We start from the raw sequence: 576,716 nt of genomic DNA, 5'->3' as shown, positions 1-576,716 counted from the left end.
CTTCCTTGGAGGTGGAATTGTCAGAAAATCAAGTTTTGAAACTTGGATTTCAGCCAGTTAATTAGCCCACAGGTTATTAAATATCTGTTGAGCACCTGCCTTGTGCCAGGCACTTTTACCTGGATACCATGGTGGTCAAAACAGACAAGGTCCCCAACTTCTCACAGAAGATGGGGTAGGGTAGTACTTAAGAGCATGGACTTTGTTTAAAGCCCTTCTCTGCCGCTTAATAGTAAGTTATTTAATCTTTTCCTGCCCCAACTTCATCACCAACTAGGGCTCAGTTTCATCATCAGCAAAATGGGGATAATTATAGTAAACCTACCACATAGTTGTTAAAAGATAAGTTTTTTAAAGGATTTATTAATAGATGCAAAACTAGTCAACATTAACAGAGTGATAATCAACTGCATTTTACTGAACATGAGAGGTGACATCTGAGACAGGTAGGAATTAACCAGATGATGGTAGGAGAGAGTAGGAAGGGGGAAGAGAAATGCACGTAAGTCTGGAACATTTGGGGAATTGAATTTAGCCTAGTCTAATGGACTATAGACTGCAGTGAAGGGAGGAAATGGTCAGAAAGAATTTGAAGATCTTAAACCCTTGAACAACATGTCTAGGAATTTGGATTTTAAGAAAAGGATGAAATGTTGAACAATTTGATACAGGGAATTGATAAGAATTGATTTGCATTGTAACAAGGTCTTAGGGCTTCAATCAAAGAGCTGTGTGGAAAGAAACAAGACTGAAAAAAGGGAAATGAATTAGGCATTTTTACAGTAATCCAGGCAAGAGATGGTGGTAGCCTCAACCAGGGGCTTAAAGTAGTGATAGAGAGAAATAGAATCAAAATTCTTTATAGAGGACATCTGACAATGAGTGATGGGTTGTAAAGAGTAAGAGGGAGAAATTAAGGTTCCAACTCAAGTTATAACTTGAGCATCTGAAGAGATGATGCAGTCATTAACTGGGACAGGGAACACAGAAGAGGAAACAAGTGTTTGAGGGGGAAGAGAGTAAATTTAGTTTTGGGCATGCATGTAGAGTTTGAGCAGCCAATGGGGCATTAAGTGGAGATGTTAATGTAGTTAGATATGAATCATAGCGGGTAGAGGCAGATGTGGAGTCACTGAATATAGGAAGGAAATGAAGCTTGGTTTAGGATAGCTCACCCAGAGAGAGTAAAGAGAGAAGACCTAAGACAAACACTGGGAACACCAACAATTTAAGGATGGGCAGGGAAAGAGCAACTACCAAGCAGACAAGAGGGGGCAATTAAATGTGTAGATGGAAAACCCGAGGAGTGCAGAATGGCAGAAAAGAGTGTTTCAGGAACAAGAGAGGGAGTGGTCAAAAATAGTAACTAACAGAGAGTGCTCACCATGCAATAGGCACTGTTCTAAGTGTTATACATATATAGCTCATCACATCCTCTCAACAATTCCACAAGATAAATACTATTATTATCATCCTCATATTATAGATAGGAAACTGTCAACTGAAAAAAAACGCAAGACCTAAAAGTTGAGAGTTATGTTTTTTTTAATATGAGGACTTAAGCCTGGGACACAGCATCTCAGATAACTCTGAGAGACTGCTCCGAAGAGGCAAGGTGGGGAGCCAGGATATACAGGAGTTTTTGCATAAAACACCAAGTAGTTGAAACATCTGAAGATTACTGTTAATTAAAGAAAACCAGATATCTCAAGTTAAGGAAGTTAGCACTTTTCTGTATATTGGAAGATGCAAAAGTCTAGGCTCATTGAAGTCATGCACCTCAGCTATGGGGGCTAGGATTCTGTGCTTTCTCATCCTGAGTCTCCTCAGAGTACACTGCTGGGGGTGGCTGCAGAAGTTGACCACTAGATAGCGGGCATCCTGTTTTTATCCTGAGTTCCCTCAGGGCTTGCTGTCAGGGCAGATGTAAAGTGATGGCTTGATGGCTGCAACATCCTGTGTTTACTGATACGGCAGGCAATATTTTTTATTCACAAAACCAAAGCCAAGAAGTTAGATAACCTGCTCAAAGCTGGCATGAGGAAGAGTCATAATTCAGATTCAGACTCTCTGACTAAAGAGTTTATGCTCTTAATACTCTGCTTACTGTGTTGTCACATACTGCAGAGGTCAGGTCTGCAGAGTCTACGAAGTGTGCATTAGATTTAACAAGACAGTTATTAGCAACCTTAGTAAGAGGAGTTTTAGTTGTTGGTGTAGAAAGGCATATTTGAGTAAAGGAGTGAATAAGAGACAGTATTTTTTTAAGCAGTTTAATTGTGAAGGGGAGAGGAGAAGATAGTAGTTTAATGAGAAGGGATAAAGGGAGATTGTGTTATGTTTGTGTGTTAAGATGGAAGAGAATTGACTTCATTTAAATATGAACAGCAAGAAACTCAGTAGAGAGGGGTGGTTTAAGATACAGGGGATGGAAGAAGTAACTAACAGGTGGAAATTTCTGAGAAGGAGGTGGCATACGATCCAGAGATCCCTCCCCGTAGATTGTATCATGAGAAAGGTAGGAAAGAATGAATAAGGTAGGTCCCCTTGTAGATCTGAGGGATCTGAGAATTAGGACAGAAGTTCATATATTGTTTGGGGGCGTTGTAGGATGGAAGAAGGGCAGTTGTGGGTCCAGTCAGGGCCAGAGATTCAGATCAGAAAGTCCAGATCCCAATCAGTATAGTATGGGTACAGCTGGCCAGTCTCTTCTCAGACCTCATCTTATCCAAAGCCATCTTCACAGGCTCCCTGGACCTTCAGCTTCTTGCTCAAGAATTTCACAAAGCCTAAATATGGTCCCTAGGTTTTTCCCAGTGGAGTCATTCATGCAGTCATGAATCACAGCTGGAGGTTATTAGAGGGTTCAGTGCATCTCACAGGCTCTTTACCACACCTGAACACACTTCACAAAGATAGGACATTCCTCCTACAACCATTTTTGTGGAGGACTTATTGGAGGAAAAATATTTGTCTTAACAGCTTTGAAGAAAAAAAAAAAGCTTATATCTCTACGACAAGGTAGTAAAATTGTCTTTTCCTGATTTCCACTGAAGAAGCAAACAAACCATCTTCCTTCTCTGGAAACTGTGAGTGAGGGCTGGGGGGATCCCTCACATACCTATCTTATGACCTTACAGAATACAAAATTTTTTTTTGCAATTTCACAATTCTAAATGTATTGTTGTCTGTTCCAGTGGGTATGTTTAGAGGACAGATGATAGCCAGCTAAGTACCTAAGCAACTGTTCTATGACAGACTAAAATTGGGGAGCTACAAGTGAAATCATAAGAAGCATAGAAACACTATGTTAAAAAGTCACAAGGCCAAAAAGCATTGCCAGGGGTTCCAGGCAAGGGACTGCAGCTGAGCATCAGAGCTGCATTGTGACAAGACACTGCCAGGCTGCCATTGCACTGTGGTTGTCAAGGGAACTCTGGTAAACTCTCTAGGAGAGTCATCATTTCTCCTTCTGCAGCCTTCCCCATCTTAAATCAGTAGTTATCTCCTCTCATTTAAATAACATTTTAAAAATATGTATACACAATGTTGTACACCTGAAACTAATATAATATTGTAAATCAATTATACTTTAATAAAAAAAAGAATAAAACTATGTATAACTGGACTCCCATCCCAGAGATTCTCTTTTTCGACAAGACAGTTACTGATGTTTAGTTGACATACGATGAGCTAAACCTACTTAAAATGCACAATTTGGTAAGTTTTGCCATAACAGCATCACCACAATAAAGAAAATGAACACATTCATCACTCCCAAGAATTTCCTCCTGCCTCTGGGCAACTCTTCCCTTCCACTACTCTAACCCCCATTATCAGATAACTACAGATATGATTTCTGTCACAATATATGAATTGTCTCCTTAAATTTTGTGTAAATAATATCAGTATGTATTCTTTTTTGTCTTCTATCACTTGCATAACTTTTTTTGAGATTCAATCATGTTGTTTGAGCAATGGTTTATTACTTTTTATTGCTGAATAGTATTTCATTGTATGGATATATGGCAGTTTGTTTAACCATTCATCTGTTGATGGACATTTGGGTTGTTTCAAGTTTGGGACTATTGCAGATTAAACTGCTATGAAAATTCATGTATAAGTGATTGTATAGATATATACTTTCCATTTCTCTTGGGTAAATACCTGGGAGTGGAATAGCTAGCTCACATGGTAGTTGTATTTTTAACTTTTTAAGAAGCTGCCAAACTGTTTTCTGAAGTGGTTGCACCATTTAACATTCCCACCAGCAGTCTATAAGAGTTCCAGCTACTCCACATCCTTTCCAGTACTTGATATAGTAAATCTTTTTTTTTTTTTAATTTTAGCCATTTTAAAAGGTATGGAACAATATCTCATTATGGATTTAACTTGCATTTCCCTAATTACTAATGATGTTGTGCATCTCTTCATGTGCTTATGTGCCATCTATATGTCTTTGATAAATGGGCATATCTTTTGCCCATTCTTGTTGGGTTGTTTATATTCTTATTATTGAGTTATGAGAGTTCTTTATATATCCAGATACAAGTCCTTTATCAGATACATGCTTTACAAGTGTGTTCCCCCAGTTTGTGGCTTGTCTTTTCATTTTCTTATTAGTATCTCTCAAAGAGAACCTTCTTTTTTTTTTCTTCTTCTTTTTTTGATGAAGTCCAATTTATTCATTTCTTACTAAATGGATGATCCTTTTGATGTCATATTTTTAAATCTTTACCTAACTCAAGGACACAAAGATTGTTCTCCTGTTTTATTCTAAAAGTTGTATAGCTTTTACATTTAGGTATATAATCCATTTTAATGTAATTTTGGTATACAGTGCAAAAATGGATTAAATTTTATTTTTCTTTGTATATGGATATCTAATTACGAATGATTCAGCACAATTTGTAGAAAAAACTATATTTTCTCTACTGAATTGCCTTTGCATATTTGTCAAAAATCAGTTTACAGTAGATGTGGGAGTCTATTTCTGGACTCACTGTTCTGAATCACTGATCTATGTGTCTATATTGACACTGATAAATCATTGTCTCAATTACTGTGGCTTTATAATAAATCTTGAAATCTGATAGTATTTATCCTCTAACTTTGTTCTTTTATTTTGAAGTCAAATTGTCTATTATAGATTTTTTGCATTTCCATATGAATTTTAGAATCAGTTTGTCAGTGTCTACAAAGAAACTTGCTGAAATTTTGATTTGGATAACATTTCATCTATAAATAAATTTGGGGAGGATTGATATCTAATAAAATTGAGTTTTCCCACCATGACCATGGTAAATCTCCATTTATTTAGAACTCTAATTTTTCTCAGCAATGCTTTATATTTTTCAATGTACAGGCCTTGCACAGCTTTTGTAAAATTTATCCCTAAGTATTTTATATTTTTATTACTATTTACATGTTTTCTTAAACTTCAATTTCCAATTGTTGAATGATTGTATATAGAAATAAAAAATTGATATTTACATATTGATTTTCTATCCTGCAACTTTGCTAAACTCACTTATTAATCCTAGTAATATTTTGACAGATTTCATAGGTTATTTTACAGAGATGTTCATGCTGTCTCTGAATTTAAAAAGTTTTACTCTTCTTTTCCAATATGGATACCTTCCATTTGTTTTTCTTACCTTACTACACTGGTTTGAACATCCAGAACAATGTTGAATAGAAGGGATGATAGCAGACATCCTTGTCTTGTTATTAATCTTGGGGGTAAATATTCATTCTTTCACCATTAGGTGTAGGTTTTCTGTAGATGCCCTTTACTGGTTTGAGAAGGAATTCCTTGTTTGCTGATTTTTTTTTATAAGGAATGGATGACGGGTTTTATCAATGCTTTGTTTGCATTTATTGAAACACTTATATAGGTTTTCTTTATTAGTCTGTTAATATGGTGAATGGGGAAATACAGTGACTGATTTTGAAATGTTGACACAATCTTGCATTCCTGGAAAACTCCAATAGATCATGAGTTATTATCTGCTTCTGTATCATTGGATTTAATTTGCTAAAATTGTGTTTAGAATTTATACAGATGCCACCAAAAAGCTCTATTGTACTAGAGCTCATCAATGCAATTGGCAAAGTTGCAGGATACAAAATTAATATATAGAAATCTGTTGCATTTCTATATACTAAAAATAAACAATCAGGAAGAGAAATTACAGAAACAGTCCCATTTACCACCACATCATAAAGAATGAGATATCTAGGAATAAACCTACCTTAGGAGGTAAAAGACCAGTACTTGAAAAATTATAAGAAACTGATGAAAGAAATTGAAGATGACACAAAAAGATGGAAACTTATACTGTTTCTTGGGTAGGAAGAATCAGTATTATTAAAATGACCATACTATCCAAGGCAATCTCTATAGATTGAATGCAATCCCTATCAAAATACCAATGATATTTTTCACAAAACTAAAAAAAATAATTTACAATTTTCTATGGAAACAAAAAAGACATGAATAGCCAAAACAATCTTGAGAAAGAAGACCAGAGCTGGAAGGATCATGCTCCCTGACTTCAGACTATATTACAAAGCTACAGTAATCAAAACAGTATGGTATAAGGTTAAGAGCTGATCTTTCAGCAGAAAATCTGCAAGCCAGAAGGGACTGGCAGGACATATTTAAAGTGATGAAAGGGGAAAACTTACAATGAAGATTACTCTACCCAGCAAGAATATCATTCAGATTTGACGGAGAAAATAAAAACTTTACAGACAAGCAAAAGTTAAGAGAATTCAGCAGCAAAAAACCAGCTTTACAACAAATGCTAAAGGAACTTCTCTAGGCAGGAAACACAAGAGAAGGAAAAGACCTATAAAACTAACCCAAAACAATTAAGAAAATGGTAATAGGAACATACATATCAATAATTACCTTAAATGTAAATGGAATAAATGCTCCAACCAAAAGACATAGACTGGCTGAAAGGATACAAAAACAAGACCCATATATATGCTGTCTACCAGAGACCCACTTCAGACCTAGGGACACATACAGACTGAAAGTGAGAGGATGGAAAAAGATATTCCATGCAAATGGAAATCAAAAGAAAGCTGAAGTAGCGATACTCATATCAGAAAAAATAGATTTTAAAATAAAGAATGTTACAAGAGACAAGAAAGGACACTACATAATGATCAAGGGATCAATCCAAGAAGAAGATATAACAATTATAAATATATATGCACTCAACATAGGAGCACCTCAGTACATAAGGCAAATTCGAACAGCTATAAAACAGCAAATTGACAGTAACACAATAAAAGTGGGGAACTTTAACACCTCACTGACAAATGGACAGATCATCCAAAAAGAAAATATATGAGACACAAGTTTTAAATGAGACATTAAACAAATGGACTTAATTGGTATTTATAGGACATTCCATCCAAAAACAAAAGAATACACTTTCTTCTCAAGTGCTCATGGAACATTCTCCAGGATAGATCATATCTTGGGTCACAAATCAGCCTTGGTAAATTTAAGAAAATTGAAATCATATCAAGTATCTTTTCCGACCACAACGTTATGAGACTAGATATCAATTACTGGAAAAAAACTGGAAAAAATACAAACACATGGAGGTTAAATAATACACTGTTAAATAACCAAGCGATCACTGAAGAAATCAAAGAGGAAATCAAAAAATACTGAGAACCAAATGACAATGAAAACACAATGACTCAAATCCCATGGGATGCAGCCAAAGCAGTTCTAAGAGGGAAGTTTATACCAATACAATCCTACCACAAGAAACAAGAAATATCTCAAATAAATAACCTAACATTACACCTAAAGCAATTAGAGAAAGAACAACAACAACAAAAAAAACCCCCAAAGTTAGCAGAAGGAAAGAAATCATAAAGATCAGATCAGAAATAAATGAAAAGAAATGAAGGAAATAATAGCAAAGATTAATAAAACTAAAAGCTGGTTCTTGGAGAAGATAAACAAAATTGATAAACCATTAGCCAGACTCATCAAGAAAAAGAGAGGGAAGACTCAAATCAATAGAATTAGAAATGCAAAAGGAGAAGTAACAAATGACACTGCAGAAATACAAACTATCATGAGAGATTACTACAAGTAACTATATGCCACTAAAATGGACAAGCTGGAAGAAATGGACAAATTCTTAGAAAAGCACAACCTTCCTAGACTGAACCAGGAAGAAATAGAAAATATAAACAGACCAATCACAAGCACTGAAATTGAGACTGTGATTAAAAATCTTCCAACAAACAAAAGCCCAGGACCAGATGGCTTCACAGGCGAATTCTATCAAACATTTAGAGAACAGCTAACACCTATCCTTCTCAAACTTTTCCAAAATATGGCAGAGGGAATAACACTCCCAAACTCATTCTACGAGGCCACCATCACCCTGATACCAAAACCAGACAAAGATGTCACAAAGAAAGAAAACTACAGGCCAATATCACTGATGAACACAGATGCAAAAATCCTCAACAAAATACTAGCAAAGAGAATCCAACAGCACATTAAAAGGATCATACACCATGATCAAGTGGGGTTTATCCCAGGAATGGAAGGATTCTTCAATATATGCAAATCAATCAATGTGATACACCATATTAACAAATTGAAGGAGAAAAACCACATGATAATCTCAATAGATGCAAAAAAAGCTTTCAGCAAAATTCAACACCCACTTATGATAAAAAAAACTCTCCAGAAAGTAGGCATAGAGGGAACCTACCTCAACATAATAAAGGCCATATATGACAAACCCACAGCCAACATCATTCTCAATGGTGAAAAACTGAAACCATTTCCTCTAAGATCAGGAACAAGAAAAGGTTGCCCACTCTTACCACTATTATTCAACATAGGTTTGGAAGTTTTAGCCACAGCAATCAGAGAAGAGAAAGAAAGAAAAGGAATCCAAATTGGAAAAGAAGAAGTAAAACTGTCACTGTTTGCAGATGACATGATACTATATATAGAGAATAGCAAAGATGCTACCAGAAAACTATTAGAGCTAATCAATGAATTTGGTAAAGTAGCAGGATGCAAAATCAATGCACAGAAATCTCTTACATTCCTATACACTAATGATGAAATATCTGAAAGAGAAATTAAGGAAACACTCCAATTTACCATTGTAACAAAAGGAATAAAATACCTAGGGATAAACCTACCTAAGGAGACAAAAGACCTGTATGCAGAAAACTCTAAGTCACTGATGAAATAAATTAAAGATGATACAAACAGATGGAGAGATGTATCATTTACTTGGATTGGAAGAATCAACATTGTGAAAATGACTATACTACAGAAAGCAATCTACAGATTCAGTGCAATACCTATCAAATTACCATTGGCATTTTTCACAGAAGTAGAACAAAAATTTCACAATATGTATGGAAACACAAACTTGAGAAAGAAAAATGGAGTTGGGGGAATCAGGCTCCCTGACTTCAGACTATACTACAAAGCTACAGTAATCAAGACCATATGGTCCTGGCATAGAAACAGAAATATAGGTCAATGGAACAGGATAGAAAGCCCAGATATAAACCCATGCACATATGGTCACCTTATCTTTGATAAAAGAGGAAAGAATATACAATGGAGAAAAGACAGCCTCTTCAATAAGTGGTGCTGGGAAAACTGGACAGCTACATGTAAAAGAATGAAATTAGAACACTTCCTAACACCATACACAAAAATAAACTCAAAATGGATTAAAGACCTAAATGTAAGGTCAGACACTATCAAACTGTTAGAGGAAAACATAGGCAGAACACTCTATGACATAAATCACAGCAAGATCCTCTTTGACCCACCTCCTAGAGTAATGGAAATAAAAACAAAAATAAACAAATGGGACCTAATGAAACTTAAAAGCTTTTGCACAGCAAAGGAGACCATAAACAAGATGAAAAGAAAACCCTCAGAATGGGAGACAATATTTGCAAATGAAGCAACTGACAAAGGATTAATCTCCAAAATATACAAGCAGCTCATGCAGCTCAATATCAAAAAAAAAACAAACAACCCAATCCAAAAATGGGCAGAAGACCTAAACAGACATTTCTCCAAAGAAGATATACAGATTGCCAACAAACACATGAAAGGATGCTCAACATCACTAATCATTAGAGAAATGCAAATCAAAACTAAAATGTAGTATCACCTCACGTTGGTCAGAATGGCCATCATCAAAAAATCTACAAACAATAAATGCTGGAGAGGGTGTGGAGAAAAGGGAACCCTCTTGCACTGGTGGTGGGAATGTAAATTGATACAGCCACTATGGAGAACAGTATGGAGGTTCCATAAAAAACTAAAAATATAATTACAATATGACCCAGAAATCCCACTGCTGGGCATATACCCTGAGAAAACCATAATTCAAAAATAATCATGTACCACAATGTTCACTGCAGCACTATTAACAATAGCCAGGACATGGAAACAACCAATGTGTCCATTGACAGATGAATGGGTAAAGATGTGGCACATATATACAATTGAATATTACTCAGCCATAAAAAGAAACAAAACTGAGTTATTTGTAGTGAGGTGGGTGGGCCTAGAGTCTGTCATACAGAGTGAAGTAAGTCAGAAAGAGAAAAACAAATATCGTATGCTAACACATATATATGGAATCTAAAATTTAAAAAAAACAAAGGTTCTGATGAGCCTAGGGGCAGAACAGGAATAAAGATGTAGACATAGAGGATGGACTTGAGGACATGGAGAGAGGGAAGGGTAAGCTGGGATGAAGCGAGAGAGTAGCATTGACATATATACACTACCAAATGTAAATTAGATAGGTAGTGGGAAGCAGCTGCATCACATAGGGAGATCAGCTCAGTGCTTTGTGACCACCTAGAGGTGTGGGATAGGGAGGGTGGAAGGCAGATGCAAGAGGGAGGGGATATGGGGATATATGTATACATATAGCTGATTCACTTTGTTATACAGCAGAAACTAACACAACATTGTAAAGCAACTATACTCCAATAAAGATGTTAAAAACATAGAGCAAAACGTTATGGTACTAGCACAAAAACAGACACATAGTCAATGGAACAGAATAGAGAGCCCAGAAGTAAACCCATGCACTTCTGATCAATTAATCTATGACAAAGAAGGCAAGAATAAACAATGGAGAAAACACAATAAATGGTTCTGGGAAACCTGGACACTTACATATGAAAGAATTAATTTAGAACATTTTCTCATACCATATACAAAAATAAACTCAAAATGATTAAAGACCTAAGTGTAACATCGAAAACCAAAAGACTCCTAGAAGAAAACATAGGCAGAACACTCTTTGACACAAATTGAGCAGTATTTTTTTTGGATCTCTCTCCTAAAGCAAAGGAAACAAAAGCAGAAACAAACAAATGGGACCTAATTAAACTTAAAAGCTTTTGAGCAACAAACGAAACCATCAACAAAATGAAAAGACAACCTACTGAATGGGAGAAAATATTTGCAAATCACATGATTGTTAAGGGGTTAATATCCTAAAAATATATACCGCTCATACAACTCAGTATCAAAAAAAACAAAAACAAAAACCCAAACAACCCAGTTAAAATTGGACAGAAAACCTGATTTGCAAAACAGGCACATGAAAAAATGCTCAACATTGCAAATCAACAGAGAAATGCAAATCAAAACCACAATGAGGTATCACCTCACAGCTGACAGAATGGCCATCATTAAAATGACCACAAATAACAAATGTTGCCAAGGATGTGGAGAAAACGGAATCCTGTACACTGTTGGTGTGAATGTAAAAAATTGGTGCAGCCACTGGGAAAACAGTATGGAGTTTCCTTTAAAAACTAAAAATAGTACTACCATATGATGCAGCAATTTTGCTCCTGAATATACATCCCAAGAAATTGAAAACATGAATCTGAAAAGATACACACCCCAGTGTCCATAGCAGCTTTATTTACAATAGCCAAGATATGGAAGGAACCTAAGTATCCATCAACAGATGAATGGATAAAGAAGATGTTGTGCAACGTGTGTGTGTACATATATATGTATATATATACATATATATATATATACACACATATATATAGTAATATTCCATCGTACGTGTATATATAATGGAATGGAATACTACTCAACCATAAAAAAGAATGAAATTTTGACATTTGCAACAACATGGATGGACTTGGAGGGGTATTATGCTTAGTAAAATAAGTCAGACAAAACAAATACTATATGTATCACTTATATTACAAACTTTGTGTGTCCATAAAAATAAAACAATCTAAAAAATAAAACAAAAATTTTAAAAACTAGTGAATATAACAGAAAAGAAACAGACTCACAGATATAGAGAAGAAACTAGAGGTTTGTTTGTGGTGAGAGGAAAGGATGGAAGGGCGAAATAGGTGTAGGGCATTAAATGGTGCAAACTACTTTGTATAAAATAAATAAGCTACAAAAATATTTTGTACAGCACAGGGAATATAACCAATGTTTTATAATAAGTATAAGTGGAATTTATAAAAATTTTACATCACTGTGTTTTATAACTGAAATTAATAAAATTGTATATTAACTATACCTAAATAAAACTTTTTTAATTTAAAAAATTGAAAAAAATCAGTTGACTATAGATCCATGAATTTATTTCTTGACTCTGTACTCTTTTCCATTTGTTTATATGTCTGTGTTTACGCCAGTACCATATTGTTTTGCTTACTGTAACTTTGTAATATATTATGAAGTCAGGCAGTGTTATGCCTCCAAGTTTGTTCTTCTTGCTCAAGAGTACTTTGGCTTTTTGGGATATTTTGTGATTCCATGTGAATTTTAGAATTGTTTTTTCTATAGCTCTAAAGAATGCCATTGGGATTTTGATAAGGATTGCATTGAATCTATAGATCATTTGGGGGTAGTATGGACATTTAAACAATTCCTCAATCCATGAACACAGTGTGCCTTTCCATTTATCAGTGTCTTTAATTTTATAATTTTCAGAGTGCAAATCTTTCACTTCTTTGTTTAAGTTTATTCCAAAATATTTTATTCCTTTTGTTTCTATGGAGAATGTGGTTAGTTTCTTAATTTCCTTTTTGGGTAGTTCGTTGTTTGTATAGAAATGTGACTGATTTTTACCTGTTGATTTTGTATCCTACAACTTACAGACTTCATTGTTAATTCTAACAGGTTTTTGTTGTTGTTAATTCTAACAGGTTTTTGTTGTTGTTGTTGTTGTAGTTAAGTCTTCATAGTTTTCTATGTATCTGATCATTTCAACTGCAGAGTTGATTTTTCTTCTTCCCTTCCAAATTGAATGTTTTTTAAAGTTTTTCTCATCTAACTGCCCTATCTAGGACTTCTAGTACTATGGAGAAAAGAAGTGGTGAGAATGGGTGTGCTAGCCTTGTACCCAATTTTAGATGGAAAGTTTTCAGTTTTTCTTCATTGATTATGATGTTAGCTGTCAGCTTATTAGATGTGGGCTTTATTGTGTTGAAGTAAGTTCCTTCTATACCTATTTTGTTGAGAGTTTTAATCATGAATGGATGTTGAGCTCTGTCAAATACTTTTTCTCTATTGAGATGATCATGTGGCTTTTTTACTTCATTTTGTCAGTGTGTGGTATCATATTGATTGATTTGCATATGTCAAACCATCCTTGCATCCCAGGGATAAATCCCTCTTGGTCATCATGTATGATCCTTTTAATGTCCTGGTGAATTCGGTTTGCTAGTATTTTACTAAGTGTTTTTACATCAATGTTCATTAGGGATATTGGCCTGTAATTTTCTTTTCTTGTAGTGCCTTGTCTGTTTTTGGTATTAGGGTGAAGTAGGCCTCATAAGATGAGTTTAGAAGTGTTTCCTCTTCTTCTAGTTTTTGGAAGAGTTTAAGAAAGATTCGTATTAATTCTTTGAATGTTTGGTAGGATTCACCATGAAGCCATCTGGTCCTGGACTTTTCTTTGTTAAGAAGTTTTTGATAACAGATTCAATCTCCTAATTTGTTATGGCTTTGTTTAGGCTTTCTATTTCTTCTTGATTCAGTTTTGGTAGGTTGTATGTTTCTAGGAATTTATCCATTCCTTCTAGATCATCCAATTTGTTGGTGTGCTTTTGTTCATAATAGTCCTTGATAACCCTTTTTATTTCTGAGGCATCCACTGTAATGTTTCCTCTCTCATTCTGATTGTACTTTTTGAGTCTTCTCAGAGATTTTGTCTAGGAATTTAGACTCTAGCTAAGAGTTTTGTTTATCTTTTCAATAAACCAGCTCTTAGTTTTGTTTTATTCTATTTTTTCTCTGATTTATTTCTGCTCTAATCTTTATTATTTCCTTTCTTCTGCAAATTTTGAGCTTAGTTTGTTCTTCTTTTTTAATTTCTTGAGATGTGAAGTTAGGTTGTTTATATTAGATCTTTCTTCTCTTTATTTTAGACATTTATTACTCTAAACTCTTGGTACTGCTTTCATTGCATCCCATAACTTTTAGTATGTTCTGTGCCTTTTGTTATTGTTGTTTCAAGATACTTTTAAAATTCCCTTTTGATTTCCTCTTTGATTCAGTGGTCATTCGAGTGTATTGTTTAATTTTCATTTATCTGTGAATTTTGCAAATTTCTTATTTGTATTGATTTCTAGTTTCTTTCCACTTTTGAGAAAAGATACTTGGAATGATCTTAATCTTTTTTAAGTTTGTTAAGACTTGTTTTGCTACCTAACATGTGATCTTTCCTGGAGAATATTCCATTTATGCTTGAGAAGAATGTGTATTCTTTGATTGTTGGGTAGAAAGTTCTGTACATGTCTGTTAGGTCTATTTGGTCTATAGTGTTGTTCAGGTCAGTTGTTACTTTATAAATATTTTGTCTGGGTGTCTGCCTATTATTATAAGTGGAATATTGAAGTTCCCTACTATTATTGCACTGCTGTCAATCTCTCCCTTCAGATCTGTCAATATTTGCTTTATATATTTGGGTGCTCTGATGTTATGTGCATATATATTTGTAATTGCCGTATCTTCCTGTTGAATAGATTCTCTTAACATTATACAATGACCTTCTTTTTTTAAAACATTTATTTATTTATTTTTGGCTGTGCTGTGCAGCATGCGGTATCTTAGTTCCCTGACCAGGGATCAAACCCCGGCCCCCTACATTGGGACTGTGGAGTCTTAACCACTGGTCTGCCAGGGAAGTCCCTACAATGACCTTCTTTGTCTTTAGAGACAGTTTTAGACTGAAAGTATATTTTGTGTGATATAAATATAACCATCCCTGATTTCTTTGGTTACCACTTGCAGGAACTATCTTTTTTATCCCTTTATTTTCAACCTATGTTTGTTTTTATATATAACTTGAGTTTCATGTAGACAACATATCACCGGATCTTTTTCTATGATTGTTATCCTTTCAGCCATTCTATGCCTTTCAGTTGGTGAGTTTAATCCATTTACATTTACTCATTGATAGATGAGGACTTACTATTGCCATTTATTAGTTGTTTTCTGTTTTGCAGTTGTTTTGTCTCTCTCACTGTCTTTTCTGTTGTTGCTGTTATTTGATGATCTTTTGTAGTGATTTGCTTTGATTCTTTTCACTTTGTTCTGTATCTGCTATAGTTTTTCCTTTATGGTTAGCTTAAAACTTGCTTAAAATATCTTGTAGTTATAATCCTGTATTTTAAGTTGCTAGCAACTTCAATTGCAAAAAAACTCTACACTTTTACTCCTCATCTCTACACTTTGTGTTCTTGTAGTCAGAGTTTGATTCTCTATATATTGTGTATCCATTAATAAAGTTCTATCTTTTAACTTTCATATTAGGGTTAAAGGTAATTTATGTATCACCAATACAGTGTTTCATTATTCTGTATTTGTTTATATATTTACTATTACCAGTGAGATTTATGCTTTCATGTTGCTTCTAGTTTTTGTTTCAATCTGAAGAATTCCTTTAAGCATTTCTTGTAAGACAAGTCTACAAGAAACTGCTCAGTTTTTGTCTGGGAAAGACTTTATCTTTCTTTCATTTTTAAATGTAATTTTACTGGGTATATTATTTTTGTCAGTTTTTTTTTTTTCTTTCAGGACTTTGAATTTATCATTCCATTCTATCCTGGCCTACAAGATTTCTGCTGAGAAATCTACTCACAGTCTTCTGGGGGTTTCCTCATATGTCACTTTTCTCTGCTGCCTTCAAAATTATCTCTTTGTCCTTGAATTTGATAATTTGATTATAATGCACCTTGTTGTGGTCTTCTTTGGAATGATCCAGTTTGGAAACTTTTGAGCTTTCTGAATCTTGATGTCCATTTTCCTCCCATGATTTGGGAAGTTTTCAGCTATTATTTATTTAAATAAGCCTTCTGCTTCCTTCCCTATCCTCCTTCTGGGACTCCCATAATGCATATATTCATCTAATGTTATCCCATAAATCCATTATTTTAATTTTTTGTTTCCTCCTCTAACTGGATGATTTCAAATGACCTTTCTTTGAGTTCCAAGATTGTTTCTTCTGCTTAATCAAATTCATTATTGAAGATTTCTATTGCATTTTTTCATTTTATTTATTGAACTCTTCAGCACCAGAATTTCTGTTTTGTTTTGTTTGGAGATTTCTATCTCTTTGTTAAACATCTCATTTTGTTCATGTATTGTTTTTCTGATTTTGTTGAGTTATCTGTCAATGTTTTTATATAGCTCTCACTAAGCCTCTTTAAAACAGTTATTTTGAATTCTTGGTCAGGCAAGTCATAGATCTCCATTTCTCTGGGGTTGGTTATGGGAAAATTATTTTGTTCTTTTGGTGATATCATGTTTCTTCAGTGTGTGTGTGTGTGTGTAGTCCTTGCAGACTTGTGTTGATGTCTGCACATTTGAAGGAGCAGTCACCTCTTTCAGATTTTTTGTAATGGCTTCAGTGGAAAAACCTTCACCTGTGGGTAGGTGTGAGAATGTCAATTGGGTGGGGTGCAGTGGCTCCAGCTCTGTGAGGGGGAGGGGCAAAGTGGCATGGACACCAGGCAGCTCTGTCAGCTGAGGTCAGATTCAGTGAAGACCATAGGAATCCTCAGCAGCCAAGGCTGTGGGTGTCTACAACAGCAGCAAGGGCTGTCTGGGTCCTCACTGGTGAAGGTTGCTGGGATACTCAGTGGTGAAGGCTTCTAGGGTCCTAATGCTCTCTTTTTCCCCCAGATGGGAAATTGCAGCTAAGGTGGTCCTTCTTGATACCAGTTTCTTGGTTGTAGGTATGTGCATGGTGGTGGTGGTTCTGGGGTCCAGGATGTACATGCATATGCACATATCACAATGAAAGGGTTAGAGGTTGTGGTATTTGCATGCATACGGTGGCATAGGGTAGTGGCACTGAGGCTGGAGATGGTGCAAAGGCTCTGGCCTTGGTGGGGGGGGGGTGCACACTGATGTGGACTCTGGGCAGCTTCATCAGCTCAGGTTAACATTGGAGAAGACTGGAGGGTACTTTGTGTGAAAGCTGCACATGTCTACAGCAGTGGCAAGGGCTGCCAGGTTCCTCCTGCTCTCCTTTTCCCCCATGGGGGAAGGTCATAGCCAAGGGGATTCCTCTCGATGCCAAGCTGTGCTGGACTGGGACATGGGATGATATGGTTCAAATGCTTCCTATGACTTTCTATACAGCTATCCTGAGTTTTTGCACTCCACTCATTTGCTACAGCTTCTTTATCATATTCTGGAGCTGTCTTAGAGAGCTTTTTCTTGGTGGATAATTGTTTGTGGGTAATTGTTTAAACGTTGTTTTTGTGTATGCCTGAGCTTTGGGACCTGTTAGTCTGCCATCTTGCTGAGGTCACTTCCCTACACAGAGTTTTCTTTGTAAAAATGTTTTAACTATAAATTCAATTTATTTAATAGATATAGGGCTATTCAGATTATTTAATTCTTCTTGAGTGAGTTTTGGTGGTTTGTGTCTTTCAAGGAACTTGTCAATTTCATCTAAGTTTTAGAATTTCTTGGTGTAAAGTTGTTCATAATATCCTTCTGTTCTCTTTTTAATATCTGTAGAACCTGTGATGATGTATCCTCTCCCATTTCTAATATTGGATATTTGAGTCTTTTCTTTGTTTTGTTTTGTTTTCTTATTAGTCTGGCTAGAAGCTTACAGTGTTATTGATTTTCTCAAAAAATCAGCTATTTTTATTGATATTTTTCTATTTTTTTTCTATTTTCTATTTTATTAATTTCCATGCTGATCTTTACTATTTTCTATCTCATGCTTACTTGGGGTTTAATTTGCTCTTCTTTTTGTAGCTTCTTAAGGTAAGAAGCTGAGGTCATTGATATAAGTTCATTCTTCTTTTATAATATAGGCATTTAATTTCCCCTTATGTACTGCTTTAGTGGCATCTCACACATTTTGATATGTTGTGTTTCATTCAGTTCAAAATATTTTCTTTTTTTTTTTTAAGACAATCAGATGTTTTTATTTATTTATTTACCTATGGCTGTGTTGGGTCTTCATTTCTGTGCGAGGGCTTTCTCTAGTTGTGGCAAGTGGGGGCCACTCTTCATCACAGTGCACAGGCCTCTCACTATCACGGCCTCTCCCGCTGCGGAGCACAGGCTCCAGACGCACAGGCTCAGTAGTTGTGGCTCACGGGCCCAGTTGCTCCGCGGCATGTGGGATCCTCCCAGACCAGGGCTCAAACCCGTGTCCCCTGCATTGGCAGGCAGACTCTCAATCACTGTGCCACCAGGGAAGCCCTCAAAATACTTTCTAATTTTGCTTTTGATGTCTTCTTTGTCCCATTGGTCCTCTAGAAATGTGTTATTTAATTTCCAAATATTTGGGGATTTTCCAGATGTATTTCTGTTTTTGATTTCTAACCTACTTCCAATGTGGTCAAAGACCATGCTTTGTATGACTTAATTCCTTTTCAATATATTGAAGCTTGTTTTATAGCCCAGAGTATGGTCTATCTTAGTAACAATTACCTGTACACTTGACAAGAATGTTTATTTTGATGTTGTTGAGTGGAATGTTCTATAAATATCAATTAATTCAAGTTAGTTGTTAGTGCTCAAGTCTTCTGTAATCTTACTGAGTTTATGTCTAATTGCCCTATCAATTTTTAAGAGAGAAGTATTAGAAGCTCTCACTATAATTGTGTATTTGTCTTTCTCCTTGAAGTTCAATCTGTTTCTGCTTCACATATTTGTTGTGTTATTAGATTCATAAACATATAGAATTGTTATTTTTATAATTGTCTTTATCCCTGTTAGTATTATTTGCTATGAAGTTTAGACCTGCCAACTTTCTTTTGATTAATTTGAGCATAGTATATTTTTTCCATCCCTTCATTCATAAGCTATTTGTGTCTTTATATTTCAAGTGTATTCCTTGTGATCAAGATATACTTGTCTCACTTTTTATACAATCACACAGTCTTTGCCTGTTAGTTGTGTTATTTTGACCATTCTATTTATTGTGATTATTGATATGATTAGATTTGTCTAACATGTTATTTGTTTTATATTTGTTCCCTGTGCTCTTCCCTGACCCCCTTTTTCTTCTTTTTCTGCCTTCTTTTGGGAATACTTAAATAGATTTCATGATTCCATTTTATTGCCTTTGTTAGCTTATTGGCTATAGATCTTTGCTTTGTTATTTGAGTGTTTGCTTTAGAATATATAGTACACTCCTTTAACTTACCAAACTCCATATTTGAATGATACTTTACCACTTCATGTATAATAGAACTTTACAATAGTATATTTCTTCCTTCCTCAACTTTGCGATATATTTGTCAAATATTTCACCCCTACATGTGTATAAGATTGCAATAAACTAAACACCACATTGTTATCATTTGTGTTTAACCAGTTAATTGTCTTTTAAAGTGATTTACAAAGTGGGAAAAAATCATAAATATTTATCCATGTAGTTACCATTTCCACTGCTCTTCGTATGTTTTTATAGGCCATATTTCCATCTGGTATCACTTTCCTTCTGCCTGAAGGATTTCCTTTAACATTTATGATAGTGCAGATCTGCTGGCAAATATATATATATATATATCTTTCTGGTTTCTTAGTCTGAAAAAGCATTTTGCCTTCATTTTTAAAAGATATTTTCTCTGGGCCTAAAATTCTAGGTTGACAGTTGCTTTATTTTAGTCCTTTAAAGTGTGATTCCACTGTCTTCTCACTTGCATTGTTTCCAATAAGACATCTGTTTTATTCCTTACCTTTATTCTTCTGCAGATAATGTGTCTTTTATTCATTTGGCTGCTCTTAAGATTTTTTCCTTATCACTGGTTTTGAAGTTTTATTATGATGTATCTTGATGTAATTTTATTAATGTTTTTGTGCTTAGGGTTTTGTTGAAATCCTTGCATGTGTATTTTTATCATATTCATCAAATTTGGGAACATGTCGGTCATTATTTCTTCAAATATTTATTCTGAAACATTCCTGCACTTTGAGTTCTTCAATTAAAAATATATTAGGCTGCTTGAAGATATTCCAAAGCTCATTAATGCTTTGTTCATTTTAAAAATTATCTTTGTGTGCTTCATTTTGAATAGTTTATATTGCTATGTCTTCATAGTTTTCTGATCTTTTATTTTGTCATGTCTAATCTGCTATTAATCCCAACCATTGAATTTTTATCTCAGCCATTGTAGTTTTTATTTCTATAAGTTTTCTCTAGCTCTTTTTAAAATATCTTCCATGTCTCTAGTTAACTTTTAAATTATATAAAATACAGCATTTAATTTCAATGTCCTTATCTACTAGTTCTAGTATCTGTCAGTTCTGGGTTATTTTCAATTGTTTATCTCCTCATTATGGATTGCAGTTTCTTCCTTCTCTTTAGCCCAGTAGTTTTTTTATTAGATACCAAACATTTTGAATTTTACCCTGTTGAGTGCTGGATATTTCTGTACTCTTATACTCTTGGGCTTAGTTCTGGAATATAGTTAAGTTAACTGGAAACACTTTAATTCTTTCCTGTTTGCTTTTAAGATTTGTTAGGCAAGACTGAAGCAGTTATCAGTTAAGGGCTAATTATTCCCCACCACTGAAGCAAGAAAACTTCTGTTTAATCTACCCATTGCCCCTTGAATCTTAAGGTTTTCCATTCTAGGTGTTGAGAATAGACACTCTTCTTGGCCCAATATGAGTGTTTCATATTAATCCTTTAATCCTTTCAGATTATTCCCCATAGTTTTAGATAATTTTTGTACACATATGCACTGATCAATATTCAGATGAATACTCAAGGAGTACCCTCTGCAAATATTCAAGGCACACACACTCTCTCTCTTTATAGCATTTTTCTGTCTGATACTTTGTCATGAGAATTCTACCAACTTAATTTCACCAGAATCTCAGCTTTCCCTCTCCATTCACAGTGCTCCACCCCGTACCAGAATCTGGCAACAACCTGGCTGCAAGCTGGGGTAATCACAAGACTTACCTCATTTCTTTCCTGGGACTCAGAGATCACTGTCCTTTGTTTGCTCATGCTTGGGGTCTTGCAAACCATTGCTTTATATATTTTGCCCATGTTTTGGCTGTTTCCAATGGGAGAGTAAACATGATTCCTATTACTCTTAGTCAGAAGTAGAAGTCCCAGATATTCTGTCTCAGGAGGTATTGGATTAGGCTTAACATATGATTCTGAGAAGCAACCAAGCTTGGGGGCTTCTGCTCTAGGCTAAAGAATAACCTCAGGAAAAATGATAACTTCCACAGTCAAATAAGCAATAAGATGAAGGGAATCTCTGTTTTCCTTCCGTCATAAGCAAAAGTTAGAAGTTGCTTCCTTCCTGCTGCTATGGCCCTTTGTCTAACCCAGAGCATAGTCAATCTTATATTCTTCTCCTTCAATGTTAAGATTCCAGGAAGTGCTTCATGTAATTGCCCACTCTGTCCTCTGACTCTACATTGCCCTCTCCCTCCCTATTTACTGGTAAAGCTCACAACTAAACTTTGAGGATGATAGGTTGATTATATTATGTGTTGTTCTACTTTGCAGACTGAACAATTGAAGGCCAGCAAATGGTGTAGGGCACCACCCAACCAGAGGCAGATCTAATAAGGAAATCTCTGGGTTCCCTGGGGAGTCCATAGATTTTAACAGAGAAAGGAAGGCAGCCCTTGGGGGAGGACCCAGAACTGCCAGTCTTCAGCCTGAGACCTAGAGACTGGTGTCCCTTTTAATTTTGCCCAGGCAGGTGCTGCTGCAAATGCTATTCTTGTTGTCAGGACTCTAATTTGGGATTAAAACACAGCAGCTTGGCTCACTATCTCAACACTTTAGTTATCACTTTCCCTTCTAGAATTTCAGTTAGAGATTTTTTTCACCTTCACGAACTTGTGGGAAAAAAGGGTACCCCCAAATGACTCCTCATTGCCTCATGGATCCAGATTCAGAAGAATCCACCAGAGAAAACATCACTCACTCAGGTTCCCAAGGCAAGTAGAAATGGTATATTATCCCCTTTTTATAAGTGAGAAAGCTGAGACCTTGATGAATTATATGGCCTTGGGCCTGTGCAGACGTATCTCTAGGTTAAGGAAAAGTAAGTGAGTGCTTAGGACCTTGAAAACACCAAACTTAGTCTCTGGTTTCACATTAGAATACAACATAAAGTGAAATAAACATACCTCCTACTGGACATTTCAGGACTATTGTCTAATGGCTAGAGTGATTATCAATCTTTGCCCGCTTGTGAAAGGTACTCGTTGACTGCTGGTCAGATCAATCGGAGCACAGTAAGTTTAGCCAAACAAACTCAGCAATGCTTAGCATAATGGCCAATCACAGAGTTGTTGGGTGATGGTGGTAGTTCTTTTCAAACCACCAGAACTTTGATAACAAAGTGAATCTAGTTGTTTTATATTATATTAAGCAACATATATCATTAAGAAAAGTGAAGTATCTATAAGGTAAAGCTTAGTAAAACAATAAGCCTATGTTTATCCCCCAAATGTCTATCAGTAGAAAAAAATGTTCCAAGAGCAGAAAATTTGATCGAGTTATGCAAAAACAGAAAGAAGGAAAGAGGGTCTTTAGAAGATGGTTTTGCCTCCTGTATGACTTTTGCCCGGGGCCTAACAACTACCTCAAGTTGCCTCCTAATCATATAACCAGAAAATGTAGAGCCAGTGGCTGGCTTAGTTGGGTGGCTGGCAAATACACAATGAATGAGTTAATGAGAGAAGAAATGAAACTCCTTTTCTGGCCTACTCGGCCCTTCCTGATGTGCCTTCAACCTGTCTCCCAGTCTCCTCACCTACTATGCTCCTTGTTCACTCCTCCAGTTTCCTTGACTTTCTTGTTCTTTTTGAAGCATGACCTGCTCATTCTTGCCTTAAGATCTTTGCACAGGCTGTTTCCTTTAGCTAATTGCCTTTCTCCAGATCTCAACATGGTGGACTCTTTCTTATTGACCTTTCCTGATTCCTGATCTAAAATGGCTCATTAATCATCACATCACATCCTCCTCCTGACTTTCACCTTAGTATTATTGCCACCTGGTATTGGTGTATTTGTTTTTTCCTCTCTCTTTTCTTCATTAAAATGCAAGCTCTATAATAACCAGCATTTATATAGACCATGTGCCTTGCATCATTCTAGGAACTTTACACATGTAATAATGTGTTTAATCCTCATAACAACCCCATGAGGTTAGTTTATTATTATTACCCTTATTTCACAAGTGATGACACTGAGTCAAAGTCTATAATGAAATCGAGGTGCGGGGAGATGAAATAACTTGTTAGTAAGTGGCAAGGCAGGGCTTCAAACCCAGGCAGCCAGACTCCAGAACGCATGTTCTCTCTGCCCCCTTCTGCAGGGAGTTGGGGATTCTGTTAGTCAGGGTCCTCCAAGAAGCAAACACCAAGATGGGATTAGACATGCAAGAAACTTACTGGGGGAAATCCCAGTAACAGAATATGAAAAAAGAGCCAGAGGAAACTGGTAGAGAAGTTAGACCATGATGGAGTTCTGACCCTGGTGACGGAGAGAGGGGTGGAAGGCAGAAGAAGGAGGGAAAGAAGGAACACCACAGATTGCAGTATCATTTTAAGAAAAGTCTCCCAAAAAAGTCAGTCAAAATCATGCATCAGAGGAGTCATATCTTCCAGGACCTAGCCTGCCTTTGTACCTCTGCCAAGTTCATTCATTATCTGGGAGCAGTCCTTGGGAAGTGTAGCCTTGGCAGGAATATGGTGATGGATTTCAGAGCACAGCAGCTGGGGCTGTCAGTTAATGACATTCCCTGAGATGTGTATTTTCACAGTCACCACAGGGATGCTGTCTTGTTAAACTACCATACCTCTGACACCTAGACACCTAGACTAGCACATGGCAGATACTTAATATTTGTCAACTAAATAAATTACCCCTTGGAAAATAAATATAAGATACTTAATAATTGATTGTTGGATATAAACAAATAAGTGAACAAATGAACACACAAAAGAAATAAAAAGAAGTCTCCTAACTCCTTTAACATTTGCCCATCACCATTGTTGCTTTGGTGAAAAGCAAGAGTGGGAGGAACTTCAAATAGGGTCATAGGAGACAAAGCATCTGCTTCACCCTTTCTTCTTGGTAATGCTGTGTTTAGGCAATGATTTACAAAGGTAAGTGTACTCCCCCAGGGAAAAGAATGCTATTTGGCTGTTGTTTGGGCAGATGTACTTCCGAACACTTCAGACCTGCACATTTCAAGAACTTAATCCTCATGAAGTAATGATAGTTCACTCTCCTGAATCCATTCCAAGCTGGCTAGATATATCGCATTGTGTTTTGTATCACAGACAGGCCCTCTCAGGCTCACAATTTCCTTTTTCTTTCTTCCGTTTTTCCCCTTTTTATTTTTGTTTTCCTCTTTTCCCCTTTCTTTCCATCTCTCCCTCTCTTTCTCCCTCCTTCCCTTCCTTCCTCCCTTCTTTCCTTTTTACCTTTCCTTTAAACAACAAAGATGTATTCTCTCACAGTTCTGAAAGCTAGACATCTGAAATCAAGGTGTGTCAGTAAGAAAAAGCTCCCTCTGGGGGCTCTCGGGGAGAATCCTTCTTTGCCTCTTCTTAGCTTCTGGTAGCTCCTGGTAACTCTTGGCTTAGAGCTGCCTCACTCCAATTTCTGCCTCCACCATCAGATGCTGTTCTCCCTGTGTCTTCTGTCTCTATATCGAAATTTTCCTCATCTTTATTTTTAATTCTGGCCAAATATATATAACATAAAATTTATTTTAATCATTTTTAAGTGTACAGTTCAGTGATATTAAGTGCATTCACCTTGCTGCACAACCATCACTACATCGGTCTCTAGAACTCTTCGTCTTGCATCACTGGAATTCTGTACCCACTAAACACCAACTCCCCATCCCCCTCTTTCCCCAGCCCCTGGCAGCCACCATTCTACTTTCTGTCTCTATAAATTTGACTACTATAGGTACCTCATATAAGTGGACTCAGACAGTATTTGCCCTTTTGTGATTGGTTTATTTCACTTACCATAATGTCTTCAAGGTTCATGTTATAGCATGTGTTAGAATTTCCTTCCTTTTTAAGGCTGAATGATATTCCATTGTACATTGTATTCGTTTTCTAGGGCTGCCATAATAAAATACTACAGACTAGGTGGCTTAAATAACAGGAATTTATTTTCTCACAGCTCTGGAATTTAGAAGTCCAAGATCAAAGTGTCTGCAGGCTTGGATTCATCTTGAGGCCTCTCTCCTTGGCTTGCAGACGGCCACCTTCTCTCTATGTCCTCACATAGTCATCTCTCTGCCTGTTGTCAGTATGCCAATCTCCCCTTCTACCCAGCTGACCTCATTTTCCCTTAATCACCTCTTTAAAGATCCTACCTCCAAACTGTCACATTCAGAGGTAATAGGGTGAGTACTTCAACACATGAATTTGGAGGACAGGGCACAATTCAGACCATAACACCCATGGAACGGTTATCAAAATCAGAAGGTTAACATTGATACAGTTTTATTATGTATTCTATAGTCTTGGTTCAAATTTTTCCAGTTGTTCCAGGAATGTCATTTTCATGAATGAGGATCCAATCCAGGTTCAGACCTTGCATTAGTTATCCTGTCTCTTTCGTCTCCTTTAGTCTCAAACAGGTTTTCAATCTTTCTTTGTCTTTCATGACCTTAATATTTTGAAATGTACTGTTCAGTTATTTTATACAATGTCCCTCTTTGTATGTTTCCTCGTGATTAAATTAGGTTTTGCATTTTTCAAGAATGCCACAGAAGTGATATTGTGTCCTTCTCAGTGCATGATATCAGGAGGCATATAATGTTAATTTGTCCCATTTCTGGTAATGTTATCTTTGACTATTCGGTAAGGGTGGTGTCTGCCAGGCTCCCCCACTGTATTTTTTTCATTGTAATGAATAAATATCTTATGGGGAGATACTTTGAGACCATGTAAATATCATGTTTCTCATACTTTTGTCTACAAATTTTAGTTTCCACTGATGATTCTTGCTGAAAACTATTACTTTAGTGTTTACTAAGTGGTGATTTTCTAATAATCCTTCTACATTTATTGGAGTGTAATTCAAGGAAGATCTTTCCTTTTTCCACCATTTATGTATCTATTCAATTATTTATTTATATCTGTGTGGACTTATGTATTTAATTTTACTCTATGAGTTATAACCTACAGTTACTCATTTTGCTGCTCAAATTGTTCTGGATTTGGTCATTGGGAGCTTATTCATTTGGCTTCAGTGTCTTTTTATATGGCTCTAACATTTTTCAAACATTTCCTAATCTCTGACCCCACAAGATGTTCCAGGCTTATCTTATATTTGTCCTGCCCAATCCTTGAAATGTGCTCTTTCTTCAAGTAGTCCTGGTTCATTTTATTGAGAATTATACTTTTGAAGCAGTTACTTTTACTAGACAGTAGGCACTAGGTGTGCTCATTGGTGTAGGGGTATAATTGCTTCCAGGCCTTCTCAGCAGACAGAGCTATGAATGTACACAGACACACACACACACACACACAGCTATTTTTATATCTATCTGTATATATATATATATGTTTTTTGATTGACAAGAATTCTTTTAATTTTCTTTAATAGATCTTTACTGGAGTATAATTGCTTCACAATACTGTGTCAGTTTCTGTTGCACAAGAAAGCAAATCAGCCATATGCATACACATGTCCCCATATCCCCTCTCTCTTGAGCCTCCCTCCCATCCTCCCTATCCCACCCCTCTAGGTCATCGCAAAGCACCAAGCCGATCTCCCTGTGCTATGCTGCTGCTTCCCACCAGCCAACTATTTTACATTCGGTAGTGTATATATTTCGGTGGTACTCTCACTTTGCCCCAGCTTCGCCCTCCCACTCCATGTCCTCAAGTCCATTTTCTATGTCTACCCCTTTTTTCCTGCCCTACACTTAGGTTCATCAGTACCCCCTTTTTTTTTAGATTCCATATATATGCGTTAGCATACAGTATTTGTTTTTCTCTTTCTGCATTACTTCACTCTGTATGGCAGACTCTAAGTCCCTCCACCTCATTACAAATAACTCAATTTCGTTTCTTTTTTTGGCTGAGTAATATTCCATTGTATATATGTGCCACATCTTCTTTATCCATTCATCTGTCAATGGATACTTAGGTTGGTTCCATGTACTAGCTATTGTAAATAGTGCCTCAATGAACATTGTGGTACATGGCTCTTCTTGAATTATGGTTTCCTCAGGGTATATGCCCAGTAGTGGGATTGCTGGGCCATATGGTAATTCTATTTTTAGTTTTTAAGGAACTCCATACTGTTTTCCATGGTGGTTGTATCAATTTATATTCCCACCAACAGTGCAGGAGGGTTGCCTTTTCACCACACCCTTTCCAGCATTTATTGTTTCTAGCTTTTTTGATAATGGCCATTCTGACTGGCATGAGGTGATACCTCATTGTAGTTTTGATTTGCATTTCTCTAATAATTAATGATGTTGAGCAACTCTTCATGTGCCTCTTGGCCATCTGTATGTCTTCCTTGGTGAAATGTTTACTTAGGTCTTCTGCCTATTTTTAAACTGGATTGTTTGGGTTTTTTGATATTGAACACCATGAGCTGTTTGTATATTTTGGAGATTAATCCTTTGCCTGTTGTTTCACTGGCAAATATTTTCTCCCATTCTGAGGGTGCTCTTTTTGTCTTGTTTATGATTTCCTTTGCTGTGTAAAAGCTTTTAAGTTTAATTAGGTCACATTTGTTTATTTTTGTTTTTCTTTCCATTACTCTAGGAGGTGGGTCAATAAAGATCTTCCTGTGGTTTATGTCAAAGAGTGTTTTTCCTATATTTTCCTCTAAGAGTTTTATATTGTCTGGTCTTACATTTAAATCTTTAATCCATTTGGAGTTTATTTTTGTGTATGGTGTTAGGTAGTATTCTAATTTCATTCTTTTACATGTAGCAGCTCAGTTTTCCCAGAACCACGTATTGAAGGGGCTGTCTTTTCTTCATTGTATGTTCTTGCCTCCTTTGTCATAAATTAGATGCCCATATGCACGTGGGTTTATCTCTGGGCATTCTATCTTGTACCATTGATCTATATTTCTGTTTTTGTGCCAGTACCATACTGTTTTGATTACTGTAGCTTTGTGGTATAGTTTGAAGTTGGGGAGCCTGATTCCTCCGTCTCCCTTTTTCTTTCTCAAGATTGCTTTGGCTATTCGGGGTCGTTTGTGTTTCCATACAAATTATAATATTTTTGGTTTTAATTCTGTGAGGAATACCATTGGTAGTTTGATAGGGATTGCATTGAATCTGTGGATTGCTTTGGGTACTATAGTCATTTTCACAATATTGATTCTTCCAATCTAAGAACATTGTATATTTCTCCATCTGTTTATGTCATCTTTGATTTCTTTCATCAGTGGTTTGTAGTTTCCTGAGTATAAGTCTTTTGCCTCCTTAGGCCGGTTTATTCCTAAGTATTTTATTCTTTTTGTTGCAGTGGTAAATGGAAGTGTTTCCTTAATTTCTCTTTCTTATTTTCCATTGTTTGTGTATAGGAATGCCAGAGATTTCTGTGCATTAATTTTGCATCCTGAAACCTTACCAAATTCATTGATTAGCTCTAGTAGTTCTCTGGTGGCATTTTTAGAATTTTCTATGTATAGTATCATGTCATTGGCAAACAGTGACACTTTTACTTCTTCTTTTCCAATTTGGATTCCTTTTATTTCTTTTTCTTGTCTGGTCTCTGTGGCTAGGACTTCCAAAACTATGTTGAATAAGAGTGGTGAGAGTCTTGTTCCTGATCTTAGTGGAAATGCTTTCAGTTTTTCATCATTGAGTATGATGCTTGCTGTGGGTTTGTCATATATGGCCTTTACTATGCTGAGGTAGGTTCCCTCTATGCCCATTTTCTGAAGAGTTTTTATCATAAATTGGTGCTGAATTTTGTCAAAAGATTTTTCTGCATCTATTGGGATGAATATGGTTTTTATTCCTTAATTTGTTAATGTGGTGTATCACATTGATTGATTTGCTTATATTGAAGAATCCTTACATCCCTGGGATAAATCCCACTTGATCATGGTGTACGATCCTTTTAATGTGCTGTTGGATTCTGTTTGCTAGTGTTTTGTTCAGGATTTTTGCATCTATGTTCATCAGTGATATTGGTCTATAATTTTCATTTTTTGTGATATCTTTTTCTGGTTTTGGTATCAGGGTGATGGTGGCTTCGTAGAATGAATTTGGGAGTGTTTCTCCCTCTGCAAATTTTTGGAAGAGTTTGAGAAGGATAGGTGTTAGCTTTTCTCTAGATGTTTGATAGAATTTGCCTATGAAGCCATCTGGTCCTGGGCTTTCATTTCTTGGAAGATTTTTAATTACGGTTTCAATTTCATTACTTGTGATAGGTCTGTTTGTATTTTCTAATTCTTCCTGGTTCAGTATTGGAAAATTGTACCTTTCCAAGAATTTGTCCATTTCTTTGTGGTTGTCTATTTTATTGGCATATATTTGTTTGTAGTAGTCTCATAATCCTTTGTATTTCTACAGTGTCAGTTGTGATTCCTCCTTTTTCATTTCTAATTTTATTGATTTGCATTTTCTCCCTGTTTTTCTTGATGAGTCTGCCTAGGGGTTTATCAATTTTGTTTATCTTCTCAAAGAACCGGCTTTTAGTTTTATTGACCTTTACTCTTGTTTCCTTCATTTCTATTCATTTATTTCTACTCTGATCTTTATGATTTCTTTCCTTCTACTGACTTTCAGTTTTCTTTGTTCTTCTTTCTCTAGTTGTTTTAAGAGTAGGGTTAGATTGTTTATTTCAGATTTTTCTTGTTTCTTGAGGTGAGATTGTATTGCTATAAACTTCCCTCTTAGAACTGCTTTTGCTGCATCCCACAGGTTTTGAGTTGTCGTGTTTTCATTGTCATTTGTTTCTAGGTGTTTTTTTATTTCTTCTTTGATTTCTTCAGTGATCTCTTGGTGATTTAGTAGCACACTGTTTAGCCTCCATGTATTTGTGGTTTTTACAGTATTCTTCCTGTAATTTATTTCCAATCTCATAGCATTGTGGTCAGAAAATATGCTTGATATGATTTCAGTTTTCTTAAATTTTCCAAGTCTTGATTTGTGACCCAAGATGTGATCTATCCTGGAGAATGTTCCATGTGCACTTGAGAAGAAAGTGTATTCTGCCACTTATGGGTGGAATGTTCTATAAATATCAATTAGATTTATCTGGTCTATTGTGTCATTTAAAGCTTGTGTTTCCTTATTTATTTTCATTTTGGATGATCTGTCCATTGGTGTGAGTGGGGTGTTAAAGTCCCCTACTATTATTGTGTTACTGTCGATTTCTCCTTTCATGCTTAGCATTTGCCTCATGTATTGAGGTGTTCCTATGTGGGGTGCGTAAACATTTATAATTGTTATATCTTCTTCTTGGATTGATCTTTGATCATTATGTACTGTTCCTCCTTATCTCTTGTAGCAATCTTTATTTTAAAGTCTATTTTGTTGATACAAGTATTGTTACTCCAGCTTTCTTTTGATTTCCATTTGCTTGGAATATCTTTTTCCATCCCTTCATTTTCAGTCTGTATGTGTCCCTAGGTCTGAAGTGGGTCTCTTGTAAATAGTATATATGTGGGTCTTGTTTTTGTATCCATTCAGCAAGCCTGTGTCTTTTGGTTGGGGCATTTAATCCATTCATGTTTAAGGTTATTATCGATATGTATGTTCCTATGACCATTTTCTTAATTGTTTTGGGTTTGTTTTTGTGGGTCTTTTTCTTCTCTTGTGTTTCCCACTTGGAGAAGTTTCTTTAGCATGTGTTGTAAAGCTGGTTTGGTGGTGCTGATTTTTCTTAGTTTTTGCTTGTCTGAAAAGCTTTTGACTTCTCCATCGAATCTGAATGAGATCCTTGCTGGGTAGAGTAATCTTGGTTGTAGGATTTTCTGTTTCATCACTTTAAGTATATCCTGCCACTCCCTTCTGGCCTGCAGAGTTTCCACTGAAAAATCTGCTGATAACCTTATGGGGATTCCTTTGTATGTTATTTTTTGTCTTTCCCTTGTTGCTTTTATTTTTTTTTCTTTTAATTTAATTTTTGTTAGTTTGATTAATATGTGTCTTGATGTGTTTTTCCTAGAGTTTATCCTGTATGGGACTCTCTGTGCTTCCTGGACTTGGGTGACTATTTCTTTTTCCATGTTAGGGAAGTTTTCAACTATAATCTCTTCATATATTTTCTCAGACCCTTTCTTTTTCTCTTCTTTTTCTGGGACCCCTATAATGTGAATGTTGGTGTGTTTATTGTTGTCCCAGAAGTCTCTGAGATTGTCTTCAATACTTTTCATTCTTTTTTCTTTATTCTGCTCCTCGGCAGTTATTTCCACCATTTTGTCTTCCAGGTCACTGATTCATTCTTCTGCCTCAGTTATTCTGTTATTGATTCCTTCTAGTGTATTTTTCATATCAGATATTGTGTTGTTCATCTCTGTTTGTTCTTTAGTTCTCCTAGATCTTTGTTAAACATTTCTTGTATTTTCTCAGTCTGTGCCTCCATTCTATTTCTGAGATTCTGGATCATCTTTACTATCATTACTGTGAATTCTTTTTCAAGTAGATTGCCTATTTCCTCTTCATTTATTTGGTCTTGTAGGTTTTTACCTTGCTCCTTCATCTGTGACATATATTTTTGCCATCTCTCTTTTTTTTTTTATGAGTGGGATTGTGTTCCTATCTTACTGGTTGTTTGGCCCGAGGCTTCCAACACTGGAGTTTGTGAGGAACTCTGTGAGACCTCACTCTGTTGAATATTCCCTGGGTTCTGAGGTTCTCTGTTAGTCCAGTGATTTGGACTCGGAGCACCCACTGCAGGAGCTTCGGCTGGATCCTGGGCTTGTGAACCCAGATCCTGCAAGCTGCCTTGGTGGCAAAAAAAACAAAAGAACACAACAATAACAAAGTAAAAAATAAAATTAGACTAGGAAACTAACAGATATGTTAGGAAGAATATAAAAATAAAAATATAGATGAATCAACAACTGGAAGGTACATCAGTACAACAATATTAAAAAAGAGGAAGGGGGAAAAGAAAAAGAAGCAGAAGGCCTTGGCTGTGGAGGGTGGGGCCTAAGCGAGGGTGAGTTTTGGGCAGTGGGCGGGGCCAATGCTCAGGACCCACAGGGCTGGAAAAGGCCCTGGGGGCTGTGGGGGGTGGGGCTTAGGCTCAAGGAACAGAAGGGGCCCAGGTGTGCCCCCCACCCCTGGTCTCAGAGGGCAGGGGACCTCACCTGGGAGTCCAGCAGGCTTCCTGGACTCGAGTGGGTGCAGCAAATGCCTTCCTCTCCTCTCCTGCTCCTCCTGTCTGAGAGGGCCCATCCCTCCTGCGTCTCCTGATCTCCCTGGCCTCCTTGTTATGCCCTCAAGGACCCACGTGGCCTGGAGGGGGCCTTGGAGGGCAGGGGACCGGCCTAGGAGCTCAGCAGTCTCCCCATACCTGAGTAGGTGGGCAGTCACCCTCTGCTCCTTTCCCACTCCTCCTGGATGGCTCCTCCCACCTTCCTCTCCTGATCTCCCTTCAGCTTCCTTCCTATGCCCCCAAGGACCCACGCAACCTGGAGGAGGCTTTGGGGGGCAGGGGATCGGTCTGGGAGCTCAACAGGCTCCCCAGCCTGAGTGGGCAGGGCAATCACCCTCCACTCTTCTCCTGCTTCTCCTGGATGGCTCTTCCTGCCTGTGTCTTCTGATCTCCCCAGCCTCAGGGGCACCGATCCTGTCTGGCTTCCACTTCTCCTCCCCCCTTGGTCCCCGACATCCTACCGGTTCACTTTGGGGTTCCTCCTGTCTCCTTGGGCATCAGAGTCCCCCAGCAGTAGCCGGCAGGCACCCCAGTCCTGTATATATTTTTAAGTCCTTGAGCTTATACTAATACCTCCGATGTTAGTTCAACTTCCCAAGGCTTATTCTAGCCTTCCCCTTTTCCTGATTTGCAACTCCTTTCCCTGACAAAGAGCAACCTAGCTCTTATTATTCATAATATACTTGCCGACTCATAGAATACTCATAATGTAGTTTCAGAATTGCTAACCCATAACCCTGTGGAAAACAAACCTACCAACTGAAGTATAATATTTGTGTAGTTTTTCCTTTTTTTCTTTTCTATTTAGTCTTAGATTATATAGTCAAACTTCTATTTTCCAAAGTTACATTGGTTAGTTATTCACTGCCACCATCACGCCATCAGTGTGGTTATATTATTGGTAATAGAGTTTGGCTCATACTTTTCTGTTTATATTCCTTTTGGAGTCTCCTTCACCACCACTCATTTTAATTATATATCTATATTTTGAGTATGTTAGATATTAATATAGATCTAAGTCACAACTATACAATTTTTATTTTTTACTCAAGAAGTGGTATCCACCAATTCCTACCACATTCCCATTTTTCATCCTGTTTACCCACTGCCTGTGGCTGACCAATATTATTAGTTTCCAGTTCATCCTTTCTATTTTCTTAATAAATAAGTACATTTATGTATATTTTCTTTTCTTTTATTTAAACAAAAAATATTTTTTGATGTGGACCATTTTTTTAAAGTCTTTATTGAATTTGTTACAATATTGCTTCTGTATTATGTTTTGGTTTTTTGGCCACGAGGCATGTGGGATCTTAGCTCCCCAACCAGGGATTGAACCCACACTCCCTGCATTGGAAGTGGAAGTTTTAACCACTGGACCACCAGGGAAGTCCCTGTATATTTTCTTATTTTTCCCTTCTTATACTCAAAGTAACATATGATAGACACTCTTGCATAGATTGCTTCTATTCACCTAATATTATGCCCTAAAAATTACTCCATATTAGTTCATAGATAATTTCCTCATTTTTTTTTTACAGTTACATAGTAGTACTGCATTCTGTGGATGTATCATAGTTTATTCAGTCACTTTGCTATATTTAAATTGTTTCTTATTTTGTACTATTACAAACAATTCTGCAATGAATAATCTTGTGCATGTATATCTTTATATTGCTAAGGGTATATCTTTAGGGTAAATTTCTGCACTACTTATAGCAGTTGCTTTGACTCTTTGTCTGGGTCAATAATATTACTGAACCTGGATTTGGATCTGCTTGCCTGAGAGCAGTAAAGCCAATCTACTGACACCAGGTTGTCATGAAGGAAAGTACAGCATTTATTGCAGGGTGCTGAGCAAGGAGAATGGGCAGCTCATGCTCAAAAGACTCAAACTTCCCGATGACTTTCAGGGAAGGATTTTTAAAGGCAGTGTAAAGGAGGGGTTGTAGGGTGTGTGATCAGTTCATGCACAATTCTCAGATCAGTTGGCATCAAGGTGAAGTTTCAAGAATCACCAATCTTCTGGTTTCAACCAGTCTGGGGTCTAAGTGTTTGCGGTCAATGGTTTCCATCTGCTTCCTGTGGGAACAACTTAGGAATGTATGTCACACCTTTATCTATTCTTTCAGGGAACTGGGAGTTCTGTGATTCAGCTATGTGGCTGGTTTATAGTCTAAATTGTTACCAGTTTCTTGGCCCAATAAGTATTTTTCGTTTCTACCTCTTCACATTTCCTAATCATTAACTCTTGAGCCAGACTTTTGAAACTCAAAACTCAGGGAGGCCTGGGAGACTAAAGCAAAAGCCCTTTATTTCAAAGGACGAGGATACAGGGGCTTGTATGTGGTTTCAATACCCCTTTTTGTTTGATACTTCTCAATCTTGAGGGGAATAGGCTCAGGACATGAAGGGGAATAAAATTTTGGATAGAGAGGTTAATCATAAACCCAGCAGAGGAACTCGGTTTCAATAGGTAAGTGCGTATGTATTTTTTATTATGTAAGCCCAAATTCTTCTCCAAAAGGCTTGCACTAGTTTGTATTCCCATCAGCAATGTATGAGAGTCCCTGTTTCTACATAGCATCACCAACAAAATGTCTTTTGTTGTTGTTTTTTTCATCTTTATGCTGGATAAGAATGGTATCTCAGTGTAATTTAATTTTTATAAACTTATATTTCATAAAATCTAATTATGAGTGAGATTGAACATTTTTTCATATACTTGAAGGTCATTTTATATATATTTTTGTTATTTGTCTATTCATATCTTGTCAATATTTTAATCAGAGTTTTGTGCCTCCCTTCTTAATTTTTATAAGTCATTTACATATTAGAAATATTAGCTTTTATCTGTTATATATCCTGCAAATATTTTCTCCTGGCTGACCAGTTCCCTTTTGACTTCGCTTGTTGTGGCTTTTGGCATGCAATTTCTGTTTTATGTACTCAAATTTATCAGAAAGGTAGATGATTTCAAGATGGTGTCCTATAGGATGGTTGAAAGAGTTTCTAGAGAAGAAAAGCTTAAGAACATAATCATTAATTTTCATTTATTTGGATTACTGTCATGTGAAAGAAGGACTAGACTTATTATTCTGTTTCTCCAAGGGAAAGAATTATATTAAATGACTTAAAATTGAAGGACACAACTTTTGCCATAATGCAGTGAAGGGCTTCCTAGTGATGTATGGACCTTTGTTTTATAAGTAGCTTATTCTGTATCACCAGAAGAATTAAATTAAAGGTTGCTGTCATAGTGCAGGTTATTCTAAAGGTCAAATATTAGTCTTTGGTACAAAGTAAGATGCCAGTTGAGCTGGGGTAGTAAGCTCAAAATGGATTGTCAAAGACAGGAGTGATTAGAGCAAATTTGACATTGAGTGACTGAGCCAATCTAAGGTTGAAAAACCAAGGAAGTCAAGAGCTATACAAAGCAAATCAGAATGGGTAACAGGGGCTTCCCTGGTGGTGCAGTGGTTAAGAATCCACCTGCCAATGCGGGGGACACAGGTTTGAGCCCTGGTCCGGGAAGATCCCACATGCCGTGGAGCAACTAAGCCCGTGCACCACAACTACTGAGCCTGCGCTCTACAGCCCGCGAGCCACAGCTACTGAGCCCATATGCCACAACTACTGAAGTCCGTGTGTGTAGAGTTCATGCTCCACAACAAGAAAAGCCACCGCAATGAGAAACCCATGCACCGCAAAATTAAAGACAAAAATTAAAGACAAACAAAAATTATTGAAAGCAACAAGGAAAAAATGACAAATAACATACAAGGGAACTCCCATAAGGTTAAGAGCTGATTTCTCAGCTGAAACTACAAGCCAGAAGGGAGTGGCATGATATATTTAAAGTGATGAAATGGAAGAACCTACAACCAAGATTACTCTACCCAGCAAGGATTTCATTCAGATTCGATGGAGAAATCAAAAGCTTTACAGACAAACAAAAGCTAAGAGAATTCAGCAGCACCAAACCAGCTCTACAACAAATGCTAAAGGAAATTCTCTAAGCGGGAAAAACAAGAGAAGAAAAGGACCTACAAAAACAAACCCAAAAAATTTAAGAAAATGGTAATAGGAACATACATATTGATAATTACCTTAAATGTAAATGGATTAGGGCTTCCCGGGTGGCGCAGTGGTTGAGAGTCTGCCTGCTAATGCAGGGGACACGGGTTCGAGCCCTGGCCTGGGAAGATCCCACATGCCGCGGAGCGGCTGGGCCCGTGAGCCACAACTGCTGAGCCTGCGCGTCTGGAGCCTGTGCTCCGCAACGAGAGAGGCCACGACGGTGAGGGGCCCGCGCATCGCGATGAAGAGTGGCCCCCGCTTGCCACAACTGGAGAAAGCCCTCGCACAGAAACGAAGACCTAACACAGCCAAAATCAATCAATCAATCAAACATACGCATCTGATTCAAGATCCTCATTAAAAAAAAAAATGTAAATGGATTAAATGCTCCAACCAAAAGACACAGGCTTGCTGAATGGATACAAAAACAAGACCCATATATATGCTGTCTACAAGAGACCCACTTCAGACCTTGGGACACATACAGACTGAAAGTGATGGGATGCAAAAAGATATTCCATGCAAATGGAAATCAAAAGAAAGCTGGAGTAGCTATACTCATATCAGATAAAATAGACTTTAAAATAAAGAATGTTACAAGAGACAAGGAAGGACACTACATAGTGATCAAGGGATCAATCCAAGAAGAAGATATAACAATTATAAATATATATGCATCCAACATAGGAGCACCTCAATACATAAGGCAACTGCTAACAGCTATAAAAGAGGAAATCGACAGTAACACAATAATAGTGGGGGGTATTAACACCTCATTTACACCAATGGACAGATCATCCAAACACAAAATTAATAAGGAAACAAAAGCTTTAAATGACACAATAGACCAGATAGATTTAATTGATATTTGTAGGACATTCCATCCCAAAACAGCAGAATACACTTTCTTCTCAAGTACACATGAAACATTCTCCAGGATAGATCACATCTTGGGTCACAAATCAAGCCTCAGTAAATTTAAGAAAATTGAAATCATATCACGCATCTTTTCTGACCACAATGCTATGAGATTAGAAATGAATTACAGGGAAAAGAACGTAAAAACCATAAACACATGGAGGCTAAACAGTACGTTCCTAAATAACCAAGAGATCACTGAAGTAATCAAAGAGGAAATCAAAAAATATCTAGAGACAAATGACAATGAAAACACGATGATCCAAAACCTATGGGATGCAGCAAAAGCAGTTCTAAGAGGGAAGTTTATAGCTATACAAGCCTACCACAAGAAACAAGAAAAATCTCAAATAAACAATCTAACATTACACCTAAAGGAACTAGGAAAGAAGAACAAACAAAACCCAAAGTTAGCAGAAGGAAATAAATCATAAAGATCAGAGTGGAAATAAATGAAATAGAAACAAAGAAAACAATAGCAAAGATCAATAAAACTAAAAGGTGATTCTTTGAGAAGATAAACAAAATTGATAAACCTTTAGCCAGACTCATCAAGAAAAAGAGGGAGAGGACTTAAATCAATAAAATTAGAAATGAAGAAGGAGAAAACGGACACCACAGAACTACAAAGCATCCTAAGAGACTACTACAAGCATCTCTATGCCAATAAAATGGACAACCTGGAAGAAATGGACAAATTCTTAGAAAGATATAACCTTCCAAGACTGAACTAGGAAGACATACAAGATATGAACAGACGAATCACAGGTAATGAAATTGAAACTGTGGTTAAATATCTTCCAAAAAACAAAAGTCCAGGACCAGATGGCTTCACAGGTGAATTCTATCAAATATTTAGAGAAGAACTAACACCCATCCTTCTCAAACTCTTCCAGAAAAATGCAGAGAAAGGAACACCTCCAACTCATTCTATGAGGCCACAATCACCCTGATACCAAAACCAGACAAAGATACCACAAAAAAAGAAAATTATAGACCAATATCACTGATGAATATAGATGCAAAAATCCTCAACAAAATACTAACAAATAGGATCCAACAGATTAAAAGGATCATGCACTGTGATCAAGTGGGATTTATCCCAGAGATGCAATGATTCTTCGGTATATGCAAATCAATCAGTGTGATACACCATATTAATAAATTGAAGAATAAAAACCATATGATCATCTCAATAGATGCAGAAAAACTTGTGACAAAATTCAACACCCATTTATGATCAAAACTCTCCAGAAAGTGGGCATAGAGGGAACCTACCTCAACATAATAAAGGCCATATATGACAAACCCACAGCAAACATCATTCTCAATGGTGAAAAACTGAAAGCATTTCCTCTAAGATCAGGAACAAGACAAGAATGTCCAGTCTCGCCACTATTATTCAACATAGTTTTGGAAGTCCTAGCCACAGCAATCAGAGAAGAAAAAGAAATATAAGGAATCCAAATTGGAAAGGAAGAAGTAAAACTGTCACTGTTTGCAGATGACACGATACTATACATAGAGAATCCTAAAGATGCTACCAGAAAACTACTAGAGCTAATCAATGAATATGTTATAGTTGCAGGATACAAAATTAGTGCACAGAAATCTCTTGCATTCCTATACACTAATGATGAAAAATCTGAAAGAGAAATTAAGGAAACACTCTGACTTACCATTACAACAAAAAGAATAAAATACCTAGGAATAAACCTACCTAGGGAGACAAAAGACCTGTACTCAGAAAACTATAAGACACTGATGAAAGAAATTAAAGATGAAACCAACAGATGGAGAGATATACCATGTTCTTGGATTGGAAGAATCAATATTGTGAAAATGACTATATTTCCCAAAGCAATCTACAGATTCAATGCAATCCCTATCGAATTACCAATGGCATTTTTTATGGAACTAGAGCAAAAATCTTAAAATTTGTATGGAGACACAGAAGACCCCAAATAGCCAAAGCAGTCATGAGGGAAAGAAACAGAGCTGGAGGAATCAGACTCCCTGACTTCAGACTATACTACAAAGCTACAGTAATCAAGATAATATGGTACTGACACAAAAACAGAAATATAGATCAATGGAACAGGATGGAAAGCCCAGAGATAAACCCACGCACCTATGTTTACCTTATCTTTGGTAAAAGAGGAAAGACTATACAATGGAGAAAAGACAGCATCTTCAATAAGTGGTGCTGGAAAAACTGGACAGCTACATGTAAAAGAATGACATTAGAACACTCCCTAACACCATACACAAAAATAAACTCAAAATGGATTAAAGACCTAAATGTAATACCAGACATTATAAAACTCTTAGAGGAAAACATAGGAAGAACACTCTTTGACATAAATCACAGCAAGGTCTTTTATGAACCACCTCCTAGAGTAACGGAAATAAAAGCAAAAATAAACAAATGGGACCTAATGAAACTTGAAAGCTTTTACACAGCAAAGGAAACTATAAACAAGATGAAAAGACAACCCTCAGAATGGGAGAAAATATTTGCAAATGAATTAACGGACAAATGATTAATCTCCAAAATATATAAACAGCTTATGATGCTCAATATTAAAAAAAAAAAAACCCAATCAAAAACTGAGCAGAAGACCTAAATAGACATTTCTCCAAAGAAGACATACAGATGGCCAAGAGGCACATGAAAAGCTGTTCAACATCATTAATTATTAGAGAAATGCAAATCAAAACTACAATGAGGTATCACCTCACACCAGTTAGAATGGGCATCATCAGAAAATCTACAAACAATTGGATGCTGGAAAGGGTATGGAGAAAAGGGAACCCTCTTGCACTGTTGGTGGGAATATAAATTGATACAGCCACTATGGAGAACAGTATGGAGGTTCCTTAAAAAACTAAAAATAGAATTACCATATGACCTGGCAATCCCACTACTGGGCATATACCCAGAGAAAACCATAATTCAAAAAGACACATGCACCCCAATGTTCATTGCAGCACTATTTACAATAGCCACGTCATGGAAGCAACATAAATATTCACAGACAGACGAATGGATAAAGAAGTTGTGGCACATATATACAATGGAATATTACTCAGCCATAAAAAGGAACGAAATTGGGTCATTTGTAGAGACTTGGATGGATCTAGAGACTGTCATACGGAGTGAAGTAAGTCAGAAAGAGAACAACAAATATTGTTTATTAATGCATATATATGGAACCTAGGAAAATGGTACAGATGAACGGGTTTGTAGGGCAGAAATCGAGACACAGATGTAGAGAACAAATGTATGGACACCAAGGGTGGAAAGTGGGAGTGTGGGGGGGGGGGGTCGGGGGAGTGTGGTGGTGTGATGAATTGGGCGATTGGGATTGACATGTATACACTAATATGTATAAAATGGATAACTAATAAGAACCTGCTCTATTAAAATGTATATAAAATAAAATTCAAAAACAGGGAAATTCAAACAAAGTTTAGTTTGTTTATGGGAATTAATAAATAAGTCAAACATTCTTGCCTAAAACTAGTAAATGGTTAAGCTGGACAATGAAATTTTAAGTAGAGTATTTCTTGATATATTTTTTATTTGATTTTCCTTTACATGAAAGTCATAAATAATGTGAGTTAACAAGAGTGGATCTTAGAGATTATTTCATTCCTGTGTGCATTTTAGAGTGAAACAGGGTCCTGAAAAATTAAGTGACTATGCCTATGGTCACATAGATAGTGGTAGAATCATGCTGTTTGTCTTACCCCTCAAAATGCTACCAGTGTGATATGTTTGTGTATGTAGGAACATTCTTGAATTTAGATATGCAGAAAGGCAAAATCTTAAAAAGGAAGAGGTATGTGTCTATATACAATATAGACACATATTTATGCATGAAAGACAAATAGACAACACCCGTGGCTCCAGACTAACATGGGACATTTGACTTTGTCAGAATCATCAGAGAGAAAGCTAAGATCGTGAAGGATGATTGTTACCCATTAGATTCTTTTGGAGAATCAAATGAGACAAGAGAATATGCCAGGTTGGAAATTATGGTGGATTCTGTTTTCTTTAGTTAAAAAAAATCTACTTTATTGCCTTCTGAATATTTTCACAAAATGCTCTGTTAACTTGATTCTGTTGAGTGGAGGGGTGGGAAGAATTTTTATGATGCCCACAGGGAATCTTTCAACCATACATGCAGTCATTGGCACTAATCATAATTTAGATAATATTCAATTTTCCAGAAGCACTTTTGCAGGCATCCCAGAACTTTATTGATTAGGGATATGTTTCAACAAGCCTTGAGGTTTACGTATGATTTACAAACTCTGCCTTCATAGAGAGCATAATTCAAGGGTGCTGATAAGATTTCTGAGGGGATAATCAGTCTAGAAGTCAGGATAATCTGTTGGCTTATTTTCGTAGCATTTTAGAAAGACCATAAGCAGTTAAAGGATGCAAACATTTTCAGTGTCAAGGAAGATAACATTGTTATTAAAGCAGCAGATATTATTGCCCTTGTCCCCAGTTCTTTGCCACAGGCATAAATAGGACTGTTTCCTCCACTGGTCACTTGTTTAACTAGTGGTACATTTTATTTCTAATTGAAACTTAAATCTATAAAATTTGTCCTAATCATTAAAGTCACCCCTCTCTCCACTATTTGGACCTTCTGAGCCTTCATCTCATTTAGGGAATGACTGCCAAGGTCACTGCAGAAGGGCTAAAGCAGCACTGTTGAATAGAACATCTGTGGTGAAGGAAATGTTCAGTATCGGTACCAGCTGGTATGGTACCCACCGGACATGTGGCTATTGAGCACTTGACATGTACTGTGACTGAGAAATTCAATTTTTTATTTTTATTTAAACTTAAATTTAGTGACCACCTTATTAGACAGTACAGGGACTAAGTATGATCACTTCTATCCACATCCCACTGGCCAGAACCCATTCTTACTGTTCCAACCTAATTACAAAGTATACTGGGGAATGTAGTCTTCTGTGTCAAGAAAAGGGAAACAGGATTGGTGAGCATCTAGCAGGCCTCTGCCATAGGCTGCCAATCTGTAAGTCTTTTTCACTCCTGCTTTAACACATGGGACATACATACCAAGGAGGCCAATTAAAGCCCCACCCAGTCTCTGTATCCTGCTTAAAGCTCAGGAACCCAGGTGTTATGCAGCCCTTTCCATCAACTCCACATGTAGGTTTTCTTAGCTTGGCAATTGATGAAATAAGAAGAAAGTTATATGAATCTACCTACCCCTCCCCTGCCCAAACAAACAGAATACACTGATGGGACAGGGCTGGGATAACCACAATAAACACCCCTTCAGAAAGGGGAAGAGTGGAGACACTGTACAGACAGTTGTCTGGAACAATTCTGTAACTTGTTAGGCAGATGTCGTAAAGGCACCCGTCCTTGGGGTCAGATAGTTCCTCTATTATATTGATTCTGGGAACAGTTTTCTTGTTCATTGTTCTCTGTGGCTCCTGGTTCTTCAAGGATGCTCCCCTTGTTTCTTAAACGTATAAAGTACCCTTTGGGATATTGTGCAGCTTTTAAAGCAGGCTATGTTTGTGGAAGTTTTGAGGATTGTTTTAAGTTTTGAACAATAAAGTCCTTCTTAAAATCCACATTAATGGTTTCTTAAGTAACATAATTCCCTCAGAAATATAGTGGACTTCTAATCTATCTATTTCCAGTCCATCTCATATGCCAGTAACCATACCCAGATTTCTCCTGAGACATAGTTCTCAAATATGCTTTTTTAAATCTTTATTTTCTCATCCCCATTGTTCTCTATCTCAACTTAAATATGGCTAAAATGAAACCACCTAGAACCTTTAATCTGATCTTTTCCCTAGTCACTTTCATCAAATGAGAAGTTTTATAAGGGTTTTGTCTTCAGAGGTTTCAAAAATCCCATCTCTAACACTTCAGAGTTAGAAGCAGCCAGATTTTACAATCCTGCAAAGCCCTGGATTTCTGGACTTCCTATTCATTTTATTTCTGCTTGCAAACAAGCTGATTCTTCCCTGAACTTATCTCTTTCTTCTAATACCTCATCAAATGCAACCAAGAGTATCCAACATGCATTGGTAGCATCCTGTTTTCCAAATTCTTCCCCTAAAGTTATGAAGTCATTAGACACATGATCTGACATCCAGGTTATAGCATTGTATTTCAAGTTCTAGTGTTTCATCAAATGTATGGCACTGTTTAATATGTATCTTAATCTTTTTAGCCTCCAATAATGGTTTGCTGTCACTCAGTGCTGATTTTTTAGGTCCTGGCACAAGTTCTGGGCTTTTGCTTTCAGTAACATCCCAATTCAAGATACCGATTTCTTTGTTAGAGGAATTCATTCTAGTTGCTCTATGAACCACAAAGGTTTATTTCTTGCTTATACTCTTATCTAATGCAGGTCAGAGGCTCTCCTTGGGGGCTCTCGGCTTGGTAGTGACCTCAGGGTTTCAGTACCTTTGTATCCTGTGAAACTGCTATTTAAACATGTGGCTTCTAAGAAGCACCATAGAAAGAGAAAGGGGGAGCTAATTGTGTAGGGACTTTTCTACCCACATCCCATTAGCCAGAATCTGGTGGCCTCAATCTAATTTCAGAGGATGCTGGGAAATGTAGCATTTCTCTGTGCACAAGAAAATGGATTGGTGAGCACCCAGCCTTCCAAACTAGCCTGCCACACTAAGGATGTTCCAGGCTCTTTATCATTGATATCGATTCAATTCTCACAACAACCTTATGTAGAAGGTATTATCCCCATTTTATAGGTAGGAACTAGAAAGAGCTTACGATATTAGTTTTCCCACATTTTGTTGCCTAAAATTAAGAGTCCCCATCATGAGGTCAGGTAGCATCAGGAAGGCTGCCATTTAACCAGATGATTTCACCTCAGTCCAGATTTTGGTCATCAGTTTCGAGGACCAGAAAATGATTTGGGGTTTCTGAGAGCGAGTTGGTTACTCAGGGGTAGCTTTATATTAACTAAACTCACAGGAATTGCTATGTACATCACTAATGACTTATTAACTTATGAAAAGAAATACAGTTGTCCCTTGAACAACATGGGTTTGAACTGCGAGGGTCCACTTATACGCAGATTCTTTTCAATAGTAAATACTGCAGTGCTACGTGTTCCCTGGTTGGTTGAATCTGCAGGTAAGGAGGAACCACTGATACAGAGGGACGACTATAAGTTAGACATGAATTTTCAACAATTTGCAAAGGGTCAGCACCCCTAAATCCCATGTTGTTCAAGGGCCAGCAGTATAATCATCACATGGGCTGGAATTTCACATGGGTGTGATATGCTCTTTTTCTAAAGTCTGGTGATATTCAGGAATGAGTGTTGGGGGGATATCAGGGTCTCATGGAGAGCACTTCAACATACACGTGGTTTCTTGCCTTATCCATCATGATGCTCCCATACTTCCTGGAAAGCTCCCTAAGGGATTCTCAGACAACCTTCCTATTCTCCTCTCTCTTTCTCCACTTTGACCACATCCACTATAAACAGACAAATCTCTCTGAAAAGCTACATTCTCCAAGAACAGCCAAGCAGAACAAGGGCATTTATTTAGATGAGATTCTGTTTCCCAGATAGGAAAGCTTGGAATCCTTTCGGGCACTACAGAAAGGGCCCTACCAGTGGGAATCAAAGGTTCTGCCCACATTGGTCTCTTGCTATGTACTTTCTGCCTCGTTTATGTAACTTAAGTCATCCCGCTATGAATTATCTTTTTCTAAGTTTCTTTTACTGACCAACCCCATCCTGACTGTATGCTTTTGTGAACATTGCTCATATATCTGTTTGGATTACAGTCAAACTTTGCTGTATTTTTCAGATGGCTTTGCGTATCTTTGCTGTAACCAGAGTCATATATGCTGCATCATAATTCAGTGAGGGAAATTTACCCCTTTTCCAAATTCTGGATGACACCTTATTTTTTACTCTGTGTGTCCCTTATGAATTATAACAGAGAAAGCCTGGCATAAAAGAAGTAAACAACTTCCCTCTGCTTTGAGGTTTCTCCATATTTCCTCTCCCTTAATGCTGTGTTGATCAATTATCAGGTATCAGTGATGGATCGTGGCTCAGCAAGTCATCTGAAGTTTGCAATCAACATGAAACATTCCTATCCCTCTCTAAGTTTTTTTGTTTTTGTTTTTTTAATAAATTTATTTATTTATTTTTGGCTGTGTTGGGTCTTTGTTTCTGTGAGAGGGCTTTCTCTAGTTGCGGCGAGCGGGGGCCACTCTTCATTGCGGTGCGTGGGCCTCTCACTACTGCGGCCTCTCTTGTTGCGGAGCACAGGCTCCAGACGCGCAGGCTCAGCAGTTGTGGCTCACGGGCCCATTTGCTCCGCGGCATGTGGGATCTTCCCAGACCAGGGCTTGAACCCGTGTCCCCTGCATTGGCAGGCGGATTCTCAACCGCTGCACAACCAGGGAAGCCCCTCTCTAAGTTTTGTCCATATTTATAAGGTCATAGACTCTCAGCATATTTAGGATAGTCAGAGTCATAATTTTCTAATAATTTTGGGTACTACTTGATTAGAGGATAGAGAAACTAAAGAGTGAGAAAAAAATCTCTGAATTCCAGGGGATGTTAAGATTCCTCTGTGAGGGAGACCACTGACCTGGTTTGGAGGTAAAGCTAGATGATCCTCAAGAGCTCTTCCAACCCTGACATTCTGGAAGTTTCCAGGCTCTTTTTAGGCTTCTTATCCACTCTTCCTTGGGGTAACTAGATGTATGACAGCTGCTGGGGTTTTTTGTTTGTTGGTTTGTTGGTTTGCTTTTAACCACTGGACTTCTCCCTGCCTTCCACTAAGATTTCCTTCCCACTGAGAGCTGGCTCTCACTTAAAATCTGGGTATATATCTTAATAAATGTATAAATTATTTTTAACTAGAGATGATTTTATTGCTACATAGGGAATGTAAGACATTTATTCTGTCCCCATGACACAGTCTTCTGTTTTGTGTATGCGGCTTCCATTTCCAAGCACTGCCTCTGCCTTTGGGTCCTGGCCTTAGAGCAGCTCAACGTGGGACCCATGTGGGGGTCCTTCTCCTATATCACAAGTGAAGCAGAGTGGTCTGACTTGCCATGGTCATAGTTGGGGTGGGGAGCAGCTGGAATAGCACACATGGAACTTAGCAATATTTTTTCATTTTATTGTTATTATTCTCTTAGTGTTTCTGTAGGAGATGCTGTTTCTGAGTTGCCTGTGTAAAATGAATAATGGGCAAAGGAACAAGGAAAGGATCATTGAAGGCAGCCTACTGTGCACTCAGACCACATCAGAGTAGCCAGTGGTAAGACCTTAAGAGAGACTGAATGGGCTTTGTTAAAGAATTCCCTCTCACTGCTCTCAGCTCAGTCAATCTTGGGACCCAGTGGTATACTGGGGCTGGTTGGCATGGGCTCATACAAGCCAATTGTTCATATCTCTTCCCAAACCCCACATTCAGTAACTTCCTAATGGTAGCTTGAAGTTGGACATGGTTGGAATATTTACAACATGGAATTGGCAAGTGCTACAAACTACATTTTTTTTTTACATTTTTTTTTTTCCTTGAAGAGCCAGTTACCAGACATTTAACAGCAAACCACTGTCCAGATTTAGTCATGGCACCGTGTCAGCTCAATGAATTCAGAGTATAACAAGGATAGAGATCTAGTCACCTACATGTCACGGGGAACTGAAAAGAGCTTACTAATTCAAGCCTGTTGAATTATAAATGTATAATAATGTACTGTGAATATAGCAAGGCATACATGCAACATTTATATCTCATTCTTCTCTCAGATCCTCTCATATTCCTATGACATATCAAAATATTTTCTTAATGTTTGAGATTTTATTAACATTTAACACTGATTGAAATAATTTACTGAACTCCTTTATTTTTCACCGACATTAAAATAAAATATCATTAAGATTAGTGGATGATTAGCCTCTCCACACTTCTGAAATTTTGCTGTTAACTTAACTATTGTCTTTAAATAAAAAGTGATATAAGGGAACTTCCACATCAAAGTAGTTTGTAACAGTTGATTGTCAGCAGATTGGCACTCCAGTTTTTATTAGAGAGTTGAAAACTGTATCTGCTGGGACTTCCCTGGTGGCGCAGTGGTTAAGAATCTGCCTGCTAATGCAGGGGACCCCGGTTCGATCCCTAGTCCGGGAAGATCCCACATGCCGTGAAGCAGCTAAGCCAGTGTGTCACAACTACAGACCCATGTGCCACAACTACCGAAGCCCACATGCCTAGAGCCCACGCTCTGCAACAAGAGAAGACACTGCAATGAGAAGTCTGTGCACTGCAACAAAGAGTAGCCCCTGCTCAATACAACTAGAGAAAGCCCACGCACAGCAATGAACACCCAACGCAGCCAAAAATAAATAAATAAATAATAAAAAACTAAATTAATTAAAGATATGTATATTTTAAAAAAAGAAAACTATATCTGCAACAACTAAGAAATAATAGGACAATTGAAAAAATTATTTTAAGACATCAAAGAAATGTGGAAGCAATAAGGACTAGATAACACAAAATTCTGGAGGGAGGAAGACCTCTTTCTATGTGAGCTGAAATTGGTAGCATTTTATTTCCTGGGAGCATTTTACAAATCAGGCAAAGGACTGGATATCAGGCATGGCCCAGGCAGTGGCTGGCTACTGGGGAAAACTGGAATCAGCAGTTCTTATCTTTGTCTTTGGTTTTCAACAGGTTAACTATATGTGCTTTCGTTGGCTTTCTTTGTATTCATCCTCTTTGGAAATTGCTGAACGTTTTGAATCATTCAAAAGATTCTCATCCATTATCTCTTCAGTTCTTAGGTCTGCCCCAATCTCTCTCTCTCTTTTCCTTCTGGGACCTATACCTATGATAGCCTTTTTTTTTTTTTTTTAATGGCATTCCGTACTTCTATTAATCTCTTCTCTGTTTTCTTTTTTTTAATTCTTATTTAATTTTATTTTTTTTTATACAGCAGGTTCTTATTAGTTATCCATTTTACACGTATTACTGTATATATGTCAATCGCAATCTTCCAATTCATCCCACTACCACCATCCCGCCTCTTTCCCCCCTTGGTGTCCATATGTTTGTTCCCTACATCTGTGTCTCTATTTCTGCCCTGCAAACTGGTTCATCTGTACCTTTTTTCTAGATTCCATATATATGCATTAATATACATATTTGTTTTTCTCTTTCTGATTTACTTCACTCTGTATGACAGTCTCTATGTCCATCCACGTCTCTGCAAATGACCCAAATTTGTTCCTTTTTATGGCTGAATAATATTCCATTGTATATATGTGCCACATCTTCTTTATCCATTCATCTGTCGATGGGCATTTAGGTTGCTTCCATGACCTGGCTATTGTAAATAGTGCTGCAATGAACATTGGGGTACATGTGTCTTTTTGAATTATGGTTTTCTCTGGGTATATGCCCAGTAGTGGGATTGCCAGGTCATATGGTAATTCTATTTTTAGTTCTTTAAGGAACTTCCATACTGTTCTCCAGAGTGGCTGTATCAATTTACATTCCCACCAACAGTGCAAGAGGGTTCCCTTTTCTCCACACCCTCTCCAGCATTTGTTGTTTGTAGATTTTCTGATGATGCCCATTCTAACTGGTGTGAGGTGATACCTCATTGTAGTTTTGATTTGCATTTCTCTAATAATTAGTGATGTTGAGCAGCTTTTCATGTGCTTCTTGGCCATCTGTATGTCTTCTATGGAGAAATGTCTATTTAGTTCTTCTGCCCACTTTTTGATTGGTTTTTTTTTTAATATTGAGCATCATAAGCTGTTTATACATTTTGGAGATTAATCCTTTGTCCGTTGATTCGTTTGCAAATATTTTCTCACATTTTGAGAGTTGTCTTTTTGTCTTTATAGTTTCCTTTGCTGTGCAAAAGCTTTGAAGTTTCATTAGGTCCCATTTGTTTATTTTTGTTTTTATTTCCATTACTCTAGGAGGTGGGTCAAAAAAGATCTTGCTGTGATTTATGTCAAAGAGTGTTCTTCCTATGTTTTCCTCTAAGAGTTTTGTAATGTCTGGTCTTACATTTAGGTCTTTAACTCATTTTGAGTGTATTTTTGTGTATGGTGTTAGGGAGTGTTCTAATTTCATTCTTTTACATGTAGCTGCCCAGTTTTCCCAGCACCACTTATTGAAGACACTGTCTTTTCTTCATTGTATATCCTTGCCTCCTTTGTCATAGATTAATTGACCATAAGTGTGTGGGTTTATCTCTGGGCTTTCCATCCTGTTCCATTGATCTATATTTCTGTTTTTATGCCAGTACCATATTGTCTTGATTACTGTAGCTTTGTAGTATAGTCTGAAGTTAGGGAGTCTGATTCCTCCAGCTCCGTTTTTTCCCCTCAAGACTGCTTTGGCTATTCTGGGTCTTTTGTGTCTCCATACAAATTTTAAGATTTTTTTTGTAGTTCTGTAGGAAATGCCATTGGTAATTTGATAAGGATTGCATTGAATCTGTAGATTGCTTTGGGTAGTATAGTCATTTTCACAATATTGATTCTTCCAGTCCAAGAACATGGTATATCTCTCCATCTGTTTGTGTCATCTTTGATTTCTTTCATCACTGTCTTATAGTTTTCTGAGTACAGGTCTTTTAACTCCTTAGGTAGGTTTATACCCTAGGTATTTTATTCTTTTTGTTGCAATGGTGAATGGGATTGTTTCCTTAATTTCTGTTTCTGATCTTTCATTGTTAGTGTATAGGAATGCAAGAGATTTCTGTACATTAATTTTGTATCCTGCAACTTTAACATATTCATTGATTAGCTCTAGTAGTTTTCTGGTGGCATCTTTAGGATTCTCTATGTATAGTATCTTGTCATCTGCAAACAGTGACAGTTTTACTTCTTCTTTTCCAATTTGGATTCCTTTTATTTCTTTTTCTTCTCTGATTTCTGTGGCTAGGACTTACAAAACTATGTTGAATAATAGGGGTGAGCGTGGACATCCTTGTCTTGTTCCTGATCTTGGAGGAAATGCTTTCAGTTTTTCACCACTGAGAATGAAGTTTGCTGTGGGTTTTTCATATATGGCCTTTACTATGTTGAGGTAGGTTCCCTCTATGCCCACTTTCTGGAGAGTTTTTATCAAAAGTGGATGTTGAATTTTGCCAAAAGCTTTTTCTGCATCTATTGAGATGATCATATGGTTTTTATTCTTCAGTTTGTTACTATGGTGTATCACATTGATTGATTTGCATATATTGAAAAATCCTTGCATCCCTGGGGTAAATTGCACTTGTTGTGTGATCATTTTAATGTGCTGTTGGATCCTGTTTGCTAGGATTTTGTTGAGGATTTTTGCATCTATATTCATCAGTGATATTGGTCTGTAATTTTCTTTTTTTTTTTGTAGCATCTTTGGTTTTGGTATCAGGGTGATTGTGGCCTTGTAGAATGAGTTTGGAGGTGTTCCTTCCTCTGCAATTTTCTGGAAGAGTTTGAGAAGGATGGGTGTTAGCTCTTCTCTAAATATTTGATAGAATTCACCTGTGAAGCCATCTGGTCCTGGACTTTTGTTTGTTGGAAGATTTTTTATAACAGTCTCAACTTCATTACTTGTGATTGGTCTGTTCATATTTTCTATGTCTTCCTGGTTCAGTCTTGGAAGGTTATACCTTTCTAAGAATTTGTCCATTTCTTCCAGGTTGTCCATTTTATTGGCATAGAGTTGCTTGTAGTAGTCTCTTAGGATGCTTTGTAGTTCTGTGGTGTGTGTTGTAACTTCTCCTTCTTCATTTCTAATTTTATTGATTTGAGTTCTCTCCCTCTTTTTCTTGATGAGTCTGGCTAAAGGTTTATCAATTTTGTTTATCTTCTCAAAGAATCAGCTTTTAGTTTTATTGATCTTTGCTATTGTTTTCTTTGTTTCTATTTCATTTAGTTCTGCTCTGAACTTTATTTATTTCTTTCTACTAACTTTGGGTTTTGTTTGTTTTTCTTTCTCTCTTTCCTTTAGGTGTAAGGTTAGATTGTTTATTTGAGGTTTTTCTTGTTTCTTGAGGTAGGATTTTATTGCTATAAACTTCCCTTTTAGAACTGCTTTTGCTGCATCCCATAGGTTTTGGATCATCGTGTTTTCATTGTAATTTGTCTCTAGGTGTTTTTTGATTTCCTCTTTGATTTCTTCAGTGATCTCTTGGTTATTTAGTAACGTATTGTTTAGCCTCCATGTCTTTGTGTTTTTAACGTTTTTTACCCTGTAATTGATTTCTAATCTCATAGTGTTGTGGTTAGAAAAGATGCTTGATATGATTTCAATTTTCTTAAATTTACTGAGGCTTGATTTGTGACCCAAGATGTGATCTATCCTGGAGAATGTTTCATGTGCACTTGAGAAGAAAGTGTATTCTGCTGTTTGGGGATGGAATGTCCTATAAATATCAATTAAATCTATCTGGTCTCTTGTGTCATTTAAAGCTTTTGTTTCCTTATTAATTTTCTGTTTGGATGATCAGTCCATTGGTGTAAATGAGGTGTTAAACCCCCACTATTATTGTGTTACTGTCGATTTCCTCTTTTATAGCTGTTAGCAGTTGCCTTATGTATTGAGGTGCTCCTATGTTGGGTGCATATATATTTATAATTGTTATATCTTCTTCTTGGATTGATCCCTTGATCTTTATGTAGTGTCCTTCCCTGTCTCTTGTAACATTCTTTATTTTAAAGTCTATTTTATCTGATATGAGTATTGTTACTCCAGCTTTCTTCTGATTTCCATTTGCATGGAATATCTTTTTGTGTCCCATCACTTTCAGTCTGTATGTGTCCCGAGGTCTGAAGTGGGTCTCTTGTAGATAGCATATATATATATATGGGTCTTGTTTTTGTATCCATTCAGCCAGTCTGTGTCTTTTGGTTGGAGCATTTAATCCATTCACGTTGAAGGTAATTATCAATATGTATGTTCCTATTACAATTTTCTTAATTATTTTGTGTTTGTTTTTGTAGATCCTTTCCTTCTCTTGTGTTTCCCACTTAGAGAACTTCTTTTAGCGCTTTTTGTAGAGCTGGTTTGGTGCTGCTGAATTCTTTTACTTTTTGCTTGCCTGTAAATCTTTTGATTTCTCTGTTGAATCTGAATGAGTTCCTTGCTGGGTAGAGCAATCTTGGTTGTAGGTTCTTCACTTTCATGACTTTAAGTATATCATGCCACTCCATTCTGGCTTGTAGAGTTTCTGCTGAGAAATCAGCTGTTAACCTTATGGGAGGTGCCTTGTATGATATTTGTCATTTTTCCCTTGTTGCTTTTAATAATTTTTCTTTGTCTTTAATTTTTGTCTATTTGATTACTATGTGTCTTGGTGTGTTTCTTCTTGGGTTTATCCTGCCTGAGACTCTCTGTGCTTCCTGGGCTTGGGTAGCGATTTCCTTTCCCATGTTAGGGAAGTTTTCATCTATAATCTCTTCAAATATTTTCTCGAGTCCTTCCTCTCCCTCCTCTCCTTCTGGGACCCCTACAATGTGAATGTTGTTGCGTTTAATATTGTCCCAGAGGTCTCTTAGGCTTTCTTCATTTCTTTACACTCTTTTTTGTTTATTCTGTTCTGTGGCAGTGAGTTCCACCATTCTGTCTTTCAGGTCACTTCCTGTCGATGATTGTTCAGCAGTTAGTTGTGATTCTGGTGCTCTCACAAGAGGGAGTGCTCTCTTCTCTGTTTTTTAAAACTTCTTTTTCTTTCTCTCTGCTTCAATTTTTCAATTTGAGTATTTTCTCTTCATATATCTTCACTTCACTGATTCTACCTTCTCCTGTGTCCAGTCTGCTGTTAAACTATCCAATGAGCTTTTTATTTCAATGAGGCTAAGGGGAAATCTTCCTCAGTTTGGTGGTAAAATACATAAAGTCTACTATGTTAATCATTTTTAAGTTTATAGCCAATGGTATTAAGTACATTCCTATTCTTGTACAACCATTGATACCATCCATCTAGAACAATGTTTACCTTACAAAACTTAAAATCTATACCTATTCAACAATAACTCTCCATTCCCCCTTGCCCCCCAGCCTCTGGCAACCATCATTCTACTTTCTGTAGCCTCATATAAGTGAAATCATACGGTATTTTTTTGTATGTGTGGCTGGCTTATTTCACTTAGGATAATGTATTCAACGTTCATTTGTATGGGACCATATATTAGTATTTCCTTAATTTTTAAGGCTGAGTGATATTCTATTTTATGTATATATCACTTTTTGCTTATCCATTCATCTATCAATGGACATTTAGGTTGCTTCTACTTTGTAGCTATTGTGAATAATGCTACTGTAAACATAGTACACAAATATCTCTTCAAGACTCTGCTTTTAATTCTTTTGAGTGTAAACCCCCTGGTGGAATTGCTGGATCTTATGGTAATTCTATTTTTAACTCTTTGAGGTACCACCTTACTGTTTTCCACAGTGACTGCACCACTTTACATTCCAATGAACAGTGCACAAGTGTTCCAATTCTTCCACGTGCTCACCATTGCTTATTATTTTCTGGTTTTATATATATGCCATCCTAATGAGTATGAGTTGGTATCGCATAGTAGTTTTTATTTGCTTTGTCCTAATGATTAGTGATGTTGAACATCTTTAATTGTGCTTATTGGTCATTTGTATATCTTCTATGGATAAATGTCTATTCAAATTCTTTGCCCATTTTTGAATTGGGTTGGTTGATTGTTGTTTTGGGGTTTTAGGAGTTTTCTATATATCCTGGATATTGATCCCTTATCATATATATGATTTGCAAATATTTTTCCCATTTTGTAGACTGACTTTTTACCCTGTTGTTAGTATCTTTTGATGTACAAATTTTTTAATATTTTATGAAGTTCAGTTTGTCTGTCCTTTCTTTTGTTGCCTGTGCCTTTGTTGTCATACCTTTGAATCATTACCATTTTAATTTTTGAAGACTTTATCCTATGTTTTCTTCTAAGAATTGTATAGTTTAGGGTCTGTGTTTTGGTCATTAATCCATTTTGAGTTAATTTTTGTTTATGATATTAGTTAAGGATCTAACTCCATTCTTTTCCCTGTGGATATCCACTTTTTCCAGAACCATTTGTTTAGAAGACTGTCCTTTCCCCCACTGAATGGTCTTGACATCTTTGTTGAAAGTCACTTGACCACATATACAAGAATTTGTTACTGGATTCTCTATTCCATTCCATTGGTCTATGTGTCTGAATTTATGTCAGTACCACATTGTTGTGATTACTGTAGCTTTGTAATAAGTTTTGAAATCAGGAACTGTGAGTGTCTATCTTTGTTGTTCTTTTTTCAGGATTGTTTTGGCTATTTGGGTGTCCCTTGAGTTTCCACATGAATTTTTTGGATTTCTCTATTTCTGCAAAAAAGGTCATTGGGATTTTGACAGGAATTGCATTGAATCTGTAGATCACTTTGGGTAGTGCTGACATCTTAACAATATTCACTCTTCTAGGCTACAAACATGGAATGACTTTCCATTTATTTATGTCTTCTTTAATTTCTCTTAGAAATGTTTTTTTTTTCATTGTAAAAGTCTTTTGCTTCCTTAGTTCATTTCTAAGTATTTTTTGACGTTATAGTAAATGGAATCATTTTCTTAATTTCCTTTCAGATTGTTGTTAGTGTACAGAAATGCAACTGATTTTTGTGTGTTGACTTTGTGTCCTGCTACTTTACTGAATTTCTTTATTAGTTCTAACAGGGTTTTTTGTGGAATCTTTAGGGTTTTCTGCATATAAGATTATATTTTCTGCAACAGAGTTTATTTTACTTCTTCCTTTCCAATTTAGATGCATTTTATTTCCTTTTCTCACCTAATTGCTCTGGCTAGGACTTCTAGTACTATGTTGAATAGAAGTGAAGAAAGTGGGAATCCTTGCCTTTTTCCTGATCTTAGAAGAAAAGCTCTTGGTTTTACACAATTAATGATTTTCACTGTGGATTTTTCATATATGCTTTTATTGTATTGAGCTAGGTTCTTTCTATTCCTAATTTGTTGAGTGTTTTTTTTAAATATATCATGAAAAAGAGTGCTGAATTTTGCCAAATGCTTTTTCTGAATCAATTGAGATGGTCATGTAGTTTTTTTACCCTCCATTATGTTAATATGATGTATTACACTGAGATTTTCTTACCTCTTTGCAGTCCAGAAATAAGTCCCCTTGGTCATGGTATATAATACTTTTAATATGCTGCTGAATTTGATTTGCTTAATATTTTGTTGAAGATTTTTTCACCAATTTTCATAAGGAATATTAGTCTGTAGTTTTCTTTTTTTGTAGTGTGTTTGTCTGGCTTTGCTTTCAGGTTAATGCTGGCCTCAGTGAATACGTTAAGGAGTATTTCCTCCTCTTTAATTTTTTGGAAAACTTTAGAAGTATTGGTGTTAATGCTTCCTTAAATATTTTGTAGAATTCACCAGTGAAGCCATCAGGTCCAGAGTTTTCTTGGTTGAGAAATTTTGATTACTGATTCAGTCCCCTTACTAGTTATATGTCTATATATATTTTTTATTTGTTAATGATTTATTCTTGATAGAACTTGTGTTTCTATGAATATTCCATTTCAGGTAGTTATCCAATTTGCTGGCATACAATTGCTCATAATACTCTCTTATAATTATTTTTACCTCTATAGAATTGGTGATATTGTCCCCACTTTCATTCCAGATTTTAGTAATTTAAGTCTTCACTATTGTTTTCTTATTACATCTAGCTAAAATTTGTTAATTTTGTTGGCCTTTTTGAAGAGCCAACTCTTGGTTTCATTGATTTTTCTCTATTATTTTTCTATTCTCAATTTAGTTGATCTCCTCTCTCATTTTTATTATTTCTTCATTCTGCTACCTCTGGGTTGTTTCTCCTTCCTTTTCTACTTCCCTAGTTGTAAAGTTAGGTTGTTAATGTGAGATCTTTCTTGGTTTCTAGTGTAAACATTATAGCTATAAATATCCCCTTTAGTACTGCTTTCATGTGTTCTGTACATTTGGGTTTGTTTTGCTTTTGTCTTCATTCACTTCTAAGTATTTTCTAATTTCTCTTGTGATTTCTTCTTTCATACATTGGTTGTTTGGGAATGTGTTGTTTGATTTCTACAAATTTGTGAACTTTCTTTTTTTCTTCTGTTATTGATTGCTAACTTCATCTTGTAGTCAGAAAAGATATTTTGTATTAGTCTGTCTTTTAAAATCTTTTGAGACTTAATTTCTGGCCTGACCTATGGTCTCTCCTGGAAAAGATTCCATGTGCACTTGAGAAGAATGTGTATTCTGTTATTGGGTAGAAGCTTTTTGCATATGTCTGTTAGATCTAGTTCATTTATTGTGTTGTAAAGCCCTCTATTTTCTTTCTTATCTTCTGTCTGGTTGTTCTATCCATTATTGAGAATAGGGTATTGAAGTTTCCAACTATTTTTGTAGAACTGTCTATTTCTCCTTTAATTCTGTCAATTTTTGCATTATATATTTTGATAACCTGTTATTTTCTCTATAAATGTTTATAAATATTATATTTTTTGCTGTATTGAAACTTTGATTAATATATAATGTCCTTCTTTGTCTCTTGTATACTTTTAAAAAATAAATTTATTTATTTATTTATTTATTTATTTATTTACTTATTTATTTTTGTCTGCGTTGGGTCTTCTTTGCTGTGTGCAGGCTTTTTTCTAGTTGTGGCAAGCAAGGGCTACTCTCCTTTGAAGTGTGTGGGCTTCTCATTGCGGTGGCTTCTCTTGTTGCGGAGCATGGGCTCTAGGCGTGCAGGCTTCAGTAGTTGTGGCTCACAGGCTCTAGACTGCAGGCTCAGTAGTTGTGGCTCATGGGCTTAGTTGCTCCATGGCATGGGAGATCTTCCCAGACCAGGGCTCGAACTGGTGTCCCCTGCATTAGCAGGCGGCTTCTGAACCACTGTGTGACCAGGGAAGCCCTCTTGTATACTTTTTTGATCTAAAGTCTATTTTATCTGATATTAGTATAGCCAATCCTGCTTTCTTTTGATTACTATTTGCATGGAATATCATTTTCTAGTGTTTTATTTTCAACCTATTTGTTTCCTTGGACCTAAAGCAAGTCTCTTGTAGACAGCATATACTTGGGTCATGTTTTTTTATTCATTCTGCTAATCTTTGTCTTTTGATAGGAGAGTTTAATCCATTTACACTTAAAGTAATTACTGCTAATTTTTTCTGTATGCCTTATAGGGGTTTTTTCCCCTAATTTCCTGCATTACTGTATTCTTTTGTGTTTAGGTGACTTTTTGTAGCAAAACGTTTAATTTCCGTTCTCATTTTTTGGTGTATATTCTTAGTGTCTTTTCATTTTAGCCTATAGGACTTCCTTTAGCATTTTTTGCAGGAAAGAATATGGTAGTTATAAACTCCCTCAGCTTTTGTTTATCTGGGAATGTCTTTATTTCTCCTTCACTTTTGAAGAACAGTTTAGCCAACTATAAGATTTTTGTTTGACACTTTTTTTCTTTTAGCACTTTGACTATATCATCCCACTGCCTTCTGGCCTCCAGTGTTTCCAATGAGAACTATGCTGATAACATAATTGAGGAGCCCATGTATGTAACAAGTTGCTTCTCTCTTGCTGCTCTAAAAATTCTCTCTGCCTTTGGGTTTTGACAGTTTGATTATAATACATCTTTGTATGGGTTTCTCTGAGTTCACCCTACTTAGAGTTTGTTGAGCTTCCTGGTATTTATATTCATGTCTTTCATAAAATTTGGGAAGTTTGGGACCAGTATTTTTTCAAATATTCTCTCTGCCCCCTTCTCCATCTGGAACTCCCACAATGTGTATGTTTGTTTATTTGATGGTGTCTCAAAGGTTTCTTAGGCTCTGTTCACTTTTCTTCAATCTTTTTTCTTTCTGTTTCTCAGATTCAGTAATTTCATTATCCTATCATCAACTAAGATTTATTCTTTCCCCTGTCTGCTCAAATCTGCCTTTTAATCCCTCTAGTAAAATTTTCATTTCAGTTATTTTACTTCTCAATTCCAGAATTTTTTGGTTTCTTGTTAGGTTTTATCTCTCTTTCTTGATATTTCATTTTGTTCATTATTTTCTTGACCTTATCATCTTCATGTAGTTCTTTGCGTATTTTTAAGACAGTTGTTTAAGAGCCCTTGTGTAGTAGATCTGCCATCAGTTCCTTTTCAGAGATACTTTCTGTTGGTTTACCTTTTCCTTTGAATGGGCCATATTTCCTTGTCTCTTTGTATGCTTCTGATATTTTAGTTGGAAACTGGTCATTTGAATATAATAACATGGTATCTCTCGAAATCTGATTCTCTCACTTTCTCATGGTTTTTGTTTGTTGGTTTCTTTGTTTTGGTTTTTTTTTTTAATTGTTCTAGGCCATCTCTGTGCCAAGAATCACCTTAAGTGTAAACTCAAAGTCTTCTCAGGTCTTTTCTGAGCCTGTGCCTTCCTTTGGGCATGCACAGTGACTTTCTAATTTCCCCGCAAATATGGTAGCTTTCGAATGTTCTAGTCTTCAATGTCTGGCTCCCAAAGGGTGAAACAAAAACAGAGAAAAAGAAAGGAAGGAAAAATGGCACTGTCCCTTTAAATCCCATTGAGTCCCTTCAGTTAGAGGGGGAGGAGCTTGCAAAAATCAGGGGAGATACAACAATTTAACCTGCCACTTATTTATTTGCACCTTCATAATCAGAATCTGCAGTCAGAGCACAGAACCCTCACATTTGGAGGACAGGGTTCTTTTTGCCCACCCTGACTCCTGCAAACTATATGCAAGTGGCTCCAGGAAAACATGCATAGCAGCCTGCCATGGGGTGCAGGGGTGGGGAATGGATAGCTGCTACTGTGCTAAGAGCTGAAATTAACTGTAATTTTTTTTTTTAATTAAAAAATTTTTTTTATACAGCAGGTTATTAGTCATCAATTTTATACACATCAGTGTATACATGTCAATCCCAATTGCCCAATTTGTCACACCACCACCACCACCCCCTGCTGCTTTCCCCCTTGGTGTCCATATGTTTGTTCTCTATATCTGCGTCTCAATTTCTGCCCTGCAAACCAGTTCATCTGTCCCATTTTTCTATGTTCCACATATATGCGTTAATACACAATATTTGGTTTTTTTCTGACTTACTTCACTCTGTATGACAGTCTCTAGATCTATCTACATCTCAACAAATGACCCAGTTTCGTTCCTTTTTATGGCTCAGTAATATTCTATTGTATGTATGTACCACATCTTCTTTATCCATTCGTCTGTCGATGGGCATTTAGGTTGCTTCCATGACCTGGCTATTGTAAATAGTACTTCAGTGAACATTGGGGTGCATGTGTCTTTTTGAATTATGGTTTTCTCTGGGTATATGCCCAGTAGTGGGATTGCCAGGTCATATGGTAATTCTATTTTTAGTTTTTTAAGGAACCTCCATACTGTCCTCCATAGTGGCTGTATCAATTTACATTCCCACCAACAGTGCAAGAGGGTTCCCTTTTCTCCACACCCTCTCCAGCATTTGTTGTTTGTAGATTTTCTGTTCATGCCCATTCTAACTGGTGTGAGGTGATACCTCATTGTAGTTTTGATTTGCATTTCTCTAATAATTAGTGATCTTAGAAGCTTTTCATGTGTTTCTTTGTCATCTGTATGTCTTCTATGGAGAAATGTCTATTTAGGTCTTCTGCCCATTTTTGGATTGGGTTGTTTGTTTCTTTAATATTGAGCTGCATAAGCTGTTTATGTATTTTGGAGATTAATCATTAGTCCATTGATTCGTTTGCAAATATTTTCACACATTTTGAGAGTTGTCTTTTTGTCTTTATAGTTTCCTTTGCTGTGCAAAAGCTTTGAAGTTTCATTGGGTCCCATTTGTTTATTTTTGTTTTTATTTCCATTACTCTAGCAGGTGGGTCAAAAAAGATCTTGCTGTGATTTATGTCAAAGAGTGTTCTTCCTATGTTTTCCTCTAAGAGTTTTATAGTGTCTGGTCTTACATTTAGGTCTCTAATCCATTTTGATTTTATTTTTGTGCATGATGTTAAGGAGTGTTCTAATTTCATTCTTTTACGTGTAGCTGCCCAGTTTTCCCAGCACCACTTATTGAAGAGACTGTCTTTTCTCCATTGTATATCCTTGCCTCCTTTGTCATAGATTAGTTGACCATGAGTCCATGGGTTTATCTCTGTGCTTTCTATCTTGTTCCATTGATCCATGTTTCTGTTTTTTGTGCCAGTACCATACTGTCTTGATTACTGTAGCTTTTTAGTATAATCTGAAGTCAGGGAGTTTGATTCCTCCAGCTCCGTTTTTTTCCCTCAAGACTGCTTTGGCTATTCAGGGTCTTCTGTGTCTCCATACAAATTTTAAGATTTTTTGTTCTAGTTCCGTAAAAAATGCCATTGGTAATTTGATAGGGACTGCACTGAATCTGTAGATTGCTTTGGGTAGTATAGTCATTTTCACAATATTGATTCTTCCAATCCAAGAACATGGTATATCTCTGATCTTTTGGTATCATCTTTAATTTCTTTCATCAGTATCTTATAGTTTTCTGCATACAGGTCTTTTGTCTCCTTAGGTAGGTTTATTCCCAGGTATTTTATTCTTTTTATTGCAATGGTAAATGGGAGTGTTTCCTTAATTTCTCTTTCAGACTTTTCATCATTAGTGTATAGGAATGCAAGAGATTTCTGTGCATTAATTTTGTATCCTGCTACTTTACCAAATTCATTGATTAGCTCTAGTAGTTTTCTGGTGGCATCTTTAGGATTCTCTTTGTAGAGTATCATGTCATCTGCAAACAGTGACAGTTTCACTTCCTGTTTTCCAATTTGTATTCCTTTTATTTCTTTTTCTTCTCTTATTGCCATGGTAGGACTTCCAAAACTATGTTGAATAATAGTGGTGAGAATGGAAATCCTTGTCTTGTTCCTGATCTTAGAGGAAATGCTTTCCGTTTTTCACCATTGAGAATGATGCTTGCTGTGGGTTTGTCATATATGGCCTTTATTATGTTGAGGTAGGTTCCCTCTATGCCCACTTTCTGGAGAATTTTTATCATAAATGGGTGTTGAATTTTGTCAAAAGCTTTTTCTGCATCTGTTGAGATGATCATGAGGTTTTTATTCTTCAATTTGTTAATATGGTGTATCACATTGACTGATTTGCATATATTGAAGAATCCTTGCATCCCTGGGATGAATCCCACTTGATCACGGTGTATGATCCTTTTAATGTGTCGTTGGATTCTGTTTGCTAGTATTTTGTTGAGGATTTTTGCATCTACATTCATGAGTGATATTGGTCTGTAATTTTCTTTTTTTCTAGTATCTTTGTCTGGTTTTGGTATCAGGGTGATGGTGGCCTTATAGAATGAGATTGGGAGTGTTCCTTCCTGTGCAATTTTTTGGAAGAGTTTGAGAAGGATAGGTGTTAGCTCTTCTCTAAATGTTTGATAGAATTCACCTGTGAAGCCATCTGGTCCTGGACTTTTTTTCTTAGAAGATTTGTGTGTGTGTGTGTGTGTGTGTGTGTGTGTGTGTGTGTGTGTGTGTTGGTTTCCACTTTATAACAAAGTGAATCAGTTATACATATACATATGTTCCCATATCTCTTCCCTCTTGCATCTCCCTCCCTCCCACCCTCCCTATCCCACCCCTCTAGGTGGTCACAAAGCACCGAGCTGATCTCCCTGTGCTATGCGGTTGTTTCCCACTAGCTATCTATTTTACGTTTGGTAGTGTATATATGTCCATGCCACTCTCTCACTTTGTCACAGCTTACCCTTCCCCCTCTCCATATCCTCAAGTCCATTCTCTAGTAGGTCTGTGTCTGTATTCCCGTCTTGCCAGTAGGTTCTTCATGACCTTTTTTTTCCCCTTAGATTCCATATATATGTGTTAGCATACTATATTTGTTTTTCTCTTTCTGACTTACTTCACTCTGTATGACAGACTCTAGGTCCATCCACCTCACTACAAATAACTCAATTTCGTTTCTTTTTATGGCTGAGCAATATTCCATGGTATATATGTGCCACATCTTCTTTATCCGTTCATCCAATGATGGACACTTAGGTTGCTTCCATGTCCTGGCTATTGTAAATAGAGCTGCAATGACCATTTTGGTACATGACTCTTTTTGAATTATGGTTTTCTCAGGGTATATGTCCAGTAGTGGGATTTCTGGGTCATACGGTAATTCTATTTTTAGTTTTTTAAGGAACCTCCATACTGTTCTCCATAGTGGCTGTATCAATTTACATTCCCACCAACAGTGCAAGAGTGTTCCCTTTTCTCCATACCTTCTCCAGCATTTATTGTTTCTAGATTTTTTGACGATAGCCATTCTGACCGGTGTGAGATGATATCTCATTGCAGTTTTGATTTGCATTTCTCTAATGATTAATGATGTTGAGCATTCTTTCATGTGTTTGTTGGCAATCTGTATATCTTCTTTGGAGAAATGTCTATTTAGGTCTTCAGCTCACTTTTGGATTGGGTTGTTTGTTTTTTTGTTATTGAGCTGCATGAGCTGCTTGTAAATCTTGGAGATTAATCCTTTGTCAGTTGCTTCATTTGCAAATATTTTCTCCCATTCTGAGGGCTGTCTTTTCGTCTTGTTTATGGTTTCCTTTGCTGTGCAAAAGCTTTGAAGTTTCATTAGCTCCCATTTGATTATTTTCGTTTTTATTTCCATCTCTCTAGGAGCTGGGTCAAAAAGGATCTTGCTGTGATTTATGTCATAGAGTGTTCTGCCTATGTTTTCCTCTAAGAGTTTGATAGTGTCTGGCCTTACATTTAGGTCTTTATCCATTTTGAATTTATTTTGGTGTATGGTGTTAAAGAGTGTTCTACTTTCATACTTTTACATGTACTTTTCCAGTTTTCCCAGCACCACTTATTGAAGAGGCTGTCTTTTCTCTACTGTATATGCTTGCCTCCTTTATCAAAGATAAGGTGACCATATGTGTGTGGGTTTATCTCTCAGCTTTCTATCCTGTTCCATTGATCTATATTTCTGTTTTATGTGCCAGTACCATACTGTCTTGATTACTGTAGCTTTGTAGTATAGTCTGAAGTCAGGGAGTTTGATTCCTCCAGCTCCGTTTTTTTCCCTCAAGACTGCTTTGGCTATTCGGGGTCTTCTGTGTCTCCATACAAATTTTAAGATTTTTTGTTCTAGTTCCATAAAAAATGCCATTGGTAATTTGATAGGGACTGCATTGAATCTGTAGATTGCTTTGGGTAGTATAGTCATTTTCACAATATTGATTCTTCCAATCCAAGAACATGGTATATCTCTGATCTTTTGGTATCATCTTTAATTTCTTTCATCAGTGTCTTATAGTTTTCTGCATACAGGTCTTTTGTCTCCTTAGGTAGGTTTATTCCCAGGTATTTTATTCTTTTTATTGCAATGGTAAATGGGAGTGTTTCCTTAATTTCTCTTTCAGATTTTTCAAAATTAGTGTATAGGAATGCAAGAGATTTCTGTGCATTAATTTTGTATCCTGCTACTTTACCAAATTCGTTGATTAGCTCTAGTAGTTTTCTGGTAGCAGCTTTACGATTCTCTATGTATAGTATCATGTCATCTGCAAACAGTGACAGCTTTACTTCTTTTCCGATTTGGATTCCTTTTATTTCTTTTTCTTCTCTGATTGCTGTGGTTAAAACTTCCAAAACTATGTTGAATAATAGTGGTGAGAGTGGGCAACCTTGTCTTGTTCCTGATCTTATTGGAAATGGTTTCAGTTTTTCACCATTGAGGATGATGTTGGCTGTGGGTTTGTCATATATGGCCTTTATTATGTTGAGGAAAGTTCCCTCTATGCCTAGTTTCTGCAGGGCTTTTATCATAAATGGGTGTTGAATATTGTCAAAAGCTTTCTCTGCATCTATTGAGATGATCATGTGGTTTTTCTCCTTCAATTTGTTAATATGGTGTATCATGTTGATTGATTTGCGTATATTGAAGAATCCTTGCATTCCTGGAATAAACCCCACTTGATCATGGCGTATGATCCTTTTAATGTGCTGTTGGATTCTCTTTGCTAGTATTTTGTTGAGGATTTTTGCATCTATGTTCATCAGTGATATTGGCCTGTAGTTTTCTTTCTTTGTGACATCTTTGTCTGGTTTTGGTATCAGGGTGATGGTGGCCTCATAGAATGAGTTTGGGAGTGTTCCTCCCTCTGCCATATTTTGGAAGAGTTTGAGAAGGATAGGTGTTAGCTCTTCTCTAAATGTTTGATAGAATTCCCCTGTGAAGCCATCTCGTCCTGGGCTTTTGTTTGTTGGAAGATTTTAAATCAGAGTTTCAATTTCAGTGCTTGTGATTGGTCTGTTCATATTTTCTATTTCTTCCTGGTCAGTCTCGGCAGGTTGTGCATTTCTAAGAATTTGTCCATTTCTTCCAGGTTGTCCATTTTATTGGCATAGAGTTGCTTGTAGTAATCTCTCGTGATCGTTTGTATCTCTGCAGTGTCAGTTGTTACTTTTCCTTTTTCATTTCTAATTCTATTGATTTGAGTCTTCTCCCTTTTTTTCTTGATGAGTCTGGCTAATGGTTTATCAATTTTGTTTATCTTCTCAAAAAACCAGCTTTTAGTTTTATTAATCTTTGCTATCATTTACTTCACTTCTTTTTCATTTATTTCTGATCTGATCTTTATGATTTCTTTTCTTCTGCTAACTTTGGGGTTTTTTTGTTCTTCTTTCTCTAATTGCTTTAGGTGGAAGGTTAGGTTGTTTATTTGAGTCCCCCACTATTATTGTGTTACTGTCAATTTCCCCTTTTATGGCTGTTAGCATTTGCCTTATTTATTGAAGTGCTCCTATGTTGGGTGCATAAATATTTACAATTGTTATCTCTTCTTGGAACGATCCCTTGATCATTATGTAGTGCCCTTCTTTGTCTCTTGTAACATTCTTTATTTTAAAGTCTATTTTATCTGATATGAGAATTGCTACTCCAGCTTTCTCTTTTTTTAATTAATTAATTAATTAATTTATTTATTTATGGCTGTGTTGGGTCTTCGTTTCTGTGCGAGGGCTTTCTCTAGTTGTGGCAAGTGGGGGCCACTCTTTATTGCAGTGTGCGGGCCTCTCACTATCATGGCCTCTCTTGTTGCGGAGCACAGGCTCCAGACGCGCAGGCTCAGTAGTTGTGGCTCATGGGCCCAGTTGCTCCACGGCAGGTGGGATCTTCCCAGACCTGGGTTCGAACCCATGTCCCCTGCATTGGCAGGCATATTCTCAACCACTGCGCCACCAGGGGATCCCCTCCAGCTTTCTTTTGATTGCCATTTGCATGGAATGTCTTTTTCCAACCCCTCACTTTCAATCTGTATGTGTCCCTAGGTCTGAAGTGGGTCTCTTGTAGACAGCATATATACGGGTCTTGTTTTTGTATCCATTCAGCCAGTCTATGTCTTTTGGTTGTAGCATTTAATCCATTTACATTTAAGGTAATTATCGATAATGTATGTTCCTATTCCCATTTTCTTAAATGTTTTGGGTTTGTTATTGTAGGTGTTCTCCTTCTCTTGCGTTTCTTGCCTAGAAAAGTTCCTTTAGCATTTGTTGTAGAGCTGGTTTGGTGGTGCTGAATTCTCTTAGCTTTTGCTTGTCTGTAAAGGTTTTAATTTCTCCATCAAATCTGAATGAGATCCTTGATGGGTAGAGTAATCTTGGTTGTAGATTCTTCTCCTTCATCACTTTAAGTATGTCCTGCCACTCCCTTCTGGCTTGCAGAGTTTCTGCTGAAAGGTCAGTTGTTAACCTTATGGGGATTCCCTTGTGTGTTATTTGTTTTTTTCCCTTGCTGCTTTTAATATGTTTTCTTTTTTTTTTTAATTTTATTATTATTTATTTATTTTTGGCTGTGTTGGGTCTTCGTTTCTGTGCGAGGGCTTTCTCTAATTGTGGCAAGCGGGGGCCACTCTTCATCGTGGTGCATGGGCCTCTCACTATCGTGGCCTCTCTTGTTGCAGAGCACAGGCTCCAGACGCACAGGCTCAGTATTTGTGGCTCACGGGCCTAGTTGCTCCGTGGCTTGTGGGATCTTCCCAGACCAGGGCTCGAACCTGTGTCCCCTCATCAGCAGGCAGATTCTCAACCACTGCGCCACCAGGGAAGCCCCTAATATGTTTTCTTTATATTTAATTTTTGATAGTTTGATTAATATGTGTCTTGGCATGTTTCTCCTTGGATTTATCCTGTATGAACCTCTCTGTGCTTCCAGGACTTGATTAACTATTTCCTTTCCCATATTAGGAAAGTTTTCAACTATAATCTCTTCAAATATTTTCTCAGTCCCCTTCTTTTTCTCTTCTTCTGGGACCCCTATAATTCGAATGTTGGTGTGTTTAATGTTGTCCCAGAGGTCTCTGAGACTGTCCTCAGTTCTTTTCATTTTTTTTTCTTTATTTTGCTCTGCAATAGTTATTTCCACTATTTTATCTTCCAGGTCACTTATCCGTTCTTCTGCCTCAGTTATTCTGCTATTGATCCCTTCTAGAGTATTTTTAATTTCATTTATTGTGTTGTTCATCATTGCTTGTTTCCTCTTTAGTTCTTCTAGGTGCTTGTTAAATGTTTCTTGCATTTTGTCTATTCTATTTCCAAGATTTTGGATCATCTTTACTATCATTATTCTGAATTCTTTTTCAGGTAGACTGCCCGTTTCCTCTTCATTTGTTAGGTCTGGTGTGTTTTTACCTTGCTCCTTCATCTGCTGTGTGTTTTTCTGTCTTCTCATTTTGCTTATGTTACTGTGTTTGGGGTCTCCTTTTTGCAGGCTGTAGATTCGTAGTTCCCGTTGTTTTTGGTGTCTGTCCCCAGTGGCTAAGATTGGTTTAGTGGGTTGTGTAGGCTTCCTGGTGGAGTGGACTAGTGCCTGTGTTCTGTGAATGAGGCTGGATCTTGTCTTTCTGGTGGGCAGGTCCACGTCTGGCGGTGTGTATTGTGGTGTCTGTGGCCTTATTATGATTTTAGGCAGCCTCTCTGCTAATGGATGGGGCTGTGTTCCTGTCTTGCTAGTTGTTTGGCATAGGGTGTCCAGCACTGTAGCTTGCTGGTCGTTGAGTGAAGCTGGGTCTTGGTGTTGAGATGGCGATCTCTGGGAGATTTTTGTCATTTGGTATTACGTGGAGCTGGGAGGTCTCTTGTGGACCAGTGTCCTGAAGTTGGCTCTCCCACCTCAGAGGCACAGCCCTGATGCCTGGCTGGATCACCAAGAGTCTTTCATCCACACGGCTCAGAATAAAAGGGAGAAAAAATAGAAAGAAAGAAAGAAAGAAAGAAAGAAAGAAAGAAAGAAAGAAAGAAAGAGGATAAAATAAAATAAAATACAATAAAGTAAGATAAAATAAAATAAAGTTATTAGGAAAAAAATTTTTTAAGTAAAAAAACAAAAACAAAAACACGGATGGACAGAACCCTAGGACAAATGGTGAAAGCAAAGCTATACATTCAAAATCTCACACAGAAGCATACACATACACACTCACAAAAAGAGGAAAAGGGGAAAAAATAATATATCTTGCTCCCAAAGTCCACCTCCTCATTTTTGTATGATTCGTTGTCTATTCAGGTATTCCACAGATGCAGGTACATCAAGTTGATTGTGGAGATTTAATCCGCTGCTTCTGAGGCTGCTGGGAGAGATTTCCCTTTCTCTTCTTTGTTCACACAGCTCCCAGGGTTCAGCTTTGGATTTTGCCCTGCATCTGCGTATAGGTCACCTGAAGGCACGTGTTCTTTGCTCAGAAAGGACGGGGTTAAAGGAGCACGTGCTTCGGGGGCTCTGGCTCACTCAGGTGGGGGGGATGGAGGGGTACGGATGCGGGGCGAGCCTGCGGCAGCAGAGGCCAGCATGACGTTGCACCAGCCTGAGGTGCACCGTGCATTCTCCCGGGGAAGTTGTCCCTGGATCACAGGACCCTGGCAGTGGCGGGCTGCACAGGCTCCCGGGAGGGGCGGTGTGGATAGTGACCTGTGCTTGCACACAGGCTTCTTGGTGGTGGCAGCAGCAGCCTTAGTGTCTCATGCCCGTCTCTGGGGTCCGTGCTGTAGCCGCGGCTCGCGCCTGTCTGTGGAGCTCCTTAAAGCGGCGCTCTTAATCCCCTCTCCTCGTGCACCAGGAAACAAAGAGGCAAGAAAAAGTCTTTTGCCTCTTCGGCAGGTCCAGACCTTTTCCTGGACACCCTCCCGGCTAGCTGTGGTGCACTAACCCCTTCAGGCTGTGTTCACGCCACCAACCCCAGTCCTCTCCCTGAGATCTGACCTCCGAAGCCGGAGCCTCAGCTCCCAGCCCCCGCCCACCCCGGCGGATGAGCAGACAAGCCTCTCGGGCTGGTGAGTGCTGGTCGGCACGGATCTTCCATGCCGGAGTCTCTCCGCTTTGCCCTCCGCACCCCTGTGGCTGCGCTCTCCTCCGTGGCTCCGAAGCTTTCCCCTTCTGCCACCCGCAGTCTCCACCCGCGAAGGGCCTTCCTAGTGTGTGGAAACCTTTCCTCCTTCACAGCTCCCTCCCACTGGTGCAGGTCCCATCCCTATTCTTTTGTCTCTGTTATTTCTTTTTTCTTTTGCCCTACCCAGGTACGCGGGGAGTTTCTTGCCTTTTGGGAGGTCTGAGGTCTTCTGCCAGCGTTCAGTGGGTGTTCTATAGGAGCAGTTCCACGTGTAGATGTATTTCTGCTGTATCTGTGGGGAGGAAGGTGATCTCTGCGTCTTACTCTTCTGCCATCTTCTCCTCTCTCTTAGAAGATTTTTAATTACAGTTTCAATTTCATTACTTGTGATTGGTCTGTTCATATTTTCCATTTCTTCCTGGTTCAGTCTTGGAAGGTTATACATTTCTAAGAATTTGTCCATTTCTTCCAGGTTGTCCATTTTATTGGCATAGAGTTGCTTGTAGTAGTCTCTTAGGATGCTTTGTAGTTCTGTGGTGTCTGTTGTAACTTCTTCTTTTTCATTTCTAATTTTATTGATTTGAGTCCTCTCCCTCTTTTTCTTGACGAATCTGGCTAATGGTTTATCAATTTTGTTTATCCTCTCAAAGAACCAGCTTTTAGTTTTATTAATCTTTGCTATTGTTTTCTTTGTTTCTATTTCATTTATTTCTGCTCTGATCTTTATGATTTCTTTCCTTCTGCTAACTTTGGGTTTTGTTTGTTCTTCTTTCTCTAGTTCCTTTAAGTATAAGGTTAGATTGTTTATTTGAGATTTTTCTTGTTTCTTGAGGTAGGCTTGTATAGCTATAAACTTCCCTCTTAGAACTGCTTTTGCTGCATCCCATAGGTTTTGGATTGTCGTATTTTCATTGTCATTTGTCTCTAGGTATTTTTTGTTTTCCTCTTTGATTTCTTCAGTGATCTCTTGGTTATTTAGTAACGTATTGTTTAGCCTCCATGTGTTTGTTTTTTTTACATTCTTTTCCCTGTAATTCATTTCTAATCTCATAGTGTTGTGGTCAGAAAAGATGATTGATATGATTTCAATTTTCTTAAAATTACTGAGTCTTGATTTGTGACCCAAGATGTGATCTATCCTGGAGAATGTTCCATGTGCATTTGAGAAGAAAGTGTAATCTGCTGTTTTTGGATGGAATGTCCTATAAATATCAATGATATCTATCTGTTCTATTATGTCATTTAAAGCTCGTGTTTCCTTATTTATTTTCATTTTGGATGATCTGTCCATTGGTGTAAGTGAGGTGTTAAAATCCCCCACTATTATTGTGTTACTGTCGATTTCCTCTTTTAGAGCTGTTAGCAGTTGCCTTATGTATTGAGGTGCTCCTATGTTGGGTGCATATATATTTATAATTGTTATATCTTCTTCTTGGATTGATCCCTTGATCATTATGTAGTGTCCCTCCTTGTCTCTTGTAACATTCTTTATTTTAAAGTCTATTTTATCTGATATGAGTATTGCTACTCCAGCTTTCTTTTGATTTCCATTTGCATGAAATATCTTTTTCCATCCCCTCACTTTCAGTCTTTATGTGTCCCTAGGCCTGAAGTGGGTTTCCTGTAGACAGCATATATGTGGGTCTTGTTTTTGTATCCATTCAGCAAGCCTGTGTCTTTTGGTTTGACCATTTAATCCATTCACGTTTAAGGTAATTATCTATATGTATGTTCCTATTACCATATTCTTAATTGTTATGGGTTTGTTTTTGTAGGTCCTTTTCTTCTCTTGTGTCTCCCACTTAGAGAAGTTCCTTTAGCATTTGTTGTAGAGCTGGTTTGGTGGTGCTGAATTCTCGTAGCTTTTGCTTGTTTGTAAAGCTTTTGATTTCTCCATTAAATCTGAATGAGATCCTTGCTGGATAGAGTAATCATGGTTGTAGTTTCTTCCCTTTCATCACTTTAAGTATATCATGCCACTCCGTTCTGGCTTGTAGAGTTTCTGCTGAGAAATCAGCTGTTAACCTTATAGGACTTCCCTTGTATATTGTTTGTCGTTTTTCCCTTGCTGCTTTCAATAATTTTTCTTTGTCTTTAATGTGATTACTATATGTCTTGGAGTGTTTCTCCTCGGGTTTATCCTGTATGGGACTCTCTGCGCTTCCTGGACTTGGGTGGCTATTTCCTTTCCCATGTTAGGGAAGTTTTCGACTATAATCTCTTCAAATATTTTCTCTGGTCCTTTCTCTCTCTCTTCTCCTTCTGGGACCCCTATAATGCGAATGTTGCTGTGTTTAATATTGTCCCAGAGGTGTTGTAGGCTGTCTTCATTACTTTTCATTCTTTTTTCTTTAGTCTGTTCCACAGAAGTGAATTCCACCATTCTTTCTTCCAGGTCACTTATCCGTTCTTCTACCTTAGTTATTCTGCTATTGATTCCTTCTATTGTAGTTTTCAGTTACTGTATTGTTCATCTCTGTTTTTTGTTCAATTCTTCTAGGTCTTTGTTAAACATTTCTTGCATCTTCTTGATCTTTGCCTCCATTCTTTTTCTGAGGTCCTGGATCATCTTCACTATCATTATTCTGAATTCTTTTTCTGGAAGGTTGCCTATCTCCACTTCATTTAGTTGTTTTTCTGGGGTTGTACCTTGTTCCTTCATCTGGTACATAGCCCTCTGCCTTTTCATATTGTCTATCTTTCTGTGGATGTGGTTTTTGTTTCACCTGCTGCAGGATTGTAGGTCTTCTTGCTTGTGCTGTCTGCCCTCTGGTGGATGAGGCTATCTAAGAGGTTTGTGCAAGTTTCCTGTTGGAAGGGACTGGTGGTGGGTAGAGCTGACTGTTGCTCTGTTGGGCAGAGCTCAGCTAACTTCAATCTGCTTGACTGCTGTTGGGTGGGGCTGGGTTCCGTCCCTGTTGGTTGTTTGGCCTGAGGCAACCGAACACTGGAGCCTACCTGGGCTCTTTGGTGAGGCTAATGGCAGACTCTGGGAGCACTCATGCCAAGGAGTACTTCCCAGAACTTCTGCTGACAGTATCCTTGTCCACATGGTGAGCCACAGCCAACCCCACCTCTGCAGGAAACCCTTCAACACTAGCATGTAGGTCTGGTTCAGTCTCCCCTGGAGTCACTGCTCCTTCCCCTGGGTCCTGATGCGCACACTATTTTGTGTGTGCCCTCCAAGAGTGGAGTCTCTGTTTCCCACAGTCCTGTCGAAGTCCTGCAATCAAATCCCACTGGCCTTCAAAGTCTGATTCTCTAGGAATTCCTCCTGCCATTGCCAGACCCCCCAGGTTGGGAAGCCTGATGTGGGGCTCAGAACCTTCACTCCAGTGGGTGGACTTCTGTGGTATAAGTGTTCTCCAGTTTGTGAGTCACCCACCCAGCAGTTATGGGATTTGATTTTATTGTGATTGCGCCCCTCCTACTGTCTCACTGTGGCTTCTCCTTTGTCTATGGATGTGGGGTATCTTTTTTGGTGAGTTCCAGTGTCTTCCTGTCAATGATTGTCCAGCAGCTAGTTGTGATTCTGTTGTTCTCACAAGAGGGAGTGAGAGCACGTCCTTCTACTCCACCACCTTGATTCAGGGCCACAAATTTCTCTTCATCCTTAATTTTCTCCCACCAAAAGTATCAGCTCTGTGAAGGCACCGTCAGTGTCTGCTTGCTTGTTGTATTTCCAGCACCTCACTCTGTGCAGTTCTGGAGAGGAGAGGGCCCCACACCGTGCAGGGCTGCACAGGGAAACTGTGAGGGTGGTCTCCTGGCACAGAGAAAGGGGCCAACTGCAATTTACCATCAAAGACTTTTCCTGGAAGTGGCAAGCCTTCGTCTATACCACAGTGTTCCAAAGTAGTTACATCACTCAGATTCTGCCAGTGTTATTGTTGTCTAAGTGAGGAGACAGATTTCTGGTGCTTCCTACTCTGCCATCTTCCCAGAATCCTCCTACATTAATTGAATTTTGCATGTTAAACCAACCTTGCTTGCATCCCTGGAAAACCCCACGATGTATTATCCTCCTTTACATATTGTTGGATTTGATTTGTCCAAATTTTGTCTAGAACTTTTGTATCTATGTTTTTGAGGGATATTGATTGGTAGTTCGTTTCTTGTAATGTTTTTATTTTGTTTTTGTTTAAGTTTAATGTCGAACTCATAGAATGACTTGGAGAGTACTCTCTTCAATTTTCTGAAAGAATTTGTGTATACTTGGTATTAAGTATTTATAAACTTTTAGTAGAATTAACTAATGAAGCCACCTGAGTCTGGAGTTTGCTTCATAAGGTTTTTAACTAAGTTCATCTAAGTTGTCAAATTTATAGGCATAAATTTATTTATAATATTCACTTTTTAGCCTTTAAATAGCTATGATCCATAGTAATGCCCTTGATCTAATTCCCGATACCAGTACTTTGTGTTTCTTACCCTGTGTAGCTAAAACTTTATCCCTTAATTTCAAAGAATCAGCTTTTGATTTTGTTGATTTTTCTCTATTTTCCTGTTTCATTAATTTATGTTCTGAGTTTTTCCTTTACTTTATTCTACTTCCTTTGAATTTAATTGGCTCTCCTTTTTCTAGCTGTGAGCTGAAGTCATTGATTTGAGGAATTTATTCTCTTCTAGTATTGGCATTAATTCTATAAAATTGTGACATTCTACAAGTTTTGATAGGTGTAATTTCATTTTCATTAAGTTTGAAATAATTTTTTTAATAATTTATTTTATTTATTTATTTATTTATTTTTGGCTGCGCTGGGTCTTTGTTGTGGTGCTCAGGCTCCTCATTGCCGTGGCTTCTCTTGTTGCGGAGCACAGGCTCTAGGTGCACGGGCTTCAGTAGTTGTGGCTCGTGGGCTCAGTAGTTGTGGTGCACGGGCTTAGTTGCTCCGTGGCATTTGGGATCTTCCCGGACCAGGGCTCAAACCCGTGTCCCCTGCATTGGCAGGCAGATTCTTAACCACTGTGCCACCAGGGAAGCCCTGAAATTATTTTTAATTCCCCTTTGATATAGTCTTTGACTCATGTATAATTTAGAGGTGTTTTATTTCATTTCCAAATTTTGGGGGGATTTTCCAGAGATCTTTCTGTTATTAGTTTTTAATTTAATTTCATAGTAATCAGAGAATATACTTTGTATGACTTGAATACCTTAAAATCTTTTGACACTTGTTTTATGGTCACAATATTGTCTATCTTGGTAAATATTGCTTGTGTACTTGAAAATCGCATGTATTCTACTATTTGCAGAATCTTCTATGCTAGTAAAGTAGATCAAATTAAATGAAAGTGTTATTCAAGTCTGCTCTATCATTGTGAGAAGGTATTGACATCTCTAAAAGTAATTGTAGATATGTTTATTTACCCTTGTAGTTCTGTCAATTTTTGCTTCATGTGTCTTGAAATTCTCTTATACGGTACATAAATTTATGCAGTAGAAGTAACAATCATAATAATTTATCTCTTTATCATCATGAAATACTATCTTTATCCCTAGTAATAATGTTTGCTGTGTAATCTACTTCACTTAATACTAGTACACCTGCTTTAGTTTTTTATTTTTATTTTTACTATTGTTAGCATTGTTTATTGTCTATCCCTTTACATTTAATCTATTTGTATATTTATATTTGAGAGGTGTTTCTTGTAAGTCACATAAAGTTTCTTGTTTTTTAAAATCAATCAGACAAATCTTTGATATTTAGACCATTTACTTTTAGTGTAATTATTGATATGTTTATTTTCAATTTATCCTCTTGCTGGGTTTTTTTGTTTGTCACATCTGTTTTTCATTCTCTTATCTTTTTTCCCTGCCTTCATTTGGATTTATTGGACACTTTTTATAGTTCTATTTTATCTCTTTTTTGTTGTTTATTTATTATAAGTCCTTGTTTTGTCATTTTGGGGATTGCTTTATGGTTTATAGTATACAACTTTAACTTATGACTTATTGGTTGTCTATTTTCAAGTGATATTATGCAACTTCTCATAAAATATAAGGCACAACAGCATACTTTCATTTCACTCCTCCTGACCTTTGTCCTATTGTTGTCATAAATTTTAATTTCACAGATGCTGTAAACCACAAAATGCATTGTTACTTTTATTTAAACATTTTTAATTTTTATTGCAGTATACTTGCTTTACAATGTTGTGTTAGTTTCTACTGTACAGCAAAGCAAATCAGCTATATATACATATATCTCCTCTTTTTTGGACTTTATTCCTATTTAGGTCACCACAGAGCATTGAGTAGATTTCCCTGTGCTATACAGTAGGTTCTCATTAGTTATCTATTTTATACACCTTATCAATAGTGTATATATGTCAATCCCAATCTCCCAATTCATCCCACTCCCCTGTTTTCCTTTTGGTATCCATATGTTTGTTCTCTATGTCTGTGTCTCTAAAATTGAAATCCTATCAAGTATCTTCTCTGACCACAATGCTATGAGATTAGAAATCAATTACAAGAAAAAACTGTAAAAACACAAACACACGGAGGCTAAACATTTATTTTTAATAAATGGTTAATAAAAATATTTTGTACTTATCCATGTAATTATCATTTCCTGTTTTCTTTATTTCTTTGTGTTGATTCATATTTCAATCTGATGTCATTTTCCTTCTTCCTGAAAGACCTCCTTTATCATTTCCTCTATTGTAGGTCTCTTCAGATTTTGTATATCTAAAAGAAACCTTATTTTACCTTCATTTTAAGAGTGAATTTCCCTGGGTGTAGAATTCTAAGTGGATTTTTTTTAAGTACTTTAAAAATGTTGTTCAAGTGTTTTCTCTCTTGCATTGATTATGATAAGAAATCAGCTGTTATCCTTTTCTTTGTTCTTCTGTGTATTGGTTTTCTATTTGCTGCTATAACAAGTTATGACAACCTTAGTGGCTTAAAACAGCACAAGTTTATTATAGTTCTGGAAAAATATTCAGAAGTCTGAGACGGGTCTCACCGTGCTAAAATCAAGGTGTTGACATTGCTGTATTCCTTTCCAGAAGCTATAGGAAAGAATGCTGGTTTTGTTTGTTAGTTTGTCTGTTTGCTTGCCTTATTCAGCTTCTAGAAACATTTTGCATTCCTTGGTTCATGACCCCCTTCCTTTTGAAGTCAGCAACATCAGGCCAAGTTCTCACACTGTTATTTCTCTGGTTCTCTCTATGGTCTCCCTCATCTTCTTTTGAAGACACCTGTGATTATATTGGGCCAATTCAGATAATCCAGGATAATCTTCCTGTCTAGGGTTACCAGATTAGCAAATTTTATTTTATCATCTATATTAATTCCTTTAGGCATACAACATAAAATAGTCATAGGTTCTGAGGATTAGGACATGGACATCTTTGGAAGGCCATGGTTCTGCCTTCCACATTCTGTATGTACAATATCATGCCTTTTTTTCTCTGGATGCTTTTAAGATTCTCTTATATCACTGGTTTTGAGCAATTAGATTTTGATATGCTTTAGAGTAGTTTTATTCCAGTTTCTTTTGTTTGTATTTCATCTAGCTTTTTGGGTTTTGTTTGTTTGTTTTTATATAATTATTTTTTATTGAAGTATAGTTGATTTACAATGTTGTGACAATCTCTGATGTACAGCAAAGTGACTCAGTTATACACACATATACATTCTTTTTTTATATTCTTTTCCATTATGGCTTGTCACAGAATATTCAATACAGTTTTCTGTGCTATACATTAGGACCTTGTTGTTAATCCATTCTAAATATAATAAGTAATAGTTTGCATCTACCAACCCCAAATTCCCAGTCTATCTCTCTCCCTCCCCCCCTCCCCCTTGGCAACCACAAGTCTGTTCTCTATGTCTATGAGTCTGTTTTCATTTTGTAGATAAGTTCATTTGTGCCATATTTTAGATTCCACATATAAGTGATATTATATGGTATTTGTCTTTCTCTTTCTGACATACTTAGTATGATAATCTCTAGTTGCATCCATGTTGCTGCAAATGACATTATTTCGTTCTTTTTTATGGCTGAGTAGTATTCCATTATATATATGTACCACATCTTCTTTATCCATTCATCAGTCAATAGATATTTAGGTTGTTTCCATGTTTTGGCTATTGTGAACAGTGCTGCTGTGAACATAAGGATGCATGTATCTTTTTAAATTATAGTTTTTTCCAGGTATATTCCCAGAAGTGGGATTGCTGGATCATATGGTAATTCTATTTTTAGTGTTCTGAGGAACCTCCACACTGTTTTCCATAGTGGCTGTACCAACTTACATTCCCACCAAAAATGTAGGAGGGTTCCCTTTTTGCCACACCCTCCCTAGCATTTGTTATTTGTAAACTTTTTAATGATGGCCATTCTGACTGGTTTAAGGTGGTATCTTATTGTAGTTCTGATTTGCATTTCTCTAATAATTAGTGATGTTGAGCATCTTTTCATGTGCCTACTGGCCATCTGTATGTCTGATTTGGAGAAATGTCTATTAATGTCTTATACCCATTTTTTGATTAGGTTGTTTTTTTGTTGTTGGCTGTATGAACTGTTTGTATATTTTGGAGATTAAGCTCTTGTCTGTCACATCATTTGCAAATATTGTCTCCCATTTCATAGGTTGTCTTTTCATTTTTTTTTTTATGGTTTCCTTTGCTGTGCAAAAGTTTGTAATTTTGATTAGGTTCCATTTGTTTATTTTTGCTTTTATTTTTATTTTTTTTAATATTTTCTTTTTATTTATTTATTTGGTTGCATCAGGTCTTGGTTGTGGCTCACCAGCTCCTTAGTTGCAGCACGTGAGCTCCTTAGTTGCAGCAGGTGGGCTTCTTAGTTGTGGTTCACTAGCTCCTTAGTTACAGCACACGGGCTCCTTAGTTGTGGCATGCGAACTCTTAGTTGTGGCATGCATGTGGGATGTAGTTCCCCAACCAGGGATCGAACCCAGGCCCCCTGCATTGGGAGCATGGAGTCTTATCCACTGTGCCACTACCCCTGCTTTCATTTCTATTGCCTTGGGAGACTGACTTAAGAAAACATTGGTACAATTTATGTCAGAGAATGTTTTGCGTATGCTCTCTTCTAGGAGTTTTATGGTGTCATGTCTTATATTTAAGTCTTTAAGCCATTTTGAGTTTATTTTTGTACATGGTGTGAGGACATGTTCTAACTTCATTGATTTACACGTAGCTGTCCAACTTTCCCAACACCACTTGCTGAAGAGACTGTCTTTTTCCCATTTTATATTCTTGCCTCCTTTGTCAACAATTAATTGACTGTAGGTGTGTGGGTTTATTTCTGGGTTCTCTATTCTGTTCCATTGTTCTGAATACCTGTTTTTGTACCAATACCACACTGTTTTGATTACTGTAGCTTTGTAGTATTGTCTGACCTCTGGGAGAGTTATGCCTCCTGCTTTGTTTTGTTTTTTCCCCATCAGGATTGCTCTAGCAATTCTGGGTCTTTTATGGTTCCATATAAATTTTTGGATTATTTGTTCTAGTTCTGTGAACAATGTCATGGGTAATTTGTTAGGGATCACATTAAATCTGTAGATTGCTTTGGGTAGTATTGCCATTTTAATAATATTAATTCTTCCAATGCAAGAGTATGGGATATCTTTCCATTTCTTTTAATCCTCTTTTATTTCCTTCATTAATGTTTTATAGTTCTCACCATATAAGTCTGTCATCTCTTTGGTCAGGTTAATTCCTAGGTTTTTTTTTTTTGGTGTATTTTAAAAGGTATTTTTTTTTACATTCCTTTTCTGATATTTCATTGTTAGTGTAAAGTAATGCAACTGATTTCTGAATGTTAATCTTGTATCCTGCTACTTTGCTGAATTCATTTATTATATCTAGTAGTTTTTGTGTGGAGTCCTTAGGGTTTTCTATATATAGTACCATGTCATCTGCATATAGTGACAATTTTAACCTCTCCCCTTCCAGTTTGGATAACTTTTATTTCTTTTTCTTGTCTCATTGCTGTGGCTAAGACTTCCAATACTATGTTGAAGAGAAGTGGTGAGAGTGAGCATCCTTGTCTTTTTCCAGATTTTAGTGGGAAGGCTTTCAGCTTTTCACCATTGAGTATTATATTGGCTGTGGGTTTGTTATAAATGGCTTTTATTATGTTGAGATATGTTCCCTCTATTCTCACTTTGGTAAGAGTTTTTATCATGAATGGATGTTGAATTTTGTCAAATGATTTTTCTGCATCTATTGAGATGACCATATGTTTTCTGACTTTTCTTTTGTTAATGTGTTGTATTACATTTATTGATTTGCATATGTTGAACCATCCTTGTGAACCTGGGATGAATTCCACTTAGTCGTGGTGTATGATTTTTTTATGTGTCATTAGATCCTGTTTGCTAATATTTTGTTGATAATTTTTGCATCTGTATTCATCAAAGCTATTGGCCTGTAATTTGCTTTTTTGGTGGTGTCTTTGTCAGGTTTTGGTATCAGGGTGATGGTGGCTTCATAGAATATCTTTGGGAGTGTTCCCTCCTTATCTTTTGGAAGAGTTTAAGAAGAACTGGTGTAAGTTCTTCTAAGTTTGATAGAATTTGCCTGTGAAGCCATCTGGTCCTGGACTTTTATTTGTAGGAAATTTTTTTTTATTGCAGATTCTATTTCACTTCTCATGATCAGTCTGTTCAAAGTATCTATTTCTTCTTTATTCAGTTTTGGTGGGCTGTATGTTTCTAGAAAGTTGTCCATTTCTTCTAGGTTGTCAAATTTGTTGGCATAAAATTGTTCATATTATTATTTTATGGTTTTTGTATTTCTGTGATATCAGTTGAGATTTCTCCGTTTTCATTTCTTATTTTGTTTATTTGGGTTCTCTCTCTTTTCTTCTTGTTGAGCCTGGCCAGAGGTTTGTCAATTTTGTTTACCCTTTCAAAGAACCAGCTCTTGGTTTTTTTAATTTTTTTCTATTTTTTAAATCTCTATTTTATTTATTTCCCCCTTGATCTTTATTATTTCCTTCCTTCTGCTGACTTTAGGTTTTGTTTGTTCCTCTTTTTCGAATTCTTTTAGGTGGCAGGTTAGGTTGTTTACTTGAAATTTTTCTCTTTTTTTGATGAAGGCCTGTATTGCTATGAACTTCCCTCTAAGAACTGCTTTTGCTGCATCCCATAGATTTTGTATAGTTGTGTTTTCATTGTCATTTGTCTCAAGGTATTTTTTAATTTCCTTTTTGATTTCCTCATTGACCCACTGGGTTTTTGTTTTCTGTTTTTTAAATTTTATCATGAGACTTAGTTGGGTTTTTTTTTTAACATTTTATTTATTTATTTTATTTTTTGGCTGCATTGGGTCTTAGTTGCAGCACACAGGATCTTCGTTGAGGCATGCAGGATCTTTTGTTGCAGTGCATGGGCTCTTCATTGCATCATGCGAGCTTCTCTCTAGTTGTGGTGTGTGGTTTTTCTCTCTCTAGTTGTGGCGTGCGGGCTCCAGAGTGTATGGGCTCTGTAGTTTTCAGCACATGGACTCTCTAGTTGAGGCACAGGAGTGCAGTAGTTGTGGCTCATGGGCTTAGTTGCCCCGCAGCATGTGGGATCTTAGTTCCCTGACAAGGGATTGAACCCACGTCCCCTACATCGGAAGGTGTTCTTTACCACTGGACCACCAGGGAAGTCCAACCCATTGGTTTTTTAGTAACATATTATTTAGTCTCCATGTAATCATTTTTTTCTCATTCCTTTTCCTGTGGTTGATTTCTAGTTTCATGTCACTGTGGTCAGAGGCTTGAAATAATTTCTATACTCTTAAATTTGTTGAAGTTAGTTTTGTGCCCTAGGATGTGGTCAATCCTAGAGGATGTTCCGTGTTCACTTGAAAAGAATGTATATTCTGTTTCTCTTTTTTGGATGCAGTGTCCTGAAAATATCAATTAAGTCTAACTGTTCTATTGTATCCTTTAGGACCTCTGTTGCCTTATTGATTTTCTGTCTAGAAGATCTGTCCATTGATGTGAGTGGGGTGTTAAAGTCTCCTACTATTACTATATTCCTATCAATTTCTCCCTTTATGTCTTATAATATTTGTTTTATGTATTTGGGTGCTCCTATGTTAGGTGCATATATGTTGATGAGTGTAAAATCCTCTTCTTGTATTGATCCTTTTATCATTTTATAGTGTCCTTCTTTATCTTTCTTTATAGTCTTTGCTTTAAAGTTTAATGTCTGATATGAGTATTGTGACTCCCGCTTTCTTGTCATTTCCGTTTGCACAAAATATTTTTTCTATTCCCACACTTTCGATCTATGTGTGTCCTTTGCCCTAAGGTGGGTCTCTTGTGGACAGCATATTGTAGGCTCTTGTTTTTTTATCCAGTCTGCCACTCTATGTCTTTTGATTGGAGCATTCAGTCCATTGACAATTAAGGTAATTACTGATAGATATGTATTTATTTCCATTTCAAACCTTGTTTTCCAGTTGATTCTTTGTTTCTTCTTTGCTCCTTTCTTTTTCTTTTTGTGGTTTGATGATTTCCTTTTATTTTATGCTTGTGTTCTCTTCTTTTAGGCTTTTGTGACTCTATTGTATGTTTTTGATTTGTGGTTGGCCTGTGTTTCAAATATTTTAACCCCCTCCTATATCTGCTTGTTTTAGATTGATAGTCATATAGGCTCAAACACATTCGAAGAAAAAGAAAAAGAATCTGCATTTTCTTACTCTCCTTCCCCACATGTTTTGATTTTGATGTTCCTTTTTCCATCTTCATGTTTATTCTTTGCTGTTCCTTGTGTTTATCATTGCTTTCACAAATAGGTTTTTTTTTCTTTTTCTTTTTACCTTTATACTGGCTAATTTAAGTGATTTACTTTCCAACTGTGAATTCCTCCTTCAAATTTCTTCTTGCCTCTTTTCTATTTAGAGATGGCCTTTCAATATTTCTTTTAGGATAGGTTTAGTATTGCTGTATTTTTTAGTTTTTGCTTGTCTGAGAAATTTTTTATTTCCCCTCCTATACTAAATGATAATTTTGCTAGGTAGAGTATTCTAGGTTGCAGATATTTCTCTTTCAAGACTGAATATATTTTGCCACTCCCTTCTGGCCTGCAGTGTTTCTGTAGGGAAATCAGCTAATAGCCTTATAGGGGTTCCCTTGTAAAGAACTCTTGGTTTTTCTCTTGCTGCCTTTAGAATCCTCTCTTCATCTTTAACTTTTGCCATTTTTATTATAATATGTCTTGTTGTAGGTCTGTTTGGGTCCATCTTGTTTGAGACCCTCTGTGCTTCCTGTATCTGGATATCTATTTCCTTCTTTAAGTTTGGGAAATTTTCAGCCATAATTTCTTCAAATACGTTTTCATTTCCCTCCTGTCTTTCTTCTCTTTTGGGTATCCCTATTATGTGTAGGTTGACCCACTTTATATTATCGCATAGGTCTCTTATATTGCTTTCATTTTTTTTTTTCATTTGGCTTTCTGTCTGATGTTTTGATTGGGTAATTTCCATTAGTCTATCTTCCAGGTCACTTATTCTGTCTTCTGCATTATTCATTCTGTTATTCATTGCCTTGAGCTCAGCTTTTGTCTCATCAAATGAATTTTCTAATTTTTCTTGGCTCCTCCTTATAGTCTCTATTTCCTTTTTACAGTAATCTGCATTTCTGTCAATAGCCTTTCTTAATTCCTTCAGTATTTCTATTACCTCCTTTTTGAACTCGGTGTCTATTAGACTGAAGAGGTCTATTTCATTGTTTGTTCCTTCAGGAGAATTTTCTTGGTTAATTAAGAAAGTTAATTTTTCTTTTAACTGAAAGTGGTTACTCTGCTTCTTCATTTTGCTTATATGTCTCTTAGTCTGTGAATTTAGGAGGAACAATTATCTACTGTAGTTTTGGAGGGCTATTTATAAGCAGGAGCATCCTGTGTAGCTTGTGAGAGCTTAATATTTTTGGGGCATGAGGGCTGTTTTTGGTTTGCATGCTTTCTGTCTCTTTCCACAGAGTGTACTGGCTATTATTCCCTTCATATGGGGTGTGCAGTTGCCCAGGTGCACAGCTCACACCAGCTCCCAGGAAGGTGGGGGCAGCGGTTGGATCCTGGTTGCAGGTCCCACTGCAGTGGTAGTGGGTTGTGTACCCTGGGGAAGTTGGCCCTAGATTGCAGGTCCCTGGACAGCAGGGGCGGTGGGTCGTGCACCCCCAGGGAGGTAGAGGCAGTGGTTGGCTCCAAGTCACAGGGCCCTCAGCAGCAGTGGCAGGCCACGTGCACTGCTGGGGAAGTTGGCCCCAGACATTAGGGCCCTTGGCAGTGGCAGGCCACGCCAGCTCCTGGGAAGGTGGGGGCAGTGACCTGCAGCCATTCACAGCAGTGGAAGCGGCAGTGATGCACACCCACCTCTGGAGTCCGAGATGGCAACCACAGCTCATGCCTGCCCCCCGGAGCTCATGTAGCTGGTGTTGTGCCACCTGCTAGCGCATGGAGAAAGAAGATCCTATGGCAGGCCCTCCCCTCTCCTCATGCACCCACCAACAATTGTCCCTTGCTTCTCTAGTAGGCCCAGACTTCTTCCCAGACACGCTCAGTTGTGGTACACTACACTCTAACCCCCTCAGGCTGTCTTCAGGCAGCCAACCCCCATCCTCTCCCCAGGGTCTTACCTCCAAAGCCTGAGCCTTAGTACCCAGCCTCCACCAGCCCCAGTAGGTGAGCGGATAAGCATCTCAGTCTGGGGAGTGTCGGTCAGCACTGTCCCTCCATGCAGGTCTCTCTCCACTTTGCCCTCCACACACCTTTTGCTGTGCTCTCTTCCTAGTCTCTGAAGTTCCCCCTCTGTCCCCAACAGTAAGGGGACTTCCCAGTGTGTGGAAACCTTTCCTCTTTCACAACTCCCTCCCAGAGGCTCAGTTCCCCTCCTGATTTCTTTCTCTCTTTTTTTTTTCTTTTGCACTACCCAGTTATGTGGAGATTTTCTTGCCCTTTTGGAAGTCTGAGGTCTTCTGCCAGCATTCAGTAGATGTTCTGTGAGAGTCGTTCCATGTGGAGATGTATTTTTGATGTTACCATGGGGAGAAGGTGAGCTCCACTTCCTACTCCTCCACCATCTTGATCTGATCCCTCAACTAGCTTTTTGGATCTATGAGTTTATAGTTTATATCAATTTTGGAAATTTTTCAACCATTATTTTTCAAATTTTTCTGTAGCTTCTTTCATAGGGATTCCAATTAAGCAAGTGTTAGGCTGTTTAAAGTTGTCCCACAGATCACTCATGCTCTATTTACATTTTTATTTTTTTTAACTTTGTATTTTATATTGGAGTATAGTTGATTAACAATGTTGTGTTACTTTCAGTTGTACAGCAAAGTGATTCAGTTATACATACACATGTATTTATTCTTTTTCAAATTCGTTTCCCATTTAAGTTGTTACATAATATTGAACAGAGTTCCCTGTGCTATACAGTAGGACTCATTGGTTATCCATTTTAAATATAGCAGTGTGTACATGTCAAGCCCAAACTCCCTAATTATCCCACCCCACCCCCATCATTCCCCCCTGGTAACCATAAGTTCATTCTCAAAGACTGTGACTCTGTTTCTGTTTTGTAAATAAGTTAATTTCTATCATTTTTTTTAAGATTCTGCATATAAACAATATCATACGATATTTGTCTTTATCTGACTTACTTCACTCAGTATGATCATCTCTAGGTCCATCCATATTGCTGCAAATGGCATTATTTCATTCATTTTAATGGCTGAGTAATATTCCATTGTGTATATGTACAACAGCTTCTTTACCCATCATCTGTTGATGGACATTCAGGTTGCTTCCATGTCTTGGCTGTTGTAAACAGTGCTGCAATGAACACTGGGGTGCACAAATCCTTTTGGACCATACTTTTCTCTGGATATATGTCCAGGAGTGAGATTGCAGGGTCGTATGGTAGTTCTATTTTAGTTTTTTAAGGAACCTCCATACTGGCTGTATTCTCCATAGTGGCTGTATCAATTTACATTTTCACCAACAGTGTAGGAGGGTTCCCTTTTCTACACACTCTCTCCACCATGTATGGTTTGTAGATTTTTTGATGATGGCCATTCTGACTGGTGTGAGGTGATATCTCACTGTAGTTTGGATTTTCATTTCCCTAATAACCAGCAATGTTGAACATCTTTTCATGTGCCTTTTGGCCATTTGTATGTCTTCTTTGGAGAAATGTCTATTTAGGTCTTCTGCTCATTTTTTGATTGGGTTGCTTGTTTTTATGATATTAAGCCACATGAGCTGTTGTTTGTAAATTTTGGAGACTAATCCCTTGTTGGTCGCATCATTTGCAAATATTTTCTCCCATTCTGTGGGTTGTCTTTTCGTTTTGTTTATGGTTTCTTTTGTTGTGAAAAAGCTTTTGAGTTAATTAGGTCCCATTTATTTATTTTTGTTTTTATTTCCATTACTTTGGGAGATGTATTGAAAAAGATATTGCTGTGATTTATGTCAGAGAGTGTTCTACCTATGTTTTCTTCTAAGAGTTTTATATTATCCAGACTTACATTTAGACCTTTAATCCATTTTGAGTTTATTTTGTGTATGGTGTTAGGGAGTGTTCTAATTTCATTCTTTTACATGGAACTGTCCAGTTTTCCCAGCACCATTTATTGAAGATACTGTCTTTCCTCCATTGTATAGTCTTTCCTCCTTTGTCATAGATTAATTGACCATAGGGGCATGGGTTTATATCTGGGCTTTCTATCCTGTTCCATTGATCTATATTTCTGTTTTTGTGCCAGTACCATACTGTTTTGATGACTATTGCTTTGTGGTATAATCTGAGGTCAGGGACCCTGATCCCTCCAGCTCTGTTTTTCTTTCTCAAGATTGCTTTGGCTATTCAGGGTCTTTTGTGTCTCCATACAAATTTTAAGATTTTTTGTTCTAGTTCTGTGAAAAATGCCATTGGTAATTTGATAGGGATTGCATTTAATCTGTAGATTGCATTGAGTGGTATAGTCATTTTGACAATATTGGTTTTTCCAATCCAAGAACATGCTATATCTTTCCATCTATCTGTCTAGTCTGTTATTTCTTTTACCAGTGTCTTATAGTTTTGGGAGTACAGGTTTTTGCCTCCTTAGGTAAGTTTATTACAAGGTATTTTATTCTTTTTGATGTGATGGCAAATGGGATTGTTTCTTGAATTTCTCTTCCTGATCTTTCGTAGTTAGTGTATAGAAATGCAAGAGATTTCTGTGTACTAATTTTGTATCCTGAAACTTTACCAAATTCATTGATGAGCTCTAGTAGTTTTCTGGTAATGTCTTTAGGGTTTTCTATGTATAGTATCATGTCATCTGCAAACAGTGCCAATTTAACTTCTTCTTTTCCAATCTGGGTTCCTTTTCTTTCTTTTTCTTCTCTGATTGCCATAGCTAGGACTTCCAAAACTGTTGAATAAAAGTGGCAAGGGTGGACATCCTTGTCTTGTTCCTGATCTTAGAGGAAATACTTTCAGCTTTTCACTGTTGAGTATGATGTTAGCTGTAGGTTTCTTGTATATGGCCTTTATTATGTTGAGGTATGCTCCCTCTATACCCACTTTCTGGAGAGTGTTGGTCATAAATTGGTGTTGAATTTTGTCAGAAGCCTTTTCTGCATCTATTGAGATGATCATTTGGTTTTTATTCTTCAATTTGTTGATGTGCTGTATCACACTGATTGATTTGCGGATATTGAAAAATCTTTGCATCCCAGGGATAAATCCCACTTGATCATGGTGTATGATCCTTTTAATGTGTTGTTGGATTCTGTTTGCTAGTATTTTGTTGAGGATTTTTGCATCTATGTTCATCAATGATATTGCCCTATAATTTTCTTTTTTTATGGTATCTTTTTCTGGTTTTGGCACCATGGTGGCCTCATAGAATGAATTTGGGAGTTTTCCTTCCTCTGCAACTTTTTGGAACATTTTCAGAAGGATAAGTGTTAACTCTTCTCTAAATGTTTGAGAGACTTCGCCTGTGAAGCCATCTGGTCCTGGATTTTTGTTTGTTGGGAGTTTTTAAATCACAGTTTCAATTTCAGTACTTGTGATTGATCTGTTCATATTTTCTATTCCTTCCTTGTCCAATCTTGGGAGATTATACCTTTCTAAGAATTTGTCCTTTTCTTCCAGGTTGTCCATTTTATTGACATATGGATGCTTGTAGAAGTCTCTTATGATCCTTTGTATTTCTGTGGTGTCAGTTGTAACTTCTCCTCTTTCATTTCTAATTTTATTGATTTGAGTCCTCTCCTTTTTTTTTTTTCTTGATGAGTCTGGCTAAAAGTTTATCAATTTTACTTATCTTTTCAAAGAACCAACATTTAGTTTCATTGATCTTATTGTTTTCTTCATCTCTATTTCATTATTTTTGCTCTGATCTTTATGATTTCTTTCCTCCTACTAACTTTAGGTTTTGTTTGTTCCTCTTTCTCTAGTTGCTTTAGGTGTAAGGTTAGGTTGTTTATTTGAGATTTTTTTTCTTGTTTACTGAGGTAAGATTGTATGCTATAAACTTCCCTCTTAGAATTGCTTTTGCTGCATCCCATAGGTTTTGAATCCTTGAGCTTTCATTTTCATTTGTCTCTAGGTGTTTTTTGATTTCTTCTTTGATTTCTTCAGTGATCCATTGGTTGTTTGGTTGCATATTGTTTAGCTTCCACCTGCTTGTGTTTTTTACAGTTTTTTTTCCTTGTCATTTATTTCTAATCTCATAGCTTTGTGGTTGGAAAAGATGCTTGATATGATTTCAATTTTCTTAAATTTACTGAGGCTCGCTTTGTGGCCGAGCATGTGGTCAATCCTGGAGAATGTTCCATGTTCAAGTGAGAAGAATGTGTATTCTGCTGCTTTTGAATGGAATGCTCTATAAATGTCAATTAACTCCGTCTGCTCTAATGTGTCATTTAAGGCCTGTGTTTCCTTATTGGTTTTCTATCTGGACCATCTGTCTATTGATGAAAGTGGGGCATTAAAGTTCCCCATAATTATTGTGTTACTGTCGATTTCTCCCTTTATGGTTGTTAGTATTTGCCTTATGTATTGAAGTGCGCGCCTATGTTGGGTGCATATATATTTACAATTGTTATATCTTCATCTTGGATTGATCCCTTGATTATTATATAGTGTCCTTCTTTGTCTCTTCTAGTAGTCTTTATTTTTAAGTCTATTTTGTCTGATATGAGTATTGCACCTCCAGCTTTATTTTGATTTCCATTTGCATGGAATACATTTTCCCATCCCCTCACTTTCAGTCTGTATGTGTCCCTAGATCTGAAGTGGGTCTTGTATTGACAGCATATATATGGGTCTTGTTTTTGTATCCATTCAACCAGTCTGTGTCTTTTGGTTGGAGCATTTAATCCATTTACATTTAAGGTAATTATCCATATGTATATTCTTATTGCCATTTTGTTACTTGTTTTGGATTTGTTTTTGTAGGTGTTTTTTCTTCCCTTCCTCTTTTGTTCTCTTCTCTTGTGATTTGATGACTAACTTTAGTGTTGTGTTTGGATTCCTTTTCCTTTTTTGTGTATGTATCATAGATTTGCGGTTTGTGGTTAACATGAGGTTTTAATATAGCAGTCTATATATAAACAAGATTGTTTTAAGTTGCTGGTCTTTTAATTTCAAATGCATTTCCAATATCCTGCATTTGTGCTCTCCTCTTCTCATAATTGATGGTTTTGATATATTTGTGTGTGGATGATTTCCTACCTTTAATGTATGTTTGCCTTTACCAGTGAGCTTTTCCATCCATAATTTTCTTTTTTCTAGTTTTGGTCATTTCTGTTTAGAGGAGTTCCTTTAGCATTTGTAGCAAAGTTGGTCTGGTGGTGCTGAATTCTCTTAGCTTTTGCTTGTCTGTAAAGCTTTTGATTTCTCTGTTGAATCTGAATTAGAGCCCTGCTGGTTAGAGCACTCTTGCTTGTACGTTCTTCCCTTTCATCACTTTAAATGTATCATGCCATTCCCTTCTGACCTGCAGAGTTTCTGCTGAGAAATCAGCTGATATCCTCGTGAGAGTTCCCTTGTATGTTATTTGTTGCTTTTCCCTTGTTGCTTTTAATATTTTTTTTTGTCTTTAATTTTTGTTAATTTGATTACTATGTGTCTTGGTATGTTCCTCTTTGGGTTTATCCTGTATGGGACTCTCTGCGCTTCCTGGACTTTGGTGGCTATTTACTTTCCCATGTTAGGGAAGTTTTCGACTATAATCTCTTCAAATATTTTCTTCGGTCCTTTCTCTCTCTCTTCTCCTTCTGGGACGCCTATAATGTAAGCATTGTTGTGTTTAATGTTGTCCCAGAGGTCTGTTAGACTGTCTTCCTTTCTTGTCATTCTTTTTTCTTTATTCTGTTCCACAGCAGTGATTTCCATCATTCTGTCTTCTAGGTCACTTATCCATTCTTCTGCCTCACTTATACTTCTATTGATTCCTTCTAGTGTATTTTTCATTTCAGTTATTGTATTGTTCATCTCTTTGTTTGTTCTTTAGTTCTTCTAGGTTTTTGTTAAACATTTCTTGCATCTTCTCGATCCTTACTTCCATTCTTTTTCCGAGATATTGGATCATCTTCACTATCATTATTCTGAATTCTTTTTCCAGTAGGTTGGTTATCCCCACTTCACTTAGTTGTTCTTCTGGGGTTTCATCTTGTTCCTTCATCTGGGACATATTCCTCCGCCATCTCATTTTGTCTAACTTTCTGTGATTGTGGTTTCCATTCCACAGCCTGCAGGACTGTAATTCTTGCTTCTGCTCTCTGCCCTCTGGTGGCTGAGGCTGTCTGTGAGGCTTGTACAGGCTTCCTGATGGGAGTGGCTGGTTCCTGCCCAGTTGGGTGGAGCTGGGTCTTGTCCCTCTGGTGGGCAGGGCTGTGCTCAGGGAGACTTTAAGCCACGTGTCTGCTGATGGGTGGGGCTGGTTGGTTGTTTGGCCTGAGGCGACTCAGTCCTGGAGCCTACAGGCTGTTTGGGGCTAATGGCAGCCTCTGGGAGGGCTCATGCCAATGAGGACTTCCTAAAACTGCTGCTGCCAATGTTGCTGTCCCCACAGTGAGCCGCAGCAACCCCTGCCTCCACCAGAGACCCTCCAATACTAGCAGGTAAGTCTGGCCCAGTCTCTTCTGGAGTCACTGCTTTTTCCCCTGGGTCCTGGTGCACACAGGACTTTGTGTGTGCCCTCCAAGAGTGGAGTTTCTGTCTCCCCCAGTCCTGTGGAAGTCCTGTGATCAAACCCTGCTGGCCTTCAAATCCAGATTCTCTGAGAACTCCTCCTCCCATTGCCAGAACCCCAGGCTGGGAAGTCTAATGTGGGGCTCAGAACTTTCACTCCTGTTGCATAACTTCTGTGGTATAATTGTTTTCCAGTTTGTGGGTCTCTCACCCAGCAGGTCTGGGGTTTAATTTTATCGCAACCGTGCCCCTCCTACTGTCTTGTTGCAACTTCTTCTTTGTCTTTGGATGTAGGGTATCTTTTTTGGTAGTTTCCAGTGTTTTTTTGTTGATGGTTGTTCAGCAGTTAGTTGTGATTTTGGTGTCTTGTAAGAAGGGTGTGAGCTCATGTCCTTCTACTCTGCCATCTTAAGCTAATCTCTCTGTTTACATTTTTTAATTCTCATTTCTCTGTGTGTATGGTTTTTAAATTTTTTCTTTTACTATATCTTGAAGTTTACTAATTTTTTCTTCTAAGCCTAATCTGCCATTAATTTCATTAGGTTTATTTTTATCTCATACTTTGTAATTTTCATTTCTAGAAGCTCAATTTTAGTCACTTTTATATTTTCCATGTCTCTTCTTAAGTTCTGAGCATATGGAACTCAGGTATAATAATTGCTTTAATGTCTTTGTCTGCTAATTCTAACATCTGTATCAGTTCTGAGTCAATTTCATTTGATCAATTTATCTCCTAACTATGGGTTGCATTATCCTGCTTCTTTACATCCTGGCAATTTTTTATTGGATGTCAGATGTTTTGAATTTTACTTTCTGAGATGCAGGATATTTTTATATTCCCATAAATATTCCTGAGCTTTGTTATGGGTTGTAGTTATGTTACATGAAAACTGTTTGATCTTTTCAAGTTTTGCTGTTAAGATTTATAAGAGAAGACTGGAGCAGTTATCAATCCATGGCTTATTATTCCCTATTACTGAGGTAAGAGCCTTGTGTATACTCTACCCAAATCCTCCTCAATTTTTTGGTTTTTCAGTCTGGTTTTTGGGACTAGACATTATTCCAACCCCTGTCTGATCACCAGGCACTGTTACCTCTAATTATAATATTTCAAATAGTTTTCCCCCAGCCTTGAGTAGTTTCTTCATATGCATGTGCTAATCAGTATTCACCTAAATACTCAAGGGTAAATCTTTGCATATCTACAGAGTTCTCTCTCTCTGTAGCGCTTTCCTTTCTGGTACTCTCTTTTTAGCAACTTGAGCTGCCAGTCTCCTACAAACTCTCCACTCCTTATCCTCAGCTCAGGGAGTTCACTGGGCTCTACATGATTGCCCTCACATCCCTCCACCCTGCACCATGGCAACCATAATGCTCCATCTCTCATAGGAATATGGTGTTTCCCATCTCTCAAGGACCATTTGCCTTCATTGCCGATATGTAGTGTCTTGCAAACCTTTGTTTCATATATTTAGTCCTTTCTTAATTGTTTCAGTTGCAAGGTTAGATATGGTCCATATTATTCCATTTTACAGAGAAGCTGAAGTCCCCATAGCCTCATTTTTTTTTAAAGAGTAGAAACTATTTTGCATAGGCAGCAAGGGAGAGGAATGGAATTCTAGAAGTCATACTGCCTTTCCTAGACGAGTTCACATTCCTCTAGCATGTCTCAGAATCAGATATTTATTTGGTTTCTCGTTTTCTAGTATATTCTTTAATATCAATGCTGGATCTGCCATCTGCCTTTATGTAATGCTTCAGCTTTCTGTGGACCATTCTTCCTGGGTGTGTACTGTTGGTAGAGAGCAAAGTGTACCTAATATTGATAACTCATGACATAATGAAACAGTATTTTACTATAATATAACCTCCAGAGAAAATATTTAGAAAAATTATTCAGAAACATCTCTTTCTGATATTTCTGGACTACACAGGTCTGAATCATAGATGAAAGATCAGACTATTTTATGAGTGTTTTTGAACTCCCCAGTCTTTGTCCCCTTCCAAAAAATAGTTTATTCAGTGATGATAGTATTTAAGATATATGGTCAGATAAATGTGTTCATCATTCATTTATCCACTAAGTAAATATTTGAGAACTTATTATGTGCCAGGCACCTTCACTCCCTTGGGTTGTGTATGTGTGTCTCTCTTTAGCACTTTATACCTTATTACTCTTTGTTTTGTGTTAGTATATAATGCCAATCTCTCTTCTGACTTGTGAACTTATTTCATTCAAAATCCATACCTTATTTAACATCTATATATCCCTCATAGCACTTGACATATTTTCTAAAATCTAGAAAAACCTCAGTAAAGGATTTCCATTTGGAATGAACTTTTAAATACACATGTGCATTTGTGTTTTTGAGAATATAGATATATACATTGTCTGTGTATTCCTTACTTACTGACTTGCAGCTTTCACACAGAAAACAATTTTGAGGAGACAATATAGTCCTTTCTTTGTAAAAGTCATTCCTTCTCAGCAGTAACTGTTGTGTCTCTGCAAGTTTGATCAAAGCAAGGCAAGAGTCCCTCAAGAGGCCCTGGTTGTTGAATTTAGAAGAAAAAGTGTTTTGTTTCTTAAGAATATTTGTAAGAGGACTATGCTTGGGAATGATGGTGCTAATCATTTACATCTATGGGACATAATCATTCCTGTGGATGTACTACAGCTCCAGGCTGAGAGATAGCAAGGGTAGTCCAGACATATATAGATATTACCTGTTTCTCCCAATAGCTTTTAGCTCAGACTAAATGATAACATATGAGGGCTTTTAAAGGAAAGTTTTCAGCAGAGGTTATTTTCAGCTTTATTTAGGCACTACTGACCTGTCTACTTAGTTATTTTATAAATCTTACCAGGGATAGGAGCTTTTGGTTTCTATCTTTATTTACTCTTCTGCACAAATTTGGGAATGTATCAATGGATCTTTGCTGTCCTAATCTCTCAGGGTCACCGAGAAAAAAGGACTTTGGGAACAGCATGATGGGTTTACTGCTCATAACTAATTTTAAATGTATGCAGTTACAGGCACATATCAAAACCTCCCTCAAAGCATGAAGCCCCTTTTGCTTACTAGTTTAGTCTGATTATTTTTTAAATAGGCAATATTTATCTATAGGCCAATGAGAGCAAACTCCTGCTAAAATATCTAATATTTCCTTTTTTATATTTTCAAAAAAATACCAAAGATGAACAAAGATTTGGGTTAAAAGATGAGGAGCCTAAACTCATGTTTTGCAATCTCACTCTTTCACCTCCTCTCTTTCTTTGCCTCTTCCTTCTCTATTTACATTATGTTTGAACTTTGTATTTACATGAATGAGTTAAGAGGAAAACTTTATGTATAAAAATGGGTTAAATAAAAGGTCTCTGACTGGACTTCTACTTAAAAGCATGATGAAATAACATGGACTAGGGCAAACTTAGCTTATAAACAGCTAGAAAACTAGATAATATACATGTGTCGTAGTTCATTCAGGATGCTTTAACAAATTATCATAGACTGGGTGGCTTATAAGCAACAGGAATTTATTTCTCATAGTTCTGGAGGCTGGAAAGTACAAAATCAAGACACCTGCAGATTTGGTGTCTGGTGAGAGCCCATTTCTGGTTCATAGATGGCAGTCTTCTCACTGTGTCCTTACATGGTGAAAGGGGCTATGGAGCTCTGTGGGGGTCACTTTTATAAGAGCATTAATTTCATTTATGAGAGTTCATGGTCATGACCTAATCACCTCCCAAAGGCTCCGCCTCCAAATATCATCAAGTTGAACATTAGATTTCACATATGAATTTTGGAGAGACACAAATATTCAGTCTACAGTAACACAAAACAAGTATTTTCCAACATTTTACAATAAGCAGGACAGGAGCATGTCCCCTATTAGATAAATGGAGAGAAGCAATTAAAGTGAGCCTTGTGATCATCTTGGATTTCTGCCTGGAGGCAACTTCTAGGCTGTGGGCATAGGTGGAGGGGGGCCAACTCAAGCAGGGCCCAGTGGCCTTCATGAATTCAAGACATAGATACTTGGAAATTCAGCTCAAGGCAGCTACAGTGGTGGACATTACAGTAAAGAATTTCAGAATATATGTGCAGAAAAAGAACTCCAGAAACCTAAAAAAGAATCCTTATGAATCTTTGCTGAATACAAGCTGTACAGTCATAGAGGAAAACCATACAAAGCCAGGTAAAGAAAACCCAAGAGAATTGTAATCAGAATAATCCCCAGAGCTCGTACAGGTCAATGAGATGTTTAAGCTGTGAGGATGTATTCAAACTATGACTAGCCAAATTGGAGAGCCATTGGTGATTACACCAGGGCATTCAGTGTAGACTCCACAGCTTGGCACTAGGGCTATGCTATCATAGGGTGAAGACTACTCTAGACCTGCTCTAGAAAAGGTGAAAGACAGGCCTTAGAGATCCAACTGATCTGTAAATTACCTAACTGCCTGCCCAACACTCTTTAAGGAAAGACAACACAATCCAGATACTCAACAACATAGTATTCACAAAGTCCTGCATCCAGCAAAAATTAATAGACATTCCAAGAAAAGGAAAATGTGACTCATAATTAGAGCAAAAATCAATCAATAGGAACAGAAATGATAGAAATGATAGCATTAGAATTGAGTGTCAGAATTGAGATTAATTGTAGGACAATTCAACTGGTGTTGAACAACCAGCTGGTGTTTGAGAATTGCGTGGTGGTATGTGGGGAGAACCCTGCCCCACATGCATTGTAATTGGTGACCAGAGTCAGACATGGCAAAGGAGAATTAAGGGAGAGGACAGAATTAAGTTTACTTATCAGCTAACCTTAAAATAAGGAGATTATCTTGGATTATCTGTGTGGGCCCAAAATAATCACAAAGGTCCTTAAAATTGGAAGAGGCAGGCAGAGGAGAGAACCAGAGTGATGGTAGTATATAAAGGACTTGGTTGACATTGCTGGCTTTGAAGATAGAGGGGGGGCCCGTGAGTTAAGGAGTGCAGGAGGCCTCTAGTAACTGGAATAGGCAAGGAAATAACTTCTTCTCTAGAATCTTCAGAAAGAAATGTATCCTGTTGACACATTAACCTTAGTCCAGTGAGATCCATGTTGGGTTTATGGTCTATAGCAGTGTAAGATAATAAACTGTTGTTCCTTTAAAACACTAGATATTTTGTGATTTGTCATAGCAGTAGTAGAAAACTAACACTCTTGCTGAGGGTAAAATCTCAGGCAGATTCTTACACCAACAGGGCCATGTTCTTCACCACAGGACTCCTAACCCCAATTTAGCCACAGCTAATTTGCACATGGAAGACATGCCACATAAAAGCAGCCCATCTATAATCTGGCCAGTGGACAGTCAGGCGTTGATTAAATTGGATTAATCAGATGTTTTCCCTTGAGCCTTGGAACTAGAGATATGAAAGAGCCAGAGTTCAATAGAAACAGAAGATAGAAGTGGAAAGGCCCAGAAGGAATCAGCTCTGGGAAGAGTAGCTGAGTCATGCTAGTAGGGCAGAGTACAAGGGTGGCCATGAATGGATGCCTACTTCCAAGGGGCCAGTTATTAACCTATTTGTCAAGTTGTCAGGACTCTGCAGTATCATGAATCTCTTCCAGTTTCGTTGACACCTGGATATGGTCAAGATCACTGTTATTCTTATGTCCAGATGTATAAAATTCCCTCTGGTACTAGGATCAACCTTGCTGAATATAGCCATTCATTTCTTATAAGCAGTGGAACTTATGTACTACTAAGTGCCTAGAATTTCAAAGGTTCTGAATGGTTAGTGCCTCCCCAAGGATTGTTTAGAATTCTCATGCCCTGTTTCAAATTTTAGTTAAGGAAGGGCCTAAGCAGCTGTAACAAAGAGACTCCAAAACAGAGGGACTCAAACAAGTTGTAGGTTTATATATTCCTCATTTTAACAGTTAAAGTCAAGCAGCCTGTGCATGGTAGGTCAAGCAGTTTCACCCTACAAGATCATCCAGGAACCTAGGTTCCTTGTACCTTGTTGTTTTACCATCCCTTAGGGTGCTTTCTGTCTCTACATGTTTCAGTCTCACTCACTAGCACCACAACTGCCTTCCAACTGAAAGAAAGAGGGAAAGAGACAAAGTAGATGGCAAGCATATCCTTTCAAGACACTTGTGCGGGCTTCCCTGGTGGCGCAGTGGTTGAGAGTCTGCCTGCCAATGCAGGGAACACGGGTTCGAGCCCTGGTCTGGGAAGATCCCACATGCGGCGGAGCAACTGGGCCCGTGAGCCACAAATTACTGAGCCTGCGCGTCTGGAGCCTGTGCTCCGCAACGAGAGAGGCCGCGATAGTGAGAGGCCCGTGCAACGCGATGAAGAGTGGTCCCCACTTGCCACAACTAGAGAAAGCCCTCGCACAGAAACGAAGACCCAACACAGCAATCAATCAATCAATAAATAAATAAGAACGTGAATTTCTAAAAAAAAAAAAAAAAAAAAAAAAGACACTTGTGCATATCACTTCTGCTTACTTTCCCTTGGTGACAACTTGGTCACTGGCTGAAAGGTTGTCTGTGATGTCTTCTCTGGTTTGGTGGTCCCGTGACCTTCTAAAATATTAGTGTTGAGGGAGCATACTATTCTTGAAAGAATCAGGGGGAATGAATATGGAGAAACAGTTATCAATGTCTTCCACAGTTTCTAATGTTCATCTGAAAATACTACTATTATATGCTAGGTCCTTGTTGTGCCAAGGATAAACATTGTTATAACAGTAACACAGTGTCTGCCCTCACGTAGCTTACATTCTAGTGGAGTGAACTGACACATTATAATTTGGTGTGATTATTTTTTTAATTAATTAATTTTTATTATTATTATTATTTTTGGGCTGCGTTGGGTCTTCGTTGCTGAGCGTGGGCTTTCTCTAGTTGTGGCGAGCGGGGGCTACTCTTAGTTGTGGTGCGTGGGCTGCTCATTGTCGTGGCTTCTCTTGTTGCAGAGCACGGGCTCTAGGCATGCGGGCTGCAGTTGTTGTGGCTCCCGGGCTCTAGAGTGCAGGTTCAGTAGTTGTGGCAAACAGGCTCAGTAGTTGTGGCATACAGGCTCAGTAGTTGTGACTCATGGGCTTTGTTGCTCCATGGCATGTGGGATCTTCCCAGACCAGGGCTCGAACCCGCGTTCCCTGCATTGGCAGGCAGATTCTCAACCACTGCACCACCAGGGAAGCCCCTAATTTGGCGTGATTATTGCTCTAATAGGGAAACTATAGGGAGCTATGGGAATATATAGGAAAGGTACTCAACCCAGCTTCAGTTCTCCCTGAAGCCTGAGTAGGAAGCAAGGCAAAATGTAGTTGGGAAAGATTTTCTAGGTAAATAAAAGTGTGTGTTTACTTCCTGAGGCGAGAAACTTAGTGCATGCTGAATAAAGAAACCTAAGAAAGGGTGGTGACTCTCTTAGGTCACTCTAGTACATTCTAAGTGAATCATTCATTTTTTTCAATAAGATATTTTCAGTGCTTATTATGTGCCCCTTCTGGGCACTGGAAAGCTGGAATGAGAGTTAAAAGACTGTGTTGTTAAGCCAGAAACTGCCATTCCAGAGCTATGTAAATTTCTTTGTGTTCATGAAATAAGACTAGACTGTCTAACTTTTCTCCCAAGTAAAATGCCCAATAACCAATAATCTCACAGGGACTTTAATTCTAACCACAGACTTTCTATACATACTGAACTGCTAACAGATTAGATGTACAAATACAAAACCTCATGACTCAGAGCATCACAAAGGGTTACCTGGTAGAAGGTCAGTATCCATAACAGTAAATTATACATATAATAATTAGATTAGCAAGCAGTGATATAGAATCAGGTTCTGTTCTAAATGCTTTCTATGTTAATCTATGTAATCCTTATAAGAACCATATGAGGTGGGAACAAATACTGTCCTCATTTTACAGATAGAACTGACTCTCCCAAGGTCAGTAAGTGGTGAAGCCAGAATTTGAACCCAACCAATGTGGCCCCAGAGTCCTTGTTCTTAGCCTCTACAGAAAACTGTGAAATACTTGGTAGTTAACGTTACACAACAGGGTCATGTAGTCTCTAAGATGTGCATTGCCCTTTTTTTCCCTCTTTCTTTCATACTGAGTTCTTATATCCAGCACCTCACTAGAAGGTTCAAGTATCACTCCATAGAGTGAAGGTCTTGTAAATGATTATCAGTAATTAGGAAATAAATTGATTAGGATAATATTTAAAATTTGATTATATTTTTGGGATGATGAAAATGTTCTCAAATTAATTGTGGTGATAGTTGCACAACTCTGAATATAATAAAAAATACTGAATCGTAACTGTAAGTGGATGCACTGTGTGACCTGTGAATTGTATCTAAAGCTGTTAATTAAGACAAATCCATGTGACTTCAGTTTATTGTCACCACAGCTAAAGCAATCCCCAGTCCTTACCTGGCAGGTGGGAGGCATAGGTGATCTCTCCCTCCATTCCCGGGGTGGGTCCCTTTTCACAAACTCTTTTCAATCTTGGAAACATTCAAATCTCCAAGTGAGATGTGTCATCTCCCTTCACATCTCTCCCCCAGTTCTAATGATGGTGCTGATGTGAGGGAAGGGGGCGGAGCCCAGGAACTGGGTTCAGATCTGCATGACACACTTTAACAAGACAGCAGTGTTCTAGATCATACCCCAAGGAGAAGGAGGAATTTAGAAAGAGGACACCTGGATAAATTAGGGATGTTTATCCTGGGTGTCTTGATAACAGTCTTCAAATATCTGATGACCTGTCTTCTGGAAGAAGAATTAGACTTAGGTAGCTCCAGAGGACGGGTCTATGAGTAATAGATGAAAGTTACACAGAGATGGAAAAAAACGCCATGAAACGGGGCCCATCTCAAATTGCCACCTATTTAGTCAGATCCACCTTAAAATACTACATTCAAAAGCTTACCCTTTGATATTTAAAGACTGGCTCTACATGGTATGGGCAAACCAGAGAGGAATCACACTGACAGGAAATGCCCTGGGTCCAGTTCCACAAAGGACAAATTTTGGAGCCTGAATTAAAGATTTTGTGAGTGTCTGTCTAATCCCAGATACCTTTATAATTAATATCCCTTATCCTGGCTGAGTCAGTGTGAGGTCTCAAACCTTCTATATAAGAGCAGACTGGCTCAAAGCAGCTGATGCTTCTAAGAAACTCCTCAAGAAGGAAAACAAAACATTATAGCTTCTTTTCCTTTGAAGCTGACATCAGCTATTAACAGAAAAGAAATTCCAAGCCCTGTAAATATGGTTACATCCAGTGAGTCTCAGTTTTCCTTTTTGTTAAGTATTTTCTCAGATAGATGATATTTTCTGGAGGGAAGCTATAAAGAGACTTTTGCAAGAAGAAAGGACCATGTAGCCCCCAAATGCTATAAATGGAAATAACTTTGGACTCAGAAGGGAATGTGTATCTGAGTTTTTATTTTAGATCAGGCTGTAGTTGGCCTATTGTGTAGCCTTACACAGGATAGATTTCTTTTTTTTTTTTCTAATTTTTATTTTATATTGGAGCATAGTTGATTAACAATGCTCTATTCATTTTAGGTCAACAGCAAAGTGATTCAGTTCAGGATAGATTTCTTAGCAATAATATGAGGTGCTGGAATTAAATCCCTGTTTCTCAAACATGGCTTCTTGGACCACTTTAATCTGAACCATCCAGGATGTTTATAAAATGTGAAAATATGGAGCCCCACCAAGACCTACTCTATCAGTATTTCTGGGGGTAGAACCCAGGAATCTGCATTTTAATAAACAGCCTAGGGGATTCTGATATACACTACAGTTGGAGAACTACTGGGTCAGATAGTCACTAATATCCCTTTCATCTCGAACATTTTCTCATCCAATACTTTTTCATCCACTGCGGAGAACCTGGAATATCTTTCAAGTAAAGATTTGGTCCTGCGTCTTACCCTTTATGGAGGGACCTAGGCTGACCAATGGTTGGTTTACCCGGGAGTGAGGGGATTCCCAGGAGGCAAGGCTTTCAGGCAAACTGAAACAAGTCTGTCACCTCATGAGGACCCAGCTGAAGTGATTATTTCTTCCACTAGAGAGACCTGCCAGTTCACCAGGATGCCGGAAACTTCTCTGTGCCAGTCACAAATACACATCTAGTTGAGATTATAATTCCCGGCACTCTGATAGCAAAGGGTCAAGAAACCTATGTGCCCCTTGGCATGAGGGTCAGCTCAGAAACTGTTGCCCTCTCTGTAGTCCATTTGCACGGCTCGCAGTGGGGATGGTGGGTGGGTGGGCTTCAGTCTCGTGGGGAGCTGGCAGGGCAGCTTCCATCAGCCACTCCCATCCATCTGTACAGCTTGTAGCGTGAGCTAACGTGAGTCATCTCTGCTGCATCAGTGCAAACCACCCATGGGGAGTCCGACCTCTGCCTATTTCTAGAGGGGCATTTAACGAAGACTGACCTAATTCAAGCAAAAATAGGTCTCAATTAGCGTGTGACTAACCCACTGATTTTTTTCTAATTACAAAAGAAACTTTCTGCCACGCTTGGTGACTCGATGGTGATGCTTGGTAATGGTGAAGTTGCACTCTGCTTGTGTTAATGCTTCTCCTTCTTCTTTCTTTTCCTCCCTCTCCTATCCTAGCTTTCTCTCTCTCTCTCTCAAGGAAGGTTAGCTGCTGGTGATCAATCATGGTGCCTGAAAACTCTCTCTTAGTCCCTCTATCTGGCAGAGCAGCTCCCATTTTTCATTAAATGAATATGGAAATTAGAAATGAAGGATAAGCAAATTGGGACTTGTCTCTGAGACAAGAGTGGGGGCATTATTTAAAAATAGATAAATAATGACGTATAAAGACTGATGTAACCACAACGTTTCTTATGTGAGGGATGAGGGGTTGCCTTCTTAGATGAGAAGGCACTGTCATGCTTGGAGTGATACACTTTGAAGATGGAGCAAGGGTCCACAAGCCAAAGGATACAGGTGGCCACTAGAAGCTGAAAAAGGCAAGGCAAGGAATTCTCCCTCAGAGGCTCCAGAAAGAACCAGCCCTGCTAACACCTTGACTTTAGTCCAGTGAAACTGACTTCTGACCTCCAGAACAATAAGAGAATAAATCTGTATGGTTTCAGGCCACTAGTTTGTATAGCTTGTTGCAATAGCAAAAGGAAACTAATACACCATTTTAACTAACTTGCTGGCTCACTTATTGGTAACTACAGATTCGTCTGTCAGTGTGCCGCATCAGCCAATCATCAAATCCTGCCTAATCCTCCCCTAAATGGACTTCTCAATTCTGTCCACTTCTTTCCATCTCTGCTGTCATTATCCTCACCCAGGATAATGGATTTCCCCTACAGTAGATTTCTCCTCTTTGAACCCCATTCACCTCGTTTCAGCCAAAGTGTTTTTGTTTTGTTTTGTTCTTACAAATCAGACCATGTCATTTCTCTGCTTCTAACCACCTCAGCGGCTGCTCACTGACTTCAGGATAAAGTCTCGGGGATAAACAGAGTCACAGGTCAGAGGGTTTGTCATGGAGGTTCCCAGAGTCTCCTGGGAAACGGCCCCTCTGGGGTTCTACAGCACAAAACTGAGGGATTTATGTGGGCTGGACTGTGTTAGGCTGTGGAGGAGGTGGACTTGTGGGTGATAGATGGGAGCTGTCCTCCAGCCTGAGAGTTCTGCCCTGTACAAGCCTTGTCATCGTGGTGTGATTTCAAGACTGAGGAGGTGCACCAGTGGAGGCATCCCCTGGCACCTCTCCAGATTAACCTACACGGAGAACAGCTTCAGTGTCACGCCTGGGAGTGGCACCTGGAGGAGATGGTTAAGCCTCCAAAGGGTCTGATGTAACCCCACTCATTCACATTATCATCTTCGGCAGTGTACTCCCAGTGCCAAATTTGGTGGTCACAAGAATGTACCTCTGACTGTCTTGGAGAACGTTATTTCTCTTCAGTGTATACTGACCGTCATGACTTTCTTCTTTATCCTTTCGGTAAGCAAACCTGCTCTGGCTCACCCGTGCGATGTCTGTGTCTAATCTTCTCATAATTTAATACTTGCCATTGCCATTGACTAACACGGGGTTGCATGAAGGCTAAGCTCTGAACATGGTCTGTGTGCTCTTCCTTAATGCTCCAACCTTATCCCTTCACACACCCACTCAAAGCTCTGCCCTTAAACCACAGCAAGCTATTAATATGTTCTCCCACACCTCTACCTGGCACCCTTTTCCCCATCCTTGTGGCCCAGCTAAACTCTGCTATCCTTCAGCCCTCAACTCAAATACTGGCTCTCCCAGGAAGCTGTTTCTGACTCCCAAGCCCCTTTTAGGGGCTTCCATAGTTCCCTGAAAGTTCCCCCCGCATAAGAATCACACAGTGGGGCAGTGGTTTATTTGTTTTCTGTAACTCCATTAGGCGGTGGACAATTCAAAGCCACTACTTCACCTGTCTTCTTCACCATCAAAATCCTAGTTCTTGGCACCACAGTGTGTGATTAATAAGTACATCTGATGAATGGGTGAATGGATTCATAATAATAGTAATCATGTTTTATGGAATGCCTGCTATGTGATAGGCACCATGCCAGGTGCTCTGTGTGTGTGTGTGTGTACAGCTGACCCTTGAACAACACAGGTTTGAACTGCTTGGATCCACTTATCTGCAGATTTTTTCAATAAATATAGTACCTGTATTTTCATTTTACAGATCTTTAAATTAAGTAAGTATAGGGAAAAGTTTGTGTTCAATTAGAGATCACAATATGTGGAATCAAAAGAACTAAGGTTTGAATCCTGATTCTATCCAAACTGTTTCAGCTTCTTGCCCTTGTTTGAGTCACTTATCAGTTCCTCTATTTTTGAGGCAGAGATAGCGGTATGCAGATTTTCGATGGCTCGGGGTCGGCACCCCTAAACCCTGCATTGCTCAAAGGTCAACTGTAATCTCTAATCCTAAATACAACTATGCAAGGTTGGTCTTGTTATCCTAATTCTGTAGTTGGGAAAACCAAGGATTAGAGGCTAAGTTACATGGCTGGGGTCACTATTCGATGCATAACTGGAATCTGGGGCCAAATCTATCTATTGCTTTATGTCAGTATATTTACTGAGCTGTATTTATAATGAAGCACCCTTTTCCCCTCTCAAACCCCTCCCAGCCATTCACACTGTAATCCCATCCAAGTCAAGCCATCAGATCTGGAAGCCAAGGAAAGCAGTGTTTCCCACATGCCTGGGAACTGGGCCTGGATTCCATCCTTTATTTCCAGGCCCAAACAGTTTGATGTCACAGCTCTTCCTTTGAATTCCTTTGATGCAAGTAGCTCTGTTTTGGGCTTGGTCTTTCCCTAATACCTCCTGCGACTGTTGTGGGGGAATTATAAACAGCCTTTGGGGTAGGGTTGGGGGATGTGAAGACTCAGGTTTTTTTGTGCTTTTTTTCAAGGGAGAGGAACCATAGCTTCCATTAGATTCCCAAAGGAGTCTTCTGGATGTGTGAGCAAAAGGGCCTCCTGGGTATTTCCCTGCTGTTTTCTTCCCCTCTTCTTTTTTGGAAGATGTGCTAGGGTGGGTGGAGCCTACTATGGCTGTCCAGATTCACAGGAGACCCCCTTGATCTCTGGAAAACCCACATTAGAGTTCTCCTAAATCTCATATCCCTCACGTATGAATGAGCTTGGGCCAGAATTGACACCTAGGCTCCTTCCTGCTCTAACATTCTGGTTCTATGATTCCTGTGTGTTACAGAATCTTTTAAATATCAGCACATGGAGGCTACAGGTATTTTATGCACACATGTGGTCTTGCATGCAGAAGCAGAGGCCAGAGATTTGGAAGCAATACACCCTGATGCATGGGGGTCCCCTTCCTGGATGGACTCACAGCTGTTGAGTCACGTTGCTCTGCCCTTTTGGTACTCTATTCCCTGCAAAGCACTGCCATTTATTTATGTCCAGAGCTGATGCCTTATGAACTAATAATTTTTATTGACCACTAGCAATGGTTTTTGTAAAGGATTTTTCTGATTTTTTTCTTTTAATGGAGTAACAATCAGGCCATTGACGCTGAATCTATGATTCTCTTACATGTGCCGTTAATTTGTGAGTTGCTTCATATTTCAAATTGCCTTGAATATGTGTGCAGTATTTTTAATATTGCCGTTAACTTTATTCCTACTTTTACAATTACTATCTCCCACTAATGTTTCTCCCATTTTGTTATTAAATGAATATGGAAATTAGAAGTGAAGAATAAGAAAATTAGGGCTTGTTTCTGAGACAAGAATGGAGGCATTATTTAAAAATGGATATACAATAATGTTTTCCTTGCTTTTCTTTTTTTAAATAATTTATTTATTTTATTTTTGGCTGTGTTGGGTCTTTGTTTCTGTGCGAGGGCTTTCTCCAGTTGCGGCAAGCGGGGGCCACTGTTCATTGCGGTGTGCGGGCCTCTCACTATCGTGGCCTCTCTTGTTGTGGAGCACAGTCTCCAGACGCGCAGGCTCAGTAGTTGTGGCTCACGGGCCTAGTTGCTCCGCGGCATGTGGGATCCTCCCAGACCAGGGCTCGAACTCGTGTCCCCTGCATTGGCAGGCAGACTCTCAACCACTGCGCCACCAGGGAAGCCCTGCTTGCTTTTTAAAACTTAATTCCCTTCTCGTTAGAAACCTGTCTACAGATCAGATTGTCCTCTGTCTTTCACTGACAGAAGAGGGACACCCACCCGGCATACTATTCTGGTTAGAACGTGTCTCTGAGGGTTCAGTTTCTCGGGTTTAGGGGGGTTGGGGAATGTACTTTTATGTGATGATGATGACAAGGATGGTGTCCCTATGGGGCCGGCACTGGCTAGTCTCTTTATATGCAATAACTTGTCAGTGCCATATAACCACCCTATGAGGTCGTTACTACTAATGGTCCATTTTATTTTATTTTATTCTAGTTTTTTTTTGATAAATATTTTTTTTTTTGGCCGTGCCGCACAGCAAGTGGGATCTTAGTTCCCCGACCAGGGATTGAACCCTCGCCCCTTGCATTGGAAGTGCAGAGTTTCAACCACTGCACCGCCAGGGAAGTCCTATTGTTCCATTTTAAAGATGAAGAAAGTGAGTGTTAGGTTAAATGGCTTGCTCAAGGGCACACAGTTCATGAATGGTGGTGCACAGATTTGAACTCAGTTGGGTCTGACTCCAGCACTTGCTTTTATAACGTCTCTTTTCCTCTTTCTCTGTGTTGCCTCTTATGCTTGAGGTGTTCTAGAGTCATATACACCTGTGACTAGTCCCAGTATTTTGTGTTTAAGGAACTGACATCTTGGTCTTTGGGAATTTTCCTAGCTTATTAGCAAAGGAACTTGGTATACAAGTAAAAACAAGTTTTTAATATTGTAGAAAATTTAAAGGACGTGTTAGGGTAACCAACAAATGCTCGGAAGCATAATACAGAAACACCAGAAAGAAGTGCAGAATAGTGTCTATTTTTTTTTGTATATGTTTCCTAGTGCCATTACCCTGTGAAATACTATGGACCTAAGGTCTAGATTAGAAGGAAACCAAAAAAACAAAAACCAAAAACCCTCATCAATCCATGTAGAAATTCCTTACAGACCAACATTTGCCTAAACAAACCAACTAGAAATCCCATAAAAGAATGAAGGTAAGGAAGGCTGTTGCTGACATTCCATCTTCCCAGCTCCAATGGTGATGGAAGCCATGGCAAAGAAATTGTGACTGGAAAATACACAAAATCTGAGAGTTGGACAAGATCTCAGAAGTTTCCAATCCAGCCTCCAAGGACCTAGACCATTTTCTTATAATCAAAACTGTCCAAAAATGTGGTGCAGCAATTCTTACTTAACAAAATTATATGTCTTAGGGCTTGAGAGGTTATCTTTGATGGAACTGCAGAAATGGGGGACTTATCCTAGAATTCTTGGTTTTATTTAATTGATAAAATAATTATTCAGATTAAAATAATAAACCCAACACTAGGATTAGAAGATGATGATGCTTCCCCAGGGAGAATGAGACAAAAAGTTGTCCTCCGAGTGGAGACTCAAAGGGACCACTGGACCCGGAGACTGATTTCTTTCTTTTTATTAAAGAAGCCATGATGGTTAAATACGGAATGATATGGGCAGAAGGGAAGAATGGACAGTATTTCCCGAAAGGCTTGGGGAGTCTGCTCCGTCCTGAACTTGGCAGCTAAGCTGGTGTCCCATAATCTTCTCCCTCTTTTGGGAGGGAGGCTGGTTATAGTTCTTCTAGTCAAGAAGCCCTGTGTCCCATAAAGAGATTTTCTGCCTGTTTTTATCCACTTATTTATTTACTTATTTATTTTTATTTATGGCTGTGTTGGGTTTTCGTTCTGTGCGAGGGCTTTCTCTAGTTGCGGCAAGCGGGGGCCGCTCTTCATCGCGGTGCGCGGGCCTCTCTCTATCGCGGCCTCTCTTGTTGCGGAGCACAGGCTCCAGACGCGCAGGCTCAGTAATTGTGGCTCACGGGCCCAGTTGCTCTGCGGCATGTGGGATCCTCCCAAACCAGGGCTCGAACCCGTGTCCTCTGCATTGACAGGCAGATTCTCAACCACTGCGCCACCAGGGAAGCCCAATTCTCTGCCTATTTTTAAACTCCTCCCCCGGACATAGTATTTTTCTGATTAGAAAAATTTGCCCAACTTTTTCCAAAGAGTTTATCTGGTTATTTATTTATTGGTTATTTTCTCTAAGATGAAGAACATTTATTAATAAAAGAAAATCTTCTAGGACCAGGATGTCCTTGGAACTTTGGGAAACTCTGGAATTCCTCATCAGTACCTGGGCTGAGCAGACGTTGACATCCAGAGCTGCTGCCCATCCCCCTTGGGGAGTCCTGGCAAGGCTTCACTTCCATGGTCTCCCTTTTGAGTGGGAGCAAAGAAACACATCGAGTGAGAGAGGGAATCAGGCCGATTAATTCTTTACAACAAGGTTTTATTTATTCATTTGCTTTGACCCCCCCCCCCCACCACCACCACCCCAAAAAAAAGAAACATTAAAGTTGTTCATCTTTCTTTTATTTTTAATGGTTTTCCTTTTGGATCCAAACGAGCATTTATATTACAGGATATCCACCTGGTTAACATGCAGTGCTGAACTCTGGCTTTGGGAGAGATGCACCAATACCGTGGGCAGGCCAGCACTGGCTGCCATTCCAACACGGTCACTGAAGGGGCATCAGGCTGGCACACCGCAGTGGATGCTGCCTGTAAGGAAGTGTCTCAAGTGCCTTGACTCACACGTGTTTTGTAATGCAGGTGGCAGCATTTTAACAGCCTAAAGCAGATCACCCAATTTCCCTCTTGGTCCCATCTGATGTGCTCATTCTCTAAGAGCAAACCAAGCAGGGGGAATGGCCTGACCTTGGGTCCCAAAGGACAGAGGGCATGGCCCGGGCACCCTGTTGTCCACTTCCTTGCAGTGTTATCTTTTGAGGCTAGTGCACCATGTGGAGTTTGAAATCTATTCCTGATAAAGCTTATCTCCCGTCCCACTCACTGCCCCTCCTCCCTCTCCCCTCCTATGGTGCTTGTGCCACTAGGAAGACCAATGAAATCTCTCCACTACTGGCACTACTATATGGAAGAGATGTTAAAGTCATCGAGATTGTCTTCAGGCTGCTTGAAAGCAAGAACCTCCTTTCTCTCCATCTCCCGAGTCTGGAAAATTTTTTTCTGGCCTCTATTAATCTTCTGAGGCCTTCAAATCCACTACCTAGAGTGGAAAGAACCCCTCTGCCCCTGATATCATGCTAACAAGTTGACCCGTGATCTGGCATAAATGAGGATCCCAGGTCACACACCTCTAAGCCTTCCTCTACCTGGGACCAGCTGGTATTTCTCACCTTAACCTTGTCTTTGTTCTAGAGCTTGTTTTCCCCACCTCTACCCCATTCGTCCCAGCTATGAAATGTCCTGCACACTTAGTGCTTTAGATTTTTCTCCTCTGTTTGTTTTTCTGGGTGAGTTCCAAATCTTGGACTCAGTTTGAGTGGAGATGGACGGCTCTCTAATGTCACCAAGAAGGAGGTTCCTCTGCAATCACAGCACTTAGGGTGGCTTTGTATCAATTTTGGTTGGTCACAAAACCCCAGGGTAGAAAAACACTGATTGAAGTTTGGCCTGCAGGCTAAGTATATATCTCCATGGGTAGCCATTAAAATATAATACCTATGTTTTTACTAAATCTGTTGGGATCTGCTTAATGCTACATAGCTCCATATCAAATGTAACTAAGACCAGAACTACAGTATACTTTAACTGGCAGTTAGATTACCTTGTTTAGCCCTCATTTCCTATTACTTTTATTTTTTTAAATTGATTAATGGCACTTTGAAGTTTTGCAGTGTGTTTTTCCTGCTCATCTCTTATCAAGATTTCTAATAGATTTTCAGTGGCGGTTCTTCTGTGCTACAGGCCATCACTAGAAGAAATTAGAGTACTGGAAGGAAAATTGAGTCACCAAATGAGGTCAAATTTGAATCTGGCAGTTTTGACTGATTTAGTCTCCTTGCATTTTGGGGGTCCCCCTCTGAGTGAACCAAGAAGGAAGTGGTACTGCCTGGTACACATTCTCGGATCTGGTCCAGAACATAGAGAATAATCCATACTTATCTCTGACAAACTGGCAGAAGAGAGAGAGAGAAAAAGACCCACTCAGATTTCCAATGCTGAGTAGGAGAAGGGGTCTCACATAGTGAGGATCCTACGTGTTAGCTTGTGAGCATTTGATCTAAGACTGGCTCAGTGGCCACAAAGGAGACACTGGACTGGGAAGCTCTGAGTATGAACACTCAACTGCCTTCCTGGATTAAAAAAAGAAAGTCTGGATTTTTGTTGTTGTTAGCAAGCTAAGAGGAAGAGGAAGGGAAAACGGGAAAACTAGAGGGTGAAATTAAAGTAAATCCTGGATTCAGGATCCATTAAACATGAAGTTTCGTCCAAAAAAAAAAAAAAAATTAAATGCTTAGAGCAATGCCAAGAATGTCATAGGTCCTAAATGGGATGTAGGGAGTGAAGATTTTTCTAAACTAAGTGCTTTATTTAAATGATGAGTTAGTAACTTACTTGCAAACACTTGACACACCCATGGACTAGCCAAGCATTAGTATTTTACTTTTCCTAATAAGGGAAAGAAAGTAGAGAGAGGCGATACCCTGCTGAAGGCACAAGTTAGTACAGAAGGCTGGGATAGATTTTATTATTTTTGACTTTCCATGATTTTCATTTACCAAATTACTACGCCCTTTTTAAAATTTTTTATCTTTTCATCAAGACATAAATTTTGTATTCATTGGTTAAAGATGTCCTAGAAAAATTCTGTATCCATTCTATTATTTCCTTGGCTTTCCCTATGTTTTCAGAGTCTTTCAGTCTTCTAGATAATATGTTAAGTCCCTAAAAGGAGAAGAGACAGAGAAATGAGAGACAGAAGCTGACCTAGAAGGAGAAAGAAGACAAAAAGGAAACCAGAGAGAGAAAATAGAGCTGGTACTGTGTAACCTCAGATTTTGGACTTAAATATCACATCATTAGATTGGACAGAAATTAATTCCTAAAGAGAAGCTAATTCAGAAACAATGCAGAGCACACATTTACCCTTCTTTGATGTTCTAGAGCAGGTCTCTTACCAAAAACTGCAACTAACCAAACAAACAAAAAAAATCCAACTAAAAATAAACATAAATCCCATTATCTCTTTTTACCTGATCTACTCAACTCTTTCAAACCCCCAGAAATAAGAATTCAGGGACTTCCCTGGCGGTCCAGTGGTTAAGACTTTGCCTTCTAATGCAGGGGGTGTGGGTTCGATCCCTGGTTGGGGAGCTAAGATCCCACCTGCCTCAGGGCCAAAAAACCAAAACATAAAACAGAATCAATATTGTAACAAATTCAATAAAGACTTTAAAAATGGTCCACATCAAAAAAAAAAATCAATCTCAATAATATATTTACATCACAGCATGACTTATTATAAAATCTCTTCTTGCATTTAGAAGGTCAAGATACCAGCCCCCCTATTTTTAGCATGGGGGGAGGAAGTAGGAAGAAGCAAGACTATAAAAATAGAAGCGCAGTTTGGGGACACCCCAGCCTCACCAGCAATGTGATAGGACTCTCCTCTGAGTACCATTCCTGCTTCTTAACTAACTGGCTTGAATTTTAAGAGCAGCTTTTCAGGCCCTTGGGTAGGTTGGAACAATCTATGAATCAGTTATCTTTGGCTTGGAGTGATCTCTCTGGGATGCATAAGTCTCAGAGGCTCAAAGCAGAAGGGACTCAAGAAAAAGACAGCCATCAGAAACCAGATGGTTCCTTCCGTTCCTAGTCTTTTCTGCCCCCAAGTGGTACGTCTATATCTCTGACGGGGTGAGTTGTAGCACATGGCAGCTGACAATCGCCCCAGCAGGCTGGAGCTGAGCCTGCCGCTAGAGCCAGCAGAGAAGCCACTGGCTGCTGCTCTGTTGGGTTAGACCTGCCTATGATGACTGGGTGGTTCAGAGAGGAAAAAACAAAAATCAAAAAGACAACACTCAGGGCTTCCCTGGTGGCGCAGTGGTTGAGAGTCTGCCTGCTAATGCAGGGGACACGGGTTCGAGCCCTGGTCTGGGAGGATCCCGCATGCCGCGGAGCAACTAAGCCCGTGAGCCACAATTACTGAGCCTGCGCGTCTGGAGCCTGTGCTCCGCAACAAGGGAGGCCGAGATAGTAAGAGGCCCGCGCACCGCGATGAAGAGCGGCCCCCGCTTGCCACAACTAGAGAAAGCCCTCGCACAGAAACGAAGACCCAACACAGCCATAAATTTAAAAAAAAAAAAAAAAAAAAAAATCATCCAGTAAGCTTTAAAAAAAAAAAAAAAGACAACACTGCTGACAGAGGCAGTGTTTATCAACGTGGGATCTCCTCTGATCGCCTCATGAAAATGTTAGGTCGCAACTCCTGAGTTAATCTCGTTTGGCTTTTGTTAAAATAAGAGTCTCAGTGTGGATATATAGTTATCTAAACCGGGACCTGATTCCTTATGGGTCTCTTGTCTGTAGTTAAACCATCATGCCCTGACTGGCCACGTGCAGGGGCCCCCTGTCCTCATTTCCTACAGCATAAAGTCCTCTCCTGAAACTCCAGGGAAGTACTCAATGCTCTGGAATCCACGGGGGGAAGGACAGACAGGATGGGTGAGAAGCAAGTGAGGAAGAATCTACCCTAAGGCATGGAAACGCCTCTCTTCACCCTGATTCTCTGCATACACTGGCACTGGGCCTTTAAGATCTCAAACGTAAGAGACATGAAACTGATAAAAATAGCAGTGAAAGTTCCTTAACCTTCTCGTAAAATCTCAGCAAAGTAGGTGACTTTCTGCTCCCCTCCTGTTATACATGTACCCCTTTTTCAATACAACCTCATAAGATGTATTATAGCTGAGCTTAGAAATTAAAGAATCTCTCAACTTATCCCTGGCTTGACCCACTAAACAAATATTCTGTCCAAAAACGAGACATCTAGAGCAGGCTTCAGAAATAAGGATGTAATGAAAAATTGAGAACTTTCTTAAAGCATCAAAGTTATTCAATTTTGTTCCATTACTCCAGGAGAGACCTGATTTCCCTACGATGGGCTTTCATCGAGTATGTGGACGTTTCATACACACCAGCAAGAGTTCTGCACATTACACTATCTCAGATCATCTTGTACCACCAGGTGAGTCCCCGACTGTATTTCATGAGGCTCAAGCGTGCCCTAACGGCAGACAGCCCAGCAGAGGCAGGCAGATCGGCAGATAAGCTTGGATTGGGTGGACTTAACCATCTCAGGAGTTGGGTCATTACTAACATGTGGCAAAACAAGGGCTGGGATGGGAGGACAGAGGGCGCCCAGGCTCATCACAAAGCCTATGTGAAGGAGGATGTGTGGGGAGGATGCGTGCCGGCCGAGTGGTGGAACATGGGGTCTTCTCTTTGTGGTGCCAGAGTCAAGGGAAGGCAAAACCAGAAGATCTGGAGTTCAGCTTCAGAGAACTGCTATCAGTGATTTCGGTACCTCATAGAAACACTGAATGGGGAGAAGTGAAACCCAGATTAGAAATAGATTCCTCAGCTAGAAAAGCACACAGCCCCACATTGGGCAGCTGTGTTCATGGCTCATGTTGAGCCTGGGGGACCCTCAAGGGTACCGTCGTCCCTTCACGGTGTAGGTAAGTCTATCCTGACCCTGGCTCACAGGGCACCTTGGCCTAGAGCCTAGAGCTCTACCCCCTTGTCTGAAGGCCTGCTGGCACTCTGCCCCCTTGGTGACTGAGACAGGCAGAGGGACACACATATGCGTACACGGAAAGAGAGATGAATTCCCCACCAGAAGTCTGTCTGGAACCTTAAGTGAAAAGAGGAGTATCTAAACACAAACCTAGTTAGAACATCTCTCTGCCTTGGTTTATTTTCTTTTCCTCTCCTTCCTTCTTTTTCCCGTCCTCTCCCCACTACCTCCCTCTTTCTTATTTTGAGGGGACCCTGAAGTCTCAGGCAAGGGAAACTGGACAAACAGCTAAAGAGTCTTCTGAGGGAACCTACAGTGCTGAGTTTGATCACGCTGTGTATCTCAAACACTGGTGGTGGTTCTGTTTTGCTTGGAATTTCTCAAGATGCTGCCATACTTTTTAATCCAAAGAGAAGCATAGGTTTTGAGATTTAAAGGGGGGGGCCTCTTTTCAAGGGAAAGAGGCAGAATCTGACACCTAGGAATGGATCTCCAGGTTGGCTATTGGGGGAAGGTTAGGGTTCATATTTATTCAGAGGTGGAAGGAAACCATTGTACGATTATGCTGATGCGTTCCGTGACTTCATAGAAAATTGTCTTTTATTTTCTGGTCTTAATAGAAGGGTAAATGCAGCCTAAGGGATTAGAAACCTGATTTCTTGGTCAGGGGGAGTTGAATTAAAGAGATGATGAGTTCATAAGTTCATGGGTACTAAAAAAGCCCAAGGAGTTGGTCAGGGGCCTGCATCTATGGTGCAGTATGCCACTTTATTCAGGACTCAAGTGCTTGTGTGGATGGGAGTTTAAGGAGTTCAGGTGTCCAGGAAGGTTTCCTGGCACAGCAAATTGAGTGTCTGTAATGTTGTTTGTTTGCAGGCAAATACCACTTCTGGTAATTGCTCTGCTAGCCTCAGTGTCTCCTGTTGCAATGGTGTAAGACGTCACTTCAACACCCATTCTCAAAACACAATGCAATAGACTCGCTGGTGCAGAATGGCCTTCCTGTGTCAGCCTTTCCCTCAGGAAAGCTGCATTTCCGAGGTGGAAGAAAGCAATTTTGTGCGAAGCAGCCCATAGCAGCACTTTGGCAGGAAATGACACCAAGCAGGGGAAACCTTTAAGACAGTACAAGGCCCCGCGTCTGAGTCTCAGGTAACAATCCCGCCTGTTAGGATCAGGGTGTTACAGTCACACTCCCAGGTACCCCTGAGCACACACGTGTGCCAAGTGGGAGAGGAAAGGGAAAAAAGACGAGGGTTTCAGAGTGGGAGGCCTACGTCTCTGCCTCACTGGTCTCCTGCCCCGGGACTGCTTTGGTTTGGGGGCTGACTCTGGGCCGTGAAGCTCCATCCATGTCTAGGACAGAAGGCAGGGCCATCACAAATGATTTTGCAGCCACAGGGTTGAATCTGGCTTTTCAGAGCTGATACGACGATGCCTTATTTCTATTTCAACAACAACAACAAAACAAAATAACCCAAGTTCATAAGAAAAATAACAGCCACTGACTGCTCCTACCCAAGACGTGAAGTCTGCCTGGGCTGGACGAGGATAAAGAGTTTATCCGCTGCGATCTCAGTTGGGGGCCTCTGAGTCACCCCATGGAGGGTCCCGGGAGGCAGGCTCCTGGCTGGGAGAGGAGGGCCCTGCCTGGTACCCCCTCCAGGAAATCCTTCCACCTAACGGTGATGGTACTGGAGGACTGGAGAAGGACATAAGGGGGTGGTGCGTTTCCACCGAATGGATAATCGATACAGTGAAGGAGCACTGATCAGCCAAGAAAGGGCTCTCTTTTTTCTCAATGCTTATGAGTTTTGGGGGTTAGGAACAATGTCCTGAGGTTGTCTTCTGCTCAGCTCCTACTTCAGGGATGGGTAAAACCCAGGGGAATATTCAGGACCACCGGGGCCCCAGGCCTGTCACCTTGTGTACTGAGGCCCCACTGGAGCCTGCCTTGCTAGAAGGAGCAGCCCAGGTCTAAGCTGAGGTATATTTACTCATCACCTTAAAGTATCCTGACAAACTGACCCTCAATCACAAACTAGCTGTAGAAGCTGCCCGTCCAAGGGTCCCTCCCTCACGGGAGCTCCTCAGTAAACTCAGAGGGACTCTCTCATTGAAGCTTCTCTGGTTGCAACCTGTTGGCCTTTCTCATCTCGGAAGAAGTCCCTACCAGGTGATGTGTAGCTCACCTTGGATGTGTGTGTGCTGCCCTCTTGGGGAGTGGCTGGGAAGGCTAGGCCACTGGCACTTGGGCTCACTGGCCTTGGCACGGCACTGGCCTTGCTGCCTGGCAAAGAGGTCTTCTGCTCCTGGCCCAGAGTCTGGGCTGACATTCAGCCGGTATGTGCTGGGCCGGCTGCAGCACCGTTCTACATACTGATTTACCTCTATACTGGTTGGAAAACTGACTCTGCCTGAGCCCCTTAAGTGCCCCCCTGCCACACTCAGCCCACCCTCGGGGCTCCCCCGTGCCCGGCGTCTCCCGGGCTAAGTAAGGCCTGTCGTGGCATGGGGCACCAGCGCTAAGGCCGGACTCCACTCTCATCAGCTGGTGCCCTGGTCACATGGGTTGTTAAATACTTTGAAAATATCACCCTTACCAGAGCCTTCGGCACCTCCCTGGACCTTAGGGGACCTCCCTGGCCTATCCTAAGTGAACACAGCACCTACTGAGTGGGCGACAGGCCTCACACGGGACTGTAGCGACCAGCACCAGCAGCTCTCCGCTCCTTTGCCCCCTCCGCTACGGTGAGGGCGGCCGGACTATGGCTTTGCTCACCCAGACCAGCTCTCGCTGCTGCCACCACAGCACCCCGACCCCTTCCCCTTTCTCCTCCCTCTCTGCCTCCTACCCTTGACATCCAATGCTCCTGAACTCAGCCTGTGCTTCCTCTGGGGACGCAAGCCACAGGATAACGCATGAGATGCCGTCGTGGTTGGCCTGGTGGCAGGGGTGCTGGCCGAGGAGGAAGGGCTGGTGAGGGAGGAGAGTGCTCTCCCAGGGTCTCCATGACTCCCCAGTTAAGAGCCAGAATGTCTTCCAGGCTTCTCAGGGCAACGGGCATAGCCACAGGCCGGCCCGACATCCCCACGGCTATAGAAAAGTGGGAAGGGGCAAGGGGAAGCAAAGCCATCCTCGTGTCCCTTCACCCCTGGGAATAACCCTCCATGTTCTTGTATATTCTTTCCCCAGCAAAGAGGCAGAACTATGGCAGTGCCCATCTTGCCAAGGGAAATACAGCGATTTGGTGGGTTTGACCGGTTTTCCTTCTGTCCTTCCCTTCCTCTTCTCTGATAATGCACGGTGTCCTTCTATCTTCTTCCTCCCTCTTCCTCCCTCCCCCCCCGGGCCGCACTGGCTTCCCAATTGGGGTCTTGGTTATCTCCGTGTTGAGAGAAGAGCATGCATCGGAGGGGGGAGCGGCCTCTAGCATTTGTCGTCTTCTTCCGTATCACTCAGAAGGTCGCTGACAGCTCCACACATCACGCCTGGTCCAGGCCCCCCGCGCCTCCGCCGCCGATAGTGCCCATTGGGCATCTGCCAGCTGTGCCGCAGGGGCGGGGCTGAGCCGATGGTGTTGGACCGGCCGAGGCTGGTAGCCACAGCTGCTTCAAAGGTGAGCGTCTCCTCCTCGCCACAGTCCGAGGCGTGGGAGTCTTCGTGCAGGGCCAGGTAGGGCTCAGAGATGTAGCGCTGTGGGGAGGAGGGGTGGCCCTGATGTACGTACCGGGGGTTGGAAGACTCGGGCAGGCTGGCGTCATTGCCCTCCAGAGCTTGGGAAGTCAGTGGGGAGCCGCCCTCGCTCCCATCAGCAGGTGGGGAGATGCTCCCAGTGTGTCTCAGCAGGGAGCTGTAGGAAAGGAGGGGCCGAGGCTTTGGAGGGACGGGTGGGAGCTGCCTACGACTTCGTCTTGGGGTGCTGGTGTCAGAGACGGAGGGGATGGAGCTTTCACTGAGGGACCCTGTGCCCTGTGCGGAAGGAAAAACATGGCATGTTAGCCTGGGTTTGGCATCATTCCTACTTGGGACCTGGTTAAGGTCCCTAACCCCTCCTACAGAGAGCCACCAGAGTCCCCTCTGCTACCAGTCACATCCACTCAGGGACACAGAGATTACAGGAGACTGAGGAGCCAGTACCATCGAGACCAGGGTATGTCGACTTTCAATATGCTTATGCATCTCTGGGGTCTTGTTAAACTGCAGACGCAGCTCAGGAAGTCTGGGGTGGGGCCTGAGATCCTGCATTTCTAACAAGCTCACAGGTGCTGCCAGTCCATGGAACAGACACGTTGAGTAGCAAAGATCTGGAAGCTCACTCTCTCTAGCACATGGCACGTTGAAAGAAAGACTTGAAGCTTTTGGGAAAGACAACTACATGAAAGGTAAACGAATGCTCTAGAGTTGCTCTGTCTGGGGAACGTTCTTGGGAATTGGATCTAAGGCCATGGCAAATACCTTCCCTCATCTTCTCTTTTTGCATCTGGGTTTTCAGTGGCGTGCTAAGACTAACTTGGCTTCTACACCCCCCCACTCATCTGCTGGTTCAGGCCTGACTTTACCTGTTCACCTATTCCCAAGGGTCTCCGAGCCCAGGGGTTGGTAAATGGACCTCCAGCTCGGTGTTGAGGCTTAAGGTGTGCGTGTAACCTAGGAACCAGATGCTCAAGATCTCCTGGGAGATTCTGGGGTCCTTCCAAGTGAAGATTTCTGGGTTCTACTTTACAGCAAGTCTCACTACTGAAGCAGAAGGCTTGAGGTCCCAGGAATGTGCACTTATAACAAGCCCTAGGTGACTGTTCTGCACTAAAACTCGACACCACTGCTCTAGAAGTAAACTTCTCAACTGCGTCTAAAAGTTGGCTGTGGAAGCCCTTCCTCTTCCCCACTGCTCACTGCTGATGGGTCTCACATCTGGACTCCGAGAGTATTGGAGCAAGGTAGGGCAGGGAGTGAGGGATGGTAGTCAGGAGGAAAACAGGGCCAGAGAATGTTTTCACACAGCTCTGGTAGTTATATCTTAGACCTAGGCTGATGTTTCAGCAACAGGCTGGAAGGAGAGATGCTCTTCCTCTTGGGATGGCTGGAAGCTAGATAGATGAAGTTGAATTGATCTGACTTTTGAATCCTGTGTTGAGAGAGGAATCACCATTCCAACCAATACTAAGGGTCATATGACTGGTCAAAACTTTTCTGGCTAAAAAACCATCCTTTCCTCTGAAATCTGCCTGAGATATTTATGAACTTATTTGTTGTGACTTTGTGACTCTGGATTCTGAGAACCAAGATGGAATGACCCCTAGACACCATTGTCTTTCTTGGGGGACTCTTTGGTTTCCTGTGAATTCATACCATTTCTGAGTACACAAGCGTTAAGTAAAAAGCTAACCTCTATGCACAATGGATGCAGTTTCCTGTGAAGCTGAGGTCTGTGTGGGTGCTGGATGCCCGCATTTTGCACCTAATGCTAATAGCCCGCCCCTCCCTATCTTCTGCAGAGGCTCAGCTTCCTCTCCATGCTCACCGGTCTGTTGGGGGTCTGTGACCTGCCCTCGCTGGGAGACCGGGACTGATGACGTTCTGGGGACTCCCAGTCGGCCTGGGTCCCTCGCTCCTCGGAGTTGCAGCGGGACACATCGGGAGAGAGAAGATGCTTTCGCTCTTTCGATCGTCCCCGCTCTCTGCCCCCTGAGCGGTGGGTGTCGGACTTGTGGCCTATGAGAGATGACAAAAGCAACTATCATAACTCTGCCCATCCTGGCTGCTGAACACAAAGATAAGTCTTACAGCTTGGTACCAGGCCCCTCAAGGACCCTGGCTTCTGCAGACATGCCAACAGGTGATCTGAAAGGGAAGAAGGAGAGAAAGACTGGAAAATTACCCTTTTGTGAAGAGGTAAGTGTGCAAGCCGCCACTGGAAAGACTTGCAAATTCAAGGATGCAATCACTCTCTTCTGCTTCCATTTATGCTAGATACAATTAAGGTAGAATCTCTGCCAGCAATGTGGCCCAAGAATCCTCTATGTCCTAAACATGGGTGTGTAACTTTTTAGAGGGAAGATGGCATTAGCAGAAGGGAATTAAGAAGTGGCTATGAACAAAGTAAACACAGTTACTGTAATGCCCTAGGACTGAAGTCAAAGGATTTCACTTCTAGTCCCCTCTCTGCCACTTACTGGCCCTATGATATGGGACATGTCACTGCTTTTTTATCTTTGTTTCTTCACTTAGTAAAATAGTTTGAACCAGACTAGTGATTTTCTGTTTCTATCAATATGACCCTTTTCCTTAAAAAACAAAACTCAAATGCATAAAACAATTCCAGGTAGCACTGTCTGGGTCGAAGCACAGTTAGTGGGTAAAGCTCCGCCCTTGCCAGGGGGTCTCTAATGCATCCCTAAGGCAGTGGAGTGGTTTTGTAGAAGGCCCTTGGGAAAACTCTGTTTTAATGATTTCTATAGCCCTGCTCTGGAAGAAAGAAATCTCATCAGCCTTTGTGATGACTAGAGAGGGTTTTGTTGCTTTGTTTCATGATGTGAGTCAGACAGGAAACCCCCTTTGTTAAGGAGCATTCTTCCTTCACTCTCCGCAAGCCTATCTTTATCTGGATTCTGTTCCCGTGATTTTCAGTTCTTGTCAGAAAAGAGGCAAACGGTGAAGACTCCCTCACCTGAGTCAGAGTTCAGGCGGTGGGATGACAGCCTCAGGGAGGAGTGGTAACTCCGGCGACGCGACTTGTAGGTGTTTTCGCTGCTTCGCTCCATGGAGAATTCCTCCAGCCAAGAGGAATTTGAACGCTTTTCCCGAATAGTGGAAAATGAACGTCTCATGGAGCTAGGTTCTGTCACCACCTGGAAACATGAGCCCCCAGAAGAACACAAGGTATGGATTAATTACTGAAATGGTCTAAAAGTAAGGAAGATGTAGGACTGAGATTGTTGAAGATTGCAAATTGTCACCTCCCATAAATGCCTCTTGCTCAGACCTTAGCTGGAGGAAGCTGTTTCAGAAAGTGTCTTTATGTTAACATAGTCACTGGGCTGGTGCAGGGCTCCTCTTCACGCTCAGGAAAGCAAGGAGCTGAGGGTCCTGTGCAAGCTGCCCATAGAGCCATCTACCCTGGAGACTCAGCCAGGACCTGCCGTGAACCTTGAGCCACTTTGAAATAAGTGAGGGCAACTGTCAAAAAGTCTCCACCATGAAAGAAGCACGGCTTTGCCTTTTGTCTTTTGCCCTCCTCAGAGAAGGCGCCACCCTATAGCGCTAGAGCTTAGGAGAGCTTGTAAATGAATAGCTCCTGAGAATGCACTGCTCTCTCTCGATCAGTCCCACGCCAGCTCCACCTTAAACTCTGGCATTTTGACTTGCCACAGATGTTAAAAACAGATCCACAAAAACTTCTTGTCTCTGTCAAAACTTGATGTAAGACAGACAGACAGTAAAAAGAAGCCAGGAAAACAGACAAAGAAATGAGGGGTGGCCTGCACTGGTTAGGACAGACAGTCCTGACACAGAGCTGTGTGTGTAAGTAACTGTGTATGTGCTAGAGGAACCAGGAAAGGAGAAAAGGAAGGAAAAATACACAGGGGAAATCCTGGAAAATATTTCTTGCATGGCTGGTTGAGTCTTGAGGATGTTGAGCCCATCGGGGGCCTGCCCTTTTGCTGGCTAGGCTGTTGTGGTTAGGGTTTCACTGGAAACACAGTGTGGAGGAGCAGGCCCTGTAGAGAAGGCCCATGAGCCAGGTTGTGCTTATAGAGAAGGGGTGGGGGCAAGTCAAGGGCTCACCTGAAAATATCAGATGTTTGTTCATAACCCACCAATTCAATACAGCCCAGGATGCCACTGCATATGGTAGGTGGTGGTTGCGTTTTACCTGGGGATCCACAGTCAGGCGTGGCATAGAGGATGCCCTCCCAGATCCCGCATGCTCCTGGGTGTCCGAAGGAAGGTAGATGCCATGGTTAGAGGGCTGCACGCTTTTTAATTCACTAACCTCTGGCTCCTAGAAATAAACACACAGCCAAGCTTGTGGCACTTGATTCCATCCCATTGCTTCTCACTTCCAGTGGATGATTCTGCCTCCTCCATGTGAAGAACGGCTTTCAGAAGAGGCACTTGCATCTCTAAGGTCTCAGTTGTATGTGTATATATGTTTGTGTCTATGTGTGCACATATGTGGTATACCAGATGTCCCAAACAGAAAGCTCTAACTAGGATTGAGGGATAAGGATCACCTTTTCTAGTTAAGTATCATCTTAGTTATCACTGAGCAATGCTTCAGATTTTATAGCTTTGTGAAATTTACCTTCTGCAAGTTGACAGTATGGGGTTTATTCTTGTAATCTGAAGAAGCCATTTGTCAATTAAATAGAAACCACTGTTTTAAGGAAAGTCACCAATTTCTGGTGTCAAGTGTATCTTCTGAAACCTTAAGACACGTGATTTTAAGAGCTTTCTTATGATTGAAACCATCCAATAATGGGGGTGGGTAGCCATCTTTCAGGAATGCTTTAGACTAGTGCAGTCTAATAGAAATATAACGCAAGCCACTTATGTAATTTAAAATTTCCTAGTAATTACATTTTAAAAAGTAAAAAGAAGTATGAAATTTAATAATAGATTTTATGTAACCCAATATATCCAAATATTCTCATGGCAACATGTAATCAATATAAAAAATTAATGAGATATTTTACATTTTTTGGTACCAAGTCTTTGACATTGGTATATATTTTACACCTACGGCACATCTCAATTTGGACTAGTCACATTTCAAGTGCTCAATTACCGTATGTGGGCAGTGGCTACTGTATAGGACTATGAGAGCACTTGAGAGCTTTTAAGAAGGTTGGATTGGAGAACTCTAGGGTCGTGCCCAAATCATTTAATTGTCCTGGTTAAAGAATGTTAGTTTGGCAAATGTACATGCTCTGTATAGACAGCTAGTGTCATTGTATAAAGAGTAGAGCTGCTTTAAAAATGTTTACATGGGTCACCCAACAAAGAGACCTAGGAATATCTTGGACATCTGGAGATTATACCAGAAAAAAAGCATTTTACATTTAGGAAATGACACCTAAAAACATGGGTGTATGAGTAGGGTACTATTAAAGGAAAGGGGGCCTGAGACACCCCCTTGGCCTCAATGACCATTTAGCTGAGTGGTTCCTGGTATGAATGGGAGGACTGCCTTCAAAGGACATGATGTGTGCACCTGAAGAAGTTACAGTGTTTGTTTGTTTGCAGTATGTGCTTTATATAGCACCCAGGTCTGACTCAAAACAGATGTGATAACAACACTGCAGTCTACGTGGTAACAACAACTGCAGTCAACGGGTATCAGAGGTCGTGCAACACACGCCCACACACACAAATCATGGCCATGTCCCAGGACATTGAGCAGGGGGCCCCAAAGGATGGGCAGGAGTACACAGTGGTGAGTGTATAGCATGGGCTGACACCTGAATTGAATTACAGACACCAGTATTGACAATGAGATGAACATATATCCAAAAAGTCCTGGCACTACAGCTCAGCCCTGGGAAACCTGCAGAAAGGATGACGTAATAAAGCCTCCCTGTGAAAGAAAGGACACATTATTGAGATTTTTCTCACCAGACAGACACGTCACCAGGCAAGCCATAAAATGATGAGAGGCCCTTTTAAGAATTAAACTATCTGTACCAATTAGTCCCTGGGCTTTGGTGCTAATCTCCTCAGGAAGGCAGGGAATTGCTCCAAGCACTCTTACCCACTTTACCAAGAACACCCTCAGGCCACCACTCATACACTGGGAGGGGGGGAGTATGGCTGTCTCCCCAATACAACTGTGTACAATTCCCTGTCTCCTCAGTCACAGGAGATGGAATCACTCATTTGCTGGAGTTATTGAAGTGCTTTTTCCCCTCTGAAGGGTACCCATTCCATCAGACATGCCCTCCACTAGCAGGCCACACCCACACTCCACCCACACATCCATTCAGGAAGGCGCTGGGGTACACAGTAACAGTGGGGAGGGGTCAGGGAAAAAAATGAAGGGGAGAGAAGAACACAGGTGAATTAGAATCAAAGTGACACGGAACTCACTTAATACAAGCTGTCTATATAGACTGTTGCAAAGGTTGGGTTTTACCCTTTTTCTTTCCAGACCAATAACCACCTGGACTTTAATTCTAAGCTCCAGAGGGAACTTGATCTCATGGCTCCTGAACTAATAGTAAAGTCCATCATCTCTGGGAGTCCTATTTTAGCTTTGTATTATCAAAATCTAAAGTTCCATCTGTCATCCATTGTGCCATTCATTCTTATGATGATTCATCCTAAGGCTCCCTCTCAAAGGCAAGATTTCATTTGTGACTTCTGCTTCTCCATTTGATGCCCAGGGGCATAAATTAAGAGGGCTTGGCCTGAAGCATTATAAGTTCCTGAAGCAGGTAAGGAGCCTCTGGGGCTGTAAAACCTGAAGCGGGAGCATTTGTCAAAGAACATGAGAAACTCATCTATGAAAGGGGAGATGGCAGGAAACTTTCAGGGTAATTGGTTGGACTACCAGAAAGGTTTTTTTTTCTGATGGAGCAAGGCTATGGAATAAAATTTGAAAATGAGAGTGGGAGGGATCGGGAAACCAAGGAAGTATTTTTGAGGTCATGTAACTCATTCATTCACCAGAGATTGCTGTTCCTGGAATTGTCCATCATCAGCTGGGTCCATACAGGCCAACTGGAATATTTCCTGCGGGGAGAGTGGACTCATCGAAGGGTATCCACTCCGGCCACTCCTGCAAAGCAATGCCAAGTTCAGAGGTAATGTGTGCATGAGAGAGAGAGAAACAGTCATGACGTAGTTGTCATTACCAATTCCCACCCAGACAAGACTTCCTTCCCAGCAAGGGCAATACCCTTTAGCCTTGGCTGCCTTGCAAGCCTGGTAACTTACAGGTGGCTAGCCCTAGAATAGAAAATTTTTTAAAAAAGCATTGGAAAAGAGGAACCACTGTTTTCAACCTGCATTTGGAACCATTCATCATTTTGCTGGCGACTAGCATATCTATGACAAATGACATCATTTGTCACACTCAGCCATATGGAAGACCAATGCTAGATTGTAAACCTGTTTCTGCTCAGTTTCTCCATTCGGCAGAAAAATGCCATAGTTTAAACAGTGAACAGTTTGTTTAAATATTAAGCAGTCATGGTCTTTTAAAAAATTTCCTCCACTCTCAGTAAGAATATGGTTTTATTGTGCCAACATCCCCGGCCAAACCAAACAATCCAATGCCATGAACATTTACTGAAGGACTGCTCTGTACCAGACACTGTCTGTTGGCGTATGAACTGAATGGAACGATTTCAGAAGAGGTGAAAGAGGTGACAACGTCTGGGTCGATGGCTATGTAGGAGGATGCTTCAATGGTGATGAGGTAAAAGGACAGGGGCAGAGTGGGCCAAGTGTTTAGGGGCCTCTGAATGAAAAGCATGGAGAGCTGTTGCAGTGTGCCTGTTATTAAACCACGGTTTGGTACCTGAAAGACACCCTCAGCCAGTGGGATCCACTGGGCTGTGTAGGAGAAAAAAAAGAGGCAGCCAATCTTTCCTGAGAATTTGGCTGCTGCTGCCACTCATTGCTACTAGTACAGTAACAGTTCCTCTTTGACCTAAAAGCCAGCATGCAGACTCAGCTTCCTGATCACAGGAAGAGGAAAGTGGTCAGTGCTACTGGGGCAGCAGCTCCCTCAGTGGGTGTGGAATTAGGAGGGAGAGATGGGACACCGTCTCTGCCAGCGTCCCATCTGCTCCAGAGAAAGCCACTGCAGAGTCTGCTGCTAATGACTGTGAATCCAGTGGAAAATCTGAGACCTAAGCAAGGATTGCCAGTTACTGAAAAATAATCCATTAGACTGGGATCATAGGGGAAAATCTGAAGAGCGGACTTTTCACCCAACCTGTCCCCTTGCTGCTAGTGAGGGCTTTAGCTGAATTTTTACAACTGCTAGAGAGCAGTCTGCTATTTAAACGACTGCTTAAATGTCAATCATCTTCTTCTGTGTGCCTTGGCCTGAGAACCATGGGAAACAAGATAAGCACTGCTCTGTAGGAAATGGGCCCCCTTTTGTCCTACAGAAAATGAGTAACTCCAGGATCCCCAATAGGTCGAGAGGACACTTAAAAGCACTGAACAACCTTATAGACCTGAAGAATTTGAACCCTGAGTAACCTCTTACTTTGAAAACCTTGTCTGGCTTCTCATGGTTATTAGGAGAGTCCAGAGGCCTCTTTCATGACCCACTTCCTACCTGGCCACCCTCCTCTTGCATTACTTTCCCTTATTCCCTGAATTCCAACATGCTGGGCTCTCTCAGTTGGTTGAATGTGCCAGGCTTCTTTCTGCCTCAGGACTTGAATAAAGGCTGTTCCCAGAGTGCAGGATGCTTCTCAAACACCCGGTCCCTTGCAAACTCTTTTTTGAATTCATCCTTCAAAATTCTTCTTAAAAGAAGTCACTTCCTTAAGGAAACCTTACCTGATGATAAACTCGTCAGAGGTCTCTCTCACATGCACTCAGGTCATAATGCATTTTTTTCCCATCCTAGCACTCACCAGAACTGCGATTAAATCATCAAACGTGACAAGTTTTTTTCTTTCTGATAATTCTGTTTCATGTTTGTTTTTCTACCAGCTGGAAGCTCAATGAGAGAGGAGACCTGTCATGTTCACCACGCTACCCGCAAAGCAATCTCTACTTGAACAATTCAGGGCTCTAGAAACACAGATGGTTCCAAAGAACCAGCCTGCTGCTCCACCAGCATCTCCGTTTCAGGAAATGGACCGACATCCACCTAGAAGCTCAAACCAGAAACCCGAGGGTCATCTTGGATTCCTCCCTGTCCTTCACACCATGTAGCAAATCAATCACCAAATCCTATCCGTTCTGTGTATTAATTGCCTCTCAAGTCTGATTCTCTCTCCCCATTTCTATCCTGTTATTCCAAGCCACAGTCTCATAATATTCACAATTGCAGCCACGTACTAAATGGTGTTCTATCTCTCGAACTGCTTCCCTCCAAGCCACTGAGCCCACACTGGATTAAAGAATGATCTTTGGAAAGCCCAAACCTGATCATGTCACTCTGATGATCATGTCACCCATTATCCTTGGATGACACTAAACTTCTGTATCCTGCCTGTAAACTTCTGTATCCCTACATCCTGGCCCCTCCAAATCCATCACCTGCCACGTCCCCTGATATCTCTGTGCTCCAACCATCATGACAGTTCTTAGGTTCCTTAAACTTACCATACTTTATCTCACCTCCTGAAGTGCTTGCTTTTGAGTCTCACTCAAATGTTACTTCCTCAGGGAAGCGTCCTCAAATCCTACGTGAGTTGCTTCCTTTACACGGAGTCACAGTAGCCTACCCTTCCACATTTTAACCTTTATCACTCTTGTAATTTCTTTTTTAAGAACTGTGTCCATGGAGACTGTGATCATCTTGACTGAATCCCCAGCGTCTGAGCCAGTTTTTGGGTCACACCGACTCTCAGTAAATATTGGTCAAATCAATGAGTAAATGGATTAATAAACATACGGAAGAGAGGCTGGAATAGTCCAATGATGGGAGTTAATCTGTACAGCAAATTGTTGTGGCTAAAACAGATCTGGATGGTGGAGGGTGTCCTCTATTTCTAAGCCAAAGACCCTTGCAAAACACTGTAAACTCTTCCAAGGAGGTAGTCCTAGTACTCTAATCATAGCTCTTGACCACCTGCCTGCACAGACCAAAGATCAACATGCACTTGTTTTTTTTGTAGACAGGAGAATCCATACCTGCTACTTTAACACCTCACATGTTTTGTAAAAATGACCGACGGCCTTGGTTGTTTTTCTTCTTTTCCAAATGCGTTGGATTGGGACCTTTGAAAACAATGCTTTTCAAAAACAGGTCTCCAACACACCACAGGCAGAAAGAAATTTATGGCGTGATAGAGTCCAAATGGTATTTGGACTGAGGGCTCATTCCTAAGCCTGGGATTTCACTCTTCTGACAATGACTGAAGTTGTGATATTTAGTGATTTACTGGTTCCACGAGAGCTAGACTGGAAAAAAGTCACTAATCATAACCAACGACCACAAGCCATTTACGTTGGGTAGAGGGACCCTTTGGGTACATCACTTGTGATAAGAGAAAGAAAGCATTAAAATGAAGTATGTATATTACATTAGATCCTTTATGGCTAACGACCACATTGGGGCTAAGGCTTACAACTCGGAAGAATTGGCACATTCCTTAATTAGGGTTTTGTTTCCACTTTCAATATAGAAAATTAACAAAAAATTGTTTTGCCTGATTTAAGGTTCTTTTTGTTCATTACAGATAACACAGTGTAGTGGGAAGACTCTGGGCTTGGAAATAACTGACTTAAATTCCAATTCAGCTTCCTACCAGCCATATGGCTTTGGGCCACTTAGTGAACCTCTCTGAGCTCACTCTAAAGTGATGATACTAACACAGCCCCTTTCTTCCTTTGTCCATTCACAGCGCTCCCTGTCTCTTGAGCTGGCCATAGCACCAAACACGCTCAGTCTGCTTTTCTATTACCCCTGCTGAATAACCATCTTAAGATACAACATGTTGTCTTCTCACCCTCAGAGAGGGGATCATCCATGCACCTCAGCATTAGTATTAGCTCGGGCACTTCTAGGCAATGAGTTTCTGGGTCTGCCCGATGGCACACGTGATAATGCAAGCAGGAGAGTCATGGACCCTCTGGTTATACTCACAGGCCTGAACTGGGGTCCTGCTGGAGATAAGGCAGGGCTTTGGCATTAGCAATGATCTCCTGAGGCAGAGATGACGGCTCCATCCGCTGGAACATGGGTGCGTTTTTCTGTGTTAGAAGTGGAAAGGAGGAAAAAGGAACTCAAATGACTGTGGGGGCAAAATACCATTTGAGTAAAACAGGAATATGACTGATACCCTGTTTGACTATCTGAACCTCTGCCCCACTGGGTTTCTAATCCCTTGATCCTAGGGAGGCTCCTGGACCCTGCAAAGCCTGACCTCTGCTTCTAAGCACTTGCAGGGCACTGTGCCCCAGGGATGCACAGGCCTGTCCCTTCAGGGGCCCACCCACCCACCACGCTGTCCTTGACCTTCACCTGTTCCTCCAGCTGCTGCCTCTGCTTCTTCATCTTGCTCTGTTTATAGTAGTCCATGATCATCATTGCTGCATAGATTTTGCCCACAGTCAGGTCGGAGGCTGAAGACACAAGTGTGGCATGGAGGGGAACAGGGAGAAGACGGTGAGGGGAGAGTCAGGACACCTAGGAAGCAGGTTTGCCCCTTCGGCCACCCACCCATCCAACATTTATTGAGGGTTCCATCTGTGCCAGGCACTGAGGCTACAGAGTGAATAGGTCCCCATGTCTAGCCTCAGGGAGCTTCCACGGCCACCCAGGGAGGGTGATGTTACCAATGATGTGCAACACATTGGTAAGCACCTCCCCACCCCCAGAATGGTCTAGGTTTCCATCTCTTAGTAACACCACCTTTTCCCCAATGGCTTGAAGGTTTGCTGAACTGTGTTATGTGGAAGGACAGAGCTATGTAGCCAGGAGGTTTCATCCACAACCACAGTGACCTATCTTAAGAAACTGTTTTCCAGTGTAGAGGTTCCTCAGAAAACTGAAACTAGAACTACCATGTGATCTGGCAATCCTACTCCTGGGCATATATCCAGACAAAACTCTAATTCAAAAAGATACACACACCTCAGTGTTCATAGCAGCACTATTCACAATAGCCAGGACATGGAAGCAACCTAAATGTCCATCAACAGATGAATGGATAAAGAAGCTGTGGTACATATATGCAGTGGAATACTACTCAGCCATAAAAAAGAACAAAATAATGCCATTTGCAGCAACAAGGATGCAACTAGGGATTATCATACTAAGTGAAGTAAGTCAGAAAGAGAAAGACAAATAACATATGATATCACTTATATGTGGACTCTAAAATATGGCACGAAATGGAAACAGACTCACGGACATAAAGAACAGACTTGTGGTTGCCAAGGGGGAGGGAGGGTGGAGGAGGGAAGGATTGGGAGTTTGGGGTTAGTAGATGCAAACTGTTACATATAGGATGGATAAACAACAAGGTTAGTATAGCCCAGGGAACTATATTCAATATCCTGGGATAAACCATAATGGAAAAGAATATAAAAAAGAATATATTTATGTATATAATTGAGTCACTTTGCTATATAGCAGAAATTAACACAACACTGTAAATCAACTATACTTCAGTAAAAAAAAAAAAAAGAAACTGTTTTCAATTAATGACCAAAGGAACTTGAGAAGTGAGGGATTTTTGTTTCCTAAGAATAAAAGAGCACCCTTCCCTTATCTCTTTGATCGTTCTGTGTTCCCCCCAAAGGTGTGGTCTTGGAGTGCTGGGCCCACAGTGACAAGGATACCCTGGAGGAGACCCCACACCTTTGGGCATGGGCACAAGCAGATCTAACATCTTCTGGGACAGGTGAGGCCAGATGGCCAGGGTCTCCTTCTGTAGCTCTGAGTCTAGCTGCTGCCTGTCCGCACCACCTAGGGGAAGATAAATTTATTAATAGCGAAAACAGAACAGACACAGAAATAACAAGGACGGAGGGAGGAGGTGGGGCAGGAGCTGAGTCAGCATGGTACCTCATATTCTCAGAGGGGATCTTGGTACTTAGTGACAGTGGATCTTGCAATACTGGGTCTTTCTGCTGAAGATGCAGAACACATTTTGGCTCCCGTTTTCAGTGACTCAGGGATATCCTGTCACAGAGAGCTGAGGCCCTGGGACCAAGATCAGCCTCCTCATTCATTTGCAGAGGCTCCCAGCTGCTCAATGTATCAGAAGGGGAAATGCAGAGAGCCACAAGCCAGCCTCCTCTGCCTTTATACGTGTATCAGTTCTTCCAGCGATCTGACTCCAGAGTCTGAGTGACCTGATTTTACAAAGGATTTGGGTCAGGCAAGAGCAGGAAGCTGGAGGCCCATCTGGAAGTAGTAAACCCTTTCTTTCCTAAACCACTGAATTAGAAATCAAGAGGAACAAGATACTGCCATGAAAGCACCTGCCACAGAAGCCTTCCAAGTTGTTAAAGGCACCACATAAGGGAAAAAAAAAAAAAAAAAAAAGGAACTAAATTAAAACTCGTTTGTTCAATCAACAGATATTTCTAAAATGCCTACTATGTGCCAGACACCAAAGATCACATACTGTTGAAGTCAAAAGGAGGCTTAGTGATTATCAAACCATTCATTTCACCAAGAAGAAAGGGCAAATATTATAGTTATTGTAGCTCAGAGGTGAAACAGGGACCCTACTATTGGATCTCCAGGTCACTGCATCATCAGATGAATGAAAGGTCAAACATTTCCATCCTGCGCCACCCTGCGTGAGTTGTTTCAGAATCTTTTTCCTTCTTAAGCTTACTGACCTTTGGCGATTTTAATGTCCAGAGCTGTCCGGATCAGAGCCATAAGCGTGGAAGTGAAGTGGACAGTCATGTCCTCAGCCACTGGCATATTCATCAGGACTAACCTCTGTGTGAAAGAGAGAAAAGACACAGCAGGAGGAAAAAAATATATCGAGAGAAACCTTGGTGAGAAGGGAGGAGAAGTGCAGAGGTCAAGTGCAGAGACAAAAAAGAAGGGCAAGGATTCCCCCGTCCCCTGTCCCAGTCCTGCCCTCTCCCTGCTTCTCACTTAAGGCTCATTGGCTGCTGTTTTGTTTTGCTTTGTTTATTTCTAGGGAATGATGCCAAATTCCAAGGGAAGAGGGACTAATCATTCTGTAGGACTCCTCCACAGTCCTAAGAATGTCTTTAATAGGGATTCCTAAAAGCAGTGGCTCAGGGAAAGGAGTCAGCTCTGTAAGGTGACTCCATTCCCTGTTTCAGGGCTGCTCTACAATTCCACTTGTCCCATGAATACCCCCCAAACTCACATGGGGGAGATTTTGCTTTGCTTATCTGACTTGAAAGATGCATCCTGATGCCCCCTTTTTGAGTCTTTAAAGGATGAAATTTGCCAGCACATGGTTGAACATGCAGAAGTCCAGCTTATCCAAAAGATGAAGTGGAGCAGAATGGAAAAGTGGGAGAGTGCAAACAAGGTCTAGGGGAAGAGGGCTGGGGAGAGCAGAGAAGAGAAGGGTGACCAAGGCAGGAGCAGAGTGGGCAGGCCTTGTTCCCCTCACCCAAAGGAAGGGGATCAAACTGAAATGGCCAAATCCACTTTCCAGAGAGTATCTTGCTTTTGGAATTCTTTTAACTTTTCCTCCATTCCCCACATCCCTTCTCCCACTGAGCTTCACCCCAGAAATTCAAAGAACTTAGGGCCACATTCCACCACCTGGTACCGTTAGATGTGGAATCATGAGCAAAAAGGATGCCAGCCCCTAAGCTGCAAAGGAGGAGCCATGTAGTGGGGTGGATAAGGGTCCCTAATGGGCGCCCCCCCCCAATTCCAATGAGATGCTCTCTGGAGCTTTAAACTTGGAGGTAGCAGCAGGAGAAGGTCCTCCAACAGAACCACCAGCCTAGCAGGAAGGCAAGTGTTTCTTCCCAAGACAGGGTTTCTAAAACTCCACTGGAACATCTTGCTTAATGTGATGTCACAAACACGGTGTCTTGGAGTGTAAGGCCAGTTTCTTGTTTGTATCTGACTTCCATCTCTCTCCCACTTCTTTAGGCTTCTAGAGAAGTGGCGACATTGCTAGGTTGTATTCCTAGGTGAATGAAAGAGCTCCAGAGTTCTGGGTCAGTCTGAACAGCAATGGGGAATTAACAGCAACTATTATTCATTGTGGAGAACAAGTTCAGGCCCCAAGGCTCTGAGCATGCCAATGTCAGTTGACTCCCAATGTACAACGCTGTCCTAAGCAAGCTGAGGGGAAGCCACCCATAGCTCAGTCATGCCGAGAAGGCAAATCTAATGCTGAATGCAACTTGTGTCCATCATTACCCTTTCCTTTGAATTGCCAGGAAAAATGGGTAGCTGGGCTAATGGGGAAGGGAGCTGCATCCTTCATCATATATCATGGGATGGAGGTTGTTGTTCCTCTTTCTTTTCTGGTACCTAGAAGGAACCATGCCATCATTCCTCCCTACGTCATGGAGGAAGAAATTTGTTAAGAGTTTTCCTCTCTCCTAAAAATTTCTTCTTGAACCATGTTTAGAGGAATTTCTGCATTATTTCCTTAGCTTATCTGATTGAAGATTTTTTTTAAATAAGCTCTGATAGCTGTCTTGCTGTAGGCTTTCTTCTTGCCCATATATGCTATTCCACAGCCCACCACTCTGCCTTCTCTAGAAGGAAACATGCTACTTAACACTTCCTTTCTAGTAACCCACTCACAAGAAGCCACACACTTGTAGCAACAGAATAACATTAAAAAAAAAAAACCACGTCGAATAGTCTTACACACCACCTTGTGTATCGATTCAGGACTTCATCCTTCTGTGAAGCTTCATGATCTTTTCATCTCATCATTCCTTTTTTCCTTGGTTCCCTCCTCTCCCTCCCCAGCCCGGCTTCCTCCCCACGTTCTGACCTCCCCACAGCTGGCGCCCATTTCCTGCTGGCCACTAGCCCAGAACAAAGGAAGAGGTGGTCTACCTTATATGCCACCTTGGAGGGACATCTCTTGCCGAGGCCTAGCGGTGGTGACATGAGAGTCAGCATTTCATACATCTCAGTGTAATGGATGCGGCCACTGCTCATGGCGGGGTGGTGAGTGGGGATGGGGGAGGGGTGGCAGGGAAAGGATGCAGACAGGGAGGAGAGGAGAACAGGCATTCCCGGGGAGCCAAAACACACAAACAAAAGAGTACAGAAAACAGGAGAAGAAAAACGAAACAAAATGGACAAACAGGAAAAGAACAGGAAACCCGTTAATCAAGGCAAGTCGTACACGTGTCTCCATCCTGGTGCGGATTTATAGCACACCCAACACAGACCCGGGAACGTGGCAGCAACCTTTGGTCTCTCTGCGCGGCTGTCACAGGGACCAGTTGTCTCCTCCAGGATGAGCATCACCCTACCTCTCTGTTCACCCATCCATCCCGCATACAACACAAGCTTGTCTTCAATTCCCAGGGCTGTGTGAGAGTGGTATAAACCAGATAGACGGTGTTCCAGCCGTGGGTTAGGATTTCTGGCCCCGGCTGGGGACGGGGGTGCTGGCCTGGAAGTCAGGCCTTTGTCCTGCTCTGAACCCGCAGGCGGAGCATCGTGTATCCCCCTCTGTGGTGTGAGTGCAGCAGGAGACGGCGGCTTGCGTTACAGCTGCTGCTCAGAGTCGGCCCGTTGCTTCCACCTGGCTCTGGTGGCAAGAGTGCTCTTTGTGCCCCGGCATGCCCCAGGGGGCGACGGCATGCTGGGCACAGAAGAAACAAAACCAGGAGGAGGAAGAGCATCTCGCATGCCATGCTGCCCTCCCCGGCTCTCCCACATGCGGCTGCAGGTTTCACCAGGGTGGAGTTTAAAGAGTCTCTGCAGAGGCAGCTGTTCGGCCTCCTGAGTATGGGAATCACTTGTCACCAGCCCAGGCCAGCTCCTTCCCATCGCCCAGCCTGGCATCTTCCTGGGCCTAAGTCGTCTTCCAGCTGCCAGACTGTGCTACGCCCCCGGGAGCCCGAGCTTCCCTCCTGTAACACCAGGAGAGACTTCCTTATCTAGTGGGCTTGGCCTTGGAGAGGGGCTGGGTGGAGAGGGAGGTCCTGTGTGCCCCTGAACAATGTCCTTGGTCTCACCAACAAACAGTGACTTGGCAGTTACGACAGAGCCCTCGGTGCCTCCAACAGTACATGGCAGGACCCTCAGGCAAGAAATCTGCTCCGAGCCCTCCGCCCTCTGCTGAGACCTTCCCAGACCCTCTGAGCTAGTAAATTCTCCCACCGACTCTATCCTCTTTGCCTTCTTGACTTATCCTCCCCTCCTGTCCTCATTTTTTCATTATTTCTCACCTCCTTTTTGTCCTATAGCTTTTATAATCGCTTGTGGCCAAACTATCCAGAGCTGGGCAGAGGTAGGCATGGCTAGAATCACACTTTTCTACACCGTATATGGGATGGTGCTACTAGTTTGCTAAAAGGAGGCTCTCTGTCTCCAGGGAAATGAAACCAGAACTCCTTGCTGAATTCAAAAGATTTCTGCATTCTCTGGAGGAGGGAGAGGTCCTTGTGGTTAAATCCACAGATTAAGGTGGAGTGAGGAAGAGAGAGAGAAGAACGTGTGTGTTATACTTGCATGAATGAGTGTGTGCATGTGAAGAAAACAGAGGTCAAAGCAGCCTCCGTTATTAAGTCCTTAACTCTTTTTTTTATCCGCCTTCCCCCCAAAACGTGCCCTTCTTCCTTGTGTAACAGCTGCTGGTTCTGGGAGGGTTTGGACCTCTTTAAACTCAAAGGAAAGCAACATGAAGGTTCCCTCATGTGGCGCAGTGGTGGTGGAGCAGAACGGAGAGGAGGGGGGTTGGAGGCTGCACCCCGCCGCCGGTCACGGTCATGGTCATGGTCACAGCTGGGGACCGGAGGCAAACCTTGCAAGCCACCCTGTAGGGGCAGTTCTCTCCCAGGCCCAGAGGTGGCGAGATCACCCGCACTAATTTGTACATATCCTTATACGGGATCCTGCCGCTGTAAAGGAAGCAGAGGTGGGTTAATAGGACACTCAGAGAAGGGTAGGAGAGAAATGACAGCCTAGCCATGAAGGGGATGGCTGGAAGAGGAAGGGCGGCTTCTTTCCTTGGGCCCGGCAAAGCCAGATTAGGAGAGACTGAGGACGAAAAGCATCAGAGAACCACCACTTTGCAAACAGCATGGTAAGTATCAGAGAACCATCGCTGCAAAATGCACTGCCTCGAATTTTCTAAGGAATCAGAGCTCATTCAATGCCTAGTGGCCACGAGCACCCAGAGATATCTGTTGGGCCTATACCTGGCCAGATGCAGAAAACGGAACCTGGCTCCAGCTAGGCCTCTAAGAACGAAGCCCACCAATTCACAAATACCTCTGACTGCCACCAACAGCGGACACCAGGCTGCCGTGAAGCAGACTGCAGAACCCTTTGCTTTTCGCAGACACTGATTACAGTCAGTTACTCAGACCCGCTTGTCAGGGCAGTGGGAAAGTCAGCCTCCTTCTACAGACTGCGAGAAAGAAATTTCCCGTTAGGCTAATTAGCAAGGAGCACCGTTGGCATGAGGGAACTTGCAAAGGGCTTTGCTTCTCTTTGTGGCAGATTTTTCCCCGAGTTCTGCTTGGGCAAACTCTTCTCAATTTGGCTGGAGCCTGCCGGGATCTGTGCTCAGAAAGCAGCCTGCAAGGGAGCCGAAATGCTCTCCTGCCAGCCCTGCTCCTGCAACCCAGCCCACAGGCAGCTTGGTCAGATCCAGTCAGAATTCCAGGAACACTGCGACCTATCTTATCACTCCCCTTACACAGAGCCTGCTAGAGAATTCTGATTTCCTGTGTAAAGGGCAGACTCAACAGTTGATTCATTTTCAGTGGCTAAAGCATCTGCTCCCTCAGGGGCCAGAACAAGTCAGCAACGGCCAGGGATCTGAGGGTCTGGACACATCCTGGTACAGACCAGGGTTTCCACCGGAAATTATAAGCACGCATTCTCCACCTCCAAGCATCCAATCCTCGCCAGTGATGTCGAGACTACAACTTTGCCCCAGTGTCACTCTTCCTAGTCTTTTCTTGATTTTGCTGTTGATTCCTCCTCTTCTTCCAAATAGCAGCTCAGCCGTACTTCCAAGTCTCTTGACTCTTGAGGGGAGGTTCATTTTACCATGTGTTCTTTTGTTTCTTATTGTGGATGGGACATGGGTGAGTTGGTCCTGCTGTCTACAGGCTGATGTGCTCTGCAACCTGTCTCCTTTTTGAAGACATTGGCTTGCTTTACGTTGGTTAGTTTCTCCTCTCATCTCATAGAGAAGGCCAGTAAAACTATAACCAGGACAAGTTACACTGTGAATTTCAAAGTAGACACAAGAGGTTCTCCTTGGTCTTTTTGCTCTTTCACAGCTCATGCGTCTGAGTCTCATGATTAGTTCTCGTGGAATTGTTCTTCCCAGCAGATGGAAGAACTGGGGAGCAGCATGTTTAATGCCCAAGGCACTTGGGTCCCAAAATAATGTGAACCCCAAAAAGCTGGGGTTTCTGAGAGCCAAGGGCTCCTGAGTGAGGCTAGGTGAGCAATGAACTCCTTTGCTAGCAGCTGCTTTCTCCTCTCTCAGGTGAGTGAAGAGGTCCCTTCGTGGTCTCCCGATCCCATGGCCATCCAGCTTTACAGACACCAATTTTTCGTATTTTCTTTCCCATGTGGTAATTAATTATAACAATAGTTACATACATGATTTAATATAATCTTCACAACCAGCCTTCAAGGTAGGCAGGATCATTACCACTATTATACAACAAATGTGGAAGCTCAGAGTGGTTGAGTGACTTGTCCAAGGCCACAGAGCTGACAAGATACAGGCCTGGCTGCATTCCCCTGTAACACAGTGCCCACTGCATTCTAAGCAGCCTATCCTACTAGAAAGAAGGCCCAGAAAGTAAAAGCCATTGCTCAGCCATTATAACAGGAATGGATTTAGAGAACTCTGTGCTAAGTCATTAATAATTACTGAGGGGAAGAGGAATTCTGATTCATTATTTCAACATCTAAAGAAGTGACCCAAGTTCAACAAGCCTCATAGGAGGACAGATTTGGGAAGAGTCTTAGATTATGAAGTAGTTCCAGGTGGAAGCAACGTGGTCCATTCCCATGAAGGATGGAATTTCTTGTAGTATTTTCAGAGGGGGACCAGAATGGATAGATTGGCGAGATAAGATCCTAAAACTAAGATGACTTCGGACAGAAAAGTTCCCATGGAGTGAGTGCTCACAGCACTCTTACCCTGTCTTCAACTGTGAGGACCAAAAGGCTGCCTTTGAACTCTAAATCAGGGATTAGCAAACTTTTTAAGTAAAGGGTCAGATAATAAATATTTTTGAATTTGAGGGCCATGCTGTCTTTGTCACAATATGCAGCTCTGCCTTGTAGTGTGAAAGCAGCCATAGACAGTGCATAAATGAGCATGGCTGTGCTCCAATAAAACTTTATTTGCAAAAATAGACAGTGAGCCACACTTAGCCCATGGGTTATAGTTTGCCAGCCTCTGCTTTAAAGCCCAGAAGGCACAATATCACTTGAGAACTATCGGAAAGTGAAAAAGACCTAGGGAGGTCATCCCCGCAAATTCCTGCCATTTAACTCAGTTCCATGCAATAAAAATCCACAAGTATTTAAGCAGTCAGTTAGAAGAATAACCTGCTTGCTTTTTTATATAATTTCAGAGTTATCTGAAACTGTACCTTTTGAGAGGGATGAGGGAGAGAAAAGACTAATGTCACTGACCATGGTGGCCAGCTGTCCAGCTGGCCCCAAAAACCCTTGTCAACCCCCCTGGTGACTCAGAGGAGTCCAGTAACCATTTTGGAAGCTCCTCTAGGGACTGACTCAAACACTCTGAGGTGCAGACTGTGTACTGAGATAGGCAAAGAAAGGGAAAAGCCTGTCACAGAAGGAAAGAGAGGGGAAAGGAAGATAAAGAAGCTAAGTGGTCCATAACTGGCTTGATGCCAGAGCCAGTCTGAGGACCTGGCCTCTTCCACGGGCCACAACCAAGAGGAATCTCCTCTCCTTCTCTAACAGGCAAGCATGGGTGGCTCCAATTCCAACCTCTTCCTTGAGAACTCCAGAGGCCCTTGATATGGGCCTCATGGGGGGCGCCGAGAGGCCTACGCACCATGCCGCTCTGTCATACTCTGCCCAGACACGGACAAACTCGTCCAGGTGGTGAGGCCCCAGGATGGATGAGTCCCGAGTCAGGTACTCAAAGTTGTCCATGATGACGGCCACGAACAGGTTGAGCATCTGGAGGGCAAGGGGGAGAAGAGGAGTTAGGAGAAACCCAAAGCAGAAAAACAGGCTTCAAGGCAAATAAAGAATTCAGAAGTTTGTAAGGCTGAAGCTCCTAACCAAAGCACTGTTGATCCTGCTGAAGGCAACGCAGCATTTTCACGACTGAACTACACATGTCATTCTGCGTGCATTATGATTTCACTTTCCTATGCCACTTTATATTTGCAAAGTACTCCTCAGTCGCTTTTGTTATCTATTAAATTTCTTTCATTGTTAGTGCAGCAGCAGAGGGAGTAGCAGCAGCAACACGTTCTCAAAGGCTAGAGGAAGTCAAGGCCCGACACCAAGCCCCCCTTCCAGCCTCCCTCCCCAACCCTTGCTCCCCAAAGCGGCCAGTGAGAGAACTGGTGGGATGCCTTAGAGCGGATGAAGGGCTCACTGTGCGACAACTTGAAGCTGTTCATGGCTCTTAAGTGCTTCCAAGGCCCTGTTCTCCCGCTTATTTGTTCAACAACGTTTATTGTGCACCTACTATGTTCCAGACAGAGCTCCAGGTGCTGGGGGTGGGAGTTAAGAAAGGTCTGGTCCGAGATACATTTCCATAACTAGCTAGTTGCTTAAGGCACAGCAGGCGTTCACTAGATGTTGTTACTTGAATATTCTTAAAGACATATAGTATGTAGCAGAGACTGTGATGTGTTGGAAACATACAAATGTTACATATTTTTTTAAGAGCCATGAAAGAAGCATGTACAGCAGGGACAAAAAGGAGTATGGGTTCGAATTTCATATAATTTTCATGTCATGAAATATTATTCATCTTTTGATTTTTTTTCTCAACTATTGAAAAATGTAAAAATCATTACTAGCTCATGGGCCATAGAAAAACAAGTGGTAAACTGGATTTGGCTTGTGGGCTATAGCTTGTGGAGCTCTATATAATCTTATCCAGATTATACAGGAAGCAACAGGAACCCCTAAAGGGGTTTAAACTAGGAGAGAGACCAAGGGCTATATGCATTCAGAAAGAACACTTGGTCGCAATGTGGAAGGTGCGGAAGGTGGGCAGGAGACCAGGGGGAGAGTTTTGCAATGCTCCTGAACCAAGCCAGTGCCAGGACGGCAGCCTGGATAGAGAGTTTAAGGAAGTGGACTCAACAGGCCTCGACCAGAGTGAACAGCAGTTCTTTGTTGTTTCTTGGCCATCCAGCACACATATACTGTACTTCCGGTCTCCTGGGGACACACCCGTTACCTATTCCCAGTTAATATGGTTTAGTGGGGCACCACCATGACCCAGGCCTCAACCAGCCATTGAATCCCATCCCCCTGGGCTACAGTGACTGGTGAGCCAATCAAGGCCAAGAAAATGGCATTGAATATTCTGAGCAAGAGACTTGTTCTTCCTTGCTGGCCTTGAATATGTGGGGAATGAGGTATACAGCTGCTGCTACAGCCGTCTTGGAGCCAAGGACTGGAGGTGTTGGAGAAAAGAGCTCACATGGAGAAGCCTGGGGAAGAGATCTGTCAATAAAGAAGGAAACCTGGTCCTGGGGATGTCATCTGAGCCCCAGATCAAGCTTGCTTAAGCCTGTCCTGCCAGACTCTTCATTTATATGAGCCGATAAAATCCCTTTTTGCTTAGGTCGGATGCAGCTGGACTTTCTGCCACTTGCAAGTGAAAGAACCTTGCCTGACAGAGATGAATTGGCTGTGGAGGTGAGCGAATAGGAGCCTCTGCTGCTGATTCCCAGGTTAAGTGGCTGGGTGGGTGGAGGTGCCAGATATGCAGACAGGATACACAGGATAAAGAGAAGGTCTGCAGGATGGAGTTGCTGGGAGTCTTCTCTGCAACAGAGACTGCTGGCTGCATCCTAATAACCAGTCTCTTCTCCTCCTTCCTCCCTCCTCTCTCCCTTCCCTTCCTTCCTTCATTCTACTGCCTAGAATGGAAGTGGATGCCTGGAATCCAGCCGTCCTCTTACCACGAGGCTGAGGGACGCTCCTTGGAAGTGTGGGAGCAAAAAGAGGGACGGGGTCTGGGGCTCCAGCCACTCTGTGCAGTCACCGTAACCAGACTCACTGCCTTCTTCCAGGCTTCACTAACATGCCAGGAAAATAAACATCCCTCTTGGTGAAGCTACTGTTATTTGAGGAGCTCCGCTTCAAGCAGCTGAACCTAATCCTAGCATGGACTTTTCTTTCTGTCACTGTGACTGGAGACACAGTGAATTTATTCAATCACTCTCCGGGTTATAAAGGGGTTTCCATATACAATCATCCCTCGGTATCTGCTGGGAATTAGTTCCAGGACCTTCCCAGATACTAAAATGTGCAGATGCTCAAGTCCCTTATGTAAAATGGTATAGTATTGGGAATTCTCTTGTGGTCCAATGGTTAAGACTTGGCGCTTTCACTGCGGGACCCCCGGTTCGATCCCTGGCTGGGGGGACTAAGATCCCGCAAGCCATGCGGCACAGCCAAAAAAAAAAAAAATGGTGTAGTATTTGCATATAACCTATGCACATCCTCCTGCATACTTTAAATCATCTCTAGATTGCTTATAATTCCTAATACAATGTAAATGCTACGTAAATAGTTGCTGGTATGCCGCAAGTTCAAGTTTTGGATTTTGGAACTTTCTGGAATTTTTTTTTTTTTTTAACATTTTCAATCTGAGGTTGGTTGAACTCACGGATGCAGAACCCACAGATAGGGCCGACTGTATCCACACATTTTCTTTACACTCCTTTCCGGATACCTATTATTAATGTTAACAAAAACTATTTGTATTATTATTGCTTTACATTTGCATAGTCTTCTATAGCGTTGTGTGCGTATTCACACCTACCATACGTTTAATGCTTGCTCTAACCTTTTGTGAAGCAGGTTTAATTACCACCAGGCTTTCAAGGACATAAGTGCTTCCTATACACATCTGTGTTCTTTAGCTCCAAGCACATAGCCGGGCACATCCCAACGCATCGGTAAATCTTTCTAGAGTGGTTGGCTTGAGTTGAGAAGCTGTGTGACTTGCCCAAGGTCACAGAGTCAGTGTAGGGCTGAGATTTGAAAGCAGATCATCTCATACTGAATATAGCCTCTATAAAAATAACATTCATGTGAATTATGCAGTAGCCTCCATCTCAAAATTCTAAAAGTACCTTTATAGTCGCTAATTAATTTTCCAGTTATATCTTTGGTTTCTTTTAAAATATTTATTAAATGCTTAAATGATGTAGGATAAAATGGAGATGTCTGCATGGCCTTCTATATGCTCCACTTCCCCCTATGATAAGCGCTGATACTCCTGTATGAGTTTCAACTTTCAGTTCTAGGTGACGGATGCACTGAAACTCACTGACGGCTTCACCCCAGTGTCTAGCTCAGTGTGAGCCTTTTAATGGCCACTCAATAAAAATGTGCCGAAAGTGCTGAATACAGGAATGAATAAACAAAAAAAACTCCAATTTATATCATCATTCTAAATTTCCTTGCAGTTATTTTCATTATAGATTATACTTCCCTATTTCTAAGTAAGATAATATTTTCTGTTCTTTTTTCATCAAAAAACCTTTCACATCCATGAGAAGGAACACATGTATCAGCTCACTATACCGATAATACTCTTATCAGCAAGTACTTTTTCTTCCCATTTTACAGAAGCCACAAATGGGAAGGTGCCTTGGCCAAGGCTAGAACAGCAACAACGCCAATGTGGGCTCCCCAAGTCTCCGGTCAGTTCAACCCCTGCTACATCGGCCTGCCCACCACCCTTACCAGTCCGTTTGTTAGCCACTTCCCCACACCCAACAGCTGGACACATGGCAAGTCCCCTTGGGATCACTTTAAAGAGGTAGAAATTCCTGGACACCAAACAATTCACTTTGGGATTACCAGCCATGAAGCTGACCACTTTTAAGTGGCATTGCTTTAGTTTTAGATTTTTTGTGTAGCCGGTGGCATCAGCAGTGAAGCCGAGCTGAGGGATGTCAGGGTGGTCAGAAACGCCAGACTGACCCTTTCAGTGATCTGGTAGCACTTCGCCCATTATTCTCTTTATCACCGCTTGTGTGATTGTGCAGGGTAGAGATTTCTGGATGCTGCCGTGCCGAGTCATGTTTTCTCCCAGAGAAAGAATTAAGAAGGCACCTAGGGCTTCTCACTATTTTATAGGTGGGCGTGTGCCACGTATATTACTCAATATTTACTAATGCCCAAAGCAGTCCTATCCTTTCATGTCTATCAAGCTGGCCAACTGTCACCAAACGTAGCGACATAAGAGAGAACCGCATCTATTACATTGTATATTGTCATCATCCTACTCTGATTAATGCTATCCCCTTACAGTTTCAAAGTACGTTTTCTCAAACAGTTCAAAGGTCTCCAAAAGAGAGAGAAAAGATTCTGAGCCTTGCTTGTGAGATAAAACACCAGAGATACAGAAGAGAAAGATTTACTCTGGGTCACAACTGATTCGACATGACATTCAATACTCTATTCACTGAACCCTACCTACTCCCCGAATTAGCTCTTCTCACACAGTCCTCGCCTAGAAGCAGCAGAGACATCTCTCAGCCTTGGCAAGTCACCCACCCTGGCTTCCAAGAGCCTCCTTGAGGAGGACCTATTTCTCATCATGGGCTGGGGCTTGTGGCAGAACGCACACCGAGGGAAACCTCTCGTCTGTTTATCAGAGGCGGGTACTGGGCCACATCTCAAGCCAAGATCACACTGCCGCTCACCAAGAAGGAACAGAAGAAGATGAAGGAGACGAAGTACACGTAGGCCAGGTCAGTGCCACAGCGCTCGCTCTCGCTCTGCCCCGATGGTGCGGTGGTGTCAGGCTCACAGCCCTTCTCCCCGAGGCACGACAGCATTATCTCCTGCCAGGCCTCGCCCGTGGCACTCCTGAGCCCAAAAGACAACTCGGTTAGTAGCAGCAGGTCTGCGTGTCCTAACCTCTCCTCAGCACTCTCCCCGACTCACCCATCTAGGCTCCTCTTACGCTCAGCCTCCTTCGAGTGCGATGGAGAGTGCCAGTGAGGTCTCTCTTGGGCTCTGCCACCTCACCCACGGCCTCTCCATCTTCTGTTGACAGTGGTAGAGAGGGCAGTGGGACTCTCTAAGACCCCACGTAAACCTGGTCATCCGTGGTTTCAGCCCTTAAATGGAATCTGGCCTGCAATCCATCCTCGCCTTCCCCCTCTCAAAGCCCTGGAGGACGTGCTCAAACTGCATTTTGCAAATCAACTACTGAGTCAAAGATGTGGAGGAAACGTTCTAAAGTCAAGTCATCGGAGCAGTTTTGCGGAGGTCCTGCCCCCACTTCCGCCCCCATCCCACTGTCTATCCTCATAGGAGCAGAGTGAGCAGAGACAAAGGGGAACGGGCGGAAGAGGCAGGCCGACTGTCTCTCTCTCGCAGGAGAGCTCCAGCCACCACAGTTACGGATCCAGGTACCTGAAGAGTAGCATGAGGGACCCAAAGAAACTCCGGAAGTTGTTGTGCCGGTTGATGTGACTCTCCTCATCTAATTTTATGTTTCCAAAGACCTGGATGAGAAAAACAACAGAAAGCCCTAAGCATTATTGAGCAATGGGATGTGTCCAGCACAGGATATTAGATGCACCTGCAGGCTTGGTGAATTCACAGGCGTGGCTCCTCCCGCTGGCCTAACCATGAAGCAGACAACTCAAAACCCAGGAAGGCTGGTAGACCCCACGTTCTTGGCCTGATATGCGGGAAGAGTTATATTCTCCAGTGAAGCAAGGAGGATGAATGCTTGCAAGGACCATAGAAGGCAAGATCTTTGAAAGCCATTCTGCTTAGATGTAGTTCCTCCCACACCTGATTTGGTCCTTTTATTTCTACGATACCTATTCACTATGGTACTCAAGCAGTCTGTCAAAGACATTATCCTATAATAGGCATGCAGGGAACGAGTTACCCCCACTCTTCCTGTCTCAGCTGGTAATGATGAGAACATTTGTATTTGCAGAAGATGTGATTTATCCCTTATAAAGGATAAATAGGCAGATGCTGCCCTGGAATTTGCAAGCAGTTTAAGTCAGAGAAGGGTATCTCTATCTTCCTTGGATATGTTCCCATCCGGAGAGTCACATCTCAGAAGTGTGATACATCTATAACCCAGAATCCATGAGAATGAACACACACCAAGTCCAGGCCAATAGGATGAAGAATGTCTGGAAAACTGGATACTTGGAAAAGGAAAAAGAAAACGGATTTGGGCAGATCTGGCTATAGAGTGAGTTTACTAATCTGCTGTGGGTCGCTGGGCTTAGAATGAGGTCACTGTGCAACTTCATGTGAAAAAAAGAGGGAAAAGTCAGAGATCTTTATCTACAGTGAATAATGATGAGCTCTCAGACACAGTGCTGTCTGGAGCCAAGGTCGATCCCATGTCTCTCTAGATGGGAAGGGTGCCCTTACACGTGTACTTTCCTCCCCAGCCATGATTCAGATCTCAGGATCTACTCTCACGAGGCAATGTTTGTACAACCGAAGGCTTACAGGTCACTTTTCCGGCCTTGAGATTATTTTCAGCCTGTATTTAACATGCTTCAGTTTACCTAATATGTGCTAAATGGAACACATTTCCCCCCCCCCCCCCACCCAACAGTGTCTAGAATGTGCAATTGAGGAACAGTCTCTGCTATTTTGCTCAAATAGCTCCCACTGACACCTGCTTGGGGAATTTGTTCTCAACGCTGATTTTCAAAACCTAAATACTACTTGTTTCTCAGGGAGAATGGAGGTGGCAAGCTAGGCAGTGCTGGGGAGGAAGGGAAGGAGGGAGATAAGGCTGAGGGCCCCCAGTCAGACAAATAGTAGCACTGAAAAAAATCCCACCCAAACAATCAAACCTAGTTCTGGATGCCCCAGGAAGAAACTGTCATATATCCTTGCCCATGTTCACATCCCCTTCTGTCTTTCTTTACACCCACTTAACTCAAAATCCATAATTTATCCCTGATTCATCACACACACACAACTTACAGTGTATTTCCTCCCTGTGACACTTCTGAAGCCATCATTAGTTGTCCTCTTTACGATATTCTCGAATACCTTATCCAATCGTGAACTAGCTGGAGGGCACACTGTGATTTTACAAAAGTTATGTGTGTAATAGTCAAGGAACTACTGTGAAGCCAATAATGTATATTTATTATGAAGGTGGTGTTTAAATTTTTCCACCTTTTTAAAAAGCTTTTCACTTAGTCCTTGTCATTAACCCAAATCTCCTACATCAAAAGGAAAGGCTATGGAAGAGAAAGAAGGTTTGATGAGACCCATCGGAACACTTAATGAAAGTATAGGCTTAAATCTGTTTCACTTGGGATTACAGAACTTTAGAACTAGAAGGGACCTGTAAAGCTATCTATCCAACTCCTCTACTGCACCAGTGTTGGGGTTAAGGCCCAGAGAGGTTCAGTGACTTGACCAAGTTTGCACAGCTGGTCAGTGGTGGAGCTGAGGGTGGAAGCCTGTAGCCCCAGGACTCTCCCAAATCCAGCAAGTTACTCCTTCCTTCCATCTTCAGATTTCTCTGCAAAGCTCTCTTCTTCTAAGAAGCCCTTGAAAGTTCAGAATAATGGTGCTTCTCACAGATACCTCCTATTGCTATTTATATCTTTCCAATGCTGGTCTACTTTCCTTTTGCTTTTCTGTTTGTATGGATCCCTCTGCTTTGTTATGACTGTATGAGACACAGCCTTTCTAGTTACAAGCTAGGTGTCTGCTTTGTGCATGGTGTGGGGTCTCTGTCATGGGACAGGATGAAGATGGCCAGCTAAAGGTAAGTCACAGTGGGAATAGCATTCATGTCTTGGTGGAATGGAAAAAGTGATCTTATTTTTTGGAAATAAGTCTAAGGGCAATAAATTATTCCACATTGTGGTTACTGTAAATATCGCAATTTCACAACTGAAGAACTCCTATCTCCCACTAAAGGGTCAGAGAAATACTTGTGTGTGCTTGTTGGTGGGAGGAGAGACAGTGCAGAGAACTTGCAGTACAGTAGGAACATGGGCTGCAGAGTAGACAGAGCTGAGATTTAAACTCAGCTCTCCCACTTACTATCTGAGATCTTAAGTGTGTTACAAGTTACTTAACCACGCTAAGCAACAGTGGAGACAATGAAACCCACATATAAACATTTTCACATCACTCCTGAATACATCAGTCATGTATCTTGTGTGGTGTGTGTGTGTGTGTGTGTGTGTGTGTGTGTGTGTGTGTGTGTGTGTAATATATATATTTGCGGGGAGAGAGAGAAAGTGAGGGAGAGAAAGTGAGACAGGAGTGGGTAAGAATATCTATTTAGCACAGTGTCTGGAACACTCAGGAATTCAAGTGATGGTAAACGGTATTATCATCATCATCAGTAGTATTACTAATGGGTTAGTATTAGAGATGGTGTTATTCTAGTTTATTTTGCTGGAAGATGAAAAGTGGATAAGAACTATTTTAAGCATGGACCAAAAAAAAAAAAAAAAAGAACCCTAATTTAATCAAGTTTCATCTGGCCGTTCAAGAACATTTTAATTCTAGAATCAAATATTTGAGAGTTTGGATGGACTTAATAAAAGTCATCAAGCCAATCTTCCACTTCAGCTGGGATTCAGCTTGCACCCACCTCTGACATCATCATTAGAGCTCTACCGAAATATCCTCCGTGAAGGAGAACTCATTACTTTTCAACCAAATCTCACATTTTTTGACACTTGACATTCTATTGTATTTTTTGGAGAACAAAACTCTCCAGTAATGGGATCAGAAGATGAACAAAATTTGGAAGTGCAGGCAAGAGAGAGGAACAAAAAGAAGACATTTCAGAGAAGCGCTCGAGAGGGCTGCTGACACGGCAAGCCTGGGGGCTGCGTGCAGTGGCCCCAGATGGCAGCTGCTGTTGAGAAGGCAGCTGGCCGTTCAGAGGCAGCCAGACCACCTGAATGCAGAGACTCCCACTTGGCTGAGGTCCTACGCTGGGGTTTAGTCTCCAAATCTCCAAGTCAGAAAAGCAGCCTCTCGGAGCCCAGCCGAGAGCCTGTGTATCCAACTAGACAGGTGCATGGGATGTGCTGCTGGTTGTTTATGGTAGGAGTTCACCCACCACAAATGACAGCTGCCTTTGAAAGATCTTTTGGCCTCTTCTGCTCAGTGGGCTTCTGGTTACCTGCATAAGTACCCAGGGTGGGAACCTCATCCACTGCTCAATTCCGAAACTGGAAAGGATGTGGTAACCAAGGAGAACCATCCAGCGAGCTGCGTGGTCCTTTGACAGGCATCTGCTGGAATGTGGCCCTTGGGTTTCCTGAGGATTGGGCACACTGCCAGGAACTCTGAGCTGTTCCCAGTGGTGGGTCTTAGGGCATCAATCTCAGCTATTTGGGATGTAACTCGCATACATTTTGTGTCGCAGTCTGCAGAAGAACAACCACCTGATCTTCTTTTAGGTCTGGCTCAAATATGGGAGGGTCCTGAGATACGGATCATCACGAGCCTCACCCTATCCTTAGTCTCGGGGGGGAACCCCTCTGGCTAAGAACAGCGGTGTCATCTTCACTGGAGTCCAGCTGCTTATGAGGCAGCACCATGACCTGACAACCTCAGAGGAAGCCCCTGTATCAGACCACCCTGACCATCTGGGCAACCCGAGTGGGGAACCCTGCACATGTGAATTCCCAAGGTCATATTGCAACAAGATCTTGGGAGCGAACCTCAGGGCAAGAAGGGATTCTTTAAAGGACCCCAATCCTGTAGGCTCAAGCTAGAAAGCCAGAGACAACCTGGGCAACAACTGTCCCCCACCAGAGCCCTGATGCACCCTCTCACCTGCATCCCAATGATGGCATAGATGAAGAAAAGCATGGCAATCAGAAGGCAGACGTAGGGGAGGGCCTGGAAGGAAAGCAGAGACACAACCATGAATTTAAAGGCAGGCAGCTCCAAGGTCAACAACCTGCAGCACGGACAGTACAGGAACTCTTGTCCTGAGACTGACTTAAACACAGGCCTGGAGCTCTCTATTCCCCCGGGATGTTCTATTTTGGGATTCCATACTTTTGCAGATGTCCACATCCTCTGACAGATATGTAAGCTGGTGGCCCCAGAGAGGCTTGTAATTTCCCCTCTGTCGAGAATATTCCCTGACCCACAAGTGTGTGGCCCATATCTCCAAGGGAGAGCTGGGAAAACTTCTTGGGATTGGGATTCATCCCACTCTGTATGCAGAATATTAATAACCTGGGCAGTTGTGATGCAAATTACACAGTAAGCATCTAGCTTTGGCTCCCAAATCCCTGTATTACCCTTCCCGCCCCCTCGCTCAATGTGAGGTTCATAATAGAGCATTTGGAAGCAAAATGAAATGGCTGGGGTCTCAGTTGCTGGTCAGTTCCTAGCAGGCTCCTTCAAGCTCTGATGAAACATCTTTTTCCAATGTTTAAGCGTCCTGACCTTTCATTCTGTGTCACGCAAAATTCCAAAAAGGCTTTCAAAGTGTGAGCCATCACAATACCCTGCCATGAAGCCACATGGCACAAAATTCCATCCTGTGCAAGCTAACTGCCACTCTGGGATGACAACACTTTACTGATGGGGGTGAAAGGGCGAGTGGAAGAGACAGAAGGCAGGGAACTGCCCCTGGTGGCTGGGGGAGGATGGAGACATAGGGCAGTTTGGTTTGGAGGCCAGGGTGGGCATTATAATTCCGGGGTAATCTCAGTGCTGACATGGAAGCCCCTCTTCTTTACCACCCAGGAAGCCTCCCTGGCAGTTCGTGCAACTCCGAGTCTCCACTCTCTCTCGAGTGTGTACAGAACAACTCCCCAGAGAGCAATTGAAGGCTTTCATACTGCATGAACCAGGCAGAGCTTATCAACAGAGCTAACTAAATGAAGAGCCCTGGGAGACTTTTACAACTTGAATAAAGAATAACATTAAAATGCAATAGAGGGGTTTCCCTGGTGGTGCAGTGGTTAAGAATCTGCCTGCCATTGCAGGGGACACGGATTCAAGCTCTGGCCCAGGAAGATCCCACATGCCGCGTAGCAACTAAGCCCGTGTGCCACAACTACTGAGCCTGAGCTCTAGAGCCCACGAGCCACAATTCCTGAGCCCACGTGCCACAATTACTGAAGCCTGTGCGCCTAGAGCCCATGCTCCGCAACAAGATAAGCCATGACAATGAGAAGCCCGCTCACCGCAACTAGAGAAAGCCTGCACAGCAACGAAGACCCAACAGAGCCAAAAATAAATAAATAAATAAATTTATTTTTTAAAAAAATGCAATAGAGAGTTGGTGGGAGAATCCCTTCTCCAGTGGAGTGCTGATTCTCAAGACCTGTGAGGAGCGATTACATCCCGAGGGGGCATGTGAAGACACCATCTGCTGAAAGGAAGGAGTAGGGAGGCAGGTTTCTCTCCCAGCTTTGAGGAGAGGACCAAAGAGTCATCCTCATCTCTCTTCTTGTCATGTGGTAAATTCCAAAACAAAATAAGGAAAAGAGAGAAGAACTGAGTAGGGGTCAGTGGTGGAGAACTGGGTGATGCTAAGGGTGGGGGGTGGGGAAGGTAGAGGCAGGGGCAACGCTGTTTACACGGTGTTACTTTCTGCCGTGTATGCGCAGAGGCAGCCTTTGTTAAACCAGCTTCAAGAAAACAACTTCTACACTGTGTCCCAGGGCTGCACCCATCCATCACAGTGTCACCTGGAGGCAGATTCAGCTGTCTTCACTGTTCTCTCTCTATTCAGTGGAAAAAGCCAACCATTTGGTCATCAATTTTTGACATGCTTTTCTTTGCCCTCGATAGTATACACTTTTACAGAGAATCAGTGATCATGAGAATATGACAGGCTGACACATATTTCTTAAGAGACTCACTAACAACTGTAACTTGTTGCACAGGCCTCTATAAAAAGATTTTAAGACCATCTTGTGTTCCAAATTCTAAATCCAGATCCACCCGAGACTCAAATGGTAAATTCTTGCTAAGGTTTTCGATTTCTCCTCTGTCACTGAGCTTTGGAGAAATAGTTTACATTGAGGTGACACCTCTGTGGGAGTCACAGCACCAAACAATTACTCTGAATACAATAAAAATGTCAAGGTTGCTCGTGGGACCCTGAGCATCCTTACAACTGGCCTCACATCTCAGATCTTTGCTGAAGAAGTAAATCAGTAATGATGGTGTGGCGTGAAGTCCCTTTCAAGTGACAAGAAACCATGAATTCACTGACAAGCTTTCTTTAGTTCAATTTGTAATTAAAATGTACAAACAATTAAAATAAAGAAGGCAATTCAATAAATTCATGATTTTTCATCTTTGAATCAATTTCATCAAATATATATATATATATATATATTTTTAATTTATTTATTTATTCATTTATTTTTGGCTGTGTTGGGTCTTCGTTTCTGTGTGAGGGCTTTCTCTAGTTGTGGCAAGCGGGGTCCACTCTTCATCGCGGTGCGCGGGCCTCTCACTGTCGCGGCCTCTCTTGTTGCGGAGCACAGGCTCCAGACGCGCAGGCTCAGTAATTGTGGCTCACGGGCCCAGCTGCTCTGCGGCATGTGGGATCTTCCCAGACCAGGGCTTGAACCCATGTCCCCTGCATTGCCAGGCAGATTCTCAACCACTGCGTCACCAGGGAAGCCCCAAATATATTTTTAAAGTACATTCATTGAAAGACTCTTTTTTATAGGAGGAAAATAGTAGGCTTTTGAGCAGCATTGATGTCCCCCAAAGCTGAAAAACAAACTAATTATATTTGCTAGAGCTTGAAGATATTGAAATATGTTTGGAAAACTTCTTTTACTGGAAGTCTCTGCCATTAAAGTGGATCTCAGGTATCAACTTTTAACTTGTTTATTACATGTACATCTCTGTATGGCTCCATGAGATCATTCAAAAGAAGCTCACCATATTAACCTTGCCCAGATACCCTACTGGTCTGTGGGACGCAGAGGTGACCATTAGCATGCCGTATATTCAGTGGTTCAGGAAATACACACTAATGATGACGTGGGTGGGACTGGTATGAATCATCTTGTCATAAAACACAACTCAAGGAGTCCTTTGAAAAACCGTTCTGTGAAATAAAGCCACGGACGAATCCCTGAAAAATGCAGAGGATATGTGACTACAGGTGGCTGGCTCTGTCCGTGGACGGGATTGCCCAGGGCATATTGAAATACCTTGGGAGGGAGCACACCTCATAAAACGAGCCCCCTGCCTCAGTGGACAGAGAAGGTAACTGAGTTACAAAGTTGGGGTGATTTTTTTAGCATGAGATTCTAGCCAATTAGTCATAAGCTAATCGCTGCCTGGCCAAGTTGTGTTGTAACTAAGAACCGCTGTGTTTATCTAACGCTTCTGACAAACGCCCATCCCCAGAGGCGAGGGGACTTGTGGAATCATGCTGCGTTGCCCGGTGTGCTGTCTGATGTGACAGGGCCGCTGCAACCCTCAGAGGGGAGGAGCTTGTGCCCTTTACCTTAAAGGACTGCACGAAGGTCCAAAGTAAAATACGGATGGTGTATCCTTGACGCAGAAGCTTGATGAGGCGGGCGGCTCGGAAGAGCTTCAGAAAGCTCATATTGAAGCCACTGGTGTTCACCAGCTGGTGGATCAAAAGGAAACATATCATTAGTGACATTATGGTCATTTAGAACATCTAAGCACTGGTATTTGTGTGTTTATCTCTCATTCAGATCATAGAATGGAACATGGATGCTGCCTTTTGTTTTTAACCCCATTTCCAGCTGATGGGCCAGTGGGGACCATCTCTCACAGCCTCCCCAGGACTGCCCTCTAAGGAAGGCATGGAAGTACCACAGACGGATGCCCCGCATACAACTGACAAAACTGGCCTCCCCAGTCTTCTCTAATGGCCTCCCCAGTCTTCTCTATGTGGTCCTAACTCTGCACTTGGATGCCAGAGGGCAGACCTAACAACCTCTCTTGCACATGATGGCCCTCCAATATTCAAAGACTTGTGATGAGCTCTCCAAGTCTTCCTTAGGGTGAACCATTTCAGGGAAACAGTTTAGGTCTAACAACTCTGAGGGCGAAGACCCTGTGCCTCTTTTGTGTCTCCCAAAGAATCTAGCAGGACACTGTGTACACTCGGCCTCTCCTGGGCCCTCTATCCCATTCATCCCCATTGGATGGCTGCTATCTTGAGTCGTGCAAATGGGACCAAGCCTTCCATGAGATCCAGCGCCATCCAATGTTCTCATTTTATGGCAAAAGCTCAGGAATGAGGAAGTGAATAGGGGGCTGCACATTGGGTTTGTGGAGTTAAAAATGGACTGAATGTGCAGAGAATTTTTTTTTTAATGCAACTCCAGGGCCGAGCCTAAAGAGAAGGATCAAGGAGCCATTCACCTTGCTGTCTGTCAAAATAATTTCTGTGATACTGCCGATCACGGTGATGAAGTCAAAGATATTCCAGGTGTCTCGGAAATAGTTCTGCCAAGTGAATTCAGCCATGGGAGCATCAGGAAACAAAAGGAAAAGAAAACACGGGAGAAAACGGAAAAAAAGACATCTTTCATGACATAACTTTGTCACTTGGAATTAAAACTTGTCAATTCCAGGACAAGTTCATTCTAACTTTGGCTCTAGTTTCCTATTTCTAACCAAAAATGCTGTTTCTCCTTCACTAATTTGAGAGTTTCTCATTTGGGAAGCAGTTTCATCACTATTTGGAGACCTTGTTTTTGAAGCTGTCACTAAAAAGCTACATTTTAAAAAGTGTAAGATTTTTTAATGTAATATTACATAAAAATATGTAAGAAAGAGATTTGTGGCCTAGAACATTTTGATGTCCAAAAATGAAAGATCATATTTGTCACCTACAAGACAATAAAATTATTTACAGTATTACTCTAAGGTTTTCTATAACTTTTATATTATTTATATAGTATCATGTGACCCTATAAATATACAGTTCCGACTTTCAACTAACAATAAAAGTCACAGAGACGTCCTAAGTGACTAAAGATCAAAGATGTGTCAAAAATTTCTTCCTAACTCCATTGAGCCTTTTCACACCAACTGCTGATTGGCAATAGGATGAACAAACTCATCTTTCCCCTCCTTCCCTGCTCTGTTACACCTTTCGAGGAGGTGTAACTAAATAAAATACAAGGAAGCAGTAATAGAATGAGTGGGTTAAAGGAAACGAAGAAGTAAAGGACCTGGATAATGCACCAGCCAGCCAACGTTAAGCTTAATAGAGAAAGTGGGCTCTGCTCCCATCTCCAGTGCTCTGGTGAAAATAGACCTTGGACTATATTCCTTAAAAGAAACAGAATGCTTAGGACTCCAAAACATTACCCACTTGCCCTTGGGTGGCACTTCCCGTAAGAGACCCTCAGAGCACTGCAAAATACACCCTCTTCCATCCCCACAACTGGCATTCATGAATCCTTGCTACACATGCCAGATTTTGTGGCAGGTCTTCCCTTGGCATTCTTTCAGTTCATTTATTCCTCCCATGGATGCTATAAGTAGGTAGTGATAAATACCTCATAAATTACTGAGTGGTAGGGCTAGCAAGAAGAATGGGCAGAGATATGCGATAGAGAGAGAAATGTTCTGGGGAGAGAGAAGGTACGTTTATGAGCACCTACTCAGGACTAGCTACCTTAGGTATATTCCCTCATGGGACACACACACAGTATCTAAGGCTATATGGCAGCTATTGTTATCCTCCTTTTATGAATGAGAAAACTGAGGCTTAGAAAGGCCTGTCTGATTGCAAAGTCGCAGGCACCTACCAGGCATGTACAGAAATTAAGCACACAGCCTCACAAACTCACTGCTTTCAAGGATGACTACCTCAGGAGTGGGGTCAAGTTGAGTCTCTGAGTTCCTCAATTCTCAGTGCTCTCCTATTACCAACCTGGGGTGAGCGTCCTAATTCTTGGTTAGGTCCCTATATAAGAGCTAGAATATAAAACTAACTCTCAGGGGACAGAAGCCCTAGATTCCAGTAGAGGAGGCCTTACAATACAGTATGGTAGAGCACAGCATAGCATAGTACAGACTAGTAGATTATGGTGGACAAAGTGTGGGCTTTGAAGCCAGAGAGACCAGGATCTGAACACTGGCTCTGCCTTTTAGTAACCTTGTGCAAAGTACTGAATCTTCTTGAGCCCTAGCTCATCCGTATAAGAAGAAAACCATAATGGCCATCTAATAGAGTTCTTATGAAGCTAAAATGAATAATACATAAAGCTTTTGGTACTTAGTAGACAACCAATGTATGTCAATTCTCTCCCTCTTTCTTTTTCCTCTTCCTTCCTTTTCTATTCCCACTCCACTTTCCAATTCTACTGCCTTTTATTCTGTAATCTTCAAAAAGCAACACAATTTTTCTGAACTTCAATTTCCTCATTTAAAATAACAACAACAACGATAATGACAGTTTCTGCCATGCCTATTTCAGAGTCATTGAGAAGATCTGAAAAACAGTATATACTAGGGCGTTCTGAAAATCTACAGTACTATATCAATGAAAAGACTTATTTGGGACTAATGGTGCCTTTTATAGTGTGAGAATGCTTCTAGACCTTGAATGAAAATACGGGGGTGAAGGTGGGAAGGAGGCAGGCTTTGGGGCCGAATCATCTAGTTAAGCCTGTAAGCATGTATTCGGCATTCACCATAATTTGACACAGAATTGGGGACTTAAGTCACAGACGACGCCAGTCCAACATGCAAATAATCAAGATGCAGAGAAAAATTTTCCCTGTTTTTACACAGGCTTTCCCCACCCCCTGCTCCTCCTGCCCAGGGCCAGACTGTATTATAATGGCATTCAAGACTCAAAAGGGAGTCAAACAACCAACAATACAGCCACCTGCAATGGGTTCCCTTCAACTCTCCTCCCCAAACCATCAAATCAATGACTTTTCAAAGAACCACCAGGAAACCAGAAGCAAACCCCACCATCAACACTCACAACCATCAAGCCGAGGCCAGAGTCCCTGTTCAAGCCGCCACCAGACAAACCCATATTCAGATAATAAGCTGAGTTTCTCTTCTTGCAGCGAAAGCCATATACATATAATTTGAAATGGTAGCTCACACACAAAATAAGTGTGAAACAGCTGTTGGGTGGGTTTATCTGCAGCCCACTGATCTCACTGTAAACACTGAGCCAAGGGTGGCACAGTGGATTATTTTGTTTACAGGACACTGAAGTGAAGGGCTAGGTTTGCTTAACACTCTTGAAGGCAGATGCGAGAATCTGCCAAACAACTATAATTAGTAGTTGAGGAGAAGGAAAAGGAGGACTCATGCCAGAAAAACTCAACCCAACCCTCCCCAAACCAATTCCAGAAACTGCCCCCCCGACCCCACACTTACTCACTCTCTCTCTTTCTCTCTCTCATACACACATTTTAAAGGCCATTAGCCTTTGAAAGCTTAAGTACTAAACATTTATTTTTAGTGGCAGAAATTACTCTTCACGTAACTAAAGGGAGGAGGACTACTAGGTAAAATCTATTATTTGCTATGTTTGAGGCTAAGTGGGATATTTTCCCATTTGAGTTATAAGATTTTAAACCTTTCACCAGTAAATAAGCACTCAGGTTTATTAGTCCAATCCTTGTTTTGCTCTTCCTGACAGATAAATCTTACTAAGTTCTAGTAAGACTCAATGATTGTCACCCCTTGACAACTGACAGACTTTGACAAGAACAGAGCTGATAGCTAGATGGGTACGGAGCTGGGGATCTGGTTCTCTTTGTCTTTTCTCCTAACACCCTCACACATCATCCTGTCTCTATGGCAGTTTTTTGAGCAGTCGAAACAAGCCCACGATTAGGTGGGCAGGTGTGCGAACCATTTCTGGAATAGCGGTGACCGTCCTCCCTTCCAACAAAGGCTGGGAATGTACCCGAAGAGAAGGGAAGACAAGAATGATGCTGGGATAAATTCCATGACATACCAAGAAGCCAAACGCAATGATCTTTAGGACACATTCCAGGGAAAACACCATGGTGAAGGCGATATTCAGGTACTTCAGGGCCAGTTCATAGGTACAGGGAGCAGAGTAGTACTGCCAGGAAGAGAAAAGAGGAATGAATCAAAGGTGAGAGGGTCCATGAGAGAGGCTGGCCATCTCACGTCCCTGCCCTTGGGGGACATTCTGGTGCATGATGCAGGAGGAGAGACAGTCATCTAGGGCTAGAGAGGAGAAGCACACATCCTATATAGCAAAACAAAACAGAGGAAAACACAGGTCTTATTAGCAAAATGGCCACTCTTCCTAGAGTTGAAGGTGAGAAGGGCAGAAACATTTTCTAGAGTTAATTACTTTACCATTTAGTATTAAAAACCTCTTCCAACACTCTTTTAGAACCCCATGATCATCTACATCTCCTGACATTTCCACCCTTGTCTGCGTCTGATTGCCATCACCAACCTTTGCTTTCAGAGTTCCTGGACTGCTACTATGTATTTCACTGCATTCTGCCCCAAAGACCCAAAGGCTGGGCTGTTGATGGAGACAAGATCAAAGAGAGATTCCACGATGGAAAAGTAGGTAAGGAGGCAACAGACTGGTAAGCTGGAGTGTTTTCTGTGTCTCGGGCACACACACAAGTGCTCTGCGAGGGGACAGTTGCCGAGGCTCAGCCTGCCCGAGTACCTCCCAGCCACCACCTTCTCACCTTCATCATCAGCACGATGGTGTTCAGGGCGATCATGGCCATGATGGTGTACTCAAAGGATGGAGACACCACGAAGTGCCAGACGCGGTACTGGAAGGTGTGCCTGTTCTGGGGCATGTAGCGGGTGAGCGGTTTGGCACTGATGGCGAAGTCGATGCACGCCCTCTGCAGGAGAGTCACACTGATTAGCCAAGCTCAGATTCCCTAAACCTCGCACACTGGTGAGCTCTCTGTTAGATGGTTAGAAGAAGAGGACAGTGTGTGAGAAGAGGCTAGGGCTGGGCAAGCAGAGGTAAAAGCAGCAAAAGAAATTATCTGGACAAAGCTACAGGTGAGATGTCACCTTAAATGAATACATAGAACTAGAAGGGCTCCGTCCCATGAGGTAAAGACTTGATGGTTATTAATAATGTCCTTTTACACAGCACAAGACTTAGATATTTGGGCAGGAAGCCCACAGTCAGAAGTAAAAATCTATCTCCCTGCGCATTCCCATAGCACTTTATTTGCATTTCTCTTATACACTCTAACAATTTCTAGTTCATGTCCAGGATAAAAACAATGGACCCGACAATGTGCCAGAACTACACTTGTTACTACAAAAGCAGTAATAAGTTAGACAGGTTCCCTGCCCTTACAGCAAATATACACCATTGAGGGATGCAGGAAGGGAAGCAGACGTGTTAACGTTATGATGTTGGCACACGTCTTTCACCCCCACCTCCAGATGATGCGCCGTATAAACGTAGGGGCTGCATCTTAAACACCTTACATCCCTCCCAGTTCTCTGTGTCTCATACCTGGGCTTTAAACAGAGCGGATCCTCCAAAAACATTTATTTAATGACTGGCTAATACATTTTCCCCCAATTCTCTCTCTAATTCACAATAAAGTGGAGAGCATTCTGTCTTCCTCCTAACACTGCTGGTCTGAGAGTCCTTTCCAGAGCCGCCCCCCCCCCCCGCCCTACACTCCAGACCCCTCGTTTCACCTCGTTCTTCTCCAGGCTGCACTCTTCCATCATCTTGTCCCCCTGCTCCTGGAAGGTGATGATGATGAGAGCCACAAAGATGTTGACGAAGAAGAAAGGAAAGACCACAAAGTAGACCACGTAAAAGATGGACATCTCCATGCGGTTGCTGCGGCTCGGGCCTCGGTCTTCCTCTGTCACATCGACAGAGTGCTGCAACACTCTGGGGACAGAATGAGAGGGCACGGATGGTGGACGGCGATCTCGGCAGCCGCTGTGACTCAAGGCTTCATTAGCAGATGTGCCATCTACTGTATTTTCTTATCTGACTTTTTTTTTTTTTTCAATAATTAGTTCACTGAATAAACACTTTGAGCTTTCTGATACCGAGAGTTAAGTTTTTTTTTTTTAAATGTGTGTTTTAATTAATTAATTAATTTATTTATTTATTTATTTATGGCTGTGTTGGGTCTTCGTTTCTGTGCGAGGGCTTTCTCTAGTTATGGCGAGCGGGGGCCACTCTTCATCGCGGTGCGCGGGCCTCTCACTATCGCGGCCTCTCTTGTTGCGGAGCACAGGCTCCAGACGCGCAGGCTCAGTAGTTGTGGCTCACGGGCCCAGTCGCTCCGCGGCATGTGGGATCTTCCCAGACCAGGGCTCGAACCCGTGTCCCCTGCATTGGCAGGCGGATTCTCAACCGCTGCGCCACCAGGGAAGCCCTCTTATCTGACTTTTTAAACTTTGTGGCTCCTCCGTGAATTTGGGGTTCCACAACCAAGCTGGTGGAGGTCCAGTGACCCCCAATCCACTGCTCTTTCTAGCCCCGGTGCCATCATGCATCCAACTCCTAAACATCAGAGTGACATTATTTTATAGTTGAGGTTGTCACAAAATACCAAGAGACTCCTCAATTTCCCTTTGGCATTTTGCTGCCACCAAGAAAGTGGTGTCTTGGTTACTGCCAAGTCCCTGAAAAAATCAGCCTGCAGCTACGAGCAGCATAAAGACTGCATTCTGTTGTCTTTGACATGTGAGGTATGACCACAGAAAGCATCTCTGGGTTCTGCCACCTCATCCTGAACCCTTGACCTTCATGTCCAGGGCCAACTCGGAGGATAAATCCATCTAAAACAGTCCTCAGGGACTCTCCTATGGTGTGGAGAGCTGTTCAAAACTCATTTGTTCTGTAGGAATCAGATGGCTCTATTCAACTCCTTGATCATCGGCTAAAACATTGTGTTTCAAATATTTCCCTGACTCCGTCAGCTCCCTCCTGATTCCTGCCTGAAGGATTTTCATTCTTCCTCTCTCCTGCTCGTCTCACCTACTCATAACCAATTACTTTCCTTGGTACAATAACAAAGGGTTAGCCTTGTTTATCTCGAATCAACTTCTCAAGGCAAACACATGGCCCTAGCCCAGCTCACAGACAAGCATGCCAAGCCAAACCCATCACTCACTGAGGCCATCCTTCCCCTGTGGAGACGGTGAAGAGGGTCAGCAGGGCCCAGATGATGTTGTCATAGTGGAATTCATGGCGCTTCCATTCTCGGCCTTTCACCTCCATCTTGTTTTTCTCATGATCTACATAGTTTCCTCTAAAACCAGAGCAGAAGTGAACCAGAACCTCTTCACTACAGCTCATGGAAGAGCAAAGAAATTCTAGGGACTTCGATAATGTACAGTAGTAATTATCAGCACTCAAACGCAAGCAAAAGGGGATTTTATTAAGGCAGTGTATTATCATGGAATAAAAATGAGATTTGGTGCCCAACAGACATGGAAGATTAAATCCTAATTCTTTCACTAGTCACTGTGTAACCTTGAGCAACTTCCTTAAACTTTCTGTGCCTAGGCTTCCACACCTCTAATGTGCAAATAAAACCTATCTCGAAAGGTCATTAGAAAGATTTAAAATTAAAACCTGATGCAAAATGCTATGTTCCATGTCTGACACAAAAGAGGTACTCACTCAAAATGTAGCAACTTCTTATTTTGTCTTTTTTCCCAAAAGAGGAATGGATTTAAGAAAGGGAGAAAGAAAAGACCTATCTGTAAAGGGTTGCGTGGACCTTGGTGGAACACACTTTAGCAGAAAGTGAGTGGTATGTGCTGGGGGCGCTTACATGCACTCCTTCTCTGTGTCCTTGGAACTGTCTGTGCAATAGAAGAACTTGCCCTTGAAAAGTTGAACTGCGATGACAGCAAAGATGAACATGAAGAGCTTATAGACAATTAGTATGTTGAAGACATTTTTCAAGGAGGTGACCACACAGTCGAAGACAGCCTGTGAACAGAAAAAAGAGTCCTGGTGTGTGAGTCCCTGGAATGGCCTGTGTATTTGCCTACAGCTGAGTTGGACCCACACTACCACCAGCCAGCCCACTGAGAAGGTGCCCCAGGAGATATCACCCTAGTAAGAAGTGACTCATGGGATTCAGACCTGTTTTCTAAGCTGGTCATGACTGCAGGAACCTATAATTTAGGAGGGGAACACATGTTCTGAATCTGAAAGGAAACCCAAAGCAGTAGAGACCAGATGGTATCAGGCAGTGGAGGGAGTCCTTTGTGGAATCGTATTACATGCATTCCACTTAGTGTGAAACAGAAATTTATTCCAGAAAAGGGATCCTTGAAATCATTTAGCCTGTTTTAGGCGTTAAATAGCTTACCCGTAACTTCATCTATTTGGGGCACATTCTTAGATTTGATTTATATACTGAATATGTATTGTTTTCTCTTAGCCTTTCTAAATAGATCAGGGAGTGATAATAAACTATCATCTTTGTTCATTTTAATGATGTTTTGTAATAAGTTCACACATTTACCCCAATTACATTCCACACTTCACGTAAATGTTCTCTAGTTTAAAGCTGGCTGTGCTGGGGATGAAGATTCAACAGGTGATGTGGGAAGGGGTAAGAGCCACCCTCTCTTAGAGATGGGAGGACCAGATGGACAGAATCAGGAACTTACACTTCAGTTCAAGGCAGTGAATCTCCCTCTGAAGAATCCATTCTAGGCCCTAAGCCATGAAGAGTTACATTGGAATTCAACACATTTCAAACCATTTTTAGGTTATTTTCTAGGTTTGTAGGTTTAGCTCACTGGAGAGTCTAGCCCCACGGTGGCGCTGCATTTGAGCAGTTGCCTCTTCACAGCGCTGGGTGAACGCTGCTGGTTTAATTAGTTCAGCACTGCAGGGAATGTGAGTGACATGCAGCCTCGTGGAATTATCAGATCCACCTACATTTCCCTCAGGTTATGGAGCATGCAGAGCGAAGAGCCAGCCCTTCCTAATTAATTGGAATTACCCAAGGTTGGGTCGACTTCTTCAGCCTGTTAACTAATCTCATCACCCTGTCCAAGCTCTTCTCAGGACCCCAACATAGCTCAGAGGAGGAGACCAGTGGACCTGGGCTGCAGCTAACAACATTGGTTAGGGCCCCAGGCCTCCCGGCCATATTTTTCTGGGGGTGAGGCAGAAAGGAATGAATGTTCACAGGCACTGACCCCGGCCAGGCCCTGTGCTGGGGCCCGTCACCAGGTGGAGGGTTATAATGAACAGTGTGTGAAGGATTTCCCGATACCGTGGGAGGTGCCTGATCCAGGAGGGAAGGCAGGGCAGTGGAGGAGGAGAGCAGGCAGTGAGGACACTTCCTTTGGAGCATGAGTACCTCTCCTCGGGAATCCACGCAGGAGGCCAGGGCCCTGGGCTCTGAGAGGAAGCCATGTCTGAGCCAGTTAGGGGGTCTTCCAAAAAAGACTTTCCTGTGGTCTTAAGCCTTTGATCAACCTGGTTAGTTTAACACCTCTCTCTGCAGGGCCAGAGGGCTGAAAGGGAAGCAGGTGGGGTGGCGGTGGAGGGATTGGTGGGGAATATCAGAGGTGATGCAAACCCAATGGGAAAGAGGAACTGGGGAGCAGGGGAGTCCCCTGTTCCCTCCCTGGTGGTGGATGGCTCTCATTCACAGGAATTCAGGAAGGAAGAACTTTTCTCCCATGAGGCTTCAGCTTCCGTAACAGCAACGGATGTGTGTGGTAGAGGCGGGTTCCACAAGCCAGCAACCTGAGGGCAGGAAGGCTCAGGGAAGGAGCTCAGGGTGGGTGAGCAGGTCAGAGGGCAGGAGAACACAGATAATAGACCTATGAAGACACAGGTCCTGGCAACAGGGAGAACTTAGTTGTGTGAGCTCACTTCCCCATTTCTTCTCTGCTTGTGCCAAAAATGACTCTGTGTCCTTGGGCAAGTTATTGGCCTCTAAAATATGAAGGGTCAGGGCTAGAAGATTCTTTCTTTCTCTAGAATCATGAGGAAAGAAACCAACCCAGGTGACTTGGTCTGACCTAGTGTGCGGACCACAACACGCAGGGCCCCTGCTCCTTCCATTCTGGTGTCTGACCCACCTTAATGACACAGGAGGCTCCAGGATAAAGCTACACAGGGTTCTTCCTATGACCTCCCACAGAGGGTAGAACATACCTCCTGGGTTTGGACTCAAGGGGCAAAAGTCCTTAGAGATAGATTTCTTAGGATATGGGTTGTTTTCCTTTGAAACTCAGACCCTTAGTTCAAGCAGATGAAAAGAATCTCAGTCTCTGTGTGAGCAAAAGGAATATTCCCAGAAATAATTCTCCAAAAGCAGGCCACCTAGACTTCTCTTTCTAGATGAAGGGGAGCTGATGGGAAGAAACTGGCGAACGTTACCTTGAGCTTGGGCAGGCGCTTGATGGTCTTTAGCGGTCTCAGCACACGCAGCACCCGCAGGGACTTGATGGTCTTGATGTCCCGGCCCTTGTTGGTTCTGCAGGGGAGAAGCCCCAGGAAATCACAGGACAGGGGAGAGTTAAAGTGACAGTCACACTACTACGTTAACAACAACAGGGAGAAGGGGGAAAGAGGTGGGCAAGAGGCCTGAAATTGGGTCAGAGTAGGCCCCAAACAACACTCTCCGGGAAAATTTTCCAATCACTCCCCAGTGTGCACACACTCATATGCACGCACACTCATGCATACTCACAAAGAGGAAGACACAGGCACACCACAGAGGCACCCATGCACACACGTTAATCAACACTTCCTACCCCTACCAGCCGGAGCAATGCTGCTCATGACCACACTGACCAAATGGAAATGGAAGATCCATCGACTGGGGAACATGACCGTAGCCCATTGTGGACCGGCATGGTGCCTAGCCTAGGGAGTCTTCAGTAGAAGGCTCTCAAATAGTATTTGCTGAATTGAATAGGGAGCCATGGTTGAGAGCAAGTCTCATCAGAGGACTCAACCTAGTCCTTCCTTCAGCTCTAGGTTTGTCACCTCTGCACAGTTCATCAGTTCAGGGGAGAGCAGGGTAAGGAAGGCTGGTGGGGACATGACACCCGTGCTGTGCTGGGCTGCTGGCTCCACAGAGAGCATGTCATGCAGGCTTCTAGCCAGGACTTTGGCTCACACCCCGATTATTTCTGTGCGAGCGGCTCTTCCAGCAGTCCCTTCCCATTTCCAGCCCTCTGCACCTAGCACAAGCTGCGGAGAGCCTGCAGTTGGAGGAGGCCCAAACTGCAGCCCCCGCCCACCTTTATCCTTGCCCTACAGCTAATGACCCTCCCTCTTCAGCCTCTCAGAAATGTTTGCTCCTAGTAGACAAAATACATCTTTCTATTTTTAGGAAGGAAATGAATAAATCAACCTGCATTTCTCTCTCCACCCTGCCCATCCCCTGAGATCTTTGCATTCAAGTCAAACAACTGCAATTTGTAAAACATGCAGATGGTAGAAAATGAGACTCTAAATAGTGAGCTCAGGTTCTGGTTCTTTCCTCATGTTGGCCCAGATCACCATGACAACAACTATCGGAGGAAATGGGATCCATCTAGAACATCAGATGGGAACTACAAGGCTTCTGTCTGCTTCTCACCCTGTCCTTCCTGCCATACCCATCCTCCAAATAGGGAGATCAAAGGCCATCCATTCCTTCATACAAGGTAAGGTAGGAAGACATTTAATGGAATGCTGACTGCCTAGAATGTGAATTTTGAGACCCTCTTAAATGGTTACAATCCATGATCTATAAGTTGCTTTTACTCAGTTCTAGATCTGAATATAGATAACCCAAAAGTATCACATTGATATCAATGGTCTCTTGCATCCATGGGCTTTGTATATTTTTATAAACTCTTGTACTTTAGTAGGTTCGTCTATCTACCATTCTAAAAAGGCAACATATAGGCTGAATACATATCCAAACCAATAAGAATGATCATTTCCCAAGAAGGCTTGGTGAGTCCTAGTTTTTGTTCTCTTGGATATCAATGAAAACACACCACTCACATAAACTCACCACTCCCTTCTTAGTGAGCCAGTTCCTTCCCTCTCAACCATACTTTCTCCCTCCTCCAACCCACTTCCCATATTTTTTTACTTCAAAGAAAACTGAAGAAAAAAATATTTACCCCAAAGCATTCCTATGGAGGATCCAAGCAGAAAGCAGTAAAAAAAAAAAAAAAAAGGAGGAGAGGTAATGGAGAGAAGGGAGATAGTCAGTAAATTCAAGGAGAAAAGAGAACTTTAGGACAACGGGAAATTGGAGATGCCCAGACCCTAGAGATCCCGCTTACAGCCTTGGCACTTGCAGAGTCTGCACGCTTTGTGAAGGAAAGGAAGGGCCAGCACACCATCGTTCCACACCCACCTCTCCACCCTGCAAAGGCAAAGGACCTCTGCAAGCATTAGGGACGCTGCCTCTAACTATATGGCATTCCCCAGGTGTACTTTATTCCATGGAGCCTCGCTGAATTGGAGTTTTCTAAATGTAGTCTTTCACTTCCACTTCCTTAGTAGCCTTCAGACAAACTCCTTCTGTTTCCAGTGAATTTATAAGAAGCCAGGCTAGAGGAAAAAAGGCCTGCTCTGGGCCAGAAACTATGTCTTGGAAAAGGTGTTTCAAGACATAGTGGCATACTTATGCTTATGAAGGAGTTCATTTGAAGAGGGAGACACAATGTCCAGGCGAGGGCTACTCTGACATCTCTCAAAAGCACAGATGGGCCATACCATAAAACCACCTTGAAATATGGGGGAAGGCATTGTCTATCAAGGTCCTGATGTCACATAAAGGGATGCCTTTTGATAAATTAAATGACCACCCATCCTTTGTGAGCTATTTACCGTGTAGCTTGCAGACAAATCATCCCAGTTCTATTGGTGACGCTTAAAAATGACAAAAATAAAGATGGAGAGCATAAAGATGAAACATTTGAGATAGAAATAATAAAAGCTAACTTTCTGAATATTTATTCTTGGCCAGAGTCTGTTAAGCACTTTTAGTGCAACTCTTTATTCGGACGTCCTAGTAACTTTCGGACAAAGGTATTATTATCTCCATTTCACAGATGAGATGCTGAGAGGTTGAGTGCCCAGCAGTGGCAGGGCGAGCTGGGATTTGAACCCAAGTCTATATGATGCTCAGAGCTCTTGCTCTGCACCATTAAGCTTCTGCGTCAGCAAGTTTTTGGTTCTAGGCTCTGTCAAACAGCTCACCAAATTCTACAGCTGGAACAGATCCTTGAAATCCACTTAACTGCAAACAAAACTGCAGCCCGAGGAAGGTGTGCCTTGCATAAGATCTCAGTAAGTGAGCCCCAGTGCCACGGGTGAACAGGCCGGCTGCTATGAAGAAGTGCCTAAAATTCAGCCTTTGCTTCTTGGTTGACAGTTGGCTGTGAAGGGTACTTTTTCTTCCTTTCTTTTAATTTTTTTTACTTACCACAAACCTATGTTACACCACCATATGCCACAAGCAAAGATTTCCAATGACCATTTTGCTCAGTGAATGATCCCACATTCAAAATTATATTAATTTTCACTGTAAATGCCAAATGAATGGTGGTTTGAGAATTAAACCCAAGGCCTTATAAACCTTAAATGCCTCATGTGATAATCTCCAAATGCTCAGAAGGCAGGGGAAATATCTTCCCCTGAGTTATAACAGTGTCTTCTCATGCATGAGACTGGGCACGTGGTAGGTCAGCCAAATATACCTTTATCCATTCATATAACAGCACTGATGGAGTCCTTAATAAATGTCTGGCACTATTCTAAGTACTGACTACACAGTTGTGAACAAAACAAATGAGGTCCCTAACCTCTTGGAGTTTACCTAATCTAGGAGGGAAGACAGGCCTTAAATAAACAAGCAAACAAATGAAGGTATAATTGCAAGCTAAATGCTTGGGAAAGATGGAATCATTTGACTGAAAATTTTGCCAGAACAACTACATAGGTCACCATCTTTTCCCCAGGCTACATTCATCTTTAGCAAAAGCTCAGGGAGAATTTTCCAAATCCTTGAAACGAGAGAACAAAGTGGGATCAATGGATGGACAGGTGGTCCAGGCTTTTACCTTCCATTAACCCAGGTCCTAAACCCCAAGACCTTTATATCCAGTAGAGTCTAAATGGGTTCATACTCACAGATGCCCATCATATTGAAGGAAAGTTCAATACTTTTTTCTCCTCCTGCACACCCAGATAAAGGACAGAATTTGCTCTCTACAATTAATTTTGTCCCAGGATCCTAGTAAAATGTCATGCTATGGAACAAAGGGGATCTCTGACCTGTGTGTGTGTGTCCCTTGGTTTGGGAAGTGGAATTCTTCGATGGTACACTCTGATCTTAACAGTTGACTGTGGTTGCCAAAGTAATGGGCTATTAGTCCCATTCTGACTCCTACAGAGTTGAGCCAAGGATAGTAATCAGACACAGGCCAAAAGTAAAATAAAGATTAGTCATTGCTCTGCACATCTTTCAAACAGGTCTGCAGAAAAGCCACTGAAAAACTAGGATTTTGAGTGGCTGCAAAAAAGCATACTTGGGTTCTCAGTTTTGTTAACATACATTCAGTATGAACTTGAAAACTGTCATTTGAAATGAAAGGAATACTGGCTAACAAAGCCACAGGGTCAGGAAAAGCATCAACAACGTAGTCCCCATTAATTAAAATATATCATAAATTTACGCATGGGCTAGGCTAAACTACCTCTCCCAAATCCCTGCATACAAGAGTCATTTAAGCCATTATCCAAGTCAACAAGATTGCAAGGGAGAGGTTTTATCAAACCAAGAGAACAGACTCTTCAAGTACTTCAATTGCGGCATATTGTTGAAGAAAAAATTCATGAGCTTTTTACAGATCATTTAAATATAATCATTTGATAACACTCTGCTACTCTTTGCTACTAAATGTATAAGCAAAATTTTTTTACACTGCCTGGCTAATTGGTGAAATTTTATCAGGTTTAAAATTGACTCTAGAAGTTTTAGCCACAGCAATCAGAGAAGAAAAAGAAATAAAAGGAATTCAAATCGGAAAAGAAGAAGTAAAGCTGTCACTGTTTGCAGATGACATGATACTATACATAGAGAATCCTAAAGATGCTACCAGAAAACTACTAGAGCTAATCAATGAATTTGGTAAAGTAGCAGGATACAAAATTAATGCACAGAAATCTCTTGGATTCCTATACACTAATGATGAAAAATCTGAAAGAGAAACTAAGGAAACACTCCCATTTACCACTGCAACAAAAAGAATAAAATACCTACGAATAAACCTACCTAAGGAGACAAAAAGACCTGTATGCAGAAACTTATAAGACACTGATGAAAGAAATTAAAGAAGATACAAGCAGATGGAGAGATATACCATGTTCTTGGATTGGAAGAATCAACATTGTGAAAGTAACTATACTACCCAAAGCAATCTACAGATTCAATGCAATCCCTATCAAACTACCAATGGCATTTTTCACAGAACTAGAACAAAACATTTCACAATTTGTATGGAAACACAAAAGACCCCAAATAGCCAAAGCAATCTTGAGAAAGAAAAACGGAGCTGGAGGTATCAGGCTCCCTGACTTCAGACTATACTACAAAGCTACAGTAATCAAGACAGTATGGTACTGGCACAAAAACAGAAATATAGATCAATGGAACAGGATAGAAAGCCCAGAGATAAACCCATGCACATATGGTCACCTTATTTTTGATAAAGGAGGCAAGACTATACAATGGAGAAAAGACAGCCTCTTCAATAAGTGGTGCTGGGAAAACTGGACAGCTACATGTAAAAGAATGAAATTAGAACACTCCCTAACACCATACACAAAAATAAACTCAAAATGGATTAAAGATCCAAATGTAAGGCCAAACACTATCAAACTCTTAGAGGAAAACATAGGCAGAACACTCTATGACATAAATCACAGCAAGATCCTTTTTGACCCACCTCCTAGAAAAATGGAAATAAAAACAAAAATAAATAAATGGGACCTAATGAAACTTAAAAGCTTTTGCACAGCAAAGGAAACCATAAACAAGACGAAAAGACAATGTTCAGAATAGGAGAAAATATTTGCAAATGAAGCAACTGACAAAGAAGTAATCTCCAAAATTTACAAGCAGCTCATGCAGCTCAATATCAAAAAAACAAATAACCCAATCCAAAAATGGGCAGAAGACCTAAATAGACATTTCTCCAAAGAAGATATACAGATTGCCAACAAACACATGAAAGTATGCTCAACATCACTAATCATTAGAGAAATGTGAGTCAAAACTACAATGAGGTATCACCTCACACCAGTCAGAATGGCCATCATCAAAAAATCTACAAACAATAAATGCTGGAGAGGGTGTGGAGAAAAGGGAACCCTCTTGCACCGGTGGTGGGAATGTAAATTGATACAGCCACTATGGAGAACAGTATGGAGGTTCCTTAAAAAACTAAAAATAGAACTAACATACGAGCCAGCAATCCCACTACTGGGCATATACCCTGAGAAAACCATAATTCAAGAAGAGTCATGTACCACAATGTTCATTGCAGCTCTATATACAATAGCCAGGACATGGAAGCAACCTAAGTGTCCATCGACAGATGAATGGATAAAGAAGATGTGGCACATATATACAATGGAATATTACTCAGCCATAAAAAGAAACAAAATTGAGTTATTTGTAGTGAGGTGGATGGACCTAGAGACTGTCATACAGAGTGAAGTAAGTCAGAAAGAGAAAAACAAATACCATATGCTAACACATATGTATGGAATCTAAAAAAAAAAAAAAAGGTTCTGAAGAACCTAGGGGCAGGACAGGAATAAAAACGCAGACATAGAGAATGGAGTTGAGGACACGGGGAGAGGGAAGGGTAAGCTGGGACAAAGTGAGAGAGTGCCATGGACTTATATACTCTACCAAATGTAAAATAGATAGCTAGTGGGAAGCAGCCGCATAGCACAGGGAGATCAGCTCGGTGCTTTGTGACCACCTAGAGGGGTGGGATAGGGAGGGTGGGAGGGAGACACAGGAGGGAAGAGATAAGGGGATATATGTATACGTACAGCTGACTCACTTTGTCATAAAGCAGAAACTAACACACAATTGTAAAGAAAGTATACTCCAATAAAGATATTAAAAAAATAAATTAATTAAAAAAATTGACTCTAATGTTAAAATTTGAGGATAATTTCACATGCGAGTATGTACTGGCCCTACTTTAATTGGGGCTCAATTGGACTACCCATTTCCCCATTTATTTCCTACTTATTTGTTAAGTTCCTGGCTGCTCTCCAAAAAAAAAAAAATTGCCACATTTCTCTTATGTCTCATCAGTAAAAGATGAGAATCTTCCAGCTCAATTGTCAAGCTGCCCTCCAGCTCTCTCACGTGTAATCACTCATCATTCCTTGTAATCTTGCTTTTCATCTTCTATGTCCCCCCTTTCTCAAAGGACGCACTCTCAAATTGATTTCTGCTAGGAACTGACTCTCCTTCCATGGTGGGAGGCGCGTGCTGGGGGACAGAGCCAGAACATCAGTTTCTGAACAGTCCTTCCCTCTTTTAAGTGGAATGGTCTTCTTCTTCCCTTCCCCATGGGCCCAGGAGGGAACAGCACAGGGAGTTTAAGGAACCTCTTGCATTAGAGGAATGGACAGGCTTGCTGGAATGTAAAGGGGGTGGCGGGGTTATGCTGTGAGGAGCCTTGAACCTTGCTAAAGTGTCTGGACTATTATTTAGTAGTCAATAATAACCATCACTCATTATGTACTTACTAAGTGTTTGGCACTACACTGGACACAATATATTTTACCTTAGTTAATTCTCATAAGACCAAAATAGAGTTATTTTTAATTTTTACTTACAGATGATCAAGTAGAAATTCAGAGAGTTAAGGTAGCTAATAATTAACAGTGTTAAGTTTACCTGACTCTGAAACATAGGCTCTTATTTACGACATTACAATGCCTTTCCACATGGGAACAAATGGAGGGTTTTAACCAAAGAAGGAAACGGCAAAAGAAACCAGCAGTTCCTGAACTCAAATACTGAGCCATCTATCCTAGTCTTCTTCATCAGTCTAGGGCCTGTGAGGGTTCATGGGAAGAAAAAGATACAGATGGAACAGCAAGATTGACAAGGTCAGGGATGTCTTCTCCATTTGGTCCATAGGTCTTGTCTGTTTCCAGGCAGAGACAGAGGATCTGTGGGATTAGGAGAAATCCATACCAGGCCACTACTTTGAGTTTACAGAGGTTAATGACTTGGAACTAAGTAGAACATCAGAGGTGGAAGGGGGCTTAATGTAATGGAGAAAGCCCTGAACTTGAAATCAAAATGATCAGTTGTTTAAGAACTGGCTTTGCTACTTACTAGTCAAATGAGTCAAACTAGTCAAACCTCAGGCGATCCATTTCTCAACTGTGAAATAAGACTGTAGAGTGACAAATGAAATAAAGAGTGTGAAAGCACTTTATAAATTCTGAAGCCCCATGGAAGTGAGGAGGAAGTTTCCCCCTTTGCATTGGCCCTGCTTGTCTCTGGAAACAGAACTTTCTAGGCAAGGCTAGTTCATCTGCATGAAGAATCTAAATCCAGCACTTTGACCTTGTCACTGCTTGGCTGCTGCCATTTGGGGATTATTTTTCTTCCTGACCCATACCTCAGCATCTCTCGGGATCACCTAGGAGTCATAAACCCTTCGGGACTCTGCCATCTTTCTTTGTTCTGTGACCAGAGCACTAGCTCTATGCTAAGCGGTTAGTGCGGTTAATGCGTAATCCTTTTCTTCTTGCATATGGACTTCAACGAACTCCCTGTAACACACTCACCATTGCCTCTGCAAAGTTTCTCCTTTGCAAAACTCGAGCACTATACTCTTACTGGAAGATATTTTTGTCCAAGCACTGGGAAGCAGCAAGAGATAGCAAAGCATCTATCGCCTAGCAGTTTTGTTGTTCATTCTGGTGAACAGTGACCTGATTTGTCTTGCTTCTTAGTCTTCCTAATCTAAACATACTCCAAGACCCCTCATCTGCTGATCTTTCTAAGAAGACCTTCATGCCAGCTGAAGTCCAGCCCATACACTCCCCCGGCTGGAGACTAACTCATAATGCTAGCCTGTGCCTCTGTGAGTGTGGATTAAGCAGACGGCTGGCAGGTCACATGATCTGAGCAGATACTTCCCAAGTCTCATCATGAAATCTTCTGACCCAAATTACTCTAAAACCTACTTTTAAACCTGGAGGGCACTGTGATGAGTTTCTACTAATTCTGCAGAACTGGGCTCTTCCCACAGCTGTGAAGCCTCACCTTTCTGTGCCGGGTGCTTTTGCATCTGAGTCTGGTTAGCCAAATTGTCGGTTATCATGTGGACTGCACCATTTCATTTTGCTTGGTTCTGTGGCCACAGGCTGAGATCCTATTTACAACCAACCATCTCCCCAATTTGTGCTTATTAATAAAGAGAAATATGAAGATGTTTACACTCATTGTCTCCATATGATAAAGGTCCCCAAGTGCACATTCTACAGAGGGTTCCCCAGCAGCACCAAGGGCATTTGTAACAGAATGCATTTTCCAGTGTTCATCAAAAAACATGCATGCTGGGGCTTAAAGACAAGAACAGGTAGACTGGGAACTTCTGTCTTTCTTTCAGACACTTCCTTCATATGGCTGCCACTATGACCCTCCTTTTTCCCTCCCAAACCCTGTTTGCAAGGCAGCTAGGGTGTAAAATACAGCAGTGGGAATCCCAAGAGTCCATGGACATTAATCATCTTCAGTGTCCCTGCTGGGGTCCAAAGTCAGACAAAGTCACTCTTGAGGTGACTCTTAAGGCTGGATTCTCAAGCAACGACATCCTTCTATCTGCTCACAGCTGGAAATTTCCAATTCCAGCTCAGCTGGCATCCTAAATCCACAGTTAATGGGCTACCTGACGGCTAAATTTAATTTTAATCCTTCATTCTCTTCCGCAGAGCAGTGGAACTGGATGAACTGTTTGGCTCAGTGGTAAATGGGTCTTCTTTGCATGAAGCAGGACTTTGTCCACCCTTTTCCCCCTACAAGATTAATGAGTCGTCATAGCCTCCTGTGGGAGACACCCCTCTCACTTTTAAAAGAATGGGGGCTGTCAAGAAAGAAGCCCCAAAGGCAAAACTTGAGGTTTGAGGGGACTGCCTCAGACACAGGCAGACAGCAAAGGACAGGAGAAAGGGTCAGGCAGGTGTAAGGTGAAATGTCAGCTCTATTATTACCAAGCTCCGCCGAGTGTGAGCACGTACCAGCATTTCAGTTCTAAGTAGTCACTCCTTTCTCACGTATGCACACTCCCACCTTCACAAACACAAAGCCTCAAATGCAAAACCAGAACCAGAGTACCATTTCCAAGTCTAAAATTGTCTGTGCTTGTGTATTTCGTTGAATGAATTCAGAACCAGCTCTGCTGCTGTGGCTGGTTCTGAATGCGTTCAAAAGACCTTATCCACCTTAGAGACTAGGGCAGACTGTCAAGTGTCAGGAAAGTGACATACTTCAATGAAAAGAATGTACTAAAAGCTAACGTGGGAATTCCGGTTCCTTCTGGCATCAAGAGGCGATTGACTCATGTTTTTCTTTTCTGGCTAAGGACTGAATAATGAAAGGCCAAGTGCGGCTGTGATCCAGATCCCCTGCGTGCCAGGGAGTCCTGACCTTACCTCGTGCCCTGCTATGATGGAAAATGGTAACGGGAAGCTTTGGCGTCAGCTGCCTGAGAGCCTGCATGACTCTGACTGATGTACACACCCATGCTGGGGAGGAGGTGGGAGCTGAATTGCTAGTTATTTTTCTTTTAAACTGTTTGTGTTGAGAAGCCATCATAAGCTGCGAATTTACTATTTAGAATCCAACCCAGGACAGCTCACCTGGTGACTTGACTTGAGCTGGTCAAGTAACATGTTGTAGAGCAATGGGAATGAAGAGGAGGGAGGGGCCTGGGCTGGAGTGCAGGATCACACCCTTCCCGTCGTCCCCTTCGGTCCCTACTGAGATGCTGGCCCGGCCCTGCCCACCTGCCTGTCAGAAGCCCTTCACTAAACATGGAAGACAGGCAGCCTGAGGGCCAGACAGCATCTCCATCACTGGGCAGGATCCCATAAGGTTCATGTACTCAACATGCACAGTGGACCCATGACCCCCCTACAAGGCAGCCGACTCTGGGGGGTGCCCCAAAGTGAGGGGGTGTGTGTCCAATGTGCAGATACCCAGAAATGCCAAGGCTGGAACCATCTCTGCTTTCCCACCCAGCAGACCGGGAAGCAGAAGTGATAGCAACAGGGTGTGAGAAAAATGGGAAAAGCAGTTTCTGGTCTTTCAGTGGACAATAATTATCAAACAGAAGAATCCCTCTTTTTCAAATAGAAAAAGATAAAAGAGAAAGGTTTCACAGGCCCAGTCACTCATCAGACTTTTCTTGAAACCACAGAGAGGAAAAGGCACAGTCAGGATATTTATAGTTGGCAAACACTCCGTGTCCCCACGTGGCCCAGAAAGCGGGGTGTTGTGAGGGCAGTGGGATGAGGGAGAGCTGTAGCCAACCTCTGCCAAAACTCTGCCCCCCTCTACACAGGTATCGGGCTTATGGAGGGAGACCTGAGTGTCCTTATAAATGCTTTATAATGTAAAAGTGGACTCGGAAGAACAGGAAGTGTGCAATACAGGTATCTTTCCATTTATTTTCTTATCCCTTGCTATGCCCACACTCAGAAAATAAACCCCCTTCCCCTCCTCCTCAAAAGTCAATAAAGTGCCCACATGGAATCTGTCGAGCTTACATTATAAAGAATCCCTTCACTTCACATGTGCAGCTATAAAGAAGAGAGATCCCTTTTCAGCCAATACATAAACAACATACATGCTCCTAGAAAATATACATGATGGCAGGTGCACACCGCTGCAGTAGAAGGGCTCAGCTTTCTCTGAGAATTCAGCTAGAGGCCATTTTCTCCCCTTGGTTGGGGTGTTGCTCCTGGGACTTGGGCTGGGTTCTGAGAAGGCTCTGGCTGCCAGTGGTGGAAGAGATACCAAGTCACTTCTGATTTCTGAGGAGCCACGGAAAGGTATTACCATGACAATCACCATCAGTTCTGCTCAAATTGAGCAATAACCTTTGCAGAAGCCTCAGTAAAACAAGGTTCAATTTCAAGGAGAGAGAGAGAGAGAGAGGGCAGGAGTAAGGTTATGTGAATGCTGGACATTCTTAGGGGCAAAAATATGGGATATGACAATGAAAGTTGTATCCACAGGGAGGGAGGTCCTTGACAATCCTACAGAAAAACTCACACGTGGTTCTCTTGGCCTGAGCCCCTGACCACAGCCCCGCAGTGGGACATAGGCCTTATTCCAATGTCAACTCGTTTCAGGCCAGGCCCTTGCTTTGCTGGCAGGGGAAACCCTGGCTAACCCTACCAAAGTGATGGGAGAGCTGAATTCTCTGTGCCCTTAATGAGGAAAGGGAGAGAACAGAGTTAGAAAGCGTGAGCATACGAGCAAGAGAAAGCATTATCTGGACCTCAGCAAACGTGACGAAGGCCAGAGGAGGGGGGTGTGGGCCTGTCCCATAAGCAGGAGAAAGGGGAGAGGAAATGTGCATGGCAAGCTTAGAAATATGCTAACAAAAGAGAATGTGTGGATGGAGAAGAATGAGCAAGTACCATTTACATTTTGGAGAGAAATGAATAAAAAGTTCAAGAACTGAAATCACTAAAAGTAAGCAATGGATCAGAACGCTCAATCCATCACAAAACGCGTGGACCCCAGAAACAGCGGATTCCTGGGGTACCCTGCACTGTACCTGGTCTGAGGACCAACAGAGAGGCTTCGGCTCCAGGGCTGTTAAGGCTTCCCCTGCCACAAACACCAAAGCTACCACTGCCATGTTTCAAAGCGCACAAAGAAAGAACAAGACAGATGACAACCCTCCAGCCCGTCGTCACTGCTCTGGATCTGAGGAGACACAGCTGGACTGTGGACATGGGGCAGGCATGTAGAGGCTTCCTTTAACACACACCTCCTTCCCACTGGCACCAACACAGGCCAGGTGGGTGTGTGCACAACTACCAAGTCTTGGAAACCAGCCTGTGTTCAACTTTTTGTGTACGTTATGTCTCAACACACAGTTTGCTCCATATTCGGACTTCATGACGTGATGGAGAATGGAAGCATAAGGAAGGGAATTCACGTTTACTGATCGCTCACACTGGGTAAGGCTCCGGGCTAAGCCGTTGACACACATGATTTTGTCTCCATGTCAGAGATGAGGAACGGAGGTTAAGAGGGTTAAGACTTTGCTATGTTGCTCTAGGCCATGAACCTGGTAAGTGGAGGAGCTGGGCATTCCTGACTCCACAGCCCACCTGCTTCCTCCCACTCTGCCCTGTGACCCCAATGAACTCCGCTCTTCCTCAAGATGAGGTGGCTCCTTTCCTATATGCTCCCCTCTCCTTGTCCTTTATTTCTTCAAAGAGAGACAACGTATTTTACTGAGATCAAAGTAAGGGAGAAGAACAATATGGTGAACAATGTACACAAATGAGCCGGTAAAATGAGAAGGGAACGTGACTTTAAAAACTCAGGGGTAAGATTTATCTCTAACATAAAAAAGTGGACCTCCTTAGGATGAAGGCAGACTTTGGTGCTTCTTCCCATGAAGGAGGAGGAAGAGGAGCTGGGAGTCCCCTTGTTAGAGGCAGAGTTGCCTTTATTTTTATCTTGCTATGAGAGTCCATACAGGGACCAGATGCTTGGAAAAATGTCATACTTTTGTGAAATCTCCTTGGGAACAGTTCAGAAACGTCTGATAGGAGGTTTCCTTGTGAGGGGCACAGGTGACTCCACGTGACTCTAATGGGGTAAATACACTGGTGCACATAAGGACAAAGGACACTGGAATTGTCCTGACTGCCAGCTCAGGGTCACAAGTCACATTCAGCCTGGTTCTCCTTTGGAGGGTCCCCCATGGCTGGGGCAGCAATGGACACAGTCTACTTCCAGGTTCTGGGAGGTCTCAAATTCTTAGCACAGCTGGGGACCTTTCATCTCTCCTCCCACTCTTGGCCACCTGAGGAACATTCCTTCTTAACTCTTACCCCATTTCTTTCTCTGCCAGATGGATAGGGACGGAAGCTGACAGTGTCTGGGGAGAAGGTGGGACAGATGATCCCTACTTGACCACTTGGATCTGGGAAGGTCAAGCCTATGGAGGTGTTTTGCTCCTTCCCTTTTGTAGCTGTCATCAATGACAGAAGCTCCCAAATGTTTTCCTTGTGCCCCATCACACAGTGTAGCTCGTCTTGCCTAGAAGACTTGGTTTTGTCTTGTACTCAGAAGGCTGGAGGGCATTCTACTGTGCCATCCGGCAAAGGGTAAAGCTGCTCCGACAGTGGAACAAGGTACAGACAGAGCCCAGAAGGCTGTCATTCATCTTCTAGGGCCCTCTACCCACTAGCTTAGGGAAAATGCTCTGACAATATGTCTACTTCCTAGCTACACCCTGGAGGGCTAGGAAAGCCCTTCCCTGGATCAGTGTTGGGGGAAAAAAAAAAATCCCCTAATGTAATGAACATGGTTAGTCGCCTGAATGGTTTTAAGACTGTTTTCCTAAGTGTGTTACCAAGGAAGGTCGGGAAAGTCTTTCCTTCTGGAGTTCATCATATTAACCTGCTTCTTATGTCCTTGGAATAGCTCCGGGGTACTTCCGCTCATGAGCAGAGAATCTCCCCACACCCAGGATTCTGTGATTCCCCAACTCTGCTCTACCTGCTGCATTTTTCTTTCAAGCTGATCCTTTGTTTGACAGAATCAAGAAATGAAAGGGTACCTCGGCTGTCCCTGGGTCCCGCGCTGAGCCCGTGGGGGCACACAGGTGAGTGCCTGCCCAGGCTCGCTCATCTCAAAGGGAGGAATGCCAAGGCCTTTGACTTCTCCCTAGAGACTCGCTCTGCTCCTGCTTCACCAGTCCCACAACTCAGGGCGTGTGAGCTGAGGCTGTAAGGCTCTCAGGAGCTCTGTCGAGGGGCAACTGGGAAGCAGACTCCCAGGGCAGCGTTCGTTGGCACCACTGAGTGAACTGGCCCTGGAGAAGCCCTCAAATCAGCCGTCTCAGGAAGGAGGGAGGGAAGGGAATTGAACAAGATAAAAAGAGTTACTTACGCCAGAGCAAAGGCTACCAGTGCACCAACCACTACCACAAAGTCGAGGATGTTCCACAGGTCTCGGAAGTAGGACCCGTCCTGCAGGATCAAGCCCTGGTCTATCATCTGCAGGAGGAGGATGTGAAGAGCCACCAATGAGCCCCAGGAGGTGCCGGTCATACGTGCCCTGAGCTCTGGGCTCCCCATGGCAATGTCCCCGCTGCCATTGCCTCTAAAAAGCAACCCCGCACGGGGACCCAAGGAGCAGGAGGACAGGTCCCACAGGCTCTCTCCACCTAACTGTGAGGCCCAAGGCCCTTCTCACAGCCACCAGGGTTCACTTAGACTCCTTGGCTTCGCGAAAGCCGCCACATCCCTCCTTACATTAGTGGCTCAGAGACCCAGGCATTGCCACATATGCACAGACGAGAAAAATCTCAGATGGGTGAGACTGGGAATAAGATGGTAACGTGGGGTGTTATGGTGGCAGGGAAGAGAGTGGAGGGCAGTGAGTACGGTTGGGACTCAATGAGGCCAGGAAGACATCCCTACCTAACCCTCTGCCTTGGCAGGTACCCAGGCTCAAACCAGGAAGAGTGTTGGGGAGGTGAGAACAGTCCCCATGCCTGGAGCACCTCTACTGCCTGCCTGAGAGGGGGCCTGCCTTCTCCCCGGGCCATGCCCACAGGTCTGCACCAGTCTAAACAGATCCCCGCAGTCACATCCTGCCACGACAGACCTCCCTGGGATCTGAGGCTGGAGGAGGGGTCAGCAGAGGCGCCGCTGAGATTCTGTCATTGATCAGGAGGTGACAGCCCTGGGGAAGGGCACCAGACTAGAGAGGCAGACAGGTGGCCCATCCAAGCCCCAGAGCCCAGGTTTGCTCTAGAGGCTCTTACCTTTATAACCATCTCAAAGGTGAAGACGCCAGTGAAAACATAGTCAAAATACCTCAGCACCTGTAAGACACAGAAGGTAGAGACCACCAGGCTACACACACCCCTCAAACATGGGCTCTCCTGCACGCCCACCCCAAGCCCCGCTCATTTCTACCCTGGAACAGAAGCTCGGAGTTGTAACTGCTAATCAGACGCAGGGAAGAGAGGAGCCGTGGGTACCGCTGGGGCCCCATGACCCGCTGGCCAGTCCTTGGTCTTTCGCTCCCCTGTGGTCAGAACTTAATGTCTTGGGTCCGAATTGCCCCACAGATCTCTCCCTCCCTGGGATCCTTGTCCGTTTCAATCCTCCCCACCCCCATGACCCCTCCTGACATCCACCCTGGCCCTCCAGGAGGTGCCTCAGCTCCCTGGGAGGAGCTGCAGCGCCCCGACTTCACCCGCATCACCCATGCCCCTAGGTCAGACCCCACATCCAACCCATGGGTGACTGCAGACCCCCTTTCAAAGCGCTGGCTGGCTCTGGGTGTAAGGCCCGCTGCGGAGCATAAAGGTAAGCAGTGTGGTTAGGGTTAGGGCTGGGGGTGAGGGCTGGCCTTGAAGTGGTTCACACTTTGCCCTGAGGAATAGGACCAGGCAATCTGTCAAGGCTTTCTCGTTCTCCAGGAACCTCCCCTAGCTCATCTCTAATGTTGGGATGGCAGGGGCTGGGATGAGGTGGTACCAGGGCACGAGGGGGGCTGGCAATCGGCCCCTGTGCACCCACTTTGTTGCGCTCCGAGTTGGTCAGGACGGGGTCCTCGGCCGCCAGGGCGATGCTGCTGGCTGCGATCACCAGGAGGATGCACATCTCAAAGTAGCGCAGGTTCACGACGTAGTGGCAGGCCCTGCGGATCCTGTGGGGCGGCGGATGAGCCCGCTGAGCCGGCCCCGCTTCCCTCCCATTCCCATCTTTCCTCCCCACGCCCATGCACATCAGCCTCTTCCAGACAGCCAGGCCCTGGCCAGAGGAAGCCAGGGGGAGAGCAATTTAATTTCTCAGGCACCACCCTTGACTTAAAGTCCCGGTGGGGGAAGGTAATCAGATTGGTTAGAGGTTGCAGTACGCAAGCCAAGATACACTATCTGCAAGCACATCTGAGCTGTGAGGAGCAGTAGCCAGCACCAGATGACACACGCTCGGGTGGCTACAAGGTACCTTCCACTGTGTCTCAATGTCTACTCCCCAGCTGTACAGAAACTGGGGCACAGCAAGGAAATCCTAAGAACCAATAAATGTAAAAACAGACCTTGATCCTAAGATTCCTGATGAAAGCAGCAACGGGCTTCCCTGAGCCTCAGGTATTCTGATTAAAGTGACTATTCTACAGACAGCATCCTGGCCTTGGTTGGCCTGACATCTCTTAGCCCCGGTTCCTTCCTTCTCAGGGCCGTGCCTGAATACTGCCCACATGGTCACTGAAAGCCTTCTCACCTTCCTAGACTCAGAAGCTGGTCTACGTGTACATCTTGCTCATTTCCAGGGTGGAAGGCAGCTTCTCTTTCAAAATTCCATCTTTCCTAAATCTAACCTTCCAGATTTTTCTTCACCAACCCCATCTCATGCCCTGCCTCTGCTCTGCGGGACACACCCACTTCAAAATTCACACGTAGGACAGCCGACGGATGATCTAGTTATCCTAGGCTCCTTATTCTCAGCTCTGTCCACCTCTGGAATATTTGGCAACACATCCCAAGTAGATTTCCTTCCTTCTCGCCACCCCCACCCCCACAACCTGCTAACCAAAGAGTAGGTGAAGGGTCCTTTCCTCATGACATTTCTCATTCTGTACCGTCTTAAATTACTCTTTAGACTATGGGCACAGAGTTCCGAGGCTGTTCATTAATTCCATGACTCACCTCAACTAGTGAGCACCCTGGAGTCTTCAGATGTCTGGCCACATTCCACCAGGAAGGCTCAGGAGGAAGACTGGACCCCCATCCCTCCTTCTCATCACCCCGCCCTGGCTCAAACCTTGGCTGTTTACTCCAGCACCAAAGGGAGGTGGCAACGGAGGGTGTCTTACGGGTTGGTGGTGCTGAAGATGAACATTGAGCTGTGGGGCACCATGGCTTTGCCCGTCTCACGCTTCTCCTTCTTCTGCTGCTGCTTCTCCACCTCCTCCTCATCCTCTTTGATCTCTGCCTCTTTCAAGGGACTGGCTTCTCCATCAGTCTTGCTGCTGACTGCAAGAGGAACGTGTTGAAATCTTCAGAAACCTTGCTACGTGCAGAACGGTGCCCTTCATTTTCCACCGGGGATGGGATGGAGGGGATGGGATGGAGGGGATGGGATGGAGGGGATGGGATGGAGGGGATGGGATGGAGGGGATGGGAGAGGGAGCTAGGGATGTGCCTGGCAAGGTGCCTGAAAACATCGGGGTGTTTGCTAGATTATACTGAGTTAAGCCCTGCTCTCTTCCTAGCCTTACCCCTGCCCTGATTTCAGGTGGTGTAGCCCTTTTTTTTTTTTTTGCCATATAAATGATAATCATGTTTCCCTGGGTAAAACAGAATGGTTGTTTCTGTTGTAAAGTTTACAAAGTTTATTTATATCTAAAATCTGGACTCTTTGCATATATTCACTTATGGCATTTTTCACATCCATACACCCTGGACGGCATATATTATTATTCCTCTTCTACAGATGGAAAAACTGAAGTTCAGGGAATTCAAGGACCTAGCCTAAGGTCATACAGCTGGTATGGGTTCAAAATTCTATCTCCTTTCAAAGAAATCACATTGCAATGGAAGATTTTAAGAAGACATTACTCTGTTTGCGGCTGCCTTTCTGGCTGTGCTTTTTCCCGTCATGATTAATGTAGAAACAAGAATGCAATATTCACGCGAAGATGGGTCCATGACTTTATCCCAGGATTGAGAGGATGAAGAAGCAGAGACAGAGTGGGGCGCTGGACCACTACTCTCTGTTTCCTTACGCAAGTCCCAGCGCGGGGTGAGCGGCAGAGAGGATGAGGCTATCCGAGTGGGGCAAAGGAACCTCTCCCACATTCCCATTCAGTGAATGCTTCTGCCCTGGAACCTTGTGTAAGGAGCAAACCTCTGAGGTCCTGACCCCTTCCAGGTCCTTCCAAAAGGTAAGTCATCCAAAGTGTCCAAAAACCCTCTGATGACACCCTCTTACCTACGACCAAGGACAGGGACTAGCCCCAGAAAGAGAACAGAGGGGGGGTCAGACTATCTTAATGTTGTGTCTCATAAAGGAGGGCCCCCAAAACTTCATTATTAGAACATAAAATTAAATAAGACAGCAAAAAAGGTTGTGAGTCTGAGATCCTAAGACATGCCCACCCAAGTCAACCCCAGGGGCACCAGATATGCGAGATTTCACTTTTTAAAGTAGTACTGGCAGTTTGAAGAATACTTTGAGACATTTTCTTCACTTTGAGAAGGTGAAGAAGTGGGAGAGAGAAAAACAGGGAGAGAGGACTGTTCTGTGAAAAGAGAAAAATATGGGGAAAGAAAGAGAGGAAAAAAAGCAAGAGTGGAATCCTGTGGTCACGATTCAGTGACGATGAGGTGGATGGTGGGATTAATGCAGAGATGGGTGGGGGGTCAGGGCAGGGATGGGTGTGGGTTAAGTGCTTTTTGGTTGTTTCCATTTAAGGTCTCACAGGTGAACATCCATTGCCTTCAGGAACTATGAGAGAAAGTGTGACTAAGAGCTCCTAGGAGAAAAAAGTAGATAAGAGTAATAGATTCATAAAATGTTAGCACAGGGAAAAGATCTCAGAGGTCATCTGGTTCGATGCCCTCACTTCACAGATGATATACTGAGGCCTCGAGAGACACAGGGTTTAGGAGCCTACACACAGAGCACAGCCAGTGCCGGCCCGAGCCCATCTGCCATCTTCTGTTCCAGCAACGGTCCCCAAACTGTCAAGTGGCAGAGCACCTGGGGGGTCCCAGAGAATGCCATCAGATATTCATACAATAAATCAAATAGCTGAATATACAAATGGGTAAAAAATCACATGTGTTCTCTCTGAAGACTCTAGGATGGTCACAGGGGCCAAAGGCCTAAGGACATTTTATGGGCAAAACTTAAGACTGAGAAAATTCTAACTTATTTTTCTTGCAAACTGGGATAAAACTGCTGCTATTTTTTTTACACGCTGAAGAGTGATTTCATCCCACTGGTGGGGTTTTCCACGCAGCTTTCCAGGGATGACTCCAGAGCCATGACTCCCCCAGTCCCGGGCACGATGGGCGATGGGGGTGAAGGGGACAGGAACTGCATTCTCACTGTGCACCACGGTCGAGTCCACCAAGGGGCCCACGTCGGGGATGGCGACGGTGACGCTGGTGCTCTCGGTGGCAGCCTTGTCCGTGTTGGCTGTGACGCAGGAGAGGTCGGGCTCACTCTGGCTGATGACCCGGCCCATGTCCAGCTGCACGTCCCCCAGCAGGGCTTGCTCACTGCTGCCCTCCGGCTCCTGCTCCGCCAGCGCTGCATCCTTCTCCACTTCCAGCTCTGGTTGGGGCAGGACGAGGGGTGTGTCGGCCTCGTCGAGGGCTCCTGCCAGCCCGGAGCCTCTGGACACCATCAGACTGTTGGTCCTGTGAAGAGAGAGGGGGACACAGGTGGTGCTCAGACCGAGAAGCTGTTCCGAAACGGCTGATACGCCTGGCGAGAGGGAGAAGTGCGGGGAGCCAAAGCAGCCCTGCTGGAGAGCACGTGGCATCCGGTGCCTCCCACCCCACCCAGCCAGGCAGAGGAGGAGCTAAGGTCCACGGGCAATATCCACTGCCTCTACTCCTATCCATTCATCCGCTACTCACTCCCAACAGGAGATGCCCTGGTTTTCAGAGGGGTAGATGCCATTGCTGTCATACTTACACATGCCTCGTAAAAGGTGCATTAGCGTCACCTCCATTTTACTAAAGGGGAAACCGAGGCTTAGAAAGGCTTACGTTGAAGAACCCCTAATGCCAGCCGCGCTACATGCCTCCGGCATGCTCCTGTGTCTAGTTTACCTCCTTAAGTCCTGGGATCGCTCTTCTTCCTGGATTGTGGGCTCCTTGCCCCCGTGGCTGTCCCTGGGCTCGAGGTCCCTCTCCCCGTCACCGGGCACAGCTTCATCCAGACTCCGCTCCTGGCTGGCAGACCTGCTCCTGGAAGCGGAGGAGGACTCCTTGCCCTCCGTCCTGACGCGGCGGTGCCGGCTGCGCCGCTGGCTCTGCCTGTGCCTGGCCCGGTCCTCGAAGGTCACCACGGTCTCCCCGCCCCCGGCCTCCTGCTGGGTCGGGTCACAGTTCCCGTGACAGGGCCTGGTCAGCCAGGGCGGCTCCCGTTTGCCCAGGGACAGGGGGCTCCTCTGGTTGTCCAGGGCACTCGACAGGTCCCCTCCGTCCCCCTTGAGGGACCCCCCGCGGCTGACGTGCTCTTCCTCACACTTGTCCAGACCCAGTCCCAGGGCCAGCCCCTCAATGGGCCTGGGTCTCCGGTAGAGGCTGGGGTGGGCATTGAGCGGGTTGAGGGGGCTCAGGGGGTTGAGGGGATTGAGGGGGTTCATGGGTGGGGCCTCCTCCTTGTTGAGGGCCTCCTGGCTGGACATCTGCATGTGCCTTCTCAGCTGGCTGGTGCGCTGCTCCCACACCGACATGTGGTGTCGGCGCCTTCGCTCCCTCCTGGCAAAGGGGAGAGGGCGAGGGCTTGGTCAGAACTGACGGCTAAGGGCCAGGGAGGGCGGCCACGGGGCAGAGGCCAGCCCTCGGTGGCCGTGGGATGGGGGAACACACAGTGCGGGGAGCAAATGGGAGAGCCCAGGACCTGCAGACAGGGTGCACAGAAAGATGCGAGGGGCCGAGGGCGTGGTTGGACCACTGCTCCCCCGGTCCGTGGGGCTTCCCGCTCTAATCCCTGCTCCGCAGGAGCTGAGAGGGGTGGGGTCAGCCCAGGACTGAGTCCCGGTCCCCAGGACAGTAGTACGAAGGCTTACCAGATCTCCACTCCCCCAGCTCCCCTTTGCTTTCAGGGCATCAGCCTGTACCTGCTCTGTGCCCACCAATGGCCCTTAGTTCAAGGTGAGAGGCCTTTCTTCCTCCTCCTCTCCCTCTCCTTTCCCTTTCTGAGGACAGCCCGGGAGAGCCAGGGCTGAGAAATACAATGGGCAGGTACTATCCAAGGGTGACGGACGACAGTGGCGAGCAGACCCATGTTATAAAAGGTCTTGGCATCACTCTTGCAGTGATGCAGTGGGGTCTCTTCCACAACCACTAGTAAAATCCATGGGACTCTATGTCCAGGGACCACCAGCAACTCATACTCAAAACAACCATTGAACAATCCAGCTCAGGGGCCTGGCTGAGCATTCACATGGCAGCGGGAACACACAAACGTGACACAGAGAGTGGGCTCCCACAGGAGGGGGGGGGGTGCACGCCTATGCCCGCACTCACACACACCTGCGGGCGCACGCCTAGAGCCCGTGCAGGGGATGCTCACATGTGCCCACACGCATCCTCACTGGGGCCCACACGTGCTGTCCACAAGTGCCTGCGTGAAAGGCACCCCACCGGCACTAACGACCCACGCCGACACGTGCCCACTCACAGGCCACACGGAAGAGCAAACTGCACACGGGGTCACATACCTGAGACGCACACCGAGATAGGCACATGGTGAGAGGTGCGGAGGGGCAGATCCACAAACCATGTGCACGTAAACGCCCACGCACACACCATGGCACACACCGACACGTGCACGCCCGGTGCCACTCCGCCCACGGCAAGGACAAAGACACGGCGTCCCCGCACCCACACGGAACCACTCACAGACACGCAAACCGGTACACACATACAGGTGGCTGCTGCGCGGCTCCCACATCGACATGTGGTGTCGTCTCCTTCTGTCTCTTCTGGGGAAGAAAAATGCACAGGTTCAGTTCATCCTGGCCTCTAGGACCCGCACGCCCCGCGGCCACCAGCCGATCTCCAGGGAGAGGTGCAGAATCCCCTACGTGTCTGCTGCCCTCTGTAGACTCCCAACCTTCAGCTCTCCGAGGGAGTGACCTTGGCTCCTGGCTGTGTGCAAACACACGGATCCGGTGTTGAAGCAAACATGCAGGCACGCAAAGGGTCTCTTGTTTCCCAGAGGTAACAGCTTCAGATACTCAGTCATCAAGCCCCACTGGCACTCACGCTTTCACCTAAATATCCTTCAGAGACCTATTTTGGAAACCCTGTCAACGTGGACGAAGAGTTGTATTTCCCCCTGATCATGTCTAGGATATTCACAAGGGTGTGACTCCCCAGCTCATCCCTCCAATCTCACACAACATGCAGAGAACAAATGCACTGCCATGCACACCATCGAGGCCACCAAGTAGCCCACGGCCGAAGGCGGGGCCACCACTCCGTGTGCTGCTGTCCACATACTTCAGGATGTAAGCAGTGTCCTCTGCATGTGTGCAATGCAGTGGCCCTGACCAGAGGCCTTGAATGTTCAGTCTATTCAGCTGGGTAGAGCACAGTATTAACCTTCCTGGCCTTGCACAGGGAAAAATCTCTTCTACAGACACACACGTGTTGTGTCCTTTCAAACACAAGGAAGGTCAGAATGGTAGGGTAGCGGCATCACCCACAAAGGCAAACAGGAAAAATGAAGCTGTCAGTGCTCAGGTGGGGGATTACACGTCTGGGACACCTGTGGAATGAGCTTGTCCCAGTTCCTGGGCTGACAAACCCAGTCTGGCCCAGTGGGCCCTGCCTGGACCTGGGAGGTTGGCAAGTGCTGCTCCTTCCCTGATGAAACTGACAGCCACCAATGGGGAACATGCAGCCAAACTAGCGCCGTTCAAACACCATGTCCACATCTGCAGAGAAGTGTGGTCCACGGTGGGCAAAGGGAGCAGAGGCAACTGGTCTGAGCCTGAAGAGGCGCAATGCACATGAGCACCCATGGAATGGATGTGGCTATCACTGTGGAGACACCTGTGAGCTCCACAAATGAATGCACCCCTCAGCATCGACAGCTGCAATGCACGTGGAGCGGCCATGCCAAGAAGCATGGGCAGCACAGAGAAAGAGAAGCACACGCTCTAGACAGGCAGCATGCACTCCCACCAGGAAAAGCACCTTCCACTGGCTATTTGCAAATTCTCAAATATTCAAATGCCAGCCCTCCAGAAGCACATGTGTAAGAGTGTAATTACATGGAAGAATTCTCTCTCTCTCTCTTACATGCTCACATGTGTGCATACCCACATACGCACACACACACACGCGCGCACACACACACACACACACACACACGTCAGGCAAAAGAGAGAACCAACCTCTAATTTCCACACAAATCAGATACACACTTCAAACTTCACTTCTCCAATCATACATACAAAGATCCAGATTCACATCCCATCACAACCATTAATATGTCTTCATACCTAAAATCACAGAGAAGCATCTCTCCAACTCATGCATATATGACCTCACATACACCCTGCAAGGACCCTGTGGATCAGGAAGGGTGGTTGGTATTCTTCATTTCGAAGATGGGGAAACAGGGATTCTGAGATGCTAAGACGTTCCCTCAGCGTGTGAGGGACCGAGCTATGACTAGCACTTGGGCCTTTTAATTTGTAACAATGTTCTTTCCGTGTTTCTCTATGGACACCACATTCGCACTTAGTTATACCGTAGTCCGGAAGTCAGGGGTCTGGCCTGCAAGCCCAGGCAGCACACACACACCCTGACAACGTTCCACCTGCAGCACCCACCTCGCAGCACAAGCACCGCACCCAAAGCCTGGATCTCTGCTCATCTTGGATGGTCACAGCACCTCTCCCACCTCACTGTGCCCAGATACGCACACAGCTCAATGCCTACTGCCATGTGCCTACCAGCATCTCATTCATTCTTTCATTCCATAAATAGTGATTTTCTACTCTGGGCCAAGCACCCTTCCCCCGCGTATCTCTAAACCCACTCCTCCTCCAGGCTTCCTCATCTCAGTAAATAGAACCACCCACTCCTAAGTGACAGCCAGCCCTACCCACCAGCATGTTTGGATACCTGTGTATATATATTTTTAGCCCAGACTCATTAGTGCAGGGAAAGTGGAGTAGAAACTGCTCAAGGCCCAGAGAATGCTCTAGGGAGGAAGGAGTTGTTTCACCTTCCTTCATCAATCTTTAAAAAATTTGCCAGGGTGGGGAGTTTTTTTCTCATGCAGGGGAGGGAGGTCCCCACACGTAACTCTGGAATGTTCCTACAAGGCGAGGCCGAGGACGTTCATAGGCTTTCACACGAGCTCTGGGCAGAGAAGGGCTCCTCCCTGATCACTTTCAAGTAATAGATGACAGGGTCTGGGGCCAGGATAGAGGTCCAGCTGCCAGGGGTCTCAGACCCTCCCCAGTGATACCCCAGGACCCCTCACTCAGTCCTCAGGAGGGCCAAGAAGCCACAACAGGAATTCCGTGGTTCTGTGGTCACTTCTCAAGGCCCTTCTCCAAGGCCCTCCCCTCCCCCAGCAACCATACAGCGGTCAGCAACCCACCCCCCACCCCGGCAGGGCCCACGGCCTGCCGGTTCCACCAGCAGCCACAGGGCCAGGCTGGATCCTCAAAGAGAGTCTACACTCGCCACTCTAATGTATCACCTCCCATTCTCTCCCTAATCCGCTCCAACTGGATTCTGTTCCCACTGGGCCACTGAAACGGCTCTCGGGAAGGTCGCTAAGAGCGTTCATTTTGCCAAACCCAACGCTCCCTTTTCTGTTCTCATCTTACGTGATCTTTCAATGGTCCTGAGCTCCGCCGTCCACTCCCTCCGTCTGGAAGCGTGTTCTTCTCCCCGTCTCCAGGACACCACGCTCCCTTGTTCTCTCTCCCACCTCCGGGCTGCTCCCCGTCAGTCTCCTCGCGGGTTTTCCTCGAGGCACGGAGTGCTCTGGCCTCTGTCCTCCGCTCCTCGCTTCTCCAGCCCACCTCTCCCTGGGTCAGCTCGCCCGGGCTGACAGCTAAAATGCCATCCAAATGCAAATGCTCCCCCAAATCCTTATTTCTAACCCCGACTTCTAAACTCCAGACTCAAAGGCCAACAGCCCATTCAACATCTTCACTTGCATGTCTTATAAGCATCTCAAATTTAACGTGGCCAAAATGAACCTTGGATTTCCACTGTTCTCCAGGCTAGCAGTAAATACCATCATCATCTACCCAGTTGCTTAGGTTCAAACCTAAAAACCTGGGAGATACGTTTGTTTCTTCTCTTTTTTTTTTTTTCATCCCCACCTCCATCACATTTATTCCATCAGCTCATCCTACCGGTTCTCCCTCCAAAATACAGACCGAGTGGGATGACTTCTCATCTTCTCCATTGCTACCATGGTCTAAACCACCACCAACTCTCACCTATTTTACTCTAAGAGCCAACCTCTGTCTTTCCGGCTCCAGTCTGGTCCCCTACAGTCCATCTCCACAGAGCACAGTGACCTTTTAAAAGGGTAAATCCTAACCTATCCATCCTTCCCCTCTAGACCCTCCTATGGTTGTAATTAGAACAAAAGCTAAAGTCCTTCACCTGGGCCTTCAGGACCTCCCCGGCCGTGTCTCCTTCTCTTCCCCCTTGCTCCCTTCATACCAGCCACACTGGGCCTTGCTGGGGATGTTCCATCTTTGTAATGTCACACGACCATCTTCTATACATTTAGGTCTCTGCTTAAACATCATCTCTTCAGAGAACCCCTCCCAGATCCCCCGAAGGTACTCCACCCAATTCCTGTTCCTCTGCCTTAGTACCCTGTTTTATTTATTTTACAGCTACTCTCACTACCTAAAATTATTTCTGTGTATTCATCAGCTATCTTGCTCACTGAAATAGAAGCTCTGTGAAAAAAAGAGACCCTGTCTTGCTCACTGCTGTATTCACAGGACGTTTCCTGGCATGGAGCAGGCGCCCTCTGAGAGTTCACAGCTTTGGAACCGAGCAACTGGCTGTCAGCACAGGAGCCCAGGGGTCTGTGAAGTGGGGACACCGACTCACTCGATGGAAGGCATGTTGGGCGCAGACATCGGGCTGACCTCCTTGGCCTTCTGCAGCGCGTGTTTCTGGTTGAAGGCCTCCTCTTCTTCCTGTTCATCCTAGACACAAAGCAGAGAGGGCTTTGTCTGGGATCCTTGTGAAGGACAGCAGCTCCCTTGGCTCTCCCCACAAGGCGTTCTGGAGACCAGGCGAAGCGAGACAAGCAGGGGAAGAGGTGAAACAAGGCAGAATGAGGTCAGGTTGGCTCACAGACCTCAGGTGGCCAGCAGCCAGCCCCCTTGAGACAGCAGCCTCCCGGCCAGCAATTCTGGCCTCCACCCTGCCCCACCTCCTCAGGAGAGCCGAGCAGTTCTACCCCAACCCCAGTCCTCAGGGGAGCTGGCCGGGGCTGTGGAGGTCGGAGGCCAGAGCCGACCCTTCTCAGATGCTCTGCAGTGTCTGGAAGTGATGGAGGGGGACCTTCCAGGCAGAGCCCCCTGAAGTCAAAGCCACACTTCCCATCACGCCCTCTTCCCTGCACAGCTAAGTGACCCCACCCTGGGGCTCAGGCAGGGACCTCATCCCCTCACCCACATTCCTGCTCATAAATGTCCCTCTACGTGATGACACCAAGGAAAGCCAGTTCAGGTAAAATGACTAGAGCTACTAAGAATACATACATCTTCACAGCCTGCTCTGGTTTTCACACACATCATTTTACTTGATCCTTGCAGTACTCCTGTGAGGTATGCAAGGCAGATATATCATTCCTTTTTTACAGATGAAAGAAGCAATGCTAATGGAGACCAGGGGTCAAGCACAAGCTAAAAGAGCCAGTAAGTGGTAGATGCATGACTCACAGCCAGCTTTTCAGATACCAGAGCTGGTATTTTTCCCTGCCTGCAGATAAGAAGACCCTCAAGGATGTAGGGAAGAGCAGTCACGGAAACATCACCAGGCTGCTATGGGCTCTGCCCCAAACCAAATTTGTATTATGTGGGGAGAAGTTTTCACTCATCTCCCTAGACCATCCCACTGCAATCAGTATTGCCTCCACCCCTGAAGAAATGACTCAGAGGAAAGAAAGGAACAGTTCTTTGAGCAATGTAGCATCTAGCTTCATTGAAACTTCCCTCAAGATGACCATGGCCACTGGAATACCCCAGCAGACACAGTCTAGGAACAGAGATGATCCTGGCCCCTCTCACCCCCAAACCCAGAAGTGTGAAGGCACATGATTGAGGTCACACAGCCACAGGTCACAGGAGCAGAGGTGGGACTTAAATCCAGGACTTTGGTGTTTTCTTTATTTTCCAGGGCATAATTCTGCAAAGGGTATCTTTGGGAGTTTGCAGTGACTAAGTGATTATCTTCTACATCCCATGAGAGATCCAGTCTGCTCCAAGGCTCAGCAAACTCAGTGAAAGTGAACCAGGCTCCTTTCATGGATGTGTGGCTCTCCAACTGTCCACAAGCTCCTAGAAGGGGCCTTCCTGGCAGGCTTGAGCCAGGCAACGCAGACTTCTGGAAGCAGCCCCAAAGCCCAGCAGGCACCCAATGGCACTAGAGAACCATCGGATCCCCGGAGAACAATGCTTACCTTGGTCAGCTCCTGGGCATTGGCCAGATTGTCCACAGCGATGGCCAAGAATACATTCAGCAGCGTGTCTGGGGTGATGAGTTAAGGATGGGCAAGTAAGAAAAGCAAAAGGCTCCAGCAAGGCTGAGAGGGTATCTCCAGGCCTTTCCTGCCTGGGACACCAGCAGGAACAGAAACCACCCCAAAGAGTCACTTACGCAGGGGTTGTCGGGGGAGGGAGAGAGATGTTATGCAACTCTGTTTGATGGAGAATATGTCTTCTCTCCTTCCACATGTCATCTCTTTGTACAGGACAAAGAAATACCTGAATCAAAGCTCCCAGAGGGCAAAGTGAGCTACTTTGTGACAAACTGGCCTTCCATTTCTGTGACTCACTGCCTAGCTTTCTTTTTATGGGTTTCTCATGTTTAGTTTATAGTCTGCTCTGGCCCCTAGAAGTTTTCAGGGCAGAAAACTTAAAGGAATATCACTGTTCTGTGAGACTATGGAAAATGCAAAAATATAGCTGCATCACATGGCTGTCCCTTTTCACTCTAGCATTCCCAATTCACGGCAAGTCCCACCCCCCAAAACTTCTAATGATCATGTAGAAGTTTGCACTTTATAACGTAACATTCAAGCAAATTATCTCATTTACTAGTCATAACCATCAAAGGAGAGAGATATTGCTTCCTCCTTTCAGATGTGAAAACTAGACGCTCAGAGAGATTAAGTGACTTTCCCAAGGCCACACAGCTGGTAAACAGAGTTGCTGGGATTAAAACCTAAATCTTTCTGGTCTAGAGCCCATGACCAGCCATGGATTTTGGAATTAAATGCACTTAGTTTCTAGTCTCCCTTCACAATTTAGTAATTGTTTGACTTTGATTAAGTTATTTCCTCTAAGTCTTATACGGTAAGGATTAGATGAAATGGTGCCTGAAAAGCATTTAGTACAGGGTCTCATGAATAGCACAAGTACGATAAATGTTAGCTATGCTCAGTAGTATCAGCATTAATCACAATACTAATATTTTTGAGAACTTACTATGTGGAAGGCTCTGTTCTATATTAACATATAGAGTTGCCATATGATCCTGCAATCCCACTCCTGGGCATATATCTGGAGAAAACTAGAATTCGAAAAGATACATTCACCCCAATGTTCATTGCACACTATTTACAATAGCTAAGACATGGAAGCAACCTGAATGTCCATTGACACATGAATGGATAAAGAAGATATGGGATATATATACAGTGGAATACTACTCAGCCATAAAAAAGAATGAAATATTGCCATTTGCAGCAACATGGATAGACCTAGAGATTATCATACTAAGTGAAGTAAGCCAGACAGAGAAAGACAAATATCACATGATATCGTTTATATGTGTAATCTAAAAACCATGATACAGATGAACTTATATACAAAACAGAAATAGACCCACGGACATAGAAAACCAAGCTTATGGTTACCAAAGGGGAAAGGGGGGAGGAGGAATAAATTAAGAGTCTGGGATTAACATATACACACTACTATATATAAAATAGATAACCAACAAGGACCTTCTGTATAGCACAAGGAACTATCCTCGATATTTTGTAATAACCTATAAGGGAAAAGAATCTGAAAAATATATATATATATGTGTAACTGAATAACTTTGCTGTACACCTGAAACTAATACAACATTGTAAATCAACTATACTTAAATTAAAAAGTCTTTTTTAAAAAAGTAAAAAGAAAAAACATATAATTAATTCATTAGTATTATAATCTTGTCACTATTTCAGCCTATAGTGATCTCTGTTCTTTCTTATTTTCCCCAGCTCATAGTATCTCCAACCATTTACTATAACAGGCTCATATGTTTTTATTTGTGATGATAATCGGATAACTTGGATATTATGATATCTGATAATTTGGATGATACTCTATCTTGTTTATATTTATCTTCTTTATCCAACTAGCAGATGTTCCTTAAGATCGGGATCCTTGTGTCTCTTAGTAGACCTAGTAATGGTCACCCCAGTACTACCCCCACCCCCCCCCTACTATCACCACCATCAGCACCACTACCACCACCTCCTCCTCCTCACATGCTGGTCCATGCAGGCACTACAAGAGAAGCCTTTTAAAAAGGATACAGTTTCCAAACAAGGTGAGCACAATGAAATAGATAGCTGACCACATGCCTGAGCTGACCCCACCCTGGGAGCGGATCCCATTGTACATCACCTCATTCCAGTCCTCACCCGTCAGGATCTACACAAAGCAAACAACAGGCAAATCAGAGATCTGGGTTGGATGAGAAAATGGGGTCAACGGAAGGGGGAAAATTCTGGGCCTGAGTCTTTTCCATCTATCCCTTGCTTGATTATCCTGCCAGAGAGAAAAAAAATGTCACGCCCATGAATAATCCTCAACTTCCTTCTGATATGTAAGAGACATTGAAAACAGAAGGAGAACATCAAAAGGAAAGATTCTATTCCTCAAAATATAGAGTCCCCCCACCCCGACCCAAACCTCAGCTTTGCCCGGCCTGTGCGAATCACACAGATGAGGTGGTCTGGTCACTGCCTAACTGTCCACGGGAGCTGCCAAGATACAGTTCATGAGACAGCAGCATTATTGGAAGGGGCCTCATGGGCTCCAGTTCTGGAAACCTGGGTTCTGGTTTAGCCTCAGATTCTGGCTAAATAGTGTTCTCCTTTAGCTCTTAGACATTATTGATTTTGAGTTTCCCCCATGATTTAAAAAAAAAAATTGGGGGGGGTGCGTGGAAAAGATACGTCTTTAAATGGACACGTGGGTTTGAAGATACTTCCAATTTCATAAAACCAGAAATGCGATGTTGCTGAATGACTTTGACTAACATCCCTTGCAAACTCACAAGTGTAAGGAGAAAGCCAATGAGGTCATCACAATAGAGCTCTTTTATTATTGGTAAGGACATAGCTATAGAAATGCTAGGAATTATAGTGGTGATGATTACTCAATAAGCAAGAGTACCCAGCTGCCTGAGAGGAGCTTGGAGAGGAAAGGGAGGATTCACTTAACACATCATTTTGTAGCGTGTGCACCAAGGGATCCCATCTAACATTTTTTAACGTCTCATACCTGGAATACAGTCATGATGGCTGCAGGGAAGGTGTCAAAGTTTGCTGAAGGAGTCCCATCATTAAAGTTGAACCTGAAGAAGGAAATTCAGAGAGAATGAAATGAAAATCTCACACACCAAGTTTTCCTTTCCCGAGATTATGCCGTTTTCATCACTACTTTTCCCCTTTCTCCACATCCCCCTCTGCCCTACTCTTCGCTCATCCCAGTAACTTATGAAGACAGTTTTAGTGACTACTACTGGGGTACTGTGCACTTGAAGGGCCCTGGTAATGGGACAGGGTCTGGGCTGATCCTGAGTTACAAAGCCCCAGGCTGTACCTTTCAGGGACAGCTCCAGAGAGAGGGGTCCCCTCAATAAGAACCCTGTACAGTGTGAACGGATTAAAAACAGAGATGTTTGTTCCACACACATGCTCGTGGTTGATTTGAGCCACAGACACGAACAAACGAGATAGTTAACATGGCAATCAAATTAGTGACCCCAGCGCTCACAGGTTGAAGTCTAGGTTTTGAGGCTCCTTTGGATGCAAAGTTCATTGGTGCTTACCTGCCTCCAAACAGCTGCATTCCTAGGAGAGCAAAGACAACGATGAAGAGGAAGAGAAGGAAGAGCAAACTGATGATTGACTTCATGGAACTCATCAAGGAGACCACCAAATTCCGTAGGGATGCCCAGTACCTACAAAAACCCAGACAGCATTACAGCAGTGAACACTAAATACCAAATTATCTCCATGCACAGCTGGGCATCTGCCTGGTGGTCTATGAGATAAGCAGCATCTGCATACTTGTAGGAAGGAGAGATGACAGCAATAATGTAGCTCCCCTTGGGAATGTGGCACAGGATACGGCATCATGGGCATTTTTCTGGTTTAATCTTCGGAGAAGAAGAAGGAACTGAAGACTGGAGTGGGGGGTGGAGTCGGGAAGGGGATCATGTGGTAAGGGCATGTGGGGATGGAAGGAAATAAATATAATGAGGCAGAGAGAAGCATCCACTCTCGAAGGTGGTTGGGAAGAGTCTAGATTCTGATCACTTACTTGGTTATTTTAAATATTCTTAGAAGCCGGAGAGCTCGCAAGACACTGATTCCAAAAGATGTACCAGGTCTGAAGATCGCCCAGACCACTTCAAAGATGCTGCCCACTGTGACCTAAAGAGCCAAACCCAGCCACGGTGAGAAGAGGAAAAGGAAGAGGAGGTGAATGAGGAGGAGGAGAGAGGAGCAATCTTGTATTCCGCAACCAACAGTGCTCACGGGGCCATTCTGAAATTCAGACTCTCCCCTCCCCCACCCAGCCCATCTGCAACAGGACCACCTATTTGTGAAGGCTGCCAAGGAAAAACAGGACTCTACCACCTCTCTCCCCACTGCTCCCCACTCCCCTTGCTAAATTTCCTCCTTCATACTATAGATTGCTTTACTGACTGCTGTTCTGTCCTTTGTGAAAACTGCAGTAGTCATTCACCACTTCTGCACACATCTGACAGCCATACTGTTCTTATAACACCTTGAACAGACAAAAGAGTGGTCCTCAAATGAGAAAACAAGTTTAAATTAATACAGGTTGCATTCCAACATAAAAACCTCTGAGAAGATCCACGCTCTCTCATTGTCCTAGAATTCAGTGCTAACAAGAATGTTTCAGTCACCTGTACATGAAATATCTTTCAGTCACTCAGGACCCCATACCCCAACGTGATGGTACTACTTGGTGGCATAGAATCTGACTGCTATAGAAACAGCAATGTCAAATTAACCATCCAATTTGTTTTACGCTTTAATTATACGTTTATTGAAAGTCTTCTATATTCCACACACTGCACTAGGAGAAAGAACAAAAATTAATTCTCACGGCAATGCTGAAAAGTATGTGCATAAGGGAGCTAAGGTGAAAATGGCCTTTCACTAGTTATTATGCCTGAAAATTGCCTGTACCCAGCAGCATATGTTCCAAGTTAAAATGCAGATTGGCAAGGGCTCAGAGTCGTTAGCACCTAACTGGAGATTTGGCAGAAAAAGAAGTAGGTTTGGCAGAAAGAGAGGTGGTTCAGGAACCCAAAGTTTTGCAACCTACTTCTGCTGCTAACTGGCTGTGTGAACTTGCACACGAGGTCTCCTATTTACTCATGTGTAAACGGGCAGCCTAACTCCCAACACCTAACATCGTGGACGTCGGACCCCTGCAAGCAGTGGAGGACAAAAATGTATGTGAAAGCACCTTGGAGACTGTTAGTAACGCACACATTTATATATCAATATTATTTAGGAAAGTGGACACCGGGTGAAGTAGTCTATGTGGGGACTTGCTAATACACGAGCGTGTGTGTGCATGTGTGTATGAATGTTTAAGGGTATGCCCAGATAAATTTCCCAATTTTAAACTGAACTCAAAAAAATAAATATGTAAGTTTCTCATTTTTGATTGAACCACCTTCTGGAATCAAGTCTTTTGTCCTTCTCCCCGAGGCTTCCCCCAAGATAATAAGTGGTTCAAAACGTTGGCTATGGGTAGCTTTGTAAAATTTACTGAAGTGTTTACTCTACGGTATGTGTGTTACCATTCAGTAAAAACATTAAAAATAAAAGAGCATTTAAAAAACCCAAACAAACCCTAGTACAGCAAGGATTCACTCACTCCTGACCTCCCTTTTGCTAATCCTATCTATTCCCCTTTTATAAATTCTGATTTCAGTGTTTCACGCCAGCCCCGGAGCAAGCTGCTTATCTCAAACCATGGCATAGCAATACCTGGCAGAAGGATGGGCGGGCTCCAGAGCACTTACCCCAAAATCAAAGCAGTTGAACGAAGAGTGAAAATAAAGGCGAGGCCCCATGCCGTACATCTTCAGGGACATTTCCAGGAGGAAGAGTCCCAGAAACAAAAATTCTGCATAGTCTGAAAGCATTAAAGGCAGAAGCGTTGGTTCCATGGACGGCACGGGCTTCTGTCCTCCCCGGCCCAATCCCCCCACCTACAGAGGAACCCTCAACAGCAGCAGGACCTACACAAGCGGGACTTTCAGTGACCATGCCAGCTCAGTGCCAGGCAGAACTTAATGATGTCTGAAAACGCTCAGACCCAGAATGAGTCCCAGGCACACTCCACAGGTCAGCTTTGCTCTCTTGACAGGTGGCTTTGTCACTGCCCTTTAAATGGTAGATGGCTCTCAGGAGAGAGAGAAAGGGCTTAAGCATGGCTTTGATGAAAGAGCTGGATTCGCTCTCCACACTCCCAGCAGTGACAGCCTCTGGGAGCCTCACTCGCACCCAGGGACAGCCTTACCCAGAGCTGACCTATACGTTTCCTTTCTGGTCTATTGAAGGTATCCATTTCCCTAGGAACTTCTTCCCTAGGACCTTGGTGACGAAGACTCCCTACATCACTGAGCCTACTTAAGGCACTAAGCTGGCCTTAAACTACCCAAGGGGTAACACCATCTTGTTGACTCATCAGCAAAGATTTGTTGCTCTGATTCAATAATGAATGACAGCTAGGAATGGTCATGTGATAACCCCGACCCCTTGAGGACAGCTCTGGCCTCGGTCACAATGTGGTGGAGAGGCAGAACTCTGGGTGGGCAGGACCACTGCCAGGCCCACCTGACACCTTGCTCTCTTGACATTCACACCCCAATCGAGCTGCTGCCGTGAAAGCCAGTAGTCACCATTCACTTACAGAGGAGGTGGGTGAGCCACTGGGGCTGGTTGTGATGGACGATGGCCACACAGGCGGTGTTGAGAGCCACAAGGCTCAGCACAATCCAGTAAAACACCTGGGATTTAACCATGTGGCGGATAGAGATACGCAGAAGCCGCTCCTTGTGCCGGAAATAGGAGGCCCCATCCACCTTTGTGCTCTTGATGCTGGCTCGGGCGAGGGGTGTGCCTAAGTGGGGAAAAGTAAGGAGGAAGAATGAGGCTGCAAAAGAGATCACCCTCCATGGCAAGCAGGTATTCGCAGGGCAAGGTGGGCAGCTTTGGTCCCAGGGCTAGGGTACTGCCACGCGTCATGAGCTAAGAGTTTCCACAGCACAGCAGGGAACCCTGCTTTTCCTCTGGGCACCCTCAGTCCTAGGAAACGGAAAGATTCCCCAGGCAGGACACCAGGCATCCAGCCGGTATCTTGAATCCTAACAGGATCGTGTTTATGTCTGTAACAGATTGGGCTTCTCTCTGGCTTTTCTTTTTAAATATGCTTCAGGCACTGGAATCATCCTGCCGCATTTGTGATTTTTCTGCCACTGGAAGCCTAAAGCAGCGATGAGCTCTGTACGCCTCTTCTGCTTTTGAGGATGAAGTCAGACCCTTCCCTTTTATCTGGGGAGGAAAACATCTGCCATCAGCCAGAATCCCTAAGGGAACCTGAGATTGAACACCAGTCGTGTTAAAGGGTTGTCAGTAGGAATTTGTTTAAGTATCACATGGAAGCAGGCGATGGAAGTAGGTAGATGCTACTATGATTACGCAAATGATTGCAGGTTCTCAAATGGGTGTCCTCAGGATCCTCTGAACAATTTCCCAAAGTGGGTTCTCATTATCACATCCAGGAGAGATAGGATATATATGCCGATGGGATACATCTGCCACACTTGAAGAATCTGGGTTGGATTCTTGGCCCTAAGCCCCATGTTTCACATAAACAGTATCCCCTGGTCCATCTTTTTCTGTAAGTCATTGTCAACTAGATTAGACTCCAACGCCTTTTCCTAATTACATCCCAAAGTTCTGGATTCTTTGGCCTCCCTTCCTCCTGGTGGTGTTTCTCCAAAGACAGGATGTTCCCTTTCAGAGGAGGTTCAGACCAGTGAAAGGAGATCTGACGGCCTCCACTCACCCACAGAGGAGATGTCGACACAGCGCTCGTCGCTGGAGTCCCGCGTCATGGCCTCCGTCCGGCTCCTTTTGATGGTTGCCCTTCGGAGCACTACACCAGGAAAGGCGGAGGCCAGGGAGAGGACACAAGAACAACCGGATCAGTCTGGTCAGAACTGAGGACTGTGGGCAAGAGGCCCCTCTGACACAGGCGCCTGCCTTTAAATACCCGAGCCGGGGTTAGTGAAGTCACAGATGTCTACGGAAACATGGCTCCCATGCTCAGCAGCACCTCTGACACACGAGGCTCTTGAATCCCATGGGACAAGGCTCCCGAATCCTTGCTAGAGCTTATCTAAATGCAGTAGGTAACAGGCACTCCGTATCTATTTGTTCTGGTTCTTCACAAACAAATGTCACTTCCTGCCAATGAAAGTGGTCCCAAGATGATCCCCACAAATTGTCAAAGAAGATCCCTTTCTGTGCCATTGGTGGTATGATGGCTTTTTCATTGCCCGTATCAATCACACGCCCTGGAACAAAGCAACTCTTGGATTTCATTTTCATCACTTTAAAAAGCATTTAAATCCATGACTCAATTCCCTTCGTTTTAAAGCATGAGGGATTTTATGACAGAGAGACTTGCGTTTCAAATCCCAGAGCACCCCTCTTTCATTTCTTTCTCTTCTTTTGATCAAGAGAGATTGCCTCTGCAGAAGAGGGGGCAAATGCGAAAGGAATGAGGCCTTGGAGCACTTCCTTACCTTCTAAGGCTGACGTTCCAGCATTTTTATTTTCTTCAGCGAGCATGACTTCCTCTATATGGAAACAAATGGTTTAGTAAATTATCGGTAAATGCCAAATTATTTTGCAAAATGAAAATCCCTCAGGAACGGCTCTGGTTCCAGGGCAACAGAGAGAGAGAGCAAAGAGTTCAGAGCTGGTCGCAGGCATCAGCATCAGCAAAACATCAAGGGTCATGAAGGGAACACCCGAACGTCAGAACAGAAAGGAAGGTCTTCAGTGAGGGGGTGTTGGGGGGTGAGCGGTAAGATTCAGCTCTGTCTCTGACACACTGTTTAGGAGAATAGCCCTGAGAGTGAAAGCTGATCTTTTTTAACTAAAATCCCCTAAATTGATAAGAATGACAAATTTCCATTTCTGTTTTTTCTTTTATCCAGGTTCCTTAAACCTTTTCTAGCAGCAGGCGCTCCCTTAGTTTTGCTTGTCTCCAGCCCCTAGGTCATAACACCTACCCTTTCATTCTGAAGGTGAGACCATGTTTTGGGTTCTAGCCTACTTCTTTAAGGAAGGGGCAGAGGAAGACGCTCACGGCCACCTCAAAGAGAGGAGCAGGGCTTACGGGCTTGCTTCCTCTCCCCGCCACCACTTCCATCCTGCCTAGTTGAGCAGAGCTTGAGCTGAAGAGGCTTGGGACCATTATGAATTTGTCCCTGTGATATAATAAAATATAAATATTTTGTTTCTGTCCACCTTCCTGGCACAGAGCTTCCAAAACCCTTGGAATTTACTGTCTTCTGTACGCTAATGAGATGACTCACTGTAGGAGAGGCCTAGTTAGTGTAAGGATGGGGGCTGGTCTCCCCAAAAAACCAACCACATGATTAGAAGGTTGTAACTTTCAGTCTCATCCCCCTCCCACCTCGCAGGAGGGGAGAGGGTCTTGAGACTATTCAATCACCAGTGGTCAATGATTTAATCAATCATGTCTACATAAAACCTCCATTAAAAACCCTACACGACGGGGCCCGGGTTACTTATGGGTTGGTGAGCACATCAGGGTACTGGGAGGGTTATGTGCCTGGAGAGGGCACGTAGGATCTGCACGCCCCCTCAAACCCCACCCTCATACCTTACCCTGTGTATCCCTTCCATTTGGCTGTTACTGACTTGTATCCTTCATAATAAACTGGTGGTAGTTTTTCCTGAGTTCTGTACGTCATTCTAACTAATTATCAAATCCGGAGCCCTCTGAAGTTTTAGTCAGCCAGGAAGAGGCGCAGGTCACCTGGGGACCCCACTGTGGCCGGTGTGTAAAGTAGAGGCAGGCTTGTGGGATCGAGCCTTTCACCTGTGGCGTCTGCACTAACTTCGCGTCAGAATTGAATTGAATTGTTGGACGCCTCAACTGGTGTCAGGGAGTGGAAGGCCTGGTTGGCATTGGGACGATGTATTTGGTCGTTGGCATTTGGAAAACAACCACTTAGTCCCCTGGATGCCCCTCTTGGCCTCCCCGGGAGCAGCCTCTACTCCACAGCGGTGTCATCATGGGCAGGATACTATTTTCTGCTGAGACTTATTAGAACGTGCCTCACTGACATCCCTCCACACTTATCAACAAAGCAGCCCTTCCGTCCCATGTTTGCTGGGATTCTGAGCCCAACTATTGGGAGCGGCGTGGATGAGTTCTGATCCCCGCCCCTGTCTCAGCCACAGGCGAGGGAGCTGGAGGCCCCAGCAATCATTCCCTAAGATCCCAGCTGCTGGGGAAAAGCTTGCAGCAGGGTCTATGAAGCAATGCTTTAATTTAAGCACTTCTAACAAGTAAAAGGACAGGCATAAGGGGGTAAAGTTATTACCATAATTCCACCTGCATATAAGACTGAGAGTATATAATGTATTTCCCAGGGAGGGGAACGTTTTGAGGCTCGGAGGGTACCATGCAGGATGGCCATTATAAAGTCATAACATTTAGCTTTCTTTTTTAAGTACAGCCCTCTGGCAAAACTAAGTTAACAGGTTAAATGTTATTGGTGGGATGCTCCTTGATGAGGACAAAGAGGGTTTTAAGGTCATTAATAGTACTTGCTTTTGGATGGCATCCTTTTAAAATTAGGTACTTGTTAAAATACCTCATAGCAACAAGAATGACCTCAGCCAGAGAGTCTTTTTAGCTCTGTTCAGTGTCGGGGCTTTGGGATCAGCAGATCTGAGGACCCCCAAGGCAGACGGAGGGTGTAAGGTGCTGCCGAGTACCTCTGGGAAGCGCTCCAGGGCTCTGGATGGGCTGGAACGGCCCTCCCATCCCCCACCCCCATGCCTTTTGCCAAGTTCGCTTTCGAACTTGAGCATGTCTTTCCAGGCAAATGTAACCCATATGTCTCTGAATCACTCATGCTCCACTTGTAAAGGGAAGGGCCAGGAAGCACAATTTGACGTCGCAGTGAGTCTTTTTTTCTTAGAAGGAGAAGATTGCTGGCTTTGCCAACTGGAAGAAAGTGGTGCCTTGGGATTCTGCATGCGATTGAAAAGCAGAGCCGCAAAGAGCAGCATCCGGGGCTGCCTGACCCTGAGCAGGGCCGTGGGAAGGGCAGGGAGGGTTGTCTTCCAGCTCCGTTGCCAGCCTGCTCGCTAGGGTGGTCTGTCAGATGGTTCCCCTGCCCAGGAAGCCAAGGGCAGTTGGGAACTTCAAGCTGCCGGCCTGGCCTGCAGGCAAATCTGCTGAGATACTGTTCCGGGAAGAGGGAGGGGAGATTCACATTCACCTCCACACAAGAGCCTCAGAGGAGAAAGGGCAAAATGGAAGTACAGTCACCACTCCCATGGCTCTTGCTTCCAGAAGCAGCAAAGGAATGCAGATAGTCCCAAATGAGAGGTGGCTTTTATCTGGGTTTGACATGGCACTTTCCATCACACATGCCCTCTCACCCCTGAAAGATAATCAAGAGTTGACTCCCGAACTGAGAGAGCTTTTGTGTGCTGTGATCTGAATAAGAGTCATAGCATCATTCCAAAGCTTAAAGAATAAGGGTCAGGCATCTAAGTATCCAATCCTATTCCAAATTTTTCCTGAGAGACCTCTTTGTTCTCTGCTTTCTACCAGGAATAGAGCAAAGATGCTGACTATCATGTGTATTTCTTTTTTTATAAAAAAAAATTTTACTCTTTTGCTCAGGAAGATATACAACACCAATGCAACGCAACCTTTAAAATAATAAGGAAATCAAATACATCCTTTTTACTGACAGATGGGGGGGTGATCGATGCCCCTCATAAGCAGCAGAGCCACAGTCAAACTTGCCTCTGGGGGCTCCGTGGGTTAATGAAATCGGGATAAATCTGGACCTATCCTCAGGGCTGGGCAAGAATTTTTCCCGAGGCTGAGCCACTGGAGTGAGGAGCCGGCGACAGTGCAGGGAGCAGGGAAAGCCAGTTCTCACCATCATCTATTAGCTGCCTCACTGCAGTAGCCTCACAATCAGTCTCCCTGCTTCTGGCCTTGTCTTCCTACTGTCTGTTCTCAGTGCAGCAACCAAGTCTCCTTCAAAATCTCAAACAGAGCATGTCCCTTCTCTGCTCAAGACCCTCCTGTGGTTCTTGCCTTACTCACCGGAAAGCCCCAAACTTTACAATGGCCCGTAAAGGTCATACACAATCTACTGCCTCTGCTCCCACCACAGCTGCCCTCATCCTTACTCCTGACACCTTCCCCTGCTCACACCTCCTGCTATTCCTGGAAGGCTCCTGGCCCCTCCCACATTAGAGCCTGGGCACTGGGATATTCTTCCCTCAGAGCTCCCCATGGCTCCAGCCCTCATCTCTTTCGAATCTCTCCTCACACAGGTCTACCCTGACCCTCTATTTAAGACTGCAACCTACCCTAAACCCCTAACCCTACCTTGATCTGCTTTCACTGTACTTAACACCTTATCAAAAGTTATTATTTTGTTCATCGCTGCCTTCTCCAGCTACAGGGTAATGAGCTCCACAAGAGCAGACCTCTGGGGGAATTCTCCGGCAGTCCAGTGGTTAGGACTCAGCGCTTTCACTGCGGGGGCGGGGGGGGGGGGTCCGGGTTCAATCCCCGGTTGGGGAACTAAGATCCTGAAAGCCGCGTGGTATGGTCAAAAAAAAAAAAAGAGTAGAGCTCTGGCTCATTGCTTTATCCTAAGTGCCTAGAACAGGACTTGGCACAAAGTAAGCTCTCAATAAATATTTGTGGAATGAACAGACTGTTAGTAGTAGTAGTAACAGTAGTAGTATAGAATGTCATCAGCCCAAACTCAGCTCTAGCATTGGGTTATGTTGCCTTTTACTCAGTTCACCTTGCTAAAATGCCTGCCTCGTGAAAGGTGTTTGGCTGAAGACGGGGACAGACTCCAGAGGGAGAAAAAGGGACCAGCGGGGAATCCAAAAAGCCAACAAGTCATCTCGAGCTTCTCTCTGCTCTGGTCTAGGCTGCCCCTTTGAATGGAAGTATTGGGAGTGGGAACTGGGGCAGGTCCCTGATGTCTGGGCAGCCCATCACCGACCTCCTCCGGCCCCCAGGCCTTACCTGCTTTGTCTATCCAGGCGCGGTACCCATTCAGCTCACGCTCGATCTGCTGCTGGCGCCGCAGTTTCATGAAAGCTCTCCGGTTCTCCACTCTCTCTCTCTCTTTGGCAAATTCCCTGTGGACAAGGCAGATAAGATTCACTAGGTTTGGGCAGTGCCATGACTAAAAGAAAGGGTGAAACAAGCAGGAGAGAGAGAGTGTTTGAACAGGCACTGTGTATACCCCATTTCCTTTGTCCCAGGCTGCAACGGGGATCTCCTTAAAATGTTGCACAGAAATGCACTTCTTTCAGCCTCCTGCAGGAAGCCTTCGCAGATCAGTTTCATTCCAGTCAGCACTCATGCTCTCTGCTTACTCTATTTGGAAAGGTATTGACTTAGTAATGTGACCAGCTAGGTTCCAGAATGCTATGTTATGTCTCTCCGGCTACAACGGAAGCCCTTCACCCTCTGAGGGGCCCAGCTACCCTTTCTGCTCTTAATAACAACAGTGACTAATGTACATTGACTGATGATTAAGTGCCAGCCCATATGAAGTTTTTCATACCCATTAACTCATTTAATCCTCACAATCACCCTATGAAGTAAGCACTATTAAAATTCCTATTTAACAGATGGGGAAATCAAGGTTTAGAGGAGGCAAGTAACTTGCTGGGATCTGAACTCTACCCATTATGCTGTGCTTCCTCTGGTGGTCTGTACCCTGTGGCGCTCAGTACGGGCTGCCACGGAAGACCACGACACTGAGGCCTAGAAAGGCTGAAATGCTGTTTGAAGATGGCTGGTCGAGATTAAACAAGAAAGGTAAGGACACAGGAAGGGCACGTGGCTCCAGTAGAAAGACAGTAGGAAGATGGGGTGGTGTGGAGGGGAAAATGAGACAGACGGAAAAAGCCAGCATGAGGGTCAGAGATAAGACAGAGCCCACTGACAGGCACAGGGGACCAGAGCCACTCTATGGCACAAGAGGATTAAAAAAAACAAAACAAAAATGAAAGCTCCATGGGAAAAAGAAGACAGAAGAGGAATGAGGGTTCCCTGGCAGAGAGGAAGATGATCAGATTCAACGAGTGAGCAAATGGGGATCAAGAAATATTCATTTGCTAACAGGCCCCTCCAGATACCACCTCTGCACCAATGCCCGTCTCATCACCAAACACCCTTCCAGCCAGGACATCCCTTGCTAGCGTAGTGCCTCCCAGCCACGGCTCACGCACTCTCCTACTGCCCTGGAAGCTGCTCCACTTATTCAAGGTGTTCCCCGGCAATAAAGAGCAGAGGCCTGAAGATAAGAGAGTCTAGTACCCACTGCGGGTCCTGCCACCTACTCCCTCACGTCCAGGGAGGAGAAAATGAGCCAGGGGCTGAGGGCCGTGCCCCAGCCCCGGTGCAGGGAAAGGAGAGGTGCCAGTCTACCGTGAGGCAGAGGGATACAGGTTTGGGTCTCATACGGCCCCTCCTTCCAAGACAGGGATGTATTCCTCAGGCACAGACACCTTACAATGGTCACAATCAGGCTAAGGGCATGGGGACAAGGCACACAGGCAGGAGAAATTCTCCTGGGCTTGGTTTCAAGCTCAGTGGGTTCTCCCAAGGCTGCTGTGGGGGAAGGAAGAGTTGAGCAGGGCCAGCGAGAGTCAGGGTAACAGAACTTAAGCCCTGGGACACGTCTTTTTTTCACCTGCCCTTCTGGATTTCAGCAATTAGAAAGTAACAAAGAGCTAGCTTGGTTCATGGCGTCACCATCTACCAAAGTTCTTACCTTTGGTTCTTTGTCTTCTTTCTATCCTTCCTGCCTGATCAATGCCATTGGTCTGTTGGTTCTATCTTCAGAATGGCACTTGGATCCACCCTCCCTCTTCATCCTTACTGCCTCTTGGTCCAGAACCTCACCCTTTCCTGCCTGGACAACTGCAATAGCACCTACTTGGTCTCTCAACCACCTGTCTCTCTTCCCTTCATTTCATCTATTTCACAGTTATTCCAGTTATCTTTCTAAAACATGCACTGGATTTTACCACTTCCAAACTGAAAATAATAACCACAGTGAGTGACATTTGTGGAGCACTTTCTAATTTCCAAGCACCTTCATCCATTTTGTGCATTTAGTCTTTACAACCAAAATGAGAAGAAGGTAGAACATGTATTTTCAGCCTCGATTTAAAAGTTAAACAACTTGTTCAGGTTCAGGTAAGAGATGGAGCCAGGTTTGGAACCCAGGCCTGTCTGCTCTAGGGGCCCAGGCTCCCCACATATCGGCCGGCCCAGTGGCATATTTATATGCTGCTTTCTTTATCTTTTCATATATATGTGCCTTCATTTTCCAACTACGCTCTAGGGAAATCCAAGAGGGTTTTGCAGGAGGCAATGTTTTGAGCAAGACATTGAACAAGGAAAATTTAAGCAAGCTATGAGCAGGGGAACACAATAATCTTTTAGCATCTGCATTATTACCAACATCTCCATTTTCCAGCTCAGAAAACTGAATCTCGGTGGTGGGATGAATTGGGAGGTTGGGATTGACATATACACACTAATATGTATAAAATAGATAACTAATAAGAACCTGCTATATAAAAAATAAATAAAATAAAATTCAAAAATTCAAAAAAAAAAACCCAAAAACTGAATCTAAGGGGAGTTAAGTGGCCGGCCACTAAGAGGAACCACGACCCTCAGATCTTCTAAATTCCCTCTTCTCTCTACTCTATCCTCCCCTCCTCCACAGTCTCCTCCACCAGCTGCTAAACACCTAACAGACCCTTCAAAGGCCTTCATGGCTGGATCTGAACCTTTCATTCAAACCTCACCTCCCATCAATTCGATCTATCTCTTGCCTACTTGCAGCCCATCACGGCCATGCTCGAAACACAGCGCACTTCCCACAGTTCCTGAAAAAGCAGTGAGGGATCTCAAGGTTTAATTCACATTGCCCAGAATCCCTTCTTACCTGCCTGAGTCTGTTAAACTCCTTCTTCAAGGCCAGGTTGAAATGTCACCTCTAATGTTTAGCTTTCCCCTCCCCCTCTCCCTTGCCCCCAGTCTTCTGGCCTCCTTTCTACCTTCCCTCTATCTCTTCACAGCTCATGTTACAGCCAGACCTCTATTATGGTGAGTTGTACATGTGACTGTCTCTCTCCCTCTATGTGACCTTTTTGAAAACATTTTGTCTTACTCAACTTTGCATCCTCCAGGACTAGATTAGGTCTGGCGTATAGTACTTATTCAATAGATTTTTTTATTAAAGATACCCAGGCTGACTTGAGGAGCACACTGACAGCTCTGACCCGATTCCCAAAGGCTTAAATGAAGGGGCACAGCATCTCTGCACTGACCCAAATGGAGCCAGGTGAACTAGCAGGAATTTAGCAGTTGCCAGGTAACTCCTGGACACTGCCACCACTATTTGTCTTTGTTTGCCTCCACTAAAATCTCTGTAGCATTCGTCTATGAAGTATGCAGTGTAGCACCTCTATCTGACCCCCCCAGGATGACCGCGTGGCTCGATTTCCGGTGGGATAGCCCAAGACACCGCAGCCTAACCTCCCTGTATATTTGGAAGTTTCCTGGCTCCAGTCTCACCAGCTGGCTTCCCTGCTCTCCTCTGCCACTGCAGGCCCCCATTTCCTCCCACCCTCCCACCTGGCGTCTTACAGGCCCAGAGCCCAACAAATCTGGCTTGGTCTTTTTAAGAAGCCTCTTGGCTAAAAGAAATAAAGAGAAGAGTATGCACCAACGGGGCTACTTCCTAAGCAGCTCCCGCATGTCAGTGGGGGGAAGAAGGGCTGTGTTTGGGGTTCTTCCGTACTATGTTTATCATTTGGCCTTCTGTGTTTTTTGTTTTTTTTTATCTTTGCTCTTATTTATTTATTTATATTTACAAAAATTGGAGCATAGCATACTGTCTACAGCACGTGGCCTTCTGTGTTTTGTTTTGCTTTGTTTTGTTTTTCAGTTGGGAGCCTAGGGCAGAAAGTCTGGTACCAGTGTCTTTCATGACACTTCTTAACCCCCTCCCTTGCCATCACAGTGTTTGTGCCCATGGCTTCTCTCTGACTAATCTGAAGGTTCCATGAGGCCAGGTAGAGGCTGAATCATATCTCATTCTATCAAGGACCAATGAAGTTTAATCCACAGCCTAGTATTATAGTAGATTCCATAGATTACAAATAAAATATTAAGCTTTTTAAGCCACCTTTGTAAAATTTTTATTTTCTAAATCACTTTCATGTAAATTATTTCATTTAGATTTGCAAAAACCCTGGGAGATTCAGAAAGGTTACTTCCCCCAAATGACCAAATTATCAGGAGGCAGAGCCAGAATTCAAGTGAATGCCTTTTGATTCCAGATTAAGTGCTGTTTCTACGAGGCCTGAGCTGTCTTCCATGTTATGTAGCAGCCAACATTTAAAATCCACAAGAGGGATTTATTTTTCAGCCAAAGGTTGAGGAAAGTAAGGACGTAAAAACAGAGTTTTGTGTTTTTTTCTAAAAGGACTATCTTTTTAATTGAGAGAGGAGCATAAAAATCCATTGCTCTGTGTTGGGTTAATAAGGACCTAGTATCAAATTTGTAGCATTAGTCAAGCTAGTGATGTGCTGCTTGATTTTGTGTCTATATCACAGTCACCATTTATTTATATACATATTGCATTCTGGAGAACACAGGGACAAACAGGATTCAGCTCTATTACCTGCCAAAAATAAGTGATTATTCTAACCTTAGATTCAACATGTCTGCCAGTCTCGTGAGTATATATGTAGCCAGACGGAAGAAAGGGAAATATGTTCCTCCCACTGGTCCCTCTCTTCCCTGAGGACCTGAGTACTCTCTCCTCTTCACAGAGGATTATCCTGGGGTTATTCAGATGATGATGCTTTTGCAAAGATAAAACATATGGCCGGGGGCTTCCCTGGTGGCGCAGTGGTTGAGAATCTGCCTGCCAATGCAGGGGACACGGGTTCGAGCCCTGGTCTGGGAAGATCCCACATGCCGCGGAGCAACTGGGCCCGTGAGCCACAACTACTGAGCCTGCGCGTCTGGAGCCTGTGCTCCGCAACAAGAGAGGCCGCGATAGTGAGAGGCCCGAAGAGTGGCCCCTGCTTGCCACACCTAGAGAAAGCCCTTGCACAGAAACGAAGACCCAACACAGCCATAAATAAATAAACCCAGAAGTTTTTTTTTTTTAAAAAAAAGAGAAGCTCTTAAAACAAACAAACAAACCAAAAAAAAAAAAACAAAAAAAAAACATATGGCCGTTCCCTTACTTAGCCATCTAGATGACCACTGCCAAACTCCTTAATGAAAGGTGCCTCAAGGAGTGGCCCCATGGATATCTCAATTTATCCAGTCTCCTTGGATCAAGCAACAGGAAGTTCAAAAGGAGAAAAATCTGGCTTACATTAGAAGAGTGTTCATGTCCCCTAAGAGCACTTGGCATTAGCCTGTGGCTCAAGGTAAGAGGACGGGTAGTCAGCTCCTTTTCATTTGCTCCATCCAGTGTTTCCACACGCCTAGGTGTAACAGAACTCAAGCTGGGATGCATCTAGACACTCAGGACAACAAAAATAAACCCCCATGTGATGTGGCATAAATACCACCAAGTCAATTCTCAGAGCTAGGTACCCAGGTGACCTTTGCTGCTAATAAACTGGGCAGTCAACCTCTCTGTCTCAGTTTCCTCTTCAGCCAGTGTTGCCATTAGAAAGACACAACCCCCCCCCACCCCCGCTCATAACCAGAGGAGGAATAAATCTGTTTTAGTCTGGAAGTCCTGAGTGGATTCTTGTAAGAGATTGTAAAATGATAAAAATTCAATGAAATGGCAACCTATGGAATGAAAAGGCAGCCTATGGAAAGGAAGAAAATATTTGCAAATCATATATCTGATAAGGGGTTAATATCCAAAATATATAAAGAACTCACACAACTCAATAGCAAAAAAAAAAAAAAAAAAAAAATACCATTATAAAATAGGCAGAGGAACTAAATAGATGTTTTTCCAAAGAACACATACAAATAGACCAACAGGTACATGAAAAGGTGCTCAACATCACTAATCATCAGGGAAATGCAATTCAAAACCACAGTGAGCTATCACTTCACATGTATTAGAAAAGCTGTCAAAAAGACAAGAGATAACTGTCAGAATGTGGAGAAAAGGGAACCCTTTTGCACTGTTGGTGGGAATATAAATTGGTGCAGCCACTATGGAAAACAGTATGAAGGTTCCTCAAAAAATTAAAAATAGAATTATGATATGGTCTAGCAATCCCGCTTCTGGGTATATATTCAAAGGAATTGAAATTACTCTCTCAAAGACATTATATACCCCCAGGTTCACTGCAGCATTATTTACAATAGCCAAGACATGGAAACAACCTAAGTAATCATCAAGAGATGAATGGATAAAAAAATGTGGGGTGTGTGTATGTGTGTGTATATATATATATATATATATATATATATACACACACACATACACACACACAATGGAATATTATTTGGCCATAATAAAGATGGAAATCCTGTCATTTGGGACAATATGGATTAACCTTGAAGGCATTATGCTAAGTAAAATATGTCAGACAGAGAAAGCCAAGTACTGTATGATCTCACTTATTTGTGGAATTTTAGAAAAACTGAACTCATAGAAACAACATTTTGGTGGTTGCCAGGGGTGGGGTTAGGGGGTGGGGGAAATGGGTGAAGGTGGTCAATAGGTACATACTGCCAGTTATAAGTAAGTTCTGGAGATGTAACGCATAGCATAGTGACAGTAGTTAACAATATTGTGCTGTGTATTTTGAAGTTGCTGAGAGAGATGATCTTCAAAGTTCTCATCACAAGAAAAAAAATGTTAACTACGTGAGGTGACAAATGTTAACCTACTGTGGTGATCATTTCACAATACATACAAATATTGAACTCATACAACTTAAACTAATGCAATGTTATCTGTCAATTATATCTCAATAAAACTGGGGGGAAAATCCATTGCATTTCATTCAAATATTTCTTACCCAATTCTGTTATCCATAATTTGTGGCTGTCTTTTTTTTTTTCCTGGCAGGAGAACCGGCAGTTCCCCTCAAAACACAGCTGTCACATAGATGGAAGGATGATGACGTGGAGATGAGCACAGCTGAGCCTCTATTCTGGTTGTCTCATGTGTATGCAAGGTTTGGGTTTTTAAACCTCAGTTACCAGAACGAAGAAGGAGGCTGATCTCCCCATACTGCACGGTTACGTACAATTTTCTTCTTACGCCTGAGTTAGTGAATTTACATTTGTGACTGCTTTTGTTTTTTAGCAGTTTACATGAGAGGCATAACTTGTACAAATCAACTATTCATACATAGCCAGTTCCATATTATTCACAATTAGATAAAGTGGAAGAATGATGTAGATAATCTCAGACAAGGTACAACATCAATGTGTGTTTATCATGTTTGACTGGGGGGCGGGTGGTGGGGAGGAGGCAGAGTTGTCTTTCAAGTCATATTTAGGTTAATATTAAAATTAATTTATATTTTATGAACTTCTGAACCTATAAAGGAGCCATAGATAATTCACAAAGCGGCTCATCTGTATATTGATAAATTAAGGTGATTGATTGGTTTTTGGTCCAGAGGGTGATGGGAGGGGCTTTGACCACTCACGTTGCTAGAATTTATTATGAGATGACTAACTGTTGGGGATTAGGAGTGAGGTTCACTGAAGCCTTGCTCCAATTGGAAATTCCTGCCCATGTTATGTTACCTCAGGATCACAGGGCACCTGAACAGGTATCTCTATATTTACCTAGTGGCGAAGATGTTCCGGTAGGTCTGCTGTGACAAGAAACACGCTGTCGGAGGATTAGATGGCTCCCAGTTTTGGCTTCTAGCTCCAGACCCCTCTTCCTGGTTCAGTCCACATAGGGAGCTTTGTTTACAGATGCAGAGGCCCTCGCTGTTGTCATGGCAACCAAAAGGACGACAAAGCCCGCCAGGAGGGGCTGGCCCCTGTGACTCAAAGATCTGTTTACCCACACTCCTGTATGCACTTGTACGCTTCATCACACACACACTGGCACAAATGCACACATGCTCACACTGGCACGCAGAAGCATATGTGGACAGACTGCCAAGCTCACAAATGGCCACGTGGTCATATTTCTATTAATCTTCAAAGCCCATATTTCCAAAGTGTTTCACTGCCCCAGTGGAACCTTGCCAGTCTTCCTGTAACATATTTGCTTTAGGAAAGAGGAATTTGGGTTAGACATCAAAAAAAAAAAAAAACCCTTTGACCCTAACTGTTCTAAAACTAACAAAGAAATTGGGGGAGGTCAGATAGGCAATTGTGTGTTGGCAGTGTTTTCATTTCGATTTCATTGGAGAATGGCATGGGTGTGGTGGGGTGGAAGGGGATTGTAAAACAGTCTTTCAGTGTACTTAGGAGCCTGGGGAACATTTTCTCCCATTTTTCAGAGGAGCAAACACAGCTCAGAGAAGGTAAATACCTTACTGAAGGTCACACAGTTCAGCTGTATTACAGTTATTTACACCTTATCCCTTGATTTGTTCCAGAAAGGATTTAAGGAGACTTAGGTTGTCAAAAACTAAAGGCCAAAACAGCACCCGGTCCTCTAAATGCCACCCAGTGTTGACTCTAATAAGCAGAATGGATGGGGATAGAGGAGGGTGAGGGATGCATTAACTCAGGCACTGCATCATACTGTGTCACTTCTCCTTAGAGATCAGGGGCTCCAATGAGCAGAAGTCCTTCCCTAAAGCAGTGAAGGTAAATAAATGGGCTTACACAGAGTACTATAGCCCACCCTCACTCCTCCACGCTATACCCACAGCAATGAAAGAAAGGCCACGAGTCTCACAGGCCAGAATATCAGGTGGGAAGGACCTCACAGACCACTTCCCCAAGTGTCGCCTTTTACATGCAAGGAAACTAAGGCACAGAGAGGTCAGAGGGCTTGCTGGCCCAAGGTTAACAGGGTGCTCGGAGGCTGACCTGACCCATCACTTCGATCTCCAAGTTCCAAAGCCAGTACCATTCCACATCTTCGTGATATTTCAGTCATGAAAACTCAAAGAGGCAGATTCTTTTAGGATCTTGGGAAATTTGCTCGGTCTTTTTTTTTTTTTTTTTCTTGTTCTTCTTGACATTGAGATCTCGTTTATTTATTTGTTTGAGCAGATGCAGGGGAAGGCCTGGCAACTAACATAAAGGACATAATGAAGGAGCTATGTTTCCTGTTTTGCTTTTTAACCTTGAAGTTGGTATAATCCAGACTGTTACAGCATAATGATTAAAATTCTGAAATGTGACTGAACTGGGTTTAAATCACGGCTCCGTCAGGGACCTGGGGCAAGTTCTTAACCTCTCTGAGTCTCAGTTTCCTCGTTTGTAAAGTAGAAATAAACACTGTACCTCTCTCAAAGCACTGTGAGGATTAAATTAAATAATAGATGGAAAGTGCAAAGTATAGTATCCAGCATAGAATAGGTATTCCAAGTGCCTATTTTAAGTATTGCTGACATTCCTAAGAATGTATCTTAATACACACAAACTACTATCAAGGTCCTTATCTATCTATCTATCTATCTATCTATCTACCTATCTATCTATCTATCTACTTATTCTGCTTCCAAAATATAATTTATTGAGTTCCTACTACATGGTTGGCATTGCTTTAGCATATGGGGATACAGCAGCAAACATAAAAGTAATAATCCTTGGCCTCATGGAGCTTACATTCCAGTAGAGGAGACAGACAATAATAACAAAGATAAGTACAAATATAAAGTATGTTATATACTGATAAGTGCTGAGGGAAAAACAAAGCATGAAGAGGAATAGTAAGTATGGGGATAGGGTCTGGGGTTGGGGGTACAGTGACTGGGAAAGGCCTCGCTGAGAAGACCTGAGAAATGACAGGAGAAGTGTGAGAGAGTGAGCCATGCAGATTTCTGAGGAAGAGCATTCCAGAAGAGGCAACAGCCAGGGCAAAGCTGTGGGGCAGGAACATCCTGGAGGAGCTTCCGAAGAATTGAAAGGAGCCAGTGTGGCCGCGCTGGACGGAATAAATAGAAAATGAAGGAGATGAAGTCAGAGTGCGTAACAGGCCACATGGAGGTGGGAGGCTAGACCAGGTAGACCATGGATAAGAACCTGACTTTCACTTGGTGTGATCTGGAAACCATGGGGTGGGGTGGGGGGCGGTTTGCAGCAGAGAACTCATGTGACCTGATTAAAGTTTTCAAAGAATGTCTCTGATTGCCCTGTTGAGAACAGACTGACGAGGGCTAAAGGTGGAAGCAAGGAGACCTCCCAGGTTATTTCCAGATCATGACGGCCTTGGCCAGAGTGGGAGGAGTGGGGACACTGAGAAATAGTGGGATTCTGGGTATATTGTGAGGTAGAGCTAGGAAGACTTGCTGACACATTGAATGTGGAATATAAGAGAGACATGAGTCAAAGATGACCCTCAAGGTTTTTTAGCTTGAGCAACCAGAAGGATGGAGTTCAAATAACTGAGATGGAGAAGAGCAGTTTCTGGGGGGCAGACCAGGAGTTCAGCTGTGTATCAAGTCAGCTGGATATCCTGACACATTTATATGAAAGACCATTGGGCCCAATAGCACCAATTCTCTGTTATCCACACGAGATCAGCCAGCTGCTTCAAAAATCATCTGCTGTGACTGAAACAGCCATCCTAGACTCCTTCCACACCCTGCTTTCTCCTCCCCTGCCCGCAGGTGCTAGAAAGATGTTATCTGATTTTTCAGGAAGACATAATCAAGAAATTGTTTTAGCTATTGCTGCAAATACAATTCAAAACAAAACCCCACAAACATTCTTGAATGCTGCACTATTTCACTCCAACTAGCTTTATCATTTCCTTCTATCATCAGAGATGACCATGGAGTAGCAGGTACTAAGAACACATTGAAAAGTTTTGAGTTCTCACAAGTTTGTCCTTACAACTTTTCAGGAAGGAAACTAAGGGGCCCTCACACTTTTACCCCCATTTATCCAATTGGAAAAATAAAGCCCTGAAGGATCAACTGACTCTTTTTTTTTTTTTAATGAAAAACAGTTTAACATATATACTGTGCCTCAGTTTCATCTAAAGAAATAGTAAGAAAATGCAAAAATTCTTCCCAAAGTCTACTTTTCAAAATATACAAGCATGTCAAAATAACCATCTTTACTGCGTGTCTAATATAATCAATGACCACTACCTTTCTTTGTAAAAATGAAACTCCCTAGATTAAAAATTGTTGTAATAATAGAAACACATTTTTAACACATATTTAATGTGTTGTATGCCACAGGCATTGTTCTAACTGCTTTACTTCTATTATTTCATTCATTTTCACGACACTTTTAGGTATATACTATTCCTATCTTCGTTTCCAGATGTGAACATAGAAATATTGCCAGAATTTATGTTGAAGAATGTGTTCATTCTTCTTTAAAACTTGGGATACAGGCTAAATCAGTTCAACGTGACTCTTGGAGAAGCACAGGGTTACAAGGCAGAATTCTGATCTCCCTACTCTGTTGAATTCCCCCCCAGGCTGTACCCTCTCACTTTAGCACATAGACACCATGGAGGCAGGAACTCAGGGGCACACATGTCGCTTTCTCCCTCTCTGTGCATATAACAGTGTGTGTTTCAGTCACAATATTTCAGTGAGTTCAAAGCCCTGCGGTGCAGGAAGAATAAGCCACGAGGGGAAGTAAGAGCGTTTCATATTCCTCCTTCTCCCCCATTTCCACCCCCCTACAGCACTCTAATTACAGTATGAAAGAGGCATCTTGACAGAGAACAAATGGCTGTGTTCTTTTCAGAGACACTTTCTGCATTTCTCTGAGAAGCTGCCGCAATCAGTACCCTCCCCGAAAGGTTCTGAGGCACGTGAGGAGTGGGTGCGGCTGGGTTCAAGGGAGTGGCTGAGAGTTTATTACCAAGTTCAGCCATTATACACTGAACACTGTGTGGGCACTTTGAATTTCCCAGAATCCTTTGTTCCACCTCCCCAGAGCATTTAAACATTAAAGATGCCTCTCAGGAAGGTCATATCTTCTTGGTTCAGCATCAAAGGATGCTTCTCTGTTAAAATAAGCCCTTTCTTCTGCTTTGGGCTGGACAAGCAGAACCAAAGAGAAGGCCCAGAGCTGACAGAACAGCAATGGTGAAGGGTGGGGAGAGGAGCAGACATCTGAAGGAAAAGGTAGAGACTTGCTGTAGGCTAACCCACCAAACGTGAGCTCGCCACACAGAGAGGCTGACCAGGCCACCCCACTCACTGCCCTTTTAGATGTTCCATGAGGGGCTAGACAGGAGTTTTCATTCACACATCCATCCATTCACATCCTCAGGGTATATCAGAAAGCTCCTCAAACTTAGTTCCATTTCTCAGACGGAAAATCAAGGCTTAGAACAGCAGCTACACTTGCCCGAGTCTCACAGTCTATACTAAAAACAGCTGTACCTCAACCATTTCTGTTCATTGTAATTGTCCACTTGTTGGTGACCCTATCATGTTATAAACTCTCTGAGGGCAGGGACTGTGTCGAACTGTTCTCATTCAGTGTTACACCCACGGTCCCAGCACAGATGGGCTGCTCAACAGACGTTTACTAAGTGAACGAAGGGCACCACACAGTAGGGGCAAGCACCGGACACAGAGCAGGTTCGGATTTTGGAACAAGAGGCAAGACTGTGTCCAGTGGAGTGAGTGGGGCCTGTGTCATGTCTCAGTCCCGGGTCCTGGATGTGCAGGGTCAACAAGGGGTGGGGGGCACGTGTGGGTGTGTGACTCCAGCTTATTCTTTCAGGAGAAAGAAACTTCTTCTCTTAGGCTTCTCTGCTTTGCTTCTTCTCCATCTCCTTCCTTCTCCCTGACACATGGGAATGCCTCAGCATCCAGGCCTAGGTCTTCTCCTCTAGCCATTCTCCCTCCAGGCCCAGGGAATCAACCTCACCTCTATATTATCAAATCTACAGCTCCAGCCCCAACTCACCAATGAGCTCCAAACACGTTTATGCAACTGTCTACTTGTGATCGGCAACTGGGATGGCAAACAGGCATCCCAAACTTAACATGGCCAAAATCGAATTTTTGATTTCTCCCCCAAATCCCTCCTCCTCTAGACTGTCCCACCTCAGTAAAGAATATCAGCCAAGCTAGGAGTCACTTTCAATTCTCCCCTTCCTCTCACTGCAACCCCAATCCAATCCAATTCCTAGCCATCCAACTGGCTCTCTCCAACTCCACTGCTGTCCCCTGAGTCCAAGCTACTCTGCTCTCTTGCCTGGATGCTTCCTACCTTCGGTAGCCTGAAGTAACCTTTCTAACTCACTTCTTGTTTCTACCCTTGCCCCAATCCCCCTATTTCCCTCATAGAAGAAAAATAAGGAGTGACTTTTAAAATAAGTCATGTTACCCTCCTGCTTAAGACTCTCCCCTGGCATCCCACAGTTGTCTACGAGACCCTACATGAGTCTGACTCTTGCCTGTCTCCTTGACTTCAGGGAACCTTCCCTGATCACAGAACCAAAATTAGTAATCCCACTACCTGTCATATTCTATTACAACTACCTGTTTGATTTTATTAATAACATTTGTTGCTAAAAGATTACCTTGTTCAACTATTTGGTTTTTTGTCTTCCCATAAGAATGTCTTATGGGGAAAAAGGGGGTCTCTTCTGCCATGTTCACCATTGTATCCTCAGTGCTCAGAACAGTGCCTGGTACTTAGAAGGAACTCAACAGATACTTGTTGAATGAATGAATAAAGGTAACAGAACATGCAGAATTATACATTCTTTTCTCTGGAGGTAAGTTACCATTATGAGTCATGACCATTGCATATCCTATCTACTTGTAGTGTGATCAATTCCTCAACCTCCAAGAATTAATTCTCAACCAAATCTAAAACTAAAATCTGCACCTTTTCTTAGAACATGAACTTTCAAAACCACTCCAAAGCTGTAAAGCATCAATCATGGCAGGAAATTCTTTAGTGTATTCTACTTAAATATTTTCTACTGCAATTGAGACCTTATCCTTCTGCAGTCTCACTTAAGTTGATGGTTATCATCTTGTATTCAGAAATCTTTCTCAAGTTGAGGATATTTAATAAATCACCATCTTCTTTAGCTTGTCTTACAGTTAAGTGGGGTTCTTTGTAAAAATGTAATTAATTATTACCTCATTGAAAATTTCAGTGTCTCTTAGAGACAAATGCTACAAAAGCAGGTGATGTACAAGCAAAGATGTTCTCCTGAAAGGCTGGCATGTGGTGGACATTACTGTTTAGGACTATGTAGGCTACGCACTTTCCAATGAGGACTCTGTAATAATACATACACAACCAAAGAAACAAGATGTTCTGAGAGATAATTAAACATGTACTATAGTTTAAAAGAACTGTATTTAGACTCAGTACACCTAGCTTGAATGACAGTCCATGGGAAAGTCATTCAAGCTCTCTGAGGCTTGATTTCCTAATAAATGGCACTGATAAAAACAACCTCACTGAGCTGTTGTGTCAATGGGCTCAAAAGAGCAAAGGTACCCATCATGGTGTGGAGCATGGTACATCTTAAATATACACAAGCTGAATTTGAATCTGAAGCCCCAAAGTAGCTAGTTCACTTAAACTATAAAGCACTGTGAGTGGATGACTCTCGCTGTTGATATTTTATCACCTTGGGATGTTAACTCAAAACAGGTATTTGGGTCAAGGATAATATAAATCGACACCAGAAAGGAAGGAATACCAGTGAAGTTCAGAGAGGAGAAAAGTATGTCTTTTGACAAAGTCTATGTTACCAAACATTAGTAAACTATTTGGCTACTTCTCAATTCTAACTGCTCACCTCATAGATTTCTGGATAACTCTGCCACCTTCAGAAGAAACCACTCCTTCATAGGACTTTTTGATGAGAATTTCCTTTAGAGAAGACGTTCCAGAGTTTGGAACAATCAGGGTCATGTGTGCAAATGAATGCATTAGTCGGCGGGGGGGAGCTGCCAGCTTGGATCATAACCCCCAACCCTAGCATAGACTTCTAAGAACTTCCAAGCCCTTCCCTTACCAAAGTTTATCCTAATATATATACAGCCATCATAGATCTGCTCCTCACAGAGCAGTGGTACTCAAAGTGTGGTCCATGGACCAATGCCCATCTGCACACTGTTACTAGTTCATGATAAAATAAATTCAGAAATTAAAAGTGCTTAGTAACTTCTACAAAAATTTGATAGATATTTTATGTCAATTGAATTTAAGAATAAAATTGAGGGCTTATATTTATGTCTCTGTGTATTTTTACTTATTATGGTAATCCATTTTTGTTACAATTGCATTTCACGAAAGTATCAATACACACTAGACTGAGAATGTTAAAAAGTGATTTTTGCGGCTAGAAGATGTGGTATTGAGATCATAATACTAATCACCATTTATTTTGTGTTTATGATATAACAGAAACTCTGCTAAATGTTTTATAAGCACTATATCATTTAATTTTCATAAAAACACAAAATACACGCTATCATCTCACTTTTAAAAAGAGGCCAAAGGATATTAAAAAACCTGTTTGAAGTCATAAAATGAAGCAGTGATGGCACCAATATTCTTTTGACCACAAACAGCTCTAGAGAGGCAGATGAGAAGCCAGGAGGCTAGTGCCACTTGATGCCCTTATGATTATATTGGTAGCATTTAGTCACATCTTTTCAGTGTATCTTTCTCTTCTTTCTGTTTTTGCACCCTCCTCCTCTGCTTTTTGTTTTTCTTCTTTTTCATTCTTTTCTTTTCTGTTTTCCCTTCTGTTTCTCATCCCTGAGGATGGACTCAACCAAAAGGATAGAGCCTGAGGTCACAAAAGCCCCTGAACTCCACTAGAGGATGTCCCCGCCCTACCCTGCTCTGTATGGTTGAGTGGTTGAAGCCATAAGGAGGCATGAAATTCACATTCTCATCCTGTGCAGAAAGTATTACCAAATGGTAGTTCAGAGAAACGAATTCTCATTAAAAGCACCAATATTCAATAGCATAAATCATAGCCACATCCTTTTGTAAGTTAAACCTGCTCTGCTAATAAACACTAATCATTTTTTCACGTCTTGCATCCAAATATTACAATGAATTCTAAGTTTAAGTTAAAATATTACTTATTTTCAAATCTTCATTCTTACCAGAAAATACACCTTATTTGAAAACACTATCTGTGAATACATGTGGCTACACAGTCATGAAAAGGTACATGCACACAATGGGTCTATACATAACACGTGTATAGCCAGAGCCCCACTTATAGGAAGGCTCACACCTCAAAACACATACCATGCCGACATTATTTCCAGAGGTTAACCTACTGCTTTGCAGTCATGCATCCTACCTGGGGAAGCAGTAAGTACACGCTTTATGTCTGAAGGGGTAACTAGATAGGTTTTGACTAAACAATTTTGCCTAAGTGTGAAGTAAGGTAGTCACTATCATGCTAGAACTGTATTTCCACCTCACGTTGCTCAGGAAACTGTTGTATCTCACAGGTAATCTGAAAAGTAAAAAAACTGACTTCTACTTCTGGCAGACCCATGCACTAATGTTCTGAAATACCTTTTACACAAAATATCCGGATGCTGGATAAATTACAACACGCATGCTAATTAATACATTCCTAAACTTACAGGAAAGTAATAGAAATCTCTAAGGTTAAAAAGATAAAAACGATACATATTATGCAGGTATTGTCCCCGGTCTCATCTTTTGTCAGATTTGTTCCTAGATGTTTGATTTTTTTTACTTTAAAATTCTTCATTCATCTTAATTCATTTCAGTTGAAAGTGAAGTATTTTCAGATGAAATTGAAATACACTGCAAATATTATTAACCCAATTAAAATTTTGAATTTGACCTATGTCCTATGATCTTGCTAAATTTGCTTATTATCTCTAGTAGTTTGTAGATTCTACAAACTGTAGATTTTTAAAACATGCAATCATACTGTCTGTGAAAAAATTACAGTTTTACTTTTTCGTTTCTGATCTATGTGTCCTTTATTTCTGTTTCCTACCTTTATTAAAATGGCTCAGATCTACAGAACAATGTCGAACAGAAGTGGTGAAAGTGAAAGTTCTTGCCCATTTCCGGATCATAGGGGAAAAAAGGGATTCATATTTCACCATTAAGTATGGCATCAGCTGTAGGTTTTTAGATGCCCTTTGATCAGACTGAGAAAGTTCCCTTCTATCATTAGTTTACTGTGAATTTTTAATCATAAAAGATATTGGATTTTGTTATATTCTTTTTGAGCATCTACTGAGTTGTCACATGAGCTTTTTCCCTTTAATATTGTTAATGTGGTATATTACACTGATTGATTTTCAAATGCCAAGCCAACCCTGAACTCATGGATTAAACAACATTATCCTTTATAGTTTGCCAAATTTGACTGATAATATTTTGTTAAGGAATTTTGCATCTATGTTCATGATGAATATTATTCTGCAATTTTCCTTTCTAATTATATGTTTGTCAGGCTTAAGTACTGGGGTTATGCTGTCTACGTCAAATGAGTTGGGAAGTCTATACTCCTCTATATTCGAAAGAGTTTGTGAAGGTTTGGTATTATGTTTGGCAGAACTAACTGATGAAGCCACGTGGACTGGAGTTTTCTTTGTGGGAAAATTCTAAATTATGAATTTGATTTCTTTAATAGATATGGGTTTAATTAAATTTTCAATTTCTTGTATAAGTTTTGGCAATTTATGTTTTCAAGGAACTTGCCATTTTCTCTAAGTTGTTGAATTTGCTGGCATAAATTTATTCATACTATATCCCTATTATCTAATGTCTGTAGCATCTATAGTGATGATCCCCTTTTTGTTCCTAATGTTGATAATTTATTTCTCTTTCTTTGAGATTTAAATTTCAAAGGTAAGTTATACAGTAAAGCAGACAGCATTGAAAGAAAAAGGCAGTGAACTGTAAAGAGATAGGAAAGATGAAAGGGAGGTTAATACAAATGTTAGACAGGATAAAGATCTTAAATAGGTCAAGTCAGAGTTCCATAAAAATAGAGGAGATAGAAGAAGAAGAGGAAATATTTGAAAAGATGAAATATTTGAAAAGATGCCTGAATTTCTCAGAATTGACGAAATACTCAAATACATAGATATAGTAAGCACAATACATATAAAAGCAGGATAGGACTTCCCTGGTGGCGCAGTGGGTGAGAATCTGCCTGCCGGTGCAGGGGACACGGGTTCGAGCCCTGGTCTGTGGAGGATCCCACATACCGCGGAGCAACTAGGCCCATGAGCCACAATTACTGAGCCTGTGCGTCTGGAGCCTGTGCTCCGCAACAAGAGAGGCCGTGATAATGAGAGGCCCGCGCACCGCGATGAGGAGTGGCCCCCACTTGCTGCAACTAGAGGAAGCCCTCGCACAGAAACGAAGACCCAACACAGCCATAAGTAAATAAATAAATAATTAATTAATTTTAAAAAAAAAAGCAGGATAAATAAAAAGCAACCCATAACAAGAACCATTAGAGTAAAACCATACAACACCAAGGACAAAGTTTTTAAAGAAGCCTAAGAGATTTTTTAAAATTATCATTTATTAAGGGATGTCAGTTAGGTCTCATCAGTAATGTTGGAAGACAAGATATAGGGATTATATGTTTAGAATGCTGAGACAAAATAATTGTTGCCTTTGAATTATGAATCCTGACAAACTTTTAAGAATGAGGTCAAAATAAAGATATTTTTCAGATAAATAAAAACTGAAGGAACCTGCACCAAAAGATATCTGCCAAAGGAAACTCTGAAGGATGTACTTTAGAAAGAAGGAAAACAGAGTATTGAGTAGAGTTCCCTGTGCTATACAGCAGGTTCTTATTAGTTATCTATTTTATATATAGTAGTGTGTATATGGGAAAAGAATCTAAAAAAAAAAAGGTGGATATATGTATATCCACTTTGCTGTACACCTGAAACTAATGCAACATTGTAAATCAGTTATACTCCAATAAAAATTTAAAAAATAAAATAACATGTTGAAAAACTAAAAACAAAACAAAAGTTTACAATGGAAGAAAGAATGGTAAGCAGAAAATGTGGTAGACATGCAAGTAAATCTAACAGATATATTTGTTTAAAATTGTAAAGATTATATCTAAATTGTTGAATTAAAAAATTAGAACTTCATATTGACCAATAATAGCTTATAAGCCAAAAATCAGGTAATACAAGTAATTGAGTTTTTATGTTACGAGGTAGGAGGGTTAAGGCATTGAGTTTACAAAAATTTCATTAATTTAGAATGCCTGGAAAAAATTAAAATTTATCCACTAAAAGAAAAGAAATAGAATGCTACCTTCACATCTGATAGAAGGTATAAAGTAGACTAAGTGGAAAAAAGAATTAAAAAGCTATGTGATCTTTGGATGATAATACTATGCGCTGAAAACCCCAAAGAATCTACATATAATCTAATAGAATTAAGAGAGTGTAACAATATTAATGAATACAAATTATCAATTTCCAGAAATCAATGAAAACTAGATACCAGAGCAATTAGAAAATTAATAATAAAAAGGTACCATTTGTAATAGCAACACAAGTCATGAGGTATCTAGGAATAAATCTAACAAAAGATGTGTAAGATCTTTCTGGAGTTATGAAATTATATTGAAAGACATTAAAGAAGGCACAAAAAAATGAAGATATCTATATGTTCGTGGATAGACTTCTTATTGTAAATATCAGTCTCCCTAAATCGCACTAGAGGATACAAAGCATTCCAATAAAAACCCTAACAGATATTATCTTGGAACCTGATAAGGATGTTAGAATTCATATAAAAAGAAAAGCACCAAAAAGAGTAAGCTGTTTTCTTATAAGTGATGGGTCCCTAAAATGAAAATGGGTCCGTTTCCCAAATCATTCTCTCTCTCTCTCATAAACACACACACACACACACACATATCTAAGTCAGTTAAAGACTTACATGTAAAGAGCAAAATTTTATAAAATTTTTAGAATAGAATATAAGAATATCTTTATAACCTTGAGGTAGAGAAGGATTTTTTTAAAACAAGTTTTAAAAAACATAAACCATAAAAATAAGACAAATAAATTAAAACTTCAAACTTCTGTTCATAGTTAGGACATGACAGAACAAAATAATGATGTGCTACAAACTGTGAGGAGTTACTTCAAGACAAAATACTAACAGCAACAAAAGTAATGTTTACCTAGAGTATACAAAGAACTCCTAGGAAAAGACAAATAATCCAAAAGAAATATAGACAGAAGATGGAAACGGGTAAAATACAAATCAGCAATGAACATTTGAAAATACGCTCAACCTCATTAGGAATCAAGAAAACGCAAATTTAAACCACAAGATGCTGTTTATACACATTAAGTTGACACAAAATCAAAAGTCAAAAAGTTTAAGTGTTAACAAGGATGGCGAACAACAGGACCTCTTATAAACTGCTGGTGAAATTGTAAACTGGTACAATCACTTTAAAAAATAACTATGCATTGTCTCATAGAGTTGAAAATGCATATGACCTATAACCCCAGAGAACCACTTCCAGAATCTTCATGGCAACATACTTGCATTAGCAAAAAACTAGAAGGATCCACCAACAGGAGAATGGATAAATAACTTGCAGTACATTTACACAGTGGAATTCTACACAGCAATGACCCAAGATGAATAAAAACATACACAGTACGTTCCAATTCATATAAGCAAACAATGATTTATCGTTTAGGGAAACATACATAGGTAGTAAAACTAATGAAAAGCAAAGGGATAATAAGCGCTACCCTTGAGGGGAGGTGGGAGAAGCAGTTGGCGAAAGGCCATTGGGCTCCACTGGTACCAGTAATAATGCTCTCTCTCCAGCTTCATTGTGAATACCCAGACACTCATTTCATTTATGTTTGTAACACATATATGGTACAAACCTTATATAAAATTACATATATATTTTTTCTTTTGTGTATATGAAATATCTCAGACAGAAGGGTTTTTGTGAGTCAATGAACCATGAGTCATGAAAACACATTGCTTCATGGTTATGAGGGTGTTGAGTTACCTTGAATAATACGAAAAATAGCACTGAGTAGAAGAAGAAGAGCTGGTTTCCAGTCCCGACTCTGACATAGCCTAACTGCGTGATTCTGGCTAAGTCAACAGTCTCTGTTTCTTACAAAATGGGGATAATAATTTCTCTTGAAGTTATGGTGCAAATAAAAGAATAAAAAATATATACAAAGGTGTTCTGGGAAAGGTAATAAGCCATATATATATATGAAATATATATATATATATCAAAAGACCCTAAAAACACATGCAGGAAATAATTTTTCTTCCAGTTCAAGAAACTGTGTCTGTCAGCTGCATTCTTTTATAGTTGACCCAATGCCCCTTCTTATAAAAATGTATGTGGCAGTCGGAAAGCACGTTAATATTTACCCTCACCAAGTTCAGGGGGGAGAATCTGGGCTCTCAAACCCAGCTGCCTGTGTTCACTTAAACAGACCCTTTGGCATGCCTTCCTCCCAAGCCTGCAGTTACCCACCTTCTCAAAGGGCCAAGCTCCAGCCAGCTGAGGGTGGGCTTGACAAGCCAGAAGAGCTGTGAGGAACCCCAGACCATTTAAGTCCCTAAGTAACAAACCTGATTTCCCAGCATATCACCCTGAGCAACTTTCCAGAGCAGACTGTCGTAGATTCCAGAGCTCATTAAAGGAACATTAAAGATCAAGACGGAAGACAGCAAACCCCCAATGGAAGACTGTGAAGGCTGGGGCGAAAGTGCCATCTGTTCTCCCTGCCCCGGCACCTGCTTCCCTGATAACTCCAGGGTCTCTGTTCCCATCTGGCTGCTGGGGGTTAGATGTCATACTTCTTCCTTCAAGGGGAGCCCTTCTGTACCCACACCAACCACCTCTCTTGAAATCTGTGAATTAAGGGTAGCTTGTTGAAACCCCCCCCCCAATGCTCCCAATCAAGCCAATCACATTTCTCTTGCCAAGGAGATAGCAAAAGACATGCAGCAGCCATAGTAGCAATAGGCAGAACAATAAAAATTAGCATCACAAGTCGCCCAGGATCTCCACCCCTCCTTGAGGGGAGCCAGAGGAAAGTCCATTTTAGAGTCTTTTTAGAATTCCCTTTGCCCCTCACCCACAAGCCTGCTTTCCTAAACACCTCCACACAAGAGAACTCTCCACAGGAAAGTCCTGCTAGCACCCCCACCTTGGCCCGTCCCCTCTGGATATGTCCTCCCTGGATTAGGAGGGCCTTATGATTCCTACTAGCCGCAATCCGAGCTGCAATATCTGGATAGCAATAAGGTCTAAAAGAGGCTCATCATCTTGCTACCAGCCTGAAATGCCAACACTCAGAGACACGAAGCCACCGCTTGGAAACCTGGGCTCTTATTGACCTCTAAGGCTCTGTAATCAATTTAATATGGGATGAAAGTGTGGTCCTCGGTACCAAGTGAAGGGCTGGGGATAATAAGGATGGAAGTCAAATATCAAAAGGTACATCTGACAAGGGTAGTTAGACAATAAACATTGAAGAGGAGTCAAGGGCCCTGGATTCCAGCCTTACTCTGACACTTGCCACCTCTGGGTCTTAGTCAAGATAATTCGTGGGGTGGAGGTGACTCTATGACCTCAGCCATGAAACATTCTCTAAGGCCATTGCTAGCCTGAGCACTTTCAGATTATAACTCAAATGAAACCCAATGTTAGTTACATCTGATGCTTCCAGGAAGTGAAATTTACAGAACTAGGATGCAGGGAGTGAAGCATATGAAGAAATAGTCCAAGTTATATAAAAAGCAAAACAATCGGGGTACAAAATGAGTAAACTCTAGAAACCAGGGATAGTAAAACAATGAGATATAGGTGAATTATTCTAAACAGTCTTGGAGACAAAGTTTGAGAGGGTCTCTTAAAAGTAGGTATAGTCATGCTTTTCCCACAGAACTGAACATAGCACCTGGCTCATAGTAGGAACTATATTTATGCATTGAATGAATGAGACCAGGATGGAGAACATCTGCTGGAGAGGGAAACACCTGCCCAAAACATGGCAATTTAGAACATTAAAGGAAAGACTTAGGATCCTTCCAGAAGTAAAAAAGAGGTATCCAAGAGAGTCTGAGTCAGTAGGGGTAAGGGGACTGACCCCCAAGGAGGAAGATGGTACAATGCGCTGCTGTCGGTAGAAAGTAGACTGTGTTGGGTTAGTCATCCACAGGGTCCAGCTGTGTTCCCCTGGAGACTTGTACAAGGCCTTCAGAATACAGCACTGACTGACTTGAGGGGTACAGTTTGTGGCTGCAAAACAGCTTGTCGTGAGGACAACATGAAATAATAGACGTAAAAACAATTTGAAAAATTGAAAGTGAGCTATGTGCAACCCAGTTAGGCAAGGAAACATCTTCTTTGTAAGCATGAACCTAGGGGGAAAAAGTCTTCATTTGCTCATCAAGTTCTCATTCAGCATCTATTATGCACCAGATATGATGCTGCATGGTAAGTAGAATATAACATTAAGTATACTACTTATAACAGTATGTTACTTTACAGTTTGTAAAAAACCTTCACACAGAGTATCTCAAGAGTAACTCAGTCTTGGACTTCCCTGGTGGTGCAGTGGTTAAGAATCCGCCTGCCAATGCAGGGGACACGGGTTCAAGCCCTGGTCTGGGAAGATCCCAAATGCCGCGGAGCAAATAAGCCCTTGCGTCACAACTTCTGAGCCTGCGCTCTAGAGCCCGCAAGCCACAACTACTGAAGCCCACATGCCTAGAGCCCGTGCTCCACAACAAGAGAAGCCAACGCCATGAGAAGCCCACGCACTGCAGTGAAGAGTAGCCCCCCACTCACTGCAACTAGAGAAAAGCCCACGCGTAGCAACAAAGACCCAATGCAGCCAAAAATAAATAAATAATTTTATTTTTTAAAAAAAACCAGAGTAACTCAGTCTTTGCAAAACATTAAGCCCCCAAAGCCATACAGAATCCTTTAATTCAGGCTGTCAAATTGCAAAGTAGAATTAATCTATTTATTTCCTGTAGCATGATTCTAAAAGGGCAAAAAACAAAAAACAAAACAAAAACTCAAAAACTTTTGTTTAGGGAGAATATCCATCTAGAATGGGAAAGTGGTATTATCACCAAATGAGTAACAAAGCAAATTGGCAAACCTAATGAACAACAGAGGAAGAAAATCTGATAAGAAACAGTCTCCTGAACCCAAGAATAAGCACATGGGACACAATTCTGTAAGAGACTAAAAAATTACAAGCTGAATAAAAGTCAGTAGAAAGTGGGAACAAGAATCAGGAGTCTTAGGTTTTGGTACCAACTCTGCCTGTTTGTGTGGCTGTGGGAATTGTTTTTGTTTCCAGTCATTCAGACACAGAATCTTATCCAGTGGCACTGGATAAAGTGCCGCTTGTTAGATTGGAAAATACAAAGATGTATAAGATACCATTCCAGTACTCAAGTAAATCCAATCTTCCCAGAAGACATGCAAGTAAAACAATAAAAAATGGCATATGCTATAAATGAGACATGGATGAAACAGGGAAGAGAGAGGCTTCAATTCTATGGGAGTAACTAGGGAAGGTGTCCAGGGAAGAAGACACGTTTTGAAAGATAAGTCGAGAATAAATGGTAACACCAGCCACTGAGAAAACACAGGTTGAATGGTGGGATTTGCTGGCAGAGATAATGAGGGCTCAGGATGGACATGCTGAGTCTAAGACGCCAGGGAGCACTAGGTGGGGATGTCTTGCCCTTCTTGGTCCTTCAGTTTCCTCATCTGTGATGAGTAGAACTGACTAAAAGACAGTTTGCATTCCTTCTAGTTGGAGTATCTTTGAGGGTCAGTTCTTGTCTTAAAGTCCTTGACATACTTAAAACTATTGTGTCCCATCCTCTTTGGAAGGAGGCTAGGAAAAACCTGACAAGGTTGACTAACTAGTGGTCCCATGGAGTCTTTGTGTCAGAGCTTGATCAGGCAAGGAGGCGATCCAGAGGCCAAGGGTCTGAGGCAACTGCTATGGGGTAACGGAGCAGTCATTCAAGACGCTCACATAATGTTTTTGGCTTTCTGCCTTCTTAGCCCCTGAGGCTGGATATGGCCATACAGCCAGTTCTGTCAAATATGTTTGAGGACAAACACTTCACTGCCAGGATTAGAGCCTCCAGAGCTCTCTTTCTCTTTCTCTTGTCATGGTGTGAGGAGGTGGCTGAAGTACAGTAGGCAGTGGGGGAGGAGGAGGGGACGAGGTCAGAGAATGGCTGCCCCATCAGCCCGGGTTTGAGAGGAAGCATAATAATGAGCCCCCAGCCAGCTGGATGATGGACATGAACATGAGCAAAACATAAAGCAACCCTGTGAGGTAGGTATTATTATCTTCTTTTTATAGGTTGGAAAACTGAGAATCAATGAGATTAAATAACTTACTCACAGCTAGTAGGCGGTGGACCAGGATTCAAGCTCTTGTCGGTCTCTGTTCAAATACAACCCCGTTCCCCCCAAAGAGTTGATGTGATTTACTTTATTCTGTGGGTCGTAGGAAATTCTCAAAGGTTTTTACATAAGGGAGCAACACAGTTAGATCTATTCTTAGGAAAATCGCTATGTTTTTGCCAAAGACTAAGGATGCGGAAGAAACACTATTTAGTAGACTATGGAGGGAATCGGGGCCTGACGTGACCAAGGGCATTGACAATGGAAAGGAGGATGGATAGGCCAACAGACATTTCACAGAATAAAAAGGAATTTGTAGACCAGACAAGGAAGAGCCAGAAATTTCAAAGGTCCCCAAGATGGCTAAGTGGGTGTGTTAGCAGAGAGAGGAGGTGGGGAGTTTGGTGTCAGAAGTTCATTTGGTTTGCAGTATGATGAGCTTAAAGTAATTCATTCAGATCTATCACCCAATTGGGAATACAGCTTTGCAGCAGAGGAGAGAAGCAAAAGTTGGGGATGTGGATCTAAGGGTCAGAAGGACATGGAAGGCTTATAGCTGGGGGAGTAAATGAGACTTCCCAGGAAGGGCAGGGCAATGTGGCTCAGAATGGTTCCCTATGGGGAACCAGTGTTTCACCAGGACCTAGAAAAAAAAAAGACCAGCAAACAGAGTGAGGGAGACACTACTGATAGTTCTCCTCGACTTCCGGGCACATGCAGGACTGCTCATCTTCCAACTTTGACATTAGGCAAGGCTATGTGACAGGTTCTGACCAATGAAATGTGAGAACTGTTAGGTGGCACTTCTGTGCCAGAATACAGAACTGTCAGCCTGAGTCTCTGAGAGGCATCTATGATATGCAACCTTGACCGTGTAGCTTGAGCAAAAAATAAACTTCTATTATTTCAAGCTACTGAGATTTGGGGGTCGTTTCAGCCACATAGCTTAATCTATACAAATACTGAGAGGGAGTGGTCAGAAATCTAGGAAGTGAAAAAGAGAAACCTAAGAGAAGAGGAAAGGTCTCCATGAAGTCATCAACATTTTCAAATGCTGCAAAGCGTGGAACAGTTTCATGACTGAAGAGACAATTGACTCGGCAATAGGGATTCCCTGGGAATAACTAGAGACAGGTACGGGGTGTGGTGAAGTGTACCGTCAAGTGGACTGATGTCTGGAAAACTGTAGAAACCACCAGCAGGAGGTTTTCTTTCTTTTGGCTCCTCATTTCCGGACGCAGAGAGCCTGAGAGGCAGGGTGGCCTGGGCTGGTTTGCACGTGAATTAGAGAACACACAGTTCCTTGATTTGCCTTGGCCCTGTTGGTTGGCAGCCTACACACTTCTCACTGTGGCGATTTTCATTCGCTCTAGCCCACTGGGTTGCCACATCCTTGACTTGTGCTCTCACCCCAAACCACATCTCTCCTGCCCACCCCCCTGCCCCCGGGGTTGGAGTTGCATGCATTATAGCGCATCAGACCTGGCTGCTTGAAAAGTGCCCAGCCTGCCTTCACAAGAAGGACAGAGAAACCACACTAAAAGCCCACTCTCTGCCCAGGGAATCCTTCCAGAGCCACCTCCCCACACCCATGTTGATTCTCCTCGCTCACTGACCCCTCCTACCCACTGGGTCCTCCAGCCTGTATCTTGACTCCCGTTCTCTCTGTAGCTCCTTAGACTGGGGACCCAGATTTAGAACATCAGCCCTCACTCTGACTTTGGTCCCCTTCTGGGCATGGATCTGTTTGTCAATTCCGCACACTATTATGCTAAATAACGAATGGCCTGCCTATCCTAAGCTCCCCACCGGCCACTGCCCACTCAGACCTGCTCCTTGCCCAGCCACGGAGAGGGGACAGATGCTGAGCAGCACCTCTCAGAACCCCAGCCCTGCTGCACTGTCCTGATGGGTAATGTGCCTTGGGAGTGTGGACAGGGGTTCACTCTGTCTCCCCCAAACCAAGCCAGCCCTAAGGGACACAGGAAGTAGAAACTGTGAAAGCATACCTTTCCTCCACTTTCCCCCATTTCCCTGTTAACATGTCTACCTCTTTCACATCTTTACACTGGGCCCTTTGGCATTATGCCCTTAGCCTCTCCTTGGCTTCCCTAGGACCCTTGGCCCCCCGAGTTTGCCTTCTTCCAATAGGCATCATTGCTCTGTGCATTTCCCAAGGGCCAGCAGAGTACAGGACAAAGCACACAGTCTTTGGATTAAGAGAGCCCTGAGTTCAAATCCTGGTCCCTCCATTTACTAGCCAGGGATCCTTGGGCAAGTTACTTAATCTCCTGTAGTCCACATTTCCTCATTTGTAATATGAGGAGAACACAGCCTACCTTACTGAGTTGTTATGAGGATTCAATAGATAATATATAAAAATTTTCTACCATATTGTGGTTACTCAATACATCTTGTTTGGAACAAGATGTTTTAGCTTTTTCCAGACTCCTTCATCTTTTACAACTCCATTCCCCAACTATTAAAATGATTCTGGGACTTCCCTGGTGGCGCAGTGGTTAAGAATCCGCCTGCCAATGCAGGGGACACGGGTTCGAGCCCTGGTCCAGGAAGATTCCACATGCCGCGGAGCAACGAAGCCTGTGCGCCACAACTACTGAGCCTGCGCTCTAGAGCCCGCAAGCCACAACTACTGAGCCTGAGTGCCACAACTACTGAAGCCCATGTGCCTAGAGCCCGTGCTCTGCCACAAGAGAAGCCACCGCAAATGAGAAGTCCGCGCACCGCAACGAGTAGTCCCAGCTTGCCACAATTAGAGAAAGCCCACGCAGAGCAACGAAGACTCGACACAGCCAAAAATAAATAAGTAATAAATAAATTTTAAAAAATAAGTAAATAAATAAATAAAATGATTCTGTCCTGCCTAGGTACCACTCTTCTGGGGCTCTGTTATTCTAAGATGCTAATAAATGAGTCATGCAAAGCTGTTGAAAGAGTATGAGGGAGAAAATGTGTAACTTTCACTATATATCGTGTTTTAGTTATTTAGAGGCTCTTACAAAGCCTCAACTCAAAGATACAGCGGATAATCGAAAAATTATGTTTCCACAGGAGGTTAGTTAAGATGCCCTTAATAATGATAGCTATACGCTATTGAACATCCATTATGCACCAGGCACTGTTTAAAGTTCACTGCGTTTATTATCTCATTTAATCAACGCCAAAATAAGTCTACGAAGTATTGTGATCCCCACTTCAAAGATTGGGAAACTGAAGCTTACAGAGGTTGGAAAATTTGCCCATCATCATACAATAGTAAAATGAAGAGTTAGGATTTAAACTTGAGCTCTCCAATTCCAAAATCACTATGACTGTCTCCTAGTTTTGGTAAGGGACTCTTCCAAAACATTCCCATCAGGGGTTGCCTTTTTCTGTCTGTATTTACCCCCAGCACTGTAAAATCCTAATGACTGTTCATTATGTCCTTGTTAGAAGCATATATGTTAGAGATGCCCAAACACAGAAAGAAAAGCCCTAACACTCAGTAAACACTTTATAAACAGGGGCTTTATTATTACTATTACTGTTATGACGTACAGCCCTTTGCTACAGCTCCTAGATGTGTGTGTTTACAGGGGAATGGTGACTACTATTTCTGATTTTTCATTTATCTTTAAAAAAAGGCCTTTCTTTTGAAACAATGTGCATCTTCACATGTAACTGCCAATCTCAAAGCCATGGTCTCGGTGGGATGAATGCTCTTTCAGTCCTTTCAGAAGCATCCTAGCCTACCTTCTGTGCCCGGCATGTCTGTCACAGTGCAGAGTGGCTGACAGAGGGACACAGCCATAGTCCTCCTGAGAGACAGCTCAGAGCTCCTAGAAGATGAAAGAGTTGGGGAGGTGTCAAAGGAACTAGATAAGCAGGAGTCCTTGCCCACAGGACAGGTCTGTAAGTCCATCTTCCTAAAATACTATGTCCCGCATGGTCATCCTTTATCCTCCATCCAGTATACACAATGACTCACCCGCCTGCAGGATCAAACCTAATCTCTTCTTTTGTGAGCCCTGCCATCATCTGGCCAGACCCAACTATAAGCCAACTTTGCTTGCACCACTGTCAAATGCAATGTCCTCTCTATCCCACAAATAAATTAGGGCCTCAAAGCTGGTGCTCATCCTATTCCTCCAGCCTGAAATGTTCCTCTCCCCCAACTCTACTCCACACCGTCCCTGGCTTACCTAAATTTTAGCCACCCTTCAAAGTCCGGCTCAAATCCCCCTTCTTTCCACAAAGCTGCTCTTCTGATAGAAGCCACGGTTGATCCCCAGTCACAGAACGCCTGTTACAGCGATGGCCAATATGAAAGAACGGCAAGTTTAAGCTTCTTGGGGAGGACGTAAGCCCCAAGAGAAAGAACCAGTTCTCAGACTTCTCTTTCATTCGCCTGTTTTTGGTGGTCAGAAGGTCATACACTAGTCAAGTGTGCTATAAAGATAATTTCTGTTCTGTAACTATGCTTTCCCGACTGACCTTCAATATAAATATCTAAGGGATGCACAGTGAAATTTCTGGATTCCTTGAATGTGACAAAAATCGCATCTGTACTGTATCATTTTAAATTGCACGTTTAAGGGGGAAAAAAGACTTTCCAATCAAGCCTAACAGTGCTGAGGGGATCAATATATTTCTTCTCCTCCTGATTATGGAACCAGCTGAGATCAACAGAATATGCAGGAGTCTGATACAAGAAGACAAAAACATCAGCCTTATTTCGGATCCAGCCCAGTGGAGACATGGCTTCAGCTCCATCTCTAATGTTTGCTTCAGCATTTTGAGCCACCCAGTCATAGGCACAAGCTACGAGTCTAAGCCCGCCCTGTTACAGGGTGCTGTCCCTGTAAGCCAAGAGCCAGAGGAGGTGAGGACACCCACACCTGGAGGGCAGGCCGGCCCTAAAAAGGAGAAGAAGCCTGAGGGAGCCATACCCAGTTCTTTTATTCTGACCAGTTATGAGTCGAGAGGAATGAATGAAGGGTAGGGAGAGAAATGTAGTGTTTTCTGGAGGAAGGTCCTCCGCATGGATACATGAAGCCAGAGAAACAGGAGGTCCCCTCACTAATAAATGGGTCCAAAATATAGGAAGTGTAATACAATACTAACAATGTAACTGGTTAATATCTGAAAGGGAGATTGGTAGGTTGGTCTCTGCTGATCCAAAGAACTCACTCAGTGTGATTTGCTAATTTCAGTGGCGTCGCTGTCCTTCTTAGGGGTATAGGGGCTCACCTATATGTCGTCTGTTGAGCTTGATGTGCATTATGGCCAAAGAGCCCTTTGTTAGAGTCTGGCCAGAGCACATATAATAAAAAGGGCCTGAAACCTGAACCAGAATCAAGCACTCATTCATTCATTCAACAAACATATATTAAGCAATTATAGTGTGCTAGCTACTGTGCTTGGCAGTAGAGATATAACAGCGTACAGATTAATGGGTACCCATGTCAAGCAAGCACAAGGTGGCAGCAGGATCCCCAATTTCACCCAGTTCTAAGAACAAGCCTGTTAATTCACTGATTGGTTCAAAATGCTGTAAGATAATCGCTGATTACACGAGGGAAGGATATATATTGAAATGTCCACAGCTATTCTAATGAGAAAAAAAAAATGAATGATATTTGAACAAGGAAAAGAGAACACCGAGGGGTTGCTTCATTAAATATACCTTTTTAAAGAGTAAACAATTCTAAGATGCTTTGGGTGCATTTCCAATTTGAGTATGGTAGACAAACAAACCACTACCTACAAATCCTTCTCAGCCCTCACATTTTATGCTTCTCAATGCTGCCTTCTTTTGTCCGAACCCTACACAGTTCTGGGACTGGGGAGAAGAGCTTTCTAGTTATAATGAGTGCCCCGTGATGGAGACTTTCTGTTCTAAACTGTTGTGGTGAGAGGGATACAGCGCACACTGTCACTTGAGTGCCAGGGAACCCACTGCAAGGAGGAACGCTGAGAGGGGGCCAGGTGGGAGGAGAGGAAGGGGCAGCAGAGCAGGACGAGAGCCCGGCTTTCAGAGGCTTCTCCCCCCACAATATGCCTCACACACAATGCAGTTTCCTTTGTCAGAATCTCTTAGCCTCGCATTGTCCGGAGCCCAGGAGGTTGCGAGAAGCATTGTACGCGGCCGGCAATCCCCGAAGTCTCTGCCGCGCTCGGCCTGGAGCAAGCAGCTCCACAGTCCAGGTCCCCAGAGAGTGGCAGGATGTGTTAAGAGCCTCTTCAGAGGTGTCCTTGGCCTCATGATCGCTGCTTTATTATTTGTATTATTTTAATTCTTTCCTCCTGGACTCCCCTGCCTTCCCCTACAAAACTAGTTCAGAGATGCCATTTTGGAGCTCATTATGTTGTTATGGCAACTAGAATTCTCAAAGTTTATTTCTCCTCCTCTTCTCCCTTCCATGAACTCCTTTTCCCTCTTCCATCTCTTGCCGCGTATATGTTTTGCACATGAAACAAAACATGGAAGAAAATACGACCAATATCACCGCCAGGTAAATTTTCTCACACACTTTCTACGTCAGCACTGCTTGTCCCCCTGGGTATTTGAAATTGCCCCTGTTCTCACAATATCCAATTAATATTCTTAGGCTTCAAATCCCTGTGATGTTTGGGAGCAAGGCCTTGGGTAACAGCCATCAGCTTGGCCCTCTCTTCTCTCCTCCTTCTCTCTGCCTGCAGAGAGAAGCAGATTTATTCCTTCCTGCTTATATAAACCATGCACATGCTGTGTCTTATTTATCATTTGTTAGCCCTTGAAAACAGCATTTAAAAAAAGAAACAGCCACAACTGTACATGAAGGTAAGTGAAAACACCTTGGATGTGGGCTCTCTGGAGATCAGAGGAGCTACAGTTGCCAAAAGGAAAGGAAAGGCAAGCCCCAAAGAAAAGTTGCTACATTGATTGTTTAATTATAACATTAACCTTTCCTATCAAGAACCAGATAGAGGGGGCTTCCCTGGTGGCGCAGTGGTTGAGGGTCTGCCTGCCAATGCAGGGGACACGGGTTCGAGCCCTGGTCTGGGAGGATCCCACATGCTGCGGAGCAACTAGACCCGTGAGCCACAACTACTGAGCCTGCATGTCTGGAGCCTGTGCTCCGCAACAAGAGAGGCCGCGATAGTGAGAGGCCCGCGCACCGCGATGAAGAGTGACCCCCGCTTGCCGCAACTAGAGAAAGCCCTCGCATAGAAACGAAGACCCAACACAGCCAAAAATAAATAAATAAAACAATTTAAAAAAAAAAAGAACCAGATGGAGACAGAGAGGGAAAGGAAACCAAAACGGGGAGGAGAGAGCCTGAACTCCCACACTGAACACGAGCCATCACGAGAGGCTGGCGCTTGCTCCCACCTGCTTCATTCACTTGTGAGCAGGAAGCTCTGAGCTCTGGCACGCTGGGGCACCTGTAGGTGAAATGGGTGTTTGGGCCACACTGCTGCTAAAGGAGCTGTCACCCCAAGGACTCATGCTCTGGTTCTCTGGGCTGGGGTCTAGGTGACCCAAGAGAGGTGGTCAGGACAAAGTACACCCACGAACTCCTTCCTCCTGACAGCCCCACGCCTCTGCTGCGCTCCCTACTGGTGAGAGGGAGGATGCCTGGGCCAGAGAACATAGGAATTCTAGGCTGAGGGGGGTATGAAACTGACAGAAGGGGCCTGACCCAGATTATGGGACAGTGTTCTGAGGCTCTAAGATTGAATGACCCTCTGGCTACTGAGACCCAGTATTTTCAATTCACGGACCTATTGAGTTTGAGATTAGACTTTGTGACATCACCAGTGATGGATGAGTATTTTAATTGAGACTCTGCTTACTTATTATATCATTCATCACTGTTAACAGAAGGAGATCCCCACTTGCTTAAGTCATAAAAGCTCCAGACTCCAGCATTGCTTAAATTGGCCCATAACAGGATTAGCTGTGTAGACGAGGGAACTAAATAATGATAAAGGGAATACTGTACTTCACAGCAAGGGGTGGGGAGGGTGAAAAGGTAAGGAAGGCTGAGTAGGACAAACGCATGTTAGGATAAACTGGAATGGTGGGTGTGTTGGGGAGAGGAGAAGGAGGAGAGAGATGGGTAAGGAGGAGAAGAGTGGGGTCACGTTGACCTCAACTTTCAGGACTTGGGTTGGCCTTGTGGGATATGACAGGGGTGTCCTGCCCAGCCCCTGGCTTCTAAGCAGCACACCTACCCCCAGAGCACCTGTCTCCTCCCCATTGAAGGATGCTCTCATTCTGGGCAGTGGACCGACCACCTGCTCCTCCAGCCCACTCCATACTTCAGGCTCTATTCCCACTCTGCTTCTTTTAACTTACCTGGACACTAACCTCAGAAATACTGTTCCTGGCACATAGTAGGTGCTCAACAAATGCTGGATGAATGAAATGTTCCTTGAATGGGCAGCAAGCAGTGTATGCTCTGGATGGCTCACTTCACATCCCCTCAGGTCCCCTTTGAGTTGTCCTGAAGCTGCGGTGGACGGGTCCTGTGCGCTTTGACAAATGTGACAGCCCCCCGCTTCAAGTGCCCAAATCTTTCTGTTTCTCTGCCTGAGGGATTTCTCCAGCCCCCCAGGGGCTTGATCAGCCCACAAGCAGGGCAGCCCCCAAGTGTCATCACTCAAGGAGGGCCAGGAGTTAAGGGAGATTGTACATAAATATATATCCCAATCGCTCAGTCCTCAGTGGAGCAATTCTGAAATATATCCTATATGGTTCCTTAGAAGGTTCCCAGTGGGTTAAGCCTCAGCAACCCATACTAGTAACTCTCTCAATTAATACATATTATTTGGCTTTTCCACTTCTGTCTCAATTTCCCCATTCTTTCCCTTTTGCAGCTAGAGATCACTTCCCAAATAAACTACCTAGCCCCAATCCTTTTCTTAGGGTCTTCTTTCAGAGGAACCCAGCCCAAAACACTACCTGTGAGCCAGTTAGTCCAGCAAATCATTTTCCTCCCTGACAAAAGGATGGGAAAAAGGAATGGGTGACATTAAACTTGAGGAGAACAAAGGTACATCATCTCAAGTATCAATGACTACTTTTCAAATTTTGCCAGGACCAAATCTTGACCAGGGTTGAAAGATTATATACATGGACCAGAAATTCCTAGAAAGAAAGGTTAATTTTTGTTTAACTCATCTGTAAAAATGACCAACCTAGAGATAGCTATTTGTTACTGCTTCTAAGGATAGTGCTGAGAAAAGGGGCCAGAAATGAGTGACTGAATGAATAACATCCTTCCTCTCTGGGGAGTAGATAATCTGGGACATGACTTGGCCTTGAGGTTCCCTCTGACCGTTTTAGACTTTTCCTATTCATAGGTGTATGCAGAGGGAATGTAGAAGGCAGAGATATGAATAAAAGCATAGTCCTGGATGCCGGTTCATTATCTCTGGAAGGAATATTAAGTTGCTTGATCCACTGGGGCCTCTTTCACTGATGGTTAACACAGAGGCACCCTTTTTAACCCCACCGAGTGCAGAACAGGGGGTGCCCCACACAGATTAATTAACACATTCAAGATACTATTGCTTGTTAATTTTTTGTAGCCCCATTGGTTGGGAAGTGACATTTTCAGAATAACAGACACTGTTCTTCTAGAGAAAAACACATGCCATCTCTCCAGTGAGGGAGCCCTTGTGTCAGGCTGAGAAAAGTATGTCTACAGATCTGACACCTAGGTCAGACCCATGTTGTTCTCTCAAGTCTGATGTTTTTCATCCTAAGACAAGAGTTAGAGCTGTTATTCAAAGCCTGTTCATTTTCTTCATAACATGTACCATTAATATGGTGCTACTTGCTTGTTTTCTGTCCTGGCCATTAGAACTTCATGACTATGAAGTTCATGAGGGCGAGGGACTCCACTTTTCGTCCACTATCAAACACAGGTGCTTAATAAATGTGTGCTGAAAAAAAAATCTTCATAAATCATCAAATGGGTGTTTCTTCTCCTTGCCTTCCTCTACTTAAAAAAATTATCTCATATCTCCTTCTCTCAGTTCTGGGTCTCAGATACCTGCTGGCTGAGGCATTGATGTCTGCTAATAAGATCATCCCTCCCTTGTGTTATATCTGACCACTGGGTATTGTTCTAAAGGAAGAGCATAATGTGAAAAAGCGGGGGCAAGGTGATGGAAGAGGTACTTCTCTGTGTACAGCACACAAGGTCGTGGGAGGAATGGGGAAGATTCGTGTCCCATTTTACTGCCATTTCAGTCAACTCTGGTGAGGGTCTCCTCTGGTCTGGTCAACTTGAGCTTATGGATTTGTCAGCTGGTAAACAGATTGGTTATCAAGTTTAGTTTAACATGGGTAAGAGTAATGTGGCCCGTTTAACAGGCTTTGGGGTCCCTCCTGTTCTCTCAAAGCTCTCAATAGCTGTTCATTTCCTGGGTTCTCTATGGAACACACCATCTCCGTGTTCTCCCTGTGTAACAGAGTTTGTTTCTTCACCAGGAAAGAGTAATTTCAATATTTTTGCTAAATGAGGAATATTTGGGGATGCAATGATAATTAAGTGTTGAGAATGTAGTGATGCACTTGACACTGAGGGGAAAATAAAGAACTTTTAATTCAACTACAACTCTAATGGCATTGGAACTTAACAGCTAGAAATGCCAAGCACCCAGTATATAACCAAGTTATAAAGACTGTGATTATCAACCAGGGAAATTGGGAGGTATTATTTCAGCCACCTCAGTGTGCACATGTCTGCAAGCACACAGAAAACATGTCTAATTACAGGGGCTTGACTGTGGGCTATAAGCTCAGAATGAAGTGAGGCTCTAATACTATTACGAATTTCCATGTGGTGAAATCAGTTACTATGAGATTCCACAGACCAGAAAAAGAGACATTGGTTCAAGCAAAAAAATTTTTTCTAATGTTGAAAAGACTAAGATTTTGGCATAAAAGCCACAGTGAAATGAGCATATGGGATAAATTTTGTCAGCAAAAAAAATCTGTTAAAAAGCCCCTCAAACAGCAGTGATTTGATACAGTGGCTTATGTCCATCAATCTGATAATGACAAATGTTCCCTCCTTCTCCCTGTAATGGAGAAGGTCTAAGCACAATTCTTAGAGTTGTTCCTTGACACCAGCAAAAGAATGGAGTTCTGCTACAGTCATCTGTGCTCTGCTCTTCAACTAATGTTAAACCTGGGTTTCAGGGGAATTATAGCCACTGAAAACAGTGCCCAAAATCTCAGGAAAATTTCTGACAAATGCGGACAACCCATACACAGGAAGACGGCCTTTGATTTGTTCACTAGAGGGTACCTACTGGGAGCCCACTGAACACCTGTTAATTACGCTTGCCAAGTGCTGGAGAAAGGAAGGTTAGCTCACATGGTGCCTGCTTTCATAACCCTATGAAAGGGGCAGAGACCTCCACAAATAGCTATAAAATAAGACAAGTGCTCTAATAGAGGATTATCTATAGTGCAAGAAAAACACAGATGAGGGTACTTAAGGGGAATTTGACCTTGCAAGATGAGTCAGAGTTTCCTAGTCAAATAAGGCAGGTGTGTGAAGGGAGATATGGTGGTTCTTTCTAGGCAAAGGGAACAAAGGAATGGAGGTGTGTGTACCTGGGGCATCCAGGAACAGCGAGTGTGTAGCAGGGCTAAAGGAGAGGGAACATAGCATTGAGGCTAGAAAAGTAGGTTGGGCTAAGCTTTGAGAAGTCTTGCAAGACAAGGACCGTTTCTTTGGACTTTTTAATAAATTGATGATTAAAGAAGCTAGCAGTTGAAGATGTGTTTGTGATTATCCTGTTTTAACTATTAAAATTAAAAGTTATTAACTCCATATTCAGCTTTCCAACCCATCCAATATTGGTTTTGTTGTTGTTGTTTATTCTCTTTTTCTGAGAACTTCCTGGTCCATAATGTTTAAAAACGTGATCTATCTAATAATCATTGGTTTACATTACTTATATTACCTTAAAATTTCCAAATAAATTGTGATACTCTTTAGTGTTCATTGTATATTATTATTTAATTTTTAAAAACCAGCCAGTGAGGACAAGAAAAAACCAGAATTCTCACTTTTGCTGGTAGGAATGTAAAATGATACGGCCACTCTGGAAAGCAGATAGGCAGTTTCTTTTAAAACTAAACATGCACTTACCCTATGACCCAGCAATTATACTCCTGGGCATTTATCTCATGGTTACGTTCACACAAAACCATGTAGACAAATGTTCAGAGCAGCTTTATCTGTAATAGCTCAAAACTCAAAACAACTCAAATGTCTTCCCAAGGGGTGAATGGATAAACAAACCACGGTACATCCACACCATGAAATGCTATTCAGAAACAAACAGGAATAAGCTATTGACATGTGCAAAGATCTGGATAGATTTCAAGGAAACTATGCTGAGTGAAAAGAAAGTCAATTTAAAAAGGTTATATACTGTATGATTCCATTTAAATAACATTCTTAAAATGACAAAATTAGAGAGATGGAGAACAATTGAGTGGTTACCAGGGGTTGAGGAGTGGAGGACAGTGGGTGTGATTATAAAGGGGTAGCATGAGGAAGTCTCATGGTAATGAAATAGTTCTGCGTCTTGATTATGGTGGTGGTTACACAAATCTACACTTGATAAAACTGCATGGAACCACACACACACAAACACACACTTGCACACACACAGGAGTGCATGTAAAACCAGTTAAATCTGAATAAGCTCTGCAGATTGCACCAATGTAAATTTCCTAGTTTTGGTATTGTACTATAGTCATACAAGATGTTATCATTGGGGAAACCAGGTGAAGAGGATACAAGCCTTCCCTGTACTTTATTTTTTTCAACTTCCTGTGACTACAGTTGTTTAAAAAAAAAAAAACTTTTAAAAAAAGCTAGTCAGGTCCTCCACATTGAAAACTTCAACAGCTATTTTTAGTCGTCTTTGTATTGACTCTATGATTCATTCAGCATTTGGGATTTTATCATTCCTTTTAGAAATCCTGTATTTCTTTGTCCTCTACAATGTGATGCTTTTGTGATATCCTTTTGACCAGTCTTGATATTCTAATTCTTTAATAGCTAGTTTTCTAGAAATCTTTATCCTTGGCTCTGTTTTTTCTTCTCTACATGCCCTCCACAGATAACCTTATCTATTTGTGCCATCTTCTCTACTATGTTCTGAGAGTGTGTCACATCTGTTCTCAAAACACAGATATTGGCTAATCCTATCTACTTGTCTGGCCCTCCTGAACCTCAAACACTCTCTGTCTGAAATTGAATGCATGTTCCTCCCAGAACAGAGATGTTTTTCTTCCTATATTATTCATCTCAGTAAATGGAAAACCAAAGTCCTCCAAGACATTTGCAAGTGAATCTTGGGATGTATCCTAAATGACCTTCCCTCACCCATTACAGCCAATCATTTACGTTGTCCTGACTATTTTACCACCTAAAATCTTCACCTATGTTTTCCCTTTTATATTTCAGCCATCAGTGCCTAAGATCCTCACTTTCTATCCACAACTAGAGCTTTTCACAGTCTTACTACTAATCAATCACCTTTTTTTTTAAACCACCTTCCCTAATCTTCAATCTAAAATTCAAAACTAGAGGAGGAACCAAGATGGCGGAGTAGAAGGACGTGCTCTCACTCCCTCTTGCAAGAACACAATAATCACAACTAGCTTCTGGACAATCATCGACAGGAAGACACTGGAACTCACCAAAAAAGATACCCCACATGCAAAGACAAAGGAGAAGCCACAATGAGACAGTAGGAGGGGCGCAATCAGAGTAAAATCAAATCCCATAACTGGTGGGTGGGTGACTCACAGACAGGCGAACACTTATACCACAGAAGTCCATCCACTGGAGTGAAGGTTCTGAGCCCCATGTCAGGCTTCCCAACCTGAGGGTCCAGCAACAGGAGGAGGAATTCCTAGAGAATCAGATTTTGAAGCCAAGTGGGAATTGATTGCAGGACTTCGACAGGACTGGGGGAAACATACTCCACTCTTGGAGGGCACACACAAAGTAGTGTGTGCATCGGGACCCAGGGGAAGGAGCAGTGACCCTGGAGGAGACTGAACCAGACCTACCTGCTAGTGTTGGAGTGTCTCCTGCAGAGGCGGGGGGTGGCTCTGTTTCACTGTGGGGACAAGGACAGTGGCAGCAGAAGTTCTGGGAAGTACTCCTTGGTGTGAGCCCTCCCAGAGTCTGTCATTAGCCCCACCAAAGAGCCCAGGTAGGCTCCAGTGTTGGGTTGCCTCAGGCCAAACAACCAACAGGGAGGGAACCCAGCCCCACCCATCAACAGTCAAGTAGATTAAAGTTTTACTGAGCTTTGCCCACCACAGCAACAGTCAGCTCTACCCACCACCAGTCCCTCCCATCAAGCCTCTTAGACAGCCTCATCCACCAGAGGGCGGACAGCAGAAGCAAGAAGAACTACAATCCTGCAGGAGGTTAAACAAAAACCACATCCACAGGAAGATAGACAAGATGAAAAGGCAGAGGGCTATATACCAGATGAAGGAACAAGATAAAACCCCAGAAAAACAACTAAATGAAGTGGAGATAGGAAACCTTCCAGAAAAAATATACAGAATAATGATAGTGAAGATGATCCAGGACCATGGAAAAAGAATGGAGGCAAAGATCGAGAAGATGCAAGAAATGTTTAACAAAGACCTAGAAGAATTAAAGAACAAACAAACAGAGATGAACAATACAATAACTGAAATGAAAACTACACTAGAAGGAATCAATAGCAGAATAACTGAGGCAGAAGAACGGATAAGTGACCTGGAAGACAGAATGGTGGAATTCACTGCTGCAGAACAGAATAAAGAAAAAAGAATGAAAAGAAATGAAGACAGCCTAAGAGACCTATGGGAGAACATTAAACACAACAACATTGGCATTATAGGGGTCCCAGAAGGAGAAGAGAGAGAGAAAGGACCAGAGAAAATATTTGAAGAGATTAGAGTCGAAAACTTCCCTAACATAGGAAAGGAAATAGCCACCCAAGTCCAGGAAGCAGAGAGTCCCATACAGGATAAACCCAAGGAGAAACACGCCGAGACACATAGTAATAAAATTAGCAAAAATTAAAGACAAAGAAAAATTATTGAAAGCAGCAAGGGAAAAACGACAGATAACATACAACGGAACTCCCATAAGGTTAACAGCTGATTTCTCAGCAGAAACTCTACATGCCAGAAGGGAGTGGCATGATATACTTAAAGTGATGAAAGGGAAGAACCTACAACCAAGATTACTCTACCCGGCAAGGATCTCATTCAGATTCAATGGAGAAATCAAAAGCTTTACAGACAAGCAAAAGCTAAGAGAATTCAGCACCACCAAACCAGTTCTACAACAAATGCTAAAGGAACTTCTCTAAGTGGGAAACACAAGAGAAGAAAAGGACCTACAAAAACAAACCCAAAACAATTAATAAAATGGTCATAGGAACATACATATCGATAATTACCTTAAACGTGAATGGATTAAATGCTCCAACCAAAAGACACAGGCTTGCTGAGTGGCTACAAAAACAAGACCCATATATATGCTGTCTACAAGAGACCCACTTCAGACCTAGGGACACATACAGACTGAGAGTCAGGGGATGGAAAAAGATATTCCATGCAAATGGAAATCAAAAGAAAGCTGGAGTAGCAATACTCATATCAGATAAAATAGTCTTTAAAAAAAAGAATGTTACGAGACAAGGAAGGACAGTACATAATGATCAAGGGATCAATCCAAGAATAAGACATAACAATTATAAATATATATGCACCCAACATAGGAGCACCTCAATACATAAGGCAACTGCTAACAGCTATAAAAGAGGAAATCGAAAGTAACACAATAATAGTGGGGGACTTTAACACCTCACTTACACCAACGGACAGATCACCAAAAATGAAAATAAATAAGGAAACAGAAGCTTTAAATGACAAAATTGACCAGATAGATTTAATTGATATTTATAGGACATTCCATCCAAAAACATCAGATTACGCTTTCTTCTCAAGTGCGCACGGAATATTCTCCAGGACAGATCACATCTTGGGTCACAAATCAAGCCTCAGTAAATTTAAGAAAATTGAAATCATATCAAGTATCTTTTCTGACCACAACGCCATGAGATTAGAAATGAATTACCTGGAAAAAAACGTAAAAAACACAAACACATGGAGGCTAAACAATATGTTACTAAATAACCAAGACATCACTGAAGAAATCAAAGAGGAAATCAAAAAATACCTAGAGACAACTGACAATGAAAACACGATGATCCAAAACCTATGGGATGCAGCAAAAGCAGTTCTAAGAGGGAAGTTTATAGCTATACAAGCCTACCTCAAGAAACAAGAAAAATCTCAAATAAACAATCTAACCGTACACCTAAAGGAACTAGAGAAAGAAGAACAAACAAAAGCCAAAGTTAGCAGAAGGAAAGAAATCATCAAGATCACAGCAGAAATAAATGAAATAGAAACAAAGAAAACAATAGCAAAGATCAATAAAATTAAAAGCTGGTTCTTTGAGAAGATAAACAAAATTGATAAACCATTAGCCAGACTCATCAAGAAAAAGAGGGAGAGAACTCAAATCAATAAAATTAGAAATGAAAAAGGAGAAGTTACAACAGACACCGCAGAAATACAAAGCATCCTAAAAGACTACTACAAGCAACTCTATGCCAATAAAATGGACAACCTGGAAGAAATGGACAAATTCTTAGAAAGGTATAACCTTCCAAGACTGAACCAGGAAGAAACAGAAAATATGAACAGACCAATCACAAGTAATGAAATTGAAACTGTGATTAAAAATCTTCCAACAAGCAAAAGTCCAGGACCAGATGGCTTCACAGGTGAATTCTATCAAACATTTAGAGAAGAGCTAACACCCATCCTTCCCAAACTCTTCCAAAAATTTGCAGAGGAAGGAACACTCCCAAACTCATTCTATGAGGCCACCACCACCCTGATACCAAAACCAGACAAAGATACCACAAAAAAAGAAAATTACAGACCAATATCACTGATGAATATAGATGCAAAAATCCTCAACAAAATACTAGCAAACAGAATCCAACAACACATTAAAAGGATCATACACCACGATCAAGTGGGATTTATCCCAGGGATGCAAGGATTCTTCAATATATGCAAATCAATCAATGTGAAACACCATATTAACAAATTGAAGAATAAAAACCGTATGATGATCTCAATAGATGCAGAAAAAGCTTTTGACAAAATTCAACATCTATTTATGATAAAAACTCTCCAGAAAGTGGGCATAGAGGGAACGTACCTCAACATAATAAAGGCCATATATGACAAACCCACAGCAAACATCATTCTCAATGCTTAAAAACTGAAAGCATTTCCTCTAAGATCTCAGGAATGAGACAAGGATGTCCATTCTAACCACTATTATTCAACATAGTTTTGGAAGTCCTAGCCATGGCAATCAGAGAAGAAAAAGAAATGAAAGGAATACAAATTGGAAAAGAAGAAGTAAAACTGTCATTGTTTGCAGATGACATGATACTATACATAGAGAATCCTAAAAATGCCACCAGAAAACTACTAGAGCTAATTAATGAATTTGGTAAAGTTGCAGGATACAAAATTAATGCACAGAAATCTCTTGCATTCCTATATACTAATGATGAAAAATCTCAAAAAGAAATTATGGAAACACTCCCATTTACCACTGCAACAAAAAGAATAAAATACATAGGAATAAACCTACCTAGGGAGACAAAAGATCTGTATGGAGAAAAGTATAAGATACTGATGAAAGAAATTAAAGATGATACCAACAGATGGAGAGATATACCATGTTCTCAGATTAGAAGAATCAATATTTTGAAAATGACTCTACTACCCAAAGCAATATACAGATTCAATGCAATCCCTATCAAATTACCAATGGCATTTTTCACGGAACTAGAACAAATCATCTTAAAATTTGTATGGGGACACAAAAGACCCCGCATAGCCAAAGCAGTCTTGAGGGAAAAAAACGGAGCTGGAGGAATCAGACTCCCTGACTTCAGACTATACTACAAAGCTACAGTAATCAAGACAATATGGTACTGGCACAAAAACAGAAACACAGATAAATGGAACAACATAGAAAGCCCAGAGATAAACTCATGCACCTATGGTCAACTAATCTATGACAAAGGAGGCAAAGATATACAATGGAGAAAAGACAGTCTCTTCAGTAAGTGGTGCTGGGAAAACTGGACAGCTACATGTAAAAGAATGCAATTAGAATACTCCCTAACACCATACACAAAAATAAACTCAAAATGGATTCGAGACCTGAATGTAAGACTGGACACTATAAAACTCTTAGAGGAAAACATAGGAAGAACACTCTTTGACATAAATCACAGCAAGATCTTTTTTGATCCACCTCCTAGAGTAATGGAAATAAAAACAAAAATAAACAAATGGGACCTAATGAAACTTTAAAGCTTTTGCACAGCAAAGGAAACCATAAACAAGATGAAAAGACAACCCTCAGAATGGGAGAAAATATTTGCAAACGAATCAACGGACAAAGGATTAATCTCCAAAATATATAAACAGCTCATGCAGCTCAATATTAAAGAAACAAATACCCCAATACAAAAATGGGCAGAAGACCAAAGTAGACATTTCTCCAAAGAAGACATACAGATGGCCAAGAAGCACATGAAAAGCTGCTCAACATCACTAATTATTAGAAAAATGCAAATCAAAACTACAATGAGGTATCACCTCACACCAGTTACAGTGGGCATCATCAGAAAATCTACAAACAACAAATGCTGGAGAGGGTGTGAAGAAAAGGGAACCCTCTTGCACTGTTGGTGGGAATGTAAATTGATACAGCCACTATGGAGAACAGTATGGAGGTTCCTTAAAAAAGTAAAAATAGAATTACCATATGATCCAGCAATCCCACTACTGGGCATATACCCTGAGAAAATCACAATTCAAAAAGACACATGCACCCCAATGTTCATTGCAGCACTATTTACAATAGCCAGGTCATGGAAGCAACCTAAATGCCCACCAACAGACTAATGGATAACGAAGTTGTGGTGCATATATACAATGGAATATTACTCAGCCATAAAAAGGAACGAAATTGAGTCATTTGTTGAGACGTGGATGGATCTAGAGACTGTCATAGAGAGTGCAGTAAGTCAGAAAGAAAAAAACAAATATCATATATTAACGCATGTATGTGGAACCTAGAAAAATGTTACAGATGAACCAGGTTGCAGGGCATAAGTTGAGACACAGATGTAGAGAACAAATATATGGATGCCAAGGGGGGAAAACCACGGTGGGGTGGGGATGGTGGTGTGCTGAATTAGGCGATTGGGATTGACATGTATACACTGATGTGTATAAAATTGATGACTAATAAGAACCTGCAGTATAAAAAAACAAAAAACAAAAAAAACCCAAAACAACTAATACTAAACTTTCTTTGGGTTATTTGTATGGAAATATGTTAATATAAATGTTTCAGGCATTACATGAAATTTCTAAAAATCTTATATGGTCTGGTATAACGTTATAAGTCATAATTCTAGTTATTACTTTAAAATGTATATCTCAGAAATAACTAAATTTCCTTGTCAATTGCATTATTATGAACTTTCATCAAATCTTTAACCATGGTCATTTTTAAGTCTTTTGTCATTTACAGACAGTTCTGGGTATACTCTGATGCTTTTGCAAAAATATTCCTGTAAAAGGGTGTCATCTTCAAGGAATTCATGGAAAAGACTCTGACAAGTACAGGTTTCTGGTAACTGACTATACTGCTGAACTGAATGAATAAGCATTTACAGAACTCTAATGGAAAACTGATGAATTCATAAAAGTGCTAACAAAAGATCAAGATGAAAAAAAAATTAATTACATGGGATTGAGTGAACTAATGAGGATGATTATAATTTTTGTGACTTTGTGTTTGAATAAAAAAAAATCCCACAGGGACTCAGAGGCAAAAATATATACAAATCAATTTTCACTGCAAAGTAAAGGAGCTGTTACAGTGGAGGATTACTGGACTGAATGTCAATATTATGACATAGTATGAGTGTGTTTCATGTTTGGTAATTGCAATCATTGTTGCTTTTGTTGTGGTCATCCATTTACAATGCTTGGTGTCAGTTTATTTATCTCTTGTAAAAATAAAATACAGTTTGTGTTTGTGTGGAAAAAAATAAGAAGAAAATAAATAAATAAATAAAATTGAAAACTAACTCAAGTTTTGTCTTTTGATCTTATTAATGATTTATGGCAGTCAGCACATTTTTATTTTTACAAATTCAATTTATCAATTGTTTCCTTAATGGCTTACTGATTTGTATCATGCTTAGAAAGGCTTTCCCCCTTAAAGAGTTTTAAACAGTCCATAATCCTTTTGAATATTTAGAGTTTAATTTTAAAAACATGTGTACTTGCTCCACCTGCAATTTACTTTGGTATAAGATATAAGAGACGGGGAGCCAATTCAACTTTTTCTTTCCAAGTGACTGGCCAGTTATCAACACCATTCATTGAATAATTTCACTAATTTGAAATGACACTTACATACACTGTAAATTCATATATATATTTGAATCTCCTTTTGGTCCTCCTATTCCTACATCAGGCCACACTGTTTCAATTACTGCAGCTTTAGAATACATTTTACTACTTGGAGAAAAGTCCCTGTTCCTCACTGTTCTAAGAAATATCTTGGATATTCTTATATACTATAGTTTTCAGATAAATTTCCATTTAGTAAAGTAAAAATCTTATTTGCATTTATTAATATTCAAGTTAAAGATGAAACTAGGGAAAATAGACATCTTTGTCGTCTGAAGCATTCCTTTTTGAGTACAGTGTTTGTCTTCTTATTTACCTAAATGAGAATAAACAACTTAGAATCTCTCCGTGTTGGAATTCAAGCTCTACAAGGGCAGGACTTTTTGTTTTGTTCTGTGCTATATTCCTAGTTTCTAGAACACTTTCTGGCACAGTAGAAGCACAATACCTATTTGTTGAAAAACTGAACAAATGAACACATAAATTAGTCTATTATTTAGGCAATAGAAAGCCATTATAAATAATTAAGGTACACAAACTGTGTAATTAGATGTCTAGTTAGGAAAGACTGCTTTGATCATGGAGAGCAGGCTGGATTAGAGTAGGCAGAGCACTTAAAGAGGCAATTGCTACAGTCCAGGATACAGCTCATGAAACCTTTCAAAAGGGGAATCAGTAGGTCTTGATGAGCAACTAGATGCAGAGAATAAGTAAAATGAAAGGACTAAGGTTAACTAAGGTTACTATCTTGGATAACTAAAGTAATAAAAGATAACAGAGGGAGAGTATGGAAGAGTAGTGGGTGTTTTTAGTGGTGGAGTAGGGGAATGAGGCAATGAATTCAGTTTAGAGCATCCTAAGTTTGAGACACGTAAGGGATACCCAAGTGAAAATATCCCTTTTGGGGCTTAGTAGCAGATGGGTAAATTAAATCCAGGCTGGCCTGAATAAGCCATTTTCTTAAATATAACTTTATATTATTTTATTAAACACAAATTAGCTCCTCCTCTGAAAAACAGATAACTTAAATGGGATTTTAAGACAGAAACAGTCTTGAAAGAGGCTTAAATATAGTGTGCAAGTGTGCAATTATAAAAAATAGTGTGCAAAAATAAAGTGTACACTGTACAAGGCAAACAGAGAATGGTATAGTCACCTACGGGGTCCTTAAGTACTTCATGGAGGAACAAAGACTGGAATACAGCATGTATATAAAGTTTGAGCATGAATATAAGCATCAAGTACATGTGTGGAAATATGTGTGTGTATGTGTGTATGCATATAAATATGTGTGTATATTTGTGTGTGTGTGTATGCATATAAATATGTGTGTATATTTGTGTGTGTGTGTGTGTACAAATGTATGTATGTACACACACATATATAAATAAAGGTATCAGAGTGTTCGAGAATGAATCTCGAACCTAGTTATTCAGGTTATGGCAGAGGACATAACAGTATTGTTTCAGCCACCTAAGAACTTGGCCAACTAAAAATTTAATGCACGAAAAATCCTTCAACAGAGAATGGAGGCATTTTTATATTTAGTCTTCATCACCAAAAAGGCACCTATTGAATTCCAGGTCTAATTGTTCAAATTGCTCTAGAAAAAGTATGAGTCCATGTAAAACAGTACCTTGTTTTGATGATTTATCTTGACTGTCCTACTCAGTGATTTCTCTATTCCTTTTCTGTTAACACTTTGACCCTGCCTCTCGGAGTTGACCTTTCTTGATAAGATTGTTAGCTTCTACCAGATATGACTTCATCGCTCCATCCCCACCACATACATATTCAGACAATGATCCTCCCACCTTGGCCTGGGCCCTCAGAACCATCTATCCCAGTCCAGCCCATACTCCCCCAGATAAATAAAAGAGTGCACTAGAGCTTGACTTTTGAGAGGGAACCAAATTTTAAACAATAAAAGAGACCTAGAGCCTTTTTCTTCTCAAAGCATTACATTTCACATTTACAATCTCAGCCCATAAAGTTATCAACAAGGGTGATTTCAGGGTATTGGCACTGATTATACTTTTTCATATTAGTTCATCTTAAAATGGGGGTAATATTCTAGAAAATAGAGATTACATGTGCAACACAAAAATATAAGTTACATGAGGGGAGGGATTTTTCAATTCCAGCATCTAGAACAGTGTTTGGCACATAGTAAGTGCTCAATAAATATTTATCAACCTAATAACTAAATTCAAAAGAGCATTTTGTGGTTTGTTGGAGCATGCATGTAAATCACACTGCTATGTCTTGAGTAGAAGCTGAGCAGCAAAGATTCTACTGGCAATACCCAACTCCAGAATGGGAAGAAGTGTTTTGTGTAACCAGGAGCACTGGACTAAGGGTCAGAACACCACACCCTTAGATTTAGGATTTAAGGCATGTTGCTTGCTCACTTTTGAACTTCAGTCTCCATAGTTGTAAAATAACAACACAATTCCTAGAGTCACTATGAGAATTAAACAAATGAATACCCATGAAATGCTTTCGAAATGAAGTGCTCCATGGTAAAAAAAAAAAAAAAAAAAAAAAAGAAAGAAAAAAGAAAAGAATAAAAGAATAACTGCTTTAGTCTTTCTGTGCTTCCAACAGACTTGGTTGCCCACAATTCCCGCTAGGATGACAGCTTTAACGATCCTTAAGTGATTGTTCCCTAAATATTTGCCACATGTGATATATATGGATTAATATCCTCACTATACAAATAGAAATTTTAAGTTCATTTGAAAAAGATAAATATGGCTAGCGGAAAATAGGCAAAGGACATGAGCAATTAACTAAAAGAAAAAAATCAATAGCTATGTGAAAAAATGTTCAGTATGTGACAATTCCACGTTTGTAACACCTGTTAGATGCAAGCAGGGACCACCACTCTGCAAAGTAAACAGCCTCTCTTGAGCTTTCCCCTGGATCTCCAATGCTAGTGTTTGTGCTCCTGACTTTCAAGATACCAGCCTCTTCATAGTCCTCTGCAGTATTATTCTCCAGAATGTCACAAGGCGGTAAGAAATCTTCTAAGAGGGGCCTGGTGTTAGTTGGTTTCCCTTCAATTCAGCAATTATGTCCTGAGCACAAGATAAGGCACTAAGATGTTAAGAGAGGTCCAATTATGTGGAAAGCCATCTCCAACATAAGAAATAAAACCTGGACTTCCTTGTGGCTCAGTGGTTAAGAAACTGCCTGCCAATGCAGGGGACACGGGTTCAATCCCTGGTCTGGGAAGATCCCACGTGCCACAGAGCAACTAAGCCCACGTGCCACAACTACTGAGCCTGCGTGCTGCAACTACTGAAGCCCGTGCGCCTAGAGCCCATGCTCTGCAACCAGAGAAGCCACCGCAATGAGAAGCCCACGCACCGCAACGAAGAGTAGCCCCCACTCGCAGCAACAAAGACCCAATGCAGCGAAAAAAAAAAAAAGGGCAAGAAACAATAAAAAAAAAAAAAGAAATAAAACCTAACAGGTGACAGGGACATTCATAACTCCAATACAAGGAAGACAGTGCATCCTGGGCGGGACAGGAGAGTTCTGCCCCCTGATAACAGTCATATTCAAGACTCAAACTTTCTCAGCCTCCATTTCCTCATTTATTATAAAATGGGGTTAACCATACTACCTCACTCGTGAGGCTGTTATAAAATTAATCAAAATAATGTGTATAAAGTATTTAGCATACTATCAGGCAGATAACGAGCTTTCAATAAATGTTAGCTGTTTTCTTTAGCATTATTATTATTATTATTAAATGACATAACAGAATAGTGTAATGTTATACTGAGTAATAGGTTCTAATGGACAGGTACCTAGTGCTATAGGAGCATATGGGAGAAAGATTTGAATCCTAACTGCAGAATGGGAGTGGGCGAATGGATCTGGAAAGATCTCATGAAGGAAGTCAAAGCTGAAACAGGTGATGAGGGATGAGCAGGAATACAACAAGGAAAACTAAGGGGGCAAGGCTTACTCCAGACCACAGGGGCAGAGGGCATTGCTAAGAAACTGCAAGAGGTATAGTGTCCAAGGTGATGGCCACATGTGGAGGTACAGGGGTGTGGTCCAATGATCCATCATTACTATTCCCTCTAGGGAATAGGGTGCCATGGATGGTCAGCCCTACCAGTGGTAACTGAAAACATCCGAGTTCATGCTAGTTGACTCAATGGGGGGACTTGGTAAGTAAAAATGACTCTTTCCCGGCCCTACCTACTGAGGTGTAAACCAAGGTCTGGAGAGAGGAAATCTGCTACTCAGAGCTAACACTGATTAAGTATTTACTATCTCCCAGGTACTGAACACTTAACACGAATGATCTGATTTAGTTTCCCCAACAATCCTACATGGTGGATCCTAGAATCCTTGTTTGCAATCAGGTAATCGAGGGTATAGAAAGGTGGAGCAACTTGCCTAAGGTCAGGCAGATGACAAGTGATGGACATGGGATTCAAACCCAGGTACGCTCTCTACAGAGTCTGTATTCTACTACTAAGCTATCCCCATTGTGCAGAGGAAATAAGCACTCTGAACAGGGAACCAGAGGACTTGGTTCTAGTCAAGATCTGCCGCTAAATAGCTGCGCATGACTTCAGGAAGTCTCTTCACTCTCTGGTCAGACGTCTTCGGTTATAACATGGAGGCCAGGAATTAACTACACTTATAGTCCCTTCTGCCTCCAATAATTTTTATCACACTCTAAGATACAACTCTGACAACTGATACACAAAACAGCATCTTGGGGAAATGCAGACTCTTTCCACAAACCCTCATAGCTTTATGTGGGAGCCTCGTGGGCACGCAACTCATCCAGGAGCATGCTTCCAGTCAAGGTGGGAACTATAAACACTCTACTCTGGTCATTACAGATGTTTGGCATGAAATCTCTGTCTGCAGGACTGGAAAGTTCTATATGTCCCACCAGCCACCAAGGGCCCCTTCATTTCCATCGAGTTCTGCCATACTAGATCCCAGATAAATTCCTTTTAACAAGGACATTTAAACTATATGCAAGATGTATTTGGGTCTAGCCAGACCTCCATCCAAATTCTGAACCTGCTGCTTTGTGAGCTTAGGCAAATTACCAAACCTCCCCATCACAGCTATCCTATTTATAAAAGACAGTAATAACTCAAGGGTCATGGTGAGGATTAAATGAAACAATGTGTGCCATGTGATTAGCACAATGCTTGGTGCATAGCACAGTCTCAATAAATTACAGCTTAAAAAAAAAAATCAACCTAAAACAAACCCTACACTACTGCTGTGAACTAGCCAAAGGTGTAAAATGCGTTACACTTTCTCAAACCCTATAGGTACAAAACCTAAACTATTTCCCTCAAAACCTCTTTGTCCTATGTTCTCCCTCGGCCACCTAGTGGCTCAATTCAGAAGGAAAGAGACTCACAGACAGAAAACAAACTTATGGTTACCAAGGGGGAAAGAGGGGTTAGGGGAGGGATAAATTAGGAGGCTGAGGTTAACATATACACACTGCTATGTATAAAATAATCAACAAGGACCTACTGTATAGCGCAGGGAACTATACTCAATATTATGTAATAACCTATAAGAGAAAAGAATCTGGAAATGAATATATATGTGTGCATGTGTGTGTTTGTGTGTGTATATATATATATATATATATATATATATATATGCTGTGCTGCACACCTGAAACTTACACGATATTGTAAATCAACTATACTTCAATTAAAAAAATTTTTTAAAAATCTAGAAGTAGTCCAAGACACTTCCCTCTTATTTCCACCCCCAGTACACACTCACACACACCCACACAGTCACCAAGTCACGCAGATCCCATCCCACCAACACCTCCTGGATCTGGTCCACCTTCTCCATCACCACTCCCCTCTGCCTCACTGCTTCTCTGTTTCTTTCTTCATCTGTTGCTCCAAACATGTCTCCCTGCCTCTAATCTCGCTTCTCCAGGGTAATCATCTTCAAATGCAAACTGGCTGTCTTCCCTGCTAAGTTTGAGAACCCCCCCACGAGCTCTAGGGTTCAGGTTTGAACTCAGGTTTAGCCCATAGGGTGGGCCCTGCATGATGAGCCTCTGCCTCTAGTTTCACCTCCTCTACAGCCCCCGACATGCTTCACTCCAGTCACTCAGAATGGCCTCTCATTATACATCTTCCTGACTACCAACCTGCTGGAAAGTTCTCTTCCCTTCTTCTTGCTGGCCATTACTCATTCTTCAAAAGAATGCATCAATGTCACCTTCTTCAGGTGGCCCTGCCTGATCCTTGCCCCCATCTAATATAAATGCTCACCCTGTGCTATCTCTCTACCTCTCCACCTAGATTACAAGCTCCCTGAGGGAAGCAGCTCTCTGTCCCTGTCTGATCTCATTCCCAGCCCTAGGAGCAAGTGACATATAGCAAGCACTCAGGAACTGCTCGCTGAATTTCTCCCAGTTGATTCCAGTGTTGGAATCCTGGCAGGAGAATTACCGTGTGGTTCATGCACACGCTTATCTTAGCCAGTCTCCTTCGATGTCAGTCTGCCTTGGGAAGATCACACACAGGCCAAACTGATACCCACCAACCCCTCAGAGTGCTCATCTGGACCACTGATCTGGGCATGAACAATTTCCTTCTTAAGACCACCAGCCATTCCTATCTCAAGTCAGGCCTGGGAAATGCTCAGGTGCCGCTTCCTAACACCCAGAGGGAAGCAATGGCAGGTGACTCAGGAGATCCAACATTTAATATTGAAGGTACATTCGTTAGCCTCTTCCCTGTGGACAGGACTTAGGTCCTACTCACCATTGTATTCTCAGCAATGCTTCACAAGATAGTAGGTGCCCAAAATACATGACATATGAATCTTTAACTTTTGATAGGGCTAGAATTCTGATCTATTGAATTTAGACACCATTACATGTATTTTGAATGATTTCCTTAATTAATCTACAATCTCTTTTACTCATCTTTGTAATCTCAGAGTCTAGCGTGGTGTCTTAAGCATAGTAGCCACACAATCAGCTTTTGCTGAATTGCACTGAATCGTCAAACCTACCCAGCAAAGGAGTTGGTGGCAAGACAGACAGACCACAGTCATCTTGCCAGTAATGGGAGCCACTCCACTCATTCAAGAGATGCAACCAGAAGAATTCCTCCTCTTATACGGACAGTCCACCACTCCCCATTAGTCTTGAGGGCAAGAGGACCTGGAGAGTGGGCCTTGGCATCTTCTACCTTGTATGTACCAGGTCACATTGTGTGCTGAAGACCAGTGTATGAGAATAAGTATGTGCTTCAATGTAGGTACAGATTAAAACTCGTACCAACATCTGTATGGTCAGGATGATATTCTAGGTTAACCACTGGCCAACTTGCTCTAGTTGTGCCACATTGGGTGCCAGTATTCCTGGATGGAGGCCACCTGGTGTAGGTGTATTAAAACAAGTCCCTAACCAGAAGGTGGGAAATTATTACCTCTGGCCACACCTCTGCCAGTAACTACTTGGGGGTTAGCACCTCTAAACTGCCCTCTTCCCATCTGTAAATAAAGATAGTGTCTACCTAAGCAAAGGTGCTCTGAAAACTATGACCTGCTTTACATACGTGCTCCCTGTGTGCATGCGTAAGCAATCCCTGGCTTGGCTGTCCCTGCCCTGGTTTGGAGACAGCACAGCTGCTCCCCCAAGCCTACCTCCCTCTCTCCAGAAGCCCTGGGAGCAGAGAGTAGAGGCGATGGGATAAGGGTCCTTTTCTGTTTGCGTGAGTCTTCTGCCCTGTAGCCCCCAACTGCACTTCAGGATGTGCTTAAGCAGCCCTGGTTTGTTTCCATGGAGACAGGAAGATCTGCTTCTCTTCAAGCCTAAACTAATGGTTTTCATCAAATCCCATTTCCTCTGAGACAAGTAAAAATGCGACAAAGCTTCTATCCACACTTCCTGTTTAAATACACTGAAACTGACAAACATACCTCTGAGCCCTCCTCCCACCTAGGCCCATGCCCCTGGGACAGGTACATCCATCACTTCCACACTTGGTGGGCCATAAGCACCGGTGTGGGCTGCCTGCCCCGACTCACCGGACTCTTCTTCACTTGCCCAACAGAGGGGTTCCTCCTTCCATTGCCTTCTCCCTGCTTTAGGAAACCTCGGTACCTAACGTTCAAACTGCCTGCAGGTCACTGGAAACATGTATCCCAGAGATAAAACCTTCAGAGCTTTTCCCTGGCTTATGAGTGTAACTCCCAAGCAACCTCTTACTCGAAGGAGAACGCCTCCATCCCCTCCAGGGGCATGTGAGAACCAGACAAAGCAGGAGAGAGAGCCCATGCCCCACCCCCCCAACCCTGTACACAGAACTAGCTGCTGCCGAACCCTCTGCAGACACCAGTGAAACCCAATACATGTTGAGCATCAGAACGAGAAAAAGAAACCAGGACAGAAATATTCCAGCCCCAGCCTGTAAGGCCCCTATTGTTAACACTCTTTTAAATGTTGGAATTTATTCACACCAGCTGTTCCCAGCTGCTGCTGTCACTTCCTAGGCTTCTCCAGAAGTGCTAAGGAGGCATATGCCATGCAGTTCTGTTTCATCTCCCAACCTGAGGAGGCCGCCTCCCGGTCAGAGAGGAACTGATGGCCTCGCGGCAGGTTCAAGCCCAACATCATAGGCTGCTACTCAGATGACAGCCACCTGCACCTAACAGGTAGAGAAAATGAACATCGATAATATCAAAGGGCTACTCCATGCCAGACCTGGGCTAGGCTTCTGCCTGGGAGAGGGATATGGCTATCCCATTTCACAGAGGAGGAAGCAGGCTCAGAGCAACTTGTCCAAATGCACAATGCTAACAAGCGGCAGGGTTAGGATCTCACCCGTGACTGTCAGATGCCCAAGCTCACATTTCTCCCAACCTCCCATGCTTTCCCACCCAGAGAAGGATGTAGGAGAATTCAAAGATGCAATTGCACACTAGAGCTAGTCCATCAGAGTGGACACGGTCAGACAGGAATTGTGTTTCAGGGCAGTGCTCTGTCCCATTTCCAGCTCTGTTATGACACATCCTCAACCCACACTGGAACCTTATCTGGAACATCAATGACCTGTTATTCAATAGTGAGAATCTGACTTGAATTTTCTCAACTAAAACATGGACAAGTAAGGACAAAGAATGTCGGATAAGATTCTACAAACAAGAGACTATCCCCTCAGTAGAAATACAAGAAGAAAGAAGTCCATGGTCAGGTCCCTCCTGGGCAGTCATTGAGGTAGAGCAGGTGAGTTGTAGCTATAGGCTATGTGGAGAGAATTACCTATTGAGCATAAAGGATGTCAATAAATGCTCACTGAATGAGTACATACATAAGAAATCGCATTATGTCTCATGACTCTCCACTCATGATACACACTATTAAGGACTTCTTCACACTGTCTCTTGTCTTTCCCTCATAACCATTTCACAAGTCCCCCAAGGCTCTTAGTACCACAGAGTTGACTAATATGGCTGTTTCCTCCTTAATCCTCCTGTATCTGATCTCTCTTCAGGCCAATCCTCCCCCCACAATGCTAGATTAATACTCTTATACACTCCTTTCATCCTACACTTTTTTTGTGTGTGCAGTAATTTTAAAATTTAATTTCTATTTTTCTCCAAGTCATGCATGTTGAGTTTTAAAGTCAAAATTTTTTAAAGCTTGTAATGAAAAAATAGCAGCCCACTGCCTCACCCCTTCTCACCCCCGAATCTGACTCCCCAAGGCAACCACTTATAACTCTTTTACCTGGTTCTTCTAGTATTCATTTCCAATTTTATAAATATTATACTTACACAACTGTTCTTTCTTGATATTTCAGTTTTAGATATCACTTAAGGACTTCCCCACTGTGGAACCTAAGATTTTAGTCTTTGACATTCCCTTCTCCCCCATCCTTATTTTCCCCCATCCTCTTAAGGTAATTATAGCACCATAGGGGCTATCTCAAAATCCAGTGTGAGCAATGTACGTCTGATTGACAGCTGAGCGGTATGGAGTACTTACTTTGCTTATATTCCTTTAGTGGTAACACTTCTGTATTTTCTGGAATTAATTGCTTAGATTGGTGAGTGTGTGTGCAAATACATATAAATATTTATATATTCATATACATAGTTTTAGAAAAAATTAAAACTCTTGTAGGTAGAATTATACACATTGGGAAACATTAATTTCATTTTTTTCTTAAACATATTTTTAGAGCCCCCTGTCATCCTACTCAAATCTGAACTTGCTGCTCACTAGGCCTTCTGACAGGTATTATCCTAAAGTTCCCTTCATCATCATGCTGGAAATCTCCTTTCTTTCTCTCTAATGAATCCCTTGTTTCCATGAGTCTTGGGTCCTTCTCTTTCTTCAATTAATTCTCTATTTTTAGTGACTCACATTCTCCAGTAACTTCTTCAGAGAAAGTGTCTCAAAATATTGCTATTCCATCCTCACAAATAATTGCTATTTTGGCTAGGTATACGCATTCTATCTTGGAAATTTTTTTCCAAAAAATGTTTTAGGAACTTCCCTATTGGTTTCTAACTTTCATTGTCATGGAGATCTCCAAAGCCATCCTAATTCCTGATTCTTCATAGATAAAATTCATCTCCTTACTAAGCACCAGAAGCTTCCAGAATATTATTTTACTCAGATGCTCCGAAATGTCATGATTTATCTTGGTGTAGTCTCTTCTCAACTGTTGTGTTGAGTGCTCAGTTGGCATTTTTATTATTAATTCACTTGTTCCCTTTTTTCTCCACACCCACCTCCCATCTCCTTGCCATACAAATGACTGTTACAATATATTCAATGTATACTTTTTATTTGAATGAATTTTTACAAACTGTATATTATGTGTGCATGTATTTTTTAATTTATGTGGATGGTATTATACTGTTTCCTTCTAGTTTTCACTAAACTCTGTTTTTAACGTGTACATGGTCTTTGTTGCTCCTGACTGGCACATAGTATGTCATCCAACAGACACCTAACTACTCTCCTAGTTATAGATACCCAGGTTTTCTCCAAGTCCCCACCACCAAAAACTAATGCTAGAAAGAATATCCTTGCACGTGTCTCAACAGATCTTTTAATCTGGCAGTATGAGTTGATTAGTTCTGAGAACATTGTTGGTATTTTTCTTTGTTAATTTCTTCCTCTCCATTTCCCTATTTTCTTTATGGAATTCTTATTAGTTCAATGTTGAACCAATCCTCTAATTTTCTTATTTCTGTTCTACTTTCTGGGTGATTTCATCAACTTTGTAATCCAACTGTTTACTATTTATTTTTATTACATTTTAATATTTTTACATTAATATAAATTTTATACTAATTATTTTACATTAATTTCCAAGAGCTCTTTTTAACTGCTAAATGTTCTCTTTTTTTTAAAGCAATCTGCTGCCTTGTGGATAAAATAATTTATCTTCTATCTCTGTTGATATCAATTATACTTTTTAAAAGTTATCTTCTGCTCCCTGCATTATTCATGTTCCCTCAAGTTCCTTTTTCCTATTTATTATTTTGATTTTGTCTTTTGTGTTGGACCTTTTCTTTGAATGTGGATGACCCCTAGCTGTGTGTTTATATTTAAGAGCAAAGCACAAAAGGCTTACTGGAAACTCCTGCATGAATGGTTGGGGCTTGTAGAATGCTGAGTGTAGTGGTTTGACTGGTGCCCCCCTCTCCCAAAGATAGGCCCACATCCTAATTCTTGGAACCTGTGAATGTTCCCTTATTTGGAAAAAGGATCTTTGCAGATGTAATTAAGTTAAGGATTTTGAGATGAAGAGGTTATCCTGGATTATCCAGGTGACCCTAAATCCAATGTCAAGTGTCCTCATAAGAGAGAGGCAAAGGGAGATTCTAGACAGAAGAGAAGGAGGCACTTGACCATGGAGGCAGAGACTGGAGTGACACAGCCACAGCCAAGGAATGCCTGGAGCCACCAGAGGCTGGAAGAGGAAGCAAAGAAATTGTCCTGTAGAGCCCTTGGAGGTAGCATGGCCCTGCCAGATTTTGGACCTCTAGCCTCCAGAACTATGAGACAATTTCTCTCACACTTTTAAGCCACCTAGCTTGTGGTAATTTGTTGGGGCAGCCTCAGGAAACTAATATGGTGAGCCTCACTGAAGGTGAGGGGTGGGACCATTTCTCTGATTACCCTCAAATACCAGGATACAGAGGTCTTTTCTCTTCAGATGGGTAGTTCCCCCATAGAGGAAGGCTATGAACTCTGCCACATTGCTACATTTTTGAGAGCCAAGCAGTAGAAGTGGGCTGGGAGCATGACATTCAGTTTGTGGACTTTCATGTAACACTCCCGTTTTCAGTACAGAATATCAACCCCACCCTGATGTTACTATTCCACGCTTCTCCAATTCAGTCTCCTCAGAGAGGAAGTCTTCTAACTTTGGCTGGGAGGGGGGTTGGGTGGGACAGGCACCTGTGAGCAGTGTCTGGGGGAAGAGATCTAAGGTACAGGGGAGAATGCATCTAGGAACTGGGAAAAATCCTCTTGTTCTAGAACCTCCCCCATACCCCAGCTTTTAGACATACCTGGTGCCTCAATTCCTGAGCCTTTCTAGGGCTCTCATTTTGCTTTTTTCTTGGCATTCCTCGCTGGAGGCAGTATAACCTCAGCTTTCGTGCCACTAGATTAGTTACCATTTACTGTCTTCAAAAGTTCTGTTGACATCTCTCATCTGTTTTCATACCCTCTCCTGTTCTCTTTGTCACTGTGTCCTTTTCAATATTTACTTCCTGTGTTAGTGGACTTATAAGAGATGTCCAACTTGGTTCAATCTGCCACGTTTAAAGAGAAGGACCAACTTATAAATTTCCATTTCAAGAATGTCTGCCATTCAGACAAGAGATTATGTTCAGTTTTGCTTAGAAAAATGAAAGACTCTCTAAGGCCCTGTTTTAGCCCTCCTGTTTTATCCTTTCAATTCCCAAATGAAATTTCCACTCAAGTTAAATTTGGTTGCATTCTAGTCTCCTCACTCTCCATGACGAATCCCATTTCTTCATGTTTGCTTATGGTGTCGTGCTCAACTTCCTGGAATATTCACTCCCATATATTCTATTTTATTCTATTACATATTTTGTATCCCAAGCAAAATCCCAATCCTTTATGAAACCATTTCTGATAGCTTCAGACTATATAGATTTGTCCCTTCCCCAAAACAAATGAACTGTATCTTATATTAGTCAGTAAAAGAACTCCTGTTCCCTAACTGTTTCAAGTGTTTGTGTTGTCTTCTCAGCAAAACGTAAGTTTCTTAAAGGCAGAAACCGTGCCTTACACTTTATGTCCTCTTGGCAATGGCATTGAACATTCAGTACTTGTTAACTGGTGTATACTAATTCAAGCCACAAATATGGAATTTGATGTCCAACACACAATAGAGTAAGAACCTTTTGAGGGTAAAGCCTGTTTCTTATTAAACATTATATGTCTATCAACCAGCACAGTGTTTGACACAGAAGGTCTCTGTTGAGTGACAGAATGAAAGGATGGATGGATAAATGGACTCTCATTAGCTACCATGTTCAAGGTTGTACCAGTCTAAAAATTTTTTAATTCCTAAGAATACTAAAGATGATTAAAACAACGGTTCATGACTGCATTCCCAGAATCTAGAACAGCTTCTGGCACATAGGGGCTGCCCAGTTGATGAAGGTTACATGAATGAATCTGCAAGGAGTCAGGAGCACTAGTTTACCATTAGAAAGAAGAGGAGAGAGAAACATTTGGCTTACCCAGAAAGCACTCCCAGGACGAGGTTGAGAACAAAGAAGGATCCAATGATGATCAGGGGGATGAAGTACAGCCAATTCCAGGTGGCTCCTAAGGCATCATTGGTCTGAAAGGAAGAAAAATGGTTCCTTAATACTTCATCAGAACCATCCGCCAGGTGAAGGCCTCCATTCCTGCAGCACATATAGGGTGATGAAAAAGCACAGTGCAATACGGTTACACACTGCCTCACTTCACTCCCAATTTAATGTGGTTGTAGATTAACTCATGTTCTCCATGTACACTGTGAAGGGCACACATAACATCCTGAATTGGAATGGTCTAACACCCTCACTCAGTAGGTAACTGAACCCAGAAAGGTAAAATACTTTTCTAAGATCATGCAAATAATCACTGGTTTTACAGTGTTTGGTGATGTGGGTTCTAAGCCTCTGTACTCTAAACTGGGAAAGTTCTCAAAAGACAGAGGCAGGCTGTGTCCACAACTTTATTCCAGGGATGCTGGCAAACACCTTGACAGGTTGCTTGGGAGAGATAAATGTCATCCACATCTTGCTCAGCTCGTGACCCTGGGCTCTGGCTTTCCTTCTTCCATCATAGTCCAATAGTACAGAGCTAGATCAGGCTTGGCCCTGGGAAGGCTCTGGTAAAAGAAGGAATAAATCTAGATTTGAAGAGTGATCCCTTGCTCTCTCTCTAATGTGAACACACAGTGAACTAAAAACTGCATGGAAACCCATATTCTGGATTCTTATACCACAAGTGAGATGCAAGGCCCTTGAACGGCAGGGGGCTGAGGGAGGATTATACCACATGTCTTAGCCAAAAAAAAAACAAACATAAAGCAACTCTCAGTAGGATGTCTCATTAAGGACCTTTAAACAGTTTTGGAGAATTCTGAAAAGTCCTAACACATGGACCTCTCAACTAAGCTTTGCCTTGACTCTCTCTCCTCATGATATCAACCCCAAATCTTCCTAACAAGTCCATCTGAATTGCATTTTACATATACAGGGCTTTGAAATCCCCCCAATCCCACTCCACCCCTCACACACAAACTTTAATACCTGTTTGAAACTCAAAAGTTTCTGGAAAGATATTTTATTCCCAATTCACTGGAGAAACAAGGCCATCCAAATCAAATGCCATGCCTAAAATTCGCATGCTAAATTAGTAAAATGAAGATCTGAACTCGGAATTTCTATTGCAAAGTGTTTCTTATCCTCGTGATGTACCTTTTTCTCCCTCTCACGACTAACTTTGCAAACATATTTTGATTCATTGTCTTCCTGCTTCCCATGGACTTCTATGACATTCTATCTTGTTTTTCCCCAAATTATCTCATTTTCCTTCTGCCTCCCATTCAAATATGTCAGTCTATAAAATATAGCCTCCCACTGATCATGGCAGCTATCACTGTACAGTAGATTCTTCCATTAAAAAATAGCTTCTAAGGCAACCTCTTTCACCAAGCTCGTGTCTTTTTGTCTTGCCCCTATGCTGTTCAGAGAGAGACGTTTGCAAATGAAGCAGAATAAAAGTTAAAAACAAACAAACACCTTCTGAACTGTATGAACAAAAGCAGAGACCTGCCAATTTCAGTGTATAAGATCTAGGCTCTTTGGTTCAACCAGGTCTGGTCAGTCAAATGTAAGCAGGGAAGATTCGGGTCAGACCACAGAGAAAATTTCTCCTGATACCAGAAGGAAGATGCAGAAGAACTAGATGCCAAGGGCCACAGGGGGTTTTAATGGACATAGGAAGCTATTTTTTCTGAGATAATTGAGACATGGTTCTTCCTGTGAGCTACAGGATGGACTGAATGATCTTTGTATAACTAGCTTTATCTTTATCCATGACTATAAACGCAACATTTTTGTAAAGACTGGTTAGCGCTGATGGTTCACCGGTGGTGCTCCAGATCAGCAAGTTTCATTCACTCCATGGCTTAGACAGTCAGCCCCACCCTTAGTGTTCTTTGGCAGCAAGAACTGAGTCTGCTCCCAGCACCCAGATCAGGGCTCAGTTGCCAATAAACATAAGTTGGTTTCAGCAATGGCAATGATGAAATTGTGACTTTTAATCTGTTTTTGGTCCCAGGAGTGACTGTGCTACGTTTTGAGGATGGCTAGAGCAATTTCAGTTGGGTTACCATTTGCCAGAGATGCTGTACAGTGAAGAACAATTCCCAAATTGTGTTCTTCTCATTGCTAGCGATCTGTAAGATGTTCATGTGTTCTGTGGAAAATGAGCTTCTGGAACCAAAGAAACTGGGGAAACAGCAGATTATATTTTTGTGTCAGCCTGTGAGAAGACCCACCAAAAAGGAACATTATTAACTTTATTTCCTCAATCATTTCCTACACTTCCTTGATTACAAAACCTCCTTTTCAACGGCAATCTATTAACATATCAGGAAATACAGCCTGTGAAATACAGGGAGAGAAGAACTTCCCTCACAGGCCCAGAGTCTGGAATGTGCTTCCCAATTCTCTAAAATACTGCTGATGGAGAGTGTCCTTTTACTCAGTGTGCTGTGAGAATGTTTTGGTTTCACTTTAACCTGCATTAAGGCAAGAGCCTTCACTGTCTGCTCATTTCTGTATCTGGCGTCTAACAAAGTGTTTGGCACACATAGATGCTCAACCAATCAATAAATGACCACAATTTGAGTAAGATGATTCTCATGTTTAAAATATGCCCAACAAAATTCATTCTGATATTCTCCCCAAGCTTTGTCTGAATTGCTTTAAAAGAAAAAAAAAAAAGTCATCCACCATGGTACTGGGGCCTGTTGGATGAGAAGAAGAGAGGAGAAAGGGAAGAGAAGGAGAAAAAGAGTATCTGGGAGGACCCCAGGGCCAGCGGCTAGGGGGTTAATAACCCTAGGGGGTTATTAAGGATGACTGACAGCTTAAAAGGTTCTTCTGGAGAAAGCAGCTTGACAGCTCCCCGAGATTATTCACAAACCTTTTAATAGACTTGCCGTACCCCCTCTACACCTTCCGCCTCTCCCTCCGGCTTCCTCTTCCCTCAGCCCCTCCCGCTCCTCCTCTCCAGGTGGCCTCACACCCTCACCTCCCATGCCTGTCCGTGGATCAATGACAAGGCCACCAGGACAGGGGAACAAACCTCAGCAGGAAGTGGGCAAGCCTAGGACTTCACGCTTCCCTCCTCCAAAATGGCAAGGTTCTTTCTGATGCTGATTAGAGCTTCAATCTCCTTCTGATTCATCATTATTAAAACCTTAAAACTGTCCAGTGTAGGAGAGACAACTACTGAAGTGTCTTTTGAGATGAAAAAAGAAGAAAGTAATCGACAACTCTGAAGGCGGCAAGTGCCCTGATACCATACGAGGTGGGACTCAGGAGTGCCAAGCAGAAAGGAACCAGCTCAACCCCAGAGCTGTGACTGTGTTCCCTCTGGGGTGGGCATGTGTGTCTGTGACACAGCAGGAGATGGGAGAGAGGAGGGGCTACCTGTGTGAGAGGGAGAACCTCTCCCTTTCCTTCTCTCTCCCCTGTACCCCCTGCTTCTGTGACTCTCCCAAGCACCTTGCCTGCAGAGGCATCACACTTCATTCTCCCTAGCAACTCTTCCTTCAGGGCCAGGAGACAGCTCTGCTAAGTACTCTTCGCAAGATCCCGGGGAAGGAGACCTACAGCTTTCCAAACATGGTCCACTGGATTCTGGCCCCAGGAGAGTGGACCCTTCCCTGCCCAGACCACTATTGTGGAGCAGCTAAAGTGTAAACCAGCCCCACCCCTGCAAAGACGACTGCACGCAGAGTACCAGCTTCCTCCTCCCCATCATTCATGGAACACCTACTGGCAGGCAGTACATAAGAGCGCTTTTCTTCGGGGCAACGTCCTCTTATTTAAGATGCTGATTCTCCTCCCACCGACCCAGTCAAGCCCCTAGACTTGGCAAGCAGGCTGCCCTCCATCCCTCTCACCTGCTGATTCCCTGAGTGGCACACGCACACGTGCACACGTGCGCAGGATGGGGCTGATGACAGAGAAAGGAGTCGGGGGTGGCGGCCCACCCTGCACAGGGAGTGCTCAGCGGGTACCAGGCCTGACACAGTGGGAATGTGTTCCTTTGGGAACCTGCCTGACTGGGGGTGGTGAGTGCACCCACTCCCTGCGTAAACAGGCACACATGGCAATTATCACATTAATCTCCGGGTGATGGGGGAGATGGTGGAAGGCAGGGGTGGGAGGAGCAGGATTGGAAAGAAAGATGGGGATGGAGATGACAAGAGGCAGGGGGTCCCTGCCCAGTCCTGGCCTGGGCTGTAAAGGCAGTGCTAGCCCCCATCCTTGGAAGCAGGTCTCCATCAGGGTTCCACAAGGCTCTGCAGAAAACAGGCTGAAGGGCCTCCTCTTGGACGTCCACGCCTCTCACAGAGCAGCTCTGACCAGGGAGGCTGAATGACATATAGCTGAGTGGGGAGGCTGAGTGAATTGGAACTGGGAAAAAAATGAGGATACTTATTCCAGGGTCCTTTCAGGGGAAAAAAAAAATGGTCTCTCAGGTACACCTGCTTCCCAGGCTGGAGGTGGCACCTGCTGACAAGCCCTGGCCTGGCCTGCCGCAGGCTTTCTCAGCCTGGGCACCATCGGCATCGTGGGCAGGATAATTCTTTGCTGTGGGAGCTGTCCTGTATGGTGCATTTGCAGATCCCTGGCTTCTACCCATTGGATGCCAACAGCACTCCCCTAGTTGTGACAACCAAAAGTGGCTGCAGAACCGACAAAATGCCTGGGGGCAAAGACGGCTTCCAGTTGAGAACTGCTGGCCTAGAGGCTCTGCCTCAAAGAGGGAGCTTTGGAACTGCCAAGTGAGCTCAGGTGAAGGGAGGGCTGGAGCAGCTACCCTGGGCTGTCAAAGAGGCCAGGCCATTCGTCTCAGCAAAAGCATCTGTCCAAGGCCTCTGCAGACCATCCCGGGGAGAGAAAATTCAGAGAGGGCAAGAGGTGGAGGAAATAAAGTTAACAGTGTTCCTTTTTGGTGGCTCTTCTCACAGGCTAACACAAAAATACAATGATGAGGCCAAAGATGATTCAACTGCTTACCACCTTCCCTGAGGGTACGACGCCTGGGCATCCGGCACTGTCCAGCTGACTTGCCTGGCCTGGGCCCCTCACTTCATTCCAGCACCAAGGGTACGGCTCCTTTTCATCCCAAGGGACTTGGGACTCGGAGTGCATGTCTCAGAGCCTAAAGGCCATATTTTGTTCAACAAATCTGTGGACCATATACTAGGTAACAGATATTCTCCGAGGTACTGGGGATAAATGATGAACAAAACAGTCTCAGGTCCTGGCCTTCATGACCTAGTATAATGGGGAGACCCACATTAAATAAGTGAGCTCACACATACTGTGCGGCTTTAAACCGAGATGAGTGTGATGAAGGGACCACCAGGGAGCTGACCCACAGATGCGTCTGATCTGGTCCAGGGGGTCAGGAAAGGATTTGCTGAAGCTTTCAGAGTAAAGAGTCACATGACAGCCTAAGAAACTACCTTGGCAGGAGGCAGCAGAGGTCAGAAAGGCAGAGAAAAGGTTTATCATGGAGGTGAAAGAAAGAGGAGGAGAAGGTTAAGATTAAGAAGTCATAAAAAAGTCATAAAAAACAAACTTATGGTTACCAAAGGGGAAAGGGGCGTGGGGAGGGATAAATTAGGAGTTTGGGATTACCATAGACACACTACTATATATAAAATAGATAACCAACAGGGACCTACTGTAGAGCACAGGGAACTCTACTCAATGTTTTGTGATGGCCTGTAAGGGAAAAGAATCTGAAAAAGAATGGATATATATATGTATATGTAACTGAATCGCTGTGCTATGCACCTGAAACCAACACGACATTGTAAATCAACTACACTTCAATTTAAAAAAAAAAGAGATTCAGAAGTGTCAAGAGGTAGGGGACACGTGAGAAGAAAAACGAGGGCAGGGAATGCTCTCTGGGAATGAACTCCTGCCTTCCTGCGATAGCAGCCCCCGGGCCCCCGTGTGGATGTTGTACTGAAACATACATGAATCATAAGGGCACTCTTAGTGGATTTTTTCAAAGCGTACGTAACCGTGCAGCCAGCACCCAGATAACCCCAGGGCTTCCCTCACACCCCTTCCTAGGCACCATCTCCCTCCCCTCAAATGTAACGTTCTCCTGACTTCTATAACCATCAGTTATGTTGGCCTAATTGGAAAATCACATCTGAGCATTTCCCTGCATGTCCTGAGCCATCCCCGTTCCCTCTTTGCTCAGGGACTTATATTCAGAATAGCCCCCTCATACCCTGCCTCCTAGCCCCCCTCCCTGTCCGGCTCTCAGCAGCCTGGATGTGGCAGATTCAGTGCTGCCCCCATCAGGTCTCCTTTACCAGCAGGTGTACCCACCCCCCTCCCACCCCAGCAGCTCTGAGTGTTGGCTGCTAACGGCTCACACCTGGATCCACCTGAGAAGTTGGCCCCTGGCTGACAGACCCTCTTCATCTGGGAGTTTATGCCTGTCCACGGCGGGCAGTGACCTGGAACCAATAACTCACTGATGCAGGGGTGTCAAGGGCCCAGCTCCTTCACCTCTGCATGGGACAACTTCTGTGGTGCAACTCACTGTGGAGCCGCCTGGGGGATCAGACTGAGGCTAAAATGGCTGCAACCACACCTTTGTCTAGTATTTTCTCCTGACTTATTCTACTTCCCTCCTATCGGTACAGGCTTCTCCCGAAGTCAGTCCATAAATAAATCACTGCCACAAAAATCTCTGTCCCAGAGACAGTTTATAGGGAATCTGACTTAAGGCATTAAATCCCTTTCTCATCAGGGTTTTGACCAGCCTTACAAAGCAGGTAACATTCTGCCCCTGAGTCACACAGATAGATGGTGGATGGTGTTTCTAAGGGTAGAGTCACTGCCCTTTGACCACACCCACATTTTAGCGAAAGGACACAATGCCCAGCATACCCTACAACCACTGGGCAAGTAAAGCCTGTGGATCATGCAGTCTGGTTTCTTGTATACCAGGAATGCTAGCCACAGTCTTGGAAGATTATGAGAACACACTATCCAACCCATCAGTTGGTAGAAGAGGAAACCAATGTCCAGGCTAGCAAAGTGAAGGGGTCCCAATCTAGAACCACAGTGGGTCAACTTCTTGAGGACACTTGACTCTCCATATCTCGTTTGGTTCCAAATCTCTTTAAAGCAATCCTACCCATACTGTCACCACCTTCTAGGGGAGAACCACAATAAAGAAGAAAGCCAACACTAGGATCTGGCAGCTAGAACATGAAAGCTGTCTTCCCAGTCCCCAAGCAAGAAAGAAGGGTGGGGGGAGCAGGTGAAAAGAGTGAGGACAGAGAGCCCCGAGTGCAACACAGCCACCTGCTGCCACCCAGCAAGGAGGCAGAACCTGTCAGTCCTGGAAGCAGGGCATTTCATTATGTCTCAGATCCTTGAGCATATCTAATGAATATGCTAAGTCTCTCCACACAAACAAGCTCCAAAGGCAGCATCTGGCTTAGCCAGGGGCCTGTGATAAGTAATCAAGGCTCTCCACGCATTCTGGTCCTCCCAAACCCCCCCACCCCGGACTTGATGGCCAGCGGCCACTTTCTCCACTTGCCTGGACTGCCAGTGGCCATCACTGATGCAGCAGTGCCTTAGCCCATATGCAAAGCACCTCCAGGAGGACTTCCTATAGGGCATTTCACCACCTATTCTTCCCCTTCTCTGACCAGTGGAAAAACAGAGCAGGACCAGTCAGCCAAAGAGGAGAACCAGAAAATAACAGCTCTCCCACCCTGGTCCACAGGCAGTAGCATGATTCCAATGAGACCACCCTTGGGAGCTCTGCTCAGCATCATGGACTAGTAAGCACTGCATCATTTTGGACGTGGGCAGTGATCACCACTGGTGCTGGGCAGACAGGTATTGACGTGTCCGTGAAAATCCATCCACATGCCTGAGAAGAAGACTCAAGAATAAATGTCAAAGTGAGGGAGGAGGAGCAGTGCCACATCTGACCAGGAAGGCTGCCATGACGTTGTCCACTCAAGTGAGAGCCTCAAAACCCACAGAGCTCGGAGCCCTGCTGTGCCTAAAAACTCTTTGGTTAAATCCTAATAATTCCAATATCATTGTTATGTGAGGTTTATTGTCACCTCCCTTTCTGAGCCCTGGCCCGGAAGCCCAAAATGGAGATGAGAGATCCTTTCAAGATCTTGTAACTGTTGAAGCTGGGTTTGGGTTACACAGGGGCTCAATATTCTATTCTCTCTACTTGTGTGTATGCTTGAAAATTTCTACAATAGAGGGTTTAAAATTTTCCCCAAATAAAACTGTATAGGTTATTTATATGGTTCAGGGTCATATGTGGATTTTATGATAACTGGGTGGGGGGGTAGAAGTTAGTGATTTTGTTTAAAAATCTTTTTATGCTTTTCCTATACTTTGCAACTTTTCTGCAGTAACTAAGTGGTTTTTGTTTTCTTTGTTTTCATGGTCAGAGAAAACATACAGGGGGAAAAAAAAAAGCCAAAGAGGAGGTCCTCCTGCCCGGTGACTGCAGCAGGGTGCTGAGGAGGCTGACGTTCCTGGGGCCACGGGGAAGCCGGACAGTTGACCATAAGTGAGCCATCCAGGCCAGGATGCTGCACTGCTCTGGGAAAAGGTGAGTGTGTTGTTCTGATGCCGCCATATGCAGGCTGGCCAAAGTAGGCCACTTAAAGAGGATGCTTCCTACGATGATCAGCTAACACACGTCACCCTTTTACCCGTTCTACATGGCGGGCTGACCAGAGACTGAATGTATTTTGCAAGAAAGTCAAGCACCAGAAAGAGCTCAGAGAATGAGAGAAGACATGAGTCTCAGAAGACCCTTCCTTTGAGGCCCAGGGACAAAGGGTACACAAGGCTTGACAGATCCTCTGCACTGTGAGAGCGTTATGTAGGGTCCACTGTATTCTAGAAAGACTGTGCTGATGACACCAGGGCAACAGGTCTTCAGCCAGTCCCCAGCTGGTTCTCGGCTCTATCCTACGGTCCTTGGGGGTCAATCCTTCTGGTTACCACCATTTACTGCATTTCCGTGAGTCCCCGGTCCCCTCCAGCTAACCAATCACTATTTCCCATTCATCTAACATGAATACTGTAACTTTCATCATCTTGCAGTATATAGAGCTAGGAGGAATCACAGCATCTTGCACAAACCCCTCATTTTATGGATGAAGAACCAAGGGTCAAACGCTAAGTGATTGCTGAAAGATACTCCACACTAGTTGATTACAGAAGCAGAACTAGGACTTCTGATCCCCAGGCTACTCTGTATAGTCCTTGTATTCTCTACCGTATCATTTAGTACTGATAAATACGTATGGCCCTGCTCTCTCTGGTTATTTTATATGTAGTAGTCTAGCTTCATGCTTTCCCTTGGAAGCTACCTGAAGGTGGAGACCACGACAGTATGTCTTACTTCTTCTGAAGGTTTGGAGCACGGAGCTGTGAACATGGCTATCGGATTTCATAAAGAAAGGAGTGAGGCTAGATATATCCTGGAAGGCTTCCTGGGGCTGTGCCTTCACCTGGACTTGAAGTAGGAGAAGGATGGAGATTGGCCCATCAATGGAGGAAGAGAGTCCAAGAGAGGGAAAGAAGCGGGAATGATGAGGCCACAAAGAGTGGCTGTGGGCAGTAGCGAGGAAGGCAAGATGAAGAGGAGCAGGTCCTGGAGAACCCTGAATGGTGGTCTAAATGTTTGGATTTGCTCACTCCCCAAGAGCTCTTCCTTCCTTCTACCCTCTCCTCTCTGTGCCAAGCCATGAGTTCCCTCATACTGGAGAACACTGCTCAGTCTCTAGAAGGCTTCCCCAAGGCGCATCACCCTGCTTCTCTCCAGAATTTCTCAGCACTTAGGCGTACCCCATAGCAGCATATATAGTCATTCAACATTTTTGAGTGTGTACTCTGTACAAGATGAATGAGAAAGGAAAACAGTCCTTAAGGGCCTTGGTATCCGTGAGAAGGCTAACTCATGAGTATAAATGCCTGTAATTGAAAACAAAACATTAAGTGCTGCACTTGGGTTTTTATTTGTACTTATTTACAGGCCCTCTTTAGATGTATTCTGTCTCTTTCACACATTGGTCCTCCCTTTCCATCAGGGTTGACTGGTTCTTAAAGACAGAACTGCATCTTTTATTCCTCTGTTCCCTCTACTAATGCCTAGAATATTATTCTACAAACAAGAGATTCTCAGTAACGTTGTTGACTACCAGGAGATTGTTAACACCACCATTCTTCTGCTTCACAGGCCTGCGTGAGTTTCCTTCTCTGGAAATAAACATATCACCTGTAAAATGGCATCTCTGTTGACATATAGCAAGAACACTTAGCTAACTCAAATATTCAGCACAGCATATAAGAGCAGACACTCAAGAAAAGAGCTTCAGGTAATCATTTTTCTTGGCTTTCATTCCCTCCACAAAGAGCAGGTGAAGTAATTTATCACCGAACATCCCCGTTTTAATTAACGATTGCGTGTCAAACACTAGGTAAGGCTGGTAAGTGTAGCTGGTTCCCTGAAGAAGCTCCAGGCCAGTTAGTTTCATTTATTTTGTGGCCACAGGAGCCACTCTTACTCCTTGGTAAGAACGGCTTGAAAGCAAGAAATCATGGCTTTGAAGTCTTTATATCTTCAGATTTCAGGAAAACATGCTCAATTAATCTGCATTGGTGCTGATAATTGGTGATAATGAAATGCCCAGTCCCACGTGCCTATTTATCACCTGAGGGTCTGAGAGTACCTGGGTGAGGCTCTTCACTCTGGTCCTGCTGGATCAGAGTTTCTCTAAGCACACTGGGCTTGGAGAAACACAAGTACCCAAAACATCACTCCACTCAACTCTCGCGGCCGCTGGCAGAGCCTGGCTCAGCCAGAGTCCCCAAGGCAGTCACCTCCACTTGTGAACAGCTTTGTCCGCTCACCCCAGCGTTAGACAAATGTTATTTTCTATTTGTTCCATGATGTGAAAAAAAATGGGAATCACTGTGCCAGACGACCATCTGTCAGGGACATTGAGGAGGGAATTCCTCGCTTGAGTAGGTGCCTACATCAGACAACAGATGTGGGGTCCCTTCCCACTCAGACCCAGATTCCACACTGTGCTTCTCCTCTATCTCATGGACTCGAATTCTCCGGTTTCAATTCTACCACTCCCTCGAAACCTCTTTTCTCATCTCCTGATTTCTCCTATCTTGTTCACTCTGCGGCTGCCCTCCTAGTAATTCACCTTGGTTCTTCTTCTTTCCCCTAAGATACACAGAGTGCATGCCCCAACTGAGCTCTCCCATTGCTTTGGGGACATAACAAAGTTGAAACAAAATACAGATAATAAAGTAATAATGTTCACTGCTTCCCCAACCTGGGAACCATTGGAAAGAAAAATCTCTTTTGGCCTTTCCCATTCTTTGTACAACTTTCGTTCCTGTTCATTAGGGTGGAATGTACTGAGAGCAACCACGATGGGTGACTAATACAAGACTGCATATAAACTGTTGGAAGGCAAATCCAACATGGACCCGGTCAGACCTATTTCTGGAAGTACTAAGAAGACCTGATTAAAACATTTTTATCTCCACATTTTCCTTTGACTTATACCCTAAGGCTCTGGTGTAATTGAGAAGGAAAAATAATCATGGCTTCCATTTGTTAAGCATCTAGTCTACGCTGAACAATGAGCCAGGTGCATAACAACCATGTGTAAGAGAGGTGCAACTGTAATTTCACATGTTAAAAACAAACAACAACAAAATCCAGGCTCAGAAAACCTGAGGACTTGCCCAAGGCCCCATAGTCAGTATGTTACAGAACCTAAATCCAAACCCATGTTTGACTTCCTCTTAAGACATGACATTGTGTTGCCTCTTGTATGGTGGGAAAGGGGTAGAGAGACAGAAATAAAAATGTTGTTTTAACATGGAACATATCTGAGAACAGAGCTATGGGTGCAGGTATTTACAATAGCAGTACCAGCAGAAGAAATAGTTTCTGACCAATTGCATACTGCAGTACCATCTGAATGTTATGTTGTTTCAACTCCTTTGATGTCTACACCTTAATGCAGTGATTTCTTCTCTCCCCTCGATGTCTGATAAGGTTGGAAGAACTTGTCACAGCAAGTTCCCTGGCTAGTACTGCAACAGTCACTCTGTTGCCAGGGTGATCTTGTAAAGTGGGACGAGTGACTCCCAGCCACGGTTGGCTTCAGTCTTCAGAGCAGGGGAAAGTTGTCATTTCTAACCAACATCTCTCACCCTGTCTCTCTTCTGCTTAAAACCCTCCAAAGGCTGCCCTTGTCAAATTCCCTACCACGTGCGACCCCAGCCCAACCTCTCTCTGGCTCACCTCACAGCCCCCGCCTCCTCATATACCAAGTCAAGTGGCCACACCCCACTTCTTGCAATTCCCCCATATGCCATGTTCTTTCATAGCTGTACGCTTCTGCTCATGTTGTTCCCACTGCCTAGAGTATCTTCTCTTTTGCACCTGGAAAGCCTCTACGCAGGCCCTGATTAAAGGTTACTTTTGCCAGGAAGCCTTCCCAGAGTTGGTTGCTCTCTTCACTCTCTGCACTTAAGGCTACCATGCCACTCAACTCTACTGTAATCATGGCTTGCTGGTATGTCTTTCTCTACAAGACTTGACACCCCACAAGAACGAGGAGAAGGTCTTATTTTTTCAGTCTATCTGCCCCAGAACCCAAGTTAGCTCTCAGTAGGTGCTCAGCAAGTGTTCATTGAGTGAATAGATAAATGAATAAGTTAATAAGCTGAATGTATGGCTCTGATTAAAACTAAGACAAGCAAAAGAAAGAAAAGGTGATGAGAAAAGATTTCTTAAAGAGTTAATTAAATGCCTAGAGGTTTCTTTTATCACTAAGAGGGCAGAGTCACTGGTTGATTAGAGGGGGTTTATCAGGAATTATCACTTAATAAGCCCTTCCCAGGTGTATCTTGCCACCGAAGGACTTCATCCTCTAATCCTCTCTGGAAGAAGAAAGGCTTTATCACTCATCTCTGATGAGCTCAGGAAAGAATTAAAAACAAAACTGGTAGCTTCTGCCACTTCATCCAGCTACAGTTTCAGCTGTAAAGCTGGGTTTGAGGGAGGCAGAAAATACAGACTTGATTCTCAACACGAATGTGGACAGTGGTTCCTGCAGGGCCCCAGGGAGAGATTAGGGGAACTCTCCCTAATCTCGAAACTAGAATAGTGAAACTCATCTCTCAGCGGACAGTGCGGGGTGGAGTAGGGGGAGGTAACCAAGAGGGGAGAGAGCAGCCCCTTTGGGAAACGCAGCCTCTTTGCTGTGGCCTCTGGGTACGAAGGTGATGGGGAAGAAAGCATGTCCCAGGGAAGGTGACCCTGGTTCTCTCAATGTCAAAGGTAAACTTGAAACTTTCTAGATCCCAGCCGGAGGGCTCTGTGTTCTGTCCTCTTAAGCTTTGTGAGGTAGAGATGTTCTTTCAGCTGGGAATTCTTTTAAGCTCCATCTAAAAAAGCCACTCATCCTCTCAAAAATAAGAAATGCTTTGTCAAAAATCCTGGCCATCCTTCAAGGCCTTTGTTATACTCCATCTGTATGAAATGATGCCCTGATCACCCAGCCAGGGCCCTCTGGTGCCCCAGGGGCTTTTTGGACTTGTTCGGAGATCCTCTAACTCTCACATTCAGAGCCCCAAACCATTCTCTTGGCTAAACGCTGGTGATTTATTTAGTCTGAAGAGTATAAACTTCTCTAGGCAAACTCTCTTGATATTCAACATGAGGTCACACAGTATCAATAAAAGTCAACACTTTTTGGAGAAATTACTATGTACATTTTGCCCACATTTAATCTTTTCAAGAATGCTTTAAAGCTGATAGTAGTACTGTAGCCTTTTTCTCCAATGAGGAAACTGAGGCACAGAGTGGTTAGCTAACCTGCCTGAGGTTGCACAGACAGTAAGTGACAAGACTAGGACTACAGCCAGCAGTCTGAGAAATGAAATATAGAAAATGCTCCACACGCATTACATATTAATATTATTTAAATAGGTTAAGTTCAGTTCCCTTTAATGCTTGAAAAAGGAGGAAAAAAAGAATGGATGAATCTATTTTTTTTTAACATCTTTATTGGAATATAATTGCTTCATATTGTTGTGTTAGTTTCTGCTGTATAACAAAGTGAATCAGCTATATGTATACATATATCCCCATATCCCCTTCCTCTTGTGTCTCCCTCCCACCCTCCCTATCCCACCCCTCTAGGCGGTCACAAAGCACCGAGCTGATCTCCCTGTGCTATGCAGCTGCTTCCCACTAGCTATCTATTTTACATTTGGTAGTGTATATACGTCAGTGTTACTCTCACACTTTGTCCCAGCTTACCCTTCCCCCGCCCTGTGTCCTCAAGTCCATTCACTACGTCTGCGTCTTTATTCCTGTCCTGCCCCTAGGTTCTTCAGAACCTTTTCTTTTTTAGATTCCATATAAATGTGTTAGCATACGGCATTTGTTTTTCTCTTTCTGACTTACTTCACTCTGTATGACAGACTCTAGGTCCATCCACCTCACTACAAATAACTCAATTTCATTTCTTTTCATGGCTGAGTAATATTCCATTGTATATATGTGCCACATCTTCTTTATCCATTCATCTGTCAGTGGACACTTAGTTTGCTTCCATGTCCTGGCTACTGTAAATAGTGCTACAATGAACATTGTGCTACATGTCTCTTTTTGAATTATGGTTTTCTCAGGGTATATGCCCAGTAGTGGGATTGCTGGATCATATGGTAGTTCTATTTTTAGTTTTTTAAGGAACCACCATACTGTTATCCATAGTGACTGTATCAATTTACATTCCCACCAACAGTGCAAGAGGGTTCCCTCTTCTCCACACCCTCTCCAGCATTTATTGTTTGTAGGTTTTTTGATGATGGCTATTCTGACCAGTGTGAGGTGATACCTCATTGTGGTTTTGATTTGCATTTCTCCAATGATTAGTGATGTTGAGCATCCTTTCATCTGTTTTTTGGCAATCTGTATGTCTTCTTTGGAGAAATGTCTATTTAGGTCTTCTGCCCATTTTTGGATTGGGTTATTTGTTTTTTTGATATTGAGCTGCATGAGATGCTTGCATATTTTGGAGATTAATCCTCTGTCAGTTGCTCCATTTGCAAATATTTTCTCCCATTCTGAGGGTTGTCTTTTCGTCTTGTTTATGGTTTCCTTTGCTGTGCAAAAGCTTTTAAGTTTCATTAGGTTCCATTTGTTTATTTTTGTTTGTATTTCCATTTCTCTAGGAGGTGGGTCAAAAAGGATCTTGCTGTGACTTATGTCATAGAGTGTTTTGCCTATGTTTTCCTCTAAGAGTTTTATAGTGTCTGGCCTTACATTTAGGTCTTTAATCCATTTTGAGTTTATTTTTGTGTATGGTGTTAGGAAGTGTTCTAATTTCATTGTTTCACCATCTCATCTAAATATTTTGCTTGCCTTGTGCAAGGAGATTGGTGTCTACTTCTAAGCCTCTTATCATTTGCAGGTGATTGTAATATTTATCACACCAAACAATGATTATTTACTTGTCAGTCCCCTGTACAAATCTGTGAAATCTTGGAGGACAGGGTTTTGTGTTTCGTTGTATAGCATACCTGCTATAGTTCTCTGAATACTGCTCAATTAACATCTGTTGCACGAACAGGTGAATGAGCTAATCAAATCCTTTAGAATCGAAATGTAAAGGAATATTCCAGCCATAACTAGTTCAAATTGGACAAACACAGTCTAGAACAGTGGTTCTCAAAGGTGGTCCCTGGTCCCCCAGCATCAGCAGCTTTGGGGGCCTTGTTGGAAATGCACTGATCCGAAGGTACCAGTAGAGACCTTCGGATCAGAACTCTCGGGATGAAGCTCAGCACTCAGCCACCTGTGTCTTAACAAGCTCTTCAGGTGATGCCTGCTAAAGCTTGAGAACTAATGGTCTAGGGAAAAAAAGAAGTCTGCCATGGGTTGCCTCAGTTGCTATGCTGTTGTATCCAGGAGTGCAAAAGAGAGATCTGAGGAAGGAGTAAGTCTGAGGTTGAGTGGGGAGGAGGGAAGATGACAGAAGGGTGTGGGGAGAGATGGAGAGGGAGGAGAAAGAGGGTGGGTGAGAAGGAGAGATTCATCTCCTGGGAATGAAATGGGTTCATGATCTCAGCAGCATGTTGCCACAGCAACAGGTCCAGCACGTCCCCCACCCCCTCCCCAGGATGACCAGGCATTAGACACACCTACGCTGAGGCCTGAGCCCTGCAGAAAGACTTAAGCTTCAGCAAGTTGGAAAAACACCGTGAGGGGAAAGCTTATAGAAGTAGCTCCCCACACAGGCTCTGGCCCCCAGCTGTGCTCCTGGAAAGGTCGGTTCTTCCTAAGGTCAGTGACCAGTCCCAACAGGCGGTGAAGACACAGCCATGTGGGTTTGCTCCTCTGCACCCCAGCTCACAGCGTGGCTAGGGTGGCTCTGCCGCCCTGCAGAACTCACTGTGAGAAAGGATGAGTGGCTTAAGAGGAGAGGGAGAGAGCCCACCATGCTGCAGGGGTGGAAGCAGAGGAGGGCATAAGGAGACAGGGCTCAGAGACCAGGGATGGATTACTCCAGAAGCCAGGGCGGGAGACCAAATGGGGAAGGAGAAGAGGAGCGGAGCTTGCATGAAGATTCAAGGGGCTAAGGGGGGAGAGCAAAGGGGTAATGAGGAGCAGAAGCCTCTCAAGAGCGTCTCGGCCCTTTGCTGGGAATGGCTGAGCTTCCAGGGCACCCACAAGGCAAACGCGCATCCGACTGGCTTCCCTAATAAAGGCAAGACAGGGGCTGCAGGAGGACACGGAGATAAGCAAAACGCACAGTGCTCCATATGTTCGATGGAAATAACTCCGGGAAAGAGAGTTTACAGCCAATTAGACATTAAAAGTAAGATATAATTGCTGTTGCTATGTTTGTTTCCAAGAAGAACTGTGTTATGATTAGACTAACAGGCTAGTGTTAGAATTCTGAGCAAACCGCATGGAAGACTTAGTCTCGCTTTGTCTCCGCGTGAGAGAAGAAAGAAGGTGAGAAAAAGCTGAATCAATAAACCACCACTATGTTCAAGGTATCCACTCTCTGAAAACCCCTGCGAAGCCCTGAACCCTTTTTTGGAGGGGGAGAGGGGGGACTAGGGGAGAATATGCAGAGGTTTCTCCCATCGGATTCCTTCTAATCCGCATTAACAACCCAACGAAGTCATCACTGCAATTCCCATTTTTATGGATGAGGACATGGAGCCCAGAGAAGTCGAGGAGCATGCAGGTCATAAAACAAAGACTGGGGTTCGAACTTACCTCTGCCTGACTTCAAAGACCATGCTCCTTTACCCACAACAAAGGACACAATTCTGTCCACAAAAATGGAGGTGGGGAGAACTGGTGGTCCATAAGTTACCCAGGGGCTGTGTGCTATTCCAGCGAGAACTGGGTGTCTCTCACTGGACAGGTTATTCCTGTGAGATGCTATAGTGTAATGGGAAAATACTAGCCTCACCTCTTATTAGTTCTGTGACACTGGGCAAATCATTTAAACTCTTAGTGCCTCAGCTTCTCAACTTGCATAATGCGGGTGATGATCTCTCTCATGAAGCAGTGCTGGGAAGATTAAATGAGAAATATAGTGTGCTAGTTAACACCCACCCCACCCCACCATGTATTAGCTGTGGGATCTTAGGTACGTTACTTAGCTTCTCTGCCCCTCAACTGCCTCATCGCTAAAATGGTTGGACTAGGAATAATGCAGCTAAAGCACTCAGCTCCAGGCGTGGCATGGCATGCAGAAAGCATGTGATAAGTGGATGCCACGTGTTCTAGTTCTAGCCAGCTCTCCTCCTCGGAGAGCACAAGCCCATCCCACAGCTGCTGGGACCATCTGTCTCTGACAGCTCACAGCTGCATCCCTCACTGGGCATTGCCCTGTACCTCTGAAGGGGCACCTAGCTCAGCTGGTGTGGGTCAGCCTCTCCTCTGTCCGACTTTGGTCTCCTCACTTCCTCAGGTGTATCTCCCAAAAGCACACCCCGATCAACACTCTGCACACAATTCTCCAGTGCAGAGTTGCTTTCCAGAAACCCCAATCTAATCTATAGGATCTATATCTCAGTGGTCAGCAAAGAGTAACTGATAACAGCAATTATGAAGTCTTCAAACTCAAAAGGCTATGATATTGTACACGTGACTCCTGGAAGCTTTATAGAATGATTGGCCGGACTGTACATTCTTTAAGGAGCAGGACTGTGTCTTGAATGTCTTTGTTTCCTTCAAGCACCCTCAAGACAGCACATCCTCTAGAAACATATTTGACTCATACAGGCTATATTTCTATTCAGCCCAGAATCAAATCCATCTGCATGGGTCCAGGGGGTACAAATTTCATTTCCACAGCATTGACATACATGGTTCATAACCAGGGCATGCAGAGTCTCAGCAGTAAGGAACTTTATAAATGAAATCCCTCTGACAGATTAACTTTGTAAAAATGGGCCACACAAATCAAACAAGGGAAGTAGGTTATATGAACTATTATTATTAGTTCTTGAAAAATTAAGTATTAAATTTTAAACAAAGCCCACATCTGTAAAGATAGGTGTTTCTGACCTGACCCTCCAACCTCCCTGAGAGAGAGACATAAGCTCCTTGGGGGACAGCCGATCCCAGCACAAGTCTCCTTCTACCCCGCCTCCTACCAAGGTGACACAGAAAGCCAGTGACAGTGCTTGGAATAGAAACTAGTTCCCCTATTCCCAAACCTGTATTCTTGGGTTACACTATACCCTCTATAATTTGCTCGTCTGGAAACGTAGGTATAAGAGAAAAGGGGAAATGCACAAACTTGCTCTTTTGGTGCCGTGAAACAGGTTAACCCCTGCTGTTGATATTCCTCAGTGATGTCTATGTGTTTAGCTGCAGGGTGGAGAGAGGCTGAGAAAGGACGTCTCAGGCAGAGAAGGTGTAGCTGCCAATATTGCACCAGCTCATTCAGTTCAAGGTGACTCTAGTTCGGTCTGAAGTCCGTGGGTCTACAGGGGGATGAGTTCTTTCCTCAGGACTCCCAGACAGACTTGCTGCTTTTTACATCTGTCTGAGTTCTGGTGGGTGCGGTCTTGAGATCCACGGAGCAGTATTCCTGTCACCACACGAAGCCTGGGCTGAATCTCATCTCCTTGGGCTTGCGGAGCCAGACAGGAGGCCCTCGGAAAGGCCGTGTCGATCGTGTGGCTTCCCTGGGGCCCAGCCAGAGCCATCCATCAGAAAAAGTGGTCAAACCAAGGGTTCCTCAACTTTCCCTTCAGCTTGCCACGAGAGACAGTAAAATAGGCATTTTAACAGGTGAGCTTTCGGCACGCTCCCTGGAAGCCAAGGAGCGAGCTTCTCCTTCTCCTCTTCCCCCGGAGTGCAGGTCGGGGGGTGTGTTCCCTCTTCCCCTCAGCTGCCCGGGGGTTCCCTTCACTCTGAGGGGCAGCATCCAGATGAGGGGCCAGCAGGAGGTCCTGCGATGAAAGGCCCATCTCTGCTGCCCTGTCTGCTGCCACAGGTCCCTGGGAATAGAGCTCCAGGGACTCCCCGGAATCCTCACACACTCCAGGTATCTCGGCTTACTGAGCACTACCTATGCCCAAAGCACTATGCTGGGGGAGCAAATTGTTAGAGCCACTCCTGGACCCCAGGCAGCCTAAGATGCAGTCAGGGAGACTGGAAAGTACAACAAATCAAGGCCAAACAAATGATACACCAAAAAATAAAAATAAAAAACACTCAGAGAGGGGAATAGGGTCTGAGGGCCTGAGGGGTCCTATAAGACGTTCTCAAAAGAAAAGTCATCCTGGGACCTGAAACATTAGAGCTCTCTGCAGAGGATGTCCATTCTCAGCCAGACGTCTCCACATCAGCCCAGACTCATTAGCACCCAGCCCCGGCCGGGACAGCATATAATCACCTAATTAACCGAGCATCACGCACCCGGCTGGCAACTCGGCCGCCCTGGGCACCGAGCCTGAGAAAGCGCCCCGGGATGCTGTGTCAGGCTGGGTTTGTTTGCTCTTGGAGAGTAGGCCTCCAAGGATGACCTCCCAGCTGAGGGTGACAAGCCAGGTTCCTTCCAGTCAGGTCTTCTGGCTACCTGAGGACAATTCCAGAAGATGCTAGCCTGCCTGGCCTGAGAGGAATCAGGTCAGAGTTGGAAAAAACAACACTAACACTTGGAAGGTGAGCAGGGCTCAGAGCCAGTACAGGCGGGAAGTCTGGCATATAGTAGGCAATTGTGCATGTACATGTGTGTGTGTGTGTGTGTGTGTGTGTGTGTGTGTATTTTTAAATCATAACTAAGGTAAGAAGTTGATAAATGAATGAATGAATGATAGGGCCTCAAAATGGAGAGGCTAAAATAAAACAGGTGTAGTGGGTACTGTCAATTACACCACTCTTTCTAGGCATGATATTAAAGTCCCTGGCAGGAGGAAGGACGTTCACCTCACTTGGCATCATGTAGCTGTTTTCTAGCTGGTTTGAACAACCGTATGGCCAGACGGGAGCAGACGGGAACAGAAAAACCATCCTAATCAGTTCTTAATCCTTAAGTACTTGTGAAATTTTAAATTACAAGAGCAATGTGCATTAGGAATAAGTAATAAACAATACAAAGAGGTATAAAGAAAGCTTTAGTTTCCCCTCACCTCCACCCTATCCCACTGTGTTTACACCATGTCCATGGCCTGATGTGTATACCTCCCCACCTATCTCCATGCACATTCAAACTGACATATAGCACTTTGCTATTTGTTTATTCTTTTAATGGCATCACACTATACACGTTACTCTGTAAGTTGCTTATCTTATGTAAAACACGTTAGGAATGTCCCTCCAGGACAAACACATAGATCAAACTCATTAAAACACGCCATACACACACCACATGGGCACAGACATACACAGAACCACAGCTATGTGACAGTCCACATATCTCCCTACTGCTGTTTGTTTGCTTTTGCTTTGGGTGCTGTAAAGTAAGGCTGAATACTCTCTCTTGCATATGATATCCATATTGACTGGTCTTTTAATTTCAGTAGGTGCGTGTCTCAACAATTGGGCTTACAGGGTCAAAGGGAATACATATTTTCAGTATTAATTCCCCTAAAGGTTGTAGCAATGCACCAAATACTCCACCAAAATTTCATGAATGCCTCTTACTCCACATCCTCACAGGTACTGGATGTTATGACCCTTAAAAGTTGGCCAATCTGATGGATGAAAAATGGGTTTTATTTAATACTTTATTTTGCATCTTTCAGGGGGTCTCAGCATCATTTCAGGTGTTTAGTAGCCATTTAGATTGCCTTTTCTTTGAACTGCTTACTCATACCCTTTGTTCTTTTTTTTTTAATGTGGTTATCTTTTTTCTTCTAAATTTGTTGGGGCTCTTTGTATATCAGTTACATTAGAGTTTGCTTTATGTGTCATTTTTCTCAATCTATCAATTGTCCTTTGACATTACCTAAGGTGTCCTTTGCCACAGAAAATTTGTAATTTCTTAAGGTTGCTGAGTTAAATATTAGAGTTCCCCCTGGAAATTAAAACATTCACGTTCTTTTTTCTCTCAGTCTTGTTTGGGGGTGTCCTGCTTCATGAATAATAAGGTTTCAGTCTTACAGACTGAACTTACAGACTGAAATAAGGCAGTTCATAGTACAAACTCCACAAGTATACTTGACAGAAAAGTTGTGAGAAAAATAGTAAAAATAACCTCTCCTGATGATTAGGGAAGCAAACGTTGTGAACAACTTTTCACCAAAATTCACTCCACGTAGAAGGCTACGCAAAGACCATCAACTGCTGATTGCTTGTCCTGACACCTGAACCACTCAACACTGAAGTCCACCATGCCTCTGATCCTGGTCATCTTGGGGGGTGATGGGAGGCCATCACCCAAGCAAGCTCCTCCTCACATTTTCATCTCCTTGAGCACTCAGCTCTGGCAACATCTATACCTTCCCTCACCGCACCAGGCCAAGGGACTCTGATCTAATGGGCCTCCCCGCACTCCTTGGTATATTACACTTACCTCTCGTTTGGTAATTATTTACCTGTCATTCTTATTTATATTCCCAACAACTATTACTGTGCCTAACACACAGTATTTGCTCCTTAAGTAGCTGGTGAAAGAAAGGGAGCAAAGAAAAAGCACGAAACTGGGAAGAAGCATTAAAATCCAAAGCTGAAGGTTCGCAGTTAACTGCCAACTCAAGATCAATCAGGAATAAATGTTAAACATTGCTGAAATTACAGGGTAAGTTAATGAAAAAAAAAAAAAAAGATTCCATTTACAAAAAGCTGATTGACACACAAAATTTCAAGAACATGCCTGGTTCATAAAGAGAAGCCCGCCTACACTTCAGGCTTGCTGAGCTGCCATTCTCCAGCTACCATGTTTCACTCTGGGACGAATGGGTTTTGGTCAAGGATAAAGTCTAAATATTCATTTGTCAGACTCTTAATGAGTTTTTAGAATGATCACTATCATTCAGCCCTAACTGCAGCCAATATTCTGAGTTAATCTTGTCATCAATACCCCATCTAAACACTTTTCTATGATAAAAAATGATTCATGTGATAGTGTTCACACAATCAAGTTGCATCTTCCAGAAGCAGAAGTGACACATTTTTGAATTGACTATCAGACTACAAAGAAGGCCACCAGCAATGAGCTCCTGGGAGAAAGGATTTCATATGTTTAATAGAGGAAAGATAATCTGGTTATACAGATTCCTCCTTTAGAAATAAGAGTCCTGGCTTCCTCTCTGTAAGTGCTATGGACATTTACTCTCCGACTTGGCCTCATGTATGCCCTGAGAGTGTTTCCATTCCTGAGGAATGCTGAAGAACCTAAGAAAATGGAAGGCTCCTGAGACACCCACAGTGATCAGAGCTGGACACATGCATTTGCAGTAAGAGAGTTGAACTTTTCACCTAGGATGGGGTTCAAAGGTTGCTGACACTGGCCAGTTACTTAAGGGACACACAGCCCATCTCATCCCCTCATCATACCATCTAGCTTCTTGGTGGTTTTTCTCTTTCTTCAAAGTATGACTTACGCAGTCCCATGATTCTAGCTTACAGCATTACAGAAAATTTCTAATGATCTAAACGTGAATTGCCTAATAGAGAAGTAACTTAGTTCACTTGAGAACTAAAGTGAATATGAACTAAATGTCAATAACGGGATGGAAGAAGGCTAGACAGAGAAAGCAGAGGTGGGTTGACAAGACATGACATTAAAACAATGAAATTATTGTATCACAATTCCAAAAAGTTTAGCAACCTTTAGCCTCACCCACTGGAGAAGCATGTTAGTGACACAACTTAAATCTTATTCTCCCTAATTTGTAATAATTAAGGACAGTGGGGAGAAGCCTGGTGCTCACAGAAGTATCTACCATCTTGAAAGGCCTTTCTCAAAACCTAGGATCCCTAGACAACATTCCCTTATAGCTGAATTACTGTGCTGGCCTGATGACTCCCCTCCAACCCACTCAGCAGCCAACACACTGCTTTATTACAGCCTTCCTCTGCTCAGAACTCTGCACTGGCTACACTCTGTTCACCAACTAGAGGCCATGAGTGCAACGAGCTGGGCCCAATCTGTCTGTTGGACTCATAACCCCCCTCCCAGATACGATCCCTCCCCCATACCTAAACCTGACCTTTCACAGTTCATCGATAACACACTACATTTTCCAGATACAGGTGTTGTTTGCTTTGACAGGGAGATCTACTTTCCATATTCTGTCAATTGCTAACCCTTCCCATGAGGCCTAGTTCAACAGCTTTCTCTTCTATGAAACATTCATCCTGTGAACAGCTCTCCATCTTGAATCATAATTATCTGTAACCCTCACTGTGCTTGTAATATTATAAAGGTTAAATAAATATTTATTGAATGATACAGGTGTTTGTTGAAATGAACTGAACTTTGAAATTTTTCATTGTTCTTTTACCCTGCTAGGATTTTTTTAAATAAAATTTTGTTCTTCTGCTTATGAAAGTAATACATGAACATTTGAAAAGTACAAAAAAGCAGAAACAGGAAAGCAAATATTACCCATAATCATCACCTAGAGATAACCAATCTCATTACTCTCTTAATTGCACATTTTACATTAATTCAATTTAACAAATTTATGTAAGGAAGTCCTACGCCCTGTGCATCTTTTCCTGAATTTAGATCAAGTCACATACTATGTACTCACCCAGCATTTGGTTGACCAGAAGTCTCTGCCAATGAGCACTCCTACATATCAATAGTACAATGCAAGCAAATGTTCTTGGTGATGCAAGTCTCTGAAGTACTTTCTCCCAAATCATAAATTCATAGAACTTTACTGCTCAGAGTGACCTCAGAAAACATCTCCATTAACACCACCTCTCCTCCCTCCTGTGCATTTGGTAGACATGGTTAATCATTTAAGATACTCTTCAAAGATGGGTTTGGACATGATCTCAGAATCCTCCAGGAAATCATATCCATTGGCTGAAAACTGCATGCAATGTGAAACCCAGTTGTCATCTGAGATTCCATCCACTCATTCTGCACATGGTAAAAGGTCTTGAGAGAGGCTGAGTAACTTCCCAAGGTCCAAAAGCCCATGAGGGGCAGAGAAAGAGGCAGAACTCTCCAAATTGCCTCTACTGTCTTTTGCTTTATGTCCCATCTAAGAAAGATGAGATTAGATCTATATGGTTTGAATTTAAAATGTATTTTATTGCAATTTGATTTTTTCAAAGTTCATAATTTGTAAAATCTATACACCAGCCTATTAAGCACTACATTTGATTAAACAGAAATTTCTAAGTTTATGGACCCAAAGAAATATCGCTGCTTCAGACAAGTCCTGTAATCATGTAATCATCCAGCAAACATTTGAGAACCTGCTCTGTGTCTACTCTCTGCTAAACTCTGGCAGAAAAAAAAAAACATAAGGAGTGATCCTTGTCCTGGAAGAACTTATTATGTAGGGTTTCTAAGCAACCACTTCAGATCCCACCCTTTTATCCTCTGGAAACAGCCTAAATGGACTCCCAGAAAAGGGGTTGGGGGGAGTGGAGACAACAGAAGGATGAAGTGTGGAGTAAGGAAGAGGTTCCCTACTGTTATGGGCTGCTCTGTGCCCTCCAAAATTCATATGTGGAAGTCCTAGCTCCCAGTACCCTAGCATGTCACTATACTTGGAGATAGGGCCTTTAAAGTGGTGATTACCTTAAAATTAGGCCATTAGGGTGGGCCCTAATTAAATCTGACAGATCTCCTCACAAGAGGAGAAATAACAGACACATGAAGCAACACCAGGGATGCACACACAGAGGAAAGACCATATGAGGACACAGCAAGAAGGTGGCCATCAACAAGCTGAGGAAGATGTCTCAGGAGAAACCAAACCTGCTGACACCTTGATCTTGGAATTTCAGCCTTCGGAGCTGTGGGAAAATATATTTCTATTGTTTGAGCCACACAGCCTGTGGTATATTTTGGTTTCCCTAGCAAACTAATATACCTACCAACTACTCTAACATTGCCTTCCTAATCAGAGAAGGTTCAACAATGAAACTTGACTCCTTGAAAGAGAGCAGCCCTCTACTAAGCCAAGAGCTGGCTTTCAAAAAGATCTAAATGATTGTGAAAGACTCTCAGGGGAAGGAAACAGAGGAGCTCACCTTGGATATGCCAAGCATTACCTGATAATAGAAATGGGCCAGAGGCAGCTCTGATGGATCAGTGCCAAGGAGAGGTGGTGGAGCTCTGGTTGACCTAACTCATCCAGGAGAAAGGAGTAGGGACTCTGCTACTCAAGGACACTATTCGGGCAGGGACATTCTGGGCAGTGAGAGAGGCCCTGTACTGGATGCCTTAGCTCAGCAGGGTCTTATATGCCCTTTAAGGAGGGGATATACTCATGACGGGGCTGGGCATGACCCACACCACAGCTGACAAAGCTGGTTCTATTAGTAGATACTCCCTTACCTATGCATTGTAGGGAGACTAAGCTTGATACAGGCAAAAACTCTAGCCAGTAGTAGAGAAAACAGAGCTAGTAGTAGAGAAAGTTCCCCTCCCCTCCTTACACGTATACAATCCTACCTACACTTTCTGCAGGGTCTTCCATGGCTGTAAAGGAGATACACAAAATGCAACACAAGGCATTATGGGAGTAGAAAAAGCATTTCTGGGATCAGCAGTCAAGAGTTTGAGACATGCCCTGTCACTGCCAGGCTGGGTGACTTAACAGGTAGGTCATTCAGCCTTTCAGTATCTTGGCTACCTCCCTGGCAGATAGGGTTGATAATACGAATCTCACAGGGTTGTAGTGAGAATCAGGTGTGATAATATATGGTCATGTTTTAAGCCATTATGGAGCTCCACAAATGCTAGCTGAACTGACAATTATTAAATTTCCGTACCATAGCTCTTTCTGCTTATCTAAGTTCTGTCTTCTTTTATTGGCTAGTTGACTTGCAATGTGGACATGCATTTTATATTCAGTTAGACTTTGAGCAATTGAGGGAGGAAGCCATGTGTTCAATTTTTTTCCCTGTCTCCCATCTACATGTATTAGAAAGCTACGGACATGGTAAGCACTTATCATGCACCTATTTGGTTAATGTACAGCCAGCCCTGTGGTACATGCTTGGAAATGGTTCTGTGTCTTTCCATTAACCCTAACAACATTGTTTTAACACTCTCAATTCTCCTTCTAGCCTATTCTCTTCCTTCACTTCACCACCACCAGACATCTCACGACCCCAGCCTGCCTGCACTCTGCTACCAAGGGATCTGTCTAGAACACATTTTTAAAACATTCAATCTCTTATCCAAAAACTTCTAGTCAGCTGATAACTGCCAATATGGTGAAGCTCTAACTCTTTAACTTAACAGTCAAAGCCTCACAGAATGTAGCACCAATCACACATATTTGTCACATATTTGTCATGAATCTTCCACTATGGTCAATGTGGCCTGTTCATTGGTGACAGACAATATTTGCTGCATAAGTAGATGGATGTTTGACTAGCATCAAACAAATGACCATATCATGGCTGATTCTACCTCCTTGTTTTTGTCCATGCTCTTTTTCCCTCCTGGAGTGTCTGTTTTGGGGCCACTGATTACGCACATAAGGCACATGATTAGGATATATATGGTGCTGTATGAAGTTGTGTAGGTATTTCCTGCACAACCACAAAGAGGAGCCTTCCCCCTCTTTCTTTTACTTATTTAAGTCCCTCCATTTCTCAAAGGCTGGTTCAATCCTCACCTGCTGTGAGAATGAGCCTTTTCTGACTCCATGGTACCCAGGAGTTTCTTTGTTCTCTGCATTCCTCATGACACATATTACCTTCACCATGCCCTTGCCTTCTAGCGCCCTCCATCTTGCATTATTATTTGAACTATACAGTGGATGTAAGTCCACCAGATAATAAGTCCCTTCAGGAAACTCTCTAAGTCTTCTACCTCTTTGCACTCACCACATTGCTATGAATGTAGTGCAATCCACTTGGGACTCCTAGGAAGAGGACAACAAGCTGGGAGCATCTGTCTTCTCAGATTCATGAGCTATCCAGTGTCGACCAGTCCTAAGCATGCTCTGATCCGTGTTATCTCTGGCCCATTTGTCAACTCTACCTCAAAGTCTCACCCTGAGATGAATGAACCCTAAGAAAAATCAGAAATGAATTCAACTGCACATGTCAGCCCATGACTCAACACATGGATGAGGGGTGTCAGCATGGTGAAATGACATTCTCCAGGTGACTTGTATCTGCATATCTGTCAAAGCAATCAGGACGTGCTCCCCTTCACAGCAAGGATGATGACACGCTGACTCACCCCAGTGAGGCTGCTTTCCCAGTAGTGAGGCCGGCTGATGCTGATCCATCCCCCTACTCTCCCCAGGCTCACCTGTAGACTTGATGCGCACGTGCGCTCTACAGCTAGCTTGGGCTAGTGGCTCTGAAACTAATCAATGGCCCCCCCAGTAGAAAGACCTATTTGGGTCACATATTAATGGAACACATGACATCGGCTTTGTTCTCATCGAATTTTCATGGCCATCTATATGCTATAATAATAATGTGATACTAAATATAAAATATGTATAAATAACAATAAAACAAAATAACAAAAAATATATAATAAAAACTTCTTTATATATACTATAATAACCCAGAAATATAAAGGTTCACCACAAACCTCTCCTCTGAACTCCAGAGTCATATGTCCAGCTGTCTATTCCAGATCCTCCGTGGAGGTCCAACAGCCATCTCAAACTTCACATGTCTAAAACGGAGTTCCTGATATGCCCCTCACAAGTCTGTTTCTCCTACAATTTTCCCCATTTGAGTTAGTTACAATGCCATTCTACTAGTTGTTCAGGCCAAAAACCTTCAAATCACCCTTAACTCCCCTCTGTCTCTCACATCCGACTTCTGGTCCATCAATAAATCCATCAGCCCTTTCCTTCAAAACTCATCCAGAATTTTACTCCTTCTCCTCCCATTCTCTGACCACCCTGGGCTAAGCCACCACGATGTCTTACTGGGCTTAGAGCCTCTTTCAGTCTATTCTCAACACAGCAGTCAGCATGTTACATTTAACATTTAACAGTGTGACCCTGTTAAAACATAAGCTGACTCATGGCACTGGCTTCTTCTAAGCTCTCCAAAGGCTTCCGAGCTCACTCCAGGTAAAAGTCAAAGCCTCATCATGACCCACAAGGACCCTCCATGACCTGGGTCCCCAGATCTCACCCCATCTCCTAGATTGCTCTCTTGTCGCTAAGCTCTACCCACACTGTCCTGTTCGCTCTTCCTCAGCCTCTGCAGACCTATTCCTACCTCAGGGCTTTCACATGTACTATTTTTCTCAGAATGCTTGTTGCCCAGATATCCATGTGTCTTAATTCCTAGCTCTCTTCAGGTCTTTATTCAAAAGCCAACTTCTCTTTGAGGCCTTTCCTACCTATCCTATATAAAATGACAACCTCAGGCCCTCCTACCGAAACTGCCCAGGCCTCCTCGGAGTGTACCCCTTTCTATCACACTATGTATTACTTAATACTAACATGACTAATATTACTTATTTATTTTACTTTTTAAATTGTTTAGAATGTAAGTTCCATGACGGCAGGGATTTGGATTGTTTTGCTCCTTGCTATCTTCCCATTACCTAGACCAGTGCCTGGTACATAACAGATGCTCAATGAAAATGTGCTACATAATTTAATAAATCTAATACAATAAATTGAAATTCACTTATTTTACCCATTACTACTGTGTATCTATGAATCAAAAATTTGATAATCTTTGAGATAAATACTTTAGGACCAGATTAATCGGATACTCTGAAGAATATCTTAAAGAGTAGCCTTGAAGGAATTTTTACTAGCAGCAGCTATGTATTTGGTGTTCATTCAACAAACATTTATTGAGCACCTACCATGTGCTAGGTATTGAAATAGGTGTTGGAGATACAACAGTGATCAAGGCAAATATAGTCTTTGACCTTTGAAATTTATAAGCTAGCAGAATCAAATTTTAACTTCTTTACCAAGTAATGAAACATCTCTGAACGTCAACTGTGTTGTCTATAGAATATGGATGAGGATACTTCACTTACCCAAGAACAAAAGGCTCAACCAGATGATTTTTGATGTCCCTTCTACTATTATGAATCTAATCTGCCATGCCCACTATCATCCCTTCTCTGGTATCTTCCTACTCTTCCCAAGAATATTTCCCTCTGGTTCATCTAGCCCCCTATCTCACATATCCAATTAATCCATATTAATACAGATACACAGTCACTTCATGGTTGGTTTTTCTAAAACATTCGAAACACCACTGCAGGCAAATTAAATGTCATGCAGGGACTCACTGTCTATAACTTTGGGTCTCTGAAGCAAGGCAGTGGGGACAAGCCATATCGAGTTTGGAGTCTTAAATGAGAAAAAACAAAAAAAACAAAAAAAAGAGGAGCTGCCATGCAGATCCAAGAAGCCTTTCTTCCCACACTGAAAATAAACTCCCTCAGTTCTAGGACTCACCCAGCTAAATGTGGACAAAGCAGCAGTCATCCAGATGACATGAAAAGCCCTAATGGCACTTCCAACAGAGTCACTGTGTTGATACCACATCACTCTGTCACTGTCACAAAGCTGTGCCCCTTAAAATACCCAGAGTCATTTGGGCTCTTTTGTAATACAGAGAGGGGTGGGAGGCAATCCTTCCTTGGGGGAACACTGAAAAGGAGGGGCTGTCGGGAATGGTGACAAAGAACACACTATATACTTAAGCCTGTAGCACTTCTCACTGCTTTCATTGTTAGTGATGGGGGTGGTGGAGAGGGGAAGTAGAAGTCCTTGATAGGGGGACTGCTAGGAAACAGATAAGCATGAGAGCCGCCTAAATCAGAGAGGCAACTAAACAGAAGACAAAGGTGCCCAAGGGAGTTGCACTATTCACTGGCGGCTGAACGAACTCAGATTTCCCACTACCTCTGTCCAAATCTCCTGCTCTTAACAAAGAGTCAGTGCTTATTCACTCATTCACTCAACATTTTCTCGTGGAACACTAAGAATGTGCCAGGTACTATTCCAGGTGCAATTTACCATGGTGAACAAACGACACTAAAGACGCTAATTAAAAGACAAAAATTACTTACAAAAAAACACACCTTAGATATAAAGATGCGCAGAAAGGTTGAAACTGAATAGCATATTAAACCACTCTCCAAATTAGAAGAAAATAATAAAGAACAGAAATGGAAATAAAAATAAATTTGCAGTACAGAAAATCAACAAAACCAAGAATTGGCTCTTTGAGAAGATTAATAAAATTGATAAACCTCTAGCAAAACTGATCAAAAAATAAGTAAATAGAAGAGAGAAAGCAGAGATTACCAATATCGGGAATGAGAAAAAAAAAAAAAGGCAACATCACTACAGATCCTATGAACATCAAATAACATAATAATGTATGATTAACAACTTTATGCAACTAAATTTTAAAATTAAGATGCAATTATTTGTGGAATCTAGAAAAATGGTACAGATGAACTGGTTTGCAAGTCAGAAATAGAGATACAGATGTAGAGAACAAATGTAGGGACACCAAGGGGGGGGGGGTTGGGATGAATTGGGAGATTGGGACTAACACATATACACTAATATGTATAAAACAGATAACTAATGAGAACCTGCAATATGGCACAGGGAACTCTACTTCACTTTGCTGTACAGTAGAAACTAACACAACATTGTAAAACAACTATACCCCAATTAAAAAAATAAAAATAAAAAAATAAAGATGCAATGAATAAATTACTTTAAAAACATGACTTAAAATAACTGACACAAGAATAAGTAGGAAAGTTTATAATCTGATGTCTAGCAAAGAAATTAAATCTGTAATTTAAAAAATCACTAAACAAAATAAAACTTGAACTTTACTAAATTCTTTTCTATATTGGTCATGTTTGCATTGATCACAATTTTTCTCTTTCATTCTTTTAATATAGTGAATTACACTGATTGACTTTTCCACTGCTAAACAAACAAACTTGCAACTTGGATAAAGCCAAAACTAAACTTTAAAAAGTAAAAAAACCCCACAACTGCCAGGCCCAGATGACTTCATGGATAAATTCTAAGGAAAGAAGTAACTTCAATCCTTCAATCTTACAAATTCTCCCAAAGACTAGACAAAGAGAGGGAACATATAGTTTTGATATCAAGGTTACGTTTCATGAGGGAAACCTAACCTTGATATCAAAATCTAAGTAGGACATTTTAAGAAAAGGAAAATTACAGACTAATCTCTATTATGAAAATAGATAATACAATCATAAACTAGAATATAGCAAATCAAACTCGATAATATAAAAAAAGCATACATAACAAAATTGGTGTTAGTCTAGGGCTGAAGGTTTAACACTGGAAAATCAGTGTAATTCACTATATTAAACGAATATAGGATGGACTTCCCTGGTGGCACAGTGGTTAAGAATCCGCCTGCCAATGCAGGGGACACGGGTTCGATCCCTGGTCTGGGAAGATCCCACATGCCACGGAACAACTAAGCCCATGTGCCACAACTATTGAGCCTGTGCTCTAGAGCCCGCGAGCCACAACTACTAAGCCTGCGCACCTAGAGCCTGTGCTCTGCAAGAAGAGAAGCCACTGCAATGAGAAGCTTGTGCACTGCAATGAAGAGTAGCTCCCGCTCGCCACAACTAGAGAAAGCCCACACACAGCAACAAAGACTCAATGCAGCCAAAAATAAATAAATAAAATAAATTTATTTTTTAAAAAAGTCAGTGTTGTCGACTGAAAAAAATGCACAACCTAAAAGTTGGGAATTATGTAAAAAAAAAGAAAAGAAAAGAATATAGGAGAAAAATCATGTGATCACTGCAGTAAGTAGAGAATGAATTTAAGGAAGCTCAACCTCTGTTCATGCTAAAACAAAAAACAAAACAAAACTTTAGCAGTTTAGGAATAGAACTTTCCTAGCCTGAAAAGTGGTATATATGAGAAACCTAGAGCAATCATCATATTTAATGAGGAAATATTGAAAGCTTTTCCACTGAGATTGTGAATAAGAAAAAAAAATCCATTTTTATCACTTCTATTTGTACTAGAGATCCTAGCCAGCGCAATAAGAAACAAAAGGTATAAGGATTAGAAAGGAAGAAATAAAACTATTTTTATTTGCATGATGGCATGAGTATGTATGGAAAAAATCCAAAAGGATCTTCAGATACACTATTAAAATAAACAAGTGAATTTAGCAAGATAGCTGGATACGTGTTCAATAAACAAAATTCATTTGTGCTTTGATATACTAGCAACAAAATATTAGAAAACAAACTATAAAAATAATACCAATCACAAACAAAACATCAAAAACATTGTTTAATAAAAGATGCATCAGACCTATACACAACATACTATAAAACATTACTGAGAAAAATTAGATATAATAAATACTATGCTCATGAATGAGATGGCTCAGTATTGTAAAGATATCAATTCTTTCCAGTAATCTACAGATTTTATGCAGTCTCAGTCAAAACTCCAGCAGAAATTTTTTATGAAAATTGATAAGTTAATTCTAAAATATGTATGGAAATGCTAGGAGAAAAAAATAATAGCTAAGACAAACCTGAAAAGGGAGAACAAATTTGGAGAAATTACATTATCACATATCAAAATTTATTATAAAGCAACAATTATTAAGAAACTGGTATTTGGAACAAAGACAAAGAGACACAATGGAACAGAATAGAGAATCCAGAAGCAGACTCATACACATATGGTCACTTGGTTTATGATAAGGGTGACAAAGAGAGTAATAAAGTAAGGATAGTCTTTTCAGTAAATACTGCTAGGTCAATTGGATATACATTATGCACAAAAATGAATCTTAACTCCCACTCACAACATACTTAAAAATCAATTCTGGGTGAAATGAAAACTAAATATGAAAAATAAACCAATAAAACTTCCAGAAAATAAGACAGGAAAATATCTTCATGACCTTGAGGTTGGAAAAGTTCCTCAGTCAACCTGGCAGTGTTGTGTATACTCAAGAAGTGAATGAGGAGGTATCTTACTTGCCACTGTAGATTATAGTAGCTACGGATCAGAACTTTTCACTCTGTTACAAAGGATGATTAAGAATATTTGGCATGGGCTTCCCTGGTGGCGCAGTGGTTGAGAATCTGCCTGCCAATGCAGGGGACACAGGTTCGAGCCCTGGTCTGGGAAGATCCCACGTGCCGTGGAGCAGCTGGGCCCGTGAGCCACAACTACTGAGCCTGCGCGTCTGGAGCCTGTGCTCCGCAACAAGAGAGGCCACGATGGTGAGAGGCCTGCGCACCGCAATGAAGAGTGGCCCCTGCTTGCAGCAACTAGAGAAAGCCCTCGCACAGAAACAAAGACCCGACACAGCCATAAATAAATAAATAAACAAATACTTTAAAAAAAAAAAAAAAACACTCACCTTTAAAAAAAAAAAAAAGAATATTTGGCATATTAAACCTAAAAACCTTAGATGCACAATACTGTACTTTGTGCCTGGTTGTGTTACAGAACAAGCAAGGTAGAAAAGTGCTGTAGAAAAAGATATGTTCTTGGGTATCTCCCAACACAACTCCTCATATACGCTCTGCTAATCCCCCAGTTACGCAAAGACATGTTTGGAAGGAGACTTCTCAAGCTTATATGTTTAGGTTACTGGTCTATGATTTGAGATAGGGGTAAGAGGAATGGCTGGAAAAATTATCCAATTGGTACTATATGCAGGGACTCTAAGAGGGCTGGCCTTCAGGAAGTCTGCTCAGGCCACAGACCCTCTTTGCAGTACTGGAGGCAAAAAGGCTTGCCCCCTCTTCTTATACAACATGGGGAACAAACCATCATGGCTTTTAGACTAAGAGGATCTGCTCCAGCTCAGGAAGGTGCCTACTACACACCAAACTGACGGAGCTTTCCCCAGCCTTTCTTGATCATCCATCAAATGAACGCTTGTGTTGGCGTGTTTCTGGGCCAGCTCCCAGAACATGGGGGGCTGGGGGGTGGGGTATGGGTGGAGATGTGCTCTGTCCTGGCAACTCTTCCCTAACTCCATCTACCCAGTTAAGAGTTCTTGCTAAGGACCTACGTCCAGGCAGAACAATCCCTCGACAGTCCTGGTTTTGCCCCTTTTGAGTTTGAGATCCACCTGTGCCACTTACCAGCTGTGTGACCTTAGGCAAGCTACTCACTCAGCCTTGCCATCTCTAAACTGAAGCTAATAGTACTTCATCTCATAGAACTGTTGTGAGAATTAAATAAGATTATGCATAAAGGAGCTAAATACAGTGCTTAATGACATGATGAATAAATGATTATGATGATTTGTATTGGCTCATTAGCAATTTTTCTTACAACTTGCACACAAGCACCCAGGCAAATCCGTCACCGATTCCCCATCCTGACCCAGAGCTCCTTCTACCACACCGAGTCTGTTGTGCCCCGGTCACCTGCCCCCTCTGTTCTTCTCTTCCTATTTCTATTCGGCCACACTTGGGGCTACTACTCCTAACGCTTCCTTCCCCATCATACCTGACACCACCTCATCCCTGCCACCGCTAAGAATGCATCCTTTCCAAACAGCTCGCCTCCATTCTCTTACCACTGACCAAACAAACAAAAGCAAATAAAGAAATAAAAAAAATACAAACATCTTTTAGATAAGAGGTTTTAAAGGAAGGGAGAGTAGAAGAGGGGGCCAGACAACCAGAAAGCAAGCAAGCGAGCCCCACTGCCATTCTCTCTCCCAGGGCCCTCATCTCCTAGGGTGATGTTTTATTTTCTTGTTTGTCTTATTTCAGGTCTAAGCTCAGGGAGCACCACTAGCATTTCGCTTTGTTTCCATGTGGCCCTGATGCACCTTTTGTGCTTGGCAGATGTTAAATAAGAATTGGCATTACACAAAGAAATGGCACTGGATAGATGGGCAGGAGGTGGCCCTGCTAGGTAAAGCATTCATTCAGTCAGGCGTAAGGAAAAAGCCAGGGGAAAAAAGTGCCCTCTCTTCATTTCGTCTTCCCAAGATTAATGCCCTTTGCAGACCCTGGGGGTCTCCTCGGAGTCTAAAGCTGCCTGCGTGGTCCAGGCTGCGGCCGAAGGGCTGAAACATAGTCAGGAGACACCACTGCCCCAGCCCCACAGGCTCAGAAGCCTCAGTCCATCATTCCTGAGTCTTACAGTAAGAATGCACCATTGGGAATCAGGAATATGGAAGAGTGCTCCAGGAACAAGAGAGCAGGCAGCTGTAGTGGAGATGTCCCAAGGAAGAGAAGAGAAAAGCACCCGTCACAAAGACCCCTGGCATGGGACTAGATAGAGGGGAGGGAGGTACAGGGGAAAGTGAAGCGATCCCGCCCAGAAATGGCAGGACTGGGGGCCTCTCTGTGCCCCTGGGTCTCCTGTGGACACACATGGTGGCTGATAACCTCCACATCCAGGTCTCATCCATTCCCAGCGGTCCTTGTGTTCATCCCGCGCTTTCCACTCGCACTCGGCTGTCATTCAGTCCAGGCCCCCTGTCCCCTCACATCAGGCCCCCTGACAACAGTCTTCCAGTCACTCCTTGCTTCCCTCCACCCACATACTTCTGCCTAAAACATTCTTCCAAACACAGCTTTCCTAATGGGTCTCCTCTGTTGAAACATCTTCTATAACTTCCCTTGTTCGCAGGATAAAACCCAACCTTCCAAGCGTGACAATCAACAGTGGTTTGGTCAACCTACTTCTTAAATCCTATTTCCTGTTGATTTCTTCAGCTGATCCCTAAATACTTTCCAGCCTTTCTGCTTTTTTTCTTACACCATTATCCTCACCTGGACATCCTTGCCGCTCCTTGCGCCTGTCTTCCCAAATCATACCCACCTGTGCTGGTTATTCTCCATTTGCCTGCCCCTCCCCCATGTATTCCCTGCCCTTCTCTGTGCCCTGAGAGCTAGCCCCTTCGAACTTCATCATTTGGCTCCCTAGCCTTCTCACTTCTCCCAAGAGGCACCAGCAGAAGGAGAGAGCTGGAGGTATGTGTTTCCCAACTCCCTTGGACTTTGTTGTGGGGACTCTGGTTGGACCAGGTCCCTCTTCCCTGCTCCCAGCTCTCACTGGGCTCTGCTCACCCCACCCCCCATCCTTGCCTCGCTCCTCTGGACCCAACGGTGGAAATGGCCTTTCACTGAAGTTGTCCCTGGGGTCTAAACATCCCTGGTTGGCTCTGACCACATCTCTTAAACACTCCCTTCACGAAATCTCTCCCTACCCCAGCTGAAGGTGCCTTCTGTTTCCTGTCAGGATCCTGCCTGAAACACCATCTTTCCAGCCTCAATCTCAATCCCACCCCCTCCAAGAAACTTTCTTTTCCACTGCAGTTGAGTGATGGCTCATCTCTCGTCACTCCCCAACATCCTTACGTAATTCCAACACTCTTATGGAGCTGTACGGTTTTCAAAGTATTTGACATAAATGAACTCATCTTTTCCTCACAACAACCCTGAAAGATAGACAAGGTATTATTACCATTAATAATCTCATTCGCATTTTGCAGAGAGCTGAAGCTTCTAGAGAATAAGCCCCATGGCTGAGAACACGCAGCTATTCGGTTGTCTTAACGCAGCGGTTTGGGCCACAGGACGTTCTGGGATCCCAGGGACACAAGGCCAGTGGGGAAGGGGAGGAAGGATATATCTTGGAAGACAGGGGCTGGAAGGGTCTCTGTGTATATACGACATCCAAGAAAATAAAACCCAGTGAATATGTGTCCGCAAAGTTTAAGACACAGTCCTCAAGGAGTACAAACCTCTATTTGGAAACATGCATAGGTGCGTGCACAAGTTGATGACACAAAACAGATTAGGGCCAGGTGGGAAGGGGCCTTAGGCCAAGGACTCTTGGTAATCACTTTCTGAATGTCCTGCCCCACCCCTACCCTGTGCTTGAATCAAAGCCCCAGACACAGAGGTGTTCAGGACAGATTCATTCATTTGTTCAGCCTCTACAATGGGCCAGGCAGGGTGCTGTATTCCAGAGACACCACAGTGAACAGGACAGACAGGGCCCTGCTCTTGTCAAGCTTGCACTTATTAGGAGGGATGGCATTACTTAAAACATTACAAAATGACCGGAATAGCACAATGGTGGTGAGCACTCCAAAGAAAAACAGGAAAGAGTCACGAGTGAGATTTCTGGGGAGAGCTGACTTTGTTTAGGGTCGTACCAAGGGAACATTTCCCTGAGAGTATGTCCTTAAAACAGATCTAAAAGACGGGCAGGAGTTGACCAGCAAGGGAAGGGGCTCCGAGGGAAGAAATTCCATTACGTGCAGAACAGCATGTCCAAAGGTCCTGAGGCTGGTGCAGCTGGGGGCTGCGTGGTTCTGACAAAGGCCAGCGTGGCCACAGTACAAAAAGCAAGGGCCAGCAAAGCTAGAAAGGCTCACAGAGGCCACATCCCTCACAGATCACGTTAAAGATTTCTGTCTATATTTCAAGTGCAACAGGAACCAAATAAAGGGAGAGGGAAGTGACGTGGGAGATGTACATTGTTTAAAAATCATTCCGGCTGCAGAGTAGAGAATGGATTGAAGAGGCACAAGAGAGAAAACTGCGAAGGCAGGAGGCGACGGCAGCAGTGCGGGGAAAGAACACGGCAGCTGGACCAGACGGGCTGTAGTGGAGATGGAGACGGGGGACTGGAATGCATTTTGAGGGTAGAATCCATAGCACTTGGGTTTGATGGGAGACAGAAGGTGAAGGAGTGGGAGGAAACAAGGAGACAGGAGGCTTCGGCTCGTGCCACTAAATAGGTGGTGGGGCTCTTGTACTGGGATGGGGGAGACCGGAGCAAGAGGATGGTGGCGGATCAAGCGTTTAGTTTAAGGCTCGTTAATCTGAGGTATTTCAGGATGGTGCAGGCAGTAGGTAATTAGATATAAACGCCTGGAGCTCAGAAGAGAGTTCTGGGCTAGAGATATAAATTCCAGTCATCAGCGGATCGTCAAGGGACTTTCAACAATACCTCCCAGGGAAAGAGTGTGTGAGAAGAAATGAGGGCCCCAAGGAGAAGAAGCAACCAGAAAGACGGAAGGAAACAGGTCAGTGTGATGGCTCTAAAGCTGTAGGGAAGGAGCGTCCCATAAACCAGGATATACTGGTCCAGAGCCACACACCAAAGGTAACATGACTGGGTTTTTAAATGCTCAAATGACCTCATGTTTATATCTAGTACCCCAGGATAAAAGTCTACGCTAAAATCTCCACGTACATAAATACCTACTAGGTAAAGCCTGAAACCTCCCTCTGCTGAAAGCTGCCCAAGAAGATCACCGTCTCTTCTCCCACCCAGGACATAGACCAGGACAATGAGTCCCAGGAACTGGGGCCTGGCGGGGGTTGCTCCGAGGGCCCCTGGGAGGGGACGGAAATAGCTGCATAGATAATAAGATCTGTGCCTGCTTCCGAACTGCTAAGAACACTGGGTGTTGATTAAATTTTCATACCTCCATGACAGATTTCCCCCCCGCCCCCCATCTCTTTTTTCCCCCTGCGTTTCTTTTTTGGTGGTTATTCCTGTTTCCAAAACCTAAAGAAAACACAATAAAAGGGGTTCTTTTCTTGCATGAGTTTTGGCTTGAGTTTTGAGTGCTGCCTGGGGCATCAGTCTGGCTTCCAGGAAAAGTTGTGTCAGCATCTGGGAAACAGTGCAGGCTCCCCACCTCCCAGCTCCCCTCTGCCTTCTGCCCCTGTTCCTCACTCCCTCCCTTACCTCTCCCTTTCACTGCCTCTTCAGCAGCCTCTTCTCCGTCCTCTTGTCCCTGTTATGCCTCCTTCTCCCCCACCTCAGTGTTCTTCCAACTTGTTCTAGTTTCCCTCTTTCTGTTTCCCCCTCAGTTGCCTCCTAAGTTTAAATCCACGATGTTGAAGCGTGCACACACACAAGCAAAATGAGGTTCTTTTCTCTCCCTGTCCTCCCTTGCTCGCTTAGTCTCCGGACAGCTCTCCTTATTTCCATTCTCAGAGAAGAACTCTAGAGATTGCGGCTCTCTGAGAGAAGACAAATAATTGCCTGTGCCTTCCTCCACACTCGGAATGACAAATGGGGCCATTCTCATCTCTCCCACACCAGGAGGGGTTCAGGGGCACTGTCCTCCCCTTGTTCTACAAATTGGACTTAGAAAAAGAGAAAAGATTCACTCTGACCTCTGTTAAGAGCCCCTGTGCTAGGTGAAAGGACGCAGCCTGGGCCAAGCCTCCACCCCGAGGAGATCAGAGTGGCCCTGGGAGGTCTCCTCTCCTCCCTCCAGTCGGGATGTGGGATCAGATCCAGCTGGAGGTTAAAGTAGGGCAAGGTGTGTAGTAAGCACAGTTCTACCTCATCCCACAGGAATCGCGACGGGCGACCCAATTTCATCTCCAGTGACTTGGTAGCAGCCTCACCCTTGTCAGTAGAAAGCGGCATCAGGAGCCTAATCACATGAGTGTGAGGCTGGTCCCGTGCAGACAGAACCTACTGGTCCTGATGTAGCTACTGCCTCCAGGGCCATGCCCAACCGGTCCATCCCTTCCCCCTTCCCAGTCTCAGCCCAGGGAAAGGGGAGCCAACCTCGGCTGCTTTTCCCAAACGATTCCACGGCTGCCCACTCCACGAGAGGCGTTACTCAAGGCTGCCTGCAAGATGGGTGGGATGTGCTTGTGCTGTGTTGAAGGTAGTGGGGTGTGAGGATCCTGATTACTCCCCCAAAAGGAAGGCTGACCAAGGTGAGGCGGGTTCCCCAGAGGCCCACACTCTGGTGGCAGATGGGACCCCAGTCTGAGACAGGGTCAAGGTGGAACTCCGCATCTGCTCAGGCCTCAGAAGGCAATGGTACTTGAAGGCTGGATGTCAGGGTACCATTCATGGGAGTCACAAGGACCTTCCTTTCAAATCAGGATGAGTCCAGCAAACACAAGAAGCCTGGCCATTCTCTTAAAATCAGTGCTTCTATTAAGATGTTACGGAAAAACTCAAGCAAACTTTTTGGCCAACCCAGTAGAGTAAGAAGAGCTGGCCAGCTCTGTTACCCACAGCTCTGTTACCCACAGAGCAGGGCAAAGTGTAGAGGGGGGTGGGGCAGAGGTCAATCCACAAGCTTCATTACCACCAAGTGTCGCTGATCTTCTACCATCACTCTCCGCCTGAAGTGCCCTCAGAGTTCCACAGGTGGGCTGCTGCAAACCTGACCCCCTAGCCCTGGACACCTGATGGTGAGTCAGCACACGTCCATCACCAGGGATGGAAGACAGTTGGGCAGAGGCAAAAACAGGAGAGGACATGAAACTGGCTCCTCTAATCATTAGAGAATCCTTCCTGAGTAATCAAGAATTTCTTAGTACAGAGGATCAAAGGGGAAAAATGCTTAATAGCATCTAACCAGTCTTCAAGGGTCCCAAACCCTCCAGAACTTTCATCGAAAGGACAGCCCTACTTTAACATTCTCTCTTATGAAAATTCAAAAAAAAAAAAAAAGTGTCATAAGCAAAGTCTCCAGCTAGGCGCAGTGGGGGAAAAATACCTGTTCTCTCTTGGAAATACTAATTACAGTGTTCATATATGCATGCCTCATAAAAACATCAGTTTTCACATACAGCTACTCCCCACAATAAGATCACAAATCAAAACACAACATGTAAGCATATTAAACAACCTCTCTATTCTCCTAAATGGCCGGTTAGCCACACTTATTTTGAGACAGTTGTAGTATAATGATTAAGGGCACAGACTCTGGGAGCAGATGGCCTTGGTCTTCTCAACTGTAAAATGGGGGTGTAACAGTCCTATCTGAAAGGGTTGTGGAGACTATCAAGTGAATTTATACCTACAAAATACATAGAACAGTGCCTGGCGTACAATATATGCTAGATAAGTGTTTGCTGTGATGCCTCACCCTGGTCCTTTCACAACACTAAATACCCCCAAGGATATAAACAAGAGGTCTCCCAGTACTTACGGCCAGTAGGTTTTCCTTCCTGGTTTTAAGGTTCACTGACCTCCACTTCATTCACAGATTCAAACTCTAATCAGTGGGGCTGGAGGCTTGCCATAGCACCTGGATGAAGGCGTCATGAGGGCTCCCTCGGGAATTTGGATCTCCTCCCTGTCTCCCAGCCAGAGATCTCACAGTTATCTTCATGCATAAAAATAGATCTCGTGAACCCTCAAAAGAATGACTTGCTTTTGTGAATATGACCTCAGTGAGCCCCTGTGTGGATTTATCTAACCTCATACCTGGGATGGTCAGTTTGCTAATAATACTAAGGACACCTGGGTGAATGGCTCTCACACACACACACCCCCGCCCCCGTGGCGGCCAGCTGGCTTCTCGAATGGGAATGCTGTTCTGAGAGCACAGATTAGGTCCCTTATGGCAGCCAACCATCTCACAAATGCACTCCACCGATCAGCAGAGGTTCTGGTGCAATAGCCAGGGGAGTAACAGTAACTATAACAGATACGGTGCATTGACCACAACCCCTCCCTTGTGGGCTCGTATTCTGTCATTTATTCATTCAGCAAATAGTTATTAAAAACTTATCTTGTGCCTGGTATTGATCTGAGCAGCAACTGTTCAAAGCAGTGAGTAAGACAGAATTCCTGCCTTCCGAGGCTTATTGTAATGGGATGAGTTAGTCTTCAAATAAATAAATGGGGAAAATATACGCTGTGGTAAAAGGTTAAGTGCTCTGGAAAGAAAGAAAGAAAGAAAGAAAGAAAGAAAGAAAGAAAGAAAGAAAGAAAGAAAGAAAGAAAGAAAGAAAGAAAGAAAGAAAGAAAGAAAGTAAGAAAGAAAGCAAGCAAGCAGGAAGGGGGATAGAGACTACTGGGAAGGGGAAATTCAACCTTAAATAGGGTGGGCATGAAAGGATGCACTGAGTAAAGACCCGAGGAGGGGAAAGGGTGCGCCCACTCTGATCTCTGGGGAAGCACATTCCAGCAGGACAGCACAATTGCAAGGCTCCGAGGCAGGAACGTGCCTGGTGCGTCTACTGCAAGAAGACGGCTGTGGCTGGAGGAGATGAGTGAGGGGAGAGGAGGAGAGGAGCAGAAGGGGGGGAGGGGCAGATGGTACAGGGTCCTGTGGCTTCCTGGCGAGAGCTTTGGCTTTCACTCAGCGAGAGAGGAGGAGCCGCTGGAGAGCTCCCCGCAGGAGAGACGCGTGCTGACTTACATGTACCAGGGTCACAAAGCCAGACTTTTTTGTTTTGTTTAGGGTTTTTTTTTTTTTGGCTGCGCCACACGGCATGTGGGATCTTGGTTCCCTGACCAGGGATCGAACCCGTGCCCCCTGCATTGGGAGCCCGGTGTCTTAACCACTGGACTGCCAGGGAAGTCCCAAAAGGCCAGACTGAAGTGGGGCAGTGATGCACTCAGGGAGACACTGCAGTAACTCAGGCAAGAGATGTGGTGGCTTGGGCCAGGGTGTGGTGATGCAGGTCAGACTGGTGGTCAGAGGCTGGATAAATAGGGACTGTAGAGCTGACGGGAGTTAGCGATGAATTAAATGTGGGGTATGAGAGAAAAACCAGAAGAATGGTTCTGAGGTTTGGTAGCTACAGTACCTAAAAAATCAATGATGTAACAGCTATGAATAATGGTGTACAGGTGAATAATACAAGGAGTGCAAACAAATCGAGACCAGCTGGGAGAGAGCAGATGACTGAGAGCAGTAAAGAAATTGTCAGAGGAGCCCCGTGTTGGAAAAGGGAGCATTCCAGCACTCAGCCCAGTGTCTAGCACACAGTAGGTCTCCGATAAATGGCTTGAATGTAAAGGAGTACAGTTACACAAATAAAAACCAAGCTTTACAAGCAACATCATCTTGAGGGAAAATATAATTTTTATAGAAGAGGAGCAGACAAAAGGAAAAAGAACCAAACCAGGACAGACTTGGATTGAAGAGTTTTCTCCACACCTGAAACTGTTATCTGTCCTAAACCAACTCATTGGCTGGTGGTGGGAACTCCTATTTACCTTCCCTATAGTAAAGAAGTCCCTGCCATAATCGACAAACTGGCCCTAGAGCATGTTATTATCCTGGTAATGTCCTAGGAGAAGTAATAATATTACATTTGGGCTAAATTCCAAAAGAAATAGCTCTGAGAGAAAACCCCGAAGTTCTTAGGGCCTTAATAATAGGGCCACTGCTGGGCTAATACACATTGAGTTGTAGTTCCTCGGAGCTCAGTCCTTAATCCTCTTTTCTATCTATACCTTCTCCCTATGCGGCATCAGCCAATCAAGCCCATAACTCTAAAACCATTAATAAGTTGATGCTTCTCAAATGTGTATCTCCTGCTCTGCCCTCTCCTCTGAGCTCCAGGCTTATGTATCTAACTACTCACTCATCGTGACACCACTAACTTGGATACCTAAGACGCATCAAATAGGCATCTCCAATTTAACATACCCCCAACTGAACTGTTGACCCTGGTCAACCAACCTGCCCCTTCTCTAAGCTTCCCTGTCTCGGGAAATGGTACCACCGTTAATACACTAATGTAGCTGAGGAGCCATCATTGGTCCCCACCTTTCTCTCTCACCCTACATTCAATCCATCGGCAATCCTACCAACTCTACCTTCAAAATACAGCCCAATCTGACCACCGTTCATCACTGCCAGCGTGACCATCCCAGACTTCACCACCATCACCTTCTATTACCTCCACCCTTGCCCACCATGGCCAGTTCTCCACACAGCAGCCAGAGTGATCTTTCAACATATATCAAGTCACACCACCCATCTGCTCAAAACACTTCAAAGACTTCCCATCAAATGTGAAATAAAACCCAACGAGGCCCAATGGGATCTGGCCCCAACTAGCTTTCTGATCCCTCTTCCCTCCATGCCCTTCTGGAGTGCTCCTGCCTTCCTGCTGTTGAACCCACCAAACAATCACTGTGCCAAGCAAGCCACTGTGAGGTTTCTCTGCTAAGCCTTTCTTGACCACCTCAGACAGAATACGGCCATCGTCTGGTTGTCCTCACAGCACTCAGTCCACACGAGGGAAAGGGATGATAACACTTTATCATGGCATCCACTGAACACAAGTCTGTCTTCTCTCCTCAAAAGGAGGCACAAAATACCTTCTACCATCCCGGCAGTGAGGAGGCTGTCTAAAGTTTGTTGTGAAAATTAAGTTGAACTGAATGGCCCAATCGTCCACCATCTCCTCTGCCAATCTGTTCTAACTGATGGCAGCAGGGAGTAGTAGAAAGAGCCTGGGCTTTTCTAGTGACACAACACTAGGTTCCAATCCAGGCTTTCTACCTTAATAACTGAACAACCCTGGGCAGGTCACTTAACCTTTCTGTGCCTCAGTTGCCTCATTTGTAAAACAAGGAATGATCAGAGTCAACTTCAAGGCTACTGTAAGAACTAGAGGCCACACAGGTAAAGGGCCCAGCACAGTGCCTGGCACACAGTAGGTATATGATAAATGGTAGCTAGTATTATTATCCACATATGTCTTGTCTTTCATCTCTCTTTACGGCATTACTGAATGTCCAGAGATTCCAACAAAGCGTGTTTTGTCCTTCAAGAGGAGAAGTAACACAATGAGAAGGACATCAAGACATATGGATGGGAGGAGAGGCTTCACTCCAGGTGGTGTAAGGGGAGGTGGCAGACTGAGGCCACGGGAAACAAGATGACTGACAACAGCAAGATAACCCCCTTTTCCTCTCCAGCCAACCTCTGCCCACTTCTGAACTGTCCATGACCGCAAAAGCCACAGACGACCCAAGTCCCCACTGAGGTCTCAGTGCCTGAGCGCCAGGGTGGGTCTCATAAAGAGAGATTGGTTGCCACAGCAGAAAAGGATATGCAAGCTCTTCCAAATTAGAACAGGAATTTAATTAAACCAGGAGAGAAATGAGAGATAGGGAGATGATTAAGGCCCCAGGATATTTCCTTCCTTAGAGGCGAGGGGAAGAGGCAGGGCCGAGCTAGAATTCACCCCCACTCACAATCTGCCCCTTTCCTCCCCGCCCCTCAGCCGTCTCCCTCTCCACCCCCTACTTCTGACTCCTGGGCAATCTTCGTCCTCCGTTTTGGAACCCCTGGGCCCCTACCCCAAAACCAGCTCTGCACAAAGCTCTCCCTCAAGACATATGTGCTGCTGACTCATTCTCCCAGCTTGTAACAAAGCTTAAAACTTTTAATTCCCCAGTGTTTATTATCTTTTCTCACTCTTTCTACTTCATCTTGCTTCATGTTATGAATTATGTACAGTACTTCTGGTACTCAAGAAAGACCCTTTATCAAATCTGTGCAAAAGAGAATTCATGAGTGATTTTGATCAACGAACAAAGTTCGAGCTTGATAGGCACACAGACAGGCACATGGTGGTAGGGAGGGACCCTGTGCTGTGGAGATGAGACCCCTGAGACCTCATTTGGATTAGGTGGCTACAATATGTTCTAAGAACATTCTCCCTTGAGTGTCTCCCTTCTGTGAGGCTGCTTAAGACCAGGGCATGTAGGGAAGAGATGTGATCATGTCAGGCGGGCACAGAGGTGGGGAGCTGCCTTACCAGGTAGGGTAGCTCACTGCAGACTTCATGCAGTCTGCAGGGCATGCCTTCATTTTTTTAATCCATAAATTGTAACTCAAGATAATGTCCACAGGAGGCTGCTTCCCAAATGCCTGAGACAGAGAAAGCACTTCAAGGTCCTCCAGCAAAGGGGCTCCCGTTGGAAAAGCCACAGCACACGCATGCCTTACCCATCTGAAGGGAGGGGAAAAGCCACCTCTTGTTCCTCTTGGCCCCTTTCTCTGAATCGCCTCTGCCCAAGCTCCCATCTTTCTCCCTCCTCACCGCCCACTTCCCCACTTGCTGAAGACACCGGAGATCTGGCTAAATAACCCACTTTGCAGTTTATTTAGCTCTAAATGGAAGTCGTAAGACGAATGCAATAAATAACTTGGGTACAAAAGAGAGGCACGCGTCCTCCCTCTCACTCTGTCACACACGTGCACGCAGACTAAATAGGGGCGGGTACTCTCCGCGGTAACCTTTCCCAGGCTCAGTGGGCCGACAGTCACAGCTGCTTCTAGTAATGCAGGATGACAGGCAAGGTTCGTGTTTCCGGGTAGACTGGGGTCCTGGAGGGTAGACCAAGACTGCTGGCCCAACGAGGCCACCGAGTCTGTAATTCCCAGGACTGGAACCCCACTGCCCACTCTTTGGGGAGCATGACCTTGGTGACTTAGCTATTAGCCATGGGTGCCTCTCTGCTCTTCCCAACCCATTCAGGTGGCGCGCTCCCTGAGGGGCTGTGTCATGCCACTCCAACGCCACCTGCTAAGGAAGAGGAACCTGTCACAGAGAGAGAGGAGAGTGGGAGACCTGGGGAAGGGAAGGAAGGCAGAGAGAGAGAGAAAGATAGAGCGAGCCCTGATTGGAAACCCTGGGAGAAAGGGAGGCTGTGACAGAGATGCGTCAGCCTGGCGAACTACCCCAGTCCCACCTGGGTTTGGGGGACATGCTGCCAAGAACTTGAATGTGATCACGACTGGCGGTGAGGGAGGCGTGATCACCTGGGTGTGCGCGTGCCTGCTGCCCTTTCAGTCCTGCCTTTCCTTCCAAATCAGGAAGGGCAGCCTCTCTGATTCAATGGCACAACTGCAACTAGCAGCACCCCCGAAGGCAGGTGGCAGCACACCTCAGTCCTTCAGATCAAGGTGGGGTCCCTCGGAAAAGGACTCACATTCCCACACTCCCTTTCTTTCCTGCTTCACCTAGAAATCTGCTCTTTTTATACAAAAGACTCCGGGAGTGGTGGCTCTGTTTTACATCATCAAGAAAACAGTTGGAAAAGGTCACGGTACCATGTTTTGTGCACAAAGGAAAGAGAAAGATCCTAACGATATTTTGAATATAAATTCTGCCTTACTTCCTAGGGATCCCACTGACCATATCTGTCAAAACACATTTAAAGATGATACGTGAAAAATCGATTATTGTGAAGCTCAAAAACAGAAATCATCTAAACATCACTGTTCATAACGTTAAACTATTTTAACAATACCTTAAATTTATAAAGCATATCTTGGTGCACAAAGCCCTTTCATACATACATTCTGATTTAATTCTTACAACCATAATATGAACTAAGTGTTCCAGTTTAACGGAAGAGGAAGATGCGGCTCACTGAGGTCATGTGACTTGCCTAAGGTCATGGTATGGGGGAGGGGGGAGTAGACAGAAAATAAAACCTGAACTTGAACCCAGATCTTCTGAGTACAACCCAATGTTGAATACTACCTATTCCTTATGGTATTCGCTATGCCAGCCTAACTGGTTTTCTAAAATATTCGTTCTTTGGTGACAAGTCACATAAGCAACTACTAATTCCTGTTAAAATTAATGTAGGAGATTAACCAAGATGGCGGAGTAGAAGGACGTGCTCTCACTCCCTCTTGCGAGAGCACCAGAATCACAACTGGCTGCTGGACAATCATTGACAGGAAGACCCTGGACTTCACCAAGGAGGATACCCCACGTCCAAGGACAGAGGAGAAGCCACAGTGAGACGGTAGGAGGGGCGCAATCAGAGTAAAATCAAATCCCATAACTGCTGGGTGGGTGACTCACAGACTGGCGAACACTTATACCACAGAAGTCCACCCACTGGAGTGAAGGTTCTGAGCCCCACGTCAGGCTTCCCAACCTGGGGGTCCGGCAACGGGAGGAGGAATTCCTAGAGAATCAGACTTTGAAGTCTAGTGGGAATTGATTGCAGGACTGTGACAGGACTGGGGGAAACAGAGACCCCACTCTTGGAGGGCACACACAAAGTAATGTGTGCATCGGGACCCAGGGGAAGGAGCAGTGACCCTGGGGGAGACTGAACCAGACGTACCTGCTGGTGTTGGGGGGTCTCCTGCAGAGACAAGTGGTGGCTCTGTTTCACCGTGGGGATAAGGACACTGGCAGCAGAGGTCCTGGGAAGTTCTCCTTGGCGTGAGCCCTCCCAGAGTCTGCCATTAATCCCACCAAAGAGCACGGGTAGGCTCCAGTGTTGGGTTGCCTCAGGCAAAACAACCAACAGGGAGGGAACCCAGCCCCACCCATCAACAGTCAAGTGGATTAAGGTTTTACTGAGCTCTGACCGCCACAGCAACAGTCAGCTCTACCCACCACCAGAGCCTCCCATCAAGCCTCTTAGCCTCAACCACCAGAGGGCAGACAACAGAAGCAAGAAAAACTACAATCCTGCAGCCTGTGGACCAAAAACCACAGTTACAGAAAGACAGAGAAGATGAAAAGGCAGAGGGCTATGTACCAGATGAAGGAACAAGAAAAAACCCCAGAAAAACAACTAAATGAAGTGGAGATAGGCAACCTTCCAGAAAAAGAATTCAGAATAATGATAGTGAAGATGATCCAGGACCTCAAAATAAGAATGGAGGCAAAGATCGAGAAGATGCAAGAAATGATTAACAAAGACCTAGAAGAATTAAAGAACAAACAAACAGAGATGACCAATACAATAACTGAAATCAAAACTACACTAGAAGGAATCAATAGCAGAATAACTGAGGCAGAAGAACGGATAAGTGACCTGGAAGACAGAATGGTGGAATTCACTGCTGCGGAACAGATTAAAGAAAAAAGAATGAAAAGAAATGAAGACAGCCTAAGAGACCTCTGGGACAACATTAAACGCAACAACATTCGCATTATAGGGGTCCCAGAAGGAGAACAGAGAGAGAAAGGACCAGAGAAAATATTTGAAGAGATTATAGTCGAAAACTTCCCTAACATGGGAAAGGAAATAGCCACCCAAGTCCAGGAAGCGCAGAGAGTCCCATACAGAATAAACCCAAGGAGAAACACGCCGAGACACATAGTAATCAAAGTGGCAAAAATTAAAGACAAAGAAAAATTACTGAAAGCAGCAAGGGAAAAACGACAAATAACATACAAGGGAACCCCCATAAGGTTAACAGCTGATTTCTCAGCAGAAACTCTGCAAGCCAGAAGGGAGTGGCATGATATACTTAAAGTGATGAAAGGGAAGAACCTACAACCAAGATTACTCTACCCAGCAAGGATCTCATTTAGATTTGATGGAGAAATCAAAAGCTTTACAGACAAGCAAAAGCTAAGAGAATTCAGCACCACCAAACCAGCTCTACAACAAATGCTAAAGGAATTTCTCTAAGTGGGAAACACAAGAGAAGAAAAGGACCTACAAAAACAAACCCAAAACAATTAAGAAAATGGTCATAGGAACATACATATCGATAATTACCTTAAACGTGAATGGATTAAATGCCCCAACCAAAAGACACAGACTGGCTGAATGGATACAAAAACAAGACCCATATATATGCTGTCTACAAGAGACCCACGTCAGACCTAGGGACACATACAGACTGAAAGTGAGGGGATGGAAAAAGATATTCCATGCAAATGGAAATCAAAAGAAAGCTGGAGTAGCTATACTCATATCAGATAAAATAGACTTTAAAATAAAGAATGTTACAAGAGACAAGGAAGGACACTACATAATGATCCAGGGATCAATCCAAGAAGAAGATATAACAATTATAAATATATATGCACCCAACATAGGAGCACCTCAATACATAAGGCAACTGCTAACAGCTATAAAAGAGGAAATCGACAGTAACACAATAATAGTGGGGGACTTTAACACCTCACTTACGCCAATGGACAGATCATCCAAAATGAAAATAAATAAGGAAACAGAAGCTTTAAATGACACAATAGACCAGATAGATTTAATTGATATATATAGGACATTCCATCCAAAAACGGCAGATTACACGTTCTTCTCAAGTGCGCACGGAACATTCTCCAGGATAGATCACATCTTGGGTCACAAATCAAGCCTCAGTAAATTTAAGAAAATTGAAATCATATCAAGCATCTTTTCTGACCACAACGCTATGAGATTAGAAATGAATTACAGGGAAAAAAACGTAAAAAAGACAAACACATGGAGGCTAAACAATACGTTACTAAATAACCAAGAGATCACTGAAGAAATCAAACAGGAAATAAAAAAATACCTAGAGACAAATGACAATGAAAACACGACGACCCAAAACCTATGGGATGCAGCAAAAGCGGTTCTAAGAGGGAAGTTTATAGCTATACAAGCCTACCTAAAGAAACAAGAAAAATCTCAAGTAAACAATCTAACCTTACACCTAAAGAAACTAGAGAAAGAAGAACAAACAAAACCCAAAGTTAGCAGAAGGAAAGAAATCATAAAGATCAGAGCAGAAATAAATGAAATAGAAACAAAGAAAACAATAGCAAAGATCAATAAAACTAAAAGTTGGTTCTTTGAGAAGATAAACAAAATTGATAAACCATTAGCCAGACTCATCAAGAAAAAGAGGGAGAGGACTCAAATCAATAAAATCAGAAATGAAAAAGGAGAAGTTACAACAGACACCGCAGAAATACAAAACATCCTAAGAGACTACTACAAGCAACTTTATGCCAATAAAATGGACAACCTGGAAGAAATGGACAAATTCTTAGAAAGGTATAACCTTCCAAGACTGAATCAGGAAGAAACAGAAAATATCAACAGACCAATCACAAGTAATGAAATTGAAACTGTGATTAAAAATCTTCCAACAAACAAAAGTCCAGGACCAGATGGCTTCACAGGTGAATTCTATCAAACATTTAGAGAAGAGCTAACACCCATCCTTCTCAAACTCTTCCAAAAAATTGCAGAGGAAGGAACCATCCCAAACTCATTCTATGAGGCCACCATCACCCTGATACCAAAACCAGACAAAGACACTACAAAAAAAGAAAATTACAGACCAATATCACTGATGAATATAGATGCAAAAATCCTCAACAAAATACTAGCAAACAGAATCCAACAACACATTAAAAGGATCATACACCACGATCAAGTGGGATTTATCCCAGGGATGCAAGGATTCTTCAATATATGCAAATCAATCAATGTGATACACCATATTAACAAATTGAAGAATAAAAACCATATGATCATCTCAATAGATGCAGAAAAAGCTTTTGACAAAATTCAACACCCATTTATGATAAAAACTCTCCAGAAAGTGGGCATACAGGGAACCTACCTCAACATAATAAAGGCCATATATGACAAACCCACAGCAAACATCATTCTCAATGGTGAAAAACTGAAAGCATTTCCTCTAAGATCAGGAACGAGACAAGGATGTCCACTCTCACCACTATTATTCAACATAGTTCTGGAAGTCCTAGCCACGGCAATCAGAGAAGAAAAAGAAATAAAAGGAATACAAATTGGAAAAGAAGAAGTAAAACTGTCACTGTTTGCGGATGACATGATACTATACATAGAGAATCCTAAAACTGCCACCAGAAAACTGCTAGAGCTAATTAATGAATATGGTAAAGTTGCAGGTTACAAAATTAATGCACAGAAATCTCTTGCATTCCTATACACTAATGATGAAAAATCTGAAAGAGAAATTATGGAAACACTCCCATTTACCATTGCAACAAAAAGAATAAAATACCTAGGAATAAACCTACCTAGGGAGACAAAAGACCTGTATGCAGAAAACTATAAGACACTGATGAAAGAAATTAAAGATGATACCAACAGATGGAGAGATATACCATGTTCTTGGATTGGAAGAATCAACATTGTGAAAATGAGTATACTACCCAAAGCAATCTACAGATTCAATGCAATCCCTATCAAATTACCAATGGCATTTTTTACGGAGCTAGAACAAATCATCTTAAAATTTGTATGGAGACACAAAAGACCCCGAATAGCCAAAGCAGTCTTGAGGGAAAAAAATGGAGCTGGAGGAATCAGACTCCCTGACTTCAGACTATACTACAAAGCTACAGTAATCAAGACAATATGGTACTGGCACAAAAACAGAAACATAGATCAATGGAACAAGATAGAAAGCCCAGAGATTAACCCACGCACCTATGGTCAACTAATCTATGACAAAGGAGGCAAAGATATACAATGGAGAAAAGACAGTCTCTCCAATAAGTGGTGCTGGGAAAACTGGACAGCCACATGTAAAAGAATGAAATTAGAATACTCCCTAACACCATACACAAAAATAAACTCAAAATGGATTAGAGACCTAAATGTAAGACTGGACACTATAAAACTCTTAGAGGAAAACATAGGAAGAACACTCTTTGACATAAATCACAGCAAGATCTTTTTCGATCCACCTCCTAGAGTAATGGAAATAAAAACAGAAATAAACAAGTGGGACCTAATGAAACTTCAAAGCTTTTGCACAGCAAAGGAAACCATAAACAAGACGAAAAGACAACCCTCAGAATGGGAGAAAATATTTGCAAATGAATCAACGGACAAAGGATTAATCTCCAAAATATATAAACAGCTCATTCAGCTCAATATCAAAGAAACAAACACCTCAATCCAAAAATGGGCAGAAGACCTAAATAGACATTTCTCCAAAGAAGACATACAGACGGCCACGAAGCACATGAAAAGATGCTCAACATCACTAATTATTAGAGAAATGCAAATCAAAACTACAATGAGGTATCACCTCACTCCTGTTAGAATGGGCATCATCAGAAAATCTACAAACAACAAATGCTGAAGAGGGTGTGGAGAAAAGGGAACCCTCTTGCACTGTTGGTGGGAATGTAAATTGATACAGCCACTATGGAGAACAATATGGAGGTTCCTTAAAAAACTAAAAATAGAACTACCATATGACCCAGCAATCCCACTACTGGGCATATACCCAGAGAAAACCGTAATTCAAAAAGACACGTGCACCCGAATGTTCATTGCAGCACTATTTACAATAGCCAGGTCATGGAAGCAACCTAAATGCCCATCAACAGACGAATGGATAAAGAAGTTGTGGTACATATATACAATGGAATATTACTCAGCCATAAAAAGGAACGAAATTGAGCCATTTGTTGAGAAGTGGATGGATCTAGAGACTGTCATACAGAGTGAAGTAAGTCAGAAAGAGAAAAACAAATATCGTATATTAATGCATGTATGTGGAACCTAGAAAAATGGTACAGATGAGCCAGATTGCAGGGCAGAAGTTGAGACACAGATGTAGAGAATGGACATATGGACACCAAGGGGGGAAAACTGCGATGAGGTGGGGATGGTGGTGTGCTGAATTGGGCGATTGGGATTGACATGTATACACTGATGTGTATAAAACTGATGCCTAATAAGAACCTGCAGTATAAAAAAACAAACAAAACAACTAATACTAAACTTTCATTGGGTTATTTGTATGGAAATATGTTAATATAAATGTTTCAGACATTACATGAAATTTCTAAAAATCTTATATTTGTATTTGTATGGAAATATGTATGGAAATATGTTAATATAAATGTTTCAGACATTACATGAAATTTCTAAAAATCTTATATTTGTATTTGTATGGAAATATGTATGGAAATATGTTAATATAAATGTTTCAGACATTACATGAAATTTCTAAAAATCTTATATTTGTATTTGTATGGAAATATGTATGGAAATATGTTAATATAAATGTTTCAGACATTACAGGAAACGTCTAAAAATCTTATATGTTCTGGTATAATGTTATAAGTAATAATCCTAGTTATTACTTTAAAATGTATATCTCAGAAATAACTAATTTTCTTGTCAACTGCATTATTATGAACTTTCATCAAATCTTTAACCATGGTCATTTTTAAGTCTTTTGTCATTTACAGACAGTTCTGGGTGTACTCTGATGATTTTGCAAATATGTTCCTATAAAAGGGTTTCGTCTTCAAGAAATTCATGGAAAAGACTCTGACAAGTACAGGTTTCTGGTAACTGACTGTACTGCTGAACTGAATGAATAAGCATTTTCAGAACTCTAATGAAAAACTGATGAACTCATAAAAGTGCTAACAAAAGATCAAGATGAAAAAAAAAAGAAATTAATTACATGGGACTGAGTGAACTGATGAGGATGAGTATAATTTTTGTGACTTTCTGTCTGAATTAAAAAAAAAAAATCCCACAAGGACTCAGAGGAAAAGAATATACAAATCAATTTTCACTGCAAAGTAAAGGAGCTGTTACAGTGGAGGATTACTGGACTGAATGTCAATATTATGACATAGTATAAGTGTGTTTCATGTTTGGTAATTGCAATCATTGTTGCTTTTGTTGTGGTCATCCATGTACAATGCTTGGTGTCAGTCTATTTATCTCTTGTAAAAATAAAATACAGTGTGTGTGTGTGGGAAAAAAAAAAAAATTAATGTAAAAAGCTCACTGTCACCAGAATGGGGAAAAACAAACAAACAAACAAACAAAAAACTCACATGCCAAGCTGCTAATAGCAATACTGTGCATTCACAAGTAAATTATTTACATCAATGTAATTATATTAATAGATTAATCTATTATATAGATAAAATCTATATAACCATAGTTTTTTTTTTCAACTTCCACAGATCAGAGAATTTTCACAAAACAAATACAAAAGAATATGGGCTTGCCATACGGTTGTTAACTTTTTCTTCTGCCAAGAAAAGATATTAACTTTGAAAATTCAACTTCAAGTTCAACAAATTTAGCTTCCCAAAAAAACTGTATTGCTATTATTTCCTCATTATGCCAGACTGCTAAAAACTTCACCAAGGGCTCAGTCCCGGCCCATTCAGGAACACTGCTGGAGACAAATGTCAAGTCTGCCCTAACACAAAGTGTAGAAAGTCCTGAAGTGTGTTAGAATTTAAGAGCAGCTGTAACGTCAGCATTTCGCCAGTTATCCAGAGGTAATTCAAGTTAGTAAGAACTGGTATGAATACTTAAAATGTGTTCAGAAGCCATTTTAGCATCAACTACAGGTATGTTTTTCAACATGGGCATAATATAAATAATACTACACTTCAAAGCAAAAGCACAGGCCATGAGAGCTCCCAATACATAGAGCAAATGGAAGCTAAGGAAAAGGAAACATGATGGGAGAATTTGCCTTACATGCCCCCAGCAGCAATCAGATACTCTATTTGAATAAGCAAAACGAAAAACAACAAAAAAAAAGCTCACTTAGCAAAATCGAGTTTATAAGTACACAGCTCTTATAAGCAAAAAGGAGGGAGAGGCAAGAGGGAGGAGATATGGGGATATATGTATATGTATAGCTGATTCACTTTGTTATACAGCAGAAACTAACACACCATTGTAAAGCAATTATACTCCAATAAAGATGTTAAAAAATAAAAAAAAAAAGAAAGCACTCATAAAGCAAAGAATGAGGGTCTTTTTCAAAGCACTTTCATATGTTTTATCTCATGTAATTGCTACAAGACTCTTGAGGTTAGGAACAGCTGGTGGGATTACCCGCGTATGACTAATGAGAAGACTAACGCACGTTTGTTTATTCATCTGACACAAAGAGACATAAGTGTTTTGCCTGGGATCACAGGGCTCATGGCAGAAGGGGGTCCAGTGGCTGTCCCCCTATCCTCAGTGTAAGTATCAAATCCTAAGCTGATGTTCACAGAGGTAAAAAATGGAACTTGTGAAAGGAGGATTCAGCCACAGAAAGTGATCCCAGAAACAGAGTGTGTGTGTGTGTGTGTGTGTGTGTGTGTAGGGAGTCTTCAATTTGGGGCTGTTCCTGGTCACGTTTCATCACAGAAAACAGGGCATACTTTCTCTTTGTTCTGTTCCCAAACCCTAACCATGTCTCAGATTGTCATCTCTTAGGTCTGGGTCTCTTTAAGAGCATTTCAGAGCCAGGTTCCAAGCCAGGAAGGCCAACTGTGTCACAGAAATTAACTAGTAATTACACACAAACCCTGTGTAAACATTCCAATAAATTACAGTCCCCCTACTTTTCACTAGTTGGGTTTTTTTGTGTGTGCCTCTACCTGTCACAGGAGAAGGGAGCATGGCGCTGAGCTGGAGCACAGCAGGGAAAGCAGACTGCAGTGACGGTGGGGACAGCCCACTGTCCAGCATTAGCGGTGTCCTTCCCGACAGCAGCTCCTTCATCTGAACCTAGACCCTATGCTGCATATGCTGACAGCCGGACGGCCTGGAAGGCAGGGCACCCTGGGTGGGTTCACAGAGCCTCTCTGTGAAATTAGCCTATTGATGGATATTTACTGAATACATAATCATGTCTGGGAAACTGTGGTTGATGCCAGAAGACAGAATGGTGTTTTCAAAGGGAAAAGGGACAGAGGCACCTAGAAGACAACTCCTGATAGGGGAATCTGGGAAAAGCACCAGATGAATGCTACTGACGTTTAGGTCCTGGGGAGAGGGCTTAGAGGAAAGATCTCTTTTCCTTTGAGTTTTCAGGGATAGTCGGAGAAGGCTCTGTGGAGGAGGTGGCCAATGTTTTGGAGGAAAAACTAATTCAAAACACATGAATGTAAGATTGGCAAAGATGCACAGGAAAGGTACTAAGTGGCTAGGCTGAGAGATAGGAAAGGACCCGTCGGAGAGGAGAAGATCTGGACAGCGAGTGGGCAGTGGAAGAAGATGTTCTGCTTGTCTCCCCTATATGAGTGGTTTTCACAAAATGTTCTAAATAATTATTTAACACCATTAGTGTTTCCTACGTGCTAGGCACATGTCAAGGGCTTTATCCAAGATATCTCATTTAATTCTTACTACAACTCTGTGAGGGGGGTACCAAAATTATCCTCACATCACAGATAAGGACAATAAGGCACAGAGGTTAAGTTGTCCAGGTCCCACAGGTAGTAAGGGTGGGACCAGGATTCCTAACCACTGTTATACCACGTCTAGTAACAGAAATCACTGTTTCAAACAAGATCATCAGAACATCAATGCAGAAAACTTACAGGGAGGAACACCTTTGGCATAAATGTATTTTTGCTATTTAACAAATATATATATGCATTTATAATACAAAACATGTATGTAATGTAGAATCAATCACTCAAAACATAAGGTGGTTTTGGGGAAGATGAGCACTGAGGCTGGGGGTAGGATGACTGCTGCAGTCTTGAATCAGCTCTGACATCCAGTTTGTTTCTGTATTTTGTTTTAGTTTCATAGTACTGAGAAAATCCTGAATCATACAGAAAAGTAATAGTGTGCTCACTTATATCACTGTCTGTGAGCAAACAAGCTCAGGCCTGAATTTTTTAAAAAGACTAACACAGAACTACCAGCCTTCTCATAGCACATTTACACAAAGTTCAAACGAACGCAGAGATGGCAAAGGGAGCTTTACTCCAAGGTCTGCACAAATAAGCCAGGGTGATCATGAGCAGACTCCAAGTATGAAAATTTGGTCTCGAACACATTGATTACATGTGGCTTTTTAAATTCGTTTTTTTTTTCCATCATTTTCTACTTCCTCAATTCTAAGATACACCTTTCTTTGCAGACAAAGGTTTTAGAACTAAGAATATATGAATATGTAACATACAGAATGTAGTAGGGGTTCCCCCCCGAAATGCCATTATTAACTTTTTAGTAGATCTTATAATCAATGGTATGTATCTTGTATTCAAGGAAGTGTGACAGTTAAAATATATATTTTAACTATAAACAAAATGAAAAGACAAACCACAGAATGGGAGAAAATATTTGTAAATGATGCAACTGACAAGGGATTAATTTCCAAAACACACAAACAGCTTATAGACAACCCAGTCAAAAAATGGGTGGAAGACCTAAATAGACATTCTTTCAAAAAAGACATACAGATGGCCAACAGGCGCGTGAAAAGATGCTCAACATCGATAATAATTAGAGAAATGCAAATCAAACCTACAGTGAGGTACCACCTCACACCAATCAGAATGGCCATCATCAAAAAGTCTACAAATAATAAACGCTGGAGAGGGTGTGGAGAAAAGGGAACCCTCCTACACTGTTGGTGGGAATGCAAACTGCTACAGCCACTATGGAGAACAGTATGGAGGTTCCTCAAAAAACTAAAAATAAAGTTACCATATGATCCAGCAATTCCACTCCAGGGCATATATCCAGAAAAGACAAAAACTCTAATTCGAAAAGATACATGAACCCCAGTGTTCACAGCAGCACTATTTAATAGTCAAGACATGGAAGCAACCTAAGTGTCCATCAACAGATGAATGGATAAAGAAGATGTGGTGCATATGTATATATATACAAAATGGAGTATTACTCAGCCAAAGAAAAGAATGAAATAATGCCATCTGCAGCAACATGGATGGAGCTAGAGATTATCATACTAAGTGAAGTAAGTCAGACAGAGAAAGACAAATATATGATATCACTTACATGTGGAATCAAAAAAGAAAAATGATACAAATGAACTTATTTACAAAACAGAAATAGACTCACAGACATAGAAAACAAACTTACAGTTACCAAAGGGAAAAGGGCGGGGTAAGGATAAATTAGGAATTTGGAATTAAGAGATACACACTACCACACAGAAAACAGATAAACAATAAGGACCTACTGGATAGCACAGGGAACTATATTCAATATCTTCTAATAAGCTTTAATGGAAAAGAATCTGAAAAAGAATACATATATATATATAACTGAATCACTTTGCTGTACATCTGAAACATTGTAAATCAACTACACTTCAATTATACAAAAAGTCAAAAAAAAGATATATTTTAAAAACAACGCAGATGTAGAGAATGGACTTGAGGAAACTGGGAGGGGGAAGGGTAAGTTGGGACGAAGTGAGAGAGTGGCACGGACATACATACACTACCAAATGTAAAATCGATAGCTAGTGGGAAGCAGCCGCATAGCACAGGGAGATCAGCTCAGTGCTTTGTGACCACCTAGAGGGGTGGGATAGGGAGGGTGGGAGGGAGATGCAAGAGGGAGGGGATATGGGGATATATGTATATGTATGGCTGATTCACTTTGTTATAAAGCAGAAACTAGCACACCATTGTAAAGCAATTATACTCCAATAAAGATGTTAAAAAAAATTTTTTTTGAGACAATTTTGTAAAGCCACCAAAGTGCACCTATGGATCTCAGCTGACAAGTCCCTGATCCAGGGCAAAGGGCAGAGGTGTCGGGATGGGAGAGGGAGAAGAGACCCTGCAGGCATGGGAGGGAGGTAGCCAGCAAAGTGCCCTCAGGAGGATGGAAATGCCACTGGTCCTGGTCCTCTTTCCTGAGAGCTCACTGTACGTCAATCACTTTATATTAGACAAATATTGATTAAAGTAGGACCTCGTAGAAACCCATGTAGTGGGGGAGACGGGCTTTCTGAAGGCTTTCTCTTTAGTATGCTCCCACTTCACCCTCCCCAGGCCCAGTCATTACAGCCACACGGAACTGTCACTGTCACACTTCACTGCGGCCTCAGCATCACAAGGGAGCTTGTTAAAAATACAGATTCCTTCTTCCTAGCTCTGTAGCTGCCAGACCCAGGCAGAGTCCAGGAATCTGAAATTACATTAATTGCCCCCAGGCAATTCTAAGACGGCCCACACTCTGAGGGGCACTGAAAGAAAGTCCTCAACAAATATTTTTCTAGTGAATGATAAATTGAGGGAAAGATGAATAGAGACCTTTTGGCTGCCTAGTGTCAGAGGCTGGCATTCTGCCATCCCGTCTGGCTGGGATTCCGTAAGGATTTGGCCTCCAGAGTGAGCCAGTGGAAAGCACCTGAAACAGCCATTGAGTCACCAACACACCACCCCCAGTTAATTTCTGCCCCTTAGTCCTAAGGCCTGGGGTTGCCTCAGAACAGAGAGATCATAGCCTAAGGCTGCATGACACACCAGGCACCTGAGGCCTCTGGCCATGGATCAGACATTAAACTGTGTATTAGAGTGGGCTAAAAGAAAGGCAAAGAGCCCTGAGCCAGCTTAATGGTTCTGCCCAGACGAAAGATCTGGAGACTGGCCTGGTGCGTGCGTGGTGTGAAATTCAGGCACCTGATCAGGAGGCAAACTTTGCATATTTGGAATCAACCCTAAACACGATGACATCTCTGGTTTGACAAGTTACTAAGAAATCAAAATGGATATGAAAGAGTAGGCATAATTTCAGGGTAGAAGCAGCTATGGATGGGAAGGAGAAAGAAAGCAAACCACAGTTTTTTTTTTAATCCCACGGAGGGAGCCAGGGACTGGAAAACGTGGACCCCGGGCTCCGGCCCAGCGGGCAGGGAGCAGGAGAAAGGCATTGCAGGGTTTAGGGGGAGGACTAGTGATTCACATGGAGAACAGGCTGCCAAAGGCAGCAGCAGAAGCTACAAACATAAATGTTTTTATTTTTCCACCTGAAAAGCCGATATCTTTATTGGAGTATAATTGCTTTACAATGGTGTGTTAGTTTCTGCTGTATAACAAAGTGAATCAGTTATACATATACACATGTTCCCATATCTCTTCCCTCTTGCATCTCCCTCCCTCCCACCCTCCCTATCCCACCCCTCTAGGTGGTCACAAAGCACTGAGCTGATCTCCCTGTGCTATGCAGTTGCTTCCCACTAGCTATCGATTTTACATTTGGTAGTGTATATATGTCCATGACACTCTCTCACTTTGTCCCAGCTTACCCTTCCCCCTTCCCGTGTCCTCAAGTCCATTCTCTACGTCTGCGTCTTTATTCCTGTCCTGCTCCCAGGTTCTTCAGAACCATTTTTTTTTTTTTTTTTAGATTCCACATATGTGGAAGCATACGGTATTTGTTTTTCTCTTTCTGACTTACTTCACTCTGTATGACAGACTCTAGGTCCATCCACCTCAATGTGTTTTTAAAAAGAGACACTCAGAGGAGGAAAACGGGATTACAGAGTACAATGCTAGTGAGGAAGGTGGGCGGGCCTGGTAGGTTTCAGTCCCCCAAAGTTTCCCCAGTCAGTGCTCTGAATTGGGCTGACGCAGCTCGAGGTGCCCAGGAGTGACGTCTGGGAGGGCCCAGGTGTGCCACACCTTCTGTCACAGCTTACTCTGCTCTCGGGGACACACACCCCTCACTCACTCACTCTCCCTCTACTGGGGGCAGTTCAAGCGCCAAATTAGAAATCAGAACAGCTGGTTTTAAAGCTCACTTCCTACTTCTTCTATGCAATGAGACAGGTTTCTCAAACTCATTCCACAGACTGAATTTGTCCAGGAGATTCCAGAGTAACATTTGAAAAAAGGCCTATAATCCATTTACTCCCTTTTCACAGTCTCCGCCCACCTCCCCACCTCTTTCTTCCCTACCCAGCTCAAATTCCACCTCTCTTGATTCTCATTTTATTGTGCTCCCCAGTTAGAACTACTCTGGTGAAAGCCAACTCTCCACCTACTTCCTTGCCTGAACCTCAGGGGCCAAATGTGACCACAGGAAAACACAACACATTCACTGGTCTCACTTTCACCCCAGCACCATTAACCCCGAGTGGGTCCTGAATGCTGCCCGGCGAGCAGATCCCCACTGCACTTAGTCCCTCGCTCGCCTGGAAAACTATTCCCACCTTTCCTCAAACTTCCAGCATTTCCCTCCTCCCACCTTCTGCTGATGACCTGACTTTCTATTTCATCGAGACAATAGAAGCAATAGGGGAATTTCTACATGCTTCCATCACCATGTCTACCCCCATCCCAGCCTCTGCAGCCTCCCTCCTAGGACTACAGATGAACCATGAAGCTGGGCTCCAAGCCTGGCCCTCCACCTGTGCTCTGATGGGCTAGGAGCCCACCCCCTCTCACCTGCTTTAGAAGTCTGCTCCACCAACTGTCCTCTCTCTCCAGCAGCAGTGATTTTTACCTTGAATGACTCATTCTCACCAAAAAGCAAATGGTATTTCTTCTACCTGCCCCACTCTCTGCTTCTCTTTCAACAAAACTCAACACAACGGTCTGTATGGCTGTCTCCAAACCTCTCTTAAACCTTCTCCAATCGGGTTTTCGCCCCTCCCACTTTCCCCTCCTGGCCTCTGATGATTAATTCTTAGACTTATCTCCCTTGACCCATCTCCAGGCAGCATTTGACTCAGGTGATCACTGCTACTTCCTCCTTCCTGAAGCACTCTCTTCCCTTGGCCTACAGGACACCATGCCCCCCTACTGCTGCTTCTCAGTCTTCTTGCTAACTCCTTAACTCACCCACATCTTAACACTGGAACTTAGCTCTGGAACCTCTTCTCTATAGTTAGATATTCCCTTCTTTGATGGTTTATCCAGTCTTTGGACTTTAAATACCATTCTACACACAGAAAACTCCCAAATTTATTATCTCCAGCCTAGGCTTCTACCCTGAATTCATTTACCCAACTCTCTCCCCTTATACCACCATATCAAATAAGCATCGCAAATTTTTCATTCATGTCCAAACTCAATTCTTTTTTTTTTTTTTTTTTTTTTTAGTAACTATTTTTTTTTTTTTTTTATTTTTTAATGAGGATCTTGAATCAGATGCATATGTTTTGATTGATTGATTGATTGATTGATTTTGGCTGTGTTGGGTCATCGTTTCTGTGCGAGGGCTTTCTCCAGTTGTGGCAAGCGGGGGCCACTCTTCATCGCGATGCGCGGGCCTCTCTCGTTGCGGAGCACAGGCTCCAGACGCGCAGGCTCAGCAGTTGTGGCTCACGGGCCCAGCCGCTCTGCGGCATGTGGGATCTTCCCAGGCCAGGGCTCGAACCCGTGTCCCCTGCATTAGCAGGCAGATTCTCAACCACTGCGCCACCAGGGAAGCCCCAAACTCAATTCTTTATCTTCCTCCCCATCTACTTCACCTCTCAGCCTTCATGGGAAAGGGGCAGACTAACTTCCGGTATCCACTTATCAATCCCTTTGTGTATTAGACAAGTCACAGGTGAACAGACACTGGTATCAGATTCCAGGTGTCATCTGTATTACAGAGACCCAGACAACTGCAAGGACACAGGAACAGGCTCGTGCAGACAGGGATGTGGGGGAAAAAACCGCCTATTCAAGAGCATGACTGATCGGTTACAGGGGTCTACAAATTTTACCAACTAGACACCTTATCCTAGGTCAGCTGGTACACCTTATCACTCCGACACCATAAGATGATGGTAGGTTCCTGGCCCCTATCTGTCAAATGAGCTCTGAGTATGTTCTGTTCCCAGAGCATGTGGAGGAGGTGGTGATGAAAACTAAAGCAGAGATGAGTAGACAACATTCCCTAGTCGCATGGAACTCAGCACCGAACACGTTCTCTGCAGATACTATAAAATCAGAGAAACTTCAGGAAGCTGGAGATGGCAGTTTTCCACCAACCCTCGGATATGGCATTATTCTTTCAACATACATAAGCAAAACAGCAACGAGGCAAAAAGTGAATTCTCTGTTAACCATTTAGCAAATATTAACTATGTGTAGCTGGGAGAAGGCAACTTAAAGGAGCGCCATAGGCACTGTCACAGACCAAAGGACTTCTGAGAGTGAGGAAGACTCTCAGAAAGCATCAGACCACAGGTTGCCTCTTCTTGCCAAAAGCCAGGAAAGAGTATAAAAATATTCCCCACAGCAGCCCAGAGCACCGAGGCAGTCATAACAGATACAGCTGGCGTACCTGCAAAGCCAAAGAACAGCACGCCTCCAAGAAATGTCCGCATCTGCATGAGTTATCAGCACCAGGTGAGAAGAGAAATAGCTTGACGAAAAATACAGATGAAATGTAGAAATACAGATCAAAAATACTGGACTTGAAGAGCACAGATTGGAGGAACTGCAGACAGCGATTGGGAACCCCTGCAATCTGTATATTATATTCCTGGTACCACAAACAGCAGAGAACATAAAACCAGAATGACAACAGGGAAATGCTCAGACCAGAATCGGGAGAAAGCCAGATCTGAGAGCCACATCTCACCCAGGTGGAGAAGGTTAGAAGTCAATAACGGAGCCACGGTAACATCTGCGGAGTGAACAGCACTGAGGGAGAAGGTGCTGTCCTGGAGAAGCAACACCTATCCAGGTTAGGAGCAATGAAAGGAATTAAACTAGTTAAGAAGAGGGAAGAGTCTGCAAATGGAGGAGACCTTTGGAGAGACAGTCAAAACAGGAAGAAGCAGCCAGCAGAACCGTAGACTGCTTTGCATCTTTCTACCACAAGAGGGAGGGAAGCCAAGAATACAGTTGGAGTGTGACCAAGCCGAGTTGAAATTCTGGGAGAGACTAAATTGAGCACAGCACGCAGGACTCCAGGTTGCCCTGACGATGGGAACTCTCCCCCACCCTTACAATCATGCATGCTCATGAGAAAAGCTACATGCAAATGAAGTCAACGGTAATCAATGGCAGAGCCATACAAGGTCACAGGAGGCATTTAGGAAGGGTCTGTGCAGCAGAAAAGGGATGCAAACACCAGGGAAGCATTTAAGTTACATAGAAAAAGGTCAAACTGAGTCCACATGTTTGAGAGAGCTTCTGCGTACAGCGTAAACCTGAAGGTTCTCCTAATGGTTTGGTTATAACTGGCGCCAATAAATCTTACGTATTTGTTGTAACCACTGAGTAGAAGAGGCATTGGACAGGGAAATAGGGACTCCCTTTTCTTTGTGGTCTTTGTGAAGAAATACAGCGGCTGGGTGAATTGGGCCTTCCAGGAATAGAGGTAGAAAGGGAAATCAACACAGTTATATCTGCGTCTTATTAGCAGTGGTAATAATAAAAGGCGCAGTGGGTAATTTTTCTCTATGTAGAAACATACATATATACATGCATCTATTTAGAGTACTCAGGTGACTAGCTGTTCATAGTTAATTCAGTGGTGTGTAACCAGTTCTAATATATATGTAAAGTTTTGTCATTACAAAATCTTAAGTTAAAACTAAGAGAAGAAAAATAAATACTCAGGTATCATTGACATGGGCTTTCAGAATCTGCACGTTTTCAACCAAGATACTAAGCATCTCTAATCTCATACTTTCAATGGGCATAAGCGGGAGAGGGGTGGTAGGTGAATTAGTCTGTACTATTTAAAAAAATTTTTTTTTTAATTTATTTATTTTTGGCTGTGTTGGGTCTTCGTTGCTGCATGCAGGCTTGCTCTAGTTGCGGTGAGCGGGGGCTACTCTTCGTTGAGGTGAGCAGGCTTCTCATTGCAGTGGCTTCTCTTGTTGTGGAGCATGAGCTCTATGTGCGTGGGCTTCAGTAGTTGCAGCACGTGGGCTCAGTAGTTGTGGCACACAGGGTCAGTAGTTGTGGCTCACGGGCTCTAGAGCGCAGGCTCAGTAGTTGTGGCACACGGGCTTAGTTGCTCCGCAGCACGTAGGATCTTCCTAGACCAGAGCTCGAACCCATGTCCCCTGCATTGGCAGGCGGATTCTTAACCACTGAGCCACTAGGGAAGCCCAGTCTGTACTATTTAAATTGTTATTTTCCCCCATCCTGGATCCTCTTTCCTTTCCAAGCTAAATGGTTGAATTTGGGTAAATTAAAAGTGTTTAAAACAAGAGAACAGGTCCAAAACAGAGTCACTTATGCTAAGCCCCATGTCACCAATCCAAAACTTCATTTCAGTGTCAGCCTCTCCCACAAATGGGCTCTTAAACCAGTCAATCAGGAATCACCTGTTCAGCACTAGCGATCAGGTGAGTCATCTGCACCAGCATCTTCCTGATAAAACCCTGCCACGCCCCAAAGGAAAGTGACCTTGCCACAACTAATCCACTTTTTACTAACTTCCTGGTCCAGCGCCCTTCTGCCTATAAAAGTCTTTCATTTTTTGTACAGCTCCTCAGAGCTCCTTTCCAGCTGCTAGATGGGATGCTGCCCAATTCATGAATGGTTGAATAAAGTCAATAACATCTTTGAAATGCACTCAGTTGAATTTTGGTTTCTTTAACAAAAGCTTGTATGATGTGACCCCACCATCTATTGCAAGCCCTACGCCCACCAGACTGAAGAGTCCACGGCTCTGAACCTTCCTCCAGTAGCAGAAAACCCTAACTCCAGGATGTGCATCCAGCTCCTGCAAGAGAGCTCTGCCTGAGCCATGCTTTACACCCCAGTTTCCTGCTCAAAGGAAGCCCAGACTTTGATGGCTCCTTCTCTTCCTAAGAAGCCAGACTTTGTCCTTGTTCCACTGGCTGAAAATTGGATGCCTTTTTCATCCAACTTCTCCTGAATCAAGGGGTAGTTATCCATCTAACTACGACCATCACCTCTGCCTGTGGACTCCTGGCTCCATGCCCTCCCCCTAGATCCAACGCTTTGGAAAGTGATGTCATTTCAAAGTGGGCATGAGTTCATTCTGCCCCATAAGCAGCCACGTTTTGGAAACCAGCCACTTTTCAGAAACCAGCCCAACAGCTCAATGAGTTCCCTCGAGCCTGGATCCAGCCACAGGGGTAGCAGGAAGCCTTCAGTAAACTGAAGTTCAATGACTGATGTCATTGTCAGAGGTACTGTGAGTCTGTGGCCCTGGGAGCCCATGCAATCAAAGGTTTCAGAGGATCTGCAGCTTGACCTCTTCTCCCTGCTTCCTCAGTAGAGCACACCTAGAGAGGAGAGCAAGTTCACTGTCTCTGTGTGACCTCCATACCTATGTTGGATAGATAACCTGAGAGAGACTGGAATTTGAAGAGAGCACCAGGAGAGCAGGGATCATGGCGCTTTTTTTCTCCCTCTGTTTCCCCAGTGCCTAGCACACTGCTTGACACATCACAGATGCTCACTAATATATGTTGAAAGAATGGATGAATGAATGAACAAAGGAACTAATGTAAGTGATGAGTGATTCCTGTTTATCTCAGTACCTTCTGAGCCTTGGCTCCGGAGGACCAACAGATCTCGCCTTTATCTTCAAATGCAACACTTCTCCCTTCAGGCTTTCAGTGCATTTATCACATCACTTAGGTGAGTCTACACATATAATTGAAATACATCCCTCCCAAAGCCCCACAAATGACACCAGCCGCTGTGGGGTCAGTGCTGTCATTTCCAGAGGCGCTTGGTTAATCTGAGTGACACGGCTTCAAGACAACCTTCACATCTCAAATGAGGAGCGACTGGACTCATCAACCTTGCCTCCCTTCCCTCCTTCCTGCCACCCCACAACTGGTGAGAATCCCAAAGTGTCCTCAAGAGTTTTCTAGGTCACATATAACCCCTGGGCTTTCTGGGCATATGCTGGTCCTTGGGACTTCTTCACTGCCCTGTAGAGCTTCGGCATAATAGCCTGTGGCTCTTTTCTGCAAAGCTCTACCTGCCTGGGAGCTTGGGAATGGGTCCAGGTCAGTGATGGACATTTACTAGGTACCTACTTGTAAGGGCTTTATGCAGACCCTGGCTCTTCCTCCATGGCAATCTGGTTGAGTCTCTCCTGAGACAGCATTTCCTGTCCTTCCCGTATAGATTATGTCCAGAAGTCCTTCTAAAGGGGGCTTTTTGTAAGCCACCCCATGTTCCACCCATTACTTATACAGACGGAATCAGGTTAGAAGGAAAGGTAAAGGTAGACTGTGGGAGGGCAAGTAAGATGGATGATTGCTCCAAAGGGATCTGCCTTGGGGTGGGCTGGCTGTATGCATAGGAGGGTACAGACCTTTATGAGCACCTGTTTACAAAGACAATTTGCCCAAATTGCTTTGCCCCCCTAGGCCTCCTATGCATCAAAGCACACACCTCCCCACCCTTTCATTTTAGAACTTAGACTCTGCACCATGCCTTTCATAACTTGTTGAGATCAGACTCTGGGAGGTGGAAGACACTTCAGTGGTCACCCTAACGTCCCACACAGACAGTTAGATAGCCTTGTCTTGTACACCAACTCAGAACTTTCCCAACATGCCTGATCACATGAATCACCAGGGGCACGTGTAAAAAATGTAGCTCAGCTCACCAACTATTCAAAGCCACATGAAATCAAAATCTCCAAGGGCCTGTGAATCAGAATTTTCAACAAGCATCCCTAGTGAGTCTTACAATTAAGCGTGTTATTTATGTGCATGTAATGCAATGGTTCTTGAGGGTAGCTACATATTAGAATCAGCTAGGAAGCTTTAAAAAAAAAATCAATGACAGGTCTTTACCCCTAGCTATTCCAACTTAACTTGTCTGGAGTAGAGCCCAGGTGGTGTAAATTTTTAAAGCTCCCTCCCAGCTGATTCTAATGTGCGGCCAGGGGTGGGAACTACTGGAATACCTTCCCAGACCAGGGGTAAGCTCTTTGAAGACAGCAACCAACAAATCTATACTTCTTGGTGCCCCTCACTGAATCCCACCACCATGTCGAACCAGTAGCAGAACACAACAGCTGAGTTGATCTAACTAGCAGTTCACCCATCAAATATGGCATGTAATTTCCTAACTATATTAAGAAGCTGTGTACTTAGCAAGAGGCCAAAAAACAGAGGCCAATAAACTACTAAGTATAGATCATGTCCAGAAGTCCTTCTAAAGGGGTTTTTTTGTATACCACCCCGTGTTCCAGCCATTATTTATACAGACGGAATCAGGTTAGAAAGAAAGGTAAAGGTAGCCCGTGGGAGGGCAACCATGGTTGAGTCTACACACACACACACACACACACACACACACACACACACACACACACACACACACACATCCCCAGCCCTCCCTTTTCTCAGACTAACCAGCCCAAACCATGCCAGAAGCCCCATTCCATGATCCTTCCCTCCTGCTCCGGCCCCTCGCCAGCTCTACTCACATTGTACAGCACGGTGGTCCACCCTTCCATGGTGATACACTGGAAGACAGTCAGCACAGCAAAAAGGATGTTATCAAACTGGGTGATCCCATCATTGGGGCCGATCCAGTCCCGGCATTCATAACCAGCTGGGCAGCCCTGCACACCACATGGGTGAGGGGGGTCAAATCCTTCTAGAATACCTGCAGACACATTTGGAGGGTGGGGGATAAACCACATGATGCTTAGCATGAGCTGGAAATGATCCCAGGAGGCCACAAGCATGCAATTCTATTTCCCACAGAAAGGTTTGTCCTTCTTTGTCTCTGGCTCCTACCCTTCTCTGGCATCTCTACACCTCACAGCTCACATACCATGTGTTCAACCCAATGTTTCCCAACCTCCTGTGAAAATGAAGCCTCCTCCACATGCCCCCCACCCCCGCTCTTTCCTCAGGTCACATCTTCTACCTTCTCCTGAGTCCCACGGGAATTTACAGCACTGGGTCACCCAGAAAGGTCTGAGCTGAAAGCAGAATCTTACAGATTTTCTAACTTTAGACTCCAGGATAGACCCTTAGTTCTTTCTGGGTTCCTTGGGAACAATTATAAACTACAGTCCTTTCCGTGGATCTTAACTCCTTGTTTTTATGGCCTAAATTCCTCATCTTAAATAAGACAAAAATAAAAAATAAAAATCCAACGTGCAAGGTGTCCTTTGAAGATTCTTTTCATAAAAACATGGTACCTAATTGGGCTCCTTCAACCTCTCCCCTGCTCCCTTTCCTCCTAAAGCACTCTACTGAACTTGAAAAGAACAAAGAAGATACAGGGAGACAAGAATGCCAGATCTGTGTACCCTACTAATCTCCCAAGCACCCCTGCCAAGTCATGCTCAGAACTCCCTCAGTTCTTCCACACTATGTGTGGGTCACAGCAGAGAGGGGGAAGGTCATGAGCTCGAGCATGGACGGAAAATGTCCGCAAGATCTGGAGGGCCCCAGATCTGACTCTGGACTCCTGGTCTCTCTGGCTGTGGGCCAAAGAGGCCATATACAAAGGGTAATTCTTCAGGCAGAAGGTTTTTGACATGCATTCTGATAGCCTCCTACCAAGGGATGGGGCAGCTGAGACCTTCTATTGAAATAAACTATAAACCTAAGAGGTTATTCGCTTTGCGATATCAATGCACAATGGGTATCTTTAGGCTGGTTGTGCCTCATAAAGCTGCTGACTAGGAAGTCTCCGATTCTAATTCTAGGGTTGGGATAGGACATACTTTTCCAACCAGCCTCCAAATGCCCTGAAATTACCCCAATGACCAGAGGAGGAAGGAAGAAGCAGAAGTGAGAAAATAGTGACCCTACCTGAATTGTTCATGAAGCAAGCTCGGTGCAACTTCCCACTGTAGAACTCCAAGCCAATGATAGCAAACATCAGGATGGCAAAGAAGAGCAGAAGACCAATCTGCAGAAGAGGCACCATGGCCTTCATGATGGACTTCAACACAATCTGCAAGCCTAGAAGGAAAGACAGAGAATGATAAATGGAACCCTCGCTTAGCACCACCTGATACGGCAGGCTGACTTCTTCCTGGGAGAAGAGGGGCAAGTCTTTGAGGGAAAAGAACCATTGATCCTGAGATGATAAAGCAATTCACAAAGGGATAACCAGGATAAGTCAAGCCAAAGACTGCAATCACCCCCTCCCCTAGGGATCAATCCCTACCTCTTCTTCACCATTCCCTGATCATTTACATGCCTATCACCCTTCCCTTATTCATTGCACCCATGCTGTCTTCTGGATTCCTCTTATAGATGAAACTTATTAGAATACGCTTCTTTCCTAAAGGGAATTAGGCCCAGCCCTGCTAGGCTATAAATCTGTAAGAACAAGGACAAAGTTCATCTTCCCCACAACTCTATCTCAGACCCAGCTCTCCCACCCACTGTTGGGGAAGCAGGATTAGTACAACCACTGTTCATGAAACACCATATCCTTTGACCCAGAAATTGTCCTTCTAGGAGTCTAGCCTAAGAAAATAATCAGAGATTTGAATAATATTTAAGTAAAAAGATGTTTGTTGCAGCACTATTTCTAGTTAGAAAAAGAAAACTGGAAATAACCTAAATGAATAGCAGTGTAGAAATGACGACCCAAGTCAGGGACCGTATAAGACAGACTATAATACAGATTTAAAAATCATATTTCTGAAGAATTTTTAATGTCAGGAAAATCAAATGCTTATGATGGGATCCAATACCAAAAATATAGCATAATCCCAATCACATTAAAATGCACAGGAAAAAATGAATGAAAAAATATGCTAAAATGTTAACAAAAGTTATTTCTGAGTGATAGGATAATGGGTGCTCTTCATTTTCATTTTGTATTGTTTCCTTTACTTTCCAAATTTTTTACAAAGATCTTTCATTATCTTTTAAATATGAAAAAAATCTGCTAAATTTTAAAGTGGAAGGTGATGCCAGATTGCTGCAGGTCCTCTATTTATTACTGCAGGGGCTTCCTCTCAGGAGAAATTATTTCTTGTTTATCCCTAATTCTCTTCGACCCTGGATCTGGTTGAGGACACATCAGTAAAGCTATCAGCAGAGGAGAAAGAAGAAAGGTGCTCACTAGGTATCCCTGACACGAGCTTCAGGGGCCTTAGGACACGCACAGCCCGGAGCGTCCTCAGGTCCACATGTGTGTTGAAGTGGGTTCCCGCAGTGGCCAGGATGCTGCAGATGGAGACACAGAAGGTCAAGGTTACCACAGTCTGCCTTTCTCCCCCTGTTCCATGGGGGAAGCTGGGTTAAAGAAGAATCATCAGCCTGGAAAGCACACAGAGCTGATGCCAGCTGCGTGTGGGCGCACCTGAGCTTGGGTGAATCACCAGTGATTCCGAGTGGAATTAAATTTAGCCGCATCTGGGTTTCACTTCGAAAAGGAGGAAAACTGATCATCACATTGGAATCCTAGCTCCAAATCATTAGTAAAACACAAGGTCCCCAGCATCTGTCTCATTCCTGCCCCGAAACTGTGTCCCCTACCCTCCTCTCTGCCCCTTGCCAATTTCCTTCCCCTCTTTCCAACCTACCAAGGGCCTCACATATTTTATTTTAAAATTTTCTTAGATTCCCCTGTCTCCTATTGCCTTCAGGAAATTTCTCTGGATTAACTGCAGTAAAGGAGTAACTCACTCTTCTTTACCTTGACGCTTAGAATTTTTACCAAACAAAATCAATCACTCTGATGCTTATACTTAGGGAATAACGTCACTGGTCCCCATGCAGTATTTTCGTAATTGCCCCCAGCTCACTGTGTGACCTGGATTTGGTTTCTTTGTTTCTACTTTTCTACTTCCAAAGCCATATCCAGGAACACAAACACACACAACAAAAATCCATAACAATCCTATTAGATTGTGTACACCAAGTACCTTGTCTTGAGGAGACAATTTATTTCATATAATCCCATGACACTGCAGGTACTTTGGAGAAACAAAGACACTTAAGTACTTATGACAGGTACAGCAGAAGACTAAGAGTCAGAAGAACTGGGTTTCAGTCCTGACTCATGCACTTGTGAACTGGGTGCCTTGAGGCCAGTCAACCTCTATGAGCCACACTACCCTCATCTACAAACTGGGGGAGTACCATGGCCTAGTTACAAAAATAAAACGACATGGTATTGAATGTTATGAGTGTTCTGTAAACTATAACGTGCAAAACACACATTATATCTAACACAAATGTTAATAATATTACCTTTACAACTTTGTCTAATTTTAGTCTTCTTTCTGTAGGGTAGTGCTTTTTCTTCCTTACAACTTCCAGGACAATTTCAGCTATGTGGAATTATTGGGGAATGACTCATTCAGAAAACTGAGTTTTCTATATGGTCAAAGGGTGGCAAGAATGATTTATTTCATTTAATTATTTTAAGGGGCTTTGGAGGACTGGGGAGAGGTTGGTTCAGCTGAGGGTAAAAAGGACGTGGACACATCTCATGGCTGGCCACGCGAGGCCCCTGCACCGTATTTTTGCTTCTCTCTTTGACGTTAGCTTTACTTTTCTTCTCTTTCCCATGTCATCAACCCTGTTTCTCTGACATTGGACATTCAAGATACCTTGAAGTCCCTTTAATACGTGAATGAAAGGTTTATGCTCTATTATCTCTAGAAAGCAGCTATGGGATCAACAGAGACAAATTACGCAGATCCAGGTTATAATCATGAGCAGTAACTTTGATACAAGCAGTGCTGGCCAACAGCCAAGTGGGCTGCTTTATGTGGTAGTGACTTCCCGACATTTGAAGTATTCGAGGACAGACAGAAGAACTCTCCTTTACGAAGGTAAGAGGGTTCCAACATTGGGTTGAAGGTTATTTAAATGACCAATAGAGATTTCTTTCAACTTTAAGCTTCTATAATTCTATATTGATCCAATTTCAAAATCAGAACCAGAAAGAATGTTTAGTCTCATAAAGCATCTCAGGAGCTAGGTTTTCTTTGTCTCTCCCAACCCAAACTTCCATCCTCTCATCTTAAAAGGAGGGAATTTAGGAGACACTGCTTTTGACTCTATCTTCCAAGGCCAAAGAGTAACATTAGGGAGGGGAGGGATGTAATTTCTAGTAAGTAGGAAAAAACTGAAGAGAAGAGAGAACAAGGAGAAACATGGAAAATAGGAGTGAAAAACAGGACAGAAATAGAAAAAAAACAAAGGAAAAAAGAGAGAGAGAAAGAGAAGCTTCAAGGATAGGTACAGTGATAGAGAAGCAGAACCCCAAGAAAATGGTGTCACTGCTCCCCTGATTCTGCTAACAGGGGAAGGAGCACTGTACTCTCAGTCTTCAGAGGGGCACGCGTGGAGGCTGCTTTCCCTCTGGTTTGCTGTCTTACAAACACAGTGGAGAGAATCTGCCCCGTTCAGAAACCAGAGTTCTGTTTCCTAGGATACCCAGATACACGTGAGATGCTCTTTCATATCATAAGAAGGGCCGTTGAAAATGAAAATCTCCTCCCCAGCCCAGAGATGAACAAGGTACATTTCGGAACATGGAGGTAGGAGGCCAAGGACGACATTAAAGGGCAAGAAGGCACAGGTGTAGAGAGAAAAAAAAAAGCAGTAGAGGGAAAGGAGAATGAGAGGATGGGCAGTGAGCAAAGGAAATGTGGAGATGAAAGCAATAAGGGAAATAAGAAGAAATGAAAGCTGGTGGAGAAGCAAATGTCAGAGAAACAGGGATGATGACATGGGAAAGAGAAGAAAAGTAAAGTTAACATCAAAGAGAGAAGCAAAAATATGGTGCAGGGGCCTCGTGTGGCCAGCCATGAGATGTGTCCAGGCCGTTTTTACCCTCAGCTGAACCAACATCTCCCCAGTCCTCCAAAGCCCCATCACACATCAGGCAGGGCTGTGCGCCTGTGGCCCTGTGCTTCCCTGGCTCTCAGAATTTTCTTCTCTTTCATCCAGTGCAGGAGGGCTGTCAACTGAACCTCTGGCTGCTGCACATTGGCCACTGGCTGCCTGCTAGTATTCAAATCATCTTTGAGGGCAGGAATCACAATTTGGCTCCCCAGTCCACCTGTCAGAAACAGGAGCAATGGGATCCTTAGAGGAAAAGGGCCTTATTATGAGCTCCCATAAAATTCTGTGCCCACCGCCATCACTGCCCTTACCACGTCCCAAAGGAAGTCTCTGTGTTCTCATCTGTCTACCCTCTGAGATCCAGAGCATCTCACCTGGAGACACTGTCTTCCTCATCTCGACAGGCCCCACACCTAGCCCAGGGTCTGGCAAGTAAAAGGTGCTCAATAAATGCTCAAAACTGCACTGATGAAAGTAATAAACGTGTTGAAGCAGAGACCCTAGAACTTATCAATGAAAAGATTAGGATAGCACGGCTGATTTGCTACCCAAACACACGCCTGTGTGAGCATACAGGAGTGCACTGGAAATCTGGCCTCGAGCATTGTAGGGTCTAATGAGGATCTTCTGATGTACCGCTAAGACTCCTGCTCTCAAACAGATCCCACAGGGCAAGATCTGCCCAGCACTCAGTGGGAGAGTTAGAGAGGGAGGGAGGAAAGAGGAAGACTCAAAGTGCAAAGACTTGCCTCCTAGCAAAACCCAAGTACTGAAGAGTACCCAGCTCAGCACAACCCCGAGCCTTGTCCTGAGCAGGCCTGCGCGAGAGGCTCTGGGAAAGTGAACCAGAGGAAAAGGCCCTGGCCCTCAGTCTAGTGGAAGGAGACAGACACGGAAATGAAATGATTATAATTCACCGTGAAGAGTGTCAGAACAGAGGTGTTGACAAAGTGCTATGAGAATGGGAAACACTGCAGTGGACAAATACAGAGCTTACTATCTGCTAGCATTTTCCAATATGTTATCTCATTAAATCCTCCAAAATATCCTGATATTACTATCGACTCCACTTCATAGGGGAGGCAACTGAAGCTCAGAACAAAATTAAATTTCTAATAAATGGCAGGAACAGGCATTAAAGTTAGTTCTCCTGTGAGATCAAAACCCATCGTTTCCCTCTCTGCCATGATGCCGGGCAGCGTCTTCTCGGTCCCAGGCAGCTCCACTCTTCCTTAGTCCAGCGAGTTGCTAAAAATACCAAGGTTGCAGAGTGTGGTCGTCAAACAAGCCAGGGAACTTGGCTTCCTTCATTCCAAGGCCACAAACTGCTACCTCCTACAGACTTGACAGCAATCATTCTCAGGACCAGCAGGGTAGGAGGCTCCTCACACCCCAGGTGGTGACCGCCACAGTATCTACACATACACACAGGAAGGGACACGTGCACCACAAGGTCAGAGCGAGGCCACTGAGGAGGAGTTCAGTTCTGAGTTAATAAAAGCTAAGCTCTCCGCCGTCCCAAGAGGCATACGCATGTGCTCTTCAGGAGTGAAGGCTGTGTTCTCCATTCCTTTTGTCACCATGAGCACAGAGCCTGGTGGAGAGCTCTGGACACAGAGGGGGGCTTAATTACTACTTTATCCCCCAAGCAGAGGACAGTCAGACAGTAAACAAACTTCTGACCAGCACCAGCACAGAGACTGTGTTCTATACGCTATGAACGTTCAAAAAGCGTTTCCTGATGGATGTCAGGGCTCAGCCCTGCCTCTATCGTTTTTGCTTGTAGGTGTCATGTCAGCAGGTAAGAAGAGAATGGAGGCCGATACGATTCTGAGGGCGTGGCCTGACCATCACACAGTGGCACGGCACAGCAGACGATGGGAGTGATGCTCTGGGCAATTATAACCAGAGGTCTCTTCCCAAGTCGTCACTCAAAGAATTCTTCAACGCTGTATTCCTTCTGACCTTGGGGTTCTGCCATAACCTCCTTGTCGATTCAGATCTAACAGTCTCTTTGCACACATGTATTTCACTATACACTACCATGGCTGAAGGTGCCCGGAAGCATTGTACAAATATTACACTAAAAATGATTAGTTGCTTATCTGAAATTCAAACTTAACTAGGCAGCTCATATTTTAATTCGCTAAATCTGGCAACTCTACTTCAGTGGTGACCAGAAATGACCAGGTAAAGAGCCTCCCTCTCAGTGGTTGCCCCGGCCCTAAATGAACATTCAAGTTTTCTTCTGAGAAGAGACACAAGCCCAGGACTGTTAGCATCAGGCCTAGAATTCCCTCCTGAGCTCCAGAAATCACCTGTTTTGTCTCGGACCATATAAATCCCCAGGGAGAACCTCATTAGCATTTGAAAGCCAAGTGGTTGATATCTGTGCAAAAAGACTGATTAACAGTAGCAAAAGGTGTTAGGTATTTATCCAGCCCATGTTATGAGGAGACCCAGAGGAGGCAGGAAGGCCCCTAATTCAAGTTGGATTCCAACCCAGAGTTGACTCAGGATATCATTTCCTTGGGTAGTCAACAGAAATGAGTTGCTGTGTTCACTTAAAACTGTTCCCTGGGAGGTTGACGCCTTCATCTCTTTTACTATTTTATCTCCAGTGAGGCACCAAAGTCCATCATATCTTTCCTCTACTGCATCTCTTGGATTTACCTTTTACTCTCCAGCCTAGCTCTTGCCTGGAATGCCCTTCTTATGCCATATCTCTCCTGCCTCAATAATACGATCCAGACTTCAGGGCCCAGATGAAATCTTGCCTATCCTTGAAAAAAGGTCCACAATCAAGAGAGACTTGAACTAGGATTCTGAGAAAGTAGTTGAGCCCATGCTCTCCAGTCATACTGGCTGGTTTTAATACCAGTTCCATCACTCACACTAGCTGTGTGGCCTTATGCAACTGTCTCTCTGAGCTATAGTTTTCTTATCTGTAAAATGGGGACAGTGCCTCCCTAAGAGGGTTGATGTTGTTTAAAAGAGGTTGCTTGTAAAGTTCTTCACACAGCGCTGATTTACCACGTAGGTTCCTGGTTGAAAACGACAGAAACTAATTTTAGCCTTCTTAAGCAAACAAACCAAAAAAATATATATATATATTGAGAAGATATCAGGATCTCACAGAACTGAAGGTATATTGGAAGACCAGGCTGGGAAAACAGAAAAGCAGGAATCTTCGTGTAGTTGGCTGAATAATGCTTCCTAAAGATACCCAGGTCCTAATCCCTGGAACCTGTGAATGTTACCTAATATGGCAAAAAGAGGTTTTGCAGATGTGATTAAGGATTTTGAGATGGGGAAATTATTCTGGATTATCTAAGTAGGTCCTAAAAGCAATCACAAGTGCCCTTATAGGAGGGAGGCACAGGAAGACTTGACTAGAAAGAGGGCAATATGGTGAGTGAAGCAAGATGCTATGCTGCTGGCTTTGATAGATGGAAGAAGGACCCACCAGTCAAAGATCACAGGAAATACAGCTCTAGAAGCTTAGAAAGACAAAGGAATGAATTCTCTCCTAAACCCTCTGGTGGGAGCACAGCCCTGCTGACACCTTGATTTTGGCCCAGTAAAATGGATTTTGGATTTCTGACCTCTGGAACTGTAAGAAAATTAATTTTCTTTAAGCCACCAAGTTTGCAGTAATTTGTTACAGCAGCAATAGGAAACTAATACACTTGGCAAAGGTCAGAGAATCCAGGACATCTGATTCTTAGGCCACTGTGGCTATTCTTAGGAATATATCTGCCAATGAAAACTAATGTCATAATATCACTAGCTTACAAGTCATGTGGAAAAAAGCCATGTGGTTGAGCTTAAGTCACATGTCCCCTTATACCTCATCTGGCTGCACTGGGACAGTCCTCCACCACGTCCAAGGAGAGCAAGACCCCTAGCAAGAGCACAAACAATAAAAGATTCTCCCAAAATGGAGATCAGGGACCATGGAAGAAGCTGGATGTAGGATAACTAAAAAAAACAACAATGTCTATTAAGTAATAAATAGGTGTTGTGGAGGAAAAAGAGAAAGAATATATTTGTTTTCTTATCTATAAAATGAGGTGGTCAGATAGAGAGCCTTCTTGGACCCCTTCACGCTCTCAAACTCTGTGAGTCAAAGCCTACCCACATGGTTCTACACCCCTGCAGCTCACACCAATCTCCCCTTTCTCTGACCATCCAGAGGGCTGCACAACATTTAACACTTGATTGCATACTGTTCTTGCATCTTAGAACAAAAGTCTGATCACTAATGATAATTAGCTGGATCCTCATAACTCAGTTCAAAGCCAGCTCCTTGATAGCAGGAACTGCCTTTCACATTTCCATCTACCACGGCCCCTTCCCTAACAATATGCAACAGTGGTGCCCAAGAAATACCCTTGACTCAGGGATAAATGAGTACTAATACATCCCCCCATTGAGATGGATTGGCTGGACTTGTCCATGGAACTGTGAGTGAGCCCACAGGCACCTGTACATGTAACTGGACATCCATTTAAACCACATGTGCACATAATGATGATCTATCAAAACTCTACTGAATTACACCTTATGTTTGGCTCTCCGTTTCTTTTTAATGAATTACTGAAAGTGTGATTTGATCTGGGAATCAATTTCTAAACACTTTACTTCATCTAATCAAAACCAAAAATGTCAGCATATATTAAATTGTTTACATGGAGACAAGTCTCCCCTCTCCAACATTCAACTTGACCAAAATATACTTGAGGGAAGAGAGTGAGGCTGGGAAAGAGACAGCAGGGGTCAGGCCCAGCCCAGTCCCCAGTCTCTGCAAGCTGTCTCCTTTTCCTCCCCAGCCCTTTATGCTGGGGACCCTTGATCCCATTCAGGATTAGCTGAGCCCAGAGCCCAGAACTCATCTACAATCTACTGATACGTATTGAGTGTATGCCATGCAGGAGATGCTGGCATTACAATGGAGAACAAGATGGAGATGGTGGTTGTCCTCATGATACTTAATGAAAAGACAGGCACTAAATAGATCACAATTATAGGAACTGGAAGGTCAGGAAAGAAAGGCATATGAGGGAAGTGGAAATAGCACATGAGCTCAAAGGTAAGGTATGAGTGGCCAGAGGAAGCAATGTGGGGAGAACATCCTAGATGCAGGAAAAGGCATGTGCAGAAGGCCCAGAGGCAGAAAGGAGATTGGCATACTTGAAAAATTCAAACAAGGGCTTTTGTGGCTGGAACCTCGTGGTCCAGGGAAGGATGGAGAGTGGAGAGGCTTCAGAGACTAGAAATAATCTTCCCAGATAACAGAGATATCCTCTGGTCACGCCAACTAAAGAGGCTGGGCCCCCTCTCCAGCCCAGAGGGTGCACCTAGATTAGTCTAAGCAAATTGCCTAAGCAAATTAGTCTAAGCAAAAGTCTAAGTCCATTGTCCCGAGTAGTGACTGGTTAAGGAATGGGCAGGGGATGGAACTCAGGCCTTTGGTGTAAGGGAAAACATGCTGTGGGGCTTCAACTGACCCACGTTCTTAGAACAAACGTAAAAGCATAAACAGCAATGATTTTCAAAGCTTTTCTGACCACAGCCTACAGTAGAAAACATATTTTACATCACAAGCCAGGGGGCATGTACATATATAATTGGATAATGCTTTATAAAATAATACCTACTCTTTCTATGTGTAATACATTCATATTTTCTCTTCAATTCTTCCTTTCTACCTTTTGTTTAATGCTGGTTGCAACCAACTATATTGCTTTCATGACCCTCTAATGCGGTTTGGCCCACAGTTTGAAAAACCCAGATATAGAAACCAGCCAATACACACGCTCACTCTCTCTAAGGAGAGGATGAGATGGACCAACATGAATTGCTGCTTTAATAGTACCATTCTTGGTGTTTTCCCAGAACAATGAAACAGTCTGCCTTGAAAGGTTTAGTGATTTTCTAAGAACTGCAGACACAGCATTCTAGGAAGGACCCTGTTCCCTCCTATGGTACCTGAAGTAGCATTAGCATCTTGCTGTCCCGGGGAATGGCCAGCATTAAAGAGATCACAAACACACACGCTCACTTCAAAATCATCCTGAGGCAGCCACTTGTTTCTGTTTTGTTTTTTTTGGGGGGGGGGGGTGTTGGTTGTTTTTGTTTGTTTGTTTTGGTATTTGGCTTGGGTCAGAAGAGTGGAATATGGACTTTCTTATAAGTCCACAGATAATAAATCATACCCAGAAGCCCTAATATTTCTTAGGAAGATGGGAGGAGGGCAGGGTCAAATTGCCCCTTTCCAATAGAGAAGATCTATTTCCAGGAGGGAACAAGTAGCTCTGTATTTAATAAAGATAAGACAACCCTTTCTGGATTTTAAAATGGGGTTTCTAATTAAGTTTCATAAGAATCTTAGTGGATATGAAGGAGTCCCAAAATATGCCTTTTGATGAGCAGTAAAATCTTAGCCTAAAACTCCTCTCTTTCCTTTCCCACCAAAAGAAAGTTCAATGCAAATTGATACAGCCACTATGGAGAACAGTATGGAGGCTCCTTAAAAAACTAAAAATAGAATTACCATACGACCCAGCAATCCCACTACTGGGCATATACCCTGAGAAAACCATAATTCAAAAAGAGTCATGTACCACAATGTTCACTGTAGCTCTATTTACAATAGCCAGGACATGGAAGCAACCTAAGTGTCCATCAACAGATGAATGGATAAAGAAGATGTGGCACATATATACAATGGAATATTACTCAACCATAAAAAGAAATGAAATTGAGTTATTTGTAGTGAGGTGGATGGACCTAGAGTCTGTCATACAGAGTGAAGTAAGTCAGAAAGAGAAAAACAAATACCGTATGCTAACACATATATATGGAATCTAAGAAAAAAAAAAAAAAAAAGGTCATGAAGGACCTAGGGGTAAGATGGGAATAAAGACACAGACCTACTAGAGAATGGACTTGAGGATATGGGGAGGGGGTGGGGTGAGATGTGACAAAGTGAGAGAGTGGCATGGACATATATACACTACCAAATGTAAAACAGCTAGCTAGTGGGAAGCAGCCACATAGCACAAGGAGATCAGCTCGGTGCTTTGTGACCACCTAGAGGGGTGGGATAGGGAGGGTGGGAGGGAGGGAGACGCAAGAGGGAAGAGATATGGGGATATATGTATATGTATAGCTGATTCACTCTGTTATAAAGCAGAAACTAACACACCATTATAAAGCAATTATACTCCAATAAAGATGTTAAAAAAATAAAATAAAAATAAAAATAAAAAAGAAAATGGGTAAAGACAATTTAATAATAAAGTTGGATAATATACATGAAAAAAAAAAGTTCAACAATCAAACCATGTCACACCAAGGAGAGGAAGTTGTACTGACATTTGAGACCATATGTTTAGGGAGTTGTGCTGTGCATTGTAGGATGTGGAGCAGCATCCCTGGCCTCTACCCACTAGATGCCTATAGCGTTCCCTCCTCCATTCCCCCCTCCCCAGGTTATGGCAACTAAGGATGTCTCTAGACATCATCAAATGTCCTCTGAGGGCACCCCTGGTTGAGAACCGCTGCCATAAGAGAACCTCTCAGACAGTGATTCCCTCAAGCTGAGCAATAGTCTGACCAAAGGCAATGTGCTTCACAACTAGTCCCCATCCACTCTGGGAGAAGTACACATAGCCTCTCTCAGGCAGAAATGAAGAGGTTGCCAGGATGACCCCAGCCACAAGTCATAATTTTCAGGGACCTCCAGCATTGATGAAATTCCCTTCTGCTTTCTTCTTTAAACATCCCCTAGGGGATGCATAAAACTTAACCCCACGGTGTCTCCAAAGGAAGCCTTAATCCAAAAGAAAAGTTTCCCCAAATGATGCAAGGTGAAGAACAAGGAAATGTAAAGGAGGGTTTTAGCTCCTTAACCTCAGTGTAGTGGAAACAAAGGTCAAGTTCCTACCAGTGGCCCCTGGTTTCTTTCTCTCTTCCCTTTCTTCCCTTCCTTCCTTCCTCCCTCCCTCCTTTCTTTCTTTCCTTCCTTCCTTCTTTCTTTCTCTCTCTCTTTCCTTCCTTCCTTCTTTCTTTCCTCCCTCCCTTCCTTTCTCTCCTTCTTTCTTTCCTTCCATCCATTCTTCTTTCTTTCTTTCCTTCCTTCCTTCTTTCTTTTTTCCTTCCTCCCTTTCTTCTTTCTTTCTTTTTCTTTCTTTCCTTCCTTCTTTCTTTCCTTCCTCTCTCCCTCCCTCCCTTTCTTTCCTTCCTTCTTTCTTCCATCCTTCCTGCCTTCCTTCCTTTCTTTCCTTTTTTTTTTTTTTTTAGAAAGTCCCTGATTATTCACTCAGACACGGCAAAGAGAAATGTCAAGGCAATGGGTAGAAACTCTGACTGTCATTCAGGACCAGGTGATGACTATGATGATAAGAGAAAACTGCCTCAATGTTGTTTCACAGCTTACGTAACCCTGTTCCATAGCGATACCAGTATCCCCCATTTTATAAGTGTGAGAATTAAGGCTCACAGAGAGAAACTGGCTAGCCCAGGGTCACTTGAGATAGTAAATGGTCAAACTGAGACTCAAACCCAGAAATTTAGATTCCAAATTTGGAGTGATTTCAGTAGCTACAAAAGATAATGGCTAATAGCTACAAATATATCCCAAAGGCACATATATTTGACAAATGCCTTCTCTTGGACAACCAGAGAGCTGCCTCTCTGCAGAGCCTTATGGTGTCCTGTGATTGCAGCATCCTATGCATGTTACCAAAACTGTGCTTCAAAGAGTTGGCAAAGAAGGAGAACTGCTGGAGAGGGAAATCCCACATTATAAGAACTCGCTAACATAAATACATGTTCTCTGAGTTGTTTTGCTAGTAGTGGTGAGGGATTTCTGTTGATCTACCGCCCACACACTTTCTCTCACCAGGTCTCCTGCAGGACCAGGAACAAGCATCTGTGAGACGGCTAGCCAGGGAGAGAGCCCAGCTGAGGAACAGAACGCAGCTAATTATCCATGTGGGGGCCAAGGCCCTAATGTCAGCCTCGGCAGAAGAATGCGCTAGCAAACTCCAAAACCAGATTACAGGCACCAGCTTTATAGTACAGCACCGCCCCTACTGAGTGGCCGCCTATGGTTTGTACTGCCTTTCTTCCAAAAACACCACTCTACCCCTACAGTTCTTTTCAGAAATGACAATGTTCTTATGTGACATGGCTGGCCAGTTTACAGGTTCAGAGACAGGGAGTGCCCTGGGATGTTTGGACTTAGGAGCAGAGTTTGGCTGAACTCTTCTGAAGCAGCTACAAAATAAAATATAAGCCATAAAATAAAAGGCTGTCATTGTCCATGTTTCCTCCCACAGAACAAAGCTGGCTGCAGTGAAAGAGAAGAATAAAGCGGATCCCACAGAGGTAAGAAGAATGAAGGAAGGGATTCTGCTGGAGATGGCACCCTGATCCTACAGTTCCTGAGGCCCTACTCTTCCGAACATTTCTGCAACTGGGTGGTCCTGTGGAACCAGGACCCTGAAAAGCCCCTCTTTGCTTAAACTAGTCCAAGTTTAATTTCTGTCACTCACAAGGACCTACTCACCTATTCTGTCCAGATAATACCATCTGGATAAGAAACCGAAGTGAAGAACTTGAAATAACTGGCATGGTCAGACAAGAGCTAAGTGAGATTCATGAAAAACAAGGAAAAACTCAGACACATAACTCTGGCATGGTACCAATATATCAATTAGAGGGTGTACAAGGTTTTTTCTTGATGTCACCTTAGCAAGTGGCTGAATTCCTAAGATATTGAAACTTTGGTCTCTCTACAGCTTCAGAAAGACTGAAAAACTACACACATTCATAATCCTGGGGAGAGTCAGAGGCCTCTTCTCAAGACGTCAAATGCTGATGAGTGCAGGTTAACCCTGGATGGAGGGTTGACTGAAGGGATCCTTAAAAGTAGAAGGAAAAGAAAAGCCTAAGTAATAAAACTCTGCTTTCTCATAGTGTGTTGAGGAAAGGAGCACTTCCCCCCTTTTTTTTTTGGATGTCTGGGAAATACCTGGCTGAAAGAATCTGTTTGAGTTTATAAAACATTCTCAAATCAATGACTCTTTGAGACAAATCATGGATCCATAAATGTTAGAAAAAAATATATTTGTCCATTGTTCCACTTTCCTAGTTCTGCCTACAATGCCTGAGACGCTGACTTGCATGACAGGCATATGCTTTCTATCTTCTAGGATGACAAGTATTAAAAAAAAAAATACTTAGATAATTTCCCAGACTTGCATAGAAGACAAACCTACAATTATGGTGCATGATGAAGAGGCAGACACAAAGTTGTTCTAAAATATCAACTGTCTGTAGAGCACCCAAATGAACTAGAGCTATTTGTCAAGAAAACAAAGTGTTTTTTACTTTTCAGAGTCATTAAACCAAAATTCATTCCAGTACTTCTGAGTCATATCACATCCCATACCACCTATTTGGAATACAATAAAGAACAAGCAATTTTAATGATTAAAAAGAATTGCGCTTATATACAGGAACCCTTTGTTACCCAAATCTATTTGATAGAGTATGTAAGCACAAACAAAGTAAGTGGTTTTAATTGCACTTTCATTGTGAATGAATACAATGCTGAGTTGTTAAAGGAATCAAGAGGTTGCTCCTCCAGCTGAAGAACTAAGTAGCATGGGCATTTTCTCAGAAAGAAATTTAAAAGAGCATCTTTCTCTATTTATAAGGAACAATGGAGTGTGTTCATTAATAATGGAGTCTAGACGAAGGAACTACTGCCCCTTGTACAAGTGCTGACACCCAGGGTCCAAATTTAACTCGATGGCAATGCTCTTTCTTTTCAGCTCTGAAGTTATTTTTACCTTGCCAGCTATGCAAATTAACTCATGGCCTCCGAGCATGAAAGAGAGCAGGCTGAGATTGGTTAATATTTTATGAAAAATGAAAATACTGTAAACCACCATTCCTAGCACTGAGCTTCACATACTCTATAACTGAGCCTGTGAAGATAGAGCCATGAAAAATTTCTATGCTATTCTAGCATCAAAACCAGCAAGGCTAGAGATGATTTACAAAAGAAGAAAAAGAATGTTTAGTGATTACATGAAAAAGTTCCATAGCATTAGAGTCAAAGAAATTCAAATTAAAACAACATGATAGCCTGTTCTGCCTAACAAATTACCACCACTAGAAAGACAGTAAATTGGTACAACCACTTTGAAAAATTCTTGAACAATGTGTATATAAAGACATTGAAGATGTTCACACTTTGATCTGGTGGTTTTAGGAAATTATTTTAAGTACAAGCTCCAAACTGAGGGCAAACTTTTACATATAATGTTGTTCGTGGAAACACTTTTTATGATAGTAAAAAATTTAAAAATTACCCACAACTAAATAATAAGAAAACAAATAACCCAATTAAAAAATGGTCAAGGGCTTCCCTGGTGGCGCAGTGGTTGGGAGTCTGCCTGCTAATGCAGGGGACACGGGTTCGAGCCCTGGTCTGGGAAGATCCCACATGCCACGGAGCAGCTGGGCCCGTGAGCCACAGCTACTGAGCCTGCGCGTCTGGAGCCTGTGCCCCGCAACGGGAGGGGCCGCGATAGTGAAAGGCCCGCGCACCGCGATGAAGAGTGGTCCCCGCACCGCGATGAAGAGTGGCCCCCGCTTGCCGCAACTAGAGAAAGCCCTCGCACGAACCGAAGACCCAACACAGCCAAAAATAAATAAATAAAATAAAGTAGCTATAAAATTTAAAAAAAAAAAAAAAAAAGGTCAAAAGAAGTGAATAGATGCTGCACCAAACAGAGATGTGGATGGCAAATAAGCACATGAAAAGATGCACCATTATTAATCACTAGGGAAATGCTAATTAAAACCACGATAGTTATTACTACACCCCTATTAGAAGGCTAAAATAGAAATGAAACAAAACAATAAAAAGCCTGACAATAGCAAATGCTGGTAAGATTGTGGAGCAACTGGAACTCTTGTATATTGCTAGTGGGACTACAAAACAATACAGCCATTTTGGAAAACAGTTTGGCAGCTGCTTAAACATACACTTGCTATATAACCCAGCAGTGAATGGTTACTTATCACAGTTAGATTCATAATTGCCCCAAACTGGAAACATTACAAATGTCCCTCAAATGGTGAATAAACAAATTGTGATACACTCATACAATTGAACACTAGGCAGCAATAAAAAGGAATGAATTTTTGGCATATGCAACAACATGGATGAATCTCAAAAGCATTATCTTAAATGCAAGAAGCAAGAGTGAAAGGATGACATGCTAAATGATTCCATTTATATGATATTCTGGAAAAGGCAAAACCATAAGGACACAACAGAGCAGTAATTGCTAGGGGCTGAAGCCGGGGAAAGAGGATGGACAATAAACAGGCTTGAGGGAACTTTCAGACTGAAAGAAATATTCTATATCTTGATTGTGGTGGTGGTTAGCTGACCACATACATCTGTCGAAACACACAGAATGGTATACCTAAAAAGGATGGATTTCACTATATGTAAATTATACCTCAGTAAACTTGACTTCAAAACATATCAGACTCCTTAGTGGGTTTTTTTTTTTAATTGTGGTAAAACATACATAATATGAAATTTACCATCTTAACCATTTTTAAGTGTACAGTTCTGTGTCATTAAGTACATTTACATTGCTGTGCAAACATCACCACCATCCACCCTCAGAACTCTTTTCACCTCATAAAACTGGAACTGTACTCATTAAACACTAAGTCCCCATTCTCTCCTTCTCCCAGCCCCTGCTAACTACCATTCTATTTTCTATTTCTACAAATTTGACTACTCTAGGTACCTCAAGTAAGTGGAATCACAATATTTGTCCTTTTGTGACTGGCTTATTTCACTCAGCATAATGTCTTCAAGATTCATCTGTGTTTTGCACATATTAGGATTTTCTTTTTTTTTAAAGCTGCATGATATTCCATTGTATGTCTGTACCACATTTTGTTTATCCACTCATCTGTCAATGGACACCTGGGTTGCTTCCACCTTTTGGCAATTGTAAATAATGCTGCTACAAACACTGGTGTACAAATACCTGTTCAAGTCCCTTCTTTCAATTATTTTGGGTATATACCCAGAAGTGGAACTGCTGAGTTATATAGTGATTCTGTGTTTAATTTTTTGAGGAACCACCATACCATTTTCCACAGGGAGTCTTTAGTGTTATAACAAGAGGGGAATGGTTGAGCAAAGCATAGTGCACTCAGTGAAATAGTATGCAGCCTTTAAAATGCTATTTCTATATTACTTTTAATAATATGGGAAAATTCATCATATAGTCTTAAAGGGAAAAACAGTGTAATTTTAAAGGAAAAATATTTTATGTACAATATAAATTCAACAATGTGCAATGTGTAAGAGCAGAAAAAAGACTGGAAGGAAATACACCCAAATGGGGGCAGTGATCATCGTTAGGTGGTGGGCACTACAGGTTACGTATATTTTCTTTATGCTTATCTGTACTTTGCATTTTCTTTACTGAGACTGTATTCCTTCTATAATCAGAAAAACATAACTATTAAAAAAAAGGCAAGGTTGCTTGGAGTATCTCCCCAACCTTCTGAAGTCAGCATCACAGAGAACAACTCACAGGCTTCCGCAAAAGCACTCTTCATGGCCCCATCCAGGAGGGCCACTGAACTGGGTGGTGATTTTTACATTCATATCAGGACATGTTTTGATTGATAAATCTGAAAATATGACTAAAATATAACACATGTAAAAAAAGTCTCCAATAGTTATTGGATCCTTAACTTAAAACAATCCAACTGGGATTTCCCTGGCGGTCCAGTGGTTGAAACTTTGCCTTCCAATGCAGGGGGTGTGGGTTCGATCCCTGATTGGGGAACTAAAATCCCACATGCCTTGTGGCCAAAAAACCAAAACATAAAAACAGAAGCAATATTGTAACAAATTCAATAAAGACTTTAAAAAAATGGTCCACATTTAAAAAAATAAAACAATCCAACCCTTCTAGTACCAACACGGACTGGGCAGAGGTGACGTTGTTCCTCACGTCAAATCCTCATCTGAGGCCCTGTGTTCCGCATCCTCAGGGGTCCTGTGCTATGAGTGCCCCTCTCCTGTTTCTTCCACTCCGTAATCTCTATCTGTTGACAGAGCTCTTCCCTGGGTGCTCAAGGTGCCCTTCTTCACCTTACTTCACTGTCCAGCTTCTGAAGCTGGTCAACATAGCTGATCTACCTCCTCAGCCCACTGCCCTCTGGCCTCTTCCCTCACCACTCTATGAAAGTGATTCTCATTAAAGGTCATCAATGGCCTCCACGTCCCCAAATCCAACATGTACTTGTTGGTATCCTTATTATAGCACTTTCTAAATCTGTAGGCTTTGGTGCTCTCTCTTTGAAATTCCTCCTTTTCCTTCCAAGTTACCTTTTTTTCCTCTGGCCACTCCTCCTCCTCCACCCTCCTTGAAAAGCAGTGTTTCCCAAGGTTTCATACTTGCACCCTCCTCCCTTTTTTTTCAATTCACACATTTTTCCCTCAGTGGCCTCAGTGAAACCAGGCTTCTATCACTTAGATACTAATGACCCCACCCACCCCCCCGATCCCGTCTTTATCTGCAGGGCAGACCTCTCTCCTTGCATCTCCAGTCCCCAGTTGGGCACTTCCACTCTGCAGTCCAACCACCTCCTACAGGGCTTCAGGCCTGCATGCACCCTCCACAGTGCTTTCTCCACATGGCAGAGTGAACTTCCCTAAAGCGTAGATCACATCAACTTGCCTAAAATTCTCTAGCTTCTCCCCACCCTTACAACAACGACTTCCCACGAATCAGGTCCTGCATGATTTGGGCCCTGCCTCTCTCTCACCTCGTGTCCCTCCACTTTCTCTACCACCCTCTGTGATCCAGCCATACCAGTCTCCACTCTGTTTCTCGAACATTCCAGATTTATTTGTTTCAAGGGCTTTGCTGGTCCTTTGGTTTGGAACTCTCTTCGTTCCACATTTTCACATGGCTGCTTTCTTCTCATCATTCAGGTGTCACCTGGAATGTCACCTCTTCTGTCTTTCTCTAGATATTGTCTTACAGTAATTCCTGTAGCTTTGTCTCCGTTAGTATCTCTATCCTCACTGCCAATGTCCTCATCATTTTTCACGTCACTACCTAGTAGTTTCTCTCTGTCTTCCTGCCCTCTTCTTCCACAATCCTATCTCCAGACCATTACTAGAATGATCTTTCTAAAATGCAAGTCTGATATGCAACTTCCCATTTTAAATCCTCCCATACCTCCGTGTTGACTTTCAAATAACACCATGATCTAGCCCAGCCTGTTCCCACACCTCCCCCACCCCACCCTCCAATCACCTGAACTAATTATGGTTTCCTACAGGTGTCAGGCTCTCACATGTCAATGCCTCTGCATGTACCTTGCCTTGTCTGGGTATAACCTGCTCCTCCAAACCATTTCCCTCAAAAGTCTGTTCAGCGTGAATGTCCTTTAGGAAGTCTTCCCAAATCACCCTTTCCCCCATCTTCTATCTAGTAACTCATTCTTCTTATCCGTCTTCCCTACTAGGCTGAGTTCTCTGAGGGCAAGGCCTGTGCCATAGTTCCAGCACAATATGGAATAAAGTATGTCTTAGTCTGTTTGGGCTGCTATGACATAATACCAGACTGGGTGGCTAAAACAACAGAAATTTACTTCTCACAGTCCTGGAGGCTGGGAAGTCCAAGATCAAGGTGGCGGCCTATCTGGTATCTGGTGAAACACGTTTCCTGATTCATAGACTACCATCTTTTTGCTGTGTCCCCACATGGAGGAAGGGGGTGGGGGAGCTTTCTGGGGCCTCTTCTTATTAGGACACTAATCCCATTAACCAATCACCTCCAAAGTCCCACTTCCAAATATCATCACCTGGGGATTAGGTTTCAATATATGAATTTTGGGGGGACATGAACATTGCCTATGACAAGGTATCTGGCACACAGTAAGTAGTCAATAAATGTATGTTGCAGGGAAGAGAACTAGATCAACCTCAAGTTGGAAACGATCTGGGAAAACATCAAGCCCAAACTCCAAGCCACTATATAGTGTTCCCGGGCTAAGATCATTCCAGCCGCTGTTTGGACCCTCACAGGGATGAGGAGCAACGTTCTTCCAAGGCAGCCCACCCCTGACCTTAAGGTTATATAAAGGAACCCCCTCTTAATGGAGCTGCAAGACTGTCCTTCAAGTGTTCAACGGTCGGCACTCCTGGTCTTCTCCAGGCTTACATCCTTATTTCTTCTCTCATGTCCTGTAACTTTTCTTTAGGCCAAACCCTAGTTACTCTGGACAATTTTATCTGTAACCACTCCTTTTTGTCACTTGTTTGGGACCTTAAATTCTGGCTACAGAGGCCTGGATGGCCTTATCCCCTTCTCAGCAGCCATTTCACTCCCTTAGGGTATCCTGAGTCCTTTCCCACAACCCATTGCTCAGCCAGCTCCAAGCCATCCTCCCCTGAGAGACGGGAGCCATGGATGGTTCTTGACCAGGGGGACAATGTGAGCAAAGCTAGGCTTTGGAAGGTCGTCCAGCAGTGGTTGAAAGAGTGGCCAGAGAGAGGAGAGACGCCTCAGCAGAGGAGCAAGGAGGCTCTGAACTTGGTGACAGTAACTGGGGTGAAAAGGAAGCTCATTACCTCCATCTTCCCAGACACTCAGCATGTTGACAGGACGCGCCTACTCCACATGGTCGTCAGCAGAAGGACTATTAAAATGCCCAAAGCTGTCAAGAAGGATTGAGGCAGCCACTGTATGGCAAAGGGTGACCGCAGGAAGGTTAGACTTGCTGGTGTAACTTTCCAGAGGGGAAATGAAGGCTCTAGAGAAAAATCAGGAGGTGCTCCTGAGCCACATACAGAGGCTTCCCGCACATCCCTCTCTACTGGCCCCTCCACACCTGCCCCTTGCTCCTCTCAGCAACCTCACCGCTAGAGGAGCCCCAATGATGCTGTCTAAGAGAAGCCCTGCTGAAGGCCGACCGGCTGGGCCTTCTGGAGGCCAGGAACCAGGGTCCCAGGGAGGAGAGCTGTGCGAATGCCGACCTCACGTTCCCCCTGAGCTGATCCCCGACACCCCCAGCCCTCGCCACAGCCCCTGTTCCCAGAGCTGAGGGGGGGCCCCGCAGCCCCCATCCTTACACCGCGTGATGCTCTTCCCGCTCATCTCACATATTTAAAAGAAAAGCCGTGGGGATGCGGAAGGGGGACTAAAAATTCTGTGTGAACTGTGAGAAAGGCTGTGAACTAGCAAGTTATCTCTGGTTCTCCCTCCGAAGTCTCATTTTACACCTCTTGGTAGCAGCAGCCTCGGCGGCGATACTGCACGCATTCCGGTCTCCATCCCAGTAATTAGGAACGCAGGCCCGTCAGAACTGGAAGCTTTAGCATCTTGTTTCCTCAAAATGACCACAGTGCCTCCTCACCCCACCCGACTGCTGCCCACCAGCCCCACGATGTGGCCTGAGACCATGCACCCTCCAAGCAAATCCGCAGGAAGTGGATTCGCACTTCAGGGTGACCCCTCTTTGGGGGAGAAGGTCCTGATACTATTATGGGAAGAAGTGCATTCAGAAGACCAGTGTCCGCAGGGCTTCTCTGGGGATGCGCTGTCCAGGGGAGGCAAACTGCCAACTCCACCCACACGCCGCCCCCCTCCACACCCCATCCCTTCCAACAGTTTGGATCTGTTGTGATGACGGAGGAAGCCTGATTTTTTTGTCTCTTATTTATATTCTTGCTTAGAGGTGACTATTATGGGGACATGAGGAAGCAAGACTCTCTCCCAGAGATACCGACGATATCTGGACGACAATGGATGAGAATGCAACATTTTGGGAATTTAGTGTTTAGTGCAAACCCTGCATGAAGGTACACCACACCCCTTCCGCCCCAGAGGGATGAGGTGAGGGGTGTTGATGCCACCCTGCAAGACATCCAGTAAGAAGATGCCCTGGAACACTCTAGTATATCCACACTTGAAGCAGAAAATCCATCCTGCATCTTACTCCTGCAGTGCCCTTCGCCCATGACTACAGCTGGAGGCCCAAGCACTCCTACACCACTCCAAAATCATTTGCTCATCTAGGCCCATGTTTCCAACAGTCTCAGAACATTTCCATTCTTTTGGACAGGATTTAAAGAGTAAAGATGGGTGGAGCTTTTCTGATGAACTCCTTTCTGGGACTCCTCATCACAAAGCTTAAGAAAGATTACATGTCACGGCAGAAGCCACAGTTTCCATGAAAAAGATTTCTCCCTTCATTCCTTTGTTCATTCCTTCCTGCGTGAATGTACGCTGACATTTCATGTGTACCAGGTACCAGACAATGTGAGGAGCTAGGATGCAATGGCAAACAAGATGGTCATGAGATCAGGGCTTACAATCTAATGGAGCGCATCTTCCAAGAGCTACGACCAGGGATAGAACACGGCAGCTCTGCTGAGGTCATGACACCATGTAAGCCCATTCTTTTGCTTCTTAGTTTTCCCAATGAGAAAATGAGGCTGCTGGCCATAGTGGGAAGAAGCTGGTTGCTTTCTGTATGCAGCCCATCTTCCCACAGTAACACCAGAAGAAACTGCAGGGGTAACCAGATTATCCTGCTGACACGGGGAGGGTGGAAGAATAAAGAAAAAAAAATGAAAATCTATGCATATGGTGCCCTCCTTCTGGGATCAATGTGATTTGCTTCTTTGAGGACTTCTGCCAGTTAGGGACTCCTTAAGTCTGCAACCCCATTTCTTGCACCTCAAGCTAAAATAGTAGGGAAGATGGCTAGCGGGTACCTCTTTCTGGGTCTGGCGACTAATATTCAGCCATACCTCTGTGTGTCTTATAAATATATAAAACAAATAAAAAAGGATAGGGCAAATTTTGTTAAGAGAAAAGTGAAATCCAGGTAGGAGATAATATAAGAGAGAATCCCTAACCATTTTAGATAATAACAATAGCTCAAATATGTCTGGAACTTTCAAGTTTGAGAAGCATAAACATTCTCCCAACACAAGTATTTCAAAATCCCTAGAAATATTCTGCATAGGATTACTGTCCCCATTTTAAGGATGAGGAGACCAGAGCTCAAGAAGATTGAGTGATCTGCTGTTAGTCCCATAGATAAAAAGCTACAGTAGAACTGGACTTGAACCCAGTCACCAGCTCCCACGTTCAACGCTCGTTTAGACTCAGCACTGAAAAGAACATCCAAACTGCTTGTGAGAAATTGGCGATAAAAACAGAGGCCTTAAAAACCTGAACAAATGTCTTGATTGCCAAAGAGAAGATTGTAGAATGGTAACAAGTAAGCTCATTGTCAACCCCGGAGGAATTTAGCAATACATTGGTAAATAGTTTGTGAGCAATGAGAAAGCAAGATGATCAAATAATGCATGGGAAAGCTTAACTCAGTTTCTAGGAGAGGTGAGGAGGGCTCAGTAAATGTGAGGACTGTTCCTATCACTATTATCATTGTTTCTTATTACCAGGAATTAGCATGGGATTGCTTGGAACACACTGAACTAAGCTAACCTTGTTTCTTGTTTTTAAAGGGTTATTGCATGAATAAATCAGGAAAATGCTTACAATTTCATACCCCGGTATTTCAGTAAGCCCTCTGACAAAATCTCTTATGCTATCAGAGTTGTGGACAATACCATTGGGTGAGTTGCTGACATTTGAAAAGTCTTGCCCAAATTATACTGATCAGTGAATAAAATATGGAGTTCAAATTCTGACTTTGCTATTTAGAGCCTGTGAGACCTTAGGTAACTTACTTAACCTCTCTGTGGGGTTCCATATCCTCATCAGAAAAATATTATTATCATTAAATAATAGCAACCAACTCAGAAGACCACAGAAGGTTGATTAGATGGATGGATAGATAGATAGACAGATAGATAGATAAGCAGCAAACATTAGCTGTTAATGTAATTATGTTATCAATTTCAACCTATAGGGAGGTCTCTAGATGTGTGCCACTGAGTTCTATCATCATTATTTCTGTCCATTCCAACATATTCATCAACAGCTTAGATGAGAACAGCAAAAAAAAAAAGTAGAAAACTAGAGGACGATGACAGCTGTTCATATGTAAAAGACCTGAGAATGACAGACAATCAGCCAATGGTGTGATGAGGGGACTAAAACGTAAGCCACGACTGTGTCCACAGATGTGCGGTACCATCCGCAAGTTTGCTACATGGGTCAGACCAGTGGAGTACGATGTTCAGTTCTAGGTGTCATATTTTAAGAGCAATACTGGGAAACATGGGGGGTGGGGTAGCGCAAGGAGTCTTGCCTTGAAATGTCAGGTGAGAAGAAATTGAGAAAAGCATGAATGTTTTGTTTGGTAGCAAGTGGCTATCGCTTGGATGAAGACTTACACTGCTTTTCTTCTTGGTGTTACTTGAGCTAGTGGATCAAATTAGAAGGGGCCAGATTTTGCCAAGAAAGACAGACAGACAGAAAGGAATGGAGGGAGGGAGGGAGGAAGGGAGGATGGGGAGAGGGGTACCTAGGAACTAACAATGGAACGGTGTGTCTTGCCCAGTAGTGAGCTCTTCATCACAGGGAGAGTCCAAGCAGGGGCTTGATGACCAGACATCAGGGATGCTGTTGAAGAGTCTGATGAACTAGATAATCTCAAAGGCCATTTCCAGTTCTCAGAGGCTATAACCCCACCCCCTCTGCCCTGCTCAGAGCTCTTTTCCACACACCCCTTCCTCCATCAAAGTCACTGTGGAGCTCCTAATCCCATGAACACCTGCCAAAATTTGGCCTGCGAGATGCATTTTCAATAGTGACGGATTCAGCTGGCTGAACTTAGCTGGCCTGTCTGGAGACTTCGACACTGCAGCAAGTGACCCTCTGGAATCCCAAATGAATTGTGGAGAGCATCAGAGCCCGGGCTTCAAGCCGCCTGCTCTGGGGACCTCAGCCACACAGGCCAAACGCTGCATCACTACCTCCCCTCAACCGCCCACCATCACCATAGCAACCACAGGGGCTGACTACCTCTCAAGGCATTTCAATTCAGGCAGAGGGAGGCCCAGTTTTTTCTGCAGTTCCCCAAAGAGTGAGCCCTAAGGGGATGCAGGGAGGAGGACTGGAGAGGGAGAGTTTTTCCTGTCCTCCCCCAACAGGCTGCCCTGAGGCCACCTTGAGTCATAGCCCGTCATCCATAACTTGACCTTGGCATCTTCTCACGCTAACCAAGAAACAGGAGAGAAAGCCACTGGGGAATTTCATTATTTTTAGAAGCACAATCACGTAGCAACCTAAACATCCCATTCTTCCCCACCCCTCCAGAAGCCCAAAGAAATAAACAGTATTGAGGACTCCAGTGTTTGGCTCTGATACAGCGTGAGGATGTAATAATAGTAATACTTTCTATTTATATAGAAATAAAGCTTGCCTTCCAAGGAGCTCAGAGAGTCTTGGTAAAATTAAGGCACTAACCCCCTGCACCCGGCCCCCTCTGCCTCTCAGTGCAAACTTCCCAACGGTGACTTCTCTGCTCTTTCAAGAAAGCCTACACCCAGAATGGACTTTACGTATGGAATCTAAGACACGGAACAATAACAATTCATTCCAGAGGGGCAGAGCCCCTGTATATTACTGCCTCCTGCAAAGAAAAGGCACTTATCTCTAGCAAGGAGGCAGAAAAAGGTCAGGGTTTCTCAAGCAAATGCCAGCAGTGATTTCCCTCCTCACATTTCACCCTGTTAACCATTTGCTTCTGCTGTAAACTCCTCCCTGCTAACGGTCTCTGCTAATCTGTCTCCCACTCGCTGCCTGCTGCCTCTCAGTCTCCCCTCCGGGTTGCCCATGTTTTCTGCACCTGTTTAATGCAGGGTCCTCTGGAGTCCATCCTCAGCCTCTTCTCTCTCTGCCGCTCTCCTGGGGACAACCTGATCCACGTCTATGGTTGCATACGGCAACCACACACCGATGAACCACAGATGTCCACACAGACCCCTGAACTGACCTCCAGCCTTTTGACCAGGGTGCCATACCCAGTGGTCCAAAAGGCATTTCCGACCCAACAAAGACAGAATCGTCCTCATTCCCCCACTCCTGGGTGCTCCTCATCTAGGGTGTCATCCTCTCTCTCAGGGAAGGAGTCCACCCCCCACCTCGCCAAACCTGGGACTCATCTTTGATTCTTCCCTCTCCCTCATACTCCCAGTTGAAGGATCCCTAAATTACATCTGTCCCCTCTTCTCTGGTCTCACTGACACAGTCCAGATCCATACCTCCACTTTCTTCTAGACAGTAACACGCGTAAAGGAGAGCCTCCTAACTAGTCCTCTGGGCTCGAGTCTTACCTCTTCCTCCCCAACCAGCATCACCCACTCACGTGTACCACGGCAAGAATCTAAGCCTTGGCGAGTTGGAAGGTTTATCTATCCAGGAATTCCTTCTCTCTTGCTTTAACCCTTTAATGATCTTCTGTTGCCTTCATAATAAAATCCAAATGTGTTATCACGGAACACAAGACCCTAAGGTTCCCACCTGCCTATTGGTCTACCTCTGGAACCACCATGCTTGACCTCCCTACGGTCCAGCCCCTGCACACTCCACGCATGCCATTCTCCACATACAGCAGTCTTGCTCTCGCCTCCGTGCCTTTGCTTGTGTTCCCTCTGTATGGCTTTCTTCCCCTGCCCCACTGTGGGCAGCTGAGGAGCCCCTTCTGAACGTCTCCATTCAAGCAACAGCTCTTCTGTGTGGCCTCTTTCCCTGACTCTTCCACGAAGAGCTAGATGCTCCCTCCTTCACGCTCCCCGAGCACCTTGTACTTACCCATCTGACAGCCTCACCACCCTATGGTAATGGTTGGGGTCCAGGTCTAATTTCCCAAGCTACTTGGACTGCTGCAGGAAGAGGCCGTGTCTTCCACCTGTGTCCCCTGAACGCATCACAGGGTTCGCCATTTACTAAACACTTAAAAACACCTGTTCGAAAGGTACTCTGGTTTCCAGAGCTCCACACTCTGCTGCTACGTTCCTCTGATGGGATTCCAGACAGTCTGCATCCCTTATACAGTATACAGGAAACAGTATATACCTTGAACAGTACGTACCTTGAATTAACACATCATTTACATGGAGAGTGAAGCCAAAAGAACACACATACTGTTCCTGCCTTTCCTTAGGACCCAGTATTTCTACAATACTAATGCAAATTAAGATGACATTAGTTAAACCGGAGAACACCAGTCTTTCTCATATGCATTGCTGGAAAGCCATAGCTCTGCTATCTGGTCCTTAAGTTATTCAATTATGAAATCCTAATTCAGGACTTTACAATTCTCCCTTTCTATTTCATTTATGTAGGACTTTGGGTCTACTTAATCAGGGATTTGGGGAAATCTAATCATTATTATCTACTCCGTTCCCCCTCCAGAAGATACGCGTCCAGCCCCGTGGGGCTCCACTCATCCACAGCTCCTTCTGCCGATGCCCCTTGCTCCAGCAAGTATGATGGGAACCCAAGGGTAATTCCTCCTCTTCCCTCCTACCCCTTTGGAAAGATTCACTCCCTAGAAGTTTCCAGAAAGCTCTACAGTTGCGGCAATATCATTATAAGGGAAAGAGATGAATCTGGAAGCAGTCTGGTGGGGAGCTGTTTATCTACACCTCCCCGGCCCTGATGCTTGTGGCATGATTCTGCCTTCTCTCATTCTCTTACTTGTTACTCTTTCCAGAGGAGGGGAGTATCCTGAATCAGAAGCAAATACCACTCGCCCCTCTGTCTTTACTCCTTATTCCTCCTCCCTTCTCTCCGGCCCTTCCGTGATCACCTGCAAGTCTATTCTAATCTATTCACTTCTATTCCTCTCTTAATGCCCTCAAAGCACAAAACAACCCAGTTGTGTGACATTTCTGCTAACAACCTGACAGGGCTGTGGTATTAGGGGAACCGATACCTGAGAGCCAGGACAGGGGCCCAAAAGGCCGAGCTCTCTCCTCTCCACCTCCCCTGGGACTTTGGGCTGGCCTCCCTTCTTTGGACCTCCATTTCTTTATCTGTAAAATGAGGTTAGACCTTCTAGCCCTCAGGGTTGGAATCTTCTTTCTACATAGCTTTCCCTTTCTGTTTCCCCCAGACACACCTTTCCTTCCCAGACCACTGCAGTTTGGGTGCTTGGAAAATGCTGCCTGTGTCCTGTTACCGGGAATTTGCTTTATTCTCTGTGCCACAGAGTAAACAATAAAAGTGCCATCTCTTCATTATCTGGGCTGACGGAGGGAGGAAGAGACTTAGCCAAGTAGCCATGATGGATAAAACCAAAGTAATTTATTGTGTATTTGACTTTGAGAGGAGGTTCAAGACATGCTCACAGACATACAACTACCTCTGCCCATCTGGAAACCAGCCCAAACCCTCCCAGCCTGGCCTGCATCCCAGCCTGGGGGTTTGGCCGCATTGTGGAAAGAGGCCCTGGGCTGTGCAGAAAGACCTCATGTGGATAAGATGGTGTTAATTGTATCATTATTCATGATATTCAATTCAACAATCATGCATGGGGCACAACTTCTTAATGTCTTGGGACACTCAGAATCCAGGAGAAGGCAGGACTTTGTTCATAATTATCCACATGTTTTGAGCTACAATCAAGGTACTAATCAAGTGCTATGAGAACAGAGGGGAGGGGGCTACCTGATTCTAACCAGGTGGTTCTGGGAAGCCTCAGGAGAAGAGTTCAGGCAAAGCCAACACTGGTATGGCAGAGCGGGTCCCCCTCACAGCTCCAACATGAGCCTTGCCTGGAATTGCCTTGAAATCCAGTGAATCCCCAAATAGAGAGTGAGTTCCATTCCATGCCTGGAACTGTGTGAGATGTTCCAGGCTACAAAAGATATTTAAGACAGTTTTGACTACCAGGCATAAAGTAATAAGTGAACAAGGCAGTGTTATATTCTGATATAATAAAGGGCTCAATGTGTGGAACTGACAACAAGAATGAGATCAGACTATAATAAAGTGCTAACTGCATGGAGAAGGCAGTGAATAAGAAATCCTCCACAAACATTGTTATTTACTTCCACTGCATCTCCGTGGCTGGTGATGACAACATCCCAGCTAGCTGTGGGTGAGAACACTTCCTCTACATCTGTAGGTGGCATGTTACGATGGGAGCGCTGGACCAGGAACAGGAGGTCTGGCCCTGGAATCGCCTGGTGTGTATCACAGGCAGGTTATTTCCCCTCTCAAGGCCTCGGAAGAGAAGCAAGACTCAAGGCTCTCGAAGATCCCTTCCAATTCGCATGAAGTGTGGTTCTGAAGGCAGAGGAACCAGCTGACGTCATGGTGGAAGGCGCTGAGGAGAGGAGAGACTGAGGATGAACAGGAGATGAGGAAGGAGGGACGACAGAAGGGATTTCCAATGAGGGCAGATGCTGAGCAGAGCTGTGACAGTCAGAGTGATGGAGGTGTGCTTAAAAGAACAGGGCTGAGCAGGTGGCTACAGTGTCAGGGCAGGGATGGGGACGGCATCACCAACCAAGGAAGGCTTCACAATCCATGCAGAAGAGGTCAGACCTGGGACCATAGGAAACAGGTGGCCATCCTAGGTTCCCGTTCAGGGGCATGCCTTGCTGTGGAAGGGCCTGTAGGGAGAGTCTCATAACAGTCAACAGACTGAAACTGGGGACAAAACGAAGGCAAGGAGACAACAAGTGAGCTATTAAATCACCCACGTTATTGAGATGATGAGGATGTGGGCTGCTGGCTGGGAGGATGACATTGAATGGAAGAATAGATCGCTTATTTTGAAAGGACAGGTTAGACTTGGGAAACTCAGGTATGAAGGATACAGAAAAGGGATGAGTCCAGTACCTACCTCACCACTTCAGACCCCAGGCAAACACCCGACCCCCAGTTTGAAATAGCCCAACACTTATACATCTCATGCTCCAAAAGATGGGCCATTGACAGGAAGAGGCAGAATAGGAATTGATGAGCGGGCACTGACCCCGCAGACTCTTCCTTATGGAGAAGAAGGCCCTGTTTAACACTGCATCTCCCACGGCAGCTGGAACAGTGCTTGGCCCAGAACGACAATCAGCACTTGTTTATTCACTGAGAGCCACTCTGAACCTTCAGTAATCCCTCACGTAACCTTAGAAACATTAAGAGGCATCAAACCTATATGAGAGCAGATCTGGGAGGGGAACATTTGAGATAGAAAAGAGAGGGCACACAAGAAGCACATGAAAAGCTGCTCAACCTCACTAATTATTAGGGAAATGCAAATCAAAACTACCATGAGGTATCACCTCACACGGGTTAGAATGGGCAACATCAGAAAATCTACAAACAGGGCTTCCCTGGTGGCGCAGTGGTTGAGAATCTGCCTGCTAATGCAGGGGACATGGGTTCAAGCCCTGGTCTGGGAAGATCCCACATGCCACGGAGCAACTAGGCCCATGAGCCACAACTGAGCCTGCGCGTCTGGAGCCTGTGCTCCGCAACAAGAGAGGCCACAATAGTGAGAGGCCCGCACACCACGATGAAGAGTGGCCCCCGCTTGCCACAACTAGAGAAAGCCCTCACACAGAAACGAAGACCCAACACAACCATAAATAAATAAACAAAAAACAACAACAACAACAACAAAAAACTGATCCCACTTCCACAACCGCCTCCACACCCCCTTTAAAAAAAAAGAAAAGAAAAGAAAATCTACAAAAAACAAATGCTGGAGAGGGTGTGGAGAAAAGGGAACCCTCTTGCACTGTTGGTGGGAATGTAAATTGATACAGCCACTATGGAGAACAGTATGGAGGTTCCTTAAAAAACTAAAAATAGAACTACCATATGACCCAGCAATCCCACTACTGGGCATATACCCTGAGAAAACCATAATTCAAAAAGAGTCATGTACCACCATGTTCACTGCAGCTCTATTTAAAATAGCCAGGACATGGAAGCAACCTAAGTGTCCATCGACAGATGAATGGATAAAGAAGATGTGGCACATATATACAATGGAATATTACTCAGCCATAAAAAGAAACAAAACTGAGTTATTTGTAGTGAAGTGGATGGACCTAGAGTCTGTCATACAGAGTAAAGTAAGTCAGAAAGAGAAAAACAAATACCGTATGCTAACACATATATATGGAATCTAAAAAAAAAAATGGTTCTGACAAACCTAGGGGCAGGACAGGAATAAAGACTTAGACATAGAGAATGGACTTAAGGACATGGGGAGGGGGAAGGGTAAGCTGGGACAAAGTGAGAGAGTGGCATGGACATATATACACTACCAAATGTAAAACAGATAGCTAGTGGGAAGCAGCTGCATAGCACAGAGAGATCAGCTTGGTGCTTTGTGACCACCTAGAGGGGTGGGATAGGGAGGGTGGGAGGGAGACGCAAGAGGGAGGGGATATGGGGATATATGTATACATATAGCTGATTCACTTTGTTATACAGCAGAAACTAACACGCCATTGTAAAGATGTTAAAAAAAAAAAAAGAAGACACATGCACCCCAATGTTCATTGCACACTATTTACAATATCCAGGTCGTGGAAGCAACCTAAATGCCCATCGACAGACAAATGGATAAAGAAGATATGGTACATATACACAATGGAATATTACTCAGCCATAAAAAGGAACAAAACTGGGTCATTTGTAGAGACGTGGATGGACCTAGAGACTGTCATACAGAGTGAATAAGTCAGAAAGAGAAAAACAAATATCATATATTAATGCATATATGTGGAATCTAGAAAAATGGTACAGATGAACTGGTTTGCAAGGCAGAAATAGAGACGCAGATGTAGAGAACAAATGTATGGACACCAAAGGGAGGCGGTGGTGGTGTGATGAATTGGGAGATTGGGATTGACATGTATACAGTAATATGTATAAAATAGATAACTAATAAGAACCTGCTGTATAAAAAATAAATAAATAAAATTAAATTTTTTTTAAAAAAAGGAAAAAAGAAAAGAGAGGGCCCAGCTCCAGCAGGGGCTGATGTGGGGAGACCAAGGGTAGCAGGAAATTGGGAGGGAGGGAAGGAGGGAGGTTGCAGCAACTCTAAGATGATAAATCAGCCGTCTTCCAAACACCCTACGTTGTTCTCAGCACCTCCGTGCGGTGGACAGAGAGCGGCACTGCCTGCTTTCAGAGAAGAGGGCAGAGGATCGGGGAAAGAGGAAGCTGGCAAGAGCCCAGGTCTCTGAATTCTCAGGCCAGCACGCTCTGCCACACCTCCCTCCTCCTCGGGGACGGCACACGCTGGCAGGCTTCTCAACTGGCCTGAGACTGCTTTAAAACTTGATGACTTGGCATTCATCCCCTTTGAAACCAAGCTCTGCATCTGCTGGATGTGGACTCTCCATTTACCAAAGTGTCAAAGGCCAGCCAGCTGCTTCCCATCACCTGTACCCCTCACTCAAAGCCTCAGCTTCCCTCTCCACGAGGCTGGCCAGCCCAGCTCTCCGGCAGCCCGAGACAGAGCCCCACGGCCCAGCAGGTGGCCACCCTGGAGTCTATTTGGTGACCTCCTCTGCACCTCCATGCCCAGCCATGTAAAGGGCACCAAGGAAAGAATACACCTGAAGCAAACAGCAAAGAGAGAAATTAGATCGGGGCGGGGCAGGGGGGAGCTGAGGTAGCCTTTGACCAAGAAACAAAAATTCCTCCCTCCTAGAGATAGGGGAAAAGGCAGGGGTCTTAAAACCTAGGAGGGAAAAGAAAAAAAAAAGTGACAACTATTATGATCCAAACATGGCATCCTCCCCAAACTCTCAGAACAGATGTCTCCTGGGACCAAGCAGGCAGGCTGTGGTTTCCTCATTCCTCCTCTCTTTCCTGTTCTGTCAGTGGAAATTCTATCCTGGGGCTTCTAGAGTTTCTGCGTCCTGCCCTGATGGAGGCTGTGTGGAACCAGGAGTAGTCACCAGGGGACCCTCCCGGCAGAGGGCCTGTGAGAGGAGATGGGCAGGGCCGGGCTCACCAGGGGGCTTCCAAGCTGAGGGTTGCCATCACCTATAGCCCCACGGGAAACACGAAGCCCGATCTAAACTTCCAAAGGTGATAAAGTCCTTTGATATATTTCTTATTATGAGATATTTCAGGTATTCAGGACATAAGACAATGTACATAGTAATACATGGTCCCATCTTTAGCAGGGGTTACCATTTTCTGCTATTTGCTTCAAATCATTTTTTTAAAACAGATGGACATTTCAGACACAGCTCAGGCTCCACCCCAACCTGTTTCCTCCCCCACCTCCCTAGAGTAACTACTGTGGAGTTGCTCACATCAGTCGCGTACAGATTTGTGTATTTTCCCAATATAGTTTAGGTGTTTTTCTAGCTCAGATGTTTTCAACGGTGTCCAGGAACCACCTGCATCAGGGTTACCTGGGTGCTTCAGATTCTCGATCCTCTCAGGGTTAAGGCCAAAGTTCTGCTTTTTAAACAAGAGCCCCAGGTGATCTTAATGCACACCAAAGCTTTGAGAGCCACTGTTCTAGCTTAGAACTTTAAGCTTTTTAAAGTGCAAAACAAACCACAACAACGACCAAAACCAACCAACCAACCAACCAACCAATCCCGGGAAGGGTAACGCATGAAATTGCTGTCACTTACTGCCCCATCTGAATGACAGATCCGAGGCAGGTTTTATACTTTCTCCAAACTGTCTGAGGTCACCCTGCTGCTTCACCATCACTGCCTCAGCTCACTCCGAGCCACAATGAAACAACAGTAACAATCATTATCTCCATGGGGGAAGGAGGAAGAGAAGAGAGCTAAAGGGCCATCCATATCTAAATGTCCTTTGTATCAGCCCACCACTGCCTCCAAGTCTCTGGCACCTTACAGATTATAACAGAGTTACAACATATGCCACAACTGGATATCTGTATTTTTGTTGTTATGCTAATTTAGAAGCTATACACATTCCTTTTTACAGCTGCTTTGAGTTATAATTTACAATCACAAAACTCACCCATTTGAAGTGTACAATTCAGTCGTTTTTAGTGTAGTCACAGAGTTGTCTGACCATCTGCACTGCTAATTCCAGGATATTTTCCTCACTGCAAAAAGACCCATTAGCAGCCTCTCTGCCACAGCCTGCCCTCCAGCCTTTGGTAACCACTATTCTACTTTCTGTTTCTATGGATTTGCCTATTCTGAACTTTTCGTCTAAATGGAATCATACAATGTATGGCCTTTTTGTAAAGGACTTCTTACACTTAGCATAATGTTTTCAAGGGTCACCCATGTTGTAGCATGAATCAAAACGTCCTTTTCGTAGGTAAATAGTATTCCATTGTATAGTAGATCACATTTTGTTTATCCATTCATCAGCTCTTGGACACTTGGGTGACTACCATTTTTGACTATGATGAATAATGAACAGTTTTTTTGTATGGGCACATGTCTTCATTTCTCTTCAGAATATATCTAGGAGTGAAATAGCTGGGTCATATGGTAACTTTATTTTGAGGAACTGACACATTGCTTTCCAACATGGCTGCATCATTTTACATTCCCACCAGCAAATGTTTAAGGGTGCCAATTTCTCCATACTCCTGCCCAACACTTGTTACTGTCTGTCTTTTTTACTATAACCATCCTATCGGGTGTGAAGAGTATCTCACTGTGGTTGTGATCTGCATTTCCTTAATGGTTAATGATGTTGAGCATTCTTTCCTGTGTTTATGGACCACTTCCATACTCTTTCTTTAAAGCTTTTACCAAGGAGCCTGGAACCCACTGTTTACAGTGATTCTCAAAATGTGGTCTCTTCCCTCCCCTGCACACACTCACATATCAGCAGTATCACCATCACCAGAGATCTTATTAGAAATGCTAATTCTCAGGCCCTACCCCAGGTCACCTGAATCAGAGATTCTAAAAGTGGGGCTCAGCAATCTATGTTTTAACAAGCTCTCCAAGTGCCTCTAAGCTCTCTTAAGTGGAGGCTTAAGTCTAAGAATCAATGCTATAGAATAATGTTTCCTACAGGGTGTTCCACAGCATTTTACCAAGTGATATTTGATAAAGAAATTTCTTGGCAATATAAGTTTGAGAAACATTGGGCCAAACAAAAAATTCTTTACTCAGAACTTCTCAGACCCTTTAACATGTTTATGAGCATTGTGAATCTACAGAAGGAGTTCCAGTGTACAGCATTTCCCAAACTTATATGAGCATCAAACCCCTTTTACATGGAGCATCTTACAGGACTAGTGTTCCATAGAAGTTACTTTGGCAAATATTCTTTTTTAAGTATCCTGGGCCACTATTTTCTTTGTCAAATCAAAATCTGTTAACAGTATCCTTTAAACTAGTTCTTTACAAAGTCTTTTGCTTCTGCTGTCTCCCACTGCACAGCAAAACGGAGTGGCTTACAACAACAACAGCATGTGTTATCTCACACGGCAGTCAGGAATCTGAGAGTGACTGAGGTGCCTGGTCCTGGAGCAGGATCTCTCAGGGTCTTGTAGTCAAGATGTCAGCAAGGGTTGCAGTTATCTGAGGCTTGACTATTCTGGGTTTCCAAGATGGCTCACTCACCTGGCTTTGGCAGGAGTTCCTCACCACGTGACCTTCCACAGGGCTCATTGAGAGTCCTCATCATATGGCAGCTGGCTTTCCCCAGAGCAAGTCATCCAAGACAGCAAGGCAGAGTGGCAATGTCTTTTATGACTGAGCCTCAAAAGTTACACTCTCCCTTCTGCCATGTTCTCTTGGTCATGAAGACCAACACCGACACAATGTGGGAGACGACTACGCAAGGGGGTGAGGACCAGGAGTTGAGGATCGCTCTGCTAGTAAGTGACTGGGCTGAGATGGACCCCAGGCAGTCCGGTTCCAGAGTCCAGGATGCTGTGTCCTGCTGCCTCTCTGTTAGTCTTACTCAACATGCTCTCTGTTCTCCAATATTCCTTTAAGAATGGGTAACTCAAAAAGACCAGCCTTTGCAGGTCAGAACTCAGCATGGGTTCCTCTGCTTGGTGTTAGCGTGTCCATACGCTTTTGCAGCTGCTGTTAAGCACTGCAGCTTGCCCAGAAACTGAGCTTTTCAGAACACAGGACTGGAACTGTTCATTATCTAATTAGGCTGTTCTTAACTAATCTGGGATATGAGCATCAATTTACTTCTGTTTATGCTCGCAACAATCCTGTTACTACTAAACTAGAAATCATGCCCCTCTCCCTTTTTTTCTCCTTCATTGTCCACCTGACTAATTGGGAGACTCATAACTCCTACAACCTCTAGCTTCTAAAATCCTATTCTTAGAAATTCCTTCTGTCTTTTTTTAGCTGTATCTTTCACTGCTATTATTATGGCAATGGAATGTTGAGTATAAAGCCTCAGCTCCTTTCAAAATGAAATGTTAATACGTTTGACTAAAACCATGTTAAATCTTAGGACCCCTAGGGCCTTAAAAACATTCTTGAAATATTTGCCTGCCTTCCTAAAATCTCCCCCTTTTCATATCTGCCATTCATTCATCAGCTTGTTCAATATTCATCAAATATTGCTGAATGACTTGTAAGTGCTATGCACATAAGGAATAAAAACAATCCTATATAAAATCGTACAACATATCGCATGCCATAGAGTATGGAGACCGTGGTGGTGAACATAGGGGAAATCAGATGAGGCGACAGGAAATTCCTGATGATGGAGCACCCAGTCAAAGACCTCTGATGTTTATTGTGTGTATGTGCATAATTATGATCAACCCCACAAGGTATGTAGGAAACGTGTTTACGTTAAGGTGGGTTTTGTGAAGATCCTCCATTTCCCTCATCATAAACAGGCTCCAACTATGCATTGCGTCACCAGCACATCATAACCACACAGCAGGTATTCATTGAGTATCTGTTGGTGGTCGTGATAAGGAGGATGGAGGCCAAACAGGGACTAAATAGAGAACACTTTTATTTATTGTAAGACTGGGGACCTGAAATCAGAAATCTTGGTTTCTAATTTCACCTCTGTCCTATTTGAACTTAAGACCCCTGGTCAAATAACACAGCTTCACCGTATACCACTTCTTACATACGGCAACTGAGAGCAAAGTCTAGACTCTCCATCAGTCTTCTACAGAGAAAAGGTAAATTTTAACAGGAGTTTTATCCATTAAGTAATATAATGGTTTTATATCTAATATTCAGAGGTTATTGACCTGAGGAAGGATTTCTATGAACTAAGAAGAAAGCTTAACAGTTTTTTCAGGTTGCTTTCATTCAGCTCAAGGAAAGCTTCAGTGGGACTCAGACATCGTAGGACACATGCAGTTGAGCGGCTCATGCAGAATTAGTAATGTTAAAGGACCACTGGAGAAGGAGAAGGAGATGGGGAATGATATATTCTTCCTCCCATGAAGGTTACCCTTGGACAAAGATTGGATCAACTCAGCATTTCTTCATTTGGCCTTAAGAGCATCCTTGAAACATTTGCCTGCCTTCTTAAATTCTTCCCCCTTTCCTATCTGCCATTCAGTAATTCACTCATTAGCTTGTTCCATCAGTCATCTGTTTTTCAGCAATATTTGCTGAATGACTGCTAAGTGCCAGTGACACAAGGAGTTCAGATAAAGATAAGATATAACCCCTGCCCTCAACCCCTCAGCAAGCAACCCATCTAGTGGAGGAGACACTAATGTCAATCGTGGGAGTTAAGTTCCAAGTGAGCCTAGCCAGGGAGGAAGGGAAGAATGGAGGGAAATGAGGAATTAACCAAAGGCATGGCAAGCATGGTGTAACAGCAGGCAAAAGAGCATGTTCAAAAGGAAGGAGGCACGAAATGCACAAAACTCAAGGAACTGTAAGTAGTCCAGTATAATTGGAGGGCAGGCTGCATATGGTCAGGTCAGGAAGGATCTTGAATGGCTCTTGTACTCTGCTACAGATAACAGCAAACGACTAAAGAAGGGCTTTAAGCAAAGAGTTGCATAATCATATTGCATTTTGAAAATCCATGGTGATCCTCTTCTGCAAGATCTTTTTTCAAAATTCAGCAGAAGTCTTTTCAGATTAACATGATACTATTGACCAGATTTCATTTTGTAGATTCTTAGGGGTTTGCAATTCAGTTTGCTTTATATTGGGTGATATCCTCCGCTTTCCTGACTGAATACCCTTCCCCACATTCTCTATGGCAACCCCTTATCCATCTTCAACAACAACCCAAAGCAAACATCATTTCTCCTGTGATTTTTTTCTTCTCCCAAACACAGTCATCTTCTCTTTCCTCCATGCTCCTAGGATACCTTCTATAGAGCATGACTGCACTGATGCATTCCAGTTACTTCTTACAAGTCTCTCTCTTCCTAGCCTCTGGGTCCCATGAAGGCAGAAACTTGCATTTAATTTACATATACTACAAGCTCGTTTTCTGATCAGTACTTGATCGAACACTTGCTCTGTGCCAAACACTGTGCTGGACACTGGTTTTTAATACAGTGCTACTGAATGAAGGAAAATTTTCTCATGCAGTACATGTAAATGTGTTTGTGATGTATATGTATATGGAAATTAAAAACTGCTTCCCTTAAAGCAAAAGTTAATGTCTTCTTCAGTACTCTGAACATAAGAAATTACAAACAACTGATTTTCTTTAAAACTTATTAACTAAGTTACATATTTGTGATCACACCCTATGACAAAGCAGAAAAAGTTGAAATGGTCTCGAGCACCAACACCTAAAAATCTAAAATGTTGAGCTGGTAGGGTGGGAACCAAGTGACCAACATCCAGAAACCCACACTTTTTAATTACAAAAGAAAGCACCAGTGGGCTTCCCTGGTGGCGCAGTGGTTGAGAATCTGCCTGCCAATGCAGGGGACACGGGTTCGAGCCCTGGTCTGGGAAGATCCCACATACCGCGAAGCAACTAAGCCCGTGAGCCACAACTACTGAGCCTGCGCGTGTAGAGCCTGTGCTCCGCAACAAGAGAGGTCACGATAATGAGAAGCCCGCGCACCGCGAAGAAGAGTAGCCCCCACTCGCCGCAACTAGAGAAAGCCTGCGCACAGAAACGAAGACCCAACACAGCCAAAAATAAATAAATAAATAAATAAATTTATTTAAAAAAAAAAAAAAAAAGAAAGCACCAGGATAGAGGTTTCTATCCAAAGATTGCTACATGACCTTCTGCAGACCAAGTGGAATGTAACTTTTTGCTGTCTTTTCATTCATTCACCATGTATTTTTTTGTGCCTGTTATCAGCCAGCTGTTGTTAACTCTGACAAAAATGATAATTGCCATTTTTTTATGAATTTAACACATTTCAACTACCATGTTAAGTGCTTTATGTGTATTAATTCAATAATCCTCACACTAACCCTATGAAGTAGGTAGCCACTTATTTGGGTAAATTACTTAACCTCTCTGTGCCTCAGTTTCTTCATCTATGAAATGGCAATAATAATATATATCATAGGGTTGTTGAGGAATTAGATGAGTTTACACATGTGAAGTGTGAACTTAGAATAATGCCTGACATATACTATACTTTCAAATATCAACTAAGTGTCACCACCATCACCACCTGGTTGTGAACATGAGAAAACTGAGGATCAGTGAGATTAGAATAAGTTGTCCCAGCTTCTCTCTCTCAGACAGGCAGACGGCGCACACACTGTGGCCTCTTCTTCTTTCCAATTCCTAGAAATCATTTTACAAATACATATAATAACCACACTGGAAAGCAAGAAGGGAAATAGGCCTTTGGTCAACTAGAGATTGTAATGAATGCCCTTAGGACAGAAAATAGGTGCAATTTGATTTTTAAAAGAAAACCACAGCTCCCAGACCTCAGAGGAGGATGCCACTGCCATAAATGCAGGCTCGCTCCTTGACTGCTCCTGTCTGCAGATGGTGGACACCGGAGTCCGGAGGGATCCAGGGGTGACCAACAGGGTGACAGTGGGTAGAGTAGCAGTAAGGTCAAGCACACATTTTACTCTCTCCTCCTTACCCTTCTCTCCCTTCCTTACCTCCTTGGACCAGGAAGCAATAAAAGAATGTCTGCCTATAAGCCAGGGCAATGGGCATGGAAGTTGGCTGAGAAAGTGGGGCAGTGCCCTTTGTGCCTTTCCATGCCTGAAAGGAACAGGCGACTGGCCATCAGAGTGACCCACCCAGCAGCAGGTTGCATCCCTTCACACTCTCACTAGACTGTTAGCCTGTTAGCCTCATAGTCTAATGTCCCTTCAAGCAGTTTGCACAAACAGATATGACAGGTGACGTTACAATCAAGAACCACAAAATACTTGAGGAAATTCAATACCACAAAGTGAGGAAACAAACTCAACAAAGAACTTACACTCAATGAGAATGAATACATATAATTACTAGCTTAGGGGAAAGTGTGAGAACATTACAAGCATTTTAAAAAATTGCTAGAGATAGGGCAAATAAAAATTTCAATAACTGAAATTTTTTTAAGTGGCTAAATAAACTGAATGGCAAGATAGACAGCTGAATTAGAGACCTGGAAAATAAAACTGAGCAGTGTTCCCAGAAATCAACACAAAGCAATAAAAAGATGAAAAAAGCAAAGTTAAGAGATATAGAGGATATACAGAAAAGTCCCAACGTTATATATAATGAATGCTAGAAATAAAGAATAGATAAAATGGAGAGAAAGCAATATTAAAAAGAGAGAGAAAAGGAAGGAGCAATTTGAAGGAAGGAAAAAACAATTCAAAAGTACTTCCCAGAATTAAACAATAAAGATATGAATCTCTGGATTGAAAGGGTCCCCAAAACTGGCATGAAAGATAAAAATAAATAAATAAAATCCATCATGTAAAGCACATATTAGTGAAATTTTACACCACCAAAAATAAGGGGAAAATGCTCACATTGTGTAAAGAAATAATCAAGTTGATATTAGAATTGTCATCAACTACATGGGATAAAAGACAATGGTAGGAAGGTTTAAAATTTTAAAGGTAATCGTGTGTGTCTATGTGCGTGTGCATGTATGCATGTGTGTGTGTGTGTGTGTGTGTGTGTTGAAATGGAATTGAACCTTTTTGTAAAGAAGAAATTTTGGTTGCATTTTGTTCAAAACCAGTTGGAAATCTCTTTAGTAGCTACCCTTTAATATTAAGGATACACTTAAATTAATATTAATATTAAGCTACATTTAAATATTTAACAGATATTTATGCTGATGATATATAAAGATGTAACTTTTACATCTTCTTGAATGATTTTCCTTTTATCAGAATGGAATAGTCATCACTGTCCCCTTTAATGCTTTTACCTTAATGATTTTTTAAAAACCGTTATATTTCTTTTTATTGAGACTTTCTTTTTCTTGACGTTGTCTAGCATATTTTTTACCACCCTTTCTATTTTCAATTTTCTAATATCATTTTTATTTAGTTAAATCTTTTAAACATAAGTTAAAATTAAATTAAATCACAGAGTTTATATTTTAAAAAGTAAGTTCAATCTATTTACATTTGTTCTGATTGCTATTAAGCTAGGACTTATTTCTACATTCATATTTTCTGTTTGTCTTATTGTTTCATTTCTCTCCTTTCTTGCTTCTTGATGGACTTTCTGGATTTTCTTTATTACCTTTTTTCTTTACTGGTTCTATTTGTCTACAGCTTCTATTTCAACTTAGGGAATACCAGACCTTGCTGGCTGTGATTAAGAATTATGCATACCTCGCAACTCCATGAATTTCCATTCCATAAGCTTCTTAATTTAGTAAAAACTTTATTTCTACAATAACACCAACATTATACCAAAATCATATGCATATTATCACTCCAAAAATAAATGTTTATTATTTTTTAATAAGAAGAATGGTTATAATTTTTTAATTATTTAAAAATAAGGTGCAATTTTTCATTTTACTATACTCCAATAAAAATTAATTTAAAAAACAATATGTACTCTAAAAGTTTATTGTTAATACTAAACTTTTAAAATGAATTTTCAATAGCATTCACAAAAATTTCAGTGTTTAACCTTCTATAGAATGAACTTCCAAATCCTTTGAGTTTATAAATTAAATGAAAATACTGAGCTACTGGTGAAATTAATTTAACTGTTACTCTTTACTTACTTTATAAAGAGTATCTACAATAACATATAGTGTTATAACAAATATCTGTCTTGATGGTGAAACTTTAAAAATATTCTCTTTAATATCAGAAACAAGATATGAAAGCCTTCTATTACTGCCATTATTCAACATTTTCCTAGAAGTTCTAGCTAGTGTAATAAGATAAGAAAAATATATAGAGTGCGTGAAATGGAAAGAAAGAGATATAATAACACCTATTTGCAGTTGATGTAATGTTCTACATAGATAATCTAAGAGAATGTCAATTAAAGAAAGGGTTTGACATGACTGGAGGGTATAATACCAGCAAACAAAAATAGTAACATTCCTATACACTAGCAATGTTTGATTAGGAATGAAAAAGACATTAATTCATTCACAAGAACAGTAAAATTATAAGGTACATACAAATAACTCTAATAAGAGATGTACAAGTCCTAAATAGAGAAATCTCCAAAACTCTTATAAGACCTAAAATACATCCCAAATAAACAAAGACATATTGGTAAGACTCAATATTATAAAAATGTCAATTTTCCTCAAATTAGTCAGTAAATACACTGCATTTCCAAACAAAATCTTAAGATTTTCACATGTTAATTCTAAATTTGTATGAAACTATAATGTCCAAGATTAGCCAATTTTAAAGACAAATGGAGAAGGGATGATGAGCACTGTCAGTTACCAAAGAGCATTATAAATACACAGTCATTAATAGGACAGACAAATAATAACTGATGGGCTAGAACAGAGAGCCTAAAAACAAACAATGCATATATAGGAACCTGGCATATTAACAGAAGTGGCATCAGCAGTCAGTGGGCAAAAGATGTACTATTCACTAAATGAAGTTGGAAACCTATGGAAAACATATAGGTATATTCATACTTCACATAATAACACAAAAATAAATTCAAGAAGGATTAGAACATAAATATGACAAGCATAATTTTAAAATAATACTAGAAAATATAGGGGAATATCTTTATAACCTTCCTGAAAAAAGCCCAAATGACCAATAAACATACTGCCATATCTTCATCAGTCTTGCATTTTATTTATACACTGCCTCTGTCTCAACTCCCTAAAATAAAATGTGGAGTCTGACTGCCTAAGGAAAAAATGAACTCTGTTTAGGTAACAAAATTATTTTTTCTTAGCTGGCTTCCAAAAATCAGGGTATATTCAGAAGTCCCAATTTTTCCCTATAAAATGACTAAAACTGAGAGGGTTTGTAGATAGAGAATGTCGCTCTTCTACAAGCTAGGCATCAGTCCTACTGTCTCAGGCACACAAATATTTAATGACAGTTTTCAAAGATAAGGAAGGGCTATAAAATGAATGATAACCAGGTGTTCTCTGTCTTCAGTGAAGGAGATATATGAGGAAACTGAATTAGCGTGGCAGCAGAAAGTAACTAGGTTAAGACTCTGGGTTAAGAAAAAAAATGTCCCTTGACTAGGAAGGTCTGAAATACTGTATCGCAAAGGGAGGAAGGCAACATACCCCCTTTTTTCAAATGCTTTGAAAATCAAATTAACCATTCATCTTGGGAAGAGTGAATAGCTGGTAAATTTAAAGGGGATAAACTCCAGTTCCCTGATTAATCTGACCAAAACCAGAACCAGCGATCTAGAAGGACTGAAATGCATACACAGAGAACCTTGCTTTCCCAGGAGAAGCTCCATCCCTCTCACCTTTGCTAGAACACAGAGAGGAAGACCACATGCAGTCTGTTCTGCCCCTGGGGGATGGTCTATACCATCCCCTCCACAGAGCCAGGGAGAAGCCTCTGACCTTTTGTAGGAGGTGCTGAACACACACACACACACACACACATATCCTGTTGTCCCACCATATGGGCCATGAATCATTCACAAAGCTTCTGAATCAATTATTCATCCAAACCAAAGACCAAACACTTTGCTAATTGTCCAGGAAGGAGGGGTGAAGGGGGAAGGGAGACTGATGGAAGGAAAAGGAATCTGAGCCAATCTGACAATTGGCAGTATTAATACTTCATTTATTTTAAAGAAAAAACAACAACAAAGCACAAAGAGAAAGAAAATAGCTTCCTCTAAGTTAACTGGATAACTAATATGGGATACAAGCTGAAAGAGAAGAGGCCCTCCCCCCAGAGTCCCGATCAAAGCACTCCACCCCATGGTACCCCATTCTCCACCTTTAGCCTCCCCACCCGCAGCTGGACGAGGAGCTCAGCACCCACACACACCACTAATGGGCCTAAGGTTCGGCCACGGCCTTCATTATTCCTCCTGCTGCGTGGGCTGAGGAAGAGAAAACACACCAGGGCAGACTATGAAACTGGAGTTCAAGGCTTAAGCTGGGTCCGTGTTTCCCTCCCCACCCTCCCCACTCAGCTCCATGGGCAGATACCAACAGACCCTTGCTTTTCACCTCCTTATTCATCCCAGCTTTGTTGGGCATTTATTATGAGTCTGAGAAAACCCAAGTCACCCTAGGGAAGAAGGAAGGAGTACCTGTCCCATCCTCAATCTCAATGCACAGACAAGAGGGCCACAGGAATAACGAAGGAGGAAACACAGCACCTGCTGATGAAGCGAAAATGCAGCTAAGTGCTTAGAGAGCCTGGAGAAGGGGGTCTATCTTCCCAAGGAGTCAGGTCTTGAGCTGGTTCCCACAGAACATCATGGCACAGATTATTAAAAGGTACGCAGGATATAAACAAAGCAGGGTGACAGCAAGTGAAGGAATACAGAAAGAAGCTTTGAGATGAGAAAGGCACCTCCGAGTCTGGCCCTGCTGGGGTGAAGGAGCCTTCAGTGACAGTAATGACACAAGTGGGGCAATGGGCACGAGGCGGGGAGGAGATTCAGCTGACGGGTGTCCGGGATGCAATACTAAAGAGTTTCTTTTCTTCTTTTCCATACCAAAGAGGAAAGAAAAGTTTGTCAAAAGGTCCTGATCAGGAGAGAGGTATACAGAAAGAAATGATTCAATTGCACGTGTGATGACAGAGGAGAGCTGGGGCAAACCTGTGGCCAGAAGTCAAGTTATGATGGCCTTGCAGGGCAGGGACTCATTGATGACAATCCCAATGAGGGGAGAGATGACAGAAATAGGCAGGAGGAAAATAAGGTCTTGGGTTGATGAAGACATCAAACGTAACAGAAATGTCTACATGATGGGAAGGCTAATAAAACCCAAATAAATTCTCGAACTTGTAAGTTCCTTAGAGATCATTTAAAGGAATGGTCCTAAAATGTGGGTCACAGGCTCCTTTGATGAAAGCTATGGACCCTTTTCCTGGGGGAAAATGCTCATATATATTAACTTATTACATGATTTTAGGTGATGCAAGGCTCCCTAAAGCCCATCCATCCAAACTTTCCAGGCTGCAGCTGGGGTTGTGGCTCTGAAGGGTCTGGTGGCGCCTGGAGCAGATCCTAGTATTCCTGACACGTGTCCAGGTCGTTTTGTCCTTGTAACCACACAGACTACTGACACCATGGATAGAAATGGTGATGTTGGAAAAGGTGTCATTTTGTAGGAAAGAATTTAATCAAAGAGAAAAATCAAGGAGGTAGAAAAAAATAAATAAAAACTGTGGTGTGAGAAGTTACCTTTCTGGAATGTCTCTGAACTCAGTTTAAAAAAAAAAAAATCACCCTTTTTTCAAATCCCTTGATGTTTGTTTTTAATACACAATTAAATTTGGAGGAGATATGCCCTTCAAACATCATCAAACAGGGGCTTCCCTGGTGGCGCAGTGGTTAAGAATCCGCCTGCCAATGCAGGGGACACGGGTTCGAGCCCTGGTCTGGGAAGATCCCACATGCCGCGGAGCAACTGGGCCCGTGAGCCACAATTACTGAGCCTGCGCGTCTGGAGCCTGCGCGTCTGGAGCCTGCGCTCCGCAACAAGAGAGGCCGCGATGGTGAGAGGCCCGCGCACCGCGATGAAGACTGGCCCCCGCTTGCCACAACTAGAGAAAGCCCTTGCACAGAAACGACGACCCAGCACAGCCATAAATAAATAAATAAATTTTAAAAATTAAAAAAAAAAAGGGCAGCTTTAAAAAAAAAAATCATCAAACAGGCTCTCCTTCCTCCCTCCTTTCACATAAATACAGGGAAGATAATCTCAGCTTACCCCATTGGGAAATGGGTCTGCCCTCAAATAGCAGATCATGAGTGAAATAAAGGCTGAGTCGCTGTCCTTGCTGTGACAAATTCATTTTCAAATGTCCATCTAAGCCCAGGATTTGCATTCCAGAAATGATGACCGGTGGGAGTTTATTCCCAGGAAATTCTAAGGGTTGGGTCCTCCTGGCAAAGACAAGACCAAACCGGTCAGGGTTGCGGGCTGAGGGTGCTACTGAGGTGGAGGGAAGGAAAGAGACATCGCCTTGTAGCAGTTTACAGAAAGGCAGGGAAATCCACCCCTAGAACAAGCTATGGTAATATTATAAACCAGTGTTGCATCAATTAAAAATAAATTCTTTAAAAAAGGAAAGAAAAGGCTTTTAAATCCTTTTAACAAGATCCCTGATAAAGAAAAAAAGCTACTAAGAGAACACAACTGTCATGCTGTTTGCATTCAAGAGTTCCCCTTAGGATAATACATGATATGGTGGATACAGACGAAAGTACAGATGCAGGTGTACTCTGATGCAATGTCAGGCAAGAATATATATACGACACGTCGGCAGGCACACATATGGGCAGATCATAAACCATAAGCCTGTGCCTATCTTCTTCAAAAGCTGTACAGTTTTATTCTTATTCTTATTCTTTTCTTCTCTTCCATTTCACCTCTCCAGTCCAGCGGCGCCCAGGAGCACCATCAAACTTTAATGGGCTCCCTCCTCTGCAGCACCACGGCCTGAATATAGATAAACCGCATAAGGGGCCTCCGTGACTCCTCCTACTGACGCACGGAAGTCAGGAGGAAGGTAGACAGGAAAAGGCGGCAGCAGCAAGGAAGGTACCAGACACTCTCACATATGTCATTGCATTTAATCTCCTCAACACTTCTGGAAGGCTAGTATTGCTCTCTTTGTGGAGCAGAAGATTAAGACTCAGGATGGTTACAAACTAGCCCTACCATCATACCAAAACTAAGGACAGGTACTAGGAACAGATCAGTTTTGACCTGGATGGGCTTTCCACTGCAACAAACAATTCCTCACCGGCACTGACTCAGTTTGACAGTCAAATTGTCAGTGATACAATAAGTCTTAAAAATCAACTATAAACTCAGCATCAAGTTTAGTGCTGTATGTGTATTCATGCTTACAGCCTGCAAAGGAGTGGGGGAAGTGACAGGAAATAAAACAAAAAAGATAAAAAGTAGTATCCCCACCATAAGACTTAATCATTTGGTTGACAATGATAAGAAACTGATTATAAGATTCCGATCAATACAGAAAAAAATAAGGAAAAGAAACATGAAAAAGAATAAGGTCTAATGAATAGCAAATACTGTATAAATGAAAGCAGATACATCATTTATTATAATAAATGTTAATGTTTTGTGTTCTTTCACAAGGGGAAAACTCAGCTGTATAATCAGAAAGCAACACGCACACAAAAAAACAGAACTATCGTGAGATACTGACTCCAATTTACTTGTTGTAGTCATGCATAGTTCACTAGTAAACATCTGACTTCTCAACCTTCTTTGTGCAAACTAAGGATAGAAAAGACATTAGTAAACTAAGAAGCTGGTTTTCCCTCTGACACTGGCTCCTGATCCTCTGTCCTACTGGCCACAGAGTTTGGAGTTTGACAGATGTTAACCAGCAGTGATATCCAGGCCAACATGGACATTTTATAAATAGCCTCAGCTGACTGACTACCTCTGGGTTTTGTCATCTTGAAGAGAAAAAAACAACACAAAAATAAAATAAAATGAAATAAACTACTTGCTTCTCATCCTTATCTTCAAAGCCTGATCAAAAGAGGTGGCAAAAAAGTGTTCAAGGGCTGCTGACACCGGCTTCTAGTATAGGTGCCAACAGTAGCATTAGAGCAAAATGAAACCAAATTCCCAATGACCTTCCATCTCCTCCTGATTTAACTCTATCACTGTCCCTCTTACTACTCACAACTATGCTGTGTACACAGTAAGCACTTAGTAAAAGGTGGGTAGACAGAGAGATGGAAAGCTGAATTGACAGAACAGATTTATTTGCAAACTTTCCTCCTGATCAAATGGTTTGAGCACAAATTAAAACTATCTGTATACAGATGCTATCTCTGTATCAGACTGACACTCCTTGAGGGCAGATATCTTATTACTTATCTTTTTCGTCTGAATACTTAGTAAAATGTTTTATACATGTGTAGGAAATATTGCTTGAATCAACGGGTATTACTAATAATTAGAAGAAAACATTTATTATATACCACTATCTGTCCAACAATTTACATACATTTTCTTTTTTAACCTTAATATAGACAATGAAGAGGTCACTACCTGTCCTCCAAAATTGATGCTCACCTTTCCACAGTGTGGCGTTGTTGCTAGGAAGCAGCTGCCCAATTAGAGATTAGATCTCCCAGTCTCCTTTGCACCTAGGTTGAGTCACGTGGCTGGTCCTTGCCAATGAGGTGTTAGTAGAAATTATGTGTGTCTCTTCTATACCAATGAATGTAAAAAGTGACTGTGCCTTCTTCATACTCTTTCTGTTTCTATTGAGATGTAAACCATGAGAACCTGGAAGATGGCAGAGCCACCAGACAGAAGGAGACTGGGTCTCTAAATCACCAAGTGAGTGAAAGCCAAGAACACACTGACCTATTCAAGGAGACAGAGATAAATCTATTGTGCTAATCCACTGAAATATAGGGGGTTGTTTCTTAGAGCAAGTAGTGGTACTCAATCTAGCAAATAAATCTTGCAACAGAGGTATTTTAGACTTAAAAACCAACAACAATAACAAGGTTCCAACAGGCTAAATAACTTGCCCAAAGTCACATCCGAATGGCAAAGCTGAAGTTCAAGTTCAGGTCTACCTAAACCTAAAGTCCTTAGTCTTTCCACTAAGGTATGATTTGATGTTGGTAATGGATGGGTACACATCTACGAAACAACCACTTCTCCCCACTACCAAGTGCATTAGAGGCAACACCAGGCTAAGCTTCCTTATTCCTCCCTAAGCCTGGATTGAAGGTAAGTTCCATGAGGGAATGGACCATAACAGTTATATTACTGATACAGTCAGCATCCAATATAGTGCAAGGCATTCCATATTTACTTAATAAATAATGCATGATGGTTTGTTAGATGGATGAGTGGATGGATAGGTGCATAGGTGGATGGGTAGGTAGGTGGGTGGGTGGATGGATGGATGGGTGGATGGATAAGTGGATGGGTAGACAAATATATGGATGGATGGATGGATGGATGGATGGATGGATGGATGGGTGGGTGGGGAAGAAGTATCACTAGGAGAAATCTGGTGAAAAAAAGGACTAACAATCTCTTTCCCCCCAGCCCACATCCTCTTGCAGCAAGAGCCAAGGATGCTGAGAGTCCTTATATATTCTATTATACCTTCTTTCCCTGTTCAGTTCCCCACAAAGTCTCTCTCAGCCTTGCTATGAATCCATAAATTTTCATTGGTGAATTTCAGGGAACAGATTTAAAGAGCTAACATTGTGCTCCTTTATCAAGCAGTAATCAAATCAAGATCTATAGTCAACCTGAAAATGCTTGAGCAAAAAGACATTTTCTTTTAGGACAGTAATACAAGGTGTATATACACACAGGGGCAAGAAAAGATAGGCAAGCAACCACCAAAAAAGACTTAACTATCCAAGTTACCTTGGATCAACGGTGAAGGACAAAGAATCCAAAGGCTAACTATGGAATACCTAATCTTGGATACAGATCTGGGTATCACTGGCCCAACTTACATCTTTCCCTTCTAGCCACTCCTAGAGACTGAACCACCCAACCAGAACTAGGCTGTGTCCTGATCACACTGTGCTGAGCTGCCTTATGTACAGATATACATATATATGTATTCTACTCCAATCAAACCATCTCATTCATGAGTGCACGCACTGGGTCTAACTTCCACTCCTACTTCCCCTCCATATCTATACCGCCAGACTGAATACAAGAAATTATAAGCCTGACCAAAATCAGGTGTTAGCTATAGGCAAGTAATCTCCCAAACAGAGCCAAGAGTACTAGCATACCCTAGAGTTCAAGCTCTCAAAGTCCTCTCTGGGCCTCAGCCCCTTCGTCTGTAACAGTGGGTCACACTGGGTCAGCCATTCTTACCCTTTCAAGTGTGAGGCTCCTTTTTTAATGTCAAGAGTCCAAGACCCACTTGACCCTCCCAGAGGAGTTATTTCGTTAATATAGCCCCATGACAACTCTGTCAGACAGATGTTATTATCCATCACCACCTCCCCTTTTTTTATAGAGATGAAGACATTGAGACTTACATAAGCTGGATCATTTGCCCACAACCACAGAGCTAGTTAACAGCAGAGCAGAAACAGGAATTCAGGTTTGCTTGCCTACAGAGCCCAAACTGTTAACCACTATGCTACACTGACTAAATGAGAAAAACAATGCCACCATTTCTTCAAGAATGCTTCTAAATCTATTTATATCTAATAAATTACAATGGCACCCACACACATTTTAGAAAAATGATACTGTGGTACATATTTGTGGGAAACACTATTCAGGAAACAGCCAATGCTAGGCGCGGCCATGGACCTGCATGGCCACTGCAATAATGCCAGGGGTCTCTTAAGGTGTGTTCTTAAGGTATATTCCTGCTTTAACTTTCTACCTGTGGTCCTAAAATTTGAATTCCTGGGTGACTTAAAGGTTCTTAGCTTTAGTTTGGTTTCAGATCAGTCACAGCTGGGGGTGGTTGAAGTACTCATGGAAATTCCTCCTCCTTTATTTTTGGTAGTAGCTGTTCAAACTTTGAGCTATCAGATTCCCAGTAGAGAGAACCCTCCTCACGTATGGATTTGTTTGCTGGAGAAGAGGGGTTGAACGTCAGACTCACTCTACAGACAGAGCTCTAAGAAGGAGTCTGTCAGAACTAGCATCACATACAGACACACACACACAAATACACCACCCTCTACGGCACCTGTCCTCAACTCACCCAGTCTTTTATTTTGAACCAGGGTGAAAAATGAAAACAGAGAAAGGTTAGGGAGAGTAAGAAGAGAACAAAGCAAGAGCAGGGAGGAGGAAGCTGGAACTTTAAAAGAGCTGGCTGCACTCATGTGAAGAGAGGATGTGAATTTAAGTACTCAGTGGGAAAGCCTGGGGTAAGCAGTGAACACCTCCCATCGCTAGCACCAGAGCCCAGCTGTGAAGCCTCCATCGGGGTGACCTGTCTCTAAAACAGAGAACACAACACTTACTCAGAAAAGGAACCGGGAGGGAGGCCTCTATTTCCTTTTTCCAAATGAGAAGTGGGAAGAGGGTGAATTACAGAGCACTTTGAGCTCCCCCCGGAAGGGGGCCCTAAATCACAAAATGGTGTATTTATCATGGTTATTAACCAGAGTTCAACTTGGATCCAGATTCAGCATCATGATGTGTCATGGGCTTAGAAAGCAGGAAAAAGAGAAACATCCCATAAACAAGCATGTGGGTTGGCTTGATCTTTTGACTATTGTTCTATCAGAAAAATAAAAATCATAATAATCATATAGCAGTGTTCTCAGAAAAACATTTTTAAAATAATTTCTCTGCTGCACATCAAAAATAAAAGCCCACACACTCATCAATTCTTACCCATTATTTGAATCAGCAGGAGATGCTCAGAGTGTGAATCCAGAAGGCAGCACTATATCTTTACTCTGGGCAGGGTTAACAGATTTTTAGCATAGGACGGGCTAGATTATAAGGTCTAGAGACTGGGTTTTGGTACAGTTCCAATAGGTTAAACAAAATTATAGTTGAGGGCCAGTGTTGGAAGGAGGAGGCAAGAGGAGAGAGGGAGGGACTCTTCGAAAACATTAATTCTATCCTAGTTCTGAGCAGACTTGGAATCATTCAGGGAAGTTCTATTTTCTCAGCGAACATCACCCATCCCCAGTCATCTTCTGCAAATATGTCTACTTCCCTGCTTCAAACCAGTCAATGGCCTCCCACTGAACATCCTTGGTGATGCCAATGAGACCCTGAATTTGCTCCTCCCCCTCTCCAACTCCCCTCAGGTTACTGTCACCTCAGACACTACACGTTGGGCTCCACTGGCCTTCTTTCTGTTTCCCAGAGCTGCCAGGCCCTCTCCCACCTCCAGCCCTTTACATGTGCCCTACCCTCCACCTAAACCCTCCTCGTCCTGCCCCCTTCCCTCTCGTCTTCTTTTCCTAGCCAAAGGCTACTCCATCTCCAGGTTTCAACGTTAACGTCAACTTCTGGACCTCCTTCCCCTCAGATTAGGTTAGAGTCCCAATTTCAAACCCTCCCGGCACTGTTAACACTTCTCCTTTGCAGCACTTTATACACCATTGCATTTAAATTTAATTTACTATCTGTCTTCTCTGCTAGACAGCAAGCTCTAAGACAATAGAAACTCTATCTCCATCCAGGGCTGTACCCCTTATAGTCAGCACGATGTTTGGAACATAAGAGGTCCTCAACTAATACTGGCTGCCTCTAGCCTTCCCTCCCCCTTGTCTTCTCCTGGCTCCTCCTATGTCTTTCCCCGTAATTCAAAGTTTCAGATATGGGGGCTAGGGATGCTTAGCTCTGAGTGGGCCGGGGCCAGGAGATACGTCATTCTGGTTATCCCACCCTCACCCAGAGTTTTGATTAAGACTCAACAGCAAAGATACCCCAAACCAGTTCTGTTTCAGCTTCAGCTCTCCATGGCCACTCATGTGGTCCTGGACTAAGGAACGACTCCTCAAGGACCCGCCTGGCCCTAGAGGGTTGATGGGGGAGGAGGTGAGATGCATGGAACCGTCCACAGTGACGTAAATCATGAGACTTCACCGCAAATGTCATCTGAAGTGCGAAGCAGCCACACCTGTCACTCTGCCTCCCAGTCACTGTTGTAGAGTTTGAGGCCAGGGAGAAAAGCCATGACCTTGAGCCCCTCTCCTAACCATTCCGTCACCGAGGCTCAGGCTCCTGACAGAAGAGTGGCAGCTGAGACGGAAGGAAATGAAAGACAAGGGGAAGGACATCAGAACTCAGCCTTTCCTGTCAACTCTCCTCAGAGCGAGGACTAGAGTTCTGTGCACGACCCTTCTGATGGGACGTTCCTCCTTGGGGGGAAAAGGGCATTCTCTTCAGCCTTCCTCTGTAGCACTCAGAGCCTTCTGACTTGTGTATGTTTGTGTGAAGCGGGAGGCCAGAAGATGAAGACAAAGACATGGAATATTAAAAAAATAAAAGTAAGAATATGGAAAAATGTAATATTTTCATTGATGATAAGGCTAAAAATGAAGGCCTTTGTTTCCGCTTTTACTTGGAATTTCTTTGCTGTTGTTGATAATAACCGCAGAAGGATTTGACTAGTTCTGATAAAATTAGATACTTCTAAGAGGAAATAAGATATGTCTCACGTTCAGTCTGGAGTAAACTTCTGCCTTGAAGCAAAATGACAACTAATGGGAAATTTTTAAATCAGCCACAGCCTTGGAATTTGCAGTAAGTTGCAGTGAAACGTGTCTTTGTAGTTGCAACGTTTATGGAGGTAAATGACTATTCTGAATGAGCTACAGAACTACAGTATTTTGAATATTTTTAAACATCTTTTTCAAAAGGCACTCAAGGTGCTTTATGTGTATTTTAACATTTATCTTCATAATATCTCTGACCTGGGAGGGAAAGTATTTCTGCTCACTGATTTCGTATTTTGCTTCACTGTCTTCCCAAACACTTTTGCTGAGGTGGCTGTGTTGTACAGTAGACACCACATGGGCTTTAGAACTGCTGATAATACAATGAAAATGCCCATCCCTCCCCTTAGTAAGTGTTTGGCCCTGAGCACGTGACTTAGCCTCTTTGAGTTTTGAATTCCTCATCCTCAAATCGGAGATAACATTTGCCTTGATTTATGTTTCTATACTTAAAATGATATATGCAAGTGCTGAGAATAGTATATGAAGGCTTCCACATTTAAAATAAGACATGTGAGCTGCTGGTAAAATGCGAGCCATCATCACCAGTATCAGCATCATCATTACTGTATTTGTTTGTCACAAGACCTGGTGAGGTAGCTCGTGCAGGCGCTACCTTCATTTCATAAATGAGGTTTCATCAGGAAAGCTGAGATGATTTAGGTATCACCTAGTATCACACTGAGGTATCAGAGAGAGAATGTATATTAGGGTCAGGACCAGGACTCAGGGCCCCTGAAATCATTTAGTCCACTAAACTAAACTCTGTTTCCATATATGTTGCATATATATATACACACACACACACATATATATTGCTATATATATATATATATATATATATATATATATATATATATATTTTCCAGCCAACCAATTACAGAAATCATTTATTTCTTAACACCCCGGTTTAATGACCTGAACACAATCAAGAAGCATCAGATTCTCAATGCCGGGGAGAGTAGAGCATAGCTGCAAGCAAATCCTGGATTTGGAGTTAACAAACCAGTACCCAAGTCCCCGCTCACCACGTTCCAGCTCTAAGACCCTGGACACGTGGCTTAGCCACTTGGGCCTCAGTTTTCTCCTCTGGGAAAAATAATAAATACAGAAAGTGGGACAAATTTATCATTTCCCCAGGTCTAAAATTCGGTGGTTAAGTTTTAGTAACCTTAGACTTAAGGTTTCCTTAAGGTTTCCTTCCTTTATATGTTCTCCTTAAGCCCAGCACACCCTCTTTTTCCTTTCAGCATCTGCACTGCTCCCTGTGGTAACCACTCTGCACTCCTCACGTCTGCTATTTTCTGACTTCAGGGAATCATACATTGAATAGTACTGCTGCATTTCGCGTTTCACACTGAACTGTGGACTATATTTACAGTACAGACAGAAGTGCACAAAAGCTCTATTCAAAGGAGGAAACGTATATCACCCACAGAATGGAAATGTAAACACTCCCTTTAATTCTCAAGTCTCCCTTGTAAATTTAGAGAATGAACATTTATGCTATAGCCATCTCTGCTTTGCAGTCCTGCCTTGGAATTTTCACCCTTGCTGCTCTCTTCCACACACAGTCATGCACGTGCCTAAGACTGTATGCACTTAACAGCCTTCAAATGGCAGCTCCAGGCCCAGGGCGGTGGTCTGGCTTAGAAAGCATCTGGCCATCGTTCCTTTCCCTTTGTTACCCTGAATGAATATAAAGCCAGAAAAATACTCTGAAACCAAACCACCCGGGGGGTCTGAACCTTCCTCCACTCTCTCTGGCTTTCCTTCCTCCTTGTTGACACCAAGACCAATTCAGGCCCCCACTCAGTTCTCTCCAGTTTGAGCTTCTATCAGTCAATGGAGGTGACAAGAAGCAATGTTTCAGGAAAGAGAAACCATCCCAACAGCAATGTCTTACACCCAGAACACAGTAAGTAGTCAATAAATACCTGTAGAATGAATCAACGATGAAAAAGGATAGAGTACATATGTAAGAAGAAATGATCTCCCACCCAAGGAGCAACCCCAGCTCAACTGCCTGTCAACTACTACCTGGGACTCTCATCTGGGGTCTCCCTGAAAGAATTGGGTTTATCATTAGCACAGAGTGAAGAAGAGACCTCCAAGCTCCACATTTTGCCTTCTGCCTACCTCTCCCCTGAATCCAAATTCCATATCCTAACTATCTTTTCCATCATGCACCCATCTGGAGGGAAGTGCAATTAAAAGAGAACTAATGTTCTGACAAAAGGAGATGCTGCAAGTAGCAGCTGTGTTCCCCCAAAGTGAAGCTAGAAATGAACGAGGAACTGGTGAGGAGGTGGAGGTCTTTCAGACAAGCAGTCACCAACTCTGCTGGGAGAGAGAACTTGAGAAGCAGTCGGAGCTTAAGGACTAGCGAAGCACCCCAACGTCAGCATGAAGGCACCGAAGACCTGGTCTCCTTCTACTGACTCGGGTCTTCTGAGTAGCTCCCAGCCCCCCCATATCACCTCACTCAGCCTCAGTTTCCCCGTCTCTGAAAGGACAAGCTCCAATGCCTCCTCCCTCTACCCAGCCCTTCCCTGTTCCCCACCTTCCTGCTTCACCCACTTAGAGCAGACAGGATGAGTAAAAGACAGGTCTGTAAAATCTCACCAGGCTCACTGGCACGGACATGCTATATAAATACCAAGTGTTATCATACTATTACCACAGAGATTTAAATTGGGCTGGGGGCCCCAGGGCTGCGTTCACAACACCTCCCGCACATTCTCAGCACTGGAGAGACGGTGCTGGAGAAGGGAAACTGTGCTTTCCTCGATCTTTAGCTGCTTGGGAAATTCATGTATTAGGGCAGCCTCCTTACAGAAACCCTCTAAAAATACCTACCGATGTATATTTAGCTCTAGATACCGTCCTCCTACCAACAGGCTCTGCTTGTGCCACTGGTGAGAAGCTGGGGACATCCAATAGCAGCTCCCAGCTCTTCTGCAGCATCTCCTCGGGCTCTTCTCCTCCCCGTTCCCTTTCCCTTTCATCCTTCCTCTCCCTGCTGGGCGACGCACCTCCTCCCAAACTGCAACTAAGGGTATGGCCATGGCTTCCCTCTCCTTTCCATGCCCTTTCCTCAGAGTTAATTCCAGGATGACAAAGACCTGTGCAGCATCCAGCACTGAGTTAGAACTAATCATTCCACCACTGCTCAATGCCTTCAGTGGCTCCCCACTGCCTTCTAGCTACGGTACAAGCTCCTCCTCATGGCCTCGGCTGGCCCCCGCTGACCTCTCTGGGAGCATCGCTCACTATTCCACTGGCCAACTCCCCAGAAGCATCCTGCATGCTCTCTCTCAGCTTCAAGGATGTGTGTGTAGCATTCTTTCTCCCAGAAAAGCTCTTCTCCTTCCTTGTCTAAGTCCTAACGGCCTATCCTCACATACCAGTTTCAATGTTACTTCCTCCAGGAAGTTTGCCCCAGTCCCCAGAGCTAGGTTGGATGCCCTTTTTGGTTTTCATGACATGTGGCCTCCTGGTGGGGACACTCAGCCCTGCCCCATCCACATCTAGCACAGTGCCTGGCACATTGTGGGTCATCAACAATGTCCCTTGAAGGACTTGAAGGAAGACAATGTCCCTTGAAGGACTTGAAGGAAGACAGAGGCACAGGTGATCACCTGGGCCCTGGGGTAATGGTCTTGGTAGAGGAAGGAGGCAGAGCCCCAGGCTCAGATACACTTGCCCACTCTTCAGAGTCTGTACCCATGTTCTTGCAGTTAAGAAAACAGTCAAAACAGGTCATCTCCCACAGAAAAGCTGGCAAAACTGATAGTAAAGCATGTTCTGAGCAATAGGTATAGATAAAGATATAGATATAGACACAGATATAGAGAGAAATGTAGTCTTTGCAATATGGCTCAATAGATGGAAGCTTTCATTACATGGCAAATGCCAGGTGAGGCATTCCTCTGCTCTTTCTGCTTCTTTCTCCATACGCCTCCCCCAACCCATAGCCACCTCTAGGAAGTTGGGTCTTCAATATTCAGCCCTGACCCCAACCCTGCACCCATCACCCAGGAAGCAATTCCCAAAAGGTAACACTGTGAACCTAGTAAATAGGCCCAAGTGATATGAAGCCCAATATCTTACTCACCTAGAGGCTGAGTTCCCAGCCTTCATTTCTCTAATGGAGCGATCACGATGTGAGCAGCCAGGCTGAGTCATAGCTACATGAGAGAGATGTCGATACTGCCTGGCTCAGCCAGACCAAGAGGCAGGACTGGGAATAGGCAACCCCTCCACACTGCCAGCCCCAGGCTGCCCCCAGCACTCTCCTTTGTATCCTATCGGTGACAAGGCAATCTGGGATGGAACAAGTGATTCCATTCTACTAGCATTTATTAAGTACCTACTCTGTTCAGGCACAGACATGAATAGGGTTCAAAGACACAGTCCTGGCCCTCACTTCCCTGTTCCTACCCATGGGTTAGGAGTACCTTTGAGTTCTCATCCTCCCCTATCATTGCCCATCTATTCCAGAGACTATGACTTATTATTAAGACTAATATATAATAACGACTTTGAGTAATTTAGAATTCTCCAGGTGGCCTAACAAATGGTTAGAAATAGCATCTCTTGAATTGTTACCAGTACAAGAGAGATCCCAAGTTATGTAAGGTAATAATTTGTTAAAAGAATAGCAAATTCCACTGTCTTTAGAAGAAATGAGAATACATTAACCTTGGTGTTTCTCAGTCCCAGAATTTGCTTGAGTATTCAACAATACACGTTTTGTTGAATAAATGAATGGATGGATAGGTGAATGAATGAATGAATGAACAAGCCAATTAATGAAACAAGCTGGAACTTCGGGTTTAGTTTTTATGTATTAAACCATGAGAGTTAAGTAACGTGCCTTCTTAACCACAGAGCAGGGAGTTGGTTGTATTCCAAGCCCACAGAGAGAAGTCTTAGGATGGACACATGGGGCTCTGGTCCTCTTCAAGTCATACATGAAGCCTCAGCTCTGGGTCAGGGACATCTGCCTGATTATGTCGCTCCCTGAGCCCATTCCACATTGCTTCAAGGGGACCAAAGGAACATTCAATCACAGAGCTACAGAACCACGGAGCCTGTGAGGTTGTGAGGTCACTGATGGTGTGGGGAAATGAGCATTGAAGAAGGAACTTGGATCCAGAAGATACAGGCTCAAGTCCCAGCTCTAGTACCTCCTAGTATATATCACGTACCTTCTCTAAACCTTGGTTTCTTCATCTATAAAACAGGGATAACGAGATCCCATTTTGGGGATTATGAGGATTAGATGAATAATGTACATAAATTAACCTTCTGAACCATGGAGCTTCCTCAGCTTACAGACCTAAGAATTCTAAAGGTTACAAGGTTGAGAGTACAGGCAGAATGTGGTGGCCCAGGTCTCTCAACCACACATCTCTGAGCAAAAGGCAGTGATGGAAGGTCTTTGGCTGAGCCAGCTGTCTGACACCTCAGCCCCCCACACCTCCACCTCCCATCACACACTGAGAGCTGAGAAGTTGTACAGCCTCAGCCTGAGGCAGTGTCCTGCTCTAGTACCTGTCACTCCTCCTGTGCGCTGGAGGCGGATGTGGGGTGACACCTGGAGCTGAGGTAAGAAGTCAGAGCAGCCAGCACGGGCTGCCGCAAGGGCAGGTGTCAGAAAGCCTAAAGGAGGGGCTGCACTGGGCAGAGGTAAAACACCAGCCTTGGGTCAAAGGGCACCGTTCCAACTCCTGTATCTGCTGTCAAGGAGCTGGTGGTCTTGGGCTGAGCACTTAACCTCTCTGAGTACTGGATGACTCCTATCTAAAGCCTGATCTGCCGGCTTCCCTGGGCTGGTATTACAGTTGTAAGATGCCCCGTGGTTTTATTTAACACTATGAAAGACAAATGCTGTCAGTTAAACTATAAACTATATCATGCCATTATTGTAGGACACGGGCTGATTTTAGAGATGCTCCAGCAGGACAAATATGCATTTTAGAAGCCATGCAATGTGGTAGATGAAAGCATCATGTGAACAGAAGACAAAATCTGGTTACCCATTCCTGCGGGGTAGAACCGCAACCCTGAGCTCGGATCTCAAGAGTGCCAAGCCCTCTCCCTGGAGAGAAAGAATGAGTAGGTGCAGGAAGAACAGGGGCAAAGTCCTATTGGTTCAGATGGACAGCAGTTGCCTTTCAGCAAAGTTTGAAGAGCCACTAAGAACGGGAGATGCCCAGGCTTGGGGCAGAGAGAGTGGAGAGGACAAGTGACTTGGCCAAGGGCTCAGCACCTGCGCCCACTCGTGTGCACCCCACACCTGCAGGCGAGGACACAGAGGGCCTTCTTGGCCATGCTGACGAAGGACTCTACAAATCTGCCCCTTCAACAACCTGGCAACCTTCATTTGAAGGCGGTGCTTATGGCTCCCACCAGCCTTCTCTCGTTCCATCAAATGGCTGGCCCATTTCCTCCACCTTCCCTCACCCATCCTAGTTCCCAGGCCCCACCCCAGAAAGGCAGATTCTCCTTTAGAAGTACTTCAACCTGTCAAAATGTCTCTTAAAATGTGACATCCAAAAGATGTACATTGAGCATCTTTAATAATTATTTATAATAGCCAAAACCAGAAAGCAATCTAAGTCTCAGATAATTGCAAAAATGGAAAAGTAAGCTGGGTACATCTATTTAACAAACTGCTGATCAGTCCTTACAGATTTTTACCAAAATATGGAGTAATATGTACTATGCCCATACTATACTGAGAAAAGGTAGCACAATTACAAGCATTGAAAGGAGAGCTTGCTTAGCATTAAAGGGGCTGGAAGGAAATACCACAAAATAATCAGGAATTTTTCTTAATCAGTGACTGTTTTCTTTCTTTTGATTTTTCTGTATTTTCCAAATTTTCCTTAATGAACATAGAATAGTTTAAAGTAAAAATAAATAGACTAGATGAGAAATTTCAAATGGCCACTGACACGTATAGGCCTCAATGAGACCAAGAATTCACGCAGTTGTAGCATATAATCCATATACATTACAGTACTCTTCTTTTAGACAGAATCATATTTCTAAAATGACGCAGACTCATTTAGGCCTTTTACTGTACATATCTTCCTTGACTTAGAATGAGGTTACACCCTGATAAACCCATCATAAGCTGAAAACACATTTAATACACCTAACCTACTGAACATCATAGCTGAGCCGAGTTACCTTAAACGTTCTTAGAACACTTGCATTAGCCTACAGTTAGGCAAAATCATCTAACACAAAGCTTATTTTTTAATAAAGTGTTGAATATCTCATGTTATTTATTGAATACTGTACTGAAAGTGAAAAACGCAATGGTTGTATGGGTACGATGCTTGTCAGTGTATCGGTTGTTTATCCTCATGACCTCAGGGCTGACTGGGAGCTGTAGTTGCTGCTGCCCAGCATCACAAGAGAGTATCATACTGCCTATCGCTAGCCCAGGAAAAGATCAAAATTCAAAACTCGAAGTACAGTTTCTACTGAATGCGCATTGCTTTCACATCATCGGAAAGTCAAAAAATCAGAAGTCAAACCATCATAAGTTGGGGACTACCTGTATAGTATATATTATTTATTTTAGGGACATTTAAAACATCACCCAGTTATTAGCAAAAGTCAAAAGATAACAATTGTCGGTGATGATGTGGAGAAAAAGGAACCCTTGGGCATTGTTGGTGGAAATGTAAATTGGCGCAGCCACTATGGAAAACTGTATGGAACTTCCTCAAAAGAATTAAAAATAAAACTACCATATAATCCAGTAATTTCACTTCTGGATATATATCCAAGACAATGAAATCATTATCTTGAAGAGATATCTACAATCCCATGTCCATTGCAGCATTATTCACAATAGCCAGATATGGACACAACCTAAATTTCCATCGATGAATGAATGGATAAAGAAACCGTGATACAGGTACACACACACACAGAGGAATATTATTCAGCCTTTGAAAAGAAGTAAATCCTGCCATTTGCAACAACATGGATGAACATGAAGGATATTATGTGAAGTGAAATAGAGAAAGACAAATGCTGCATGATCTCAATTATACGTGAGGTCTAATTTTTTTAAAAGCCAAAGTCATAGTAACAGGAAGGAATGGTGGTTACCAGGGGCTGGGAGTACAGGAAAAGGGAAGATATTGATCAAAGGGTACAAACTTTCAGCTACAGATGAATAAGTTCTGGAGACCTAGTATTCACCATGGTGACTATAGTAAATAATAATGTATAACATACTTGAAATTTGCTAAAAGTGTAGATGTCAAGTGTTCTCACCACCAAAAAACAGACAAAAAAAGTAAGTATGAGAGGTGATGGATATGTTAATTAGCTTGATTGCAGTAATCATTTTACAATGTATACATATATCAAATCATCACATTGTACACCTTAAATATATACAATTTTTATTTTTCAATCATACTTCAATTAAGCTGGGGAGAAAACCCCACAAAACATCATCCAGGTGTACTGCAGTCTTTGACCAGGTACTTCTGAAACACTATGCAGAAGGTTTATCTTTATACACTAAATCACATTTTAAATGCAGTAGTAGAATTTTCTTTTAGAAAAATAACCTTCAGAAAATCCTCTTGTAAGGCAACAGATGTTTTAAAACATAAAGAGTCATTTCCATCTACTTATCTGTTCCCTATATTAAAGGGTTCGATGCTCGTGAGCTTCCATTTATACATTCTAGTCAATTGCCCCTTCAACTTTTTCCCTTTCACTTAATCACAACTGACATGAAGGTTAAACATATGAGGATTATGTCTATTGCAGAAGATATAATGAAGAGATGCAAATAGTCTCAAACTCTCACTCTTGTCAGATTTTACCTACGCCCACTCCTCTGGCTATTCCCTGGGGTTGGGGGGAAGGTCCTCTTTGCTCCCCTCTGCCTTTGGCCAATCATAATGGTAGCTCATATTTCCCCACTCCTCACTTTTCCACTCCACTCTCATCTTGTCCTCACGGGTTTGAACAACTGGGCAGCCGGCTAAGGGAATTTCCATGCCACACCCCTTGCTGCCACACCCACACAGGACCCACCTGGCCTGGACTGCTCCCCTCTCCTGCAGTTACCAAGAGCAACCTGATACAAAGACACACAAGAAGCCACAGAAGCCCAGGGAGGCAATGCCCATCATCGCCAGTTCCAAGGTCCATCGCATATGCTGCCAACAGCACTGGATCAATCCCAGTATAGGTATACTATATTCATTTACAAAAAACGACTATCGAATATTTAAATAAATGTATTGCCATCATATATGCTGCTTACGACACAACGCAGTATTACTATGTTAATTTCCAGAGGGATGCGTTATCAGACATTTTCGTGTGATTCAGTTTTATACCTCCTCGGATAATAAATACGTATAAATCTGTAAATCGTAAAAAATTCTGTTGTCAGGACACGAGTCTCAATTATCAGTTCAGAAAATATACTTAGAGTCTTTTCCAACCTCCAGAAGAAAACTGCACCTAATGGCATCTTCTGGCCCATTTTGGGGGGGGGGGTGCCCTCAGGCTAGGGCAAGCCGCTTGCTTTAGTGAAAAGACTCACTTGGAAACGTCTGTGCATCCCTAGCCAAACACAGAATGGGAAACCAGAAGCAGCAGTGCCAGACCTTGGGTCCACGGCCTCTGCCGAACGTCACGCGCGTCTCCAGAGTCCTCGCACTCCCCTTCAGGTGGCTCAGCCCCGTGGGAATCTCACCCTTGAACTTCTTCCTCCACCGAATTCTGCCTTCCCACCTCCAGGTTCCTCGCACCAGCCGCTTCTTTACCCCACAGGCCCCTCCACACACAAAGATGAGACAGGAAGGGGACTCACCCACTGAGGACCACAATGAAGTCCATGACATTCCAGCCGTTGCGGAGGTACGAGCCCTTATGGAAGATGAACCCCAAGGCTACGATTTTGATCCCAGCTTCAAAGCAAAAGATCCCGATGAAATACGGTTCTGTCTTCTCCTGTGGGATGAAGAACAGAGGTGCTGGTTAGAGGAGGACTGTGCTTCATCAGACACGGGCCAAGGCACACCCTGGCTAGCTATCCTCTCTGCTCTGACATTTCCTCTCTCCTACAGGACACCTGGACGTCTGCACTGAGCCAGCCCCACGTACGGGTGAGGGTGCTGCGGGACTCACGGAGAGCACAAGAGCAAGGGAAGCCAGCTGCAGAAATGGATGAATGTGGGTCTCATGCCCAGGACCGGCCATCTTCCCACGACAATGACCAACAATGCTGGCTTTGCCTTGAAGGGGTCAGCTTTCCCATTGCTGGCCTTCACTTATGTTGGAAGCTTAAGGGTTTGTTCTCATCCATGGGTTATCAGGCTGGAGCCACTTACCCGTACATTTGGATTTTAAGCATTTTGTTTGCTCTCTTTAGAGGGAATACTTTAGACACATGGATGATTTCTTTATAGAGAATACGGACAAATGTTTAGGAAGTTCGGAACAGTGAATGCACATAGGCTTTGAGCATCCTTCATGCTCTCTCCCTTACTCCCCCTCTTCCTCTCACTCCCAAAGTCCCTCAGACAGAGGAGAGAAGTGTGTGTGGACCCCGTGTCCTCCCTTTCTTCTTGCCTGGCTTCCATGCAGTGTATACACAGAACTTCCTGGGAGCAGGAATTTAAAAGGTCAGTCCTCTTGTCTTTATGAATCCCAATGGGACTTGTTACCAACTTGTCCCTCAGCAAAGAACAAACTCACAGGACCGTACAGAAGGGAAGGGAACCAGGTGAAGAAGCAAAGGAGAAGGGAACCAGGCAAGAGGAAGAACAGCGGGAAAGAAAGATGGGAAGGAGGGAGGCACCTACCAGTCTGCGGGACATTGGGGTCTTGTCATCCTCAGGAAGATGCTGCTCCAGGGCCAAGACGATGCAGTTGGCAATGATGGTGGCCAAGATCATGTACTCAAACGGCGTGGGAAAGGAGGAGTTAAGAAACAGATTCACCAAAGAGAGAGGGACACAGCCTCCAAGATGGCTGTGTACATCAATACACAAACTTTATCAACCCACACTGTGTCTGTGCAGTCTGCAGGACTGATATGAGCAAACAGGCAGGTAGGACAGTGGATGGTCCTTAGCATGTGGAACTGTAACCGTTTCTGATTAGGCTCTGAACACAAAGTATCTTCTCAAGAAAAGAAAGAGTGTAGCCAATAAATAATATATTATACATATGGTAGACACTCCAGACACTTAGTGCATTCAGTGACATATCCAGGAATTAACCAGGACTAAAAAGGGAAGTGGGACGAAGGGAGGAAGAAACACTGATGCTGTTGCAGGCTCCCCGTTCTTCTCAGTCCTCAAACCACTGGACTGTATAATGATGCTTCAGCAAGGATCCAGCTGTGGCTGTTCGTTGCTGCCTCGGGGAATCACACCTGTAGTGACCTCTTCTAGAACCTCTGCTCGAATAAATAGAAGAAGAGCCCTTGGAAAAGGAACGATTCTCTCCATGAGCTCCCTTTTATTTTAATATCCAATTCAGGAAAATCTATAATGTGGCCAGGAGAAACTGGCTTTGTCCCACCTTACTTTCTCCTAAGCATCTACATCTATAGGAAACAGACAGACAAATCATTAGTCTGCATTCAGGGCAGCAAAGTCGGGGCCTCTAGGAATCAAACTACAAATGAATGGATAATGAATTCAGGCTTCGTTTTCTGTTGCATTTTTCTGAAGACGGGTGAGTGGGCTCCCTGCGACTTTTTGAAAAACAGGACTACGATTCTAGTGCCAGCATCCTTGACTCCCGCAGAAAGGTTGTGCCGTAAGCCCAGGGGAAGGCAGGAGGGGGCACTTCTAGAAAAGAGAGAGGGAATCACCGGCTCCAGGATCACTCGGCACGTGGGATTTCATTCTATAACTACGGTTGTGACAAACAGAAGTGAGCTGTTGCCACTGGTCTTGCTGAGCAACCTGTGATCTGGCAGCTTCTGGAATCCAGGCGGGATAGATGAGTAGTAAGTCTGATAAAGTGGAGGGAAGGGAAGGGATCTTGTCTCCCCACACATTCAAGCTGGCTGTGTAGGATGTAGGGCTCAGAGCCCTCCCTAGGGAGTACAGAAGGAGGGAAAATCATAAACACGCCCCCATGCCTCCCCATCCCCACCGGGATATGTGTGTCGGTGAACATCAGTGGCAAAGAAGCCCTCGTGGCATCTCTGAGACGGGTAGGGCAGAGGTGGTACGTGCAAGATGTGAGCCACCCCAGCGGCTGCTCTAGTCCTGGTGCTGGAATGGGAGGCTGCAGGGGGTGAGATGGCTGGCCGCATCCGAGCCTCCAGAACTGTTCATTCTCATTTAGCAGCACCGCTCCCCGCCCCCTGCCCCCATGCAACCCTGAGTCACAGCCCATTCTCCAGCAGCTGGCCATCCTCCCTTCCCACACACCCCAACACTCACACAGGACTCATACTCTGGGGTCAGTTCTGCTGGCCTCTAGGACCCAGCCACCGGATCTGAAAACTGGTTGGATGGGGCTCAGAGGACCTCAGAGCCAGCCTCCTGCCTCCATACCCTACTGTGCTGGCTGAAACCCTCTCAGTCAGAGGGGAGCCTCACCACATGGAAAGCCCCCCAGCACACCTCGCCACTCTACCTCCTTCCGTCCTTCTGGGCACCGAGCATGGCCCCTGAGAGCTAAACATGCCAGCAAATACACACCAGAGATGCCCACCGCACTTACAAGCCTACTTTCTTGTCACAAGTGCCCACACACAGCTCTCCCAGGGGTACCAGTGCCCACAAATCACAGGGGGAGTTCTCCTCCTTCCCAACATGGTCTCTAATCCAGAGCTCTGAACAAGTGCAGGATGACCAGGACCACACCAGGATCTGGTGTCCCATAAGCCCTCTGAATAGGCTAGCCTGTCCTTGGCCTGGTTCAGACACCCAGAATTCCCCAGACCCAAATGGTAAAATGAAGATGGGAACATGGCAGAAGTGGAGACCCAGGAATCCATGCCCTTTCCTGAGAACAAGCCCAGGGAATCGGTACAGATAGGGAACCAAGAACATGACAACAAGCCAATGACAAATGGCAAAAGAAGTGAAGGGCACTTGGGGCATGTTTCTAAGATGCAGGCCACAGGATACTAGTGCTACAGGAACTTGCAATCAAACGAATGAGGGAAAGCCTGGGTTCGGTCAAGGTGAGCAGGTTTCCTCCCAGCAGGGTGCTTGGAGCCTTTAATACTCTTGTACACAGCATGCACCCCCTCCCCCAAAGGGGGCTGGGAACAGGACACAGCACTCCCAAACTTCTTCACCATATAACCCTTCTGTCAGAGCATCTCTCCCGGGGATGCTGTTCATAGGAACACATCTGGGGAGCCCTGATACAAAGGGCAGAGCTCGCGGCCAGTTCCCAGGGGTCCGGGGGATGCGAGGATGGCGGCTCTGACAGGAGTGAAATTAATGCCTCTTCCACTTCACGCCCTGTCCTTGTCTCTAACAAAAATGTTCACAAAGTGTCAGGCTTGGCCAGCCCTCTGCCATGGCTGAAAATCCCCACACAAGTTCAGAAGGCTACTCAGCGGGTCCAAGGGGCCCAGCACGTGACCTGGGAAGCAGGACCGGGGACATGCATGTTCACATTCAAGCTGCAGATGTCACGCACTCTCATTGATCTACTGGGGGGACAGGCTTCTTCTCCTGAACACCTTCAAGGGACAAGCACAGACTTAAAAGAAAAGGAGCTCTTAGTTGCTGACCTCCAGGCAAGGCAGCTCCTGTTGGCTGTGCATCTCCAAGGCTTTCCACCCAGCAATGCCCGCTTGGGCTGCCGCAGCCCCTCTGTCGCCCCATTCCTCATGCCCACTTCCACACCTGCATCCTCCTGGCCAGACAGTCTAAGCATACAGCTCCCTGCTAGGACCGGTAAGCTCACCTAGCCCAGAATGTCCAGGTGCAGATAGATGAGGCTTCTGGGGAACACAGGGCTAGCTCCTTGGCCATGACCATGAAGGGCGCTCAGTGCGGGAGACAGGTTGACGAGCCAGACGTCCTGTGACCAGACAGGTGTCTGGATGGCCGAGAATTCATGAGGGCTCAACGAGCGGCACCACCTATGGCCCAGGAGGCTAGAATCTAAAAGTGAGGGTTTGGTAATTCAGTTTCTGAGAAGACCCCGTTCCCACATCCTCCCGACTCAAATCCTCTGCCTGCAGTCTGATGTCTAAGGGCCCATTCAGAGCAGTGATCCTTTGGCTTGAAATTCTGAAAACCTCAGGGACTTCCCTGGCGGTCCAGTGGTTAGGACTCCGAGCTTCCACCGCAGGAGGCACAGGTTCGATCCCTGGTCAGGGAACTAAGATCCCACAAGCCGCGTGGCAAATTCTGAAAACTTCAAATGCACATACCCTGGAGAGGGATGTCCCTTTAGGCCTTATAGAGCAACTCGACCTCAGGATGAATTCACGTCTGGGGCAATTAAGGATCTGAGGTGAAATTTTGGTGCAGAAGTAAAGGTGAAACTATGGGAATTCTGTGTACCTGTGACTAGGTGAAAGAAAGAAGGGGGACAGGGAAATTTTAGGAGAGGAGAGCAGGAGAGAACACCCAGCTCTGCGCCCAGGCCCCAGCCACTCCCCCTTATGGCCCTTTCCTTTAACCTCTTGTTCACTTCCCTTTCTGAAGAAAGCACAAAGAATGGGCGCTTACATCTCAGTGATTTTGCTTCCTCCTGCAATGGCCTTTCTCCTCCTTTCTGGTCATATATCAAGATGCAGGTGAAATATCACCTTGTCTGTAAAGGCTTCTCCCTGTGCCCCCCAGCTCTCTGCATGGTACAATTTCATCATCCCTCCTCATACTGATCTCCCCCAAGAAACTATACCTAGAAAGCAGGGACAGTGTTTTGTTCACCTCTCCACTGGTGGCTCTCGGCAGAGCTCCTGGCACACAGTAGGGGCTCACTCAGTGTTAAGCGCAGGCATGAATGAAAGGGAGGCATCCCCGTCCGTGAGCTGTAGCCCCACTGAGGAGCTCTCACGAAGACCAGGTTGTAGTCACTCCCACTGGCTCGGGCCCCCAGCTTGGGAGCTGACTCAGGGGTACCGCTCCCTGTCTTCCTGAAGCAGAAGTTCAAGCCCCTTACCAAGGGCTCTGCTACATCTCCCAGGGGAAGAGCCTGAACTGCAAGTAACAGCCCACAGGGCACAAGGATGCACCTCGCAGGCTAGGCAAAGACGTGCTTGGAAAGGTCAAAGGAAGCTCCGTGTTGCCAAGGCCCCAAAGAACAACGCCCTTCATGAAACAGAATGGAAGTCTGTCCAGGACTCTGATGCCTTCTGCCCAGGGATTCAGAGACTCCCATGACATTCTGTGCCTGACACCAAGCGCATTTCGGAGAACACTCTCTCTCCCTGGTGTCTGCACTGTTTGTGGCTTGAGATTTTGATCATATGGAGCTGATGGAGCAGTGAGGGAGCCTGAGGGCAGGGGCTTTGTTTGACTCAGGGACCTCTGTACCCCAGTGTCCAGCACCCAGTGGTCACCCCATGACTGGTTTTTAACTAATTAATAAAGTAATCAATCAATTCAGAAGCGAACAGCACAGGAAAACCAGAGCCGGAGCTATCCTTACAAAAGCTACCCATACTTTCTCTACACAGTACACCCATTTGAACTTTGTGTGCTGTATGCCGTGTACACACATTAGCTCTTCAGAAAAAGAAACCAGCATGCATAAAAGACCCCTTTCATGTAAAAACAAATTTTTTTTACGAGCAAAGGAAAAAAATCTGTCTTGCTAGAAGGATAATGAGTTTTCCTGGGGTAGTAGGATTTCTTCTTTACTCCTTCACGCATTGTGTTATAATGAGCATGTATTCATTTATAATTATAAAATCAATTAAAGCTATATCTATTCTGAAAAAACCAAACCAACACCAAAACCCATGCCAACCTGAGGGTCATGGAAATCAGCACAAGATTTCTGAGAGGATCAAACACAGGAGAACAAAGGGACAGGACCAAATGAGGAAATGACCACGGAAATTCTTTGAAACCTGCAAAGATGCCTCTTCTCTGCATCAGTCTCGCTGTCTGCTCGCTAGGGGCCTCATTTTATAAACTTCCTTGGCAATCTCCCCAAACACCCCTTCACTCCTTTCTCGCTCTGAGCCCGTTAATGAGGACCTGTGTCACTCCAACACTCCCTTTCCCATCTCGCAGCTTCAAGACAATCATTAGGGAAATGATAAAAATAGATTCCCTTATTGATTTATCTCCTTTACCCAATGCTCCTTCCTTCGAATGGTTGACTTGTTTCCTTAGCAACACAGCTAATTTGAGCAGCACGACTTGGCCTGCACACCTGCTATTTGTTCAAATCCTTCCTGAAGCCCAGAAAGCTGGGGCAGGGGAGAGAGAGAACTGCCCTACCAGCTAGCTACTGGCTACCATGCTGGCACTGGCTCTGCTTGTCAACAGAGCCCTGGGGGCCTGGCCTGGGAGCTGAGCCCTCCCTTTGCTCACCCAGCAGGGCTTCCCCATCCACACCTCACAGGGACTGATGTGCAGGTACAGGACTGGGAAGGACTTAGGGCCCGAGCAGCAAATCTGGGGTGTCCCCAGGGAAACATGCATCTCTATACCATCAGGAGGCTGATCCTAGACCCTTATACTCTCAGCTGCTTCCTCTCAGAGCTGTGACGCTAGAATACCAAGGAGGAGACTGAAAGAGCTCAGAGGGCTGAGGGCCCACCGGGGACATGCAGTCAGATGGAACGCTGTGCCCTCTCTCCAACTCCTGGCCTAATGGAGAATGTGCTTTTGTCGGGGGCAGCCTGTGGCCACCTAGGCACTTCCTGTAAACTCCTGGGGAGTCTAGAACAGCAGAGTCTGAGAGGCAGCAGGCCTCAGGACCCATCGCCACCCCTCACCCCAGGCCGAGAGCACGCCCCCTACGGGCAGGTCTGTCTCCTTTCCTCCTGTCCATCCCTGCCTCCTGTTTGGGGATGTCTAATTCTAAGAGACGGAAGAGTCTCAGAAGACGGCCTGGGCAGCGTTGTGCACACCCTTCCACTCCTCCCTCACCTGCACAGAAATATCATTCTAACCAGTGGAATGTTGACTCAAAAACAGTCATGGGGCTTCCCTGGTGGCGCAGTGGTTGAGAGTCTGCCTGCCAATGCAGGGGACACGGGTTCGAGCCCTGGTCTGGGAGGATCCCACATGCCGCGGAGCAACTGGGCCCGTGAGCCACAACTACTGATCCTGCGCGTCTGGAGCTTGTGCTCTGCAACAAGAGAGGCCGCGATGGTGAGAGGCCCGCGCACCACGATGAAGAGTGGCCCCCTCTCACCGCAACTAGAAAAAGCCCTCGTGCAGAAACGAAGACCCAACACAGCCAAAACGAAATTAATTAATTAATTAATTAATTAAAAAAAAAAAAAGTCATGGGGTGAGGGGTGCTGCCTAGTCTGTGATTCCCTCAAACACAACACCAAAGGGATATTTTAAATATGAACAATAGTGAAATCCAGCTATCCAAGACCTTCGTGCTGCCTTTTTAATATGAGAAGAATTAGAATCTTCCTCGAGACGTGGAATGCAATGGAGAAAACGTACCTTGGCAATGGAAACCAGAGCCACGGCTCTCCATGCAAAAGTCACCCCGACGTGATATTCGAGTCAGAGAAAACCACCGCCACCCGCTCCCCCAGAACCAAAGGAGGACAACAAAAGGATCAAAGTCTAAGATGATACATGAATATGTACACACTACTATATATAAAATAGATAATCAACAAGGACCTACTGTATAGCACAGGAAACTCTACTCAATACTCTGTAATAATCTATAATGGCAAAGAATCTGAAAAAGAATAGATACATGTATATGTATAACCGAATTACTTTGCTGTACACCTGAAACTAACACAACATTGTAAATCAACTATACTCCAATATAAAATAAAAATTTTTTTAAAACCCTTTGAAAACTGCAAGGTGCTAAACAAATGCACAGTCATTTTTATTCTCCTAATAAATCAATCTTTAAGCACTGCTCTGGCTCTAAGCTTTGGGGGAAGCATCTGTTAGGGGTCACAGCCTCTGGAAGCGGGCTGGCTGGCTGCAGCCACGGGTTGACATTGAAGAGACCCACCGCAATAAAGGATTTAAAAGAAAATTATGGTAATGGGCCTCCGGGAAGAGAGCAAAGACATGTGGCCCAGAACCTCCTGGGAATATGGAAAGCACATCCAAACACCAGTCCCCAGAGGAGGATTTATGAAGCTGATGGCTCTGATGCAATCTCGCCCAGTGATTAGAAGGGACATTCATCACACCCAAGGCCAGGGCTAAGAACAGGAGGGGTTGAACCGCCACAGAGGTCCGGCTCTGGCTCCTACAGACCCTGATGGAAATGCAGTGAGATCATGCTGGTGAGATCATATCCCCCGGCCTGGGCTGCAGAGAACAATACATCTGCCCTGGAGGGACCAGTAATAGGGAAGAGATGAGACTTAGGCCTAAAACCCAGACATGGCCAGAGCCACCACCATCGTTTCCACATGCAGTGTCTGCACCCCTCCCTAGAGGCTGACATTCTCAGAGGAATAGCTGTCTCCTAGCCTTTCCACACACGTCGTGTGTACAGTTCTTCAATGCCTCACAGACTGAAAAAAAAATTAAAACCAGCCCTGTTAGGCCTGGGGCCAGCTCTCCTTCCTGGAAGGATGTTTCACCTTTTCTCCAGATTGTGGAATGAAGTAGGAGGAAATATGAGATAAAAAGATTGAGCCAAGAGGGCTTTCTAACAGCTCTCAGCAAGCCTTCGCAGCCCTGCCCCACTGAGGCCAGGTTCAGAGGTTAGCCACGGTCCAAGGGAGCCTCGGCCCAGTGGCTAATATGCTCCTGGATGGGCTCCTCCTGGACTTCTCTGAACTTGCTCCCATGGCTGACCTAGGAGGACAGTGCGTCCAAAGAAGACTCATCCAGAAAAGGGAATAAATAGAGACACTGTATTCTGTGGGGTTCTGAGGGGCTACAGATAAATTTTTCAATTTCCTGAATAACAGTGTTAAGCATCTGAACTTATCAATGTATGAACCACTCTCATCTCTGGGGCAAGTCACACCCTCAACTGCATTCCCATCCCTTTTCTCAGTCCTTATATTTAGGTTTCCAGGCTCTGTCCTGGGCTCGTCAACAGAGGGTGGACCACATGTTGCCACTGAAGGGCAGGAGGGCTAAATCCCAGTGCTTCCTCATGTGACAGAAGAATCAGTACAAAATTCTGGCTGCAAATCTGGAAATCCATCCTGGATCTCTCCTTCCTTTCCCACCCCCATGGCAGCAGAAACGCACTGTTAACAAGCAGAAAAATGGGGTGGAAGGCTCTGCATACTTCGTGTTGTCCCATTTCATTATCTCATTGCTTTCCTCACTAGAATTTTTCTCGTCTTAAAAAAAAAAACAAAAACCCAACTCATCTTAAAAAGAAACAACAACAAAAAACAGATTGAAAAACCAAACCCCTTTTCTTTTTTTAAAACAAAACAAAACAAAAATGTATCATGTGACTTCCAGCCTTAACATTAGTTTTTTAACTTTGGTTTCCATGGTGGTGGGATGCAACCTGCCATCACCATGACAACAGCTGCCTCTGTTCAAATTCGCCATATGACAGGCAGGCCTGAACACACCTCTCTCCCTCTCTCTCTGTCAAGAAGATGGAAATGCCATTACACCTACTCCTAAAGACTTAAATCCTAATGAATGAAAAACAAGGGAAGCAATGTTGAGAATACAGCAAGGAGGCAGAGACCCCCCACCCCACCAAAAGAGGCTTTCTGTTTGCCGGTACAGTCCCACTGCTCTCCTAGGGAGGTCAATGGACTCAGTTACCCAAAACAAAGATCCCTAGCATTACCCTTGCAATGTTGGCTGTGTAGCTGCATTGAACTTTTCATTGCTTTTAGACCAAAGAACTCCCGTCTGACACCCATGTCCCTGCCCTCTATATAAGATGACTAAAAGGAAGTTCACATGATTGCCAATTTGGTTAACCCGTGCTGAGGTCAGTTCCAGAGTCAGCTGAGCCCCAATTCCAAAAGGATGGGGAGTGGCGATTCTGTGGAACTCAGACAGCACCGGCTTCCTTCTCTCTTTTGTCTCACTAACAGTCAGCTGGATAAGTCTTAACAACTTCCCTTTTTGTGTGTCTGACTGAATCCTGGACTCAAAACGCTGTCATTCGACACAGAGTTTTGGTGATCAGGAGACAAATGATTGAACGCTACAGAAAAGGGAAGAAAGGGGGAACATTAAAAGCCTCTGGAAGGAAAACAAAACAGCGGTGGGAAAATTACCTGTTTCAGAAACCAGAATCTGTGTTTTGATGACACTCTGATGAATTCAAGCCCATCATTCTGCATTCTGGCAGCAATGTGCATTTTAGGGAAAGAATGTGGGCTGCAATCAGCAGCCACACCCAAGGCTGTAGCCTACTCCACATCCACACTCACTCCGTGGGGCTCAGACGGTACTCTGAATGTAGAAAGAGAATGAAAAGTCTTTTGTGAAGAAGTCCACAGATCATCTCTGGGAGAAGTTTTCGTTTTCCTCTAAAAACCCTGCCACTGCACCCCAATATTCAAAGACACCTACTGAGCCTCCAAACCACATGAGAACACGTTGAACACACTAAGGATACTCAGCTTGGAAAGGGAAGACTTGAGAGAGACATCACAGCTGTTTTCAAATATCTGAAGGGCTAGCTTGTCAGAGGGGGCTTTGATGTCGTCTAAGTTGTTCCGAAGGGCAAGGCTGAGACCACTGGGTAGAGCGCCCACCCAAAGGCAGATCTGCAGCAATACAGAGAAGTTCCACCGTTCCACAAGTGAATGGACTATTTTGTTAAGTAGTAAACTAACTGTTGTACGAATAGATGTTTAACAACCAGCCCCTCTGAAGAGAGAAAAGCCCTGATGTGTAGCATGTGTCAATTTCTGGAGTGTAAAGACTGTCTCCATGGCGATTGAGGCTACCAACTTGACACCAATGCACATGGATTTGGGAAGAGATACACACAGTTGAAACCCACAAGCTGGGACTAGCCAGTTCCACACACCACTTACTCTAAGTTCCATGTCTCTGGGAGACCATCAAGGATACTGAGGAAGAGATTCCTGTATTTGATAGCAGTTGAGCTGGATCAACCCTCCTATACATAAGGAGTTAACAAACGGGAAGGAAGAAAGTCAATGAGTCTTTGGTCTCTTGCTCAAGGGCCTCATGGGTCAGCATGACTCCCTCTGTCCCTTAGACTCAAGTTGCTCTCTTAGCAGGACCTGCCTTCATGAAGTCTGAAGCATCACCCGTATCACAGAAGGCTGGTACCTGTGTGGCGGGATGTGTGCCAGAAGCAGCCACGGGTGAATGGTTGGCCAGTACCATGAAACATAAGAATTAATCATCCCATTCTCTCAGGTTAAATTCCGGGAGACCCAGGGGGCTCCTGCTATATCACCGTAGCCTATAAGAGAACTGAGAGAAACCTACCAAGACACATGATTAAAAGCACAATCCAAGGAAACAAATCAGGTAAAGGCTCACCTCTTATTCTGGAAGATCAGCGGATCTCAGCCTTTGCTACACAGTAGAATCACCTGGGAAGCTTTTAAAAATTAAGGATACAGGTATTCCATCTGTAGAAATCCTGATTTAATTTGTCTCAGCTACCATCTGGGCATCAGCATTTCTAGAAGGACCTAGGCTGATTTCAATGTGCAGCCAGGGAGAAGAACATTGCCTTCAGTGCTGTAGGCACCATGACAGCTAATGGTGTCCTCAACTCAGCTGAGATAACAAATGAGGAAACAGAATCCCAGAGGCACCTCAGTAAGAACTGAAAGGTGCCTTAGAGCTCTCTTAACTGATCCAGCACACCCATTTTATAGATGTAGATACTGAAACCAGAGCAGGAATAAGACTTTTCCAGAGCTAGGACTAGAAACCTCTATGGATTCCTGAAAAGCTTAGGAACCGATTGTCAGAGCAATCAAATAAAACTCCCTAGCTTCTTGGCTTGAATTGACAGTTCTAAAAGAAAGGTATCTTCTTACTGAGTTTACTGCCCCATCCCTACTCGACTGTTCTCAAGAGCGTATCTCTTAAGGTAGGGTGTGGATAGGTTACCTTTGTCAGGATCACTGAAGAGTCCAGAAAACATTCTGAGATAACTGCTCGCCTCAGCAGCCATTCTCCCGTCTGCTGAGATGTGATCTTGGTTTTACGCTAGGTAGAAGCCCATTGCCTACTGAGTACCACCACTTCATAACATTCTCCAGCAATATTTTTGGGAAAGGAAAACATCGACCATTGTTCTGAATCACTGCTTCCCATTCTCACTGGATCTGTGCTGGTTGGCGTCTCTTAAATTTTCCTTCTCTTGTCCATTCCTTCTCTTGTCTACTTTTTCTTAATTAAGTCCTTTCTTATTAATCATGATCCAGCCTCCTATGCCCCAACCCAGAGAAACACTAAAAACATATACCTGCTAACGAAAAACAGGAGGAAGACATCCCAGAAAGAGGATGAGGGGATAGAAGGATGGTGGCCGAGTGGAGAAACAGTACTGAAGAAAGCGCAGAGGAAATGTGATAAAAAGGAGCCCTGGGCTGAGAGTCAGGAGGCCTGGGTTCCAGCCCTGGCTCTGTCACTTACTGAGAGATCAGTGACAAGTCACTTAACCTCTCTGACTCTCAGCTTTCTTACAGATAAAGGAAGGTTTGATTAGAGTTTCTCTTAGGTCCCCATAACTCTAACATTCTATTAGTCTGTGGTGCTAATAAGCAACATGATGGGAAGGGAAGGGACACAGAAAGGGGGAGCGCCCATTATTACAACTGAGAGAAGCCACTTTTCGCGAAGCTACTAACGAGTACATCCAACAATAACACCCAAAGCAGAAGTCCTGGAACACCTAGGAATACATTTCAAGTGTCTAAAGTCAATGGAAACACTTCTAAATTTTCAATAGCAGGAGCTCCATGACAAGCTGGACTGGCTAGAAACACTTCTAAGAGATAGTTAATGAAAAGTCAGAATCCAGATAGTTAATGAAAAGTCAGAATCCTCCAAATGGTGGCCTGAAGGTGAACCTGAGGCTGCTTTTCCATAAACCTACTGTAAGCCTTTTCTACACTCTCTGTCGGGATAGTAAAGTCTTTTCTGTAGCCTCTCTGTCCCCACAGCCCCCATGTCCTTAACAAGTCGCAAAGGTAGATGCATTCAGTAAAAGGTGAAAGTTCAAAAAAAGTCATAAACATTGTCTCCTCCACACTACCACTCACACTATGGGTGCCCTGGAAAAGGCAGGGCTGAGAACAGACCTTTTGAGGGTTGGAAAAAAGAAAATGGACTTGATATGCTAATATTAAAAAGAAAAGGAGAATTGCCACTTCCAAATCAAAAGTCCTTTGCAGAGTGATGACATCTGACAGTGGAGCTTCTGGTGAAGACAGAAGACAAAATAGCAAAGGGCCCCAGTTCCAAATGAAGCTTGCATTCCAATGACACAGGGCAAGCTGCCTCAGACCCATTTCATGATGATGGGTAAGAGATCTTGGTGCTTTTCCCATCTATCGCTCCTTTACTCCTCCATGGGTTTAGCCTCATACCCAGTGGGTGCTACTGATACAGGCAAGCAGTTCACAGTGTCATCCCAAAAGATGCTCTGTTAGGGAAGAGTACTTGCTACTCTTCTGGTCTGACCTGAGGCAGTGTGGTACAGTGGAAAGAGAGGAGCCAACGGAGTCGTTCAGACCACATCTACCTGTGACCCTGGGCTAATCATCTGTAAGATGAGAACAATAATATCCACTTCACACAGCTTTGGGTAAAGTGATAATATGGCTCTAAAGCACACTGCAGAGTGTCTGCCACACAACAGGCATTTATTAAAGGTCAGGTTCCTCTGAACACTCCCAGGGATGTGTACTGAGGGATGCATGACTCTCCAGGTCTGGATCATGGTCTCTACAGCATGTTGGTAAAATGATAATGAAAATAATTACATGAAAATAAAAATAAATGAAGGTAAGAGAAGAGAAAGGGATGATAAACCTTATAATTGTGCAGGGTTGTTCTGAACCCAGCCTCTTCCACAGTGCAAGTGTGGAAAGCTGTTGGACAGTTCTCATTGCCCAGAATCTATTCCCTTGCTTTGCTCCTTTGAGCCTGTCTACTGCTGTTTGTGACAGAAGTGAGCTCAGTCTTTCTGAGCCTGCACATTCAGGGGTGGGCATTTGTTTGTTACTCTCTAATCATCACCAAGGAAAGAGGTTACCCAGAGAAGATGTACCATCCCTTATCCATAGAACTTTGGGGGAGGAGGGGCAGATGGTGATCTCAAAAATAAATAAATACATAACTATCGATGAGAAGGGATTATCATGTTGCCAACATGCCCAGATCCTCTGAATTTACATGGGCCCATATCCCCCAGAACTGCCTCTCCTCATGTTACCACATCCACCTACCCACCCCACCTCCAGACAAGCCCACACCCTTCAACTGCTCCTCATATCAGCAGACCAAGAGAACACATGCATCCTTGTACATCCATATGGCTCAGTTATCTCATAAACACAAACTCCCTTGCAAATACAATCCAAAGTTAGCAGAAAGAAGAGACAGTTCCTTTCATTTTTCTTTAGGCCCACTCCCTAATTTCTTTTGAGTCCTCCACCTGGTTTCCAGAAGCCAAGTGGTACACCCTGGTTCCCCATTCACAGCCACATCCGTGCCCAGTTCCCTCAAGTAAAATGCCCTCCAGTATCCTGGTCAGATGACCTTCCCTAAGCCTATTATGCAAATGTCCAAGGGCTCCAAGCCATGGAGGCTCCCCCTCTCTGCCACATGCCTCTGACCCTTTCAGAAGTTTCATCCACAGTTCATGGAATCCCATTCTGACTCCCTTCTCTGACAGAACAAAGATGGAGACTTTAAATACCCAGAAACCCAAACAGACGAGGAGGAGTTAGCTAGAAGGCTGGCAACCTCTGAGAAGAAAGCCTGCCCAGAGGCCAAGCTGGGCCTCTAGGAGGCACACTTCCACACACCATCAATCAGACCATCTGAAACTTGTGGCTACCATTTCTGTACAAACAAAAACAAAATCGAGTGACTTTGTCTACGGTTGATAGTTTTGAATATCTCATCTGCTTTTATCAAAAGTTTGCTGGAAAAATTCTGCATCATTATTGCTCCTACAGATATTTTTTTTCTGGATTGTAAATCCAAATGTGTCCTCAGGGACAATGCTGGTGTAAAACTGGCATCAGAGACCCATGAAGAAAGACAGGTTTGGATGTAGATATTTTTAATGTATCTTTAAAAATGTAAACCCAATAACTTTGAGAAGAAAAACAAAAAGGGCTGGTGGGCAAACCACCTAGTTGCACTGGTTGAGAGCACAGGCTCTGATCCAGGCCTCCAGGTCTCACTTGCTGTGTAATCTTGGGCAAATGAGTTAACCTCTCCATGCTGTAATCTTCCCAGCTGTGAAATGTAGAAAACAAGCATGCATATCTCTGTAGAACTGTCATGGGGAATAAATGCAATAATCCATGGGACGCACTTAGCACAGGAATCTGGCACACAGTAAATACTCAATAAAATGTTGGGTATTTATTAACCCTATTGACATTAACACTAGTGCTAATATCTAACATGTTTACAAAGGGTTTTCATACACATTAGATGATGCTAGCCTCACAACAGTCTTGCAAGGGAGGCAAAGCAGGGCAGGTGACCTCTACCTCACACCTGAAGACGCTGAGGCTCAGAGAGGTTACAAAACCAATGCAAGGTCACATAAACATCTGGCAGTGCTCAGGTTAGACAACCGACAAGAGTCAGGGGAAAGTAAATGGTATTGTTAGAAGGAGAAAACTTAGCTGCAGAAATTTAATGTTGATTCAACTGAAATTAACCAGATACTAACAACTAAGATGTATTCATGGCTTACTATGTGCCAGACATCGTTCTCACATTTCACATGTGTCATCTCATCTGACCATCACAAAAATCCTATAAGATACACCTTATAGGTAGAATTCCTATTTCCATTTTATGTTTGAGGATTCTAAGGCACAGCAAGGTCAAGTAACTCCCAGAGGCACGAGCAAGGAAGTGGTGGAGATGGTACCAAGATTTGAATCTAAAGGCCACATTTTTAACTATGACACTCTAATGCTTCCAAGCAGGGACTGGTAAATCCTAAACCCTAAGGTGAAGCTTTCATCAGCTGGGCACTGGACTACCTGACGTCTAATATCACTTCAACTCCTACGATCATCACTTCAACTTCAACTGTCCAGTAAAGAAATAAAATATTGTCTAAGTGAGTCTCTGAAAATGACACACAGTGCGGACTTTGGAGAAAGCAAGATGCTATATCCTGGCCTAACAAAGGCGTGAAATAGGCATAAAAGTGTGTATTGATTTCAGCAAAGCACGTGACAAGGATATCTCGCACAATATCCTTACAGGCAAAACAGAGGGCTAACACCTGGCTAAAGCACCGTTCAGGAAATGTGAGAAAAGCTGAACAGTTGATGAGCACTTACCAATGCACTAGTAGTAAGCAGAAGGGAGGTCCCCAGTTCTAACCATATTTCTATCAATTACTTAAATGAAAGCATAAAGCACATGCCTATCCAGTCTGCAGTTGATGTAGCCCTCAGGGTAAAGAGCGTGCCCACTAAACAGCAGGGTCTAGAGACGATGTGCAATGGAAACCACCTAAGCTTTGGAGTCAGACCACCAGGGTTCAAGTTCACTGGTGATGACCTTGGGCAACCAAATGAATCTTCTTTAGCCTCAGTTTCCCCATATATAAAATGTGGATAATAACATGTATGGAGTCTGAAGTTTATGGATGCTCAGTGAATGTTAGTTCCCTGTCCCCACTTGAACAGGATCTCTACAGGACGGACTGCTGGACCAAAAGCAATGAGATAAAGTGTACTTGAAATAAACACACAGTCCTGAATTAACATTCAAAAATTAAATTGAATGAGAATAGTTCGAGGGAAAATTAACTCTGTCATCAATTCATAGTAAAAGACCCAAGGTTTTAAGCTGACTACAATCTCAAGTCAAGTCAGAATGCCATTTCTTCACAGAAAAAAAAAAAACTTTAAAAAATTATTTTAATTTAAATAAATGGGGACTTCCCTGGTGGCACAGTGGATAAGAGTCCGCCTGCCAATGCAGGGGACACGGGTTCGAGCCCTGGTCCAGGAAGATCCCACATGCCGCGAAGTGACTAAGCCCGTGCGCCACAACTACTGAGCCTGCGCTCTAGAGCCCGCGAGCCACAACTACTGAGCCCATGTGCCACAACTACTGAAGCCCACGTGCCTAGAGCCCACACACCGCAACGAAGAGTAGCCCCTGCTCGCCTCAACTAGAGAAAGCCCGAGTGCAGCAACAAAGACCCAACACAGCCAAAAATATAATATAAATAAATAAATGGATAGATAGATAGATAAGTGTGTTAAATGCCAATGTTAGTAAGCACTGTTCTAAGTTCCGGTGATTTAAAAACTTATAGATAATGGCCCTTCGCCTGTAGGGATTTTAAACCAATACTAAAGCTATGTGGTAAGTGAGTGTTATAAGAAAGTAATAAACTAGGTGGCATATGGGAGCCAGAAGGAGGGAGTTGGCCTTACTCTGCTGAGAGAAATCAAGGAAGGCTTCATGGAGGAAATGACCTCTGAGTACAGTCTTAAAGCCAGGAAGTCGGGGGGAGAGAGTAAACATTCCAGGCAGAGGGAGCAGCAAATACGCAGGCATGGAGGCCTGGGAGAGGATGGTCCCTTCAGGCGGCCCATTGGAACAGCTGGCAAGAAGGGCATCATGGCAGTTGAGACAGGTTGGTACCATGTGCAGAGGGGATCACAAGAAGCCCCGCGCAACAAGCTAGGGAAACGCTGTCCAGTTACAAAGCAAACGAAGGACAGAACCCAGACAGGAACTCAGACTTTCTGACTCTATCTAGCCTCTCTACTTCTGCTGCCCTGTACTGTAGCTACTAGCCACATGTGGCTATTTAAATTTGAATTAATTAAAATGAAATAAAATTTAAAACTTAACACTCGGTCACGATAGCCACATATCAAGTGCTCAAGAGCCACATGTGGCTAGCAGCTACAGCATTGGACAGCACAGATAAAAACATATCCATCATCACAGAAAGTTCTAGCTGACAGCACTGCTCAGTACCATAGTACCATTAAGTGAACAAGAAGTAGATTCGGTCTGTGTTGCTTTACAGAACAGAAACAGGAAAAAAACAAACAAACGGGTGGAAACTATAAGGAGGAATATTTCAACTTCCTACACTTCAAGTTTTCTAATAATGGAGGAGCACCCTGACACTAGAAGCTTGATGGCCATCTATCAGGGTGATGGAGAAAGAGTTCCAGTATTGACTTCATGCTCTTTGGTTAGAATGTTTATGCTTCATCATGGTAGCATGGCTGATGCACTCACACAAACAAATATCTGTAGCTCTTCCACGTGAAGTCCTGTCATACTTGTACCTAAAGGATACATTGTTGGGTTGGAAGTCCCTATTCCTGATGGCCCAGCATCCCATCATCCCAGAATGCGGGAATTTTCTAACACAGTCAGCATTTTTAAATTGTGATCCATGGACCGCCCCTCCATGAAACTTAATGCAAAATTGTACATGTATTTTTCAGGAAAGAGGGGTCCAGAGCATCACTTGGATTGCAACAGGATTTGTGATCCCGATATAGAAAGCAAGAAAACACTGTACCAGAAGGACGTAACTGTCCCCATACTCCAAGAACAGTCACCTAGATGTCATCTAGACAGTTGTTCGGGTCAGTCCCAACTCTAAAGTTCCATAGCCTTAAGCATCTAAAGACCATCACCCTGCAATGAACAGTTTCAAACCAAACATCCTCTGATCTTGATCAAGGAGAAATGAGATGGGAGTATAAAAGAGCATGGAACAGTCCAAAGCACAAAAGTTGGGTAATTCAATCAAGTTGGGGAAGGTGTCACCTGTCAACCTCTTGCTGAGATGCCTATTGGAGATCCTCTTGGAAATCTTGGTGGTTCATTTTCAGTGTGAGCCCACAGAACCAAGCACACCCAGTTAGATGCAATGCCAGCTTGTCAGCTGGAGAACTTGCCCACTAAATCTAAAGCTTGCTGAGCTATTTAAAAAATAATGACTTTGTTCTAACCACCACCTGACATTATGACAACTGTACCAGCATCCATCTCCAGGTCCTACAGTATTATTAGAGTTGAAAGGATTCATTTCTAGAACAATGCAGCAATTCCTCTATTATCTGGTATAGCTGGAGAAGATTTTGGTTAATTTAACAAAAAAGTGATAAAGAGCTACTTTATATAATCAATATGGATTATAATTTGCAGCAGCTCTGAATACAATAAAGTACACATACCATTCAAACCAGGTTGACATAATGTAACGAATGCTTCATTGGCCATCATATTCAGAAAGCACTACAGCATTTTGTGGTACCTAGGGGCCATAGGTATAAATGTCAATTGTCATTAAACCATAGATCTCTGGGTGCCAATTAATAAAGAGTTTTGTACAACCAAATGCCCGATAATAGCAGACACCATGTACTTTCTGCACAGCCTGTGTTGGATATTATAGAAACTAGGGCGACCCTTAGCAAGGTTCTAAAGTAGGTAAAGCTACTTTCCCAACCTCCAAATTCCCATGTAATGACCTTTCAATCCCCTGCCAGCCATCCAGTGCCCTCACCACCTCCCAGCATCCTCCTCTTCCCCTACTAAGGCTATGCCTGGTCCTACAGGTCCCAGTCAGTGCAACACTAGACACATAACAGGCACTTCACCGATGCTTGTGGTTTTAATCAATAGCAACTGATTAACTCAATCAATTCAACAACAGTTTACTGAATGCTCACCAAGTGCCAGCATTGTGCTAGGTGCTGGAATTAAATGGGCATGTCCTTTGCCTATTCTCAGAACAGCCTGCTCTCAATTATAAACCCAGAAAGAATAAGAACTAACTCTAAGTTGATAATGTCATATACTAGCTTACTATGTCCCTGCTCCCAAGATCATCTGTATTTTGGTAAAGAAAGTCTCAAAGACTCACTACCTGAACCCAAAGAATCCCTGTTAACAGCAAGGCTCCAGGCGAGAGAGAGAGAGAGAGAGAGAGAGATTTAGGATGGGCACTTTGTAAGACTGGTCTTCTCTAGAGGCATTGCCAGGCATAGCAGTGGTTCTCAAAGTACGGTTCCAGGGCCAGCAGCATCAGTGTCCCCTGAGAACCTGTGACAAGTGCAAATTCTCAGGCTCTACTTCAGACCAATTAAGTCAGAAACTCCAGGACTGAGGTCCAGTAATCTGTATTTTAACAAGCCCTTCAGGAGATTCTGAGACACAGTGAAGTTTGAAGACTAACAGTAGAGATGAAACAGACAGAGTGCATATGTATGACTTCAACACAAAGAAGCTAAATGAGGAATCAGCCTTGATGCTGACAGAAATCACCTGCTGGCAAGGAACATCCCTGTCAGAGCAGTAGCAAAACAGTTCCCAGTAGCACACAGCTGGAAATTGCCAGGACGTCAGTGAGTGACTGCTGAAAATCCATTTCATGCTTTTTGACTCCGACCAGCCCCATGACCATGAGGTGTGGAAATTGAGAAAGAGGTACAGAAAGTTTGCAGCACTTCAAACCTCCAACTGAGCTGAAGGCTGGGAAAGACTAGAGAGTACGAACTTCTTCCTCACGCTGGTGTGCAGAGGCTCTCCTCTGGGTCCCTGAGGCCACTCCCAGCCCCCTGTATCTTGGCTACGGAAATGATACCAGACTCTGATTACTGGCAAACCTCAGTTCCTGACACTGACCAGAGCACTTCTCCCCTCTAACCTGTTACCCACTGTTTGGCCACATCCTTTTCATCTCCTCTAAAGGGGAAGAGGAAAAAAAAAAGACACCCCACTCCACCGCCACCTTCTGGCTTTAATGACACAAGCCTTTAGAAAGCCAGTGCATACATCTGAAACAGGCTTTCCAAATTCTCCAGAGATGGGGCGAAACAGATGCAGCAGAAATGCAGCAGGACCAAATGCAGCCCCCCCCAAAAAAAAGCCTCAAAATTATGCAGAGTTGCAACAGAGATTCAAATCAGCCACCTACAGGCAAAAAGACCACACTTGGCACAGGAGGGTCCCTCCTGAAGCCGCTCACTTGGCTGGACCACAGGAGCCTAGAGCTGGAGCCTAGTTACATCCCCAAGCCCCGCCCACCTGCCTCTGGGATGAACTACTTTACAAATGGATTCATTGCAGGCCTTAAAACAAAACAAAAAAAATTCAAAAAGGCTGAGGGTGGAACTGTTCAGTCCTACAAACTTGGAACTCAAAATACAATAAGAAAAGAAACCCCTATAGGGTAACCCACTGCATTGCCAGGGACAGGGTGGGGGATGGATTGGATAACAGACACTTTTTAAAGTCATTCAGTGCCGTTCTCCTTAATCTGGCCCATTTCTGCCTCTTAAGGATATACCTTCTAGCTGCTCCTTGCTTTCCAGAGATGGGGACATAGAGGCTCATAAATAGGGTTAAGAGTTTATAGCCAAAAACTGGCCAAAGATGTGGGGAATGAAAAACTCAGTAAACATTCTTGGGGTGCTCAGTGACCAAAAATACACCATAGACAGCGCCCTGAAGTAGGCTTAACGCATAAGAGACCGCTCGGTCGGAGGAGCCTAAAAACTTTGTGCTGTACTTTCCGTCCTTAATTAAGGCCAATGCTGGCAACAGGGCTGGTGAACCTCCATCGGCCCTCTCTGCATAGGTTTAGAATGTTTGGGAAGAGAAGCGTTGATAGAGGTCCCTGGCATTTTTATCCCTCTTTGAAAGGACTGCTTTAGAAGTCACATGGTGATGGGGGGCGTGATACACTGATTTAAGTGTCTGCTCCCCACTCCAATCCTATGTGAATTCACACTGGAATTTGAAATGAAGCCATTACAGAAGCCTGCTTCTGAGCTCAGTGGCTCAGCATTTATCAGCGTGAAGACCTAGGAGGATGAAAGGATTCAGAGTGACAAGTGCTTGGGGACATAAATATCTTCTAGTTAACCACGTTCTCTGAATACAGGAGGGGAATGGCTGCAAACTGATGGGGCACCCAGATGTAACAGGACTGGGTAGGAGGCAATCATTACAAAAGCAGCAGAAAAAAAAAACGATTTAAAACGATTTTTTCCCCCCAGCTACCTTTCTCATGTGTCCCAATCCCACTGCAAAAATACAGAGGACTTAGAGAAAAAAGTTGATTTGTGAAGTTGGCCCTCTGCAAGAGATCTTGCTCATAACCAAGAAGAAGACGAATAACCTTCCTTTTCTAAAAAGCCTAGGAAAAACCCACACATATAATGAATTATTCACAAAGGCTGAACCTAAAAATGAGAGGGAGAAATATAGAAAGATGAAAAGGGCGGAGGACTGGGCAGAAAGAGAAAGTGAAGAAAAGGACCTGGTCTCTCTCTCCGTGAATAAAAGAGTATTAATTACAGTCACGTATAGGTTCCCCCTTTTATGTCTTAGTGGTCAGTGATAAACAAAATTAGATCAGCACAGTGGCCTCTGATGGGCTGGACCACATGCTGGCCTTGGGGAGCTGCAGCTTCCCAGGCAGCCCTGCGGATGACAAGAGGTAGGCTACTGATGAACCGATGGAACACAGAGAGCCAAAGAGTCTGCAAGAGTTCTGATAGTTTTGCACATCTTGACTGCATTTTATTTCAACTAAGAGTATGAAAATGCAAAGAAACCAGATGTTCCTATAAAGAGGGGGAAATGCAGCAGAGTTTGAGGGGGGAGAAAAACACCTACATTTTGTACAGCAGCAGCGGAAAAAGAGATAAGCAATTCTGGATCGAGCTACTAATCCCAGAGTCTGGATCTTTCAAAAGGAGATAAAAAGAAGGCCTGCTCTCGTTATTTTCTTCCTCCTCCTCCTTTAATTCATAGTGTGCCCTGCACCTAGCGCAGGGAAAGCAAGTGGAGAGAAGTGGGGAAATAATGACATGCAAACCAACAGACAAAACTATCACATCCAAGACACTTTTGTCTCCATCCTCAAGTCATTTCATTTCTGTCAAACTCCTTCACTCCAACTCGCATTCCAGGCTGCATCCCAATTACAACTGGTCCCCATGACAAGTCCTAGCCTGGTTTCTGGAGGAAACATTTCTCACACCTTATTTCAAGGGCAAAGCCACTAGGCAACATGGAGATTGTCCTGGGAGACTCAGAAAATGAAGACCTTTATCCCGCACCAGTTACAGTTGCTATCTGTTTCACTGCCTCTGTGCCCAGGTACACAGAAGATGTGAAGACTTTCTGCATTATCTGATCACAGGATATAATTACAGACTTCATTCTTGTTAGTTGCCACCCTCTGCCCTAATCAAGGTGCTCTGACTCATGAGCCATTAGAGTTACATCAAACCTGAAATTCTTGCCAGGATTACAGTCTACTATCTTTCACGGTGCAATATATTTATAGGCAACAAAGCAGGAGAAAAGTATATGCCATAATGGGAGATGGGGGAACTAAAGCTTTCAGTAATCTTCAGCAAAATCCTCCAAAAATAATGGATAATTGGCAATGGGAAATTCTCCACAATAAAGCACATAACCTCTGACTCAAAGCCAGAGTCCCTTGGGGCTATAAAGAAATTCTCTGCAACAAGAAATCACGAATGAATATCCACAGGTTCATTATAATGAGCTTCATCAGCTCAGTGGCTACAAACACATTTGATCTTCCGACTTTAAACCATGTTCATTTCCACATGAAACATGTGCTCCCCTGCTGAGATAACCCACACCATCAGTGGGGGAGAAATCTCCCACTGCCCATCAATGGTACAAAGTCAGACATGCCATTTCTTCCCTTCATCCTCTAACCTGGAAAAGTGCAAACGTGTGGGGAATAGCTCACAAACCATGAGGGAGACCCTGTAGATCCACAGGGCAACTGGGCCTGGGCACAGAAGGGTTAGAGCCAGTAAGCTTATGACACAGTGAATGCGGGGTGACGTTCACAGCAGCCAATTCCCTGAGAAAAAGAGAACCCTTTTGTTAGATCTATTAGATGAGCAAAAAAGAAAAAGAGGAATCATATAAAATGTAATACCACATTTTAAATCAGATTAGCATTTTCAAAAAGGTTATGGCATCCACTGCAGAAGAGAGTGCCATAAGAAAATAAAATTATCTCCCTGTGCAGATGTAGCTTCCAAGAAAAATGAAACACATTCAGAGTGGGCTGTTGACTTGCCACCATTTTTCTTGCCAAATCTAGGTTATCCTATGCATTTCTTCCCATAAGAACGAGACCTTCCCTGTTAATAACTGGACGAGGTTATCACCACCCCCATCCAAGTCAGAGAGTGGCAAGTATAAATTAAATCATTCCTTCTATTTAACTGATCTTTCCAGGCTAATCTGATTAACGACCAGTATTATGTGGTGTTCAGAGACCACTAACACAGCACACAGAAGTACATATTATCCCCCTAGTTCTACAGTGACTTTTTGCAGCCAATAAAAGATGTATACATCTCAAAAAGTGTACTACATGAATAATCAAAATCCTCAAGCATGTTGCATATGAACATGACAGTTCAAAACAGGTCTTGACATGTGTCCTGAACCTTCCTTTCTGTGAAAATCTGGCCCTTACGTAGAGCACAGAAGTACTTGCCAGACTTGAACGGGCATACTAATCACCTGAGGATCTTATTTAAATGCAGATTCTGATTTAGTAAATCTGAAGTGTGGCTCAGGATTCTGAATTTTTTTAATTGAAGTATAATTGATTTACAATATTACATTAGTTTCAGGTGCACAACATAGTGATTCGATATTTTTATAGATTACATGCCATACAAAGTTATTATAAAACATAGACTATAGTCCCTGTGCTGTACATTACATCCCTGTGACTTATTTATAGTATAACTGCTGGTTTGGACCTCTTAAGCCCCTTCACCTATTTTGCCCCTCCTCCTGCCCCTCTCCCTTGTGGAAACCACTGGTTTCTTCTCTCTGTATCTGGGATTCTGAATTTTTAACAAGCCTCCAGGTGATGCTGGTCTTTGCTGTCTGTGGGAGACAAGAGCCTAGAAGACTTCGTTCACCTGGAACTAAGATCCCTCCCTTCTGGTATGCTGAAATTTCTGAAGGACTCTATTAATAATAATAGCTAGTGTTTACAGGGAATTAGGCAGTTTCTAGGAACCTGACATATATTAATTCATTTAATTCTCCCAGTAACTCATTATTGTCATTCTCATTTTACAGATAAGGAAACTGAGTCACAGAGAAATGAAGTAACTTTTCAAGGTCACAGAGCTGGTGAAGGAACTGAGATTTGAACCCAGACAGCTTAGCTCCCAAGATTTACTGGTAACCAGTAATCACACTGACTCACAGTAAGAAAAAGGAATATAATTCCAGAAAGGAATTACAAAGGAAGAGAGGTGAGACTAGGAACTTCTATGCGGTATTAGAGCAAACACAGAACCCACAGAAGCGCAATGTGTCCACATGGTCACCACCAGAGGGAATATGTATTAGTCAATTACATTGTACAGCCAGGAATAAACAGCAAACATGGTGTATTTTAAATTTGCCAACAGGGCTCCACTACACACCTTAGCAGATGCTCTCCAAACACTAACAGCCTACATGCTGTAGAAGCACTGTGAAACTTCCAACTATGGGGATGGAAGAGACCACTGGGACGGGGCTCAAGGCCAAGGCACCGAGTAGGATGCCGAAATCAACTCCCTAGTCTCTCCTTTGAGTCTCTTTGGTGCATTCTGGCCGAAGACAAGGAAAGAGCGCAGTGAAACCCACAGTCGCACCTTGCGCCGCTCGCAACTCCTGCTAGAAAAGCGGCGTTTTTGCAGCGGAAGAGAAAACGTGAAAAGCGGCGAACGCGTGGTGTAGGAAACGAGCTTAATTTCCCCGCCCGGGAGCCTGGGCCCAGCCGGAAGTGCCCGAGGTGCTGAACCCCGGGGACGGTGGAGCCCAGGCCGCGGGGCAGTTTCGGTGGCGCTGTCCGAGGTACCAACGCTGGCTGCGGGCACACTCTGCCACCCGCGCGGCGGCTGGGGCGGCTTTGTCTACCGCCGGGAAACGGGAGGGTGCCTGTCTAGGTAAACAGGCCCCTAAGAGAGGGGCACTGTAAAGCAGCACCTGGTGGGTGGGAAATTTTAGAGAATTGTAGAAGATGGGCGGGCGGGGAAGGGGGTGCCGCTGAGGAAATCTGTAGGGACCTGATTAGAGCAGTGTTCACAGCCGCAGCACGAAAACACAATGAGAGCTGTCGCTTTGTGCAGCGCACCGGCGGGCGGGACTGCAGGGACGGACCCTCCCCCGTCCCCCTCACCCTAGGTAGGTTTAACTCTGGTACTGTTTGGCCCCAGGATCACTCTGTGCGGGTAGGAGAAGGAGGGGAGTGCAGGGAGAAGGAGAGAAGAAGCCCAGCCAGTGGTGGCGGTGGGAGGATTTGAGCAGCAGCAGGAAGGATATCTGCCTAGAGATGCTCCTCCGTTTCTAATGAGGGGTACTGCCTAGAAGCACCACGAGCCAGCCAATCGCCATGCTGCTGAGGCAGGGAACTAGGGAGGAAAGAGGGGAAGGCCAGAGACTAGGGTGGGGGTAGCAGGGAGATGCCCAGGCCCCGAGGGGAGTGAGCCATGAGCCTCGCTGCTACTAGAGACCCAACGTGTCTCCAGCTGTCTCCCTGCTGCACACCTGGAGGGTGGGGGTGGGGAGGAGGGAGGATAGGGAAGAAGAGGAGTGGCCTCTTTTGCAGGTGCATCCCTCCCAAGAAATCTCTCTCCACAAGCATCAAAGTCCCATGTCTCCAAGCCTACCCCCATATATAACACCATCCCATGGGCTTGCTCCCTACTCATCCCCCTCACCATCCAGCAACCCCCAATTCGTAGAGACCTTGCCAGACGCCCATATTCTTAGTGAAGAACGAGGCAGTGAGATGCCTAATCAGCAGCCTGCATTTGGTGCACTTCATTAAACCTGCAAAGAACCTCCCTCTATGCCCGTTCACCCTGACACCATTACCATCAGAGATTGCCCCCACCAGCTCTTTGTGGAGAGCAGTTCCTCTGGAACTAGGGAGAGACAGACTGCTTGCACACCTCTGGGCTCAGCTGATGCAGCACCCTGCTGATGAATTCAGGCCCAGCAGATCTGCCTGGATCCTGGGCACTAGGAGAGCACTCAGCTGGTGAAGCATTAAGAGGCAGGAGTACCCAACCCAGGACTAAGGAAAGGATGGGCCCTGATGAGTTGCTCTTTCGTGGCCGAGAAGAGAGCCCGAACGCTGCGTTGTTTGGTTTGTGTCATTAGAGATTGCCTCCCCTGACACACTCATTCACTCCACTTCCAGTGGAACTTAAACTCAGTCCCCAGCAGAGTTAGCTGGGTCCCAAGCCAAACGCCTGCGTTATTTATCCATTTGTCAACTTGTCTACAGGGTTTTGGCTCAGAGCTCTTGAAGCTTCTGAACTGATAAATCCCCTCATGGAGTCTTGACTTTCCTACAAGCAGATAGTGTAGGTGTCTTCCCGGCTGGTGGGTATGGGGGCAAAGGGGATGGCTTAAAGGGAGGGAAAAGGGGGGCTGAGTATGAAAGAAAACCCAGAGATTAGGGGCAACCCATTCTATGCAGCTTGTGAAGGGACTAGGGGGCTGAGAATCGAATAAAGCCCAGCCGCGAAAGGGGCAGACACCACAACACCACGCACCCAGGGATGCTGGAGACTTCCACGTAGGAAATATCAAAAACCAAAAGTCTTACCTTGCAAAACACTAGTGCCCACATCGGTTTCTACAGCACCAAGCTTGCCTCTTAGGTGCACCAAAGTACAGAGTGCACTTCAGCAAAGAGGCAAATCGGCACCAGGAAAGGAATGGGGGTGCAAATTCCATGCTAGGTTTCCCCCCTTACCCGAAGAAATGCAAAGGGGGAGAGGGGAGTGATGGTGGGCAAGAAAGGATATGGCCAATCGATGAGCTTCTTGGCGTATTTCCTGACAATGTTATCTTCTCCGAAGATGAACAGGGATCTGTTGACGGTGAAACAGTTCTGCCGGACGGGAATAGGGTTGTACAAAGCCATAGTCCGCGCCCTCTGCGCTTTCGACTGCTTGTAGGCGGCCGCCGGCCCGGAGGCCGGCACGGGGGTTCCTTGCCGGTTCCTGCTCTGGTCCGAATCTCCATCTCCCGACCCCGGCCTGCCGACCACCGCCTCCCCGAAGCGAGCCATCCTGAAGTTTAAACAGACAGAATACACACAAAGGTGATCGTGGCCGAACACCCGCACACAGCAACAAGCAGAAAGACACACGGAGTCTCAGAGCCGCATCCAGACGGACACGGGGACCACCGCCTCCGGGGAGCCTCGCGAGCTCTGCGGAAAGGCGGCAGCAGCAACCCCGCCGCTCTGAACTGTTGAATCTAAATACAACCTCTGCGAAGCTCCATTCCTCAAGGAGGAAAAAAAGGGGGGAAGAGCTTGGGTGTGCTCGGTTTCTGGAGGCAATTTTTTTTTTTTTTTCAAAATGCCAGTGTGTGGTGGCGTGCAGGGACTGGAGAGGAGACGGGTGGAGTAGGCTGCTCTTCAAACATAGCTCCTCTTCTGGCAGACGCACCACCTAGTTCTGGGAGAGAGGCAGGCACCGGCCCGCTAGGTAACAGTTTGATAATTTATTGGTGGGGGGAGGGGAAAAATGAAAACAAAAGAACTTTTCAAAAAAAAAAAAAAAGACAAGGACGAGGTTATGGTGACATGCTTTGTAACACCAGCCCCCGCAAATCCATCTGAGAAATCCCACAGCCAAGACTTGGGTCTTTAAATCTGCCAGCACAGACGCATCCAAAGGTTGAGAGAGAGAAAGGGAGAGAGGGGTGAGAGCGGTATTGAGGTTGCTGCGTAAACCGCAACGCCCAAAATATCAAAATAAGAAGTCGATCCAACCAGAGAGGGACAAATGACTTCAAAGCTCCTGCGCTTGGGAGAGAAGTTGAGCAGCATCCAGAGAGCAGCGAAGCCCGAGTGCCAGCATCCGCCCGGAGCGCTCGCCGCCGCCGCCGCCGCCTCCCCGGATCAGCATGCAACAGCGATCCGCGGCTGCGCCGGGGAGAGGGCGGGAGAGCGGGAGCGGGCGGGCGGGCGAGCACTTGGGCGAGGGAGGAACAGGTTGCAGCCGAGCCCCGCGGTAGCCTGGCACGGGAGTTGTCCAAGGACCGGACTTGCTCACTACCGACTCAGTCGTCCTCTTCTACCCTGGCAGCCCCACTCCGAGGAGCAGAGGAGAAGAAGGGGGAGGCCAGGAGGGGGAGAGCGAGCGGAGCGCAGAGGCGCAGCCAGGCGCGCACTGAAGAGCCAGGAGAAGCGGGGGCGGGGCTGGCGAGCAAGGGCGGGGCGGGGATGGAGCCGGAAGGGCCCGGCCAACCGCTGCAGGAGGTTCCTGGGACCCGAGGCTGGCTTGGGCTACTGATCGATGTAGCCAGAGGGTAGCGGGCCCCCTCTGCAAAGATCCAGGCAAGAATCGCCTTTCCCCAAGTACTGCAGAGAGGAAACAGGCTGGCTCAGCTGGCGGCGCGGCGGAGTCTCCGCCTGAGAGCCGAGGCCTGGCGGGGGCGCACACGCACGCGCGCACGCTCTCGCGCCTCCCGTCCCCGCCGAGAGGCGCCCGCCGGGGCTGTGCCCCGCGCAGTGACCGGCGCGCCGCCGCCCTAACCGGGAGTCGAAGCCTTTGCGCTCTACGCGCCCTGCGCCGGGGCCGGGTCGCCGCGCCTCCGCACCTCCCAGGCTCCGAGAGCGCTGCCCCAGGGTTTCCGCAGAGAAGGCAGCACCCTCTTCTGCCCAAGTCCCCACTTAGCAGCCTGGAGGTCCCACGAGGGGCGCTAGGACCTATGGGGGCTCCGCCACTCTGGTGTTGGAGCCAGCTCTGACGGGAGCTTCTGCACCCCGCCCCTCTCCAAACGCGATCTGGGACGACCTCTTGGGTTTGGCTCTAATAGAGCCCTGTATCTCTGGGATACTGAGTTCCGAGGTAGTGAGTTCTAGGCTAAAACTACCTTCTCAATCAGGGGGATCCTCCCACCCCTATCTTTTACCCCTAAGTCCTCTCCACTGACTTCCTCAAACCCACCCCAATAATGAAGAAAAAATAGAATTAGTGTCTGAGCTGCAGAAGCGGGAATGGTGGACTTCACGTCCCAGAGAACGAGTCCCTGGGTTTAGCAACCAAGCCCTTACGCACAGGTGAGTCAGTGGTTTGCACTGAAGATAGGTACCAGCTGCCCCCGTGCTTTGGCCTGAACGCACAGCCCTATCCAAATCCTCCCCACCTGAGCCATGGAAGGGGGTGGGGGACAGAGAAAGGAAACAAAAGACTGACCAGAGGCTGGAAATCATGGGTGAGTGTGGATTCGTGGGTGTGGAAGACAATGTCGGTGTGTGAGATTAACTGGTGAGAAGAGAGGTGACATCTGAGTGAGAGGCAGCGTGTGTTCCTCCGTGGATGTGTGTGTGTGCTGGGCAAGGCCATGTGAGCACTGACACGGGTCTGCTGTGTGAGAATGTATGTGAGTGTGTGTCTGTGTGAAGGGAAAGTCTCTGGTGCTGGAAAATGAAAGGAATGGTCTCAACACGTCCTCCCCCAGCAGGCACTGCTGCCCTTGGGCATGGCGTGTTGACCTTTTGATTCAGGAAGGCCCATTTTAAGCCAAATTACTATTCGAGGTGAGTCAGAGTATTTTGCTTTCCAATTACTGCCTTACTCAGTCCTTCTACCTACCTCAATTGGAGGGTCCTTTTCTGCCTGAATACCTAGTCAGAGTGAAAGGGAAGGCGATACTATGAACCCAAAGTCCCGTCAGCTGTCAGTCATTTAGAACCAGTCACAAGTGGCTGTCTCAGTAGCCCTGTAAACTATACAGGATTAGAAAAGACTTTCGGAAATGATCAAATCCATGCTTTCAGAGGTAGGACCATAACCCATAGCACAAAATTCATTCAAATCATTTGACAAATATTTCTGAGCCCTAGGCACTGTTTTAGGAGCTGAGAGCAAAATCATGAACAAAATAGATGATGATAAAAATAAAGTATACGCTTCTGGGGTTAAATTAGATTGTATAACTTTACTGGCTAGAATGCTTGATGGACCTCATTCTCATGCTGCAACTTCATCCCTCTACTTCGTGTCCTGGCCTTTGCAGGCTACAGGGTGGCATGCCTGTTAATTCTCAGAGGAAGCAGGGCTCACCAACCTATTACCGCCTGGAAGAAGTTCCTGGAAGATCAGGAACCCTTGGCTTGTGTCTTCAATGTCACCTACTAAGCAGAGATCCAGTACTAATTCCTTTTGCTCTCTCTACAATGTCCTGTGTTCTCTGTTGCTGCTATAATTCTAGGGACCTAGAATTCCCAAGACAGGATATTATTCACGGAAATGTGAGGACCCACTGCAGTTGAAGCTTACCTTCCTACCTTCTCAGGAGGCAGGGATCACAAATGCACGTGTTGGGGATGATGTAAAGCGTGCTGGGGAGCGTGAGCACCTCTGTAGGGGAGTTAAAAACTGGAAATTCCTAGAGGGTGGAGCCCAAGAGGACAAAGGCAAACATGATGGCATAAATGGCTTTGGGAATGGACTTGGCCTAAGGACAGTAATGCTGGGAAGGAGGCACGCTCTCATATTCACCTCCACCTGGCTGTCACAGCTCTTGGGCCCTTTGAGATCTGTGAACTTCTTTCCTGCTTTCCAATGCCCCCATTCTCCCAGTCCCCAGAGGGCTACAATTTTAATGGCTGAACAATATCTTATGTGTCTTCAATCGTTTTCACTTTATGTAAATCTAACTCCAAACCTCTGAGGTCAGCCTGGCAACACATGTACTACAACCCTGATTTGGTGGACAAATTAGAGTTTCAGAAATGTTAAGTAGTTTGTCCACATCTGATAAGAGGCAGATTTTAGACTTCTAACAGATCTTTCACCTGATGGCTTTTTCCAATACCCAGGCTAATTTCTCAGGGGCAGTAATAGTGTAATCCCAAATTGTTCAACATCAAGAGAAGAAACTCTGCAATCACGCTAAACCTATGGGAATGCTGGGCTTACCATCCTCAAATTGAATCTGATCAATGGCCAAATGCTCCTGGGACCACGCTGGGAAGATGCTTAACTGGGAACACATCTACTGCCCTCAAGATCCAGGAGGATCCTTAGAAAAAACTTCAGATTAGGTCACTGCCGTAATGCTCTTTGTAAGGGGAACTTGGTGGGCATTCTCCTTCCCATGTCCGTAATTCCAGAGTCCTCTTAAAGACCCACAAATGGAAATGTAAAAAATCAGCAATTGGTCAGAACTCTGATTGGAAACCGGTTTCCTAAAATCCCTTTCCAGCCCAGGAGGGAGAGCAGCCATATTTTCATGTTGTTAGAGCACCATCTACTGGTCATTTGTGAGCATATCCCTCTGAGCTCAGGTACTTGGCAGCCTAGCACCTCAGGCGCCACACCTCAGAGCCTAGACATTCCTAGACGTGAGCTCTTGTCACCAGCCCTCTACTCCTGTGGTACTTTGTTGAGGCCCAAGCCCCAAAGTTCACCAACAATGCAATCAGCCATCTCACAGTACTTGAAACGTGCAGCCCCACACACTGGGCACATGGGTACAAGGTACACACACACACACACACACACACACACACACACACACACACACGAGTTAAGACGGTGCAGCCAAAAGGTCTACATGTCTTCCTGCAAGAAATGACCTGCAAACTAGAAACCCAAAAGGATCCAAGGAAACAAGTGAAAAACTTTCCTGGAGTATGAATCCCATGCAGACAGTTCAATTTCAAAGCATTAACCCCGCAACTCCTCTACTCCAGGGCACCATTCAAAGTGCAAGCAAGAGAGAAGCTGACTGGTTGGGGGTCCCTCCAGCATCCTCTGCAAAAGGAAGGAAACAAGGTTGCCACGCTCCCCCCAGACCAGGCAGGCCATGGGAGTTTGTACCAAGATGGAGAGATGTGAGTGGCAAAGATGGAGAAGCACTTAGCCTATTTCCCTCATTCATAAAGCTCTTCCCAGATCTGTCAGGTCTTGGGCCATCTTCACAGGAGATTTCAGCCCACCACTGGGGAGTCTGCACACCTTCGCCTCATCTAAAGGTGTGTGCCCTCCCACCAGCCCCACTCCCTCATCTCCCCTTACCTGGCCAGTTCCACTCGGATAGCTTATGCTTAAGTGATCAGGGCCCCTTTTGTTCTATTTTTCCCCTGTTGAGCCTTTCCAAGAAATAGACTCTTATGCAAAGCATTGCTCTAAGGAACATAATGCAGAGAGGATTTGGGATTGGGTTTTAAGAAGAAAAGTTGGCAGGAGACCATGTGCAGATTCATAGCAGAGCAGAGGAGCATTATGGTGATGCAGACATCTTGGGATTCTGGCAGCTTCCACAATACCTTACAGCCCTGACTTGGGTGAAAACATAACCTCACATCCTTATGTAATGTCTGTCCCTAGAACCGGCATTTCTCAAACCTATGCCTGAGAAACCGCACAGCTCCAACCCTCTATCAGCTAACTATAGATGTGCAAAGTTTGCTAAAAAATATTTTTTAAACCATTCATTTACGACAACTCAATATTTCCTGGGTGCCAACCGTGGTAATGTTATCTCACTGCATCTTTGCTGCAGGACTGTTGAGACACATTCTATTACCTGGGGCCCAGAGGTCAGGGACGTGTCCAAGTGCACAGACACAGGAAACAGCAGAGCTGCATCTCCTGGTCATGAGGTCAGGATTCCTTACAATGTGTGACCACTCTTAACATACTGCATGTCAGGGTGATGTTTTCCTTGCTTAAGACTCCGGTCACAGGCATGATCTTAGACCTTGGAGAAGTAAGCCATGACCTTGAGCCACAGAGTCTCCCAGAGGGTTAAATTTCTAAGGATGCCCATCACCTGTCCCACAGGGCTGTTATGAAGATTAAGTTACTTAATACATATCAAGCTCTTAGATCAGTACCTGGCACACAATAAGTGCCGCGTAAGTGTTTGTTAACTACATTTTAGCTGTGACCACGGTACACACAGCAAACACCGCACATCTGACAGCTTTCTGCTTCTGAAAGCAGACTTCAGAAGTGCATCCCACGGGTGGCTGTGGTGTGTGCAGGATAGATGGAGGTGGAGAGAAGTGTAAGTGCCTGAGACTTAGAAAGACGAGGGAAAAGAGAAAAGAAAGCAAAATATTAGAGACCAGAGTCTGAAGACCCCAAAGGTCTTGATACCTGGGAGAGTCGTGCTTGTTTACTTCTTCGTGAATTCATAAACCCATTGAACAAATAAGCACTAACCCCTTTTAATGTGCCTGGCATCGTTCCCAGGGATTCTGAGTGTCAAGGATAAATTAAGACACAGTCATGGCCCCTAAAAGCTTACGGTTTAAAAGAGGAGAAGGGGAAAACGTCCTTATGAAGAACCCTAAGAGGAGGCAGAATGTGGCGTGCACCCTAAGAGAGCACGGGGTGTGGGGTGGAGGAAGAGCCGAGGAGGGAGGCGTCCCCTCGGGCTGGGGCTGGAGGCAGCTGGGAAAACAGAAGAATCAGTGGCACCCCCTGAAAGAGACAGCACTGGAGACCTGGAGAAGCGCTGGGGGACACAAGAGCCTGGGCGTGCAGGGGATGAAAGGTAGGGAATTCATTAACCATCAGCATCTTTATTTTCTTTCAGTGTATCTAGGATCATAAACGAGTCTAGTATTACCACTTCAATCCTTTGTTTTCCATTAGATGAGGTCACTTTTCGGCCTGGACAAAAGTCAAACTTAAAAGACATTAACCCCTATTGGGAAAGTCATTTTGGAGGTTCCGTGTCTAGCCCCAGACAGCCAAGGATGCCTGCCCCATCCCTGTGCACCTCAGCTCCCACCCTCAGTGTCCAGCCCTGCTGTCCGGCCGAGGCAGAGGACGGCAGGACCACTCCGCAGAGCTCCAGCTCTGACCGACAGGGGTGAGCCGAGGGTGCCTCGCCATCTAAGGGTAAGAACAACTGATGGAAACAAGCCCATTCATCTGCCCCCTTGGCCTCTTGACTTGGAAAGCAAACTACAGCCCACACATTGCAAAGCTTGCTCAGCCTGGGTGGGCTCGGGCTGATGCATTCATTCAACAGACAGAAAATGGGAGCCTTCCACGTGTCAGGCGTGGCGTCGTGCCGAGGATCAGAGGGCGCTGGGCTGCATCCTGCACTGACTGGCCGCTCCTGACCCACTCACTCCCCACGTTTCACTCTTGAAGAAGATGTCCCACCAGCAGGGAAAAAAGCAGCTCAGAGCCCAAACAGAGCCTAGAGGAGCCCTGCTGGTCCAATGAAGAGAACTTGCACCCACCCCGCCCACCAGGCTTGTCTCTCACAGGACTCCGGGTTGGAATCATCGCAGACTAAGCCACCACCTGCCCATCACCACACCCTTTCTCTCCCACTCTCTCCTCCGCTGAACAGCTGGTTACACCCACCTGGTATAAAATAATCAGAGTGAATAAGGCATTCCCATATGATATGGACTTGAGGCCAGCTTTGAAACGTGCATCCGGGCAGACCGTACTGGTTCTGCCCCTCCAACCCCCAGAAATTGCACGAAGACCCCACTGACCTTGTATGGTCCTTGTTTTCCCCTCCTTCTCCTGGACCGTCCTGCAGGGTTTGGCACCACTGACCTCCCCTTCTTCTCAGAGGTCCGCCCCTCAGCATCCCAGTCTCCACCCCTCCCAGAATAAGAGTAAGAGAAGGACCCACCTCCCTGCCCGGTCCTTCTAAACTCCTCCTATTCCTGTCCCTTTATCGTGGGAGCCCCCATGGGTCTGTCCTCAACCCCTTGACCTTCTCTCTCTGACTTCTCTCCCTCTGGGGTCATGTCCTTACCCACAGTTTCAACTATCCTCTACTTCCACATCTAGCCTCTATCCCTTACCTTTCACCTCATTTCCATAGCCAAATGCACAATTAAGTAATGGGTAACTTTGTACCAACTGGGCTACCCATCATCATCTCAAACTCAATGTATTTGAAAGTGAATTCATTACAATTCCTTCAAAGCAAGCTCCCCCTCCAAAAATGCCACTTTCTACCCAGGTGACATCATTCTCCCTGTCAATCACTTGACTTCAGTGGCTCCTCGCTGCCTAAAACATGGCCAAACTCCTTAGCCTGACAACTCAAGACAATCTGAATTCAACCTACCTTTCCAACACCATCTCCCCGTGTACCAGACAATTAACATAGTTATAACACGTTGTGCCCATGCCTACCTCAAAACTCTTACTCACAGCACCTGCTTCGGACTGACCCAAGCACATGCTTCCTCTTTTCTGCTTCCCCAACTCCGAGGTATCCCTCACGGTGTGTGGTTCAGTTCAATTCTGCCTCCACCATGAAGACTTCCATAACCTCTCCAAGTCAATCTGTGATCTCTACCTCCTATAAACTCACAGAGCTTTCGTATCGCTCATCCGTAGTACCTTGTTTACTCACTGTCATTGTTGCCATGGATATAACTTCAACAGTACATTCCTACTTAAGTCTGCAGTTAGGTATGCCATGTCTCCTCCACTGTGGTATAAGCTTCTCAAGCACGGAAGACATATATTCCCCCTCATTATTACCTAGGTGCCTGCATGATGTTATTCTCATAGCAGGCCTTTACTAAATACACAGTCAACGAATGAATGATTGGGTCTCCTGCAACTCTTTTTGGTGAAAAAGAGCTTTGGCATCAACCAGGTAGCTGGTCCCTGTCTGAGGGGCTGCCCTTCTCCTAACACATTCTGCCACTGACTTTGAGTCTCTGTTCTGTTGTCTGATGTTTCCAGCTGGCCTTTCTGAGTGTTCACCCTCCCCTTAATAAGAAGGGGTGCTTACCTCTCGCGTAGGAGATCAGGTGACTCTAACTCAGAGGGACCTTTTCCGGCACAATTACAGCCTCACCCTCATTTTATCCATCATAAATTACGGGGTTCATTCCCCTACGAGGAATAGCTCCTGCTCTTTAAAAATGTAGTTGAATTAAGGTTTGGGGAATCAGTTATTAAAAAGAGACATTCAGATCCCTACATAGAGAATATTTTCAGATCCCTTTCCTCAGAAAATAAAACATAGCAGAATAAAATTCTGCTTCAAAAAAAAAATCCACTACAGAATTAATTGGTTCTATCTCTTCTCTCTACAAAAAAGGCGAATGTCACCATCATACACCTCTTTCCCTTATGAAGAATGACATGTGAAAGAGACACACACACTTTTGACTGTATGCAGACACACGCACTAGCTTCTGATCTGATCTCAAGTTCTGCCAGTCACGTGTCCAAACATACACAAGGAATCTTCCTATGCTGTCGAGAGCTTTCAGACAGGCTTACTAATACAGTGCATTCAAAGGTGAAGAATTATAAGCTCTTTTGAAGATTTCTAAATATTCCTAATGTGTCATTTAAAATGGGAAAGGTGGAAATGTAATTCTCAATCAAAAGAGAGAATCTGTGAAATAGTCCTCTCTAATACCCTTAACAAGCCAGTCCCTTGGACACACACACATAGACACACTCACTATACAGCCCTTTCCATTAAAAACTTGTTTTTGTTTTGTTTTTCACATAATCACCCCATCACTCAATCACATTCTTCAAAGAAATTCTGCCAGATGTAAAGTGGTCACGTATTAATATAATCACCCAAAGCTTCCTATGATGCTATTTTCCCCTTGTTAAAATAATCTCTATTCTCCAATAAGTCATAATTTCATATTAAAAATTCCAGAACTATAAAAAACAAAGAGAAAAAGGGACATGCGTCAAGCAAGCAAACAATAATTACAAAGAAAAGTACTAATTAGTGATAATACTAATTGCAATAGGTATTAAATACATATTATGTGCAAGGCACTGTCCTAAGCCCTTTACTTTCCTTATTTCTCAGACTAATTCTATGTGGTAGGTATTATTATACTCTGCATTTTACACATAAGAAAGAAAAACTGAAAGAGACTAAATAATTTCACTTAAGGTCAGATAGGTGGTGAACGACATCACAGAAAATCAACCCTGAGTCTGTTTGACTCCAAAATCCATTATCTTCACCACCACACTGTACGGCCTCTCACTGATATCATTAATAGAGATTTGGGGGGGGCCACTTACTTTCATGATGATCCTACAATTCCAAGAGGCAAGAAAATGTCCAGACACTACAGCAGGTTCTGATAGACCCCAGAATAAGCGAGTTATGTGTGTGTGAGACAAGACAGACTTATCCCTCAGTCCTGGTTGGGTTTATTGCCCCACCTGCGGAAATGACAGCAGTAGTACCTGCCATCTGAACCTCAGGAGACTATTGACAGACCAACTGTGAAAACAGACTGTCAAGTGCATTGTATTCCAATCCATGCTGGTATTATTAGCCTGACCTGCCTCAGTTCTGCATTGCCACGTCCCCAGGCACAAGCCAGGCAAGAACTGAGTCCTCCTTCAAAAACTGTTCAAATTCTCCAAAACTTCTCAAAATCCAAAGTGTATATTAGTGTGCACAGTTTACTCATGATGAACATGGTTTTCTATCCCACTTACTTGTTATCCAATGAACGGCCAAATCTACCCCAAATGCCCCAGCCCCTGAGCTCCCTGGTGGGTCACTCTAGGTAGCTATCTGGAAAAGTTTTCAGCCCAACTCTGGAGGGGTCACTGAGGGAGAGAAGAAGTGAGGAAGGGAGAGGAGATGACGCCCAGCAGCAGAGAAGGAGGGTCCACGGCACTGCAGACCCAAATATTAGCCAGTGCTCTGTGTTCAGGAAATCCAAGGCTAGTCCGTTCCGACCATTCAGGAAGATGGAACCTGATCACTCAGTTTGGCTTGAATTTTTTTTTTTCTATGAATACTTCTGCTGCCAACGCGTGCCACTAAAGGATTCAGCACACTTAAATCCTCCTGCCTTTCAACTTGTTGTTTCCCTGCCTACCCTCCAGCAGGTAAGACACCCACAGACTCGCGGTGCTCCGGGCTGTAGAATTCACAGGAGTCTATAATGTTCAGGTTATTTTTAAACTTTCAGGCCACTTTCCCTCCCCACGAACCAGCAGGCCTGCCATTTAGAACAGTGTTTAACCCACACCCCACCTACTTTGAAACTTTAGCTTTTTGTGTTAAAAGAAAGGAAGCTATCCTTCACGCTCACACGCACACACGTACACACACACACACACACACACGCCCCTAAAAACTGAAGACAGTCACCAGCTCTCTGTAGTGAAAGACCCAGCTCCCAAAATGCTGCTGAGCTTGTTGAGATGATGTGTGTGAAAATGCTTTGTAAACTTAGAGTGTCACACACGGTAGGTGGTATTATCGTGCTATTTTAAAGGACAGATACCAGGCGTTATAGGTGATGCTGAAAGACAGCTCCCTACTTCCAAAAGGGAATTCTACCAGAACAATCAAAGCATTCAAGGCCCTCCATTTACCTAGGGAGCCAGACAGGAGCCGGCTAAGGGGTGTTAGGTTATAATTTTCTTCAAATTAATTGCTTTTTATAAAGTGGAAAACATTGGAAGAGAGGGAAAGAAATTCTGAAAACAATTCAACGAAAAGAGAGTGAAGCAGAAAAATGAAAGAAAAAGTTTCAAAGCCCTAACAATACCTACCATTTGTGGAAGGTCTAACTAATAAGCAGCGTGTATGTGTTACCTCATTTGATCTGCATAAGAATCTTCAGAGGCTTCAACCATTTTTCAGATGAGATCAGAGTAACGATGTCCCTAAACTAAGATCACACAGCGAGCATGTGGCAGAGCTAGACTTGGAGCTGGACCTGTCTGATGCCAGAGGTGATGACATCCCACCCCTCCCCCTCACTGCAAGAGCCACACGGAAGGAGCAAGTGTGGCCTGAACGGTGAGGCTGGGCAAGAATGGTTTCAAGGGCCCACAGTGGAAGAGCTCAGGGTCACTCTGGAGTCAGTGAGGGTCAGGCAGTGGGCACGTAGCCTCCTCCACAACCAAAAATAAGAAGATGAAAAGCCCCTGTTCCTGGAGGAAAGCTGAAGGATTTGCGTGAGCTATGTCCACACAGCCATCCAGGCTGTGGGGAACAGGATGGCACGGACCAAATCCATCACAGACAGTCCCCTGTGTCTTCCCGGTGTGGGGACACCTCTCAGGCCAAAGGCTATAGCTTCTAAAGTCCCCTTGTTGCCACACTGGTACCTACCGTAAAACACATCAAGCAGCTTTTCCCTCACAGCAAACCTCTTCACCACAACTCCGCACACACAGGAGGGAAGACTCACTGGACAGCCTTCTCCTCCCCCTTTCCCCCCCCTCCCCCTCTGGCTGAGGCCCTGAGAAGTGATAAAATGATCAGGTAGCTCAACACTTCTACAGCTAAATACGTTCCAAGGGATTTTTAAAACCAGAGTCTGTTTCCCTGGAGGCTATCAGGGTGAGTACACATTCTGCTGCATCCGGGGCTCAGCAGGAACTGGCTTCCCCGCCTCCCTGCTTCCCCGCCCCCTCCGGGAGCATCTCCAATCTCCTGTTCTCCCCCCACCTCCCTCGCTGCTCCTTCATCTTCTTCACCTTTTCTTCTTTCTTTTCTTCCCTTTCTTCTTCCTCCTAAATGTACACATCTCTCACGGGCTGTTCCCTACCCTCTTCTCTATGTAGACCCTATCTCTTGGTGAGTTCATCCATCCAGATGGCTTCAACCACAGCTAATATATGGAAGATTCCCACATCTTTTCCTTTGGCCTGTTCTGTTTAAAGTGTGGTACCACATTCACAACTGCTCAAAGGCTCCTCCACCTGAATGGCCTGAAAGCGCCGCGAATCAACTGGTTTAAAAATCAACTCATCATCTTTCCCTCCAAATCAGCCCCTTCCCGGGTCTCTAATTCTGACTGCAGCACCACAGTCTCCCCCTAACTCAGGCACGAAACTTTGGAATCAAAGTTGATTCTTCCTCTTGCCCATCTCCTCCATCAACCCTTCCCCAAGTCCTGTCAGTTTTTTTTTCTATTCCGCTTTCACAGGCTTCCTTTCATTCCATGTGCACCACCACCTCTCAAGGTCAGACTTTTATACCTCCTTCTCAGAAGCTGGGAAGAGCCTCCCAACCCATCTTCCTCTTCCAGGTTCTACCACAAGTGTTCACTGCATAACCCAACTCTGACCCTATCCCCAGCCTGCTGTGCAGCAAAATCCAAGAACTTGTTCAATGTTGCACCGCCCACCCCGTGCCTAGCACACTGTCTGCTAAAAAATTCATTACATTTATTTATTGAATGAAGGGATGAACTTTCTAGTGCCTATCAAATATAACTATGGAATCACGAGACCTTATAATCTTAGGGTTGTAAGCAAGCTTAAATATCATCCCATGTAAGTCCTTGTTTCAAGGACCAGAACTGAACAAAATGCCCTGCCACATCTATGCTCCTAGCAATATCTCCTACGACTGTGCAGCTCTCGCTGCCTGCTCCAATGAAGCAGGACTCTCACCAGTCCACAGACACATAAATACACACCTTCCACAAATGCAAACCCTCCTGCATATCATTTCTCATCTTCTCTCCCCCTTCTGTCCCCCTTCTCTTGTACCTACCTGTCAAAAAACTAGACTTCAAAGCCCAGTTCATGCCAAACCTCCTCTGCGAAGCATTTTGTGATCATAACACAACACGATCTCTTTCTCCTCTGAGAACCTTGGGCACTTTATGACCTCCTGCCTCAGACACTGTGGTGTATGGATCTCTTCTCCCCACTACACTACAAGGGGCTTCATTTATCCGTCCTTTCATTTTCCACCCAATTAATGCACTGCCTTATGCCTGGTGGGTACAAAACACATATTTTATTGAATGATTGAATGAATGAATGGTAACTATATGCGAAGCCAAATGGACACAACCAGGACATGGACTTCTTAGGATCTGTGCCATGTTGGGAAGGTTGTGTGGGAATAGCTAGAAGTGATAAACCTGTTCTGCAGACAAGCAGTTCAGCTCAAAGAAGACAGTCGTTGGCTCTTACTTCACAGGGACAAGTGTGCAGGCAAACACAGTGGTCGCTGTGAACCTGCAAAGCTCCCAGCATTTTGAGGACACAATTTTCTTCTTTTGGCAGAAAATGAGGAATGTTTTTAGCGCATTTCATTTGATTCATGCTTCTATGGACGTGACATGGATAGAAGTGGTCTGTGTGAGATAGGAGTGCAAGTTGAATATTAGAGCTTACCTAGTCTAGCCACACACATATCAACCTCTTCTTCTAACCCCTCCGTTTTGTATGAGAAAAGGCAGGTAGAGCAGGGTTTTGTCAACCACAGGCCTGTCAACCACAGTACTATCGACATTTCTGAGTCAGATAATTCTTTGTCATGGTGGGCAGGCCTGTGCACTGTAGGATGTTTAGTAGTGTTCCTGGCTCCTTACCAACAGATGCCAGAAGCACCTCTCAGTTGTGACAATCAAAAATGTTTCCAGTTGCCAAATGTCCCTTGAGGGGCAAAACTGCCCCTGGTTGAGACCACTGGTATGGAATAATTAAATGAGTTCCTCAAGACCACACGACTCACCAGCATTGTAACCAGGAACGCAGTAACTCCCGGTAGAATGCTCTTGCCACACCAGCACTGTCTTTCACTTCTCTCCCTCATATCTGATGAGACACAGCCTTTGGGGGCCAGAGTGAACTCAGAGCTGCACATCTGGTTTTCTAATGGCCTCACAGCCCTACATGGGGATCCACACCTCAATATGAGACATATTCCTAGCAGAGACCAAAGGGAGAACTCAGGCTGAAGCATAAGAGTGATCATAATCCAATATCATCTGCTTAAGGCTTAGCAAATGGATCTCAGGCAAGTGGCATTTCTCCTAATACTTCGGATGCTAAGAAATGTGGTTACCAGGCCCCATGGAGAATAGGTTTTCCCCCACAAATTGGCTTTGTCTTCAGTGAAAACTCCTACACGCATGCTTTCGACTCAGTCCTTTACACCCTCACCCCTGCTTCTCCTTCTGTTTGCTTCCTCTTCTAATGTTTAAATTTAGAGGAGAGCTTGAGTCCTTCAATCTCTCCTTTCCCCAACACCTCATGTGGCTCCCACTTTGCTTTTAGAATTTACTTTCACTAGAACTTGAGAACCATCTCCCTGCTTCCAGATTCTGATCTTTTATTCCCTAAAAAGACTCAATCACTTCAGGCAAAATATTTTTAGAAGCTGCTTACCAGGACTTGTCAATGATCACTTTTCTAAGTGAACTGCCATTAGCTAAACACTCAAGTACCATCTGAGGGGGCAGAAAGTAATTGTCCATTAACACACTACTGTTCCTCCCCCACTTCCTTCCTCAAATCTTCTTCTACACTCAGTCCAGCACTGAGTAACCTCTCCATTAGGAACATCACACTTACAAGTCTTGAAGGATGCTGTGTATGCCCCCAGGAAATATCTTATGCTTTCCTATTTTAGTGAATTCTCTTTGTAAAAGTCATTCAAGGATCCAGTACTAGCGAGATGGCAGAATAAGAAAAACCTCTTGCTAAAAATTTCTAGAAAACTGAAGTACAGAAATATATTTTCAAATATATTTTAAAACATATATTGCTGAACTTGCAAAACATAAAAGGAAATCCCTAGGAGGAAATGAAAAACATAGGACTAAGCACGTGAACTGAGACTGCAGCTGTCCCATGGGCAGTGATTAGTCCTGGTAACCTAGCAGATTTAATGGATGGGTTTTAATGCCCATTCAAGAGCAAGAGATAAGGTCTTAAGAGCACCTGTGAACAGAAGTTAAAACTAAGATTCTGCATTAAGCTGGGACACTTAAAGGACTGCACTCTCAGTTAAACAATAAACTGCATAAAAGTCAACTCTATAGCAAAAGGAGATGGTGAAGAAGCTTTTATCTCTGAGTGAAAAAAGCAAAACCCTGAGAAATCAAAACCTAACATTGTATATGTTATATGAATTTATGAGCTGAATTCATACCATATGTTCAGGAGGGTTCAGGAACCCTTAAGCCAAAGTAAAAACCAGTCCTAGTAACTCTCCTGGGTTAAATAAGAGAACTAAACAAAACCATTCTATGAGGCTACTCTCACAACCCAGATTCTACTGTATTTCCATAGGAAAAACAAGCATCATTAGACATGAGCTTGCAATCAAAACTTTTCACTCACACAAGGAAACAATCTACTATAAGGGAAGCTTAGTTGATATAATAAATAAGATAATTAGAGCACTAGAGCTTGAAATAATAGAAAAGGTATATAAAGAACGACATTAATAGGATACAATGAACAAATGTTTAAAGTGACAAATACAACTTTTTGTAATGAAAAAGCTAATCTTTGAAATTAAAGGCAGTAGATAAGTTAATTATTAGGTTAGACACACTAGGGAGAGTGTTAATGAACAGGTAGACACATTTGAGGAATCTGAGCATACGGCACAGAGAGATAAACAGATGGAAAATATGATTAAAGGTAAGAGAAAGGGAGAACAGATTAAAAAGATCCAAAATATATCTAATGGGAGTTCTAGAAAGAGATAATGGAGACAGTATTTGAAGAACTAAAGATTAAATTTTCCAGTATTAATGAAAGACATAAATCCTCAGAGTCAAGAATTTCAATGACTTCTAAGCAGGATGAAAAATAAATCCAACCTATACACATTTTAGTGAAATATTAAAAGTTCTAAAATTATGAACAGAAAGATCTAAAAAGCATCCTGAGAGAAAATACAGATTGCCTAAAGAAACAATAATTAGAAAATCAGCTATAATACTAGAGGCTAGAAATGATAGAATAATACCTTCAAGTGCAAAAATATTCAGTAAATTGTTACTCAAAACTGAGATTGAAATAAAGCCTTTCTCAGAATAATAAAGAAGATTTTACCTCTCAACTTCAGGTGAAATAAGTACTATACAATATTCCTCAAGAAGGACAGTTAAATGGAAGAAAAGACTGCCATGCAAGAAAATGGCATGATGAGCAAAAAATAATGGTAAACATGAGGACAAATGTAAACTAAAGATAGATAGATAGATAGATAGATAGGCAGATAGATGACAGATAAGAGAGATAGTTTAACTTGTGAATACACACACACACACACACACACACACACACACACGACAAAGGCATATCACTAGACAACAGTGCCTTGTAAGGTAGGAAGGATGACCAGAGGTAAGGTATTGTTCAGAAGGAGTACAGACTTGAAGTCAAACCATACATTTGAAGTGAGGTATGTGACTAGGACACCCACTAAAAATGTTTCTATTCATTGTTGTACTTAAAGTACTAGTCAGTGTAATAAGTAAAGAAAAAGAAAGGAACGGCATATGGATTGTAAAGAAAAAACAAAGCTGTCATTATTCACAATTGATACTGTCTACATAAAAAATATGACAGCCTATAGGGGGAAAACCATTCAAAGTAATAAGACAGTTCTGCGAGAATGCTGGATATAAAATAAGCACACAAAAGTACAAATTCTGATACAACTACAACAAAGAACCAGAAGATACAATGATAAAAAGGCATCACGCAATAGCATCAAAACTGTAAAACAAATCAAATAACAAGATGTGCAGTAAAAGATGTAGAGAAAAAAATTTTAACTCTCTTGGGGGACTTTTAAGGAAGATCCAAGCATAGGAAGAAACATGTCATGTTCAGGGCTGGAAAAATAGCTTGAAGATTGCAACCCTCCCTCAAATAAAACTATAAATTCAGTTTCAATCAGAATCCCAGTTTAAAAATGAAATACAAGAAGCTTATCCTAAAAGTCATATTAATGAATAAAGGCCAATATCCAAGATAATTTGGCAAGGGTGTGGAAAGGATTTACCCTAATATATGAAAACCACAAAGCTATAAAAACTAAATTAGTGAGATAGGGGTGAAAGGGATATACCACTAGACCAGTAGAATAAAAAAGATGCCCAGAAACAGTGGAAACAAATTGACTAATCACTAAATGGTGACTAATGGGACAAAGGACTAATCATGGGGGTGGGGGGGAGATTAAAGATAAAATTAGAGCTTACCTCTACACACAAAAATTAATTCCAGATGAATTAGAAGAGCCAAATGTGACAAGAAAAACTAAAAATTGTAGTTTAAAAAAATACAAATGAGGGACTTCCCTGGTGGTGCAGTGGTTAAGAATCTGCCTGCCTGGCTTCCCTGGTGGTGGAGTGGTTAAGAATCTGCCTGCCAATGCAGGGGACATGGGTTCGAGCCCTGGTCCGGGAAGATCCCACATGCCGCAGAGCAACTAAGCCCGTGTGCCACAACTACTGAGCCTGCACTCTAGAGCCCAAGAGCCACAACTACTGAGCCCGTGTGCCACAACTACTGAAGCCCGTACACCTAGAGCCCATGCTCTGCAACAAGAGAAACCACCACAACGAGAAGCCCGCGCACTGCAACAAAGAGTAGCCCCCGCTCGCCACAACTAGAGAAAGCTCGCACACAGCAACGAAAACCCAATGCAGCCAAAAATAAATAAAATAAATACATATAAAAAAAAGAAGAATCCACCTGCCAATGCAGGGGACACGGGTTCGATCCCTGGTACAGGAGGATCCCACATGCCACGAAGCAACTAAGTCCGTGTGCCGCGACTGTTGAGCCTGCACTCTAGAGCCCACGTGCCACAACTACTGAAGCCCACACACCTAAAGCCCGTGCTCCGCAGCAAGAGAGGCCACTGCAATGGGAAGCACGTGCACTGCAGTGAAGACCCAATGCAGCCAAAAATAAATAAATAAATAAATTTATTAAAAAACAATACAAATGACTTCTTTTTATCTCAGTTTGTGGAAGGAATTTTTAAATAAGACAAAATGGACAAGAATCACAAAGAAAAAAGCAGATAAATTTTACCACACTAATATTAACAACTCTGTGACAAAAAGCACCATAAACAAAGTGAAAAAGACAAGCCATGTGAGGAAGAAGATATTTTACAACCCACAAATCATATCTGTTTGTAAGAACTCTCACAAATCATAAGAAGAAAACACAAACTACATGATAGAAATATGGGAAAAGGATATGAACCTACAATTCACCTAAGAAGAAATCCAAATGCCCAGTAAACATATGTTAAATGCTCAATTTCATTAGTAATGGGGGGGAAGGAAATGCAATTAATGCAGTAATTGGATTTCATTTTACACCCATCAGATTTGTCCAATTTTAATAATTCTGATCATCTCAAGTGTTGTGGAAGATATATGGAAATGGGAACCCTATACATGGTGGGAGGGTAGATGACACAGTCACTCTGGAAAGCAATGTGGTGACACCTGATAAAGTTGGAAATGTGCATTCCAAACCTCAGTAATTAAACTTTCAGGCGCCTACCCTAGAGAAAAACCTCACATGTGCCCAAGGAGACATGGACAAGGTTGATCATTTTCACATTGCTTATAATAGCAAAAGCATCGGAACAACCCAGCTCCCCTCAGAAGGGGAGTAAATTAACAACCTGTGATTTATTTATACAGTGCAGGTGTAGGCAGAAAGTGAAATAATGAACTAGGTGTTTGTGTAATAACACTGGTAAATCTTAAAAATAAATGTTCACTTTGCTGCAAAAGGGCACATTCCATACATCATTTATATAAAACTTTAAAACTCACAAAAATTCACATGCATATTTTATGAAAACATATATATGTAGTAAACTTACACAAATGCACATGGTAATGAAATATCAATTTCAGAAAAGTGGTGACTTCTGGAGCTATGGATAAGGATGAGGGTACATACATGCACCTGTAACATTTTATTTCTTTAAAAATGGGAGAGAGAGGAAGTAAATATGGCAAATACCATGATCCATTTAATCTTTGTGTTAAGTATATGGATGTTTCTTAATTATTTTCTATACTAAATGTCTGAAATATATCATAATTCAAATAAATGTTTAAGAGACGTTCAGGAGATATTCTTACTAATTAAAATACAGAGAGGGGACTTCCCTGGTGGTGCAGTGGTTAAGAATCCGCCTGCAAGGGACACGGGTTCGAGCCCTGGTCCAGGAGGATCCCACATGCCGCGGAGCAACTAAGCCCATGTGCCACAACTACTGAGCCTGCACTTTAGAGCCCGCGAGCCACAACTACCAAAGCCTGCGAGCCACAACTACTGAAGCTGGCGTGCCTAGAGCCCGTGTTCCGCCACAAGAGAAGCCGCTGCAAAGAGGAGCTCGGGCACCGCAATGAAGAGTGGTCCCCGCTCACTGCAGCTAGAGAAAGCCCACGCACAGCAATGAAGACCCAACACAGCCATTAATTAATTAATTAATTAAAATAAAATAAAATACAGAGCTGGCAAAGATCTGGGCAATCTTATCCACTACTAGCAGGGGTGTAATTAGTACAAACTCTCCTGGGGGAGATTGGGCAATATTTCTCAAGCGTCATAAATATATGCATTGCTTATGCCCCAATAATTCTAAGAATTTACCCTGGGCTTCCCTGGTGGCACAGTGGTTGAGAGTCTGCCTGCCAATGCAGGGGACACGGGTTCGAGCCCTGGTCTGGGAAGATCCCACATGCCGCGGAGCAACTAGGCCCTTGAGCCAGAATTGCTGAGCCTGCGCATCTGGAGCCTGTGCTCCGCAACAAGAGAGGCCGCGATAGTGAGAGGCCCGCGCACCGCGATGAAGAGTGGCCCCCACTTGCCGCAACTAGAGAAAGCCCTCGCACAGAAACGAAGACCCAACACAGCCATAATTAAATAAATAAATAAAATTTAAAAAAAAAAAAAAAAAGAATTTACCCTTATGAGATCATTGAACTTGCGCACAAATATGCATTTGTAAAATTGTCCATGGGATTGTTAATTTGAATATAAAAAGCTACAATCCAAAATAACAATAAGGAACTAGTTAACATATTATGATACAGTCATACAATGAAATATTTGGCAATTATTTAAGATCATAGGCTAAAATAAATTGTATGGTAAAATAACATTTAATGACACAGGAAATTGCTCACAGTATATTATTAGGAAAGCAAGTTACAAAAGCAATATGTATGCACTATAATCCCCGTTGAGTATAATAAACTGTATTTAGGTATGTGTATGTGACTGTTCATATGAATGCATGGAAGCAGGGGAGAAACTGATCCAATGTTAGTGATTAATTATATATGCAGAAATATTGATCCAATGTGAGTGATTAATTGTACACGATGGGATTGTGGATAACCTAAATTTTCTTCTTGTGCTTTTCCATACTTTCTAAAATAAACATAAAGTACTTTTGTAATTTCAAAAAAGCCACATTATTATATCTAAGATGGGTCTAAGGTTCATATGAGTTGTTCACATCAGCCACTGTTAGTGACTGATGATTTATCCTGCAAGTGCCAGCATTAGTTTTAGTTGAGCAAGGGAAGAAGTGAGCATGGAGGGGGAAATGCCTTAGAGTTTGACTGCAAATTGGGAAGGCACAACTGCCTAAAGTATTACAATCTTCCATCTAGAAAATGGATTGAAAACACTTGTCTCAAATTATCTCACAGGGGCACCATCACAGTTATTCATAGATGGAGGCTGCTTGGAGTCTCTCAGAAGAAAGGGCTAGATTCCAGCCTCCTAAATATCACCAGAGGAATGTTTTATAAGGATCTATTACCTCCCTTAATGGCACAAACTCCAGAATCTCCAGACTAAACCCTGGAAAGTGGTCTGCCAGATGAGGGTCAAGGCTGAACCCATCTCAGTTCAACCCCACTGAACTGCATCTTCCATGGGATTAATTTATCATGAGTGCAGAGACGGGAGAGAAAGAGCATGTATCAGGCAGGTTATACACCTAAATCATTTCATCCTCATAACTCCAGGCAGTTGGTGTTATTAATCTCCATATTGAAGATAAGAAACTTAGACTGAGGTCATATAACTAGGAACTGGTCAAGCTGGACTTGAAACCGAGAGCTCTGTGAATCTAAGACTCAATCTGGTCTTATTATGGTAAATTACTACTCCTTAATGGAAGAAGTATTTCCTTACACTTTTAGCCATGGATCCCTTTCTGCAAAAGAAATAACCACTCTAAGTGTAAACAAATGAAACAAATGAAAGTGGAGGGCTACTCTGATTCAGCTAAGAGTGGGAAACCCAAACTCCTTCCCCCTGAGCAGGGAGCAGTTCGAATAATGCCATCCTGAGGTGACTGCAAAGGTCTTCAGTTCTCCCCAGCAGTGTTCCCCAAGGGTGAGCCTTCTCTACTCTCAACATAGATGAAGGTCCATCTGTGGACCTTGTAATTTGTCATCTTGCTGAACCACATATTTGAATTCCAAGCATAAAGGCTGCTGTGCAGAGGTGAGTCCATTACTAAAAGCAATCTGACCCACCACCCAGCACCCATCTCAGTGCAGCCCTGCCTTATGATTGCCCTCATCGCAGACACACATGCCCATGTCTCCCACTGCCCCCACTCTCGTTTGGGTCATCATCCATCTCTCACCTGAACTATGGCAATAACCTCAACACTCCTCAGCCTGCTTCCACTCCTGCCTCCCTTCAATTTATTCTCCCAACTGCAATCAGAGTCATCTTTTTAAAAAATCAGATCATCATTCCCTTGTTCAATATTCTTTAACTACTTCTCCTAATTCTCAGAATGAAATGCAAACTTCTTACCATGTCCTACAAAACCCTCCATCAGCTAATGCCTGCCTGTCTGTCTCAGCTTCCCCAGAAAGCAGAGCCTGAGGCAAGGATTTAGGTACAATCACATGGAAGCAGGAGTGAGGGAACAGGGAAGGAAGGCAGGGAAAGAGAGAGCCAATACAAGGGTGTATTACCAAGCTGGTTGCTGCTAAAAGCCCAGGTAACTGTGTATTGGGGCAGTCCATCAGAGAGGAAGAATTCATCTGCTGGGTCTCCTATTGGTCAAAAGTTATCACTCAGAGAATTGATTTCTCTCTTCAACTTGCAGTTGCCCAGAAGAGTCCCGAGTGTCTCATGGGTCAGCATCAACAGAGAAGCTCCAGGGTAAGAGGTAGGCAGTGCACAGTATGAGGTGAAGGGCTATCGAGTTTTACATGCATAAAGTTGGCCAATCACTACAGTGGTGGCTGGGCTGGAACAAGCAGCCAAAGGTCCCAGAAACAGGTGAAGCCAAGAGTCTCTGACATGGCCCATGTTAAGGCATCTGACACGATGACCTCAGATCTGACCATATCTCCTACCTCCTTCTCCTTCACTTATTCCACTCACACTGACTTTGATATTTCTAAGCACACAGGCTTGCTTCTGCGCTAGGGCATCTAAGCTAGTTGTTCCATGCTGGGAATGCTCTTCCCCCATCTGCCCATAGTGACTACCTCCTGGTGCTCCAACCTCAGCTTACATGCCACCTTCTCAGAGGCCTTCCTAGACCACCCACCCAGAGACCCTCTATGACATCACCCTATGTTAATCTTCCACTTTTTACTATCTGGTATTTTCTTATTTATTTATTGTTGACCTGTCTCAGAAGAATGTAAACTACTTGAGAGCAGAGACTGTCAATCTTGTTCACTGCTATATCTGCATAGTTGGAAGGTACTCAGTAATTATAGGTACTCAGTAATTGTAGTAGGTACTCAATAATTATTTCTCCCATATTTGTTGAAGAGATGGATGAGTAAATAAGTGATTTAAAATGTATCTTGTGAAACATAGCCATGATGTGATAGAAAACCCAAGTGAAAGATGAAAAGGCTAACATGGTGATGCAATGCACCAAAAATACAGGACCCTCAAAAAAACTTGTGTATTCCTGGGCTCTGAGATTCCCAGCTAGAGGCTGCTTAGCTCCCAGAGGCCAAGGGCCCACAGCACATCAAATTATGCATGTTTCCTAGATATGGCTTTTCACAGGCTAAATCCTGGCTCCCTCTCTACTGCCTTCTTTTCTCCTCCTAGTTGTGGATGGGACAAGTAGATCCAACGTGTTTCCTTGGGGTTCTTCCCCCAAACAGCCATCCCATCTCAGCTCTTCCGTAGCTTTACCCTGAAGGAGGCAGCCCATGCCTTGCCAGGCTGTTTCTGAAATGGCCAGAATAAAAGAAAACTGTAACTATTGCTTCCTTTTTTTGCTTTTGCCTTTTGGCAAGCATAGGTTGTGGGATCTGCAGGGCGATGGGGGCAGAGGAGGCCAAAAGGGGACTTTGTAGTACAAGGAGTTCCGGAAGTGCCATCCCAGGATCACCTGTGTCTTCTGTTTTCGTGTCCTGCCAGCAAGACACCCCCAGCCACTGGAGACCCCTAGCCAGCTACCATAGCAACGCGAGGACAAACTGGGGCAAGAGAAAATCATGACACACAGCTCAAAAAAGCAGTTTGAAGAACAGAAACAGGCTTTCTGGCAAACTGCTAGAAAGGCAGGAAAAGGCAGCTAGAGGAGTGAGTGGAGGAGGGGCACTGGTCCGCTGTGGGGAGTCACACAGGTGGACCCACACCATGCCCAGAATTTATATGGGGTGACAGCCCCACCTGCTCCCAACTTTGAGATTCCTCTTTTCATCCCTACTCCATCTCCCCTACATGTCCCTTCCTCCAACATCCCTGGGAAACCTCCTTTCCCATGGCAGGAACGTATCAAGGTCTTAGAACATCACCAGTTATTCACCTTCCTATCATTCACAAGCCATGCTGAGTTGAGACATTTCTCCTATTCCTCATCTCAGACATTTGTTCAACTTACTCCATATGTTCGACTCCTGATAGGTGAGCAGGTAAATATGGAGGCTGAGTCAGCATCTGGCAGAGTCCCAGGGGTAGGAAGCAGTTATGTACCTAGCCATGGGAAATCTGTTCGGCCTCCCCTGTAGGGGTGGTCCACACCAGCCAGCACCAATTGAGACCATCATAGTAACGCCTCAGATTCTGTCATTCATGCCCTGCAGTCCCCAACTCTGTAGTCCCTCACCTGTAAAAAAGTATCCCTTGGCTGGCAGCTACTCCCCTTCCCGGGCTGCCCAGGGGCTGAGCCAACCTTTAGGGCATCTCCCCAAAGCCATCTGCCCAGCAGACCTATCTTCCCTCCTTGCTTTTTAGTAGAGAAGTTAACACAAGACCCCCGACTCTTCCCAGCTATCTCTGAATTCTCAACTAGGCAGTCCTGAAGATTACAATTACAATTTTTCCCCTTTTCAAACTTCTAGGGAAAGACAGGTGGAGGAGGAAGAGAGAAAAACGTCCTCTCCACCTCCAGCTGTCACATCCCACAGCCCCACAGCTAATGCAGCAGGTAAATATTAGCTCCCATTGGAGTTGAAGAATACCAGAAAGAGAGTGAGAGAGAGCGGGGGGGGGGGGCATGTGAATTTCTGCTGCTTAGCACTTTCTTGGCAGCGTGGGAAGCTGGTGGAATAAGCAAAACATGGGCTCTCAACTCCACACACATAAATAAGCTCAAATAGATGCCCCGCTTAGCAGCCCATGACAGAGACCTAAAGAAGGATGGCCCCCTTGGCCGCTACCCTCTCTGTGCCCTACAGCCACTCAGTTCCTGGAAGCAAGGACCGCTTTCCCCTGAGGAGGAGTAGGAGGCAGGGAAAGGCATGAAGACACCAAGCAAAGGAGGTGGAGGTTTGTGTCAAGGGAATACCTCAAATCACACAGAGGCTCACAAAGCAAGCACACCTCTCCCTCACCCCTCAGGCTGCTCACCTATAGTGAAAGATGACTTCTAGTCCTGAAAGGATGGGTCCTTGCCAAAACCAGGTATATGATCTCTTGGTTAGTGGAGTCTCTCATCTTGTCTACCATGGGCTCCCCAGCCCCCTATGGTCTACCCAGCCCTTCCTGCACTAATTCCAGCCTTCACATGAGGCTGCACTCTCCAGTTTCCTCCTCCTCCATGCTCTCTGGACCTGCAGCAGTGATGCACTCTCTCTCTAGAAGCTCTCGATCAAGAATCCTTCTTGGCTCCAAATGGATCTGGTCCTTCTCCTCCAGCCTCCCTTTATCTCCCTTCTCATTCCTGGGCTCAGCAACTTTGAAATCAAATTCTTTTCCTCTTCCAATCAGGCTCTCTTCCTATTTTAATCAACGGTGACCATTCCAGCCCCAGACCCCCAGGCTTTGGCCATTGGTTCCTCCCTCTCCACCCAGTCACGTATCCTATTGAGACTTTTTCCATTCCCTCAATCTGCCCTGTGATGCATCCTACACACTACTGCTCACTGGGCCCTCCTCAGGAGCTGGGGCTAACTCCATAAGGGTGCTACCCTCAAGGGTGTACATCTGGCCTAGGGTGTATATCTCTGGACAAGGCCTGAATGAACGAGTTCAGTCCAACCCAGTAACGAGTCGAAATTGTGCTCAGGGATGCAAGCAAGAGGTCAGAACTGGAAATGAGTGACTGCTGGCCAGAGGTGAGTGTTCAGGCAAGGTCAAAGATCAGCATGTGAGAGGGCGGGCCAGAGCCAGAATACCAGGTGGACTGTGTCACTGATTCAGTGACGGGGATAAGGGGTTCAAGACAGTGACTTGGGGCTTCCCTGGTGGCGCAGTGGTTGAGAATCTGCCTGCCAATGCAGGGGGCACGGGTTCGAGCCCTGGTCTGGGAAGATCCCACATGCCGCGGAGCAGGTGGGCCCGTGAGCCACAGTTACTGAGCCTGCGCGTCTGGAGCCCATGCGCCGCAACAAGAGAGGCCGCGATAGTGAGAGGCCCGCGCACCGCGATGAAGAGTGGCCCCCGCTTGCCGCAACTAGAGAAAGCCCACGCACAGAAACTAAGACCCAACACAGCCGTAAATAAACAAATAAATATTTAAAAAAAAAAAAAAAAAAAGACAGTGACTTGGTTAATTCAAGAAAGCCAGAGATCTGTTGTTATTGTAGTAACAGCTGGGTGAATTTTTTCTGGGCCCAGCAGGTAAATGGACAAGGCTTCCAAACTTCTTCCTATTACCCTAAATGAACCCTCCAATCTTACCCCCAAAGTTCTTCTCACGTTACTCCCTCAAGGGGAAGATTCCTCACAGCCTTCCACTTTATCAAATCCTTTGTCAAACAAAATCGATGTCTGTCCTTTCCCTGAACACGCCAGTATTCAATAATTGCTCCTCCCGTTGGCTCTGGACATGTGTGCACACCAAAGATTCTCTTGCTTTTGAATTTCAAGGATGAGCAAAATTTCAAAAAGAAACATACTATGTAGCCAACTTTTTATTTTTCTAAGTATGGGCTTTCAAAAACAACTACTACTATTTAGACCCCATCATTTTATAAAAGAAAGAGCATTTTAACACTAAAATTTCAGAAGCATATAATCTCAGAAAATCCTGTAAGACAAATACCTCAGAGATATCGTGGGTTCAGTTTCAGATCGTCGTAACAAAGCGATGCAAAAAAATATTGCAGTAAAGCAAGACACCTGAATTTGTTGGTTTCCCAGTGCATATAAAAGTTATGCTTACACTGCACTGTAGTCTATTAAGTGTGCAAGAGCATTATGTCCAACAAAGCAATGTACATACCTTAATTTAAAAAATACTTTATTGCTAAAAAATGCGAACTGTCATCTGAGCCTTAGCAAGTCACATTCTTTTTGTTACTGTAGGGTTTGAAATATGGCAAGAATTTCTACCAAAATGTGACACAGAGACACAAAGTGAGCAAATGTTGGAAAAAATGGTGCCCAGAGATTTGCTCAACGCGCGATTGCTGCAAACCTTCAATACATAAAAAAGGCAGTACTTGCAAAGTGCAGAAAAGTAAAGTGCAATAATACAAGGTACGTCTGTAAATTGAGCCTCATAAAATAATCACTACTTGCCTTGTTTTTCTCATTTCACAACAAACTAATGAAAGTTTTGTCATCAACAGGCACCAACCCATAAATTAGCATTGGAACCATAAATAGAGATGTCTCATTTGACACTTAATCATACAGTGCATTGCAGTTTTGCTTAGTTTTATTTTCTCCCATATTGTTTATCCAACTTTTCAACTGTTCATGTTTTCTCTGTATGCTAGATGGGAAGACCCTCAAGTTCTGTTTATATTTCTTTGTATCCACCAACTCACAAAGCCTTGTACACATGGGATAAATACCGAGTGAGTGAATGTCAGGTCAGAGCAGGGAAACACTTAAGAAACCAAAGGTAGGACTTCCCTGGTGGCACAGTGGTTAAGAATCCACCTGCCGTGCTAAGGACAAAAAATAAAATAAAATAAAATAAATAAATTTAAAAAGTGCTAAGGAAAAAAAAAAAAAAAAAGAATCCACCTGCCAATGCAGGGGGCATGGGTTCGAGCCCTGGTCCGGGAAGATCCCACATGCCGCGGAGCAAGTAAGCCCGTGCACCACAGCTACTGAGCCTGCGCTCTACAGCCCACGTGCCACAACTACTGAGCCTGAGTGCCACAACTACTGAAGCCCGCGTGCCTACAGCCCGTGCTCTGCAACAAGAGAAGCCACGACAATGAAAAGCCCACGCACTGCAACGAAGAGTAGCCCCTGCTCGCCACTAGAGAAAGCCCGCGTGCAGCAACGAAGACCCAATGCAGCCTAAATATATAAATAAATAAATTTATTAAAAAAAAAAAAAAAAAGAAACCAAAGGTAAAGAGGGAGCTAAGCTGTAAAAACAGAGGGGAAGACAGCACTTTTCCACCCCCATTTTATGCTACCTTAATGCTACCAGTCCTTGAATGATGTTGATAAAAACAGCATTTGTCTATGATAAATCTGACAAGTGTGTGTGGTCCAGCCAAAGGGATCATTAGTTCATGATGCATGAACTAACCTCCCAAGCCTCCAAGCTGTCACCAATTTTTAGAGCAACTATGTAAAGGAGGAGCATTCTCCTAGGAGGCAAGGGCCACATTTTCTGCTTTGCCTTTGGGGTGTCATTTCACCTCTTCTAGGCCTCAGCTGCCTCTCCTGTTAAATACCTTTATTTTACATTGTATTGGAAAATCCTCTCCAACTCTGAGCGTTGTGATTTTTTTCACTTCCATTTTATCAGCGTACAAATAGGACTAACACACAGAGAAGGTTCAGAGGCTTATCCCAGAGGCTTTGGGGAGAAACCTGATCACTAGACCCTCACTCCGCCATGCAGCATGGCTATCCTGACACTCGTTAGAGTAACGTGTGACATCTGTGCTAGGCCACCACAACCTGCGGCCTCGATTCCCTTATGAAGCTCTTGGATCATAGTGAAAGTAATGAAGTACTATTTACTTGAGTGCCTATTATACACCAAGCACTTTCCTTGTGCTGTCCCCCATCTTCTCAACAATCCAGCAAGGCAGGCATTATTTCTCCTTTGTACAGTAAGGAAACTGAGGCCAAGAGAAGTTAAGCAACCAACACAGCAGAGTGGGAAAAAAGAGCAGGGACTTGAACCCGGGCCTCTGATTCCAGAGCCTGTGCCCTCCCAGTGGTAGATCTGGTGCGTGAGCTGCTCCAGGGTAATGTCTTCCACAGCCCCAGCCTGTCAGGGACTAAGAAATCAAGAGCTACTCGTGATCAAATTTTCAAAAACACACAATTGAAATATCTTGAGTTTGTCTCGGCACGAGGATTCCACTTGAGTCCAGAACTCTCCACCATCAACCACGTCCGTCAGCAGTTAGGAGTTGCTTTATCAGTGTCAGCTCTCTTTCGCTGGACCTTTCCTGCCCTCTGTCCCCACCAGAACTCTACAATCAACCCCCATACTTCTGGAGTAGGATACACAAGGGTCACCTGTCAGAACACCAATGTTCTCACTTGGAACCTTGAAATAATCTGATTACTTCCATTTTTCAGGCCACCCTCAGTACTCACTCCATCTATCCATCCCTACCTCCTCCTTGTATTATTTCAGTCCATGCCAGGGCCATTAACTCCCTTGAAGGCAGAAACCATTTCTTAAAATATTTGTATCCTCCAGCCACTATGGAGAACAGTATGGAGGTTCCTTATAAAACTACAAATAGAACTACCATACGACCCAGCAATCCCACTACTGGGCATATACCCTGAGAAAACCATAGGTCAAAAAGAGTCATGTACCAAAATGTTCATTGCAGCTCTATTTACAATAGCCAGGACATGGAAGCAACCTAAATGTCCATCGACAGATGAATGGATAAAGAAGATGTGGCACATATATACAATGGAATATTACTCAGCCATAAAAGGAAACGAAATGGAGGTATTTGTAATGAGGTGGATGGAGTTAGAGTCTGTCATACAGAGTGAAGTAAGTCAGAAAGAGAAAAACAAATACAGTATGCTAACACATATATATGGAATCTAAGGGAAAAAAAAAAAAAAAAAAAAAAAGGCCATGAAGAACCTAGTGGCAAGACGGGAATAAAGACACAGACCTACTAGAGAATGGACTTGAGGATATGGGGAGGGGGTGGGGTGAGATGTGACAGGGTAAGAGAGTGTCATGGACATATATACACTACCAAATGTAAAATAGATAGCTAGTGGGAAGCAGCCGCATAGCACAGGGAGATCAGCTCGGTGCTTTGTGACCACCTAGAGGGGTGGGATGGGGAGGGTGGGAGGGAGGGAGATGCAAGAGGGAAGAGAAATGGGAACATATTGTATATGTATAACAGATTCACTTTGTTATAAAGCAGATGCTAACACACTATTGTAAGGCAATTATACTTCAATAAAGATGTTTGAAAAAAAAAAAAAAAATTTGTATCCTCTACATAATCTAGAACTAAGCTTTGCCCCTCAATAGGTGCTCAATAAGTATTTGAGAAGAAGATAAAGGCTTAGGACTGAATTTCACAAATTGTGAGTCAGGAAGTTGCCACTCAATTCTAGGCAGTACTCAGAAATGGAAAACACAGAAATACTAATTCTTAACTTTGCTGTATAATCAGGAAGTAAAATTATTGTCTTTGCCTCTGGGTCTTTTCTCTTTAGCCTCTAACGCATACCTACTGGTGCATATAGGCGAACTGCAGCCTTTTAAAAAAATATTTTAATGGAAAAGGGATTGTTTTAATGCAGGTACAGTTTCTGAGGACAAGGGAATTGGTAAATTGATATGTGTGAGATGCAGTGGTTTCAGGAAAACACTGCCACTAAGTGTCCAAACACAAGCCCATCAAGATTTGAAGATACTTGGGCTTCCCTGGTGGCACAGTGGTTAAGAATCTGCCTGCCAATGCAGGGGACACGGGTTCGTGCCCCGGTCTGGGAAGATCCCACATGCCGCGGAGCAACTAAGCCCGTGAGCCACAACTACTGAGCCTGCGTGTCTGGAGCTTGTGCTCCGCAACGGGAGAGGCCGTGACAGTGAGAGGCCCGCGCACCGCGATGAAGAGTGGCCCCCGCTTGCCGCAACTGGAGAAAGCCCTTGCACAGAAACGAAGACCCAACACAGCCATAAATAAATAAATAAATTAATTAAAAAAAAAAAAAAAAAAAGATTTGAAGATACTAAAACTATCCTGCGGATGGTCACAGGGTCAGGAACAATGCATGTCCAGGAAAGAATCCAAGCTGGTAAATTTTTACATTCACTCTTCCAGTGTCTGGAGTGCCAAGAGTCTGTAGGAGGAGGTGGAGGGACAGAAAGCAGACAGACATCCTGATGAGAAGAACTGGTACCACAGAGCATAGGTCCGGAGGGGAGAGGCCAGAGCTGAGGCCGAAGGGTTAAGGTTAGAACAAAGCAAGTGGCTTGCTAGGTGTTGTGTGTGGTAAACAAAGGACCAACACCAACTTTGGGGGATGGTTTGCAGACAGACGTGCCTTGAGAAGTCTTAAAGACAGGCTGGTGTAGGTTCCCCACACTGGGAAATGCTTCCCTGGGAGAAAACTTCCAAAGAAGGCTGATCTAAAAGGCTGACAAATGCCTGAGAGCCTGGCTGAGGTAGGCTGGGAGCTAGCCCTGCCTCCTAGATGCTTCCCAACACCTGTAACCCAATGCAGTCCCTGAAGGGCTCCAAGGAACACAGTTTGCAAACCACGGGAGAAGTGTGAAAGAGCCAACCCTTGGATCTAAAGACCCAGATTTCAGGCTGGCTCCGTAACTTATTAACCTCAAACGTCTCTAAGCCTCAGTTCCTGATCTCTGCAATATCCTCTGACTCAGCGGTCCCCAACCTTTTTGGCACCAGGGACCAGTTTCATGGAAGACAATCTTTCCACGGACTGGGGGGATGGTTTCAGGATGATTCAGGCGCATTACATTTATTGTGCACTTTATTTCTATTATTATTACATTGTAATATCTAAGGAAGTAATTATACAACTCACCATAATGCAGAATCAGTGGGAGCCCTGAGCTTGTTTTCCTGCAACTAGATGGTCCCATCTGGGGGTGATGGGGCCATCTCAGCTCCACCTCAGATCATCAGGCATTAGATTCTCATAAGGAGCACGCAACCTAGATCCCTCACGTGCGCAGTTCACGGTAGGGTTCACGCTCCTATGAGAATCTAATGCCGGGGAGGTGGAGCTCAGGTGGTAATGTGAGTGATGCGGAGTGGCTGTAAATACAGATGAAGCTTAGCTCACTCACCCGCTGCTCACCCCCTACTGTGTGGCCCGGTTCCTAACAGGCCACGGGCCAGCACTGGTCGGTGGCCCAGGGGTTGGAGACCCCTGCTCTAACTTACCTGCTGAAGGGATGAAATGAGGTAATATACCTCAAAGAGTTTTGTAAACTGCTAAGTACATACAAAGGCTTTTACTTTTACTAAGAACCCTTTCCGCTTATTCAAGAATCTAGGCTTTGAAAGGGAACTCAAAAGTCGTTTAGTTCCGAGGCGCTCTCTCTACTATTGAGCATTCCAGCAGAGGCAAATGGATTGACTAAGCCCTCAGCTGACCCTAACCATCAGGTGGACGAAAAGCCTTCACACTGGGGGCTCCAGACTATGCTGTGGGACAGAACTACTTACTGCAGGATGGTGCTAATCATCACATGCAGTGAGCCGGTTCCTTCTGAAGAGGCAGTATTATCTTGCCTACCCCAATTAGAGCATAAGCTCCTTGAGGGCAGCTACCTTATCAGACTTCTTCGGCACTCTTCTTGGCCCTGGGAGTTCCATTAGTTGCCCCATGCTTCTGCTTAAGATACTTTACTGGCTCCTTACTTCCTGTAGGGTCGAGTCCAAATTCCTTAGCCCTGGGGGGCCCCTCTTCTTATTCTGTACCCTCTTCTTGAAGACTCTCATCCACTCCAAGGCTTCAGCCTTTAGGCTGATGACCTCAAATAGAGTACAGTCATCTCTCGGTATCTGCGGAGATTGGTTCCAGGACCTCCAGGGATACCAAAAGCCACAGATGCTCAAATCCCTTGTATAAAAATGGCATAGTATTTGCATATAACCTACACACATCCACCTGTACACTTTAAATCATTTCTATACTACTTATAATACTTAATACAATATAAATGCTATGTAAATACTTGTAAATACAATATAAATGCTATGTAAATAGTTGCCAGCAAGGCAAATTCCAGTTTTGCTTTTTGGGACTTTCCGGAAAAAATTTTTTTGAATATTTTCAACCCGTAGTTGGTTGAATCCAAGAATGCGGAACCCACAGATATGGAGGGCCAACTGTATTCCTGACCATGACCTCTCTTTCCCCTGAGCTCTTGACCTTTTACAACCAACTGCCTGCAGGACACTTTGCTGTCTTCAAGGAGAGATGTTAAAAATACTGAACGGCCCTGGCAAGGGCACTAACCAGTCAGAATAGGAGACCTTCTGTCATGCCACACATGACCCACATTATCGGTTTAGTTTCTATATCTTGGGGAGGTCCGAGTGGCTGGCAAGCAACGCAGTGGAAGGGGAACAGGGATGAAGGGCTGCTCTGGGCAGTGGCTCTTTATTGGCAACACAGAAGTATTTCATATTTCAGTAACCAACCAGGCCCAATGAGTCAACACCGATGAAAGCTCCATCTTGGCCATCCCACAGCCCCTCACATTCAACCTGTCCACACTTTACTCATCTTCTCCACCCCAGCATCCTACATCTGCTCTGCCTTTCCAGCCCTTGTAGCAGTGAAGGCGGTACTATCCATCCGGTTGCCTAGGGCAGAAATCTAGGTGAGTTCTTAGTACCACTTCCTCTCCCTGAACCCTATTGAATCAGTCATCAAGACCAAGTCCTGTTCTTTGCAATTCCTAAATATTTCTCCAATTCACCCACTTTCTCCATCCCGAAATTTAAGTCAGGCTACTGTTTTTTCCACTTAAGACCCCTGTAACGAGCCTCCCTGATGGTGCTGCCTCCTCCAAGTGACTCTTCACATCACAGCTAAAATAATCTTCTTTAAGCCAAATTGGTCTGTGTAACTACTCTTCTATATTTGTTCAGCAGCTCTCCATTTCCCTGAGGTTGAAACACAAATTTCTTTACTTGGTCTATAGATTATCTAGTTTTTCAGTTCCCGCTAGTCTAATCTCTCTCCACTTTCCATCCATCATCCTACTCTGAATCCCACCCATCATCTCTGCTTCTAATTCTCTCGTTTGCCTAATTCTCTCTGGCCTCTGGGCCTTTGCCCATGACATTTATTCTGCCTAGAACTCTTCTTCACTTTGTCTCGAGGTCCCTAAACACACACACACACACACACACACACACACACACACACACACACACACACACACACACATCCTCCCTCACCTGAAGAAAAAAGCTCCGGTTTGCTTTTAGGTCTAGCTTGTATGTCAGTTCCTTTAGGAAGCCTTCCCTGCCCATCTGCTGCCCAGATTAGGTTGGCACCTTCCTGTGTGTCCCCATAACTCACTATACTTCCCTGCCTCCCATACAGCATTTACAACACTCTATTGTATTTGCCTTTTTAATTGAGGGAGAGGTTTGTCATTGTTTGCCTTTGAATATCCAAAGTAGATGTTCAATCAGTGTTTGCTGAAATGAAACAGAGGAGCCCGCAGCCCAGCACCTTCACATACAGGTTGTTTGTGGGAAGGCACTGGTCATCAACAGAAAGAAGCCCAGGTGTCTGCTCACCCAGGCTCCTCCCTGGGGCCTCCCACCCTCCTGGGTGCAAACAGAAAGGTGCCAACACCACTTCCTACAACGCTCCGGACTCTTGATGCAGAAGCTAAGAGGGAGAAGAGATTAGGATAGACATTAGAAATTCCTCATCAGTCGGAACTCAAAAGCAAGTTAGCAACTTGTAATCCTGATCTGTCAGAGTCACTTTAATCAACATGCAAAGACAGTATCGTGGTGCCCTGCTAGCCCGTCAGAGCAGTACCAAAATTGGAAATAAAAACCAGAATACTGAAGCAGGACATAAGCCGATCACATATTTAAAGTGTGTACGTGAGTGTACGTATGTGTGTGTATATGAGGCTGAAATAGCTACAGCCTCCCCAAGTTGTTACTGTGGCAGGCATCTCAGGGATGGGACTGCATGTCTCTGGGGAGCTTTCTAACTGAGGCACAAACCAGATATCTCTGGCTTGAACTGTGAGCTCCCAAAGGCCACAGCATCAACAGTCTACCCAGATCCAAACCAACTGCGTCGGCAGGAAATCAATGATCATAACACTGGGGTGTTTTACAGAACTGGTGGCCTCCAGGTGCGGACCCGCTGACAGCCACACCAAACCTGGCATGCCCTTCTGCCCCACCCTGTCTCTCTGGTCCCTGCAATTCCCACAGAGCTCCTCCAGTTCTGATGCAGCTGGCACAGACACCCCAACCCCTCAGTTTCAGTCAACGGGGAGGGCAGACGCTGCTTGCCCAAGGCCAACCTCCTGCAGGGCCCCAGGCATCTGAGATGAGCAGAACAGAGGAAGGAATTCAACCAGCTTCCCAACACCCAGGATAGGATACCACAGGGATGAGATTCCTGGTTCCACTTTAAGCCACTCTTAAAAGATTTGGAGCTTGGCCAAAGGCCCTGAGACAGAGTTTCCTCACTTCCTCAGTTGTCTTTCTTGTCCCAGGTGATATAAGTGATATGAAATTTGTTCTGCTGCTCATCAGAGACAGGAGTCTGGGAGAATGAGTAATCTATACTCCACCTCCAGCTCACATCTCAAACAGACTTTAATGAATCTAGAGGAAACGTTTATATTTAAACAAGCCTAATTCTGAAGCTCTTGGTCGAGATCCCAGGAGAAACAATATGGAATGATAGAAAGAACAGCATTCAGACTTTGGAGTCTTACCTCTTGGGCTCAAATCCTAGCTCTATCATTTACTAAATTTTGGATCTTAGGCAAGTTACTTAATTTCCCCAAATCTCAGTTAACTCATCCCCCAAATGAGGATAGTACTTGCCTAATTAATGCACATAATGCACGTGCAGGTCTAGCATGGTACTTGGCATACCATAGGTGCTCAATAGATGTTAGTTCCCCTCCTCCTGATTGTAACCTCTAGAATTTAATGCACTATGGGCTTTCTGAAGAAACTATATATGATAAGCATAATAATACCCAGCCCCCAAAGATATCCACATCCTAATCCCCAGAACATGTAAATTAAGAGGATTAAGGCTGCAGATGGAATTAAGGTTGCTAATCAGCTGACCTTAAAATGGAGAGATTAACCTGGATTATCACAGTCTCATCTAATCTAATTACACGAGCTCTTAAAAGCAGAAGAGGAAGGCAAAAAACGTGGATGAGAGAGATGTGACATGAGAAAGATTCAGCCCACTACTGGCTGGCTTTTAAGATAGAGGAAGAAGGTCACAAACCAGAGAAGGCGGCAGCCTTTAGAAGGAGACAGCCCTCAGGCTACAGCCAGCAAGAGACCGGACACCGAGATCCTACAACTGCAAAGAAATGAATTCTGCCAACAACCGGAATGAGCAGGAAACACACTCTCACCTAGAGCCTCCAGAAGGGAACATTCTGCTGACACCTTGATTTTAGCCCAGTGAGACCCATACCAGATTTCTTCCACACAGAACTGGAAGGTAATAAATCTGTGGGGTTTTTAAGCTGCTAAATTCATGGTAATTTATTATGGCATCAGTAGAAAAACTAATGCACTACACTATGTATATATAGATTTAACTTTTTAATAGAGTTCTATTTTGATAGGAAAAAAAATCCCAAACTGGAATAGCAGTCAAGTTTTCTTTTACTCAGTTAATGACTCCTAAGAGAAGCTTGGATATTCTGGATATCTGAACCCTGAGGCTCTCATCCAGGTCCTTTCCGCCTGGTGTCCGCTAGTGAAATGAGGCATAACATTTGGAAGAACTTAAGAGCCTTGGGATTATAGTCTAACCAAATCACCCTATGACATAGGATTACATCATAAGCCTAAAACACAATGGCCCAGATTCTTCTGGGAGTAAGAAAGGCTCCAACAGGTGCAGTTCTAAAGAACACTTTTTAACAATGGTGTGTTTGGCCATTTATGCCAAACATGGTATCTGGAAATAACACAATGATCCAGGAGGAACCACAGCCCTACCAGCCACAAGAAAAGCTTTTCTGGGGACATGTACGGCACGTGTCACATCTCCCATCAGGTTACAATCCACTCTGCAACCAAATGACAGGGTGCAAAAGTCCCCGAGGGCACATGCTGTAAAAGAATGATCGGGGTGAGCAGAGACAGCATGGAGAATAAGATAAATTCTTAGTTTTCAGTCCTGAGGACTTCTAGATTTAGAAGGCCCAAGCCAAGAAGCTGTAAACATTAATTCAGCATGGCATTTGATCATCTTACTAAATGCCTCTGAATCTTCGTATAGTGCATTAGCCACCCAAACGCCAGGAACAAGAAGACGCTGATGGCGGTAACTCCAAGCAACAGGTCCTGAGGGAGCCCACAGCTGCATAACGAAACAGCGGTCTGCCATACTAATAAGCACATCTATAATAGCTTCATCCATTAGGCCCACTGTATTCCGACGTGCTCAGAATGCAATGCTTGGCATCAAGCAAGCCTGGGCCCTTTGGCTGAGATTCATTTCATCCTCTATTAAAGGCAGAGGCAAAATCTAAGCTGTGCTGCAAGGCCAGGATAGCACCTGTGTGGCGACTTCACAGATGCTGGGAGACCCCAGACGGGTCCGTGGTCCAGCAGCCGCTGCCACATCCCTTACCTGGTCTGGAAGTCCCTCCAAAGAACACCACAGTCTAGCAAAGTAAATAAGGTTGCCCCAGACTCTGAGGTCAGCCCTGTTGGTGAGCATGTAAGGAGCCAGTCTAGAAAAATGATGCTATTTTACCTTGAGAACAAACTGCCAGGTGGGCTCCAAGATGACTTCGTGACAGTCATTTGCAGGAAGAAGAATAGCATGCATCCTTACATTCCTCCTCTTCCATGAATGCCAGGGCTGGGTGCTCAGTGTGGCGGGCTGAGAGAGCAATCATCTCCCAAAAGTGGGGTTGCTGAGGATTCTCTTTGAACCAACTCAGGAGCCATATACAGAGACGCAAAGATGCTTTCCCCAAAACGATGTCTCTCTTTTTGGAACGTGAATAATCCTGGCGGCATGAACCACTAATTTAGCAAGTGAGGTGAGGCTGGGACCAGATTTGTCAAATGCTGCAATTTTTAACTCTCTAACTTGGAAAGTTCCCCAACTGCTGTGTGTCAGGCTTATTTCCCTCTGCTCTTTGAGGGCAGGGGCCCTGTGTGGTGCATCACCTGTTATACATCACACCCCTGGTGTATGCTAAGCACAGGGCAAGTAGGCAATAAAAACATGTGGGTGGGCTGGGAAAAGCTCACCCACCACTCAGACAGCCACACCAGGAACTTCCTCCAGGCCAGAGAACCACTGCCACTCTTCATCCTCACCACCACCCTTCATCCCCATCACCATCCTTCATTCCCAACACCCGTCCTTCATCCTCTCCAGCCCTGAAGTCTAGAGTCTGGAGCAGGGGAAATGGCTTCAAGGCTTCAGGTCTTCTGGTGTGTTCATATATTTTCCTCATGTTTGATTAAATCCATGCTAAACACAGAAGAGGCACTCAGGAATAGTGCAGAAATGAAAATACAGGGAAAAAATCTTGAGTTGGAAGATGATGCCTTGTATTTTTATCTTTTCTTTTATTAATAAGTTTACAAAAGAAGTAAACATACAATTCCTCAAACACTAATTTCCCCAGTGCACGTAAAAGAAGACAGCGCTTATGAACAAAGGGATGAATAAGCCAGTTTTCCTGCCCTCAAGGAGTTCAAAGTCAGGAAGGAGAATGGGTGGGCGCCGAACTGCTTGGAACAATGGAGGGGGTACCAGGGGCTAAAGGAAGAGAGTGAGAGAAAACAGATGAACCAACCCTGAAATGGAGCTGAGGGAAAGGCATCAAGGAGAAGAACAGAGATGTTAAAAAAGAATGCAAGGAATTCAAGAAACTTTTCCTAAGTGATGTGCAATGCAAAATGTCTTCCTCATCCGGCCCCAGTAAATCTTCAGTCAAAGCTCCATTTCTCACCAACGTGCTGTGAAGCTAGATTTATTCTGCAGATTCGTCCAAGTGCTAAGTCCTGCTTTGAGGTGGGTGCAGGGTGAGAGCTGCCATGTCTAGATCTCATGCATAGTCAAGTACATGGTGCTGCAGTGGGAAGAGGGTGGATTCTGGCATTTGACAGACCTGGGATCAAATCCTGGCTCCACCACTTACCACTGCGGTAGCTCTGTCCGCTCACAAAACCTCAGCCTTCTCACATCCACCGGAGAAATAAGAATCCTGCCAGCACAGTTGTTACAGGACACTCCATCTCAGAAGCTGCTGTCTTCATGAATTTGTAGTGAGAGGGTAAGACTGGTGGTCCTGCCTGCAATGGGTTGTCTGCCTCCTTTTGAACCTGCGACACCCCTTGTACTTTTCCTCGGCAGTTGACTGTGGTTGGAAAGGCCAGGACTCAAAATGTGTTTAAGCCATTTTCGTAGTCGTCTTCAGTATCTTAGAAACAAGAAGAGCACATTTTCCCATCAATTGGGAAAATCCAGGGAAGAGACAAACCTTTAAGTGTGAGGTCAAGGACCATGGGGACGAACACCATGATGTCTGTGATAGAAGAACAATTGAGAAGCCTCAGGCTGTCCAAGCCTGTCCAGAACCTTACTTTCATCTAGTATTTAATATTTTGCAAACAGCCTTTGCACGTTTTATATATTAAGTGCTGTGAGGGAGAGAAAGTAGAGACATTTTGCAAAGAAAGAAAAGAAGTCTTAAAAAGCAAAGTGACTCATGCAAACTTACACAGTTTGCAAAGCCAGAGGCAGCACTCGGACCCAAGTCTGGTGTGTTTCCTATCGCATCAGGCTGCCCCTTTGGGTGTGGCGGGCTCATCTCTGTCTGCGATTTTCTTCTCCTTGGTTTATGAACATCCTGTTCTTCCCCCTCTGGGCTGAGGGAAAGGAGCAAAGTCACCCTGAGCCAGAGGGGAAGGCTGACGAGGGTGCCCCCAGGGCAGAGTGGGTCTGCAGAAGAGCTCTTCCGCTGAGGGAGTGACCCTCGGACGGGACAGCTGGGCACCGTGGCACCGAGACACTTGCTCTCCCGTGGGGTGAAACATCATTCGCTGAGCCCATTGCCCCCAACATCCAACACCTTCCGGGGGTGGAAGAAAGCAAGGGGATAGAAAGATGTGGAAGGACTGAGAATTAAGGGCATCTGAGTCTATCTGAAGACTAACAACCAGGACATAATCATGTCTTCAAACTCTTTCTAGAATCTTAGAGAACCAGGACATTTGGAAGCTGGAAGAGACCTTTGGGGACCCCTGCCATCTGGGTGATGAGCAGCTGGCCTGCTCTCAACAGAGGAAGTGGGAAGGCAGACCACTGGGAAGCTCTGTGGGAGCAGCTGGGAAGAGAAGGCTCAAGAACAAAATGAGGAGCTACAATGAAGGCCCCTGCCCTTCACACCCGTGCCCTTCACAACCTATGCCCTTCACACCCGTGCCCTTCACACCCATGCCCTTCACACCCATGCCCTTCACAACCCAATCCCTGCTCCCACATCCCCCAGTGAAGCAGGAAACAGCACTGCTATTCTTACAGCCAATTCCAGAGCATGCCAGAGTCCAAGGTCCACGTGGGCTCTAAAATGCTGTAACTGCACTGACTACACAACCTGTGAGGCGTAGATGCGGCAACTTCAGTGCCTAAGCTGTCACATGAGGTGAACGAAGGCTTCCCTAACTCTCCCCCATCCTGTCTTCCATCACCCTCTCCAAGGCTGCTTCACATTCCCCAAACCGAGGTGCCCCTGCTTCCAGCCACTCTCTATGGCTCCTTTCCTACTGCGCTCTGTAGAAACAGGCTAAGAACACACAGGAGTTTGGCTCCAGCTGAGACACACTCGCAGCTGCCCACAAATCCCACTTCCCAGGCAACCCAGCAAGGCAGAGGGAAGAAAGCAGAGGCGGCACTCGATACATTCCTCTGAGGCCCCATCGGCAATGAGTTCCTCCCTATCCAATACGATGCACTTTAAGTTCTGAGAACACACAGCGATCCACGTGTTTGCGTTAACCAAATGCTACGACAGAGCAAACTCGGCACTTCTAACTTGGGTAGGGAAGGAAAAGTATGACCAACGCCATAGTGTTCTTAAACCAAGCAGCCATCCGACAGCATTTCCTTGGTATCAATAAACAAATGCTAAAAGCATTGAATCATTAACTTAGCCAATTAAAAATAATAAATTGAGGCCTCACCACCCACTGTGCAATGCAGATTTGACATATGCCCTGGGGGCCAGGAAGCCAGCTTTTCCATGTTCTGGGAAGACCTGGGCATCTTACCAGCTGAGGCCACAGTCAGACCATCTTGAGTTGAGAGTATGAAGTTGACCCAGTCATCCAACAAGTTATGTCAACTTTTTCAGTAACACCACCCCCTTTTGCCTCTGCCTAGCCTGCAGGTGTGAACACAGACCAAACACTCCCCCCAAATTTGGGGGAGTTTCAGATGCCTATTGTTCTATGGCTGATTGACAGCTTCTTTGACACACATACAACTTCCAGTCTACCTCCCCTGGTTCGCCCCTGAATAGAAGCATTGTGCTACACAGCACATACGTGTATTTTAAAAACTGAAGTTTTTATGACAATTAATTAAGTTCATGCCAATTAATTTCATTAATTAATTAATTAATGGCAATTAATTTCCTTTGAAGAATTCCAAGACAACCCTGGGGAATCATTAAGCAGGGTTGGGAATCACTGATGTAAGGTTTCACCGCTAGGGGTGGGAAACTTTTCAGCCTTGGCTCCTGCATCTCCTTCTATGGGAGCACACAATTGCCTCTTTCCCCCGCACGCTCATGAAAGCCAAAAAAGTAGGTAGCCCAATGCTGGAGACCATTTTCCAAAGAAAACATCTACCTGATCACAAGGACTGCCTGATACTATGGTCACTAAACCATGCTGAGATAATTGACAGGAAAGTACTTTTGAAAGGTATAAAGCATTCTATAAATGTAAGTCCTTATTATTTCCTATTATTCCTATTATTGCATAAAGGATGGTACTTCATGTACCACACTCTATTTCCCACTCATTCTAGAGCGTTCTGGTCATCTCATTGGAATTGCCCCCAAAGCTTCGACCCTGTTGCACTTAGCATTCAACATACATTTCTGAGATTGGATGAACTTGAACAGAGCTCCACAAGGGTATTTCCTAAACGGAAAAGATGCTGTCTCCTTGTAGGGATGGATTTGGCCATCATTCAGGAAAGCCCATGCTTTTATGCTATTTCCTGTGACCAGATGACATGTTGTTCTCTTGGTAGATAGACCATGCTATCTCTGTGGGTGAGATCTGTCTTTTTGGTGGGGAAATGCCTAGATAAGCCTCTTGCCAAGGCAAGCATATACACCAGGAAAGTCACCAACCAAGTGATACAGTTGAAAGGAGCTAGCAAGTGCTGAGAGCTTGTTCATGGCCGATCACTGCACTGGGTGCTGGGGACACCAAGGTGAGTGGTGCAGACCCAGTCCCTAGGGCTCATCCTCTAGACAATAGGGTGACTGACTGTGCATAGTGGTTTCATATCATCTGCAACTTGGAGCACTCTGGGGACAGAAAGGAGCAAAAGTCCACCCCTAACCACCATCGACAAAGGCCTGACCCACTCACGCTAGTCCTGGACCTGGGTTTTAAAGGTGGTTCTTAAAAAAAAAAAAAAGACATTTGGGAAATATAAATCTAGCATTCTGAAATTCATGGGGGAAATGTTTCAAATCTGAACTTTCTGTCTGATGTTATGCATGCTGTTCTTCCCTCTCCCGGAAATGACTCAGGAGGCACCGGGGCTTTTACATCTTCATCCCTAATTCCCACCTTCAAACCCCTCCCCCTGCACCAACACCTTCCCTGACACATTTAGCATATAATCTTAAATGTTCATTTATCTTTATAAAATATGAGATATCGGGAGGGAGGGATGTTTTCAATTTACCTAAGTCATATTATGTTAATGAATTTCATTCAGTTCCTCGTTTTTTTCACTCAGTGCTGTTCTTAAAGCTTATCCGTGTTTCAGTATGCAGGCTCTTGCTTCCCTCCTGCATGTCCTATAACTGCTTCCACTGCACTTGACTTAACTGTTCCCTTTGTAATGGGCACCTAGGTTGCCATTAACTCCCTGCTATTACAAGCAACACGACAATGAAATCTTTGGACATGGCCTTTCGGATCTATGCAAAGCATTTCTCTAGGATCTATATATCTGAGTGGGACTTCTGGGTCATAGGTCATACACATGATCATTTCACTAGATTCTGCCAAATTATTATATTGATACTTTCCAGAGTCGTTGTACCAGTTACGCTCTCACCAGCAGTCCATGAACATTCCCATCTCCCCACATCAGTGCCAACGTGGGTATTATCCAGCTTTCTGAATTCTGTCATTCTGCTGGGTATAAAGAAGTTTGCCCTAATTGTTTATATTTGTCTTTCTTTGAGGATTTCTAGCTTAAAACACCATCTGACTGACAGTGTTTGATTTAGACTCTCTCACTCCCCACCAAAATACCCATGATGATAAAGGAAAAAATGGACAAAAACAAATAATATTTAAAAAAAAAAAAGAACAACTGAGAATGGAATTGGAACAGAACAAACCTACTAGCCTGAAAGAATTTCCAGAAATGCACCATCCCTCACCTGCAATTCCTGCTCCACATCACAGGGAGGCAAGGGTTCTACTACCCAGAGAACCAGGAAGTCAACCTTCTCTTACCTGGGTATAACTTGTGAGAAGACAGAATACCACTGCCCACTCTAGCCTTCAGCACCTCTGTTTCTAGAGTCATTACAAGACCAAACTTCCTAAGAAGGAACAGGAAGTGGGAGTAGTGGGGAGGGAGAACTGGCCACAGACTTTGGGTGCTGGGACATGTGCTACAAAATAAGGAAGGTCAGATCAGAGAGAGGACAGTCCTGGAAACAGCACCCTTGGGAAACGCAGCTGTTACCTCACCACACACCTGCCTTAACTCTTCAGCATTAACTGGGTTTGGAGCCGCAGTGTAGATGGTGGTGTCCTTTGTAGAACAGGGAAGACATGGAGGAGGAGGAGCTTAGAGGATGGGGTAAGTTGAAAGTTCTGGTCTGGACATGTTAAGCTGAAGATGCTACTAGACCCCTGAGTTAAGTTGTCAAGGATGCAGTTGGATTAAGCCTCAGAAGCTCAGAGGAGAGATAAAGGCTGGATCTATAAATGTGGAAGTCATCCACATACGGATTTCTGGAAATCTGTAAGAATGGATGAGATCCTAGCGGGTGAGTATAGATAGAGAGAAGAAGAGGGCCAGAACCCAGACCTGAGGCACACCTACATGAGGAATACAGCAGAGAGGAAGAGCCAGCAACAGAGACTAAAACAAATAGTCACAGAGTTAGGAAGGAAACTAGGAGAGCATGCTATCACAAAAGCCAAGAGAAGTAAATGTTTTAAGAATGACAGTCGTCAGCTGTACCAAATACTCTGAGAAGTCAAACAAAAGAAAGGCAGAGAAGGAACCTTGGGACTCAGCAACAAGGACATCACTTTACAAGAGCAGTGTTAGCAGACAGAAGCCTATTAGAGTGGGTTAAGGAGGGAACAGCAGATGAAAAAGTGGGGACGACTATTGACAACTCTTTCAAGAGGTTTTGCTGTAAAGGAGAGCAGAGAAACAGGACAGAGGATAAAGAGGGGTATAACATTCAGGGACGGTTGCTTTTTTTTTTAATATGAGATTATATAGCATGTATTTACACTGGTGGAAATGATCTGGTAGAGAGAGAGTGTGGGAAGGTGAAGAGATGACATTGAAAGCAAATGTGGAAATTTTTAAAGGAGAATATAAAACTGTCAAAAGCAAGACTACACACATCAGCCTTGTGGTGAGAAGGGAAGCCTGTGGTGGTATGAGGTTACCCGTGCCACACAGTGATGGGGTGGTCTGCTGGCCTTCAGAACAGCCAGTCAGAGACGCTGTTGGTGAGCACACAAGGAGGTCCTGGCAGTCTCACTCCAATCATGCATTAGTGAGAGTTCTTAGTTGTTCATGTTTTAATGGGTAACAGATGTTTAGTTGCATTTTATTGCATAATATTTTGTTATCAATCACTGAGCTCTTTGGATTTAAGACACATCAACCTCAGAAATATCATTAGACTAGAATAAGCCAATCCTGGACATTCCAAGTAAGAGAACTCACTCAACTGTATTAGAATTAACTCAAGAGTTCAGAAAGGTAGTCAGATGCACTGGTTCATTCCAAGAATATATCAATATATTACGAGCCTACTATGTGACAGACACTGTCCTAGCCAGTGGACGTAGCTTGATAAGTAAATGGCCATGGTTCTTGCAAATAAATAATTATAGATTGATAGGGTGGTTAGGAAAGTCCTCTGGAAAGAGAGGATGTATGAGCCCAGACCTGAAGGATAAAAAGGAATCAGCTACATAGAGAAGAGAATGGGAAGTTCCAGATAAAAGGAACAGACTGTGCAAAGTGGTAAAACAAAAGGGTCAGGATGTTGGAGGAGGTAAGAGAAAGCCAGAGGGCCCAGAGGACAGAAAGAAGAGAGAAGGTGTAGGAGATGAAGCTGGAGGGGCAGGCGGTGCCAGACCAGGCAGAGCTTTATAGGCCCTGGGAGTTTAGATTTCAGTGGGACACCAATATAAACGGTCAACATACACGTACACAAAAAATTACAGCTTGCCTACATGCCAGCAATAACATGTTAGAAAAAAGTATCTTGTTCATAATAGCAATAAAAACTATGTCTAGAAAAAAAAACCTTAACAACAGAATTTGTATAAAGGAAGGAAATTATAATATTTTACTGCAAAAGGTAAGAGAAACCTTGAATAAATACCATATTCCAAGATGGAAAAAATATAAATGTCCTTTTTATCCAAACCAATTAAAGACTGTTGCAATTCCCAACAAAATCCTAACTTTTTTATATTACTGCAAAGTGATTCTAAAGTATGCTAAAGGAGACTTTACCTTATCAGATATTCTAATATATTATAAAGCTCAAAATAAAAACAGCACGATAGGAGGAAATAATAGAGCAATGTAACTAAGCAAAATAGAAACAGACTCTACTATACCTAAAATTGTAGATGATGATACAGATAACATTAAAAACCAGTGGAGAAAGATTTCTTCAATAAATACTGCTGGGAAAGTTGGTTAAACATTTAGAATAAAATGAAATTGAATAGTAACTAAAAATCTTAAACCAAAATAAATTCCAGATGGATTAACAATGTATTTTTTAAACATAATTAAAACATAAATGAATATTCCTCAGGCTGAAGAAACAATATAGATCTTATTCCATAGAAATGTAAAAACTTCAATATATTTTTAAAAATTAAGAGTAAAGAATAAACGAAGAAAAAATATTTGTACCGTAATGACAAAAAATTAAAACTTTTAATATATAAAGAGTTCTGACAAATCAATAAGAAAAATACAAACACCCAATTTTTAAAAGGAGCGTAGGACATGAATAAATAATTCAATAAAGAAAATAAACATATGAGTGATAAACATTCAATCATTAATAATCAAATAGGACACCATTTTTTATCTAACAAATTTAGTTTTTTCTTTTTTTCCCCCTTTCTTTGCTTGCTAATGATCAGTATCAGTAAAGTTACAGGAAAGGTGTCTCTTACTGCTGGTGGAAGTATAAATTGGTGAAAACTTTAAGGAGGGAGCAATTAGATGATTTTACGCAGTAATTTCACTTCTAGCAATTTCTCCTAAGGAAGTACTCAGAACTACAGTCAAAATGATACGTTCAAGGATGTTCGTTACAGTATCACCTCCATATAATTCATTCTCCACAGAGCAGCTAAAGAAGTGTTTTTAAAAACCCAGATCAGTGTGTTCCAGTGGTGTGCTGGTAAATGCTTAACAATGGACACTCTGGAGGATGAAAGCCCTGACTTGTAGCAACTGCTACAAATTTCTGTAGTGTGAACACTCTCACCATGGCCATTTAAGTCACCAACATGATGTCACTAAACAATTAGTTGGGAAGAAATGGGTATAATCGGTTCTCACAAGCCCACGTGAGCCAAGTCCAGCTCACATGACTGAATGTGTGTTTCTCCCCTGCACAAAACCCCCCAGTGGGGGTCCCTCACATTTTGCAATAAAGTCCACACTCCTTGCTCTGTCCCCCAAAATGCTCCATGATGAAGTGGCCCCTGCTCATCACCCGGGCACCTCCTCCAACCCCCCTTTGCTCACTCATGGATTCTGAATTTTTTTTTTATATCTTCATTGGAGTATACTTGCTTTACAGTGTTGTGTTAGTTTCTACTGTACAACAAAGTGAATCAGCTATATGTATACATATATCCCCATATCCCCCCTCTTGAGCCTCCCTCCCACCCTCCCTACCCACCCCTCTAGGTCATCATAATGCATTGAGCTGATCTCCCTGTGCTATGCAGCAGCTTCCCACTAGCCATCCATTTTACATTTGGTAGTGTATATATGTCAGTGCTACTCTCTCACTTCATCCCAGCTTCCCCTTCCCCCGCTGTGTCCTCAAGTCCGTTCTCTAAGTCTGCATCTTTATTCCTGCCCTGCCACTAGGTTCATCAGTACCGTTTTTTTTAGATTCCATATATGTACTGCTTCTGAATTTTGATTGAACTCCCCAAGTTCACTCCTACTTCAGAGCCTTTCAACTTGCCCTTTCCCACATCTTCTCCTTGTCATTCAAGCTTTTCAACTTGCCCTTTCCCCACATCTTCTCCCACATCCTTCTCCAATAGGATCTCCTATTCAGAAAGATCCTCCCTGACCACCCCATCTGAAGTTGCCACCTCTTAGTTCAGTACATTACCTTGTTTCATTTATAGTCCTTGTCACCACCTGAACTTACCTTGCTGGTCATGTCTCTCCAGTAAAATTTAAACTCCGTAAGATGACACCTGTCTAGTTACCCCATGTAATTTCCGGCATTTAGAAAAATACTTGGCATCTAGTAAGTACTCAATAAATATTTGTTGAATATTGATAAATTGATTCGTTTTTAATAGTGAAAAAAATTTAAAACACATAAATGCCCAATGATAGGGAAATGGTAAAACTAACAGTTATTGATCATTATCTGCCAGGTACTGTGATACATGTTATTTGTTCACCTCACTTAATACGTACAAAACTCTATGGGGTGAGTACTATTGTTATCCCCATTTTACAGATGAGGAAATAACCAGAGAGGTTAAGTCATCTGCCCAAAGCTACACAGAGCCAAGTAAGTAAGTCAAACCCAAGTCAGCTCCACAGGCCTATCTAGATCATCTAAGATTCCAGGGAGGGGGGTTAGGAGGCTTCACTTAGACCAATGAGCCCAGAAACATCCAAGTGCTAGTTTCAAGTGCTCGCTGAGCTATTATTGAAATAGTTTTTTATTTCAGAGTTGGCTGTTGCTCTTCACATTTGCAGTTCTCTTGGGCAAGAGCTCTTTAGGGAGGAAGAATAAGAAGCAAGACAGGAACTAAGTTTACATGAGTCTCTATCTTAACAGCAGCATAAGAACCCACAAATCTCTCCCTGAACTTCAGCCATTAGCCATTACAAATCCAGTTTTCAAATAATATTTAATGGTATTACTATAATACTCACAATATAATGAAAAGTGAAAGAAGCAAGATAGAAAACTATATATTCTGTAGGAGCTCAATTTGGGGGTGGGGGGGCTAGAAGTTAAAAACACATTTGTATGCATATAAAATGCTTCAAAAAAGACCAGAGGGAAAAACACACCAAAATGTTGGCAGTGTTTGGATTGGAGTGACTGGATTGTGTGTGATTTTTTTATTCTTCTTTATATTCTTCCTTATTTCCCAATTGTTTTCCAATGAATATGTCTTTTGTAATGAGAGGAAAAAAGTCTACATCATTACATTCTTTTTAAATGGTTGAAGATTTTAAAGGCAATGGGATGCAAAACTGAGAGAATGTTAAACAGCCCAGATAAGCAGGATTGGGAGACTGCAAATATGGTTTCTCCGGGGCCAGGCTGAGAGAAGCCTTGCGGGGAGAGGCCTCAGGTACTTAACCTGAGAAACAGCAGTAAGAGAAGTGGTCACAAAGGAGGCAAGCACAGGACAGGGAGGGGATGGGGAGGAAAGGTGACAGGGTAGGTTAGGCTTCAAGGGTTGGTCCCTTCCCCCGACACTGGAGGGAGGTAAGTTCTAGGTTAGGGTAGAGTTTTAGGTTCCTGGACCCAATTCCAATACAGGGTGGGGTGTCCCCTACAATTCAATTCAATTCTGACACTATCGACCCAGAGATACCTTAAGATTCCACAGGTTAAGGGATCAGTCCTACAAGACCGCCCCCCACTGCCTCGACTTCAGACTCCAATCACAAGCCCAGGTTGTTACCTGTGCTTCTGACCAACCTGCTACAGATTGGAGGTTCCCATCACCTGCTCCTTGGACTTCAGATGCCTACTGCAAGCCCAGGTTGCTACCTGTACTTCATTAAAAGGTATGAAATTTAGCCATTTTCAACAACATGGATGGACCTAGAGAATATCTTACTAAGTGAAGTAAGTCAGACAGAGAAAGACAAATATCATATGATATCACTTACATGTGGAATCTAAAAAACAATACAAAGGGTCTCAGGAGATAGTGTCAGACAATCTATGTCCCAGGAAAGATGATAGAGGGACTGACTCCTGACAAAGGCTGGACACAGGTGCCTGCCCATCTGCAGCCACAGGTCTGGGTCAAAAGCTCTCAACCCTGGCTGCACCTTAGAATCACCTGGGGAGCTGTAGAAAATATATATATCAATATACATATATACATACATACATATACATACATACACACATATCAATGACAAGACTCCACCTAAGAGTATATGCATCTGAATCTTTCAGAGTTGGAATCTAGACACCCATATTTTTTAAAGCAAGCTGGGAATGGTGTAGGTGGGTCACTGAAGCTCACTGTGTAAATGACGGTCCTGCTTCCTGGCTACAGCCTAAGGAGAGTGCGGGACAGAGAAAGACTGCAATGGACTGAACGTTTGTGTTCCGCTAACGTTCACACGTTGAAATCCTAATGTGATGGTATTTGGAGGTGGGGCCTTCGGGAGGTGATTAGGTCATGAGGGTGCAGCACCCATGAATGGGGTTAGTGCCCTTACAAGAAGAGGCCAGAGAGCTTGGTGCTCTCTTTCTACCTGTGAGGACACAGTGAGAAGTCGGCCGTCAGCAACCCAGAAGAAGGGCCCCACCAAAACCTGACTGTGCCGGCACCCTGATCTCAGACTTCCAGCCTCCAGAACTGCGAGAAATAAATTTCTGTTGTTTAAAAGACACCCAGGCTATGGTACTTTGTTACAGCAGCCCAAACTGACAAGCCAAAGATGAATAATAAACATTAGTGAAAATGAGATTAAACACATCACGAGAGCATAAGAAAGTATGAAGCTTATCAGTAAAGGTAAATACATAGACAAAAGCAATCCTGAGATGTTGCTGCTGTTAATCCCAGAAAGATGAAGAGACGTGTCAGGCTACTGGGTGACAGGCTCAGGTCTACCTAATTCCAAGGATTTTCAGCCTCCACTGAGCTCTGCTGCCAGAAGCATCTGAGAGGAGCCCGAGACAGCAGAGTCAAGCCCAGATGCCAGGCAGGTGATCCTGGCTGGTGAAAGTGAGGAAAGACCGAGACCCTCCACCGAGAGGCTCCAACCGTCTCCATAGGTGTGCAGACAGGTCAGAGCAGAAAGGCAAGCACTCACAACAGAGGAGCACCCTTGGGAGAACAGGTCCTGGCTGGTGTTCCAGAAGGTTCTGGCCAGCCCCTGTGCCTCTGCTCAGAGGCAAGTCTGTACTGTGTGGACGGGGGGACATGACGCCCTCCCTCCGTGTGGTGCAGGAGTCCTTAAAGCAGTGTGGCGGATGCCGTGACACACCCTGTCTCCCTTCAGGACTGCAGGTCCTTCCCCCCAGCTGCTGGGATGCTGTTGGCACACAGCCGCACCGTCAGCCCCCTCAGGAATTGCCTTGGCTGCAGCTGCCCACCTGGACCACGGTCAGGACACCTTCGGGGCCAGTGGGGGGGGGGGGGCGGAGCTGCCTCCAGTGTCCGGTCGACGAGGGAAGAGAAAGGCCTGGCCTCTTTGCCCCAACTCCGGACAACTCTGGAGGACCATCCAAGCTCTAGAGTCCTCCACCTCCACCGCACGAGGTCATCTGAGGCCTCTGTTGAGACGAATCGCAGCCCAACTTCTCCCTCAGCCCAATCCTGCTTCCCTCCCTTCCTCTCCCCCAGAGTTGATCCGAAGGGCACCCCCAACCCTGCATAAACATCCTGCACATTAATCCTTGTCTCAGAGTCTGTTTCCCGGAGCCCGGTCTGCAACAAGCAGCCTCCCACCCCCGCAGCAGCGTGGGAGCAGAGGCCCCAGAGCAATGCGGGAAGGAGGGCAGGTGTCCTAGGCACCGGAGGGTAAAGGACGGGCTTGACAGAGCCTGGCCCTTAGCCAAGCCAGGGCCAAGCGCAGGAGGAGGCGATGCCTGCGTCCCAGCCCAGAGGATGTGGCTCTGTCTTAGCCGCATGGCCCCCAACTGGCTCCACAGCCTACTTGGGAAGACGGGGAAGGAACAGGGCCGAGTCCCAGCCAGGCGGCCTGAGAAATTTTACCTGGAGTCCATCTGTCAAACAGCGTACAAACGTGGGAAAAAATTATTCTCATCAGATTGGAGTTTACGTCAATATCAAACCAAGATTAGCTCTAAATAATAAAGGGAGGAGGGAACAGAGGCCCAGAGAGGTGAAGTGACTTACCCAAAGCCACCCAGCTCCCAGGTGCTAGAGCCCGGATTGAAAACAGGCAGTCACACCTGTAACTGGCGCTGTGAGCCATCTGGCCACACTGCCTCAGACAGCAAGCAAGGGCTACCACTAATCCATATTACAAACAGAGCCCAGAGACGTGAAGAGGCTTGGCCAGGGTCACACAGCTTCTTGGTGACAGTCTCCTTTATAGAAACATTCCTTGAGCAACTTTATACAAGCCTGGCACTATGCACGGGCCAGATGTCACGCCTCATAGGAGTGTACGTGTAGTGAAGGAGGATGGTGGGGTTAGTACAGTATTTATGTTGAGGCAATCTTCCTGGGCCACCTCCCCCTAGAGGGAGCCTGTGATTTGAAAGCAACGCTCCTCCCTGAGACAATGACACCCAACGCAATTTGGCAAGTGTCACTCGCCTGCAGCAGAACCAGAATCACAAACCTGCCACCTGGGCCAGCATACACCAGCCAGCACCACCTGGACAGTTAACCCCCAACCCTGCCCACCCCCCCGGCCCGTTTCCATTCCGCCCCCCCCCCAAGGAGGCACACGGGGTTCCCTGGAGGAACTTCTGAATTCAGCCAGCCCCTCGCAAGGAGGCCCCTACCCCACCCAGGAAGGCACCAGGGCTCCCTGCTCTGCGCCGGATGCCACAAGCTGAGCCACAAACGCCCCCGAAGCATCACCCTGGCTCTGGATAAAACCGAAGCTGTCAGCATGCTAATTATTGAGAGGAGAGGTTGGGCACACTGACTGACAATTAATGACTCCATCTCTCTGTCTCCTGCTGGCATATTATTAATTCATTGTGCCTCTCCGGTGCGGCCGGAGAGATAATACAGACTGCGAAAGTTCACATTTCAATCTGCAGCCAAGATGAGAGGAGGGGTTTGGGGAGAAGCATCAGTCCTCAGGGGGCGTGAGGGCACAGTGTGGGAAAGCCTCCTCCACCCACCCCCTCCTTCAACTCTATCCTACAGGAAGGAAAGCGCATGTCACAGGGGCTCAATCACAGAGGGTTGCTGGAGCGCGGCTCGTTATTTGCAAGCGACCGGAAACTCCCATGGAGAGGGGCTATGTGAATAAATTGCGGTTCTAAGGAAACTGCATCTAAGGAATACTATGCAGCTTTAAAGAGACATTGTGGTCATCTTTCTAGAAACTGCCAAGGAAAGATATCCATGATAGAATGTTAACTTTTAAAAAGCAAAATTAAAAGCAAAATGCAGACCTGTATGTCTAATACGATTGCACTGTCATGACAGAAGGAAAGGGAGAGACAAGTGTTCCCGGCTTCAGCATAGAAATAAGGGGAAGAGAGCCACCACAATGGATGATGGCTGGGGAGCGCTGAGATGAGGGGGGAGGGGGATGAAGATGGACTTGACCTCAGCACACCCAGGCCAGGTATGTCCAGCCACCCTACCCCATACCAAAGAGCACGCCCCCAAGTATTTCTGTACTCTAAGAACAGAAAGAGAATTTACCTAACTCCTCCCTGTATTCTTTATAAATTTCGGGAGGGATGCAGCTTTCCCATCACTGAGATCGGCAGGTGATGTGCAGCGTGGCCCGGTAGTGAGATGTGTACACACTGCAGGGGGTCTACACAGGGCTTCCCAGGTAAGAGACGGAGGGAAGGGAGAGAAGCAAAAAAGGAACCCAACCCCACATTTACTCATTCCTTTCCACATTGGGCTTTGAAGAACAAATGAGGAAGACAGAGGTGGTGAGAGGGGCCAACAGCAAAGAGAGGCGGAAGACGGTACGGGTGGGAGAGCAGGCCTCTTGAGGGGCGTCCTGTGCTGAGAGGCGGAGCAGCCCCTGAAAACAGCACAGAGGCCAAAGGTCACAACAGACTGGCCGCAGGGCCTAGGGTGATGCACTTCTTCCTCTCCACCTCTGCTTTCTCATCTGAACGTTAAAAGAGAAATTACGTGAGGCAATGTTTTTAAACGTCTTGTTTATCACAATGCCTGGAATACCGTAGATGGTCTGTATGTGTGTGTGATCTTCAGCACCAAGTACTTCCTTTTCTACATGTGTCTTCATCCATTCTGTCACTTCCAAGAGAAAGACACCCCTGACTCCTCTGGAACCATGCATCCAGGTGAGCGAAGGAAGGGCAAGGCAAGGCAGTGAGGGAGATGGGAAGCCCTGGACTGAAGCCGGAAGCCCTGCGTGCTCACCCAGCTCTGCAAGGCCCTCCATCTTCTGGCTTTGGTGTCCTTACCTGTGATATGATGGGTGACCCCTAGGCTGCTCCAGCCCATTCCAGCTACACAGCACTCCGTGAAAAGCTTCCAAGTGAGAGACAATGGCTGCACTACACAGAAATGACCACTTGGGGGCACCATAAAACAGGAATAATTATCTCAAGGAGCAGGGAAAGTGTGACGAATTGTGCAGCTGACAGTAGAGGGCGCCCCTTTTCCCATTTTCTTCAAAAAGGTGTCTCAGGGGATAGAATCGCTTCCTATCTTGACGTGTTCAGAAGGCTGAACGTCTCCTTCTGAAGGTACCCAGGCATGGATCATGCTGGCAGAGAGGAGATGGCCGGGTGGCGGGGAGGAGAGATTGGCTCAGCTGTCCCTCAAAACAGACAAGACTGATGCTGCCAGAATGGGAAGCACAGACATGGACTGGACACCTGGGGCACATCCGGACTGAGGGCTGGGCCGCAGGCTCACACGCTCTCCTCCCCTGCCTCCTCCTTCCTGACCTGGTCTTGAAGGGACGAACCAGGACAACAGAGAATCCACCTGACCCCACTAAGTGCTGGCTCCTGACACCATGCTCTGGAGAAGGTGACAAATTCTGCTTTCCCTCAGGGCAGCCGGTGGCTCAGCGAAGGAGCAGAGAGGGTATGAGGGGTGAAAGTCATCAGGCACTGCGGGAGGGGCTGGGCACCCGCACAGGGACCCCCACTTCTCACGCTCCCCACCATGCGTATCCCCACAGCCTGCTCTCTCTGAGGGAAGCTTTCACAGAACTGCCAGCAGGTTGGAAGGAGAAAAAAACTTAGGGAAAGGAAAGTCATTAGAGAACAGACCCAGAAAGAGACCATCTTTTTGAAATCCCTGGAGGACAGGTAAAAAAAAAATTCAAGGATGTGTGCTGAAGTTCCCCCAAAGGGCCATCATAAAGCCAGTTTCTCGGGGTCACCAGAACTGTGTCAGTTCCCAGGGTGGGCTGGGGGGCGGTGCCCTGTGTCGCTCAGAACTCCAAGAAGGCAGGGCATGTGCTGCAGGCCCCCGCTTGGCTCGTGGTTTCCAAACGTGCTGTTGGCTAGTGATAACGCAGTGTGCTAAAGGCTCATGATTTCTGTGTTCCACTGGCACATGTCCTGGTTTTTGCAAGGCTGTTATATATACTAGAACCCTAAGAGCCTGAAATGTCTTGTCTGTGAGTGAGGAGGTTGAACTCTGCAGGGCTGCCTGTTCAAGTGCCTTCAGGGCAAAGCTGGTCCTCTAAACGCATGAATCAGCCCTGTCTGAGGCAGTAGGGAGTGATGGGGACGGCAGTGACCTTCCTGACCCTCCTCAAAGCATACAAATTTAAATTGTATTAAAATGCCGGATCATTCAACAGAGCACTTCCATTCAACTGAGCAGACTCTGTCCCACCACCCCCCACCCCCACCCCCACCGTGCCCTTCTGGCAATGACATTTTTACAGACTCTCGTATTCTAAGAACTAACCCAGAGGAGCCTGATTTTGCCAGCAAGTGACAGCATGTGGAAGGACATCCCCACTTAGTCTGACTCGTTCTGCATGGGGGTAGCTGCCTTTCAAGAGTTCAGAGAAAAATTGGTCACATGGCTTTAAAAATTGAACCAGAAAGCTTCAAGATTGAGACGTCTGGGTTTTTTTTTTTGTTTTTTTTTTTTTATACAGAATTTGTCACGGATGTTGAGTGTGGTGTGAAAGCTGGCGAGAATGTTGGTGGCATGTTTGAGTTATCGTCTCTCCCAATCTGGCTGCCCCAGTCCCACCTCCCAAGATAGCACAGCTGCAGGGCTGTGGGTGGGAGTGATGGGTGGGATTTACAGGGCTGGGTCCTCCAAGCCTTTTCATTCACCACAGTCCACTGACCTTGCCATCAGAAGAATGGTTAATGTAAAGCAGCAGCAGTCACCCAGCCCTCAGGACCCCAGTTTCCTCATCTGTAAGTGAGGCAGCTGGACCAGATGGGAATGTTGATAAGGATGAGGAGGAGGAGGGGGACGATGATGATGATGATGATGATGATGATGATGATAAGAAGAAGAAGAAGAAGGAGGAGGGGGAGGGGGAGGACGAGGGGGAGGGGGAGGACGAGGGGGAGGGGGAGGGGAAAGGGAAGGGGAAGAAGGAAATGGCTGATGCACACTGACTCTTTACCACGTGCTGGGCACTGTGCATTTCCTCGTTTCATCACCTGAGAGCTGCTGGGGTCCACTGACTTATGCAGCTGATCCCAACCCTGACTGCACCCTCTGTGCCACGGACTTCAGCAAACCTCTACGCCCTGCTGTAGACAGTGATGGCAAGTCACGGCCCTGGAAGGTGAGGAACCCGACATTAGGGGGAAAACAACGAAACAGTGGACTAAGTACTTGACATGTTCTTCAGAAAGGTCAATGTCCTCATCCACAATCTAGCTAAGGAAGAACATGAAACTCTGAATGCTTGAATATTTTTCCCCAGGTCAAATAACACATGGTTCAGTGTGATCAAAGGAAGGTGTGAAGGAGGACAGTGCCCAAATGACCTGCAACTTAACCAACCTGGGTTTTCACAGCCCATGAGGCTTTACACCCCAAGGGCTGACGCTGGTCTAGACTCAGAGACCTTGGCGCCCTGAGCTCCTCGGACCCCATAACATGTCTGGGGGCTGTCAGAGGCCGGGTGAGCATCAAGATCATAATTACAACCATATCAACTGTTCATTGAGCAATCATGCATTCATTCATTCACTCACATATATTCACTAAAGAGCCTGGGTGTCAGGCATTGCTCCCAGCACTGTCACTAGGGAGGGGACAAGGCTGCGTGGCACTTGTCGGGGGAGGCAGTCAACTGCGTAGGGTGATGTGACCCAGAGTTACCAGATGTCTAGTTTAGACTATGTGGTGAAGGGCAACCTCTCTGTGGAGGTGTCATTTTAGCTGAGGGTCAAAATGACAAGAATGGACCAATCTTGTTAAGTTCTGGAGAAAGAACATTCTGGGCAGAGGGAGGAACCAGGGCAGAGATGTAAGCCGGCACGGGCCTGGCCTGAAAGAAGGCAGGTGGGCGAAAGTATAAGGAGGAAGGGAGAGAGTGGTCGGGATGAGGCCAGAAGCCACCCAAAGACCAGGTAGTGTGGGACTTCCTGAGGCAGAGAAAGGGAGCTCAGATTTTACTCTGAGTACAAAGGAAAGTTATGTCACAGAATCACGGTTAAATTTACATCTTTTAAAAACATCCCTGTCTGGTGAGTGAATAGACACATTCCTGATTACTGAGAAGCCAACACGAGGGAGAGGCCAACAGGGAGACCATTGCAGTGGTCCGAGTGACAGTGGTACAGAAGAGACTGGCAGCCGTGGGGAGGGAGAAGTGCTCAGACTTGGAATATGTTTGAGAGATGTGTGGATAGGGCTTACCAACTGATTGGAAGCGGGAGAAAAGGGCAGGAGAGCAATAAAGGATCCTGAGAATCTTTGGCTTGAGGCAATGCACAGATGTGACGCCACTTACAGAAATGAGGAGGCAGGTGGGGTCAGAAGAGGGTCAAGAGCTCTGCTTTAGCCACGTTAGGTTCTCGATGCTGGTTAGACCACAGTGTGGAGATGCGGGGCTAGCATTTGGCTACAAAAGTCAAGAGTTCTTAGGAAATCTCCATTCGGGAGTCATCTCTATATATGTGGACCTGGTTGAGGTCACCCAGGGAGACTGTGTAGGCAGAGGAGAGGCCCAGAATAACCCTGGGGCTCACCAACATTTTGAGGACCCACATCAGCATATGTGATATAATAAATATGGCCAATATTTACAACAGATCAGCAAGGCAAGTATTATTACTCTCCTCCACTCTAAAAATGCAGAGAGCTTACAATCAGCTCCAGGTCCCACAGTTTACAAGTTTAGAATCAACCCCACTAGTTTGAATTGGGTTCCTGTCCCTTGCCTGGGCTGTGTAGTCATGGCAGGGGATACTAAGGTGGGCAGAACGCCTCCGTGCAACAAGACAGGCGTTGAAGTCAAAGGGCCTGGTGTGAATCCTCATTAGCTGTGAGATTCTGGACAACTAACGTAACCTCGCCAAACCTGAGTTTCCTAGTGTGTCAAATCACATCTTTTTTTTTTTTTTTTTCATTTTGCAAATATCTATTAAGAGTCTATTACGTGCCGGGCACTGTGCTAAGTGATGGAGACACAATGCGATTCAGACAAACTTCTCTGCTCTACAGTCTAGTGGGGGAGACAGACATGTAAACAGGCAATTACAATATAGCATTATAAGTACTATGATTATGGAAATACGGTTTCCCTCTTCATAGAGTAAGTTGTACCAACCTACGCAGACTTTAAAGTTACACATATTTTCCTTTCTTCCAAATCCATATGCAATAATAGTCCCATATGAAATGTTTCCATTCTTTATAATAGTACCTGTGATTTCCATTAGAAAAATAAATAACATGCAAAGCGTCTAGCACATAGCCAGTGCTCAATCGATAGTGGCAGCTGTTATTAAGACTTGGGTTTTTTGACCTAACACCACCTCTAACTTTGCAGCTCATTTTTCCTTTCTGTAAATTAGAAATAATAGTAGCTGGTCCATAGGGTCATAGTGAGGGTCAGATAAGATAGTATATATGAAAATATTTTGGAAGCTTGAGGGAATTATATTACAGCATTAGTAAAACATGGTTTCATGCCCACTTGCTAGAACTATAAAACTTAGTGTTAAACAAAAGGTCTCATAACCAGTACATTGGGCCTGAGGAAACCTTTTAACAGGTTCTTTGGGAAATAACATTCCACACAAGAAAATCTGCTTCATCCAAATCACCTACAGTCTGTCTTCAGGAAAACGGAGACCCTTTCCTTGAAGTCTCATCCTACCCTCCCAACTCCCCCTCCCAGAATTTAGCTCCCCCAGGCAAAAGCAAAAATGCTGGAAACAGCCCAGGTTGGTTTCTAGTCTGCTTCGTGCAGCACCAGAGTCCTGAGTCAGTGCCAAGGAGGCAGGATTTGTAAAGCGGGTGGTGTGCGTGTGCCGTAGGCTGTCGGCTGTGTGGGCGGTGGACAGGGCCTAGGGAGGGGCTGGGGCTGAGGCAGGAGCAGGAAGCTGGCAGGGCCACCGACAGAGACTCCTTCCTGATTTCCTACTGCAGCAAGACCAGGCAGCATGCTCTGCAGAAAGACCAGGCTTCCCTGTCCTAGTGCCACGAGGAGCCTGTCTATAAAATGTAAGTCTGGAGAAGCCAGAAGGTGGAAGACAGAAGAGAGAAGAAGGCTCCACCTCTCCAAGGTGCACCACAGACATGGGGTCCTGAGCAGCCCTGAAGGAGGGCAGAACACAGACTCCCCACTTCCTCTGCTGATTGTTCAACTGGAGGGCCTTGTGCAGTCAGCAACCTGCACAACTGCACAGCTGACCCAGAGAACTCAGTTACCTCTTTCCCTGGAAGCTAGCTGATTGGAATAGGTATCAATTCCCCTCAGTGCGTTTATTTCACCATTCATTCAACAAACAGTTATTGCGAGTCAACTACATATGGGACGTTATTCTATACACTGAAAGAAAGCAAAGTCCCTGCTTTCAAGAAGCTTACATTTCAGTGCAGGGAGACAAATGTACACACATAAAATACGTGTGTGTGTGTCTGCGTCTGTGTCTGTGTGTGTGCATGTATCTCTATGTGTTTGTATGTGCACGTATGCGTGTAATGTGTGTGTTGGGAAAATGATAGTAAGGCTATGATGAAAAATAAAGCACAATAAAGAGACAGGGTGACAATGGGGGGAGGCTACTCAACAGAGAGGGGTCAGGAAGGTCTCTCCGAGCAGGGACCTCAGTGAAGTGCGGGGTGAGTGCTCTGAGGGAAAGAGCACTCCAGGCAGAGGGGACAGCAAAGGCGAGGGTCCTGCGGTGAGGTGGGTTCAAGGAATGGCCTGAGGCCAGCAGAGCTGGAGCAGATGAGTGGGGGAAAGATAAAGAGATGAAGTCGAAGACGCCTGTGCCTCTTTGCGGGTGAGAAGTCAAGGTCAAAGTCAAGGTCAAAGTCGAGGAGGGAGGTCACGCAGAGCCCTGTAGACCATGCTAAGGACTGGGGTTTGTTCTGTGGGGTGAGCGCCACTAGAGGGTTCTGAGCAGAGGACTGATGTGATGGGTTTCTGAAGACTCTTTCATGGAAACTCTATGCACTATCCTTCCAACTCCTTTGTAAATCCTTTTTAAAAAAAAGAAAAAAAAGGAAAAGCAAAAAAGGACGCTTCACTGCAGTGAGGGCGACAGGCTCCAGCAGGGAGGCTAGTTAAGAGGTGGTCGCAGTCATCGTCTTGGGAGAGCTACTCAAACTTTCTGTGGCTCAACTGCAAGTCAGGGGATAATAACATTGCCAGCCTCATACGATTAAGAGGATTAAATGAGTTAAACTGTTTAGAACAGTGCTGGGTATCTAGTAAGTACCATATAAGTGCTTATGGAATAAAAAATTAAAATAAAAGGTGGCTTGGACCAGGGAGATGGTGGCAGAAGTGGTGAATTGCGATCTGCTACATTTTGAAGGGAAAGCCAATGGGGATTGGTAAGAATCGGGTGTCAGTGTGAGAGAAATCTGGATGATTCCAACGTTTCTGGCCCCAGCAACAGAAAGAGTGTAGGTTCCATTTACGGAGACAGGGAAGACCATAGGTTTAGGGGAAAGTTGATATTTTGCCATTGGACATACTGTGCTTGAGATGCCTATGGACACACAAGAGAAGATGCTGACTAAATGGGTTGTACTTAACATTGAGGGAAGGGGGTCTTGGCTGGCGATAGAAGTTTGGGAGTCACCAGTATATTGCAGTAACTAAGGGTCTGAGGCTGAATGAGATCACTGGGAAGTAAGTGTTGGTGAGAAGAGAAGAGGGGCAGGATGGAGCCCTGGGCTCTCCAATGTTTAGGAATTGGGAAAAGGAAGAGGAAACTAGCCAAAGAGATTGAGGGGTGATTGGCAGGGTAGGAAGAGAAAAGAGTTTTAAGAAAGAGAGAGTGGCAGTGATCAAATGCTGCTGCTGCCGCCGCCACTGTCATTAAAGAAAATGGACACGGAGAATCATCCACTGGATTTAGCAAAGTGGAGGACCATGTAAGCATGGCGAGAGCTGTTTGTCTGACTGGGACAAAAGCCTGATTGGAATGGGTTCCAGAGGGAATTGTAGGAGAAAAATTAGAGATAGAGTGAATAGACAAACAGGCTTATCATGCTCTACGTGGGCACCAGACCTCCACATGGAGTGTGATATGGGGTTGGTCCACAGAAACAGGAGGAATGGCCCGGAACAGGGTCCAGATGCAGCAGGTGGTCAATGCAGGTCGGAGCTCATACAAGCCTCTTTGATTTCTGCTATTTTCCCAGTGAAGTAGGAAAGCAATTGTGGTCATGAGCTAGGAATAGGCTGGCAAGAGATGTTGGGGTTTGAGAATGAAGGAAAAAGTATGTGAAATAATCTCTAAAAGAGGGTGAGGGTGGATGAAAAAGGAAAAGTAGTGGGATTTCTGGGCAGGACTAAGGGTGGACCTCAGGTAGGGGTCACAAATTTACAGCCAGACCAATGAGCACAGCTGTGAATTTTGCTATAGCAATGTTCAGCTGCCCAGGTGCAGGTGGGCAGGTGGGATTTAAGCAGGGTTGGAGTTTTGCCAGACCAGTATAATGGAGCACCAGAGGGGCAAGGAAGTTGAGGGTGAAAACAAGGAAGTGACCACCATGATGGTGAAGCATGAAGTAGACTACTGAGCAACTTGGGAGTCATCCAGCATCCTGGCCCTTGGCTGCTGATTGGCTCTATCTTAGAAGGTGGCAGGAGAAAGAGTTGAGAGGGTAGGAGGAGACCTCAAGTGAAATGTCACCATTTTTCTCTGGGAAGTATTTTTGGTGCTTACAATGGAGTTTAATTTGACAAGATGGGAAGTGAGGATACGGTTGGGGAGGGGGCAGTGACAAAGTAATAGGATCAATGTCTTGTGGATGCCAGTGAGATTAAAGAATCTTGGAAATGGAGCACCAGAGGGAGTGAACTGGACAGAAAAGAGGTGACGGTCAGACAGTGGAATGAGTGAAACTGAGACCGTGGAGCAGTGCAGTTACGACACGGTCCAGGCTGGCCAAGGAAATGAGGTCTCAGCTGGAAGCATGGAGCAGATTCATCGGGGAGAAGAGGTTAAGGAACCAAGAGGCCAGGGTACAAGAAGAGTTATCTAAGTGGATATGGAAATAACTAAGAACTGCTGGCAGGAGAAGAGATGGGGAGAGAGGCAGTAAACTAAAAGCTGAAATCTTCCTGGGATGAAGGAGAGTGGTCTGGGAGTCTGTAGATGGCTGCAGCAGGAAGGAACAGCAGGTGGTGTTGTCTGATGCCATGAGCTCCAAACTGGCATTTTAGGACAGGTATGAGGAATAATGGTCTGGAAGCAACAGTGAGGAGCAAGGAGACACCTACCCCACCTTCAGGCTCAAGAGTACAAGGCAGCAGGGGAGGGAAGACAGCCATCACATGACGCGGCTGCAGATCAAGCAGCATTCTTGGGGGAGAGGCAGGTTCCAGTTGGAACAGGAGGTGAAGGGACTGTCCAGAGAAGGCTCTTGATGATGATGGAACCTGAGTCCTAGCCAGTGCAATATCAGGGAATTAGGGAATTTGGGGAGGAGGAGGAAGGGGATCAGACTAAGGCATGCACAGAGCCTTGTGGGGAGGGAGTTTGTGGTGAGGAAAAGGGCTTGGTGGCATTGACCACAGAGATCTCCAAACAGACTGCAGTGATGGCTGTCAGTGCTGGGGAGCAGGGAGGGTGTGGCCATGTCACCTCCACTTTCTCCGCAACCCACTCCATCTGGGACCTTGCCCCATCACCCTACTGAAATTGTTCCCATTAAGGTCACCTCCATATTGCCAAAACCCAGTGATTCCTCTCCATCCTCATTTTATTTGACCTTTCAGCAACATCCTACACAGATGGTGTTCTTTCTGACCCACCTTCTTTTTGATTCTTTGTCCCTGTGCCCTCTGGTTTTCTTCCTACCACTCCAGCCACTTCTCACCTCCTTTGTGGGTTCCTCCTCTACAGCTACTCTTAGAGGTTGACATGACCTCAAGCCATTGGTGTGTCTGCCCTGGCTCACCTCCTCATGGACCTGCCCTGATGAAAGCACAGTCTCCCACCATCCCCACAGCCATCCCATCCTCCAACTAGCAAAAGTTTAACTTAGAGAAAGACCTAAGAGTTATTCACAAATTGCTAGCCATGGTGAAGCTAATTTTTCAGTGAGCGTTGTAGGAATTCTTGAGTTAGGTCGTATGACAGGCATTGAGTGACACGAAGAATGTGCAAGACAGTCTCTGCCCTCAAGCTGTTCAGCGTCCTCTTAAGAAGACAAGACAGAGGTGCATAAAAATACAGTACTTCTGGAATATGAAGAAATACCAACTATCAGAGTTGTACCGTATTCAAATGGTCATCTACTTTCTCCTACTCATTTTTCAAAGCCATGATGAGATGACTTACCACCTATAAGGTCACCCTGGGAATTAGCCCCATGTCTCTCAACCCCCAAGCCAGTGCTCTTGCCATGGCATCTCAATGGGTGGTTGAGATAAGAAGTACTGCGAGAACTAGAATAAAAGGCACTGTGCCTTCATAGTTAGAAGCATGGATTCTAGAACCAGACTTCCAGGGTACAAATCACTAACAAACCTCAAACCACATTAACAATGCAGTAATTATCAGAGTGACCTTGGGAAAGTCACTTAACTTCCCTGTGTCTCATTGGTTAAATGTGGACAATAATTGTACCTACTTCATAGTAATGATGAGTAACATGAGTTAATATAGGTAAGGTGCTTAGAATGTTGCTGGCACTTAAAGAGCTATGTAAGGTTTTAAAAACTAACAGCATTGGAAGATGATCAACAGGAGAGAAGGTTTGTTGAGTGCTGAGCGCTCAACTCCTCTCTGAATCCCAGGAGCCTGGTACATGTCACTGAGTAAACGAACTAACAACCATAGGAACAGACCACCAGAGATCAGTTAATCTACCCCCATTTGCACCATACAGGATGTCCACCAAAACCAGGTAGGTAAATTCCACCATGACCAGCACCATCAAGAAACACCTGTTGCTAGCCTAACATCTAACAACTCAGTCTAAGGCAAGAGAAAGACATACAGATCACAGGACATGCAAACATGCAGAATAAACACTGGCATCCGAAGGACAAAGTCCCTGGGTGGGATGTAAATCTGGAGTGATTGAGAATTAAATGAAATACTATCTTCCTTTAATTTATGACTCCTAGGAATAAAATCCCAGTCCTCAATAAGCATCAATCAGGGTAAAGGTGGCCCAAGACAGAACGGAGATCCTTTTGCTCTACACAAAAAGATCAGAAATAAAGCCATGGGGGGGGGTGGGGGGGAATCTTGGTCAATCTCTTCTATCCACTGAAGACTTGTCCCCAAAAGTAATCATTCACTCAAGGATGACACCAGAAAGAGGAGGGTAAGCAGCAATTCCGGAGGGAAAAACGAGATAGATGCTTCCCATTTTGGTGGATTCTCCATGGTTTATAGAGCTCCTCTTCTCAGGGAAGTTCAGGGTGTGAATCAGAACCCAGTGCTTTCTGCCCAGGCTCTCAGTAAACTAGGTGCACTTCGTGGGGGGATGGGGAGGGAGGGCTCCAAATGAACCAGCTGTAGCCCTCAGTGAGGTTCCACGCAGCCTAAGGCTGATCGGTGAGATCAATCGGGTCTGACCTCAGGGACCTACCTCGGAGGGTCAAGCCCCTCTTTGGCGGGAGCAGAGATAGATCCATCTGCCTCGCTGGCCCATCCGTTCCCGCGGGACCACCGACCCCGTCCCCACGGCCCCTCGGCTCCTCCCCGGCCACCAGCCGGACTGACGCCGCGCTCCCCAATCCCGCCCGCCGGGTACTCACTCCCACTCCTTGCGCCGCGCCTGCGGGGTGCTCTGCATCTTGTGCGCCTCGTGGGCCTTGATGATGTCGCGCTGCTCGATGAGACCCCCGCGCCGCCGCTTCATCACCTCGGGACTCACCGGGAGGAAGGGGCTGGAGCCGCCCTCCCAGCCTGGGCCCTCGCCCTCCTGCACCTGGAAGAAGTTGTCGAAGCCGGCGGCGGAGGCGCGCGGGGAGGCCGGCAGCATGCCCGCCTCGTCCGAGGCTTCGGCCTCGAGCAGGGCGCACTGCTGGGGCCGCCATGCCTCCTCCTCGGGCAGGGCCAGGACGTGGCGGTGGCGGCGGCGGCCCTCGGCCCCGGGCTCAGGGCTCCCGCCCGCAGCCAGGCAGAGGGTGGGCTCGGGCAGCCTGCGGCTGGGGCTCAGTCCACGCATCTCGGGCACCATCACAGAACATTGCTCTGCGCGGGGGAGGTGGGCGAGAGATAAGGGGTGGGAGGGCAGGGAGGGGAGGGGTGGGCACGAGGGAGATAGAGAAGAGAAAGAGGTTAATGACTTTGTCCTCCAGGGCAAGGCTTCCAGCCTGGCCCAGAAACTGGCACACAGTAGGAACTCAAAAAATGACCGTTGAACTCAGGAGCATCCATTGTGGACCAGGCTGCGTGCCAGGTGCTGGGTGTCTAGAGTCAAACCACGTAGGTGCTGGGTGTCTAGAGTCAAACAACGTAGACTTGATTTTTGCCCCATGAACTTCAGTCTAGCGCAGAGGACAGACGTTAAAGAAATAACTGTATGCAACTGTGATAAATGTCTCAGGGTGCTGCTGTCAGGAGAGGAGAATGCCAAAGGCTGTCCTTCTCAGCCCCTACCTCAACAGCTACCTGGCTGTCCTGGCCAGCTGTGGTGAAAGAATCCCCCTAACCCTCTCCGCAACTCCTCTGGGGAAGTCCTACCCACCACCTGCCGCCCTAACTCTCACACTGTCTCCCGCAGGACCGCCACAGGCAGGCTGTTCGGGAGAACTGGGTCCCGTACATGGGTTCCTTCCTCCTTTCCTTATGCTCATTCGCGCAGGATCTGGGGAGCATGTGTGGAATCAGGTGTCTCGGCGGGCCTCCTTGAGTCTCGTTCTCCTTTTCCGTGCCAAGGAGGATGTGGCCGGATTTGCCTCTGAACGGTGTACTCATTCAATCAGCATTAACTGAGGGCTTACCACGTGCCAGCCGCTGGGCACGCCAAGATGAGCTGGATGTAGTCCACATTCTCCTCGTGGGAGAAAGAGGAAGAACATGAATTTGACCGCACAACGCGATGCGCTAGGATTGATTGCTACGTGAGCTCATAGGAGGGGCCCCCCAGTCCGCTTGAAGGCTTTGTGGAGGAAGGGACCCTCAGGCTGGGTTTAAGCAGAGCTTGCCCGGTGAGGAAAGGGAGAGGCTTACAGGCAAAAGGGAGTGCATGCGCAGAGAGGATTTCGGGAAACTGAAGGATTCAGAAAGCGTTCCCATAGCAAGTCTGAGGTCTGGGGGACAGTCCTGACTTGAGAGAACCTGAACTTAGCACCTTTTCCAGATCTCTACCTACTGTCTCCCTCCCAGCCAAGAGCCCAACACCTGAATTCCCAGCCTCCTCGCCATCCATGCTCCAAACCACGCCCCTAGTGACACAAGTGGCACACACATGCCCCCTTGGCTCCAAGAAGTGCCAGCTGCTCTACACGCTGGGAGGAGCCCTGGCATCCAAATCACTCATACAGGGCTTAGTGAGCACCCACTACGAATTGACGGCTATGCTGGGCCCCCAGGGGAGGCACCTTCCCAGAATGCTGCCCTCCAGACCCTGCCCCACCTTCCCCAGTCTGGACTGCCTATCAAATCGCAAGTCACAAAAACAAAGAATATTAAAACGGGCAGGAATCTTAATGGTTGAGCCATATCATTTTACAGGTGAGGGAACTGAGGTCCAAAGAGGTAGACAGTCTTGCCCAGGGTCACACTAGCAATAAAAGTCAGAGCTGGGAGGGGGCCCAGGTTTCAAATTTAGCTCATAGTTTTTCCACCGTATTGATCACACTGCTTCTACCCCATGAAGCAGAATCCCTAGATGCCTCTCCAGGCCCCTCCTCATTACACTAAGGAAGCAGGTAGAAAAGAAAAAGGGAGGATGATCTTAGCGCATAGGTGATCAAGCCTGATGCGAACATTAAATAGACCCTGACCTCCCTGGAGAGAGGGTGGGAGATATCTTCCTTATTTGTCTCCTCCTGCATTTCTAGCACCCGGACTGGTCGTCCCAGCCCTACCAGCAAGCATCTCGGGGATACTGGGCTGGAGGCCCTGGGAAGGTGCTGGTCAGCGCTAGATACTCAGCCACCAAGCTGGGTCAAGAGGACAGGGCCAGGGGAGGTAAAGGGTCCAGGATAAGCTTGGTAGGGAGGAGAGAAGGAGAAAATAATTTCCAATCCTGCACGCAGTTGGGTGGGTCCCTAGAAAGAGTGATTCATGTTCCTCACGTTGTCATTCTGTCTCAACTCTGCTTGATGGATTTTAAATTTATCCTTCATTCCTACAATGTTTAAATGTCTCTCCTCCACCACACACACGCACGCACCCCTCTCGGGCTGCTCCCACTCCCTCCGCAAGCTTCAGCACCACCAGAAACCCAAGCAGTCTCAGGTTCTGTTGCCTGCAGCCTCCTCTTCCTCATGTCGCCCTGTGGCAGAGGCTCCTGGGCCACCCTCCCAGCTCCCACCAGGCCACCAGGACCTGGCTCCTTGTCTACGCTTCCTGGCCCACCCTCACCCTCCCTCCTGGATTTCCCCTTCCCAGACACTCTGCCAAGTTGAATCACATCTTTGCCAAAATTACAGCAGCAATAATATGCACCACAGCGCTCCCGCTTCAACGGAATCAATTTTACAAATATCAAAACATGAAATTATCTCATCTTTCCTTTAAGAATTCCTGTTAAACAACCCTTCTATTATTGATATAAATGTTCATCAGGGGAATCTGTCGCTCCCACTGCCTGCCAAGCTGGCCAGTCCCCAGGTCTGGCTATCATCAAGCTGAGAAAACATCTTTCATCTCAGGCAATTTAGACAAGACGGAGTCTACATCTTCCAGGGAAGGACATTTGAATCTACTCTATACTTAGATTTCCCCCAGCCCCCAAATTCTGGCATTCCTTGAGTTCCATGGGATCAGGGATTTTGTCTTATCTTTCTATATCCAGCCCCTAGTACTGAGTTCAACACAGAGTAGATTGCTGTGGTGGTCACTGGTACTGTTGGCCAAAGAGTCTGATTATCCCCTTCCTGGGCACATCATAGGATGCACTTGCGGCCCCCTATGGTTGAGCGGGGTCAAGTGATCGTGCTGCCCAGTGAGTTGTGAGTGGAGTGCGCATGTCACTTCAGGGCTAAGCACTTAAAGCCAGTGCGAGATCTCTAGATCTAGAGGGACAGGCAAACTTTGTTAAGGACCAGATAGTAAATATTTTAGACTTCACAGGCCATGCAATCTTTGTTGCAAATACTCAAATTCTGCTGTTGTAGCCTGAAAGCAACCAGACAATATGTAAATGAATGTTTGACTGTGTTCTGATAAAACTTTACTTATAAACTTTTGTAAACTTTGCCCTTTCAAGTGCACCTCTTGGACACCATCATTGTCACTCAGTCTGTGCCCACAGGAGCAGGTTCTACAGAGCAGCAGGCAAAAAGAGAGGATGGAGATCCACAAAACAGAATCAAGGGTGGACACACCAAGTAAGAAGCTTCCTGAGGGCGATGTGGCTGTCCTGTGGGCCCCACCCCCAGTCCCTAGGGGAAGGAAAACAGGTCCTGCGGCTCTGAGATACTGACCTAAGAATGAGCTCATGAAGGCCCCGAGGGCACCTGTCTTATTCCTCTAACGTTGCTTTCCACTTACCTATCTTCTTTTTCTTTGTTGCTTTTTTTTGGCTAACGCGCAGGGGATGGGATCTTAAATTATAGGGGTCCTGAAGAGGAAGAGGGCTTAGTGATACATTTGCAATCCAGCAGCTCCATTAAAAACTCTTCCCTTGCTTGTCAGGCCACATGGGGTAGCAAGGTAAGGGCTCCCCTTTCCACCCCAAGGTACCCCAAGTACCCTGCACTGCCAAAGATGCTAGAGGCAGTAGTCACACTCCGGCCCGCCTCTGAAACCTTCTCCCCTCTCTCCCCTCAGAGCCGAAGTCGAGATCTTCCTCCACAAAGGAACATTATGTTCTTTGCACCATCTTTCCCTTTATATCCTGTCAAGAGTTTTAATTTTATTCATCTATTTTTGATTGCTTTAGTAACAATGGCCCATGCATCCCCTTGGCCTCTCAGGCCCAGCAGGTGAGTCTGCCATGTTGAAGACATGCATCTTCCTCTCATTGGGTTCATGCCCATCCCACTCCCACCCCTCACTTTCTAATTCTTCCAGAACATGTGCATCTTCCAGCCACCTTCTGAGAAATGGATACACTAGGAAGTCAACAAAGTCACAATGTTCTTATGAATGTACTGCCTTTATACCCTGAAAGTTTTGAGTTCAGCAAGGAGGAAGAAGTCACCATGGAATACACCACCAAGCAGCATGGGTTGGGAGAGAGTGAACAGAAATGGGTCTGATAGGCAGTAAAAGGTGAGTGGTGGGCACACATATGTGCCTGAGCTGGACCTGATATATCCCAGCCCTGTGCCCTTTGTCTGCCCTGGGCAGGAAGAGGGCAGAAAGGTCCCCATCCCAACTGTAAGAAATGAACAATCACAAGAGGAGAACACTTTTAAAAATAAGATACTACACAACTGAGATACCGTTCTGAGTTCTTTTCTAAAAATGATGCTCTAGAGAAGAGAACTGACACAATTAATGGGCTTCCTGCCCAGTGAAAGAAAAGGCAAGGAATAACCCTACTCTTCATCTTCACCCACCGGCTCAGAGAGGAACATTCCTTGTATAGTGATAAATATTCATCTAGGGATTTTTATCTGAGCCAGCTTGCTAACTGACTACAAAGGAGGAGTGAAAGCTGGGTTAGTTTATATGCTGTAACCTCCCAAGGTTGTGGTTCTCAGGCTTTAGTGAACCTCAGAATCATCTCCATTGCTGGTTTTACAATAGAAGATTCCTGGGACCTCCCTCCAGAGATTCTCATGCAATAGATCTTGGGTGGGCTCAGGAATCTGCCATTTTAATAAGCACCACCCTATCCCCTCCACCCCCGGGAATCATGTCTTGAGAAACAGTGTCTTAAAAGCAGCCTATAGTCCTGAGACGTTGTGCTGAGTTGGCAAGAAGTAATGAATTAGGAGGTTAAAGGCCCCGTAGGTAGGACAGTGTTCCTTTCACCCATTTTCAATCTACATCATGAAGTGAAGGTACCAAAAAACATCCAAGATGAGTTCCTTGACCCACCCACACTCCCTGCAAAACTCCATTCTCCCCTCGATTGGCGTCAGTTTTTGCCCCTCCCACATCCCTCTCCATATGTCTGTGTTGTTATGGTGACTGTTCAAGGATGGGCTAATGTCCAACAGCATTTGACAGCTGGTGCATTTTGAATGGAAACCAAGACCCAAGGAAAACACACGACTTCAAACGTGGAGTGATCGCTATGTCTGCTGGAGTGAAGGAGGCAAAAGAGCCTTGATTTGGTGTCAGCAGCTCGGGGCTCGGGATATAGTTCTGCCAATTTGCTAGTCAAGCAAGCTTTGGCAAGTCACCTTTCTAGGTCAGTTTCCTCTCCTGAACAATGATAATGATAATCATTATATAATTTATGTTACATTACACAACATTTAATAATAAATATATTCTATAATTATATAATATATTGTCATGGATAATAATATAACCTGTCTTACAGAAGTCTGTGGTGAGAATCAAATAAGATAGACCCTGGGAAAGAACTTGGAGATGTGAATTATGTAAATATGGAGCAAGGAAGAGAGGCTAGGAGTTAGCATGCTGAAGCCAAGCTGCCTGGGTATGAATCCCAGCTCCCCTCTGACCAAATGAATCCCTGGGCAAATGACATAGTCTTTCACTTCCTCATTTTTAAAATGTCACTAAGAGTAGATACTTCATAAGGTTGGTTTGAGAACTGAATATATAAACATGTAGAACAGTACCTGGTAGAAACGCCCAATAAATGTTAGCTCTCATTTTTTATTATGCAAATGACATTTTATTAGAGTAAGTAATGCTGGTAACAATGCCAAAATGTCTGTGGTTTAATACCGTAAAGGTTTCTTTCTCTCTCATGTCATAGTCTAATAATGCGAATTGGTCTAGAAGATGAAAAAGAGAGATTCTGCTCCATGATGTCATTCTGGGACCCAGATTTATTTCACTCAGGGGCTCTGTCATCCCCTAAGGATGGCATTTTTTTCTTAAAGGGCTGGAAAGTAAATATTTTAGGCTTGGCAGGTCGTGAGTTTCAGCTGCAAATACTCACTGCTGCCTTTGTAGTGTAAAAGCAGCCATAGATGATACATAGGCAAATGAATGTGGCTGTTTCAATAAAACTTTATTTACAAAAACAGGCAGCTAACACCTGAGCCTAGAGCCTTAGAGTCCTCCACTAGACTTTTTCTCTCCAGCCTGGAGACAAAGAAAAAGAAAAAGCACTTGGGGGACATTGCAAAAGGTCTTGAGGCCAGACCTGAAAGCGATGGATAGCACTTCTCCCCTCTTCCATTAGCCAGAACTGTCTCCTGGCCCTCCTTAACCGAAGAACAGCAGAAATGCTGTCTACCTGAGTGCCAAGGACAGGGAGGAGAAAACCAGTATTGATCGTCTGCATCACACTATTGCTATTTGCATTGTGACATAACCACACAAGCGAATCGAAATGCAAATACTCACAAATATGTCAAATACACGGAATATTGGCCAATCCAATGAAGTATTAATCAATTGCTGAAAATTAGCCACATCATAATGTGCACAGAGAGAGATAAACAGATATATTTTACACAAAAGAAAAAGGAGAAACCCTAAGTGGTGTGACAGTCAATTCACCAAAGAATCCTGATGATTTGGAAAACAAGACCTCAACAGTGCAAAGTGTTGGTGGGTCCTAATCAATTATGCAGGGGGCTCATACCACAGACACATCTACCTTTACAGTCCTTTGATGAATGACCACCCCCCTCACACACACGCTGGCCTTCAAGCTACATGAAGGCAGAGGCCACAACGACTTTATCCACCGCTGTATCCCTAGCACCCAGCCCTGTAAGCATTCAATAAAGATTTATAAAAGGAAGGAACGGGGGTGGGGGGAGAGGAGGGAAGGAACGTAGGGAGAATGAAAGATACTCCGCAATTTCCCATACCAGAATTTTGCTATTGTGGTAAATTAGTCCTCTTAAAGAGCTGGCTTATGCAGAGATCCTTACAACTACATTTGAGTGGGTAGGAATGGGTTTAAGGGGCTTTTGCTTGCAACTTTCCAATCTGCTTGAATATTCGCCTTTACTGTTCTGCTTTAAGAACTGCTTACAATCTCTACAGGACCTGCCTGACTTGGAGGAGGGAAGGGAGATGTTTTAACATGCGAGGGGAGACTAAATACACTCCTGTGCAGAAATGCCCATAGATTCATTCAACAAACATTTATTGAGCACCTACTATGTGTTGGGGAGTGATAAAGGCACTGAAAATTCTTTACGGTACCATAGAAAGAATCCAGAAAGAAACCCAAGGGGTTAGGCCCAGTACAGGCACTTTTTTTTTCTTACTTTTTTTTTTTAAACGCAACTACTTTGGAATGTAGACCAAAAATTACTTCCACAAGAGTATCTTGAAATTCCTTGAGCATTTGTGACTTTTCCAGGGTTTGTTACTTCTGTCACTCCTTCTACTTTCCTAAGGCACCCAGACATAAACAGACAGACAGGCACACAAAGCTAAAAAGGAATGCATACGTTTTCTGAAGATTTTAAGGGAAGTAGAAATCCAAGGACAGAATACTGTTCTTTGGATAGGATCTGGAAGGAGTCAGTTATGATGACAGCTGGAAAGAAAGCAAATGCCACAACCCCTTGGACTTGCAGAAACAGAGTTGAGGTGCCACAGTTGTCTAGCCTGGGATAGAGAAAGGCTGGGGGGGCTTCCAGGAGACCACACGTATTCCCTGAAAGGTATGTGGCCAAACCACTGCAGCATCAGGCTTGGACAACTGAATCCACAGTGCTGCAAAAACCCCTCCAGTACCCGTGTTTCCATCAAATACTTGTCAAGTGTCAATCCCAGGAGCACTGGGGGTCTCCAGCTAGTGCCTAATAATATCCCTCCTGCCCACAGAGACCAAGATGACTCGAGCTGATTTCCCTGGAAGCTGTCTTTCAAAGAGGAATAAGTTACTGCCACAGCAGAGTTTGGGGTGGGAGTCAGCACTATTTGTGCAGCCAAATGGCATCTCCTCTCTGAGCAGGATTCCGATTCCGTTACAGGCTCTCAGAGGCACTAGCCCAGGAGCAGCCCCTCACTCTGCGGATTTAAGCAGGGAGCATGGTTTGCACTGAGAGAGCCGGTCTGAATCACCACCCACCCAGAGAAATAAGCGCAGAGCCCCGAGTCTGCATTCAAGGCTTCCACAGTGTGGCCCCAGGAAGGACAAGCCTACAGCCCTCAAGGTCTTGCATTTTGGCCTGCTGTGAGCCCCTGTGTTGGTGGCTGTCCCTTCCAGATGCTGAGCTCTGCCCCACCTGTCTACCAGTGTGGGCCCGTCCCAGGGGTCAGGCCCCCCCGACATCAGACCTGTCTCAGAACCCAGCCTGTGTCCGGCCACCGACTCAGCTGTGATCAGACACATGGGAAGTGACAGTGAAGCCTGCCAGCAAGTGGAAAGTCATGGCTTCTGAGCTGGATGCTTAGGCGCTGACGGAAATAGAAGGATGAACTGATGCCTTCCAAGCGTATCTGGCCTCTGAGGGCTTTTACACTCTTTCCTTCATCCCACCCTCATCTCTGCACTCTCTCACCGTTCATTTATGCTTTTTTCCTTCCGGTCATTTATTGTATATTTTCCCACATAATTATTAATAATGATATTATAATTAACTTGTTTTTTAAGCCAAAGAATTCATTGAGAACAAAATTTGCATTTCCAGGGATAACATGACCCGAAGCATTTTATGCTCAATACATACGCACAATGCACAATGTCGGCAAAACCAGGTGTGCCGCTCAGACTGGTGGCCCCTGGAGTTATGCACTAGAACACAGAGCACTTGTCAGATTAGACCAACAATTACAGCCACGCTGAAAGTGCCTGCACACCGGCAACAGGCTAAAAAGAAAAACTGTAGTGGGCATTACGGTTAATCTTCCAGATCCTTCCATGCCCCACCCTCATGCAGTCTCTATTCAATCTGGGCAATGGGCTCCAGCACTAGGGTGGGTTCTAGTTAGTCTATGCCAGTCAAGGTAACCCTAACCCTTTGCCAGTGACTAGTTAAGGGTACGGCACGTGACTCACTTAAGGCCGATGAAGGAAGAAGTCAAGCTTACTGGGGCTGTGGAGAGAATTCTCCCGGCTTTTAAGGAAAGCTTTTAACGGAATTGCCTCTGGACGGTGTCCTACACAGATGTGAACCATGGAACTGCTGCCACCACCTCACTGCCAACCTGAGGACAAAGCTGCCACATGGAGGAGGGCGGGCCACAAGAATGGAATCACCAGATTCTGTCAGCCTGGAAGCCATCCACCTCTAGACCACGAGCAAGATGAGGCACCACAGCCCCTGCCTGATGGCTGCAGCCCACGCGTTCGAGTTAGATTTTTCTGTCACTTGCATCCTAAAGCTTACTAACTGTAGAAGCCCCATAACCACCTGTACAATGATAAGACGTTAACTATTCCACGAGCCTGCAAAACCACTGAATTGTTTTGGTCACAGCAGGGCGAACGTCACCTCATGCTCCTCTGCATGTTTTCTGGGTGTGGTTCATCTTTTATACGTAGACACTGGGACTTCAGTCTTGCATACAATTCTTGAGAGTGAGATTCTAATTCTAAGATTCCCTGGTGTAATGGGGAAATGACTCAACTTAAACTGAATAAAGTTAAATTCAACTGAGCAAGCAGTAAGTTTTAGGTGGGGAAGGGAACTGAATTACATGGAAAGGACTCATTGCAATTAAGTGTAGTATAAAAATATTTAGTGGTCCTAGCAGACACTGTCATCATTATCATCATCAATAAATACAATGGTTAATATTTATTGGATTTTTATTTTATGCTAGATACTGTATTAAGGGCCATTCATACACGAGATCCTTTAAGATTTCATTTAATTTTTGAAAAAATCTTATGAAACAACTCTTATGATTAACTCGGTTTTACAAGTGAGAAAACTGAGACTTCAAAGGGTTATGTAATACCGCAAGGTTAGGGTTACAGAGTCATTAAGTGGTACGACGGCCTCTAACTCATGTCTGACTGTCTCCAAATGCCCTGCCGTCATCCATTGCATTGCCTTGGCTCTAATGACAGTAATAATACAACAGTAATAATGCTTTATGACAATAACTTTCATTTATTGAACACTTATGCAGAGCCAGAAATGCACGTTTATTAACCATCTTATAAGGTAAGAATTATTACTATTCTCATTTAATAATGGAAACTCACCCAAGGTCACATCACTAGTAAACACTGAATCTGGACTTCAATATCAGACTCCTCCCCCAGTGTCTCTCTGGGAAGCTGTACTTTGCAAGTGGAGGAGACCTCAAATGGTCCTATCCCTAGGCCATCTGCATGTTTCAGTGACCGCATATACATGTATGTGCAGTGGGTTGTTAAGTTCATGCATGTCTGTGCCAGATTCTCCCTGGCCCCTCACCCGGGTCTGGCTCTATGTCTTTACACAGGACTGTGCAGAAGAAGCAGAGCTATGGGCAGTGGCACTTTCTAAATAAGCACAGCATGGCACGGGGGCAGAGCACACTCTTGGCAGAAATGTCCCAGGCCTCCCCAGGCAGCACCAGGCAGGATCATCACAGAGCAGGCTCTGGGACTGCCCAGAGGTGTGGAAAAGAGGGAGTGAGTCATCAGTTGTGATCGTGTCATCACCTGGCAAAAATCAAGTGACAGCTCTGCTCTGGGACGAAACAAGGAAAAAATGGACAAAATGAGTCTTGGAATCTTTCCACCTCCTTTCCTGGTCCCTAGGCTCTGTGTTGCCACCTTATAACCCCATCCTCCGGCTTCCAGGGTCCTTATACTGCCCTCTGGCTGTTGCCAAATTCCTGTCTTCACCATAATTTTGTCCAAAAAAATCCACTATGATTATGGCAACCTTACTTTTCCATCCAAAAATTAAAACTGGTCTGAAAAAAAAGATTTTTTTACTTGAAAAATTATGTATAAGAAACATCTCATAGAGTTACCTATACTGGAAAAAATATAATTATACAAAATTGGGAAGCACCAGAAAGGCTGGACCATCTAGTCATCAGACACATGTCCAAGATAGTCTATCCTGCCTTTCTTCTACCTCTTTTTCCCACCTTAAACTTGAGTTCCCCCAGCAGCAGGCTCTTAGAGGTAAAATGAAAATCACTTAAATACATTAGCACATTCTCAGGTGCCAGTGTTGCAGGGAGCTGGGCTGCTTGACAGCCAGTCAGTGATAACAGGAGGTGAGGCAAGAAGAGGGGCCTCTGCTAATCGTGTGTAAGAAAGACTTGATGCTGTAGAAACATGGCACTGCCCCTTCCATCCAACGCACATTTTCCAAACATTTTAGTCTGATATTTTTATACAGTTCTCCGGTATAAAAATCAGTGCCATTTTCTCTGGGACTAGTTGAATTCTAGACAATACAGAAGTTCCATGGCAAGAAGCCCTCCCTTATCATACAAATTATAAATTCCCTCTTTTTGAGCCAGGCACCAGGCTGAAGGCTTTACAAGCCTTCTAGCTATTGCAACAATCTTTTTTTTTTTTAATGAACTGAGTCATTCATTCATCCATCCAATCATTTATTTCTTCCACACATGTATAATGAGCACCTAGTACGTGCCAAGCATTGGGCTAGGCATCAGGGATAAAAACAGACCAGTAAATAGACTCTGACACAACACTATGGTAAGTGCTTACATGAGAAAAAGAATAACATGCTTTAGGAGTCCACAGAGGGCACTGGGGAGTCAGGGAGGCTGCTTGGAGGACAGGATATTTATTTAAGCTGGGAACTGTACCTTAGGTAAGAGACGGCCATGTGCAGGGTGGGGAGAGTTGGGGTGGGCTGCAACTTCAATAGCCTGGTCAGGGTAGGCCTCCTGGGAGAGGTGACATTTGAGCAAACTTGAAGGAAGGAAAAGAGTGAGCAATTCAGATCTCCGAAGAGACAGAAAAGGCAGTGCAAAGGCCCTAAAGAGGGAGCAGGCCTAGAACATTCCAGGAGCAGGAAGGAGACCAGTGTGGCTAGAGCAGGAATAGCAAGAGATAAACTCAGAGAGGTAACGTGGAGGGACTTTGCTTTTGCTCTGAGTGAAATGGGAAGCATCGGAGGGTCTTAAGCAGAGCTGTGATACTATCCTGCTTGGCTGGTATTGAGAATAGACTCTAGGGAGCAGGGGAAGAGACGAGGAGACTATACTAGTTGGAAGCTGTTAGAGCAATAATACTGTAAGTGTGCCTGCTTCCTCTCTCGAACCCTGGGCAGAGACAGCCAGTGGAAGTTCCCTGATCAGTAGGAGCTCAACGTACCACAAGGAAAAGTAGAGGCAAGGCAGGACTGGGGAGAGGCAGACGGAGGGCCTGGGATGGCCCCAGCCCACCCCTAAAGCTCGTGTGTCCTCCGAGTGGTGCAGGAGAATCTCTGAAGATTTCCCATCTTCAGCACACACTCCTGCCCACAGAGAGGAGTGGGGGAATCTTGCCACTGTCCTGAAGGGGCCTCAAGGTTCGGGCAAGGAAGAGACAGGAGACTAGAGGCATGGCAGGGCACACAGAGGCTCCAACAGCTAATGCAGTGACACCAGTGCCCGCCCACCAGAGGACATCTACACTCCAGTCACGGCCAGTCTGCAGTCAGCCCCGCAGGCCACATACCCCGCGCCAATGTCAGGCCATGTAAGCTCCAGGAAAGAAGGAGTAGGAGACAGAATATTAGTTAACTCTATATTTAATCACAAGAATGATAAATCTTGGGTTAACTAGAAAATCTCTGGCTAGAACCAAGGAAAAACATGACTTTGAAAAATTCAAGTTGTTCTCCATTAAAGTGACTGGAGATTCAGAAAGCAAATAAGGTTCTAGAAATAATGAAAACCATTTCTGAGTTTTGTGGCTGTGCAAATTCAAATCCGTGTCACAATGTACCCTTGAAAAGAGCACTGAGATATAGCATAGAAATACTGTACATATGATTCTGTATTATTTATCCGGATCATCTGTCCAATTCACCCTTTGGACTAGTTAGAGCTGAAATTCAGCAATGAAGGTTTTAAACGTTCAAGGTCATGTCTTAGGACCCCACCTGTAATTTGTGTAATCTTAATGTGGGTTACCATGGCATTGATTGTCTTTGCTTCATCCTAGGCAATGATATCCATAAAATCTTGATTTGATGTGCTGATTCTATTTTTACTTTTTTTTCAGTTTTTTAAAAAGACTTTAATTTTTAGAGCAGTTTTAGGTTCAAAGCAAAATTGAGAGGAAGGCACAGAGAGTTCCTATGTACCTCCTGCCCTCACACATGCACCGCCTCCCCCATTGTCAACATTCCCCACCAGAGCGGTACATTTGTTACTACTGATGAACCTACACTGATGCATCATTATCACCCGAAGTCTAGAGTTTACATTAGGATTTATTCTAGTTGTCCTGCATTCTATAGGTTTGGACAAAATGTATAATGACAGGTATCCAGCATTATAGTATCATAAGAGTATTTTCGCTGCCTTAAAAATCCTCTGTGCTCTGCCTATTCATCCCTTCTTACCCTTTTGACCGCTGGCAACCATGGATCTTTTTACTGTCGCCATAGTTTTGCCTTTTCCAGAATGTCATATAGTTGGAATCATATAGTATGTAGCTTTTTCAGACTGGCTTCTTTCACTTAGTAACATGCATTTAAGCTTCCTCCATGCCTCTTCATGCCTTGATAGTTCATTTCCTTCTAGTACTGAATAACATCCCATTGTCTGATGTTCCAGTTTATCAGTTCACCCACTGTAGGACATCTTGCTTACGAGTTTTGGCAATTACGAATAAAGCTGCTAGAAACTTCTGTGTGCAGGTTTCTATATGCAGATAAGTTTTCAACTCCTTTGGGTAAATACCAGTGAGCATGATGGTTGGCTCACATAGTATGTTTAGTTTTGCAAGAAACTGCCAAACTATCTTCCAAAGTGGCTGTACCATTTTGTATTTCCATCTGCAGTGAATAAGAGTTCCTATTGCTCCACATCCTCGCCAGCATTTGGTGTTGTCAGTGTTCTGGATTTTGGCCATTCTAATAGGAATGGAGTGGTATCCCATTTTATATTTTTCCTGTTTTTAATAGTAAATTCTTCACCAGTGAAAATCCTCTAGCATACCACCACGTGGGAAATATTGTCCTGGTCGAGATGCAGGCTCTACCTAAAGCGATTGTCATCCAGGGTTTTAATGTTGAACACGAGACAGAGGACATTAAGGATTACCCAAGCTACCCTCCCAGTCATCACTTGAGATGGCCCTAAATATTCCCTGCACAGTCACTCAGCCTATATTTGAACACCTGTATTGACAGGGATCTCACTGCTCCCAAGGCAACTCTTCCAATTTTAGACAGCTCTATTAGGATCCTCTCTCTTATTCTGAGCTGAAATCGATGTGCATCAACACAGAAATCAATAAACTGTGAGGAAGAGTAATTCATTCACCTCTATCAAATGGTGACAATCTAGAAAAAGAGGATATAATCAGCCATAAAAACAATGAAGAGAAGCCAAAAATCAATGTGTCTCCTGTTGGAAGAGCTCTCCACTAAAATAATTCAGAATTTTCTCAATTGACTCAGAGGACCACAAGATTTTTCAGTTGCTTCTTTTTGCTTTTTCCACCTCTTTTCTTTTTCCACTTCTTTTCCTTTAAAAATACATCTCTTTGATCTTTCTTCCCAGTGAAAATCTAATTGTAACTTTCCAAAAAGCCATTACTTTTTGATTCAGGTTATTTCAGGAAGAGTCAGCTCCCACAACTTCAGAAGGGCAGAAAGGTCACAATATGAGGACAAATCTTTAAGGGATTTGGGAGGTGGGCTGAGGGGGCTCACTGAAGGATCAAGGTTCACCTAGAATCTGCAGAGGAGGTTCTCCTAATATTTATGTCCTCTTGGTGTAGACAGAATTTCTGAAGTGCTGTTTTTGCACAGCAGGACCATGTGGAGGGGAGGAAGGGATTCGTTTCTAGTTGGTTCTCCATTGCTTTTTGCCCTTTGATCAAGCTAAAAGGCTGATCTTTAAAGATGGGGCTACAGATTTCAAAGAGGTACTTGGTTTTGCGTGATGAAGTGAAACCCCTTAGAAACATACTAGAGTAAGTCCAGCAGTGCTGCTAAGACATCTTCCTGAAAATGAGACAGAATGAAAAGCTGACACAGTGAAAGGTGATCCAGGTGGGGCGTGGGGAAGGCACAGAGGTGCTGGTGCTCCAGGAGCCCCAGTCTCCTTCAGCGAGGTCTGTGGAGAGAAAGCACTCTCCAAGCTGCCTCGCTCCAGCTGCCAGGAGGGTTTCCTCCAGGGTTTACCTTTGCTTTGAATCACCTTTTACTGGCCTTTTATCTTCTCCTTCCTCTATTCCTAGCTTTGTCATTTAGCAGCTTAATGTCACTGAGCAAGTCAGCAGCCTCTTTCGGCCTCAGTTTTCTCACCTGTAAAATGGAGATAATTGTCCTGGCCTCCAATAGACTTATTATGATGATTAAATAAGATAAAATGTGAGAAAGCACTTTCTAAGCTATTAAGCTTATGGAGGAAAATGTTGTTGTTATTATCATCTAATTTAAAGTTTCAGCACACCTTTGTCCTATTTTTCAGGAAATAGGGAGGAAAAGAATAGCTGTTCCTCACACTCCAAAGACTGCATGAGAAATGGGAATTAAGCTGCCCTCTGCCAGCTGAAGCATCTGGGTAGGGCCTGTGGTCTTCACAGATGTTGAGATGGCAGCAGTTTCATTTTACAACTGACTTCAGAATAGACAGAGGTCAAGAATCAGCCCACTGCAGGAACCCTGTGGTCCATGGAGCCTTCCAGAAGCCGGGGGTTGACGCAACAATGGAAAATTGAGCGCCAGAGCAGGGATAGAAGGAAGAGGCAGCTCCGCTGAGACATGTACCAGCTTGATAAGGTGGCATTAGTACATTAGCATCAGGCTGGCTAATTGATTTGTTCCTCTTACAGGAGCATCTGTCTCTGCAAAAAATGAGGTGGCCACCAGCTCTGGCACGGTTGCTAGGAGAGCATCCAGGATCTCCAAGGTTACTTTCTGCCCCAGCCAATGGGATGAGGGCTTTGGGGGAATCAGGAGAGCGCCCATGGGAATTGCCTACAGGACAAAAGGAGCAAGGACTGACCTCATGCTCAGGTCTGCACATGGAGGTTGCAGGGCTGAGGAGCCAGGCAGGGGGAAAAGAGGACGAGGAGAAGGTAGAGGGAGGGATGCCAGGTCTTAAAACTGGATTCTAAGCATCACAGGTGTGGTCCATTCAAAAGCTTCTCTCACTGTCCTCTCTCTTCCTAGAGCCTTCCTAGTGGACTCAAGAGAAGACCAAGTCACTTGGCCCAGGCCGGAGGCTGGGCTGCTTAGGGGTCCAAGGCAGAGTCCTAACCACTATTTATTCCAGTGAGATCTAATAAGAGGAGAGGATTTGATAAAGTAAGCCCTGCTGGGAGCTTGGGGCGGGGGCGTGGGGGTTAGTTGATGCTCCTGCTTCTTTCAGAGACATTCTGAGAACTCCAGCAAGTCCCTGTGCTTTTTCATTATGCAGTCTATTTGGTCAGCTCTATAATTCCCTCATCTTGAAACAGAAAGCCTGACTATCTTCAGGGCTCTGAACTACCCTAGAAGTCCCAGCCAGTCATTCGCTAGCTTGACTACAGAGATTTTCCAACCAGGCTGCAGGCTGACCAGATATGTTCTACTCCTGAAATAAAGAGACTCCAGTCTTCTCCTGATTCCCAGAAAAAAAAAATTAGTTAATGAAAAGAATTTCCTCAATATTAAGATTTCTTCCCTGTAATTTTTTTCTTAAAATCTTGAGATCTGGTACCTCTTGTCTATGTAAGAATGTGTAGGTGATTTTATCTGTTTTAGCATAAACTATTTATTTGGAGTTAAATAGACCTTTGTTTCTATGTTAATTTGCAAAGAGTACCGTGACTTTGCAGATGCCCCACCATCTGGACAAGTTATGAGAACATAAGTTCTACCTTTTGACCACAAGCAAAAGGAATCGTGAGGAAGGTGCCTTAACTGCAGCCATAGTTACCCACCATCATCAAAGTCATCAAAGGTATCAAAGCCACAATTTTTAAAAATATATACCATCTAGCCAGCCTAGCTGATGACCTTGCTTCCCACTTCACTGAAGAAAAAGGAATGATCAGAAGACAACTCCACATGGTGGGATGAATTGGAAGATTGGGATTGACATATATACACTAATATGTATAAAATAGATAACTAATAAGAACCTGCTGTATAAAAATAAATAAATTAAATTAAATTAAAAAAAAAAAAAGACAACTCCACAAACTCCCATAACCATATCTGCCCACCTACCATGTGGTTTGTCTTCCTGAACCCAGCATGCTTCTAGCTAAAGTCCACTCTTTCTTGACACAAGCTCTTATCTGTCTCTCCTACTCAAGGGCAGTGCTCCAGTAATTCTTTCTCTTCTATAATACATCAACAATTTTTCACTCTCTGTTGGACTATTCCCATCAACATACAAACATAGTGCTATTTCTCTCACCTTATAAAAAACACTTTCTTCACCAGCTGTTACCCCATTTCTTTGCTTCCCTCTTCAGCAAACTCTTCAAAAGAGTTGTATACTGATTGTCTTAGTTCCTCTCCTCCCATCCTTTCTTATACCATCTGTAATCAAACATTTCTCTTTGTGGCTTTTGTTAAGGTCACCAATGACCTCCACATTGCTAAATCCAATGATCAATTCTTCTTGTCATACTTGATGTGGTAGCCAACTTCCATGATGTCCCCCACCTCCTGGTATTCACACCTTGTGTAATCTCCTGCACATTGTGCCATGTTTGGTCTGTGTGACCAAGAGCATCCAGAGGTGATGGTATAACATTCCAAAATTAGGTTATAAAAGGCTATGACTACCATCTTGGGTGCTCTCTTGCTTGCTCTCTCTCTCTCCCTTGGATCACTTGCTCTGCGAGAAGCTGCTGCCATGTCATGAGGCCACTCAGACAGCCTACAGAAAAGCCCACATGGTGAGGAAATGAGTTGTTTGGCCAACAGCCAGTGAGGAACTGAGGACTGCTAAGAACTGTAAGTGTGAGCCTGGAGTAGGATTCTCCAGCCCCAGTCGAGCCTTGAGATGACTGCAGCCCCAGCTAACAGCTTGATGGTAACCTTGCAAGAGATCTTGAGTCAGAACCCCTCAGCTTAGCCACTCCCAGATTCCTGACCCTCAGAAACTTTATGAGATAATAAACATTTGTTGTTTTAAGCTACTAAGTTTTGGTGTGATCTGTTACACAATAGATAACTACTATACTTGACCCATCACATTATTTGACACAGTTGATCACTCCTTCCTCCTTGAAACCCTTTCTTCATTTGGCTCCCATTACAGCACACTCCCTTGGTTTTCCTTCTACCTCATGATTCACTTCCCCTCAACTTCTTCTGTTGGTTCTTTTAAAGTTGGAGGCCCTAAAACTTGGTCCTTGGTCCTCTTCTCTTGTATGTCTACACTCTCTCCCTTGGGGACCTCATCCAGTCTCATGGCTTTAATTATTACCATCTATATATTGTCAACTCCCAAATTTATAGCTCAGCCCAGATCTCTCTCCCAAGCTTCTAATGAACGTAGCCAGCTGTTTACATGACTTCTCCACTTGGATATTTAATACACAGCTCAAATTCAACATGACCAAACGTGAACTCATAATTTTTCCCATCCAAACCTGTTCCACATTCTTCTGAACTGATGGCAGTTCCATCCTCCTAGTTACTCAGACTGTCCTTAATTCCTATCTTCCTCTTAGTCCTCACATCCAATCATCAGTGACTTCTACTGACTCTACCTTCCAGAATATAAGAAGATCTAGTTGCTTCTTACCAACCACTGCTACCACCGTAGTTCAAGCCACCATCATCTCTCACCTGGACAGCAGTAGGTTACAGCAGAAGGGTACAGCAGTAACCTTCTAACTGGTCTCCTTGTTTCCATCCTTGCCTGTAACCTTCTACCTGGTTACAGCAGAAGGGTACAGCAGTAATCTTCTAACTGGTCTCCTTGTTTCCATCCTTGCCTGTAACCTTCTAACTGGTTATAGCAGAAGGTTACAGCAGTAACCTTCTAACTGGTCTCCTTGTTTCCATCCTTGCCTCTCTCAGTCAACTTTGGACACAGTAGCCAGTGTGCAGTGTAATTCTCTTAAATAAGCAGATCACACCATTCCTCTCTGCTCAACATCCTGCAATATATCCTCATTTCACTTAGAGTAAAAGCCAAAGCCCCACCCTCACCAATGGCAGCAAAGCCCTACGCGGGCTGGTTTCCCTGTTACTCCCTGACTTCGTCTCCTTCTTTTCTTCCTTTACTCTGTTCTAGCCACACTGGCCTCTGTGCTGTTCTTGCAACATGCCAGGCACAGCCCCACAGCATTTGCACTTACTGTTTCTTCTGCATGGAATGCTCTTCCCCTAAACATCATCATGATTAAGTTCCTCATCTTCTTCTTCAAGTCTTTGCTCAAACACCACCTTGTCAATAAGAGACCTGTCTTGGCCATCTTATTTAATATACACACTGGCCCCCACCCAGCACTCCCAAGCTCCCTGATCCTACTTTTGTTTTTGTTTTTTTTCCACAGCACTTAACATCTTTTTACACACTAGAAACTTTATTCATGTATGTTAGTTAACTGTCTATCTTCCCTTGCTAAAATTTAAACTACCAAAGGGCCAGTATCTTTGCTGTTTTACTCACTGATATGCCCTAAGCCCTTAGGGCAGCATCTGACATCCAGTCAACACTAAAAAAAAAAGTATCTGTTGAACGAATGAATAACTATTTATCTATAATTATGATAAAAAGCCTCACAAGATTTTTTTTAATCTACATTTCACAGATGATGGAACCAAGGAAAAGGGAATTAACACTTAGTCTTACTATGTGCCAGACTCTCTATATACATTATCTTAGATATTCCTCCCGTGTCCCAAGGCTCAGAGAAGTTAAGTCGCTTCCTAAAGTCACATAAGTGGTGATAAGCCAACCCCGATTTGAACCCAGGTCAGGCTGGCACTAAAGGCCCAAAGGACGCCCCTACCACTCTTCTCTTTCTTCCACTAAATATCCACCACACGCTGGACTGGTCAGGGATCTGCAGTCACCTGAGACAACAGTCTTTGGCCCAGAGAATCCACTGCATCACACCCTCATAGCATCCCTAAGGGTCCTGTCTGGAGACCAGCAGCCAATCTGCAGCCAATCCTGTCCTGTCTGGAGACCAGCAGCCAATCTCTACCTTTCCTCCTGTCCCCAGGTGCAGGCATCCATCCCACCGGTGACATGTGGTGACAGACAGTCACACAAACAGCACCAGCCCCTCAAACCCATAAGCCCAGGATGAGGTTCTTGGTATTCACCTTTTGAGTGTTGCAAACATTTTTGCAAATATTTGAAATATCGGGGCTTTCTAAGCCTTTGAGGCCAGGTGAGTACACATTGGTCCATGACTTCTCACTGCCTCCATCAGGAAGGAACACCAGCTCTTCCATCAGTCCCATCCTCAAAGCCTTGAAGACCCTGACAACTGATGGTAATGATAACTAACAGTATATTGGCTCCTGCAACATGCTAGACACTCCTGAATGCTTTACGTAAATTACACCTCATTGAATCCTCACAGCACTATAAGGGAGGTGCAATTACTAACCCCATTTTACAGATGAGAAAAACTGAGGCACAGAGAGGTTCAGTAGCATTCCTAAAGTACCGTAAGTGGTAAGTAATTGAGCCAGGATTTAAGCCCAGGCAGCCTACCCCCACATCCTGTGTTTAACTGACGCACCACACTTCAGCATGGAAGCGTGCGGAATGTGTAAACGACACCTAGGGCTGTTTAAGGCTCCAGCACTCCACAGAGCAAATCCATTCATAGTCACAGACAACATTGAGATTGGTAAACAAACTGACATTATATCTTCCAATATAGCTACCCACAGTTAATTTCCTTATCACTTCACAGACCCCATTTTTACCTTCCTAAAGAACCAACCCTGCATTTTCCACTAGATCAGTCATCTATTACTCATTGCTAAATGTAACATTTCAAAATTGCTAACATCACACAGTATCTTCACTCTCAGCTTTCTCAGCCTGCTCCCCATCTCAGCCTCTCTTGCCGCTGTCTTTTCTTTTTCCAGCTACCCATTAATGAAGGGCAGCCTTCCTTCTCCCCAAGGGCAACAATTTCACATTTGCTGCCAATGGCAGTATTGCTCTGTCTTGTTCCTAAAGCACTCTCTTTGGGGGGGGGCTCATTAATCATTGACCACACACATTTCTACCTGCCTTGTTTTTTTTCTTCTTTTTTAAACACTGATTGCTTGATCTTTAGGATTGCATAAATTTCCACTCACCAGATGTTGGTGAGACATCCACTCTGTGCCTGCATATAGTGGTGACATCTCTGAAATATCTCTCTTGGGAAAAGCTGATTTAACCAAGTAGTGAAAGCAACTTTAAAACCTTTGAAGAATTCTGAAAAGGAGAGAAAGATCTCTGTGGGCTAGAGGAAACCAGGAAGGCTTCATGGAGGAGGTGAGGTTTGAGCTGTTCTTGAAGGATGGATAGGATTTGGCCAAAGGGATTCTTATATGCAAAGGTGAGGAGGTTGAAGTTAGTAAGGCTTAGCCTAGTATCAGGAAAAAGATTCCAGTTGGAGAAACATGGGAGATAAGATTGGATGAAACCCGAAAAGGCTTTAATGCTGCCTGAAAAGTCACTGAGATCATATTCTGGAAGCACCAAACTGCCTGTGTTTTGCACTTTCTCTGCTAATCTGCCATAGAATTCTCTTAAGAATAATAATCGCTGCTTATCGTCCCAGGGTCAATAAGAGGGTCTCCATCATTTACTCAGCCCCTGGACCAGGAGACACCTGTCCCTCCACTAGACACACACACACACACTCACACGCACGCACACACACACACACACACACACAGAGAAATGTGAAGAGCTGAGCAGATTCCTGGGCTATGGTACTTTCTGACAGACAAATTCAGCAGCTTTCTGTTCCACCCACGAGTCAGACTCAGTCTGCACCAATAGTTCAGCCGGTGCCTGATATTCCATAAGCTAGCAGTTTACCACACACCCTCCTCCAGGATACAGTTTGGCTCCCAGGCCACCTGCCTCAGCCCTCAGCCTCCAGCCCCAGCCCCCACCCGTGTCCTGACCGCTGCGGGGCATTTCCAAATACCAGTGGTGAACAGCTTGGTTCACCACTAGCTAAGCTTAGGGATCACCACGTAGGGATCTTTAGGCAGGGTCTCCAGGGTCTTTTCAGTTTCCATCTACATGGTGATTCCCTAAGCTTCGTTAGTTCTCACATTGTGACCAGCCCTTGTTTCACCCCATGTGCATCCCAGACCCAGGTTAGGTGGGAATAAACCCACCCTGCTTTGCCTTTCCAACACTGCCTTCCTCCACCTCTCCCTACAAATGGACAGACTGCCTTTTGAAGAGGGTCCGTGCCAGCTCCCAGCCGCAAACCTCCAACCTCTCCCATCCCCGTGCCGTGCCCGTGGCCACCAGCCCTGCCCCCAAGTAGAGAGCCAGTGGAAGGGGGGCGAGGCTGCAAAAGAGAGAACAGAATGCGAAGCTTGTAGAAACTGTCATCCCTGACAACATTCCTTGGTATTTTTTTTTCATTGTGGTAAAATACACGTAACACAAAATTCACCATTTTAAAGTTTACAGTTCAGTAGTATTTAGTACATTTATAACGTTGTGCAACCATCAGCACTATCTAGTTCAGAACTTTTTCATCACTCCAAAGGAAACTCTGGACCCGTTGAGCAGTCTCTGGACAATCCGCCTCCACCCAACCCCCAGCCCCTGGCAACCACTAATTGGCTTTCTCTCTCCATGGATTTTTTTTTAATTTTTTTATTTATTCATTTTTTGGCTGTGTTGGGTCTTCGCTGCTGTGCACGGGCTTTCTCTAGTTGCAGCGAGCAGGGACTACTCTTCCTTGTGGTGCGCGGGCTTCTCATTGCGGTGGCTTCTCTTGTTGCGGAGCATGGGCTCTAGGCGTGCGGGCTTCAGTAGTTGTGGCTCACGGGCTCTAAAGCGCAGGCTCGGTAGTTGTGGCGCACAGGCTCCACGGCATGTGGGACCTTCCCGGACCAGGGCTCGAACCCGTGTCCCCTGCATTGGCAGGCAGATTCTTAACCTCTGTGCCACCAGGGAAGCCCCTCTCTCTATGGATTTGCCTATTCTGGGTATATCATATAAATACACTCATACGATATGTGTCCTTTTGTCTTTGGCTTTCCTGATGAGGTTTTGAATCCACCCTAATGCGTATTGAGGACCCTGAGGGTCTAGGCTCTAACCACAAGGAGAACAGGGTCTTGTCTGGTGGACCCACGACACCAGCCATATAGAGCCTTGGGAAACATGGTCCACCTGCCTCTGCACGTAGAAGGTGAGCACCCTCACCCCAAGGAGAGCCAGGCCCACCTACCCAGTCAAGGCCCCGCGAGGCCCCAAGAGATCTGAATCAGAGGCGAAAGCCACAGCTTCCCCGAGCAACCCAAACAAAGGGCTTCAGCTTAAAGGAAATGACAGGAAGGCAAAGGAAAGGCCTGGGATGGTCAAGGAAGGCTTCATGGAAGAGGCAGCACTGACTCTGGTCCTGAAAAGGTGGTCAGGACAGAGACAGCATTTAACTGCCATTTACATTCGGACACTCCCGAATGTCTACTTCCACCTTTGACTTCACCCGGAACTCCTGGCTCCTGCAACCAGCTGCCCAGATGGCATCTCCACCTGGGGGTCTGACAGGCTTCTCCAGATGAAAAGTCTTCACTCCCCTGCTCTCTACCCGCTGCTCGGTTTTCCCGTCAGTGTCTCTCGTCTCAGTAAATGGCACCACCAGTCACCCAGTTACTCAAGTAAAAAACACTGGGAACCACTCTTGACTTCTCCCTTTCCCTGACACCCCACATTCACTCCATCAACAAACTGTATTGACTCCACATGCAAAATATACGTGGAATGGGACCATTTCTCACCAACAGCATTGCTGCTCAGCTGCACCAAGCCACCATCATCTCTCACCTGTACCACAGCAACTGTCTCCCAACTCATCCCTCGACCGCCACCTGGCCCATTAAGAGCCTACTTCTCAGAAGCAGTCAGCGTGATTCTAACACAATGTAGGTCACGTTACATCAATCCCCAGCTCAAAACCCTCCAATGACTCCTCATCACATTTAGAATGAAATCCATAACCTTGCCTGCTACTTACAAGCCTACCATGATTGCTCCCTGACTTCTCCCTCCATTCCCACCCCTCTGCCTTCATACATTGTACTCCAGCTTCCCTGTCCTCCTTGCTCTTCTTGGAATATCTCCTGTCTCAGGACCTTTGCACTTGCTGTTCCCTCTGCCTAAAACACTCTTCCCCACGATATTCACATGTCTTGCTCCTCACTTCAGGTCTTTTTCACATGTCACTTCCCACAGCACAGAAAGACCTTCCATGACCACCTAAGCTAAATAGAAATCCTCTCGCATCACATTTTAATTCCTTACAAAGTTTGATTTTTCATAGCACTAATCATTAACTTGTCAAAAAACAAATATATATATATATATATACACATACACACACACACACGTATGTTTTCATGAAATTAATCATTACTTGTCAAAAAATAAATACACACAAATAGTATGTATACATATATATATATGTATATATACACACACATACAGGCATGTGTCTTCCTCGCTAGACTATAAACTCCACAAGGAATTTACCTTATTTACCACCATATCTTCAATTCATAGAATAGTGTGTGGCATATAATAGAATCTTATTAAATATTTTTTTGGAAAAAAATGAACAAATGGGTGAAAATTGGGTGTGTCAGGGCCACAAAGAGACCATTTCTGCTAAAAGCAGAAGTCAGGGAATGGTAGGAAATAGTCCTCCTCTTCAAACTCCTTACGTGGTGTGGAAGTACCTTCATCACCTGGGCCCTCCCAGCTTACTGACCTCTCACCTTTCATCATGTCCAGGTCCCTTGCCCATCATCCCCCCACCCCCATACACTCAGCCCCCAGAGCCACTGCTTCCTGTTCTCCAGATAGCCATGCTCTTGTATCCCTCTGGATTGCATACTGTCCCTCGGCTTTCATTTCCCTTCACCTTCCAAGCCGGCCCTGGGATATGAGCAATCTTCGTGACACCCTGGGAAGAGCTGGCTGATCCCCGGCTCTGGCCCCAGTGCCTTGCACAGAGTTCTGTTAGCACAGATCACACTGCACTGTAATCATTGGTTTACAGGTTTATCTCCCATATTAGACAGTGAGCCCAAGGGAAGGGACCCTGGTTTTACGTTTACATTAACACCCTGTTTTACATTTAAATGTCTCTCCCCTTACACTGGCAGAACCCGGTTCTTACCAGGCACGCCAATCCTTGATGAATAAATGATTCAATCAATTAACCACACTAGAATTCCTCTTAAGTTCACTAGTCATCGCTAATGGTATCCCTCTGTCTAAACCAATAGTGACTAGGATAGTTACAAAATTTTCACTGGAGTTAAAAATGTAGTAACTCTTTGGACACTTTTTATGCATCCTTCAAAGTACAGTTCTGAACACCCTGCTCAGCAGCTTTCCATGGTTCCCTATTACCAAGCTGAATAAATCCATTAACATAGCTTTTAAGGTCCTCCATGATCTGGCCTCAATCTGCCTCTCTTGACCTAATTCCTACTTACCGCCCATCACTTTCTTTACTCTCCAACAAACCAAAGCTCTCATCTTTCCTGCAATACACACTTTCCAATGTCTCTGCTCTTATTTTTATTCCACTGTTTGAGAATGTTTTCTTCTCTCCCATCACTGCTTATTGAGATTCTACTCAATTTCAGCACTATTCATTTATTCATGCCACAGATATTCACTGAGTGTGTACTACGTCTGGCATCATTCTAAGTGCTGGGAATGTTCACAACAGTTCACTCTGCTGAACAGCGCACACAAAACCCCTGCCCCCGTGGAGCTTTCCTTTCAAATGAATAAGGTAAGCAAGCTGCTTTCATGCAGTTTATAGTCTAGTGGGGAAGATAAATAAGTGTGTGTGTGTGCACACACAGCAAGTAATGACTGGCTCTATAAAATAATAATAATAAAGCTGTGTAATGAAATAAAACACGATGGGTGAGGGGCAATACTTAGCTTGGGTGGTCGTGGAAGGCCTCTCCGTGGAGGCAACATTTGAGCAGAGACCTGAATGAAGTGAGGGTAGACAAGAATAAACAAGAAACAAATAAAATAATTTTGCTGAAAACAAGTACCATAAAAAACTATCAGGGTGGGCTTCCCTGGGGGCGCAGTGGATAAGAATCTGCCTGCCAATGCAGGGACACGGGTTCAATCCCTGGTCTGGGAAGATCCCACATGCCACGGAGCAACTAAGCCCACGAGCCACAACTACTGAGCCCACGTGCCACAACTACTGAAGCCTGCGCACCTAGAGCCCATGCTCCACAGCAAGAGAAGCCACTGCAGTGAGAAGCCCACACACCGCAATGAAGAGTAGCCCCTGCTCGGCACAACTAGAGAAAGCCTGTGTGCAGCAACGAAGACCCAACGCAGCCAAAAATAAATAAATAAAATTAAAATTAAAAAAAAATTAAAAAGAAATAAAAGATCTTATCCACAAAGCCAGTGCAAAAGAACTAAACATTAATTCATCAAAAAAAAAAAAAGAACTATCAGGGTGATATTACAGAGTAGGTGATATTATAGAATAAGGTGAGGGGAGCTCCTTTACATGGGGTGGTCAGGAAGGCCCCTCTGGGGAGGTGCCATCTGAGCTAAGACTGAGGATGCAAAGATAGGAGCCAGCCAGGAGGGTAGCCAAGGGATGCATATTTCAGAAAGAGAGGGCACTGTGCAAAGGGGTGGGGAACGATGAGCCTGGAGAGCTCCAGGACTAGGAAGAGGGCTAGCAGAGCAGGCCTGCTGGGAGGAAGGGTGCAAGGCAAGTTGGTACAAGGCAAGGGCGGACAGCTAGCCAGGGGCAGATGGTGCAAGTCCCCACAGGCAAAGGCAGAGAGCTGGGAGGGCGCCAGTCTTTGCCTATTTGCTGTCAATCTGCTTCCGCCCTTCCACACTTCGCCTTCAGCATTTCCCAGGCTCCCTTGACAACGAGCTTCTGGCAAAGTTCAGCCATTGGGAGGCCCTAGAGAGAGACCACAGATAGGGAGAAGGGAGAAGCCAGAGTATTTCTCCCTCTCCTTCTTGGCGCTGGCCGGCATTTATGGCAACAGCAGTGTCCCCTTTGTCACTGCAGCTTCCCAACGGACAGTCCCTCCCTCTGAGGTCCCAGCTCCTGCCACAGGGGACCCACCAGAGTTGAGTAACTTCTGGGTTCTGGGCTTGGGTCCCTCCAGCCTAGAGTTGGTAGTGGCTTCCTGCTCTGGGTTGCCTCCCATCCTCTGTTTGTTTCGATGCAACAAAATCCTTGTATTCATATTCCCTGTTTGAAATACCTAAAGTTGTTTCACTGACTAATACAGGAAGCCACAAAGGTTTTTGAAGAGGGGAGTGGCAGGGTCTTGAATTATCTTTTGGAAAGATTACTCTGGCTGCTGCAAAAACTACTGACAGGAGGGGAGGTTGGGTAGAATTTTAAACCACCCAGGAAGCTCTTTCAATAGCTCCAGCAACGGGTGGTTGTACCCAGGGCTTCGGTGGTAGCAATAAATAAAGAGTGCAAGGGATAGACTCGAGCTCTATGCCAGAGGTAGACGCTAAGCAAACTGGAGAAGGATTGGATGTGGGAGATGAGGAAAAGAGAAGAATTTGTGATGGATCCACTAGAGTTTTGGCTTGACCAACTGGGTGGGAAGCACAGAGGTGGGACTAGAAGGGCAGGGGCAGCGTGGGGGTCGAATACCGTGTCAAATCAACTCCTTCTTCAGGACGCATCCAACAGCCCTTCCAGTAGGGAGTAATTTTTCCCTCATTTGTAATCACATGATGGTGGGAAAATATTATAATTATATAGCTATATGTCCATCTGACTTCCTTCCCCTGACAGACTGTAATTTGCTGTAGCTCACTGTATCTAGTTCATCTTTGTGACCTCCCTCGCACCTAGGGCTCTCAGATGTGCAGCCATAGGGCAAAGCACTGAGCTGACAACCTAACAGAACAGAATCGCCCCTAGGCGGCAGGCCCCAAGTTCCATCTCTTACTATACAAAAGGGTACGAGTTTCAGCAACCACTTTGAGCCCTTGCTAACAGTCCTGGATGTCCTTCCCCAACTCACAGATGAAGCCCACTCCCCTGTTGATGGGCAGCTGTCCCTGACCAGATTCTATCTCTGCCCAGCCTATGATTCCATCCTTTCCAGCAGGAAGGATATACAGAGGCTCAACCAGTGACTACCGAACTAAATCAAACTGACATCACCAAACAGCATGAACAGCATGTCTTCTCTTATAAGCTCTCAACTTCCTCCACTTTCCTAACTTCTAATTTAAAATATATAAAATGGTGTCCTCCTGTCTGGCCATCACAAAATTCAGCTGAAGCCATTCCCTATGGTCAGGTCAGTGATGGTGGGAGCCCAGGTTCCTGTTCCCTTGGGAAGGTGGCTTAATCCCCCCTCCCCAGCCCAGGCCCTTTGCTCATCTGAACAGTGGGCATAACAGCCTGGCCATCTCAGGGAGCTGTCGCGAAGAGGAGCCATCCTTTATATGGAAGGGATGCCTCATGTTTTCAGGAAGGAAAGTCCTCCCAGGGAAATGGAAAACAACAAGCCTCTGCCTCGCACCAGCCCCATCCCAATACACAGAGTCTGATTCTCCCCACATCATCCTTCTGTGTCTGAAGCCACTTCAGTCTCCTCCTGCAGGTCCTTCCACTGCCTCTTCATTTATTTTTTGAATGAATCTTAGGCTTTGTATACTCACTCTAAGCGCTCCTTGGGTCCTCCGTGCATCCCTTGTCTCATTTCATTCTCTCCCTCCACTCCCTCTGCTCTGAACCAGCGCTGACAACATCCCCACAGCCCTCATAGCAAAGAGTCACCCAGTGCCCACTCTGGGCCAGACAGTGAAGATGCAAATGAGAGGCATGTCCTCCCCAAGCTGAGTCCATCCAAGGACATGGGACAAAAAGTAAGACTCACTCACTATACGGTAAGGACCAATACTTTAGACCTTCCTGCAATACACACTTGCATAGGATGTCATACAATTTCTGCCCGGGCATTCACTCTCCACATCTCTGCGTAAAGCTAACCATTTTTCTACTTCCTCCTCTTGTTTACGATATAATCAATCCACATTATTCACAGATTCCATATTTATGAATTCACCTACTCACTAAAATTTATCTGTAACCCCCAAATCAATACTCGAGGCACTTTGGCGACCATCCACAGACATGCCTAGTTTGGCAAAAAATTTGAGTCACCCAGTGCAGATTTCCCAGCCAAAGTCAAACAAGGTGATGCTCTGCCTTCTCATTTCAGCTCATACTGTAAACAAGTCCTTTTCACTGTCTCTTTCTTTTTTAATAAATTTATTTTCTTTTAATTATTTTCGGCTGTGTTGGGTCTTTGTTGCTGCGCACGGGCTTTCTGTAGCTGTGGAGAGCCGGGGCTACTCTTCGTTGCAGAGCGTGGGCCTCTCGTTGCAGTGGCTTCTCTTGTTGTGGAGCACGGGCTCTAGGCGCCCGGGCTTCAGTAGTTGTGGCACGTGGGCTCAGTAGTTGTAGCTCGCGGGCTCTGGAGCACAGGCTCAGTAGTTGTGGCGCACGGGCTTAGTTGCTCCACAGCATGTGGGATCTTCCCAGACCAGGGCTCGAACCCATGTCTCCTGCATTGGCAGGCGGATTCTTAACCACTGCACCACCAGGGAAGTCCCTCACTGTCTCTTTAGGGCCATGGTTTTTACATTTTTGTGCTTCCTGTTGGTGATTTCACTGTTTAAAATGGCCCCCCAAGCCTAATGCTGACGTGTAATCTGGTGTCCCTAAGCACAAGCAGGCTGTGATGTGAAATACGTTTGGTAGATAAACTGTATTCAAGCATCACTTTATAGCGCTGTTGGGTGTGAGGTCAATGCTAATGAATCAAGAATATACATTACATAAGGTGTCTTTAAGCAGAAATGCACATAGAACAAGGTTACGTGTTGACTGGTTCATGAAAACATGACCAGGTGCTCACAGGAACCCTAACCCTGTATTTCCCCGAGGAACAGTGCCCTAGTACTCACTAATTCAGCAACTCTATAGAACATAACTACTGCAGGTAACGAGGAGGGACTGAAATTGGAGTTCTACAGTCTCCCAGGGTGTGTTAACGAAGGAGAGCATCTAGAGTAAGGGAGGACGTAGCTCTACTCTACGTGGTCTGCTGAGGCCACCAGTGGTCTGTGAAGTTTTAGCTCTGGGTGCTCCACTCTGGGGAGAAATGAAAGACTGCCAGCCAAGATGACCATGGGGCTTGATGGCTTATCCTCCAAGAATGGGAAGAAATGAAAGACTGCCAGCCAAGATGACCATGGGGCTTGATTGCTTACCCTCCAAGAATGGGGAGAAATGAAAGACTGCCAGCCAAGATGATCATGGGGCTTGATGGCTTATCCTCCAAGAATGGGGAGAAATGAAAGACTGCCAGCCAAGATGACCATGGGGCTTGATTGCTTACCCTCCAAGAAATAGGGAGCCTATCTGGAGAAGGAAGACTTAGACTATCATCAAACACCCGGCGGTATTCATGTGGAGGAGGGATGATCAGGCTGGGTTTATAGGGTCCCCTGGGGAAGGTCAGGATCCAGGAGTGAAAGCTACAAAGGGGCGGATTTTAGCTCAGCCCCGTGAAGTGTGTTCCCAACGTCAGAAGGACCTGCAGATATGAGGGCAGCCTCGTGCGGTAATGAGGTCTCTGTCACTGCAGGTGACAAGAACCAGAGGGGACCCTGAGCAAATGCAAGCACTGACAAAATGATATTTGAGAGTCTGTTATTCTATGAAAATAAATTTCCCAAGTGGGAATCAGGACTCTGCCAGGGCAAACTCCCAGTTCCATCACTAAAATTACCACGTCTCCAGTCTCTGTGTACTCTGAAAAGGGGACGACACTATCTGCCCTACCAGAGAGAGGAGGACGAGCCCCGGCCGCTGGGTCACATGGGCCTCCTGCTGACACACAGAGACCTGCGCTCAGGAGTGCCTCTCCCTCAGGGCAGGAGCTCTACCATCTTTGGCTCTGATGGTTGGGGGAGGCTACAAAAGTGGCAGATCATTGATTATCCCCAGACTGATTGAGAGCAATTACCACAAGAATGTTTCCTTTTATGCCTCAAGCTGAGCCGAAAACATAAGCGTGGAAATGAGACTATTTCCCAATCATTTTAAAACTGTAAATCTCAGTGGGAAAGTGATTTGACTGTCAAAAGAAAATGCAGGAATGGAAAGCAAACTCCCCGTCACCATAAGGCTTTCAGAAGAGCAGCCCAACAGTCCCTTGGGGGGTGGCGACAAGGTCCCATGAGGTGATACCTCGCCATTCCCTGAGGAAGCAGAGAATCCCTCTACCCCACTGCACTCACTGCACTGAAGTGTCCCAGGGATGGGCAAGCGAGAGAGTCTGCGGCTCCCGGGAGGGGGTCCCAGAGGCCTTGCAGTTCAAAGGCAGGTGTCTTCCACGCACCCTCTGGGGGCTGGGACACAAGCCGGTATCTTCATCCTTAGAGCTTTCTATCCACTAGCTCACGAAGGAAAACAGGAGCCAAGCAGTAAGACAAAAATTATTCAGTGAATACAGGCTATGTGGCCTGCCATGGGGTGAAAACAAAAGCCAAGAGCAGTCCCTACTCTGAGAATATAAAGACTCATTGAAGAGGAAGGGAGACACACATAAAAACTGGTAGAAAATGGTTACCCAGTTAACCAGGAGATTCGACTGGTACAACAGGCCTCAGTGGCTGGGGAAGGCTTGAGAGGAGCAGAAGGGCCGGCATGGAGGTCCTGTGCACAAGAAATTCCATTCTATTTCTGGGTATGACGAGCAGACAATACAGATGTGTACTGTCCAATATGGTAGCTTCTAGCCACATGTGGCTATTTAAATGTAAATAAAACAAACATTAAAACTCAGTTCCTTGGTCACGCTAGTCACATTTCAAGTACACAACAGTTACTGTGGCTAGCTGCTACCATATTGGCCAGAGCAGTATTTCCACCGTCAGAGAAAGTTCTATTGGACAGCTCTGATCCAAACTGCCCAGACCCTCTCCAGCATCCTTCAGATGCCCTAGAATGAACGCCAAACTCACTATCGTGGCTTAGGTGGCCCTTAGGGATCAGCCCCTGCCTGGCTCTCAAGACTCATTTTTGCCACTCTGGCCCCACAGGCCACAGGCACCAGCCATGCTGAGCAAGTTCCTTTCCATCCTTCTCACAAGCTGCTCCCTCCAGCAGCAGCTAGCTGAACCACGATCCCTTCTGCCAACCTAATTTCTTCTCAACCTGCAGGGTTCAGTCAAAGAACCCTTTCTCTGGAGTCCCTCCTGAACCCTTAGATGAGACAAAGTCCCCTGCTTTGCAATCCCAGAGAAGTCTGTTCTTTGCTCATCACGGCCCTACTATCAGTTGTTCATGCATGTATCCCAGTGCCTAGTACACTGCCTGGCTCACAGCAAACTCTCCGTAATTATTTGTTGAATGAATGAACAAATGAATAACTCTTTGTTAGAATTCCTTGTTTCATTGTTTGTCAACCACTGTAGTTTGCAATTAAAAGGGACCTTGTTTATTTCATTTACCACCTTACCTCCAGTCTCTTCATTATAGTGAATGATCAAAATTATTAAAGAATTATTGATAAGAAAGGAAGGGCTGGAGGGAGGGAAGGAACAAGAGAAGGAGAGAGGGATGGAGAGGAGGGAGGAAGGAAGGGAGGGAGAAAGGGAGATAAAAGTAAGAAAAACAAAAGGAAGAGGTAGGTGAATAAATGATGGATGTAGTTTCTGCCCTAGAAGACAGGGAAAATGATGGCATTATTGAGTAACAGAATAGCTGGGAGCTAATGGCAACAAGCAACTAAGCTTTGACTATACAATGCAGGAACGATTATTTTCCCATCACCGACTAAAGGACAGGCTTATAAAGCCTCCCTGAATAGCCCCATCCTTGCCACCCCTACTCCCCAACCCAGTGGAATGAGAAATAGAACCGCAAATTAAGCTTTTTATTACAATTAGCAGCCTAACACAGGCATCGCCTGTCTTGCTGAAATGTGATATTTCATCTAAGACGCTCATAATCATAGCCCAGTGGGGGAGACTGTGAATCAATTCACTGCCTATTTTTCAACAGCTTTATGTGAAATGATTTCTATTCTTTACACTTGCTAGTTATCCCCAAGGAACTCAAGGCAATTTACAAACTTTTAATTCTCCTGACACCCAGGGAGTGCAGGAGGTGAGAGCCTAGAATGTAGAGGTGGAGAAGAAGAGCCATGTGACAGGATTAAGGTGCCCAGACAAAAGAGACTCACCTGGTCCCCAGAGCCCACCCTTTTGAAGCTGAACAGAGACTCATTATAGCGATATTCCTAAAAGCCTCCTCAGCAGAGAAGTTGAGGCGGAAGCTGGGCTGGAAAGGCTGAAGGTGAGCAAGGCGTGAGGCAGTAGCGATCGCAGGTATGGACGTAATCGTTGGTAAAGAAAACAAAAGCAGTGAACCAGGCAAGAGGGCTAAGTGCTAAGGCTGAAGACAGGGGCACAAAACAGAATGTGGAAGGGCCTGTGGTGGGGTGGGCGCAGGGTGGCTGGAGCCAGGGCCACTGGGAGTGAGAACACTTTCAAAGGAGGAGGAGAAACAGAGGGGGCAGAAGGAGAGCAGATATTTATCATTTTTTCCTTTCTGTGTGTTTATTTTTTTTTTTTATTAGGCATCATTTTTATACACATCAGTGTATACATGTCAATCCCAATCGCCCAATGTGTGTTTATTTTTAATTGTGGCTTTAAAAAAAAAAAATCATTGGTATTAAGTACATTTAGTGCCGTGCAACCATCATACTGTCTATTTCCAGACTTTGCCAACATCGCAAACTGAAACTCTAGACATAAATGGTAGCTCCTCTCCCCAGCCCCTGGGAACCTCCAGTCTACTTTCTGTCGTATGATTGGACAACTGGGATACCTCATAACTGGAATCACACAGGATTTGACCTTCTGTATCAGGCTTATTTCACGCAGCCTAACCCTTCAGGGTGTATCCATGTTGTAGCATGAGTCAGAATTCCCTTCCTTTTTAAGGCTGAATAATGTTCTGTTGTTTGGATGGACCACATTTTGTTTATCCATCCATGAGAGAGCAGATATTTAAAAGAAGCATTTTAGGGACAAAAAAAAAAAAAGGTGGGTGAGCACACCCAGAAATCACAATTTTATGGGTGAGAAAGTCAAACCAGAGAAAAAAATGTGACTTGCCCGAGCCCACATGGTGAGCCAGGATGGAACAGTCTCTGCTACCCTTTGCAGGGAAAGGAAGTAGTGTTTGCCTCCTGAGCTCCATTTTTCCCCCCAGCAAGACAGGGTGGGGCAAGATTGGGAGCTCAAGCGAGGAGAAAGGAGATGGGATTGCCCATTTAAGAATGACGCTAGATAACTGGGTTTGATATTAGATATTGAGTTTGTCCAGCCACATTGCTGAGCAGCTAAAGATGGAAACCATATGAGTTTTTACTGTAGCTGAATCAGTAGGTATCCCACACTTTATGGAAGAGATACTGTATCTCAGTGTCTTAACACAGTAAATATTTATTTCTCATGCACTTTACCAGGCAATGCAGATAGGCTGGAACTCGGCTCCACACAGTCACTCAAGGACCAGACTCCCTCTAAATAACGCTGGGCTATCCAGTACGGTAGCCATAGCCCTCTGTGGCTATTTAAATTCATTAAAAGTAAATAAAATAAAAAAATTCAGTTCCTCAGTCAGACTAGCTACATTTCAAATGCTCAGTGAGCACACAGATACCATATTGGACCGCAGAGAGTTAGAACATTTCATCACCGTAGAAGGTTCCACTGGATAGGGCTGCTCTCCACTGGAGCCCTGGCATGCAGCCAGCAGGCAAAGAAGAGAAAAGAGCTTGGATAATGATGCAGGAGTTTTATCAGCCAGGCCAGGAGGTGCCACACAGCACTTCTGCCCCTCTTCCGCTGGCCAGAGCTCAGTCACACTGCCACACATCACTGCAAGGGGACCAGGGAAATGCAGTCAAGCTGTGTGCCCGGGGGGAAGAGGAAATGGGTTTAATGAGCATTTGCCAGCTTCCTCCACAGATACGTTCTAAAAAATTCCTAAAATAAAAACTCACTTCCCCACTACGGTTCTGTAATAAAATCAGACTGATGATCCTAAAAGGAGAATATCTCCCCACAGGCTGTTTTAAATTTTAAGCAAGTTAGAGTTAAGCTGGTGGTCAGGCTCATGCTCAAGAGTCGTTCTCTAAAGGCATTTCAATACACATACTTTCCTAATTCGAAGCACTCCCAACTGCTCCATTTGTGCCCTCTATTTCCTTTGTCCCCCCCACTCCCAACCCATCATTTATACTGGATACAGAGATATTTGAATCAACATTCACAGGGGAGGCAACAATTCAAAAATAAACAAGCAAGACTACATCAAACTAAAAAGCTTCATTCTGTACAGCAAGGGAAACCATCAACTGAATGAAAAGGCAACCTACTGAATGGGAGAAAATATTTGCTAATCATATATCTGATAAGGAATTAATATCCAAAATATATAAAGAACTCATACAACCAATAGGAAAAAAACCAAAATCCAATTTAAAAATAGGCAGAGGATCTGAATAGACGTTTTTTTTCAAAGGAAACATATAAATGGTCAACAGGTTCAGGAAAAGGTGCTCAATATCACTAATCATCAGGGAAATGCAAATCAATACCACAAGAAGATATCAGCTCACATCTGTTAGAAAATGGCTGTAATCAAAAGATAAATAACAAGTGTTGACAAGGATGTGGAAAAAAGAGAACCCTTGTACACTGTTGGTGGGAATATAAATTGGTGCAGCCACTAAGGAAAACAATATAAAGTTCCCTCAAAAAATTAAAATAGAGCTACCATATGATCCAGCAATTCCACTTCTGGGTATTTATTCCAAGCAAATGAAATCACTATTTCCAAAATATATGGACAGCCCCATGTTCACTGCAGCATTATTTACATTGGTCAAGACATGGAAACAACCTGTGTCCATCTATGGATGAATGGATAAATAGGATGTGGTATATACATCCACTGGAATATTATTCAGCCAGAAAAAAAGGATATCCTGCCATTTACAACAACATGGATGGAACCTGACAGCATTATGCTAAATGAAATAAGACAGAAAGACAAATACTGTAGGAACTCACTTGTATGTGAAATGTTAAAAAACAAAAACAGGGCTTCCCTGGTGGCGCAGTGGTTGGGAATCTGCCTGCTAATGCGGGAGACACGGGTTCGAGCCCTGGTCTGGGAGGATCCCACATGCCGCGGAGCGGCTGGGCCCGTGAGCCACAGCTGCTGAGCCTGCGCGTCTGGAGCCTGTGCCCCGCAACGGGAGGGGCCGCGATAGTGAAAGGCCCGCGCACCGCGATGAAGAGTGGCCCCCGCTTGCCGCAACTAGAGAAAGCCCTCGCACGAACCGAAGACCCAGCACAGCCAAAAATAAATAAATAAATAAATAAATAAATAAAATAAATTTAAAAAAAAACAAAAACAAAAACAAAAACAAAAAAAACTCATAGATACAGAGAACAGATTGGTGGTTGCTGGAGGTAGGAGAGGGGGTGGGAGCTGGGAGGGGCACAAAATGAGTGAAGATGATCAAAAGGTATAAACTTCCAGTCATAGGATAAATAAATCCTGGGGGTGTCCTTGAACGAAACTCACTGCAGCCTTCCAGCCAAACCAGGTCATGCTACCTTCCTCCTTCCTGACCAACGTGAGCCACACTGGTCTCCAAAAACAGCTCCTAGAACACATCAAGGTCTTTCCCATCTCCAGGCCTCTGCAGTTGCTGCCCCTCAGCCTGGAAACACTGTTCCTTTTTTCTTTTTTTTTTAACCCCTTTATTGGAGTATAATTGCTTTACAACGGTGTGTTAGTTTCTGCTGTATAACAAAGTGAATCAGCTATACATATACATATATCCCCATATCCCCTCCCTCCCTCTTGTGTCTCCCTCCCACCCTCCCTATCCCACCCCTCTAGGTGGTCACAAAGCACTGAGCTGATCTCTCTGTGCTATGTGGCTAACACATATATATGGAATCTAAGAAAAACAGTTCTGAAGAACCTAGGGGCAGGACAGGAATAAAGACGCAGATGTAGAGAACGGACACTGTTCCTTTTGATCTCCACACAGCTGGTTCAGCTCAAATGTCACCATTTCAGACGACCTCTAATTGCCCTATCCCAACAGCCCCTGTCCCCAATTACTATTATAAAATTTGCTGGGAGTGTCCGCAGACTTCTACTCTTCCCCTGCTCCCTGCTGTCCTTCCAGGTATCTCCTCCACTCTCGTGTCTCCAGCTCTCACCTCTGAGCCCATCTACACATACACGTGGCAGCACTCACCTCTGCAGCTGCAGCGCCACATTCCCAACTAGCTCCTGGGTGTTCCCACCTATAGGTCACGTTTGGCAAAACAGAAATCACTGTCGTTTGCAAACCAGTTCCTATTCCTTTCTCCCTTATTTCTGCTACTCCTACCATCACCCTTCCAATTTCCTAAGCTTATAATCACACGGTCTTCTTTAATTAATTCCTTATATATAATTAAAAACTAACTTTTCTGTAGTGTTATACAGTATATAAAAGACTTTCACATGTCATCTTCTTAATCACTTAGGTGGTCATTATTATTTTTAACAGGCTTATTGAAGCAGAATTGAATAAATATGAAACCATTACCAAAATCAAGATAACGAACACATCCATTATCCCAAAATGCTGCCTTGGGTCCCTTGGTAATCTCTAACTCATCCCACCCCACTTCTCCATCCTCTCCTGGAAACCACTGATCTGTTTTCTGTCCCTACATTAGTGTGCATTTCCTAGAATTTTACATAAATGGAATCATACTTTATATACTCATTTTTGTCTGGCTTCTTTCACTCAGCATGATTATTTTGAAATTCATCCCATGTTGTAACTTGTGTCGATATTACCTTTTTATTACTGAGTAGTATTCCATTGTATTGATGTACCAGTTTGCCCATCATCTGTTGATGAATATTTGGGGTTTCCACCTTGGGGCTATTACAAATAAAGCTTCTAGGAACATTTGTATGCAAATCATTATACGGATATGGTGAAATAAAATGTATATTTTAAGGCACAACAAGAAAAAATTAAACAAAATTCTCTCTGTGTGTTTGTTTGGGCCTCCTCCCTCCCTAATGTGCAATGTGCACTTGCATTACACATTAACCAGAGCTCCTCAAAGATGGGAGTGCCTGCTCAACCACAAAGATTTCTTTTCCTTTCTTGTGCTCTAGCAACGTAACTGCTTAAAAGAATAGTGTTCTTTCCCAGCTCTGTAGGGGGGTCATGGTGACTTGCTGCTCACCTTGTATGTGCTTACCTGGATTAGGTATCCTTGGTGACCTTTATGTAAAATATCAGTATGTCACTTTGATGTACGATCCTGTCTCAAAAATGTATATGACTGTGTCTTCAACTTCTAACAGGTGGAAGAGTTCTCAGAGTTTTCTGAGAAGCTGCTTCCTGGGTTATAATCCTCAGTTTGGGTCAAATAAAATTCCCCTTTTTTCTTCTTAGCTTGATAGCTAGTTGAATTTTCATTGACAGATATATGCTTTCATTGCTCTTGCGTAAATCACTAGGGGTGGAATGGCTGTATCATATTGTAGATATATGTTTAGTTTTTTAAAAAAACACTAAACTCCTTTCTAATGTCGTACCATTTTACATTCCCACCATCAGCACTTTAGAATTCCAGTTCTTCCCCATTCTCACCAACACTTCATACCATCAGTCTTTTTAATTTTAGCCATTGTTACAGACATGTAGTAGTGCCTCACTGAGGTTTTAATTTGCCTTTCTCCAGTGATGCATGATGTTCAGCATATTTCCATGTGCTCATTTGCCACTTGTTTGAATTCAGTTTGCTAAAAATTTTTTCAGAATTTTTGCAACTATGTCTATGAAGGATATTGATCTACAGTTTTCTTCTCTTGTGATGTCTTTGGTTTTGGTATCAGTGTAATGCTGGCTTCACAAGATTAGTTGGGAAGTATTCCTTCCTCCTCAATCTTCTGAAAGAGTTTGTATGGAATTCTTATTTAAATGTGTGGTAGAATTCACCAGTGAAATTATCTGGGCCTGGAGTTATCTTTGTGGAAACGTTTCTAACCAAATATTACATTTTTAATATCTATGCAACTATTCAGGTTATCTGTTTCTTTTTAAATTAGCTTTAGTAGTTTGTACCTTTCAAGGAATTTGTTGATTTTATCTAAGTTGTTGAATTTATTGGCAGAAAGTTGTTCATAATATTATTCTTATTATCCTTTTAATATTTGTTGAATCTGTAGTGATGTCACCTTTCTCATTCCTGATATTGGTAATTTTTGTTTTCTTCTCATTTTTTTCCTGATCAGTCTGTCTACAGGTTTATCAATTTTATTGACCTTCTCAAAGAACTAGCGTTTGGGTTCATTAATTTTTCTTTATTTTCCTGTTTTCTGTGTAATTAATTTCTGCTCTGATCTTTATGATTTATTTTCTTCTACTTACTTTGGGTTTACCTTGCTCTTCTTTTTCTAGTTTAAGATGGAAGCTGAAGTCACTGAATTGAGACCTTAATTTTCTCATATAGGCGTTCAAGGCTATCAAGTTTGTGTCTTTATATTCAGTGGATTTCTCCTATGTAATATGAGTTAGGTCTTGCCTTTTCATCCAGTCTTATGATCTCTGTCTTTTAACTGGGGTGTTTACTGATGTATCTGGGTTTGAATCTATTATCTTGTTTTTCTTTTCTATTTGTCCCTTCTGTTGATTCCTTTTTCTTTTTGTCCCATCTGTTCTTTGACTCCTTTTTTTTTTCTTCCTGTCTTCTTTTGGATAAACTGAATATTTTGTATGATTTTTTATTTCTGTGATTAGTTTACTAGCTCTTTGTTTTGTTATTCTAGTGGTTGCTTTAAGATTTATAGTATACATATTTACCTCACGACGGCCTACCTTCAAGTGCTACCACTCACATATAAGAACCTTACAATAGTACATTTCCATTTCTCCCCTCCCAATCTTTTTTGTTGTTGTTATGAATTAGAGTTTTATATATATTACAAACATCACACTACATTGTTATTACTTTTGTTTAAACACTTTTTCTTTTAAAGAGATTTAAATAATAGTAAAAAGTCTTATATATTTATCGATGTAGGTATCTTTTCTGGTGTTCTTCATTCCTTCGTGTAGCTCCAGAATTCCACCTGGTATCCTGCTCCTTCTGCCTGAAGAACCCCCTTTAACACTTCCTATAGTGTGGTTCTGCTGGTGAGGAATTCTTTCAGCTTTTGTATGTCTGAAAAAGTCTTTATTTTTCCTTCATTTTTGAAAGATACTTTCTCTGGACATAAAATTCTGAGTTGACAGGGATAGTTTTCTTTCAAAGATGTTCCACAACCTTTCATCTGCATTGTTTCCAAAAGGTATCTGCTGTCATCCCTATCTTTGTTCTTCTATACATAACATATCTTTTTCCTCTGGTACCTTTTAGTACTTTCTCTTTACCAGTGGTTTTGAGCATTTGATTATGATTTGCCTTGGTATAGTTTTCTTCAGCTTCTTTGTGCTTGAGGTTTGTGAGCTTCTCGTATTTCTGAATTTATCATTTTCATCAAATTTGAAAATTTCACCCATTATTTCTTCAAATATTTTTTCTGTCCCTTCTCCCTCTCCTCTCCGTTGTGGACTCCAGTTACATGTATGTTAGGCCACTTGAAGTTGTTCACAGCTAACGAATGCTCTGCTCTTTTTAAAAAATTCTCTCTTATTCCTGTGTTTCATTTTGGATATTTTCTATTGCTAGGACTTAAGTTCACAAAACTTTCCTTCTGCAAAGTCTAACTTACCATTAGTCTCATCGAGTGTATTTTTCGTCTCACACATTGTAGTTCTCATTTTTAGAAGATGGATTTTTATATCTTCCATGTATCTTATTAACTTTTTGAACATATGGAATACAGTTATAACTATTTTTAATGGCTTTCTTTGCTAATTCTAACATCCGGGTCAGTTATGGGTCAGTTTCAGTTCATAAATTTATCTCATTGTGGGTTGTATTTTTCTGCTGCTTTGCATGCCTGGTAATTTTTGATTGAATGGCTGATATTGTCAATTTTACCTTATTGGATGTTGAAAACATTTTCCCCATAATTATTTGTGAGTTTTTTCCTGGGATGCAGCACCTTGGAAACTGTTCAATCCTTTTGTGTCTTGCTTTTAAAATTTGTTATGAGGAACCAGAGCAATGTCCTTGAATCTTGAGGTTTCCAGCTGGGCTATTGAGAACAGGTACTATTTCTGGACCTGTGTGAGTGCTGGGCACTGTTACCTCTAATCCTTTCGGTGATTCTTTCCCCAGCCTTGGGTAGTTTCCTCACACACATGCACTGATAAGTACTCAGCTGAAAGCTCAAAAGGGATTCTCTACAAACTCCTGGAGTCCTCTATTTGCAACTTTCTCTTCTCTGTTACTCTTGTCATGAGAACTCTAACTGCCTTCCTTTCCCTGGACTCTCAGCTTTGTCTCTTCAATTCAGGGAGTCAGCTGGGATCTACCTGGGTTTCCCTTCCCTGTATGTGGCCTGGAAACTCTCTCAAGACAGTAAGCTGGGACAATGATAAGAGTTCACTTCATGTGTTTCTCATCCCTCAAGAATTACTGTCTTTTTCTCATGGAAGCAAACAAAATGTCCATCAACAGATGAATGGATAAAGAAGATGTGGTATATGTGTGTATACACACACACACACACACACACACACACAATGGAATATTACTCAGCCATAAAAAAAGAACAAAATAATGCCATTTAAAGCAACATGGATGGACCTAGAGATTATCACATTAGGTGAAGTAAGTCAGACAGAGAAAGACAAATATCATATGATATAACTTATATGTGGAATCTAAAAAAATGATACAAATGAATTTATTTACAAAATAGAAATAGACTCACAAACAGAGAAAACAAACTTATGGTTACCAAAGGGGATAGTGGGGGAAACAGGGGGAGAGATAAATTAGGACTTTGGGGTTAACATATACACACTACCATATATAAGATAGGTAAACAACAAGGACCTACTGTACAACACAGGGAACTGTACTCAATATCTTGTTTTAAAAAAAAGAGTTACTGTCTTTTTTCTGCCTGATGTCTTAATTTCTTGCAAATAATTATTTCATATGTTGTTTCTGAATTTTGGTGTTTCAAGTGTGAGTTAAGTATGATCCCTTTTACTCTATCTTGACCAGAAGCAAAATCTCTGTCATTATTATTATACCCATATTATGAATGAGTAAATTGAAGAAAGGATCAGCCCAAGATTCCAAATTTTAAGTGTTCTTAAACTTCCCAGCAAATCTAGCACCAAGTTCTGTCAATTACTCCCTTTTTTAATTACTGTCATCATAGTTTAAGACTTAATTATCATCTGAACTATCAAAATATTTACCTCTTAACTAAGTAATGAAAAACAAAACTATGTGTATTTTATTTACATTTATATGTTGCTAGCAGCTCCTTGCACATTGTTGGGGTTCAATACATCTAGGGAAAATATATAGTGCAGTATTAAGAGTACGTAACACTGGAGGCCGACTGCCTGTGTTCAGATCCTGACTCCACAACTCACTAGCTATATGACCTTAGACAAGTCACTTAACTTCCTTATGCATTTGTGTTCTTGCCTGTAACACAAAGATAATAGTATCAAACACAGAGGATTGTTGTGAAGATTAAATGATTTAATATATGTGACATACATAGAACAATGCCTGGTACACAATAAGCATTGTGCAAGTGTTAGCTAGTATTATTGACTTGAATTAAATTGGTCTCCTTGCTTTCAATTTCTCCTCCCTTTAATTTATCTTCCAGAAGATACTTCTAATAGAAGATGCTTCCTAAAATCCAACTTTTTTTTTTTTTAAAGATTGATTGATTGATTGATTGCCATGTTGGGCTTCGTTTCTGTGCCAGGGCTTTCTCTAGTTGCGGCAAGCGGGGGCCACTCTTCATGGCGGTGCGCGGGCCTCTCACCATCGTGGCCTCTCTTCTTGCAGAGCATGGGCCCCAGACGCGCAGGCTCAGTAGTTGTGGCTCACGGGCCTAGTTGCTCCGCGGCATGTGGGATCCTCCCAGACCAGGGCTCGAACCCGTGTCCCCTGCATTAGCAGGCAGATTCTCGACCACTGCGCCACCAGGGAAGCCCTAAAGTCCAACTTTTATTCCAATGCATCCCTGCTGTAAAATCCTCTATGGCTCCCCATGTAACCCCCAAAGTATCCCCACTGTCTAACCCCAGCCCTCATCTCTAAATTCATCTCCCCACCACCACTACCACATCAACTCTTCGCTCCAAGAATATTGATCCTTTTGCCTGACCCCAAATACATCCTTCTCCTGACCTTTGCTCACACAATCTCCTCCACCTGGAATTTCATTCTATAGCTCCCTCCACCCAAGTCCACTCTAATCGAGATCCTATCCATCCTTAAGAGTCTAACTCAAACTCCATCTCCCTATAAAGCCTATCCTGATCACTCTCAAAATACTCAATCTCTGTGTCCTCTCAACAACCTCGGCCACACTGTCCATGATTTTCATACGACCCCTGTTGACTTCCTTTTTTAGTAATTGCTATAGACCTATTCACCTAGCAGGCACTCAATAAACAACCACTCACTGAACAAATAAATTAATTTGACTCAGAGGACTAATGGGGACATTCAAGGCAAAGAACTATACAGTCAATTCTTTCCTTAGCCAGTTCTTCCTGAGAGAAGCTGAGCTCTTCATCATGCAAATGGCAGGAAGAACTGAACCCAAAATAGCCACATTATCCCTGGCAGCCCCCGGGGGTACAGAAGTAGCAAAGGCCACAAAACTTCAGTTGCCAGTTTCCCGGCTCTCGAACTTGTCTAATTAACACAGCCTCACTGAGTCAAATGTGCCAAAGAGAAGCAGAACATCCCACCAAATACAGACTGCTGCCATCCTCCCCTGGAAATAGAAAGTAGGAGGCAGCAGAAGCTCAGGACGCAAAGGAAAAGTGACATGGTGTCACAGCACAGGAAACCGGCCCATTCCTGCCATCCCTGCAGCAGCAAGAGAGAAGCCAGGGCTGGAAACCACTCCCCATCCCCTCCCACCTCAAGCTGGAGGGACTTTCCCGAAAGGTTGGGAAAGGAGGGAACAAGCCACCTCCCAGCACGAGGTCCTTTCTGCATCTGTCTCCTAGAGACTGAAGGAGGAAAAGAGAATTAAGATATCAAAATGTGGATTCTAAAAAAAATAATACAAATCAACTTATTTACAAAACAGAAAGAGACTCACAGATAAAACAAACTTGTGGTTACCAAAGGGGAAATGAGAGGGGGAGGGATAAATTAGGAGTATGGGATTGATAGACACACACCACCATACATAAAATAGATAAACAATAAAGACTTACTGTATAGCACATGGAACTATATTCAATATCTTGTAATAACCTATAATGGAAAATAATCTGAATATATATATATATGTATATATATATAACTGAATCACTGTGCTGTACACCTTAAACTAACAAAATATTGTAAATCAACTATAGTTCAATAAACATCTAAGAAATAAAAGATACAAAAACCTGTTCCTGCAGGTTCTGCACCCCTAACCTGGCTCAGGAAACATCCGATAGGCCAAGGCTGTCAAAGAATGCAAGTTGGCCCTGTCCAAGCTCCTTCCCTGTTTCTCGTCTCTGCCCCAGCAAAGTAAACAGCTTACCTTCCTGGATCGGTCATCCAGGCTGAGGTTTATTTTAAATCAAACAACAAAAAGAGAGGCATCTGTATAGGTGGCAGGCATGATTTGTAGGTTTGTCCCAAGTATCTCCACAGCCTGCTCCCACCTCCCTGCCACCTTGGGTTTTGACCACACATTCTTCATGCAGCTCAGGCCCTTTCCAGGCTCCACTCACTCAACGAATATTTGTTGAGTGCCTTACATGTGCCAAACTCTTGCACTAGAGATTAAATAGTAAAAAAAGATGCACACACAGTAATTCTGCCCCAATGGAGATTGTGGTCTACAGGGAGAAGCAGACATTAAATAAATAATTTCACGGATAAGTGTGCAATTATGTAATGAGTTCTAAGAAGGAAAAGTATACAGTGCAGTTAGAGCCTGCAGCCAGGAAACCCAGCCTCATCTGGGGTCTCAAGAGAAGTCACCCAGAGGAGACAAGAAGGATGAGGGGCTCCAGGCTTGACATCACTTCCCAACAAGGAAATCCAGGGCACGTTGCTTAGCTTCCCTGTGCCTGGGTCTCCTTATTTGTGAAATGGGTGGGGATCATGGTCATACTTACTTCATAGAGCTGTTGTGAGGATTGTGAGTTAATTCAACACATTTTATACGCACACAGCGTTTGGAGTAGTTCCTGACAAAGTAAGTACCAAGTGTTTGCTGTTGTTCTTTGGGCTGCTCCTGTTCCTTCAGCTCCAGTTTCTCCTCTTGGTAGACCCCTCCTTGACGACCCCTGGGAGAATCAGACATCTCCAGAAATCTCAGCTTGTACCTCTGTAACAGCACCCACCATAATCCACTCTGACTTACTTACCTATGTGTGTTACCTTCACAGCCATGGGAGGTTCTAGAAAGCCTTGACTCCATCTGGTATTTACCTTTGTGTTCTCAGGGTCTCCCATAGTATGACACAAATAAGTGCTCATAAACATTAAGGAATAAATGGATTCCTTTTCAGTTTCATAGCTGCTCCTATCAAATTTAAATACCAGACAAGATGATTAAAGAGCTACAAATGCAACCAACATGAATTTGACCCCTAATAAAACCTCTTTTGCCAGAACTGCTTTTAAGGTTTGTGCCCCCAGTCTGCATGGACAAACCTATAGGAAACAACTCCCTGAAACTCAATCCAACTGTGAGCTCTGTGAGGGCAGGGCCTGACTCTCACTCTTTGTTTCATCCCCGGCACCTGGCATGGTAAGCATGTTGTGCACATCCTATAAATATTTGTTGAATGAACTAACAAATGCCCATCATATTGTTATTCATTCACTACATCACTCAGCACCTTCTGGTCTCTCCATCTTTGGTATTTGGAAACCTTTCTCCAGAGCAGCTGTTCTTCTTTCACCTTATGAAAATGTGACACCTATGACTCACTGTGCTTCTCTTTTTACTCCGGCTACAGAGAAGGTCAGAGCCAAACTTGAAGTCCACTCTCTAACTGTGAAGGCATTTAGCGTATGCAGTGTACCAGCCTTCTGTTCGGTCTTAACTATGTTGTATTATTTTTCCCTTCACTCTAGTCATTCTTTTATGTCTTTTACCTTTATTACTTGATATACCCAGAAGTGCAAAAATTATACACAAATCCTGGATGTGTAAAAAGTATTTCTTTTTAATTTTTTTAACTTTATTTTATATTGGAGTATAGTTGATTACAATGTTGTGATAGTCTCAGGTGCACAGCAAAAAAATATACCTTTTTAATTTTAAAACTGAATTCATTTTTATTATTGAGCCCCAACCCCTTGGATAGTGGGGGAAATTTTTAACTTGCCATTTCTAGTTATTTTAGACTCTACTGACATAAAACGTTTCTTTCAGGTTATCTCAGGCTTTTAGGGGCAAAATCTGAATCAACTGAGAGTTGAATTTCCTACCAAGGCTATTTCTACTGATCAGATGATGTCTGAGATGGAGGAGGCCATTCAGGCATCTCGATGGCCTTAGAGAAGGGACCCGTGGTCTTCACAGGTCTCCAGTGCAATGTGGCAGCTACAGCCTGGCTCTGGGGAGCTGGAACTTCTTGGCTCTTCTGGGGTCATGTTTCATACTGACACCAGCTACTGAGGGAGTCCCTCCAGGAGTGAGGGCCCCATCTTTGAGGCCTATGTATTGGAACTGTAGGACAACTTTCATTCAACAAATTCACTGGAGAGAAAGTTCTGTGATGCGGCTTTTTGAGCTTCATGTGACTTTTTTTTTTTTTTAATTTTTTTTTTTAATTAATTAATTTATGGCTGTGTTGGGTCTTCGTTTCTGCGCGAGGGCTTTCTCTAGTTGCGGCGAGCGGGGGCCACTCTTCATCGCGGTGCGCGGGCCTCTCACTATCGCGGCCTCTCTTGTTGCGGAGCACAGGCTCCAGATGCGCAGGCTCAGTAGTTGTGGCTCACGGGCCCAGCTGCTCCGCGGCATGTGGGATCTTCCCAGACCAGGGCTCGAACCCGTGTCCCCTGCATTGGCAGGCAGATTCTCAACCACTGCGCCACCAGGGAAGCCCCTTCATGTGACTTTTGCATCCCAGAATGCCTTAGTTAATGTGTGGAGAATTCCATTTCTTCTTAGGGGAACTCTGATTGACAGTCAGAGCAAGGCTTGTGACATAACAGGCTTCAGTTTTCTCCTGTGGCCCAGTCAGACCGGGAAACAGAGACTGGAGAATGCTGCCATTAAAAAGCCACGGTCAGAAGCCACGTAATTTCTCCAGTTCTCAACCGCCACACTGCATTTTGTGCAAGGTTTAAATTAGTGGAAATCTCCAAGCTAGAAATATCTCGGAGTCAACTAGCTTTGAAATGTTGACATGCAACTATTCACCGGTGTACTTGCAGGCCCTTCTAATTAAGTGAGGAGTGTCACAACTTGACCTAGAGAATCACTTAGACAAAAGGATCCACTCTCTTCTACAGCATCTGCTTCAACCTGTCTTCATGATGCTTCCTTTAGTATAGAGTCAGAATCCTGACAAATCAGCATCAATACAAATCCTGGTGGTAATTTAAAATGAACCTACTGTGTGCTGAGTACTTTACATACATCATCTGTACTCCTTGAAGAATCCACAGGGACAGTGTTATGAGATCCACTCTATGGACGTGGAACTAAGCAATTTGACTCCAAAGCCCATGCCATTCACACCACTGCCTCCAAAATATTTCGATTCTCTCCCCCTTGGAAAGTTGGAAACAAATTTAGTGTAAATAGAGACCGACCAAAAAAAACTTTTTTTTTTTTTGCTTTCTTTATACAAAAACTTTTTCAAAATTGGTTCCATGCAAACTTACAGATACCAAGGGGGAAGGGTGGAGGGAAGGGATAGTTAGGGAGTTTGGGATTGACATGTACACACTGCTATATTTAAAACGGATAACCAACAAGGACCTACTGTATAGCACAAGGAACTCTGCTCAATATTATGTAACAACCTAAATGGGAAAAGAATTTGAAAAAGAATAGAAAAAGAATAGATACATGTGTATGTATAACTGAATCACTTTGCTGTACACCTGAAAAAAAATTAATTTAAAAAGAAGAAGAAAAACAAAATTGGTTTCACAGCCTCTTGTATTAATGATGACTGTGGGCAAAATACTACCACTCTCCTCACTGGTCCTGTCTCCGCCCCCATCGACTTTTCTCTGTCCTCAGAAGACACAAGAGGAAAAACGTCAGATGTAAATAGTGAAAAGTGGCTTTTATTAAGGCCCCATAAGGTTGTCTGAATTGTTTCTGTCACACAACTGAACCGCCTTTTTCTTGCTCAAACTGATATTCTTATTGCAGGCTAATTGTGACTTTCAGCTAGCTTTTATTACTTCTAATTCAGATGTCTTTAATAACTTTTTAGAAATCTTTTTGACAATAAAATTTGTACCCCAGGTTGTCTGTGGAAATAGTTTTCATTTGTCACCTAGTTATAAATATCTCCTTTTCAGTTACTCTGGCAGATCTGTGATGCATTTTCTCTTTGCCAAGAGCTTCACACGGCTGTCTATCAAAAGCGCTGGTAAGGATTTCTGAAAGCTCTATGAGAAATAAAGCCCCATTTTCAAGGAAAGCAGAGTAAATTACAAATAAGTGGTCATATTTCTCATGGTTCTGGAGCAGAATCGTATTTGTTGCATTTGAAAATAATTAAAATATAAAAGCTAATTTACCATATCTTACCCATCCCTTATGAAACAATCTCTGAAGTAGTCAGCTAGTGACTCTCTGTTATTTTCACTTCTAACTAGTACAAACATAATTATTATGCCAAATCAAGTTCATCTGGAGAGCTTCAAACTTTGATTTATTTTTTATTCATATTTTTCTACAACTGTACATTCGGTACCCCTTTGAGGGGGCAAGCTTCCTAAATGGTTTTCAAGGTTGCAGTGCACAACAAAAACAAATGTCCAAGTGGTCCTGGAACAAACTAAGGGAAAAATTCTTGAAGCCCAAGATGGGAAAGAGAGAATGTGAAAGGAAAGATGAGATGGTGACAGTTCAACTCAAAACAGAGTTTCTGAAGCAGCACTTTGGATCGGGCACCAGGCCAGAGATCTTTGACAAATTCTAAATTTTGCTATGAATCTGCCTCGATCCTGAGGAGCAACAGGGTCTCCACAGGCTGCAGGTGATACCGCAATACCTTTGAACGACAACTCTCCAGGGATGGGGGAGGCAGGAGTTGCAGATCCATCCCAGGAAGTCGGGGTGTCCTGGGCCCAGGTGGGGCTCACCCCTGGGGTAGCCCTAAAAGGAGCTAATAGGATGTGTTAGGCAGAGGGGTACCTCCTTCAATACAGACACAGGATCACGTAATGGAAAGAGGAGGAAGTTTTAAGGGATGCCAGCCAGCCTCCAAACCATCATCCTTTCACTTACAAACTTGAGCTAAAAGTACTTCAACTGGCTATTGTGAGAATTATAGAGGATACAGGTAAGCACCTGGCACAAAATAGGCCTTTAAGGGATGTTAGATATAATTACTATTATCAGTATTAGTCTATCATCTCTTCAGTTACCCAACCTAAAGGCATATGTTTTCTCTTCCATTTTTGCAAGAAAAAGTCTCCGGTTCAGAGAAGTGAGGTAAGTTGCCTGGGGTCACACAGCAAATGGGTGGCAGGGTCAGGGCTCACACTGCTGCTCCCTGCCTTTGCAGTCTGCCCCTTAGCCCACCCATGTGCAGGATGCCCTCTGCTCCTGCAGCAGCTCCCGTGAATGCCGCTCCTGCAGGATTAGATTTGTGGCAGCAGTGTGGTGGCTCACCTCTCAAGAGGTGGGAGGAAAGCGGGGAGATTACTGGGGAAAGCAGAGAAAATGACTAGATTATGCTGGGAACCATAGGTCAAATCAGTCAATTGGAGATATTGAGTCCTACCTTGAGATAACTGGGTCTCATGCAACCTGCAACCCAAGTGGATCTAATCAACTTATAGCACAGGGCATCACCCAGCGTCTGATAACAGGGATCACAGAACATCAGAGCCCCTGTAGTAAGAAAAGGGGAGGGGGAGGGGAAGATGCAACACAACAGCTGTAATACGTGCAAGGTATCAGTCCTCTCCCCCGACCCTAAAACCAAAGGTGTAAGACGGGAATAAAACATCCACAGAGGACAGTCAAATGAGACTATGGTTCAGGGCAGGGAATGGGGAGGCTCATTCTCTGGGGACACCAATCCCAGGCTCCATGTGACAGCCTTTACTCCAGCTCTCACCAGCCCGTGGATGTGGAGTCAGAGTGACAACAATAACCCCAAGTTCAAAGGCTCTGGCAGGCCTCTGGTCCTCACAGGGTCTTCCCAATCACAGGGGACAGGCTCCAAGAGCCATCTCGACTATGCTCACCAGCCAGTTTCCACAGGGCATCTGTCCCGATCTTCCCCTCCCACTCTGGCCCCCTCAACCACTTCCTCACATGACGATGCTTATGGCTGCGAGCACTGCCAGTGTCTGCCTCAAGAGACTCTCCCCTGTGCCTGGGGTGCATTTCCTGCTAGATGTCAGGGGCTCGTGGCCCCCAGACACAGGGGGAAAGCCCTCTCCTGCCACCAAGGCAAATACAGCTCCTGGAGCTTCTGCCTGAGGCACCCCTCCCTCTGCTGTCCAGACCACGTGTCCCGGGTTTGGGGTAGAAAGAAAGATCAGTGACTGAGGCGGTCTCTGAACTGTCCACCCCAGCGCAGGACTCCCCTTGCTAATTTTTCAGAACCATAACAAACCGTGCCACCAGGCTGCAGCTGCCCCACCGCAGCTCCTCAGACTTACCTGAGGCTTCTGAACTCCAGGTAGCTCCACAGGTGGGTATCCCCGTCCCAGTAGGGGCTGCCCCCACCTTCCCTCATACTCACACGCACTCGCTACTAGCCGGCTCGATGCTCAGTGCTGCTCCCCGACCATGCCAGGGGGCTTGGCTGATGGTGCTAAGGGCTGTGTACAGAGGAGAGGCCCCGGGGGCCACTCATTATCCCAGCAGCCCTGTCACCAGGAAGGAGGCCACAGGCAGGAGGGTGGGAAAATCCTCTGTCCGCCCTGCTGTGCCCCTGGCTTTCCCCAGCACAGGAGTCAGACTCAGGCCCCAGTGCATCGGAGAGCAGACTTCCCCTTCCCCACTCCCCTGCCCACTCCCGGGAAAACCTGCTCCCTAGACCGTCACTGCATTGTGTATTCCTCCAACATGCTCCACCTAGAATCCTGTGCCAGGGCAGAGCCACGCACCAATGACACAGCATCACTCTACTTTCCTTGCCCAAATCTTCATGATCCTTCTCGTATTCTCCTTCCACTCAACCCCTGTGTCGACCCATTCCATCCCTGTTACTTCTTCCCCAAGACATCTCTGAGGTCCAAGCCTTCCCATCTAGCTCCCTCCCTGGCAGCCTCCATCCTACCCCTGGTGAGCAAAACAGAGGTCCTTGCCCACACAGAGCTCCCATCACAAGGAGAGACAACTAACAATAGATGCAATAAATATGTAAGTTGCAAAGTGTGTTGAAAGCTCCTAAGTGCTATGGAAAAAGGAAACGGCAGAGCAGAATAAAGGAAACTGGGAGCATAGGGTGCAGGAGAGCACAGTGCAGAAATCAGGGGAGGGGTCAAGGTAGACCTCGGTGAGAAGATGCAATCTCAACAAAAGCCTGAAGGAGGTCAGGAAATTCACCAATCCATGGGGGAAGAACATTCCAGGCAGTGGGGAACAGCCAGTGCATAGGCCCTAAAGGGAAGCACGTGCCTGGCCTTGCCCGGCCTCTGGGCTCTGCCACCTCCATCTCCTTGAGCATCACCGTTGGGTTAATCTTTCTGTTTCCCTGTGCCATCCAACTGCTCAGGAATTTATAAGGGCTTCCAGTTGAACAGAGGACCCAGTCTGGACTGCTTACTCGGGTACTGAAGACATCCCATACCCTGGCCCCGCCCCACTATCTGTAGGTGCTGTTGGCGCTCTGCCCGGATTCCTGTCACTGCTACTGTGCACCTCCCTCCTTGTCTTGTTTCTGACGGCTGCTACTTGCGATATTATGGAGAGCCCTGCCACCACCACGCAGAAAGTCAGAAGTACCTGGGGTCCAAGTCACCTGCCCCGCAGCAGCCTACAGACACTGAGTGGGACTGTGAAGGGCCAGGTCCCTGCCTAGAGCTTGGACAGAGTCAGCCGTGTCATTTATGCTCCAGAGCTCCCAGAGGGACCAGGCAGAGGCTGGGATGTCACCTGGAATAGCATCCTTGCTTGGTGCCTTCCCTGCCCTGTCCTGCTCCCCCTGGTCCCTTACTAGTTTCTCCTGGAAGCATTTTCTTTTTTTTTTTTAAGTATTTTCTTTTACCTTTTTTTTAATTCAGGTATAGTTGATTTACAATATTATATGTTTCAGGTGTACAACATAGCAATGCACAATTTTTAAAGATCCATTTATAGTTATTATAAAATATTGGCTCTATATTATATATATTCTCCGTGCTGCAGTATACAGTATTCAGCTTATTTATTTTATACATAGTAGTTTGTACCTCTTAATCCCGTACCCCTACCTTGCCCCTCCCCCCTTCCCTCTCCCCACTGGTAACCACTAGTTTGTTCTCTATATCTGCAAGTCTGTTTCTTTTTTGTTATGTTCACTAGTTTGTTTCATTTTTTAGATTCCACATATAAGTGATAACATACAGTATTTGTATGTCTCTATCTGACCTTCCTCACTAAACATAATACCCTCCAGGTCCATCCATGTTGTTACAAGTGGCAAAATTTCATTCTTTTTTATGGCTGAGTAGTATTCCATTGTGTGTGCACGCACACACACACACATATACACATATATGTATGTATGAATCTCACATCTTCTTTATCCAGTCCTCTGTTGACGGACACTTAGGTTGCTTCCATATCTTGACAACTGTAAATAATACTGCCATGAACACTGGGGTGCATGTATCTTTTCAAAGTAGTGTTTTCGTTTTCTTTGGATATATATCCAGGAGTGGGATTGCTGAATCATATGGTGGCTCTATTTTTAGTTCCTTGAGGAAGCTCCATACTGTTTTCCACAGTGGATGCACCAATTTACATTCCCGCCAACAGTGTACGAGGGCTCCCTTTTCTCCACATCCTTGCCAACACTTGTTTTTTGTGGTCTTTTTGATGACAGCCATTCTAACAGGTGTGAGGTATCTCATTGTCACTTGCATACAAATCTTTAACTCAGGGTCTGTCTCCAGATAAGTAAAAGTGACCTAAGAAACTGTCCCAATTTAGTTCCCACTACTTCAAACATGGATTCTCTCCTTCCTTCCTAAGCCATTCTGGCAGTACTATCTCTCCCCTCTGGATGACAGCAATAGACATCTCACACACGTTTTGGCAAGTGTTCACAAAGGGGTGTGTTTTGGTACAGTTTTCATAGATCTATTTCTTATCTTCCTAAAGAGATTGTGAGTGCCTTGAGAGCATTCCTTGTAACCTTCAGTACCAGACCAGGCACAAAATATGCCCTGGAAACTTACTGAATGAAACTTGAAATGAATGCAGGTCTATTTGTCTCCTGTTCATGGCTGCTTTGAAGCAATCTGGTTTCAAAGAAAGCAGCAAGAGGTGACCATCTGCACAGCTCACCTGTCTTAGAAACACAGCTGCATCCCCCCAGGGAAACTGTGGCCTTTGTGGGCCTGTAAGAGGTCTGATGCCAGACCTGGGATGAAAGATTTAACCCCTGCAGTCTCCTCCTGGCTTCTCTGGTAAACTCATAATGGGGTGCCTGAGGAGGCCTCAGGCCAGGGGTTGGGTCACCTGGAGACAAACTATACAGTCAAAAGAGTCCTTCCCAATTCCCCAGTTTCCCTTCCTAGATGTGCACTTCTAAATCTTATTCCTATCATGCCTTGCTCTAACCTACTGATATAAGGCTTCAGGTGAGGTGCCTCTGGGAGATATTTGTGTTTCAAGAGGGGTGGCAAAACCTTCGGTAGTCAGGGAGTCTAGAACAATAATCCCTTATAACTGTACAGCATTTTACAAAGTATGTAGTATTTTCACATTCAGTGTTCCACTAGATGCCAGTAACAATCCTGTAAGGTGGGCAAGGCAAAGAGCATCATCACCCCATTCTACAGATAAAGAAACTGAGGTCTGGAGAGGTTGGGAGCCTCACCTAAGACCACGCACACCTACCAAGCAACAAAGCTAAGGCTAGGTGAGGAATGTACCGTGTGAGGAACAGCAACAAAGGCAAAGATTGTTCCCATAATGAGGAGGTCTTGCTGTCAGCCAAGGCAGACAGGACAGCAAGTGAGTCCGTTCCTCCATTTCTGCAGCTACTGGGAAAACACATGAGACTCTGGGCCTCTGGGAAAAGAGAGTCTGGAGTAAAATGGACCCAGAGTTGTGAGATCATGATGGGGACAAGGAACCTTCCCTTTCTGTCTCTGATGAGAAAGGACCAGAAGCTGTTAGAGAAGACGTGGGAAAAGGTGGATTAAGGTTCATCTGACACCTGCTGAACACCAGATGCTGGCATGCAACCAGTCTTCAGAACTCTCCTGTGAAGTAGGTAATATTAGCCCCACGTGACAGATGAGGAAACAGGCTCAGAGAGAGTGAATGAGTAGCTCAAGCTCATGATGCAGCTAGTAATAAGTCAATATCATATCAGCCATTGACTGACACTTGCTGTGTGTCAGGCACTGTGTTGAGTAATAAAGATACTTAATAATTCTAATCATCCTTAATCCATAGGCTGGACAGGCTTGAATGAATTAAGTAATCGAATTACCATTTCCAGATGTGGAAACTGAGTCTTGTCAAGAAATTTGCCCAAAGGAGCTCAGCTTGTGGGTAGCAAAGCCATCCTGAGGACTTCAAGATCAAGCCGAATCCCCTTCCTTCCCCATGACATCCTCAGATACGTACAGAGCAGTGATCGGTCACAGGCTGCTCTGTGGGCCACCAAGGCCCACACCTGCAGGAGGGGGCAGGTGGCTGAGGAAGATGTATTTACAGGTGAGGGGGGAGGAGAGTAAACAGCTGTCTCCATGGGGTTGGTTTCAGGGGCATTAAAAGGCCTCTGTTCATGTTGCCTCTGCCCAAGGCCAGCCCCTCCTAATGACAATCCTTGAGGCTTCCAGGGGGGTCATGGGGAAATCTAGCAGCTGAATCGCCTGGCCTGTGAACCTCTGAGACCTTCCCTGCTACATCGGGCAGGGGCCTCACACAAAGTAGAAGACTAGGCAGCATGTGGTAGGATGATATTCTGAAATGTCAACCGAGGTTTCCAAACCCAGCTCCGTATCTCCCGGCACTGCTCTGTCCTTCCCTCACTGGGTCCGCTGAGATGGTCTGTGTGCGCTGCCTTGGGAAGGACAGAACAGAAGAATCACAGAGGAAGAAAGAGTTAGTTTCAGCTTTTGAGTTTTCCAAGCCCAGCCTTCAGGAAGGAGCAGATAGGATTCAGCAGCTAGACCACAGACAGAAGGGAATTACACGAAGAAGCAGCTCAGAGCTTCCCATGCTGGGGGATCTGGGAGACATCAGGGGTGAAGCAAAGATGGAGAGATGCAGTGGGTCCCTGAGAAAGGGGAAAGCTGTGCCCTGCTCCCACCACTTGAGGGTCCTTGTACCACCCTCCCCATGAGTTTATGGGATTTGAGAACATCAGGGGTCCTTGCCCCCTTACCCAGGTAGAGTCCTAAAGAGGCTACAAGATCTCAGAGAAGAAATAGTTGCATAGGGTATCCAGAGAGAGAGTGGATTTTTCACTCTCTCTCTCTCTCTTTTTTTTAATCTTCAAAATACAGATATAATTCACATAAGATTCACCATTTAGCCTGACCTTATTTGGCCAAAAGAAATATATGAGAGATCTGTGGTTAAAATGAAAGTGAGGATGACCCTACAGAAAAATCTTTTGACTTCAGGCAGTGACTTGTGATCATTTGTTACGGATGAAGAAATAAGTAGAAAAAAGTTGCTTTAAGGGTTTTGATATTTCATTAAAAATGATGGTTTTTCTTAAGAAACACACGGCTCAGGGCAATCAATGATCCATTAAAAATTGCTACCTGTTATTCCATAGAGATTTATTTTGCACACAATTATGCACTGACATCAGAAAATGTTATTAACATCTCTGGGATTTTTTCATCATAACCTCAGTAAAAACGATGTGTCCACACACTTAAAAAAATTCACCATTTAAAAATGTACACTTCAGTGGTTTTTAGTATGTTCACAATGTTATACAACCATCACCACTACTTAATTCCAGAACATTTCCATTCCCCTACCAAAAGAAACCCCACACTGTTAGTAGTCACTCCCAATCCCTCCCGCCCCCCGTACACACAGCCCCTAGCAACCACTCACCTACTCTCTGTCTCTATGGATTTGCCTATTCTGGACATTTCATAAAAATGGAATCATACAATATACGACCTTTATGCCTGGCTTCTTTCATTTAACGTAATGTTTTCAAGGTTTATACACAGTTATAGCATGTAAGAGTACTTCATTTCTTTTTATGGCTGAATAATATTCCATCATATGGATAGGCTACCACTTGTTTATATATTCATTAGCTGATGGACATTTGTGTTGTTTTCATTTTTCGGCTATTATGAATCACGCTGCTATGAACATTCATGTACAAGTTTTTGTGTGCCCACAAAACACACAGATTCTGTTGGTTATATACCTAGGAGTGAACTGCTGAGTCATAGCTCTATGTTTACCTTTTGAGAGAACTGCCAAGACTCCTTTCCACAAAAGGCTGCACCAGAGATAGGGCTTTTGACAGCCCGTGGAGCTACCCATGGCCTAATGAGTCATGGACGCAGCAAAATAACTATGATTCCTATTTGCCAAGGGAGAGAGCCAGACATGAAGAGATCTTATCGTTGAGAGAGGGAAAGTCAAAACCACTCAACAGTGGGTTGCAAGGCTGGTCAGCAGTGTTAACATTTCAGCAACTACCAGGGTGAATGTTTACGCCGGCTCCCTCCATGCACCCCAGATTTAGCTATAACCCTAAAGAAAGGAGAGGGCTCCAAATTAAGTAAGATTAACTTTCCTCTCTAGCAGAATGGGAATTTATTATAGAAATTAAGTTAAATTATAGAGAAATAAAATTACATTTCTTGCATACCTAAATTGGTGAATAGAGATAAGTAACTACTACACAGCTGAACCTTGGAAACATCTCAGAGAGGAAGCCAGGGAAGCCCATGAGGAGTTTTAAAACCCTCCACCACCCAAGCCTCTGGGTATTTATCCAAAAGGGAAGAGTAATCGCAGATCCATAGCCTATCAGAACCAGAAGGCCCTTAGTGGGAGTACAAGCCCACATGCCTTAGACTGGCCTATTCAACCCAGCTTCCTCTCTGGCATTATGTCCCCCTTCAACCACTCTGCACTGCTTGCTGTTCCCCACATCCATGATGTATGTTTGAACTTCTGTGTCTTTGCCCACACTGTTCTTTCTGCCTTTCCCCCTTGTATACTAAAAAAAAAAAATCCTACTTCAAGGCCAAGTAGAAATGTTACTTCCTGCAGTGACTCATTTGCTGTCCCACTCAGGCAGAATTAATCCATCCTTCATTCATGCCCCTTAGCATGCTGCACACTTGGCATTGTATTTATTTGTTCATTTGTCTCTGTCTTCTGTCTAAAGCCCCTCTAACCACCACCACCCGCCCACCCAGCTAAAGGGCAGTGTATTATTTGACTGGGCATCCCACGCATTTAGCACATAGCTGATGTTCCATAAATACCTGTTGAGTGAATTAATCAGGCCAAGCCTCTATTATACAAATAGGGGACTATGGCCAAGAAGGGTAGGGGACTTATCAAGGAGTCCAACAGTTAGTGGGTAGCTGAGCCAGTGCTCGAACCCAGCACATTCAGGGTGATTTCCAAGGAAATGGCCAGAAATTGCATCCAAATAAAGACTCTAGTGTCAACCAAAATACCGGTTGGTCCCACAATTGCTTCCCTGAGTTTCTGATAAAATGATAAAAGTAAGGAAGTGCTATACGTGGGGAACATTGCTGGCATATGCATCAGACCGGTATTTGAGGAAGAGATATATGGGGGGAAATGTTACAAGGACATTATGTAGTATGCCAGGTGTACCTCTGAGGGAGGACCGTTTCTAGAAGCCTACTTTACATTGATGTGAAATGATAGCTCATCATGAATAAATCAGATCTAACACACAGCTCTGTAATGGCCAGATTCTCTACTTACCAACACTCCTTTTTGCAAAACAGGACATTGCCATTCAACTCCTTCCAAAAAAGCAACTATCTAGGCTTTTCCAAGAAATCTCCATGGAAGGATTAGCCTTAGTGTTCCTTGGTTCACTGGATCACCAGCCCACAATAAGAAAGCTCTTTCAAACATCTAAAACAAATCCTCCCTGCAACCTTGTAAACTTTCATAAGATTATACATTGAATAAGATTTCACCAAATACTCTTTCAAATGTCCCTTTAAACACTAGAGTAGAAATCATCACAAAGCCCACTGTTGCATCTTGCAGCAAAACCAAACTGAGTGTGTGACCTTTAGCATGATTTTGCATGCTTCTGACCAAGGAACAGGAGGAATGGGTAGAACTCACCCATTCCAAATGAAAGAAAGGCCACTTCTCCCTGGTCCCCGCAAAATGCGAGGAATGTGAGATTGCGTGGGTCATGCACTGAAGAAGACGTGGCACCGACCCTCCACATGGAGAGCCGGCTGTGGACAGATGCAGTCCAGTCTGTTTTTAGAGCCAGCACTTTCCTGTCCTCCTGAAAGTCATGTCAAGCCCTCTCTACTCCACCTCCCCTTCCACTCAGCAGATGACCAGACCTCCCACCCTGTGACAGAGAGAGCCCTCTACCAGCAAATCTCTCTCTCCCTTCCATGGCAAATGTCCATAGCCCACCTCTCACTTTCCTCCTCTCACCATGAATGAACGGCAGGAAAATACCCCTCACTGGAGTGTGGTCGACCTCTCTGCTACCCTCTCTGCCCTGCGAGAGACAACGCCAAGGGGCAGAGATTCCAGGGATGGTATCTAACCGGGACACCTCAGAGGCTGGGCGTTCATAGCATGCAGGTTGCAAACGTCATTCAGCTGTTTGGGGGTTAATCTATATAGCTCTGAAATCCAGGAAAAACCAAATACCCTCTTATTTGCCTCAAATTGCACAGTGATGGGTTAGGCAGGGCTGAAGTTCCCAGTAGAGCAGGGGGAGGTGTCTTCTGGGTAACACACAGGCAATCCTGTCTGTGAATTATCATCATCGGCCGACTGCAACTGAGCTCACACAGGGTGCCTGGCAGCGTCCTTTATTTCAAATTGAGAAACAAATAAAAATAGGAAAACCAGAACAGGAGTCTGTCCCCACCACAGAGGCTAACGGCCCCGGAGAGACAAGCTCTGATCACCGGGGGCCCTGAGAAGAGTCAGAATTATGCACCTTTGGTTTTCTCGTACGGAGATGGGAATAAATAATGGTTTGGGCGTTAAGAAGTCCCCAGAGTATCTCGCTGAGGACTTCTGAGCATGGCAATCGGAGGTCGTGCCCATTCCTGGGGGCCCTGAGCCCAGCAAAGGAGGAGTGGGCGCCAGCGCCGTCAGCCAGGGCTCCCAGGGACCTGCCCATCTTTCTGCTCAGTGAGCTGCTGGGGTTAATCCAGGAACAAGAACAAGAGTAAAGACTCCTTTCAAACAGTGGGCGGGCGAGGCAGCAGCAGGTGGGAAGGCAGGAGCGGAGCAACTTCAGTGGAAACAATTACATTTGCTGCTAAAAGAGAGGCAAAGAGGAAGCCTGGAAGAGGGCAGCTCCGATGATTGGTAAAATAATCAGAAATAAACAGTCGTTTACCCAAGTACAACTTCTCCATACCCTCTAGCTGAGCCTCTTTGCTGCACTGGTCATATTTAGAACCAATTTGAGCAACCAGTTAGTCTGTCCACTGGAGCCAGAGAAGCCTCTAAGGGCTCCCACCAGGGCTTGGGAGTAGAGAGGAGGAGGGGACAGGGGGTCGAGACGCCAGCCTCCCCCGACCTGGAGCCCCGGGTTGAGGAAACCCCCAGGATGTAGCAGGAGTCACCCTGGGAGGAACAGAGCCCAGCAGTGGACCCTGGAATAGCCTCCAACGCGGCGCTGACTGAAGCCAGGGGCAAAGGAATCTAAACAAGGCTGAGGCCTGCAGGGCCTGGATATCTTCTCCCAGCAAGGCCTGGTGCCTGGTGGTGCAAAGGCCAGAGCCACGCATGTCTTCTAGGTCTAGCAGGGCTCTGGGGAGGGTCCAGCCGCTAAGCGACCAAATCAGACCAAGAGTCTATCGTGCATCTTTGTTCCCCAAGCGCCAGACACAAAGTCATACGTTAAACTAGGGGCAGGGGAGATGCTATGGGTTAGATACAGAGCAAATAGATGATACAGGAACCACTTTCTATGATGTCACAATCAACCTGGACACACACACACACACACACACACACACAACTGGAAGGCAACAGCCAGGGAATAAGATGACTAGAGAGTCCTGCTGGCCTCCTCCACCCCTGCATCCTCCTGCTGCACTTTCCAACAGTTCAAGGAAACATAACTCCGCCACAAGCACCTCCAAGTCATCCCAGGCATTCTTTTTTTTTTTTTTTTAATTTTTATTGAAGTATAGTTGATTTACAATGTTGTGTTAATTACTGCTGTACAGCAAAGTGACTCAGTTATACATGTATATACATTCTTTTTCATATTCTTTTCCATTATGGTTTATCACAGGATATTGAATATAGTTCCCTGTGCTATACAGTAGGACCTTGTTGTTTATCCATTCTGTATGCACCAGTTTGCATCTTTTACTAGCATTCTTTTTTTTTGTGTGTGTGTTAGCTTCTGCTTTATAACAAAGTGAATCAGTTATACATACACAATATGTTCCCATTTCTCTTCCCTCTTGCATCTCCCTCCCTCCCACCCTCCCCATCCCACCCCTCTAGGTGGTCACAAAGCACCGAGCTGATCTCCCTGTGCTATGCGGCTGCTTCCCACTAGCTATCTATTTTACATTTGGTAGTGTATATATGTCCATGACACTCTCTTACCCAGGCATTCTTGACAAATCTGTCCGCAGGTGCACACCTGCGTGAGGGAAGGAAATCACAGGTCGGTCAGTGAGCCAAGAGCCTCCGCGCGTTATCAACATGCCTGCTACCACTAGGTGCCGCGACAGCCCTGGGAGCACAAGGTGAGAAGGCTTGCCTGCCCCTGCTTTTGCTCACAGGCCAGCGCGTTGTCAGGTAAGGGCCGTCCTTGACCTCAGCAGAGTAGGGTCAGCTCAGGCGCTCAGCCCACTTCTCACGAGAAACACCCATTCGCCCTCACCACTGTTCGGTTATGTCATAGGAACCCCCTGCCTGCACAGGTGCCTCGGTTCATCAACAAATGTGTTCCTGAAAAATGAGCTGTGGGAGGTATTATTAAACCAGAAAAACGAGAAGCAGAAAAGTATATATACGATGATCACCTTTTTATAAGATGCTGACGAAAACAATCCCCGATCTACACATGCCTCTGTTTTAAAAATGACAGCATCACAGAGAGAAGGGCACAAAAGATGCATTTCAGGTTGTAAACACGGGGAGGGAGGGTGCCCCAATGGTGCCAATAAAAAGGTAAAAGAGGGGTACTGCAAAAAAGGAAGGGGGGAAATGAACCCCTTACACCAACTCGGCATATCTTATGTGAAATTTTGGATCACCAAGTAGTGTGCAAATTAATTGTCTTATGAAGCAGGCCTCAATGCCCCACTGGTTTGCCGCACAGTCTTAGACGTGCTGCACCTTCATTTCTGATGCTCCAGACTTGGCAATGCCTTCCGTCAACTTAGCTTTAACATCCTCTGTCCTCTAGCAACTGTCAATCAGTTAGTTACTGATCTGAAAACAAGCATGGTGGGGGAGAGCTCTCTTTTAAAGGAAGCCTTTCCAGATTTGGGTTCTAATTATTAGTAAAATGAGCCCTTAGTCCATGGGGTGCCCCAGGCTAAGAACTCGGTACACAATGCCTCACATAACCCTCACCTCCACCTGTGATGTATTTTTCCACATTTTCCAGATGAGGAAACAGATGTGGAAAGGATACTGATTTTGCCCAACGTCACCAGCTAGTGCACAGCAGGGCCAGGATTCAAACCCAGGCCGTCAGCTCACGGCCTCACCCAGCTCAACCACCTCGCTGGACCATTTCCCCTAGGAACTGTTCTATTTAGTAAAGTCACCCCTTCCTCTGTGGGGTTCCTCCAAGTGGGGCTCATCTCTCCTCATGGAACAGGGTCCCAGCAGACTCTGGCCTCTTCCATCTCCTCACACAATGGAACACAGCTGGGATTTCTGGAGGTCTTGGGCAGGAGGTCGTGAGATCCCGAACCGCGTTTACTAATGCCACTCACTAGGCTTGGGGTCGGCTGTTTCAATTTTTCTGTTGTGGTTTCTTCGTGGGCAAAATCCTCCTTTCTCTCCCTCCCCCGCCTTCCTCTTTCCATAGGAACTCAGCCCCCGGCCCTCCCACATCACGCCCGCAATGCTATCTCCTCGCCGGAACACTCTGGGGCAGCCAGGGCCTCGCGGCTTTGCCCCTTCTCCCTCTAGGAAAACTTACGCTTGGGGTGGGATAGGCTGAATCTTCCACACTGAGCTCTCACAATCACAGCTCCGTGTCCCTCTAAAAGAACAGGGTAAGGTACAGACAACCCAAGCTGCAGGAGGGAATCTCTAATTGTGACTTTTCTGACCCTGGGAAGCTGGCAAGGAAGGTATGGATTTTGATGAGGTGGGTTCCCACTGCCCCAAACAAACCAGGTAAGCTCATTCATTCATTTCTTCAGATCTTCACACAAAAGTCACCTCCTCATCAAGGCCTTCCTCGAGGGCCCTATTTGAAAGAGCAACTGTTCCCTGTCATTCCCCGTTCTCCTGCCTGGGTTTTCTCTGTAGCACTTATCAGCATCTGACATATTACAGATTTTACTTATGTATTTTACTTAGATATATATATATCTACCATGATAGATATTGATTTCACTCATTTTTTTCTTTCTTCTTTTTTTTTTATAAACTTGTTTTATTTATTTTTACTTTTAGCTGTGTTGGGTCTTTGTTGCTGCATGTGGGCTTTCTCTAGTTGCGGCGAGCAGGGGCCACTCTTCCCTGCGGTGCGTGGGCTTCTCATTGCAGTGGCCTCTCTTGTTGCGGAGCACGGGCTCTAGGCGCGCGGGCCTCAGTAGATGTGGCACGCGGGCTCAGTAGTTGTGGCTCGCGGGCTCTAGAGCGCAGGCTCAGTAGTCGTGGCGCACGGGCTTAGTTGCTCCATGGCATGTATGATCTTCCCGGACCAGGGCTCGAACCCCTGTCCCCTGCATTGGCAGGCAGATTCTCAAGCACTGCACCACCAGGGAAGCCCTCACTCATTTCTTTCATTGAGCAACACTGATTAACAACTATGTGGCAAACGTGATTACAACAGACATTGGTTTTTAAAAAAAAAAGTTTGCGTCCTTATTCAGCTTCCAGTCTGATATGGAGATAAATATCACACTTGACAAATACACAAATAAAGTAAAATTGCAATTTCTGTGTACCGGAGAGGGACCAAGTCAGCCAGGGCAGTTAGATAGCACTCAGGAGCTCAGGGAAGTGGCTCTTTACCAAATATGTATGGAAATATTTCATTTTTAACAACCCAGTATAGCATTACTGGTGCCTACCAGTTAATTATCAACTTTAGGAGTCAGGGGGTCTCTTCAAATTCCTTACCCATAAATAAGGATAGCCCTGCCATCACCTTCCATCCTCAGTATGGTGGCCACAAATTTGAATATCTGACACTCCTCCAATCAAGAAGCAGAGTTTTTACCACATACCTTGAATCTCAGTGGGTGGTTCTATGGCTGCTTTGACCAATGAAATACATGGGCAAAAACTCTCTGCCAATTTTTGGGCCCAGGCCTTGAGAAACTGACAGTTTCTAATTCCTCTCATGGGATACTCTCTCTCTGGGGAACCTGAGCTTCCATGTAGGAAGTTCAGCTACCTTGAGGTGACCTTACTGAAGAGTCCCAGCCAAGCCTGACCTTCCAGCCATCTCCAAATTGGCAGATGTGTGAGTGAAGCCTCTTGTACCTCCAGACCAGCCCATCTGCCAGCCGAATACAACCAGTGACCTGTGTCAACCCCACATGGAACAGAAGAACTTCCCAGCTGAGCCCTGCCCAAATTCCTGACCCACGAAACAGTGAGATATCACCGTTGTTGTGTTAAGCCCTTAAGTTTCTCTTTTTTTTATACAGCAATAGATGACCTCATCTCCTCTCACTCAGTGCTGTTCCTGGAAGATCTCATCTCTCTATCGGCTTCAGTTACCATCTACGTGCTGAGGATCCGAGTCTGCCTCTTATGTCCTGCTCTGTCTCCTGTGTTCCAGACCAGTGTCATCTCCACTTGAAGCATCTCAAGCCCAGTATCTTTCCTTAAAAGTCTGCTGCACCTCTTGTATTTCCTTTCTGAGCAAATGAGATCATCATTCAGGCCTGTTGCTCAGAAAATGAAGTCTGAGTGCCATCCTCCATTCCTCCTCCCTCACCCTCCACAATTGCAAAGCCCTGTCACTCCTTCTCTTTTAACATTTCAAATATCTTGTCTTCCCACCATCCCCGCTGCCAAGACCTTAGTCTATCCCACTAATGTCTTTTGTCCAGATGACTAACAGCCCCTGAACTGGTGTCCCTACTAAAGAATCCTAACACTTCCCCAAGCCATTCTGCACACTACAGCCAGAGTGATTTTTCTAAAATAATAGTAAGCGTGAGTCTGATCATGTCACTCCCATGTTTAAACCCTTTTATGCTCCATTGCCCTAACGCCCCATCCAAAGAGTCTGTACCTGGTTCACCCTCAACTCTTCCCACCCCCGTCCCTCACCCAACACTACATTCATGCCAAACTGCTTATGGTTCCCCAAACACATCATGCTCTCTCTCTCCAGAGCTTAGCCATATGTTATTCCCTCTGTCTGGAATGTCCACCTCCACCTTTTACTTGGCTAATCCCAAATTCTCAGACTTCACAGTAGACATGACCGACTCCAGAAAGCCACCCTTGACTCTGTGCTCTCAGATCACCCAGCACTCAGGCCGGCAGCAGCCCTTATCCCACTCTATTATGATTGCCTGTTACTTGTCTGTTTCTCCCATTAGACAAAAGCTACTCGGGGACCAAGCTCGTGCCATGCCTTGTGGTACCCCCAGAACCTGACCCAGAGCAGACGCCATTAAATGCTTGTGGGGTATATAAATGAAGACCCCTCGCAGGACCTCAGAGAGATGATCTCCTGCAGGCCCTTCTAGATTAGCAGAGGAAGCCCTCAGTTCTTCAGAAGCCAAACAGCTACCTGTCCCATTAATTCCGAATATGTGTAGCTGGCAATGATCTGCATGAGACAGAACAGACAGTGGCACAGCCAATAACAAGCTGCTGTCCCGAAGCCAGGGCAGCATGACTGAAGCCCCAGAGACAACTCTGACAGGGGCATTGAGAGTCAGTCCAAGTCCCTGTCCTGCCCTCCCTCGGGTCAGAGCAGTGCTCACTAGTCCTGCCTGGGGACAACCCCAGCCTGCACTTAACCCCACCCTCCTTCTTCCCAATCAGAAAAGATGCCTTATTTTAAAGGGCTCACCAACCTAAGTCCTGCACTGAGACAGATTAACGGGAGCAGACATTGGCACAGACCCCCAGGAGCTTAGAGACGAGGACCCTCACCCTCCAATCATAACCACCACCTCGACCTGCAAGCCAAACGAGCAATTTAGCCGATGTCTACAAATTGCACTGCCATGTCTCTATCTCTTTCCGCTCAAGCACCTTCAGATGATATAGATGCTAGCAAGTGGCAGAGGAGGCAGTGAAGAGAGAGACCAATGCATTAATTATTCAAATGTATTCTTGTTTAACTTCAGAAATAATAAAAAGAAATTCAATATTTCTGGAAAGACTGTCTAGGTAGGAGACCTTAATGCTTCTTTGACAGCCCTAGGAAATACAGCGTTCTTATTTACTTAATCGTATCTTACATAATTGTTCAAGTCCATGAATTCTCAGAATCTAACAATAAAAACTCAGAACTGAAGGCAACAAGGACACCCCTGTTAATGCCAGCGGAAGTCCCCCCCCCGCCACCGCCCTCCTCATCACCCCCACTTGCTTGGACACCGTCATTCCCCACTGCTCTGTGCCCTTTTATTCCATGTCAGGAGGCTTTTTATTTAAAACATAAAAAGTTGATGTAACTGAGAGGCCCAAGGTTTCTGCCACCCCTAACTTCTCATCCCTCTTTCCTGCTGGCCAAATCCTCTCCTGGGAATGACGGGATTAAGATATAATGAAAAATTAAAATATCATAGCTGGAGGTATAATTAAGTATTTTTACCAGTACTCACTGGGGCTTCAAACAAGGCGCCAAGCATATCTACTTCAGACACTGGTGCACGGACCCTGCCCACGCTCTCCCCAACCTCCTCCTTCTCCTTTACCGTCACATCTTGGGTAGGCTAAATAGCAGCCTCCAAAAATGGCCACATTCTAATATCCCAGAACCTGTGAATGTTACCTTATATGGCAAAAAGGACTTTGCAGATGTGACAAAGGGAGATTCACCTGGATTATCCTGGTAGGCCTAAATGCAATGATAAGTGTCCTTATAAGAGAGAGGCGGAGGGAAATTTGACACAGAAGAAGACAGTGAGACCAGGCAGCAGAGATGAGAGGGGGAAGTGGCTACAAGCCAAGGAATGCCAGCAGCCACTAGAAGCTGGAAGAGACAAGAAACAGAACCCCCCCCCCCCGCCGCCGCCACCAAGAGCCTCCAGAGGGCGCTCAGCCCTACGGACACCTTCATGTCAGTTCAGTGATTCCGATTTCTTACTTCTGGCCTCCAGAACTGTGACACAATAGATTTCTGCTGCTCTAAGCGTTCTGCCACTGCAGAAAACTGACATAACATCCAAATCACTTTTTCTCCATAGTAAAATCCAAAGTTCTGCAGCTCCAGGACTGAGGCCATTTTCCTCAGTCTTGGAGAGTCCAGGACGGGACCATTCTTTACCTGCCATGTTGCATGATACACCGTGGACCCTGAGCACTTCTTGTGGGCCTTGGGACTTCAGCCCTAGAGGTGGTCCCGGCTGACACTCAGTACATCCCCTCCCTACTGCATGAACCACCCACCCTGCCTTAATTCCATCGCTGCTCATGAGTGAGGAACCCCGGCACACCTGTCCTCCTTCAGGTATTCCAATGTTCCCGGCCACTCCCTCTATCTGAAATTCTCTTCGTCCTGCTCTTCAAATGGCTGGCTCCCTCCTCAAATCTAAACTTAAATGTCACCTCTTAGAGAATTCTTTCCTAACACAACATCAAAAAGAGTTCCCCTCCTGGATGGACCTAGAGATTATCATACTAAGTGAAGTAAGTCAGACAAAGAAAGACAAATGTCATCCGATATCACTTATATGTGAAGTCTGAAAAATACTACAAATGAACTTATTTACAAAACAGAAACAGACTCACAGACATAGAAAACAAACTTATGCTTACCAAAGGGGAAGGTTGGGGGTGGGGGGGGTGGGGAGAGATAAATTGGGAGTATGGGATTAACAGATGCACACTACCATAAATAAAATAGATAAACAATGATTTACTGTATAACACAAGGAACTATATGCAATATCTTGTAATAACCTATAATGGAAGAGAATGTGAAAAAATATACAAATAACTGAATCACTTTGCTGTACACCTGAAAGTAACACAATATTGTAAATCAACTGTACTTCAATTAAAAAAAAAAAAAAAAAAAAAAAGAATTCCCCTCCTGTTTTTCTCTTCCAGCTCCTTGTTTGTTTTCTTCATAGGACTTGCCACCAATTATAGTTATTTCATTTATTGGTTTGTTTAGTTGCTTTTTTTATTGTCTGGTTGCTTCCCTCCCAAAGTATAGGAACTGGTCTTGTTCTGCCCTGTATCCTCAGCACCAACACGTGCCTAGTAAATGGTAGGCACTTAATAAACATTGTTGAATTAATTAATCCCTTAACTGTAGAGGTTATGGATAGAAAAAATAGGGACATATAAGGCAAAGGAGGTGGGGAGATATTTCTGACCATTTGCAAGTCTGAGACATGGGGGATGCCTCTGTTGAGACAGGAACCCAGTCTGGAGGCTAAAGTTGAATGTGCTCCCTGACTCTCACTTGCGTGCCCGTTCTAACTCTGTGCCTTTCTCCACCTTCCCTAAATCCTCGCCACCATCCTTCAAGGCCCATCAGCTCCCAGCTCCTCCAGCCCTTTCAGCCTGTCTCCTATAGTCTCAGCCCTGCCTGGACTACAACATGACAGAGAAGATCAGGGCAGCTTCAAGGAACAGGGCCATCGTAAGACCAAGGATATACACACCCAGGGTTGGCCTCACAGGCTCTCTGGACTGGCAGTGTCCCCTCTTCCTTTGCTAGATTTTGGTGTAATCTTTAAGGCTACCTCCATTTCCTGATTTGCACTTTAGTGCCTGTCCTGCTCCAATCCAGACAGCTGGGCACAGGAACCACGGCACCTGTGCACACTCACCCCTACCTGAGGAGCACGGCCACTGCCTAGAAAGTCTTGCTGCAAGGCCCGCACACTCATCACATGCTCTTGGACCCAGATCAGAATTGAGGTCATCAAACCCCTCTGGACACTGTGATGTGGACCTGAACCAGGGGAGTTCCTTTCAGTCCAAATCACCCAGTCCCAGTCTTCCCTCCTCCCCTCGTCCGATTCTGCTTGGGTCCCAGGGCACCTCAGAGCTGAGTCACTATCATTACCTCCGGGCCACTGAAACCCCACAGTGGGCATCTGGTGCTATTGTCTGGCCAGCGCCCTCTCTTCTTTAGAGGCACTGCTCCTCCCACCTCAGTCATGTGATCCTGATGGGAAAGGCGATCAGAGAACCTACCTGACCAGGGTCACAGGGTTGGCCATGCGATGGAGGCCCAACCAAAGTCACTCATTCTCATACTGGGCCAGAGTGCTTCCCTCAGATTTTATTTATGGGTACTGAAAGAGAAAAACTCTCTCTTTTGCAACACTCAGATTAAGGAGCCTGGAAATACCGTCCTTCTCCCCATTCAAAGTGTATTTGTAGTACTGAGGAAGAAAGTCAATACCCAAAAAGAAGCAGAGGAGAAAACATGAGTGAGGGTGAGCGATCAAGAGAAAAATGGAGAACGGCAGTGTTTGAACTCTTGGTCCAGTTGAACCCAATCTAGATCCATCCCTCTTCTTCCCATTTACATGAACTAAAACCTGCCTTTTTTACTCTCAGCCAGCTGGAGCTGAATTTCTGTCTCTTTTAACTGAAAAAGCCCTAATACTTCACTGCCACTTCTGCATTGATCTCTTTCCACATACACCTTCTGGGCCACTTGATGCAATGCTGTGCCTTCTCATTGGTTAACTGCTTCATGGTAATCCTTGCTTCCTCCTCAGCTGGTTGAATGTGCCTCTATGCAGGGCTGTTGTCCTAGAGCTACTCTGATGCCCAGGGGTCAGGGTCAGTGCAGGCACATGACATGTGTGAGGGCTCATTCGGTCTTAGATTCTCTCCGTCCTGGGCGAGCTGAGATCTACGAGCCCACGTGAGGTTAGATCAGAGACATGGAACCAGAGGGTACATCGAGCCCCCCCACTCTTGGATGTGAAGGGAGGGATGAAGGAGGGGGAGGAAAGAGGAGGGTGCTCAAAGCCCCAGAGAGCAGGGCTCCCTGTGTCTCTTCTTTCTGCCACAGGACACCCCTGTTCTTGGGGGGCAGCTACCAGGGACCCACCCCCTCCCAGCACCGGGTGATGGGGGGCTCCCAGCACCAGGAGCCATCACTTACATCCTCCACTGGGGCTCCGGGGAAGTGTTTCCAGCCTGAATGATGACAGATCAAGAGAAGAAGAATATCACATACCTGAGTTTCCCAAAATTAAAATGGAGAATAGGGCCTCAGGGAAGGCTGCCTGGATAATTAAGGCATTAATTCAGGCTCTGGTTTGCCTGAGAGCGCCACTGAATTTCTCCCAATAAATATCGGCAGCTCCAAGGCAGTCTCCCGGCCAGGGTGCAGGATCATGAAAGACCCCCTTCCTCTCTGTCCCCTGCCTGTCATCCTCAGGGAAGATCTCAGAAGCAGTAAAATCAAGGAGTTGAGGGTCTTTACTCAAAATGCCTCTCTTATGAGTTAAGGCTGGATAAGGTCTGGAAAGGCAACTAACTACACCCCAGAAAACTGAGGAACAGAGAAGGGACAGGATTTGCTTGAGGTCACACAGCTGTTGGTAAGTAAGAGTGGAATCAAGAATTCAATATCCTGATATCAGGATAATACATTTACAACTTGGTTCCATCAAACATTTCTTGGAGCCTCATTCACAACACGCCAATATGCACACACACACACACACACACACACACGTATACAAGCACGCACACGCACACACACATGAATCCATCCTTTCTACACAGGCCTGTCTCCTCGTTGTCACCAGTAACTCTGTGCTTTTGTTCGAGATGCTCTCCCTGCGCCCCCACCGCGCCCCCCCCCCCCACCGCCGGCAGCCCTCACACCTTCCCTCCCTCTCCAATTTCACCCATCCGGGAAGCTTTAGTTCAAGATCTCTCTTCTATTACCAGCCAGGGCTCCGTTACCTTGTTTGAACAACTCCAGCACTTGGAGTTTTCATACAACACATCTTAGTCCTGAATCCTATGGTGCTGATCTCATCGTCCCAACAAGACGGCAAATTCCCTGCAGATTCCTCTCGGTAGCCCCTGCCTCCTACCCCAGCCCAGCCCAGCCCAGCCCAGCCCACAGAGAAAGCTCCGTCACTCCCCACTCCTTGGAAATCAGGGATCCAAGTCCAGACCAGGATTTGCTGACTTTCATGGCCTTGGATAAACCCCATGGTGCACCTGCGCCTCTATCCCCACCCAAACATGGGCATCAACTCTACCGAGGGCCAAGTTTATGCCACACTGTGATGTCTCTCTGACCTTCTCTCTGTCCCATAACAGCATCCAGCCCAGTCCTGCCACCTCCCTGCTCTCCCCACGGGCTCCCAAAAGCCTCCAAAGGATGCTGCTGTCTGCGGAACTCTGTGAGGGCACGTTCACCAACTGCTCTGTCCTCCCTGCCCGCCTTCAGGGCCCTCTCTGGACTCGCGCGGGACATGAGGAGGAGCTGCGTACCCAGTGCAGGCACTGGACGGGAGCTCTGGGTTGGATCCCGGGTTCTGGTCCTGTCCCCCCACCCACTGCCTGTCCACGTGCCCTCATCCACTCTCTGTAGGCTCACGTCTGTTAAATGAGGATGCTGGGGTTCACCGCTGCTCCCTAAAGACTCAGTGCCCCGTACTTCTTGATGTCTTTAAGTAGACCTCAGTGTCTCCATACACAAACGACAAGCAGAGCAGCTGAAAGCATGGCCTTAAATGTCCTGGGCACGTAAGAGGAGAAGAAGGAAAATCAGCCCTTTTCTTGGAAATCTGGCTTATATCTTCCAGAAGAGAGTGTGCAGTCAATGCTAGAAGCTACGAAAATCTCTGAGGCAACAATACACCCACCTGACACATATACACACTCATTGCCACCATGCATGGCTTCCCAGGAGCGTGGCAATGGTTAAGCATATCTGGGATCCAGCAACTTGTATCAAGACTCATCATTCAGATAATAACAAACAGAACTGCCATGGAGCAAACCACATTGACTCTCTAAGTCAGATCACAGATGTTTTCTTCAACTGTAAATGAGGGACGGATGAGACATGGGGTGGGGAAGATGAGATCCAACCTCCCGTAGGATAGGCAGACCTTGGGTTCCGAAGCTCCAAGTTATATATGCCCCTCTCTTTCCCCTGGTGTCCGAGTATGCCCAAGTGCGACCCTTCATCTCCACTGCAAGGCTGACCTGTCCACCTAGACTTCACCTAAGCTCAGAGGATAGTTCAGTGCTGGGCACAACTGGCGTTCACATCTTCCCTCCCCGAAACCAATGACTTCGAGGAGTGGGACTGAGTCTACTATTACAATTATCAGTGCCACTGCTCACTTTAGAGCCACAGGTCACCGGGGTGGAAGGCACCTGGAGAAGGTGACCCTGCCCATCGCCCTCCCACACTCCAACTCCACCAACTTAAGTATCAGTGACCAGACGGTGTCACTCCAAAGAGGTGGTCCAGCAGAAAGTCAGCCCATCTCAATAATAGCCAAGTATCACCTGCTGGTCACCTGAGCAGGTGAGAACCAAGCTCCTATTCCAACCGCCCCAAGCCTGGCCCTGAGTAGGTTCTCCCTGAGGGCTGCCTTTTTCCTCCTGGCTGTAAAGTGAGCAGGTCTCTCTGGACCAGCACCCTGAGGTGAGCTGCTGTCCTGCAGCGTCAATAATTAACGCTCTGCAAAATGCCTTTTCTGCCTTCAGCTGGGGTTTTGTTGTTTCTTGATAAGAAGGGGAAGTATTTACTGTCATGGAACACTTCTGACTAGAATCCCACAGAGCACAATACCCAGGAAAGCCCTCTGTGGTGAAACGGCCACTCCCCGCCCCACACAGCAGGCTGCGGCCACTTGCTGTCACCAACTCCATCACCCAGGACAGTGGACACAGTCACTGAGTTTAGACTTCATGAGCCCACAAATGACTAAAACATGCAAAGTAAATGAAGGCTTGAGGCCCAAAGACCCGGAATCATGGATGGAGGAGGAAAAGGTTCAGAGGTGACGATGGGTCCTCTCAGCCCCGCCCCTCATCCCTGAACCTGTGGGGTCTTTAGTTTGGGGATGGAGATGTAAGCAGGTCTCTGAGGCTCTCTAGATGGGAGCCTTCTTGAGAAGGAACCCGTCTGCCTCCCCGTACAAGAACAAGCCGCATGTTGATTCGGGGGCCAAAGTGCCAGACAACCATATGGGGATGGGAAGAAAGAAAAGGCGGGGTTGGAAGAATATTCAGATACGTTCGTATTCTTTCATTCCTTATTTTGTATCTCTTCAGCTTGGGAAGTTGCTTGGAACTTTCTGGCTTCCTGGACAGGCATGCTTTAGAGATAATTAGACCAATCCTAAGAGAAAGCAAGTTAGAGTTAAAATAAATAAGGCTGTGAGTCAAGCCTGTGGGATATCTTATTTCTGTGCAGGAACGTAGTGGCCTTTCTTCGAAGTCGAGGAGAAGGGAACTGAATAAAGAAATTTGGGAGAGTAAAAATTTCCTTGTTTTCAACTATAAGGCAATACTGGGAAGTTCCCATTAAGAGCTGTGGTCCTCCTTGAGTAGGCCACATTCAGTCCGCGAGCATGTCTTGGGTGCCCGGCTCTGTTCTCAGGAAGTCTGTAAAGAGCTCTGTACCCCAGGTGCAGGGCAGGCTGCCCTCAGAGTGCACTGCCCAAGGTCTGCTTCCATAGAATGGAACAGTCCAAGCAGCGGTCCTGCGGCAGGTGGGGTCAGCGGCCACTTCCTTCCGGCATCTGAGAGGCAACCACTGGAGGCCTGGGGTCAGGAAGGCCCTATCCTTGGCTGTTATGCCTGGGATTCCCACCATTAGAGATCCAGCCCTTTGCATGGAGGGAACATGGTCCCAAGAGTCTTCAATTAAAAGCCAATAGAAAGTAAAGGCATTAACGCACACCCCAGACTGGCTGACTCCCCAGGGGGGAAGCATCTTGAGCAAATGGAACCCTGCCCGGAGAGTTGCAAGAAGGGATTTAGGAAAGATTAGAGGAGAGAATTCCTGGCGGTCCAGGGGTTAAGACCCCACGCTCTCAATGCAGGGGCACGGGTTCAATCCCTGGTTGGGAAACTAAGATCCCGCATGCCACACAGCCAAAAAAAAAAAAAAAAAAAAAAAAGTTAAAGTAACCTGCAGTAATTAGGAAGAACAGGGTCTACAATAGCAACCTGCAGCAGCCAAGGTTGGTGACACCCATGGTGGCCCTCTCCCTTCGACCAGAGGCTGCCAGGCAGTTTGGGCTTCTATAAAGTAAAAAATCAGACACAGATCCCCAACCTCCTATCACCTGCATTCTAATGGAGGATATAAACAATATCAAAAAATTTTTTTTTAGGTATAACAAATGGCATTTTAGATGGTGATAAGGGCTAAGGAAGAAAAATAAGGCAGGGAGATGTAGTGGCCTAAAGTTTAGAAAGAATGACCAAGGAAGATCTTCCAGAGAAAGTTACTTTTGAGTAAACTTCTGAAGGGAGTGGAGGATAGAACTATGGAGAGATGCGAGGAAGTACATTCCGGACAAAGGGAAGAGCTAGTGCAGGTGCCCTGAGGTGAGAGCAGGCCTGGGAGAGGGAGGAGGAGCAGGAGACCGCTGGCTGGAGCAGAGGGAAGGGCAGGGTAAACTGAGTGACGGTGCTCATGGCCCTCGCCGACCTCTGCTGTCTTCAGTCTTCAGTCTTCAGCCATGCAGGAGTCTCGATCACACACCCTACTAGAGCTTGCCTACTTTGGGCAAAGCCCCAGGCTTGGCCCTTTCGTGCCCAATCGCCCATGGAAAATGTCAGATGGGCTTTCCCTCAGGAACACCTGGCTCTGCATTCAAGAGAGGTGTGAGCTAATAAGGACCTACTGTATGGTACAGGGAACTCTACTCCATACTCTGTAATGGCCTCTATGGGAAAAGAATCTGAAAAAGAACAGATATATGTATGTGTATAACTGATTCACTTTGCTGTACACCTGAAACTAACACAACATCGTAAATCAACTATACTCCAATAAAAAAAATTTTTTTAAAAAGAGTGAGGTGTGGGGAGGCAGAGCTAGCCCTGCAGCCCCTCCTTCCTGTGACCTCGCCCCCCCACCCCCAGTATCACCTGGTGGCCCCAAGAGCCCACTCCTCCCCTCTAGTGGAACCCGGAAGGTGATGAGAGGGCCCCTGGCTGGGAGGAAGATCTAGGCTCAGCCCTGGCTCGGCCACTCAAGAATCAGGAAGACGTGAGCAAGTCATCCGACATTCCTGGACCTAAATGAGAACACTGGGTAACTCCTCTCTGACATCTCTTCCAGCCCCTGGTGAGGGCCCTGCTCTCCCGATAGACCAGCCTTGCCCATGCGTCCATTTGTGTCTCCTCTCAGACCATGAGCTGACGCTCCAACAGTAGCCCTGTAGGCACACAGCCAGATGCCTAGGGAGCCTCCGTAGCCAGCAGACCCTGAGGTGCTACTTCAGGCCCCAGACCTTCTCAGTGGCCCGCTCACGCCCCAGGTACGGCCACCTGGGCCGCCGTCTCAGCGTGGGACCACGCCCAACAGTGAGGAGGAATGAAGCGTGTCTTGCAGGCCCTCCACCAGTGGTGTTTTCTATTGCCCAGGCTCACACCAACTGCAAGAGACCTCAAGCCCAGGGTCCGCAGAGCTCTTATGAAAAGGCTTTACAAGGAAATAAGCCACCAGCCCTCCAAGGCGACCGCCTTCAATCAGGATGGCAAGCGGTCACTCCCCAGCTCCGCTCACCAGGAGCCCAGGCTGAGTCTGCAGCCTGTGCCGGGGCACCCACACGGTTCCCTACTCTGGCACCTCTGCTGAGGCAGGTAAGGGGGAGCTGGCTGGCACTATGGCCACTTCTGCCAGCCTCAAGCCACTGTCTTTCATTCCAGGGTCTGGGTTGGCTCGTTTTTTTTCTTACAGGGATGAAATTCAGTCTATCATCCTTAGGGATGGCAGGTATCAGTGGAGCAGGAGGAAGGAAGTAGCAAAATTGCAAGAATGACCTCAGATGTGGCTAAATCCTTAGGCTGACCTGGCCAGTGTGAACCGCAGAGGCATTCAGGGCTCCGTCAACAGATTCTTTTTTTTTTCTTTCCAGAAAAATCACAGAGTTTTATCAATTAACCACTTGACAAACATTTATACTTGTTCCCTATATTTTTGGCTGCATATTCTTTGGTCATTTCTTTTTTTATTAATTTTTATTGGAGTATAGTTGATTTACAATGTTGTATGCCAACAGATTCTTAAAAAAAAAAAAAAAAAGACTTAAGGTTCCCAGGCAAACAGCGCAGAAACCTCACCCCTATCCTAGGCCCACAAAGGTCACCGTCCAGCGCACACTTTGTGGGGCTCTTCTTCCACTTAATGACTCCTTGAGAATTCATGCTGAATGGAAGTGGGAGTGCTGGGCAGGGAAGATATACATAATGTCATTCAATTGGCTTTGCCGGATGTCTGGTAGAACAAACAGCATTTGCAGCCACTTAGACCCACTGTTTCCCCCAAGGCAATTTTTGGATCATTTTGTCTGGGAGGCACCAGGAAAGCTGATTTCTGTTCTCTCTTCTCTTTCTCACAGCTGCTCCGGTAACATCTGTGCCTCCTCCTTGGTGACCTGCCGAACCCTCAGGCAGAAAAGCATCTGCACTCTCAGAAGACTTGGGGGGACGTCTGTAGCCTGAGACAGGATGCTTGTGAAAGGAGCAATACGAAGTGTGCCTTGGCATGGACAGAGTCCAGGAGGAAGTTCTGTGGGTGGAAGAGACAGAGCAAGTGCCTGGAACGTGTGTGGGACAGGGTATGCATTAAATACTAGCTTATCAAGAGGTGTTTGTTGAGCATTTGCCTTAACAGGTGTGGCACAGCTGTGTGGGGTGCAGCTGTGACTAGGACCTGGCCATTGCCCTCAGCTAGCTTACAGTCGACCAGAGGAGATGCAAATGAAGAGCTACTTCAGGGCTGTGGGGTGAGTGCTAACAGGAGAGCTAAATGAAGGAGGGGTTTGAGAGTACACAGGACGGCACCCCACTGGGTCCTGGGGGCTAAGAAACATGGAAAGGCTGTCTGGGGGAACAGGTATCCAAGGTGACACTTGAAGACTGGGCACAAGATGAAGGGTGAGGGCTAGGGAAGAAGCTGGAGACAAAGAGGAGAGTACATGTAAAAGCCTGCCGTCCTTTTATGGGGCCAGTATGGGATGGTGGAGGAGCCACTGGAGACAAAGTTGGAGAGGCAGGACCCGACTGGGCATGGTGGCTTGCGGCGACAATGAGGAATTTAGCCTCTACCCACTAGGCAAGAGTCACTGGGAGGATTTGGGGAAGAGAAGCAGCATCACCAGATTCATTCTTTAGACAGATCGCTTGAACCACGGGGTCAAGGATACAATGAAGGGAACCAGGCTGGAGGTCAACTAGCTAGTTAGGAAACTGTTGCCTACTTGATTTCTCCATTAAATACATAATATGCATCTCAGACTTGACAGAACCAATGCAGAATTCTTTATCTCCCCTTCAAGCCCACCCCACTCCCCAAGTCTTCTTTCTCAGGAAATGGTACTAGACATGCAAACCAGATACTCAGGGGGCATCCAGATGGCTATTTCCCTCATCACCACCACTTACCACCCAACCTGTTGGCAAGTCCTATGGACTTCACCTCCAAAGCACATCCCAGACCCATTCCATCGAAACCACCACAGTCCCAGCACCCTCGCTAGTGCCGGGATGTCTGCAGTCAGCAAAGTGCTGGTCCTCCCCCGACTCTTGGTTCCCTTCAACCCATTTGTCACATGGCAGCCAAAGTGCAGTGTTTATACATTTTTATTGTAAAATATAACACATATGCAGAAAAGTACAAAAAACGAAAATATGTAACTCTGTGGTTTGTCACAACATGAGCATACGTGCAATCACCCCCAATGTCAAGAAGTAAAACATCCCCAGTTCTACCCCAAAAGCCCTCCTTGTGCTCCCTCCCTATCACTGCCCATCCTGTCCTGCCAAAGACAACCCCTATCCTGGCTTTTAAGGTAATCACTTCTTCAACTTCTCTTATATTTTACCACCTAACCACGAATCCCTAAAAGCTACTGTTTTGATTTTGGCTGATATCTGAACTCTACATAAATGGGATCACACTGCATGTATTATTTTGCGCTGGACTTCTTTCACTCAGCATTTTCTTTATGGGATTCATCTGTGTTGTGTGTATAGCTCTAGTTTGTTTATTTTGATTGTTCTATGGCAGTCCATTATTTATCCATTCTACTGTGGATGGGCATTTGGGTTGCTTCTAGTTTTTCAGCCAATATGAATAATGTTGCTATGAGCCCTTTGATATTTGTCTCTTGGTGCCAGAATAGCCTTAAAATATGGATCAGACCATGTCTATCCTCTGCTTAAAATTCTCCAAAATCTCCCTGTCATACTTAAAATCCAAACTCCTTACCTTGGCTTATAAGGCCCTTGCTTCCTTCTCATCCCTCCTCTTGTATCTTCCTCCCTTTGCTCACAAGTTTCCCACCTCATCAGTCTGTCTGTTGCTGGAACATGCCATGTTCACACCTACCTCAGGGCCCTTGCACTGCTCTCTCCTACCCCTAGACTGCAGATCTTGGCATAGTCAGCTTCTTATCATTTAAGTTTCAAACCAAATAACACCTCCTTAGACAACTCCCTTGACCACCTAATTTGGGAGAGAGCCCAAATCTCCCTCCTTCACATCCCCTTGTTTGGTTTTCTTCATGGCACTCTTCACTATGAGAAGCCATCTTATTTACCTGTCTGGTAGCTTGCTTATTGTTTATCTCCTCCCACTTCCCTGAGCTCAGGGACTTTGTCTTGTTCGTTGCTACGTCCTCAGCAACTGTAACTGTGTCCGACACAGAGCAAGCATTCAATAAAAGCTTGTTGAATGAACAAATGAAGGGATGAATCTCCAGGAAAGATGGCAGCATAACTGGTCTGGTGGAAGTTGAAGGACGTGGGCAGATAGAAAACAGTGAATATTTTTGAGAACGATGGAGGAAGAAAAAAGGAAGGAAGGGAGGCAGGAGGTGAACACTAATTGAAACTCTGTGCTCTGCACCCTGGGCTGAGGGCTTCCCCTTTGCCCCTGCTGCTTGGTCTCACGTGTGCCGGAGGGCTGCGTGCCCCTTGCAGCCCCGCTGATCCTGGAGCCCAGGAAAAGATGCCCTGTGAGGAAATGAACACTGAACCTCCTTCAGAGCACAAGCCAACCCCTGCTGAAGCAGTCGAATAAGCAAGGCTGACTTTAATCCGTGTCTAGACGACAGGAGAGGAAGGCGGGGGTGTTGCACTGTTCTCTCTGAGAAGTCAAGGCAGCAGAATGAGATGATTTGGGCTGTCAACCTGCCAGAATGACCTCTGGAAATGACAAACTTTCCCAACTACTGCCTCAGTAAACATCCAGTGAGCACCAGAGGCCGGCACCAGACTCCGTATCTCACAGCTGGGCGCTGGGGTATGCTCCGAGGGGTTTCGGGTCCATCCCTGCACAGACCCAGAGCAGCCAGTCTGGGGCTTCAGGAGGGAAGACTGGGATGGAGAGCAACCCTGAAGGAGAGACAGAAAGACTCCTCCTGGAGATGGGACAGGAGTGTGGTGGGTCTGCGAGGCAAGGACAGGGATTGGAAGAACCCCGATGAGAATGTGCAGGGGTTGGGGGGGAGGGAGCGGGGGGGGGAGGGGGCGGGGGTCAGAACGGACTGGGGGGCCAGGTCCAGCCCCACCCGTGTGAGCTTAGGAGAGCATCTCAATCTGCCTGACTGACAATTACTTCCTCCTTAAAACGGACATGAATAAATACCCTCTTTGTTAACATCTCAAGGTTATTGTAAGGATCAAATGAAATCACATATATAAAAGAGCTTTTTAGTAAGATGATAATAATGGGCTTGAAAGAGGCCCATTATTCAGAAAGTAAAAAGAGATAGTAAATCATAGGTCAGATTTGAAATAAGTGGCAACGTCTGGTAGGATATTTTCCTTTCAGGACACTGTAGCACCCCAGGCCAGGAGGGTGGCAAACTTGTAGTGACTAAATTTCTAAGAGCACAATGAGATCTCTAGTAGTAAAAGAGGAAGGATCCTTATAATAACAAATGAAAACAAAACTAAAATGCTAGGAACAAATTTAATAAGAAATATGCAAGATATGAAGAAATGTTTCATTTAAAACACTACTTAAGGACAAAAAAGAACTTGAACAAATGGAAAGTCATAACACGTTCATGGATAAAGAAATTTAACATCCTAAAGACGTAAATTCTCCCTAAAGTTTACTTATGAACTGAATGCATTCCCAACATAATCACCAATAAGTCTGGGAGAGAGCTAGATAAGTTTAATCTAAAGTTCACATGGAACAATAAATAAGCAAGAATATCCAGGAAAATTCTAACAAAGAAATGTTATGAAAGATAACTAGTCCCCACATATTGAGGCACATTATAAAACTGCATTAATTAAAACATGCATTCTGGCATATGAATGGACAAACAGATCAACAGAACAGCATTAAAAATGTAGAAAGAGACCCAAATATCTATGAGAAATATTATATTTCAGATCACTGAGGAAGTATGAATAGTCGATAAATGGTATTGAGACAACTGAGTAGACATATGGGAAAAAATTAAGTAGGATCCTTCCCTCAAGTCTTATGCCAAAATAAATTATCAATGAATCAAAGAGCTAAATGTAACAAATGAAACCATAAAAGTGCTAGCATTTTTAATGTCTAATTTTTGTAGTTGTGAAGGACTTTGTTAGCAATATAAAACCAAAAGACAGTAATAAAAAGGCTGATACATTCAACTACACAAAAACTGTCATAAAAACATAAACAATTTCAAAAGCCAAACGACAAATTAGAAAACTATTTTCTGCATCTATACTGCAAAGGACAAATTTTCTTAACATATAATGACAAATTAACATGAAAAATGTACAAAGGATATGAATGACCAATTCACAAATGAGGAAATACAAAGGGCTCTTAATATTTGAAAAGATGTTCAATATCACAGTAAGAGAAATACACATTTAAACTAGGAGATACCATTTCTAATATCTTAGATAGTCTAGAACCAAAAAAGTTTGATAACACACTATGTTGGCAAGGATGCAAGGAAACAGCAGCCATGTTGGTAAATGGATAAACTGGTACAACTTCCATGGAAGGCAATTTGGGACTACAATGCAAAGTTTTAAACTCACTCTTTGGCTCCACAGTTCTACTTTTAGGAAATTTTCTTCATGTATATTTGCATATGTGCAAATGACATCTTTATATGTTTATTCATTGAAGCATTAATAGCAAAATATTACCCAGAAAAAGAAACCTATATGTCCTTCAAAAGGGCATCAGCTAAATAAATTATGGAATGTATATACCCTTTAAAAAGAGAGAGGCAGATTTCAGTGTCCTGATCTGGAAGGATCTCCAAGATCAGTTCTTAAGTGGAAAAATACCTAGGTGCAGAACAATAAGTTATGTATGTTACTATTTGGTTCTGAGAAACTTATACATTAAAATTTTATTTAGACATATATGGAAATGGAAGGATACATGAGAAAATGGTAACAGTGGTTACTTTCTAGGAGGGGAACTAGGTGGCTGGGGGAAATTTTAAATAAAGAAAAAAATTTTAAATAAATACACTGAAAACTATAAAACACTACTAAAAGAAATTAAAGAAGATACTAATAAATGAAAAGACATCTCATTCCATAGATTAGAAGACTTAAGAGTCTTAAGATCTCAATACTGCCCAAAGTGATCTACAGATTTAATGCATTCCCTATCAAAATCCCAACAACAGTTTTTGCATAAACTGAAAAATCAAGCCTAAAATTTATACAGAAATTCTAGAGGTCTTGAATAGCCAAACAATCTTGAAAACAAGCAAAGTTAGAGGTCTCACACTTCCTAATTTCAAAACTTACTACAAAACTACAGTAACCAAAACAATGTGGTACTGGCATAAAGACAGACATATAGATCAATGAAATAGATTAGAGAGTCCAGAAACAAACCCTCCCATATACGGTCAAACGACTTTCAACATGGGATCCAAGACTAGTCAATGGGGAGAAGACAGTATTTTCAACAAATGGTGTAGGGAAAACTGGATATCCACATGCAACAAATGAATTTGGACCCTTAGCTTACACCATACACAAATATTAACTCAAAATGGATCAAAGACCTAAATGTAAGAGCTAAAACCATAAAACTCTTAGAAGAAAACATAGGAAAAAAACTTCATGACATTGGATTTGGCAATGATTTCTTAAATGGGACACCAAAAGCACAGGCAACAAAAGAAAAATAGATAAATTGGACTTCATCAAAGTTTAAAACTGTTGTGCATCAAGGGACACTGTCAACAGAGTGCAAGGCAATCTACAAAATGGTAGAAAATATTTGCAAATCATATATCTGATAAGAGTTTACTATCCAGAATATATAAAGAATACATACAATGCAACACCAGCAACAAAACAAGCAACTGCATTTTTTAATGGGCAAAGTAATTGAATAGACATTTCTCCAAAGATACAAAAATGATGAATAAGTGCATGAAAAGATGCTCAACATCATTAATCATTAGGGAGATGTGAATCAAAACCACAGTGAGATACCACTTCATACCCATTAGGATGGCTATTAATAAAAAAAAATTTTTAAACAGGAAATAACAAGTACTGGTAAGGATGTGGAGAAACTGGAACCCTTGTACATTGCTGGTGGGAATGTAAAATGGTGCAGCCACTGTGGGAAACAGTATGGCAGTTCTTCAAAAAAATTAAACTTAGAATTACCATATGATCCAGCAATTCCACTCCTGAAAGTAGGGACTCAAACAGATATTTGTATACCCATGTTCATAGCTGTATTATTCACAATAGCCAAAAGATGTAAGCAATCCACGTTTCCATGGATGGATAAATGGATAAACAAAATGTGGTATATATACATACAATAGAATATTATTCAGCCTTAAAAAAGAAAGAAATCCTGACACATGCTGCAACATGAATGAACCTTGAAGAAATTATGCTAAGTGAAACAAGCCAGTGACCAAAGGACAAATATTATATGATTTCACTTATATGAGGTACCTCAAGTAGTCAGATTCATAGAGACAGAAAGTAGGATGGTAGTTACCAGGAGCTAGGGAAGGAAGGAATGAGGAGTGATTGTTTAATGGGTATGGAGTTCCAGAGTTTGGGAAGATGAAAAATTTATAGAAATGGAAGGTGATTACGGTTGTACAACAAAGTGAATGCATTTAATGCCACTAAACTGTACACTTAGAAATGGTTAACATGGCAAACTTTATGTTATACATATTTTACCACAATAAAAAAATAAAGAGAAAGAAAGAAACCTTAAATAATATACAAAGAAGAGTGAACTCTAGAGTCCACACTTCTGGGTGTGAATCCTCACTACTTCCATTCATAGCCATGTCACCTTAGAAAGGTACTTAACATTTCTAAGATTCAGTTTCCTCATCCAAAAACATGGTAATAAAAGCACTGCCTACTATATTGGGCTATTTGGAGGCACATAAAGGGCTTAGAGCAGTGCCTGCCACACTGTTAATGCTTAACAAGCAGTAGTTCCTCATTCATAATTGTCTTAGACATTTATTGAGCATCTATTAGATTCAGACATTACACCAAGTGCTGGGAATACAGAGATGGATAGGATGGATTCCTGCCTTTAAGAACTTCACCACTTGGTAAACGGGACCTTAACTGATTCTACCTTCAC

The 576,716-nt window shown here is 43.7% G+C and overlaps 1 protein-coding gene across 1 annotated transcript; it reads right to left on the bottom strand.

The window, feature by feature from the left end:
* Nucleotides 1-115,698: 115,698 nt before the first annotated feature.
* On the bottom strand, nt 115,699-492,044 carry CACNA1E (calcium voltage-gated channel subunit alpha1 E). Its single transcript, XM_028168021.2, has 49 exons — nt 491,961-492,044; nt 426,405-426,671; nt 399,079-399,184; nt 398,085-398,224; nt 335,713-335,816; nt 334,443-334,595; nt 333,098-333,279; nt 263,720-263,823; nt 203,756-203,871; nt 199,224-199,277; nt 198,482-198,571; nt 197,324-197,533; nt 196,431-196,543; nt 194,684-194,796; nt 194,190-194,321; nt 193,640-193,712; nt 192,667-192,784; nt 190,537-190,604; nt 188,958-189,055; nt 184,775-184,831; nt 182,949-183,602; nt 182,218-182,531; nt 179,978-180,137; nt 178,678-178,807; nt 177,915-177,974; nt 177,035-177,141; nt 163,953-163,964; nt 162,208-162,304; nt 159,626-159,786; nt 158,960-159,097; nt 157,521-157,722; nt 156,530-156,694; nt 155,806-155,916; nt 152,229-152,312; nt 151,336-151,461; nt 147,672-147,737; nt 143,277-143,368; nt 142,559-142,724; nt 137,698-137,825; nt 132,513-132,609; nt 130,331-130,436; nt 129,339-129,446; nt 127,998-128,098; nt 127,620-127,726; nt 123,506-123,617; nt 120,714-120,842; nt 119,508-119,688; nt 118,362-118,552; nt 115,699-116,809 (listed from the first exon to the last, which is right to left on the bottom strand). Exons 1-49 carry the CDS (start codon nt 491,996-491,998, stop codon nt 116,267-116,269), a joined length of 6,984 nt encoding a protein of 2,327 aa, XP_028023822.2. The 5' UTR covers nt 491,999-492,044; the 3' UTR covers nt 115,699-116,266.
* Nucleotides 492,045-576,716: the final 84,672 nt, after the last annotated feature.

This window comes from Balaenoptera acutorostrata, chromosome 1 (assembly GCF_949987535.1).
Source record: "Balaenoptera acutorostrata chromosome 1, mBalAcu1.1, whole genome shotgun sequence".
Taxonomy (NCBI): domain Eukaryota; kingdom Metazoa; phylum Chordata; class Mammalia; order Artiodactyla; family Balaenopteridae; genus Balaenoptera; species Balaenoptera acutorostrata.
The sequence above is the reverse complement of the archived record's forward strand: the minus strand, read 5'-3'. Positions and strand labels throughout refer to the sequence as shown.

Coding starts and splice junctions, on each gene's coding strand:
- CACNA1E (XM_028168021.2), bottom strand. CDS start 491,998: ATGCAGAGCACCCCGCAGGCGCGGCGCAAGGAGTGGGA. Junction 192,785..193,639: donor CCATCATGACTGTATTCCAG/GTATGAGACGTT, acceptor TGCTTTGTGTAG/ATCCTGACGGGTGAGGACTG. Junction 127,727..127,997: donor GGCAGCAGCTGGAGGAACAG/GTGAAGGTCAAG, acceptor CTTCTAACACAG/AAAAACGCACCCATGTTCCA.